General features: G+C 36.9%; 3 protein-coding genes across 10 annotated transcripts in view; 2 read left to right on the top strand and 1 right to left on the bottom strand.

The window, feature by feature from the left end:
* Positions 1 to 127,409, top strand: part of msn (serine/threonine-protein kinase msn) — a 129,668-nt gene extending 2,259 nt beyond the window's left edge. The window contains exons 2-24 of one of the 7 annotated variants that reach the window (XM_081770012.1): positions 6,378 to 6,443; positions 18,997 to 19,053; positions 26,191 to 26,235; positions 29,793 to 29,873; positions 31,787 to 31,835; positions 33,035 to 33,187; positions 36,041 to 36,481; positions 39,027 to 39,154; positions 46,671 to 46,788; positions 49,382 to 49,533; positions 49,978 to 50,168; positions 53,515 to 53,561; positions 58,751 to 58,836; positions 64,174 to 64,854; positions 72,038 to 72,145; positions 76,900 to 76,956; positions 90,855 to 91,074; positions 94,763 to 94,983; positions 101,732 to 101,899; positions 111,042 to 111,200; positions 115,906 to 116,016; positions 121,141 to 121,329; positions 122,859 to 127,409. In XM_081770012.1, the coding sequence (XP_081626138.1) occupies positions 6,378 to 6,443; positions 18,997 to 19,053; positions 26,191 to 26,235; positions 29,793 to 29,873; positions 31,787 to 31,835; positions 33,035 to 33,187; positions 36,041 to 36,481; positions 39,027 to 39,154; positions 46,671 to 46,788; positions 49,382 to 49,533; positions 49,978 to 50,168; positions 53,515 to 53,561; positions 58,751 to 58,836; positions 64,174 to 64,854; positions 72,038 to 72,145; positions 76,900 to 76,956; positions 90,855 to 91,074; positions 94,763 to 94,983; positions 101,732 to 101,899; positions 111,042 to 111,200; positions 115,906 to 116,016; positions 121,141 to 121,329; positions 122,859 to 122,942 (3,612 nt within the window). In that variant the 3' untranslated portion in view covers positions 122,943 to 127,409. Of the gene's footprint in view, positions 1 to 6,377; positions 6,444 to 18,996; positions 19,054 to 26,190; positions 26,236 to 29,792; positions 29,874 to 31,786; positions 31,836 to 33,034; positions 33,188 to 36,040; positions 36,482 to 39,026; positions 39,155 to 46,670; positions 46,789 to 49,381; positions 49,534 to 49,977; positions 50,169 to 53,493; positions 53,562 to 58,750; positions 58,837 to 64,173; positions 64,855 to 72,037; positions 72,146 to 76,899; positions 76,957 to 90,854; positions 91,075 to 94,762; positions 94,984 to 101,731; positions 101,900 to 111,041; positions 111,201 to 115,905; positions 116,017 to 121,140; positions 121,330 to 122,858 lie in introns of all 7 variants that reach the window. The other 6 variants (XM_081770013.1, XM_081770010.1, XM_081770011.1 and 3 more) reach the window with 6 other exon arrangements.
* A 12,103-nt stretch (positions 127,410 to 139,512) lies between these two features.
* On the bottom strand, positions 139,513 to 157,625 carry ND-B8 (NADH dehydrogenase (ubiquinone) B8 subunit). The gene is made up of 3 exons (XM_081770007.1): positions 157,452 to 157,625; positions 147,518 to 147,624; positions 139,513 to 139,710 (listed from the first exon to the last, which is right to left on the bottom strand). The coding sequence occupies exons 1-3, from the start codon at positions 157,544 to 157,546 to the stop codon at positions 139,625 to 139,627; spliced, it is 288 nt and encodes a 95-aa protein (XP_081626133.1). The 5' UTR covers positions 157,547 to 157,625; the 3' UTR covers positions 139,513 to 139,624.
* Positions 157,626 to 162,555: 4,930 nt separating this feature from the next.
* On the top strand, positions 162,556 to 568,266 carry dally (division abnormally delayed protein). 2 transcript variants are annotated; one of them, XM_081770004.1, is made up of 8 exons: positions 162,556 to 162,949; positions 231,733 to 231,891; positions 256,384 to 257,090; positions 488,884 to 489,170; positions 543,968 to 544,091; positions 553,400 to 553,562; positions 556,015 to 556,053; positions 558,920 to 568,266. In XM_081770004.1, the coding sequence occupies exons 1-8, from the start codon at positions 162,733 to 162,735 to the stop codon at positions 559,057 to 559,059; spliced, it is 1,836 nt and encodes a 611-aa protein (XP_081626130.1). In that variant the 5' UTR covers positions 162,556 to 162,732; the 3' UTR covers positions 559,060 to 568,266. The 2 variants fall into 2 exon arrangements, with proteins under 2 accessions (XP_081626130.1, XP_081626132.1); XM_081770006.1 differs by lacking the exon at positions 556,015 to 556,053 and having other exon boundaries at positions 162,557 to 162,949.
* Positions 568,267 to 576,716: the final 8,450 nt, after the last annotated feature.

Below are 576,716 nucleotides of genomic sequence, written 5' to 3'. Positions count from 1 at the left end.
TAAAGTTATTTTTAAGAATCACAAGTGTTTCTTCTGCAGAAAATGTTTGACTTACAAAAGCTCATCGCAGAAAGACAAAGAAAGTTCTGTCATCGGGATATGGAAGTTGTCAGGATAAGCATTGTACAGTATGCACTATCAATATTTCACAATCTCAGAGTACATAAACTCACTGCAGTCCTTTACTTAGTTCGAGACTGACGCGACCTCGGTATCGTAATGTAAACAGTAGGTACGGCTTATATGGTTTCGGTGTTGAATAGAGATGTTAATAACATCCAATCAATTATTGGCAGCTGGGTGTTTAAAGTGCATTAAGCCAAAAGTTAGTGTTTGCACAAGTCGCATTTGAAAGTTCAAATATAAATCCAAAAAACCGATTTTGGGTTTCAGACATACATCCAAAAAACAGTCCTATTAACATGAAGAGCTACAACAGCTAATTATTTTCCCAAAACTGGATTTTGGATTTATGCTTAGGGTTGCCAGATTTAATAAACGAAAAATTGGGACAATAATAAGATCAGGGTTCCTACTCATTTGGTCAATGAATTACCTGTCTTTCCCAGGTTACTAATCACAATTTTTCAGTTCATTCTACACACACTTAACACAAATGAAGCCCCACGAGGGATGTATAAAGAATCTCAAAAGGTGACATAAGATCTGGCTGGCGTACCATATTCCGAACTCCAATTTGTTCTGTTTAACAGGTCATAAATGTTGCGTTAATTAGTACAACCTCTCCCATTTATGATTGAAGAAATACTTTTTTTTGTGTGTGTGTGTGTGTGTGTGTGTGTGTGTGTGTGTGTGTGTGTGTGTGTGTGTGTGTGTGTGTGTGTGTGTGTGTGTGTGTGTGTGTGTGTGTGTGTGTGTGTGTGTGTGTGTGTGTGTGTGTGTGTGTGTGTGTGTGTGTGTGTGTGTGTGTGTGTGTGTGTGTGTGTGTGTGTGTGTGTGTGTGTGTGTGTGTGTGTGTGTTATCACCTGAGTCACAAACACTATCCTAAAAGAAACACAACTTTAGCAAGAAGAAATACATATACAGTAAATTCAGAACTATAAACAAAAAATAAATCTTTTTAAAGATTTACGCAGGCTCTCCAAAAATTAGGAAATTCCGGTATCAAAATTAAACAAGAGACATACTCGAGGCATGTTTAAACTGCCACATCTTGTGCTAGACTAAGTTGTTACGGAATTTTAACCTGAAAATTATAAAAATTTGACTTTTCAACACCGACAAAGACCACTCTAGACCCACATGACTGGATAAAACATTGTAAAATTGTTTGTCGGGAGACGGCAGACAGGACGAAATACTTTAAATGCGGTTAACATGCAGCGACTGAAGAGTAGTATCATCATTGTTGATTAGAATTTCAACAATGAAACAGTTCTGCGCTGTCAATTGAAGTATAAAATTAGTAGTTGAAGCCCGTCATCGGGGAGAAAACGTTCTTTTCCATTGAAAGCGATAATCAAGAAATTATTGCCATAACATATGCCCCTCTTGAATATTTTTAAATCTTTTTTTTTTTTTTCCTTTGAAAGATAAACAACCCATAAGACGAAAGAATGGATATGATTTTCAAACTCCTTGTTGTTTGTTTAGTAAAATTAATTAGCTACACAAATCTTCCGTTTTTAGCTGAGACATACTAGTTCTTCCAGATTGATTATTTTTCAGTCTGAAGAACGAAAACCGGGACAAACAGGCGTCCCAAAAGCCTTTTTTGGGAGACAGTTAATTCTTTCATTAAAAACCGGGACATCTGGCAACCCTATTTATGCCTGAACTTTCAAATGCGATTTATGTAAAACACTAATTTTTTACTTAACGCACTTGACACACCCATCCGCCAGTTTAGCCAATTTGAATAAATTCTATTACTCTGGACAGCTTTCCAATACGAGTTACGATTATTGTAAAGAGTTATAGTCGTGTTCAAAAGTATATTTACCAAGCTTTCTTGTGAGAGATATTTCTTCGGTTTTTTTTTAATTGTGTCGATCCAATAGTATTAATTGATTCCATCTCATTGGTGGGATATCCATGTAGTTAAACAATATGAAGGCATCATATAGTGGGTACTGATTATTTCTTTACAGCATGATTTGGTACTGCCTTAAGGAGGACTTACTTTCACAAGTTGTCTCCTGGTGTCGTAAAAACTTATGGAGAAATGAACAGAATCAGACGAAATTAGTGTTAGAGTAACAAAAAAGGTTATCAGTGTATGGCGGGTGATTAATTAGGGAGAAAATTGAAGTTAAATTCTGGAGTATATTAGTTCGCGTATTAATGCAATATTAGGTAAACAGGCAGTAATGCTTAATATGGCAGTGTTTCAAACCCACTGTCTTATTAACTATGCTACGACGTCTATACTGCAATAATGGAAGGAAAACCGAAACGTAGAGCGGAAAGTAATGAAAGGGGAGTTGCATCTGAACCAACTGTTGTGAAACTGGGGAAAATTGAAACACTACTCCATTTTAGGGAGGCAAAAATTTGTAAACTCTGTGGAAGAAATATGTTACTTGATTTCGCAATAGGGTTGTACAAGTAATGAATATATATATAGAGATCTTACGTCTTACGTGTATAATAAGGCATTATTGCTGTATCGCCGGACCACACTAAAATTTTTTTTAAAAAAGAAAGAATATTATTTAGTTTCTTCCCCAAATTACCAGGTAGCGACTCTGGCTCATTGGTAGTGATTACTCTTCGAAATACAGTGTAGACGTATGGCATAAAAACTAATGCATAAAAGACGATCCAACTTGTGCTAGGTGGTCACTAAAATGCACGAATGCTATCGAACCGAGTAAAGGCAGGTGCGCAACAGGCGAGAAAAAGCGTAAGCGAGTGGGTGTATCCGTAGGGAGCAGGCGCGTCAGCAGCAGAGGGTTTATTCATAAATGAAGATAGTCGAAAAACACTTTATATGTCATAAAATGCATTGCTTATGTGTTGCACAGTTTTGTGGAGATACTAAGTACTACCCAAAAAGGTACCAAAATGTACTAAATTAGGTTAGAGTTCGATTAGGCTTGGTTAGATGTACCTCTTCTTTTCTGTAGTTCCAGTTCGTCTCCACACTTACGGTAAATTGTTCGCCTGTTTAGTAGATCATACCTTTCACACAATTTCAACGACTGACACTTCTTATTTTTGTATAACTTGATAAAACTCAGTCACGATATGTCACAATCTTGTCATTTACGCACGACTTCCACATTGCCTTTCTTATAAATCATAGCAAGTGTACCTCTCCGCCAGTTAGTTCCTTCCGCCTCCATATCTAGTACCGGTTACATCAAAAACAACTAAAAAGTGTAATCGTTACCACATAATGCTCCATTAGAAAGACATGAATTGAAGTACTATGTGAAGTCAGTGTACAAAATGATTGTAGAAGTGTCGCAAAGCGTGCCACATGCAAGGCATAATGTTTTTGTACCAAATAACGGGTTTTCCTATTGTCCTGGTTTATACATGTAATTACCATCGCAGATGCGCTACTTCTTACGGGCGCACCCCCTAGTTTCTAGTCCGGTTTCCCTGCCGCACTTCTGCCCTGACTTGGTTAAATCACATTCGTGTTTTTTTTAGTGGCCACCTAGCATAAGTTGGTTTGTGTTTTTCAGTTAATTCTTGTTTCATACACTGCAGTTTCAATGCTGCATGTACACTCATCTCTCCTAAAGTCAATCTGCATCTATTAATGCAACTCCTCCCGTAAGGATCACGTCCTAAGGCAGTAAGGAAGTGCATTTCCTGCTAAGTGGAATAAATATTTCATGGAATTTTTTATGTCTCAGGGGCATGTATTTGATAGGATTATGCGCCCCTAGTCGCCCTCTAAAAGTATTTATATAGCACTAGTAAGGTTTTCTTATAGTGCTGGTTGGAAATAGGGAAAAGTAAGGATTGATTGTTTTCGCTATTTTTGAATGGTAGTCGTAGTTTGCAACACTATCAGTTGAAAGGTACTACTTTTGAGCAGTGATAAAACACAGATGAAAATGTATCTAGGGGAGAGCAAAGCAAACATGAAAATAAGAGATATATTTGTGATTAACAGTTACAAGTGAACGTTAGAAATTGAATAGGGTAATTCTAGGTAGCTGTAATACAACGTTAAAAACAGGTTCTTGTGGTTTAATCCGGGGCCACCATCTCCGCAATGCTAGTCAATACCAAGTATACTTAAATGATTAAATTTACCGTATTTACGCGAATATAGGCCGCGCTTTTTTCCCTAAATTTTGGCTTGAAAAATCATGGTGTGGCCTATAATCGAGATTTTCTCTCTCAGATCATGAATCATGAGTTCCAAAATGACGTGTACACTCATGTCCAAAGTGATTGTAGCATATCTATTATTGTCTTCATGTAAGAATATAATTTGACCATGATTTTCCAGGGTACTTTTAATACTGATACTTTGTGTATATTCGGAAAATGTATAATTGTGGTAAATTTCATAGGAAAAGAATTATAAATACAAAAATTAGAATGAATGAAACAAAATATTGTTAAGTGGACAAGAAAGTTTTATTTTCGTTTTATTGTTCTTATTTACTGCTCTTTTGACATGAAATTTGCCACATACATATGTTTGCCGATTATACATTAACACTATAAGAAGTACCGCGCGAATTCGCTACAATAATTTTGGACATGAGTGTACATGACGTATTATTTTGCGGCCTTAATTTGAATCATTTCAGTTCTAACGGCATATCCACATTTCCTGTTTTAAACTACAAGATCAAGCAAATCTTTTTTCCCCATTTCGATATTTGCACTTTTGTCCTCGAAATGAACACCGACTTTTCAAAGTATTTAAGAGTTTCTCTTCACTTGCACACCACCGACGATTTTTTTTTTAATTAATTTATTTATTTATTCATCAACACCAAATCTGCTTCCAGCTTCCCGCTTTCCATGTTCCTTTGCATAGCCGATAACTTGAACATTAAATCTTGCCATGTAACTAAAACGCTTCTTTCTCATCGTCGCTCGAAAACCAAATGATCATTTTTTCTCGAATAAATCAATTTTGAAGTTCCTTACACTGTTGCTTAAATTAGTCACGTCATCAGACCTCCCAATACGCAAAACCTGTCCTCTTGGTGATGAGTCACCCTTAGTTTTGCGGGAATTGTAGAAGGGGAGAACTTTCTCGTAAATTTATTAGTGCGGCCTATATTCGAGATATACTTTTTCCATAATCTTGTATCAGATGTTTAGGTGTGGCCTATATTCGCGCAAATGCGGTACTTCGTAACCCATCAGAAAGGGTAGGAGCCAGAGAAAATGGTGGCGCGAGGTTAGTGCATGATTGTTACGGGTGGGCCCTTTACCTGTGTAATCACTGAAAATTCCTCGGAAAAACTGGTGACGTGATATTCAGATGTGCATATTTAACGCAGTGTTTTCCTTACGGAGACTTATGTAGTGTGACATATTATGTGTTGCTTGTACCTTATTACGTTACATAGAGCCCAGTACTATATTTCCCTGTACTACTTTTTTTCTTCTTTTTAATGCGCGATTTCTCTAGCCATTTTTTGCTTGTGATCATTAACAGTGTTCCAAATGAAATGAGAAATGAGGGTATGTTAAAAATCCGAAATTTAGTTTGATAATATATTCATACTGAATAGCGGCACCTCTCACCTAAAATAATAATAAAAATAACAAAGGTGAGTGGACGTATATCGCGTAGTACAAAGTTTTGTTCCGTAGACGCTATTTTATTTTATTTTTATTTATTTATTTATTTTGGGTAAAATATTTATGTACAAATTTTCGATGTTCAACTAAACCAGAAATACTGTAGTAGTCTACAAGTCATTGAATGGTTTCATAGTAAGGACATAAATCTTGAAAGCTATGTTATTATAAGCTCTAGGAAATTTGTATATACATATATATATATATATATATATATATATATATATATATATATATTATAAGCTCTCAACTCACCACTGCCAGTGTTTGCGTAACGACTTAAGGCTGTCGCTTTTGCTTCAGACAGTTTCGATGTTCTCATATGTATATAACTTTTTTTATTGATCCTCAATAGCTTGAGGTGGTAACTATATTATTTACATTTTTGTCAGTCTGGCACCTAAACAATTCAGCCTGTGATTATATTATTATTTTAGTTTATTTTGTTTGTTAATTAAAACAGTCAACGCATTCGAACTATTATTTCCAGCGTTTCGTGCTCAGTAAAAATGAAAGAACATTTTAGTGGATTAAACAATAGTGGAAATACGTATGCTCTTGTGTAACTGGCGAGTTTGGATTGGAAATGTCACAGTAATAATTCACTCTTATTGTTTATTTGCAGGACCCAGCTGGTATATTTGAATTGATTGAGGTTGTTGGAAATGGCACATATGGCCAAGTTTATAAGGTAAGTGACCTAGAATTTTTCAGAAAAAATCAAAGTAGTAATTTTTATGTGATTGATATGAGGAATTTCAGTTTAATCTATAGTTCACAATCCAAAGGCTGTGTGGTTTGAAAATAATAACTAACTAACTCTATGGCCTATGGAACCCGGAGGTTCAATGCCGCGTTCACAAAAGCTCTCCACTGACTTCTATCCTTAGCTAACTGCATCCAGTTTCTACTTTGTATTCCAATCTCTGCGAGATCCATCTTAATATTGTCCTCCCATCTGCGCCTAGGTCTTCCTAATGGTCGTTTTCCGATTAGTCTTCCAGTCAAGACTTTGAAAGCGTTTCTACTTTCTTCCATTCTAGCTACATGACCCGCCCACCTGAGCCCCCTAGACCTGACGACCGTAACAATGTTGGGTAAACCATATAAATTATGTAGTTCCTCGTTATGAAGTTTCCGCCATTCCCCATTCCCGTTCCTCTTGGGTCCGAATATTCGTCTCAGGATTTTGTTCTTTCTTTCAGTCTATGTTCTTCCCTCAGAGTAAGCGACCATGTTTCGCAACCATACAGAACAGGCAGAATTATAGTTTTGTATATTTTAAGCTTCAAATTCCTCGACAGAATTCGCGACGACAAGAGATAATAATAATGAAAATAAAAGAATTGAAATTTTCTTCAGTCAATAAAAATGAAATATTCACGGCATTGCTGAATAAAAGTAATGCAACTCTGTAGCCATGATTAGTGTTCTTTCAAAGGTAGTAAGCGTAGAAACAGTTTGTAAGAACTAAATAGTCATTCCAACATTTCACAGTTGTTCAGTAGTCTTCATTATTGCAGAAGAGTGTGATCTATGACATCTACAAGTTAAAGGAAACAGTGCAACATCACTTCACGCGCAACCCATTTTTAAACTTTTATTTTGTTATACAATATTGGGGTTAAATTGTAACCCCAATAGGAGGGTAATATGTATGTAACAAGATTTTAGGAAGGTCAGTAACAATAGTGACTCGATTAAGTCTAGTTTCATTCATTTGTTCTCGTAGAATATGTAGGTAGCATTGTGAGCAGAAAGAATGAAGCGGTTGGTGGGTAGGCATCACTACAACAGCATTGCCAATATACTAGTATTTACGAGATGATCGAAGCTTTTGGTTGCCTTCAATGAGTGCAAGTGGCTATCTATCTTTCCGTACTCTTGAGACAGATAGACACCGAATCCACTGTATTAGAGCATAAATGTGTTATATTGTAGAATTCTTCCAAAAATAATATTATCAATTTGTAATAGAATGAAACACCTCTTAACTGACACTTCCATAATAATGACAGATTATAATTATTATTATTTTCTGTCCCGCCGAGGGGCATGGTGGCTTAGTGGTAGATCTAGTGTGTGGGGCTCTTGGTTCGCCCAAGTAAGTTTGTGATGGAGAACATTGTATCCATGGGTTTTCTCGGGGTATTTCCGTTTCCTCCCACATTTTCATTCCGTGGCCATTCATTCCTTAATCACCTGTTTCCCTTACCATAAAAGAGAATAATCGTGGGACGTTAAACTGAGAAACTCTCATTTTCATTCGTCTCGTCCTGGCAAAAATATATATGCATCCAGTTTACGGAAACTTGCAATTTTCTTTTCTGTTAACGTTTTAGTAACCTCTTCATAATAGACAAGGATTAATCTCAGTTTTGTACGGTACGCATTTTGCACAGAAGATGCTTAGTATATTTGAAAATAAATTTTCGATACAGTACATTAGCGTACGAAACCCTTTTCGGACAATATGTGTATTGTCATAAGTCAATGACCTGGTGAACCAACTGAACTTGGAATTATTCCTTTTACAGGAGGAGGATACTGGAAACAAGATTATCACACGTGCAAGCTATTTTGTAGTACTCGCCCGTTTAACACGTCCCCAGACGATATATTTTTGTTTCTTTATCCCTCGCCATAATTTGAATATTGAGTACGGTATTTTGATATTAGCCCATGTTCATGTTTATTACTAGCTAGCTGTAAGCACCTATCGCTGTCAGCTCTTAATTCAGAACATCGATTAAAAGAGAAGAAAGTCCTTCCTCCATTTCCCATTATTTATCTTCTGTTGTTATATAAGTCCGCATAACACTGATGTAATACGGGTTGTATATGTGCAAGGCATTATTAGAAACTGCGAGAAACGTGCATGCGTTTTTGCATACATTTTTATCCCAATTAGACTCCTCTCGAGGGCTTCGTACAAGATAAGATCTAGTGTAAACCAGTGCTTGTACCAAGTTTGGTGTCTGGGTGACTCTTTTCCGTGCGAAAATCTGACACACACACACACACACACTATTATACCATAAATACTGTCACAAAGTTTGGAGTGGTGCTATAGGCATGCGGAGTGGTACAGTGCTGCCATCTGTGTATAAAGCGGAAGATGCATGTAGTGTGTTTTTGACTATTCATGACATACGTTGATATTGTATTAAGTTCTGATGGAGTGGGGCGATTACGAAAATCGTGTAGCAGTAATTGCACTACACAAAGTCGGGAAGACAGCAGGTAAGATTTTCAGCCTCCTGAAAACCCTACAAATCAGCAAAAGATCTCACATTCTCTTATCAGGTACTGAACTCTTGTAGTGCTGAGACACATCCCACTGGCGTGAGAACAAAATTGCCACCAGTGCCGTGCCGTGGAAAATCAGCGCCCGGGGCGAGAGTATACGACGGCACCTCCATACATATATTCCAAGTAATTTTCCCTCCCCTTTTTTCTCCCGGATTTTGCGCCCCTTACTTCGGCGCCCGGGGCCATCGCCCCGCTCGTCCCCTCTCCTACGGCAAAGTAGTGGTTGCCACTTTTTTAATCCAAACAATGTAGTATAAAGAATGCCATTAGAAAGTATCCCAGCGTTGTCACTTACTGGTAGCATGATCAGATGTTTTTTGCTTACCTTTTCCAACTACAAATAAAAAATTAGCTTCTCACTTAGAACTGTAGCTTGCAAAGTTCTCCTTCCTGATACCTTGAAATAACTTATCTTCGTAAATATATACGAAAACGAGATATGTACTTAAATGTATAACCAATCCCTCTTATTATTAATTTGTCATCCTGTGTGTGTTTTTTCATCCTACACTGTGATTCAGCGATTAATTTGATGATATGCTGTTATATTTAAACAATTTGTTTGCAGAGTACTTGTTATTCTCAAAGACTAGATAAGTTCAAAGAAGGCAACATTTCGTTCTCATACCATTTGGAAGAAGTTAAGATACTTTTAAGGTATCAGGAAGGGTAATTTTGCAACTTGCAATTCTTGGAAACGTCGTTCTTCACTTGTGCAGTCTAACTGAAAGTGGAAAACGATATTCTTCCGTCAAGAAATGTACGGGAAGTTTGAAATAGGAATTTCTAAGCCGCAGAGGAAGAGAAGATGCCTTGTTGAAACTTTGTATTTTTGAATTTATATGTAAAAGTGGACTCCGCGTCCCACGATTATGTCCTTTGGGCTAAGGGAGACGATGATTTAAGGCAAGTGAATGAGGGTGGAAGAATTGATGAAATGATAAAGTGGGAGGAAACGGGGGTACCCCGAGAAAACCCACGGACCAAAGGTAAGCGCTCTATCACTGAGCCACCGTAATCCCTTAAGAGATAGGTTCAGGTAGTAACAGACGGTGGGAACATATTAAACTTTGCATGCAGCAGGGTGCAGAAGAAATAGTAGGTTAGCCGCGAACACAAAAATGGCTAAGAAACCATGAGTTATATAACAGATGTTGCATAACATAGGAAAAAAAGGGCATGGAAACAGGTTGGTACAGATGAGAGCAGAAATATATGTAGGAAGTTAAACAACGAGTTATGAAGGGAAAAACAGACAGAGAGAGGGAAGGGTTTTACAACAGAAAATGTGAGGACAGAGAAGAATTAGGAAGAATTGGGAAGTATGAGAAAGTGTACAAGGAGGTATTACAATGGCAGTAGAATATAATAATGGGAAGGTAGTCAGCGAAGGGGATGAAGTCTTAGCAAGATGGAAAGAATATGTTGAGGACTTGTATGAGAGTAGGAATACAGCGCATGGCCTAGATGTTGAAGTGGGAAATGAAGTACGCGAGGATGATAAAGGGTTTAATATTCTTCGGGATGAGTTTGAAAAAGCTATATCCAAAGCAAAGATAGGAATGGCGAAAGTAGCATTTAGGAGGAAGAAAAGTCTATTTTGTGAGACCTTAAATATTAAGATTTGAAAAAAAGACTCATAAAATGCTTCGTGTCGAGTGTTATACTATATGGAGCAGAAACTTGGACATTACACAATAGTGATTTAAAAAGACCTGGAAGCTTTCAAAATGTGGGGGTGAAGAATAGAGAGAATTAGCTGGATCGGTGGAAAACGCTTGTGTTGGAAATGATGGCGGAGAAAAGAATAATTTTAGATATTATTAAGAAGAGAAACTGTTTGGGACATAGGCTAAGAAGAAATGAGGGACGTGTTAAAACGAAAAAAAAAATACGTGAAAACAAAGAGGTTAGCTGAAGACCTTGGAGCATGGAACCTTCTCAGTTGTAGCAAGTGACCTGCTAATAATGGCAGCATACCTATGATGTTGATGATTAACTGGATATAGTTTCAAGTTTTGCTGTAATAAAAACCAAGTCAATCATAGAAATAGAAATTGAGAGCATAACTTAGGCTAGCATAGGGGATGGTACAGCTTAAGTTTAAGTAAGACTGTTGTAACGCAAAACGAAAAGGTCCTTCTATTAGAATAGTGAACAAGTCAAAATCCAGGCCCACAGCGGAAAGCTTTTCATCACGTACTCCGAACCCACTATCCTGCTTCTGATCAAGAATAATAGAAAATTCAAGTTTTTATTGAATTTTACGTCTTTGTTAGTAGTTCTAGCTGTTGCCCTCGGCACGTGATAGAAGCTCCTTTGGGCACGAAGTTCGTGGCAGTCGATGTCGTCTGACGTCACATAATGTATTTGTTGTATGTCTCATACTCACTCGATAGATGCTTACTGGTAGTCAACGACTAGCAGGATGCTGTCCGTGTCATTGTAATGTAGTCGGGTTTAGATTGAATCGAACCAAGATATCAGAAGTATCGAGAATGATGACTTACAGGCCCACTTGCTTTACGGAAAGGTATTAAACACAAATCATGACGAAGGGTAATGATCGAGAATAAGGAGATGTAGTTTGAAAGGTGAGGGAATAAGAAGTCGCTGGCGCGCTCGTATTATGGTAGAAAAGTTACGAGTATGCATCGTAAGGATGCTTGAGACTACGTTGATTGTACTTTTTATAACGACGGGAAGCTGTGCAACATCCTCATGAAAGGGAAGGGTAAGGGTAACAACCGACGATGGTCTCAGGCATCTGGCCTAGAGTCGGTCCTTTCCGCGGTTACTCGAAGATAGCCAAATGGAAGCGGGTATTTGGTAGTGTAACACTTCGGTTAAAGCAGAGTAGTTATTAAACTGTAGACCCTGTCATTTAATCTCGGTACTGAAGGGAAACGTTTAGGGATCTTTGTTAGGTTACCTCCACTTTTTAAAATTTCAGTGAATACGTTAACCTATAAACGCTTATTGACGCACCTGCTGCGTTGGGGCTTTAAACCTCAATAGCTCAGCCCTTATTTAAGATAGGAAAATGATTTTGGTAGCAGTGTATTCCTGAAGGATGCAACTTTCCGTCGATGTGAAAATTATGTATGTGGCGGGTACCACAGTGAGGGGAGAAAGGTAAAGATGTTTTTTTTTTTTTAATTTTCTAACTGGTTTTAAGGGGGTACTATCCCCTTGGGGGAACACTCATAAAAAAAAAAAGTATGTGAAGCAATGAAGTAGGCCACTACATGGTAATATCCTATATTTGTACTTCTTTATATGGGGTGAGTAGTGAGGAAGCAAAGTTTTCCAATTTTTGGAGTCTCAGTTTTTGGACGTATATCACATTTATGTATTATATATAAGACAAGATGTCTTTTCATTGAATTGGTCTACAAGCATAATTCTCGTTGCTACGTCGTTGATATTTGTGTTCCATAAGGTTTTCAACGATGTATGAATCATGACTCGGTAATAATTAGGGGGAAAGTCACTAGGACCGACAACACGGAGGTCTGCAAGAGCCCTTCGAAAATGATACACAGGGCGTTTTATAGGAATTTCGTTATAAATGTTTATCTCGCTTTGTATTGCAACAATCGCTATTATATATATCAGAGGCGGCTTGCCTATAAGTGCTGCAGAGCTGCAGAACTACCAGCTATTTTAGTGGAATAAATGTATTTTCAATTGAGTTGAATTGTGTTTAATTTAATGAAGGTAATAACATATAATGATGATATTTGGTCAAACAGTGTCCTGAAATTGTACTGCTGGATAAACTATATAGCGTAGAATTACTGGAAACACCTTCTGAAGCTTAATAATATTGCAAGAGCTGTGCACGGATTGCTCTATGTTTTAGCATTGATACCAAAATCTTCACCAGCCGCACTGTATTACATTTTCCTTGTTTGTTAGATAGGATTTACTAGAGCTGCACTTCCAGCAGCTCAGAACGCACGAATACTTCCGAAGAAGCCGAAGACACACGACGTGATGTACATGAGGCGCCGTTCTCTTGTTTTTGATAAAGGTGTTGTGCGCTTTAAAACTAATTAGAATTCCATGTTCGAATTTGTGCCAATTTTCTGAACAAACGCAATTTATGTGACAGTTTTAAGGAAACCATAAACTTTGGAAATTCTTCTAACTACCCTAATGACAATAGCTGAAGCAGAACGACACTTCTCTAATTTTAAAATAATTAAAACATTTCTCAAAAAAGAAGCACAAAATGCCAGGAAAGACTCAATGCTTTGGCTGCCTTATCAATTGAGAGTGATTTCATATCCATCATGCCGAACTTTAATGATAGAGTAATAGGACATTTTGTACAGCAGAAGACACATCGGGTTGACTTCATTTACAAACGATAAATTATCTATAATTCAGTAGTATTAATAACATTTCTGGCTGTAGACATTACGTGAATCCGACATTTTTATGGTATCTGAAAACAGCATGTTTCTTACGATATTGTATTTTTAAAGTTTGTTACACGCAACAGTGGTGTTTTTAGGGGAGAGCTATCGGGCTCAAGCTCCCCCGAAATTCATTAAAACTTGCAGGCATTCAAAAGGAAAAATTAAGTGCTTATTCATATGCTGTGTATAGCTCCTCCCGAAACAAAATCCTAATTACGCCACTGACACCCAATAATCACAACAATAGAGTTTTAGTTGCATGATACAGTAAAGTTGTATATATATTTGTTAATGTCATTTACAATGATTAGAGTGCTAAAAATTATGCTGGTTGGTGTACATTTTATAATTAATTACTGCAAACGGGAAATTTAATATAGAAAAAAAAAATGTGCAGAACTACCTCAGATTACGGTATCGAGCCGCTACTGATATATATATATATATATATATATATATATATATATATATATATTACTGTCACGAGTGTCTGGCCTACTCATTAGCATCATCTTGTCAGCGTAGAATGACTGCAAGGGTTGCAAGAGTCCCGCAAAGTCAATTTTTTCATATTTTTTAATGAATTTTTGTTTCTTCTTCTACGAATATTGTGGGAGTTTCACGAATAATAACTCGTTGAAATCCGTGGTCTATAAGCTTTCCAACGGTGTATGAATCATGACTTTGTAATAATTAGGGGGGTCGCCAAAACCCCCAACATGAGAGTCCACGATTTTGTTAAAATAGCTGGCGGGAGTCTAAAGGTTAAAGGGAAGGATGCGTGCCTATAATAGGAAGTGAGCGGAAGTAAATCAGCAACTTTCTCAGGGTTTTGGTTTTCTTATAAGCCAGGTGGGCAGTTCATGACGACATAATTGTCGGGCAGTACATGAAAAATCTTTAAAATAAATGATTCATTTAAAATTTTCCTAATTTTGAAGACACTATCTGACTCACTTTTCTGAATGTTTTATGTGCTTCACTGTCTAAATTATGCCCTAATATTCAAACAAAGTATATATAAGCGTAGCGAAGACCTTTAAACTGTTCAATTCAATCCAAATCATTGGGGCCGCGGTGGCTCAGTGGTAGAGCGTTCACCTCTGGTGCTTGGGGTCCCGGGTTCGATCTTCCCTCGCCAAGTGAACTTTGTGGTGGACAAACACCGTGTGCGTGGGTTTTCTCGGGGTTCTCCCGTTTCCTCCCACTTTCTTCATTCCACCATTTCATTCATTACTCATCATCACCGTCTCCTTTAGCCTAACCGGCATAACCGTGGGACGTAAAACTCAAAGATTTCATTTTTTTTTTCAATCCAAATCATTGCATAACACGTTTACAACAACTAAAAGACTGAAAGTAGCATGCCATCCCCGCTGGTCTAGTGACTAGTGCGTGTGTCTTTCGTCCGCGTGGTCCTGGGTTCGATTTCTGGTGGAAGAGCACAAAAATGTAATTTTGCAATCGTTCACTTTCATTAATCACCCGTCTCCCTTAACCGTGGGACGCTAAACTAAAAATTTAATCTAGTTTGGAGAACAAACGGTTTACAATTAGTAAAAGCAAGATAGAATATTTACATTGTCCATTCAGCAAAAGTGTAGTTGAAAATATAAAAATACGACTGGACGAAGAAATTCAAGTACTTGGGATCAGTACTACATGAGAGCCCCTTCGTAGCTAAATGGTTGGCTTACGCGCCTTTGGCATGAGGGACCCAGGTTTGAATCCCAATCGGAGCTCATGTAATTCGGATTCACGTTAATCAGTAGGTCCACGTCTCATATAGTCTCGCTACTGAAAGGGGCGGTAAACTCAACAAGAATAACTACAATACTACGTAAAAATGCAGGAACAGAGGAACATGTAAGCAGAATTAGCAGCGGCAGGAATATTATGTAATCGGAGGATACCAATAATGTCTTACAGGGGAAATTTAGAAAACGGTAGTGAGACCTGCCATATTATACGGAGCGGATGCAAGATAATTATATTTTTAAAAAAAAAATCCATTTGTTCAGCTCATGAAAGATCGAGGATTTCGATCAGGAGCAAAACATTCATCCTATTGAGCTCTGGGATGTAGCTAAGAGTAGGGCTTTGTACCTCAGCTTTACCATGAGATGTGAAAAAAAAAAAAAAAGGGAGACCTTCAGAAAGTCTTCGAGGAGGCGGATGCACACTTCACAACAGAATGAAGATGAGACTTCTGGCGAAGAAGAAAGCGAAACTGCATTTAGTGGTAATTGCATTACGCCAGCGAGGAATGTGGCTCGGGAAAATTGTTCCAAACAGGCGGCCAAAAATGAAACGTAACTCCGATATCACCCATCCGCCGGTTCAAATTCAGATACTCATAATAACCATTCCAGGCTTGGACAGAGAAAAAGTAGATATTCGTAATGTCATAGGTATTGTGTTGGAAAAGCATGATGCTCTCTACAAGATCGGAACGAAGGATGAGAAATCAAATTATATCCTTTATGCCATGACAGTATCTTGCATGATAAATTTTCTGTTAAACTTTTTTTTTTTTTTGTCAGTTTTGTTTTCGAATGAGGTATGAAAATTAAGTTTTTTTTCTGATAAATACATCTTGTAGCTCTTTTATTATTATTTTTACCTCATGAGAAAGAAATAGTCATTGCTAGTTTTCACTAGCTATAACTACTTTTAATTAGAAAACATTTAGTGGAAAATAGAACTTTTTAACATGGATAGTGAGTTCTAGAATTGCCTAGCTAATACTAGTATTAACGAAAGGGCTGCAATAAAACTATTTAACTAGGAAATTCGGGTACAGTAGAGTTCCTAAACCTCGTCACTCGATAAGCTGGCAGTCCGGATAACTCGGCCGCACCCTGGCCGGGCGAAAAAAACCGGCGCTGATGCGCACTCAGCCATTCAATCTACCCTCAACCTTTGCCAGGGCTCTGTGCTTTCATAAAGTACGTACTTTTCCTTTGTTTAGGGGCATTTGGGCAGTTTATTCTTTGTTGTTTTCTCAAGCAATCAATACATACAAATACAGTACTCTATTTTCTGAGGAAACACTCGTACTTATTCTTTTATAACTCCATTCCCGATATCCCGACAGTTTCACAAATTCGGCCACCCTTCGGTCCACATTAGTCCGAGTTTTCGTGACTCTGCTGTATTAACTGCCTTCTGGTTTTGCCGGTATATGTATAGAACATACTGCCCTGCTAAGCGAAAAGACCTTATCTCCATTTCACATACTTTCGAGAAAATAAGCAAAACGCGTTTTGGCTTAGGTTGTACGTTCAAATTTGTTGTATTTCAGTAAAACTTTGTTAAATATATTTTAACGATGTAGAATTTGTGTGATAATACAGTTAAATATTTTTGCTTATGAATTGCCACTTAACGTCTTTTTGCTTAGTTTTAGTTACAGTTTTAACACATTCGAGACGGAGCCCGCCACATAGGCGGGCTATTTCTTTTTCTTCAGTGGACGGAGCCCGCCTACCCGGCGGGCCTAAGGTTTCGTTACTTTGAATGGCAAACGCATGTCCATAGCTGGATTTCGACTTCTCAGTTATACTTTGTGATGCCTTTAGTACGTGTAAAAAAATTCAGATGGCAGTGCGACCAGTCCATAATGAGGAGGGTCGTTGACCTTGAGAGACAGTTTCCGCGCAATTATTTGTCAATTGTGCTTCAACCGAAGCAGCTGTGAATGATTGCTCTTGCTGTTTAGTAGCTTCTTTTCATTCATAATGAACAATTTGGGCGAAGAAGAGATACGAAATATACTATATCAGATGGATTTAGATTCTGGATCTGAAATCGATGACTCGGACAATGACCCGGATTACGTGGACGATGATAATATGCGAGGTACTTTTCTTTTTTATTTACTCGGCAATAATTGGAACAATAAAGTTTTGGCATGGGGACAAAAAGTCTGTCTTTGTAATATTCCATAATATACAGCGATGGTGTATTCAAATATGGAGCAATCCACACGAATAGACAGTGGCGTACTTAGAAAAATATTGGGGGGTTGAATTAGAAATGTTATTTTATAGAAGTCGCGGATATTTTGACATACCGCTTGGATATTTTATCGTACCAAAGTTTCGAGTTTACAGTCATTGATAGGAGAGTTTCGTGCATGTGACTGTTTATAGCATTTTCTCTAGATAGTTAGTGGCGTATCTAGAAAAATATTTTGGGGAGCTTTGGGGAGAAATATATTTACCGCGAATGTAAAGTCGGTGCAGATAAAGGCGAAGTGTCCACAGATAAAAGGTTACGAAAAAAAGCTGGGAGTGTGCTAAATGTTGTGTAGCTCTATGTATGCCAGATTGTTTCAACAAATACCATCAGTGAACGTGATATGAAAAGTAAAATGACATCAGTTTATATGCAGCCAATTTTGTGCATGTAATGCGTGTAGCAATCAAGTGAAAGGCTAATTACTAAAACTTTGAAAATAAATGCCTTGTACATGAATTTTTTTCAACCTCCAGATTTATATACGTTGTATCGGTTTTGATTGATTACTAATAGAATAAAAATAAGTATACTGCAAATAAATAATTATCCTTGTATTTGTAAATGCAATGAATGTAATATTTTAGTGCAAGGCGAATTACTTGTTTGTTATAAGGAAAACATTGTAAATGTTATATACAGAATGGCCCTTATCAACATACAATAGGGTATATAGAGATTCGACGTCATCAACATACCTAACTTTTATGCCTTGGTTGTGTCGGTTTGATTCATTTGCAGCACAAATCAGCCTTGCACTAAATACTTAGTGTAAACCAATATTTTGAAATTTCATGATATGCAATCGCTGTATGGTTCTTGTATTTCATTATCAATGATGTAACTGCTTGCAAAAGTTATTATATGTACCTCAGTATGCAATTGTATTGCTCGTCGGACTTTTTTTATAATTGCAAAAAGGCTCACTTATAACAAATAAATTAAAATATATAGAAATGAACAAATGGTTTGATATTTATGTATTCAATAGTCCTAAGTGTATATGCTCAGAAATAAAATATTTTACAATTGTATTCTTTGTAGCAGATTTTTTACAAAATTCCAAAAACATGGTAAAACCGCCGTCCTGAGGGAGAAACCACGCAAAGAGGGTCTCCGACTCGAATGTGTTAAACATAAGGTAAACACTCATGACGTCATTACCCCCCCCCACCTATTGGTCAAACCACGTCAGTTTCACTTTAGATAGATGCAGAAATCTACTACAAACATTCCCATACCAATATCTCGATTTTCGAAAAAGGTGGAGTTACGGTCTTTTCACTTAGGACGGCAGCATAAATGTATAATCCTGTTTGAAATGGTTAAACTCCTATTTTGGGTTAAAAACTTTGAGACACTTTCGACTATATCGGGCGTGTTAGCAAAATACGCTCCTATCAATTGTTGTTAGTACACATTTAAGAGATTGTGTTCCAATGTTTATTGTTTTGTATAAATTAACGCTTGTTTCGTTTTTTTCAGGGCCGCCATACAAAGACTGGCCAGCTGGCTGCCATCAAAGTGATGGATGTCACAGAGGTAAGTTCCTGGCACGAAAATCAATTAGCTGTAGTTAAAATCTATGACAGTGCACAAAATGAGGAGCAGCTGTAATTTACGTGAGGATTTACGAAAATAACATCGTTTTGGTTTCTTTTAACTGCCTTTGGTGTTAATAATAAAATAAAATAAAAAACGCATATCTTCGATTTGATGATAAAGTTATTTTAACTTTACACGGCGAAGTCGGCAAGTATTATCTCACGTTTTAATTTCATATGTATTTCTACCCTTTCCCTCCCCCCTCCACACATACACACACAACCTTATTTTTTGAAATACAGTGTACGTATTAAGTTCACATAATTCTCTGTTGCTTGTTATTAAATTCATAGTTTATTGCATATAGGTTATAGGGTACTTAAAGACCCTGAAACGCTAAATTGAATATGTTTTTTGGTACATATTTTGTCGGAGTTTTATATTATTTATAAGTGTTTAAAGGATAAATCCAAATGTAAAATTGAATAATAAAATCGCTCTGTTTATTATATTTATACTTATCTACATATATTTCGTCCTCGTACTGTTTTGTGGCCATTATACCTGATTAAATAAATAAATAAAAAAAGCAATCAAGGCTCGGATACTAGTGAAAAATTAAATGACAGCCGCTGTTGGCTCATGTTTTTAGTGTTTAGTCAGGATTGGCTGGTTTAAACCAGCTGTTTTTTTTTTTTTTTCTTAAACTGGTTTAAACCAAAAATAAAAAAGAACGAAAAATGTTTTAAATCGTGTGAACTTCATGGTGACGTTTCCACATATTAAACCATTTGCATTAGCTTTATCTCATTTTCACCTTTTAATCAAGGCGTCCCATGTTCAATTTTCAGTCGAACCGCAACCCTTCTATCAAGTCTAAATCAAGTAGCGGTTCGGATGACACTTAAGCGAAAGTCTTCTTCTTTATAACCTCGGTATTACGTAAAGATGTTAAGCCTAAACATACGAAACAAAGCCAAATTGTGTATTTCTGCTTGCTTGAATGCCTCTTTTATAGAGAAGCAAAGGTTGCTTAAATATATTGATAGACATTTGCAAAATTTATTGACTGCCTACGTAGCTTCCAACATTAGCTTGAATTGGACTTCGTTTTAATTTTATTGAATGATGTCCACATACTATATTTGTAATTTAATACCTCAGTTTCAGCGTATTGATTATATACGTTGTCCTTAAAATTTTACATGCAAAGCAATAACTGCTTTACATTTAAAGTAATAACAGAATTTTGCCAATTGGCTAAGTCGAGAGTTTCCCAATTTATATATGATTCTGTATAATGGTTTCGCTTGTGCAACTGTTCATCTTTTTGTCCTTCTGAAATGACTTGAAGACTGATCAAGTATGTAAAGATCAGTACAACGTATTTTTATCAGGAGTCCTTCGTGAGTGAGTCTGCACTCATCACATTTATGGCCAATTAGTCCCGGTTTCGAGTCCACATGGAGAACAATTTCTCTTAAATCTAAGCCGAGAAGTGGTTTGGATTCCGCTTTAAGCTTCTGTGACCCCTTCCAACATAACCCCGTTTTTGCATAATAACAAGGCGAAGCAAACTTATTTGTGTTCATACGTAATATAACTACATAGAACAAATTATTTAAGGTTAGTGTAAAGGGACAAGTTTTGCAAATAGATGTCACTACAGTCTTCGTATCTCTCCCATGTATTTTTTACCTTTCAAGAAAATTTACAATTTCTCTTACAAAATTCAATCTAGAGACTTCAAATTTTTGGAGAAGGAACTTCATAACCTATTAAAGGGAACAACCCGTGACGATTTTTTTATTTAGAATTTTCTTCATTGTTGAAACTAGAGATGCAAGGGCTCGGAAAAAAACCGGCTCTTTTGGAAAAAAACTCGGTTTTTTCTGCTTTGCTTTTTTGCTTGGGAAATTTTGGGCTTTTTTCAAAATTCTGCTTTAAATCGATAAAACAGACTTTGTTTCGCTTCTCTATAACACAGAAAGTCATTTAATTAGTGATTGATGCCGATAATAATATAAAACCTCGAAAGTAAACCATGAATTTCGAAAAGATATTTTAAACAATTTTACTTCAACATTTTTACATTATGAATTCCAAAGGATTAACCAATGTATATAATAAACACATTTTAACCTCCTATATACAAAAGTAAGCAGAGTTGGCAAGAACCATGGTTGTTTCTGAAAATGCCAAAAACCCGTTTTGGGGGGGCAGTTTAAACCAGGCTTTTTTGGGGTTTAAACCAGATTTTTTGATTTAGATATTTTGCTTTATGTATTTGTATTACATATTCACAGAAATAAGTTTGTTTCGCCTTGGTGTTATTATTCAACAACGGGGTTATGCTGGAAGAGGTCCCATAAGCTTAAAGAAGTCCGGTCAGTAAATTTCTTAAATTGAGAAACTCCCGCCCTAGCCATCGGGAAAATCCCGTCATTCTTTTAAATGTAAAACAATAACGGGAAAATCCTGTAAAATTTAAAGGTCAACGTATTATAATCAGTACGCTAAAACTGAGTGACATACAATCATAGTCAACGTCTTGCGAATAAAATCAGAAAAATAAACACACTGCTGAACAAGACTGCACTTATTTAATATAAAAACACATTTACACCTGATGTTTCGATCTTCTATCCAAGATCCTCATCAGACGTGAGTGTACGTCTGATGAGGATCTTGGATAGAAGATCGAAACGTCACGTGTAAATGTGTTTTTATATTAAATAAGTGCAGTCTTGTTCAGCAGTGTGTTTATTTTTCTAAAACTGAAGTATTAAATTACAAATTTAGTATGTAGGTATCATTGAAAGTCCAATCCAAGCTAATGTTGGAAGCTAAGTAGACAATCGATAAATTTTACCAATTTTAATCAATATATTTAAGCAACCTTCGCTTCTTTATAAAACAACAGGCATGCAGAAATATATAATTTGGTTTCGTTTTGTATGTTTAGGCTTAACATCCTTACGTAATACCGAGGTTATCAAGGAGAAGACTTTCGCTTAAAGTGACATCCGAAAGAGTACTTGGTTTACACATGAAAGAAGGGTTGTGGTTCGACCGAGAATTGAACATGGGACACCTTGATTAAAAGGTGAAAAGGAAATAAGACTAATGCAGATGGTTTGACATGTGAAACGTCACTATGAAGTTCACACGATTCGCATTTTTGTTCTTTTAATTTTTTTAGTTTAAACCAGTTATTTTTTTTGAAAAAAAAAAACAGCTGGTGTAAACGAGCCAACCCTAAGAGTAAAAACTTCTTTCAAAAAATACACAAATAACTAGCAAAATTGTATGTAGTATTTTTACTTCAAAATATTCCATACCCTCTTTTTGAAACAAAATAAAATTAAAATAAAACATAAGAGAAATACTTAGATTTGTATGATACAATTAAAGGCTGCACATGGTTCTGTATATTCTTGAAATTCTACAGTCAAGTTTTTTATAACCACCATCAAGGGCGCCCATCAGGGGGGTTAAGGGGGCGCTTGCCCCCCTAGAGGAAAATGTACTTCAGAATATTGAAAATCCAATAGGATTTTTACATTAGTTACAGCAAAATTTGAAACTATTTTTGAAACGTCGCTTATACTTCCCCTCCTTGGAAACCACAACATGGGCGCCCTTGACCACTATCACGGTTTACCCAGTCCTCAAGTTTTCTGAATTTTTAACAAGAGGGATTCAACATATCATTGCGGAACAAAAAAAAAAAAAAAAAAAAAGACTACGGAATATATTTAAGTTAAGCTAAATACAACTGCACAACAAACGTGACTGAGTGGTTGGCTTTTGCGCTTCTATCGGGAAGTCCGGGATTCAACCCAGCATTCGACCATTCTGACAAAGCCTTCCTTCATTCCATCTGAGAATGTAGAAATAGTGCGTGTACTGGCCGACTAGGAGTGTAGGAGTTGGCCGACTTCCTTTCTTATTGTTTTTAAATCGTTATTATTACTAATTACCAGCAGTGACGGTTTTGCGAAGGTTAGAGGATCGGTCTTTCGGACTGAAGCCTGTTCTCCAAAGTTGTGGAATGTCTAAAACGAACGAAATATCTATTAGTTATGCCTTTACTCATAAACTTTAAGCTCTCGTCAAATAAAAATTACGAATATTTAGAAAAACTAAACATTAGTAGTAAGAAAACCCCTCCCAAAACACTTTTTTAAATTCGCCACTGATTCTCAGTATAAAATGATCTTCAAGGTTGTATCCGGAAGATTATTGCTAAACATATAAACGAAACGAAATATTAGTTATGCCTGTACTCATAAACTTCAAGCGCCTCCCAAATAAAATTAGGACTTTTTAGAAAACGAAACAATCAGAGAAACCCCTCCCAAAGTACTTTTCTAAATCCGCTATTGATTATTTGTATAAATTGGTATTCAAGGTTGTATCTGGAAAATTATTGCTAAATCATTGCACAACTACAGTATAACAGAAATGTGGAAATACGGTTTGACGGACATATTGAAAAACGTATGCTTTGACGGATATATAGAAAAACGTAAGTTTAACTTTCGTGCTAGAAGCTGGAGTACTAAGCTCTTAGAAATGAAACACGGATGACAGACTAAAATGATCTAGAGAAGGAAAAAAATGTCGATAACTCAAAAGTTAAAATAAAGTTAAATAACCTGTAAAATTGCCCTCAAATACTACATTCTTCATGTTAGCTTTAATTCGTAAAATATGTGCTCCATCCATCTTGATGGTGAATTACAGAGCTAAATATGGCATTCAGGTCGTGGAAATCTTATCTAACTATAGAATATACTATAAGAAAGCAATTTGGATAGAAAAATCATGAAAATGAAAAAAGCCAAAATTTCCAAAATTCTCGGTTTTTTTCCAAAAAAGCCGGCTTTTTATGTGAAAAAAACCATCGATTCAAAAAAGCCGGCTTTTTTGCATCTCTAGTTGAAACAGTTCCACTGTTAAAGTTTTGGATATCCATTTCAACAATGAAGGAAATTTTAAATAAAAAAAATCGGCACGGATTATTGCCTTAGATAGATTATGAAGTTTCTTTTCTAAAAATCTGAAGTCTGTAGGTTGAAATTTGTAAGAGAAATCGTGAATTTTCGTGAAAGGTAAAAAATACATGGGAGAGATACGAAGACTGTAGTGCCATCTATCGGCAAAACTTGTCCCTTTAAACCAACCTTAAACAAAGAGACCGTATAAAAAAAAAAAAAAAAAAACGGTTTTGCCAAACCTTGGTTTTAGTACGTCTTGTCTCAAATTCTTTCTTATGCTATAATTTAACATTATAATCGTTTTAAGAAAAGAGCTCCCTCGGGGCTATGTGGATAGGGTACGGTCGTTTTCACTGGAAACCCAGGTTCGATTCCCAGCAGGAGCTCATGTGGTTCGGATTCCACGTTAAGCTGTAGGTCCACGTCCCATATAGCCTCGCTGCTGAACGGGGCGCTGAACTGAAATCAAACCAAAACCAAATCGTTATGAGAAAAAGAACCTGAGAAGTTGTTAGTTTGTCTAATAATTTTTTGTAGGTAGTATATGGCTTATTTTCTAAATTTTCATTATTCTTTATTTTCTTTCAATTATTATTATTATTATTATTATTATTATTATTATTATTATTATTATTATTATTATTATTATTATTATTATTATAATTTTAATGTGAGCTTTAAGTATCATGTTACGTCTGCTTATATTAGAAAGACTGAGACAGAAAGAGAGAGAGTTTTGCTGATAAACAGTTGATTAATTGATGGAGGAGAATGGATAGATACGCATAGTGCTTGTAAGTTTATCAGCTGGCTTCTGACACGAAGTACAACTATATTGAAGTTGCATAATTTATGATATTGATCTAGGGAATGAATTTTGTATGTTCCTAAAATAGAAGCGTCACAATCATAAGGGAATGTCACACGTTAGCTGAAGAGCATTTCTTGTATTAGAAGAGTATTTAATCTGTTCAAGTCATCTTAAGTTAACGTGAGATGAATGTTTGTCGATTTTATGTAAAAATAGAGAAAGCTACTATTACATAATTCTGAACTTTAAAAATCGTGATCATTATATATATTTAGTTCTTAAACATTCATATATATTAATGTTTAAATAAGGTCCAGTGTGAAGGAGCGTTTTATCCATGCAGTTTGCAGGTTTTCAAATAACTCTGCATTTTTAACACCAGAAGAGGAGTCATAACTGTTAGTCAACCAATCTAGACGATGAATTTTTACACGCACTTATGTTTGATGATATATTTATTGTGTATGGTGCAAGTTTATTGGGGTTACTGGAGGAATTTTCCCTTATTGCCAACGTTTATAATTTTCTGTCACACTACAAAAGCCGAGAGGAAACGAAAATTCAAGGTGATGTATATTATCCATAAAAGTAATGTTGAGGTAATGGCTTGAAAATTTGCATAAACTTTCTCGTAAATACACAACGATAGAAGAAAAATATACTCACAATCGATATGAAAATTGTGTTCTTTTACATCCGGGCGCATTTGAATGTGTTTCTCCAAATTCTGGAATACTTTCCTCAAAGTGTCAACTTTAACTTTCAAATGCATTTTGGAACATAGCACTGGGTTCAAGCTAAGTTACTGTCGTTTATTTTTCATTGAAATACACATTTTAAGAGAGTGAGAGAGTATTCTAATATACCCTGCTTATATTTTCTATAAACCTGGAAAGACCAGATTTTTCAGCCAGTTTTTAAATACATTTTTCTTCGAAGCTGGACATGTTAAAGTTTCTGTCCGTAATATATCCATAGAAAACATAAATCTTATGAAGCTTATAGCTGAAGTAGTAAATAAAACCATATGCTATATGACAAATGAAAGAACTAACTGATTTTGTCTCACGTCCGAATGGTTTGGTACCGACTTCAAGAAAACAGATATGTAGTTCGTCAGGTAACGGACTGGAAAAAATGGTGCTTAGCGCACCGGCAAAGTAAGCGGAAGACAGTCCAGTTATATACTTTTGCGCTCTGAGTTTTAAATCAAATGTAACATTAGGTTCAATGTAGCGTCTCAGAGAATTTTTTTATTAGAAAATTGGTGTTATTGTAATATGACACTGTTGAGTAATTAATTTATATTTATTTTTTCAGGATGAAGAAGAGGAAATCAAATTAGAAATAAATGTTCTAAAGAAGGTAAGAATTCTAAATTACTACTATGCTATTTTCATAGCAAATACACTATGCAATATATCTCATTTCAGAGATCAAGTCTATTAAAACTAAAATTACGACTTATTTTGGTTCGGGCACTCGTCTTCGTGCAAAGACTGGTCATAATAGTGGGTAGATATTTTTAATTCCTGTATTTTTAATGAGCTGTTTATAGACGCAAACAAAATGTAAAGCTATTCTGTTCATGGGTAAGAAAAAGATATAGATAGATAGCTAATGTTTTTATTATGTACTATGGCCCGGACATGCGAGAAATAAATAAAAAATAAAACAGTAGTTCCTAGATCTTCACGCAGAAGAAGCATAAAAGAATACAAAACTTTTGTTCAAAAATGAACCGGTTTGTACTTGTTGCATCAGAAGAAAAAGAACTCGCTCCTTTAGCATGCTGACTGTTGTCCGTTTTGTTGAATAATCTTTACACGGAAGAAGCAATAGAAGAAATCATGGACACCCATAGATAAGGAAAAGCTATTCGTATACGTTACACTGTGAGAGAAAAAAAAGTTAGAAACAGGTCTGAAGGAAATGCAGAAAGTTGCTTAGCAGCAGATTGAACATGAAGATCATTCCGGGAAACGAGGGTGCTGACACAGTTGCCAAGAACGCTGCCTTGGCCGAGGTTGCATTGGAGCGTATTCTTTCTTGCTCCGATCTCGGTAGCTACTGTTTTTCCAACTTGATGCGTTCTCATTGGCAAGTAAATTGGGATCAGGTAAATAACAATAAATGTCATGCAATCAAACCACTCCTGATTTGAGTAGCAGACATCCTCCTCCGAGTCGCCGAGATGAAGTGCTCCTGATGCATTTGCATTGATCGGACACTCTCATCTGACACAATTATTTATCCGTCTCTATTATGAGGAATATATTGTCCCACTTGAGTATTCGACACATTCTTGTCGAATGTCCTGAATACTCAGATCTCAGAGAACGCCACAAACTGCCGCTTATACTTGACCGTGGATTGGAGTAATGATATTGATAGGAAATGGAGCGTGACCTTCTGTACACACGTGTAGCATTGCTTACGTTGTTATCTGTTTTACTTATTTATTTTTGCTGCACTTTTCTCTTTTCTTCTGACTTCTATTGTTATTGATATAAATTTTCGCTATTGTTACTATTAGTAGTATTTATTGTTATATCTTTACTATTTATTGTTATTGTTGTTCTATCTTTTTTTCGGCAACAATATTGATATATATACAGTATATTGATATGTTCGTTTTTAACTTATTTACGGCAGTCCGTGTTTGAGCAATCGTGTAGATTGTGACGGGGAAAAATAGTCCCCATTAATCAACATGAAGATCAATAAGAGCAAGTCGAAAGTAATGAGATGCTCAAGGAGAGAATCACAGGAAATATGAACAAGTTAAGAGATCATCTGATGAAAGAAATGCAGGAGATCTATTACTTAGGGAGTGAATAACAAGGAGTAATAAATGAAAACAAGAAGGGCAACTTAAAGTGGCTCAAACGAGGGAGGTTTTTAAAGAAAAGTAGAAAGCTCTGGTTGGAAATGTAGACATAAAACTGAAGAAAGGTTGAAAAGTATATGTATAAATCGTAACATTCTATTGATATGAGGTGTATACTCTTGGGTAGTGATCGGCAAACCGTGGATCGCCAGCTACTAGTAGCTCGTAGGGACATTTTCGGTAGATCGCGTTAATGCTCCGGTTGGCTAATCTTGATTCCTCCATTGAGCTGACGCTAACGACAGAATGCGCTGACGACAATAACAACTTGTTTCTCTGCGCAACTGCCATTGTCAGCCTCATCTCACAGTGGATTATATACGCTTGGGGTTGTGTACGTTATGTTTTTCGTGTGTATATTAGACATTTGCAAACTTGGAGAATTTGATTTCATATTAATTAGAAATGTAAGTTTATAGGCAATAAACAAATATAACATAAAAAAGTGGTTGGTAGCTCAGAGCAGGATTTAAGAACGGTACGGTAGCTGAGAAACTTCATAAGTCTGGCGACCACTGCTCTGAAGGAAGAAGAAGAAGAACAGAGAATGGAAGTCTTCGAAATGTGATATGATAGACGAATTAAGAAAATTACATAGTGGGTAATTTTAAGATCAGAGAGTATTAAAATGGCAACAGAAAAAAGGAATATATTGAAAAGAACTAGGATAACTCGCTCAGCTATTGGTTGTGGTGGATATGGCAGAAGTACCCAGAGAAAGGCTCAGGAGCGAAACATGGATCAAACAATACAGGGTGGTCCGGAAGTGGACGTACTTCTAATTACTTCTAATTGATACATCTGCGAGAACTTGGCACAGAATTCAGCTGTGTTACGACAGGATGGTGATCATACCGATGTTTATGACTCTTAAGACTTCAAGGTAACTGTGGACAGACATTCTAAAGTCTTTCCAGCCTTAGAACAAAGTAGACGTAAACAAAGCGAAATGTATTACTCCGCGGCTCTCACGTGCTTCAGTAGCGAGAGATGTGAACAGCGAGATCGTCTGCTAGCTTACTGTCGTCGCAAAATTTCCAAAGTGTAAGGCTATAGTTGGTTGGTAAATAATTAACACACTGACACTAACTGCTGCTATGTTAGAAATATGTATTTTCTTAAATCGTTATATAAACGACGTTACCTCTGTTCCTGTTGTCCTCTTTTGTGTTTTATAACACGAGACGAAGATGGGTTATTGTCACTCATTGTCGTCATGAAACTCTGCGTTCTACAATTTCAAATGAGCTCGAACACATACGCATGCGTAGTAAATACTATATGTCCAATTACGGGTGAAGTTAAAATAAAGCTACAGCTGTTAAATATTATATATATTGCGTTTTTTATCACAAAATGCAGGATAAATTCAGATATCTTTATTCGAAATTATTTTAATAGGGATTATATTTCGGTAGGATACTAGTGCAGTGAGACCAACAACTAATCACTGGTCATCGACCGACTTGTAAGCAGGTGGGTTTGTTTACATCTACTTTTTTCTAAGGCTGGAAAGAAAATACCAAAACTAACACTATACTGTTGAAACTAAAAAAGGAGGGGGGGCGCCCACTTCCGGACCACCCTGTATAAGACGTAGGAAACAAAAACAAAAGAAAATTAAAAGTCTGCATCACAATAGGAAGTATGGAAAAGTGGAGCAAACCAAGAACAGTATGAGTAACAAGGGTAGCAACATGATATTCGTACAAAACTCCCTAAAATGAAATTCTTTTTGTGTGAAACAGCTTTGGTGACATGTGTGACAATTTTGGGTTGTGCAGGTAAGAATTGTGTTTCGATATATATATATATATATATATATATATGAAAAAATATAATTAAATGATCATTGTAGCAAAAGACAAATTAAATAATAAGGAAAATGTTTAAATAATTCCTTATATGAAGAAAAAAAGTTCGGTTTCTTATAATATTAACTATGAAGTTGTTTGTTGCATGTTATAAGTGTATGATTCTTGGGATTTTAATGTTAGCACAAAATGAGAAAAATGTTTTGTGTATTTTTCAGTATTCGAATCATAGAAATATCGCTACATACTATGGTGCTTTCATCAAGAAGAGTCCACCCGGGAAAGATGATCAGTTGTGGGTGAGTTTTCCTTTTATGTGTATTTGTATGCATGTTACTGGTGTGTTAGTAATACATGTTGGGTGGGTGGGGAACGAATTACTTACCAGAAATTAATATTCAGATGTTGCGTACGGATAGCTGTAGATACTCGTCGAATAACGAAGAACTATACTACATGTATCCCTGTTCAAACCATCCAGGCTGTATTTCGGATTGTGGTAAAATTCATTTTTAGTAGGCTAAGGAAAATATGTAGGAGACAGCATAACTATCGGTAAAATCTTACCGAGTCCTGAGCGTGAGAAAACGCCTTGAAGTATAGTACGGGAATTACACATAGGATTCATTCAATAGCTTGGTAAATCATTTTACATTTCACAAAAACATTTATAATATGGATCCAGTTCTTGTCCAATTGTTCCCTGTTTAAGTAAATTGAGACGCGAATTTTCAATTCTTTATATAACTTGCCTCTATATATTCTCAATGTTACTGTTGGATTTGCAAACTTTTTTCCTTTGTCATGAGACTAGTTAATTTTTTCGCCTCTCAATTGTTCCATAATCTTGGTAGAGGTATTTTTTTTTCTTTGGGAGAGACGTAAAAAGTGACGAAGAAATGAACTTCGAGACTTTTACAATATTTAAAATATTATTCTATTACAATAAAGTCACATGACTAACTCAAAGAAGACTAAAGTTTTATGTAAATGTAATAATGGTATTGAAAGGATGGTGAAGAAGGTGCTTGTTATAAGAACTAAGAATCCATGTTTGTTTATTCAGACTGGGATCAGTTGAACAAAATCTTAGATCTCAGTTACATACGAACAGGGCCGTGCCGTGGAAAATCAGCGCCTGGGGCGAGATTATACGACGGCGCCCCCATACATATATTCCAAGCATTTTTTCCTATCTTTTTTCCTTTTTTCTCCCGAATTTTTCGCCCCCCTTACTTCAGCGCCCGGGGCCGTTGCCCCACTCGCCCCCCCCCCACGGTACGGCCCTGCATACATACGAGGGCTATTTTGAAGTAAGGTCCGATTGGCAATAGAAACAAAATTACTAAAGATAGTGCCATACGTTTTTGGTTATTTCCTCTGTACACATTAAGCTATTTTCTTACATTTTTACCACGTTTGTTTACCGTTTATCATTGGGCTCGACAAGTTTTTTGTGGCCCCATGTCATAGAAATCACCCCTCCTCCACTGCATCCGAATATTTAGAATATTTTATGGTCCAAAATTACAAAGTAATAAAGATTTATAATACAAATAAACAATGTACCGTTTGTTCAATATGATTACCTTTTGCAACAAGGCAATATATGAGAATTCCTCCCAAACGCGTTGCTGCATAATACGATCCTCGGAGTTCATCGCTTTTGTTACGTGTTCACTGCTTTTAAACTATCGAAACCACCGTCGAACCTTCGTGGGATAGGGCGAAACATAAAGTGCCGTGGAAAACCACGCTGTACCATGACAAACAAGCTGGTTCTCGAGAACGTAGAACACCTTTTGTTAATGTATCGCTGTTGCGATTGTTAAAAAAAAAAAAAAGCAGCGGAGTGTTATGGTAAACGACGGACCCAGAGCGCCCTGCTGACAATTATCCAAAACTTGAACATTTACACTTTAAAATTAACTCCCTCGTTGCTGTATGGTTAGCATATGCGTCTTCGGCACAAGAGACCCGGGTTCGATTGCCGGCGGGAGCTCATGTGGTGTAGATCCACATGTCATGTAGCGTTTTGCTGAACTCATCCAATCCAATACTTTTTGAGATGGTTAGTGACCAACTCCGTGAAGATGCTTTTTGAATATTACGAAATAGGCCATCGAAATTGATTCATTTTCTCCTAATAACCTTATATTAAGGTGTTTATTTTGAGAAATGTCTAATCAGTTGTTCTTTCCTTTTGTTATAGCTGGTTATGGAATACTGTGGTGCGGGCTCTGTAACAGACTTAGTGAAATGTAAGTATTCAGATTTCAGTGTTCCTACATTATATTTAGTTTTTAGCTGGAATATAGCCCTGGAAGGAGAGACTAATTGAATAGAAAGTGATCTTTTAATATTAATTAACCTTTGAATCTAATGCAGAGTAATTGCAGCTCTTACTTAAGTTTTCATGTAAGTTCATTTTTGTATATCTATTTAAAATTAGAAATTTAAATACTATACATTACTTTTAACCTGTGTAGGTGCCTTTGATTCCGTTACTGGTGTTTCCTTTACTGATATAACTTTTGTAATCAATTCTGTTGCTGCCATCATCAGTTTTAGGTTGAAAGATACCTATGTGTTCAACTTCTTAAACATAAAGTCTTAAGCAAATATACAGAGTGTTTCAAAGCAACACCGACAACGTTTAGGAGGTGATTCCTGACACCAAAATAAGACAAAAAGTATAGACGAACCTGGGTGCACAAGTGCTTCTTTTAGGAGTTATAGACTATCGAAAACATGAAGAAATGAATTTTAAAGGTTCATAGCTCCAAAACTATGGGACCTACCGTAGTCGGTCAAGACTTCACTTAGGATCTAATATGTGGGCTATCCAAAAATACATGTTTCAGAATCCTATGGTACTCACACAACAATTTTTGGAGAGGGGGTTTGGCTACGGTGTTATAATTTGAAGTACTCACAAACTACGTCTAAAAAATGTTATGGAAGTACCGCAGGATTGTGAAACATGGCTATTTGTATAGGGCATATATTAGTTCCTAAATAAAGTCTTGACCCGACTACGATAGGTTCCATAGTTTCGGAGCTATGGACCTTTAAAATTCATTTTTTCATGTTTTCGACAGCCTATAACTCCGAAAGGAAGCATTTGTGCACCCAGGTTGGTCTATACTTTTTGTCTTATCTTAGTGTCAGGGACCACCTTCCAAACGTTGTCGGTGTTGTTTTGAAACACCCTGTATATCAGACATTATTAAGTACAATATCTCAAAGATTAGTAGCTTTTGTCCGCTCACCTGCAATATTTAAGTAAATTGTTGAAAATGCAGAAAAATATTTCAAGAAAAAATCAGTTTTACAAGGAGCAAATTATCAAGTAAAAAGTGAAAGCTTCTGAGGTAAAACAAAGTATTAAATCTCTGTACATATGTAAGTGTAACATTGAGCTATTATATGTATTATTTAATGTGCTTGTTTTTTGCAGCAACCAAAGGCCAGAGTTTGAAGGAAGAATGGATAGCATATATCTGTCGAGAAATTCTTCGAGGTCTCAGTTACTTACATGCCAATAAAGTAATTCATAGAGATATCAAAGGCCAAAATGTTCTTCTTACGGATAACGCGGAAGTCAAACTGGGTAAGTTTCTGTTTAATAATAATAATAATAATAATAATATATTGCATTTCTGGTGTTGCGATTGTGTGCTTAATGATTGTCAATAGAAACACTTATTTTAACGTAAAGTTTTTTCGGGTTCGTTTTTGTGTAAATTATAACAGGGTGTCTATCGGTCACGAAAGTCACGAATGTCACGAAAAAGTCACGAAATTTAGCTTTTGGGTCACGATTTTTTTTTTTAACTGTGCAAATGTAAGTACAGATTGGAAAATTTTATTCTATAAAACATCAAAATTCAACACCAAAAATGTATATGGTCGGCTGTATCCCATGGATGAAAATTCGGCCCAATTCGCACCCAAATTCGCTCTTGAAAATGTTAGGAAATTTTATGATTTGGTAAAGAAAATGTCACGAAATTTAATTGTGGAATTTTAGTTGACACCCTGTATAATTAAATTCCCCATAACACATGAATCAATCTAAGAAAATAAACTGGTGGAACAGTCCTTAGGGGAGCCAGGGCCTATCAACCGACCTTTGGGATGATGTGTGGTCAGCACATCGGCACTCCTCTCTAGATTGGAGTTCGTTACTTCTTTCTTTCAAGTGGCTCTACGATTGTTCTCACGACGCTGGGTGAACGCTGCTCTGCTGAGTACGAATGGTCTCGGACCAAACGTGGGACTGCTTAACTTCACCGATCTCACGAGAAGCTGCATTACATTGCGGCTAAGACGTTGACAAATCAATCAATTACCTTTGTTATGATAATAAGTGCATGAACTTTTTATCGTCGCTACTACATGGTGTCTATCGGTCACGAATGTCACGAAAAACTCACGAAATCAGAAAATGGTCATGAAAGTCACGAAATTTAGCTTTTGGGTCACGATTTTTTTTAAACTGTTCAAATGTAAGTACAGATTGCAAATTTTGTTCTATAAAACGTCAAAGTTCACCACCAAAAATGTCTATGATCGGCTTTAGACGCTATCAAATCGCAGGCAAAGTATGTTTCTATCGCATGGATGAAAATTTGGCCTAATTCGCACCCAAATTCGCTTTTGAAAATATTAGGAAATTTTATGATTTGGTAAAGAAAAGGTCACGAAAAAGTCACGAAATTTCATTTGGGAATTTTAGTAGACACCCTGTACTAGTATTGAATATGGGACACAGTAGTCTAATGGTTAGAGTGTTGGTCTCACGTCCCATGATCCCGGGTTCGATTCACGGCCAGTGCTTCCCAATTTTAGGCGTCCATCCAGAGTCGTGAAGCAAACTGGAGAGTCACGTGAATAAAAGACGTGACGGCCACTAGGTTTAGAAAGCTCCAGATATGCCTGTTAGAGACAGAGCGACGCAGTATACTCACCACGTGTTCAGCCGGTTGCTAACAGATGGCGTTGGAAAGGCTCCGACCCATAAAGGGCATTTACGCCAAGTGGCTTGGCTTTGGTTTGATACTAGTATTGAAGTAAGTAAAAACCTATATAAACAGGGTGTCTATCGGTCACGAATGTCACGAAAAAGTCACGAAATCAGAAAACGGTCATGAAAGTCAAGAAAAAGTCACGAAATTTAGCTTTTGGGTCACGATTTTTTAAACTGTACAAATTGGAATGTAAGTACAGATTGGAAAATTTTGTTCTATAAAATGTCAAAATTCACCACCAAAAATGTCTATGGTCGGGTTTAGACGCTACCAAATCACAAGCAAAGTACGTTTCTATCGCATGGATGAAAATTCGGCCTATTTCGCACCCAAATTCGCTCTTGAAAATGTTAGGAAATTCTATGATTTGGTAAAGAAAATGTCACGAAATTTCATTTTGGAATTTTAGTAGACACCCTGATAAACCGAATTGTGCTTGTTGGATTATGTGGATGTGAATGTAGTGGGTAGTTTACACAGAAACACAAAGGTTGGTAGTTGTGGAAAAGAAAGCCTTTTGAGAGTAGACGATCCAACGGATAAAGAGAGAGAGAGAGAGAGACTCAGTGCTTAAGTTAACGGTACGGACTCGTCATCGATTATCATCGGATAATAAGATTGAGACGACATGCTGTTCGTGTTGGAAGTACGCGCTCTCATTATAGGTAGTTCTAGTTGAGAAGCCAATGGGAAAGACACCTTCGGGAGATGAAACAGTTTGGAGGATAGTATTAAGTGCAATCATGCGGTTTGTAAGTAACAAGAATTGTGACACAGGCTCTAGTGGAGGGGTTTTGTTTCTGCGGCAATGAACTTCTCTTTAAGCAGTAGAATTAGTACAACTATTAGTGACCCCTTCAACTAGAAATCTCCTGTTTCAACTTCACGCTGAAAAATAATTGTTTTTGTGTAATTATTTATTAATCGGTAGCTAAATCATGGCTATTAGGAAAAGTAACTCTCGTGAGAGATTTTTTTCTCACGGACGGAAAAGTAAATATGTAAAGTTATGTTGGTAAACTAATCTTAAAATGTTGAGTTTCCGTTTACTACAGAGGACGTTTCATATGTTTCTTTTCACCAATTTCTTTACTGGTGCGAATTCTGTTGGAACACGTAATTCGGAGAATATGTTTTTCAAATTCATTTTGCTTAAAAGTGGCTAACAAAATGATCGTAACATTACTTTTCACGTTCATCGGGTAATGCAGTTACATTTTGTTGTGCAAGCTATTTTCATGTTTCTAAAATATAAAATCAATAAATCAGCATCATTAGCATTTACAAATAATTATAGAAGTTATCCCAGAGTTCGATTCTTCTCTTGTGTAGCGATGCTTGTAAACTTTTCATAGATTTCTGTAGGCTTTTTTGTTTGTTTGTTTGTTTGTTTGTTTTTGTTTTGTTTAATATTATTAAAAATTTCTTTACAGTGGACTTTGGAGTCAGTGCTCAATTAGACCGTACGATTGGACGTCGGAATACGTTTATTGGGACGCCGTATTGGATGGCGCCAGAAGTGATAGCATGTGATGAGAACCCCGATGCTACTTATGACAACCGAAGTGACTTGTGGAGTTTGGGTATCACGGCGTTGGAAATGGCGGAATCGCAGCCTCCGTTGTGTGACTTACACCCAATGCGTGCTCTTTTCCTCATCCCGCGGAACCCACCACCTCGTCTCAAGTCCAAAAAGTGGTCGAAAAAATTCCACACGTTCATTGAAACAGTATTAGTGAAAGACTACCATCAAAGGCCGTACACGGAGCAGTTGTTGAAGCATCCGTTTATAAGGGATCAACCGACAGAAAGACAAGTTCGGATACAACTCAAGGATCACATAGATCGATGCAAGAAGAGGAAACAGGAGAAAGGTAGGACACTTCAATATATTATTTTCTTTATCAAAGGAGTCTGAAAGATATTGATAGTAGTTGTTAGTAACAAAAATTGACGAGAAAAAAGTACGACAATCTGGTGTCAGTGGAGTTATGGTTGTACGTTTCCAGTAAATATTTGGGAAGTTGTATAATTTTTAAAAACATGAAACAAATTCGAGGCATGGCTGGGTTTTGGCCTGCTTGCCAACGAATAATCGTGCCAAATTTGCTTGCTTGTTTGTTTATATATATCAGGGTTGGCAAAAACCATGTTTTTTTTTATTTAAATAATTTGCTCTATGTATTTATATCATATATGGACAGAAATAAGTTTATGTCGCCTTGGTATTATTGTGCAACAACCGGGTTATGCTGAAAGGGGCAACATAAGCTTAAAGTGGAATCCAAACCACTTCTCGGCTTACATTCGAGAGAAATTATCCTCTATTTGAACTCGAAACCGGGACTAATTGACCACAAATGCGATACGTCTGGCGACTCTCTCACGAAGGACTCCTGATAAAAATACGTTGTACTTATCTTTACATACTTGTTAATATAATTGTCAAGAGTCATTTCACAAAGACAAAAAGATAAACAGTTACACAATTGAAACAATTATACAGAATTACATATTGACAATTTCAAAATACTACAGAGTACAGAAGAACTAATTTAGTCCAAGTTAGTTCACTACGACTTTTATTAACCCAAGTTAAAGAAATACAACGACTTAATTTGCATATCAGTAAGAAAAGTGAATAAAGATACGAATTATTTGAATCCACTTTGGCTCTGACACTTTTATACATAAATGGATACCAAAGATATTTTTGATTTCAATAAATGCCTCTCGTGGGGTTTGTATGACCCCTCCCCCCCAAAAGAAAAGTACGGTATTTCGATGTATTTTATCAATAGTAAACATGTATTTTATCAATAAATGGGGAATGTAAGTCTAAATATAATACGAATAATATACGGGAGTGAAAAGTGATAATTCAGAAATTGTGTTCATCAAGATTTTACGAACACTTACACTTTTACGAACATTTTTCGTTTTTTGGCTTAAAGCAGCCAACCCTGATATATATATATTTTGGGTGGTCTGAAAACGGCGCCCACAAACTACAGAACACTTTTGTACAAGTCAAAATAAAGCTAAAACCTGTATAATTGTATACATTTCACGTTCTCTTCTGGAGACAAGAATCGCACTGTGGCAACGTCGCGGATAAAAAAAACATAGAGTATATCTAGCAATCCATCAAATACCTACATCGATTCTTTTCAGATGACAATTCAAGTCGATAGACCCTGACACTAGCACCACCTATTAGTGTAACAGTCGATGCAACTGCTTGACGCATTCGTAGAGCAATGCAAATGGTTCCAAGTTAATCTATGACGTTGCCACATGGTGAAATTTTTTATTCCCTATAGTGGCTGAAGTATACCCCATTATTCGCTTTATTTTGACCTGTAGAATAGTGCTCTGTTGTTCGTGGGCGCTGTTTTTAGAACACCCGATATATATATAGGGTGGCCCAAAAGTAGGTATACAGTACCGTATTGATAAGTTCATTTCATTTTTTTATCATCATCTATCAGGTAGACAGTTTCTGTATTATTTGTTTCTAATGCTTCCTTCTTTTATCTTAAGCTCCGAACAGCCGAAGAAAATAAATCCATAAACTAGAATGTAATACTTGATCAATGCAGCGATGTATATCTACTTTTGGGCCACTATATACGGTATATTCTATTTGATTAAATATTTATATATATTAAAATACAAGTAATCATTAATTTCAAAACGTTAAATTTAAATTCTCTCTCCCCGCTAGTCTAGTTACTAGCGCACGCGTCTTGGTGTGCGAAGTCCCGGGTTTGATTTCTGGTGGGAAAACCTTGAAAATTAAGCATTACGGTGGTACAGATTCCACTTTAAACCGTAGATCCATGTCTCATATGGTCTCGGTACTGAAGGGAACATTAAATTCCAGTCCAGCCAATAAGCTGATCCAAAGCCATGTTTAACGGAACCATGGCTTATTTTATACAAAGCTACTCCCTCTTCTAAATACATTGTGTGTAATTTTGAGTGCATTCAGTTTTGGATACACCTTAGGTCAAGTCACTAATGTGTTGTTTTTCTTCTCTACAGTCTATTTATTTATTTATTAAACATTAGTGTGAAGATAAATACGGGCAGAACCTTGTCAAAAGTCAAGTTGAGTAAAATCAATAATAATGATAGAATATATAAATCTGCAAATCACCCAAGGCGCTCCACGCGGAGATTACGTGCTTGAAATATGTCACATCTGGATTTGGAATCTCTAGACTCGATTTAGCACGCAAGGTGACTTTTAACCTGATCACGTGACACAGTCTGGTTCCTATGGCAAACCAAATATTTCCTTTATTCAGGTGATCTAATTGGCTCATGGAAGATGAAATAAGTAAGTTTTCGTAGTAATGTTAGTTTCAAAAGATGTGTTTGTTGTGTATTACTATTTAATTTCTCTTAAAACAGAACGTGAAGACTACAGATACAGCGGATCCGAGAATGAGGAAGAAGAGCCGGCAGTTGCGGGAGAGCCTTCGTCAATAGTCCAAGCACCTGGTGATAATACTCTTAGAAGGAACTTCCAGCAAATACAAGTAAGGATTTTTTTTTAATTTCATGTTTTAATATCACGTTACAAATTCGCTTAATGTGCGATTGAATAAAAATTATATAATTTTCGAATCCAGATCAAGATAAAGTGCTATTTTCACACTCACTTCCATGTTCCCTGAAAGCCGATAACGTATATAAATATCAGTAATATCTAAAAGAAACTACTTGTTTTTTCTTCTTCTGACAGCAAAAGTTGATACTTTCTTCACATGTTCCTATTTCTTACATATTTTATTTTTGAGATTCGTAGATGTACGTATCTTCTGTGAAACATACAAATTTTTAATTTAGCAGATCCATAAAACGTAACTGAATCCATAAAACATACTTAAAGTTTTTGGTGGTATTTCTTTTGCGTTCAAATTCAAGCAATTCAGTACCATTGAAAAACCTCAAGTAAGGTTCCCTACACTTACGTGTAAACAACCTTCATAAACACATGCTTCATTCACAACCACATGCCGTTGTGTACAAACATTGTCGCCAGTAGATAATTGAAGAAGAACACCAGGAAGTTACGAAGTTGGTTCGGAAGGAAACCGAAGATGCACGATCCTCTCCTCACGTACCACCCTTTAGAGGACAACCATAAAAGAGGACCGCAATTGGACAGAAGTATCAGTTAACTAATTATTTTCCTACCAACACCTCTCTCCGGGGGCCGCATTGGGCGAAAGAGATATCCTACAACTACCTACCTTCCTCCTGAGGTTGCACTGAGCTACGGAGGAATCCTATCTCCAGAGATAGCATTGGGCAAAGGAAATACCTTATAATTACCTACCCCTGAAGTTGGAATCAACGAAGGGGTTCCTACTTTAACCTAAGAAGATTGACCTATGTCTCCAAAGCCACTACTGTGTGCTGAGGATTATTTAAGCATTGGGAAACATTTTTATTGTATTCCAAAGAAACTTTGTAAATTATTATAGAGAAATATTTTTATAAATAAATAGGTGAAGGGGCCGGTGAATCCCGGGCTGTTGTATTAGACTCTACAGAAAACATTGCAATATTTTATGGACTCAGTTACGTAAAATGATGTTCTAAGTTTTAAATTCGTGAATACGTTTCACAGAAGATATGTACATCTAACGAATCTCAAGGGTAAAATAGTAAGATATAGAAACAGTTGAAGAAAGTAAAAACTTTTTCTCCCTGAAGAAGAAAAACCGAGTACATTTTGAAATATCAAATGTTTATGCACTTTATTTATCTTACGGAACATAGAGGTAATGTGAGAAATGTAAATAAGTGTTCCTTACATTCTTTATGGAACAATATTATAATTCCAATTACAGTGATCGTCTCGATATATATTTTATTTATTTATTTATTTAAATAACATGTATTTTCTGATGTCCAGCATGACTTACACTACTTGGAATGGTCATAGACAGTTGAAACTGAATGTATCAAATAAAGCACACGTAGTTCGTAAGTATAAGGTAATTCTTTAAACCGTATTACCTGTTTGCTAAGTGTAGTTTTAATTTTACTACACAGTAATGTTTCTTTTATGATTGTATTTGTGTACTTGTGGGTGAAAGTGACAGGATATCATAAGCGGAAATCACATATTCAACAAATATACATTTCTAATTTAAAATGGGCAATTACGTAACTCGAGTTTTCCAAGTGTGGTGTCAGAGTCGAGTTCTTGAAAATAGTTCGGATGGATGACTTAATTGTTAATATCCAGGTTTAGAATGGTCATCTATTCTTTGATGAAGAAGAATCAGCAATCTCTGAGAATGCATAGAAAAATAATACAAACAACGGTCAGAAGAGTAATTTTGGCATGTAGGTTACTTACCTTGAGACGAGTTCTTGAGTGGTGTTCACCATTCAGAGTCACAGGTTCTTGCCTAGAGAGTTTTTACGCAAAGAAAATCACCAGAGGAAATTATCGTCGTCTTAATATCGTGGTCTCAGCTTTGCCTTCGAGAGGCTTCAGTATGAATTCCTGGCTTCACATTTCTGGAGGTTGATACTGGCAGCAATCTTTCTTTCGTTCATTCGAAGTCCGAACTTGTAATTGAGATGGGATTGGAACTACTGTCATTCTGAATGAAGAAAAGCCCTTTGATCGAGAGAAAATCACATTGCGAGATCAAACTCTTTGTCTCTGTAAAATCGAATTTAGAAATCTTGTCCTGTGACGAAAACATACTTACGATTCGGTTTTGTTACTCTCATTGTAATGTCGCGATTCAAGGAGAGGGAATGCGAAAAATCCTGTCTATAGCTTCCAGTTCTAAAAATCAACTTTTACAATCTTCCTCTCCGTCACATCGGCGTCTGTAGACAATCAGTTCTACTTAAGCAGTGTTCACATCGATTTCCCTGTAGACCTTAGAGGAATCGTTCGAATAGCTAGAGATTGCTTATCTGTTGCTCAAAGGTTGGAATACATCATTCAAGGAAATGCCTGTCTGATGTAAGAAACACGCGAGTAACTTGGCTATATTATTGCTGAGTAAAATAATTACATTTGTTTATTATTGATTTTTTTCCTAAGAGGTGCTAAAATGCAGAAAAGAAAAGGAGAATGAATTAATATGATTTAATGGGGACATCAGCGGCGAGGCAGTTTGTTCCTGTCACGATATGGCCAATAATCGAAAAAGGCAAGGAAAGTAAAATTATAAAGATTGTCTGTAGCTGAAAAGAACTGTCTGAAACATACTCGTTGTCTGTCCTTGAATGCTCTCCACTTTTCTATCATTGGGACGGTATGAATCAAGTATTCATATGCGTACTAAAATTGAATCACAAAATAAAGTTAAGATTTGTGAATTTGTTGTCTTGTGTTTTGTATGTTAAATGTAACACAGGAACAGTTGTGCTTCGCGTCAACTTCACCATGTAAAAGAGGTGTTAGTAATTTTAAGAATCTTAAACTTCTGTAATCGCTGGGTTAAATATTACTCTTTATTCTTTATACTTTTTATAAACATAGTTCAAACTGACTATATGAGTTCAAAATGGAAAGCTAAAGAAGTGATTTGTGTCAAAATATTAGCTTTGTGTCATCATCTGTGCTGTATGGTTGCGGAACATGGTCGCTTACTCTGAGGGAAGAACATAGACTGAAAGTAATTGAGAACAAGATCCTAAGACCAATATTCGGACCAAAGAGAAACGGAAATGGTGAGTGGCGGAAACTTCATAACGAGGAACTGCATAATTTATATCGTTTTCCAAACGTTGTTAGGGCCATCAAATCTAGGGGGCTTAGGTAGGCAGGTCATGTAGTCTGAATGGAACGCTTTCAAAATATTAACTGGAAAACGACTATTAGGAAGACGTAGGCACAGATAGGAGGACAATATTAAGATGGATATCGCAGAAATAGGAATAGAAAGTAGAAACTGGATCCAGGTGGCAAAGGACAGAAGTCAATGGAGACGTTTTGTGAACGCGGCATTAAACTTTCGGGTTCCATATACCATAGTTCAGTGGTTCTTAAAGTGGGGTACGCGACGCCTAAAATTTAAAATGTGTTGTAATAAAATGGAACTCTCAGCTGTTATGGAAGAAGTGTTTTTAAGATTAAGAAACTGTGGCTGTGGGCAGTACGAGTACAAAACAATAACTATTCATCATTTCCAGTGTTCAAGGATTTAATTGATTCTTCAGGTGAAAAACTCTGCTGAAATGCACAAAACACTTGTAGGGCACTTGAAAGCATTAACTTCAAGTTTTCGAGAATATTTCCCTGTCCCACAACCTGGTAATCGTTGGATTGACAATCCTTTTACTAATGTAGAAATCCATGACCTACAAGGTATGAATCTCTCTAACATAGAACAAGAACAGTTGTTGGGGCCGCGGTGGCTCAGTGGTAGAGCGTTCACCTCTGGTGCTTGGGGTCCTGGGTTCGATCCCAGCCCCCGCCAAGTGAACTTTGTGGTGGACAAACACCGTCCTCCCACTTTCTTCATTCCACCATTTCATTCATTTCTCATAATTACCGTCTCCTTTAGCCTAACCGGCATAACCGTGGGACGTAAAACTCAAAGATTTCATTTCAAAGAACAGTTGTTGGAACTATCCTGCAATACTTCATGGAAAAACATTTTCAAAGAAAATGAACTTTGTAGCTTTTGGTTGCATGTGCGCTGTGAGTACGAAGAGTTGTCTAAAAAGGCATTGCAACATTTGATGACTTTCCCTACCACTTACTTACATGAGCAGACCTTTTCTGCTTTTTACAGTATTAAAGCGAAATCGTCTTAATGTGGAATGATTGATGGTGACAAAACTTATTCCAGATTTGAATGCAATTATGGGAAAACAGAAATAATTTCATTCATCACATTAGTTACCCCACTTTTGATTTTCAGTCTTGAAAGTTACTGTATTTTGAATTGAAATTTCGTTCAGTAGGAAACAAACATGTATCTTTAGAATAAATTACTTATTGCACTATTTCTCTTGATCTTTTTCTTGTCGGTGGTAATTCTAATTAGTATATTTTTTAATACCATGTGAAGTTTCAGATAACATTGCAAGGGGGTCCACAGATCACTTTCCGAATGGACAGGGGGGTCCGCGTTATCGGAAAGTTTGAGAACCACTGCCGTAGTTAGTCATCCCCAATTAAGTGATAACTAGAATTCAGAGTCGTTAAATAGCTCAGAATTTTTTTTCTGTATTGATGTTAATAACTAGAGCCCGGATTATATGTAAAATCATTTTCCAAATATGTACATAAATATTTAAGGAAAAAGCTAATTATATGTAGTGAAATATATAACATCATTCAAATATGTAATATCAAAATATCGCTAAAATATATGTTTTTCTATATAATTTGTTTTTTATGCAATTTGAATTCTTACTGTATGTGTGATATTTAATTTAATTAAGCAAATTTGAAAATGAATTTGCTACGCTTTACAATAATTAGGTCAGTCATTAAACATGAAACAAAACGCAGTTCAACTCAAAAAAAAAAAAAAATTTTTTGGAATATTAGTAGAGGGCATATCAAATATAATAGAAAGTTTTTACAATGTACGTACCAAAACTATTCTTGCATGGATTTAGAAACATAGCACTAATATATACACTGCACTAAGTTAAAGCAGTTCGTGGTTTATTTCTAAGCAATCACTTGTATGACAGTTTAAGAAATGTTACAATTTTTCTAATCAAATATAATCCAAATACTATCTGAGGCACTTATTTAGAAAAACAATGAAACTACGATATAATTTGCGACGTTTTCAAAAGACATCGAAAAACTCTTGTCTGATATTACATTTTTATAGGAAGAGAATTACCTTTCTACGTCACATGATGTCACTGGGGCGTATTTCATGATGTAAATTTTCTCGGGGGAAATATAATGCAGATCTTCTGTAACTTCTCCACTCAGGATTTTACACATACTGAGAAATGTGACAAACCCAGGGTTCCTTTCCAGCACCCTCTGGAAATTAGTGGCAACATTCGCACCAGCTTCTCCTCGAACAACATCTAACTTATTTCTTGCATCCTCCAGGACACTCAGGAATTTCTGAAGCAAGAGTCCAAAAGTTTCCAATTTTTTTGTTCCTCTCCGGAAGCCAACCAAAATTGCTTGTAATGTACGCGAGCAAAGAAGACATCTTGGGATCAGAAAACGCAGCTTGCGCTTCACGCAAGGAAACTGCACTGTCGGCGAGGAAAAGTCTACAACAGATTTGACGCCGCCAAAATGTTCGTTGTAAAATGTCAAGTACCCCATCTGGTTAACACCGGCTCGGGAGAGAGAAATACATTTGGCAGACGGTGGACTCCTTGGGGAACTTGAAACAGTGGACTCCTTGGGGAACTTTCAAAAACACCTTTTTTCCACTGGAAACAAGTTTATTCACGTCAGGGAAGTTGCTTCTTAGTTCCTCTGCGACACGTTTAAGTGCATGTGCAGCACAAGTAAAGTGAACTAAGTTGGGGTAGGAAACTTTGAGTGCGTTACCTGCCTTTAACATGTATGCTGCAGAGTCGGTGTAGAAAACAAGAACTTTCTTCTTTTCAACACCACGAGGCCACAACACTTTCAGGTCATCATTTACTAACCTTGCCACGGAAGAATGATTGACACATTCAAGCTCCTTGCAATATATCAAGTAGGATTTGGAGGGCGAGTTGGGATCTAGCTTGCCAACTTTAAATTCGCTACAAAGCGTCTCAAACTGTCGGTGATTTCGTCTCAGCCACCACCCATATATAGGAATCGCCGATCTGAGCGCGAATTGCTTCGACACTTTTGTTGTAGCAAGCATCGAGGTGGTTTTTCCGCAGTGTAGATTCGTCTGGGATATTTCGCTTGCAATACTTCTTCAAGAAATCCCGGTATTCTGGTACTTGAAGCTTGTTCCAAGGAATCTTTGCAGCTACCATTGCATCACACATAAACGCGAAAAACTCATTCTCCGATGAAGACGATCCCTGTCGCATCTGCGTGAAAAGAACTTGTTTGTGAAAAGAAGATTCTCGTTTCTTTTTCGTGTGAAGCGCGGTTCATATATGTTGTTCCAGTTGTGATTTTATGAAGCAACTTATCGTTTTGTCACATACTGTACAAATCACCAACTTACCATCGGTTGTAAAAGCATAATCTACAGTAGCCTATGATTTTAATTTAGATGCTAGCGATGATGGAACCGCTGCCATGACGAAATATCAATACACAAAACCTCAATTCACGATAAACACGTTCACAAGACAACGTCTGTTCGTGTGAAGAAATTTTCCACAGTGCGGCTATTTTTCTGTCAGACAGCACGGAGGGATGAAACTGGCAGGATGACTTTCCTTGAAAGGGTTACGGAATGAACTGCCTCAAGCAGTGAAATCTTCAATGTCAAGACATCTAAAATTAGGTTTGGCCTTCTGCTCGTGCAGGAGAGGGCAAATTTCTCGGAAATTCCAGTAACATTTCTGCAAGTTGTTTTGTATTCCTTAACATCCACTAGTAGGGAATGGCCAGGAATTAGAAGAAACTGCTAAAATAATTGATTTTATGTAAAATGCTTGAAAATATGTAATATTGAGTAAAATATGTCAAATAAAACGTAGGTATAATGATCTTGTTCACGTTATTTGTGAAGATTTGAACTTTTTCGGAACTATATGGAAGGGGAAAACATATAATTACATATAATCCGGGCTCTAGTAATAACTTCAGTAGAGAGAAAAGTACAGTCGCTGACAATAGTATATATTCATTCTCTATTTCATCTTTGGTCAGTATCTTAATAATGAATAAATCAATTAAGTAATGGTTTCCTTCTTTGTACATCAGAAGAAATTACTCTAAGGTTGATTCTTTTGCTCCGACGTTATTGACGGAAAAAGACGTAGGGATTGATACGCATTTTTCCGGTTAAGTATACACTGCTGGGGTGCATAATAGTTCATTTCGCTATCTTAAAAATATAAAGGAAGCTAAAAATAAATATTAAGAAATTATAAATCTTCATTTCATGTTGTTTTACTTCGTAGGAAGGTAGAACCTTGATGCAGAACGATGCGAAGGATAACAAAAACAAAAAGACAGAAAGAGAAGAAATACCGGAACCAGGGCCTCCTGCACGACCTCCTATTCCACAAAGACTTATTGGTAAGTTTTTTTCCACTTTTTTATAAAGTATACTTCGCACTAAAAATATTCTAATTGCTACATTAATATATATATATATATATATATATATATATATATATATATATATTGTACATTATTATCAAGTACATTATTATCAAATCGTAAATTAATATCAAGTGTTAAGTTGGTTTAAGAATATGTTGAATTTGTCGAATGCAATCTAAAATATACTTAATTTGGCCATAAATACTGTTACAAAGTTCTAGAGGCTGCACCATTACCCGTTGTGAGGAAAATGAACGAACCTGACACTGAAATGTGTGATGACTTACTGTGGGTGGTGCTGTAGAAAAAAGACGTGTTACTCATACAGGCAGAATGGAATGGAGTGATAACGAAAGCTGAGTAGCAATGATAGTGCTTTACTGAGTTGGGAAATCGGCGAATAAAATTGTCAGCATGCTTAAAAAAAAACTCAAACCACTCATAAGTTTGTGTACCGCACAGTAGTGTGTTTCCTTCATACTGGGTACATTCAGGTTCGTCCGAGAGAAGGCCACGAAGTAGATGGAAGTGTAAATGTGAACGGTACAGATAGATTCTCTTCACCAATGAGAAACTGTGTCACCGAGAAACTGTGTCACCATTGAAGAGTGTGTCAATCGCGAAAATAATAAGAAATATGGCTGATCATCTGGGGAAGTCAAGGATAAGGTTTCGAAAATCCAGAGAGGCCATAATTCCGTGTTAGTCATCGTGTAATGCCAGCATAACTTAGTCCCTACCACCCTATAAACTGACTTATTCAAAAATTATAGGAGATTCTCGATCGAAGTGCAACTTCGATCGATCAGTGGATTGTATCGTCTTTATTTTTGTGAGAAATGGATGAAAACCGGGGCTTGGGTGCCCCAAAACGCTGTGCTCGAGCCTCTACTGAAGGACTTCACCACCATCCTGCTTATAACGCCCCAGTGGACTTTCTAGTAAGATTCTTCTGCTGTCCATAAGGCGAAACAATCCAAGATTGGCTGAAGCTAGAGCCTGGCATCGTATCTACTGATGGCTAGTCCTCTAGCAGCACTGATCTAAACCTCCTGGACTATAAATTGTGGGCAGTGCTTGAGAGTGAAGAACACTCCACAGTTGACAGTTTGAAGCGCTCTTTACTGGCTGCAGTGGTGACATTTCCTCCGCGTTGCAATAGACGATTGGCCAACTGGTGCTTAGAAAAATGATTCCAAATTTAGAACATAAATAAACAAATAAATAAATACGAATATCCCAGCTTCAAGGTATTTTTTCTCGTGACCCCACGAACAGATATGTTTGAAAATTGTTTCATATAATTCAGGATTCTCAAATTAGTTGGGCGCAAATTACGAAATTACTCAAGTTTATGCACTTTTTACTAGTGACATGATCGTTAGTTCTTTGTTCCGCTTTCGGTTTTAGTAAAGAGAGAAGTGGAGACAGATGGAATCTGTTCGCGACACATTGAGTCGATATCTGTTGTCATTTTTGTTTCGTAGTGAATAATGTTGAAACCGGAAATGGTTCATTTCTAAGACTTCCGGTTTGAATAAAGAGTTAGTGGAGATAGGAATATTTTTGGGGATGCCAAATCAATTAAAAAGAACGTTCCTCGTATTATCTCTTACCTATTTTGTTGTAATACGTGTCAGCAGAGACACATAACCGTTCTATAAGACTTGCTATATGCGTAGCATAGTTTGGAAGCTGGGGAGAAAGATAAAGGTATTGTCTAATACAGAGCACAAAATTTCAAAGTCAGACGCACTCGCCAATTCAAAACTGATGGTCGCCTGTATCTCTCACATACAAATTATGAGAATTCTCCCCTACCCCGCCGGCCTTTGGTTTGACAAAGTAAGATATTACATTAGGGCATAACATTTCAAAACCAGACATCTAGATTCAGGATTGGTTTGGACATTTCATATCAGTGACAGTTATTTCCTCACTCAGTCACAATTATTTTCGTGCGAAGCAGAAGCTGCGCAACCCTGTGAGTTTACGCAGAAAACATTCGCACTGAATACTGATCGTCAGCTGTAAATTTTAGTCGCCAATGGCGACCTGGCGACCGGAAATTTTGCGACATGGTCTAATAATTTCTTACAGATAGCTGCTTTGCTGCTAAGAGCTCGAATCTAGTCTTTTGTAGCAGAGATGCTCAAACTGGCTCTCAGCTGGCCTCAGTCTCAATTGGATTGAGTTTGGAGACATTTAGGGAAAAAAATATCGTTGTCAGTTGTATAGACTCGGGCAGACTCAGTTCTTAACAGGAAGAAAATAAATAGATCTGGAAGAAAATAATAACTTTTTGTTTTTCCATCTTTTCTTTCTTGCGCCTTACCGTCATTTTTCTGTCTATAAGAAGTAGAATGATAACTTGATGCACTCATTTTATCCACAAAAAACATCAAACTTTCGTAATGGTAGTATTGATAGGGAATTGATACCTTGCATAAAATTACGCACAATGAATTTATCTAGTGTTTAGTTCTTAAATAGAGATTTGTGTCTGATATTAGAAATTAAGATATTTCTGAATTACGTATATACGTTTATTGTCTTGTGGTTGCAGTTGTCCCAGATCCTCAACCTCCGTCGCGACCTCTTCCTCCTCCACCAAGAGAGGATCGACAGAAAGGTCCAACACCACCTAACAATGCTCAGCAACAACAACAGCAACATAGGAATTCACAGATATTTAAACCTATGGTTCATAAGCCGGAAGTAAGTATTTCAGTTTCACCATACGGTTATTTTATTTGTACTTTATTTGGAGGTATAGAATGGTTCATGAGGCACAAATAAGCTATAGACATGGTTACTGTTAATAAATAGTTGTAAATAGGTGCATATAACCGAAGAATTAAATTAATAGATAATAGATAATAAATAGATTAATAGATAAATTAATCACCTTCACCTCCATGTTCTTCTCAAGTTAGATAATGTGCAATACTGATTTGTTTTTCAAAATATCACAGAAGTATGTCAGGATATAACTAAGTAAAACTTCAAGATGTACTAAATACATTTTCAAAGTAGGTACTTTTACGTGGGAACGTCAATTTTATTTTCTTAAAAGTCGTGATTGTGGAGATGTCCTGTTGTTTCCAGCTATGTCATCCATATTTGCACAGACTTTTAATATTTGAAATGGATTGTTTTCAGGATCTTGACATGATAGCTGCTCAGTTGAATGAATTAGGTGTTAGTAACATTGGACACGACCGGGGCAGGCAGAATGGAAAGTCGACTGAAGTTCCATCCGTTGTGGATGCGGAAAGTGATAGTGATGAAGAGGACGAGGGGCGAGTCAGAAATGATGGAACACTGCTTGCGAGCGATCCTCCAAAGCCATTGTAAGTTGCCTTTCGTTAATGCGCATGCTTCCAATAATTAGAGATTTAATATTTGTAAATAGTGACTTCTACTTAATAATAAAGTGTAGTGATAATTTTGCATTAATTCGGTCAAATTGTTAGAGTCTCTTGAAATATACGACCTGTTTTGGAAGATACGAGGAGTGATCAGGAAGTAAGATTAAAAAGCCTGCAGTGAAACGTATATACAGGGTGCGGCAGAACCAACTAAGCAGTTTTAAGGAGCAATAAAAAGTAAATCTGGATATGTAGAGAAAAAAAAAAGTTTTTATTTTCTAAATTAGTACAATATACCATTTTACATTAATTTAGTTTTGAAAATAATGCCCTCAAGATGGCGACCGTTAGCATCAATACATTGTTGTAGACAATCCCTGAAGTTTTGAGCAGCTCTTGCACACATATCGCGGGGTATGGCATTCACTTCGTCAATAATCCGCTGTTTTAACTCTGGTAGGGTGTGAGGGCGCTTTTGAAAACCTTTTCCTTCAGATATCCCCAAAGAAAGTACTCACAAATGCCCAAATCTGGTGACCGCGCAGGCCACTCGACATCACTCCTCAGACAGACGAGGCGTCCCGGAAACATTTCTCTCAAAACATCAAGTGAAATTCGAGCTGTGTGAGCAGCTATGTGTATGTGTATCTATTCTTAGTGTGCTACCAGTTTCTTCCAACTGCCGAACCCAGGACCGAATTGTGTTTGCATTAGGAACGGCATTGTTGCGTGGAATGTTGAACTGTCGCCGAAAAGCTCGTTGTGTAGCGATCACAGATCTGTTGTTTTCATAATAAGCGCGTACGGCAAAACCACGATGTGCACCGGTCCAGACCATATTAGCTACTGAAATGGGGTCAACGACTGAACAAAGGCAGACGACGTGCAAGTGCCTACCCCCACCACAGCTCTCGCGGTAATCGATAGAAACTACTTAGTCGGTTCTGCCGCACCCTGTATTATTTCATACAACCAACAGATAGTACTTACATTAGGTTGTTTTTTTGACAAAGTCTCCATATAGTTGAGGCACTTGTTGCATCGTGGGATGAGTTTGAAGATTCCCTCCAGATAAAAATCCTCTCCTTTTGTGTTCAGCCACGTTGTCACAAAGTGTTTCACCTCCTCGTCTGAACCGAAGCGACGGCCTTCTAGGTGCTCCTTCAAGAGCGGGAACAGGTGAAAGTCGCTTGGAGCGAGGTTCGGGCTGTAGAGAGGGTGGTCGACGATGTCTCAGCGAAACTGCATCAACAGCGTGGTGGTCTTGTAGGCTGTGTGCGGGCGCGCGTTGTCGTGAAGGAAGATGATGGTCTGCAACATGCTGACGAGACATTGTAGTCTCCCCGTAAACCTCTACCAGCTACCGGTACATGTTTCGCCCACAGAAATCTAATAACTGAGCAGACTTCTTCGCGAGACCAGTTTTCCAAACGAGTCGCCATTTGTGTTTACATAGAACTAGCGCCATAAGTGGCTGGAATTCTGCACAGTTGCCAACTTCATGTATTAAAATTACCGCACACTTCTCATTCCTCTATAACAGACAAAACTCCAGAAATATCAGCCTTGTAACCTTAGTTTCTGATCCCTTCTCGTAGTAGACTAGTTAAATAAGAAACATAATAACATATAGTAGTGTTAGATTATAGAAAGAGGAAAATCGTTATTTACGTCTTTATGTCTATTCAGTGCGATTTACATAAATTTTCCGTAAAATTCAGTCGTTAATTGTAGTTAACAGAGAGAATTAGAAATTGGACTAACTGAATTAACAAACACTGTATACTAACATTGTATTTATGTATATCTAAATGTAACTTTTTTTATGTTCCTGTTCATTGCATGATTTAAATGTGAAGTTTAAGTGGCATTCACTTCAGCATGATTTGAATACTGAAAAAAACTATAAACCTTAACTAATTTCGTTTTACCCGTTTACCGTTAAAAGAAATCAATTTGTTCTGTTTTGTGGAGCGATTGGTCAGCGAAGGAAACCTCATTTGATTTTTTTATACTTCTTGGAAGAGAAAGCGTTAGCAGATCTGAATATATTTTAATTTTGAAACCAAAGAATACTACTACAGTGCATTCATACGTAAAATTTTTAAGTAAATATTATTGTTAGTGATGCCTTTTTTGATTCTCCTTATTTTTTAATGAAGCTACATTCTCGACTTGTAGTAAGTACCACTCTTTGGCCTCATGTTGCTCCACGTTACTCATTTTAAAGAGGTGGAAGTTTCATTAGAACGAGACTAGAAAAAAAATCGCGCTCTCAGCGGGAATCAAATCAAACCGGGCCACCTAGTTGGGAAGTAAATATCTTACTGAATTACGCTATTGTGGCTCCATTTTGAGTTGATTTGATTTTAACGCCTCTTTCAGCAGCGAGGCTATATGAGACATGAACCTGGTGATTAACATGAAATCCAATCCACATGAGCTCCCTCCGGCAACGGAACCCGGGTCTCTCACGCCAAAGGCGTGTATTCTAACCACTTAGCCGCGAGGGAGCTTTGTGACTTTACTTTTGTCTCGTTATTAATAAGAAATATTTTTCAGATAGAGGAAATGCAACATGCATGTTCATATCATGAGTGTAGGTAGAGCTACACGTGTGAAAAGTCGGACCGCAGTGGCTCAGTGGTAGAACGTTGACCTCTGGTGCATGGGGTCCTTAGTTCGATCCTAACTTGCGCCAAGTGAGCTTTGTGCTGGACAAACATCATGTGCGTGAGCTTTCTCGGGGTTCTCCCGTTTCCCCCCACTTTCTTCATTCGACCATTTCATTCGTTTCTCATCATCACCGTCTCCTTTAGCCTACATGACATAATCGTGGGACGTAAAACTTAAAAATTTTATTTCATTTTACGGGCGTGAAATCATATAGCATTACTATAACCGTCGATAACTAATATTTAACATAAAATTTTAATCAATTAACATTATGTATATGCTCCACTAAATAAGTGCATGCAGTAGTTCTAATTCCTTTCATTAAATGTAAAATGTGTAAAGTGGGTCTGCATTGCAGTATCATTTCGTTTCATGCGAAGCTTGATATGCTTTTTTATTGAATGAGAGTTAATTACTTTTTGTTTATTTGAAATTTTCGTGGAATTAAAAAAAAATGGCAATGCATTTCACTTTTATTTTATCTTTTATTTTTTTGCATGTGAGCAGTGTTAGCAGATAGATGTTGATGTCCTCAGTTTTCTCTTCGTATCAGTTGTGAAGTGGCTGTTTCAGATTCATTGAGGACATTGATTTATCTGACTTCAACCATTTTATGTTTGTTCTTCTCTAGGCATGAACTTTCTCCTTACAGACCAACAGAAGCCACCACCCAAGGCCAGACCATGGTTATTCATGAAGGTTAGTACCCTTATCTTTCTTTACGAACATTTAAAAGATCTTGTCTGTATAGAATGTCAAATATTTTTAGGAGTTCACACCTTCACAAGTTTTCAAATTTTACTTTTGTAGTAAAAACAAAATATCTAAAAGACTATAATGGTGTTTTCTACAAGGGTCATTTCGAAAATCATGCACACAGCGCACGCGCGAACGTTGGGTGAGTGGTGTGATCAAGTTCAGTTTTATGTCAGTTACGAGTCAGAGTTTTGACTTGACGGTTGTGCCTGCGTTTGCTGGTTTGCATGGTGGCTGTGCTGTGAGATTCAGTGTTAAAATAGAAGGTGAACCCGACTCAGGTCGGATTACACATAGTGACCAGCCTTCCTATATCAAAATCGAAACTCTACGTGGAAAGAATCCAACTGAAATTTACAATGCTTTGCGAGAAGTTTGTGGAAATAGTGTAGTGGATCGTAGCACTGTATCACGGTTGTCGGCTTTGTTTCCATGTATGTCGAGAAACGGACACTCCCAAGCGGAAGCACTGCGGACAATCCAAGAACTGTAAGATAATCAGCTGCAACAGTCTACACCTTTGAGTTTATTGTGAATTTTGAGAGAGGATCGACGAAAAACATGCGAGCAAATTGCATTATGAGGCCAGAATGTATGCTACTTCAGTTTACTAAATCATTACTGAAAAGTTAAAGATGAGAAAAATCGCTGCCAGATGGGTTCTGTATGATCTGAGTGAAGAACATTGGTTCTTTACCTACCATATAGTCTTGATTTAAGCTCACTAGACTGATTTGTACCCAAATTGAATGAACCACTCCGTGCAAAAGGTTTCGATACAATTGATGAAGTGTCCAGTGAGGTGACCCGAGTGATCAGACAGCTCAACAATGAAGATGCACTATCCGGAATACAGAATTTACCAAAACGTCGGGAAGCTGTCAGAAGCAAGAACGGAGATTATATTGAAGGTCTGTAAAGGTATTTTGTACAATAAATTATTTACTTCCATAATATCTTTCAGTGTGCAGATCTTCTGAAATGACCCTCGTAGTAGTTCATAATTTCATTATTTAGTTTGCTTGAAAGATTAGTCGACTCATAATTAAGTGATAATCAAAGCTTATATACTAAGTAGCGATATTTTATAAATAACTGTGCAGTTTGAATGAATGTCCGTCGTAATTATCCGTCATTATTATCGATTTTCACTCCCGATAGAATCAGTTTTAATTACATGGATTTGATTTTTTTTTCTTCGTGGTTTCAACGTGATCCAGATCATAAGTTTTGTAACTATGCTTTCAGTATTTTCAGATGGATTATTCTTGTCTCATATAAACTATGAGAAAGGATTTTAATTAATGCACCAGCCAGGTGGATACTACACATGAATGCTTTTATTGTTAAAGTGATCAGTTGTTACTTCGAAAACGTTTTTTGCTATTATTATTATTATTATTATTATTATTATTATTATTATTATTATTATTTCTGTTTGTTAGGAGGTCCTGGGTAGGACACCCCTCGTCCGTTAGGTTAGGGTATGCGTCCTTGAACTCCCAATATTTTCTTGTATGTTCCAAATCATTAATAAGTTATGTTCTTCCTACACTTGTGTTTCATTCAATCCTATCCTCTGTAGCGGTATGAAGAAGGCAATTTCTTCGCACGATGTGTCCAATCCAGTTGGCCTTTCTACGAAGGGTGCTGGATAAGAACGTCCTCTTCTCTCCTATTCGTTTTAAAACTTCTTCATTTGTTATTCTCTCCGTTCATTTTATCTTCTTCCAACACTACATTTCCAGGCTCCGTAAATATTTTTTCTCTAACTTCCGTAATTTCCAAGTCTCTGAACCACCAAGTTCTAGTACTCCATATATAGCACTTGACCAATTTCTTCCTTAATCCAATATTAAGTTAAGAATGACCTTTTCTTGTTGAATGTTTCTTTGGCTATGGCAATGGGTCTAAAAATGTTTCTCAGTCTTCGACTTCCTCCTCTAACTCTCAGTATTTTCTTCTGTTTTTCAAATAATCGATAAGTTGTGTTCTTCTTTCTTTGCCTGTCTTTTTTCAATCTTACCTGTGTGGCGATATGAAGGAGGCAATTTCGTCACAAGATGTGTCCAATCCAGTTGGCCTTTCTACGAAGGATGCTGGATAAGAGCGTCCTCTTCTTTCCTATTCGTCTTAAAACATCTTGGTTTAATTACTGTCTTTGTCTATTTTATCTTCTTCACCTTTCTTTAATACTATATTTCCAAGCTCTCCAAATATTTCTTCTCTAACTTCTAGTGTCCAAGTCTCTGAAACATACAATCCCATGCTCCGTATATAACACTTAACGAGCTTCTTCGTTAGAACGCAGTTAGGACTGATCTTTTCTTGTTGAATGCCTCTTTTCGTACAGCAATTCTTGACTTGATCTTTTTGGTGCAGTAAGCGTCTTTTGTCAAAATACGTCCCAAAATGATAGACCTCTTTAAGTTCTCTTTGTTTTGCTGTCTTTTCTTTCCTTATGGACCTAATATGCCATTATCTTCATACGTACAAGCGTTAACCTTGATGCATACAAGTGGTAAATATTCTGGGATGAAGTGATAGGAATATTCTTTTACTCATCGGAACGTTAACTGAAGAATTCAAGCATAAATTAGCACGAAGTGATGTCATTGCAGCTGAAGTTTCCTCTGCAATGACAGAACTCGTGTGAAATAAAATTCACTTATCAATATATATTGTAAGATTTGAAACCGTAGGAGGGGGCGCGGTGGCTCAGTGGTAGAGCGTTCACCTCTGGTGCTTGGGGTCCCGGGTTCGATCCCAGCCCCCGCCAAGTGAACTTTGTGGTGGACAAACACCGTGCTCGTGGGTTTTCTCGGGGTTCTCCCGTTTCCTCCCACTTTCTTCATTCCACCATCTCACTCATCTCTCATCATCACCGTCTCCTTTAGCCTAACCGGCATAACCGTGGGACGTAAAACTCAAAGATTTCATTTCATTTCATTTGAAACCGTAGGGTTATTAACGTATAAACTATCGACGCTTACTAGATAAGTCTTTGGTTAGTTAGTTGTCAGTTGTGATGCACGACACAAATTTCTCAATCTGATTTGTACGAAGTGTGACAAGTTAATTCGCGTTCGTACTAGAGCGTATTTTGACATGTTCGGAGATGCATTCGACAGGGTTACAAACCAGTTGGTTCAGAAGAAGTAGAAGAAATAACAACGTGTGTGCATAGCACTGTTTGTGGAAAATGAAGTGATAGGAGACTTTGAGCAGCGTTGATGTGGTGGGGAATACATGGCCCAGAAATTCCCTCTGAAAACTTGACAAACCAGCTTATTTCTCTGACGTAGTACCGTATGACTTTTGACTGTTAGGTTAGGGTTAGGTTATGAAACTATGGATTTAATACTAATGCTGTTCCACAGACGTTGGTTTTCTGGGAAGATAGAGGGTATTTCCGAAAGTTTCCGTCCTGACAGTGAAATATCGCGCCACTGATAAGAAGTCGTTCATTGCATATAGTGCCATCTATGAGAGAAGTAATGTATCAGTTCCACCTGTCAGATTTTTGGAGATAATTTTGAACCAGTCGCTGTGTTCTGAGCTCGCATACTGCATGACAGTATTCCGGTCCACACGGGTGTTGTTGCCAAGGCTACAGTGCTAAATCTGGGCTGTAGGATGGATGCAGAATCTCGCCGAAGCTACAGTCTGTCACTGGAGCCTTGGCAAGAAGAGCATATGAACTGTAGTATTGTCATGCAGGATGAGAGTTGACGCACAGGAGCTGATTCAAATAACTCCCTCCAGCGAACTGATGCAACTAGACAGTTGAAATTGAAGCTAATACATTATTTCTTCCGTAGATGGCACTACTTGCCATGAACGGTTTATTGACAATGGCGCGATATTTTAGTGTCAGATCGGAAACTTTTGGAAATACCGTCGTATGTGCTGAAGAAGGAAGTAACTTTCTACCGAAACGTTCACATTGAGATGATTTCGGATGCTTTTGTGGTAAGTATTTTTTTAATGAATATTCAACATGCATCCTCTTAAAGTAAGTAGTATATTCATTAATAAACGGGAGGTTTCTATTGGAATCAGTATTGAAACGGGGAGTTTTTTAGTAGATTTCTGTGCCTTCAAGGTTTAGTACAGAGAGAAGAACGGAAACAAACATATTCTTGCAACGATCCATTTCAGGAAACTGCTTCTCGTTGTCTTATTACCGTTTTCGTTCTGTGGCGATCACCGTTGAAACCAGAAACGGTGGATTTCTACCACTTCCGGTTTGAATAAAGAGATAAACGGGAATGAGAAACCTATTCTTGAGGGGCTGAATCCTTACCAAAAAGCCAATCTATGTTGTGTATTACCATTTTCGTACTGTGCTGATCAATATTGAAACCGGAAATAGTAGAAGATTTCCATTACAGAGGTAAGAGTGGTGATGGAATCCGTATCAAATAACTGCTTCTCGCTGTCTCTTTCCGGTTTTACTTAATGAAGGTAACGTTGAAACCGGAAATGGTTTCTGATTTAAATGAAGGATTAAATTGGATTCGGCATTTGGATCGATTCACTTTTCCAGGGTCATGAAACGACGAATTAGATTATGCTTAAAACCAAAACACGATCTGTAGGGCTTGGCTTTTATTTTCTTGCGCAAAATATTTTGGAATATAGACTTTACCTTTTCTAGTTGTAGAAATCGTAGTTTGAGTTACTTAATTGAACTCCTTACCTTTGTTCTGGGTCTCCTATTATGTGGCAGATGTGCTTATAATTCCTACTGCCTTGAATTGCTGTGCGTACTGTGGACTCTTGTTCCCGCTGGAGGTGTTTTTTTTTAAAACGTTCCTTTTAGACTTGTGTGCACCAAAATACAAGGTTATAACTCGAGAAGACAGGAACACGCACTGTACCTCCAGACACGAAGTCCTTCTACAAGTGTAAATAGATCATTCTAAAGTATTTCTGTATGGAAAACTTTATTCGTTAAAAGTATACCTTTTGTTTTGAAAGTTAGAAGGGCTTAGACTCTTCCTAAATGTATAATTTTCATTCGAAGATAATCAAGTCTATAAGTATTAACTGCGTATCAGATAATGCATACAATACTTCTAGTTTTTTTTTAATGCTGTAACGTTCACTGAAACTCTTTGTATTCACAGGGGCCTCAGTTAGTGGAGCACCAAATAGACCTTTGCCCCCAACGCCAGATGAAGAAGAGATGGGAGACAGAACACTAGTGAAAAAGGTAAGAAGATTTACTAGTTCTTGACATTTAAAAATTGAATTTAATAAGTACAATATTATTTTAGGTTTCGGAGAGGGAATTCAAGTCTCCTGAGCTAGCTCTGCCTTCCCTACTAATAAATAGGATTTTTGTTTTCTATCATTCGTACAATTGCATTCTGTTTTATTAGATTAGGTTGATCCCGTAAAGACAGGTATTAAAACTTCAAGACAATAATTTTAATACTTGGGCTATATCACTTAAAATATTGCTTATCTGTGTGACTTGCTACTGCAATCTTCTTTTCATGTAAATAAATTTCCTGTGTTCCAGATAATAGTAACAGTTGTATGAAATTTAGTTTTAACCGTCAGAAGGTTATCTAGTTTTACGTATGACGCAAAGGCGTAACATTAAAATTGACGTATTCCATCCACAAAAATTTTCTTTTGCATTCTTCCTTTCTACTTCTGCTGCTCCCTGCCTGATGAAGTTTCAGTTTTGTTTTTAATTGTCTGTGGAAAAAAAATATGAAAACTGTATACAGTAGATTCCCGAGTATCCGATGTAGTTTTCTTTTATCATAATTAAATGAGGAAGGCAAGGCGTTGCATTGGCAACATTGCCAAGGTATTGGAAGCGGGCGTCTTCTACGATCCTCCTACGTGTCGTGTGTAAAATACAAGTTGTGACAGGAAAAGAGCAGCGTTCTGCTCCTTGTTCATTGTTTCGTCAGTGGGGGCGCGGTGGCTCAGTGGTAGAGCGTTCACCTCCGGTGCTTGGGGTCCCTGGTTCGATCCCAGCTCGTGCCGTGTGGACTTTGTGGTGGACAAACACCGTGCTCGTGGGTTTTCTCGGGGTTCTCCCGTTTCCTTCCACTTTCTTCATTCCACCATTTCACTCATCATCACCGTCTCCTTTAGCCTAACCGGCATAACCGTGGGACGTAAAACTAAAGATTTCATTTCATTTCATTGTTTCGTCAGTGTGTAACGAATCTCAATACAGTACGCTTGTCGCTGTTCCTTATTATAAGTGTACAATACATACAGTACTGTATTCGTAAATTGTTCTTGGGGTATGCGTAATGTTCATAAAGAAATAAGTTTATAGAACTCCAGCCTATCTGGCTTTTTTTGTTATCCGGCGTGCCCTTCCGCCCCATTAGGCCAAATACTTTGGAATCTACTGTATAGATTTTTTATAACATTACTTGAAATTATCTTACATTTCTATGCAGAAGCATTGTTTAACTTTATTATAGTTGTCAGTAGGTACATGATAGTATTTCTTGTGTTGGAAGTTAGCACAATACCATCTTCTAAATCAATTTATTACATTCTCAGTAGCACTTCTAATGTGTTACGGAAGAAGAACTAATTTTATTTCTTCGTCTAATTGAAAAGTAATTGATAAACATTATGTCATTGTAAGATCAATTCTGTTTTTCTTTTTACTGCAAATCTTAGCAGTTTATTACAATGGAAAGAGTTAGCAAATCATAATCACATTATTTTTCATCATAAAAGGAAAATGCTAATCAGAAAGGTAGAAGAGAAATTGTTATAGTATTTGATAGGATCGGAGGAAATTGCTATCCACTAAAATCCAGAATATGGATTTTACCGTCTCATACCCATAAGATGAACATTAGCATTCAATATTTCATTAAAAGCAGACGTTAGTGTCAAGACTCAAACATCTTTAAATGTGAATATTGTATAAGGATCAAGAATATTGCTGTTGACTCAGCATCGTGATACAGTTGCCTTTTGTCTCTAGTAAATTTCAAGTTAGCGAACCCTGTTTTATAAAGTCAAAAATAACTGCTATGAGGCAAAATGTACAGACTGTAGTCCTGCGTGGACTGTAAAGCGGGAGTTTACTTGTGTATTTTTAAATGCCTAAAATGGTCTATAGGCTAAGAGCCTCCACTACTTGGGAGATACGGTTGCGCAGAGAAAGGCAGTTTTTAACACGAAGCTTAACTTTATTGAGAAGAATAAAAGAATATTTTATTTTGCAGTAGAAAGACATTCAACATGTCCATCAGAGGTATCATTGTAATTCATTATTTACATTGTTTTCTTCAAATATTGTCTTGTTATTTTATTATATGTTTCTTGTGAGGATTTGAAGAACTTACAATCTCGAGTTTCCGTTGCCTCTGCAAGGCGTGTCTTCACTCGCTTGACCATTGCTGCGTCAACACTTGGACGAAAAGAAGGGATTGAACTTTTTTTTCTGTGAAAGGTTTGTTAATGACGTTTCTTCAGGAAACGGGGAACTAAGAAAAATTAAACTGCGATTACATGTTCCTTTTGTGAAGAGAATTTCCTTAACCAAGTCCGCATTCCCGAATTTTCCATTGTCTTTATATTTCAAAATACTGTACCAATGGGAGCTATGTAAATCGCTCGCCTGAATTGGTGTGTAAGCTTCCTGTTTCGATCCCAGCTCACATTAATTGCGTGGGTTTTGTTGGTGTTCTCCCTTTTTCTTCCACATGTTTTATCCACCAACACCGTCTCCATTAGCCTCGGGTCCTGGGTTCGATCCCAGCCCCCGCCAAGTGAACTTTGTGGTGGACAAACACCGTGTGCGTGGGTTTTCTCGGGGTTCTCCCGTTTCCTCCCACTTTCTTCATTCCACCATTTCATTCATTTCTCATAATCACCGTCTCCTTTAGCCTAACCGGCATAACCGTGGGACGTAAAACTCAAAGATTTCATTTCATTTTTCCATTAGCCTCGGAACACAATCGTGGGACGCTCAACTAAAAACAAAAAAGTGCCCAGAGCTCCTCCGTGGCTAAGCGGTTAGCGTACGCGCCTTTGGCGTAGGAGACCCGGGTTCGATTCCCGGCGGGAGCTCATGTGGTTCGGATTCCACGTTAATCAGTAGGTCCACGTCTCATATAGCCTCGCTGCTGAACGGGACGCTAAACTAAAATCAACTCAACTCAAAAAAGTGCCCAGTGCAGCCTCGTCATACTTTGATTTCTCACCCTCTCTCTCGGGCGAAATTTTCTGAAACAAAAAGCTTGGAACTGGAGGTGCTTAGTCAGAACGATTCAGTACCAGGACTTGTTGACAAGAAAAATTAGGTACGTTTTGGTGTAATTAGCATTTAATAGGTGGGTTTGTTCTTCTATTATACTTGATTTGAAATTTAAGAACTTTTCGTTTCCCGAAGGTTAAAATACTCGTGAGCCAAATTCTCCCACCGAATAATAATAATAAGAAAATATATGTAAAGTTAATCCCTCCTTTGTGCTCATAGCATTAAGACAGCAATGGTCTTCCAGCTCATCTACACCAATTCGCAGTCCGTTGACTGGAAGAGCCAGCCACCTTGTGAAGAGTAACGAAGATTGTGAGTTCTCCAACTACTTCTTTTATAATAATAATAATAATGTTTAGCGTCCTGAAAAATGGATTGCAGTTTAAGATGGAATCCGAAACACCACATACGCTCAAATTTTGTAATGCTCTCCAACCAGGAATCGAATAGAGGACTACATGCGCCAAATGCGTCCACACTAGCTACTAGAAAATATGCAGAAAGTGCCAATAATAATAAGAAACGGCACATTGTGAACTGTTAACAAAATTTGAAGAAAATAGTGTAAAATCATGAATTACTTATGTCATCATCTGATAGTTACATTGGCGTATTTCTCTAATGTAACATTTTGTAGACAATTCTGATTGTTTGATTGTGATCTGCTCCGTGTTAAAAATTTAGTCTTTTGAATTGAAATTTTCTCAGCATTGTTAGCTCGTAAATTAACGAAGTCTGTGATAACATTAATTAAACTTCAATCACTCTTTAATACCAGACGTACTAATTGGATTCGACTATCCGGCCTAAGTGGCCGGATAACAAAGAAACTAGTTAGGCCAGAGTTCTATAATTCTCATTACTTGCCCCGCAATTCCATCAAAACATACTATTTATAGTAAAACTCGCTGTTATTCATATTTTCTAACCTCGTAGGCCAGCACTTTACATATCTTCGTTATGTGTTATAGTGTACATTTTAAAATTCTATTATTAAAAGAGAAGTTCGAAGAATAATATTGTACACATTTTAAACATATAAATTTTACAGTGTCTAATTTAATTACAGGAAACACAAAATAATGTACACTGTAGATACATACAATTTTAAAATAAGCAAATCATAAGCGTAAAACGTAAGCCTAATACTTCAGAAAATATTTAAACTTAATTTACTGTTGGCTGAAAAACGATTACGCAGATGTGTAAAAGAGGCTTAACAGGTTAAGTGTCACCTATATCGCAACAAAAACATCTCCTATGACCAAGATGTATTTTCATGTCTGGTTTCTGTGTGTTATTCTAAGTAGTAATTTAATCATTTTAGGCAATTCTATAGTATTGATACTTTCTTGTGATGATTACGTTAGTCTATGCGGCCTCAGATAGACCGACACCCGGAATAGATTTAGTGACCACGTGAAAGCAACATACCACTATGCAAATTTTAGCCAATTGTGTCCGGATTCTTTCAGAAAATGCGAACGTATAAGTTAGTAATGAGTTTAGTGTAGCTGCAATTTTTGCATACTTTGTTGTACTTTAACTCCACGTGATTATTATCTCGCCTCAGGTTTGAATGACGTGCATAATACATTAGACCTTTGGGTAATGTAGAAAGCACAATCTATTTTTACACTCTGTCGCTAGAGCCATTGAGAGCACGGACTCACAATTCTATAGGCCAAGGCTGTTTCTCGTACTACTACATACTGCAATAGCTTTTAATATGAAAATTGAAATCAGTAAGTCACTACAGGCCATAAGCTAACAAAAGTTTGTGTGAGACCAACGAGGTCTCACGCGGCATTTAACCTGTTAAGGAAAAAGAAAAGAGATCAGAACTTAGTTTTTAGTGTTTAAAGAAGTCCTTGATAGAAGACTACAATACAAGATCAAGCTTTTATGAAGACTCTACAAGTCTAGTAGAGTGTTTTAAAAAATCCTAATTTTATTACCAAACTTTTATTTTATTTTATTTTTGAACTAGGCCGAAAAGTTTGAAGTTTAATGTACTCATTTCAAAGTGTTCCAATTTATAATTTGTGGACGTTTTTGTGTGTGTGTGTATTAGTCTGTTCTGGATTATTGCAATCAGGAAATAGGAAATCATTCTTTGTTCTCACAGAGCTTGATTTTGGCCCATTTCCTGGCATCACGTATAAATGGCCTGTTGAACATAATCTAATTTGCATAAACTGATTTTGGCTCGTTTCCTGGCTTTGCTATATTGCCAAATGCCAGATATTTTTTGTAATGTCTCACACTATTGTTAACCTAATATTTGTTTATTAGCAGAAGGAAGCAAGTAAACAGCGGTATTCCGAGTTGGATGAACACCTGTTAAAAGATTGGGATTTCGCCAAATTCTTCCAAGGCCTTAATGATAAATCAGCGAATACCAATAGCACTGATGAGAACGCTGTTAGCAATGATGTTGGTCAATCTCGAAGAGAGAATTTTGGTGTTCCATTAAAAGAAAAGAAAAATGCGGTGGGTAAGTTCAGTGAGCAGCAAGTGCATAGAAGAAGTGAATCCAGTTCCAAAAATCTTGGTTATAACAAAGAATCAGTGAGTAATACCCCTCGATGCTCATTGATCGATCCCGATTCCTTGATAAGCAAGAGTGGTATCCTGTTCGCCTCCAAAGACTTGGGAAGATCTGAGTTAGGAAGAGCTCATAAGAAAGGAGGGGAACCGATTCTCACTGATTTCAGCAATCTTCGAGGGGTGGAGAACGACGTCCGACACAGTGCGATTCCTGTCAACAACGTTCCTCCTTCTCACGTAGAGTGGTGTCGGCGTCGAGAGAAGACGGAAGGAGACATTCGGCGACAGGAGTTCCGTTGTGAGTTACAGTTAAGACAGGCTGAAATTGAAGCCCAGTTTGCACGAGAGGCAGAGAGAATGAAACGACGGAACAGCCAAGGATCAACTCCCATTGAAGTAACAAATGAATATAGAGAAGAGTACCAGGTTAGTTACGGCTTGAACAAAGGGTTTGCCACAATAACACGAGAGCATGCTGTTCGTCAGAGAGTTTGACGGTGAAAACAAAATTCAACTAATCGCCTGTAAGCATGAGAACTTGTTTTGTGTATGTCTTACTAATCCAGTTGAACTTTTGTGCATTGTACAAAGTGATTTCTCTTTCCAAAGTTGCGTATTGTCTGAATCTAGGACTTCAATATCTTCACAAGAAGTACGAAGATCAGGAGAACAGTGTGACGTTGATGCATGGACGAAAAGTAGTACTTGTGTGGCGAATATTGGAATGCATGTTGATCATATTCCTTTGAAAGGAGGAAATATATTATTGAAAAGAAGAAACTTGATTTAATACCATCGTAAGGCATGTACTTCTCTGAACACTTTCAATATAAAATAAGACTGTAGATATTTTTTATTGCTTCAGCTATCCAGTAAAACTAGATGAGTAGCAGTATATTCTTCTGTGCCAGTGCAAGACTGAAATACAGATAGAAGTGAACTCTTCGCCATAGATAGTGTGCTGTGTTTTACAAGAAGAAAAAGTAGTGTTTGATCAACTAGTATTTAACTGATAACTTTCAGCCAAGTCTCTTCCATTGAATCGTACGTGTTCCTTATTTTAGGTTGAGAGGGATGTGTTGTTGTCCTTCACCGATTCTTTGTAATGCTTTCATTTTCACGCTGTAGAAGTCGAGTGTAGGTAACTGTAAATAGTAATATTTGAATGGAAGAGACTGCTGATGGCTTCCTTTATATAACAGCTACGAGCGCTGCAATATACGTAGTAGTTTGTAGATTTTTTTTAACGTTATTATATTCTTTTGTGTGTAACTAACGTATAACTTATTATCTTTCATTCAACGGTAGTTAAAACTTTTTTTTTCTTTTCGAAATATGAGTGACTTAGCTGGCAGGCATGGTGGGACAATGGCAATTCTTAGGCTGCTGATCCCCAAGGTCAGTCTGTCGCAGGTTCGAATCCTACTTAGGGCATGGTGTTCCGTATTTACCTTTCTCCACTCATTATTCATAGTTTTCTTTAAACTAAAGAGCAGAACCGTGGGGCATAACACACACACAACTACCTGTAAGAAAAGATATTACCAACTAATGAACTATACTCCGCATCACCCGAATTGGCGTATGGCATCAGCCAATAAGCTCGCAGTGCACTGTTACTAAACATTCAGGGAGGAATCTAATCATTCATAATTGATTTTGTTCGTATTTGTGGACTATTATGAATGATCAGATTCATCACTGAAGGTTTGGTAACAACTCACTGTGAGCTTATTGGCTGACGCCATACGCCAGTTCAAGTGACGAGGGGTGTAGTGTAAGCTACAGTTTTTAACGTGCAGCTGTTCCATTAATCATGATTATTATCAGATATATCTCCTGTCATTGTTAGAAGATAAATTGACGCCAACGGTTCGCCCCTGATCGCGTGGTTTTACACAATAGTAATTATATTGTAGTATCGCCTACCGATTGTGAAAACCTTTCCGCTTTCTCTTTAAACTTTCTGTCTCATTATAGGAAGACAGTTTCTTTTCAAATAATGGTTTAATTCAAATAAATTTTCGTACTTGTCTTCCACAAAGAAAGTATTTACTTTAAAATTTTCTCAGGAGTTATGGAGCAATGGTTCTGATTCCAGTACCCTCTCCTCTCCTCCCGAGTACGTGATTCATCAAAACGTGTTGTCTGTATAAATCATACAGGTTTTACACAGATTTTCATTTACTATAAATATACCACATTGACTTGATCCCTAGTCTTCCGTCGCAAGCGCTGCTATCGGCTGAAGGAATTCCACTCACTTTCTCTCGCTTAGCAACAGCTGAACCCTTATTGGCTCAACGCGTGGGTAGGTGAGGGTGTGAGCTTTAGTTCGCATTTTTGCCACGGCTCAAGACATTTTGGCAGCACAATACCTGCTTTAAACTTTTTTTTTATTCCCTTTAAAGTAAATTATGGAAATCGACTGGAAGCTTCTCGAAATGTGGGTGTGTAAAAGAATGGAGAGAATTAACTGGTTCGAACGAAAACGAATGAGAGGGTGTTAGAAATGGTGGGGGAAAAGTTCGGACGTTGGCTAAGAAGGAACTGTATCATGAGGAACGTTTTAGAGGGTATGGTAGCAGGAAAGAGAGGGAGGGGCGAAGGAGACTACAATTAATAGACGATATCAAAACAGAAAAATGATGCGTGAAGACGAAGAGGTTAGCGGAAGACCATCTAGCATGAAAGCTTCTCAGTAGCAGCAAGTGACCTGCCAATAATGTTAGAATACCTTTGGTTATGATGGTCTAAAGTACGTCATGGTCTACCTTTTCGGGTATCCTGTTAAGAAGTATTTAAAAATAATTGCGTGTCTTGGGACATTGGTCTCTGTTTTGACTCCAGCTCGCGCCAAGTAGGCTTTGTGGTGACAGACACTGTGTACATGGCTTTTTCCAGGACCTTCCATTTCCGCTCACTTTTTTTATTCATTCTTATCATTAGCTACACGGCATAAGCGTGGAGCCTAAAACTGAAAGATTTGAAATGGGCTTTGCGATAAACAAACGCCGTGTGCGTGGGCTGTCTCGAAGTTCTCTCGTTTCCTTTCACTTTCGTCATTCCATCATTATCATCTGTCTCATCATCACTGTCTCCCTTAGCCTCGGTGCATAATCGTTTACCGTTTTTTTTTTTTAAATACATGTCGTACTCCTTGTCCTTTCCATCCTCTATTGCTTTTCTGCTCTTAACTCTCGCTAACATTTCCTTCCATCAAATTTTCATTTAATCCAGTGAATTTTCTCCATTCTTTTCTACACCCAATTTCCAAACACTTCCACTTATTTTAATCGTTTTTCGTTCCGTACAGTGAGAAACATGGTATTACGAACAAACACGTTCCCAATCTAATAGGTTTTGCTGTAAAGTGCAAATAAAATTGAATGTTTAGTTTAACGTCCCAAGCTTACGCTCCATAGGAATCATTTTTAACTGACTGATGTATGATCTAGAAGCATGCTTTTACAATCAGAGCAAAAGAGGGGAGAGCAGGGAATAAGCAATTGTTGGCAGTGTAAAAGTAGTATGTTAGTGTGCTTCTTTCTCAATCCCATACTTCCTGTCTACTCCTTGTTCTTCCCGTGTGAGTTACTGAGGAGGGAGTAGCAAACTGATGTCACAGAGCCTCCAGTTGGAAATGACAGGAGTAATTAATGAAATGAGGATGTAGAAGGAAACAGTAGAACCCTAAAACAAGTAAACTCTGGTAAAAACCGTAAAGAAAATCAGTGACAAAATAATTTAAGCTATTTTTCATATATTTTTGAAAGTTTATATACCTATCATAGTCTGGGTACTGGCTGCCCCCCGCCCCCAGGTTTTACCTTCTAGATCCGCCACTGGGTTAAGCACGGACTCAGTGGTAGAACGCTTACCTCTTGTGCGTGAGGTCCATGGTCCGATCCGCAGTCAAGTAAGTTTGTGATGGACAACATCTTGTCCTCCCAGTTTCCTTCCACGTTCTCATTCCACCAATTCCTTCATCATTCACTTTTAATCATCCGTTTGCCTTAGCCTAACGAGGATAATCGTAAGACGTTAAACCAAAAGATTTCATTTCATTGATAAAGTGGGGAAATTCTCGTGGTCTGTTGGCAACATTGTGAACAAGTAAAATATTCAAGTGTTATCATACGTGAGACTTAGTAGCTGGCGCTCATCTTAAGCATGTTCTAAAATCCATTGTTTACAAGGTTCACTCTTAAAAACACAACATCATACAGTTCAAAGTCGTGACAGCATGCAAACTCAAACATTGGGCGGCATGAGCAATGTGCACCGATTGAGCAAGACTTGGGCTTGTAGGCGTGTTTATTTTTAATATATGGAACAATCTTAAATATCTTAGAAATATTTGGGTCTTTCTCTCGTTTTAATATTAAGGGCCTGACATACTAAAAATAGTATAAAATTTACCATTTTTCTTTTGTTTGTTTTATTCATAAGTGAAAGGAGACAATGAAAGACGACTTGCCACAATCATAGATAATGTTATTTTACAACAGAAAATGAACCTGAAGAATTTTCAGCGTTGCCATCCATAGAAATTACAGTGTTGCCAGAATAACATTTCCCCCAAAATCTAAGTTAAGGGAGCGACTAGAGGAACGAACTCAACTGCATTTGATTACGTATCATGTTGTTTTTGTACTCGGTGAACTCTTTTTAAATAGCATTATTATTTAATTTTAATAACTGTATGTTAAAACTATTTACATGTATGTTGTATTACAAACTAAATACAACTAATATTTAAAAAGTAGTTCACAGTATTCCAAGACAACATGATACGTAATCAAATGCAGTTGAGTTCGTTCCTGTAGTCTCTGCCTTAACTTAGATTTTGGGGGAAATGTTATTCTGGCAACACTATAATTTCTATGGATGGTAACTCTGAAAATTATTCTTGTTCATATTTTCTGTTGTAGAATAACATTGTCTATGATTGTGGTAAGTTCCATTTCATTATCTCCTCTCACTTATGAAAAACAACCAAAAAAATGAAATTTTTAGGCTCTTAAGATAATGATGATGAACTTTTTCGTTCGTAATGCATGAAGTTCTCGTACTGCAGGATAAAATTAAATTTGGAATTTAAAGCATTTTGTGCGTCTGTTTGGGTGGTTTTAGTTAAGATCATATGAATTTAGAACGGTAATTTAAATTGATTTAAATTCAGATTGACGGGAAACTCTTTGAAAATGTATACTAGCCGAATGGAAGTTATTATTATTCTTGTAAACAGTTCTTATAGAAACTTGGAATGTAAGTAAATAGTAGTTCTGGCAAATATGTGTACCTACAGCTATGCTGAGGTAAAAATCTACATGAAATTACCAATAAATAAATATCTTCGGCCTCTGTCATTGGACTGACAGTGGTATTCATCTGTTATTTAGAAATATCCGAAATTTTGAATGGGAATCCCCATCTTCCTCAGGGATGTTTTCTTAAAGCATCTACAGCAACCTCATCACATCACATGGCATCCGTGAGCTCCCTAGTTAATAAGCGGTTAGTGTACGCGCCTTTTCTTGGGAGAGCCATGTTTAATTCCCAGCGGTAGCTCATGTTCAGATCTCACGTTAAGCTGTAGGTCCACGTATCATGTAGCCTCGCTGCTGAAAGGGACGCTGAACTAAAAAAAAAAAAAAAATCAAATCAATTAAAACTACAAAACTTCTTTTTCTAGTAATAAAAATATGATATTTGTATATATTTTTATTACTAGAAGAAATGTCTTTGTTTTATTATGTCATGTTATGTAATTCGTTTGCTAGATGCTTTAAGAAAACTCTTTTGAGGAAGACGGGAGTTTCCATTGAAAATATTAGCAATTTTTAAATAATAAACGAGTGAATATTTATAATCATGCATTTGCTGAGTTCCTTAAGTTGTTATATCTGTCATTTATTATAATATACGAGAATGGATCAAAAAAACTACAAAACAGAAAAAAATTGAATTAACAAGAAAGAGAAAATATAAACGGGGAAAAAAAGCGGCGTATGTGCCGATCACTTTTCCAAATAATTCAGGCATTTATCAGAACGCAGGACCCTCTTTTCTAATCTGGATTGGTAAAAGTCACGTCTCTGTCTGGTCAGCCAGTTCTCAGCAACTGTTTTCACATTACCGTCTGAAGCGAACCTTCTTCCGAAGAGGTGGTCTTGCAATGCCAGAAAAGGGAAATATTCACTGGGAGCCAAATCTGGGCTATAGGGAAGGTGGCTCTACACTTCCCACTTGAACTGTTGCAGCAGTGCTTGAGTTTGGCGAGCAGTATGGGGCTTCACATTATGATGCAGTACATACCTTCACCCAATATACCAGGGCGTTTTCATCGGATGGCTTCACATCTGGTCAGCGTTGCACAATAACAATCGGCATTACAAAATGGTGACGCTCCAGATACTCGATTAGGATCACATCGCATGAATTCCAGAATATAATTGTCATAACTTTACCGGAAGAGGTTGTAACCTTAAACTTCTTTCTCGTTGGTGAGCCAGCGTTTTTCCACTCCACTGGCCATTTTGCTTGTTGGGACGAAATGATGAAGCCAGGTTTCGTCCCCAGTAACGATGTGATCAAGGAAGTTCTAGCCGTCAGCGTGGTACCGCTCCAGAAATGTGAGACTGGATGTCATTCATATGTGTGTCTGCTCCTGGAATAACGCACATGGAATCCAGTAGGGACACACTTTGGAATAACGCAACACATTAGACACGATACATTGCACGGTGCCGTAGTTCAATTCCAGCTCTGAATTAATCACACTTTCGATCCACTTGTACCGTGTTTATATCCGTCTTTGCAGAACTTGGACGACCGCTCGGTGCCTTATTACGGTTTTCCACCTCCTTTCTGCTCAGTTGAAAAACACATTTCGCCACATGTTGTCTTCTCATTGCTTCTTCACCATACACTTCCACGATCTAACTGAATGTCCAATAGCGACACATTTTTTGCCCATAAGAAACGAATTACTGCTCGCAACTCCAAACGATACCAGCTTTCTAAATGTCTTACCATTTCACTCCTGACACGTCTACGAACGCACAATACCTACTCGCACATCAGCTGACAGACAACTAGCGACATCTGTCTTCACTCGGGAAACAGATTCCTTCCACAATTTTTGCTTTTACAATGTTGGCGTTTGAAACCTTTTTTCTTTCTTTTTTTTTCGTGATCCATCTTCGTGGAACCAGAATAACGTGTTACATAACGATGGTAAATTAAACTGTTAATTGGAAAGATGCAGTGCTACATAATAGATCGTGTTATTCTGTGAAATCAAGTTAATAAAACTATACACTTTTGGTGTTTTGTGTTTGGTCTTGACTATACGTTTTACGTAATATTTATTGGAAAGTTTCTATCAACGACTTTGGAAGAGAAGGTAGTGTAATAAGCAAGAAAATAGTCTAAAATCTGAGCAGTACAGAAATAAAACGATTGTTCGAACCTGCACGAGTTAAGTGATGAGTGTGTGTTTGCTTTCATATTTGGTAGATATTTTTATTTATTTTTTGGTGCTGTCGGCTAATACATGCTACCATGCATAAAATATTAATCACACTGGAATTTGTGTTTTCAGAATCGTGATGACAGGCGAAGTGATTATAGTCGAATGGATTCCTCCCCTGGCCAAGTAGGAACTCCAGGTTCTCGTACCAGCTCTGTCTTACCTGATTTGCTTACTCAGGTGAGTGAATAAAACCGTATCACTAGGTGTTTGTAATGTTTAAAAAAGTGTGTAAAAAGATTTTATTTTTTGGTGGGATACAAAGAAGTGGGATTAAGACTAAAAGCATTGGGCGCTAAAAATCAATCTAATTAATCGCGCCCAAGGCCCAGACCTAGTCCCATTTTTACTTTTAAGCAATGAAAAGAAATAAGTAAATATGGTGATCGTCCAAAAAAAAATCAATTCGAGGGTTCAACGGATTTACACGTTTCGTGGCCAAATTTGAAGTTCTTATGTAATTCTCCAGGGGGAAGGTTCGAATTTTCTTCCTATTGCTGATAATTAGGGTAGTTTTACTGGAAAATGAAAAGAAACTCGATTTTCTTAAAAACTTCTCTAACGATTTTGTTATATTTCATTAAGGATCCCATATTGTGGTATGTCATTTTTCTTGGAAAAGTCGAGGTTTTTTCCTCTTTGATTTTCTCACTAGGGATGAATTTAAAATTGAACCTTGAATCTGGAGGCAACCTATATATTTTCTGAAAGGGTTTGTGGAGCAAATTCCAAAACATGTATCAATTCCTTGCTCGGAAATGGCCCCATCTGTGCAGTGTTGGAGATGTATAGAACAACTTAACCTATATGTCCTATATATACTATGTGATCAAAAGTATCCGGACACCCCCAAAAACATACGTTTTTCATATTAGGTCCATTGTGCTGCCACATACTGCCAGGCACTCATCAGCGACCTCAGTAGTTATTAGACATCGTGAGAGAGCAGAATGGAGCACTCCGCGGAACTCACGGACTTCGAACGTGTTCAGTTGATTGGGTTTTACTTGTGTCAGAAGTCTGTACGTGAGATTTCCATACCTAGGTCCACTGTGTCTGATGTTATAGTGAAATGGAAACGTGAAGGGACACGTACAGCACAAAAGCGTACAGGCCGACCTCGTCTGTTAACTGACAGAGACCGCCGACAGTTGAAGAGGGTCGTAAAGTGTAACAGGCAGACATCTATGCAGACCATCACACAGGAATTCCAAACTGCATCAGGATCCACTCCAAGTACGGTACTATGCCAGTTAGGCGTGAGGTAAGGAAACTTGGATTTCATGGTCGAGCGGCTGCTCATAAGCCATACATCACGCAGGTAAATCCCAAACGACGCCTCGTTTGGTGTAAGGAGCGTAAACATTTGACGATTGAACAGTGGAAAAACGTTGTGTGTAGTGACGAATCACGGTACACAATGTGGCGATCCGATGGCAGGGTGTGGGTATGGCGAATGCCCGGTGAACGTCATCTTTGAGCGTGTGTAGTACCAATAGTAAAATTCAGAGGTGGTGGTGTTATGGTGTGGTCGTGTTTTTCATGGAGGAGGCTTGCATCCCTTGTTGTTTTGCGTGGCATTCTCACAGCGCAGGCCTACATTGGTGTTTTAAGCACCTTCTTGCTTCTCACTGTTGAAGAGCAATTCGGGGATGGCGATTGCATCTTTCAACACAGTCGAGCACCTGTTCATACTGCACGGCCGGTGGCGGAGTGGTTACACCCTGCCTGACTTGAATCCTATAAAACACCTTTGGGATGTTTTGGAACGCCGACTTTGTACCAGGCCTCACCGACCTAAATTGATACCTCTCCTCAGTTCAGCACTCCGTGAAGAATGGGCTGTCATTCCCCAAGAAAAATTCCAGCACCTGATTGAAAGTATTCCTGCGAGAGTGGAAACTGTCATCAAAGCTAAGGGTGGGCCAACACCATATTGAATTACAGCAGTACCGATGGAGGGTGCCACGAACTTGTAAGTCATTTTCTGCCAGGTGTCCGGATACTTTTGATCACATAGTGTATATATCAAAGTTCCTTTTTATTATTATTACCTTAGGACATATAGGTTAAGTTGTTCTATATATTTCTAACCCTGAAAGGGTGGGGTCAACTCAGGGTAAAGAATTAAAACCTGTTTCGGAATTTGCTCGACAAACCCTTTCAGGAAATATATAGGTTGTCCCTCGAGATTCAAGGTTCAACTTTGGAATTATTCCTAGTCAGACGACTCAATTTTTCTTATTACATAAATAAACGTTTCATTAATAACCTGATAGTATGGCATAACTCATTTGTCCTTTTAAAAATCTACGAGAAATAGTTTTTTACAATTGTCTGAAAAAATGACTGAGACGATTTTGTTCATATTTTATAAATAAAATATTTCTTTAATATTGTTTTAATGTTGGCGTAAATCAAGTCTATGAAAATATCCACAAAGGGTAGTTTACGTTTGGGGGTAAAGTTATTCGAAAACACACTATATATTCTTCACAAGAAAATGTTTTATAAATAACTGTAATAGAGCATGGTTTAATTTAAGGAATTTTAAAGTTTAGTGCGGGGGACCTGTACCTTTAAATTCATTTTACCCGACCAACAGAATTGTTTTCTCCTTTTTTGAACTTTTTTTTTTTTTTTTTTTTTTTTGTGTGTGTTTCCGGTGAAAAGCTCTTGTTATTTCTTCGAGTGCTACTGTTATTTCTGTATCTTTTGCTTCTCACTATCTTTTACCGCTTGTGCTTTTATACGTGTCAACAGACGGTTGCTCATAGCTGTCCTTATAAGACTTCTCATACTTGTGCATAGCATTAATCGGAAGTCTTAAAAGTTCAAGCACTCTAAATTGAATTTGAGCGCTTCGACAAGAACTATTTCGTCTTTATAGACTGGTGTGTTCGAATTCGACATCTTGAAATACGAAGGCGAAATTTTTTAGTTGTTAGGTTTTTGGACACACTTTTCAACGGTCTTTTGTTTTCATTTTGACTTAGAGGCTCAACCTTCGCACTACCTAGTTATTTTTTTGTAACCTGTTAAGATTAATGTATCTCGCAAAAGAAGCAAATTAGAACCTTAATAATAATAATAATAATAATAAAAAACTTCAGTGACTGAAGTGAACAGTACACAGGATAAGAGTAACATCTATTTATTATGCTGCCATCTAGGAGTGACAATACTAAATGTCAGTCACATGTCCTACCAACGGGTGGAGGGACTTTATACCCACCAACTTAAAATAGCAAATTTATGAGACACACTAACGTTCGATTTGAATCACCGTAAGCTATTCGCTTTAGCTAAACATGTTGATCAATAACATATTTTCTTACAATTTTGAAGAAACTGTTAGAAGAGCAATTTCAAAAACTATACTGTGGTGGGCACAAAGTACCCTCCCATTGGTAGTTCGAGGGTTAATATAAGTTGCACTCTTTCATTTCATACACAAATTCTTGTCATTTTTATAAGAAATATTATCCCTTTTCATTTTTCTGGTTTATTCCCTTTTTTTTTCCTAGTTTTACATTTCCTTTATTGGCTACATGGCTGAAATCATCGATATGAATCGAAAATTCATTTAAAAAAAAAAGTACCTCAATGGAATTTCTGAAAGTACAACAGTAGCTTACTGCATCATCCAAATGTACTTTTAATTGTACTAAACTGGTTCAGCAATCACTGTCTGCTTCGTCAATAGCTTTGCGAAACTCACATCAAAATATTTTCATTTCTCTGAATGTCATTTTGCACTTTTGTTGTGTGCTCAGTTAAAAAGTGACGAGGTTTTTTTCAACTCTTGTTAATGTAAATCCCTTGCACTCGAACAACCCTTCTTTCGTATGATTTACTTCTGCAGGTACTTAGCACTACAACTTCTTTCTATTTGTACAATTGTGTTAATTATTGAAAACACTTGTAAAGTTATTGTTATGGTTATACACTTACAAGGTTACATACTTTTTAACTTCAGTTAAGCAACAACTAGGGGGGAACAAGATGGCGACGGACATCTTTACATCTGGAGTATCATGCTCCTTCAATTGTGCAATTGTGAATTCGTACATAATTTAAAATTTTGACAAAATTTAGTTTCTTTACAATTTTTATATAATTACATCTTTTTTATATATCCTGAGCCTCTAACCCCCAAGTAATTTTACAAATTGTGTGAAAACAAATTTACTTAGAACAGGCGAATTCGTCCATCTTGGAACGCGCCATTTTATTCAAAACTACGTTTCCAAAAACAATTAAAACAAATTTAGTGAAGCAGTCCACTGGGCTGTAAGGCCGGGATTTTCTTTATAAATCTCCCAAAAGGGAGATAAATAGAACTAGAACAACTACATACCGTGAGGGTTTTTAAAATGGAGTCTTATTTTTTTATTTAATTTATTTGTTTGTAATAAAGTTATTGTTTGTAATAAAGTTATTATCCTTTAATACACCAGAAACCTTTCGACAAGTTACTGAATCATCTGTGTTCGTTGAAAAAAAAAAGTTTTAGTGCTGTAATGATTTTTGTATGTATGTATCTCAGGGAAATTCTCCCCACGTGAAGAAACAGTTTTATGAAATGACCTTTAGAGTATCTGGAAAGTATGTTAGCAATAACATACTATATGCGAGAAGTATAAACGAAATGGATTTTCACCATTATACCCAACTCCATCTACCAAATACAACGTGAGTACAACGTTAATCAGTCCGAGACTATACAGGCAGGTACAAAAGTGATGTGTTTTTTTCTAAAACTTTTCGAGTTAACTTGGGGGGAATAATATTGTGAATGTTCTTAAAATCCGAGTTTACTTGGGATAATAAGGTTAATGTGTTTTGTATTTCTACCAAGTAGATGTAAATGTTGAATTTTGTTTCTATATTAAAGAAGTTGTTTTATTGTTGTTATTATTATTATCTTTTAGGCTTCTTCAAGTCCAGGAACCCCTAATCAAAGGCAGGATAAGTCAACAAGTGAGGAGGTGCGTGAATATGTTTTAAATCTATATATTTTCATTACATTTTCTGAAAATGAAATTAGTCTTTTAGTCTGTCATATGCAATTCTCTATTTGATATATTTTTTTAAAAAAAATCAGCTTTAATCTAAACGTACTAATGCGTAACAGTTAAATATTTCTTACATCAGCTGTTTTACATATTTGCATCTACTATAGAATTTGTAGTGTTATCGTGAATGATTATCTTTCAAGTGCATGAACATTATAAATACTAACTTTTTAACATTACTTTATACGTTTAGACTGTTAAAATGTTAAATATTTATTATGAACGTCATTATTTCATGTTTATCTTTTGTGACTGCTAGCAAAATATTTTTGCTTGTGGTTCATTCAGTGTTAATTCAAACTTTTGACGTGTGGGAAATTACAAAAGACACAGCACAACACACAGAACATATTAAATTGACTCTGCATTGTTTCAGTCATCACTAGAACACAGATTTTGGAATGAGCACCAAGTTAATCGTTTCAACCCTTATTGTGCAGAGGCTTCAATATAACAAGCTTTCTTTATTTTTTTGTGTTTTGAATTGCCAAATGAAGTTGTGTGTGCAAAATTTCTGAACTAAAAATGACTTAAACATTTCTCAAGTACTGCTGCAAAATTCTGAGTGCGAGGGGTATTCGTAAAAAGAAATTCCTACCCGCAACCAATAAAATCCATACATTAACTGTATACTGTTAGTCTGTTTTTAGAGAAGCTGAAAAAACAAAGTAAGCTGATAATAGATTTTTACGTAAATACATAGTATTGAAATCCCTTTCCCGGTAGAGCTCATGCGTGGCTAAGCGGTTAGCGTACGCGCCTTTGGCGCGGGAGACCCGGGTTCGATTCCCGACGGGAGCTCATATGGTTTGGATTCCACGTTAATCAGTAGATCCACGTCTCATATAGCCTCGCTGCTGAACGAGACGTAAAACTCAAAATCAATCAATCAATCCCTTTCCCGGTAAGTGGAAACCAATCTCTAATTAATATTTCCATGCACACCTCACATTGTCTTTGAGACTATCTCGTGTATGCTTCAGAAACTCGTATAGATTTTGTGGCCTCATCACAACAAAATCTGAGATGGATCACCATCACTATGTAAGCACTGATTCGTAAAATTCAGTTGTCAACAGTTTTCTTCTATCAGATCGTGTAGAGATTGCAAATTATAGAATTAGATCTTTAGTTTCTCGCGTACGGTCTTGTGTAATATTGACCTCATCATTCGCAGTTCCGATGATCCTCGTTTAAGCTACTTTATTTTACTCCGTTTCACGTTCTCCTGCACAGTCTGAGTCACATTTCACGTGTTCCTCTCTTACTCTTAACACACGTCCCGTAGCCTTGAATTTTTCATACCGTCTCTTGATGTGTAGTTAGCGTACGTGCCTTTGCGTTAGGAAATTCTGTTCGATTCCCGGCGGGAACTCATGTGCTTTGCACCCTACGTGATGCTATGTATATCCACGTCGCATAAAGCCTTGATAGGAAAAAGGAGATTTTAAACTCCAGATCGGCCAATCAAATCAAAGAATTAAGAGGTTCTGGGTATGATAATAAATAAATAAATAAATAAGGGATCTTATCATCCTTTTTGTGTTAGTAACTAAACCAGTACAGAGTTCATATTTCTGGATATATTTATAGTGTTTGCGAATACCCCTCGTGCGACTGTTGCTGTTCAAATAAGCCTTATAGTTTAGGGAACGAATTAAAAAATAGAGTAATTATTCTTATTTTAAGCAATTTTGTTACTTAGTCCAGTTCTCTCCAATGAAAAGTGTAAGCTGTAGAAATGTGCCTCTATCTACACTAGTTTTCGGTTTAGTGTGAGATGATGGAAGTAAATCAATACATCTCGGAGTTCTGAAAACAACTTGCAAATAATCTCATGTAGATAGGTTTATTCCCTTAAACTATAATTGTTTTTATAAATGTCCCTGTGTTTCTTATCAGTTGTTGTTTTTTTTTTTTAAGTAATTCTACTAAAGCCTTTGAGGAACTGTATTCTAGAAAAAAAGTGAGGTATTTTAGATAATGTAAATATTCGGAAACTCGTACGTTTAATACAGTAAATGTTTAACTTTAAGATTGATCAAACACTGGATCTTATGAGGTTGAGAGTCTTCATCCCGGCTAATTCAAATACCGCTAATTTTACAGTAATTATGTGATATCTTCAAATACATAAAAGATAATCGAAATGTGGAACAAGAGCGCCCTAGACAATATTATTTTACATGAGAAAACGTTATCACGACTCACTTATCTGCTTTCGATTTTGAGCCATTTTGATAATCGGCATTTATTTTCGCGTTTCTAAACGGCTGAAAACGGAAAGCCACTAGGTGACTTGTGGTAACGGTACCTCACGCAAAATAATATTGTCTAGGGCGCTCTTGTTCTATATTTCAATTATCTTTTGTTTATTTGAAGATATCACATGATTACTGTAAAATTAGCGGTATTTTAATTTCGCCGGGATGAAGACTCTTAAAAGCTTTTATGCTTTCCTGATCGATCTCACATCCAACGAATATTCTTCCCATTATATAGGACGTATTAAAAGTTCGGGCCATAGGCAAACTTCATGTAATTTTTATCCATCGTTACTCTGGAACTATTACTTAAAATAATGAACACTTTTCTGACCAGAGTATGTATGTACTTATTAAAATTAAAATAAATCGTAACAGTTTCAATAACTTAATGTTATCTTCTTCAGACGTTAACTACCAGGAATATTTTCATAACATTAAATTAATATTGTTGTACAATTTTAATTGTTTCATTTTATAATTTTAAATTTTTAATATGTAATAATGAGGTATTGTTATAATTTACCGTTTCGTTTTAAGATTTCTTAGTGTAACTGTTCTTTATAATATGATATACACCGGAGAAACAGGGAAAAAATCTTAGAGTGAAACAACATAGGGACGATGTGAGTCTTAGAGAGATAATAACGTTATATAGAAACATGTAAAAGAAACAGGACATGATATAGATTAAGAAGGAGTCTAAAGTCTAGACAATAGAATAGAACAATAATAAAAGAATGGAAAGAAACACGAAGGATTAAGAGAGAAAGAAGTGAAAGATTAATGAACTGGACAAATGGACTTTAAATACATGAATTATGAGATAGATTGTTGGAACGAATGAAAAGATAAAAGCCACGGGTATGAAGGGAGGAAACTTCAAAATTAAGTGATACTTAGAGTATTTTTTAAATGATAATGATAATAATAATAATAATAAAAAGGAATGTGAAAATAATAATGTTATAAAGAACAGTTATACTAAAAAATTAAAATGAAACGGTAAATTGCAACAATACGTCATTGTTTCGTATTAAAAATTTAAAATTACAAAATGAAACAATTAAAATTTACTTATTTATTAAAATTAAAACAAGTCGTAATAGTTTCAATAACGTAACGTTATCTTCATCAGACGTTAATTGGTTTATATGTTCATAATATTAAATTATTATTGATATAAAATTGTAATCATTGTTTAGTTAAGTACAGTAACTATCTATAAATTCGAACATTGAAATTGTATAACAATATTAATTTAATGTAATGAAGATATTTTTGCCAATTAACGTCTGATGAAGATAACGTTACGTTATTGAAACTGTTACGACTTGTTTTAATTTTAATAAATAAGTATATACTCTGGTCAGAAAACTATTAATTATTTAGGCAAAATTCGTTTCAGTAACGTTACGAAAAATGGAAATATAGGAAAGTTGTTGGAAATAGGCGATTTTTAAATCGAAAATGGTGAATTGGTTTGAGCTTTACACTGGTAAGACGCCCTCTGTTAAATGAAAAAGCAATATTGTCAGTTCAGCAGACTGTTCCCGCGAGCTTTCTCCATATCTACAATACAGCATTGTTGGGAAGCGGATTTTTGTTGGTCTAGATATCCTCACACAACAATATGCACCTTATCAGTATGTAACCCAAACGGCTAGTGCTATTGAAAAAAAAAAAATCCGTCATTTTAAATTAAAAACCACCCACATACATCAACTTGCGACTTTTTCCATTTTTTTCTATCTTGACTGACATTGGAGTTCTCCTATGGCCTTAGACTTTGGATACTCCCGCTGCAAATTTCTTTAAATTTTAAGCAACCTATCTTCTTCTTTCGTACTATAAAACTTGCTAGGGACAATAACTTAGAACTGCTGGTACCAAAGCATGAGAGCAGGTAACTATACAGGGTGTCTGTCGGTCACGAAAGTCATGAAAAAGTCACGAAATCAGAAAACGGTCATGAGAGTCACGAAATTTAGCTTTTGGGTCACGAATTTTTTGTTATCTGTATTAATATAACTAAAGACTGGAAAATTTTGCTCTATAAAACGTCAAAATTCACTGCCAAAAATGTTTATGATCGGCTTTAGACGCTGCCAAATCGCAAGCAAAGCACGGTTCTATCGCATGCATGAGAATTCGGCCTAATTCGCACCCAAATTCACTCGTAAAATTTTCCTTCTGCTGTCATCATTGAGCAATAGCGATGCAAATCGCATCGCATCCGGAACCACCTACGCATCCAACCAGTTCATTCAACTGTGAGAAGACACCAAGTTTTTATCGCTACAGGGAACAGCCTTTGAAAGTAGAGATAACATAGATAACTGCTAAAGAATATAGGTACTGTTATTAGTGTTTGAATGTTTCGAAATTTTATGGTTTGGTAAAGAAAAGGTCACGAAAAAGTCAAGAAATTTCATTTTGGAATTTTAGTAAACACCCTGCTATAGTACGTAAGTCCATTGTTGCGGGAAGCTGCTTGTAAAGCAGTCTTATAAATAAACTCAAAAACGTATGTTGCTCTTCTGTATCAGATTACGGATTTGTTCAAGAAATCATACTAAACCGTACCGACAGTAGTCAGCAGAAATTCAATGTAGAATATGATTTTTTGTACAGACTCGCGATAGAATACAGAAGAGCAAGGTAAGTGTAGTCCATACATTTTTCTCGTATAGTTGCTGTCCAGAGTCTCTGCACCGTAGATGACTTAGAATGCGAGCAAACTCAGATGGATTTAATGATCATCATCATAGGGCGTTCCATCAAGCTGATAGTTTTCTGTGTAGCCATGTTTTGCGGGCGTTTTGTCATTTGTATGTGTTTGAAGTTCGTACTTGGACTTCCATTCAGGCCTTTTTTCGAAAAGGAAGCAATATATTCTTCGACACTAAGGAAAAGAATGTTGTTAACTTCACGAACTTGAAAATGTAACAAGATAAAATGCGACCCACTTCCCATCCGTCTCAAATGGCAAAATGCGCTTTGAAAAATGTGTGACCTATTTTGTAAGGGAGTTTCAGTTGCTTCGGGAAGTTTTCGTACATAATGCGAGGTCGAAGGACAGGTTATGCCAGTGGGAGGGTTGATTGTTTGAATCATTTGGGTGTTGATGGTTAGGTTGTGCCGGTGAAAGATTAGTGGTTGTTATAATTTGGATGCTGTTTTGTGGTTATGAGTGAAAGAGACGGAACCTTTGAGCTTCTGAAACTGTGGATGACAATAACATATCTACTATACCTTTTGAGTTTATTTATAGCACCCATATATTAAAATAGTCTCTTTTTGCACCCTAATAAATTGTTCCCTATATATATTTCCGAAAAAAAAGTAACGGTATTTGAGGCAAGCATACCAGTTACTCGTTTATTCAACAGTCTTGTATGTTGATCAAAGTTTGCTTCTAAATTATGTAGTAAAGATACTGCAAATTGAATCAAATTCGAAAAATACGGAAGCTTATTTTAGTTTTTCACAGTTCATTGGCTTATTTGAACGCGATAGTTGCATTCAAGCTTTATTGCCTCTATTTTAAACTTGAATGAAGTCAATCATACGCAGCGCTTATTTAATATGTGAGGTGCATTTCTGTCTTCTTTTTAAGTGTACTTGGACTGAACAAAGAATATGTGTAACCTAAATGTGGAAACGTAAGCAGAATGCCTAATTTTGTAATGAAATGAATGTATTGAAATGTATAATGCCTTGTGCTGTAAGAAATCTATTGGGATGAATTTCCAACTATTCTGTTATCTTATAAATCTTATTTTATACATATACAAAGGCTGTCCCAAATCAACTGTGAGTGGCGCTTGTATTTTTTAACATTGCCACAGGGTGACCCAGCGATGGGATAGGCATGTAGTCCAACTCGTTGTTACCATAACAATCCATCAGATGTGGGTTAAATATATTAGTCTACGCTCAGAAGCGTGCAAAGGTGTGTTGATGTGAGTATGGATGTAGAAACGACGCTGCATTGTGAGATTTTTGATATACTGTGTTCAGCGAGATTTGTCGGCCTTGGCTGCTTTGGAGGTGAAGAACAAGAACACGTATAAAGAAGAATGCTTAAGTGTGAAAATAATATTTCATTAGCATGAAGAGTTTGTCGTAGATTTCGAGTCAGTCGCGGTAATGTCTCACGTTGACCGGCTGCCAATGACGATTACTGAGGGAAACATGAACATTCGGGACAGTTGATATTTGTTACATCAAGAAGGAACAGAAACGCGTTCATACTGGCAACGATAGCGATATTAAGGAATTCAGTTTGCTAAGAATCCTTTATATATTTACTCTGCCTGTCCTTGCGTCCGGGGTGCAAAAAACACTCAGAGTTACTTGATAGATCAGAATCAATTTTGGCCAGGATGTAGAGGATCTAATATTGGGAATCAAGGGAGATACTATTGAAACCGAAAATGGGAGAAATCAACCACTCTCGGTTTGAATGTTGATCACTGTAGAATAAAAACTGCAGTAAATACCGAGTAGTAGCTTCCTGCAGTCCATTAAGCGTGTCAAGAATACATTCCATTTCCATCCTCAACTCTCTACAAGGGGTCCCGGGTTCAAACCCTGCTCCCGCCAAGTGAACTTTGTGGTGGACAAACACCGTGTGCGTGGGTTTCCTCGGGGTTCTCCCGTTTCCTCCCACTTTCTTCATTCCACCATTTCATATATTACTCATCATCACCGTCTCCTTTAGCCTCACCATGGGACGTAAAACTCAAAGATTTCATTTTTTTAACTCTCTACAAAGACCGGAAATGGTAGAAATCTATAACTTCCGGTTTCAGTATTATCTACATAGAGCAAAAACGATAACAGATAACGAGTAGCGTTTTTTGGAATCGATTTAGCGTTCTGAAAACAGGTACCATATACTCGTTCAACCCTCTAATCAAACCGGAAGTGGCAGAAATCAACCATAGAGTAAAAACGGTAATGGATAGCTAGAAGCAATTTTCTGGAATCAATTAAGCATCTCAAAAATACATTGTAATCTCTCTGTTCAAAGCGGAAGTAGTAGAAATTACTACTACTGCCATATAAACCAAACTTCTTCACGTATGTACACGCGGCGCTGTTGCTTGTTTTAAATTTACTCGTAAACACGTATGGTGAAATTTTTGTAGCACCTCCTTGAATTCTGTAACTAACATAACGTAAAGTACCTCGCAGCCCCCCTCTATCCTTAGCTGATGCATTGAACTATATGCCTAAATCGTCGGGTCACCTTATTAACGTTATTCGGAAATATGAGCGCCGGTGATTGTTGCTTTCCGAAGCTTTTGTATGTCTTACCTAAATTCTTCAAAAGTTACTTGTTTGAATGGGATACGTTTTCTGCAGGTACTCTCTCTTCTTTCAGAATGAGATGTGATTGTAAAAGTAAGAATTTGCAAGAGTAGTTGTAGAAAGCTTTGAGCCCTCGTGTTATGTGTTAGCTCAATCTCTGGCACAATAAGGGTATTTGTTTGTTAATAATCTGAAAGGAAAAAATTTGGCGTTTGATAATTAGGTACAAATATTTAATGCATTCTATGTTTCAACTAGTAAGTTTCTTTTAAAAAGAGCATGAATATGCTTCTTGTGCACTTGGCATGAATACAATGATTCGTTTAGACAGAAAGAAATAATATCTGTAGCTGTGATTAAGTACAGTATTTGAAACAGTCGCATAGATTGTGAATAGCTCTAACATTTGTTGAAAAGTAAAAGAAAAGCAGAACTACTAATACTTTATCTTTCTTGGTGCAACTTCCTCTCAAAAACCATTAATGGGGGAAGGAACAAGAACATACTAATACTATGTAAGTATCATTCATTTATATCTTCTATCTTTAGATGTTAGAGGTTAGATAATTACCGTGTTTACTCGCGTAATAGTCGCACTTTTAATAACATTTTTAATGTGAAAATGCAACTGCGACTATTACGCGAGGAAAGCTACCATTCAATTATCGCTACGATCCAAATAATTTCGAATTTTGATACATACAGCATTGTGTCAACATAAAAAATAAGAAATAGCCTACATACGGTAAAATATTAAAACTTGTAAAAATTAAACTCGTAACTTACCGATTCGTGGGAGACAAAAAATTCTTCTTGGCATCGGCACAATAGAGCGATATATTTAACTTAATTAATTGGGTTACTGCGACTTTTATGCGGAGAAATTTTTGCGGCGAATATTTTTGCTTCAAACTTAACATGCCACTATTACGCAAGTAAACACGGTACTATAAGGTCAGGGAGAATTGTGTTCTAGTCAGAAGGAAATCTAGTGTTGTACCGGTATTTTCCAGGAAGCTTGTAACTTAAATGATAATATAATTTCTATATGAGATTTAAGAATACTCTGTATCTAAGGATAAGACATCTTATTAATACAAATTCTCTATAGCTTACTACAAACGGATATCATAACTGATAAAAATATTCTGTATTCTCTACAAATTTTAGAGGAAAAGATACTTTGCATTACATAACTACAGCAAGGAACTGAGCCACCTTAAGATAAGCTTAATACAGGATGTTTCAAAATGAATATCGAGGTTTTAAAGCTTTGTAGTGTTTATTACAATTAACTTACAATTGTAAATAATATCCCAAATGAAACAGCAAGTCAAACAGTTTTGTACACACGCATGCGCATGCACTGTTTCCTCTGTCTGTCGTTAGAAAGCGCTAATAGCAAAGATGGCTAACAGTGAGCAGAAAACTTTTCTGAATTTTACATTTTGCATAGACTAAATCTGTAGTTACAGTGCAACGTGTTTTCCGTATTAAGTTCAATTGCAATCCATCAAATGATAATAACACCCGTAGATGGTATCATCAGTTTGAAAACACCGGCTGTCTGTGCAAAGGGAATAGTACGGGATGACCAAGAGCAGCGCCGTGCCGTGGAAAATCAGCGCCCGGGGCGAGACTACACGACGGGGCCCCCATACGTATATTCCAAGTAATTTTTCATATCTTTTTTCTTTTCTATCCCGATTTTTTCGCCCCCCTTACTTCGGCTCCCGGGGCTGTCACCCTGCTCGCCCCCTTCCCCCCACGGCACGGCCCTGACCAAGAGTAACTGAAGAACATGTTGAACGAGTAAAGAGAGTCTTTCCCGCGTAGCCCCAAGAAATCCATCCGGAAGGTTAGTCGTGAATTAGCAATTCCAGTAACGTCTGTGTGGAGAAATTTTATTTAGGTTGAGGAATTTAAGAAAGAAGATTGTAGTAGTTGTTGCAACAATTACTCCAAACACACTGATCAAGGTTTGGGAAGAACTCGCCTATCGACTGAATGTGTGCCGTGTGACGAACGGTGTTCACATTGAACATTTGGTGGTGAGCTCTTTCATTTGGTGTATTATTTGTAATTGTATGTGAAATGTAATAAATACTACAAAACCTTAAAACCCCAATATTCATTTTGAAACATCCTGTAGTTTTAGTTACCTTGTGGTAATAATCAGTGTGCTTTTACAAAGTACAAATTAAAAGCCTTTATTTATATTTTCATTTTATTCAAAGAAAGTGGAGTTTTAACCTTAAGCATGACGTTTTGTCGTTTTATGAAGACAAATTTTTTGGGGTTTGTTGAATTTTAGTTCTGAATGTTGTAGTGTTTGATTTCATACGAATTTCGACTTCAGTAAATTGAGCAGTGCCATTTTATTTTTCGAGAAGAAAAAGTAAAATCGGTTGCTAAGATGTTTCTAGTTAAGAGTCTTCATCCCGGCGAAATTAAAATACCGCTAATTTTACAGTAATTATGTGATATCTTCAAATAGATAAAAGATAATTGAAATATGGAACAAGAGCGCCCTAGACAATATTATTTTGCGTGAGGTACCGTTATCACAAGTCACCTAGTGGCTTTCCGTTTTCGGCTGTTTAGAAACGCGAAAATAAATGACGATTTTCAAAATGGCTCGAAATCGAAAGCAGATAAGTGAGTCGTGATAACGGTTTCTCATGTAAAATAATATTGTCTAGGGCGCTCTTGTTCCACATTTCGATTATCTTTTATCTATTTGAAGATACCACATAATTACTGTAAAATTAGCGGTATTTTAATTTCGCTGGGATGAAGACTCTTAATTGTTTGGAGTTCAACATTCCGCTTCAGCGCCAAGGCTATGAGATGGGACGTGAAGTTCGAAACACTTGAACTCCTACAGGAAATCGGAGGCACGGTGGCTCAGTAGTAGAGCGTTCACCTCTGGTGCGTGGGATCCCTGGTTCGACCCCAGCTCGCGCCAAGTGGGGTTTGTGGTGGATAAAAACCGTGTTGGTGGATTTTCTCGGGGTTCTCCCGTTTCCTCCAACTTTTTTCATCCCACCATTTTCATTCATTTCTTGTGATTTGTCTTCTTTAGCCTAACCGGAAATTGAAAGATTGCATTCATTTTTTTCCTTACTGGAAATTTAACTTGCCTCTCTTTTGTCAAGTGTGGGGAAGCCAACTGTTAGGCCGCGAGGGAACTTCTATAAATTTGTGGACTTGCATGATGTATTTCTTTGCCGGTGATAAAAGTAAATTCAGAGCTCCTTCGTGGCTAAGCGGTTAGCGTACGCGCCATTGGCGTGGGAGACCTGGGTTCGATTCCCGGCGGGAGTTTATGTGGTTCGGATTCCACGTTAATTAGTAGGTTCTGTCTCATATAACCTCGCTGCTGAAAGGGACGTTAAACTCAAAATCAACTCAACTCATAAGATTCAGAAATGAAGTTTATTGACAATAAGGGACGAAAGGAAGATAGCTACTTGTCACAGAAGTAAATAATCGCATTACACTCCATTTTAATAATCACATACGAAATATTGGCTATCGTCGGTTCTACAAGAAAAAAAAATTATGATAAGTGAGATTGTACACAGTAATAATAAGGTAAAGTAACACATTCAGTTGATGTTCGGCAACTGAAGCAGGTGGTAGGTACAGAAGTATCAGACTTCTTAAGTTTTTTGGAATTATTCTATAAAAATGAAACCTTTCTTTAGATGAATAATATTACTTATTTAGTTTAGTTCTTAGTAGTTTGGTAAAGGGCATGTTAATGTTACAGGTTATTTATATGCATGTTTATATATAGATAGGTAAGAAGCATTGTGATTTGTATCTTCAAAATGTTGAAGAGTAGTTCAATTGAATTGCCTAGAGAGGTGTGGATAGGTTATTACAGAAACCGCATAATAGTGTGGATAGAGGTGTGAGAGGAATGTCAGATTAGGACAGTGAATATTTGTGCAGTGCCTGGTTGTCAAAAGTCGGATCTAGTGCAACCTCTAATCTTGATACCCTTGGTTCCACAGCCGAAATGTTTTTAAGAAAGTCACATTTTCAGTTGCTGGACAAGTTCAGGATTTGAGAGAAGCAATTCAGTCCGTAAATATTGTCTTCTTTAGTGCAGAAAATGAAACGAGAAGCCGAACAAACACAGACATACTGTGTAAATTTCTTAATTATTGTAGTAGCGAAATCAGTCAGTCATGTACCAATTTATTCATATACATTGTTTTTTGTGAAATTTTCAACACCAAGGAGGCACATGTAGTTGGAATGAAATTTATACCACAGATTTGTTGTGCAGCTATACAAAATTATTAAAATTTTAGAAGTGTGCACAACGCCTGTAACCTTGATAACTAAAGGTGGCATACAGGCTATATTATACCTCATAGAATCGTCTCCAACAGACATTGGAAGTGCGGCGGCAGTCGCTCAGTGGCAGAGTGCTGTCTGTGGGTTTTCTCAGTTTTCCCACTTTCTTCATTCCACTATTTCATTCGTTATCATCATGACCGTCTTCCTTAGCCTCAGAACATAATCGTAGGGTAATTTTAAAAAAGCGTTGGGTATGTTCCTAAGGAATCGACTGTCACGCTGCTTGTATGCGAATCCACAAGACATCGACAGTGTGTGCTGGAGAACCGTGAATACGGACCGTTCCAAGAGTTCCCAAAGAATCACCTGTCATGCTTGTATGCAAGCCCATAAAACATCTACATCCACACTTGTCTGCGGAGTAGCATGACGAAGAAAGTGTCGACTAACCATATATCACATATGATAGATGTTCGAATGTAAGGCGACTGTGCTGGCCAAGAATGCACCAGTATCCATTGTTCCAAAAGTTCCTGGGGAATCAATTGGCACACTGCTTGTATGTGAATCCACGTGACATTCACATTGTCTGCTGAAGAACAGTCTCAAACAGAGTGTCAGCTAACGAAATGCCACATACTGAATGTTCGATGAATGTAAGGCGACTGTGGAGGCCAGTGGTACCTATCGTTCCTCGAAGGCGGCTTGTACATTCCAAAATACATGTGGTTGGGTATTGCCCTGCGGGATATTAAGATCAGAGTTGTCTGAAGGGAAGATATGACCTTGTTAGTATTCACTGGTAAGGTTGCCCTTCTAGATCGCATGCTGTACCTAATCACACCTGCCGTTCGACAATGCACTCTGGCAGATCGCTCACCATGATAGCATCTGAATCGTATATGGCCATCACAAGGACAGGTTGAAGTAGGACTCGTCCGAAATCACGAGCGCCTATTGTAGCCTGAGGTGTTTTCGATTTGGGGTCAATAGAAGCCGATGCAACAATACGCCCCCAATACGTATGCTGCCGACTCAATGTCGAACTCGAAAATGTGAGGTCCGTGGTGGCCATATCCTGCGGACAAGATATTATGTCATCCAGTGGTGTGAGTCCATTCCCAGGTGTCAATACTTTGTTTTCGTCTGTTAATTGTTTCCACTTACGCAGCACTGTCGTGGCGGCAACAGTCTATACATATCAATTTGACGGTACGAGAATCAAACACCTTCGTGTAGGCCGACCATGCAGCACCGTTCCAATGCAGTCGTTTGTTTATGTAGCACTCTTTCACGTCGACAAGAGATATTTGCCCCACACTTAACCTGTTCGCTGGTCCACTCTCAATGAGTGGTGTGGTAACCACTCTTTCGTGACACTACTACAAGCACTGAATCGAAGACCCTGCTCTTTCCACGCATGCGCCATCCTGCTGAAATTGTCATCGTTGGTACGTCATACCGTGCCGTACAAACCCTGTAGACTATGATACATTTGCGTCATTTGTTTTTGGTGTTGTACTTTTCATAAACAATAATGTACCTAAGAAAATCGAAATTTTTGTTTTTGTATTTTCAATTTTTGTTTTTGAAGTGTTTAACTATTTTTTTTACTTAAGTAGTATATTATTTTTTTTTTATATGTGGTTCAATACTTTTCTTTTGTAATTGTTAATATTTTCTATGTATTGGTGCTTTAAAAAAAAAAGAATGTATGCACGTGGTTAAGTGCTCGGAGAAGGCTGCAGAGCCTTAACTTCGCCACGTAAAAGAAGTCATAAATAATAAATAAATCAAGACTGATAACTGAACTAAACTAAACAAGATAATACAGAGGGATTTAACCTAGATCTAGATAGTATTTGCTTTTGTTTATGAAGAAATTTAAAGAGATTGTATTGTTTCTTTCGGTAGTACCGACAGGCTGTGAGTAAGACTCCTCCCCATCTGCAGCAGAAGCAGCGCTCCTTCCTCACCTTTGGCTTCGGGGCTGGAGGCTCAGGGCCCGTCAGAAGAGAAAGCCACGTCAACGTCAACGTCACACCCACATCACATGACATTGGATCAGACACGCCCGAAATTAGGAAATACAAGAAGAGATTCAACTCGGAAATACTGTGTGCTGCTCTTTGGGGTAAGTGAGCAATTAGTCGTTTTTTGACAATAAAATAGTCGTTTCTGGATATGGTGGTGAGACCTTCTATTTGTAAGTATGTTTTTATTCTCAGCGGAAACTTGACACTTAGAGTGAACACTCCGCTAAAAAATATACCACAAAAAAAAATGTATGGTGAGTAAATGTTTTCATCAAAAGTACAGGTGTAAAAACGGAGTGCCGGCGGCAATAGGGAAGTGGCTGGTATCCTCGTGCCATATTGTGTAGTGTTTCCCCAGGTCTATCGGGTGAATGACGAGATGGTATATTTATAAATATACTCACACGGTCTTTAAATATGGATGTTCTTCCACCTTCGTTTTCATTGTTATTGTTGATGGTTAATAATGCCCACGTAAATGACTTGTCACCTCTTATTAGATAATAAATTGTTAGTTACAAGTGATTAAAGTTAGCAATTAAGTCCTTGACGCGAATTCTTTTTTAATTAAAACGAATAACAATATAATGTGTAGGTGCGTGTAAAGCAAATTTTGAATATTGCGCTTTGCAAAAAGTTGTGTCCAATACGAAAAGAATCCTCTTCATATCACGCATTTTAAACAATTCTACTACCAAAATTTCTAATTCTGGATTACACTATGGCCTGCCAAAAGTACATAACGCCATCCTACGTATTTGCAAGGGGTGATCAGAAAGTAAGGTTACCAACCCTACAGTGAAACGTCTATACATTATTTCATAAAATCAATACAGCCAACAGATAGTACATACATTAGGTTATTTTTCGACATAGTCTCTATATTTTTCGAGGCACTTGTTGCATCGTGGGATGAGTTTGAAGATTCCCTTCTGGTAAAAGCCTTTCCTTATGTGTTCAGCCACGTTGTCACGAAGTGTTTCACCTGTTTGTCTGAAGCGAAACGACGACCTCCTACGTGCTTCCAAACGACATTCTCAATTCTGCCATCAGATGCCGTACCGTGATCCTTCTGTTGTCCTGAATCAGGCCCTCCACGCAAGCTGTGTTCAAATCTGTTGATGCGTGCTGGGTCGGCGCTGCGTTTCTCGTCGGTGACGTTTTCTCCATCAGCCGCAAACTTTGGACACTATTCTGCGACATGCTGACGAGACATTGCAGTCTCTCTGTAAACCTCTACCCGTATCCGGTGAATTTCAGCCGCGATTACATCTTTCGCCCACAGAAATCGAATAACTAAGCAGATTTCTTTGCGAGACCAGTTTTCCAAACAAGTCGCCATTTGTGTTTACCTACAACTAACGCCGTAGGTGGCAGGTGGCTGAAACTTTGCACAGTTGCCAAGTCTTATGTATTACAATTACCGCATACTCCTCATTTCTCTATAACAGGCGAACCTCCAGAAATATCGTCCGTGTAACCTTAGTTTCTGATCCTTTCTCGAATAAAGAGACTGGTATTTGAAAATTTATTTACTCTTTAAAAGAATACAAAATTCAGTTTAGACAAAGGATGGTTAAGCAATGATGGGAAGCTGTAATTACAAAATTTACACAGCATTGGCATAACAACAAAAATACCAATGAGTTGGCAAGCTTCCACTAAAGAACAAAAGAACGCAAAAAAAATCAACTCCGCCGTATCGCAAGTCGCACCACCATCATTTCACATCTGATCGTTTCTTTTGACAATGTATGTTCCAGCACCGCTCTTTCCTTGGTTAATTCATTTATCATTCTTTTCCCTGTTTTTATCCTCCGTGACCAAGACTCCAAGGGAGAGTTGAAAACTCGGAAATGCAAGTAATATTCAGTAAAGTCTGTAAATCTGTAACTAGAATGATAGAATTCCTGAACGTGGCTTAAAATTGTCTGAAATTCATCAGTACGTGGTTACAATGATTCACTCCCTGCTTCCTCCCTATAGTGAGTGCCTAAAATACAATTATTACACACACTATCAGCACACCAACCTGTTTTCTCCAACCACCAAAGCTACATACACCTACTAAATACCTAGTCTTACCATAAATACTGTTCCAGATTTTGAGAGTGGCTGTACTTCCGTTCGTACAAGCGAGCGACGTCAAAAGTGGTATCGTAAAGCATGTCATTGCTGAGTGAGCTGAAGAAGTGTAAAGGTGTCAGTTGTAAATGTAGAAGATGGAATGAAACGAGTATGAAACTCGTGATAGGGTTGCACCCCATAGCAGAACATGCCGCGATCGCAGAAAATTTGCCGCGCCTGTGCAGAAAAATGTGCCAGAGGAAAGAAAATAGCCAACAGAAAAGTATAAAAACATGCCTGCTATGTGTAGATGTCTTAAATGCACGGACGACTCGCATAAATATAGTTTGAACTGTTTTTCACGTCGCATAAAGCGTATTTTTAACAATCACAAGTGTTTCTTCTACTGGAACTGATCATCTTGATTTTTTATTTTGGAATTCCTGCAGAAAATTTTTTACTTACAAGAGCTCATCGCAGAAAGACAGAAAGTTCTGCCATCGGGGGTTGCACAAGGTAGGCAAATCATCAGGGGAGATTTTCAGAACAGAATAAGAATCTGGAAATTATTAAAAACAATTCGTTTACCGCACTATCCAGCGCTTTGTTGAGACTGGAACTGGAAAAGATCGCCCACGAAAAGGAAGACTACGCACAGTACGAACACTGGAACTTATGAAAGCAGTGGCGGCATATGTCCAATGAAATCTAGCTAGGAAACAGTCAGTTATGGCTCGTGAGCTAAAAATATGGAAAATGTCTATGTCTCGCACGTTAAGCAGTGACCTAGAACACAATGCTTACAAATAATACAATAAGGACATCTGACAAATGAACTGAAGCGGCAGAGACTCCTAAAAGCAAAGCGCTTACTTGACCGTTATGCACCAAATGGGCACCCCGGAATCCTTTTCACTGATGAAAAGATTTTCAGTATTGAGGAGACTTTCAATGTCTAGAATGACAGGATATATGCCACATTTTCTAGAGAAGCTACTGAAAACACTCCAAGCATCCAGAGGGATTAGCATCCCGCCTGTTATAGTGTGGTTGGGCGTGAGCTAAGAGGGCACAACGGAGCTCTGTTTCTGTGAAAATGGGTCAAAACGTCAGCCAAAGTGTACCAGGAGACAGTGGTTGAGAGACTAATCAAAAATCTTACCAACACCCTCTTCCATGGACAGAAGTGGAGGACTCAGTCCCAGCACACAAAGCACGGACAAACCAACAGTGGTTGGAGGCAAATAGTCCAGACTTCACTTCCAGTTCAGATTGGCCTTCTCCATGTCTGTGCCTAAATTCTTTGGACTCCAAATTGTAGTCCAAGCTTCGGGAGATGGATTGGAAGAAGATACAATCCAATATCGTAAGAAGTTTAAAGCGGTCTCTTTGGAAGGGAGCTGCAGATTTTCCAGTTGATGTGTTGCGTAATCCTATTGGAGAGTGGCCACAAACACTTATGCATCCATCTAATTCATGTTAGTAGGAAATTAAAATATCTCTAATCATTTTGAGTCAATGTGCTTAAAACTTTATGGCAAGACTAGGTAGTTCTTAAAAAGTGTGATTTGTTAATTTCCAAACTAAGGATACAATTGAAAATAGGTTATTATTATTATTATTATTATTATTATTATTATTATTATTATATTGTGCATAATAATTTTATCTGTAGAGATTTTTCAGTTGAAATAATATGAATAATTCTCCGTCTTCCAGGCGTGAACTTGCTGATTGGAACGGAGAATGGCTTAATGCTTTTAGATCGCAGTGGCCAGGGCAAAGTGTATCAGTTGATCTCCCGACGTCGATTTCAACAGATGGAAGTGCTCGAAGGGCAAAATATCTTAGTTACAATCTCTGGGAAGAAGAACCGAGTCCGAGTCTACTATCTCTCCTGGCTAAAGTCAAAGATCCTCCGCACGGATGGGGTGAGTGATGTAGGTGATCAATTGATTATTTTCATTTGTAACAGGTTAACTATTTCTCTCATTAAGAAAAGCTTCAGCTTTAACTAAAAGGTGGTGGTAAATTTAATTATTTATTAACGCATTAATATTTTGTTAACATTGAATGGTGTTACTGTTAATTTTCTTAATAATCACTAGACATCGGATTTTTATGCACTTAAAATTCATGAAATGTGTACGCAACTATGCAGTTAAATGTGTCAAAAGATGCACTTAATATGCATTAATAGTGCAATAAAAGAGAGCATTTTCAAAATTGTGACAAAATTTGTAAGTGAAATATAACATCGAAAGTGTACTTTACCTTTCAGTAACTTCTCTTGAGAATTTATTTTTATGACAATTACAGTTTATATGCATTTAACTTTATATATATATATAAACAGATTATGAGTTTAAATTAAAGGCAGTGATATGAGAATACGATCTCTAGTTTTGCTTTAAGTGTGTATTTACTTCAAGAGTGTGAAATAATACCAACCTCACTTTTCTACATGTTTTCACTGTAAAAAGATAAATCAGTTTTTGAGGATTTACTCTCCCGTAGTTAGCCTTACAGTTCATCACAAGATGCTTCCCTACAGTTTGTGGTGTTAGTTTGCAACATTTGCAGTCAGAAAATAAACTTATATCCAGTGTTCGAAGTGTAAGAAAGTAGAGGCGGTATGTTTTATGTCGATTTTGACTCGACATACCAGCTATCTAAATTTTGAAATAAATTGAGGATGTGTTGCCTAAAAGATTGCATTTCTATTTATATAATAACTAAAAACTATTGGAGCTCCCGCCAAGTGAACTTTGTGGTGGACAAACACCGTGTGCATGGGTTTTCTCGGGGTTCTACCGTTTCCTCCCACTTTCTTCATTCCACCATTTCACTCATCTCTCATCATCACCGTCTCCTTTAGCCTAACCGGCATAACCGTGGGACGTAAAACTCAAAGATTTCATTTATTTAAAAACTATTGGAGAGTTTCTCTGTAGTTACGGGGGCGGCAAGGGAGACATGGAGAGAGGCAATCTCTAAAATATATAAAAAATCCCCTTTTGTTGTTTTATAGAGAGTTGTACAGGAAAATGCTCAAAAACCGAGTTTTTATATGAACAATTTTTTGCTGGACCCCTACTCGACTGAGGGGTATTCCAAACTCCCGGAAGATCCGTCCCCCACAACAGACAACCACTTCTCCGCCCATACTCAAAACACGACATGTATATGCATTAAGGCAAGAAGAGACACACACAACTTACATAAGAAAGAAACAATACAATATGACACATCAAAACATAAACTAGATTAACTTTTTTGAAGACGACTCATTTTAAAAACAAAATGTAGGAAAAATATAACAAAAATATTAGTGTTGTCAACTTAAAAATTATTTCTACATAAACTAGAGTTAAGTATTCACTGAGCAGTATTTCCCGCGTGTCTTATTTCTGAATTGATGTGGACACGATATCACAATGAGTCTTTATCATATTTCTCTCAACGTCTTGGCAGCTGTAAGCTTTTCTCGTAGACTGATCTGTTACTAATATTATTGGTTCAAAAACTAGGCATTCTTCCATCCTACCGTGGAGAAAGCTATTTTACTGCATAGATATGTAAAAGCATTGAAAATAGAAACTAAAACTGATTTTATTCCATGCTATAAGCATACATCTAAAACAAAAACTTACAGAATATGCTGAAAATCCTCTTAAACATTAATATATGCTTTAACCTTTGAAATGTGCAGTATAAAACTTCGAAATCGAGCTATATTATAGTTGGTAGAGACCCCTATAAACTTTTAACAGAGATGGATATAAGCAAATAAAATATGAATTTGCATAAAAATCCGATGTGTAATAACCACCACCTACCTGAAAGCTTTCTTATATTTTGCATTAATTATTCCTATATTTTACATTAACTGTTATTGCTACTTTTTATATTTACCATGGTAATGTGCTTCATAATTCGGCTTTCATGTCGCTAATGCTTGCAGGATAATTTCGCATTTATAGCAATATGTAATAGTTTTAAGATTTGTTTTCAGATTCGTAGAAATGGTTTCAGTTTTAGTTCAGTCTCAGGTAGTAGAAGTATTTTTTGTAGATCATGATCCTTTTTAATTTTTTTTCTTATTGCTTTATTACGTCATTTTTTCTCTAACTTTCAGTAGATATTTCTAAAAGTTAATTTTCAATTATTTTCGTTGTGAACAATGGACGAGTGCTCGCGGACTTTTAAAACGTAGTAGTGGAGTGGGTACACCCTTAAAGTGAAATATAGTATAACGCGATACAACGTAACAAAGGATCAAATACTTCAATGAAAGCAATTTAACTTTGATCAAATTAAACAGATATTTCAAGTAGTGCACTATTTTATTTCCGGGGCCGCGATGACTCAGTGGTAGATGTTCAGCTCTGGTGCATAGGGTCCTTGGTTCGATCCCCGCTCGCGCCAAGTGAGCTTTTTGGTGGACAAATACGGTGTGCGTGGGTTTTCTCTGGGTTCTCCCGTTTCCTTGCATTCTTCAATTCACCATTTCATTCATTTCTCATCATCACCGTCACCTTGAGCCTAGTCGGGATAACCGTGGGACGTAAAACTTCAAGATTTCATTTCATTTTATTTTCTTGAAGATGTTTTCAGGCAAGACTTGGGGGATAGCTTATTGTGCTGCATCCGCCTCAGTTTTTAACAAAATAATAAACTGCTGGTACAGCAAGCATTTCTTATTAACACAACTTCTGTACAGTGTAAATCAGTGGTCGCCAAACTCATGAAGCTTCTGGGCTACCGTCCTACCAACCAAAAGAACTACTAACTTTTTTTTAATGCACATTTGTTTATTGCCTATAAACTTACATTTCTAGTAAATATGAAAGATATAACGTGCACAACCCCACGCGTATATAATTCAACTGTGAAATGAGACTGACAATGGTAGTTGCGCAGGAGAAACAAGCTGTTATTGTCGTCAGCGCCACCTGTCATTAGCGTCAGCTCAATGGAGGAATCAAGATTAGCCAACCGGAGCGTTAACGCGATCTACCGAAATTGTCCTCGCAAGCTACTAGTAGCTCGCGATGGACGGTTTGACGATCACTGATATAAAGAAAAATTTTGGAAATAAGTTCATAGTGATGATTTAACGGTGAAAACCAGATGATGGTCAATAGGGACGTTTTATGTTCTTGGTGCTCTTTGTATGTGAGTTAGTTTCCACGTCAAATGTTCACATTCTTTCTGAAAAGCCTCATTAAGTGATGAAAGAGTTGAACGCTAAGAAATCTGGACTCAGTCACAGTGGAAGATATCCACAGAAGTAGTCTCCAGTAGGAAAGGGAAACAAGCTGCTTCTTAATAGTGTATTTTGTTCACATGCACAGCCAGGGCCGGCTCTACTATATGTGCAACACGTACATTTGCACGGGGCGGCAGATTTCGAGGCCGTCTTGGAAACAGGCTTCATGACGATGGTAGTTAAATTTACTAAGCTGACCTTCTATTGGAATACTATATTTATAAATCATGTTTAGGTCGCATTAGTTGAAGGTCACATGGACAATGCTAAAGCAAATCGTCAAACAAATACCAACATGAATTGCTTGATTGTTGTCAAATACAAGAACTCAGTTCTCGAACAGTACGGAACACTTGTTACATTTAGTTAGTTGCCACAATTTTTATATGAAAATTAGTCTTGTCTTTGTCACAAACAAGTTCCTTATCATTGAAGGAGGAAACAAGTTTATTTTATTTTATTTTTTTTTTTTTAACAGATGTAGAAGGAAAATTAAGAAATAAAGATAGAAGAGCTAGTTGCACTGGAGTTACAAACTGATATATTGAGGTTGAAGCTCGATATTGAATTCTATGAAAAAGAATTTCTATCTTTCCTCTGTAGGTGTTTGATTTAACTTTCACAAAAATAATAGATTATTATTTAAAGAAAAAACGGACACAGATTGTAGTGTTTAGGCCTTTCTGAGTGCAAGTGTTTCCCCTTTTGTTGTTTATGATAAGGTAACATAGTTAAAATCGTGGCACTTTAAAATGCGTTCTTTCTAGAGAAAGGGGAGCGGCAAATGATGCTATTGCACGGGGTCGCAAATGACATAGCGCCGGCCGTGTATACAGCATACAAAGAAATAATCTGAAAAAACAAAATTATTACTGGCAGCGAACGGCATACATCTTAGCGCCATTAAATTTATTTTTATATGAAAGAGCACATCTTCAACTATTTTTCGACATAGTTTTCACCAATGTTCAAACACTTGTCAGAGCGGGTGACCAACTTACCCAAATCTTCCTCAAAGAAATATCCCGCACAGTGTTTGAATATTGAACGTTAACTGCAAGAAATATCCCGCGGTTAACGAAACGAAACATATTCAGATATGATAATAGATAACTAGGCACTCAAATGTGTCAGTCGCCAACAGAAGTGCATACTCACGGCATACAAAAATTAATAAATTTATCTACAATTTATCTACTGATGGCAACATTCAGGAACAAAGCAATCCATTATAATTCATACCAGCGGTAGGTTAGATGCCGATCCTTCCTCAGAGCACATAAACTCGCCTACGTTCCTCTCCATGCGCGCATCGCCAGCAGTTAGAAGGCAATTTTGAGTGAGTGCTCGTGGACTACAGTCATATTTACGAAGCAAGATCAGAGGAGCTGGTTGAAAATTGAATGCGCTAGAGGTAGGAATGCAAAACAGTGCTACGAAGTATTGCAAGATCTTTGCGGTTCACGTGTATTATTATATTGTACAATAGCAAGGTGGGTCAAAACCTTTAATGATGGACGACAAAATGTCACAGACATGCCTCGTTCCGGCCATCCTCCTGTAAGTGAAGGAGATGTGTAGAACGTGAACGCGTTAGTGCTAGCGGATCGGAACGCCACTATTCGTCAATTGATCAACGATACAGGACTAGCGCATTCAACTGTGCTGAAAATTCCGGAAAAGAACCTGGGATTGCGTAAAATCGCCTCAAGGGTTCCACGTGATCTGACTGAACAACACAAGTGGCTGCAATATGATGCCGCTCGAACACACTTGAGTATCAACATGAAGGTGAGGCCTTCTTACGGCGGATCATTGCTATTGATGAGACCTGGGCCAGAGCGTATGAACCACAGCTGAAACGGCAATCAAGCGAGTGGCGTCATCCTGGGTCACCGAAAAAATAAAAAAAACAACAATTCGGAATACCCCAACCAATGTGAAAGATATGCTCACCATTGCATACGACTGGGATGGTGTAATCAGAAACCATACCGTCCCCCAAGGGACGCCGTTAGTACAGAGTACTACTGCAATTTTTTGCAAAACAATCTGCGAGAAGCTGTAAGACAAAAACGACTCCACTTCCTGACGAACCAACCCATCATTAATATGTTGGGATGACAATGCAAGGGCACATTCAGCAGGTGCGGTCACTAATTTGTTGCATCGTTGGGGCGGGAAGTGCTGTATCAACCCCCGTATTCTCCTGATTTAAGCCCATGCGACTACGACCTCTTCCCGAAGATGAAGGAACCACTTCGTGAGACACGCTTCCGTATGGTTGATGATCAATTCTGGGCGACCGATCGCTCCATCCGCACTATCCAGAGATTAAGCACTGCCAACGTCATCCAGCGGCTTCCACATCCCTGGGAACGCGTGATTCACAATGCTAGTGATTATATCGAGGGCCTGTAAAACTTTGAATCTTGTAAGTACTCTACTTCTCAAGATATACCGTTGATTGCCATTACTAAAAATCCAACTCTTGTATATTTGTAAATATATATAAATGAAAGTGACTATGTTCGTGACTTAATAACTCTTGAACCACCCGACCGATCTTGAGCAAATTTTCAATATAGATGAGGTTCGGGCCTGGGATGTTTTTTATCATTCACTTTGACGGTGCAACTTATGGGAGGGAGAGGGATAGATATTTCAAAATAATCGAAAATGACCAATAGTACTGTCGAATCCATAGTTTTTAGGACCGCTGAGATGAACAGTAACACTTCTAATGTCATTTAGATCCAAATTCAGCCCTGCAACTTGAAAGTGGGGGGTAGAGATATACAAAAATGATTTTAAAAAATGACAGATATTAGTGCCGAATCCATAGTTTTCGAGGTCATTGAGACGAACAGTTACACTTCAGATACCGTTTAAATCCAAATTCAGTTTCGCGACTTGAAGGGGAGGGGGAAGATATATAAAAATGATCGAAAATAACTGATATCAGAGAGCGCTTCAGTTGTGTAATAGTTGAAGATGACTGACTAATGAAACATATTTTTTTTCTTATTTTAACCCAGCGAAGCGGAGAATTGGCGCTAGTAAAGTACTAAAGTTGAAAATGAAAACAATCCGAAATACTTATAAGATCCGCACAGAAAGTAAAAACCGTCCAGTAGCGTGAATTAGTAGAAATCTGTTTTTTTTTTTTTTTTTTTTTTTTTATTATTATTATTATTGATCTTGGTATTTGTTACACTAACTAACAAATTTCTAACCGAAGACAATAAACCGAACCTAGAAGTGTGTCCCCGTCTTAACTTTCTGTTAGACTTTCAATTATTTTGGTTTTTTTGGTAGTGACTTTTATTTTCTTTTTGGAGCCTAGAATGAATAACCCAATATCCTGGAATATAGCAGGCGTACCTCTGATTTTTCTTCTCCTTTTTCTTTTACAGCAAGTAGAGCGTCGTAATGGATGGATCAACGTAGGCGATCTACAAGGAGCTGTGCATTTTAGGATTGTTAAGTATGAAAGAATCAAATTTCTCGTGATAGCGTTGAAAGAAAGCATTGAAATATACGCTTGGGCACCGAAGCCATACCATAAATTTATGGCTTTTAAGGTAAGTGTATATTTCTAGTATATAGTTCTTAAAATGGGTAAGGAAAAAGAAAGAAGATAGATAAGTGTGTTAGAATATGGATTGAGGATCACTTGATATTATAGAAGAGCAGTGAAGACGATACCAGCTACTCCCATTTGACATTTAGACATATAGTTGGGTCTGCTGAAAAAATACGAGAAGTTTCAGAAGGAAACCGCACACAGCGGGAGCTATGGTCATCTTCTAGATAAATTCTGCAATAGAAACGTACCAAGCTTCGTAGAATTCCATTCATTCGTCTGTAGTCAATGCTGGTCTCCTACTTGTTAATATCATTAACCCTATCGAGGGAGGGTCATTTTTGGCGTTATCGTAGACTTTCAGGTAATGAATTATAACCCTCAGACCATTTACTCGATTGATATGGTTAAGACCTTGTTTTTTAGAAGAAAAATGTAGCAATTTTATTGCGTAGGTTTGGTTGCAATGTTGCCAACGGGAGGGAAATGTAGGGGTGAAAATTCACAAGAAATTCCCAATCCGAATTTTAAGATTTTTTGGAGCTGGCACCACTGGTGCCACATGGGTCCAAGTCACCTCAAAAAGAAGATGGAAGATTACATATAACATTCACTAGATAAAACTGATATCTCTTCAAAATAATACTAAGCCGTGGGCTTAGTCACTTTTGGTGCGTGGGGTCCCTGGTTCGATTCCAGCTCGCACTGACTGGGCTTTGTGGTGAACAAAAACCGTGAGAGCGTGAACATTGCTTTTCTGGAGATTCCCATCTCCTTCCACTTTCTTCATTCCAATTTCATTCATTCTGATCATAACCGTTTCATTTACCTACATGGCATAACCGTGGGACGTAAAACTGAAATATTTCACTTCTGAAAGTAGTAAAACAATCAAAATTGGTGGATAACATTTAATTTACTGAAAGAGATCTTAAATTAATAACTAAACTAAACTCCTGGCGAAACAGCTGGCTGTAACAGTCATGCCTTTAAAGTGATGTGTGGTTACCACACCAGTTTGTTGCAAAGAAAACAAAAGTCATTCCTTAAATGTCAATGAGGTAAAAATACATAAATAAGTAAATAAGGATGGAGTAGGTTTGATTCGAGACCGCTAACATCCTTCCGTAAACTTCTAAGGATGTCTTTGATGAATTTAAACCAAAAGTGTTATAGAGGTAGTTGATGACCATCGCAGGATTAACTGTCAAATTTCGTTAAGATTAGTCCTGAATTTTTATTGTTTTTACTATTATATATTTTCTCTATTATTACTAATTATTGATATATATTTCCTATTTATTGTTGTTATATATTTGTTATTGTCATACACAAGGACTGTTCGGAAAGTGACCTACGATTGGTTAAATAAGAAGAATTTATTATATACATCTGAAAACTACTTCTTTGCTCTATATTTCAGTACAGTTTGTAGGCCTATAAACATTAAAGCCTTGTCATATCTTTGTACTAGCTTAGAAATTTCATCAGCATAAAAATCTGCTGCCTGTGCCATAAGCCAATCTGTGACCGCATCTTTCAGCTCCTCATCATCAAAGCGCTGAGATCCAAACCAATCCTTCATATGCGTTATGAAAGCTCTGAGATTGTAAACCGTCGATTATCACGAACTTTCCACGAATGTTTCACGAACTTTTCCATCAATTTTTCGGAAAGAGTTCATCATCCACATTTAAATGAACGAACCCATTCACGAACAAATGCTGCACTCATCACACTTGGTACATACACGGCACAAAGTTCCCGATTAATAGTTGCTGCCGAATATTGTTTTGCCGTAAGAAAAGGTACAACAATTCCCACCTCGCATTTACCGGGGTTTTCTATTTGCAGTACACATTTTGAGACGCTACAAAAGTGGAACTAGTGATCAAACAACCTTCACTCTACCAAGGCAGGATGCAGACAGATGTACCATGCACATCTTTGCAAAGATGATAGCGCTGTCCCAATCGGAGGTTACTTTTCGAACGCGTCTCGTATTTATTTTCTTCTTTTCATTTAGTTTTTTATTAGTATTATTTCTCTTTTGCAGTGTTTTTTTTCTATATTTTGATATGTTTGTTTTTATCGTGATCGTGACTGGCATAAATAGCCTAGATGCTGACGTCAGCATTCAATCAATCAGTCAGTCGTTAAGATCAGTCATGGCACGAGTGTCTAAAAGGAAATCTGCTAATAGAAACGATAATTAGTGTTGAGCTGATAGTGGGCAATATACTGTTACATCACCGTACATAGAGTCGGCATAATAAAATAAAATAATGTTTATGTTTGCGGATATAAATCACTTCACTCAGTAGAAAGAGCATTATCTGGCATATTAGTCAATATCAGAATAATGACTCAACAAAACAAAACAAAGTATAGCTGACATATAACAAGATGTGTAATGTGAAAAGTAGCAAGTAAGGGGAAAAGGGCAGGACAAGGACTAAAATGTAGACATGTGCGGGGTAAAGGACTTCTGCCATTGCATCTAGTTTAATAAACCATAAAAAGTTACATATTGCTTCAAAGAAGCTTGAGGCTACATGAGTTCAAATCTTCTTGAAGAAAAAAAAAATGTGACATCCATCAGAGTGGAACGACGGACTTCCTGGACCATATCTCTCATCATGTAACAATACAACGTTCTCAGTCTTACACGGTCCTAAAAGATAACGGTAACCACATAGAAAGGGAGGAAAGAGTGGAAATGACATTAGATCACCAATCAAGTGATCGCATTTGACTGAACTTTGTTATGGACAAACACGGTGTGCGGGGGTTTTCTCGGGGTTCTCCCGTTTCCTCCAACTTTATTCATTCCACCATTGCGTTCATTTCTCATCATCATCGTCTCCTTTAGCCTAGCCGGCATAACCATGGGAGGGGACGTAAAATTTAAAAAGAAGACGACATTCGACTAACACAAGCAGCTAATTTTTTGAACCTAATAGTTCATTATATGTACCTAGAAAATTTACTTGTAATATAGGAAAAACAAAATTTTAAATTGTGCATCAGAAGATACGATTAATTTATTTATTTATGCCTTCAACAGAGTAAATCACTCCAGTTAAAGAAGGCTTACAAATAATGCTTACAAAATAATATAGATTTTAAATAACATTCAACAAAAAATATAAAACCAAGCCATGAAAAGAAACAATCTAAATAAATCACTATATTATATACAAGATCTACCATCCAGTAATCTAGTGATCAGATATTCACGTTGGAGAACTCATATTCTTGTTAACAGCATTACATTAACAATACAATGCTAAAATTTAAATTCGACAACGATATTTTAATACTATTCATACCATTAGCAATTTGAATTTTTAATTACTGATTTTATAATTTTTATAAGCGTGATCAAGGTAACTCCTAAATCCAAAACTGGATGTTTTGCTGATAGAGCATTTTGCACAAAAGTACTAAAGGAGAATTCTTGAATTTTTCAGTTCTTGGAATATCATATTAAATAAATTTCTATTCTTGTTTCTAATTCCATCAGCATTAAATGAGATATTTTCCAAAAATCGTGAATTTTGTATAACAAAATGTGCTGGTGTCTTGTAAAGTATGATAAACTGAAAAGTATAACTGGCAGAAGCGAATGCCTGTGATTCAATATTGGTTATTAGTAACTTTGTAAGGAATCTTAAGATCTGTATATCATTCTGTTTCCGAAACACTAGATTCTGTGTAAATTTACCGTAAAGCATATTAATTTTTTTCGATAGTTTATACTATGTGGTATTTATTAAGCCATGAATTGCATGTTGCACAGAATAAAATTATCATATTAAAAGAATCTGTATAACTTTTCATAGTGGTCTTTTACTGTTCAGATATATGAACACAGTACTAAGAAAGAAAAAAAAATGTACTTGTTCGTTGTTGTAACGAATGAATTTCTGCCATACAAGTGCGAATAATACTTAATACCATCATTTAGTCGTATCTATTACATGCAAACAGATAGCCTGAGGTAGGAGTTTTTAATAGTACTTATAAATAGCTACCTGTTTTCAAAAAATGTTCCGATTTTGTGTTGTAGTAGTGTAAGTTTGCCAGTTATACGTAATGTCCTCATTCTACGTTTGCTTTCGCACTTCCCCTTCTGTTTGTACAGTCACGTTCAAAAACAAATTTCTATTTTGGTCATTCCTTTCTAACTGGATTGAGCACAATTTTATGTATCCTTAAGGAGCTCATGAAGGATGTTTTCAAAGTTCTGCGAATTTTGTTTTTACTTTCATTAATTTCTCGTCCTTCATTTGACTGTCTGCTTGAAAATCGATGACGATGACACTATATATTGTACGAGCTCAACCTAATTCATCCAATGGGGATCAAACTTGGCATGCTGTATAAGCTTGTGAAATATCATGGTGTGCACATCTTTGTTTCCTAAGACATACTTAAAATAAAAATCAAACGAAGAACTTGTACGAGCATCTGTAAGTATTACTTCCGCTTAAATGTATGCACATTTCCCACGCAAAACTAAGTTTTTCAAAGTATTTTTGAAGAATTGTTTCAAGAGTTTCTTTCTCTTTTCAACTAGTCTGTAGCACGCTTTATATCATTTAAGTTCTGAAATTTTACACTGCGCGCAGGTTTCTTCAGTTCTGAAAAGAAAAGACTCCGGCAGTTACATCTGACAAATAAGGTGAATATGGAACGAGTGATTCCCAACGGAAGTCTATTAACCTTTAAACGTCCACTAACGCAGCTGCTGCGTTAAGGCTTTAAAACTCAATAGCTCAGCCCTAATTAAGCTAAGATAATAATTGTGGTATCAATGTGTTGCTGGAGGATGGAGCTTTCCGCCGATATGCATTTTATATAAGGGGGGTACCACGGCAGAGAAGGGAGGGTTAAGTCCGTGTTTTTTTTATCAGCATTTGGGAGGGGGCGTTGTCCCCTTGAGAATACACTCATAAAAATTGGTATGTGAAGCAACGAAGTAGTGCAGTACGTGGTAATGCCCTTATGTGTACTTGTTGCATATATGAGGGGACGAGTTGGGGGCAAAGTTGGCCGATTTTTTCAGTCTCAGTTCTGTGACGTAAATTACATTTATCATCAGGATATAAGACAAGATATCTTTTCACTGAATTGGTCTAGAAGCATAATTCTTGTATCTTCCTCGTTGGAATCTGTGTCCCATAAGCTTTCCAATTATGTATTAATCATGACTCTGTCGTAATTAGAGGGGTCACCAGGGCCCCCAACGTGAGAGTCTATTATTTCGTTCAAATCCCTGGCGGGCGTAGAAAGGTTAAAAATTATTTCATTCAGCGAACAGTATGGTCTTGTATTTTCAGGTTGCATAAATGGTCGGGTATAGATCTTTCCAAGTACGGTAAGTGTTTAATAAACTCATGCCACAATGAACCAGACAGAAGCTAAAGTAATATTAAACGTTTGGCGTTTTCTTCAGTTATTTGATTTGGAATTGCGTTCTTTTCAACACCATAGCTGTATGAGACGTGGACTTAAAGCACAATGGGGATCCGAACCACATGAGCTCCCACCGGGAATCGAACTCGGGTCTTCGGTAGATAATTGTGCAAGATAATCCCAAAACATCGTATTATTACCTTATCAACTGAAGATACAGAACGTATTTTAAGCGAAGGTTCTTATTATGACCTGCGCTACTCATTACGTTGACAAGCTGGTCTAGTAGCTAGCGCACGCGCCTTTGATGAACAGGATTCCTAGTTCGATTCCAGGTCCTAGATCCTTGAAATTTGAACGCATTACGGTACTTAAGCTATATGTAGTTCCGTGTCTTATATGGCCTCAGTGCTAAAAAGTGACGCTAAACTAAACCATTTTTAAGTTGACTTCGGTTTTCGGATTAAAGTATAGGATCTGTGTTTTGCCAGCTATTATTATTTGTTAGTGTAATTCTCTGTAACGAGTAAACAGCTTTACAAGTTAATGGTAAGTGCCGGGATATCCAGTTTCTGCTCCGGTCTCAACAGGCAATACACCCAGACAGCTGAAACCTTATTGACTTCCAAATGATCGTACAGAATCTCATGAACCTGGTCTGTACAGTCCGCAACAAAAAACCTGCAACATGAGCATGTAAGTTTATTGTGAAACGATGAAGTCTTTTGTTCCAAAATAAATGTGCAAGGGAGGACGCCAAGGTTTCTCCAGGCGTGATTCGTGCCATTTAGACGGTATGTTGATTCCCTGCGCTGTTAGACGTAATTTCACAATAAACTTACATGTTCATGTTGCAGGTTTTTAGCTGCGGACTGTACCAATACCTGCATGTGAATTGTTCGTTATTCGTCTGTCTTTCAGCAAGATGTTTTGCCAGTTTTAAATCGATCAACTCAATGAGAAACCGTACTGTTGGTTTCTACAGATTTGCCAGCCACTTGTAATCGGTGAGTGGTTTCAAAAATTTTAACATCGTCTTTCCGCAGAAAGAAGATAATGGGTTTTTGAGGATTGATTGTGTCCTCCATATTTTCAAAGTTACTCGCAGAAGGAGGCTAAACCACACTTGAATAAAATCAGTTCTAACAAATAACACTCTCCAGTTTTGATCTATAGAAATTCATTTTTCCTTAACATCAGTGGACTTTTTTTTTAACTATCATCAGCACTGTATTGTTTAAGCTACAAAAACAATTCCCAGATCTTTAAAATCTCGTAAAAGTAAAAATCTACAGAAGATTTCACGTGATGTGTTTTTTCTTCGCGGTGTACAATTCTAAAATCGAGAAACTCATAAGACCCATGTTTTCCACAGCAATAGTGATCATAGATTACAAGGTTTATGAATAAATACACCTTGGTTCAATCATATTATTGAGGAGGATTCTCCATTAGCGTTGAAATTTACGTATAGGCAACCACAAATGCATCGATGCAATGTTGGGTTAGATAAAGCATACGAATATTTTCATTACTGAAATATCCACTGTGGTTGTAGTATCTCTAAAAATTGCCAATGTATGGGTTGTTAGTAAAAGTTTGAAGTGCAAAGCGCCAGAACATAACTGGTTATACCGCTAGTAGCTCGAGTGGTAGACCAGTCCTCTGGGAAGCGGGATATACAGTACTGTAGCTCGTTGTTGCTTTTTAATTGCCATTGCGTAGTTGATTTAAAGATAGTAATGCAAAAATGATGAGTATGTTGGGATGTTACTGAGAAAACATTATAGTTTGCACACAAAACCAACTTTTTTCCTTTAAAGATCAAGATCTACGGGTATTATTATTTAAAAGAAGATCAGGTCAATCTTGTGCCTGCTTGTGATAATAGTAACTGGCTAACTCTTTTTAACGGTGGCAACATGTAATCCTAATGTCATTTTGCTGAAGAAAAGTTGGGTAGTTTGTAATTTTACTATTCAGAGATTCTTAACTTTTGAACGTGACTGTACAACTCCGTAGAGTACCTTTCACTGTTGCTGTTAGGTTTTGTATTATTGTCTTCTTCTTCTTCTGTCAGACCATATAATAATGTTTAATTTTTTGATTCATCGTAAGTACTAGTAGTTGTGCAGAGATCTACTAACAACTACGATCATAAGTTTGACAGCAGATTTACATGTGAAAATTTTCTCAACATATAACCCTCAACACATGTTGGACCATGATTGACAAAGTAAAGTAAATACTAAGTGAAAGTTCACCACCGAATAACTATGTGACGTTTTACAGGGTCTCTTCTACGAACTTTCTCACAGACTGCGGTGGCTCAGTGGTAGAGCATTCACCTCTGATGCATGGGGTTCTTAGTTCGATCCCAACTCGCGCCAAGTAAGCTTTGTGGTGGACAAATACCGTGTGCGTGGGTTTTCTCTGGGTTCTACCGTTTCCTCCCACTTTTCTCATTCCACCATTTCATTCAGTTCTTATCATCATCGTCTCCTTTAGACTAGCCGGCATGACCGTGGGACGTAAAACTCAAAGATTGCATTTCATTTCTTCCTCTATTGTCTATGGTTGACACATTTTCCTTCGTTTGATCAACACTGCTTCCACGCTTCTTCATAGCCAAATGCCTTTGTGTTCGATCTCTCATGGGGTGCTAACCTCGGATACAATCGCTTCACGCTAGTCCACTGTATTTAAGTAAGCAAAGATGAACACTTTGTTATGACATTTTTTTCTCAGTGTGTATGTCTTATCATTGTGAATACGACTTATTACTGTAGAGATACCCTAATCATTCGCTGAAGCAAATTCCTGTTTTGATGTGGATAATTATACTTTCTTGGGAAGAAACCAGGTATACTTAAGAAGCAGATCATGACATGGTATTAATTTTATATTCTCATACTGAACCTTAAGCTCGAACTTGCTTAGTACAAATCCCGTATGTTCGGATCCCACATACGCGTAAGCTGTCAGTTGACGTCTCATATAACCTTAGTGCCGCGGAGTGGCTCAGTGATAGAGTGCTGATTTCTGGTGCGAGTGTCCTGGATTTGATTCCAGCTGATGTGAGTTTGTGATTGACGCTATTGTGTCCGTGAAGTTTCTCTGGATTTCCGCGTTTCCTCCCAGACTCTATTTCACCAATTTTATTAGCATTATCTTTCATTAATAATTTGTCTCCATTTGTTATTTTTATTTCTTCTAATGGGCTAGTGAATAGATAAGTAAGACTCCTAGTGATTTCTGGGACCGTGGTGGCTCAGGGGTAGAGCGTTCACCTCTGGTACATGGGGTCCTTGGGTCGAGTCAGTTCGCGCCAAGTGAGCTTTGTGGTGAACAAATACAGTGTGCGTGGGTTTTCTCGGAGTTCTCCCCTTTCCTCCCACTCTTCATTCCACCGTTTCATTCATTTCTTATCACCGTCTCCTTTAGCCTAGCCGGCATAACTGTCGGACATAAAACTTAATTTCATTTCATTTTTTCCTAGTGATATCTGAATTGAAAGGTAGCCATCAAACCTAAAAAGGTTGGTCACTCCTACCCTGTAGAGTATAATTGATTGAATGTTAAAAACTAAAGATTTTATTTATTATTATTTTGATTACAATATATCTCACATACTGTCTAATATTTTTTTGCTGTTTTTTTTTTCTGATTTGGTTATTAGATGTTCGAAATTGTGAATAAGTAGTTTCTTCGTTTTACAGTCGTTTGGTGACTTGATTCACCGGCCTCTTCTGGTAGACCTTACTGTGGAAGAAGGTACACGGTTGAAAGTAATTTATGGATCAGCAGATGGCTTTCACGCCGTCGACTTAGATTCAGCTTCAGTCTACGATATTTATTTGCCAAAACATGTAAGTGCAGTAAGTAGAGATTTATTACTTCTTAAAGTTAATGTAGTTTGTGAAATTAGAATGTTGTTTATTAATACGAGGGATCTCCAGAAAGTAACACACGTTTTGAAATAAAATGTAACAGAATAAACAAACCAAACTGTATTATATACATTTGAAAGTTACACTCTCAAGCTATTTTTCTCATAATCGCCATGCAAATTAAGGCACTTATCACAAGATTTTTAATACCGTCCGGGTAGAAATCTGCCGTCTGCGACGTCAACCACTGGCTTACAGTTCAGCGTCATTATGAAAGCGTCGTGTAGCGAGCCATGTCTTTACCGCTGGGAAGAGATAACAGTCGCTTGGCGCCAAATCCGGGCTGTATGGTGGGTTATCGAACACCTTCCATCCAAAACCATCCAAGAGCTCTCGGGTACGCTTAACCGTGTGTGGACGTGTGTTGTCGTGAAAAAACAACGCCTTCGCGCTAAGTTTTCCCCGGCGCTTGTTTGATGGATTTCAATTGGCTAGTAGTTTCTTGCCAACAGAAACCTAATCACAAAACTCACCTCACAAGAGGCAGTATTTTCCATTGCAGCGCACATTGTAACACGTCACAGAAAGCACAGCAAGAGCGTCATAGTCTTCATGCTACCTCAGCTGGATGCGTACTGAGTGTGGCAACGTTCTGACACCAAGGAGGCGACTGTAGCCCCGCTCACTGTCGCGATAGGCCAAAACGTCTTGTACTTTCTGCACAGCCCTCGTATTATACATTTTTCATTTTCTTCGTAATTGTCTTACGTGATTGGTTTCAGCGTTAGTCATATATTGAAGTAGCTCGATTTACATTTTCTTCGTATTAAAGAAAGAAAGAAGAAAAAAGCGAAGGGACATAGCATTCAGTTAGGTATATAAAAATAATATGTAATGATTACTCATCAAATAGTTTAGTACGATTGTACTGACCAAATACTTAATCGAAATAAATACAGCTACTTACCCTAAAATCAGTAAATATTATGGCATGCACTTAACTCTCGTTAGAATTTCTGATTTCCCATGACAAGTAAACATATTTTATCGTCTTCTATTAATCTAAATACTAGCATTAAAAACCCAAATCATTCGTTGCCTGACATAACTTGCATATTATTAAGTATTCTGCCTTTTGGCAGGTCCTGGAACTAATGAATTGTTTGGTGTGGGCTTGGAAATGTTTCTTCCATATTTCTCAATCTTCACCTTCTTCCCAATATTTTCTTCTATTTTTCAAATAATCAATCAGTTGTGTTAACATTCTTCGCTTTCCTGCTATGGTAATAAGATGTGTCCAATCGAATTGGTCTTCCTACAAAAGATTCTGGCTACAAGCGCTGTCTTCTGTCCTATTCGTTTTAAAACATCTTAGTTTGTTACTCTCTCTCTGTCGATTTTTTCTTCTCCATCTTCTTCCAACGCCACATTTCGAAGCTCTCGAAAGATTTCTTCTCTAACGTCCGCAATGTTCAAGCTTGTGAGCCATACAGTCCAATACTCCATATATAGCACTTGACTAACTTGCATAACCATTTACATAATCATTCAAATATCCAACACATTATACTTTTGGTAATTGAGATAAACAAACACAGCCTTAAATACAAATAAAAACTGGCCAAAGAAAACGCTTATTATTGCTAGCCTCTATTATAGCTTTGGCCTTTATCAGACACGTTGACTACTGCCAGTGCTTTCCTTCCTATATATATTATATCTTCGTCCCGTTCTTTATATTCATAATAGCTTGTCTCACACTTTCTGTTGCATCTGTCTTCTCTGATGAAGGCAATGATATATAGCCGAAACAGTAACACAGATGAGTAATACGAGGGAGGATCACAAACTAACGTTACAAGGCTGATATTTCTGGAGTTTCGTCTGTAATAGAAGAATAAGTGGTAATTTTAATACATAGGGTTAGCAACTGTGCAAAGTTTCAGTCGCCTGCCACGTATAGCGCTAAAAACGTTGTAGTAAACACGAAGGGTAACTCGTTTAGAAAACTGGTCTCGCGAAGAAATCCTCTCAGTTATTCGATTTTTGTGGGCGAAACATGTAACCGCGGCTCAAATTCACGGGCAGCTAGTAGAGGTTTACGGAGACACTAATGTCTTGTTAGCATATCACAAAATAGTGTTAGAAGTTTGCGGCTGTAAATAAAATGTCACCGACGAGGAACGCAGTGGCCCTTCCCAGCACGGCATCAAACAGATTTGAACACAGCTTGCGTGGTTCAGGACAACAGTAGAATCACGTTACGGTATCTGATGGCAGAATTGGAAATGTCGTTCGAATGCATTCCTTACTTCGCTTCAGACGAGGAGGTGGAACACTTCGCGACAGCTTTACTGAATACGCAAGGACAGGATTTTTACCAGGAGGGAATCTTCAAACTCATCCCACGATACGATAAGTGCTTCAACCGATATAAAGATTATATCGAAAAATAACCTAATGTATATACTATCTGTTGGCTGTATTCCTTGTATGAAGTAATATACATACACGTTTCACTGCAGGCTTTGTAAACTTACTTTCCGATCATCCCTCGTAATAAATGTGAGATTTTATTTTTTTATTTAAGTTACAAGGTGAAATTGTCCATCATTACCGAGTCTTAATTCAGAACCCGGATAAAAGTGAGGAAGAGGAATGTCCTCATCCATGGTATTCTGTGCTGTTAAGTAAGCCCGCATGATATATAATGTTGGTTGCAATCAGGCAAGGCGTTCTTTGAAACCACGAGAAGTGTCCATAAATTTTGACCCATGCCAATCCTCCACGAACCGGGAATAGAAAAAAAAACTGCTTCGTACACGATTGCATTAGGGAGAGATCTTCTGTGGCAAAATTGGGTGACTACGTGATTCCCGTTTACGTGAAAAGCTGATGATAAACGCTTTATTTCATCATTATTGAAGATACTTAGTTCCAAAACTAGAAAGAGCAATATTTAAAAAAAAAAATGACAACATAGTAGCGCTTTTGTGTAGTTCAGCGATTAGGGCGCGTGATGCCGGGATCGATTCCCGTTAGGGGAACAGTTTTCTGGTAGATTTAAAAGCCATAGAATTCATGTTCATTGAGCATTCCAAAGCAAATGGGAAACTATTTGAATTGAGACAGAGAGGATTCAGATGCAGAAAGATATAAATATGGCGTTAGAAGTCGACGAACTGACCACACATCATCAATATTTTCTCCAGCAGACTATACGACCCAGATCCAGCATTCGTGGGTTGCATTTTTTTCTCCCTAAGATGTTACTTGTGTCTAATTGGTCCAGTTGAATAATTAAGTGTAGAGGTTGCCATTTGCTTCTTGGATAATTTATAATGATCTTTATTATGAACTAATTTTGAGGATACTCATTTTATTACGGTTATGCTATGAGTTATCTATGATCTACATAGAACGAGACGTATGCAAGAGGTGTCATAGCAATAACCAAAACTTTCTTAATAATCTAGACATCTAACAAGGTGTTCCTCCTGATAGGTCTTCAAAACTACTACTGCCCTGACTTTGGAAAAGCCCAGTAGTTTTGTTACTCGACTCGAGACGAGGTTATGGAACTTCCTGTACTCATGGTGGGATACGTAAAGACGTGAACCTCTGAAATTCACTTCTGTCATCATATTTGTCAATACATGGATCTTACATGTTGAATTGTGAAAGCTAGCTGACTTCAGTGCTTGGGAACAGTTTCAAAGACGCAATTACATAGCAGTTTTACAGATAAAGAATTCATTAATTAATCACAATTTAGTTTTGAAATATCCATCATTTCCTTTCGCTGTTCGTTGAATGTCCTTTGAAGAATATTAAACTAAAAGTACAATCACGGACAAAGTTTAACGATGATATCGATGAGCGTCCGTGACATTATTTTGTGCATTGGACTTTCGTTTCATGTGCTCTCTGTTCACGTTTAATCCTTACCCGTGGGAAAGGAGCTCTCAACGTGCTCTCACTTTGCTAATACGTCATGATAAGGCTCCAGCCAATAAGAGTGCATGTGCAGACGAAATGAATAAAAATTCCTAATATGTGAGGGGTTTGGGACTTCATTTTACGCCTGGGGCGGGGCTTCGTCAGAGAAATGGGAAAAGCGAAAGACTATTCTGGAAGATGGCGACATGAGAATTAGACCTGCGTGATATAACATCCAATTTCAATTTGGTAGTGATATTATTTTCTTAACCTTTGCGTACTTACTACAACAAAGTAAGAATCTAACTGTGAAAACTTGCCAAATATTCTCAGGTTGAATTGTGGATGCATTGGATTCATTGATGCCCTCGTCTGTGTTGTGCATAATAAGTTTCTTTATACTATGTTTTCTATAATACAATCAATTTGGTGAAGTATCTTGTTTCAAAGGAATCACTATAAATTGGCACTAAGCTTTGTCAGTGCACTCGTACTGCAGAACAAAAGCCATAAAGAAGGATCTTTATAGCACTCATAAGTAATGGCTTTGTTGGCTTTTAAAAGGATTAAGTGAAATAGTAAGGAAGATCCGTCTTGTTACTGAAAAGGAATTTTAATTAATCTATGATCAACGAGGAATGAAGCTTGTACAATATCAAAGGGAGGGATTTAGTGTCAGGAAGTAAAATAAAATTTCATTGTTAAACATTAAAATCGCTGATGTGTTGAAAACTCATTTTGTTTGTAATTGCAGACACAGGGACCTATATCACCGCACTGCATTGTGACTCTACCTAATTCCAATGGAATGCAGTTGCTGTTGTGTTATGATAATGAAGGAGTTTATGTGAATACGTATGGGAAGGTAAGTATTGAATTTAGAAACTTAAAGCCATATGCGTGGTCGAAGTGATTCAACGACTGTTGGAAGTAAAAATGTAATGAGAAAAAAAAAAAAAAGAGCTCAGTTTAATTGAGGCAGAAATTATTAGTGAATTGTAGTAGTATTAGTTATAGATTGTCTTTTGTTTTAGTTTGAGACAGGAGCGCACCCACGGAGAAAGTCAACAGGGTCCGGACCCCCCTTTCGCCCCCCTCAAAAAAAAAAAAAAAAAAAAAACTTACTAACTCAGCATACATGTGTACACTTTCTCAATAAAACTCTACTTGTTTAACAGTGAAATGGCTGATGTAGCATGAAAATTTTATCTTACGCCTAATCTCTACCCTTTCTCTTTTATAAACAACCTAGTTCTATAATTTTTTTCTGATAATATAGGTGGAAGTATTTTACAATTACTTATCGTTTTTTCGAGTACAGAATACCGGTAATATCCATTCAATACTACACAGATGTAGTGACTTGTAGTATTGGAGCCCCTCCCAACAAAAATTTCTGGGTGCGCTCCTGGTTTGAGAGTTGGTGATATGTTAGAATTTCAGCATAGAGTTGGAGAACAAAATACTGAATTTGTGAGGTACTGTCGTGTCAAACATGTGAAGTAAAAGTCTATACAGAAGTATGTGCGGTTTCACTATTTTGGCGTAACTGCTTTCAACTATGTTTTGTTTTAGTCCGTCTAGTCAGTACTATTATTTGCATATAATATCCGACATTGACTTTTACTTAAAAATATATAGTCAATCCTTACACAAAATATTAAGTTCTGTTTCTGTTTCATAAATTATTATAGAAAGAATTTCAGTCCATCATGTAATATCTTATCCAGTTAAATAAATCCTTTCTGCCTGTATTTAACCACATTGTGTTCCATTACATTCCTACTTCCAGTGACTTGTGATAGATAAAACGTACACTAAATACAGGGGCTGACAACGCTGCTGTAATTCCTACCTGGTTTCATTAACAGAAAATACCAGGTACCTAGCTGGATGAATCGCGCGCTATATTTACTGTCTTCTGCTACACTTTTGGTTGGCATCATACATTATCAGGGTCGTCTTTTCACCTGTGGCACCTATGGTGAACTCTCGTGTCTGGGTGATCCCGCGAAGTGTTTCTTTCATCTTGGCGAAAAGATAGTAGTCCCACGGACCCAAATCTGGATTATATGCTGTAGTTCCCTTCATCGCCAGTTAGTAGAATTGCCAGCATAGTACCCCATGTGACTACTAAACAATCAATTGCAAGCGTGTGTACGTTTTCCCACTATCGTGAAAAGAAAATTCTAAAGTAGATATGTGATGCAAGGAGGAATTACGAAATCTTCATGACTAACACCGTTCATCTAATATCGTTAATGTTATGAAAATTAGAACGGGTTATGAAGCCAGGATGGAAAATAGTATAAATGTCTTCAAAATATTGATTAGAACGAACCCAACAGCAAAAATAACAGGCATAAATCCAGATGGGACGACGTATTATAATGGATTTGAGAAAAATTGAAATAGAAAATCGAAACTGGATCTAATTATCTAAGGATTAGTAGAAAGCTTTTGTGAATGCAGCTTTAAACGTTTGGACTCCATAGGCCATGGAGTGAGGTTTTTTTTTTCCCTCCAAAGTCACATTTAACAAAGAATTATAGAAAAACGGATATAATTGAAATATGTTTGAATGTAAGGATGAGAAAGTACGGACGGAATTCTCGTACGCTGTTCGCCAGTAGTAAAGATGATTAAAAAAAAGAAAAGTGTTAGTATTTTAGTTGTAACTTGAATAACGCAAGGGAGAGAAGGAAAAAAGTCGCTGAAACATAAGTATGTTACCTTCTTGATAATAATTCTAACAGCCTATTGCTTAACATGATACAAGAAGAAATGTACTCATTTTGTGTGTTTCCTTTCGCTTTTTGTATTGTTCATTCTGGATATCCTGAAGTTAGTATTAACCATTAATACGAGGGAGGATCAGAAACTAAGGTAACAAGGCCGATATTTCTAGAGTTTCGTCTGTTACAGAGGAATGAAAAGTGTGTGGTAATTTTAATACATAGACTTGGCAACTGTGCAGAATTTCAGCAAGCTGCCACCTACGGTGCTAGTTGTAGGTAAACACAAATGGCGACTCGTTTGGAAAACTGATCTCGCGAAGAAGTCTGCTTAGTTATTCGATTTCTGTAGGCGAAACATGTAACCGCGGCTCAAATTCACGGGCAGCTGGTAGAGGTTTACAGAGAGACTGTACAGGGTGTCTACTGACCTGGAAAACCTTGAAAACCTGGAAATAACCTGGAATTTACTTTTGGACCTGGAAAACCTGGAAATAGCCTGGAATTGGACGAGGAACCTGAAAGTTTTAAAATTGTTTTTAAAATATTGTTTTTTGGGTTGGTATGGAATAAGTATATTTTTGTAAAATGCAAGAAAGTTATATACTACAGTGTAAGTTAAAAGCCAATAATAACTTATTCAGTGGAGACGAAGTTCAGAAAGAGAGAGACGTGAGCAGAGTGCAGGCGGTGAATGTTTTTGGAAAGTATGTTGAGGGTACAAGAAGAGACTGAATAAGATTTTATTTGTTTGGCATGGTCGTTCTGAATAACAGTGACTACAAAAAGAGCTAAATTAGTCCACGATGTTGAGAGTAAGGTAATTGAAAAAGTTAAATTTCATGATCTATTAAGTTTGTGTCTTAAGAACCTACATTTCAGTCATTTTTTTTTTCTTTTCATCTTGTCACTTAAAGAAACTATCACTTGCCGTATGCATTCCCTAATTATAACCAGTTTTTGTTAAGAACTATATAAAATTGCATTAACTTATACGTGTTACAATAAATGTCACTCTACTGAATAGACCTGGAAAAAAAGGAAAAATAAACCTTGAAAACCTTGATAAAACCTGGAATTTGAAAATGAACATTTAGTAGACACCCTGCTGTAATGTCTCGTGAGCATGTCGCAGAATGGTGTCCAAAGTTTACGACTGGTAGAGAAAACATCACCGACGAAAAGCGCAGTGGCTGTCCCAGTGTTGCGTAATGAAATACACATATATAATTCCATGTATCCGCCAATTCTCAGTTCTAGCTGTTAACCAGTAGGAATGTAAATAGCATTAAATTCCTTTACTGCAAAATAATTCCCTAAAAGAAAACAACCAGTACTGACAATTAACGTCCACACATCCCATGAGCGCGATAGTTTACCATAGAAGGGTTGAATAGGTTCTCATCTGTTCAAAATCACTGCAAATCTCAATTTCAAATAACAACTAATAAACTTTATGTGTGTAATTCAATAACAAATAACATGCACGAAATTTAATAATGGAAATCCTCCTTTGAAATAAATCAATTTCTCAAATATAACACCCAAAGAGAGAAGTAAGACTCTTCACTTTTTTTTTCTTTCCAAGGATTTGTTTAACAGCAGAATATTTAAATATAAAATCCCCAATTTAAAACGCAATAAAGTTATTCTTATTGAGACGTGAAATAATATAGGAAATTATCTACCCAATATAATTATGACCAGGGTTTGACGCTGTAATTTAAATTTATAGTTAAAACAAATAACATAAAAAGGCTTCGTATAGACAGTCAAACCAAGGCATTTACTGGTTACGCAAGATGACCAATTCAAACTTTCTTTCCTTTATTTCTTTTTTCTTTCCTCGGACGAGATAATAAGGAAAATGAAATGGAAATTGCGAAATTCTAACATAACATAAATTACCATACATACCATAAAGCTATTTCATTCATTCTCTCTCTCTCTCTCTCTCTCGCGCGCGCTCTCCAAACCTGTTTTCCTTGCCGAGCAATTTAGAGGTCAGAATAATGCTTCGGTCTCCTTACAGCCATACTCCATTAGTTTCCTGTCTTCATAATTTAAATATCACCAATTCCACTTCCCACCATCACGTTACGAGAAACTTATTAACTCCTGCAGTACCTAGGTGAAAATACGCCGTCCGCTAGCTGAGCAGCAAGCAGCTGGCTGCAGCGACAACTAGCGACACACAGCGGAAGCTCGCGCGCTTCCACCACAGGTATTGCCAAGGTCAACCGGTTACGAGTATCTCACGAACTTATTGTCATTTTAAAACGGAGATTTTATTAACAAACATTTTACATATTTTTATTTTCGGACTAAACGCAACACCAGCACGGCATCAACAGATTTGAATACAACTTGCGTGGAGGAGCTGATTCAAGATCACACGAGGACCATTACGGCATTTGATGGCAGAATTGCTAATATCATTCGGAAGCGTTTGTCACATTGTGCACGATATTCTGCAGAAGAGGCGGTGAAACACGTGGGTTGAGGCACGTGCCTGAACACATAAGGACAGGCTTTTACCAGGAGGGAATCTTCAAACTCATTCCACGATGCGACAAATGCCTCAACTGATACGGAGAATGTCGAAAAATATCCTAATGTATCTACTATCTGTTTGGATGTATTGGTTGTATGAAATAATATATACACGTTTCTCTGCAGGCTTTGTAACCTTACTCTCTGATCACTTCTCGTAGAAATATTTATGTGTTATATTCAATAGTAGAGATGGGCGTATACTTTAATATGATATACTCCGAAATTTCTTCTTTACATTAATTTTCATAGCGGCATCTTTCTTAGTGAGACTGTATAGATAAACGTTTCTAGTTGGACGGTACACTTGAATATTCATATATGCAAAACACACGGCCGTTGGTGCTTCACATTTTTTTACATAGGGAATGTTTCGAAAGCTAAAACAATGCTAATCTTAACGAAATGAAAAGAAGGGAAATATTATTCCTTACCTCTTAATTCGAGCTCTCTTATTTGCGTGAAAGTATTTTTGTAATGTAGAGAGGATCGAACTCACCAGTAGTTTTTGGGTTTTGAAAACATTTTAGTATTTCAAAGCCGAAAATCGATTTTTCATAAAACGAAAACCGAAAATGAATGAAACATGAACAGCACTAGTGTATATAACTTTGTGATTTGGGTTGTTATAATTTTATATAACTTTGTGATTTGAGTTGTTACCCATTCTTCAGTTGTAAATGATTGTTTTTTTGTTGCAGGTGTCGAAGAACATAGTTCTTCAGTGGGGCGAAATGCCAACCTCCGTGGCTTACATTGGAACTGGCCAGATCATGGGTTGGGGCAATAAAGCCATTGAAATTAGAAGCGTAGAGACTGGACATTTGGACGGTGTTTTCATGCACAAGAAAGCACAAAAACTGAAGTTCCTCTGTGAAAGGAATGACAAGGTAACTTCATTTGTTCTTGCTTTTATGTTCATCAGATCTTCTCTTTAGGTTCTCTATTAATACACTTGTGATCTTTTCTAATTTATAAATAATAGAGGAAACGAAGGTCCTGAAATACTTTCATATACGAAATAATTCATATGACAGATGAAAATCATGAGTTTTTTAAATGTAAAAGATCAGTGTTTAACAGCTTCATGCCTGCTTTTAACCTTTTTTAATATATATAACATAACCTGAACCAGTAAAGACGGAATTTTCAAGTATAATTTCAGAAAACCGATACCGATGAAAAGTGTACATTATGTATGCTTGAAGAGAACCACATTTATTGTATTTTATGTTCTTGAATTTTACATCTCATGCTGTCCTTTATGCTAAAGGGCATGGGGGAGATAAGAAACGAACGGTTGAAGGACACTATATATAATATCCATGCGCTCCTTTGGGCTAAAGGGCATAATCATGGGACATTAACCATTTTAAATTTCAACGATAGGATAAAGTCTTCATTATTCAATTAAAAAGTATTACGTTTTTTTTTAAAGCGTCGAGGCATTGTTGAACACGTTACGCAGTTTCACGCCTTTCTGCTTCGAGACATAGGATGTGATGACGTCATAACTTGAAAGAAGATTTTTTTGTTAAGTCTGTTTTTATTATTTTTGGGGGGCGGGCTTACATTTGCACTAGAAGATTGAAATTTTGCACGGACATTCAGTGCACCCTGTAGTATGTTTCAGATCTGCGTTAACACAGGGAGGGGGGGTCCAGAGGGGCAAAAAGGTTAAAAAATATATTCTTTAACAAAAAAATCCCTTTATTTGTGATTTTCCTGCCTCAGAAACTGTATATGGTGGAGACACGTGAATAGTGCCGTTTAAAAGACTGTTCTATTCTGAAGAGAATGAGGTACGAACCATGATCCTAGAATAAATGGGGATGTCTCAGGAAATGTTTACCTGAAATCCTGTTTTATACGGGAATCTCGCATATTGTGAGGATATTCTTAGCACATTGGTAAATATTTTTTTACCTTACTTTTCTTGATAGAAACTTGAAATGTTAAACACACATTTCGTTCACCCCTTAGTATTTTTAGTTGATTTTGAGATTTGTGCGTTAACACAGGAGGAGGTCCAGAGGGGCCCAAACTTAGAAAAAAGTTTTTTTCCACTAAAAATCCCTATTTTCCCTCAAAATTTCCCGCCTCAGGGAAAATGTGAATTGTACCGTTTGAAAGGCTGTTATATTGTGAAGAGACGATGACTGTAGGATAAATAGGGATGATCCTGTAGCTGCTTGACTGAAAGTCTATAATTTACTTTTAAAAAGACAACATTTAAAAGGTTTAAACTTAAAGAAATTAATTTTATTTCAGAACGAACCGAAAGTGAGAACGAACCCAGCCCCTACTTACGTGATTTTATCTTGGCAGTATTGAATTTTGTTTCTTTTTAAATTAATTTTTTCCTTTCTCTTTTAAGAGGAAACATGTAACAACACGTTTTTTTTGGTTATCATTTTAGGTTTTCTTTTCGTCGGCCAAAGGCGGTTCTTCATGCCAGATCTATTTCATGACCCTCAACAAACCTGGAATGGCTAATTGGTAAATGTGGAACATGTATTCGGAGCTACATGGATCTATCATCACTTAGTGTGTCCAGGTGCTCTTTCTTCGTCTTCTCCTCATTCATTAATTCCGTTTTATTGCTACGTTTCTTAGAACTGTGGAAAGGAAATTTTGAAAGACATCAACTTTTTATATATAAACTTTATACTTCCCATCAGGGTCTGTTGTGTGGGTGCGTGCATGCGTGTGTGGATGAGCGTTTGATGGTCATACAATTACACAAACACTGTAACAATTCATTCGTGAATGATATTTAATGGTTTGTACCTCATGGTTGTAAGAAGTAGGCTTGCACAGTTTAAAGACTGCAGTCATTATTCTATATATAAATACACAATATGGTGTATCCTTTTTGTTTTTATTATTATTAAAAGGAAAGAAAAAAAAAGGTAAAATAAATTTGTATTTGAAGACTAAGACAAGTCTTAAGACTCCGTGTAACTTGCAAATAACTAATTGTATGTCTTTTGTTGGATGCTTGTTTCGAATGAGTGAGGAGCGCGTGTGCGAAGTTGTTGAATGTTCCCGTGAATTTGAAATATTCTGTACAAAGGTTGTAAAGAGTGCATGATATTTGTATTAGAGTAATTCTGTATGATTGTTTGTTTTGCATAAAATTATTATTATTATATTATTATTATTATTGTGTATGTATCACAAATTTTGTATGAAAAGCAGAAAATATTCTCTTTTGCATGGAAGGCAACATATTCATTATATATATTAAAATACAAGGCCAGAACAACTAAATCCCAATGAAAACATATTTTAAAAAGGTGCTCATATGGTTTAGCAGAATGAAATACGCATGTTGCAGGCATACATTAAATTCTGTGGGAATGCTTTCTATCTTCATAATGGTTGTCAGGCATAAAGGTGAAACTTCCTATTTTCAAAGAATGTCACACTATTTCGGGTGGACTTTCATACATCATTAGATTCGTTGAACTACACAGCAAAAAACGAGGTGTTAAAAGAACACAAAATGACTACCACTTTAGCGTGTTTCTTGTGTGTTAATTTAACACCAAAGACATCCCCTTCCGACCATACCAGAGGTAGCTAGCTAGTAATAGTCAATGAGAATTTGAATTGGATTTTATTGTTTGCAGTGAGCAAAACTTACACAGAACATTTGACATGCCAAGTAATGAATAACGTGAAATGTTTTGATGTAATCGGTCGCGAAAATAGTTTTGTAAGCCTATAAATTGTCTAACAACAGTTACATGAGGAGCAGTGCTGCCATCTGTTATTCTTATATTTTAGCACATAAAAAAAACAGATGGCAGAACAGCTACTCAAACAACTCATAGGCTTATAAAACTGTTTTTCGTATGTATTAAAATATAAGAACAACAGATGGCACTACTGCTACTCATGTAGCTGTTGTCAGACAATTCATAGGCTTGCAAGCTTTGCTTATAGGAAACAATAAAATTCAATGCAAATTCCCACTGACAATTACTTGTTACTTCTGATATGCTTGGAAGGCGATGTCTTTGGTATTAAATTAACACACAAGTAATACCCTAAAGTGGTAGTCATTTTGTGTTGTTTTAACACCTCATTTTTTATTTTGCTGTGTAGGTAAATACTGACAAAAATAACTACGTTGGACGCCGGAAGTAAAAACATAATTTGTTGGTCAGTCAATTGAAAGTTTCACCACTTGTTTCGCCGTACCTAATGGAGCTCCGCCTCAAATATTGACATTGTTGATTTGTACCAGTTTTTTTTTTTTTCTCCACCTACGTGGGTGGTGTCCAAGAAAATCTTTAGGTAGTACTGTTAAAATTTGAATAATTGTTCGCCTCGTTTGAAAACATTGAAAACGAATATTCGGATATTGGAATAACAGAAGAAAGAAAGAAAAAAAATAGAAATAATTTGAGCAGCACTATCTTTAGCGTTTGAATGTAAATCGTCGAAAGTAAGCTTGTAAATTCTGTATAGGTGAATACATTCACAAGCCGCTCTTTACGTTTAGCCACTCATTTATAAGTTCTGTATGTAAAGTAGCTGTATTTTCAGAATGTAATTTGTTTCGGAAAACCAGAACATATTTTGCCTAATATATAATTTTAAATGATGTTCTGTAACGCGTATATCAATCTATTTCGGTGGATTTCGATCTTCAATTTATAGTGTAACTTTTTAAAAAATGATAATAATGAAACACTAACTAAAATTTGAATTTTGTTCTGTAGTAAAATGTCGAATTTTCCCGTAAAATTCAATTTCATTATTTTTCCATTGAGGATGTTACATAAATTAATATTAACGAAAGAAAATGAAGAACCTTGCCTTCATAGACATTAACAGTCCCTGTAGAGCGTGATATGTCCGTAAATCAGCATCCGTTTGCCATCTGCCAACCCAGTGATCGTTTTTCTTTTTCAATAAAAGGTTCAGAACTAAAATAACATTATGGTGTTATTATGTTCGTATATTTAGTAAAACAATATAAAAAATTTAACCACGTCCAAATGCACTTTAATTGCACTGAACTATTTCAGCAATCCCTGTTCCCTTCGTCAGTAGCTTTTCGGAAGCTCGCACGAAAATTTATTTCACTTCTCAGATTTTATTTCCGTCTGTCCAGTTAAAAAATACACACGAGAAAAAAAAAAAAATCTGCAAAATTAAATTTTGAGGGAAAAGTCATTTGAGTTTCCGAGAGCTACTTAAGGAAGGATCAGATATTGCTACAAAAGTTTAGTGCAATTAAAGTGGATATGGATGCAGTAAGTTTTATCTTCTTGGATGAAAAGATCTAATATATTTCAATTAAAACTTTTCTAATAGGCCTTATATCTGGAGAACTACATATAGTGTAGCCAAATACAAACTTATCACTTAACTCAGTATAATATGCTTACTCCGTAGAAAATACGAAAACTCGATTTAGCGGCCGTTGAACAATTTTGTGGCCCCTGATCTAAAAACTAATTATTGGCCAAGATCGCAATCTTTTGATCATTTCTAAAATTCTTGTTACTAATATGTAAATGTGCACCAATAAGTATATATCATTAAACTAAGTACTTCTGTTGGCGATAGTTCCCGAGAGAGATCTGGTAACACTTGCTTTTACATTGTTACATAAGAAGATTTAGATTGACGAATACACTTCCAACTTTTGCAGTCGTGGAGACCTGCCAATCATCATGAGAAAATGGAAAGCATTGACATAGATTTAATTTTTGTTCCTTCGCATTTGTATTGGTTGCTGCGAAATCATTGGAGTGCCTATTCTTTTTGCTTTATGTAATAAAGATTTTTAAAGATAGAATAGTTATAAAATACATTAAAAAGTTTATTGACATGTATTAATGCGTGCCTGATATTGTAAACAAATGAACAAACGAACGTGCTCATTTTTATTTGTATTTGTAATAGAGACTGTTTAATTATTGAGTTGGTTCATGAAAGTACAAGCAGACGTCATGTTTGTTGAGTGAGTAAAGAAAAAGCTATGCAAAAGAGTAATTAACTAATGTATATTGTATAAAAATAACGGTAGTTGAATTCTTATATAGATATATATATATATATATAAATAAATAAATAAAAAAATGTACTTTATTTTATAAAAAAATGAAAATGTTTATCTGTTCCGAGTATATCTTTATTAAATTATATCTTTATCAGCAAATAAGGTATTTATTACTTTATTTCGTGTGATATTTTCTTTCCAAATATGTTCGTATATATATATATTTTTTTTTTTCTTAAACAATTCCGTAATTATTTTGAAAATTCGAAAAGCCAGTTTATTTTTTTCTTTAGTACGAGTAGGTAATTGAAACTGTTATTACGACACATATCTTGTTATTCCTTGAAACCCCTTTAACTTTTAAAAAAAAATATGGACTATAATTGCTGTATGCACTCTCTCTTTCTCTACAATGACTCATTTCATTATAAATATATATATATAATTATATGAATAAGCATTGCATACGTTGTAATAATTTCTTCTTGTATATGATATGATAATGAACGATCGTGGTGCTCATATGTTCTTGTCATAATTAACAGAATCATAATGATGTAATTTTAAACAAGAAAAGCTCGCATGACAACACAGAAAAAAATATATATAAATATAATTGCACTTTTTTTTTTATACAGCAGATGTTATATCATGTTCACCCATCATCTATGAATTAAAAAGAAAATCTTTATTTGTCCCTTGCTTTTTTTTTTTAAAGACAGTTTATTGATTGTAATCGGTGCTTCCTGTTATTTTTTTGAAGATTTTATATTTGCTTTTTGTGTGCTGCTGGGTTTCTCCTCCATTTTGTAATCACTGATTGTGCTCCTGTTTGTTTCAGTGATAGAGGTGAGGTAATAGGATGATCACATGTAAAACAGTGTACTTGAGTAATATTGTGAACTCATGCTTTTTATACCAGAAAATAAATGAATCAATGAAAAATTATGACAGTCTTTGTCTTCTCTGTCGTATCTTACAAGAATTTGCCGTCATTTCAATACAAGTTACTAACCGATTTAAAAAAAAAAGTAACGCCATCAAACTCCCAGAGGTTATTGCTGATAGGAAAATGTTATAATAAACTTGAGCGAAAAACCTTTTAGAGCTCGAAGTTACCGTATATGTGAAAAATAAGGTTTCGAAGCGTCCTAGGATCAAAACTGTGGGACCTAACCCAAGCGGTTTCGGAAATAATACGAGCAACTAATATAAGTTTATCCAAATTATTTTCCTTTGTAAAGTTCATGATCGCCTTTCCTGTTGTTATTAGTTTTTCGGTTGAAGAGCTTCAATGTAGAAAGCAGGCCCCTTTTGACATCTGTGCACATTAACTTATTTGTTTGTGTGTGCATAGATTAACCCCCCAAATGTAATACCAATTTCAATAAGGTATATATATACCACATTGCCATTGATGACCTTACATCCCACGGAAGACAAGTAGACGACACAAATGCATGACATATGGTGATAGAAGGAAAGTGAGCTCTTGGGAGAACGTCATATAAGCGCTAAGTCGAAATGAGCGGACGGCGAGAGTGAAATGCAAATGAGATGGACATGGTCATCGGAACCATCTATTAGATCATTCATATGTGACATTTCCGACAAAGTTCAGATTTCAGATGCTATAGCGTGTAACCTAGAAGTGAAATGGGAACGAGAAATAGTGATAAAACAGCAATTTTTATTTTATGATAAAACCGCAAAATATGAAACAAAAGGGTCGGTTAAGAGTTTGGAATTCAAATTATCCTAAAATAATAATAATTTCTTTTCACTTGGTGAGGAAGTTTCATGCGCAATTCCAGTTTCAATATTGACATCTTCATACATTTAGTGTAGAGTAAAAGATCGTAAATAGAATCTACATCATGTTCATATGTTCCTTGTTTTTCGACAAAATCCTTGTATTCTGAAACTAGGAAAGCAAATAAGTTCCTCGTTGCTGACGATTCTTTATCACGTGTATTAGTAGAATAAAACAAACTGATCCAAGGAATGAATCAAATTTCAGATGTTACGCGGATTTAAAGTATTTTCCATGTTGATAATAACTTAGGGTGCATGATACGGTTTTGTGTTAAATAAATACCAAGTGGGAGGGTTTCTCCAACGTTCTTTCGTCCCCTCCCCTACTTGCATTCCTTTCATTCTTACATCATTAACTCATTAATTACTATCTTGTTTTTGGGACGTTAAACTAATGCTTTAATGTGAAGTATAAATGTTAAGCAAAAACTATGTTGTCAATAACCGTAAGGCGCATCCGGGAATTGTATACGAATTTGCAATGATTGACTTCTTTTATCCGTGTACATAGTGTTCCTGAATACGATTTTATTTTTCTCAGGAATAAACTGTTTTGTGCTCGCTTTCTGGCATGGGAATTTAGTTTAGTTTCGTGATAGTATTCGTTGCTGTAAAACAGAAATTTGTAAATATCGAAATATGCAAACCTAATAGTTAATACAAAGTAATAAATACAGGAGTACAAGAAATCTTAAATGGATAAATAGCGCATAAGAATGAGTGTATACGCTTTATTGTCGTGTATTATGCACGTGACAGTCTTTCATTGTTGATGTGCTTTAGTTCAGCACTTTCATTTCTTATCTTAGAAACTACACAATGCTTACACGCCTACACTAAACACAAAATCTGGTTGTATCCCAAAGAGGAAAACAACTTGCATATGTAAGTTTATTTCTGGCACTGGATCAAGGCGACGTACGTGACAAAACAAAAATATTTTATACAATTAGCAACAACAGGCTTTTGTTTACGACAACACATTGTTGTTGTATAGAAAGGCGGTTAATAAGCATGGGGGAGGTGGGTGCATAGTAGAGGTCTGCACGGGCCAGAATTTTTAGTCCGGGCCCAGCCCGAGCCCGTGCAGACCTCTAGTGGATATTAAAATCTTTCTGTTGGTTTAGCGTGGTGGTTCGAGTTACAGAGGCACGATCGAAAGTGAAAACGAGTTGTAGTTGTGGTGTTCAGTGTTCCTGTGCAGAGAACAAGCATATCAGTTTCAAAGTATTCGAAGACCACGTTCAATCCTTCCTGCTTGTTAGATAATTCTTTATCATGCATTCGGAAAATACCAGGTGACAATTTTTTTGTTCGCTATAACATTTGCCAGAGTGTCTTTTTTGCTGAGTAACAAGGGACAACACGCGGCAACAAATCATATGAAAGGTAAAAAGCCTATGCAAATGGCCGGGTCCTCCTCAATATTAGGAACAGTTAGTGCCTTTGTGAATCAAGGAAACAAGACAGTATCTTCTGACTTGGACAGTCATTGTATTTGTACCTCACCTTTATAGAACTTAGAGGTTTCTGGTGATGTTACGTGTTCAAATGTGAATTCCATGATGCAAATGGATATGAATTCAGGAACGAAACTAACCAAACATTAGCTCAGGATAGTAGAAACCACGCTCAGGAATTCTATTTACCGATTTCTGTAATTCCTGAATTTTCATAGTTCCAAGCTTTCGACTCTCCCCCGGAGTCTTGGTCACGGAGGTTAAAAACAGGAAGAAAAAGGAACGGACTTACCAAGAGAAGAGCTGTATTGCACAAAAAACACGTTGTCCAGTGCGTCAGCAATCTCCAAATGAGATGAAACGAACTAAAATATAATAAAATCAATTTGTGCGCCTATCTTTTTTTTTTTTTTTTTTTTGAAAGGTTGCCAACTCATCATTTTTATTGTCATGCCAATGCTGTGAAAATTTTGTAATTATTGCCTCCCATTCATCATTCAACCATCCCTTCTCTAAACTTTTTTTTAATGAATATATAAATTTTCAAAAAAACAGTCTCCCTAATTCATTTCTAGCTCCAAATAAAATTTTCGAAGCTTCTACCCAGTTTTGCGTTTCTTTTAAATGTTTCGATAAACCTGACACCGGACTTTCTGCTTTAGAATCTCTAATGTGTTCCTGTATTTGAACTTTTAAATGTCTTTTAGTTTTGTATATTGGCAACTGCATTTTATTTCGTAAATACCCGATTTTTCATTGGGATCCGTGTAATAAATCTTAAATTGGGTGATTTTTTTTTTCTAAAAAGTTTTAGGTTGTTTGAAGCTGTACGGAAACCGTATTGTGTATAAATTCTGTTTAATGCAGTTTTCAATCTAGGAAAAAAATAGGCAATCCAATCCATTTTTACCATTTAATTCGGTTAAATGGCCGCGGTGGCTCAGTGGTAGAGCGTTCACCTCTGGTGCTAGGGGTCTCGGGTTCAAACTCTGCTCCCGCCAAGTGAACTTTGTGGTGGACAAACACCGTGTGCGTGGGTTTCCTCGGGGTTCTCCCGTTTCCTCCCACTTTCTTCATTCCACCATTTCACTCATCTCTCACCATCACCGTCTCCTTTAGCCTAACCGGCATAACCGTGGGACGTAAAACTCAAAAATTTCATTTTAACCTGATTATACCAATTATTTAATAATGAAGCTAGGTACCCATTCAAAGTACGAAGTTTCATTTGATCAGGTATTCAATCTCTGTCTGTATCTTTTTGCGTGCCATACGTCTCACTTCCTTAAAAACAGATAGCATTACAAAAGGAGAATTATTAAGGTGTATTCAAAGTGTAATGATATATATCAATGCACACTGCTGCTAAACGTGTCGAAATATTCAAACTTATATTCCCAAAGAGTGAGATTGGTGGAAAAATGCAGCCTCAACGTAACAAAATAGCATAAACTTTACTTTATGGTTTATTACCATACTTTAAAAGTGAATTAATTCAGTTGTTGTTAAAATCTATATGTGCGATTCTAGATTTTGATTGACCTTAGTTTAGCATTCATTTCAGCTGCGACGCCATATGAGACGTAGACCTACAGCCTAACATGGGATCCGAACCGCATGAGCTCTCGCCGGGAACTGAAGCCGGATTTCCCACGCCAAAGAAGTGTACACTATCCACATAGCGACGAGGAAGGTCGTGCGATTCTGGAATACTGTGAAAGGGCAAGTGTTCACGCCCTTTACCTGACATTTTAGGGAATTCTACAGTTTATAATCTTTTAATTATTTCCAAAGAGACGCTTTTATCTTTGAACTTCAGAAAGATAAATCAAATTTCAATGGATGGCCCTTATGTAAACTTTACACTTCTGCATACCCTCAAATGAGATACAAAGACATCGTCAAATGACACTGTAATATTTAATATAGGAAGCTTTAGGTTACTTACCTTGCATGGAGCATATAAGACTGCAATCGAGGTAATGAATTGAAGAGTTGTTGAATTTGTAAAAGCTCTGTATAAATTATTTAAGGATATTCCAGCAGCCGTGCCAAGCTCAGAACATCTTCCAATGAATCTTTTTGTGTTGGCGCCAAATTAATAGTGTTGCCCAGTGAGCTATTGACATTCATCCCTACCTCCTGTTGTATATTCAAGGTGTTAGGAAAAATAAGAATGTTCCCAGCTCTCCGATCTATCAGTTTGTGTCAGTTATGTTCACTTATGTTGGAAGATTTTGTGGTAGACAAACACCGTGTGTGTGTGTGTTTTTTTTTTTTTGGGGGGGGGGGTCTCCCGTTTCATCTCACTTTCTTCATTCTACAATTTGCTTCATTTCTCATCATCACTGGTGCAAATCCCGGGGGATGAGGGGGACTGTCCCCCTCCCCCAATAATCCGATTTGAAATGTGTTTTTGGGGGGAAATTTTATGATTTTTGTTCGATTGCCACAAAGGAACGTGAGATGAAATTTATGTTCCCCAGAATAAGCCTTAAATCTGCCTGCCTCCCAACGTTGAAGATAACTCTGCTCCTCTGATAATTCACATTGTTTTTCAACTTCATACATATTTTGGACATCGCAAATGAAAAAAAATAAAAACGGTCTTACGCCCCTCCCCCCAATGTTGAAGACAGATTTGCGCCGCTGCTCATCATAGTCTCCTTTTGCCTAACCGGCATAACCGTGAAGAGGCACGCAACTAGAGGGGGCCTAAACTTTTCGTGACCCCTCCAGACCTCAATACAAAAACACAATTTAGATATTTGTAACATAACTTTTGATGACTTGGCTTCCCCTAACATATTCATGATCCCACCAAAATCTCTGTGGCTGGTTTCAGGCCTGACTGTGGGACGTAGAACTTAAGAAGATTTCATTTCATTTTTATGGTGGAAGAATATAAAATGCTTCGCTTGCTTCACAATTAGAACCTTTCCTTATTGAATTTCAGTCTGACGCTCCTCTTTGTCCATTTCTTTACAACACTTATCGGAAATGATTAAAAAAAAAAAAAAAAAAAGTGATACAAGCCAGAAACTTTCAGTTTCTCGAGTTCATGCATATCAATTGATGTCGAAAATGAAGAAAATCTCCCTGTGCAAAACGCTAACATTGGTTTTGCCATACATACTGCCTTTAAGAAATATCAACTAAAACAGATTTTGACATTTTGGATTTTCGCCGAAATTGCAGATGATGTCTACAGAAATTTGTTCTTAAACTTGTGGAAAAGTCACTTTCAAATCATAAATTGACTAGAGCTTTTTCGTGTTTGGATCCTGTTTCTGCAAGATCCACCATTGGAGTGAATCACATGAAATCCGTTTTAGCTGAACTAGGTGAAATGGTTAGATGACAGTACGGCAAGGCTGTGAGGCAGTTGAATGAGTTTTCTTCGAATCCAAGTTGTAAAACAATTATAAATCCGCTGATAAGTGTTCGGATAACTTTTGGCTAAAGTATTTTAATGCTTCCGAGTAAAATGATTTAAGATATGTTAAAACTCTCTTGATTTTATCTCATAACTGAGGAGAGTGCAATTAGAAGGGGAGTTCAACAGTGATGCCTCTCGCCAACAATATTAAATATCTATCTAGAAGAGACAGTGAAAAAAGGCTACATATTGACGACTTCATTTCAGTAGAGGGTAGAGTGATTAGATGATACGGTTTCCATATGATGTTGCGCTTGTTGAGGAATCTGAAGAGAAAATCAACAATAAGAAAATTTGTGGAAAGACTGTGAAGAATATGGGATGAAAATATATGTTAGAAAGACACAATACATGGTGATTGGAACGAAGGTGGTGTCAAATATAAAAGTAGGAGAGGAGAAAATAAAACAAGCGACTACTTTTCGATATCTGGGTAGTATTATTAGTAATGATATGAAGTGTGAATGTGAAATAAAAGCGAGGATAAGAATGGCGAAAGAAGCCTTTAGGAGGAAGAAAATACTGTTTTGTGGAACTTTGAATAAAGAGTTGAGAAAAAGACTTTAAAAAATGTTTGGTGTGGAATATTGTGTTGTATGGGACAGAAACACGGACATTACGCAAAAATGATGAAAAAAGACTCGAAGCTTTCAAAATGACGGTGTGGAGAAGACTGGAAAGAATTAGCTTGGTCGAGTGGAAGACGAATAAGAGGATGTTAGAAATAGAGGGGGAGAAAAGAACAGTTTTAAATATTATTAAGAAGAGGAAGAGAAACTGGTTAGGACATTCCTTAAGAAGAAATTGAATCATGAAGGACGCCGTAGAAGGTATGGTGGCAGGAAAGAAAAGGAGGGAGCGAAGACGACTACAATTAATGGACGATATCAAAACAGAAAAGTCGTACGTGAAGACAAAGAGGTTAGTGAACGACTGTGGAGCATGGAAGCTTCTCAGTTGCGGCAAGTGGCCTTTCGGCAATGGCAGAATACCTATGATGATTATTCTCTCATAAAAATACAAATCTAGAAACGAGATTTTCAACCAATGCGCATCTGTAGCAGATAGTTTAAAAGAAACTTTAGTAGCGCAAACACGCGTATGATTCAGTAGCTTCTTTTGGTGGCCTTGAGAAACTATCCATAAAAGAAATCCAGGATTCATTATATACGAAATGGTAGAACTCGTTTTGCAGAAGAAACAATTCACTGACGAGAGGTAGAGGAAAAAAACAAAAACAAGCTGAAGATACGAAAATAAAAATCATTCCGAACAAACTTGAAGTTAAAGAAAAGTAAAATAATGGAAGATATGCGCAATATTGATGAAGAAATAAAGCGTTTAGAGTAGTGAAATAAATTACTTAATATTATTGAATTTTTTGTAAAGATTATGTAGTTAATATACCGCAGCCGTTTTATGTATAGTCAGCGACGAAAGTTCTTAGCGTTTAGTAAAATTTATTTTGGAAATAACGGTGGAAAGTGCAGAAAATTACACTATTTTTACTTTACTAAAAACTGTACTCAAATTGTCCTTCCATTCTGGAGTTCTTTACAAAATCAATTTGATCAAACAAAAAGAACTTTTGTCGTTGACTGTACATACATCCACCCTTTTCCGGTTAGTCTCTCATTGTGACTTTTTTTCCTGTCATATATGATTAAACATTCATCATGTGATTGAAGTTTCAGGAAAAGATGTTTACTTTCTTGTTTTATGCAACAATTTCTAGTAGGTAAGTGTTCTGTGCTTTCATAATAAAATACTAGACATTGTTTTTATACTATTATTTGTTCTAGTTGATTAGGAAAAATGTATTAGTTATGTATCATCGTTGCCGTTTTCTTGAACTTGTTTTTCCATGAACATGAGAAAATTTATGACTAATTACGACCGGAAAAGATTACATTATAAAGATCATGCGATTCCGGAGAAATGATGAACATCGATCAAGTTTGTAACACTGCTTAATATTATGCAATTACAACAACTTGTAATTACAATACCAAAAAACTATAATGTAATGTTATAAAAGCAGACGAAAGCAACCATTTTTAATACAATTCACTGCACTATTCAAACTGTATAGCAATTTCTACTCGTTTTTTTTATATCGCTGGAAAAAACTGTCCTCCTTCACTGGGCAACTCATTGCTTGGGGGACCCCAAAAACTATCTTCCTGCGCCAGAGCCCCGAACAGATTTATTACGGCGCTGAGTATGTTATGCAATGCTCGAAATGAGTCGTACACTAGGATATGACATACTCCGATACTTCTTTCTATTTAATTTTTATACTGGCACTTTTCATAGTGAGATCGTACATTTAAAGTTTTTAATTGGACGGTACACTTGAAAATTCATATGCAAAATTTATATAGGCTATGGTGCTAGTTGACACTTCTCGTTTCGAGCGCTGGTGATATACGGAATCTTTCGAACACTAGAGAAATTATAATCTTATAAGAAAGGGAATATCATTCCTCCTAATTCGAGCACCCTTCCTTCCATGAAAGTACGAGGGTTATTTTTTACGAAGATTTGATTGTTAGTAGAAACAAAACTAGTAAATATAGCGCCATACATTTTTGGTTACTTCCTCTGTACACAATGAGCTATTTTTCTACGCTTACAATCTTTGTTTAAACATTTACCATGGCGTTTGACAAGTTTATATATATAATTATAATCCTCACGTCGTAGAAATCACCTGCCTGTGACCGAAGGCAATTCTCAACCGTTCTCTTCACTTCTTCATCGGTATCAAACCGCTGACCGGCAAGAAACTGCTCCAGGTAAGGAAACAAATTACAATCGTTCGGTGCAATGTCTGGGCTGTACGATGGGTGGTTCGGTAACTCCCATTCGAAAGATCTAATTAAAACTTGAGTTTGAGCAGCACAACCCTCAATTTGACGAAACATTTCAGCTATCGACATTCACTGAACCATACACACTGACGCTATGACTGCAACTGGTGTTGCCTCAAGCCATGCTGGAAGACAGTGTGGTGCACATTTCGAAAGAAACAACAAAATAGCCAATAGCTGCAGTGAAAACAACCAGTTTTGGTTTTCAAAACCGAAACCGTCATGAAATGTGAACAGCACTAGTATTTTTTTTTTTTTTTTTTTTTTAAATCGTGGTACTTGCATTTCAAATCTCTAGTCAGCGTTTTGCACTCTATACTGTGCTTCAATGCTCTATAACGTGAGTTGACACACTATACTATACTATATTATAGTGTGCTAGTTGCTCGCGAACGAACTGTATCTTCTGAACGGTTCTTTTGGATGCGCGAGTGAATCGTGGCTCGTTTCTAATGAGTCATGGTTCTTTGAGAGTCATGGTTCTTTTGGAGCAGTGATTCTTCACAAGTGGAAATGTGGATCTTATATATAGATCACTCGCGAACCACTCTTTACTTCCCGATCTTTGTTCATTCAGTTGCTTATGGTTTCAGTGGTTCTCACTGAGCAGCTTTTCAGTTCAGTTCAATAAGTGTGCCTTATCGCATTGTATGTATGTATACTCCCGACACACATACGCTAATAAATAAAACAATATTGTAAAATTCTCTTAGTTCATGTAAGGTAGAGCAATTATCGTACTCGGGAGATTGGACTTCCCCATCACCTTTTATTATAAAAGATCCTCTTGAATACAGAAATATATTAAAATAGTTAGTTTTCTCTAATATGTTAGGTAAGAAAGTGGAAGGAACCCAATGACCAGGCGTTGTAGGGCTTTTGTAGGTAAGGTTTTGAGCGTCGGGAGAGGGGATGAGTTTGTGTGATTAGGTGTCTCTCGGTGACCGGGCGTCGTGAGAGAGAAAGGAAACCCAGTGCCCAAGCGTCGTAGGGCTTAAGTGAAGGTATCTCTCAATTGATCAAGCGTCGTGAGAGGGTAAGGTGAACCCAATGGCCGGACGCCTTAGGGCTTTTGGTGGTTTGATCAACCTGTAGAGATTGATGCTTATTGAGGCGTGCTGCTGACTTTTATCCTAAAATGTCGGCTACCTTCGGTGATCGTCTTGCCGACTGCTGGCGATTGTGGGCAACTCCTCTTCGGTACTGTCGTCTGCGTTGTATTTGTTTACTGCCAACACGTGTAGTACACACGTGGTTACAGCATGATGTGAAGACATGAGAAACCTTACAATATAATACCAATACAGTAAATGTTTGAAACTGATGTGGCAATTGAGCTCATAAAGAAGCTTCACATACGAAACGAAAACTAAATCCGTAAACTTTTCAAGAACAATTAAGAATGAATTTGCAGAGCGCGGAAGCAGGTCCGGTAAGTAGAGCCTCGTAAGAGCTGATTCCTTTCCTTTCCCTGGATTTTCTATTTAATCAACGTAGACAATTCATTTAAGAAATCAAACAATGGAAACGCATATGTATAGCAATGAAGAGAAATAACTGATCGCTCAGCATTTATTCATGCATTCATTTTGCAACTGTTTGTTTCAAATAAAGGTACGTATCCCACAATTCTTAAGGGAAAATGGTGTATTAAGAAAAGCATATAACTAAAACAAAATCCTTAATAATTGCAATTAATTTTTAATTATATTTTATAATAAGAAAGAATCTATACTTGCTGAGACTTAGTTCATTATTTTCTATGGAAGGTAATTCCAGCCTAAAAAATGATGGCTACTTAAGGATATTTTAAGATATAATATATAATACTTAGAAAAATGCTTACGATTGTGAATTGAAAACGCAATTCCCGTACGATGTATCTACAAACATACCTGAATTTTTGGGACCACACAGGATTGAAATGGTTGGGGCCGATGCCCCTGTAAGACTTTTGTGTACTTATGTATTCTTCAATGCACAATTGTTAACTGAGAATTAAACATAAAAAGTAAACATGTACAGCAACGATGAATAGTATTCTTTGTAAATACCTGTAGTTTGAATATCCCTCCAAGCCGCAAAATTTCCCCCGAGTTAAATATCCATTCATACTTAATGTGGGTTACCAGTAGATGCATAGTACTATTTCCAACCCGATCCCCGCGTATTGAAAACCCCCGGGGAGAAAACTGAAATCAGCACTCAGCCCAATGGTTCTCGAATTGAGGCTCGATCGACTGTCAAGGGGCGGATACATTGAAATAAATTAACCAAGCAGGTGAAGGGTAACTAGGATTCTCATTTCACAACCGGAAAACCCCGGGCTCAAATTGTGGTAGTCAACCTTCCTGAGTGAATTTTCCCCAGTTTTCTCAGGCGAATATGTCAGAATGTTACCTTTAAACATGAGTCCTTTTCTGTTACTGTTGTAGTTGTTACTAATTGTTATGATTCTAGTGTGAACTGGTCTCTCAAACTGCATCTGGAAGTTTCCTAATAAATTAAATATTAAATATGAATTTATTTTTAAACTACAAAAGCGTCTACCATGGGAATAAGGATGTTCATCATAATAGGGAATCAAAAACCTATCCCTATCCTTTTTTGAAAAATAATAGAAACCGTTAATTATAATCTGCATTAGTCTAAAATTGTAACTTTTTTTAAAAAAAAAGTTAAATTAGTTAGTAATGGTATGCTTTCAGTCTAAAACTGAAATTGTGCTTCTTACAAAACTGAAAAAAAAAATGTTTTTTAAACGCATTTAATTTGATAATAGGATTTTTTAAATTCACCCCCTCAACTGGTTGTAAAAACGTAAGTGAGCTGCTAAGCCATTCAAATGAATCGAGTCTTTTTAGTGAGTGAGCCGTTGAGTGGCGCTCTGATAGGTGAATCGTTTTATCCATCACTATGTTGTACTCTAACACTAGCTGCATATGAGGTGGCTCAGTAGTAGAGCATTCACCTCTGGTGCATGGGGTACTTGGTTCGATCCCAGATTGCGCCACGTGAGCTTTGTAGTGGACAAACACCGTATGTGGGGGTTTTCTCGGGGTTTTCCTGTTTCTTCCCTCTTTCTTCATTTCATTTATTTCTGATCATCACTCTCCTTTAGCCTAGCCGGAATAATCGTGGGACGTAAAACTTAAATATTTCATTTTATTCTTCCATTGCATATTTTTGAACATCTTGACGATTTCCAATAGACGCTATATTGAGGTCACTGCCATCAGCCTCATCTCCTGTACCAACTATGGGCTAGATACATTAATTCGTACTGGGTGTTTCCAAAGTGCGTTTGCACCGGTGTATTAATGGAACAATTCATCTCATCTGTGTATTAATGGAACAATTTGGTCTACTTAAATTAAACAACAATTAAATATTTCACTCATTTCTTGAAATATTAAAATCAGGAAATCAACAACCAAAGAGACATTACAAAAAAACCGATAAAGTAAACTGAAAGCCCATTTATTCTCGCCTTTCTATATACACTATATAGAGTTTGTTCTTTTAGAAGTATATACATAACATTACATAAATAATCTAAAACCTCACGTTACTATTTCAAATATTTGATACCGACTCCACTTTCTGCAGTACTTGTTCTGCCTTTAAGTTCTCCAAAGTCACGCTGCACTCCTCTCCAAAATCTTCAAAATAAAAAAGAACAAGCAGACTGGTTAATATATATTATTCACATTAACAACGTTAAATACTATGCTCTAAAGATTCTTGACTAAGTTCATTCTCATTTTTTTTTTTTTTTTTATGATTGACTGAAAGACAATGAAGGGCAGGGTTGGCAAAAACCATGGTTTTTATTGAAAAAACCAAAAAACCAGGTTTTTTTGGTTTAAACCCGTTTTTTTTTTGTTTAAACCAGGTTTTTTTTTTTTTTTGGTTTAAATAATTTACTCTATGTATTTATATTAGAAATGGACAGAAATTAGTTTGTTTCGTCTTGGTGTTATTGTGCAACAACAAGGTTATGCTGGAAGGGGTCACATAAGCTTAAAGCGGAATCTAAACCGCTTCTCGGCTTCATCCATGAAAAATTGTCCATTTCGACACGAAACCGGGACTAATTGGTCACAAATGCGATTGCCGACTCACTCACGGAGGACTCCTGATAAAAATACGTTGTACTGATCTTTACATAGGCCTAATTGTTAATATAATTGTCAAGAGTCATTTCAGAAGGACAAAAAGATAAACAGTTACACAAGTAAAACCATTATACAATTATATATAAATCGGGAAACTCCCGCCTTAGCCATTGGGAAAATCCTGTTATTACTTTAAGTGTATTTGTATATAAAATTTTAAGGTCAACGTATCATAATCACTACGCTAAAACTGAGGTATTAAATTACAAATTTGGTATGTAGGTATCATTCAATAAAATTAAAACAAAGTCAAATCCAAGCTGATGTTGGAAGCTGCGTAGGCAGTTGATAAATTTTGCCAATTTCTATCAATATATTTAAGCAACCTTGGCTTCTTTATAAAACAACAGGCATTCAGGCAAGTAGAAATATATAATTTGGTTTCGTTTCGTATGTTTAGGCTTAACATCCTTATGAAATACCAAGGCTAGCACGGAGAAGACTTTCGCTTAAAGGGACACCTCGAATCGCTACTTCGTTTACACTTGAAAGATGGGTTGTGGTTCGACCGAGAATTGAACACGGGACCCCTTGATTAAAAGGTGAAAAGTACATAAACGTAATGCAGATGGTTTCATATGTGGAGACTTACCATAAAGTTCACGCGATTTAAAGCATTTTTCGTTCTTTTTTTTGTTTGGTTTAAACCAATTGTTTTTTTTTTTTTTTTTTTTTTTTTTTTTTTTTTTTTTTTAAACAGCTGGTTTAAACCAGCCAACCCTGATGAAGGGTATCAAAAATATAGAATGAGAGAGAAATAGTATCTACCAAATGTTACGACGGGCGTTCCATATTCATTTACTTCCCCCCCCCCCCCCCGCTTCTTCTTTCAGGGTCCACCATTGAGTTCGTCATTACAGTTGGAGAGAAGTAGTACTTAGGTCAGGTTCAGGTGGCAGAACAATACAAAGAAATGTAATCCGTGGAAACTACAGCACATTCCACTAATAGCTATAAGTACGTGAGCGGACAACATGGAAAGTGATCAGCAAGGACAGCGCTGGACAACGTGATTTCTGTGGAAAGAGGGTGTACGGACAGCGGAAATTTACAGGCGATTGTTGGCAATGTGCGTGGAGAGTGCGCACCGTCACGTAAAATTCTATACAACTGGGTGGACGGCTGGAAAAGCGGCCACACATCAACGGAAAAGGGAAGGACAGGTTCCAGCCAGTCAATGAGGAGTCAGACACCTTACCCATCTTAAGGTGTTCGTACACTATGCAGTGCAGAGTGATTCTGGCAAATCCTGTGGCCGCCTCCATTTCCGTGAACGTGATGCACCTGTAGTCCTGAATAAGCAGACCCACTCTTGAAATGTTCACTGCTGTTGTCATAGTCACTTTCCTTTCAGAATTTGTTCCTTTCTCCGTTGATGTGTGGCCACTTTTCCAGCCTCCACCCAGTTGTATACGGTTTTGCGTGACGGTGTGCACTCTCCACACAGACTGCCACCTATCGCCTATGAATTTCCGCTGTCCCTACACCCTCTTTCCTCTTGGTGAAATGTGTTGTAGTATCCAAGGATTACACTTTTCTGTATTGTTCTTCTATCTGAAGGCAGGCCTTTGTCTACTTCCTTCCAATTGTAATGACGAGCTCAATGGCGGACCCTGAAAGAAGAAAAAAATGAAAGAGTAAATCAATATGGAACGCCCCTCGTATATACATGAACTAATAAATGTTTTCAAGACCTCTCGTATCTTTACCCCTTGCACTGAAATGACGAGTCTAGCTCGTCATGGCCTCCCAGTTCCAAATCACACAATGACGAGCTACATTTGTCATAAAATTTAAACTATTGTAGCATCACGTAGGGTTACTACATTGATGTTTTGAAAGTTATATAATGATAAACCATCTATAATACACTTTTATAACTTATACTTCAATCATTAGAATTCAGAAAATAAATCTTAGTGGAAGGAGATGATAATAATAATAATATCCAGTAGAATTACCTTTAAGACAGCATATTATATGAGGGATCTAATGCCGCAAACAAAACGACATTCACTTGCACTTCAATTAAGCTGTACGTACTACAGTAAACAAATTTAAGTACAGTATTACATATACTCTAACTGAATTAACATACGAAATCACGCACACGGGTAACAACTTCCGACCCATTCCGACTTCAAGAAGCTCGAGGTCTTCGTTAGTTTTGATTTATTTGTTTTTACGTGATCAACAAAATCTTAAATTTCATTCATTAAACTACACTTGGTTGACATTCAATAAATCATCTTAAATTTTCAATCATTTCTCACGGCTCAGGTGAGTTTGGTACATCAGAGTTCTCACTCCATCTACATAATTGAATTAATGGGTTTTTCTTGGTTTTCACGGTCCAAAAGTTTCAATTCCACGGTCGGAAAGTTTATACTAGGATCGAGGAACACTTAACCAGGACGTAGTCCTTTGGCTGAGATTTGACTGCATTTTCATCACGCAAGTCTTTGCCAGTACGCTCATAATGCGCTCATTTAATTACACAGCTTCTGAGGATAATGACAAGGAAGTGGGACACGAATTTGAGACAACCAGAAAAAACTTGAGAACAATTAGACAACGAAATCAAAATTTATGAGGTATATTGGTTTTCCAAGAAATTACATATGAACAGTTATTTTGCATTGAAGAGCATCTGCATGATAAAAAGAACGTTATTCAGTACGAAACAACCTCTTAAGCTGAGATATTGTGAAATTATTTACTGATATTATTTCGTAAGCTAACACAACACGAACTTCAGGGATATATTCAACCGTGACGCAATTTCGTAAACAGGCAGGTTTTGAGATATTTTACAGAACAACAAACACAAACACCACAGTCAAGATTGTAACTGTGTGATGGTGTGTTACGGTTATCGAAAGTGGGCTTAGCACACGCATACATTGTCCTGTTCTATTTCGATAGCTATTCTTCAGGAAATGACGAATCAATAGCAATCTTTTTCATTCTAGAATGATCTTGACTTTTTTCTGAATTAATACATCTTATTGTATTCGTTCTTTTGTTGCAGGTGTACCAATGACCTTGCATCCCGCCCTTAAACTGCAAGTATTCTGTCAAGGTGCTGATAAACCCAGTCCCTGTTGACCAAGTAATCCTGGAAAATGGAGCGTAAAGGTTGACTTCGGCTATCACTTGCAGCACAGTTTACATGGTATTGATGACGTTTCCAGAAAGGAAATAACCCTTGTTATTTAATCAAAGTAACAAACACGGAGTTATAAACTAAGCCACTATTCTTAACAGTCACCAACTGACTTTCCAGTAACTCTACCAATAGTTATTAATTCGTAAAAATGGAAAGAAGTCACGACGTCATTGTGTCCAACAAGATTTTTGAGAATGGGCTGTTGTTGTAGAATCCAGCCACACAACTTTGTCTTCATCTCTTCACTCACGAACTTGCACTCACAGTCAAGTTAATATAAGGTAATTATAGTTGCGTGGGCAGTTTCTCAAGATGGAGATGAGTTGAGAGTTGTCTTCTCTGTTAATGACATGAAACTGGTGTTATACTTGCTGTTATTATGTTCATAATCTGAAGATTCACTTTCTGATACTTTACGTCTGGAGGTGGAACCACTCAAGTGACAAATAGGTAACTGTGAATGTGTCTTAGAGCTTACAAAGCCGTAACAATCGGCGGTGCGAAGCACTAGGGTCCCTGAACTAAAGCGCTCCCACACACGCTGTTTGAAGCTTGTATTACTGACTGTGTTATTCATTTTGTTAATGTGAGATATGTACACTGTAACATTTCATATTAGAGCTTCATATTTCATAAGGCCCCTTCCTCTTCTCAGGCTTTTAAATTTCAAACAGCTTCAAAGCACAGTTCTACGACTCAAAACTACTTCTATTTTCTTCTGGTACGTTTTCTCTATTAATTTGATTTAAGAATTAATAACGGAATTCACGGCTTATTCACGATCTCCAGGTTGGGTGGGCACTGTGTACATGCTCTTTCTTCCCTTAATCAACATTAAATGGATTGTATTTTTGTGTCGGCTGCCTCCTCTGCATGAACGAAAATCAGATTACACTGGATTCTTGTAATTGTAATCTGTTCAACACTAAATATTCTTGATCTGTAATTACTTCGAATTATCCAGACAGGAAGTTCAACAGTTCTATTTATCTACAATTTTTATCATTGTTTTTAATACAGTTTTCAGAGAGAATTAACTTTTATTCGAATTATCCGAGTTTGAATTAAGAGTCCGCTATAGTACTTGAAACTGTAAAGCAATATTTTACTAAGGAAACAATGTTACTTGAAAATCGTTACCGACATTCATTGAGTCATGTACCTAACTGGAATAGTAGTACACGCCGTAAAGAAGCAAGGAAACATCAAACAGAACATAAACGTCACTTATGGACATTGAAATAGCCAAAGTCTCAGTATTGAGGTATATGACATACCCAGGGCCGGTTCTACCATATGTGCAACACGTGCATTTGCACGGGCCAGGAAAATCTGTCATAACTATATTGTTTTAAATAAATATTTCTTGTTGGAAACAGATTTCATGATAATGGTAGTTAAATTTACTGAGCTAACTTTCTATTTGAATACTACATTCATAAACCATGTTTAGGTCGCATTAGTTTAAGGGCACATGGACAGTGCTAAAGCAAATGATCAAACAAATCCCGCACGAACTACTTTATTGTTGTCAAATACATTAACTTAATTCGAACAGTAGCGAACACCTGTTCCATTTAGTTAGTTATTACAGTTTTGATATGAAAACTAGTCTTGTCTTTGTCACAAATAAGTTCCTTATCATCGAAGGTGGAAACAGGTTTTCTTAACAGATGTGGAAGGAAAATCTAGAAATAAAGATAAAAGAGCTAGTTGCACTGGAATTGCGAAATAATATATTGAGACTGCTTCTCGATATTGAATTCTATAAAAAAGATTACCACTTTTCCTATGCAGGTGTGTTTGCTTTATCTTTCACTAACATAATAGGTTATTATTTAAAGAAAGAAAGAAAGAAAAAAAATAGATAGGAAGAGATCGTATTTGCAGTGTTTATGCTTTCTGAGTGCGAGTGATTTTTCCCTTCCCGTTGCTGTTCATGATGGGGTAGCATAGATAAAATCGTGGCTTTTAAAATTTGTTCTCTCTGGAGAAAGGGGAGGCGGAAAATGATGCCATTTCACGGGGCGGCCCTGCCTCATTTTTGGACTTACTTTAACGCTGGAAAGTACGGTGCCTTTGTTGTGTGACAATCACAAAGGAAACGTCGTATCAATGAAATAGGTTCAATTTGCTTTAGTGCTTTTTTAGGTTTGCGATATTATTATTACTGATGTGTATATTGGCCAAAAGCCTCGACTTTCACGATGAGTTAAACGACGGCAACACGTATCACGTATGGCTTGTGTTACACATAAGGCCAAAATATCTTGCTTGAATGCAAAAGCTTATTTTACGGGTTGTTAAATAAGGAGTATCGAGAAACTTCTGAAATACTTAATATAGAGCAGTGATTCTCAAACTTTCCGATAACGCGGACCCCTTGTGCATTCGGAAAGTGATCCGCAGACCCCTTGCAATGCTATCTGAAATTGCACGTGGTATTAAAAACTATATTGATTAGAACTACTACTGATAACAAAAAGATTAAGAAAATTATTGCAATAAGTAATGTATTCTAAAGATACATGATTGTTTTCTAGTGAACGAAATTTCAATTCAAAATACAGTAACTTTCAAGACTTTTTTAAGGAAATTCACTTGATAAACAATGTTCTCAAATTTGGGTTCACTAATATGAAGAATGAAATTCTTTCTGTTTTTCCATAATTACACTGAAATCCGGAATAAGTTTTGTCACCATTAATCTTAGGTCTGATTCCACATTTTAAGACGATTTCGCTTTCAGGATTTAATACTGCAAAGTGCAGAAGTAAGTGGTAGGGAAAGGCATCAAATGTTGCAATGTCTTTTAGACAACTCTTTATACTCACAGGGCAGAAATTTAGTAAAGTAGGAAAACATTTAAATTTACAAACGTAAGTATAATTTCTAATTGCTTTCTTTTTACTTGATTGAAAAGAATACTTTTTGCATAACAGCTGTGAGTTCCATTTTATTATAACAGATTTCAATCTTTAGGCGTCGCGGATCCCTTGGCTACGTCCCACGGACCCCCAGTGGTCCTCGTACCCCACTTTGCGAACCACTGATATAGAGTATTCTGTTGCATGAACAGAAATGCATATATAGGGAAACAAACTGGACGCGTTTGAATTGTGGGTACGGAAAGCAACGCCGAAAATTAACTCATAGAACTAAAACTGAATTAGATGCTGTTCGGATGATAGTGGAGGGACAAAAATGAACTCGTAACGGCGTTCCAAAATAAACTACGAGGTCGTCCTCGAAATAGGCCCTCGTGGGCAGACGGAATTTGTTATTGCTATGTTGACCACACTGACGTGTAGCTTAGCTCCTACCCTTTCTAGCAAGTCCGATCACGCGTCAATACGACCAAAACTATGCCCACAGTAACGTCTCCCACGAAAGATGTCGATAAAATCTGACGCCAAGTGTGAGATTCGCAGCGTTATCCGTTATCTCGTTGTGAAGGGAAAATCTTCGTCTGAAGTTTTTAACGAGATAAAAACAATTAAGGAGGGTAATTCAGAGCAAGAGAAGTAGACTGTTGACGAAGGGACTCTGCTTTCTGCACGACAATGCCAGACTTCATACGGTCAATGCAACAAAGCAACTTCTGGAGTCATTCGAATGAGATGTTTTGAACCACCTCGCACATTTCCCTGGCCTTGCGCCTTCAGATTATCATCTGTTCACCTCCCTGAAGATGCATATAAGTGGGAAAAAATTTCCAACTAACGAAAAAATAAACATGGAATTGAAGAATTGGGCAAAAGCGGTGGCGGCAGACTTCTTTGACCAAGGCATAAAAAAACTGATTCCTCCTCTCACTTAGTGCATCGAGAAGGATGGCGACTACATGAAAAACAATTCACATATATACTGATGTAACCATGCAAAAGTTTTAAATCTAGTACACTTATTTTCTGGTTGTACCTCGTATTTTTTAGGAACGGCTGATGAGGTAGAAGGGAAAAGTAGATCTAATTGATGGACAATTTGAACAGATCAGTTGAGAGCAACAGTGCATGGAAGAGGCAACTAGCCTGCCAGTATCTTCTAATAATATTTTGTTCAAAATAACTGAATTGGCAAGAATTTTACGTTGCGTGACCTAAATGTAAGTGAAGTACTTACCATATCTAGCATAGAGCTTTGCTGATATTCCGCTGCACTCTCTAATGAGAATTGGAAAATTAGGGTTGTTTTTCTTCAAGTCTACATAGTACTGGTCAATAAATTGCCTGAAAAAGTAATAAAGGCAGTTAGAAACATAAAGTATTATCTAAAACACACACATAGCATAAAACTGAGAACTTTTACTTAATAAAACTGAGAACTTTTACTTAATTTAATTTATAGGCATAATTAAGTTTTTTATATCGTCGGGATTGTGTTAAGAACATTAAAATCAACCCTGCAAATACTTTTTTTTTTAAAACGGAATTCTTACCTTAAAAGGGCATGAGAATCACAACATACGATTTCAAAACTTCCCTGGTCCCTTATCAATATATCTTCTGCCGGCACACTGCCCTCTAAAACATGATTACTGGCAGTGGTGTACGCAGAATTTCATCAAGAGGGAAGGTTAAGTACTGAATCTCATCTCCTTTCAGGACAAGTGCTATTTTCGTATACACAGGGTGGTCCATAATTCAGGAAGAAATTGAAACATGTAATATTTTCCATGAGAATAAGATTAACGTGAATGTTTCTTTGATCGCCGTTTAGAAATATGGGGAAAATGTTCTAATCGATATTTTTTGTCTTGTTTTGAAGATTGTATGAAGTAGCAGGACGTGCGAGATGGAAAAATGTACAGTTGCGCAGAGAATCAAAATTATTGAACTGTATTTTTAAAACCAGAGGTCAACTGTCTTAACACAAACAGCGTACCGCCGAGTTTTGTATCAGAGATGCATATTCTAAATCAATAATTCGTCGTTTGAGTGGACGTTTCAGAGAGCATGGCTCGGTAGCTAATTTGCCACAATAGAGGAGACCACGTTCGGCAAGAATGCATGCAGTAATTGAACAGGTTCGGAGGAGTGTTCAAAAGTACTGGAGGTTTCCAAAGAAAGACAGGCTGGCCACGTGAGATTGAACGGAACGACATTGCGCTGCATTTTAAGTAATAATTTGCATCTGTATCTCTACAAAATGCAACTGGTGCAACAATCAGATTATGTGGAACGCCTCAGACTTGCCACACGCATTCAGGAATTGTTTTATGAGAACGCAAATTTTCTTGACAATTTGATTATGAGTAATGGAGCACATTTGCACCTCCATGGCTATGTAAACAAACAAAATTGCAGGTTTTGACATACGGAAAATCCACTGGTTATCCACCACACCTTATGAAGTGTACGGTATAATGTGGTGTTACAACCCAGAAAGTGACTGGGCCTTACTTCTTCGAAGATACCAATGGGAATGCAGTGACCGTCACCGGTGCTCGATACCGAGCGATGATTTAAGAAATTTTCCGTCTTGCACTAGAGAACATGCCAGACGTTTGGATCCAGCAAGATGGCGCCACAGCCCACATATATCTATGGATAAAATCGCACTTCTGAGAATCATTTTTGGGTCACGTCACGAAATGTAGACATTGCTTGGCTACCACGATCGACAGATTTGTGGTCACCAGACTTTTATCTTTGAGGCCACCTCAAAGCACGGGTTTATGATAATAAACCTCAAACAATACAGTACCTCAAGGAGAACACCCGAGCGGAAATCCAAGCGATTACTCCACAACTTTGAGAAGTGTAATAACGATTATAACAAGAGCTTATGTGTGCAAACTGCATGGTGGTGGAAACTGACAAACTTCGAGAGGTGAGGCTCCTCATATCATGAAAATTAGCAAAAAATCTCAGTACATATATGTGCTACAAGCGTTATTTCGGAGATATAAGCTGCCAAAAATGTGGAAAAGAATTTCAAAGGCAAAAATTTCAAATATTATCCAACGTAGAGAATGCGGCTTACAAAATCACTTTCAAAGTCATATTCGCTCTTTTTAGTAAATGTTCTCGGACTATCAGCCAGATGAAGATATTGACATCCGCCATTTCGAATGCAGATATTGCATTCATCTTCAGGGATTGTCATGAAGAGACCGGTGATAGTGGGCATACACACACACACACACACACACACATATATATATATATATATATACAGTGACTATTTAGGAGCGGGGCTATGTGATTCGCTGAAGGGAATGCTGCCCTCTGATTGGCTATTGTTGTGCTAGGAGAAATGGGTTTATTGAACGCTTTTTTTTTTTTTTTTTTCTGAACAGGGCCGACTAGACAGGACGGCCCAACTATTGAGACTGTTTCTTTCACGTGAGTTAGCTACAGTTTCGTTTATTATTATGTCCCAAAAATTGCTGCACTTGGCTACTAAAGTGGTATTTGTAAAATCGAACCTGTGTTCCTGCTCTGAGCTATGCTCTGCTTGTCCGGAACCGGAAAATCAGAAAAAAAAAAAAAAAATCAACAAAGCCATTTCTCGTAGCTACAACAGCCAATCAGGAGCTAGCATTCCCCTTAGCCAATCAGAGAGCTGCATTCAATGGATAATAGTAGTCACAATATATATAAGCCCACTCATATCACCGTTCTCTTCATCACAATCCCTGAAGATGAATTCAATGTCTGCATTCGAAATGTCGGATGTCAATATCTTCACCAGGCTGATGGCCCTAGAACACTTACTAAACCACGTCGCCAGGAAAAATTCAATTCTTTCTTCATACTTGCTCTACTGAAACATGCACATTTTAAAACTCGAACCTGTTCGGCAATTGATTGCAAAGAAAAACAAGTGGTAAAATCGCATAATTGATTATTAATTTTTTGGTAATTAATTATCTAATTTCGGACAAAATCACTTTTAATCACATATATACAGTCAATATCGGAGCGAACAGAGCATGATTAACGCATTTATGTTGTAAATCTTAAACAGGAAAATGTCCCTTTGAAATAGTAATTCAATAGACAAACTCCCACATTCTTGGTAAGTTTGTAAATTTTGAGGTCATTAAATGTATCTTTATTAATTCTGGGTACACGTCATAGCAAGTAGGATGGTTTTGGAGCTAAGCATGTCTTCAATAGCTACAAGTCCCAGTTTTAACTGGTCTGTGTTCCCTAACGAGCATACTTCCACCTCAACTCCTAGAATATTATTAACCACATATTTGGAATTTCGAAATTTTTTTGAATATATTCGCAAATCTATTTGAAGAATTTATATGCCGGAGAAAACGCTCAGAAATGATTTTTTTTTTATTATTATTTTTTTTTAACTCACTTTTATCCATCAATATAAAAGTAGGAGGACAGAAAATATAACAGGTGACTAGTTTTCAATACCTGGGTACTATTATTAGTGATGATATGAAGTGTGAACGTGAAATAAAACCAAAGATAGGAATTACGAAAGAAGCCTTTAAGAAAAAGAAAATACTATTTTGTGGGACCTTGAATAAAGATATTGAGGAAAAGACTTAAAAAACGCTTTGTGTGGAGTATTGTACTGTATGGGTCAGAAAGATAGACACTATGTAAAATTGATGAAAAGTGTAAGCTTTCGAAATGTGGGCGTGGAAAAGAACGGAAAGAATTACCTGGGTCGAGCAGAAAACGAATGAAAGGGTGTTAGAAATGGTGAGGGAAAAGAGACCAATTTTAGATATTACTAAGGAGAGGAAAAGAAACTGGTTGGGACATTGGCTAAGAAGAACTGTATCATGAGAGACGTGTTAGAGGGTATGATGGCAGGAAAGAGAGGGAGAGGATGAAGGTGGTTACAATTCATGGACGATATCAAAACAGAGAAATCGTCTGTGAAGACGAAGAGGTTAGCGGAAGACCGTGGAGCATGGAAACTTCTCAGCTGCAGCAAGTGACCTATGATGATGATGATTAGTGTTATAAATAGAAAAAAAAAGTTCGTATTTTTTAACAAATGTACGTTTTTTTAGAATGCCTCTCGTTTTTTCTAAATTTCGTTTTTTTAAATAGTCATTTGTTTATGTATCTAACGTCTATTAAAGTATGAAGTATTTTTATGTAGGTGTAATTACCGTAAAATGCAACATAAATTAAACGCTAAATACTGATACGGAACAAATACTTTATTTTACAATTTACATAAGTAGCATACCTACTAACAATTCGGGTTTCGGCAGTTTCGTCAATATCAACTAAGAAATAAAAGTAGAAATGATTTTTTTTCGTGAAAGCAGGCCTTTAATAAGTATGAAAATAATATCACGAACAGTATAAAATGCAAATAACTTGTCTAAAGATAAAAACTAATACTAATTTGCCTACTACTATTTTTCTAAATATAATATATATATAATTTGTCGACTAGATACATGATATACAGGGCCAGCTCTGCCATATGTGCAACACGTGCATTTGCATGGGGCGGCAATATCTGTCATAAGTATTTTATTTAAAATAAATATTTCTTGTTGGAAACAGACTTCATGATGATGGTAGTTAAATTTACTAAGCTTACCTTCTATTTGAATACTACATTCATAAATCATGTTTAAGTCTCATTTGTTTAAGGTCACATGGACAGTGCTAAAGCAAACGGTCAAATAAATCCCAGCACAAATTGCTTGATTGTTGTCAAATACAAGAAGTCAATTCTCGAACACCTGTTCCATTTAGTTAGTCATCAGAGTTCTGATATGAAAAGCTACTCTTGTCTTTGTTACATTTAAAATCATTATCATTGAAGGTGGAAAATTTAAAAAAAAAAAAAAAAAAATAGAAATAACAGATGTAGAAGGAAACTCAAGAAATAAAGATAAAAGAGCTAGTTGCACTATAATTGCAAACTGATATATTGAGATTGAAGCTCGATATTGAATTCTATAAAAAGGGTTACGATCTTTCCTCTACAGTTGGTTTGCTTTATGTTTCACTAACAAAATAGATTAATATTTAAAGAAAAACAGACACAACGAGATTGTATTTGTAGTAAGTATTTAAGCGTTCCTGAGTGCGAGTGCACTTTATCTCCCTTCGTTGTTCATGCTGGAGTAGCATACTTAAAATCGTAACTTTTAAGATTTGTTCTTTCTGGAGAAAGGGGGAGGCCGCAAATTATGCCATTGCACTGGACGAAAAAATTGCCTAGGGCCGGCCCTGATGATATGTACATACAAGACATGAATATAAAATGACATAATTTGAAGTAATGCATGATGTTTCAAAATGAAAATTAGGATTTTGAAACTTTGTAGTATCTGTCACAATTAACTTACAATTATAAATATTATCAAAAGCTGAGCAACTCAGACAGTTTTTTTGTACGCACTCATGCACATGCATTGTTTCCTCTGTCTGTCGTTAGAAAGAGCAAGTAGCAAAGATGGAGACTAGAGAGCAGAAAGCTTTTTGTGTTTTAATAAAGACTGAATCTGTACAGTGCAGCCGTCTGTGTGAAGAATATGAAGGAGACGCTTACAACTACGTCCTTATCGTTTGTAAATGCTACAGGTCTAAAGCCTACAGACTACGGTTTACGTGCCAATTTCGCAAATAAAATATTGCCGCATGACAATGAAGATTCTCTAGATCATGTCGTCAGTGATAAATCGACATTTCACTAAATGCTAATGTGAACATTCATAATGTTCGCATCTGGCGGTCAGCAAATCCTCAGGAGATGGTAAAGTTGAAACGAGATTCCCCTAAATTGAATATGTTTCGTGCCATATCTCGGCGGAAAGTTTATGGGCCTTTCTCGCCTATCGACCCGATGTATGCCGTGTGACGAATGAAGCTCACATCGAAGACTTGTAGTAAAAACTGTTTGAGGTGTTCTTTTATTTGATGTATTGTTTATAATTGTACGTAAAATGTAATAAGTACTACGAAGACTTAAAACCCCGATATTCATTTTGAAACACTCTGCATTTCTCAGCAACAATATTGGAACTAAGATGTAAAAAGGAGAGAAAATTTTCGTTAAAAAGTTATTGTTTACAACAACGATATTATTATTAGTCGAGACTATTATAACTACTACAACACGAGTTACTAGTCAAAAAAATGTAATCAAATGTACAATAACCCTTTCGGACCCAGGTGGTTAAAGTGGCACACACGGGTGTGTCACTTTTTTAATACGCTCCTGTGTGAACACTAATTAAGATATTGGGACTTTTTTTTTGACAAATATGGTTGGACCATAGTTTATCATATTAGTTTCTTTTTCTTCTGGGTGTCGAATTTCCTTCTCAAATTTCACCCCAGTCAAAAATTCGAGAATTTTTGAATTTTCTTTATTCCTTTTTTCTCCTGTAGCTTCCTTCGTTGTAGAGAGACATCCTTAAGACTTGTTAGGTAGATACCTCGGATGGATACCTAAATGTTGACAGCAATTGGTCTGGCCTGCGCGGTGCTGCCAACTAGGAAAATTAAAATTTCCCTAAATTTGGGCAAAAATTAGAAATTTTTGTTCATAAATCCGTACCTATACGTCCGAACGCAAGTCAACTTATGCCAGTCGAACATTTGTCCTTACTGAGCAAACGTGGGTACAGATCGTTACAATGGGGTAATTAGGGGGCACACGAAAAATTCGGATTTAGGTTCTAACCCTTGATTTTTCTAGTTTTTCCCTACTTTTTTCTCTACCGTAATATATTTTTGGTAATTAAGCTTTGTTCCTTAAATATCGCCATGATACTTGTAGGATATATTAGTGGTGTACCTATGTTTATTTTAAGATAGTTTGAGTCTGTCTGGTAGCAGCGTTGCCAGCTACAGAAAATTTTAATTCCAGATTTTAGGGGGGAATTTTGGGAAAATTTCCTGTTTTGTCACTATTATTTCCCTCTTGTTGGCTACATCGGAACAAACGTACCAGTATCTGAAAGTCTCGTCTCTTCCCTACACAACGCTGTATAGAAAGTTTCAATAGGATAATTAGGGGAAGTACAGTTGAGGTTTACAGTAGACTTTGTTCTCTAAGTGGAAAGATTTTTTTTTTTTTTTTTTTTTAAAGGAAGAATGGGATATTTTTTAATGACATGCTTACTTTATTAGATATCGTCACAATACTTGTAGGATATATTAGAGGGATACCAAAGCTTATTTTAAGATAGTTTGCGTCTGTCTGGTAGCAGTGTTGCCAGCTACAGAAAATTTTAATTCCAAATTTTAGGGAGAAATTTGAGGAAATATCCCTTTTTGTCTCTATTATTTCTCTCTTGTTGCCTACATTCGAACAAACTTACCTCCGTCTGAAAACTTTGTCCTTGGGCTACTCAGCACACCATAAAAAAGTGGAATAATTAGGGGAAGTACAGTTGAGGTTTATAATAAACCATTTCTGTAAATGATAAAGAAAATGGTGAATTTCTGAGGTAGAATGAGATATTTTTTTTTTTTTTTTTTAATTTCATGCTTACTTTGTCAGATATTGCCAAATACTTGTAGGATATATTCTTGGGTACCAAGGTTTATTTTCAGATAGTTTGCGTCTGTCTGATGACAGTGTTTTCAGCCAAAACAATTAATTTCCGATTTTAGGTGAAAAATTCTGAAAATTTCTCTTTTCCCCTCTTAACAAACGTACCACTACCTAAAAAACCTCCTCTTTGACCTACAGAATGCATCATATGAAATTTCAGGATAATTAGAGAAGCTGTAGTCCCGGCATATCTGTTGATTTTTGCTTCTGAGACGTAAAAAGTGTCAAAATTTCATGTGTATGACGACAGAGATTTTTTCTTTCTCTCTTCGAATGGAAGCCAGGGACTTCAGGTGTTTACTGTACCTTGTCAACACTGGACTCATATAGCAACAGTGATGCTAGATACAAAAAAAATCTTGAAATTCGGTTAGGGAATTTTTTGTAAATTTTCATTCCTACATTTTCCTAAATAGTCTCCCACCCGTTGGCAACACAACAATGTAACTTACACCAAAAAATAGCCACATTCCTTTTCTAAAATCAAGGTTTTAACCATATCAATCGGGTAAATGGTTTTTGAGCAATAAGTCACTAACTGAAAAAGTAGGAAAACGCCAAAAATGACCTGGGTCCGAAAGGGATAATCACACCATTTTGCTCGTATAGGTACAAAGAAACAAACGATTTGTAAGTTACGAGGGCTTAGACTGAAGTTCTGTTAATTATTTCAATAATCTGCAACATAAATCAATAAATAATAGTTGCCAGAAAAAAACAGATATTTGAAAAAACGTTATTTTACAACATTAATGATGATGATTTAACCATCAATGTCAATGAAAAGCTTTATTTATATTTTTATATAAAGTAAACAAAGTCTTAAAGTCTACTCTTTTATGTTATATTTCATAAATTGTGTCAAGTTGTGTGCATTCCGAAATAAACAACATATCAGCATTATTCTTAAATATAGTCAAAAAATTTAACATCCTACGGGGCCCTCAACGAGCAAGTAAACTGATGAATTGCGTCGTCGCCTTCATCCATACAGCTGAAAACAATTTCAAATTTCGTGGATAAATTTGTAGTAACTATAAAAATACGTAGTAATCATACATACGGCCACCTTCAATAATTCACAACAGTTTCAAACTCATATAGTGTACTCCAAATAATAACTTCAATCCGTGCATGCACGTGAAAGTTTAAGGGTTGTAGTTTTATGTATATGTAATATTTGTGTATAACTTCCTTTTGCTTAGTTTTAATTAAAATCAAAATAAATAATTAATATTTTTCTTCTATATTACACACTCATCAACACTAACTTAGAGCGCTCATGTCTAGGAATGTGTCGTTTCCCAGCTGCGATAGAGGCTAGGCTGAGCGTCTTGGGGGACGGATTATATTAACTAGCTGGGACAAAGAAATAAAGATCGAAAAAGAGAGAGAGAGAGAGAGAAAACAATATCATTCCAGTATTTTTTAAATATAAGAAGTCACAATTAACCACGACCTCACAAGCAATACAGCATAATATGACAGTGTTTCAAAACAACTGTCTTATTAACTAAACTACAACGTATATGCTGCTGTAATGGAGGGAAATACAGAAATGTAGAGCGGAAACTAGTAAGCGGGGAGTTGTATCTGAGCTGAATGTATTGAAATGTGGCAAAATTTTGGGTGATATCCCATTTTACGTGTGCGTCTGGGGGAGGGGAGGGGTAAATAAGTAAACCCCACGGAGGAAATATGTTACTTGATTTCACAATAGGATTGTACAAGTACCTAATGTAATACGTTGGGATCTTACATCTAAAATGTATGCAAAGGTAGAAATACGAAATAGAAAGTACGCTCTTTACCACCTAATACTGCATAAGGAATACATGATGAAGTGAAGTGCTATGTCAAAGCAATGCACAAAGTTACCGTACAAGCGTTGTAGAGCTGTGCAACACACAATGTTTGTATTTTATGCCTTATAAAGTGTTCCTGTACTATCCTCGTTTATTAGTATACATACCGTCGCTGACGCGCCTGATTCCTACGGACACCCCCTCGCTAACGCTCGGCCTCCTGTTTTCTGCCCCAGCTGAGATTGCATTCGTGCTTTTAATGGCTCCCTAGCACAATTGGTTAGTGTTTTATGCACTGGTTTTTATGCCATTCGTCCATACTTTTTATACTGAACCTTCCTGAAGTCAATTTGCAACTAGTAATATAGCTCCACATTTAATAGCTCTACATGTTATTCTAAAAGACATACATTTTTTTATGACATTAATTCTTAAAAACTAATCGATCATGTGCTACTCTAAAACCTAAAACAACATTTAAAAATCTTATGATTAGAAATCAAATCAATCCAAAGGTGCTCGCAGAAAAAGAGAGAACTGTTTTCTCTTAATTGTGTAATACAGTTGTAAGAATCGTACGCCAGATTCTATAAATTATTATTTATTTCTGAATGTATTTAAATCCGAAATTCTGTTTACTGAACTGAATGCGTCCTTGCACTTACAAGAAGACTACACTGGTCGAGATCCATTTAAAATTGTATTGAGAACTTTAGTTAACTAGATGTACACATATATACCTTACTCCCTGACTCCCACCAGATTTCTGACACAAATGTATTCTAAGCTCTTTCAGTTTCTTTCCAAATTTCAATGCTGTTCGAGCACTAGCCATGTTTGGAAATTAACAACTGATATGATGCACGATTATCGACTATAGGTCTTCTGGCGATTTGTTGACCGTCGTTTATTTTACATTTATTTATTTATTTTTAGATTAGTTTTTATGTTATGCCCTTTCCGTCAAGAGCAGGGTTGGCAATTCTGTCATACATTACTGTACGAAGGATCACATTCCGTAGCAATATACGTCAACGCTATGGAAAATTTGCGTTTCAGTTTGCGACATTGGGGTCAGCTGCACGTAAACTTTGGAGGAACAGATTACCATGGGATGTACGGAATATTCCCAGGAAAGTGGGAGTTCCTGGGTCCTTCCCCGGATTTTTAAAAAATAATCTATATACATTGCATTTTAAAGCATTTTTTGTCTTAAGAAGCAAACAAAAACTTAAAAATTTTTGTGTTTTATTTTTACTTTTGATAATCTAGATTTTTTCCTTTTTTGCAAAATGTGGTAGGCCTACTAAAAAATAGACACACTTTACAGTTTGTTTATTTAAACAATAGAATGCAACCTTGTTTCACAATTTTAGTTAAACTAAGAAGTTTTGAAAACATGTTTTAGGCCTACTAAGTTACAACTAATGTAAATGAGGCTCAACAATGTATAGTTTAAAAATTAGTTGAAAATTACTTTTCTTTTTACCTAAACAAACTCGCTTTGCTAGTCGTTATCTAAACGAAAACAGTTTGTAAATTTACATTTAAACCACCGGTGCACTGTCCGTGTAGTCACGACACCTTCACCAAAGGCTTCGCATAACTTCCGCCCCACTGCGGCTGCGTTTTACCCCAGTTTGATCTCGTACAGCATACATGCCCTTGTGATACTCTGTGGAGGTCCCATGTTTACTGTCCTTACACAAGTTCACGGTGTAACTGAACTCCTACAACCAGGTAGTATGTTGGATATACCCACACCAACAACTGACCTTTGCCTTATATCCATTCATATAGCAAGTCACGGTGTGAGGGCCCATTGAATACAGACCTCCACATAAAGCGACAGAACTTTCTTGGTTACCTTTATAAAATTCGATGTCAATAAAAATACAAAAAAAAAAAAAAAAATTAAAAGTGTATGTTCCGCACTTACAAGGAATTAATACACGGTGCGCTGTTTTGATTTTTGTACCCCTTGTTCACGATACCTAAAGTCTGAAACGCTGACCTACAATATGGCGTGAAACACGAACTATGTGCTGTATACAGCGAAATTCAAACAAGTGTTTCGCACCGAAAGTAGCACCGTTAACTATTTAACCATAAGGGAGCCTCTGCTAATGCTTTTTGTACATGGTTAAAAAAGAAGAAGAAGAAGAAGAAGCTTGAACAAGGTCTTACTCAAGACCATTCAAGACTATTTGATGAAAAATACGTCAGCACTGGCTTCATTTTTGTCATGCATTCAATATTTTTGTTTCAGAGATTTCGTTTTGGTCTGTTCTAAACAATCCAGTTCAAGAGCATTCAATAGCCAAGTGGTGGATCTAAAATGTAAGAACTGGGGGAGAGTAGTCACAATCCAGACTATGATAAATATATCATGAGTTTATAAATACATAAATAATAGCTTAATCTATTCTTGCCACTCAAATAACTGGGGTCCTAGGCCCTCGGTTCTGGCTTAGATCCGCCACTACCAGCGCCCGAGTTGATTGCTTGAAAATACAAAACAACTACCGTAACACGGGTCACTTTGCACCAGATTTAAGGAATTTCAAAGAAAATCGAATTTAACTTACAAACGTAATAGTTTAGAACACTACATGTATTTTAAACATATAGGGCCTTATACAGAGTCGTTTTGACGTCTGATTAACGCCATACTACGGGGTTGACTAACGTTTGGTTATCAAAATTGTATTCAGAGTCTGTGATTAGGATGTAGTATTTGACGAAGTTAATCACATGTGACTAATTAATCTAGAACAGAGGCTAATCTTTTACCCGCAGTTTAGCGTGCGACACAACATTTCGTATTTCATATATTTTCATTTTTACAGACTACGCATGCGCTCATCTACTTTTCCGTAGTTGCCACATTTATTTTTCTCACCCGACGCATTTGGATTATATAAGTTAATCATACCCAAATCATCATTTTAGTTGTACTCAAAGTAGTTCTGAATATCATAATGTGCACCTTCCTTAGTAAATATTTAGTATGCTTACTAACTAGTATGAGTCTAACCATCGATTAACGAATTCTCTCTGAATACCGTCCCTAGTAGCTATATATCCCAGGAGGAAGGGGCAATATTTTGGGAAATGGGTGATTCTAAGCAAAAAAGTTTATATGAATATAGGTCGTAATCTCCAGGGTGTGAGAGCTACAGGTTGTGAACCGTTTTTAAAGTTATATTGCGTGTTGGTTACCCTGTAGTTACACTACAGAGGTGCCACATAGCGGATTTAAAAGGTGATGGAATGGCCTTTCCAACGATATGCAATATGTGGTAGTGATATCTTTGGAAGAGAAGTTATTGAGGGATATCTGGAATCAGTGTTGCCATCCATTTACTTTAAATAACCTTAACTTTCTCAAATGTCCGTCAATGGCTTCCCTTCCAAAGACAACACTGCAATATGCTGCATACCGTTGGAAAGGCCATTCCATCACCTTTCAAATTCGCTATGTTTTACCTCTGTAAAATAGTTACAGAGTGAACAATACACAACAAAGTCGAAAATGGTTCACAACCTGTAGCTTTCGAACCGTTGAGATTAGAACCTATGTTAATATGAACTATTTTTGCTTAAAATCACTCATACTACCATTTTCCAAAATATTGCCCCTTCCTCCTGGGACATCCTGTATATATATCCCGAAGGGGAGGAAAGGTGGGATTTGAGTCCCCCACCTGGCTCACGAAAATGTATTAGATTTCTTAATACAAATAAAAAAAATACCAAACGTAATATAACAACCAGGGATTTGAGCCCCCTCCTAGAAAATTTTCTTCGGGTGCCCATGCTAAGAATGCTTTGCACAATGTACAAAAAAAGTATGTTGAACATACGAACATAATGTTTCTGTACAGTGTTTTCTGTTTTGTTAATTTCACTTCCTATACAAAACTGCATGCAGTCTTGAAACATGAATATTAGAATGATGGTACCGGTGTCAGTACTTTGTATGGATTATCGATATTTGTAAAGAAAATTATGTATTTTCTGGTACAGGGACAGTAACCACATTCTGATAGTTTAGCATATGTCACACAAAAATGTTAACCCAGGAAAAGAGAACAAAAAAATCTCCGTGAACTGATTTGCCTTGGTTGTTCTTTGTGTCCAAGAATATCATCCCAACCGTAACTAGTGGAAATTTACGGAGTTTGGGGCTTTCAGGCTGAAGCCCACCCAAATTGCATGATTTATTTATTTATTTTTTTTAAAAAATCTAATATTGGTCATTCCTATGTGTATACGTTTCAAGCCCCCTAAAAATCTAGTGATTTATAATAATAATAATAATAATAATAATAATAATAATAATAATAATAATAATAATAATAATAATAATAATAATAATATAAAAAAGGCGAAGCCTTTCTGAGTGAAGCCCCTCTCAAACTATCTTTCTTGATCCGCCACTCTTCGTAATTTATTTTCCAATAAGAAATCCCTTCCGGCATCTGTCGGCCTTTACAGTGACTGCTTTCCTTACCTCTACAAGAACAAAACTTCCGGTAATTAGAACTGAAGTTAAACGCCAACATTATAGCCAAAATACAGTATAGTTAGATGTTCTATCTTACGGTGGCAGTTGAAACTTTCTCTTTACAGTTCATGGTTTTACCGACAGACGACTGTGCAATTCTTTTCATATTATGTGCAAAGTTACCCCTGAAGTGCAAAGTAACCCCTAAAGTGCAAAGCAACGTCTTACGGTACGTTGGTATTGTGAGAGAGAGAGAGCGGCAGTCGTTCTTCATCTTTTTATGAATCTTTTCCACGCTTCTATGATGATCAAAGTGTGGGCTCCATGATCAAAGTGACCACAATACAGGGGCGGATCCAGGACCGACTTTTTGGGGGGGCGGTGGGTTGTCATACTGCTACTTTTAAGGGCACAAAACGTTGGAATATGTTTCATTTATATATATATATAATAAGAAAGTTTTCCTCTTCTGGGGGGGCGATCGCCCCGATTGCCCCCCCTGGATCCGCCCCTGCCACAATAATAATTTACTATTATGTAATCTGTATTTACAATAAACGAGTTATAAAACATGGAGCCTCTTTTATCTTGACCACCCTATAGATAATTATTTAACAAATAGCATAAACCACTACGTAGAAGAATTTCCTACTGTCATTAATCAATCAAATGTGTATATATATATATATCCATAAACGAGGGAGTAGGCATACTCAAAATTAAAATCCTGAAGCCTCTCCTCCCCCTGATTTCATTTTAGCGGTGTCATTTCAAATTTTGCTTGGTTAAGGAGCCGATATACCCAAGTTTTCATGTTTTTATTAACGTATTATTATACTATTGGTTAAAATATATGTAGATCTGAAACTCAGGGGGGCAATTGCCCTATGAAGCTCCAAATGACGCCCTATTTATATCTCATTTACTTGAAATGTATCGTACGGAAATTTTGATTTTTTAAATTTTATTATTATTATTATTATTATTATTATTATTATTATTATTATTATTATTATTATTATTATTATTATTATTATTATTATTATTATTATTATTATTAATCTTTTTAATGACAAGGATTAAATGTTGGAATATCCTAGGTTGAATGTCTCCCGCATTTAGATTTGAATTTAAATTCTGCATTTTACTCATACAGTTTAGTCTATATTTCTACCTATACAAGTAGTGGCCCCAAACGTCAACATTCGGAACTTGTAATAACAGTACAAGAATTAGCTAACAGATGGCACACGCTACACAAGTCGTGCAGTGGAGAACTGTGACGTCATATGTGCGGCTTGTCATGTGACGGAAAACGTAAGAATCCCAGTCCGTGTGCACCGTGCAAGAGCAGTCACAGCTTCAGTTGTCGAGTAGATGTCTGGATGGTGGTGTACTTCTGCTCTTTGATGATAAAGAATAGCCGTCGCTGTCAAAATAAGGTGTTTTTTTGACGTTTCTAGTAAACGTCTTGTAGATTGGGAAAGTGAACTCCGGATGCTAACGGCAAGATGGTGACCTATATGAGTCGTACGTTACAATTGCTATCCGTATTGTGCATTAGTTCGACAGTCTTTGAGATTGCATTAGCCGCCTCAACTTCTCGGGATACGACTGAATTCCCGGCGGCGACCAGGCGGACTACTCAAGGATTTTCGTGTTCCAGTGTGAAACAGATATTTACCACGAAGAAAGTAGCAGCTGAGATACCCGATAATGTAGTTGATGGTACGTATTGATCTTTAGGGTTATAGAGGGTTGGGGCAATAGATGTTATAGCATCAATTTTGTGTTTGTACACTTAAAAAGACAATGATTTTTCATGTTTCATTTTTGAGATTTAACAAAAAATTTAAAAGTCTGTTAAATTTAACGAGTGTAAACACTGTTGAAAATCGTTATTGTGTGTCAAAAGACATTGTAAAATATCTCCCATTACTATAACCGGTATTAAAATAGGAGCATAGAGTAATGAATACTTATTTATTACTCTGATATATTAGAAACAATTGAAAGACAGAAATATGAAATTCAATTAAAAATTTAATCTGAACATAATTCCAAAACTCGAAACAGTAAATTATATGTATTGCAACAGTAACAGCAATGCATAAAATTATTCAGAGCTATGCTAACATCAGCTGAAGTGCATAAATATAGTAAATAAATTGTTAATTATGTTGAAGTATTATTGAAATAAAATGAGTGATTGTTGTCCTTGCTGGTTTCAAACACGGAATGTTTGTAGTAACGAATTGATTATTCACGGAGAACTTGCCGCCAGATCAGACAGTGAGGTGCCGGCCAGTAAAGTAACTGAAGCGTATAGAAAAGTGACAAAAAAAAAAAAAAAAAAAAAAGTATGGATGAAAAAGAAACAAAAGGTTAAGGTAACATCCTTGACCTTTTCGAAAGTTCAAAATGTAAACTAACCGAGTGGGCAAACCAACAAAGAAAACAAACAAACAAAAAATAACTGCAAGATCCGAAAAGGGCAGCTTACGTGAAATCTATTGTTGCAGACAAACACATGGCCATTCTTGTGTTGTTTGAAATTAGCGGTTCATAATCAGGTCCCACGTATTTTAATTGTAACAGATATTATTGCAATAATATGCTGTATTGTTTTGAATTCAACCTTAGTGCCTTTTCTAACCTGCAGATTATATTGCAACAATAGAAAACTCAGAATTGCATTTAGTTTGTGGGAAATATAACTGCTTTAACACGAGTCCACTGATAACATTGAAGATTGTTAGCATTTAAGAGGCCCAGATTCGATTTGGACGGTTGGCGATGTCTTATTGACTCTGGCTACCGTCCCTTCCACTCAGAGCAGTCGCCATGGCAACGAGCCGTATGCCGCTTCAGAGGAAAAAAAAAGTGTCGGGAGTTCGGTCATCACGCGGTATCGTGCGCTGGTAGCCATGCATCCTCCGGCATTTGATATTTTGTTCCAAAGTTTTGATCCTTCGTACACTGTGTTGCATTAGTAGTTATTTACCGGTACGTAAAATGTATGCGTAATTTGATAGCACGCTTAAATTGATCGTTATTTTAAAGAGAATTCCCTTTTCTTCCCGATATATATATATAGGGTGAGCACAAAGTCGCTTTCCCCAAAACAAATATTTCTTCATATATTGGGAAAAACGATTATATTCCCTTTTCTCTGGATAGATTTTTGGGATTCGAATAACGAATGATGCTTAAGATGAAATCTTTCAGTTTAACGTCCATAATTATGTCCTTTAGGCTAAGGGAGACAATGGTTAAGGCAAATGAATGATGATGGAAGAAAGAGGAAAGAGGAGTACCTCGAGAAAACTCACGAACACTGGCCGGGGATCGAACCAGGGACCCCACACATACTAGAGCTAATCGCTCAACCACTGAACCACCGTGCCCCCTTACGAATGATACTTATATATTTCTTTAGAAATACTGGTATATATCCAGCATATGCCTAGCACATTCATCGATCACTCTCAGAATTTGCCACAATTTCATTAATTAATATTTTCGATATTACATTTATTTGGTACTTGAACGTTAGTACAGGGAGGGGACCAGGATTAAGTGTTCGTCTTTTAGAAAGAAGAATCCGTAGTTCGATTCTAGGTCATATTAATTGCTGGTGAATATTATGTGGGTTTTGTCGATTTCTTCCATTTTCTTCCACCTCATTCTAATGGATTTCATTCTCGTAGGCAAGGGTTGGGTGTCCGGCCCCACCCCCAATATTCCGACTTTTTTGTAAATTGATTTTAGGAGTGGTTTTTACAAATTTTAATTAAGTTACCCTCATATTGAAATTGGATCTCCCTTTGGACCCTTTGGATCTCCCTTTGGACCCCTTTGGAGAACCCTTGGACCCCCCAAAATAAATTCCTGCGTAATACCTTTTTATAGATATGGAACCCATTTGAAGGTGTTGATTACTATTATCGTGGAGTGATAACTAGAATATCATAGTACTCTTTGACAGTAGTATTCAATGTGGCTTACGCGATGACTTCTTAGAGTATACGTATTTTTTTAAAATTATTTATTTATTTATTTTTGTAAAATGGTTGTATTAAATTTATAGCATGATTCGTCTGTTTAAAGTAAAATTGGGTTATTTAATTAGTAATAAATTCTAGAATCTACAGGTAATACGTGTGTAACTGTTAAGAATATCTGTCATCATTAGGAGAGTGGGAGTCTCACTGTTAACAGAGCACAAAGAAAACATACAATCTTTTAGTTACAAGCGCTATTTTTTTCATATAAGACCTATACAATGCACAAATTAAGTATCTTTTACAGCAGAATAAAAACTGCTAATTGCAACAATTTTTAGCTGTATAAAAATTAGTTTTTAACGATTTTGTCGAGAACTACGCATCGAAATTTATCTTCAGGCATGTCATTTTGATCAGGTCGATGTCATATAATCGTTGATATACAGTATATGCCTCACGAAATTTAAATTTTAAGAGCTATAATAATAATAATAATAATAATAATAATAATAATAATAATAATAATAATAATAATAATAATCGTCATCATCAAAAACTTCATCAATTAACGTGAGTCTGACATCCGCGTCAAGGCGCGGGACATTTTTCTCCGAAGTTGGAATGAGCAGTAATTATAATCGTGCAATGGACACACGTAGTTATAAAATGTATAAAAATTATAGGAACTTAGTTGTTGACAATACAAGGCTAAAACGATAGGTAGCACATCATTTGAAAAGAAAATAAAAAGAAGTGAAATTTGTAGATTTACATTCTATGTTCGTATAATCTGTAGGCTAATGGAGACATGATTAATGGAAACTAATGATTATGATATATATAATTGGTGGAATGCGAATGTCGGAAGAAACTGGTGAACCTCAAGAAAACCATGGGCATGATGTTCGACACACTCACATTGCCTAGTTGGGCTGCAGTGGTCCAGTGGTAAAGCGTGGGGTTCCCGGTTCGATCCCCGCTCAAGCCAAGAAGCCAAGTGAAGTTTGTGCTGGACAAACACCATGTGCGTGGGTTTTCTCGGGGTTCTCCCGTTCCCTCTCACTTTCTTCATTCCACCATTTCATTCATTTCTCATCATCACCTTTAGCGTAGTCAGCATAATCGTGGGACGTAAAACTCAAAGATTTCATTTTCACATTGCCTGGGATCGAACCAGAGATGAGCGATCGTGCCCCTTACAGAGAAAAAGAACGTAAATTAAGCCCGTGTCCATCAAAGTGACTTTGTGTATTCATATAATGTTTTATATGTACCTAGTGATGGGCAGTGGGAAGGAAGATAAAAATGGGAATATTCTGTTTTTCCCCCCTGGCATATAAACTCCCGGGAAGGAATTTATTTCCATGTGTTTACTTTATTTTACAAATAATAAAAAAACATATAACTAATTACTTTATTTTAATTTATTATCGTTTACTTCTAGGTTTTAGATAATTTGGAAGTTAGAAAAATTAAAATTCGTTGACTGTACTTTATATAACTAATTAATATGATTTATTAAGTTCCATTTCCATTTGCACTACAAAGTAGCAAAGTACTAATTTACAAATGGTGAAAAAAAAAGTTTGTAGAGTAATGTAGAAATTTTGTAGAAATAGGAATGAAATACTATCAATACACCCCGGAGCACCCCGGGCTTCTCTTACATCTAAATTACCGAATAAAATTTCGAGAAATGTGTAGGAAGAAAGATCGTGTGTGGTAGTGTTACGTGCAAAATTCTAAAGATAAGTCAGTATCTTGAAAATATTGCGAACTAAATATGTATGCGCAAATGTTGATAAAATGGCGAGACATGTGTTTTGTGGCAGTTACCTAACCTAATTTGTTTATAATATCAGTAGTAGGGTCAAGTTTAGAAAACCCTCTTACGTATAAATTTAAATTATTTAGCGATGTAAAAGTATGTGGACTTTCTATACCAAATGTTTACTTGCATAGAACATATTGTATATAAATATATATTTATGCGTACTCTCTAAACATAATAAAATATTATAATAGCGTTCAGAATATACATTTTAAAGAATCTTCTGGGGAAAACAGTAATAAATATACTGTGATAAAAAAAATAATTTTGAAATCCTAATATAGTAATAGAATGCAATTTTCTTTGTGTTTGTACATAAATTCCTGGAATATTCCCATTTTTGAGAATCTTCTCGGGAATATTCCCGAAAAATATTTTTTCGGGAGTTTGCCCATCACTATATGTACCTATCTTTAATTTAGGTTTTTCTGTAGCATTTGTTATTCGGTGCACTTGGTCGCAGGTTCAAGCCCTGCTAGGTGTACAAGGTCTCAAATACAAATACGAATACATAATGAACGGCATAACACTATCCTTCATACCCTCAGCAGTAACATCATTGGTTCTTTTCGGTTTTTCTCCCACATTCTGATTTTACTAATTCTTTTATAAATCTTTCGTGTCCTATGCTCTACATCACATAAGATGAGAAGTGAAAATACAGATTTCATTTTATTTTTCACAACAATCATTTCCCAACAGAGGTGACCTCAGAACTCGTGGCCGTACGGTTGGCGCGGAAGACCCAGGTTAAATTTCCGGCTGGAGCTCATGTGGTTCGGTTCTCACTTTGAGTTATAGATCAACGTCTCATATAGCCTCTGTGCTGAAAGAGGCGCTCAGCTCAAACCAAACATCAACCCAACAGAGATACGAACTCAGGCTTGTCTTAGCAAATCGGACACTAAACAATTTCATACAACAAACAGATTTGCAGATCTATTTCATTTGTTTTACATTGGGAACATTAACAATCGAAAAATAATTTTCGGATAGAATTCAACCAAGACCTACCTAGTTATCAATGTTCACAGAAAGCATAATAGCATTCACTGTTGGTTAGTAGAGCCTTTCTCAACCTTTTTTCCTTTGGGGCACACCAAAGTACTTTTGAAACTTTCACGACACACCTGCATGTGATTTTTCCTAGATGAAAAAAAGACAAACATATAAAAATATATATATATACATTTTTTTATTATGGAACGACTATGAGATACAAATCTCACAAGCAAATTACGTATGACTCTTGATTAAAAACATATTAACATGATAGAAACTTATGATTCTTAAGCAGGCTAGTGAGATATTTGTATCTGGCAACTTTTGCAAAGTAGGGATGGTCTTTTTCTAAAAATCTGTTTTTCGATTTTTGGAAATTTTATTTTTCGTTTTTCGCTTTTTCGAAAAATTTTTCGTTTTTTCGAAAAAAAATTATTTTTCGTTTTTCGAAAAAAATTTCGTTTTTCATTTTTCGAAAAATTTTTCGTTTTTCGTTTTCCAAAAAAATTTCGCTTTTCTTTTTTCGAAAAATTTTTCGTTTTTCATTTTTCGAAAAGTATTTTTCAAAAAAATGTGGCCATCTCTATTGTAAAGCATATCTATGAATGGACGAACTCTTGACAGACACACTCTTGTGTCCAAAGAAAAATGAATAGCGTTAAAAGCAAACTTTGCATCATTAAGCTTCGAAGACAAGTGTGAAATCAAGTTGTTTGGCGATTTTTTAAAAAATTTTCTTCTAAAGATAATTTCGTTGCGGAAGATCTTGGACGATATTAAAAATCTCGCGAAATAACAGAAGAGAAACGCCTAGTAAAATTGAGAGAAGCCATGATGAAAGAAAAAAAGACAGCATTGAAACCAGGGAGCTCGTAATTTCAAAGCGTGGTAATTAATCAGTTTCAAAATAATTTTATTTCATGCTAGTATATTTTAGTGGAATGTGTGTGTTGTCATCCATCAAAGTTAACAAACGTTTATTTACCATTCGCCCACTCAGTAGATTTTTGTGATGTTTGTTTTCAGTGTATAAATCAGTGTAACAGTATCTGCTAATGCATAGAACTCGGAGGACCATGTACTAGCCGATTCTAATTGGAAGTATCCATGTCTATTGATGCGATGTCCTTAATTACGCGATGTATTTAATGCAGTGAAGCCGTTCGATGATAGCAACAGTTCAGTGAAAATGTGTAACCAATGACCCGGGCGCTTGTAATGATTCGTTGGTGATTTATGCTCTGGACCAGTGAATACGGCGCTGTACGATATCCACAAGCGAGGCTGCAGGAATGTATTCACTTCCGGAATTGGGTAGAAACATGTTTTATAATTTTAGATGACTGAAAATGGATTGGGAACGTTGTAATTAATATTGCTGTCGTAATTTAATATTGATAGCGCACTTGCTTTTGCTGTTCGTGTTTGCAGGTTCAAATCCTGCCGGGAGCACATTTTCTCGTATAAGAATGAAGTGAGAGCAATGGGAGATTATCAAACAGGCCCACTAGACACTGTCATGTTCCTAGTATTACAGTCAAAAACTTGGTGGAGGTATACTTCTAATATCAGTTTTATGTTAATAGGAGACATGGATATCATATAGCTTCAGTTCTTAGGTTTTACAAAAAAAAAAAAATCAATTTTCTCAGAAACTACGCATAATGATTTACCCTTACTTTTGTTCAGTTTATGAGTTCTGTCGATTACTACGTATGTCTGATCTTTAGACAAATTGATTCCCGTTAAACTCGAATAATGTTGTAGAATTACTATTTCGAAATCATATATATATATATATATATATATATCCAGGATATGATCAAGGGAGGGGCTAAACCATAATTTGCCGTTTTATCCAGTGTAAAGCAGAATAGAAGCCCATTTTATGCAGTGTAAACCTGAACGTCAAGGGGGGGGGGGGTATAGCCCCTTAGCCCCGCATTGGATCCGCCCTTATGTATATATAGGGTGCGGCAGTGGATTGAACGATTTTAAAAACGTTATTATGAGAAAATGATGAAATTTATTTTATTTTTGTGTAACAAGTTGGAATACAAACTACACATGAAAACATTTAGTTATTTATGAGCTTAAGTCACTAAACACGAAACAGTGTGGCGCAAAATAAAGGAAATAATCTTCCACTGAAAATGTAACTGCCCAAAACTGATATTTTGCAGATGATCGACATTCTTCTGTACATTTTCAGTAACCCTTTTGCTAAGATCATTCATTACTCTTTGCAGCATATTTAAGGAAATGCTCAGAGCTTCTTCGTGAATACGACGTTTCAATTCTGGAATTGTCATACAGACACAAGAAAACTATATTTTTAAAAAAATCATTGTGATTATTTTCTTTTGTGGTGCAGTATTTTTTAAAATTATTATTTTGTGCAACTCTTCTTTCTGTTCAGTGATTTTAATTCACAAATACGTAAATAAATACTTTCGTGTCTAGTTTGTATTCCAACATGTTACACCCAAATAAATTTCATCATTTTCTCGTAATAACGTTTTTAAAATCGCCCGATCCACTGCCGCACCCTGTATATATGTGGGTTTTGCTAAATAAACAAGAAGTGACATGAACAATTTTCATGACGTACCCAGCATGGTAAAGCCATCCGGAGCTATTTGAAATAAGTAAACGGGACTCGAAGCGTTGCCCACGCATTACCCAGTATAACGTTCCGTACTGGCTGGTCACAGGTTTTCGCAGATTGTAGCGATGGAGTTTGGTTGGTTTGTCTCTATTTTGCTTATTTTCCTGTCAGCTTCTGCAACCCACCTTGAACAGTTGTTCTGTGGGTTATCTAACCACTCAGGCGAAATTATTTTTATTTACAGTGAAAAATGAAATGAATTTCTTTCTCGTCTCACAATCAGCGTTTGTAGGTTAGGTTTGCTTCAGAAAATTTCCCTCAACTGACACAAAATTTTCCCTTTTCGTATGAAATTTTCCCTAGTTTGTTGAATAAACAGAAATTGCTTAATAAGGTTAGTTTGGCTATGAAAGTAAGTGTCAACCACATTTGTTTTGTTTATTTGCTTTTTTTTTTTACTTTTTCCTTCAAAAAAACAGTAATTTGCACTGAGTTTTTATATACTATTGGTATTATATTGGTTTATTTCCGAAGAACAAAGAAAAATTTAAGGATTTATATTGGTCAAGAAGTCAGCGTGAGAATTTCCGTAGATTTTCACGTTTTATCGAAAAATCCCTTTTTGGTAAATTTACCTACGAAATTTCCCTAAATTAGGGGAAAATTTCCCTCAAACTACGAAAACTGCTGACAATATACATTTGAGGTAAAACGAACATGGCAGTAGTGAAAATTAATTATTTTGAAAGAGTTAGTGGGATGAGAATGAGAATCTGAGAGGAAACGACGAAAATGCCGAGAAAACTGCCGTATCCCATCTTTTATTTTTTTTAACCATAAAACTGATCTGGTAGAGAGCCAGAGACCTCTTTCGCTAAAGATGAGGGCTCTACCACTGAGCCATCGCGGCCAATAGGAAATAATAATGTAAACAATGTGAGACAACTTGGTAAAGGCAACTAAAAACCTTAAAACTTTTCTCTCTCTCCCCCCCCCCTTAGATTTTCATAGAAATGATGAAGATTTGAAGGCACCGTAAATCGTGTGTAGGTATGTATGGATCACGCAGAACCTGCACTTGGCCATGACTGTATAAAATGATCTGACAGGATGAGTCAGGTAATAAATTGTCTGTGCAGTGTTGCATTGTCAGGCGAAGAAGATGGAAGATGCAATTAAAAGAAGGGGCTGCGCCTAGTCATGCAAATGTGTGCCGCCAGAAATTACATCAAGAAACTTTGCTTGCGTTGTTGGTGGACATAAAACAATGGTGGTCGTACAGAAGGTGGGTAGAAAGACGGGTCAAAGCACCAGCGGCTGTGACGCAATCCGAGTTCACTTTTATTAGCTATACAACAGGCTTGGAAACTTGTCATTGATTTTTTTTTTCTTTCTTCGAATGGATATCAAAAGTAAAATAGTTAAAATGAATGAGTCTTATTAAGATTCACTTATCGTTTTGATTTTAAAATTCTCTAGACATTTTTTCCATTCTGTATTTTTTTAAGAGTTCCATTAACTATAATTTGAGTGTGTACGATATCGAGTTGTATGTAACTTTTCGCGCATTATCCAGTTAGCTAATGTCGTTTGATCTTGTGCAAATATTTGGTTTCTTTATCTCTGCGTGTGGCGAATCTTTTGTAACTTGTGTGGCAGAGCACAGAAAGTGAATCAATGTTTTTTGTAGTTGTTTCCGAGGCAATGGGAGTGATCCATGATGATGATGGGAACTGTTGGAAAAGAAGGGGGGAGGATAAGAGAGCAACAATTTCCCAGAAACAGCAGCGCAGCAAGTGATATGAGCAGGCATGAATTAACAGCTTCCGGTCACTCAGTCACCAGCAGTCCAACAAATGGAAACTTGACCTCTCTTGCCAAAAAACATTTCTGGAAGTGGTGTCACTCGGCTCGGCTCGACTCCTGAGCCACTGACTCAGCTGGAGCTCCGGCCCGGCTCGGTTCAACTGAGCCAACACCTCGAGCCGGCTCGATTGGAATGAACCATTGGCTCGGTTTGGCTCGGCTCAAGTGAACCATCCGCTCGATTGGGTTCGGCTCGGCTTAGATGAGCCATGGGCTCGAACCGGCTCGGTTGGGTGAGCTGTGGGCTTGGCTTACTTCTCAGTTCGGCTCGATGGTGACTGAGATGTGAGCCGAACCCTCGAACCGCTTGAGAACACTATTCTCTGGACCACTTTCGTTTTACTTTTCCAACATAGACTAGACTATACGCGTGGCCAAAACCTTATAATAGTTATTTGATCTTTCATTTTATGACGTAATAATTAATGAGTGATTTACAAATTATGCGGAGATACGCAAGATAAAAAAAAAAAAAAAGTCGACTTTCCTTTGTTTTACAGTGCTTTCTATATAAAGCAGGGCAGTCTTAACTCGTAAGTCCCACGAACATAGGGGCCCATGCTAATCTGTGTCAAGTCGTAAAAAAATACTATTACACAGTAGTGTAGCTCCCAGTCACCATTAATGAGCCCAACCAAGATAATTGCTCCGGCCATCTATTGCAGAAAACGGAATTCAAAACTTCGCTTCCGTTGAAGGGTTATTATGTGAAGTGATGGACAGGCTTCTCTACTAATATCACAATATTACAAGCCTAATAAAACAGTGCTCAGACTGCAGTTTATAAACATTTAGAAACCTGGTAAATTATCAACAACAGTCTTCGAGATAATTGAATTCCATTTTGATCATAAACTACACATGTCGATTGAAGACACTGGGTATTTGCCTTGCTTTGGGGTAACAATTATTCGTACAGGAAAACAAGTCATCTGATCTTGAAAGGAAAGAAACGAAAATGATTAATATAATAAATTGTAGTGTGATAGCTGTTCAGATTAGAGACATAATAATAATAATAATAATAATAATAATAATAATAATAATAATAATAATAATAATAATAATAATAATAATAATAATAATAATAATAATAATAATAATAATAGAAAAGATTATGTTTTAGACATGAACGGATACTTTTACTCATTTCACTTTTTGTGATTTATTTATTCGCCTGTTGGGGGAGGGGGGCACGGTGGCTCAACGGTAGGGCGTTTGCCTCTGGTGCTTGGAATTCCTGGATTTGATTCCCGGCCAAGTAAGTTTGTGATGGATAACATCGTTCCCGTAAGTTCTCTTGGGTTTCCTCCCACTTTCTCATTCCACCAATTCTGTCATTATTATTCACTTGCTGTAATAGTCGTCTCCTTTAGTCTCACGGACACACCCCGGTACTCATGCGACGTTAAACTGAAATATTTCATTAAATTTCACTTTATTCGATTGTTACATTTGCTTCTTTCGTAGAACATTACACATTGAAGCATGGGACGGCAAAATCTGTCATAATTATATTATTCAAAACAAATATTTCTTGTTGGAGATACACTTCATGATGATGGAAGTTAAATTTACTGAACTGGCCTTCTATTTGAATACTACATTCATAAATCATGTTTAGGCTGCATTAGTTTTAGATTACATGGACAGTGCTAAAGCAAATGGTCGAACAAATCCCAGGATGAATTGCTTGATTGTTGTCAAATACAAAAACTCAATTCTCGAACAATAGTGAGCACTACTTGCATTTAGTTACTCATCACAGTTTTGATATGAACACAAGTCTTGTCTTTGTCAGAAACAAGTTCCTTATCATTGAATTTTTAACAGATGTAGAAGGAAAATCAAGAAATAAAGATAAAAGAGCTGGTTGCACTAAAATTGCAAACTGATATATTGGGATTGAAGCTCGATATTGAATTCTATAAAAAGGATACAATCTTTGCTCTGCAGGTATGTTTGCCTTATCTTTCATTAACATAATAGATTATTATTTAAAGGGAAAAACAGACACAGCGAGATTGTAGTGCTTATGCCTTTCTGAGTGCGAGTGCTTTTACTTTCCTTCGTTGTTAATGATAGGGTAGCATACTTAAAATCGTCTTTTAAGATTTATTCTTTCTGGAGAAAGGGGGAACGGTAAATGATGTCATTGAACTGGGCGCCAAATTGCGTAGGGCCGGTGTGCTGCCCACAGTTGAAGCTGCCCATGCATTACCGGGGGGTACAAGATGAGCAGCCAAAAACTACCCCCCAATAAATCATATTGACATCCGCTTTTATTCTTTCCTTCTTGTGGAACCAGATATATTATCAAAAGGATACCGTCTTTTAAGTTGGTTTCAGGGTTGCCAGTAATATAAAGGTACGAGTAAGGGACAGGGTGATCATTCAGCGAGTTCAAGTAGTGCTTATACACAAAGATTACCCCCCAATAAATTATTTTGACAAACACATGTAGTAGCTCTTTCTTCTAAAAGGAGATGATTTTCACCAACAGGTGCCGTCTATGAATACCAGTTTTAAAGAAAACCGAAGATTGACAATAAAGCAGGAGGAAAGGAAGTTTAGTTCTCCCTACTTGCTCACGCGGTCATCGGGTCTCTAAGTCTAGTTGGCGTCAAAAGACATAAACAAAGCTCTTTATTCGATTCACAGCCACACCCCTAAGTTCTTCGACCTTTTTAGCCAACGTAAGTTACGAGGAGCAAAAGCCAACGAAGAGAATTATGAAAGTCAGCTCAAATAATTGTCATATTTCTTACCTGCTGCAATACTTACAGATTCATTGAAGCTATTATGTCTATTCCTTCTTGCGTTTCATGTTAATTTTGTCTGATTTTAAAGTAAGAAATTTTCCATAATATTATTGTAAATATATATTTGTTTTGTGGTTTTCTTTGTTTCATTTTCAAGGCGTGTTATTTTTTAAAACATTTCTTTTACCGAGAGTTACTATTTTTTTTTAAAAAAAATCCGACTTTAAAAAGTCAGTTATTATACAAGAATAGTTATTATTTATTACTTTATTTATCGTACTGTTTATTAATTTTTCTTTGTTTCTCTGCCTGCATTATGTTTTAAATAAATATATTAGTAATGCTTATAAGAAAAAGAGACAAATAATTGGATAATGAACCAATTAGTTAAAATAGATACACATACTTTCCCAAGTTGTAGTTCATAAAATTACCTGTATGCTTATTCGAAGTGACTGCAAATTGCAAGGAATAACCAATGGAAATCATAACACTGTTTCACTTTGAAATAAGTATAATAGGCTATCTGATTCTCGTTTTATTGGGTTGGATTAGATATCTGAGTTTAGTGTCCCGTTCAGCAGCAAGGCTGTATGAGACGTGGATCTACAGCTTATGGTGGGATCCGGACCACATGAATTCCCGCTGAGAATCGAACCTGGGCCTCCCACCCCAAAGGTGCGTATGCTATACACACGAGGGAGTTATTTCTAGTCTGGTATACACTAACGCACATACATATTATATATATATATATATATATATATATATATATATCGAGAGAGAGAGAGAGAGAGTGTGTTATGTATCCACATAATTAAAACAATACACAACTAGATAGATAGGTATGCAGAGAAGAAATATCCTGGCGATACAAGTAGTTGATGGAGAAATCATAACAAATTCCTTCAAATTGGAAGCATTTCATATGTCAATGGAATGAAAAAAAAAATCACTGATAGTGATCCGTCTTTGAAAAAGACGAAATTCGCTGGGTTAAGTTATGACCCTTAAGCTCCTATTCTACAACTGCTTCAACTTCAAAAATGTTATTATTCCCCTTGTTTACCTTCATTTTCAACGAATTTAAATACTTGGTTTCTGAATTCTCTATGTCTGTGTGTCTGATATCTGCAATTTTTTTTTTCCAATTTTGAGTCGTCCATTCCATAGAGCATCAAAAACTACCTGAAAGAAGTGATGACATTTTTGCGTCACTCTTACCGTTTACAAGATATTGGAAGAAGTTCCGATTTCGGTAGATTTAAGGAGCCATATCTCGGGAACCTTAAGTGATAGTGAGATGATATTGGTGTTGATCAATACCTAAGAGAATGGTGAACATTTTGGTACCAAATAATAACCGATGGCCACTTGTTATATCTGCATTTTCAGATATATACGGTGATAAAAATGTGACAGCTCTATATAGCTAATTCAATAGATCCCCTAATACGCAGGTTCCAAATATGTGTATTATCTATCGAATTTAAACAAATAAATTAATTATTAAATTTCATATAAATTTCGGGAAAAAAAAATAATTCGTTCTAAGTTAGTTCTGGCAATACTCTTCGAGCATTCTCAACTGGTTAATGTTCCTGCGGAAACAGCAACTTGCATGCCTCTTCGCTACTCTCATTTTCATATCTTCATTCTCGCCATCGTGGTTTATCTAATTGAGTAAAAAATTATGATTAACTAAGCAAATTCATCACCATCGCAATGCCGAACACGTATTTCAAACTTGGACCGTTTCCGATTTTGAAAACGCTCCTCCGTACACTATAAGATATTATTACACCCTACCTTGTATATCACATCGTTATTAAAAAATCATATACAATACATTTTTAAGTAATAAGTTAAAACTTGCAATCACTCTTATTGAAACGTTCGAATTGCAAGCGGAGCGAGTAAATTTTTTTTTAAATCTATTTTTTTGCAAACTGATAAACATATTGATTTAATAGGACACCAATAAGTTTTTGGAATGACTCGTCATTTACTCATTTCCAGCGCTTTTTCTTTCTTGCTTGTTCGTCGCCCCTTACTATCAGCGCCCGTTGCGACCGCTCTTCTTGCCCCCCTCTTTAGCTACGGCTCTGACAATGTACGAACTGCTTTATATATATATATATATAAAGTTTTCAAAATAGCAGGATATTGAAGAATTTATTTCGTGTTTTCATAATTACTAACAAATTTCAGTGAAAATATATATCCTATATCCTAGCACAGTGGTGAGCAAATTTTTGTGAGTCCAAAGAGAAAACTTTAGGTGGGTATATATATAAAGAACTTCTTGTAATAGTAAAACAATGTTATTAAACTCTGGAAGATTATGAACTAGATGGTGAATACATGAACATCCGAACCAAATAGAATATACTCACATTATTAATATTTATTTATAATAATTAAGGGTAAAAGTGAGGCGAAACGCGGGGAGATACCGTCCTCCGACCTTGAAAAAATATGTACGGCGTCCCTCCAGTTCCTAAAAATTACAATGGGCAAAGATAGGCAAGGGGACGGCGCGACCTCATGCCGCTACCTACCATACCCCTACCTTTTCAGATCCGCTTTTACCCGTAATAACAATTAATACGATTATCAATAACACGCATGCTAAGATAATTTTATAATTAATGTCACGTATTTATGTATTGTTATAACGTATTAAATAATCTTAGTGACTATAGTGAGTGCCTCATCATTACAAAACACTCATCCTCTGAAAGTCACCCATCATGACCCACTGCAACCCACCACTCACCATGGCTCGACTCTCTGCATTATAGACAGCATCTTCTGAATACTGGTGAATTTGTCTACGTTTTACTTGCATGGCTTTCATTTCCTTTCCTTTTTCATTTGTTTCTGTTTACTTACTTGAGATGAGTATATTTAAGTGAAAAAAGAACTTCAGGCATTTTTGGATATTGATATTTGTAATCGTAATAAAAGCAATAGGACTTATACTACTACTTGGCTTTTGAGAAACAGCGTGTAAGCTTTTAGAGGAGCTAAATACTGGAAATAAAAATTTTTGAATTACTGTAATATATAAATTATTATAATAAAAATTTGAATGTAATTATGTGTGCTTAACCATCACGGCCAAATTGAAAAGTCAAATGAAATGACTTTTGGCTTAGGTCTTAATCCAAACTGGGATGGTATCACATAGCTTTTATTATAAAACATATCCTAAGGGGGTAGTGGGGATCCAATTTTTGCGCAAAAAAATGAGTATCTGCTACGGATGGGCACGGGAGAGTTTTCTTTGAAACTCGACTCGACTCGAAACAGACATTTTTCACTTCGACTCGAAAATTTCGTGCAACTGGATTCGAATTTGGGCCGTTTCGAGTCGAGTCGAGTCAAAATGAGCCAATTCGAGCTAAACCCTGTGTGTAGTTCCAAGTACTCTTTTCAAGTATCCTACAGAGACAAAATAATTATCAATTATGCTACTCCTACTACTACTACTTCTTATATTATTATTATTATTATTATTATTATTATTATTATTATTATTATTATTATTATTATTATTATTATTATTATTATTATTATCAGAACAATACAGTGTATAACCATGAAAGGTAGGCGGTTTGTATCTGAATAATGAAAACTACTTGACTGTAGTTCTCGGTCTTCGAAAAGTCTTCAGGAGGCAAAAACATCGGTCACGAGGTTCTGGGTTTGAGTTCCGGAGGAATAAGTATTCGGACTCGAGCGAAAAGTTGTTAAAAGTTATACGGCGCCGGCCAAAGATGTTCAATACTGCTCGGCCTGGGTTTATGGTTGTCAACAGCTCGAACGGCTCGGCTCACAGCTCATTCATATCGAGCCGAACCGAGAAGTGACCTGAGCCAGCAGCTCACCTAAATGAGCAGGCTCGAACCGATGACTCACCCAAGCCGAACCAAACCGAGCTGATTGATCACCCAACCGAGCCAGTTCGAGCCATCGACTCATTTGACCTGAGTCAAACCAAGCCGATGGACTCGTTTCAACGGAGCTAGCTAGAGCCGAGTCGGTGGCTCATCCCAACCTAGCTGGCTCGAACCATCGGCTCAGTCGATGGCTTGTCCCTACCGAGCCGATGGCTAATCACAATCGAGCCGGAACGAGCAGCTCGCTCAGTTGAACCGAGCCGAGTCGGTTGACGTTACTACCCGGATTGAGCTTCTATTTGGGCTCAAACATTAGACCGTGCAGGTCTCAGCCTTGATAGTAAGAACTACATACTTATATTGGTGGTCATGACATTTGAGGCAGTCTCGTTATTAAAATCTATTGCCTCCTTATCAAGATGAGACGAGACGCACTAAAAGTTCCCCACAAGCTGCACTAAAAGTACGAGACGAGGTGCGTCCCTGTCGTGAACAACATTAAAAGTATTCCGCATTACTGTTTACATTCCTCATGGCTTTCGTTTTCCAGGCTAATCTGGCGATGATTTCAAAACGAGTTAAAACGAGCTGAACGAGTAAGCCATTTATCAAACTCGACTCGACTCGAAACTCGACCTCAAAACAGTGACTCGACTCAAGAAAATTGAATTTGACTCGACTCGAAACTCAACTCGAGTTGAGTTATAGCTAGACTCGTGCCCATCCTTAAGTATCTCGCAAGTCCTTAAACTTACGGAGCTGAAATTCAGTGTGTTAACTCTTTATTGAAAATGAACAGAACGTGTCCTAGCATTTTTAAAAATTCTCCTTTATGGGGGGTCTTTCTGTATATGGAAAAAGGATAGTGGGTTGGTTTGTAAAAATAATCGAAAACGATCGATATTAGAGAACAAATTCAGAAACAATTATTAATTAATTGAGAACGCTTCATATATCCATTGCTTCTTATTATTGTTGAATCTTATGTTTATTATATGGAGCGCCAGTGGCGTATTTACAATTTTGTTTCGGGAGGGGCTTTGCTAACTTTTGGGGGGGGCTTTGCCTGAAAATGTGAAAATTCTGCAAGATATTTCATATACTTTACTATAGCAAGTAAGATTTCGGGTGGGGCTTAAGCCCGGAAGCCCCCCCCTAAATACGCCACTGTGGAGCGCTTAGACCACAGGGGGCAATCAACCCATAAAGTTATGAGAAAAATAGACACAAAATTTGTACTGTAAGCTTGATTACACGGAAATTTTAAGTTTGGACTGTACGCATAACTATATGGAAAATTTTACACTTTTTTCCCCTTTACGTTAGTGTACTTTCCTTGATTTCAGACTCAAATTTCATCCTTTTTCCATTGAAAAGTATCAATAATTCAACAAGGAAATGTTAATTTAATACAATGATAATTTAATTGAAATTTAATTTAGACCATGACAAACACTACCATTTTATATCAAAAAGGTCAAATCCACCGATAGTCTAACAGAGTGGTGCTTGAGCGATTGATCATAGAAATACAAACTCCGATTAGTCAGAATTTCACAGCCTGGTTTTATTACAAGTGTAAACACTTTAGAGGCCATGGATCATGTGTCAGACTTGATAACGATGGGTTTTGATGGGTCAGAGTGGGTCACAGTGAGTGAGTGGTTTATGATTGGTGGTGCGTCGGAGTGTGTCATAGTGGGTGATGGGTCAGAGTGAGTCATGGTGGGTCGTGGGTCACGATGGGTGGTGGGTCAAGATTTCATTGACCGACGGCATCTCTGCCCATTAGTACCTCTGGGGTGGTGGGAAGGAATTGACATGTGAAATTAATCAAAAACGATCAATATTAGTGTAGAATCCCTGATACTGTTAAAAAATGAAATGAAATCTTTCAGTTTTACGTCCTACGGTTATGTCGGGTAGGCTAAAGGAGACGGTGATAATAAGAAATTAATACAATGATGGAATGAATAAAGTGGGAGGAAACGGAATAACCCCAAGAAATCCCACGAACATGGTGTTTTCCACCCCAAAGCCCATTTAGTGAGAGCTGGGATCGAACCAGGGACCTCTCGCACCAGAGGTGAACAATCTACCACTGAGCCTTCGTGCCCTGATAGCGTTAAACTCCAAACTCAGCCCCCACATGTATGAGGTTGACAAGATTGAAAAATGAAATGTCTGAAATGATTGAGATTAGTGTCGAATCTATAGTTTGTAATCGTCAAGCTGTTAGATTACAATAGCAATGGCATTTAAACAGAAGTTTAGGCATAAACGGCATGTCAGCTGCATTGAGAATTTACAAGGGCAGCACTGAAGGCGTTGGTCGCACAGCTATAAATATTTTGATGTACGTGTATGAATTTATATTCCAGCGAACTTCTGGAGCTATTTTAACGAAACTTTCATAAGAATTTCAATATTAAAAGAAATAATTTAAAACTGGCTTATGGGGCCGTTGCCACAGCAACCACTGTTGCCATAACAACGAATCCTGTCACTGCTTGTCAGTCTAAAACTGTTTGAAGAAAAGAATAAGTCGTAAGTGGGAACCCTTCACCCCTGGTGGGGATGTTCATGAAGCTATCAGCTTATGTCTAATTACGTTGGAATATATTAGCCGTTTCTTAATTTTGAACATACTAGATTCGATCGAAACGAGAAAACTTTTTTTTTCGGACTTCTAAAGAAAATAAAGTAAAATAAATAAATACATGACCGTGTTTATTACATATAGAATTCCCAGTCACGACCCCCCTTCCAGTTTTCTTAAAAAAAATAGAAGAAGAAGATGAAGAAAAGAAAAGAAGATAGAAGAGGAAAGATGTAAAGTAAGAAGGTGATAAAGGGGAAACTGTTACTAGATATTTTAAGGAATATGGTAAAGGAAAGCGAATAATTATCTAATTGTGATCATTTCCAATAGCTATTAGTTGAATATCTGGTATTAACGTGATCAACGGTAGACACATGTTAACTCATACATCCCCGACCTAGATCCATTTGACCCCAACTACCAAATTATCCCAATCTAGCTCGGAGATAGATGAGAAAGTTTAATTTTACCTTTTTTTTTTTTTTTTTTTAATATTTCCAGAAGTTCTAGACTAATATTCAATATTTAAAAATGAACGACGAAGTTGATGGCATGTTAGAAACGACCATAGGAAGAAAAAAAAATCAGAGTATCACATATGTGTCGAAGATTTTGACTTTCACAGTTCTCTCATGATGATCATTCGTTCAGGCTACTTCAGTCCTTTTTTCTTCCTTCATAGAGCCAACTTAAGTTAGTATTAACATTCAATGAGTTCAATCGATAACTACCAATAATTATAATAAGTCACATATGTATGACAAGATAATTGGTGCACTTAATACTAAACCTACATTTCACTCACACACACATTCATACAGGACAATGTATACTTCGGGTTGTATTTGGTTGAATTAAACTAACCTAACTACAATGCTATAGACATTTATTACATTTCAATAGAAGAAGGTGTAGTTTGACATAACAGAGAAAAAATTTAATACATGAAAAGAATGTTTCATAAACATGCACAGAAATTCGCTACTTTCAACAAGATCAAATAACACATTTCTCTTTTTATATATATATATATTAAAAGTTGGATTACATGAAAAAGAATTAAACCAAAGACGAGACAAGAAAAAAAATTCAAGGGTCAATATATATTTAAAACTCAGTGCAATGAATACATATCATTGCAGGAAAAGAAAAAAAATAATTGGTTAATCATTAAAAAAAAACTTTAGTAATATTTTATTGAGTCTTTGTCTCAATAGGAGACGTATCGACAGTTTTATGAGTCTTTGTTCTCACGTCGATAATAGCTCCCTTTTTTTTTTTTTTTTTTTTCTTTTCAACTCTCTTTATGCACTGTGGTTTGTGTCCGTGAGAGTATTCAATTGTTTTTGCTTTAACTATAGACAACTAATTGCTTCATATCACATATATGTATATCTATATTTCTCATTTCGTCACTCGACGCACTTTATCTAAAATTTCAAAGTTTGTCAATATTAAGGAAAACTTATCAAATCCAGTCACAGATATTGGGAACATATTTCCATATTCCGGTATTCGCATTAACTTATTGAACAGATTTCAGTTCGTTGAATTTAAGATCACTAAATTTTTCCCTAGTATAGATCTTGTAGTCAAAAATTCTAGATACTGAATAGTTTGGTGTCCGATCGTAGGGGAAGGATTTGTTCCATGTTTTACTGATGGAAAAAGTCGTTGGAGGGGCGCACTGTTTCGTAGGTTGCTAATTTCACTCGCAAAGTAAATTTGGGTAAGGATTAGGGTTATTCTTATTTATCTTACGACCCGCTACTTGTTTTATTCACATGCAGTATTTAACATTATATTCCACTTTAATAGTTACAGAAATTAATAACAACTCAACAAAAAGTAATTTATGACAATTTACGCGGTAATACTATATATCACAAATAGTTGGTTAATACCGGGTGTCAAAATCTATGGCAACCTAACAAGACCAGGGTAAATATCGAGCCCATTACATACATACTCGCATATATATATATATATGTATTCATATTAATTAATACAATAAATTTCACTTTAATATCTATCTTAATATTTCGTCGACGTTTAACTTCTACATAACCGTTCATATTCGACAAGTATTCATATTTTATAAATATTTATATTTATTTGGCTCAAAGACAAAACAAAACCCTGACTATCAAAATTCACCTTTCTCCTTCATAAGGTTGCAACATTATATTTTATATGTATAAACCCGATAATCAATAATCATTTTCAATTTACTAAAGATCCGCGTATATGAAAAAAAAAACGTTGGTGTTATTTAATAAGTTGACATAAGAAGTGGAAAATGCAACAAATAGAGCAGGCACGTAACTTTTAAAACTATGTAAGTACATATATATAGATGTATATACAACAAAAAAAAATCAATGTTATTCGAAACTAGTGGGCCCAAACTATTAATACATACACACTATATGACCAATCAATAGAAATAAAAACCAGAAATCAGTAATCCATTTGATATAAGTTGTATGATCAATGAATAACAAAGGTCTCTAGGAATCTAAAAGCATAGTGTACCTTCCCGTCAATTTCTCCAGTGGTGGATTGAATATCGCGAAAATGGTCCCGAGATGTGCTGCAATACCTCCACGAATTGCATCCCTCGATGTCTCAGTTAGTACATACGATCGAAATAAGTGATATAGAATATTGTACATTTTCATGAGTTTCAGAAACCGGGGGGGGGGAGGTTGAAAATTTAAAAAAAAAAACTCGAAGTAATAATGACACAGAGAGAGAGATAGAAAAGAAGGAAGACGAAGAATAGGGGCGCCAAAGACTTAAGTGGGAAATAACTAACGCTACAAAGACAAAAGTCGAATTTCTATCTCGACAAATCCATAGCCAAAATATTCTTAACATGCCAAAAGGGTGGTCTACTCAAATACGTAGACTCAAGGAAGGCCCTGCTGCCAAGGATGCAAGTTCTGTGTCCATCAGATCCCAATCCCACAAGAATTTGGTTGTAAGATTGAAATCCGATCCCCGTATCCGGCCCAAACCAGCAGGTTCCCGGATATCGTCCGGAAGGTTAGAGAAGGCGCTAATTTAGAATTTCAAGAAAAAAAAAAAAAAATCATCCGACCTCTTGGAAACTAGAAGATTCCAGAATAGGGATGAAATTAGAGTAATAGCTAAGGTATCCCTAATTAGTAATTCGCCAAAATTAAAAAAAAAAATTAAATAAATAAACTGAATTTTGGATCGGTGATTTCAATTACCGAAACATCACCGATGGCTACCCAGCGCAGACATGCCACCGTCTGGGACGTCGTTAATTTCCGTCATCTAATTAAACTAAGAAAAGACATGAAAATACTTAAGGGGACTAGGGGTCGACGTCCGGGTACGCTACATTTAGTAGCAGTTAATTTAATCGGATAGTCCGAACTGAGTTATATGAACACTGCACCATAAATAAATAAGGTAAGCAACAAAAAAAAAATCTCGGAGAGGCTATGAATGTTAAAGGTACAACTGACCGAAACCTGTACTTTTCGATGATCACAGGAAATAGCAGTTGGTTTTCTTAATTATCATTTCTGTCAACCTTTAGAAGTAATTCCCATATGATACTACTCTATCTATTGAAAGGCTTAAGATCTGGGGCTGTTATTATGAGGTACATAAATGCAAAGTAACACACAATTCCCAACTATAATTTACTATCCAAGTAGCAAACTCGGTTGGATGAATGCACCGGTGTAGAAGTCTAAACGCGAGAGATATTTTCTTTTCTTCGTAAACATATTCCTATTTTCACTATATAAAATTTACTAGGCCTATCCATTTAACTATAGGGGTCATCATCTTATTCATATTATATATCATATTATTAACATTTCATTACATTCATTCATTATCTACTAATTTCCGCACGAAATAATATTTTATAAACACCCTATTTCGTACATTTTCACGCAGGCCATACACATATTTACATTACGCAGTAATAAATATATATATATATAACTATCACAATCTATCACGCTCAAACCACCACACGATCACATTCATCGAACCACGTACTCTTTATTTCGAAGCACCCAAATTGTATTTACCTTGCAGGTTTAAAAAAAAAATCATACATGTATTTACGGAAAGTTAAATTGTCAATGATTAATCTATTTCTGATTTGTTGATAAAACTGAAGCAACAATGGAATTTTCGACAGCCACGGGAAAAAAGAATTTAATACTACATTTTTAAACAAACAGTAACAGCATATGGGTTTTACTTCTATTAAGAAAATAGGTGTTCTTTATTTCAGCGGATTATTCATTTACTATTGGACCTAGCAAACTGAAATTTTCAGTACAGTAAGATCTCATGCTATCTTATAGGAAGGTATACTCATCCGAACCGAAAACCATGTCCACGGGAAGTAATTTGAGAATAAATGGCCAAAATCAAACAATCTAGATCACTAAGTTATGCGATGTCGTAATGTCAACAAACAATTGACTACCGAAAACTGACGCTATGGCGCTGTAGTGGAGGCATAATTTACCGTGTACTGAAATATATACTTGTACTCATTAATCGGAAATTTAATATTTACTCTGGTTTATTTATGTTAGAAAAATGGTACTAAATTAAAGCATATTTATACACTGTCCAAATCGAAAATTCACACACTCACACAAACCTACTAACTACATACACCACTGTTAGTATTATACATAAAGACAACTAACTAAACTAAACATGCACCATTTAGTTACATGCACGTTGACGAAAATAACCTAACACATTAGATTTAAAATACATTACTTCCTCGTCGATATATATACAGTCGGCTCTATTTAATTTAAAGGGGGTCAAAAATGAGAAAGGTAACACTAGGTCTAATTGACCTGACCAATTGTTTACATAATGATTGCCAAAAATTGATGCCCGGGGGGCACCTTAACGAGGTTTATGGAGGGACCCTTCCCCTGAAAGGGGAAAAGGCCCTAAAACGAACAATAACTAACCCATTCCCCCGCTAGAAACTGGTTCAATTTGGAAAAGGGGATAGGAGCCCTTTTAAGCTAACTTAAGCTGCCATTATTATTATTCACTTTACAACCATCAAACCTACGTACATGCGATTACTGAATAAATAATAGAAAGTCACATTTACTTAATACACGAACAACATGCACCAAACAGGTCGTAATTTCCCTAATCCCTACTTGAGTTTGAAATAAAAAAAAGTAAAGTCACTCTTTCACTGTTGTCTATTCTCGATAGGCAGCAAACATGGCTTCCTAGTAAACAGAACTGGAATTTGTTATTTCACTGAATTGCAGCTTCTTTACCAAAATTTGCGGATTTTTCGGGCTCCTATTCTGTTGTAAATCTTTAACTATTGGATTACATTATATGTTACCTTAGTTGTCCTTGTAAATTGGAATTCTTCCCGAAAAATATGTAGCACAAAATTCACAAGCTGCTCCTTGTAGGGTGTCGTCGATTGTTCTGATAACATTGCGCCGAAAAAGCCAGAGGTAAGAGAATTCCTCCAATCAGAAAGAAAACTTTAGCCGCGGAAATTACAAAGCGAATGGAAATTTGGCAAATCCAGATATAACCGGATCTGAAAGTGACTATGGACTAGTGAGAGGGGGTGAGGGAAAGATTAGGTACCTGGCCAAAATCTACATTGGTCTGAAATTAAGGAAATTTATATCCAATAACGGAACTATGTTCCGGTATGACGTCAGAATGGTAAACCTTGTAACTATTCAAGTTATATATCCGTAAATGGGATTTACACTCAATCAAAATATAAATAAATATATTATACAGTGGGAATATGGTTACTAACAAAACCTTTGGGTTTATTATATTTAATTCGAAGTAAAGAGAGTAAGTAAATTGTGTAACTAAACCGAAATTGAATTAAAAAAAAATTGCTAGGTACAGGGTGCGTAAAAAAAATTGCCATTACTTTCAACTGTAATGGTATATTACAGTTTTCCCCGGCCCATTAACAAAATTTTGTTAGAATAACAAAATTTTGCTAATTGGGAATACCAACTAATGATGCTTGTTAAGTTAACACACTCATTCATCCCATTCAAACGTTACCAGTCACTCTAGGACAGTATATTATATCTACTTGGGGTATTGCGCAAGTAATTCACTACGTTTATCTTCTGTACAATTGAAAATCTTTAAATTTCGGAAATTGTGAGTTCCGATACTTTCTTTTTTTTTTTTTTTTTTTTCAGTAGTGTTCATATAGCAATAGAACGGACAGAAGTTATAACTGAGAAATCGACAGATACAATTCGTAAGGCTTCAGCCGTCGACTAGTATATCTGATGACATTAGGCCGCAGTTTCCCGTCTATCACTGCCATTTAATATTGTTCTAGGCTCACCGTTACCACGCACTTGCGAAGGGACTGAATTCTGGGGTCGATTTACATTATTGTTACTATTATTCTGACTATTACCGTTCTCCCTTCTTCCGTACGCCCTGTTAAAATTCCTCCTGGTGTTATCGCCCCTACCCGGGTTCGATTCCATGTTGGTACGGTCATAGGGACGATAACTCCGGCGATTGTTGAACATGGGCCGATTCCTAAATAGTCGCCGGCCATTATTGTTGTTTTCTGAGCCATACCCACTAGGATAACGAGATCCAGCTTGGGTATAACTCAGGAAATCTGTCTGGCAACTTGCCGTTACCTTCGTCTTCATCGGTTTTAGAATTTTTGCCTGTCGGGCGAAGTATCGTTTTGGTGGACCACCAACTTCCTTGCCGCACAAGGCAGCTAAACGTGAGGTGACTTCTCGCACCGTTTGGCACAAGTGGGACGCTATGGCCCGGGACTCATCAGGTGGAAGAGCGTTAACTATAATATCTACAAGTTCAGCCTGAGAGGGATGTTCAGCTATCTGATAATATAGTTCGATAATTTTCCAAGCATAGTCCAAGAGGGACCCATACTTGGAGCGATCATACCGGAGTGATTGTAAGTTTCTCTTTTGGAGCCGTTCGATGTGCTCATTACAATATTCTTCTTTAAAAAGAATCAAAAAATCACTAAACGTTCGGATTTGGTATTTAACCGAAGCAAACCATGCGCCCGAAGCGGCGATCAAACATTTTTCAACTATCTGCAGGCGTTCCCCATCAGTAAGTTTATACATGTCTAAATATTGCTGCAGTCTCCGCAGGAAAACTCGAGGTAACCCGTTAGTAATGTTCCCATCGAAAGTGGGAAAACGTTCAATATCCCGGAGGGAAACTTTAGAGCTCATACTATACGGGGCAGGAAAATAATCCAGTGGAATCAACGCGTTATCCTGAGCAGTTGGGGTTGTCACCGGATTTGCCACCGACGGAGTGGTCACTGAACTGAACGCTCCCATATGACCAAGAGAGGTTTTGTAATTTGTGTTGACCATGTAAGGTTCAAACTTAGGACCCACCACGGTAGTAACCGACGGTCCGGCACATCTCCTTTCCCCTCCTGGCAGCACGCTGTACGATTGTACCATTCCAAAGGTAGAGTGAGCATTTACGCTAGTGACTGTTGTAGTCACAACACTCGACTGCATCGGTACATCAAAATTACTCAACCATGATTTCGAGGTTGGCTGATGCGGGGGGCAATACATTGCTGTGTCCCGTGCATCAGGCAACACTTGACTCTTACCCGGGAGGACGTTACTTGTTTCTGGGAAAATTTTCCCTGGAGAATCGCCATCAGGAAAAGGATAGGAGATATCAGACTTGGCGATTTGCAATTTAGTAATATTCCCCTTAATACTGTCTACTTCGGTTTGAATTCGACTAATTCTTTGGTCAACCGACTCTAGTTTAGATTCTATTGATAGGTCGGATACTACAACATTCAATCTACTTATTTCAGCCTGCTGCTGTTCAACTTTTTGTTCGATGTCACCAAATCTTTTGTTTGTACTCTCAAACCTTATATCTATTTCGTTGAATTTCTCATTTGTTTCGTCTCTGAGCTGCTCGGTGGACTGTTGGGCCCGGTATCTAACCTGCTCCAGTTCAGTAGATGTTTGCTCTTTCAATTTGCTCATCGAAGAAGCAAAGTCCAAACAGATCTGGTCAATTTTATTGTTTAATACCTCGAATCGAGCGTCGGTCTCTCGTTTCGAGGTATCAAACTTCTCATTTATTTCACGTCTCATTTCTGCATTCTCACGCCTCATTTCTGCATTCTCACGCCTCATTTCTGCATTCTCACGCCTCATTTCTGCACCGTTCTGTTCTATTTTAACTTCCATGTTAGAAAATTTTTCATGCATCATTTCCATCATCTGGCGAATTAATACAGACGCGTCAGACCCTCCAGATGACATTCCTTCCTTCGGGTTTGCCGTCTGATCCCGAGAATCACTTTGATTTCCACTCTTTTCCTCATCGTCGAGGTCAGATATCTCCGCTGGAGATATTTGGCCTCGGTCCTTTTCACAGTCCTCACAATATTTTTCTATTTCGCCGGTTTGAACTTTTTCTGCATTTTCAGCAGTATCGTCCAAATTGGAACAAGCAAAGTGGATCCATTTTAGTCCACAACCGGTACATCTTATAAGTCTCCGCGGGGCGCGAGATCTTTTCTCTTTTTCGTTTAATATGCATTGAGTGCACGTGACATCACACTCGTCCTGTGACACAACAACCTTTTTTGTTGCCATAGTTTTGAGACACTTTACACTTTACAAAAGACAAGATATATATATCAGAAATACACATATACTATAAAATACTTATTCGCTATCCAGACAAGTATTATTCATAAATTAAAGGACTCCCATTCTCTTTCCTTCCTTGACACCCTTCTAGCGTTTAGTTCTATTTTAGAAAAATTTTGACACTCCTTCTCTTTTTCCCCCTTAGAAAAGGAAACAAAAATGACAAAGTAGCCAACGACTCTACTTGTTTCACTATAAAATTTCTCGTATTAATTTCAATGTTGTAATCAATTCAACATGCCTTCAACCTCACTCTTTAACATTCTTAAAAAATTTCAAATCTATCGGTCGCCATTTAAACGGAGATCCGTTGCCATGGGAACAAGCGTTGCCATGACAACCATTCTTGTCGCGGTTCACCAATTCAAACTGATTGGCATGATAACTGGTATTATTCAATAAGCATTTTCAGATCCGTTACCACAGTAAACATGCGTTACCATGGCAACAGTCTTGTCACGTGTCGCCATTCTAAAACTGGCTTATGGGGCCGTTGCCACAGCAACCACTGTTGCCATAACAACGAATCCTGTCACTGCTTGTCAGTCTAAAACTGTTTGAAGAAAAGAATAAGTCGTAAGTGGGAACCCTTCACCCCTGGTGGGGATGTTCATGAAGCTATCAGCTTATGTCTAATTACGTTGGAATATATTAGCCGTTTCTTAATTTTGAACATACTAGATTCGATCGAAACGAGAAAACTTTTTTTTTCGGACTTCTAAAGAAAATAAAGTAAAATAAATAAATACATGACCGTGTTTATTACATATAGAATTCCCAGTCACGACCCCCCTTCCAGTTTTCTTAAAAAAAATAGAAGAAGAAGATGAAGAAAAGAAAAGAAGATAGAAGAGGAAAGATGTAAAGTAAGAAGGTGATAAAGGGGAAACTGTTACTAGATATTTTAAGGAATATGGTAAAGGAAAGCGAATAATTATCTAATTGTGATCATTTCCAATAGCTATTAGTTGAATATCTGGTATTAACGTGATCAACGGTAGACACATGTTAACTCATACATCCCCGACCTAGATCCATTTGACCCCAACTACCAAATTATCCCAATCTAGCTCGGAGATAGATGAGAAAGTTTAATTTTACCTTTTTTTTTTTTTTAATATTTCCAGAAGTTCTAGACTAATATTCAATATTTAAAAATGAACGACGAAGTTGATGGCATGTTAGAAACGACCATAGGAAGAAAAAAAAATCAGAGTATCACATATGTGTCGAAGATTTTGACTTTCACAGTTCTCTCATGATGATCATTCGTTCAGGCTACTTCAGTCCTTTTTTCTTCCTTCATAGAGCCAACTTAAGTTAGTATTAACATTCAATGAGTTCAATCGATAACTACCAATAATTATAATAAGTCACATATGTATGACAAGATAATTGGTGCACTTAATACTAAACCTACATTTCACTCACACACACATTCATACAGGACAATGTATACTTCGGGTTGTATTTGGTTGAATTAAACTAACCTAACTACAATGCTATAGACATTTATTACATTTCAATAGAAGAAGGTGTAGTTTGACATAACAGAGAAAAAATTTAATACATGAAAAGAATGTTTCATAAACATGCACAGAAATTCGCTACTTTCAACAAGATCAAATAACACATTTCTCTTTTTATATATATATATATATTAAAAGTTGGATTACATGAAAAAGAATTAAACCAAAGACGAGACAAGAAAAAAAATTCAAGGGTCAATATATATTTAAAACTCAGTGCAATGAATACATATCATTGCAGGAAAAGAAAAAAAATAATTGGTTAATCATTAAAAAAAAACTTTAGTAATATTTTATTGAGTCTTTGTCTCAATAGGAGACGTATCGACAGTTTTATGAGTCTTTGTTCTCACGTCGATAATAGCTCCCTTTTTTTTTTTTTTTCTTTTCAACTCTCTTTATGCACTGTGGTTTGTGTCCGTGAGAGTATTCAATTGTTTTTGCTTTAACTATAGACAACTAATTGCTTCATATCACATATATGTATATCTATATTTCTCATTTCGTCACTCGACGCACTTTATCTAAAATTTCAAAGTTTGTCAATATTAAGGAAAACTTATCAAATCCAGTCACAGATATTGGGAACATATTTCCATATTCCGGTATTCGCATTAACTTATTGAACAGATTTCAGTTCGTTGAATTTAAGATCACTAAATTTTTCCCTAGTATAGATCTTGTAGTCAAAAATTCTAGATACTGAATAGTTTGGTGTCCGATCGTAGGGGAAGGATTTGTTCCATGTTTTACTGATGGAAAAAGTCGTTGGAGGGGCGCACTGTTTCGTAGGTTGCTAATTTCACTCGCAAAGTAAATTTGGGTAAGGATTAGGGTTATTCTTATTTATCTTACGACCCGCTACTTGTTTTATTCACATGCAGTATTTAACATTATATTCCACTTTAATAGTTACAGAAATTAATAACAACTCAACAAAAAGTAATTTATGACAATTTACGCGGTAATACTATATATCACAAATAGTTGGTTAATACCGGGTGTCAAAATCTATGGCAACCTAACAAGACCAGGGTAAATATCGAGCCCATTACATACATACTCGCATATATATATATATATGTATTCATATTAATTAATACAATAAATTTCACTTTAATATCTATCTTAATATTTCGTCGACGTTTAACTTCTACATAACCGTTCATATTCGACAAGTATTCATATTTTATAAATATTTATATTTATTTGGCTCAAAGACAAAACAAAACCCTGACTATCAAAATTCACCTTTCTCCTTCATAAGGTTGCAACATTATATTTTATATGTATAAACCCGATAATCAATAATCATTTTCAATTTACTAAAGATCCGCGTATATGAAAAAAAAAAAAAACGTTGGTGTTATTTAATAAGTTGACATAAGAAGTGGAAAATGCAACAAATAGAGCAGGCACGTAACTTTTAAAACTATGTAAGTACATATATATAGATGTATATACAACAAAAAAAAATCAATGTTATTCGAAACTAGTGGGCCCAAACTATTAATACATACACACTATATGACCAATCAATAGAAATAAAAACCAGAAATCAGTAATCCATTTGATATAAGTTGTATGATCAATGAATAACAAAGGTCTCTAGGAATCTAAAAGCATAGTGTACCTTCCCGTCAATTTCTCCAGTGGTGGATTGAATATCGCGAAAATGGTCCCGAGATGTGCTGCAATACCTCCACGAATTGCATCCCTCGATGTCTCAGTTAGTACATACGATCGAAATAAGTGATATAGAATATTGTACATTTTCATGAGTTTCAGAAACCGGGGGGGGGGGAGGTTGAAAATTTAAAAAAAAAAAACTCGAAGTAATAATGACACAGAGAGAGAGATAGAAAAGAAGGAAGACGAAGAATAGGGGCGCCAAAGACTTAAGTGGGAAATAACTAACGCTACAAAGACAAAAGTCGAATTTCTATCTCGACAAATCCATAGCCAAAATATTCTTAACATGCCAAAAGGGTGGTCTACTCAAATACGTAGACTCAAGGAAGGCCCTGCTGCCAAGGATGCAAGTTCTGTGTCCATCAGATCCCAATCCCACAAGAATTTGGTTGTAAGATTGAAATCCGATCCCCGTATCCGGCCCAAACCAGCAGGTTCCCGGATATCGTCCGGAAGGTTAGAGAAGGCGCTAATTTAGAATTTCAAGAAAAAAAAAAAAATCATCCGACCTCTTGGAAACTAGAAGATTCCAGAATAGGGATGAAATTAGAGTAATAGCTAAGGTATCCCTAATTAGTAATTCGCCAAAATTAAAAAAAAAAAAATTAAATAAATAAACTGAATTTTGGATCGGTGATTTCAATTACCGAAACATCACCGATGGCTACCCAGCGCAGACATGCCACCGTCTGGGACGTCGTTAATTTCCGTCATCTAATTAAACTAAGAAAAGACATGAAAATACTTAAGGGGACTAGGGGTCGACGTCCGGGTACGCTACATTTAGTAGCAGTTAATTTAATCGGATAGTCCGAACTGAGTTATATGAACACTGCACCATAAATAAATAAGGTAAGCAACAAAAAAAAATCTCGGAGAGGCTATGAATGTTAAAGGTACAACTGACCGAAACCTGTACTTTTCGATGATCACAGGAAATAGCAGTTGGTTTTCTTAATTATCATTTCTGTCAACCTTTAGAAGTAATTCCCATATGATACTGCTCTATCTATTGAAAGGCTTAAGATCTGGGGCTGTTATTATGAGGTACATAAATGCAAAGTAACACACAATTCCCAACTATAATTTACTATCCAAGTAGCAAACTCGGTTGGATGAATGCACCGGTGTAGAAGTCTAAACGCGAGAGATATTTTCTTTTCTTCGTAAACATATTCCTATTTTCACTATATAAAATTTACTAGGCCTATCCATTTAACTATAGGGGTCATCATCTTATTCATATTATATATCATATTATTAACATTTCATTACATTCATTCATTATCTACTAATTTCCGCACGAAATAATATTTTATAAACACCCTATTTCGTACATTTTCACGCAGGCCATACACATATTTACATTACGCAGTAATAAATATATATATATATAACTATCACAATCTATCACGCTCAAACCACCACACGATCACATTCATCGAACCACGTACTCTTTATTTCGAAGCACCCAAATTGTATTTACCTTGCAGGTTTAAAAAAAAAATCATACATGTATTTACGGAAAGTTAAATTGTCAATGATTAATCTATTTCTGATTTGTTGATAAAACTGAAGCAACAATGGAATTTTCGACAGCCACGGGAAAAAAGAATTTAATACTACATTTTTAAACAAACAGTAACAGCATATGGGTTTTACTTCTATTAAGAAAATAGGTGTTCTTTATTTCAGCGGATTATTCATTTACTATTGGACCTAGCAAACTGAAATTTTCAGTACAGTAAGATCTCATGCTATCTTATAGGAAGGTATACTCATCCGAACCGAAAACCATGTCCACGGGAAGTAATTTGAGAATAAATGGCCAAAATCAAACAATCTAGATCACTAAGTTATGCGATGTCGTAATGTCAACAAACAATTGACTACCGAAAACTGACGCTATGGCGCTGTAGTGGAGGCATAATTTACCGTGTACTGAAATATATACTTGTACTCATTAATCGGAAATTTAATATTTACTCTGGTTTATTTATGTTAGAAAAATGGTACTAAATTAAAGCATATTTATACACTGTCCAAATCGAAAATTCACACACTCACACAAACCTACTAACTACATACACCACTGTTAGTATTATACATAAAGACAACTAACTAAACTAAACATGCACCATTTAGTTACATGCACGTTGACGAAAATAACCTAACACATTAGATTTAAAATACATTACTTCCTCGTCGATATATATACAGTCGGCTCTATTTAATTTAAAGGGGGTCAAAAATGAGAAAGGTAACACTAGGTCTAATTGACCTGACCAATTGTTTACATAATGATTGCCAAAAATTGATGCCCGGGGGGCACCTTAACGAGGTTTATGGAGGGACCCTTCCCCTGAAAGGGGAAAAGGCCCTAAAACGAACAATAACTAACCCATTCCCCCGCTAGAAACTGGTTCAATTTGGAAAAGGGGATAGGAGCCCTTTTAAGCTAACTTAAGCTGCCATTATTATTATTCACTTTACAACCATCAAACCTACGTACATGCGATTACTGAATAAATAATAGAAAGTCACATTTACTTAATACACGAACAACATGCACCAAACAGGTCGTAATTTCCCTAATCCCTACTTGAGTTTGAAATAAAAAAAAGTAAAGTCACTCTTTCACTGTTGTCTATTCTCGATAGGCAGCAAACATGGCTTCCTAGTAAACAGAACTGGAATTTGTTATTTCACTGAATTGCAGCTTCTTTACCAAAATTTGCGGATTTTTCGGGCTCCTATTCTGTTGTAAATCTTTAACTATTGGATTACATTATATGTTACCTTAGTTGTCCTTGTAAATTGGAATTCTTCCCGAAAAATATGTAGCACAAAATTCACAAGCTGCTCCTTGTAGGGTGTCGTCGATTGTTCTGATAACATTGCGCCGAAAAAGCCAGAGGTAAGAGAATTCCTCCAATCAGAAAGAAAACTTTAGCCGCGGAAATTACAAAGCGAATGGAAATTTGGCAAATCCAGATATAACCGGATCTGAAAGTGACTATGGACTAGTGAGAGGGGGTGAGGGAAAGATTAGGTACCTGGCCAAAATCTACATTGGTCTGAAATTAAGGAAATTTATATCCAATAACGGAACTATGTTCCGGTATGACGTCAGAATGGTAAACCTTGTAACTATTCAAGTTATATATCCGTAAATGGGATTTACACTCAATCAAAATATAAATAAATATATTATACAGTGGGAATATGGTTACTAACAAAACCTTTGGGTTTATTATATTTAATTCGAAGTAAAGAGAGTAAGTAAATTGTGTAACTAAACCGAAATTGAATTAAAAAAAAATTGCTAGGTACAGGGTGCGTAAAAAAAAATTGCCATTACTTTCAACTGTAATGGTATATTACAAATTAAAAAAGATAAAACTGTGGAAGTAAGTAAGATACTTCAATGGATGGGAGTTTGGTGGAATGGCATGTAAAAATAAGGCACAAAGACTGATATTAGTATGCTATCCATAGTTTTCTGGGTCGCTGAAATGAATAGTGACGCTCCCAAGGAAGTTTAAGCCCAAGTTCATCCCATCAGCAGAGAATTACAGAGGGAGGGGGTGAAAAATAAAATATTAAAAAATACTTAATTTTTGTCTAATTCGTAATTTTCGAGGTCATTAAAACGTCTGATACGTTTTTAATGCCTTTTGAAAGGTAGGTAGTATTCACAAGCAGGGTGTTTTATTCATATCAATTTGATTAAAGGAGTATTTTGTGAGGTTAGGGTTTTTCAATATTTATGTCAAAAGTAGAGTATTTTCTGCATATTTTTATTAAACTTTCATTGAAATAAATATTCTAAGGGGAAGGATATTCGAATACTTCTCGTAAACCTACATATATTATATAACGTGCGCGCGTTAGTAAAATCTGTTGAGTGTATAAAACTATTAGCCGTCTTTCGGAGTGAAGATTAAAGAAAATTATCTCAACAATTATAATAGAACTCAGAAAACGACATACGTAAAATAAAACTTTCCAATTGAAAATTAACTCTTGATAATACGGAACCAAGGAAAAGTCGAATTTCCAATCTTTTATTGCAAAAAGAAATGTAACTCCACCTTCGAAATTGAAACAATGACGCACCGTGGGTAAAGTTATGGGCATTTCTTTTATCTAAGACTGTCCATGTAGAAACTATACAGTTGCATGATCGACCTACAGTGACAACAGAGTGGTACGTTACTTATTACCTTCCGAGTGTCTTTGAAGCTTGGAGATCTACTCACAGAAAGTCTTCACTGTCTCGCTTTCTTTGTCTCGCTTTCACTGTCTCGCCTTCACTGTCACGACAATGGACGGCCATACATAGCAGCGAAACGTTTAGAATTTCTACAGAAAATGGGTGTCCATATTTTACCGTACCCGGCTATCTCCAGATTTAGCTCCGTGTGATTTGGCAGTGCCCAAAACACAAGAAAAAGCTTCTAGAAAGCAGTTTTTAAACAAGTGAAGAGGCTATCGCAGAGTATAGTTATAGTAATGAGATTTCTGATATTCCACAAAACTAATGTTTAAAAATATTTGACTCGTGGTTTTCAAGAATGCAAAAACTGTATAGATACTTATGGGGACTTTTTTTCTAAAAAATGTAAAAGTTATATTATTATTATTATTATCGAAGATTTGAGAAGTCGCAGAAGGGGTGAGCCAAAAACTACTTATGGTAAACGAGCAAAAAGGGTGAGGAATGGGGGTGATTGAAGTATGCGAGATTTATGAATGGGACGCCAAGTAACAAACTTGGGAAGCACTGCATTAGACAAACAAAGTACAATTCTATTAATACACAACTTTGGCAGTAAGTTAAATAAATATCAGATGCAAATGTCCTAAGCATAACTATAATCTAGCCCCTGCTTCAGTAAAACGCTAACTGAGGACCTAGAAGTAATAAAAATGTAAAATACGGTTTTAAATTCTAGGAGAGGCCCAAATTTCATATTTCAAATTTTAATAGGGGTTATTGCTTCATATTTTTTTTTTCTAGGAGCCCAAATATTAATGCTTATCCTCCCAGAAGAAGTTTAAAATTATGGGTTTGACATGATGTTTTCATTATTTCTCCTTGTTCTGTTTCTGGTGCAGTTAATGAGTTTTGCAACTCGAGCACTCATGTACTGATACACGTTTTTTCACTAGTGTCTTTAATGCTTCAACGATACGGGAGTTGGAAAGTTAAGAAAGTTCGAAAAGTAACAACTGCGTCTGGTCTAAGATAAAATGAAAACTTGCATGTCTTGCAGTTCTCCTTGTATACTAAGGAGCTTGACTTGAAGTGAAAGTAAATGATAATTAAATAATTAACAGAATGAAAACAGTAGGAGAGAATTCAGAGGGAAGGAAATATGCTCTCTTTCATCACAAATTAACATGATTTGGATCTCGAACTAAAGGCGACTTGTATGAACACTATGTTTTTAAATTCTTGTTGAACATCATAAGTAAAAAGGGTATTGCGCAAGTCCATGTATAGCAAGCATGTGGAATCCAAATCATACTAGAATGTTATCAGATTCTTTGTGTAAATCTTGTTTTAAAATGTTGGAATCGCCTAACGCTTGTATCGTACAAACAATTTGTAGGTCATTGCTCTTGTTTCTTTAATTAACTATTGATTAGTATGCACAGTTTTATCCATAATACTGTATCTGTAAATTTTTGGCACGCCAAATTTTCAAATACGAACAATGAAATACCTAGTAGTTTTGTTAAAGGACCATAAATAGAGAAGGCCTCACCGGGATAAGTTACAAGCTGTCATGCAATAGAATAGAATAATAGAATAGAATAACTTCATCTTCGGGAGTTTTGTTGTTGAAAATGTATTTTTAATATTTTTGTGCTAATTTCCATTTGTTGTCTGCACTCTATAATATAGACAACAAGTGAATTAACACGAAAAAAAAAAAACATTTAAGGAAAAATATTATAGACATTCTTCCTTTATAGGAACGACGGAACAAAAAATGTTAGTTATTTTAATATGGAGTCTACTACCTTCATTAATGTTCAAGAGAGATTTAACACCGTAGGGAAGTCACGACGCTTGTCAAGTATTCTGGCTTGTATCTGTCAAGCGTTCGCCTCCCTCACAGAACAGCCCTTCAAATGCTTGCCCTTGTGAACAATGTAATGACACTTTTAATGTAACTTAAAAAAAAAAAAAAACTTGTTTTCTATAGTTACATACGTCTTGCGGGCGAGAGAAGAGGAAATTGCGTCCAGCCCCTCAACTTTGTGCTAACACGTATTACATTACGCGTGAAAAGGAGTGGTTTGTGCTACTTCCAAAAAAGGAAGAACTAACTTTGTTTCAAGGGCGAAAATACTCCGCAGATTTTCGAAGCAATAATGTTTTCTTTACAACGCTCATATATACATTATTTTGAAGAGAAAATATAAAATAATTCCTTTATTAATTTTATAATTTCGGAAAGTTACGTTTTGATGTATGTTTAGGCCTAATTTTGTTTACTTTTTGTAAGCATGCAGAAAACGAATTAATATTTTTGAACTACATTTTAAATTTGTTTACCTCTAAAATGATACTGTAAAAACAAACATACGAAGCCACAGACAAACATGTATTAAACGTTTTAATTGAAATAAATAATTAAATAATACCAACAAAAGAGAATAGTCAATTGTCAATTCATATAGGGTATGTTCAAGGCTTGGAACTCTAATGGAAGCTCAGTAACTTCCGTTCCCGAATAGAATTGCGGAACTTCACGTCAATTGATGATACCTCGTGGATATGATCTGCAAATGTGACTGCGGCATAAGATAAAAGGGTTCAACTCCCGATTGGATCACATGTGATTCAGATTCTGCCCACCTACTTTAAGGTGCTTTTTATCATCTAGTTTTTATTAAAGGGTACATCCTAAGAAAGATGGTGGGTTTAAAACATATGTAAAAAATAAAGTTGGTAATTATCACTACACTTTTATAGATGGGTTTGGAACCGTGGTTGATTAAAGGGAAGTTCGTTCACCTCTTGTGCACCGGGTCTCTGGTTCGATCCCAGCTGGTGTCAATTGAGTTTTATGATAAATAAACACCATGTGAATGGATGTTCTCGGAGTTCTCCCGTTTGCTCCCACTTTCTTCATTGAATCATTTTATTCATTCTCATCATCACCGTCTTTTTAAGCCTAAAGGCATTTCACCTGGTTACAAACATTACGAATGTTGTAACATAGAAGCGTTTGTAGAAGTCTTGCTGGAAATAAATGTAATTTATAGATTCTTCTTTTTCTTCTTCTTCTTCTTCTTCTTTTTCTTCTTCTTCTTCTTCTTCTTCTTCTTCTTATTATTATTATTATTATTATTATTATTATTATTATTATTATTATTATTATTATTATTATTATTATTATTATTATTATTATTATTATGGAAGATTCAATAATTCAATGCAGTATCTGAAATCGCAAAAAGGGTCAGATCAATGAGCGGCAGGAAAGAGGAGAGACGTGAAGTATATAGGATTCACGAAGGGGTAGCCGTCAAACATAGTTTGGGAAATGCTGTCTTGGAAGAAATTGTATGATTGAAGTAAGAGTAATCAAAGGTTCTCCAAAGTTAATTGAAATGATAACATAGTACTAATGAAATGTCAGTTAAATTTGACGTGATAATCGAAAAATTCAAATTTATATTGACCATGGGATTTTGAGAAGCTGAAAAATAATACTACATCTTGAATGAATTTCAAACAGCGATAGGAAGAGAGACAAGCAAACACCATAAATAATCATTACATAAAAATCTAAAATAATTAATATATGCAATTAAAAAAAAAGATGTATTGATTGGAGCTTAATATTCTTTTCAACACAGAGGCTATACGTTACGCGACATACTATTTAAAATGGAATCCAAATTGCTTTTGAAGTCTGTATCTCAGGCAAGCCCTACTGGGAACAAGGGCGCCGATTTCTCTGTAACTTTGGGGGGCCCATTCATAAAAAAGTGCATATAACAATACATATAACAAGAGAAAATACATATCCCCCCACCCTCCCAGGATCGGCGCCCTTGACTGGGAACCAAATCCAGCATCACTTCTATTATTCAGTTCTTGTACAGTATATTTGAGTGTCTTCATTAACTAGTGTGTAGGTAAAGAAGAGAATATGCCGAAAAGGCTTCGACAACAGAGGAACAGGAGAGACAGAATACACGTTATTGAAGGAGAATACAGGAAATCCAGAAATTCAGAGCAGAGCAAAGCAAGGAAAAGAATAAGAAATATAATGTGCAAATGCACGAAAATGAAACAAATTGACATAAGAGCAATACACTAAAATCGTACATTCCAGTACAATATTGCTTAATGGAAATAAAATGCAACAGTCGAATATTCTCAAGGATGACCAGGTGTTTTATGAGGTATCAATGCGGTGCAAGGAATGCATATAAACTTTGTATGGGATGAAGACGAGGAATTGTTTGAAAAAGACACACAGAGGAATACGATTTAGCATTTCAATTTCAAATTATGAATTTTAAGAATATTATAAATATCCCAGGGATAAACTTAGTCAACATGTAAAATTTGTCCGATTGGGCATGCCTTAGGTACCATTGCAAGTGTGAACGTTTATCACTATTTCTCTATTCAGAAAAGAATAAAAATATATTCAGTTTGGGGAATATTTTCTTCTGATTAATTGCAACATTGTTTCGAGGATTATTCCTCAATTATATGATCGATCATAATCATTTCTCTTCCGATCGTGGCTATTATCATTGTACTGTACTGTATATCATTATTGTAGTGTAAAATACTGTATAAGAGTCTGAATACTTCGTTTCACCACTTTTCTGCTTAATAGATTTTCATCATATGTTATGCTTATTTTGTTTTCGCCTAACATTCTAAGAACGAATGCTTATATTGTTTCATGGTATATTGACCGCACATAGTTGTAGATTGGTATGCACCCCACTTAAAATAGCCTAATGGCTCATTTTCCTATATTTCTCTCACGCTCTCTCCACACTACTTCAAATAGTAGCCGGCTATGGATCTGGTACCGTGGGAAAGAGTATTATGGTTTCTTTCAGATGAACACGATATTTTGTGGATGTGGTATTTATAGATTCGTATTCTTCAAGCTGCGTCTTGTAGGAAAGGCAACCTTTCTTTTCTTCCAGTTCCTCTCTTATCATTATGAGTCAGCTTTATTTCACGAAGCACTTGTTCTTTGAAACATTGTTTCTCAATGAGAAAGTGTCCCATGCGGCGTATCAAAATAACTGCCTCCTCGATCCACCTAGTGGGAGCGGATCGGAGGTAGGAGGCGGTGGACAAGATATATTACTTTAGGAATATACGTAGCTTATGCTTGTTAGATACAAAGGATGTATAGTACTAGGTGAGTTGTCTACTTGCGTTTCTCACGAGGTCTTGTTCTAGCAGATTAGGAACAAGAAGGCCGAAGATCCTCATGTTACCAAGTCATATGCTGTGTAGTGTAAAAATGATCAACCAGGTACTCATCTGTTGTATGAACATCTGTGAAATAAGCAGTATGTTCGTCTCGGAGAAATAAAGACGCTTTTCTTTATTTTCAAGACAACAAACTATAATGTCAATCACGTCTGGACATACTGAAACTGGCATAAAAATAAGTTCTCTGTTTTAATATAAAATGTTATCCGACTTCCTATGAAATAACACACAGCATTTCCAATCAAAATCAAGTATAGTACAAGATATAAGCTTCAAATAACACACAACATGAATCAAAGTAAATAACCTTGTGTCTTAAGAGGGCAGAAAGTTCATTGTCACAGAAAAATAATGGCAATGGTGACTTATGCTTTCAAGTTCATATAATTTCAGGCACATATCTCAACACAGGAAATATTTATTTTTTCATGATGTCTTACTCAATTTTAATCTTAAAGTAAACATCTTCTTTCGACAAATCAAGCAAGTAATTTAATAAATTACTAGGAGAATGTCCGTTCTTCGCACGGAAAAAAAAATAGGTTTATGAAAAAATATTTGATATATGTGCAAATTTTCTTCATTTAAAACACTTCTTAATAGAATTTTGATTTCCCTGGAATTACGTAAAACTTCACGCAACAGCTCCTAAATAACTTTTCGCAACGTTAAGGCTGGATCAGACCGTTTTTAGCAGCAAAAAATGGCGGATTCACCAAAATCTACGTAAATCATTAGGCAAAATTTTTAGGCGATACGCATAATCCCAAAGTATATTTTTTTTAAATGTATTTTATCAGAGTTGAGACTGAGGTGAATCAATTTCTTGCACCGGAAATCACAAGATTTTCACAGTGTCAACGGAAATTGTTACTAAATCTCATATTCATCGAAATTAATTTTCTGTAAAGCACCTTTAAATGTCTTTTCTCAGTTCCCAAACTTGACCAAGTCGATATCTCGCACAATATACTAATATTCTGCACGCCAAAATATAGCTAGTTTCAAAAGAAGTTAGGGAGAGGTAGGTGGCTCAGTGGTATAGATACGCTTACCTCTGGTATGTGGAGCCCCTGGTTCGATCCCCGGCCACATAAATTTATGGTGGACAACATTGTGTCCGTGATTTTTATCAGGATACTCCCATTTCCTCTCAATTCTCATTCCACCAATTCTTCCATCATCATTCACTTGTCTTAATCGTCGTCTCCCTTAGCCTAAAGAGAGGAATCGTGGGACGTTAAACTGAAAAGTTTCACTTTACTTCATTCAAAAGAAATTAGCAAATTACTAATAATGCGAAATCTTTTGATTCTAACTCGTGTCCTTGGAGTTATTACTCAAATTCTGTCTTCCGTGCTCGTGGGTTTTCTCGGGATTCTCCCGTTTCCTCCCACTTTCTTCATTCCACTATTTCATTCATCTCTCATCATCACCGTCTCCTTTAGCCTAACCGGCATAACCGTGGGACGTAAAACTTAAAGATTTCATTTTCAAATTCTGTCTTAAAGTATACAGTTTATTATATATTCACAAAATTTCAACTTTCTAGTGCGAGAAAACCTCTAACCCCATTTCCACCTTCTTACATGATTCATTTTTTTAAAAAGTTTTAACCATAAATTTATACCCTAATATCTATACAAAATTATGATTATGTACACCTATTTCGGAGATCTGGGGAACGAGAAGGAAGAGATACAAACCGTTTCCTCAGACCGAGGATCTCATTTCGTAAAACATTGTCTAATTCAGAAGGTAGAAATAAAAAGTTTTCAAGATCAGGCACCTAATGTTTTAGGAAATCCAGAATGAAAAAAATTACATCATGTTTTTTTTTCTTATTTGTTTTTCTTAGTGGTACCATTTCAAAAATCCCGTGTCATCTAGAGCCTGAGTGAATCAAGAATATTTATGAAAAAGTTCAAAGACCAACAGAAAGGCAATAAGTTTAAGCCTCAGTCTCCCCTTGAAGCTCAAATTTCGCAAAATCACTTGGTGTGAATTGAAAATGCTTAAGCAAATTGTTCAAGGTTTTATACTTAACAGGGTTAAAGATCTGGACAACGGAAAGAAGAAAGCCCTTTTTCCCATCTTTTTAGGAAGTCACAATTTAAAAAAAAAAATCTACAGTAGGGAAAGAAAATTTTTTACTCAAAATGTAATAGTTCTACTCTCAAAATTGTACTGAACGACAAGAAAACAATCTTCCCTCCCTTACATAGGAAGTTGCATTTCGAAAATACCCGTATAGTCTACAGCCCAGGGTGCGATGAAAACAAAAGATTTTAAGGTTGTACGGTGAGTAGTTTCGGAGATTTGTCGAGGGCAAAAATCATTGAAGCTCTCCCCTCGTTCTTAGCTTTAGGAGTTACATTTAAAAAAAAAACTGTCTTATCTACAATATAGACTAGAAGAAGAACATTCATAAATAATTTCAAAGTTCGTCTAATAACAGAGAAATTTGTTTATGAGTGACACAGTGAATGAGCCATTGAATTTATACATATTACCTTAAATATCCGTTCTTCGCACGGGGAGAATGCGTTTCATGTTGGACATAAAAAGCATCAAAACTGTCCCCAATCAACTTACCGCAAAAAATATAAATTTAACACTAATATCGGTCATTTTCAATTATTTTTATATGGTACCATCTTCTCTTAGAAGTACTAATAGGGACTGAAACGGCATCGAAGTGTCACTGTTGATCTCACCGACCCCGAAAACTATGGATTCGGCACTAATATCGCTCATTTTCGCTCATTTTTTACACATTTCCCCCTCCCCAAATTGCACCATCAAAATGAAATTATGAAAATCATCCCAGACCTCATTTATGTTAAAAATTTGATCGAGATCAGTCTTATTGTTGAAGAGTTAATAAGTCACAACATTGTCATTTTCATTTTTATTTATACAATATAGAAAGATAGATTTGAAAGTAAAGAAATATGTTAAGTGAATAAATAAGGAAGAGTAGTTCCCTTGGCGTTGTACCCAGAGCGTACCAAGGGCCAGGCAACCCGGGCAACTACCCGAGGCGCCACAGTCAGGGAGTGCCAAAACGAGTCTCAAAAAGCAAATTTTATAAAGTGTTCTCTACTGATTTTTTTTTTTGTTTATATTGTTGTAAACTAGCGTCAATTAGATAATCTTTTTCCATTCCACCATGGAAGAAGAGAGTTTCATATTAGTAGGGAACTGTATCGACAAATGGAGACATGGCATGTACAAGAGAGAGTGGAGGGGGATTTAATATTGTTTATAGCGGCCCATTTTCTTTGTAAACTTTTCCCAGGCAATGAATGTTATTGGAGTTTATATGTGCTACTCATTTAAAGTGGTAGTGGAGGGTTAACAGGCACCGCTTATTTTTGTTTTCTTAGATACGATGCCGCCGCACCTAACTGTCGGCCTTTGTTGAAAGTAGTGTCTAGGAAATGTTATTGTATCGCTATGCACAGTTCTTGCAAAATCATTCATTTCGACCCAACAACATGACCTTTTTGGGTTTTTATACAGGATCAAAAAGGAAGACTAGGATACCCTGATGAAGAAATTTGCTGACCTAGAGCATTGTGATATTGAGGGTTTCCAGCTTCAACAGGAACTATTGGTTTTACTCCTCCTACTACCAGGTGAAAAAAAAAAAAAAAAAAACTTGAAACAAGGTCGCCGATCATGGAGAATGTGGGGGCCCGGGCCTTCCAATGCTTATGTGGCCCCCCATGTATTTTTTGAATATTTTTTATTGTTATATTTTTTATGAATATACAATATTTTGCATAATTTGAATTTAATTTGTCTTAAAATCCTTATATATGCCTTCTTAGACCTTTATTTGCAACCAAACACATCTTAATGTCCCCCACCCTCCCAAAGTTACAAAGAAAATGTCAGCCTTGCTTTGAAGTATTAAAATTCTTAAGGAGTAACCAGCAGGCCCGTATCCAGGGGGTTTGGTGGCCGCCCCCTCTTCTTGTCAGCGTGGCTTCAGGCGAAAGGAGATTCTCAAAATTAAAATTAATTAAAAATTATTTGAGATCTACCATGTGCCAGGAGCGCCTCGTGGGGATCGCCATGATGCCGATTGAGTTCGACATTCTTTAAGACATTGACACAAATGTCATTGTTAGGTATTTTGCAGACAAAAAAGACTTGGAAAATTATATTTTAATTGTTGTGAGTGCTGAAAACAAATATATTTAAAGTTGTTTAATTTGTTGTTAATTTTCAGTAATAGTAAAGTTTAACTTTTTATTTAGTTTCTAAATTTTGTTACATTATTAATTATCACGCCTGAGGCTAAATGTTGCAAAATTAGGAAACTAATTTGAGTAAATTATTCAAGATTTTAAGGTACTGTTTTTATGGAAGAAAAAGACATGGACGCTCTTTCTCATAAAGTTCCATAAATTGACATTGATATGATCTACTTACTTATCAAAGTCAGAGGATTTCTAATACTTAATAAAACCTGTTATTAAGCTTTAGTCTTGTAAGAGTGTTCAGCTTTTGTACAAATTCATGAGATATGTTTTATGAATGCTATGGACTTCAACTAGTAGGACCTACTTAAAAAGGGTGGTTTATATTGCTGTGCGTAAAAGACATTCAACATATGTGAAGTGTCTTTATTGGTATTTCACGTTATTAGAATAGATTGTTATATAGTGGGATTTATGGTAGTGGGTGGTATTGAATACTACTATTGGTGTTATTGATAACAAAACAATTGATTATATAGCACTAATCATGTCAGCATTAGTAGTATTCAATAAATGGTGTTCGATATTGTTTTTGTTGTTAGATATCGATACATAAATAATAATAATAATAATAATAATAATAATAATAATAATAATAATAATAGGGGTCTAATAATAATAATAATAATAATAATAATAATAATAATAATAATAATAATAATAATATAAACACAATATATCTGATACCATATTCATTTTTTAAGTACTAAATATATCTACATATGTCATGTATTTGAATATTAATTTTTTTCTTTGAACAATGGGTTTAAAATATTAAAATCACTCGAATAAAATGTAAAATATATGTTAGAACTTGGAGAAAGTGACAGAAAGTCACTTTGCCCGGGTGAAAATTTTGCCTTGGTCCGCGCCTGGTTGTACAGCGTGGGACACTTCTAAATGGTACACCTTAGCCGTAAATCTCCATATGGCTGTACCATTTAGAAGTGTCCCCCGCTGTACCTGTCTATTCCCGGGCCAACTGACATGCCCCTTTCTGCCTAAACTTGGGCTTCAATGTCATCATGACTAACACCAATCAGCTTGCAAATTCGATACTAATATGGGTGATTTTGGATGTACTGTTGTTCTCTCCGTCCCCCTTGATGATAATGGGTAGAGAATATAACTTGAACGGCTTCGGGAGTGTTATTATTCGTCTAAGTGACACCGAAAACTATGAATTAGACACTAATATCCGGCTTCCCGGGAATTATTAATCTCCCTTTATGCATAAATTTCGAGTCCTCTATAATGTCTTCAGTGGCGAAATAAAAAAGAAAGTGCTTCATATAGAATTAGATCTAGTAACCTACCAAATTTGATAGCTCTAGGTCACGTCTTTCTCTGCGGAAAGCCGATGAGAGACAAACAGACACACATAAACGATATTTTATTGTATTAGTATAGATAGACAGAGAAAAGTAATTCATGTAGGTAATAAAAAAGCAAATAATAATAATAATAATAATAATAATAATAATAATAATAATAATAATAATAATAAAGTACCCTATGTGAGAATCAGTATTTAAATATTGTTATTAAATATTCCACGGACTAGCGGAACAAACGGTACACTCAAAACTATTTTAAAATTGAATGATACATGCATAATCACTGAAGTACGGTACCAAGTCCTAGAGTTGACTAGAAGAGTAAATTTATTTTCATGAATCAGGTGTGTAATGTTGGTTATAAAACTATAATGTGATCCTTATTATTATTATTATTATTATTATTATTATTATTATTATTATTATTATTATTATTATTATTATTATTATTATTATTAGTTTAGCGTCCCATGATTATGCACTGAGGTTAAGGAAGACGTTGATGATTACAGCCCGGATTTATATGCGAAATGCATGTTTATAGTGACATGCAAGAACGTATGGAAAATGTTTTCTTCCTTCCGACGGACTTGCAAGAATTCGTTTGAGATGCATGTAATGGTGCATGTAAGTGCATATTTTGAGTGAATTTCGATGTGTATGCATATTTTGTAAACTTTGCAGGATACTGCATATTCCTGAATTTTATTGCTGCTTACTAGCATATTTGAGAGTATATCACATGAAAGTAGGCTATATTTAAAGTGAACTGACTCCGTTTGTAAACGCAGTGTAGAACAAAATGTTGTACAGAATAATAGCAGAAAGTGTTGCGTAACTGAAACAACCAAATGCTAATATGTAGCAGTAGACGCGCTAGTATTAAATGTAAATAAATTATTTTGAAAGCTCCATCGCGCTTACGTATTTTTCGCGAAGTTGCGACAAATGTTTCAATACCTTCTCATCCAGTGAAGAGCTCGTGGCTCCAAGCTGTGCAGTATTATACAGATATCTTAAAAATCAATGAAGACAGCCGTAGACTCACTAAGTCCCGATGATGCAGCCGCTATTTATGTATCTCAAAAATGTTTCTCTACAAGTGGCATTGAGAACAAAATTAAGTACATACATAACCAGTTCTCGGCAATACCTGAAGTTGTCAGAAAGTTGGAATCCTGTAAGAAGGCTTTGCAGCATTCACTCTCCTTGTTGGGCGAATTATCGCAGACTTTGTCCAGTGAAACAATTCATGGTCTTGCCAAAATAGCGTCAGATAAACTTTGCAAAGTATTTGGCAAAAAAAAAAAAAAATCCGGGTACAAAACAATGTGTGCCATTACAAATGTACTTAATGGTGAAAACATGGAATGGTAAGAGAATGTAACACAGGAAGACTTTCATGTATTTCACATGTACGAGTGACTTCTGCTGATGTAGAAAGAAACTTTTCGATGTACAAAACGTTTCTTACTGATAAACACAGAGTTGACAGAAAAAAAAAAACTTAAGGAAGATAGTTCATTGCAACAGAGATCGTTAAGATAAGATATTTTTGTAAGAACCTGATATTTTATTTTCTTAGTGTATATTTCAGTGCATATGTTAAATTTTTAAATGCATATTTTAGTGCATATTTTTAAACTGTATTTTTCGTGTATGTTTGTATGAATATTTTGGGGTTTGTTTATGTATGGAAATCCGGGCTCTATTGATGATAATGATTGAATAAAGAAAGCCGAAGGTAACAGAATACCGAGAAAACTCGCGCACACAACTTGTCAGTCACTAAACTCACTTGCCAAGAGCTGAGATCGAACCTCGGACACATCGACCCACCACTGGACACAGTAAGGCCTACATGACTGAACAACTCAAAAGTCAAATTTCTTAACCTGGAAACTTTAATTTTTTACAGTGCATGGGATTTGTAATGTGGGATACCATTAAGGAGAGATTTTTAGAAAATCGATATGGAAGGAAGGAAAGGGTGCTGGCAATAATTATACTAAAATTTCCATATCTCCGAATCTCTGAAGGCAAAGAGAGACATAAAATTTGGTATATAGACTTGCCATTTAAAATAAATATACATGTGTTTCGTCAGTTTTTGGTATTTTCCCTAGAATGGAAGAAGGGGAAGGAATGGGGTTACAATTGTTATAACAAAATGAAAATATCTCAAAATCCTTTAAGGTTAGAGACATGAAATTTGGTATTTAGACTTTTCATTTAAAGTTATTAAAGATGTGTTTCAGCGTTTTTAGATATTTCCCTTAGAAGGGAATAGAAAAGCTGAAAGTGAAAAAGGAAGTAAAAAAATTGGTAGATGCTGCAATTGTTAAAATAAGATAGCCATATCTCGAAATTCCTAAAGCTTAGAGACATAATTTATTTTATTTAGACTTTTCATTTAAAATAGTTAAAGAATTGTTTCTGCATTTTCTGGATTTCCTTAGAAGGGGAAGAGAAAGGTGGGAGGAAAAAGGGATTGGTTTGCAACTGTTACAATAAGATGGCCCTATCTCGAAATACCGGAAAATTTGAGACATATGAGGGATATGAAAAGTGGTATTTAAACTCCTTAATCAACGAACTTCAATATGGATACAGCACAAAATCTCAAAAAGGCGAGCATTCAGAGCACTTGACTTGACAAAATTAACAACTTTAATAGCCAGTGATAATGCCTGCTTCAGGTTTTCTGAAAAAGTTTTTTTTTTTTTTTTTAACTAAGGCTTGTGTGTGAATTAAGTAGTGCAAACCCATAACTGTAGAATTTTTGTTCTTTGCCAGCTTTATAAATCCAGACTGCTAAGCTAACATCGCTGGAGCTGCATCAGCACATATTTCTACAACTCTGTTCCAGGACAAACCATTTTCAATAAAAAATTATTGCGAGCAGGAGGAACAACAGAACCTTTTGATAATGTCTCCAATCTTTTTGAAAACAATATTTTCATGGAGTGCTCTGCTTGTGTCACCGTGTAACTTATTGCTGTGGCTATCCGAAAATCTTACATGATAAAGTATGTAATTTGATATATCATTGAAAAGATAATGACAAAAAGAAAATTTATATAGGAAAAAGTTTTGTCTCGCTGTTCTTAAACAATAAGCGAGATATCAGATATATATGCCCCTTCGACAGAAACTTATAAAACTGAGAAAAAATGGGTAGGTTATTCATTTATTTATGTTTGGAAGACTTAAGTACTCGATATATTTTTAATTTAGATTATTTGAGTTGGTCATGTCAGGACAGTTGCGTGATCCTCTAATCCAACTCTCTGGAAAGTGAGACAGTGTGGTGGAAAATACTTATTCTGAGAAAGTTGATCTTATATGATTGTCTGTACACCCGCCGGTCGCTGTTCAAGGCCCACGTTCCGTCCTTCATAACCTTGGTGTTGCGTAATGACTAAAGAAATTGAATTTAATTGAAACATATTCTGGAGTAATGTTATCTACTAATGAACGTTTTCCATTAGTATTTCATTATACATCTCAGACTTGGGGGCATCAATAAATAAATGACATTCCTGATTAAACTAATAAATTTCATTTCAAGTAACTTAATTTTAATATATATACAAAGATAATATTTGCAGTCTGGAACATAATTTGTCAACACTGATCAATTGATTTAAAATATATATAGTGGACGCTCAAGTGTATACTGGATAAAATGGGCTTCAATCCTGCTTTACACTGGATAAAAGTGCAAACTATGGTTTAGCCCCTCCCTTGATTATATCCTGGATCCGCCACTGTATATATATATATATATATGTGTGTGTGTGTTTATGACTGATCCAATGAACAGTGACAGTTTTATTTATCTTGTGAAAGCATTAATATTTTACAAAAAGTAAAATGTATTGATTAACTTAGAAGAATTTTCAAGAGACCGATTCTCCGCATTGAGCGGTTGGTTTATTACCTGTCACTCAATGTGTCGCGTGCCAATTTTTCCTCTCCTAAATTTGTGGTCAAGACGTGTGGTAGTTTTATTGCTCCGTGTCTTTTCCTTATTTTATTGGGGGTACAGAAATATTCTATCGTTGGACAAACTCCTCTCTGCAGTCCGTGCACTGGCAACCATGTATGACTACAAAACTTGTACCTCAAAAGCCTTCGTTTGAAAAGCCATCTGCTGTTTTAACACAGTATGTTTTGACATTTTACAACTATGATTTATGAGGGGGTAAAAATTGGGACCCCGGTGTTTCGTGCGCGCCACACCGGCACTGGGTTCAGTTCAGAGTTTGAGAGGAGGGTCCAATGTTACAAGACGTTACGTCTACGTAGTATTGAACGAGTGTTATTCTTCAGCCTAAAAGATGGTAGTGATTGTTAAGTACCCCAGCTACAGTATATTCTCAGAAAAAGTTATAGAATTCGATTGTTTGTGTGAGAAAAGAAAGAGTACAGATGAAGTGTAAGATCACATTTTAATGTCACATCAATCATTCTCTGCCAAACAAGAATAGTTTGATCAAGAAAGTGTACAAATATATGTCAAATTACGAATTTTTTTTGGGGGGGGGATCTGGATTCGTGGACCCTATGCGTGGGTGCGCCCGTGGTCCTCGGTTCGATCCAGGTTTGCTATGTTAATTGGTTTTCAAAGTGTAATTGCTCTGTTTGGTCTTTGCATGAGCGTAGGTGTTATTGGAGGCTATGGAAACGCCACTTTCACTGAGTAAACACAGTAATGCTCAGTAACTTTACCAGCTGTGAAACCCGAATATTCAATGCCGCATTCACAAAGGCTGTTCATTGATTTCAGTTTTTAGCCATGCTACGAAATGCTTGTTAATCCTTTATTTTGTTCTGTAGAACCAACATCGGTTTCCATACGCGGGAATGACAACTTGAGTGATGTTTGCTAATATACATGTTTGCTATCATACATTATTTATATACGTGATTTGCCGATCATTTCTTTAGATGACTGTATCGCGAAGTTCTGTGTATTGTGTTAGCTTTCATGTAAGCTGAATGTTTACTCCTGTGTTCTTTTTGATGCCTTACTCGCACTGTTGTAAGTACCAGTTTCTGAGACCAACCGAGGAAAGCATATGATTTTGGCAGTGCAGCTTTTCCCCAACGTCAGGAGGATAACGATTAATGCATTAGAGTTTATCATCCCTTTCAGCAGCCAGGCTATGTGAGACGTGGACCAATAATTAACGTGTGGTGCGAACTACACAAGCTTCCGCCGGAAATCAAATCTGGATTTCCAGTGGCAGTCGTGAGGACAGTTGGGGAAACTACTTGAATGAAGAAAATAGCGGAATCCTATCAAGAAAACCAGTAATAGCCATGGGAATTGCGCTGTGCTGACCACACCACTCATGCTGTTATTTCAGAATAATCACCTGATCGAGGCTCCGTACCAACAGGTTTACTGTAATAGGCTGCGCTCCTGAACGAAAATTATCCTTGTAGGCTATGTGATAATTCGGCGTAAAGTAGACACGAGATAGTTTGCCTCGTGCGTGAGGCGCGTGGATCTAGGCAGTTCTCTTTGAAATATGTGTGGAGAATCCTCCAAAGAAAAAGGATTTGACATGAACTCGGTGCGTGTGTAAGATCAGCTGGTTGGCGCTACGGCAGCCCCAGCGTCAGCTTGCAAATTACAACCCGCGGCAGAGCAGCCGCCATTAATGTATCTGTTGAGTATGATAATACCTGGTTTATTTAGCTTCTGATGTTATCTGCCACAAAGGTTTCAGCCACAAACAACGGAGGAGCGGAGACCATCTCCCAAAAATGAACTCCAGAGACTAGCTGTGGGCAGGAATTGAAACCATTTACATCACGATATACGCACTCTCTTGTTTATTCTTTTGTCTTCAATTGAATGTGGAATGATGCGTATGAAGGACTCACGCTCTAATATATTGAATTCTTCCCTTTCGTGTAACAAGAAACAGTCAGTTAGGTTGGTTATTTTAAAAACAGAACTACCTGGGAGTGATTAGTTCGATACAAAACATTGTCTTTTTAATCCATAATAACAAAAGAAAAAGAACCTATGATTTTTTTTACAGGATGTAACATTAATAGAAATAGCTTGTAATAGCCTTAAGAGTCTTCATCCCGGCGAAATTAAAATACCACTAACTTTACAGTAATTATGTGATATCTTCAAATAGATAAAAGATAATCGAAATGTGGAACAAGAGCGCCCTAGAAAATATTATTTCACATGAGAAACCGTTATCACGACTCACTTATCTGCTTTCGCTTTCGAGCCATTTTGAAAATCGGCATTTATTTTCGCGTTTCTAAACAGCTGAAAACGGAAAGCCACTAGGTGACTTGTGATAACGGTACCTTACGCAAAATAATATTGTCTAGGACGCTCTTGTTCCATATTTGAAGATATCACATAATTATTGTAAAATTAGCGGTATTTTAATTTCGCCGAGATGAAGACTCTTAACGTATTAATAGATATTAACTAATACTATATGGCTTCTTAAAATAAACAACAGGTTTATCGTCGCAGTAGTTATTCTAACATTGGACTAGATGTGGCTCCGCTAGCGTAGTCGCTAACGCTCCCGTCTTTGGTGCTAGCGGTCCCGGGTTCGATTCCCGGTGAGGGACGCCGTCGAGAAAGTGTAAAAGCTTTTCCAGGTCAACCATCCTGACTGAGGTTTTCCTCACTTACACCAGGCAAATGTCGTGATGGTATCTTAACACACAGGTCCCAAGCCACTTCCGTCTCTTTCCTCATCCCTCATACGTGACAGGGTAACGTGGCCATGTGTGCCAAAAGTCCAGATCTAATTCCTAATCCAAATCCTGTTAGATTAGATGAATTTTACGTACGCTTGTTCCTCAGTTGGAGACTCCGTAGTCTAGTGGTTACAGCATTGGACTCACGTCCGCGTGGTCCCGGGTTCGATTCCCGACCGGTGCTTCTCGATCATCTAGCGTCGTGACTCAAACTGCGGAGTCACGTGAATAAAAGATATGACGGCCTCTAGGTCTAGAAAGTTCTTGATACACTTCTTAGACACAGGACGACTCAGCGCAGAGACCACGTGCTCGTCTCTAGCCTGAACGTAGTTCAGACAGTCGCTAAGAGATGGTGTTGGAGCGGTTCATGCCCACAAAGGGCTGTCATGCTAGTGGTTATGGTTGTTCCAGAGTTATGTTCTTGAGGCCAAAGACAAAAAGAAATTGTGGAAATAGAATGTTGGAGGAGGCAGGACAACTCCGAAAAAAATAAAACAGTGTTGTTGTGAGTCGCAAGACTGTGTGAGCAGAAGTGCTGTAAGACGATCAGAGGTGTATCCAAGGATTGACAAATAGATATCCGGCCCCCCAAACACTTTACTGGCCCTCCTACATGAAGTTCGACTGTTAGGTGTTTAGTTTAACATGTTTACTAACTGGTTCGTATTAGCTTTGCTGCCTTAAATAACTTACGAGTCTAGAAATACAAATCACTGAACAAAGAAACGTTTATTTAAAAATAATAACTGTGTAACAGTTTCGCCAACTAACTGAACATATTGGCTTAAAAATAATAAATGTGTAACAGTTTCGCCAACTAACTGAACATATTGGCTTAAAAATAATAAATGTGTAACCGTTTCGCCAACTAACTGAACATATTGGCTTAAAAATAATAAATGTGTAACAGTTTCGTCAACTAACTGAACATATTGGCTTAAAAATAATAAATGTGTAACAGTTTCATCAACCAACTGAACTATTGGCTTAAAAATAATAACTGTGTAACAGTTTCGCCAACTAACTGAACATATTGGCTTAAAAATAATAAATGTGTAACAGTTTCATCAACCAACTGAACATATTGGCTTAAAAATAATAACTGTGTAACAGTTTCGCCAACTAACTGAACATATTGGCTTAAAAATAATAAATGTGTAACAGTTTCATCAACCAACTGAACATATTGGCTTAAAAATAATAACTGTGTAACAGTTTCGCCAACTAACTGAACATATTGGCTTAAAAATAATAAATGTGTAACAGTTTCATCAACCAACTGAACATATTGGCTTAAAAATAATAACTGTGTAACAGTTTCGCCAACTAACTGAACATATTGGCTTAAAAATAATAAATGTGTAACAGTTTCGGCAACTAACAACATATTGGCTTGATCAGCACTATCAAATTGGAGACAGTGTCTGATGAAGCCAATATGTTGAATTAGTTGGCGAAACTGTTACAATTTATTATTTTAAGCCAATATGTTCAGTAAGTTGGCGAAACTGTTACACATTCATTATTTTTAAGCCAATATGTTCAGTTGGTTGGCGAAACTGTTACACATTTATTATTTTAAAATAAACGTTGCTTTGCTCAGTGATTTGTATTTCTAGTTGAAGTTAAAGAAAATGAATAATTAAAATAGAGAAAAGGAAATGTCCATACTTCATACAGAAAGAATAAGATTTAATAAACTTAAAATCTAAAATTTGAATATTGTAAAAATTGTCTTTTTTTTTTCTTTCTTCCAAAAGCGGATTTGTTGAAAACGTTGCAACACATGTTCACTCATTTTTGATTATTTGTTTACCTATCGACTTTCACACCTCCAACTTAACTGAACACTCATATTAAGCCTTTTCTAATTAAACAATCGAAAAAGTTTAATACTGGAAATTGTCACCTTTAGGAGTCGAAGCTTTGAAAAGACTGAAACACGTTTTTCGGTAATTTTAATTAGGAGTTTGTGTGCCAAACGTCTTACAGATGACGAGAAGAACCCTAGCAGAAGTAGTGTGACGTAGGTATGGGCTCGCCCACTTTTCGCACGGGGGTTTCAAATGACACCACGGAATAGCACACAGATAACTACCCGGAGTAGCAGACGACATCTAAGTATAGACCACACCTCAAAAACCGAAAATGGACTTGACTGTGTCTTTGACCTTTCCCCGCTTCCCCTATTTTAGGGTTCTTCTCGTCATCTCTGAGCTGTACCTCCAACTTAAATGAACACTCAGATGAAGTTTTGTGTACAAAGAATCGAAAATTTGCGAAGGGAAATTGTTACCTTTCACCGTTAGAAGCGGAATTGTCAAAAACATATATGTTTTTATTTTTTAATTAAGAGCCTAAATACCGAATTCCATGCCTCTTAATTTGATATGATTTGATTATCAGTTTAGTGTCCCTTCCAGCAGCGAGAGTATATGAGACGTGTACCTACAGTTTAACGTGAAATCCGAACATGAGCTCCCGCCAGGAATTGAACCCGTGTTTCCTACGCCGAAAGCGCGTACGCTAACCGCTTAGTCACGAGGGACTAATTCTGTCCCTAACTTTGCAGTTTCACAACAAAGAGTCGACATTTGTAAGATAGAAAAAGCCTCCTGTTGAGAACAGAATTTTCGAAAAATTTTCAAACTCAGTTATTTTTAGTTGATACCAAGAATCCACTTCACACCATCGTATCAATTTTAATCTATGTAGAATAATATTGAAACCAGAAATTGTAAAGAATTTGTATCACTTCCGGTTTTGTAGCGTTAAGGATAGAAATGAGAAGTATTCTTGAGACTCGTGATTGGTTGAAGGGAACCACTTCTCGCTATCTATCACCGTTTTTGCTCTGATATCTGTCAACAGACAGACAGATAGACGGATATGCATAGCCGTTCTACAAAACCTTCGACACTTATGCATTGCACAGTTTGCTAGTCTTAAGGAAGAAAATAAAGAATGACAGGGCGTATTCTACAATCTACATGCGTTGCAGATGATTGGCCGAAAGCGTGCTTGCAATACTCGAAGGGCACGTTGCAGATCTTCGCCATTTGTCCGCACTATGTGAAAGAGTTTGGCCGATCTGGCAAATAACCTTTCAGAATCCTCGTGGAAACCAAATTTAGATTTTGGAACGATGCCCCAGCAACATTTTCTTTAACTCTGAAAAATGTCTTCTCGCTTGAGAAACACCAAATGACTTGAAGGGAAGGAGGTTGGGAAAGAAGAAAGAAAGAAAGAAAGAATGAAAATAAATTAATATAAAGAAAATACGGAGAACGATGAATGGCCATTATTAATATAAGAAGGCGAAATAAGATTTAATGCCTCTGAAGATAGGAATATCTATGCAGAGCACTTGCCCTGTGGTTCGTTTATATTTTAGTTCTCGAGAACTCGTACAAATGATTCTGCCGTTTCCAAAAATATAATTTACATTTCCAAGGCTTAACTGGCTTGAGAACCCGACGTCTCTGACTTAAGACTGGGAAATAATTGTGCAGGAAGAAAGCGGCGAGGGCTTTGTTGTACTTTGAATTCCAAAATTCTGCCTTCTCTTTTTCAATGTATTATTCAGCACAGAACACACTCAGAGCTGCTCCCAAGAAACTAAACTAAATTTTCCTTTAGATGTAGCCAATGATGGAACATCTTGGTGTAGTGTGGTCAACGCTTCTATTCTTAACGTTATTAACACGATTTCTAGTATTCTAGACTTTTGGTAACTTCTTGATTTGGATGGCTCCACATTTGTCGTGTAGTGTTGAATCGATAGAAAAGGGTTGTTCACTCGAAAAACGTGCATCAAATTACTCGGCTACTCTAGAATATGTCGGTTGCTCTTAGCTTTTAAAACTATTGAAAAGAATTGGAGAAGTTAAAGAAACAATATATGGGTTGTTTTGAACGGTATATCATCGTAGTATGGAGGGAAATCTTGGTGTTGTAGAGCACTCATCTCATGTACTGATGGTTTCTGGTGTAATCCGCGGGGTGTTATCTGGTTGGACCGACAGCGTCGTGTAGTGTATTCCTCAAGTTCTTCCTTTTCTTTTCTCGATCTTCATTCCACCAATTCTTCTGCCATCTGCTTTTTATTTAACAAATTTTCCACCAATTCTTCATTTCAGTAGTTCTTCCATAATCAATTTTTCATTCCCATTATCAATTCTTCATTTCAGCAGTTGTTTCGTAATGAGTTCTTAATTTTAGTATTTTTTTTCCATAATGAATCCTTCACCAGCAATTCTTCCATCATCATTTCTTCATTTCAGATATTCTTGCATCATGAATTCTTTATTCCACGATTTTTCATAATCAATTCTTAATTTCAGTAGTTCCTCCATAATACGTTCTTCATTTAGCAATTCTTACATCATCAATATTTTCATTTAAGCAATTCTTTCATAGTCAATTTTTCATTCAGGCAATTCTTCCATTATAAATTCTTTATTCCGTCGATTTTTCCATCTTCAGTTTTTTCATTTCCATGATCAATTCTTCATTTCAGCAGTCCTTTCATAATCAGTTCTTAATTTCAGAATTGTTTTTTCTATCATCAGTTCTTCACCTGCAGTTCTTTCATTATCAGTTCTTCATTTCATCAATTCTTCCACTATGAATTCTTTATTTCATAAATTTTTCATCATCAGTTCATCGTTTCAGCAGTTCCTTCATAATGAATTCTTCATTTCAGCAGTTCTTTTATAATTAGTTCTTACTTCTAGATTTTTTCCATCATCAATTCTTCATCAGCAGTTCTTGCATAATCATATTAACGATTCTTCCACCATGAATTCTTTATTCCACACTTTTCTTATAATCAGTTCTTCATTTCAACAGTTCTTTTGTACTTTAGTTTTTAATTTCAGTACAGTCCTTTTTTTCATAATCAATTCTTCATCAGCAGTTGTGTAATCATTTCAGCAATTTCTCCACCATGAATTCTTTATTCGACAATTTTTCATAATCAATTCTTCATTTCATCATATTTTTTTTCAATCACTTGTTAATTTCAATATTTTTTCCATAATCAATTCTTCATCAACAGTTCTTCCATCATCATTTTAGCAATTTCTCCACCATGAATTCTTCATTTCACAATATTTTTCCTCATCAATTCTTCATATTTAAGCAGTTTCTCCGTAATTTTTCATTGCAGTAATTCTTCCATAATGAATTCTTTATTCCGCCAATTCTTTTACCGTCAGTTCTTTATTTCAATTCTTCATTACAGTAATTCTTCAATCATTATTTTTTTTGTTTCGCCTTTCTTTTCTATTATCAGTTCTCTATTTACTCAATATTTCATTTCAGTACTTTTTTTTCATTATCAATTCAGCAAGAGCGTATGTGAGCTTGGGATCAATGAGAGTAGTGAACGCTGCAGCTTCATTGAGATTGGTAAGCGCAATCTTTATTTAGGACAATAAACAAGCGAACCTTTACCCGAAAATGATCATTTTTGCTGAAGATAGACTATTTTTATTTCTTTCTCGTCTATTTATTTTTTTCTTTAAAGATTTATGTTTTTTTCGCGTGGAGTGGAAAGAATGGAAACCTGATTGATCACGAACATGTGTTTCTTTTTTTTCTTTCTTTCTTTGCTTCCGAACCAATCGATCAACTCCCATCAATGTCTAGATGCGCTTGTTGGAGGAAAGGTTCTGGGGTTCGCACGCACACAAACTACGTATGTAAGATTTCGATTTCCCCATATGAATTGAACACGTGTAAGGGCGCTGGGAGCGTACAGTGTTTTCCCCGGATGTGCACATCTTCTAAATATGTATTTTAGAATGAATTGAAAAGTTTATTTTAAAAAATAATAACATATTGTATATACAAAGCATTACAAAATATTACTATTTAATATTTTTCCTCCACGTGTTTAAATCTTGATATAAGAAAAATGCTTAAGAAGAGAAAATATAATGAGCTCTTTGTCGTTCTTGTTTGCTACAAAGAACTTTCGATTTCGTTTTCTGCGGGTAGCTGTGTTCGACTTTTTTTTGGAAGGTTTTCATTTTTTTTATTTTTCAGTTTTATCACTTAAATGCCGGCCACTGCTTTTAAACATGTAGTAACTAACTAATTCTATAATTTAAGAAAACTGAAGGTTCATAGCCACAAAAGCAAGTACATCTATGTATATACTACTGCAAAACCCAAACGAATGTCCAATTAATTCTAACTTACCACTCTGTTTTCTAAAAATTTCCTTTCATTTGTCTAATATTGTACTTTTATCGTGCTGAATTAATGGTTAATACTTCCGCTTTTTGTGTTCGTGATTCCGAATTTGATTCCTGGTGGAGAAACTTGTCTCCGATACGAATCCGATTAATGGTTCGGGTCTCGCTTTAAGCAGTAGATAATTGTCTCTTATCCAATGTTTCTTCCAGGCATATTTGCAGGGGGCAGTCTCCCCACTCCGGAAGTTAACCGACCGCCCCTTCCCCTGTCAGTGGCGGATCTAAAAGGCGCCTCGGCCCCCTGGCTGGATCCGCCACTGTCCCTGAGCTAAGATAAATTAATGTCACTTTGTTCAGGTCACATCCTTTACCAAATAGTTTTGAGACCAGCGCTGTCATACTTTGATTTTGCCCTTCGGACAAAATTTTCTAAATGAAACCCTGGTCTGTTGTTTTAGTGGTTAAAAGGATGTCAAAATTGAACCAACTACTCAAACTTTCCACAGGCTTTACCTCGATTGTTCCGGTACGCATATCGCATTCTACGGCATGTCATCTCTTTCCAGACGTGTTATTGTTAGATAAACGATAAGTCGAAGCTGAAGAGAAGTCGATAAAAATTTGAGTTATCGAGTTATTCCGAGTAATCAAGGTTCGAGTTATGAAGGTGACCACAACAGAAATTCGAGATTCCTTGTTCGTCGTGGAGTGACTACGTAACCTCTATAATTCGAAATTTAATTCACTGAATCTTTATAACTTTAAGTTGTGAAAGTTCCTTAAATTAAGTACAATGACTAGAAAAGAAATACTAGACGTGAGAAAAAGACAGTTACAGTACACATTAGCAATAGTGACAGGACTAGCAACAATGACAATTACGTAAAAACATGGAGTTATAGCTTCGAGTTATCGTGGTCACATCAAGAGAAATTTGGCTTATAAATATAAATTTCGAATTATAGAAGTTAGCAGATTCGAAATTTCGAATTACCACCGAGGATTTTACATCTGATTATGAAAGCCTTAAAATTGGACTTCTATTTTTTCTATTTTTTAAACATTCGACTTACAGAGGTTATTATAACATTGAGTGTTATGGAGAGTTCAAGGGAATGTGAAAAAATTCGAGTTATCAAGGTCCAACTGTATTCTCTTTTCTTAACCTCAGTTTAGGTTTCATATCTTCAGATGCAGACCTAAGTCTCAGTCACCTGTATTAGCGAGTTTTGGTATGAGTAATTGTTTTCTAATATAGTAATTTTAATATAAATTTTATAAAAATGATGTGTAAAATTCCTTTGTGCAGCTGTTTCTCGAATGCTAATACAGTAGTAAATAAATATTTAGAGTTCTCCAATCAGAGTTCAATTTCCATGCTTTTAAGACATCTTTTTGTCTTTTTTTTTTTTTTTTAATATCCTGTTGTTGACTCTGCAATCCATCTTTCCAATCCATCTGAAGAGGAGTGCCATTCAAAAGCGAAAAAGAATTTACAAAAAGTTCACCCAATCTTTATTGATAAGAAAATTTCAAATTCTTTTACTAAAAACTATTATTATTATTATTATTATTATTATTATTATTATTATTATTATTATTATTATTATTATTATTATTATTATTATTATTATTATTATATTTGTTAGAATTCCATTAAACTATAATTTGAATGTGTATGATATCGATCGAGTTGTATGCGCCTTTTAGGTTGCAACTGTTTCTTTGTTAACCTTAATTGAAGTTTTATTTCTTCAGCTGCAGACCTTGGTCCTAGTCACTATAGGCGTTATTGAACTTTGTTAATTTTAATGTAAAAATTGAAGAAGAAAATTAGGAAAGATGGCGAATGAATCACAGTTCTGGTACACCTGTTCTAAAATTCTGTATTATTAAAGTTTATCGGGGCAAAAAATGCCCAAAGATGATATGTATACCAATCGATAGGTCTTATTAGGCTGAACAAAATGTAATGCGTAGTTTTTGAGAAAATGGACAAAAACCAATTATTTTGTAAACATAAATATATATATGCTTGTACGAGAACCATGCCATTTATTGAGACGAAACTGCTATTGAAATGTACCGTCGTGAAGTTCTTTAAGATTATTATGACAGTACATAGTATGGTTAATGAGTTATAGAATAGCCTAAAATTATCATTATTATTTTGTGTGTGTGTGTGTGTGTGTAAAATACTGTCCACACATAAGTGATATTCAATTGACCACGTCAAAATAAACAAAATTACATTCGATTTGATTTGAACGCATTGCATTTGGTTTGATTTGATTAGATTGGATTGGATTGAATTTGATTAGATTGAATTGGATTGGATTGGATTTGATTCGAGTTGATTGGAGTGGATTGGGTTGCATTGAATTTGATTAAATTGAACTGAATTTGATTCGATTGGATTTTATTGATTTTATTTTATTTTCAGCTTAAGATTCCTTTTCAGCACCGAGGCTATATAAGACCTGGGCCTGTATCTTAACATGGGATTTGAGCCACATGAGTTCTCACCGAGAATCGAACCCGTTCTCCCACGTCAAAGGCGCTCACGCTAACCACTTAGCCACGAGGGAGCTTATTAAGATTCTGGAGGGTAAATTTTTATGTGTACTAAGGGCGTCATTTGAAGGGGTGGACAAGGGTGGAGCAATTCCTCCCTCCCTGAGTTTCAGAAATATATGTATGTTAATAAATTGTATATTAATAAAAAAACATGAGACTCTTTATATCTGTGAATAGTCTCCTCTCCCAGCAGGCAAAACCTAAAATGACGCAACTCTTGCGTAGTTTTTGAGTAAATCGAAAAAAGAACTAAATTTTGTGGCGCTAAAGAGATTGGTGTTCGTTGCCAACTTCTTTTTTTTTTCTGGGAGGAATTATTAAATACGTACTATAGGAAAGTACACTGTTAACTTGTTTCTGTTTTTGTAATCGATGACTATGATAATCCTTTACGTACCTACACTACGTAAAATGTAAGATGATTCCATAATAATGGATAAGGATCAAAGTAAAGTAGAATGAAACGCTAGGTTTGCACAACGACCCACTTACAACGTTCCATATGCAAAAGCTAAAAGGGTTGACAATTTACTTCCCCCCTTCACACTTCCTGCTTTTAGTAAGATGCGGGTTCAATTTCATTTGACGGTTGTTCTGAGCAAAGCATTTCCCTGTAAAAATGTTGTTTTGTCTTGAACGCGGGAAAAATGAAATGAAATAACATCATTCAGTTTAAGGTTATTGTAAAGGGAAAAGTTTTGCCGATAGATGGCACTACAGTCTTCGTATCTCTCCCATGAATTTTTTACCTTACACGAAAATTTACAATTTCTCTTACAAATTTCCACCTAAAGACTAAATTTTTAGAGAAGGAACTTCATAACCTATTAAAGGGAACAATCCGTGCCGATTTTTTATTTAGAATTTTCCTCATTGTTGAAACAGTTCCATTGTTAAAGGATTGGATATCCATTTCAACAATGAAGAAAATTCTAAATAAAAAAAAAAAAATCGGCACGAATTATTGCCTTCAGTAGATTATGAAGTTCCTTTTCTAAAAGTTTGAAGTCTGTAGGTTGAAATTTGTAAGAGAAATCGTGAATTTTTGTGAATGATAAAAAATACATGGGAGAGAGACAAAAACTGTAGTACCATCTATCGGCAAAACTTGTCCCTTTACACTAACCTTAACATCTCACGATTATACCCTTTAGGCTAAGGGAGACGATGATTTTTAAATCAATTGATTGATGATTGGAAGGATTGGTGGAATGTAAATGTACGAGGAAACGGGAGTACCCCAACAAACACTACTGACACGATGCTGGGGAGGGGATTGAACCAAGTACTTCAGGCACCACAGGTAAGCGCTCGACCATTGAGTCATTTCAATGCAACGTATACGATTTGAAGTTAAGAGGGAGTAATTTGTGGGTATTGCAGATAATGATACATTTTTAAAGTGAGTCTAAAATTCTGCGTCTTCTTCGTTTGTTTAGTTTTAAGAAAACAATAAATATTTTCTATAAAATGCCACAATGAAGGCATTTTGTATAGTAACATCAAATTCGGTGCATTCTTCTCTTCACGTACTGTACCTGTCCAGGTGTTTTTTTTTTTTTTTTTTTTTTTGTTATTGCGCCAAAATGACTTTTCATGTAATGCAAATAATCTTGCATCCTTAGGTTAATATAAACTTTTGACATTTCTTAACTCCAAGTAAACAAGTGTGTTTGCAGTGGCGGAAATAGCCTTTTCTGCATCCCCACTCATAAACCATATGACGAAATGTTTAATATATATATATATATATATATATAATCTTTCTAAAACTATTAATTTCTTCGTGATTTATGCAGTGCATTACGAGGAATCGTACTTTAAATATGTCGAAGGTGACAGTACTAACTTCACGTTGGACATAGTAACTTAATATCGGTAATCTGTTACAAACGTCAAAATAAAATTAAAGAAAAAAATATGTACAAATTATTTGTGCTTATTTTATTCTCTTCTCGCACTATGAAATTGAGTGCATTTCTAATTAATCACGTAAACAAGTTTAAAGAAGTTGGTACGCCCCCTGTCCTCGAAAGAAATGGTTTTAAACCCAAGTTTCCCTTTGAGACGTTTGTTGCTTGCCTCTCAAACAGATGCGTCCATTTTAACTTAACCTCACTCAACTTCACGCTGACGTCATCAGCCCGATACTCAACCTCACATTTAACATCATTTCGACCTGACGTTCCCATCACCAACCTAACACAACACTTACATCCATCGGACATGGTCGCATTCACCCAACCTCACATTCATGACATCATTTCGACATCAAGCTCACTCGATCCCATCCCATATGACGATTTCCACCCCACATGCTCAGTTCGTGAAATTAAGAGTCTTCATCCCGGCGAAATTAAAATACCGCTAATTTTACAGTAATTGTGATATCTTCAAATAGATAAAAGATAATTAAAATATGGAATAAGAGCGCCCTAGACAATATTATTTTGCGTGAGGTACCGTTATCACAAGTCACCTAGTGGCTTTCCGTTTACAGCCGTTTAGAAACGCGAAAATAAATGCCGATTTTCAAAATGGCTCAAAATCGAAAGCAGATAAGTGAATAGTGATAACGGTTTCTCATGTAAAATAATATTGTCTAGGGCGCTCTTGTTCCACATTTCGATAATCTTTTATCTTTAAAGATATCACATAATTACTGTAAAATTAGCGGTATTTTAATTTCGCCGGGATGAAGACTCTTAAGACAATTCAGCTTGAGGTCTGGGCTTGCAAGAACCTGTCTTATGAGTTCGGGCACCTATGCTGTCAAGCCCCCTCCCCCTTGTATTTGCGGGTCCATATGTTCGTCACCAGACGTTGTGTTTTGATCCCAGGACTGAAGAGCAAAGACAACATTGATTTAGTTAATACATTAAATATATCCCAAGTATTGGACAGTTGCCAGCTGTTCCGCTCACAGATAACCTGACCTCTATTGAACTTGTGAGATATATTTCGCGATTATAGCCTCATAAATTAATATATACATACTTTTTTTTTTCGTTTTTGTTCGTGATGTTGCATGTTGCATGTATTAATAGAAATTTCAAGTGTTTTGTTTATATTTTGATGTGTATGCTTTACTTGACAAATAAAATCACCAGAGAGGATTGAACTCCGAGATTAAAAAGTACATGTCTATTGTACATATTGAACGGTCTCATTGAATCTAATTGTTCATCCTTCGTTTGACTTCCTGAGTCTTCTATTAGTAGGCAGGTTCTAGCCAACGCATCTATTTTATCTAGCACAGCTTACTAACCTAGTAGAACAGAGATAAACTGGTCAGTTTCTTTATCGTTGTTTCTAAAAGCTATACGAGGGCTATTTGATAAGTTGTTGGAATCAGTCATAGGTGGCAGCACTAGTTCTAAGCCAAGTATATTAGTATTATGGCCCTCTTCTATTATATGACTTTACATTAATGTCTGCATCAGTGAAGATCAGTTAAATTAATTATACAATTGCAGAGGACATATTTTTGCTTTTTTTTTAAAAAAAAATGTTGGACACCGAGTTGTCATTGTGATACAGTGGTTGAGCAGTCAGTTCTGGTGCATTTTTTCAGTTTGGCAACATTGTTAAGCACTACTTCTTTTTTACGTTTTCCCGAATGTGCGTTCGAGAGGTAGCTCCAGAAATCGTATCGAAATCTTCCGATGTATCACACGTGGAGCAAAACTTTCTAGGATTGGTGTAGAACCCAGGCTTCACGAGTTGCGGCGGCCTCTGTAATAAAGTCAGTGTTAGACAAAGAAAACATCGATCATTGCTATTCGTAGATCCATGATTACTTGCAAACTGGCAACAATTGTTTACATTATTCCTCTCCACATCCCCTCCTTTACTGTTCTTCGTCTCAGTGTGTTTTTTACTACTGTAAAAACCCGGGTTCGATTCCCTGTAGGAACACTAGACCGAAAAAATGTAAAAGCTCTTTTAGATCAAGCATCTTGTGTGAAATTTTCCTCATTCTCCGGGCAAATGATGGGATGGTACCTAAATACATGTTTCGGGCTGCTTCCTTCCTTCCATTTCCTCGGATAGTGTAATCACCGAGGGACGTCACCCTTCATACGTGACGGACTAACATGACCATAGATGCCGAAAGCCCAGAAATCGTAATTCATAATCCTAATCCTAGTGACGGACTAACATGGCCATAGATGCCGAAAGCCCAGAAATCTAATCCCTAATCCTAATCCTAGTGACGGACTAACATGGCCATAGATGCCGAAAGCCCAGAAATCTAATTCATAATCCTAATCCTAGTGACGGACTAACATGGCCATAGATGCCGAAAGCCCAGAAATCTAATTCCTAATCCTAATCCTAGTGACGGACTAACATGGCCATAGATGCCGAAAGCCCAGAAATCTAATTCCTAATCTTAAGCCTAGTGACGGACTAACATGGCCATAGATGCCGAAAGCCCAGAAATCTAATCCCTAATCCTAATCCTATGACGGACTAACATGGCCATAGATGCCGAAAGCCCAGAAATCTAATTCCTAATCCTAATCCTAGTGACGGACTAACATGGCTATAGATGCCGAAAGCCCAGAAATCTAATTCCTAATCCTAATCCTAGTGACGGACTAACATGGCTATAGATGCCGAAAGCCCAGAAATCTAATTCCTAATCCTAATCCTAGTGACGGACTAACATGGCCATAGATGCCGAAAGCCCAGAAATCTAATTCCTAATCCTAATCTGCTGTAAAAAACGTGCTTCTATGAAATACATCTGCCAATGGGAAACAGGCTTACTTCCAGAAAATTGTGTCCAGGGGAGGGAAAATTAAAAATGAGGAGGGGCTGTACTGTACTGGGACACTGTTTGCTAAAGAACATGCTGCACTAAGCGTGACATGTATTTGCATTTCAATAGCGTACAAATCTCCTTCTTCCCTGCCCCCCGAGAAGTATGTCTGAAAGAGATACTTGTTGGAAATGGCTACAGAGGTAATAGCCAGGCCGCAGTCATATCATTTACAAAATCCAGATGAGTACAAAAACAAAACTTGGTGGCGTGATTTCTAAAGATGTCATTTTTATCTCTTTTTATCAATTTTGATGTATCTATCCTGTTCATAGCGTACTTCATTGCACAGATTAGATAACATTGTAATGTCTCTAACAGGGAGTTGTCTTGGATTTAGCGGTGAAAGGAAAAAAATCTCGAAATATAGGTTTATAATATTATTTATTTATTTATTTCTTCAAAGCGTGCTTCTCATTGAAATAACTTAAGCAATGTCGCGTTTGTAGAGCCTTTGCTACATATTTGTTCGAATTAATACAAAGCAGTGCGGTTTCTGAAGCTACCTGTATAATATACGCAATAGATCGTAGATGTCGCTACTTGGTAGTGGATCTGCGCTTCTCTAGTAATGTAGAAATGAAATCTTTCAGTTGAATGTCCCACGATTATGACTGATGCCAGAGATGGAGTGAGTGGGTAGTGGATTAACTGAACGTGACCCACCGCAACCCACCAACCACACTGGCCCATTTAGACTCACCGACTCACTCTGACTCTGACCCACCGAACCACTCTGGTCAGTGCATTGTAGACAGCATCTTCTGAACACTAGTGAATTTGTCTACGTTTTACTTTCAGGACCTCCATTTCTCTTCGGGCCGCAGTGGCTCAGTGGTAGAGCGTTCACCTCTGGTGCTTGGGGTCTCGGGTTCGATCCCAGCCCCCGCCAAGTGAACTTTGTGGTGGACAAACACCGTGTGCGTGGATTTTCTCGGGGTTCTCCCGTTTCCTCCCACTTTCTTCATTTCATTCGTTTCTCATAGTCACCGTCTCCTTTAGCCTGACTGGCATAGCCGTGAGACATAAAACTCAAAGATTTCATTTCATTTCCATTTCCATTTTTCTTCCTCTTTCATTTGTTTGTATTTACTTACCAGAGATGAGTGTATCTAAGTGAAAAAAAAAAAAAAAACTTCAGACACCTTTGAATATTGATATTTGTATTTGAAATAATACCAATAGAACACACTACTTAGCTTTGGAGGCAGTCGAGTTTTACACTGCTTTAATTTCTTTACGTTGGCTTACTTCACCTTGAATCAAGACTTTCATCCTATTTTCCACGGAAAAATGTCTATAATCCAATAAGAAAATGAATATATCTGATAATGAAATTGGAATTCATCGTAATATGACAAACACTGCCATTTTGTATTATAAAGATGAGATCTACCAGTATTGTAACAGGGCGGTGCTTGAGCGATTGATCATAGAAATTCAAACTCCGATTAGTGATAATTTCACAGCCCTGTTAAACTCTTTAGTCAGTGCTTGGAGAAAAGGGCATGGATCATGGGTCAGAGGGTTGATGACGATGGGTTTTGGTGTGTGATGGGTCAAAGTGAGTCATGGTGATGGTCGTGAATCATAGTGGGTCACCGTATGTGGTGGATCATGGGTCAAGCTTTCATTGACCCACTCCATCTCTGCCTAATAGGTTATGGGAGACGAATGATTGCACTGAGAAGACACCCCGCATTCTATTGGCTGATGAAATTCGTAAATCTAGATCAAGATTCACGATTCCTCGTGATCACTACAGTGTTACATAAAACCAGTGGTGTCACTTGGGTTTTCAGGAGTGAAGCAACTGACTCCTCTTAGTTTGTGATGTGCCTCGTCCCTCTTCTCCTAAGCAAAGAACGGGGCCGCAGTGGCTTAGTGGTAGAGCGTTCACCTCTGGTGCATGGGGTCCCTGGTTCGATCCCAACTCGCATCAAATAAACTTTGTGGTGGACAAACACCGTGTGTGGGGATTTCCTCGGGGTTCTCCCGTTTCCTCCCACTTTCGTTATCCACCATTTCATTTCTTATCATCACCTCCTTTTGTCTAGCCGGCATAATCGTGGGACGTAAAACTGCAATATTTCATTTCCTGAGAACAAAAAAAAAAAAAAAAAGAAAGAAAGAAAGAAAAGAAAAGAAAGAAAAATTGAATTGACGCTAGTATATAAAACCTACCTTTCCCGTCCTCTTATCATCAAGACGTTATCTTTTATCATTTCATAGACAATTTGATATAGAAAACATCATTCTGTTATTACTTTTATAAAAATATAGAATAACCTAATAATTTACTGTTGTTTTATAAAAAGAAAGAAACTGGCCTCTTTTTATTCTTTTGTTATTCTTCTGTAATTCACTCGTTGTGTGCAGTTAAAGCAACTGGAAAGAATCCTATCCTTTCCTTTCTCTCCGAATGTTCCAGATACTAAAATGCGATGTTTTTCAGACGTAATTTAACGTTGTTTTGTTTTTGTTTTCTGTTGCAGGTAGTGTTCTTAGGGTGTGTGAATCCCGGGAGAGCTGTTGTACGCCGGAGATTGAAGAAAATTTAATGACGTTGGTTCGAAAGGACTTCCAAGGAGTTCTGCACCAAAGTTCTCATTCGCTGCAGGGGCTATTCGCAACCACGGTCGCTAAACTTCAAGGTAGGCAGATCATACAGTCGTCTTTTTTTTTTTTTCCTCTGAAACAAACGGCCATCAATAGGTGCATTATAATGCTAAGTATGCAGGCTTGAAATTCTTCGCATGTTTTCCTTCTTAAGAGGCCTCATCCCGGCAAAATTAAAATACCGCTAATTTTACAGTAATTATATAATATCTTCAAATAGATAAGAGATAATTGAAATGTGGAACAAGAGCGCCCCAGACAATATTATATTGCGTGAGGTACCGTTATCACAAGTCACCTAGTGGCTTTCCGTTTTCAGCCGTTTAGAAACGCGAAAATAAATGCCGAAATTCAAAATGGCTCGAAATCGAAAGCAGATAAGTGAGTCGTGATAACGGTATCTCATGTAAAATTATATTATCTAGGGCGCTTTTGTTCCACATTTCGATTATCTTTTATCTATTTGAAGATATCACATAATTACTGTAAAATTAGCGGTATTTTAATTTCCCTGGGATGAGGCCTCTTAAGAACAGCTCCATAACCATGATCATAGTCGAAGCTGCTACAGTAGAATAATAACTGAGACGCGCTTTTGCATTAGCAGGGTGAAATAATTTTCGACTTGAAATATTTATTATTATTATTATTATTATTATTATTATTATTATTATTATTATTATTATTATTATCAATTTTTGTCGTTTAGTGTAAGATTTTATAGAATGAAATCGGTGAAAAGCAAACTAATACAGTGCTTATGACAAAATACTTCTTTTCAAATCAATCGGCTGAAAAACAAAATGGCGCAGATCCAAGAATTTTTACGCATAAGAAATTTGGTAATCATATTAACGCTATACTTCAAGAATCGAGAACATTATGTCCTACAGATTAAGAATATGGGAACCACTTTATAAAATTATTTTACACTACTTTTCTTACTTCAAGGAACATTCTAATAGTACATTCTAAAGTGTTATTTATTTTTATTTATTTATTTGGTACATGCCTAAATAACTGCGTACAGGTTGATAATGTGCCGGCAAATCTAGTCTCCTAAGTAGGACTAACATTAAGACAGATCTTTCACAGGACATTGAACAATGTTTCCAATGGCGGATCTAAAAGATAAAACTTTGGGGGGGGGGGGCACTCAGAACACAGACTATGATAGATATGGCATGAGTTTAAGCTAATCATTTTAATTAGAAATTTATTTACGCACTTTGTTAACAAGAATTAGGAATATTTAATGTTTCAGAAATTTTTCAGTAAAGAATAAAAGGGAACGTTTACTATAATCATTCAAAAATATATAAATAATACTTGAATTATTCTTGTCACTCAAAAGCTAGGGGACCTAGACCCCACCGGTCCGCCACTGAATGTTGTGCAACTGTTATTGTTATTTTTATAGAAAGAAACAGCGTTAAAATACATGGTTCCGATTAATGCTTTGAACTACACATCCTGGAACCATTTTAAACCGTATCTTGGATAAAAATGCTGGGTACAGTTTTTTTTTCCTCGTGATAATATTTAACCTCTCTCCTGCAATGGCTTTAGAGCTGACCTCGTTTGCGGTCCCGAACTCCACTCGACCTCACGCTCACAAGATGACCTGACTCGACTCGTGAGCTTCTGCTGCAGCTCTTTTGCCGTAAGTGGAGGCACCCTTCCAGGAGAATTTGGATAATGGAGAGAGAGAGAGGATGCTACGGGGATCAGGAAGAAAACTTAATGTTAGGTGGAAGCTCGCCTAAATCGCCGCCACATCTCATGTTATTAAGACAGCGCTGCTTTCCCCTTTAAAAGTAGCTAGTGGATGGTATGTACCGATACGTTGGTAACTATTGCATACTACAGGGTGGCCCAAAAGTAGGTATACACTACTGCATTGATGAAGTATAACATTCTAGCTTATACGTTTATTTTCTTATGCTCTTCCGAGCTTAAGATGTAAGTGAAAACACATTAAGTACAAACAATAATAATAATAATAATAATAATAATAATAATAAACTAAGTCTACCTGATGGATAACAATAAAATATATGAAAAGCAACGAGTATACCTACTTTTGGGCCATCCTGTATTGTACTATTCTCGTCGAAATCATTCAAGACTACAGGTTGGGGGGGGGGATACGGTAGCTCAGGTGTAGAGCAATTACCTCTGGTACATGGGTCCCTAGTTCGATCTCCGACCGAGTAAGTTACTCTCGTTTCCTTCCACTTTCCCAGTCCACCAATTTTTCCATTATCATTAACTTGCTTTATCATTAACTCCCTTAGCCTAAAGGGCATAATGGCTTATAGTATTTTCCCACCTTCCTTTAAGCTTGGACTTTTCCCAATGAAAATTCACGGGTACGCGCCTCCCTGAGGTAGTCACATTGCCTTGTCTTCATTGTCACATTGCCTTGAAAGTTTCACAGCACGTATGTCGAGTGTCGCGGAACTAATTGACAATCAGAGTTCCTTCGTGGCTAAGTGGATAGCATACGCGCCTTTGGCACGGGAGACCTGAGTTTGATCCCCGGAGAGAGTTCATGTGGTTCCGATTTCACGTTAATCAGTAGACCCACGTCTGATATAGCCTCGCTGCTGAAAGGGACGCTAAATTCAACTTACAATTCACTAACTGAGAATCATTGTTTTAAGATAACTAGGTAGTATTATTAGTAAAAGTTGTGAAATTTGAGTGTGGGAAATGAAAACAAGAATTTCGAAGGAATAAAAGCATTATTGGTGAACACCAGAAGTGTGAATGAGAAATAAAAGCAATGATGGGAATGACGAAAAAAGGCCTTTAGGAAGAAAAAAGTTAACACGAAATGCTTTATGTCAGTATAGCAAATACTGTTCGAGAAAGAATCGTCAACACTACCGAAGAGCGATAAAAATAAATTAAATAGATACAATTATATAGCCTATTAAAAAAGTTTGAAAGCGTTCGAAATGTGAGTATGAAGAAGAATTGAGAAAATAGAAATAGATAACAAGAGGAAAAGAAATTTGCTGTGACATCATTTAAGAAGTCGCGAAGTTTGTTATATCACCTCTGGTTCGTGAGGTCCCGGGTTCAAACCCTGCTCCCGTCAAGTGAACTTTGTGGTGGACAAACACCGTTTGCGTGGGTTTCCTCGGGATTGTCCCGTTTCCTCCCACTTTCTCCACCCACCATTTCATTTATTTCTCATAATTACAGTCTCCTTTAGCCTAACCGGCATAACTGTGGGACGTAAAACTCAAAGATTTCATTTTTTAAAAATAAAGTTCGTTATATTAGAATTTCTGGAACAAGTTAAAACGTAGTTTATTCACTAAATGTTCAATAAATACTCAAGATAAAACATATTTATAAAATACATATAAAATATGTATTTTCCGATTTTCTGCATTCACCGTTTTATTTTTCACAAAATTCCTTCTTTATAATTGAGAATACATCCACTATTAGTGTCTTCTTTACATATTATATCTGAACAGTACAGAAAAAACATGTTTATACATCTCTGGCCACAAAGTTAAATGTTTAGGTATGACCATAAAGAAAAATGATATCATATGATACGAACTGTTGTCCATAGCAGCATATACATATTTATAAACGTTACCTTTATAGAAGACGTTTTCTTATTAGGGATTTTGTAGAAGGTAAAGGAGGGAGGGGAAGGGAACTATATCCCTTAATTTGCGGCAAGTGACGTGTCAATAATGGCAGAATATGTATCTTGTTCTTGATGATAGAGAAATAGAAGAGGCCAGCAGAATGAAGCGATGAAATAGAAGTAAATTTATGTAGAGAGACGTGCAAGGATATTGTGTGTCGCATATTCGTTGGTAGATCCTGATCGCCTACGGTTCGTTTCGGTTGTCAGGTAAGCGAACACTACCTCCCGACCGATCTTCAATGAATTCCAAATAGATAGGCATTAAAACGAAGGCCTACCGCCTCCTCACACCCTTTCTTTTGTGTGTGTGTGTGTCGTCCTCCCATGAAATGTCCGGGGCGTAGGGGGTAGTTGATGGTTTTTCCCACGCTTTTGAGATTCCTCAGCGGTGAATGAGTTGGTCCCTCCCTGCCCGTCCGCATTAATGAGGGAGAAACTGGAATGTGGATGGACAAGGCCGCGCGCGGTCGGCTTTTTTCTTTTTTTATTATCAAAAGCAATACAACAGACTCGAGCGCAGACGGGATAAACTTTTCACCGACTACTTTATTTTTTTAACACTCTTTATTATGTGTTTTGTGTTAACGAAAACATTTTTTTCTTCTTTTACATTTATCTCTGATTCTGTTGCTATTCGTTTGCACAATTTGCATGCCACATTGTGTGTGTGCACTTGTTAAGTAGCTCTGAAAAAGATGAAATTGCAGATGCAGTCAGAGAATTCTTTAGAATATTAAAGCGAAAAACAAGGCGGCGAAGCAAGACGAGATTTTAGAAATAAAAATAAAAATAAAAATAGCGTAGACAGTAACAGGTCAGTGAATTGTATGGGGCATAGCACGTTGTTGGCTGACTAGTTCTTGGTGTCCAGCCACAGCCGCAGACAGGACTTAACAACCAAAGCAAACCACACCAACCTTCTTGCATTTCGCGTCGCCGAGGTCGCACAGGCAATAAAAACGAACCTTCGCCTCTTGTGTGTATGCAGCTTCTTATATGTTATATGTTGCCATTAAATCCTTGTAGAATGAAGAGGAGTAGCAGACAGTTTAATCATTGTTCGAGAACGTCACGCCACGAACAATTTTATAGAGTGTATTTCGTAATCACGAGGAAGGAAAATGCAGTGAGATTTTTCAGTTTAACGTCCCACAGTTATCCCCGTGAGGCTAAGGGAGACGATAATGGAAGCAAGTGAACGATGGAATAATTAATGGAATGGGAATGTGGGAGGAAACGGGAGCACCCCGAGAAAACTCGCATGGATGATCTCTACTCGCACTTATCAGCTCATCTGAGTGGTCTTGTGCTTTTTGCTGACGATTGTAAGTTATGCAGAGAAATATCGTGTCTTCATGACAATTGCTCTGCAGCAGGGTTGGCAAAAACCATGTTTTTTTAATTGAAAAAAACAAAGAAAACCGTTTTTTTGTTTAAACCCGTTTTTTTCTTGTTTAAAGCAGTTTTTTGTTTAAATAATTTGTTCTATGTGTTTATATCACATATGGACAGAAATAAGTTGGTTTCGCCTTGGTGTTATTATACAACAACCGGATTATGCTGGAAGGGGTCACATAAGCTTAAAGCGAAATCCAAATCGCTTCTCGGCTTACATCCGAGAGAAATTGTCCTCCATCTGAGCTCGAAACCGGGATTAACTGGCGATACGTCTTCCGACTCACTCACGAAGGACTCCTGATAAAAAAAAAAAAAAAAAAAAAAAAAAAAGTTGTACTGATCTTTACATACTTGTTAATATAATCAATCGTCAACAGTCGTTTCAGAAGAACAAAAAGATAAATAGTTGCACAAGTGAAACCATTATACAGAATTACATACAGACAATTTCAGAATACTGCAGAGTACAGAATAACTAATTTAGTCCAAGTTAGTTCACTACGGCTTTTATTAGTCCAAGTTAAAGAAATATAACGACTTAATTTGCATATCAGTAAGAAAAGTGAATAAAGATACCAATTATTTGAGTCCACTTTGGCTCTGACACTTTTATACATAAATAAATGCCAAAGATACTACTGATTAAATGCCTTTCGTGGTGGTTCCTTCCCGCCCCCCCCCCCAAAAGTACAGCACTTCCATGTATTTTACCAACAGTAAACATTATCAAAACGAAACAATATTTAGATTTTTTCTTTAATTGCAATTGCATAACAATAATAACTATAAAAGAAACACAAAAGAAATATTCATAAACTTATAAAAAAATATTAAAAAAGTTGCTTTTGTAGTATAATCTCTTTGAGTAATAAATGGGGAATTTAGGTCTGAGTATAATACGAATAATATACGGAAGTGAAACGTGATAACCCACAAATGTGTGTTCATCAAGATTTGACGAACCCTTACACTTTTACGAACATTTTTTGTTTTTGGTTTAAACCAACCAATCCTGCTCTACAGGAAGACATAAATTACCTTATAGGCTGGTGTGAAAGGTGGCACTTGAAACTTAACAGTAAGAAATGTGATCAAATTATCATTACTTTGAAAAAGTCTTCTGTTCCCTCCACATACCATATCAATTATTCCCCTATTACACATTCTGCTACTCACAATTGTCTTGGTGTCATCTTTGATTCAAAACTCACATTCTCTGACCACATCTCCTCAATACTTAAAAGAGTTCAATGCGCATGTTGGGGCTTCTTTATCGATTTACTGAATTACACACTGTGGCATCATTAGCAACTTTTTTATAGAAGTTTAATAGCGCCCAAGATCGAATACTGCTCTCCCATATGGGCCATGGCAGCACCTACACATCTCTCCAGACTTGATTCTATTCTCAATTTCTTTATTGCTATAGCCCGGTTTCGTGTTCCTACACTTCGAATATTATCTAAGGAGGAACTCTTGCGACATCTTAATATCCAGACTCTGGGAGTACGCAGAAATATCTCTGACCTGAAATTTCTTCGTAAAATAGTTAAGAAGGAAACTTAAGATTGGAAACATTACTTCAGGAACTGCCCTTCCCGCATAACCCGAAATAGCCACCTATTCCATCTTGCCTGCCTCAGGTTGGCAATTATACAGAGGCTTTATATATATATATATTCAGAATACCAAACTGTTATAATCAAGTAACAACCAATGTGGACATTTTTTCGAGCTACCCGATGTTTGAAACAACAATTAAACGACTTTTGACGAAATAATATTACTTTTACTGTCTTAGTTGCCACTGTTTTTTTTTTTTTTTTTGTCTTTTTTTCTTCCTTTTGTTAACATTTCCCTGTGTAAAATGGCAAAGTTATGCTGTATCTGGGAATTTGTTCAATAAATAAATAAATAAATAAATAAAAATCCACGGACACGATATTGTACTATAAACTTATTTGACTAAGAATCGAACCAAGGGCCCCACGCACCAGAGGTAAGCGCTCTACAGGCACGTAGCCAGCCCCAAAATCTAGGGGGGGCGGTAGAAGTTAGGGGGGCAATCCAACCATATTACAGTTCATTTGCAAGCCTTCCGTGAAAATTTTAGGGGGGCAGTAAAAATTTAGAGTGCCGGCCCCCCTGTGGATACGGGCCTGGCGCTCTATCAAGAGGAAGAAAGTCTTGGGTTCAATTCGACAGATGGCGCGCTAAATGCTATTTTACTTCCATCCACTTTATTCCCCACCATTGTTGATGGATTGGTGTCGCCTACCGTATGTAGGAGATTGTCAACGCAATAAATTGTATTGAAGCATTTTGAACCTCCGATTCACCATGTAAAATGTCTAATTTACAGTTGTTTTCTAGAATAGTTGGTCTGTGACTGTGAATTCATCACGTAATCACAGGTGAGCCATTAGCCTGGTAATTGGGAGAATCCCGGGTTCGAATTCGGATACCAGTCTTTCTGATTTAACCTTTTTCAATTTTGTCTCATCCCACAACCAAGCAGCCTAATGCTGAGAGAGTAACTTTAAGTACAAATGTTAGACATCCCGTACAACTTCTTGTTTGTTTATGCCGTCATAAGTACAAATTCATAGGTGTAACTATATCCCATCCCTCGTAGAATACCATTCAACTACAGGTAAGGTTCTTTGAATTCTCAGAAGCAAGGGACCATGGTCTCCTGTACCAAAATACCTTACTTGCGCCAGTAAGATATTCGGCTTCGCGATTCAAACCTGAGGTCTTCTAATTGTAAGCAAAATCGGTCAGCAGTGATTTTTCGTTAACTACAATTCCCGTGATAAATTACAACGTTCATCCCTGCTGATACACTTACGTGACGGTGCTAAGGTTCCAACACGTTCTATACTTTAAAGTATTATGTTGTGTAGAAAGCGTGTTCTCTTTATGATTAGATATTATGAGTTGCTGTTAAGTATAATAGAGCCTCGAACATAGAAAGAAGATAAGAAAATAATTCTTTGTGTTGAGGGTTGAGAATCCTTGTTAAAACATGTTTCATGTGAGAGTCTCTTCAGATGTGAGTTGTGGGGTTGTGAATCTGGTAAAGAGAAGAGGAGAGTGGGGGAATGAGATTCTTGTTTCGAATCGAAGATGGAAGGTGTGGCTGGAAGTCGATATCCCTCCCTCTCCACCGCCACTGAAATCCATCTGTTTCGGTGGTATTGTTGGGGGGGGGGGGGCTAGAAGATGGAAGAAATCGATAAGTGGCTGAAATTCGTCATCTGCACCGACCACTTAAGCGTGAACGAGCCAAGTGTGAAACCACTGAGTTCTGGATGGCCAGAGAATTAGATGTTAACATCGCCAGCTAATGTGCTTCCATGTTGTTTGAAGTGGCCTCATCAGGCAGAAATTATTTCCTCTTGATAGGGGCTTCTTACAGATGACACAAAGTGTTTCCTTGCGCACAGCGTGCTTTTACTTTCACGTCTGCCGTTACCCATAAACCAATGAACTCAATTCTAGCAGATAATTGTTGCTTGTAAGAGAAGATCTTCTATAAGATAAGTTTCTTCCAATTATGCTGGATTGGGGTTTCCTATCATACGGATTATTCATAAATAATCTACAGCACATTCAAAAGTAATTATGAGTCTTGTGACCCGAAAGTCTTGGAAATGTCTTCAATTTGACTTCAGGTATGGAAAATCCCGAAGAGGCCTGACGGGAATTTTCTTCCTGCTATTAGAGATAGGCTTAACAGTCTATCTTTCCTTGTAACCTTTTCCCTTTGTTCTAAAACCTGTAAATAATAACAAAAAAGATATTTTGATATTTTAAATGTTAATGTAGAAAACAAATGATGGAAGATTTGTTTATGTTAATAACTAACTAACTGTATGGTCTATGGAACCCAGAGGTTCAAAAGCCGCTTTCACAAAAGCTCTCAATTGACTTCTGTTCTTAGCCAACTGATCCAGTTTCTACTAGGGATGGGCAAAACCGGACACCGGTTTCTAGAAAACCGAAACCCGAAAACCAACATTTCGGTTTTCTCAAAAAACAGGTTCGGTGAAAACTTTTGGAAGACACATAAATCTATTTCTGTGGAAACAGATTCGGTTTCCGGAGAACAACGAAACACTATTCTGATCAGAAATAGAACAAATTTTGAAGAAAACCGAAACCGGATCCGGTGAAAAACCGAACCGGTTTTGAAGAAAACCGAAACCGGTTTTCTAAAACCCGAAAAACCGGTTTTTGTGCCCACCATTAGTTTCTACTTTCTATTCCTATTTCACTTAGATTCGTCTTAATATTGTCCTCCCATCTGCGCCTAGGTCTTCCTAATGGTCGTTTCCCGATTCAATTTCCAGTTAAAACTTCGAAAGTGTTTCTACTTTCTCCCATTTTGGCTACATGGTCTGTCCACCTGAGCCTCTTAGATTTGATAAACCTAACAATGTTTAATAAACGGTATGAACTATGTACTTCCTCGTTATGAAGTTTCCGCCATTCCCCATCCTCGGCCCTCTTTGGTTCGAATATTGGACTTAGGATCTTGTTCTCAAATACTTTCAAAAATCAATAAATAGTTGATGTACTGGGGTATTGTGTTCCCATTTCTTTTCGAGTATTTGTCGAATAAAGTTCGCTAAAGGAAAAAAAAAACTGCACAGTTGTTGTTTCTGTTCATTTGTATTTAGATGTTCCTTTTGAACAGCAAGGCTGTATGAGATGTGGACCTATATCTTAACGTGGGATCCAGGTCACATGTATTCCCACAGTGCATCGAACCATGGACTTTCCCATGAAAGACGAGAACTGAAAACAAAGAGTAAGCTCTCCTCGCTGTTTAATGTTGCAATTTATTCGCACTGACAAAGAATATATTATGCAACTGGAAAAGTCTGCCTTACTTCTAATTTTGAGTCACTTGACACTGAACCACAAAAGTTTTTTTTTTTTTTTTTTTTTGACAAATCAAAAGGTGTATTATTTCCCTTTTTTCAATAGGATAATTTTGTTCGTGTTATATATAAATGTATTGTATATAATGTAAAGAGTTTGGTTGCTCCAATCACGCAGAAGTAGTTGAAAGACTTGTTATTTGTCCGGGGGCGAAAGGAAGTGAAGCGTTGTGTGACGACCTCTGCAGATGTCGAAGACGCAGGGTCCCAGGTGCAGACAGCAAAGAGGCGAGCCCTCAAGAAATGTAATAATGGTTTCACAGTGTTATCAGCAAACATTATGTGAGGCATCTTTCAACATCGTTAATGTATACAATACTTGGCTAATGGAATCAACACCTTTTTAGTTGTTATTAGGTAGTTGAAATAGCTATCTTCTATTTGTATTTAATGCTACTGTCATTAGCTTTACAGTGTCTTAAGGACATTTAAAACTCCTAGCAATGAATAACATATTTCTTACTTTTAAATTCCGTCTGCTACCTTTAAATAGTTGATCGGGGATCAAAAATCGCGTTAACAGTTATTTTTCTAAAAACGAAAAGAGTTACATTTCGTGAATTACCCACAATATGTACGGGGTGTTTCAGATAAAATATCCAATGTTTAAAAATTACAAACATTTGGAAAGAAAAGAACTAAACAAAAATTGTGGTAGAAAAATGCCAGACTGTGCATGGAATAGAGCGTTCTGCTTGCCCCACAGGGCCATTTATCATGGAGTCCTAGGCTACCATAGAGACCTGCACGGGCCGGGCCTGGCCCGAGGCCCGAAGCCCGGCCCGGCCCGCGGGCCGGGCTTGGGCGGGCCGACTCTGTTATTTCTTTGGGTCGGGCCGGGCTTGGGCGGGCCAACACTGTTATTTCTTTGGGCCGGGCCGGGCTTGGGCTGGCCGACACTGATTTCTCTTCAGGTCGGGCTGGGCTGGGGCTGATCAATTGCAATTCTTTAATAATTATTGACTTTCGTTAAACGATAATTAGAATAAAGCCAAACGTTAAAGAAGTGTGTCCGTGAAAAATGTTACAAAGAATGCTATTTACAGTTTGTGTTGCTTAGCGGCTCCACTTTCACTATAGAGGATTGCAGGCATTATGCGGTAACTTGAGCTCTGACCTTGACCTTCACTGAACTCAAATTATAACAAGAAGGGGTGGGAATGTTTCGCCTGTCGCTAAACAATATTGCCATCTTCACTTTATGCTAAAAATCAATTAAGTTAGATTTTTGTTACAGGGAATGGAGTTTTTGTTCTCTCGATGACAGGCAAAGTTCTAGGAGGCAATGGTACCATTCGGGAGGCAAGCGTCAGGTTGTAAACCAGAGTTTAGTAAATGTTTCTGAGGTTAGGTCAAATTTAGTACTAAATTTTGAGAAAGATTGGGGCTCGAGATAATTTTTTTTTAAATTATCGGGCCGGGGTCGGGCCAAAAACTTTAAAAATTTATCGGGCCCGGGCCGGGCTTGGGCCAAGAATTTTAAAAAACTTATCGGGCCGGGCCGGGCTCGGGCCGAAAATCTCCAAAACTTTTCGGGCCCGGGCTGGGCCGGGCCTAGGTACGTTCGGGCTGGATTGGGCTTGGGCCGAAAAATTCGGCCCGTGCAGGTCTCTAGGCTACCACTCGAATTATTGAACTTTCATGTTCCCACATTAAAAGTACGTAGAAACACTGGTCTTTATTTCTGCAAAAAATCAAGAACTAATATAATGATGAAATCACCAATCTGGAGGACAACAGCTTTGTATAATAGAACGTGTTCAAATAACAATGAATTTGATATGTGATATGTCGCCTAAGAAATTTAGAAATGCCATTATCATGAGTTATCAAGAGTTATGAACTCAAGTTATGCTATCAAGAGTTATGAACATGTAATTGCGTAATTTACAACACTGTAGGTATAATTGTGCTATAGCCTTTTGTGTTGGCAATAAATAAATAAATAAATAAATAAAAATCTAAACGGAAAGAAACCCCACAACACCTTTTAGTGATGAATCAGGTGGTATACTTTTCCATGTAATACTTTCGGGTGATCTTGAAGTTGCCACAATAGAGGACCTGTTTGGCAATATCCTTCAGAATGCTGTTTGTGTCTTCGGGGACGGGGATGTTTCACGATAAGTTTCGTCAAATCTATTTTGGGGAATATTGCACATGTTTCTTAGGCTTCCAATAATTCTCCAGTGCTTGACTTTAATAACTTAGCACATATGCCGCTCCCAGCGTTTTAGGAAATACCAAATACGTTCAGAATATGGTGTTTTTGTTCTATGAGGCTTTCTCACTTCCCACAATTCTTACAAAGGAGGTGTGAATTAGTCCCTCCCCCGATTTAACAAATATGTCCCAACAAAATTTTGTATTTTTTTCTATTTTCATTACTAGCTGAACCTGCGTACTCTACACAGCGTATGATTCACATTTGAGCATGAATCTCCTTGTAATTCCTTACAACATCTGTACATGTCCCTTTACAGACACAAGTGAAGGACGTCTTGATAAAAATCGGCAAAGGGTACCATAAAGAGGAGATTTTGTTGATTACTTTTTCAATATCTCGCACCGTTTGAAAGATTAACCTACTTCCGGTTGGAGTTTCTAATTCATGCATGATCAGTGTTTTCTTTCTTCTTGTATGCAGTGTGTAATAAGCAAATGCATTACACGTTACACCAATAAATTATAATGTCAGTGGTATATGGTGTTCATTGGGCAAAACACTCCAAACAATAAAGATTCATCTTAGACTGGAGAAATGGTTATCCTTCGTTTTTTTATTATCATTTGGCCATGAAACAAACGCCTAAGAGATATACAACCCCTGTATACAACTGGGTGGTGTTGGAATGTATAACTCGTAGGATATATATTTTTTTAAAATTTCAGCACTTCCAGTATATATCCCTAAAAAATGTAATAAAGAGATAATGGCCATGTTTTTTTTTAATATTCAATTAGAACTGGACAATCTACACAAAACTTGGAATCGACCAGCGAAACAGCACGTTTCTAGCATTTGTGGTTTTCAAAATCTCATGGTCGAAAGAACTAGAGACAAACATACATTTTTCTTGACCATAAACATATAAACAGCATTTTAATACAGTATTAGACAGTTGATGAGATCCTGAAAATCTTATATTTAAAAAAATCGCTCGGTTATATGATGCATAACGTTGTGAATATTGATTAAGATACTATGTGCGCTTCTCTCTTCATTTGGGGAATCGCTAAAGAACAGTGTGGTCACACCTTTTTTTCCCTTAGATAAAATCAATTCTCCGCTGAACGAATTAGAATATCAGCTTCTTTAACGACTCAGTTTTGCATTAAAACACGCCCATAAAATTGGTGAATCGACAGCTACAAACTCATCTCGATATGTTTACCATGACACGATGCATTCCATGTTGTCGCAACATTAACTACCCCCCTATCCCAACCCATTACCCTATTTACATCAGCTCGCTAATCACAAACATCTAGTCCCCTCACAAAGCGATTGGTGGCATGGACAGTCAGAGGCAATTTCTGGAAACTAAGATAATAATAACTCCGCCATGCATACGCGGTTTTCGTTACTTTAATGTAATGCTGTAATTTATTAATTACAAAAGGTTCAACTTGTTTGGTATTTTAAATTATAAAATATTACTCTCTTATTGTAATATTTTAATTAGTTTTTGTTAGACAAAAATGATCAGTTGTAATTCACTCACGTACGCTATATTGAAAAATATTATTTTGCTTTTTCTTTTACGGAAATTATCAGAAAGTGCAAGAAATTGTAGACGGCAAGGAAAGTTAAGCCGTAATTGACGTAAAAGCTTTTAGCTGGTAAAATACAGTACGACGTCGATAATCCGAAACGTCAAAAATCCGAACGCGGTCCCTAGAAGTTTTCTACATTTTCTCTTAGCGCTAGCGATAAACAAATAATAGGATTGTCCATCGGCGTTGTGTGAAGTTTTTTTTTTATTTACAAAAGCTCATTCATATGTAATTGTCGTACATATTTTTACTTTTATTTTCCCTTACGCCTATAAAAGTTAAATTTTAAGTGTGAACAGTGTAATTTATTGTACGAGCAGATTCTCCAGAAACATTAAATGTAAGTAGCTTTACGTACGGTATTGTAACTACTGTATGTACTATATAACCACTGTATCGATAAAAGCATACCGTACAGTATATTTAAACCTAAATGGCATTTTTTGGGTCATTTTCGAAAATCCGAACAATTTGAAAATCCGAACTACCTGTGGTCCCAATTAGTTCGGATTTTCGACTTCCTACTGTAGTGTAGTAGACAAATGTTGCTTGGGAAAAGAAATAAGAGGTTAAAAACTATCAATTTTCCCAGACATAACTTACTATACTTTAGGGCCGCGGTGGCTCAGTGGTAGAGCATTCACCTCTTGTATGGAGTCCCCGGTTCGATCCCAGCTCGCGCCAAGTAAACTTTGGAGGACAGACATTGTGTGCATGGGTTTGCTCGGTGTTCTCCTATATGTTAGGTATTATCTCCCGGCATTTGTCTGGTGTAAATGAGAAAAAACCCAGGAAAACCTCATTCAGCATGACTGCCTCTAAAAGGTTTTACACTTTTTTTCGACCGAGTGTCCTCACCGGGAATCGAATCGTGAGACCGACCCGTAGGGAGATCGCAAAGGTAAGCGATAAATGTAATTAGGATCTAGTATAGAAAAAAATATATATTTGTAAAGATTATTTTGAGTTTCATAATTGTAACAAACATTTTTTTTTTACTTCCATACTTATTGTAAAAATACACAGTGTTATCCACGAGACGAAAAATTTGTTGTTTAGTTTCGATTCTCGTCTACGACCTTTTTAAATTCCAGACAAGACGAAAAAACATAAGTTCTCGCCTCGTTTTCGGTGCGAGAATTGAGTCAAATCGAGAAACGTAGTGAATCTCTTAAACAACTCTACTTCACTGAAACATTAAATTGATAAAATGATTATACGTACAGGATGAAGACCATTTATCTACGTTTCAAGAGTTTTCATCCCGGCGAAATTAAAATACCGCTAATTTTACAGTAATTATGTAATATCTTCAAATAGATAAAAAGATAATCGAAATGTGGGACAAGAGCGCTCTAGACAATATTATTTTACATCAGAAACCGTTATCATGACTCACTTATCTGCTTTCGATTTCGAGCCATTTTGAAAATCGGCATTTATTTTCGCGTTTCTAAACAGCTGAAAACGGAAAGCTACTAGGTGACTTGTGATAACGGTACCGCACGCAAAATAATATTGTCTAGGGTGCTCTTGTTCCATATTTCAATTATCTTTTATCTATTTGAAGATATCACATAATTACTGTACAATTAGCGGTATTTTAATTTCGCCGGGATGAAGACTCTTAAGGTGGATCAGCACCCGGAAGTCAATACATATTTTAACTCATTCCCTTAATTACTGTGCAATGAAACGTTACATATTATAAATATTGTACTATAAGATAAAGCTATGTTTCAATTACAGCACAAGACACTGATTCATTTGGTTGTACCTTCTGATATCGAAAAAGGTAACAAATAAAAAATATTTGATTCGTTCTACAATGAGCACACAAGATGGCACTTGCTATTAGATCTTATTAGAAGTTCTCAACTTTATGAAATGTTTATTTGTATCTGTAAAGTATTTTAAAGTAACGATCTTATTACGAAATAGATATATTGTTTGACCATTTGTCGTGTTATTTTTATCATTTTATTTAAATATTAATTTACATTTAAGGAAACAGATTTTGAGAAGAAACTTGCGCAGAACGCCATAATGCGTTCTTGCCAAATTTGTATCTTTAATTTCTGGATTCTAGCGGTGCAGTTCGAGAAGCGGAACTTAGCTGTGGATTGCAGTAAGGGTCGAAAACTAATTTCTCCACTAAGTATCCAATCAGAATTCCATGATTACTTTTTGTATTATCTGACACCAGTAAACACTCAACACTACCTGGCAACGCCGCAATATTCAAGCAGCATTTAGCATAGCACCGAGAACACCTAGTGATCCATCTTAAGTTATTAGGTCTTGACAATGTACTTCAATAATATAGTTTAAAATGAAATGACATGAAATTTTTCAGTTCAACGTCCCACAGTTATATCCATTAGCCTAAGGGAGATGAATGATTAAGGCAATTGAATGATAATGGACGAATTGGTGAAATGATAATCTGGGAGCCGAGAAAACCCACGGACATAAGGTTGTCCACCATTAACTTACTTTGGCGGGGATCGAACCAGGGTCCTCACACACCAAAGATAAGCGATCTATCACAGAGCCATCGTTCTCGGCAACAGTAATGATAATAGTTCAGTCATTGTCATTTTCCTAATACAATACAAAATAATAAAGGCGACTCACTCTCCAACGGCAGACAATACTTTTATTTTACCTAGAAACGGAAAATTTGGACATAGAACATTTTTTCTCACGAAAGCAAGGAAGAAGAGAAATGATTTTTGTAAAATACATATCCTGACGGAGGGAGCCCATATAAATTTTTTCAAGGCTAGAGTATCTTGCGAATTCCTGCAGTTGGGGAGACGATACTCACCATATAAACTTTTCATTGAGGATTACTGAAGTCCAGGGCCGGGTTATCCAATCTGGAGGCCCGGGGCTAGAAAAATTTGTGCTCCCTGCTGCCTTCGCGTAAATCAATTCTCTGAAAGTATAATAGGAAAGAAAGTTAATGGAATACATGCAGTTCTACGACATCAACCATGCCATGCATTAGATGATATTATTATTATTATTATTATTATTATTATTATTATTATTATTATTATTATTATTATTATTATTATTATTATTATTATTATTATTATAAGTATTCTGCCTTTTGGCAGGTTCTGGGACTAATGAGATTTTTTTTTCAATATTAGATTTGGGCTGGAAATGTTTCTTCCACTTTTGTCGATCTTCACCTTCCTCTTTTAACTACCAATATTTTCTCCTATCTTTCAAATCATCAATCAGCTGTGTTCTTTTTCCTATTCCTCGCTTCCCTTCCATCTTTTCTTCTATGGCGATGTGAAGAAGACAACTTCTTCGCAAGATGTGTCCAATCCAAGGATGGTGGCTAGAAGTGTCCTCTTCTCTCCTATCCGTTTTAAAACATCTTCGTTTGTTGCTCTCTCTGTCCATTTTATCTTCTCTATCTTCCTCTAACACCACATTTCAAAGCTCTCTAACTATTTTTTCTAGATAATTCTTGTACCTAGATTCTTATACCTAAAGGAATTTTTCAAATGCACATATAAAATATTACCCTATTTTATAAATGTAACAAATAAAAAATAATGAAGATTATACCTTGTATGATTCTTTTTGGACAGCCAGTCGAGATTTTGATTAGAGTGGAGGCTCCCGTCCTGCTGGTGGCCAAAGTGTGCAGTCCTCCTAAGCACCCTATAATCCGGACCTGTTGAAGACATGTTTCAGCGTTTTCGGAAATTCTGCCCTTAAAGGAGGAAAGAGGGCAATTTGTATAATAGTCAAATTTCCCATTCTTAATTCAAAAAATACCGAATATTAGGGTTTACTTCGTTAGAAGTGAGCGGACATGTGTTTAAGCGTTTTCGTAAATTTTGTTTTTAAAGGAAGAAAATTAAGAAATTTCTAGAACATTTAGAGTTTCGGTTTTATATTCATTAACTTAATTTTCCTGTACGAAGAACGGACACTTTTCGTTAGTTGAGGATATAATATTTATTCAGATGTGTACAGGCAAGGCTCGCATCATATGCTCCCTCTTTCTGAGCAAAAGCTACGATTTTAAGTTTGCTACCTCATCGTGAACAACGAAGGGGAGGGAAAGAAAAATCACTCGCACTCAGAAATGCCTAAAGACTACAAATATAGTTTCGTCGTGTCTGTTTTTCTTCCTTTAAATAATCTATTGTGTGAATGGAAGATAAAACAAACACACATACAGAGTATTTTTTTTTTTAAATTCCATATCGAGCTTCAATCTCAATATACCAGTCTGCAATTCTATTACAACTAGCTATTTTATCTTTATTCTTAATTTTCCCTCTACTTTGTTAAAAAAAATATAAAAAAACTTGTTTCTACCTTCAATGATAAGGAACTTGTGACAAGACTAGTTTTCATATCAAAACTGTGATAACTAACTAAATGGAACAGGTATTCGCTACTGTTCGAGAATTGAGCTCTTGTGTTTGACGATAATCAATTCATGCTGGGATTTGTTTGACTATTAGGTGGCCGCGGTGGCTCAATGGTAGAGCATTACCTCTGTGCATGGGGTCCTTGGTTCGATCCCAGCTCGCGCCAAATGAGCTTTGTGGTGGACAAATACCGTATGTGTGTGTTTTCTCGGCGTCCTTCCGTTTTCTCCCACGTTCTTCATTCCACCATTTCATTCATCTCTCATCATCACCGTCTCCATTAGCCTAGCCGGCATAACCATGGAACGTAAAACTTAAAATATTTTTTGTTTGACTATTTGCTTTTGCATTGCCCACGTGACCTAAACTAATGGGACCTAAACATGATTTATGAATGTAGTATTTAGCTAGAAGGTCAGCTTAGTAAATTTAAGTACCATCATTATGAAGTTTATTTCCAACAAGAACTATTTATTTAAAATAATATAGTTATGACAGATTTTGTCGCCTCTCGAGACTAGCCGCGCCATGGAAAGGGACATACATGTTCCACATATGGTAGAGCCGCCCCTGTATACAGGTAAAGCAAACAGTTAATCACCTCCCGGAGTTTCTTTAAAAAAAAAAAAAATCCCATTCATCAGCGTCTACAAATCCCATTCTTTTCTTGTTACAAAATAAATCAGAAGAAAATATAATTGAGTTTGTGTTTTTAATTTATGTCCATTATCCGAGCACATAAACATCAATAATGGAATAGTGAGTTGCAATAACTGCTATCAGTGGATCATAATTGTCTCAAATCGTGGACGTGGAGGTCAAATCTCAGGAAGAAAGCATGAAATTTCTATTAAATCTGTTTCTATTTCTTTCCGCTGATGGCAGCACTGTGTATATATGTTTCCTTGGTGCTGTGACAGAGAAGCGAGCGGTCTCTGTTATTTAAATGATATGGCGATAAATGTTACACTAATTGGTAGCATTCAATGACATGATAATTACCCAGAGAGAGAGACAATAAAACTGGATTATCTTTAATCTTCAGTGCTTATTAAATTTTATGTTGTAGCATCCAAAAAATATGGTGGTTTTCAAATAAATGAGTGTTAATATTATGCAATTTATGAGTCTGTCTGATCTACCTAATTAAAGAGTTTTTTTTTTTTTTCGGGTGTTTAGTGTGCTCTATATTTCCAGGTGGCAGGAATTTTGTTTTTCCTGTTTGAGCGCCGTGTCGGTGGAAATTTATTGCCGGTGGAGCAGATGTTGCGATAATGAATTGGTTATACTCCGTGACCTTTTCAAGCGTTCAACAATACTCATAGATATATATAGAAGTACATACATATTTTTTTAAAAAAATCAATTTACATGGATTCATTTTATCGGTGTGTTGAGCAATGGATGTTTATTTTTTTTAATAAAAAAATCATATCGTCCATTAAAACTTTGTAGCTGTCTGCTGTTATTTCGAATGTGTACCGTTTTGTATATCTAAACACCGTAACGGTGCACATTTGTGTGGATTGGATCAGCGCTACAGGACATATGTTGTGTATATTTTGTGCACAAGACGAAGACGAAGTTATAAAGACGGAACTACTATATTATTAACATGGCCTTCGAACCATCGCCGGCTAATTGGTTAGTGCACAATTGGCCATTTTGCAATAAGGGCTTACTCAGCGGTGTAGCGAGCAAATTTTCTAGAGGAGCTGCGCTTTTTTACTAAGGATGCCCAGAACCGGTTCCTGGTGGAACCGGTTTTCGGGTCTGAACGGATCCGGTTCTGGGACCGGTTTTTCGGATCCAGGTCTAGAACCGGTTCTTCGGATCCATGTCTGGAACCGGTCCCCAAGATCCGGTTCTGGAACCGGGTTTTCGGATCCAGGTCCGGAACCGGTTCCAGAAGCGGAACTTTGTGGCCATCCATACTTTTTACCCACTAAACCAAACCAAAAGTGTTCTTTCTAAATATGAGTCTTTGACGCGAGCGGTCCCGAGTTCGATTCCTGGTGGGGATACTAGGTCGAAAAAGTATAAAAGCTTTTCCGGCCAGCCATCCTGAGGGGATTTTCCTCATTCATACCAGGAAAATACCAGGATGGTATCTAACATCTAAATTCCACACCGCTTCCTTCCCTTTCCTCGAATAGTGTGTTCGCCGAGGGACGTCATCCCTTATACGTGACATGGACATTGATGCCGAAAGTCCAGAAGTCTAATTCCTAATCCTAATCGTAAATATGAAAGCATTTGTTACACATTTGTTATGAATTCCATGTTAATCAATAGGTCCACGTCTCACATAGTCTCGCTGTTGAAAGGGACGCTAAACTCAGAATCAACTCAACTCAACTTTTCAGGCTAAATTATATCAAAATTTCTAAAATTGCCCCTAAAAGTAGACTACATTTACAAAAAAAGTTCGGGGGGTCCGGACCCCTAGGACCCACCCTCTGCGTACGCCTCTTACTATAAGATACTATATTAAACTCAGCATTTATTTCGCAGGACCATTTAATTTTTAAAATGTCGTTTTCTCTGTGGCTATACGACAGCAGGAGACGGATGATGTGTGTCTCCAGTGAAGACCATGTTGTCTGCACCAGATGATCATCATTTCCTTGGCCAGAGGAGAATCTCTCTCTCTCTCTCTCTCTCTCTCTCTTGTGTTGCATCTTGAGGATTCCGTGGACCGGAAACAGACAGAAGAACAGGAAATGGGTATTAAATGCCCTCTAGTGGTTGACACGTACACTGCTTAGGGTCGGGGAAGCTCAATCGATGTTGCTTCCTATCGAGATAATAGGCGTGAAGCGTCTTTGGTTCCACGTCTTTTCTTAATCACAGTAATTCTTTTCAATTATTTAACCGAAGTACAGCAAGTGTTACCAGAATACATGTATTCTTATAGCTAGTAGTATGAGCGTTATCGTTAGGAGCATATGTGTGTGTCGCCGTTAGAAGACAACAATAGATACAACCTGCTAATTAACAGTGCAATTTATTTGTTTATTTATTTATTTATTTATTCCGTGTTCATTTCATAAATAAATAAATCGATCTGTTCCAGCATAAGAAAGACAGACAAATATGTAATCAATCTGTCCAGCATGGCGCAGCAGAAGAAAACCAATCAATTATGATTAGTAAAACAACTATATATTAATTTTTCGTTATAAAGTTGTTTTTCTCAAAAAGTAAGCATAAGAATTCAGCCTTGAATCGTTCGTTTTGTTTAGTTCGATATTGTGTCTACCGATTAATGTATGCTGCACCTCCCGACCATACTACTACTACTACTACTACTACTACTACTACTACTACTACTACTACTACTACTACTACTACTACTACTACTACTACTACTACTACTACTACTACTACTACTACTACTACTACTACTACTACTACTAATAATAATAATAATAATAATAATAATAATAATAATAATAATAATAATTCTGCCTTTTGGCAGATTCTGGAACTAATGAGGGATTTTTTTTTTCAGTTTAGGCTTGGGCTTGGAAATGTTTCTTCCACGTTTATCGTTCTTCAGCTTCCTGTTTTAACTCTCAATACTTTCTATATTTCGAATCATTGATCACTTGTGTTCTTCTTCCTATTCCTCGCTTTCCTTCCACTTTTCCTTCTATGGCGGTGTGAAGAAGAGAATTTGTTCGCAAGATGTGTCCAATCCAATTGATCTTCCTTACGAAGGATGCAGGTTTAAAGCGTCCTCTTCTCTCCTATCCGTTTTTAAACATCTTCGTTTGTTGCTCTCCCTGTCCATTTTGTCTTCTCCATTTTCCTCCAACACCACATTTCGAAGATCTCCAAATATTTATCTTCTATAACTTCCGTAATGTCCAAGTCTCCTACCATACAGTCCAATATTCCATATATAGCACTTGACCAATTTCTTCCTTAGTTCAATACTAAACCTGCTACTTAAGAGGGCTCTCGACGCCGAAATTAAATTGCCCGCAAATTTTAAACTTTTTCGTAAATATCTCAGAAACGTATAAAGCAGAGAAAAGTTGGAAGTAGTTGTTCTTTTAACAATATGATTTTACAAATGATAGCGTAGTTACAACTTCTCTGAATGTTTTCCGTTGTTTGGAAGTTAGGAAATCAAATTTTTAACGCGAAAAAACAATTCGTACCTAGCTTTTTACATAACCAAAACATTCAGAGGAGTTGTAACTACGCTATCGTTTGGAAAATCACATTGTTAAAAGAACATCAACTTGCAATTTTTCTCCTCTTTATATGTTTATGAAATATTTAGGGAAATGTTTAAAATTAGCGGCAATTTAATTTCGGCGTCGAGAACCCTCTTAAGAGTGATCTTTTGTTGAATATATCTTTGGCTATCCTTGACCTGATCTCTTTGATACAGAAAGCGTCTCTCGTCAAAATACTTCCCAGATACTCGAAATGATCGACCTCTTCCAGTTCCCTTTGTTCTACTCTGACTAGTAAGGACGCTTTCCACGGGATATTTCTTTCATGACTTTCGATTTTTCGATGTTGATTTCCATTTCATATAGTTTCCCAGTGTCAACTGTTTTGCCTATCATCTCCTGTAGTCCTTCACATAATAGTTAAACAAAAAATACCGTAGCAAGAAAAAGTAAAACTTCTTGAACATGCAATATTAATACTAACAAACATTTGGACAAATTTTGAAATGTATAGAATAAATAGTTTTCATAATATTTTGGAAAGGAATATGCCATGTTATTATAGGGAAATCTCAACGCATTCCGGGTGTTCGACACAGCCTTTATGATGATTTTGGATTACTTTATATCTCATTACCTTTACAGTATACTATCGTCCTACTGGTATCATAATGAAAAGCTTAATAAAAAGGTATACTTTATTATCAATTTATGTCAGTAGATGGTGAAATCAATAGGACGTAAATTTTGTACATAAAGAATGCAACGAAGTTTAGCCCCAAATTCATCTCCCCATCAATTTGCCCGAACGTGGTTGCAATCGATAGTTTCCGATGCGTAGAAGACGCCTGTGAAGGAACCAGAGTATTCAGATGCACCGTTCCTGAGATATTGCGTTCCAAAGGTGTGGGATGCCATGAGATGGCGCCAGCATCAAGGTTAGGATCAACGTGGCACTTTAGTTTATGAAACTCAATCAGAAACATCCTCATCATCAAAAGCATTTTCAATGCGAAGAGGAACGTTCGACAATGGGCCGATCACAACAAACTCACGGTTGTGGCCATACGGAAGTACCAAATAATGGTGGCCACGTGTGAACATCCTACAGAAGAAAAGATAGAAACAACGAGCTACAAAACAGAGTTGTCTGTGACCACCAGTGGCGTATTTAGGGAAGTGTCTTCCGGGCTTAAGCCCCCCCCCCGAAATCTTACTATAGTAAAGTATATGAAATATCTTGCAGAATTTTCACATTTTCAGGAAAAGCCCCCCCCCCCCGAAAGTTAGCAAAGCCCCTCCCGAAACAAAATCGTAAATACGCCACTGGTGACCACTATAACATGTTAGCCTTACACTTTATACAAATACTCTCGGGGGCGTGAAGAGGCGATCTTGCAGCTGCGCCTCGATACTGGCGCCATCTCGAGGCATCCCACACTTTTGCTACGTGATATCGCAGAAACTGCATCTGACCACTCTGGTTCCTTCATAGGAGTATTCTACGCATCGAAAGCTATCACTTGCACTGAAGTTCGCGCAAATTCATGGGGAGATGAAATCGGGGCTCCAGGTTAATGCTTTGTTGCCCATACTCTTTATAAAACGGAACGACAATTCGGCAAAAAATTACGAGATGGGACGAAAAAGGATCCTTGCAGATGAGACGAGACTTCTGCAAAGAAGAAAAAAAAAATAGACGAAATCAGAAAACCTCAGCTCTGATCTCATCTCATAGGCAATACTAGTATCGATAAAGATTAAACAATATATTGAAATACCGCACAATCCTAGCAAGTAACTCCACCAGGAATCAAACCCGGGACCATGCGCGTTAGCCACTCGGCCACGAAGAGAGACGTCTGGAATGGAGGATGTTTCGAAAGCGTGTCACAGATTGAGACCGTCCTCACGTAGCATTTCGTTTGTGGTGCCATCTAAACTACGTTTGTCAGTGTTGTAAATTTTCAGGACAATCCGTGTATCTAATTTTTAGTGCTCTTTTAAAAATTTCCTTTTCACTACTCCTAGTATATAAGAATGGCTTATGCTTTGTTAACTTTCATCTGTCGATTGTAACGCTGATAATTTATGCTAATTTTGTTGAAATTTCTTTTGTTTTCAGATTACTTGGTGCATCTAACTCGACACTCGGAGAACAACACGATTTCTCTCTTTGGGGAGGTCTACACGAGGATGGTTGGATTGGCACGAGAACCTATCGCCGCTCTCTATGCAGATCTTGTCCAGTTTCTCCAGGGAAAGGAGTCGGAAATTAACCTGGAGGATTCTGTCTCCACGTTCTTCAGTGGCCTCTTCCCCTATGTGTACCACCACACTCTGAACCCCCGGCTGAAGGACTTCACGGACGACTACAAAGACTGTCTGCGGGCCACTCAAAGCGAGATCCAACCGTTCGGCGACGTCCCCAAGAAGCTTTCCGAGAGCATTCTCAGGACGTTTGGTGCTACTCGCGTTCTCTTTCAGACGGTGCAGCTGGGCATCGAAGTTCTCAACACAACCGATCATTTTGAGAATACAAATGAATGCCACACAGCGCTGCTGCGAATGTCGTACTGTGCCAAGTGTCAAGGCCTTGCGCATGTGAAACCGTGTTCCGCGTACTGCCTCAACGTCGTTCGTGGGTGTTTAGCTCCGGTGGCTGAGTTGGACGTTCCTTGGAAAGGCTATGTGGAGGCCACAAAGCGGCTAGTCACGTCCCTCAGGGGACCAGGACATCTCAGTGTTGATGACGTCATTTCAAACCTTGGAACTCAAGTATCACAAGCCATCATGTACGCCTTGGAGAATGGACCTGCAGTCGAGAAGAAGGTAAGTGACAGTCACGTTCTTAAGCTATTTTGGCCGTAATAATATTCTTAATTCTATTAATATATAAATCTTTCTCGGAGGACCTATTGACAATAACGCCATGTCTTGGCGTTGGTATGTGGTTAAAACTTGTTACTGCCTCTTTCTAAAAATTGCGACGAAGTCCTTTTGTTTAGTAATTAAAAGATACATTTAAAGATAAGTTTAATAATTAAAAGATAAAAGAACATTACAGTAACTTTCAAACAGATATAGCGCTTCCATATAAGTGTGAGAGTTTTGGATGAAAAAAAAAATCTCTCAATTTAAATTTAAATGCGTGATCCAGATGTGATTTTAATTTACTATCGACAAATTCCATGTTCCATTCTGTCAATAAAATTGTCCCTGCAAAGTGAGTACAAGCAGTGTCCCAAAGCAACCCAGAAAATGTTGAAAGAAAAACAATATGTAATATTAATCGTCAAGGAAGTTGTCACCTTTCTGCAAGCACTGTCCATTGAGTGGAATGCAATTGTCCCAGCATTCTTTTCATTTTTCAAATGTCTTTTGGAATTCTTTTTGTGGAATGCTGTCTAAAAACCTCTCAGAAGCAGATATGACTTTTTGTTCAGTCTCAATTTTTGTTTCACGTGAACTCCTTTTCTAAACTGGCAACAAATAGACAAAAGTCATGTGGGTACAAATCTGGGCTATATGAAGGGTGTGACACACCTCCCGTAGGTAAGAAATAACTACATTGACCATATTTGTTCTGGAATATGGTGCAACAACCAGTTGATTTTAATTTATACTCCCATCGTTTTCATGCCAGACGCTTCCTCAATGTCCCCAGTAATTATAAGCTATCTCTGCTGTGTTTGGGGAAACAATGTGTTAATAAATCTGACCTCAACAGTCAAACAATGCAATCAATATGATTTATTCGTCATTTTGATTTTTTTCCTTAGGTGTTGAAGGCGATTTTAAAGTGTTGTTTTCTGCTTTCGTGTGTAGTTCTTTCTGTAGAAGGCGGAAAGTTTAGTCTACAGTGAACCATAAAATTTAATGGCATACATATGCTCTTCCTTCATATCTATTTCTTCCTGAAACAATCCCTAAACCGTTGTAGCGGTACAGAAATACCCTTATTTAACTTTACCTAACAATCAAGCAATGCGCTATGACTATCCCTTCTCTGTTTCTATCGCTACTAGAATAGGTAGTCTATACAGTGGTAAACGTCTCAAGGTTTTACGCAGTGTTTCCAAACGTCGATATGGATTTTCTCAGTTGTTTTGGAACTACTTTTGTATTTTATGCGTATGGTCCTGAGTTCGATCTCGAAATTGAATTGATTTCACTTAGCTATAGGATATAAACATAAGATGAAAATAAGATTGCATCCAGATCTCTTTCTTTTGCAATATTAACGCTCCTCGAAGACATTTTGCTTCGTATATTTAAATTTCATAACTCAGAGCGCAACGTCAATTTTTACAAGTTATAGTATTACGAATAATGTAGTCTGTTTATTCTTAATTTTAATTTCTATTTTCAAGTAATGACTTTAGAATTTGCGGCACTATAATAGTATAGAGATTTCTACACCTCGACGCTAAGTAGGCCCTAAACAATGGCCTTGCATTGGCTCAGTGGTCCCAGTCTGGTGTAGTCGAGCGATCTGATGCATTACGCAGTTCTAGTTCCTCTAATGAATGGGAGTTTTTCAACTGTCCCCGGCATTCCTTAATTGGTCTCGTGGTAATCACAAGTGCAGGAAAGAGAGAAGATGGTAGATTTCTTACCTTTCATGCGAAAGCATCTAGGATATCTAAGTTTGTGCTGGATATAGTTGTGTCCGTCAGGTGTCTTTTAAAACAAATGATTCAATAAAAGTGATCCATCCGTATAACATCTATAAAATCATGTTAAATGAATTACAAATTGTTTTCAGGACCTTTCATGTAATGAAGAAATTTGAGTACCGAACAAGTGTAATGTCACAAACTGCGCCTCTGTATTCCTAGCGTAACTAATTAACTGTGTGGCCTATGGAACCTGGTGCTTCAGTGCCTAACTAACTCTATGGCCTATGGAACCCGGAGGTTCAATGCCTAACTAACGAACTATGGCCTATTAAACCTGGAGGTTCAATACCTAACTAACTAACCCTTTATGACCTATGCCTAATACCTAACACTTTATGACCTATGGAATCCGGAGGTTCAATGCCTAACTAAATAACTCTATGGCCAATTGAACCCGGAGATTCAATGCCTAACTAACTAACTTTATGACCTATGGAACCCGGAGGTTCAATGCCTAACTAACTAACTATGGCCTATGGAACTCACGTTCAATGCCTAACTAAATAACTATGGCCTATGGAACCCGGAGGTTCAGTACCTAACCAAGTAACTCTGTGGCCCATGGAACCTGCAGGTTCAATGCCGCGTTCACATCTGTCTTTAGCCAACTGGATCTAGTTTCTCCTTTGTATTCCTATTTGTGCGAGATCCATCGTAATATTGTCCTCCCATCTGCGCCTAGGTCTTCCTAATGCTCGTTTTCCGATATTCCTAGTCTTCAGTTACGAATTAAATTATTTCTGGGCTTTCGGCGTTTCTGACCATTTTAGCCCGTCACGTGTTAGGGATGACGATCCTTGATCAAAAGGAATTGTGACAGAAGGAAGCGGCGGGGGTCTTTTATGTCAGGTACCATCCCAGTGGGACTGAGGAAAACCCAGGATGAATGACTGGCCTGAAAAGGATTTTACACCTTTCCAACCAAGGATGTTGTAAAATAGAGGATCTGGCCATACAACAAAATCGTGAAGCCATACGTCACAGCTTCGCCACACCTACTCTGCCCACTCCGCGCCAATAAGACCGCAATGTTTCGAGCTAACAAACATGGCGGAAACGAGAGTAGCCAATCAGACATGCCGACTCAGACGATGCTCCTTTTTTTTTTTTTTTTTGACTTCATTGAGTTCATATGATGAAGATACGTATGGGCAGATGCTCTATTTTATAACATCTTTGTTTCCGACCGAGAGTCCCCACCAGGACCACTCACACCAAAGGCGAGAGCATTAGTGAGTACGCTACACAAGTATTAGTGAGTATGCTACTCAAGTTGCTTCAAGAAAAACACGAACACATTTATTAGTTTATTAATACCGTTCTCTAGGCATTACCTGATTACTTTCCAAAGTTTTCATATTCTTTATTCAATTAAATGTATTATTTTTAAATGGAAAACCTAGAAACCTAGGGAAGGAAGACCTTTAACATAAAATCCGAAATAACATAATGTTCCTGCGAGAATCAAAGGCGGTATTCCGCGCTAAGGGATTGCAAAACTACTGTAGTATAATATTGTTCTCTTCTTTTCACACTTTATTCGCGGTGGCTCAGTGGTAGAGCATTCATTTCTGGTGTATGGGTCTTGGTTCGATCCCTGCTCGTGTCAAATGAACTTTGTGGTGGACAAACACCGTATGCGTGGCTTTTCTAGAGATTTTCTTCTTTCCACCCGCTTTATTCATTCCACCATTTCATTCATTTCTTAGCACCGTCTTCTTTAGCCTAGTCAGCGTAACTGTGGGACGTAAAACTTAAAAGCTTTCATTTTTTAAAACATTTTATATTCTTCAATCACAAAATATCAATGAAGTTGCTGTCAAATAATTTTAATGTCTGCTAGTGGCTACACTTGCCCACGTGACAACACAAGACGAGACAGAATTATTATTATTACAGATGAGATAAGGCCCCTAACCATATTGGCAGCTCCCATGAGACCTCTGAAATCAAGTAGAAATTTCTTCATCCAGTGTCGTGAGGATTATTGCAAACCCTCTTGAATTAAAGAAGTGGGGATTTCGGTCAAGATAACTAGGCAGTGGGAGTCGCGATAACTGAAGACATATGCCCAACTATAACCAGTGTTGGGTAAGTTACTTGTAAAAATGTAACGCGTTACAAGTTACTTTACTTTCTCTTAAAATGTAACGCGTTACTAACGCGTTACTTGCCCCAAAAAAGTAACTGTTACTTTACTTCGAAAGTAACGCGTTACTAACGCGTTACTTTTACGTCTGAAACTTTGAATATGTGGAAAAATCTTATTACTTCAATTTTCCGTACTACTATTACTACCGCTATTTTATTATTATTGTTATTATTATTGCACGTTCTAAATCTTATATATAAAAGAGAACGCACAAATCCTTTGTTCCCTCATCACGCTAATACGGCTGAACCAATTTCTTTCATTTTTGGGGGGTTATTAGGATTTGGACCCTAGATGGTTTTTATCATATCACTTTAATTTTCAATTACCAGTGTCTTGAGATAATTGACCATTCAAGTGTCCATAACGTACAAATCCTTTGTTAGTTCATCATAGGTAAAAATAAACGTATTTATATGCAACCCGCATGACCGTGTCACTCGGCGGGTTAACATAAATGACAGGCGATATAATGTTAACATTTACTGCAATCTACTATGGTTTTTATCATATCACTTGAAAGCGAAAAAGTAAAAATTATCTAAGTAACAACGTTTATTGCGTTCCGGGGTGACCGCAGCGAAGCGGGGCGGGTTAACATAAATGACAGGCGATATAATGTTAACATTTACTGCAATCTTCTATGGTTTTTATCATATCACTTGAAAGCGAAAAAGTAAAAATTATCTAAGTAACAAAGTTTATTGCGTTCCGGGGTGACCGCAGCGAAGCGGGGTGAACGCTGCTAGTTGCTTTATATAAATTTTTACTTGACAGCTATATGAATATTTTCATATAATGTAACATTGACTAAAATGCCATACTGCGTTACTCATAGGAATGGGCTACGGTGATCAGACGTACTAATTTTCGCAGTACAGTACTGTTTTTCAAAGAGCTGCCCTACGTGCTGCGAAGACGCCTAGAAAATCGAGAAATATTCTTCTTTTAAATGTTCTGAGAAATGTCCAGAGTTAATTTATTTGCAATATCTTAATGTTTCATTCTTTATTCACAACATTTCGAATCAAATGCACTCATTTCCTGAATGATGAACCGCTGTGTTTTTTAACACTCCTCAAAAGACTAGGGATGGAGAACAATCAACAAACAATTTTTTTTTTAAATACATTGCTTTTACTGAGAAGGGCTTGTTGAGATATCGGTAAGGTAGGAAATGTTTATTTTTCAACTTATGTTGTGATGATCAAGTTAAGTACCTGTAGAAGTTCCCTTGTGCCGGTCTAAATTTTCTCACATTTCTTAAAATAATACCACGCTTCGAAAATCATTTTTTTTTTTTTTTTTTAGCCCAACACGAAGTTTCACTGTATGTTCATAAAAATAAACCATTTTGTCATTCATCAAAGCATTTGGAGTTGTGTTGAATTCTTGGAATACTTTAGTTCAGTGCTTCTTCTTTTTTAAAAAATGTTGATTAACTTAATGTTAACATTAAATGAAATAAGGATATGCGTATTGCCGACGCAGTAAACTACCATATACTATTATACTTATGTCCTACTTTTCGTTTGTTAGAATCTGGTCACTCTAGGATGGGCGAGTTTTCTTTGAAACTCGATTCGACTAGAAACAGACACCTTTGAGCTTGACTCGACAACTCGGCTCGAAAAATTTCCTCCAACTCGACTGGAATTCGGGTCGAGTTTCAAGTGGAATGGAGCCAAATCTGGTGTGTAGTTTCGAGTACTCTCTTCAAGTATCTTGCATAAACAATATAGGTTATCAATGATGCTATTATTATTATTAGTATTATTATTATTATTATTATTATTATTAATAATAATAATAATAATAATTATTATTATTATTATTATTATTATTATAACATCACTGTGTTTAAACATGAAAGGTAGGCGGTTTGTATTTGAATACTAAAAATATATTTGATTGCCAACCTCGGTAGTCGTGAGGTCTAGGAGTCAAGGACACTGTTCAAGAGCTTCTGAATTTGGGTTGAGGGTCTAGGTTGAGTATTCGGGCTCGAGCCAAACATTGTTAAAAGTTATAGGGCACTGGCCAAATATCTTCAAAACTGCTCGGCCCAGGTTTAGAATTGTCAATGACTTGAGCAGCTCGGCTCACAGCTCATTTACTATCGACCCGAACCGAGAAGTGAGCCGAGTCAACAGTTCACCCAACCGAGTCGGCTAGAGCCTTCGGCCCAGATGAGCCGAACCGAGCAAATGGCTCATCTCAACCAAGCCAGCTCTAGCCGATGGTTCACCCCAAGCAAGCCGGCTCGAGCCATCGGCTCAGTTGAGCCGAGCCTAACTGAGCTTGTTATAAAAAATCTCTTGTGGTCTCGATATTGAGACGAGAAGAGATGCGAGCAGTGTCCCCTCTCGTGAGCAACACTAAAAGTATTCCATATTACTCCTTAACTTACATTTCTCATGGCTTTCGCTTTCCAGTGTAATCAGGCCATGATTTCAAAACGAGTTAAAACGAGCGAACCATTTATCAAACTCAACTCGACTCGAAACTAGACGCCAAAAACAGTGAGTCGGCTCGGAACTAGACTCGACAATATTACCTTCGACTCAACTCAAAACTCGACTTGAATCTGAGTCGAGTTTTAGCTCGACTGTTGCCCATCAATATGCGTTAGAAAAATGATTGCTTATTATTCTTTTGCTAAACTAATTATATAATAATAACAATGTTGTTATGTAATATAGAAAATACAGAATATTGAGAAACATTACACTATAACTAATAAAATGAGAACACATTAACCGAAGATGAATCAAAACTTGCCAGTAATTCTAAAATCGTTACATGCTTTTTAAAGCTAGTTGTTCCAAACTCTATAATCCACGGGACTCTAGGATCCGCAAACTGATCTGAAAGAACTCCAATATTACATACCATCAACAAACTATTTTCTAGTAATAAAGTAGACCTGCTCATCAGAACATAGTTTATTCATATTAACCCCTTACTCTATATAGTTAATTATGACACCCTAGTTGTTGACAAAATTTCCCGCCGGGGCACCACTTTACTTTTAAATTCTGTCCACCATCATCTTGAGCTTTTAAGAAGAAGTATCTTTCAAGTGTTCGAACGGTAAAATATTTTCGTTCTCCATCTTTATAAAAACATCAATCAAAGTAAAATAGATATCGGTACAATTGCACTCGTAGTTCACTCAGTGAATGGATTGGAGCTGTCAAAATCTATGAGAAAACTTTCCAGGTGCTTGCAATCAGTACACATGACTTCCTTGAGGCTGTCCTCATCTTCCAAAAACAGCAAGTGATACTATGATCTTATTTGATTCTTTGAGTGCCGATGACTGACTGTCGGTCAGTGACATCGTACATGCTCCATTGTTCCATTCCGAAAAATTCACTTACAGGAAAGAAACGTTTGTTTCCGAAAAATAATATACAGTACATATATTGTAGTTACTCATCCGAAATGTAACGCGAAAAAAGTAACGCAAACTAGGTACGTTACTTAAAAATTTGTAACGCGTTACCGTTACAGTTACTTTGGAAAAAATGTAACGCGTTACTAGGAAACGTTACTTAAAAAGTAACGCGTTACAAGTAACGCGTTACTTGCGTTACGTTACTTCCCAACACTGACTATAACTCACCTTCTACTTGACTTAAACCTTTCGGGGGTTTAGTTTAAGGTTACTAGATGTCCTCATTTCCCGGGGACAATCTCCGGATTTATAACAGGAATAAATAGACAGACTTTATTAAAGGCAAAGTTCAAAAGCATGCCCAGAATCAGGACCGGCTCTACCATATGTGCAACACGTGCATTAGCAAGGGGCGGCAAAATCGGTCACAACTATATTATTTAAAATAAATATTTCTCTGTTGGAAACAGATTTCATGATGATGGGAGTTAAATTTACTAAGCTGACCTTCTATTTGAATACTACATTCATAAGTCCTGTTTAGGTCGCATTAGTTTAAGGTCACATGGACAATGCTAAAGCAAATAGTCAAACAAATTCCAGCATGAATTGCTTGATTGTTGTCAAATACTCAACTTTCGAACAGTAGCAAACACCTGGTCTATTTAGTTACTTATCATAGTTTTGTATGAAAACTAGTCTTGTCTCTGTCACAAACAAGTTCCTTATCATTGAAGGTTGAAACATTTTTTTTAAACAAATGTAGAAGGAAAATCAAGAAATGAACATAAAACAGCTAGTTGCACTGGAATTGCAGACTGATATATTGAGATTGAAGCTCGATATTGAATTCTATAAAAAGAATTACCATCTTTGCTCTGCAAGTATGTTTGCTTTGTTCGTCACTAACTTAATAGATTATTATTTACAGGAAGAAAAAAGCAGACACAACAACATTGTATTTGTAGTGTTTAGGCCTTTCTGAGTGCGAGTTCTTTTCCCTCCCCTTCGTTGTTTATGATAGGGTAGCATACTTAAAATGGTGGCTTTTAAGAATTTGTTCTTTATGGAGAAAAGTGGGGCGGCAAATTTTCTAAGGCCAGAATCATTGAAAAATCTAAAATCTTAGTTTAGTAGTTTCATTCTGAAAAAGATACAGTATATTGTGAATTAGCAGATCATCATGCACTGGCTGTGAATTGATGCAATCCATTTGTGGAATGGTTCCATCAGAGGCAGAGCTACTGAATGGCCCCCAACCTACTCGTTTTCTTTTTTTTGCGTTCCTTGAATGAATCGCGTTTGTGCACATGCAAGGTGAAGTTAAACATGCATTTGGCTGCTGGGTAGGTGCTTGGCTATTCCTAGAGCAGCCAGCAATCTGATCGCCTGGCTCTTCGCCAGAGCGTGATGGCTGCCCTGCCTTTCGTCAAGGAGAAACAATTAGAACAATTAACAATTCAAGTGCACTGGCTGTTCAGGTGGAAGGGAATTGTTTTCAATTCAACACCTGTCAACTGCTCCATTTGCATTTTACCTTAATGCACATTCTTTGCTCGCATATTTTTATGTGCAAGGTGCAAATAAGGTTTGGGGCGTAATTTCAACCTTGGTCTCGTTTGTTTGATTATGCATTATTTATTCTGAGACTCAGGAAACACCACAATTAGTTAGATGATCCAGTAAATTTTCAGTTATAAGTTAATAATAATAATGATTGCTAATATCTGTCGAAATATATATACAGTAGCGGATCCAGGATATGATCAAGGGAGGGACTAAACCATAGTTTGAGTTTAATTTAGTGTAAAGCAGGATTGAAGCCCATTTTATCCAATGTATACTTGAGTGTCAAGGGGTACTATAGTCCCTATAGCCCCCCTTGGATTCGCCTCCGGATCCAGGATATGATCAAGGGAGGGGCTAAATCATAGTTTGCCGCTTTATCCAGTGTAAAGCAGTCTTGAAGCCCATTTTATCCAGTGTATATCTGAGCTCAAGAGGGGACTATAACCCCTTTAGCCGCCCCCTTAGATCCGCGCCTGGGTTTTGTGGTGGACAAACACCGTAAGAATGACTTATCCCGGGATTCTTCCACTTTCTTCATCCCACTATTTCGTTCATTATGAATATGATCAATCACTCCCTCTCTATACCGGGAAGAAAGCGGAAGAATCCCGGGATAAGTCATTCTTACGGTGTTTGTCCACCACAAAACCCAGGCGCGGATCCAAGGGGGCGGCTAAAGGGGCTATAGTCCCCTCTTGAGCTCAGATATACACTGGATAAAATGGGCTTCAAGACTGCTTTACACTGGATAAAGCGGCAAACTATGATTTAGCCCCTTGTCATAACTATGTGTTTGACCATTGACGAGAGTTGAATCGAACTAGGAACCATGCACCAGAGGTAAGCGATCTATCACTGAGCCACCGGGCCCCCCTTGGTGAATTGAGATGGAGGCAAGACATCATTGTCCTAATCCCTGGCGATTAATCCAGGCCGTAGACTTCCTTTTTATTTATTTATTTACTTATTTGGTAATGCTGTCTTTCGCCAACATTATTTCATATCTATCTAGAAGACAAAACGAGAACATTATTATTTAATTTTGTTTATTACAAACTAAATATAGGTATTATTTAAAAAGTAGTTCACACAAAACCTAAACATCATGATACGTTACCAAATGCAGTTGAGTCCGTTCCTCTAGTTGCTGCCTTAAATTAGATTTTAGAGGAATTCTTATTCTGGCAACACTGTAATTTCTATGGATAGCAACACTGAAAATTCTTCAGACCCATATTTTCTGTTGTAGAATAACATTATCTATGATTGTGGTAAGTTGCAATTCATTATCTCCTTTCACTTATGAATAAACAAGCAAAAGAAAAATGTTAAATTTTGTATTATTTTTTAGTAAGCAGGCTCTTAAGAGGCCTCATCCCGGCGAAATGAAAATACTGCTAACTTTACAGTAATTATGTGATATCTTCAAATAGATAAAAGATAATCAAAATGTGGAACAAGACCGCCCTAGGCAATATTATTTTATATGAGATACCGTTATCACGACTCTTATCTGCTTTCGATTTCGAGCCACCATGCTCCCGCCAAGTGAACTTTGTGGTGGACAAACACCGTGTGCGTGGGTTTTCTCGGGGTTCTCCCGTTTCCTCCCACTTTCTTCATTCCACCATTTCATTCATTTCTCATCATCACCGTCTCCTTTAGCCTAACCGGCATAACCGTGGGACGTAAAACTCAAAGATTTCATTTCATTTCATTTCATTTTCGATTTCGAGCCAGTTTGAAAATCGGCATTTATTTTCACGTTTCTAAACAGCTGAAAACAGAAAGCCACTAGGTGACTTGAAATAACAGTACCTTACGCAAAATAATATTGTCTAGGGCGCTTTTGTTCCACATTTCAATTATATTTTATCTATTTGAAGATATCACATAATTACTGTAAAATTAGCGGTATTTTAATTTCACTGGGATGAAGACTCTTAAGCTATTGAAGATAATCAGCTTTTATGTTCACTTGTCCTTTGCCAATTGACATTTTAGGAAGCAGGTTAGCAAGAACGGCCCCCATTACTTATATCATAGAAACCACTGTTGCTGTATGTATATTTTATTTTATTTATTTTTATCTTAGGTTTGAAAATGTACGTTTTTTTTTTTTTAATTTTTGAGGCCCGAAAAGAGTGGGGCCCTAAGCTATAACTTGTTTAGCTTATACGTAAATTCGACACTGGTGATTGGAACGAAGGAGGGGTGTCAAAAATTGAAGTAGGAAGGGTGAAAATAGAACGTATGAGCATTTTCCGATACCTGAGTGGTAGTGAAATGTGAATGTGAAATAAAAGCAAGGATAGGAACTGCGAAAGAAACTTTTAGGAGGAAGAAAATACAATGTTTTGGGATCTTGAATAAAGAGTTTAAAAAAAAGAACTCATAAAATACTTCGTGTTGACTATTGTACTGTATGGGGTAGAAACATTGAAATTACGCAAAAATTAAAAAAAAAAAAGAACTGGAAGCTTTCAAAATGTGGGTGTGAAGAAGACTTGAAGAATGAAGTGAAATTTTTTAGTTTTACGTCTCACAATTATGCCAGCTAGGCTAAAGGAGACGGTAATGATGAGAAATTAATAAAATGATGGAATGAAGAAAGTGGGAGGAAACGGGAGAACCCCGAAAAACCCTTGCACACGGTGTTCGTCCATGGTTTATATATTATTGAAAAGAAGAAAAGAAACTGGTTGGGACATTGGTATCATGAGGGACGTGCACTGGCGTCTCTGGCATGTAAAATTGAAGGGGGAAGCATCAAAGAAAGTGATTTAAATGGTACCGGTATTACCTAGCCCAACCTGTTTATTAACTTCGATTCCATTTGTTACCTTTCTGCTTACCTTCACGGACCCCTTTTATCAAGAACTCGATTACAATCGTTTTACACCGTGAATATTATATTATTCCAGTTGTTAGTAAATAAATTAAATTAGAATAAAATATTGAATATTTTGTATTTCAAAATATTGGGGGGACGCGTCCCCCTCGTCCCTCCTGCCAGAGACACCCATGGGGATGTGCTAGAGTGTATGGGGGCAGGAAAGAGAGAGAAGGGCGAAGAAGACTACAATTAATGGATGCTATCAATACAGAAAATTCGTACATGAGGACGAAGAGGTTAGCTGTGGCTTTGGTCGAAAACGCATAGTTACGGCCAATTTAAGGTAAGTACTGGAATTGCTGGTAGGGTGTCTTATCTTAAATTAGCGCCATCTCCGTTAAGTATGCGTTTCCGATCAAAGATTACGTTTAAAAAATTGACGAAGGTCTCATCCAAATATTAAATATGGCCGGAGTTGTACGTAAACGTCACTTAGTTTTTGTGCGCACCTCGTACCTTATTTGGCTGTCTCGTTCTCAAGGTCACATTAGGGTCGACTCAGGGTTTGGCTCGCTAACACCTTATCATAAGTGCTAGCTGAGTTATTGAGCCCGTTTTCTATTGATCCCGAGAACTATGGATCGGTTAGATCACTTGTCCTGTATCAATAATAATAATAATAATAATAATAATAATAATAATAATAATAATAATAATAATAATAATAATAATAATAATAATAAAGTTATTTACATAAATGAATGATGCTCTCTGTTTGGCGAAACTCCCGAGGTGGACAAATCTTTTACGAGAGAAAGAGGATGCTCTGAACGCTTGGTAGATGCACAATACTGTCAGATGACCTTTGTCACCTGCGAGAAGTGAAACAAATGCAGAACTGGGCGGGGCGGGGCACAGGGGATTGACAGGTAACGAGAGTTTGCAATTAAGGCAGCGTGCACTGGAATGCACATGAAGGTCCTTTACCTCTTGACACCTGGGAAGATAAGCTGTTCTTGTCAAAATATTTATCCACAACACCAGAAAAATATCTTGCTTTTGACACATTCCAAAGCATCTTCTTTTTATTGTTCCACACATGTTTAAATGTTTCAAGTACAAGTATTCTAGTTTTTGACGTTGGAAAGCAGAAATGGGTTCAGAGTGAAAACAATTTGAGTATAAAAAGAATAAAAGTCCATTACACCCAGTAGACTTGAAGTTGAAAGAGTACATCTGTGGACAAAACTCGACCCCCTGTACTGATAATTTACTGTGCAATATTTGTACTGTACTGTTTGATTAGAAAATAGTTATCGTAGGCAAACAATTATGTGCATTCTTAGTCAGGAGATCTCAGGTACTTATTGACTGTTGCACATTCTGTCAGATTCCACAGAGACATCAGACAAATGCTGAAATGGTACCTTCAGTTTTGGATTCGACTTTAAAATCATCTTTTATACTAGAAGGGCCGCTCAATGAAATTTGCACAGATGGTAATCAGGGCCGTATTGAGGGAGGTGCACCGGTGCACGCGCACCTCCCTTCGTTGTAAATATACACTATCTAAAATGAGAAGCTATCACTGAAAATAAGAACTCTTCCCGAAACATTCTGCCGTCATGTTTCCTTTTGGGGCTTAAAAGAAAAGAGGGGTTTTGTAAAAGCAATAGTTTAAGTCGATTTTCTGAAGGTTGAAGGAAACGGATTCACCAAGCAAGACTATAACGTTTGTTGTAACAGAAGGCAGAAAGAAAGAACAATTTTTCCTGCATATCACTTGCGACCCTCTTTAAAATACTCTCCCCCTCCGTTCTATGTATCAGGTGTAGAGAATATTGTCACATGTCATTTTGAAGAGTTTCAATGAAACTGGTTATTTTGGTAGTTATGCTGCACCCCTTCAGAAAATCCTGGATCCGACCCTGATGGTTGTATTATTGTTATTAGTTGCAATATGATTATGAAATTTTAGGTAAACATACTTAGATCCTTTGGCTACAAGACCATGTCACTAAATGTAGCCTCTATCCGCTCTCGTCCAAATTCTTTCCATGCCTTGAATGCAGTTTGGCAAAATTCATGTGACTTTTACACCAGTGTTTCACACAAGAAATGAGGACTTTGTCACTGTTGAATATTTTCCATCCCAGATGGACCTTCATACCACCAAACAGGAAGAAAGAAATCCGAAGGAGCCAAGTTCGGGCTATGGGGAGGCTGAGGGATGACTTCCCATCCCATTTCCATTATTTTCTGCTGTGTCATCATGGCTGTGTGAGGTTTGGAATTGTGATGCTGGAGTTTGATGATTATCTTAGCTTGCAGCTCCGGTATCTTGGTCTGGAGAGCCCGTTGTACCTTATCCAGTGACAAGCAATAATGTTTCTTGTTAATTGTGGAGGTATGTTCCAAGAAATCTATGACAATGACACCACACTGATCTCAGAAAAAGGAGGTCATAATTTTCTGGCCTGATCTGGAAAGTCTAGGTTCTTTTTAATGCCGCACAGTGGGCTGAAATCCCTAAATGCTAGTCAAAAGGGAAAAAAATGAGAATTTTTAGGTTTTGGGTCGTATAGTAAAATGTTTGAAGTATCGAATTTCGTTAAAACATCCTTCCCATTGTTATATCTGCAGAGCAAGCAGTAATTTAAAAACTGTCGTTTGACCGGTTCGGATATAGTGAGCGTGAACATGAAAAAAAAAAATCATTTAAAATACCATAACTGTTAATTTCCAACTTTTTTAAAAAAAATCAAAATGGATAAAATAGATGAAGGTAGCTATGTAGAAATGGCATTTAAGTAATTTGAGATTAGAAAACAATTGATGTTATCACAGTTAACGAAAAACAAAGAACAAGTAAGAACAGAAAAGTAGCTAAACGTAGATAAACAATTATGAATTCCTCATATTTCTATCGACATATTGATTTTATGACACGCAGTACTAAGGATGATATAAAATAGAGGATCTGTCCATACGTGTCTTCATCCTATGAACTCAATGTAGCCAAGAAACAACCGAGTATCGTCTGAGCTGACACGTCTGATTGGCTGCTCTCCTTTCCGCCATGATTGTTGGCTTGAAACATTGCGATCTTAGTGGTACGGAGCAGGCAGAGTGGGTGTGGCAAAGCTGTGACGTATGACTTCATGATTTTGTTATGGCAGATCCTCTATTTTGTAACATCCTTGCGCAGTACTATAAGCTAACGAAATTCACATACACACACACACACACAAAAAGCTGCCCATAGGTGTCCTTGCAAAATTTATGTACGTGTTTCCCAATAGATGTCAAAAATATGATTTTTTAAGAATTAGTAATAATTTGAAACTAGTAATATGTTATTTTGTTATATTAAGAGTACTTCATAACCACTGCGAATGTTAAAATTCTGACTTTATAATCGTTATCAGCAACCTCGAATACCTAAATATTCATAAAACCATGCAAATTAAACAACGTTTTCATATTTTCACCAGCTGTTTGGGATTTCAGCCCATTGTATGCTGCGATCAACGTTGGATACCGGCGCGGTCCAATGTGTGATCCCTGTAAACCGGGAGTAACTTCCTACGAATTGATGTGGCAGATTCATCACCGGTTTTGAACAGGAATTCTGTTGCCGACCATTGTCGGGTCCTGATGTCCGCTTCAGTGTCTTTTTTTTTTTTTTTTTTTTTTTTTTTTTTGAACATTAGGAAACAACAACTATTACGAGTTTGAAGCCAAAGGATCAAATGTTATCACCATATTGCAACTAATAAAAATATTAAACCCATTTGTGTAAAACTTATTGAAGTCTCTTTCTACTTGTAGTGCGTTCTTGGCTGTTACTATCCAGTAAATTAACGAATTTGGAAGGTTCATGGAAATCAAAAGCAAATAAAATTTTTAGTTTTACGTCCCACGATTATACGCTTTAGACTCAACGACACGAATGATGATGAAATAATTGGTTCGGATGAGAATGTGGGAAGAAGCGGGAGAAGCACGAGAAAATCCACAGACACTATCTTGTTCATCATAAAGTCACCTAACCTGGGGCAGGATGGCTCAGTGGTAGAGCGCTTACCTCTCGTGCATGGGATCCCTGGTTCGATCCCCGCCCAAGTAAATTTGTGGACAACATCGTGTCCGTGGGGTTTTCTCGGGGTACTTTCGCTTCCTCCCACTTTCTCATTCCACCAATGTTTACATCACCATTCACTTGCTTTAATCATCGTATGCCTTAGCTTAAAAAGCATAATCGTGGAACGTTAAACTCAAAGATTTAACTTAATTTCATTTTTAACTTTACAGCCTTCAACATTTAACAAGACAAAATACCATTATGCTTTTATCAGTGTTAGGTCGAAATGAGCTTTGGAAATTGGACACAAGGCAATGTTGAAAGGCACGTTGACAATTCGGTTATGTCGGTTGTTGAAATTATTTGAGTACTTACGAATAGGTTATGCCGGTGATAGGGTTGGCTTCTGGCATCATTTGGATACTAATAGATAGTTATACCAATGGGAAGGTTGATTATTGACATCATTTAGGTGCTAATGGATAGGTTATTCCTGTGGGAGGGTTCGTTTCTGACATTATTTCGGCACCGATAGTTATACCGGTGACAAGGTTAGTTTCTGGCATCATTTCGGTACGATGGATAGTTATACCAGTGAAGGGTTGTTTTTTTGTCATTTGGGTTCCATGGATAGTTATACCAGTGAGAGGGTTGGTTTCTGGCATCATTTGAGTAGGGCTACTGATAGATAGTTATACCAGAGAGAAGATTAGTTTCTGGCATCATTTGGGTACGATGGATAGTCATACCAGTGACAGGGTTGTTTTTTGTCATCATTTGGGTACGATGGATAGTTATACCAGTGAGAGGGTTGGTTTCTGGCATCATTTGAGTACTGATAGATAGTTATACCGGAGTCAAGAGATTAGTTTCTGGCATCATTTGGGTACGATGGATAGTTATACCAGTGACAGGGTTGGTTTCTGGCATCATTTGGGTGCTGATACGTAGAGTATGCCTGTGGTGGGGTTGGTTGCTGGTATAATTTAGTTGCTGTTTTGTAGTTATGCGTAAAGGAGATTGAACTTTTGCGTTTCTGAGAGTGTACATGAAAACATCACTACTACGCTGATCTGAATATTGCTCCAGTTTTTTTCGTAACACACTATATGTATCATTAGTCTTACACATATATATGTATGTTTGTTTACTAAGCTCCTAAAGGCATGTATATCACTGAATAAACAAGTCATTCTCACTTCCATTTTATGTTCACGCATTTCAGACGAAAGTGCATTATCAGTTTGATTATATTATCTTTCCTTTTGTGTGCTTTCAGAAGTGCATTCAAGTTGTTATAAAGATAAGACGTGGTTTCCCTATATTTCCACTATAAAACTTTCAAGTGCTAGGATTCTGAATTTATGATTAAATGTTTGTTAGTGCTTTATAACCGAGGTGGGAAGAACTATAAAAATCTCAGAAATGTGGAAAATGCTTTGTCTCATGGAGCAGTTTCAGACTATTCGTCTTTAAAAAAATATTCTTTCAAGAATCGTGAATATGTGATCTTAGATAAGGTTCGATAGACTGTGAAACCTGCTTAAGAGTCTTCGTCCCGGCGAAATTAAAATACTGCTAATTTTACAGTAATTATGTGATATCTTCAAATAGATAAAATATAATTGAAATATGGAACAAGAGCGCCCTAGACAATATTATTTTGCGTGAGGTACCGTTATCACAAGTCACCTAGTAGCTTTCCGTTTTCAGCTGTTTAGAAACGCGAAAATAAATGCCGATTTTCAAAATGGCTCGAAATCGAAAGCAGGTAAGTGAGTCGTGATAACGGTATCTCATGTAAATAATATTGTCTAGGGCGCTCTTGTTCCACATTTCGATAATCTTTTATCTATTTGAAGATACCACATAATTACTGTAAAATTAGCGGTATTTTAATTTCGCCGGGATGAAGACTCTTAAGTTGCCCAATATTAGTTCGTTTAGAAAATGAACAACTTAAAATGTGGCCAGCTTATGGAGATAGGATAGAACAATTACCCGGAATTGGCCGTAAGTCCCCATTTCCCCAAATGTAAAGTAAATTGTTATTATACGCTACTCTTGCACAGGATACATCCTTAGGCAAATCGCGTCACAATGCAGCACCCTTATATTTTAATTTTGCTCTCCACCCTGGACAAAATCTGTCCGTGAAAGCTTGCAGAGGGTACACAAGAAAAAAAGTGACAAACTTGGGAAAGAATGTGCAAGCAGAGGGCACTGGAACATTCCAGTTTTTGTAGAAACTATATACACATACATTGGTTACAAATCACAAACAGATGCTGGAGATAAAAGGATGAAAGAAAAAAGTGACATGGAAAACTTTTAGAGTGCAAAATCAAATGAAATGAAATCTTCCAGTTTAACGTCCCACGATTATGCCTGTTAGGCTAACGGAGACGTGGTTAAGGCTAGTAAATGATGATAGAGAATTGATGGAATGAGAATGTGGAAGGAAACTGGAGTATCCCGAGAAAACCCACGGACACCATGTTGTCCACCACAAGCTTACTTAACCGAGAATCGAACCAGGGACCCCCACGCACCAGAGGTAAGCGTTCTACGCATCGAGTGCAGCATTGTATTTGCCCACAGAGTCCTTGTATCATGATCCCATGAAAATTTTAAATGGCAAAATATGTCATCTGGTACATCATTGCAAAAGATAATGGAAACAGAAAAAAAATATAAGAAAGATTTTTTTTGTTCGGGGCACCGATTACGAAGTGGACAGCATTTAGCTGTGAGTTTGCGCACAGTCAGCTAAAACGTCAAATACAAAAATTCCTGGCCCAAATTAATTCGTTCTCAACACGATGTTTTTGACTACAACCTCTGATGGCTTCGGATTGAACTAGGAACCCTTCATACTAGAGATGAGGGCTCTGCCTCTGAACCACAGTTACTTCCTAATGTTAAAACAAAAAGCGTTGTCATACAAAAGAATCCAGAGAATTCACTGGTTATAGGATATATTCCATTACATACACAGTTGCATGATATGTCCTTGGCATGTTTTCCTAGTTTGTCATTGTATTTTCTTACCACCCTATGTATATTACGTAGTTCCACAAATATGCAGCCAAATTAAGCATTTGGATAATTTAGCAGATTTTACTGTATTTTGCTATGTTCTTGGCTTAATATAAGACGTGCTAAATTGAGGCAGCCGAGGTCTGTTTGTGGAACCATCCGTAATATAGCCATTTTCAGTGAACGTTGATTGGTTTCACTGTATATTGTGGCCTACGACCTGCTCTTGTTAGCCTTAGCAATGATAATGAAATAAGAGTAACAAAGACGCTGGAACATAACCTGTTTGAAATGAGTTTGCGAACGAGGAAGTGACGATGAGAAACCCGTTCTTCCCGTGGTTGTTGGACATCCACCGTCGACACAAACAAAAACTTGCAGGCATTGTTGGTTCATCAGAAGAGGCCTTCTAACCAAGCCTTTGTCCATTTCACAATAAGACAAAGGGCATTTGCCTATATCACTGTTTTCATTGGGGCATTTCTTTTGTCTTCTGCGGTGGCCAAACCTCAGCTGCCTGTCAGTGAGGCTCCTTCGACCTCAAATGATTTATAGCAAAGAACAACCACATCTTGATTTCCAATACAATGTACGCGTTTATTTTGTGTTGAAGGATCATCGTCGCAGAAACAAGCTGTTTTTAAGAGGCCCCATTACGGCGAAATTAAAATACCGCTAATGTTACAGTAAATAGGTGATATCTTCAAATAGACAAAAGATAATCAAAAAGTGGAACAAGAGCTCGCTAGACAATATTATTTTACATGAGATACCGTTATCACGACTCACTTATCTGCTTTGGATTTCCAGCCATTTAGAAAAATCGCCATTTACTTTCGCGTTTATAAATGGCTGCAAATGGAAAGCTACTAGGTGACTCCTGATAACGGTACCTCATGCAAAATAATATTGTCTAGCGCGCTCTTGCTCCACATTTCCATTATCTTTTATCTGTTTGAAGATATCACGTAATTACTGTAAAATTAGCGGTATTTTAATTTCGCAATGATTAGGCCTCTTAATTGTGTTCATCAATTCTAAAAGTTCTACAGAAATCAATAAATTATATATATATATTAAAGACAGGCATCACATTCTTTTGCCAGCGACCCTTATACGTAATTTCCCGTTTGTAATGAGCGTTCCAAGTATCCATGCTTTTGTATAATATTCCTGGCTGTATTTGACAATAAATACAGATATAAAAAGATGTGTTATCAGGATAAAAAATCAAATTTCTTTAGAAATATTTTTTCCAATACTGGATGAAGACCAGAGATGAGAAAGGCTAATTTTTCTTCATTCTGAGAATGTTAAATTTTAAACTTTGAAACCATAGCCTGCTTAGTGTGTGTAGCAGAAACAAAAAGAAAAATAAAATAAAAATATTTACTGTAAATACTATATGCACTATACGGGTCATGGCCGCACTTACACATCACTCCAGACTTAATTCTATTCTCAATTTCCTTATTGCAATAGTCGGTTTCGTGTTCCCGCACTTCGAATATTACCTAAGAAGGAACTCTTGCGACATCTTAATATCCAGACTCCGGAAGTACGTAGAATTATCTCTGACCTGAAATTTCTTCGTAAAATAGTTAAAGGAAACTTAAGATCGGAAATGTTACTTCAGGAACTATTCTTACATGTCCCTTCCCGCATCACCCGGAATACCCACCTATTCCATTTTGCCCGTCCTAGGTTGGCAATTATACATTTTTTTTTTTTTAAACAGAATACCAAATTGTTATAATCAAGTAACAACTGATGTGGACATTTTTTCAAGCTACCCGGTGTTTGAAAGAACAACTAAACGAGTTTTGACGGAATAATATTACTTTTACACTCTTTTTTTTTTTTGACACTGTCCTATGTTGTTGTTATTATTGTTGTCTTGTATTTTTCTTTCTTTTGTTAACATTTCTCTGTGTAAAATGGCACAAAGTCATGCTGTATCTGGGAATTTGTTCAATAAATAAATAAATATTAGTATAGGAGATTCTAGTTCTTAAGGGGTACGTAGTGATATTCATAGCTCAATTTCGACCAAATTCAAAAAAATCCTTTCTTAGTGGTATCTTATCTCTAAAATCCAGTGCACTGCCCAAATTTCAAGTTTCTAGTGTAAGCGGTTTCTCATAAGCATTCATCTGTCAGTCAGTGTCAAGACTTACTTTATACTTGCAAGATGTGCATAGTAATTACAATTAATAATGTGCATAGTAATTACAATTAATAATAACAGTATTTTAAAAGTATATTAACGATGTGAATTTGAGTGTTTGAACCCTTTCTTCATGGAATTGTCTACGCCTGAGCAGGTCCGTATCCAGGGGGATTTAGAGGAGGCCGGCCCCCCCTAAAGGTTTTGCTACCCCCCTAAAAGTTTTACAGTAGGCTTGCAAAAGAACTATAATATGGTGATGAACTATCATATATTGGATCGCCCCCCCTAACTTCAGCTGCCTCCCCCCTAAGTTTTTGGGTAGGCTACAGGCCTGCGCCTGAGGAAGGCGCATACTCAGAAATTTTTGTTGAGAAAGTTCTAAGCTTTGGGAATGGGGCTCTAATACTTCAAGCCACTACGTGTATGTGGTATTGAGCAAGTATTATCCTGCATCCGAAAAGACAATAAGTAATTGTAAAATACTTACACTTATATTTTCAGGGGAAAAAATAATAGAAGTAGATTGCTTTTTATAAGAGAAAGAGTACAGATGAAGTGTAAGATCAAATTTTCATGCTACATCAATCATTTCCCTGTTAAACAAGTATAGTTTTATTATAGTATTATATTATAGGTTATACTTCCATCTATATTTTTAGGAAATAATGATAGAACTAGATTGTTTTTATAAGAGAAAGAGTACAGATGAAGTGTAAGATCAAATTTTCATGCTACCTCAATCATTTCCCTGTTAAACAAATAGAGTTTTATTATAGTATTATAGTATAGGTTATACTTCCATCTATATTTTTAGGAAATAATGATAGAACTAGATTGTTTTTATAAGAGAAAGAGTACAGATGAAGTGTAAGATCAAATTTTCATGCTACATCAATCATTTCCCTGTTAAACAAGTATAGTTTTATTATAGTATTATATTATAGGTTATACTTCCATCTATATTTTTAGGAAATAATGATAGAACTAGATTGTTTTTATAAGAGAAAGAGTACAGATGAAGTGTAAGATCAAATTTTCATGCTACCTCAATCATTTCCCTGTTAAACAAATAGAGTTTTATTATAGTATTATAGTATAGGTTATACTTCCATCTATATTTTTAGGAAATAATGATAGAACTAGATTGTTTTTATAAGAGAAAGAGTACAGATGAAGTGTAAGATCAAATTTTCATGCTACATCAATCATTTCCCTGTTAAACAAGTATAGTTTTATTATAGTATTATATTATAGGTTATACTTCCATCTATATTTTTAGGAAATAATGATAGAACTAGATTGTTTTTATAAGAGAAAGAGTACAGATGAAGTGTAAGATCAAATTTTCATGCTACCTCAATCATTTCCCTGTTAAACAAATAGAGTTTTATTATAGTATTATAGTATAGGTTATACTTCCATCTATATTTTTAGGAAATAATGATAGAACTAGATTGTTTTTATAAGAGAAAGAGTACAGATGAAGTGTAAGATCAAATTTTCATGCTACATCAATCATTTCCCTGTTAAACAAGTATAGTTTTATTATAGTATTATATTATAGGTTATACTTCCATCTATATTTTTAGGAAATAATGATAGAACTAGATTGTTTTTATAAGAGAAAGAGTACAGATGAAGTGTAAGATCAAATTTTCATGCTACATCAATCATTTCCCTGTTAAACAAGTATAGTTTTATTATAGTATTATATTATAGGTTATACTTCCATCTATATTTTTAGGAAATAATGATAGAACTAGATTATTTTTATAAGAGAAAGAGTACAGATGAAGTGTAAGATCAAATTTTCATGCTACATCAATCATTTCCCTGTTAAACAAGTATAGTTTTATTATAGTATTATATTATAGGTTATACTTCCATCTATATTTTTAGGAAATAATGATAGAACTAGATTGTTTTTATAAGAGAAAGAGTACAGATGAATTGTAAGATCAAATTTTCATGCTACATCAGGCATTTCCCTGTTAAACAGCTATACTTTTATTGAGAAAGTGTACTATGAAGTTTTTTGGAGTGGGGGTCCTGACCTGGTGGACCCCCCTCGTGGGTGCGCCCCTGGCATGAGGACAACATAAAGTATTTTCTACAGCGTTCGTTAAAAAAATAAATAATTTCGCCAAAAAATTAATACCATTATTTGTCATATCTCGAAAAAAAAAAAAAAAAAAAGAATAAGTGAACCGGAAATGTTAAGTCTTTCTAGGATCCATCGCACCAGAGAAGTGCCCACCACTGAGCCACTGTTGCCCCGTTATTATTATTATTATTATTATTATTATTATTATTATTATTATTATTATTATTATTATTATTATTATTATTATTATTATTATTATTATTATTATTATGCGTGCAGAAAATAACACAGCTGTTGTATTATAGTAAAGGAATAAAGGCTTTTTTTTTCGTGAATTTTGTAGCTTGAGTCTTCCAACAACTGCTTCAGACAGAGAATTATATATTTTAATAAAAAGAAGATTTCGTGTTGTATTTGAACATGGAATGGCGGTGGAGACAACTGAAAGAAAGTTTCCGCCGGGGCGGTCCTCACGATCCATTTGGAAACAAAGGGTGAATGGGATGAGAAGAGCGGCATCCATTGTGTCAATGAGCTACTCAAAAAGCAAGGGCGGGGCGCGATGTCTCATTCCAAACAGTGGGAATGCAAATAAAATTACTTGGGCTGTAAATAACCTCTCTAAAGGTTTAGCAGAACAACTTCTTTTTTTTTTTAATTTATTTTTTAAAGCTTTTATTCGGTTTACAAAGTACAACTTCTTTCCTGTTACTTTTCAAAATTTGTCCGATCCATTCACGGACAGATAACACTGAATAGTTTGTCCTTGTCTGTCCGATTAATGTTTCAGGTTTTGTATTTCCTTCCTTATACAACACACTGGTTATGAAGGAAGGGACCTACTATTAAACACTAGCAGGGCTTGAATTCTGTGCGTTTAGTGGGTACACAAAATTTTTTGCGAGATTAACTCTCGCAGCACAGTCCATTCGAGGAGTTTGGTGCATGCGAGTACTTGTAAAATGTGGAGCATTCCGAGCACAAGGGAACCAAACCCAGTTACGAAAATTGTGAGAACAAGAGACATAAGCTTATACGGTATGTTTTGGCGCGTGGAAAAGCTAACCTATTTTTATACATTATACAGGGTGATTTTTTTTTTAACTCACGGGTTTCATTTGGGTCTATAGTTTCTAACAGAAGTCCGATTTTCATGCGGTTTGTGGCAAATGATCAAGGAAGGATGGGAGATTTATGGGACCATGTTTACTGATTTAAATTCATCCGGGGTAATATCGGCCCGTGGTCGGTGTGAAGATTTGAGCTTTCTTCGTACATGGAAACCTCGCCAAGGCCAATAAGAATAAGAAATAGGAAACAGGGCCGTTGTATTGGGAATTGCGCTGTATAATTCTGTATCACACTACTGTGTGAGTATGATCAGAACAGTGAGAATAGTGTACTCTTTGGAGCAACATGAGTTGATCGTTAAAAGTTTTTGGTAAACAGAATCTGTTGTTGCTTCGCGAAGGTCATTTAGAAACAAATTTGAATCACATTCTGCCCCAGATAGCAACATAATATTATATACCTATGGTCGCTAGTGAATAAATTGGTAGAAACAGGATCGCTCCTGAATGAGACAAGGAAGCATCGGACTCTGTAGGCAGCTCTTGTGGAAAATGTCATTTATCGACTCCTTAGGTCATCCAAGAAATCTCTCCGTTGTTTGTCGCAAGAAATCGGCTGTAGCTATTCAACATGGGATTTTTGGGTGTTACCGCTAACACTTAATTTGTATTCTCACTAACGCTTAATTTGTATTCTGCAATTTCGTTTCAAAAATCCAAAAACTCATTCCAATTGCAAGGTACACTGGCGAATATTTGCTGTTTTTCTTGAGGCGTGGCCGATATTACCCCGGATGAATTTAAACCAGTAAACATAGTCACATAAATCTCCCATCCTTACTTGATCATTTGTCACAAACCGCAAGAAAATCGGACCTCAGTTAGAAATTCTAGACGGATGGTTAACGGATTTTGATGGTTAATAGGATTTCGATGGTTAACGGGATTTTGATGGTTAACGGATTTTGATGGTTAATGGGATTTTGATGGTTAACGGCATTTTGATGATTAACGGATGTTGATGGTTAATGGGATTTTGATGGTTAACGGCATTTTGATGATTAACGGATTTTGATGGTTAACGGGAAGGTCAGAAACTTGACCTGTATCATATGAATTTCATAGCTGAAAATAAAATAGAACTAATACGTAATATAAAGAAATTAGTATCTGCACATTTGCTTGTAGTACGTAAATGTCTGCTACGCAATTGACAATAGCCTTCTCGTTAAATTAAATAATTATAATAGTAATCTATATATTAAAATGCTAGGTTTATATGTGTGTGGTCAAGAAAAGTTTTGTATGTTTGTCTCCAATCCTTTCGACAATGAGATCTCGAAAACCACAAGTGGTAGAAACGTGCCGTTTTCGCTGGTCGATTCCAAATTTTGTGTGGATTGTCCAGTTCTAATTGAAGATTTAAAACACATTGCCATTATCTCTTTATTACTAATAAAACTCCAACTGACTAAAATAATATATATTAAGATTATATATTTGTGTTAGTTTTGGCTATATTACATAGCCTTCCTCAGACACACATTTTTAGGGATACACTAGAAAAAGTTGATTAAAAAAAAACATCATATTCTACGAGTTATACATTCCAACACCATCCGTGTGTATACGTGGGTTGTATAACTCTCAGGTGTTGTTTTTCATGGCCAAATGATGATGAAAAACGAAAGATAGCAATTTCTTCAGTCTAAGATGAATCTTTATTGTTTGGAGTGTTTTGCCCAGTGAACACCATATATCACTGACATTATAATTAATTGTGTGTGTAATGTATTTGCTTATTACATACTGCATGCAAGAAGAAAGAAAACATTGATCATACCTGAATTAGAAACTCCAACCGGAAGTAGGTTCAAATCTTACAAACGGTCCGAGATGTTGAAAAAAGTGCGAATCTCTTCTTTATAGTACTCTTTGCCGATTTTTTTATCAAGACATATTTCACTTGTAAAAGAACATGTATATATGTTATGAGGAATGACAAGGAGATTAGCGCTGCGTATAGAGCGCAGGTTCAGGTAGTAATATTAATACTTTTCTTAATACAAAGTTTGCAACACTGAGTAGCGAGCCATGTGGACAAAAGTAAGATTTTTTTTTTGTGCTTTCTTTTCCTTTGAAATAACTGTTAAACCTCGAAACGAATTTTATGGGCAATTCTTTGAAACATTTATATTGTAATAGGGAAATATATAGCCGTGAATGTCTAGAATATATATATTTAATCCTTTAGACGGATGAGACTTAGCAATGGTGCACCTCAAAACAACTTAATCGTACTTTTTTTTTTTTTTTTTTTTTTGAGATCTAAACAAGGTTTTTATTAAGAGGCTACGTATCTTCGACAGTAAAAGTTAATAAATACATTTTGTGCTTTGTATTATACACACGTATTCTGAGCGTCCAATCGAAAAGTGATCGTTCTTACCTTTAAAATACATAATCTTGTCTTTGACGCGTTTCTCTGTCCCGTTTCCTTTCTCCTGTTAGAACAAGTGTTACGACAACTAAATAAATAAATAAATAAATAAATAGTAATACTGCCTTTCAGGTTTAGATGGTCCTCTCTTGTCACTGTGATGCTTTACATGAAAACCAGCTTCTCACCTCATCAGATATCCGTTGAACATTCAAGGGGGACACAGTGGCTTAGTGGTAGAGCCTGGTGCGTAGTGGTGGTTCGATCCCCGGCCGAGTAAGTTTGTGGTATTTATAATATCGTGTCCGCGGGTTTCGTCTTGGTACTACCGTTTCCTCCCACATTTTAATCTACCAATTCTTACGTCATCATTCACTTGCCTTAATCATCGTCCCCCTTAGGGCAAAGGGCAGATTTCATTTTTTTCATTTTGTTGAACATTCAAGATGCCTCTCCTGCTTCGTGTGATGATTTCAGTCCATGAAAATATACAGAAATATCCCTTAGATATTAATAAAACAAGACGCTAAATATCTTAATCTTTTAAACGTGTTATTAATAATATTGTCATAATCATTACAATAATATTAATTTGTTGTTAATATATTTAGTTCTGTGGTAAGTTTTGTTTTATTAATACGCATTGAATATCCCAAAAGCTATAATGAACAATAGAAACCAAACCACTTGGCGTGACAGCCCTTTATGGGCCTGAGCCGCTACAACGCCATCTGTTAGGAATCGGCTGAACTACGTGTAGCCTAGTGACTAATGCGCGTATCAGGAGGTATAAGTGTGGTCAGCACGCTTGCGTCGTCCTGTCTCTTATAGACGTATTTTCGAATTCCGTCTCGAAACGATGTCTCCTGTTGTGAGACGATCCAAGTTGGGTGCCGGTTTTCGATTTCTGAAAAAAAAAAAAAAAAAAAAAAGTGAACCTGTGACCTGCCAAATCGTGCTGCATTCGTCCAGCAAATGCAGCTGGTACGGTAATATATCCCACTTGAGCGTTTCCAATTTTTTTTTTTTTTTTTCGATTTTTGTGACATGTGCCCGATAACCTTGTCATATTCGTGCTCATATTTTTTCACGTAATGCACAGCTCAATCAAATCAATTGTAGCTTATACCGATCGCCCGTAATGAAATCGCCAGGTTGTAGCAGCTCATAGTATATATATATAAGCTTTTGGCCCCACCAGATACACAGCTTGACTTTTGAACCATGAATATTCGGCTTTGGTGTTGATGTTGAGGTCGATGACAACGATTGATCGGACATAGCTTAGTAATTTTCTTCTTTTGGTTGTCGTAGAATATCCATTTCTCATCCCGCCAGAATTCGATGGGAAAAGAAGTTGCCTATGAATCAGCTGCTCGCAAGTGAAAAATCGCTTTTCAACATTTCTCGGTTTCAGTTCATAAGGCACGCAATTGCCTTGCTTGTGAATCACTCTCATGGATTTCAATCGTACGAAAACTGCTTGTTGACGTAATTCTCAATGATTCTGCAAGCTCCTCTTGCGTTTGATTCGGATCTTCATCGAGTAATGCCTCCAATACTTTGTTTTCGATTTTTTTTTTTTCTGTCCAGAGCGAGGTTTGTCTTCAACGCTGCAGTCACCATTCTTGAAATGTCGAAATCATTCCCTACATGATTTATTAGCTGGAACATTGTCATCAGAAACTTCTACAAGTATTTAGTGCGCTTCAGCAGCACTTTCTTCAAATTAAAGCAAAACACTAAAAGCTCCCGCAAATGCTGCTTAGTTAACAGAAAATTCGACATATTCAACACTAAAAAAAACAAGAGTTTTTGTATGAAACTCAAAACGATATAAACTAAATATTATTGACAGATATCTAGAGCTCGACACAGAAGTCTCTGCCGCGATACAAATGCTTCACACCCCGCCCTTCTTACATGCATTTCTTCGCCCCCTTCTTTCTAGCACCTGCTATGTTGCCACAATAGTCAGTTAAATTCTTGACACCGAGGAGGAAAGATAATTTAAAAGTCCTATGCGGATTTGTGTTCCATATCGTTCTCTCTCCTCTTCGCTGAAGTAAGTTTGGCAACTGCGCATGACACCTTTCATTATTACGCATATTGTTCTTTCCATGCTGAACTATAATTCGCTGAATAAAGTGTAGTGTTGCCAACGGCAGACAAAAGCAGCAAAAATATACCTTTCAGAAGCAGGAGTATTCTGCAAGATTTCTTTCTAGAAAAATCATTGTTTAAAAAACTTATTAGCATACGACAATAGAGATTAGTGGTGTTGAAGTGCCTTTTTCTAAGTGCGCGTGTTTTTCGAACTGTGGTGAAGACAGGCCTTTAAAAAAAAGCTCGGAGTGTTTTTTTTTTTTTTTTTTTTTTTTTTTAGTGTTTAAAGTTTTGTAGATAGCCTATTCCTAGTTTTTAAGTTTTACGCTTGTAAAAACGTTTATTTGCACAATGCCTCCAGTGTTGTCTAAATTGAAAACAAAGACTTTACATAGCCAAACGAGAGAAATTGTGAGTAATGTTCATTCATTTCTGAAGATGGAAGCTAGTGAAGGTGTTAATATTCCAATTAAACATTTTGGTAAAAGAGCGGCAGCTGCAACCGGGGTCCCGGAACGAACAATTCGAGCAATTGTGAAGGAAAGAGAAGTTCTCGAGTCGTCAGAAGGGCCCTCCACATCATTCTCTACTCCTGGAAAGAGAAGACCAAAACCAACACCTAAATCTTCAGTGGACAATTTCGATGAATGTGTCATCCGTAGGTGTGTGTATGACTATGCTATGCGTGAAAAGCAACTGCCAACACTTAGCAAATTGCACACGACATTACAAGAATTATTAAATTTTGCGGGTAGTAAAGAGGGTTTGAAACGCTTACTGCATAAGCTGGGTTTTAAGTGGAGGAAGACACCAAATAATAGAACCATTTTAACCGAAAAGCAAGAGATTCGTGCTCAAAGAACGCGGTTCTTGAGACAAATAAGGCATTTTATTCGGGAAGGTCGACCAATCATATATGTAGATGAAACATACTTACATAGTTCCCATACTTTAGAATATGGTTGGTCAGACGATTCTGGCAAATGTTTTCGGGTGCCTATGTCCAAGGGACAACGTCTTGTGATAGTTCACGCCGGAGGTAAGGATAAGTTTGTTCCTAATGCTTTACTAATGTTTAAATCTAATTCGAAATCAGGGGACTACCACGATGACATGAACAGCGATAATTTCATGAAATGGCTTCGAGAAAAACTAATTCCTAATCTTTCACCCAGATCTGTTATTGTTTTAGACAATGCCTCGTATCACAACGCACAATTAAATCCTGCCCCCACTCAAGATTCTTTAAAAAAAAGATATGCAGAGATGGCTTCAAGAAAAGGGGTTACCTTTCACGCCTGACATGACATGACCTGAGCTGTACGAATTAATCATATTAAACAAACCTAAACATGTAACCTACAAAGTTGACTCCTTGCTGAATGAATACGGACATTGTGTATTAAGACTTCCACCATATCACCCTGAATTAAATCTAATAGAAAAAAATATGGGCACTAGTGAAGAACTGGGTGGCATATCACAACACAATCTTTAATATGGATGCGGTCATTCAGCTCGCACAATGCAAATTTGAGAGTGTCAGAAGCGAAGAATGGGGCTCAAGGTGTCGTCTTGTGGAAGAGATCGAAAATGAGTTTATGGAGCGCGAGGATCTGATAGATGAATATGAAGTTAATGCTGCATCGGCACCTTTTGTAATTTACGTGGACGCTAAATCAACTGACACAGCCTCGGAGATTGAGGAGGACTTTTCAGGAGACCCTGAACCAACTGACACGGCCTCGGAGATTGGGGAGGACTTGTCAGGAATAGAAGAATTAGACTAATTAATGCGTGAAGTGTGCCATCAATCTTAGCCTTAATATGTTTGTAGCCATTGGAATAAGGTAAACTCTCTCTTTATTAATAGGCTGTACATGTTATTCATTTACGTTAGCGTAATATTTTTTGTACAATGCTTGGTAGTTATTCTTTTGGATATTTAGATTGCAACACTGTGCTGTGCAACGATCGCGGCAGAAACAAGTGTGTTGGACTCTAACCTCTCTGAAACCACCAAAATCAGCTGTCACTATGACATTCATAACCGCCAGAGCCATCTTTTGAAAACGAACCGAACTAATTTGTACTCCCAATATGTATATATCAATGTAAGGTACCTTAAGATCTGCCACTACTTCGGACTAGAGACCTGCACGGGCTGGGCTTGGTCGGGCCGACTCTATTATTTCTTTGGGCCGGGCCGGGCTTGGGCGGGCGTACACTGATTTCTCTTCAGGTCAGGCCGGGCTGGGGCCAATTAATTGCAATTCTTTAATAATTATTGACATTCGTTAAACGATAATTAGAATAAAGGCAATGGTTGAAGAAGTGTGCCCGTGAAAAATGTTACAAAATGAAACTTCGAAAATTTATCGGGCCCGGGGAGGGCCAAGAATTTTAAAAAAATTATCGGGCCGGGCCGGGCTCGGGCCGAAAATCTCCAAAACTTTTCGGGCCCGGGCTGGGCCGGGCCTACGTACATTCGGGCTGAATTGGGCTCGGGCCGAAAAATTCGACCGATGCAGGTCTCTACTTCGGATAGAACGAAGACAGTAACAAAGACAAATATAGAAAACAAAGTGAGTAAACTGAAATTACATGACATTACAATACAAGAAATAAAGTCAACCACAGGCGTAATAATAATAATAATAATAATAATAATAATAATAATAATAATAATAATAATAATAATAATAATAATAATAATAATAATAATAATAATAATAATAGAAGTGGTCAAGAATGCATTGTGAGGTTAAAAGAGAACAAAGCTATTTATTGTATAGTTGCAGCATTGGAGCGCAATACTCATCAGTTAATAATCCGTATAACAATATTCAGAACCCGCTAATTACTAGCTTCAGAACCGTGTTCACAAGACACAAAGAAAATAACATGGATAACACACACGAAGAACTGTCACGAAATCCCAACAAGCCAATCACAAGATGGCTTCCATCACAGACACAGGAAATAACAATAAACACAAACTCCGGTGTTTTTTTCTTTTTCCTTTTCTTTTTAATTTATGATATCTTGGCATAAAGAGTAATCAGTAATTCCTCCAGTTGCCCGCAGCGTTGTTGTTTAGTGTAAAATGATTTATTATTATTATTATTATTATTATTTTTATTATTATATTTATTATTATTACAGACACTAAGAACTGGAAGATGATTCCTTCATCCAATATTTTATTAGGCACGGATTTCCATCTTATTCGTGGTTCACAATATTTCATAAATTCTTCTACAGATATCCACTTTCCCCCGAAAGTAATTCCAGTTTTGCTATTAGTATCGACCAATAACATCATCCCGTCCCGAAAAGTGCCTCGTTATAGAGCGAGGAATATGATTTCGGAGCAGGAGCGTCATGTCAACTTTGTTTGGAGGGGAGGAGCAAGTTTTTTCCACTGAAATAAGATTTTAACTTTTTTTCTTAAGTACGAGGGTAAGTCAAAGATTATCCGCAATTTTAACGTAATTCCTTTTACGTTGTTCATACTGGCCCTGTAATCGTTTATTTTATTGTTATGCAGTTGTGGTCTTGCTAACAGAACTATGTCACGTGCATGCTCAATGTTGTCATTATAGCTGTAGATGCTCGTCCGGCTCCTTCCCTGTGCGTAACACTTGTGCGACCATTTTTGAATTTTTCAATCCATTCGTAGACACTCCGTTGCGGCAAGACACTTCTTCCGTATTGAGCCAAAGGTCTTTGATGGATTAAGGCCCCTGATACCACAAAAACCGGATCACTGCACATTCCCCATCAGGAAATCGCGGTCGGAAAGAATGATTGCCGCCGTCGACGGTGGCGGACCGCCGGAGGCAGTCGGCACCCGTCCGCGGCGGCACGACGTTCTACTTTCGCCGAGGCGGCAAGTGGTCGAAAATCGTAAAATAAAATGCCCTTTGCCGACTGTTGCCGACCGTCAGAGTCGGCAAAACAGTCGGAAAGGCCTCTTTCCGACCCTCTGCCGGCCTCATTTCGACGGCGGCGCCGGTGCATTTACTGCGCTTTTACGGCTCTGCTCGTCAAGACAACTTCGCAACGGCGGCGTCGGCGCATATAATGCTCATTTCCGGCTGTTTGCCGACCGCTCGGCAAGGCAACTATTCGCCGCGGCCGAAAATCACGCTGAAAGACGCCGGAACCGGCAATCCGACCGCGGCATCTGGGCGGCATGGACAAATTGTCCGACTGTAGGCGGCAGAATCCTGGTAGGGTTGTTCCTCTTTGGTGCAAACTTCTAATAGAGCACCCACGATCTATCTGCAACAAAAGGGAAACAAATGGAGGAATTACGATAAAATTTTCTAGCATGACCACCAGGGGTAAAAGTGAGAGAAATGCCGAAGAACGCCGTCCCCTCAGCTCCAAAAATATGTGCGGAGTTCCCCAGTTCCTAAAAATTAGAATGGGCAAAAATAGGCAAGGGAACGGCGTCCGCTACCTACTATCCCCCTACCTTTTCAGTTCTACTTTTACCCCTGATGACCACAACAGCATAACAATAAAAGAAACGAGGGCAGAGATTAGTATGAAGAAGTGTTATGTCAAAATTGCGGATAATTGATAAAATACATATTCATCAAAATACATGCGGTCCACATGACCATTGGGGGCCCCGGACTCCCCAAGGTCGGTGCCCTCGTGCCTGACCTACCCCCTAACTCAACATACATTTGTGCACTTTCTCAATAAAACTAGACTTGTTTTATCAAGGAAAATGGTTTCTGTAGCGTGAAAATTTGATCTTACACTTCATCTGTACTCTTTCTATTATAAAAACATTCTAATTCTATTTTTTTTCTTCTGAAAATATAAGTGGAAGTATTTTTCAGTTACTTATCGGGTACAGAGTAATACCCGTTCAATACTACATAGATGTAGTGGCTTGTAGCATTGAATCCACCTTAAAAAAAAAAAAAAAAATCTGAGTGCGCTCCTGCTTCATGACCTAATTTCCTTTTTTAAAACATGCAAAAATGACCTACACATTGTGAAAATGATTAAAAGCTTGATTTTAATTGAAAATAACCAAATAAAACAAATTTAAACAGCTGAATAATTAAGACAAATACAACAAATTAATCAGCCTAAAATGCACTTATTTCCCGCATCTCGGTTTGTGTGTTTTCATGTTCTGAGCGTTACTCACGTAAAATGGTGTAATTATTGTTTAGAATTTACAAATTGTATATGAAAAATCGGAAAATGAAAATGAGTGACACATTCGGGGAGGGAAGACTTCCTACCCACTCTGCTTCATTCCGCCAAGATACACACCGTCGAGAAAGCAAAAAATTTAAACGTCAGAAATCATTTGTAAAAAAAAAAGAAAAAAAGAAAAGAAAAGAAAAAAGAAAAAGAAAGAAAAAATACACATATACAAATTAATTTCAGAAATATTTAACGAAAATGAAAACTCCAAGTTTTAATACTTATCGTATATATAATTACAGTATACCACCATTGTCTTAACAACATAGAAACAAAAGCAAATATATGTAGTTCATATTCTTTTTCTTTTGCTTGTAAATTGTCATCTTACAAGAAAATGTATTTACCTTGGTGCAAAGTCTTGATCATATTGCCAAAATAAAATAATGGAAAATAATAATAAAGAATTACCTAAACATGCTTAAAATTGGGGGAAAAAATCACGGAAACTTAGGAAAAAGTACAAAAATGACCTAAAATCGAAAATAAACAATGTAAAAGGTAAAAATTGGCATAATATGCAAAAAGGAAAAAAAAAAAAAACTATATATATACACCCCGATACCAGAAAAAAAATGACATTCCGCCTCCTACATATTACATTGCACATGAAATCACAATTATAATCTATTATAGTCTGTTGTGCTCCCATGAATTACACAGATTTTTTCATGTATCCTTACTTAAGTTCAAAGCAAAATTTAATCAACACCTCGACACCCATTTCATAGCCAAATTGATCGAAGGACCTCTTCAAAATGATAGTTTCCCAACCTCATCTACGTTTTGGGCGATAGGAGCCCCAAGGATTCCAGATGTAGAGATATACATGAGGTGATGTAGTGATCACCACAGTTCGGCCAACAAGATTACAGAGGTTGAGTGATTCTCTGAACCACATTCGAACATAGGTATCCAGTCCATAAGGAATCGAACTCCGCATCACACTTACAGAAAGGGATCTCAATAGAATTAATACTACATTTAAGTATTAATGCTGTTAATACATCTTTAGCCATAGTATTAATGCTGTTAATACGTCTTTAGCCATAGTACTAATGCCGTTAATACATCTTTAGTCATAGTATTAATGCTATTTATACGTCTTTAACCATAGTATCAATGGTAGAACTGAAAGAGAGATGATAGCTGAAGTAAGGTACACTCATGTCCAAAATGATTGTCACATATCTATAACTGTCTTCTTGTAAGAATATAATTTGATAATGAGTTTGCAGGGTACTTTTAATACTGATACTATGTGTATAATCGGAAAATGTAGGAAAAAAATTATAAATATGAAAATTAGAATGAGTAAAACAAAATGTTGCTAAATGGACAACAAAGTTTAATTTTCGTTTTATTGTTCGTACTTACTGCTCTTTTGAGATGAAATTTACCACATACATGTCTTTCCCTCTTATACATATACTAACATTATAAGAAATAACGGGCGTATTCGTTATCAAAGTAAATTCCTACAACTATTCCTCATATTTATAGACATGCGACAATAATTTTGGATATGAGTGTACATAATTTAACAATAAGTTAATTTTCGTTGTGTTTGTTTATTTTTAAACTAGTTAAGCAACCGTCGTTGCTGGGTTTTAATTCCTAATGTAAGAGATGAAGAAAAATATCCGTAAATGAATGTCACCACAATCATTCTATTGCCTGGGTATTTAGTCTCCCTGCGGTTATGTAAACCCGCATAACACATTTGTAATGTTGATTGCATATAGATAACGCGTTCTTAGAACAACCAGAAACATCCATAAATTTTGAATTGATTTTGAGTTTAATGTCCCGTTCAGCAGCGAGGCTATATGAGACGTGGACCTGATCTCCGTATCAGTCCTCCCGATCCGAAAATCAAAGGAACTGCTTCGTACGCGGTTAGATCTTATGAATATTTATGGTGCGTGGGGATCCTAGTTCGATATGCGACCAAGTAAGTTTGTGGTGGACAACATCGTGCTAGTGGGTTGTTTCGTGGTACTCCCGTTTCCTCCCTCTTTCTCATTCCATCAATTCTTCATTATCATTCACTTGCTTTAATCATCTCTTTAGCCTAAAGGCTATAAACGTGGGGGGGTTAAACTCGAACATTATAAGAACAATTCAAAGATTTCAAAGATTTTTTTGATTCTTTATGTCTTTCCTTCAGCTTCCAGTTACCAAAGTCCCACTGTACAAGGGCGCCCATCAGGGGGGCAAGGTGGGGCGCTGGCCACCCCTAAGAGGAAATTGTACTTGGGAATATTGAAAACCCAATAGAATTTTTACATTAGTAACAGCAAAATTTGAAACTATATTTGAAACGTCGCTTATACTTGCCCCCCTTGGAAACCACAACATGGGCGCCCATGCCACTGTATAACAATGAGAAGTGATAAGGAAATTTGAAAAGGAAGAATATTTTTGAAGATACCATTACACCATTCATCTGGTGGGACAAAGAAAAATTCTAGAAAAGGAATGGCAGAATTGTTGATCGTGGCATTCGAACCAGTGGTCTTGCTACGTAAAACGCTCTTCTCTGCTTGTGGTGTGGAAGAAATCTGTGTAGGCTGTACAGCTTTAACAACTTCCGCATATGTTTATTATTGTATGTTATTATATTATTTTATGTTTGTAATAATAATAATAATAATAATAATAATAATAATAATAATAATAATAATAATAATAATAATTACAAAGAACCTCAGTAACACGTTTACAACAATACATCAAAAACTTAATTTTCGTGTTTTAATTCTTTCCTAGGTGTAATGGCTCTATATATTTAAAAAATGTAATTGAGTTTTAGTGTTGTGTTCACACTCTTTTAACGCTATAATTCCATTTTAATTCCACATATTTTTCTTGGTTGTCCGCTGTTGTATTTAGTGAGCTGCCATTAAATTAAGTTGTAATTAGTGTCCCATTAGGCGAGAGAGAATGAATCCCACTTTTCTCTGTCAGGTAATTTTCTAAGCTGCTGCAGGTGGAAATGATGTGTTGAAAAAAAAAAAAAAAAAGCTTCTTCACATGTTCTTTCATAAAACAAAACTGCATAATGTAAAAAGCCACATAGAAACTGTGAAGTGAACAAGAGAGTTGCAGACATCGCGCAGACGGGACAATTGGTCGTGTGAAGGTCGCAAGCATCGTCGGCTGTGCACTTGCAATCCAATCCAATCCAATCCAATCCAAGCGACGCTTTTGTAGAAGAAACACGCAATGTCTTTAGGTCATTAACATTCTCGTCCACACGTGACGTCACAGCGTACGAAGGCAGCCAAAGATAAAGAAATAAGCGATGCTGGGCTGGGCAGCCGCTGCCAATTGAGACGATGAGCTAAGCACACTTCGCGTTGTCCCGGACGTCTCTTTACTGGATGCAATTGACTGGAATATTAACAATTGACCCTGTGCGCCAAGGTCTTCAAATCGAGTACTATTTCCTTACAGGTGCTTACAGTGTATAGAGCCCGCACAGTGTTTCAGATCACTACATTCCCAGTAAGTATGGCATTTGAGTAACTGACTACTCAGCTTTAATGTGCAAGGTCGCAGTTCGTTTCCAGGACCCAGACCAATTTCCAACATGGAGTTGGATCATTTGAAAACCCATTTTGAGATCAAAAGAACCAATATATGTCAATCAAAAATTTTCTTGTACGCGTTGTATCTGGAGAACTACATATAGTGTAGCCAAACTCAGACTATCACGTAACTCAGTATGATGTGCTTATTCCGTTAAAAAAAAAAAAAAAAAAAAAAAAAAAAAAACGAACTAGGGGCCGTTCAAAAATTCTGTGGCTCCTGATCCAAAAACTAATTGTTGGTCACGATTGCAATCTTTGGATGCATTTTTTTTTCATTCACAAAATTCTTGTTATTGGTATAGATATCTTTTCTCTGGTTATACATAATTAACTCGTCACCGCTGACAATCGGTTGTGCGGAATAACTCATCAAGATGGCTTGAAATTACATTTTTTTTTTTTTTTTTTTTTTTTTAGATTACAGTTGAACACTTGTTACAACGAATTTGATCGAACGCAAACAAAACTCGGTTTATATGACTCCCAAACATTTTTTTTTTGTCGTATTCTGTTCTAGTGATGATCTCTTGGTAAACTAATAGGTTGTATTTTTTTTTTTAAAGCCAATACTGAAACTAGGCTTGTACCAAGTAAACCACGATTAAAGAAAGTAATTATAATCACATTAAGATTATTATTTTAAAATGAAATATTTGAGTTCAAGGTCACACGATTAATCACTTTAGAGTAAGGGAGACTCTAGTGATTAAAGCAAGTGAATGACGATGGAAGAATTGGTGGGATGGAAAGTGGGAGGAAACGGGAGTAACCCCAGTAAACCCACAGACACGATGTTGTCCACCACAAACTTACTTGACCGGGGATTGAATCAACGACTCCACGCACCAAAGATAAGCACTCTATCACTGAGCCATCGTTATTATTTCAATCCAAGTTTTGAAGTATGTTTTTGAATGTGATTTTTTGGGGGGGTATTGTGTTTTTTTTATGTGGGTTTTATTCTTACTTCCCTCCGAAAAAAAAAACTGGAGACCTCGAAAAAATGAAGTGACTTTCTTCTCTTACTTTCAAATGATGAAAGACCCATCTCTGGTATATATTTCAGTTAATAAAGGGAGTTCTATAAATGAAAAACAATGCGCGTAGCAATCACGAAATGTAATTGGAGAACAAATATAATCCGCTATCATGATTGATGTATCATGTTGACGTTAATATAACTTATGTGCTATTAAATATGCATACGTAGAGAATGGAGACGGTGATATTAAGTTATTGATCATCTGCTTCTAGAATCTGTCATATGATTATTGCTAATTTAGGAAGATATATATGGTGTATTTATTACTTGTACAGGTGTACAGAGAGAATGCAGGATAAATGAATCATGAGTTCCACTGAAAAGCTTGGGCATAGGCTTGTGTTTAGCGTGCTTGCTTTGGAATCGGGAGGTCTCTGGTTCGAATCTGTCTGTACATCCTGATTTCTTCAGGATTTTCTCTCAATTTGACCTTGTGAGTGCTGGATTGGTACCTTTAGATGCCATAGTCGACTGTTTTCCGAGTGTTAGATCCGCGGTGGCTCAGTGGTAGAACCTCTGGTGCATGGGATTTCTGCTTCGATCCCTGCTCGTGTCAAGTGAATTTTGTGGTGGACAAACACCGTGTGCGTGAGTTTCCTCGGGGTTCTCCCATTTCCTCCCACTTTCCTCATTCCACCATTTTTTTTTCATTTCTCATTATTATCATCGTCTCCTTTAGCCTAGCTGGCATAGGCCTAAGCGTTGGACGTAAAAGTCAAAGATTTCATTTGTTTTCCCAGTGTTGTTATTCTAAACCTCCAGGTGGGAGCTCCGTGGCTCAGTGGTAAAGCGATTACCTGTAGTGCGTGAGGTCCCTGGTTATTAGGGATGCGCACGAGACGAGTCGAGACAGGATTTTTCTGACAAAATTCCAGTCGAGACACGGCTGTTCCAATAGAGAAATATACATATTTCGTGTCGAGACATCACTTTTACAACACATTTTCGAGACGAGACAGCCACAAATCTTGTCTCGTCCGCATCCCTACTGGTTATATCCCCCGCCAAGTAAATTTGTGGTGGACAACATCATGTCTGTGGATTTTCTCGGGATACTCCAATTTCCTTCAACACTCTCATTCCACCAATTCTTCCATCATTATTCATCTGTCTCTCTTAGCGTGAAGGGCATATTCGTGTGACGTTAAGCTGAAATATTTCTTTTCATTTTTTATAATTCCAGGTAAAATTGTTCATGGAGCTAAATCTGGAAATTCATGGGGGAAAAAGTAGCAGTGTCACATGTACACCACGATGAGGAGTTTGGTTCTTCTCAACTATTGAAACCGGAAGTGATATTATATTTCTATCGATTGCAGAAAACAGCTTCTCCCTATGCAAGGGGTGGGTCCTGAGGGTTCGGACCCCCCCGAAATGTCGACTTTTGTGTAAATTTAGCCTAATTTTAGGGGCAATTTTAGGAATTTTAATATAAAATATCCTCATATTGAGTTTGGACCCGGGGCCGCGGTGGCTCAGTGGTATTGCGTTCACCTCTGGTGCTTGGGGTCCCGGGTTCGATCCCAGCCCCCGCCAAGTGAACTTTGTGGTGGACAAACACCATGTACGTTGCTTTTCTAGGGGTTCTCCCGTTTCCTCCCACTTTCTTCATTCCACCATTTCATTCATTACTCATCATCACAGTCTCCTTTAGCCTAACCGGCATAACTGTGGGACGCAAAACTCAAAGATTTCATTTCATTTCATTTTTTTGAGTTTGGACCCCCACTGAAATAAATTCCTGCGTACGCTACTGTCCCTATGTATTACCGTTTCTCCTCTATAGTGATCAATTTAAAAATCAGAAATAATCCAGTATCCCCCATCACCAAATTTACGGGTTCACTCGGTAATAATTAAGCACGGGCGCTATAAGTGAAAGACGAACCAGAGGCCAAATTCGAATTAGCTGCAACTAATGAGATAAATGAGTACGAGCGTTACAGAAAACATTGAACCTCGCTGAGGATAATGAGGTTGATATTAAGGTGGTCGTTCCTCAGTTGTAGTACTAGTATTTGTTAGTTCTGACGTTATAATCCTAAAATATGACAGTGTTTCTGATCCTTGAGAGTGAGCTGTTTGTATGTGAAAGCAAAGAGTTGAAGTGAACAAAGGAGAAGAAGAGACGCTGCTGGTGTTTGCGTGTCAGAAGTCTTTGGATTAATCCTTCAACAGTTGCGTTCTTCCAAGAAAAGACCTTGCACTGTGGAAACATGCAATGCACAGCCAACGGAACTTGATAATAGGGTTATAGCTTCTTATAGCTTCCTTACAACAATCAACGTTTACTTTGCCTTCGCCTCTGTTCGTGTTATGTCTACAGAGTGTATCGAAGAATTCTCTTTGCTCTTGTGTACCAACATGGAAAGAGCAAATTTGTTACCTCGTCACATGTCAATGGAAAATTACTCATTCCATGTTTAACGACAGTTTAAATCCTACAGATATCTATTCAATCAAATCCATCTACCAGATTCAACAAATTCTTTTATTATTGTTATTATTATTATTGGAATCAATTGAGTCATGAATCAGAGGTAGACTAAATAAAATATTGGGGAGGGAGTACGGTTCATTGTTTTACAGAACAAACAACAGAGGAAATGACTAATACTGCGCTACTGTACTAACGATACCGTGCAAGAAAACTCACGCCATGTTTCATGAATATATATATATATAAAACGAAAGTTGCCCTAAAAGATTCTTGAAATTGGAAGTTACTACTACACTTCAGGAAAATCAAATAATTTCTATGAACAGTGGCGTACGCAAAGGGAGATTACAGGTTTTAACCCTCCTTCAGCAAGATTCATGGAAAAATTATAATTTACTACGTTAAGAGCCTGACACTAAAAATAATACGAAATTTAAGGAGGCCGGCCCCCCTAGACCTCCGTGAATACGGGCCTGGAAAGGAGTTAGACTAGAATTCGTCTTAAAAGTACGATTTCGACATTCTTGTGCCAGAACTAAAAGAAAACAAGTGTCAGAATGGTTGACCATGAAATTTGAACCCAAAATTCCTAGATTGCGAAGCAGTACTGGTAAAACGAGCCTGCGCCTCCATGATGTGGCAGTTGCAGCTTTATAGTTTGGAGTCCATTTTCTTTAAGTCGTTATACTGTTAATTAAATCCATCGTCTTGTGCGTGCGTGCAAAACCCATTTGATGATGCTGGGTGTTCAAGCTGTGACTTCATGCTACGCGGAAATGCAAAAAAGCAATACTTCTTTCACGGCACGAGATGGCGGAGAGAGAAAAAGAAAAGCTTAAGTGAGATGCAAAGGATTTAATGCTTGCGGCTGGATACAGAAGTTGTCTGCAGGGTCATTGGTGTGATGCGAGTAACAGGAGCTTCCAATGGTTTCATGGACCCCCGTTCATTGGCTGCTTAGTACAACACAAGACTCTCTTACTTGCGGTTCAAACAGATCAGAGATTTTCAGATCTCAGATAACGACGCGGTTTCTTCTGCTATAAATTTCTTCTTTGATCTGTCCGCGATATTTTTGAGCCATCATCACCAACAAGAATTCTCAATATAATCCGTATCACGTCGTCATGTGAATATATTCTCGTGGGGTTCAGGTTGATATATCTAAGTCCATTTCTTCATAGAAGTACTATCCCAATTCCTTTACCACTCTGTTTTCTGTTGGTCCATGCGCACACCCCACTTGACACAGGTAAATTTGAAGGTCTCCATCAGCAATACTTGCAATTACTTCCACACTTTAAAATTTTTCTTGCCTGTTCATCAACTGCATACAAATTTATAATATGCCTGCAAACTTAAAAGTATACGCCACAGAAATACAATTATAGAGAAGACGCGCCAACCTATGTTAGATGATCACCAGAAGATTTTTGTGTCTATTTCAGTTCAGTGCAAGGCAAGATGGGGGGCAGCACTGCAGTGCATGCATAGGAGCAGGTGAGGTAGTGATTGCGGAATACGCGTACGGGAAGACAAGTGCGAAGAACATGCATCAATCCAGTATCACTACATGTTAACTTTGCGATACGATCGCATATAAATTAACAATACTTTCTAACGCTTGTTCTATGTTAGATGACTGACATATTCTTGGCCTAGTGGAATTTATTCCTATTAACTCAATAATACGAACACTGAGTACTATATTTCGATATTCGCCCGTATTTGCTTGTACAACGAACATATTTACTGTGTACTGCGTAGAAATACCATATAAGCTGTGGGTAATCTGAATTTGTGTAACCTCTTATTTACGTAAGATAATCATGTCCCGTGTGTTTTTCAGAGGTTTCACTGGATTCTGAGTCTTCTTTATTCTAAATAGTTCAAGAGAGTGGAGTATCTTCGCCATCTTGGGTCTTAAGCGCACTGATTTATACGAGGAAGAATTGTTCTGTTTCGTTTGGAATGAACACAGATTGTAGCGGTGTATTCTTAGTGATTTCTTCCTGGAATCTATATAAATGCGCCTTGCTTAGTGAAAATTGAACTTCGTTTTATATATGAGTTTAAGATTAAGAAAATATTTTCAGTTGGATAAATTCTCTTTTTATTTGGCAAGGGTAGTTTAAATAGACTGGAAATAGAAATCATTACCATATTTCTTCTTCTTCATTTTTAAAAGAAAAATCAACAATATTTCCCAATAAAATAAATAGTCTGAAATAAAAAGTAACGTAGATATTCAGCGACGCTAAATTCGAAACATTAAACTAAAGAATTCCTCATTTCGACAAACGAAACAAAGAGTAATAACTACTTCAAAAACATCCATGGCTTACATAAATGACTTTGTGTATGTAGTTCCACTTTCGTCCACGAGGCGTCGCACTCAGTTTGCTTGCTTTTCGTGTCCTTGTTTTCTGAGAATCTAAATCAGACTCACTGTGTATCTAGAAAAAGAGTGATGCTGCATTTATATATATATTTCCTTCATCTGTGCAGTGACTTTCAATGCAATTCCATCTCTCTAATTACTAAATACGAAATCGCAATAAGGATATATCAAATATACAAGAAAAGCAATTATGCATGACTAGGTTAACAACTCAGAGTGAAATTGGCTGAGTTAGTTTTAGTGTTCTCTTTGATCTTGATTTCCATTTTTTTTTTTTTTTAAACAATAAATTAAGCTTTAAGTGTGCTGCTTACATCAATCCACAAATTTTTCGTAATCGAAAGAAACCTCCTAACTGCAGCGTTGCTCACTGCTACGTCTCCCAAGATTTTTTTTTTAATATTTTTTTTTCAAGTGGAGACTTTATATTTGTCAGAGTGCTACAGAGAGTGGTGGATCTAGGTCCAGTCCGGCAGTTTTGTTAAGGGTCTTCACTACAGCAAAATTAAACTACCGCTAATTTTAGAATTTTTCTGTATTATCTTCAAAACAAATAAAAATATTCCAAAAGCAGAAACTTAGTGAACTAGACATGATTTTGCATGTGATACCTTTACCACAATTCACCTGTCTGCTTTTGGTATGCCGCTATTTAAAGAACTCGCAAAACATGCTAAATCTATCTATAGTTGCAAATCGAAAGCAGATAGATGAGTTGTGATAACGGTATCACATGCAAAATCGTATTGTCTAGTTCACTACATTTCTGCTTTTCTAATATTTTTATTTGTTTTGAAGATATTACAGAGAAACTCTAAAATTAGCGGTAGTTTAATTTCACTGTAGTGAAGACCCTTAATGTGTAAGCAGAGATGATTACACTGGTATACAAATTTTGATCAAGGTTGTGCTTATGTTGGTCTTTCCTCGGTTTTTTAATGATTTGCACCAGCTGAACACGAATATGGCAGTTATTTTCCCGTAATGTCAAAATTTGTGATAATATAAGCATATCAGATTTTATTAAAACAGTAACATATTATACAATTGTATATTACGAGAACATTGAACTACAAGCATAACACAAACATTATAGTCATGCTTCTGTTGATTTTTCATTGGTTTCTTAATGATTTGCACCCGCTGAACACGAGTATGACAGTTACTTTCTCGTAATGTCAAAATTTGTAGTGCTATAAGCATATTAGATTTTACTCAAACAGTAATATATTATACAATTGTGTCTTATAGGAACATGGAATTACAAACATAACACATTTTGGCCATCAACTTTCTGGGTAACAAAAATCTACATAACAATACATAAATACTAAAATATATGAATATTACATTTCTTATAAAAATTATATACAAAAGTACTGAGATTGGAGGAAAGTGTTCATCAAGTACTGGAATTCCGTAGTCAAAAGTGAAAGTTAGTGGTTCTTTTTCTTTTGTGGGAAACTTTTACTTCGTCATGGACTAACCCCCAAATATAATCACCCATCATTGCACAGCCCCACCTTTCTTGGTATCTGCTTTCCATTACCTCAATGCCCTTATGGAAACGTTCCCCTGCTCTTCGCTAACATCTCCTTAATTCTCCCTAAAGAAATCCAAGCACGAATGTAGCATATGTAATTTTAAAGACATTCTGCATCCCAATGCTCGATATTGATCAATGAGTGTCTTAACTTGATGTTCAAACGCTTCACTTCGGTTCTGCACAAGAAATCCCGTCACCAATTTATGAAAGCCCCCCCCCCCCAAGCGTTTCTTTCCAACTCCGTCATTTTTTGTTTAAGTGGGCCACTATTAAGCATGACATGAATCTGAGGCCCTGTGAAAATTCCAGCCAGAACTTTTGCCTCTGATAAAGCTGGAAACATTTGTTTGATACATTGTAGGGCAGGTGAATTGCGACCCAGAGCTTTCACAAATTGTTTTGCCAATCCCAGGTTAATATGTAATGTTGGCATGAGAATCTTCTCCCTGGGCACTAATGCTTCATTTATCACATTATGTGTTCCTGGAATAAGCTCCGTTCTTTCAGGCCACGTGGTTTGATCATAATGCTGGTTAGTTGTCCGACTGTCCCACAGACATAGAAAGTAGGAATATTTAGTATAACCACTTTGCAACCCAAGAAGAAAACCAATAATTTTGAAATCCCCACACACGTCCCATTGATGTTCCTTTATTTTGTTTTCTCCAAAATCAGCTTCACACTTGAATAACTCTATTTAATCAATTTACAATTCTGCTATGTATCTTTAGAATCTATATTCTCTGTTTCGTACTCCGAACAATTATCTTTAATAACAAATGCGATACCACCTAGCGAGTATCGAAGTAAAAGGACGCAAATTACTCTGCATAAATCAGTATAGGAGAAACATAAAACATGCTTATATCATTGAAAATATTGACACTACATAAAAATAAGTGCCAGATTCGTGTTCAGGGGGTCAAAATACATAAAAATTCATCAAGAAATAATAATAAGCAAAATTTTGTATACCAGTGTTATAGACATATTGTTATGACGTACACAGAACTCCACTAAAAGAACACTTTGCATATTGCAGAACACGCTGAGTAGAACTTAAGTAAATCGTAGATTGAATGTCTTGAGATGCTGGGAGTTGGAACGTTTCCATACCATACTAGACTAGTTGTTTCCAGAGTGAAAAAGAACAACCAAAGGCATCTTCCATTGCTATACAGTCAGAAAGAAAACCATGTTCTTTGTGTGCGAAAGGCACCAAATCCAAGGTGACATTTCCCAGCCCTTCTACTCGTCCATCAGGTTCTTGGATACCCATTGCACACTGAGTGTCCGGAACTCCAATTTATATTTCACAATATCGTATGCTGTACCGTACAAAACGTTAGGCTTCTATACCAATGTTTGCAGATGAATCCACTAGTCATTCTCAGTTGATTCTTGAATGCTTCTGATTGAAGTTTTTCAAATGTCCAGTACAAATTGACTGAAACAGGACTAAATGACAGACTTGCATTGTCTGACGTTTCTGCTCTGCATACTTCCACTATTTATTTGTGATCTTCAATTGAAATTTGCAAATTTAGCCCACAAAAAATTGTCAACAGCATGTTTCTTCTTTGTCCTTCTAAATAGTTCCTAAATAGTTCTCCCTAGCAGCAAATTTACACGACATTTTTGTGATTTTCTTACTACAAGTCTTCCATGGTGGTATGGTGCATTACTTTCCGATCAGTTGTCGTGTCTTTCACTTATTCATATGTGTATTTGTAATAAAAAATTGGTTAGAAAAAAGTAGGAAAATAGTGCGTTTCAGGTGTTATTGTCTGGCAGGATAAAAAAAAAAGTAGTTTTTCTTTGTACCGTCTTTTTCATTGTGGTGACAACACATTCTTGCCTGAATCACCCTTGTTTACCGTTTTGTGTGGAAAAAGTCTTTATCCCGTGTGTATGTGTGTGTGTGTATGTGCATTCCATTCAAAAGCTTTGAAGCAACCCTTGTTGACTGTGGAGAACGAAATATGTTGATGTCTTCGGCTGAGGAATTCTCAATTACAACCAGACATACAAGAACAGTCAAATGCGAGGATCGTACGGAATTTTATAAAATAGTTTGCTGAATGTCAACGCGAATTCAAGAGCATTTGTTTTCATTTTCTTTTTCTTTTTAAGTATTGTGTCATGCCAGTTAATCTGTCCTGTTAATCTTGTTAATTGTACAGTCACCAGCAAAAGTATACTGCAAACCATCTACACGTTCTTTTTGACAGTTACTTCGGCAAGAGGAGCCCATAAAGAATAATATCTTTTTAAAGGAACGGTAAGATGATAATACATGTCCTATATCTTGTCAATATATTCTTCTAGAAACCGACAATATTCAGATTGAATAGATGAGTATTCAAGCTTCGTTCAAAGACAAGTTGAATACAAGATCTATCCAGAAAATAAAGTTACCAAGTTCAACAAGTATCAAAACAAAAACGTTTATTTCCATAATAATAATAATAATAATAATAATAATAATAATAATAATAATAATAATAATAATAATAATAATAATAATAATGATAATAATAATAATAACCTGTGCAGTTGAATTTTTCCAAACATTGTCCTCCTTCGTTGCTTAGTAGTGGAATCTGCGAAGGCATCCTGGAAGACTTGTTCACGAAGTGCGTTTAAAGTCATTTTCACAGGCTACTTTCCCGTTGTCAGTTGTTCTGTAATGACGGTAGCGTATTTTGTGGGCTACTAGGCCTACCAGCGGTAACCCTAAAATATTATAAAATAAAGTTATTATAATATAAACTAAATTATTTTGATAATATAATACTTTAGTATCTTTTTTCAATTATACAAATTTCAGAGAACTGTATGTATTTAAAAAACATTCACAAACTTCTTTGCACGCAATCTGTCTCGCTTCCTTAAGAGATCTTCGATTTGACAACGCAGTAAAAACAATTTCTCTAGTTACTTTATTGCAGTAAGAATCGTGTAGTGATCAGCGCATTCCCCTTCGCTCCACCTCCACCCACAGCATACAAACGGGCTGCAGGTAACACCAGAGAAAATTTAAAATTGTTTTCCACATCATTTTCAAAAGAGAGAAAACTGATAAGTCAAAATTGAAATCTTTTGTGTTTTACGTCCTATGCTTATGCCGGTTAGGCTAAAGGAGACGGTGATGATGATGAGTGAATGAAATAGTGGCATGAAGAAAGTAGGAGGAAACGGGAGAACCCCGAGGAAACCGATGCACACGGTGTTTGTCCACCACAAAGTTCACTTGGGCGGGGCTGGGATCGAACCCGGGACCTCAAGCACCAGAGGTGAACGCTCTAGCCACCCAATACACTGATAAGTCAATTGAGAACTGAAGCAAAGGAGGAAAAAATAAAATTTTAACAATATACTTTTGGGATATAGTATACATGAAGCTGCATCAGTTCCCGAAGGAACAGGACGCTCATACTTTTAGGGATTATTCATTGAGTATGTACGAACTTACAAAGGGGGTAACAAAGCTACTTTTATTTACTTATCGACTGATACGAAAATAAAAAAGAACGTACCTGTACTTTATATCTGCACGTGTAGTGCCCTTGTACTTTATCTATGACTATGTGTGTGTGTGGGGGGGGAATTTAACGCATATCACATTTCTTGTACACATGAATACTTCTTACTATTGCACTACGTAGAAAATTTATGGTATTTCATGTAGAAGTGGTCATAGAACACAGAAGAAACGCAGATCAGGGGGTTCACGTGTATACTATTACCTACTTTTGTATATACTTTTGTAATATATGTGTAAGCAATGGGAATTAAACTTATATGTTAGTGCAATGATTTCTAGGTTCAAAGTCTTTGTCAGTCGTTCTTCACACAACCACATTCCGTGTTGCACTAAACAAACGCTAATTTTATTTACTGCTTTCTGTCAATGAGATCAGGTATAAGGAATGTGTCTGTCTCATATTTGTTCCGCGTTCAGTTCGATATTGTCGATCACCGACCTTTTAAAGATAAAAGTGTTGTGCATTTACGCTATTCTTGTTGAGAAGAATGATTGTTGTGTTGGTTCATTGTAGCTGAGTGAATTGTATTACACACTAACACTTGAAGAGTTTTATGTTGATTTTTTTTCTAATGGTTAATTCTCGTTTTAGGACGATTTCGCGTGTTTGACAACATTCAATAACTCAATACCAGAGCATTGTTCTTCTTTAATGGGTCGTCTGTTTGATGGCATCTTTGTTTATCTCCGCTAGTCTGTCTTCCCCTTCTCCTGACGTTTCGCTAGCTCTCTCCGTGTTTTCTACAGGCCCGTATCAGGGGGGGGGCTAGGGAGGCCGGGCCCCCTAAATTTTTGCCGGCCCCCTAAAAGTTTTACAGTAGGCTTGCAAAAAACTATAATATAGTGATGAACTATCATATGGTTGGATCGGCCCCCCCTAACTTCAGCCGGGCCCCTCCTGCATTTTTGGGCTGGCTACGGGCCTGGTTTTCTACGCATTGTAACTGAGACAGATATAGTGGCAAGTGTTTGGTTGATAGAGACAGTGGCAGATACAGTGAGGAAATGTTGTACACATCATTTAAGGATACTTATGAATCTCGTCCCCATATTTTTTAAATAGGGAAAAACAAGCAGTAGTTGTAAGATGCCCATGTAATTTAATTTTGTCGGAAAGTTTAGCCTGGTGATGAGAGCGTTGGACTCACTTCCGCGTGGTCTCGGGTTCTATTCCCGGCCGGTGTTTCTCAATTTTCGGGCTCCTTACTCAGCATCGTGAAGCAAACTGGGGAGTCACGTGAATAAAAGACGTGACAGTTACTAGAGCAGTTCTGTTTCAACTGTGCCCCTTCTGGCTCTGCTGTCGATATGTGTTTTCCCGTACCTTCCTCATAAGAGGAGGGACAAGTTGCTGGGGCCGAGATCTTTCAACTCTTGGATGCGGAAGCGTTGCCACAATGAATTATTTCAGAGACTTCGCTGTGGGCTGTCTTATTAGCCATCGTAAGTAGCCTACGATCTTCATTTATCAAGACCAAACGACTGAATGACAAATTGGCAACACAGCTGATTCCGTTCACTTATTTTCCTTAAGCAAAGGGAGGATTTCCTCCGTCGGAGGGAGGCGGGGGTAGGGCCGAAGTATGTGTCGCATATTTTCCGAGGGCACACCTGAAATAGAGAGGCTCTAGGTCTAGAAAGCTCCTGATAACGCCTATTACAGACGACAGTGCAATGCGCAACCGGTCGCTAACAGATGGCGTTGTAGCGGCTCAGCCCTACAAAAAGGGCTGTTACCCAAATGGCTTTGGTTTATATAATTTAATTTATTTAACCACCTTCCAACTACAAACACCACAGGATTTTCTCCATAAGAAGGGGGAGCAAAAAAAAGATAGGCAAGCGCTATCCCAAATACACATATGCTTTAATGCACACGTGAACGTAATTCATCATATTAAACAACCGTTATTAACCCACATATCCGTACTAACTACAGGAAATAAGCTTTAGTATTATATTAACTACTATAGTATGTAAGGAAATTGATCCACTATAATCCCTTTAATGCTCTTCCATCAGGAATCGAACCAGGCATTTTATGCACCAGAAGCATGCTTGTCACCGGACCAACGAGGAAGCCATAAAATGGTTAATATGTTCAGTATAAAAATTAATAATTATAAGTTTAATTAACACATTTAATTACTTATATTTGAGTGATAAATTCAAATGGAACACTAGATAAAAGATTTATTTCTCGTTGCTGGAATTTAGTGAGTTTTAAGTCCTGTTACGGTGCGAATTTTTCATGACATGTTAGCAACACTGAAAAGCTGTGTGTTCTGCTCCTCCCTCTCCCGTACATCATGAATAATCAGCTTCTCCAAAACAATCAAACTGGAAAAGAATCTCGACCCCTATTTCCATTGACTTTTACCCTTGTATCGAGCATACAGAAATTAAGAGTAGGCTATTTCCTCCGCAATATTTATTTGAACTCCACTAATACTCATACATTTGCAATATTTATTGACTGGGTTGAATGTAACGTTTATAGTCTATTGTTTTGAGTTAGCAAGTTGTTTTTATTTAAATAAAATTGTTTATTTATATTCATAATTTATATTTATTAGTCTCGGCCAAGGGCAATAAAGAAACTGTTCTTGACCTTGTTGAAGGCTGTCGAGTGAATCCCTTCGCAGGATGTGTAAAGAAAATATTGGTTCAACTTACATTGGTTTAATCCTCAATACCTTCGCCAAAATTGGTGGTGATTCATCAAGTACTTCTTGATTTTTCTTTTTCTTTCTTTGTTTTTTTTTCCCGGACGGGCGGACATACAAACAGTGGGTAAATGTATAAAGAAGCTTTGATAAACCAGACTAAAAAAAAAAAAAAAAAAAGGAATGAAAAACAACCAAAAATGATTTACTGATTCGAGTTTACATCTTTTATAAGTAGCGAAGCCATATAGGATAAGACCTAAACTTAATGGAAAGTGGAAACAGGGTCACTGTAGCTCGTCCGATGCTCTTCCACCGGGTATCTAGTGGCGACTTCTAAGGGAAGTCACGTCAGTAAAAATCAAACTATTTCGCATGATATTAAAGGAAGAAAACTTACCTAATACTGTATATTAATTATTGTATGCAAAAATTAGCACAATAGATAAGCTTTCTTTCCTTACTTGGAAGCGACAAAAGTTGTAATTTTTGTCGATGTTAAGCTACTTCCCTGAAGATCCAATCATTTAGCACACAGAAGGCATCATTCCTTATCGGTTTGCGGGAGTACAACACAAAATTTGCGGTTTAGTTTGAGATATTCGATATCACGTACAAATTTTTGCAATTTACACATATTTCATGCTTTAGGAACATCTATCCTTCCCTATTTTATCACTATCTCACCATCTAAAAGTTCTTATCGCAAAATTGACGATGTGGTGCACAAATTTTTCTAAGGCTGCTACGGAATGAAGCCCAGTTAGTCACTCGCATATCAAGTCATGTGTCGCAGGAACTATACAAGAGAAGTGAAAATCGCATGGGCCGTGTAATCGTTCTATAGAGGTTAATTCTCCTTGCAATTCTAATAAAACAGGATTTGACTAATACTTAGCTCACAGCTCTTCAGTAAACCTTTTAATTAAAAAACAGAAAATTTCCACTTTTCACCAATAAATTTTGTAATGGTACATTTAAAATGTGAGATACGTGTGCAGTTATTGTTGTAATGCATACTGTAGGTGAGTAAGATATATCTCTTTTTGTGCCTGGTGTGGTTTGAAACTCAACACCGGAATAACCTTTTCTTCTTTCCTGTGGAACGCATTCCAAACGGATTAGTTGATTTTTTAAAGTATCTACCTGGATATGTTTTGTGTTTAACTATTTCATGTTCCAACATGTCCAAACCTGTTTCCGATGTTTTGATTTGTAGTTTTTTTTCTCTCTCTCTCTCTTTTAACTTCGTCCTTGGAATATTTGGTAAACAGGAGCACAGAAGTTGAGATTTGTTAACCTTTTTCTTACAGTTTATATCACATTTTAAAAACATATCTGCATTAAAATAATTAAATACTAATTGGTAGCAAGTAGGGTTGCCAGCTGGGCAAAGTGAAAAAAGTGACAGCGGGCATTTTCCGCAATGGATTGCGTCAACGCAACGTAGAATTGGTGTTTTAGTTTTCGATAATTAGCATAGCAATTACAATGACTGCTTGCCTTTTTTGCGTTGCGTTGCTGTACGCAGAATTTTAAGAAAACTGGTACTGAATGTTGTACGAGGTTGATTAATTGAATTAGGATTTGGTGTCCCGTTTAGCAGTGAGGCTATATGAGCCACGGGCCTACAGCTTAACGTAAGATCCGAACCGCATGAGTTCCCGCCGGGAATCGAACCCTACGTGACGAGGACTGAGCACGCAGTGCCCGGTTTGAAATATGTTCTCGGGTTTACGGGCCAACGAACTAAATATACGGGCTAGGCTTTAATATTCAATTATTTGTGTTGTGTCATATATACCTTATACATATTGTAATTAGTTTTTGTCAGTTATTTACATGGATTTTACTGTAACAAAAAGCTAGGTTTGAGCTTGCCTGTTGGCATATGGTTAGAATACGAGAAAGACTGGGAGCGAGAGATCTGGGTTCAGTTCTCTGCGGGAGTTCATGTGGTTCAGGTCTTATGCTAAATGAAATGACATGAAATCTTTCAATTTAAGACCCCACGATTATATCCGTTTAGGCTAAGGGAGACGGATGATTAAGGCAAGGCAAGTGAATGATGATGGAAGAATTGGTGAAATGGGAATGAGAGAGGATACAGGAGTACTCCAAGAAACTCCGCAAACACGATTTGTTATTCACGTACCAAAAATAAGCGCTCTACTATTGAGCCACCCTGCCCCCAGTGTCTTACGTTAAGCTATAGGGATACGTCTCATGTAGCCTAGGTGCTAATCAGTACAATTTGTGCGAAAAAATAAAAAAATGCCAAGTTGGAACAAGAAACATTTGTATCGCGTAGTTGGTTTAGTTCCAATAAAATTAGAACGATTGTTAAATGTAATAGCAAACTGGAAGTATAGTACATTATCCCACCACAATCAGAAGGCCCGGTGTTCGAATCCTGCTACTACCATTGTGCTTAGCGAGTTTTCAGTTTTCCTGAGCCCCACCAAGCTTCAAAGCCCATACAAGCAGATTACAATGACGAGTGAATTGTTGGACCAACGGTTCGAATTACGAAACACACAATTCTGTAATGTTTAATTTGGTCATATTGCGTTCCCATTTGACATGTGAGACCATTATAAAATTACCCATAGTCTGCAAATACCGGTTACATACTTGTATGATAATAAATTCATAATTCATAGTTACCAACTAAAAGGAAATTAACGTAATGAATGAAATTATTGATTATAACACGAAAGACACATTTACGTAATGGTTTGCGTTCTCCCCCCCCCCTCTTCCCAGTAGAATGTTAAACAATTCTGATAGAGGCAAGTAAACAGCCACGCCCCAGTGCGATGCTGGAGATTAAATTACGTTTATGTTCGCAACTGCGCAGATGTTATCACCAAAGTATGAAATGAAAGAACATAGACATTCCTTCATACAGCCACTATAACACTTCACCTGCGACAAGACACGCACATCATAGACAATTGTAATAGATAAAACAAGTCTTTTTTACTGACGACATCAAAACAAAACAATTTTCTGAAAACGTTTATCATTAGAAACATATTCAACATTCATAATATTCAACGTATTTAGACCCCTACGTGTAGCGGATAATGTGTAATGTAATTACTTCATCGTTTCACAAATTAAATGCGAAAGTGAAATTACACTGAGGGTAAACAATAGTTCTGCAAACATACTGGGAATCTGCATTGAGCACGATAGGATAATACAAGAGAACACATATGATATGAAAATAGTACTTCTCTTAATGAAAATTTTAACAGAATGTCTGTCAATCACAAAATAGTGTTAAATGACATGATATTCTTGTACAAAATATTAAATAACAAATTAAATAGTAAGGAATTGGTCTCTGCCTTTCATCTCAGAGTACCCAACGGAAACATACGTGTGGGCAATGGAAATTCTTTTATTGTAAGAAATCTCGAACAAATGCAACAAAATAGTCACCAACGTGGAGGATGGGTGCAGTGTACAACAAACTGAGTAAATGTAAAAAAGTTCTGGATATATACGGTATGAGTCAGAATAGATTTCACAAATATATTACAGCTATTCTATGTAACTCTGATATGAACACTGTAATTAGGTAGAATTACCTGTTGTGTTCTTCTTAAATAAATAAATAAATAAATAAATATTTCCCCCAGGCTTTTCCTGAAGTCACCCCTGCCCTCTAGGCGAAAGCAGAGGAATGAGTAATTAAATTAAATGATTGTTAAAAAAATTGCTGGAATGAGAGTGTGGGAGGAAATGAAAGACCTGATAAAACTCATTTACACGGCGTTGTCCACCACAAACTCACATGGCCCAGGATGGAAATAAAGAGACCTGTCGTACTTCAGGTGAACACTCTATATCACTTTTTGAAAATATTTTTTTTTTTTTAAATTCTTGTTTTCTTCTCCTCATATTTTTCATGAGTACCAAATTCGACAAGGACACGAACGTAGAAACATTGAGGACAAAAGCGTGAGAGGGACTCGAAACCTCAAAGTTTACGCCTCACAATCGGCAGCCGAAATTCTAAAGTCGCTCGAACACCACACTGGCTACCACTGAGCTACCATGCCCCCTCCCCCTATTATGAAAAAGAACGTAGAACATTAGGTAAGTAAAACAAGAATTCTTTGACGAAGGTAGACCTCTGGTGTTAGAAAGCCCTGGTTCGATCCCATGTCAGGTAAGTTTATGGCCATGTTAACCCGTCACATACGAGGGATGTTCCTCGGCGAGCACACAATCTGGGGAAAGGGAAGGAAGAAAGGATTGGGGAAGGAAGGAAACGGCCTGGGACATATAAGTTAGGTACCACCCCGGCAGTTGCCTGGTGTGAATGAGGAAAACCTCAATCAGGGTGGCTGATCTGAAAAAGCGTGTTACACTTCTTCTACCGAGTGGCCGAAAAAACAAGAGTTGGGGAAGGAAGGAAGCGGCCTGCAACTATTTATTATGTTAGGTACTATCCCGACATTTGCGTGGTGTAAGTGAGAAAAACCTCATTCAGAATAGTTGGCCTGAAAAAGATTTTTCGATCGAGTGTTGCCACCGGGAATCGAACCCGGGACCACTCGCACACCAAAGACGAGAACGTCAGGGCCACGAAGAAAAAAATACTAATTTAATGTCTAGTCAAATGCAGATTTCTGACAAGAAAATTGTCAGGTTGGTAATACCGTTACCATAATTAATTTTTCAGCAAATTACTTTGAAAAAAAAAAAAAAGAGAGAGAGAGAGAGAGAGAGAGAGAGAGAAGAAAAAGTAATTCCTTAAGGCATGAGTATCTACCGTATTCAGAACGCAAAAGGAGAAAAGGTCCTTGAGAAAGCTGAATAAGGAGGAGCGAAATAAAACATCCCGAGAACATAGCTTGCATATAATCACATTAGATATTCATATCATTATTATTGCATTTTCATGGGAACAATCTTGCTCTGGAGGTGATTAGCCCCAAAAGGGTATTATTTTATACAAGACCTCAAATAATTAATAGTGTTTGGAGGAATAATCAGGAAATTCGTACCTTTTTAAAGAATATCCTCAAAGTTCATCCGCAAAAGCATATATTGGTACAAATATCTGTTCCACACAGACCTGTACCAATAACAATGACACAATGCTCAACGCAAAGTCTCGATCAAGTGGTGAATGAACCAGCTTTAACCTTGAACGACCAATTTTCGAAATTTAAGTTTATTTATTTTGGTTAGGCTACAGCACTGAACTAAATGTACTGAACTTAGATTTTCAATGGTGCAACAAAATACATTGAACCACGTTTAAGATAGGGAGTTCAATTTTGAACTCGTTTACATGAACGCTTATTTGAACTTCAGTGGTGCACACGGCCGTAAGAGAGAAAAATGAATAGGAAAAGATCATTGAAATCTGGAATCGAACCTTAGCCTCTTTTAGAACGTGAAACAAGAGATGCTCTGTCATGAGCACTTTGCCGGTGGCGATCCTTTTATTTTGAATGGATGTCGTATAGCATGCCTTCGCCCACCTGACTGCATGTAATATTATGTCCACAGAAGAATGTAATAAGGATCTGGCGTAGAGCAGCGAATGGCCAGGTTGTAGCTGCTATTCATTTCGTAACTGGCGGTAACAAAGGAAATGCGAGGGCGGGAACACAGGTTACACCGATAATAGAATGCCGTTTCGTTCCGACAAATAGGGCGGGGGTTTCGAGGGGGCGATTTTTCACCTTTCTCACATCCTTCTCTTCACGCTTACCGCGAGCGGGTAGGAGAGGGGAGGGGGTGAGAAGGAATCCCAGGAATTCCAAGACTCGCGTCAGACATCGTGCATCTTCTAATCTTCGACCTCGATGCGACGTTGCCAGATTTCAGAATGTCCGGTTTGCACAAGTCAGCTGTTTTGAAAAAACACATTTTCCTTGTTGTAAGTGGCCGGTAACGGGTGCTGCTTAGTGCAAAGGTCATTCTGAGCAGAAAAATTGGTTGTGGGATGCGTCGGGACAGCGGCGAAGAGATGGAACGTAGTGGGGCAGTGGTGTTGGACATGGGGCGATATGTGTTAATGACTTTGACAACGCTGTGACGCTGTTTGCAGTGAAGGAAATGCACGAGGTACATTCAGATAACAAGAAGAAGACGAGACGAGTCCTTGGCTGAGGGGGCAGAAGGGGAGGGGGGTAGCTGTTAACATCATTATTCTATTGCGTTCCTTTGAGATACAATCGGATTCAATTTTCCACACTTTTCATATGAATTAGCCCTTTCGTTTTTCTTTTGTGTCGAATTCCTTTGTTTAAATAAACATCCAAATCATCACGTACGGGAAAGTTAAGAATAGCTATTGCATCAAAGTTAATTTGACAAGAAATAAGGCGGTTCGTTTTATATCTTTAAAGAATAAAAAAAAAAAAAATCAATTCAGTCGCTGGCATGTTTTTCTTCAAAATAAGCCCTAGGTGAGGAAGCAGTGACGTAACTAACCAGAAGGGGGCAAACGGGGCTTGTGCCCCGGGCGCCGGATTGGAGGGGGCCAAAACAGGACAAATATTTATTTTTGCTATAAGGCAAGGAAAGGAGTTTTAGCAAACTAAAAATCATTAAAAATTACCTCAGATACTTAACGGGGAAAAAAACGACTTGCCAACCTTAGTATCATATCCATAGAGCATAAATTAGCTTAAAAGCTATGTTTTGAGGACATTGTAAAAGCCTTTGCTGCCAAAAGAGCCCGGAAAGTTAAATTTTAGTTCCAGCCTTTTGTGTTTTCATTTAACTTTAATCAATTTAAGAGATTTGCAAAATGTCTCCGTATAATACTCGAGACAACAGCTTGGCAGTTTGTCGTAATTAAATATTATATTCTAAAGCAACAGACTGTTGATTCATTCTACCATATACACATCCCGATATAATTTCAAAAGGGGTCGCGGTGGCTCAGTGGTAGAGCGTTCACCTCTGGTGCTCGGGGTTCCGGGTTCGATCCCAGCCCCCGCTAAGTGGACTTTGTGGTTGACAAACACCGTGTGAGTGGATTTTCTCGGGGTTCTCCCGTTTCCTCCCACTTCCTTCATTCCACCGTTTCATTCATTACTCATCATCACCGTCTCCTTTAGCCTAACCGGCATAACCGTGGGACGTAAAACTCAAATTTCATTTCATAATTTCAAAAACATTGTGATTTGCAGTTATCATAATAAGACTAAGAATATGTCAAGCAAGTTACCCTCAGATTATATGGCAATCAAATACTAATTAGTTTGGTGTGTTTTATCTTGTACTAAATTATGTACTGCAATTTTGAAATCAAGCTTTACCAGTTGAAGAAGAAATGGAATAGGAGAAATACTGAGTGATACCAATATCAGGCGTAGTCGGGCAGCATTTTGGTTTAGTTGGTCAGGGCGCGGGGGGGGGGGGCAGGGGCGCTAAGGCGAGTTCTTGCCCCAGGCAACAACAAGCCTAGTTGCTTCGCTGTTAGGGAGCTATGTTCTTATTAAATAATACCGAACTTAACCCAAAATGCTTGAAATTTTCGGCCTAAGCTACTAATTAAGCTTCTTGTGTTGCAATCCGGAGATCCTTCGTGGCCGATTTTTCCCATTCATATTAATTATCTATTGTGAGAAATAAAGTGAATTTGCCGTCCGAAAGTTATCTAAATAAAAAACAAAGAAACCCGTTTAGAATACTCGAAAAGCATTGCCAGAACGAACTTAAAAATATTTTTTTTTCGAAATTTATATTGTATATTAAACTAGCAGCGTTCACCCCGCTTCGCTGCGGTCACCCCGGAACGCAATAAACTTTGTTACTTAGATAATTTTTACTTTTTCGCTTTCAAGTGATATGATAAAAACCATAGAAGATTGCAGTAAATCTTAACATTATATCGCCTGTCATTTATGTTAACCCGCCCCGCTTCGCTGCGGTCATCCCGGTGCTGGCATATTGTAAAAGTGTCTGTAAAAATAAGCAAATCAATTAAAAAATTTTAAACAGAAGATTCAAGCTATTTTCCGCTGTATATCGCCTGTCATTTATGTTAACCCGCCGAGTGACACGGTCATGCGGGTTGCATATAAATACGTTTATTTTTACCTATGATGAACTAATAACAAAGGATTTGTACGTTATGGACACCTGAATGGTCAATTATCTCAAGACACTGGTAATTAAAAATTAAAGTGATATGATAAAAACCATCTAGGGTCCAAATCCTAATAACCCCCCAAAAATGAAAGAAATTGGTTCAGCCGTATTAGCGTGATGAGCGGACAAAAAATTGTACGTTCTCTTTTATATATATAGATTTATTTGTTTAAATTCGTGAATAAGTTATGACGCAATAATTATTAGATCAATAACTAATGACGCAATAATTATTGAATCAATAACTAATGACGCAATAATTATTATATCAATAACTAATGACGCAATAATTATTGAATCAATAACTAATGACGCAATAATTACTAAATCAATAACTAATGACGCAATAATTACTAAATCAATAACTAATGACGCAATAATTATTGAATCAATAACTAATGACGCAATAATTATTGAAAAGTAACTGGTAGTGTTATTGAATCACTATTGGTATTGATCAATATCAATATCATCTCTCTATAACTTACGGTTCCCGAGATATGGCTCTTTCCTAATATCTCGGGAACGGTAAGACTGACACGAAAAATTCCATCACTTCTTTCAGATAGTTTTTGATGCTCTATCAAATAAAGGGCTCAAAATTGAAAAATTCGTAAATAACAGACAGATAGATAGACACACACACACACAGAGGGAGAGATAGGAAATTCAGTAACGAACTTTGTAAGTTCGTTGAAAATAGTTTTTATTTCTCTCCTGAAATTAACTGATCATGGTATCTCCATATTTCATAAGGATTAATTCTTAGGTTAACCTTAGCTTAATGACACTCAATTCAAGAAAGATATTTCAACATATGTTAGTAAAGGTATAGATCCTGGACAACATCCTTCTGTTATTATTTTAATTTTCTAATACTCGTACACAATGCCTCTAACAACTACGCGTAAAACGTTAATAAATAAATGAATCAAAGCTCACTGTCGAATATAGCAAAGGAATTCAGTTATACTGTAACGGAGATAAATAGGTTAACGCTTACGTCAGGTATGTGAGGTCCCTGGTTCGATCCATGGCCAATCAAATTTATGGTGGACAACATCGTGTCCTTGAGTTTTCTCACGGTACTCCCATTTTCTCCCACGACATGTTCATTTCTCATTTTCGTTATATCACATGACCTGCATCTGTTCAGAACGTGTCTGGACATGTTCATTTCTCATTTTCGTTATATCACATGACCTGCATCTGTTCAAAACGTGTCTGGACATGTTCATTTCTCATTTTCGTTATATCACATGACCTGCATCTGTTCAGAACGTGTCTGGACATGTTCATTTCTCATTTTCTTGATATCATATGACCTGCGTCTGTTCAGGAACGTGTTAAGACATGTTCATTTCTCGTTTTCTTGATATCACACAGCCTGTTCAAGGACGTATTCGGACATGTTTATTTCTCATTTTCTTGATCCATATGGCCTGCATCAGTTCAGAAACGTGTAAGAGTGTGTTCATTTCTCATTTTTGTGATATCACATGGCCTGGGTCTTTTCAAAGACGTATCCGGACATGTTCATATCTCATTTTTCTTGATACCATATGGCCTGCGTCTGTTCAGGGACGTGTTCAGACATGTTCACTTCTCATTTCCTTGATACCACATGGCCTGCGTTTGTTCAGGGACGTGTCCAGACATGTTCGTTTCTCATTTTCGTGATATGACGGGGCCTGCTTTCTCGCACAATTTAACACTATCTGATTATTATTATTATTATTATTATTATTATTATTATTATTATTATTATTATTATTATTATTATTATTATTATTATTATTATTATTATTATTATTATTATTATTATTATTGCGGGACGCCTGTAAAATAGAAATAACGGTGGCTCAGTGGTACAGCCCTCACGTGTGATGCGAGGAGTCTCTGTTGCATCAATCGTCCATCTCTTTTAGATTGAATGGCATACTCGTAGGATGTAAATCTAGGAACTTCATTTTCATAACTTAGGAGAGCGTATTGAACCAGGCCTGTATCCAAGGGGTCTAGAGGGCGCCCCCCCAAATTTTTACTGCCCCCCTAAAAGTTTCACGGTAGGCTTGCAAATGAACTATAACATGGCGATGAGTTATAATATGGTTGGATGGGCTCCCCTAACTTCTACCGGTCCTCCTACATTTTGGGGTTGGCTACCGGCCTGTATTCAACCAGTGGCAACTCTAAGACTTACGGTTGCATGGTATGGGTGAAATGTGATAGAGACGATTTTGTATTTTCGTGTGTGTGCGAATTCATTGAGAACTCTAGAAGCTATATTTCCTTCACATATTTTGTCGTGTTATGTGTAGCAGACAAAGAATCCACGCTCGTTGTTCAAAGAAGAGTTCATTCTTCAGGAATGTGTTCATTCCATGAATGAAAAAGGTGCTCCCTCGTGCCTTCTGTTTATTTTGTGTTGAAGAGGCTCTTTTTTGTGTAAGAAATATAAAGAGTGGTCAGCCAGAGAGAAAGATGAAGCCCATGCGTGAAGAAAGAGGAAAGAATGTCCATCCGAGGTGGCCATCATGTTTCCCCATCAACATATTGACATAGCCTGTGTTACCACTTGTCGTATTAGCCAGTATTCCCAACATAAGGGGAATTTTTTTTTTCCATTGTCCTCTGTGAAGTTTCTCCTTTTTACGAGATTTTGTGAAAACAACTTATTCGTTATATTTACAATGTTCAACATGTTTGTCGCAGACATTCATCCGTCTACTCGCCTGTCAGGATACGCAAAAGATAAAAGGATGCGGCAGCCTACGCTTTTAGTCGCAAAATATGGAAAGCTTTCGTTGATAATGGACTGTTATTTTCACAACTTCCGTGACGTCACACTAGCAACTGGAAATATTGACAACTGTAGATGTAATGTATACGTTTGGCTAAGTTAGGAGAGTGGAGAATGCAAGTGGATCCACAATAGCCAATAATATCGGGAAAGTGTATTTTGAAATGTTATCTAATTATTGTTTATTTGATTTATTTAACCAGCTTTCAGATAGTTTTTGAGGCCAGTTGAGTTTATACATGAATCAACAATAATATAGCAGAAACAATGGGAAAACAACTGAAGACAAATAGGACAAAGTCTGTACAATTATCCTATGACTGTAATTCGTTCCAGAAATTGGAGGCCATGATGGCTCAGTGGTACAGCGCTTACTTGGTACAGCGTGGGGCTCTTGGTTCGATCACCGGACAAGTGAGCTTATAATGGACAACATCGTATCCGTGAGTTTTCTCGGGATACTCCCGTTTCCTCCCACTTTCTAATTCCACCGATTGCTCTATCATCATTCACTTGCTCTAACCATCGCCTCCCTTAGCCTAAAGGCCACAATCGTGGGACGTTAAACTCAAAGATTTCATTTCATTTTGTTCCAGAACTTTTTTTTTTTTACCTGTTAGAGATTTAATTCCATAGTAATGTAGTTTGTACTGTAAAAGATGTAGAATAAAAATTTAAGTTAAAACAACAGACTCACGGGAACTCTGTCTATAAATAAGGAGTGAAAGGTTACAAATTATCGAAGTGTCTTTATATTTGAGACGAGACAAGAAAATTCCCGAGTCTTCTAGCAACGCTGGTTCACCTAAATCTTAAGATATCAAACGCCTGAGAAAAAAATATCCTAAAATGTTCTGCAACCAAAAATTTGAGGGAGTAATGTGGGTTGCATGTAACCAGGGGCTGAGAGCATCCTTGTATTCAGCTTTTCTCCAAATGGTTTAAAACAGTTTAGTGATGGGTGTTTGGTTCATTTGTGATGTTGGCAACTGTGCAGAGTTTCAGCCACCCGCCACAAACGGCGCTAGTTGTAGCGTAGGTAAACACATATGGCGATTCGCGAAGAAGTCCATTTAGTGGTTCAATTTCTGTGGACGAACATAACGCGGCTGAAACTCAACACCAGCTGGTAGAGGTTTACGGAGAGATTGTACTGTCTCGTGCCCATGTCGCAGAATGGTGTCGAAAGTTTGCGGATGGTAGGGAAAACGTCATCCACGGCGAGTGCAGTGGCCGACCCAGCACGGCATCACCAGGCGTGAAGGAACTGATTCAGTAGATTAGGCGGTTCACGTTACGGCGTCCAAGCGATTTTCACCTATTCCTGTACTTGAAGCAGCATCCAGGAGGCCATCACTTCGCTTGAGACTAGGAGGTAAAACACTTCGTGACAACGTGGCTAAACACGCAACGACAGGATCTTTACCAGGAGAGAATCTTCAAACTCATCCCACGATGCGATAAGCGCCTTAACCAATATAGAGACTATGTCGAAAAGTAAGGTAATATATGTTCTATCTGTTTGCAGTATTGGTTGTATGAAATAATATATACACATTTCACGCAGGTTTTGAAACTCAACTTTCTGATCACTCTTCGTATATTTGGTAATAATGCATGTCCATAGTTCATGGTATCCACCTCGAACCTATTATAAAATATCTTTCATTTGGATTTATTTTCATGCTATTTCCCCTGCTCCAAGAAGAACGGTATTTGGATTGTTATGTTTTCAAAGAATTGATGCAAATTCGTTATTAAAGCGGAACTATTCGTGTGTTGAGACAAAAATATCGCATCCGCGGATACAGAGTTAACAGATATATTTGTTTCTTTAAAATTACGATTGTTTCAAAAATAATTTTCAATGTTGTAATTATAAATGTACCTTTGATAGTCGTGAATCCAGTGACGTGATATTACATTTTAAATACAATAATAATAAGGCTTCGAAGAATAATAACGAAAATTCTTGTTCTTTCGCGAACATCCATAATTTTATTCGCCATCCGCAAAGATACAGATATCCTGGCAGATTTCTAACAAGCGGTGCACCAGACAGCCGCGAAACTCTACGAAAACGGCGGACCAGATTGAGTGCAGCTTACTTATATCGAATTTTATGTTCATAATAAAAGTTTTCGAATGCATCTAAGTATCCAATAGTTACGAGTGTAGGAAGCGATTTCCTTTGATTTATTAATACGAATGTGATGATAGTAAGTAAGAATTTTTTTAAAAAATAAATCTTCGGCCGTGAGGAGAGGAAAACTCGCCTTGAATTGTCGTTGGAATGAAATAATGAGCTGGCGGACGTCATATAATTCATGGGACACTGAGGCAGCATGTGGCATATTACTAAATATCACCGACAAGCGGATTAGGTCTTTTGTGTTTTATTTGTTCGTGTCTGTCCGTGGCTAAATAAGGGACTGTCTCAGGAAGAACCGGTTTTGGAGTTTCGTGTTCTGTCAAGTCGTAAGTCAGTCAACGACAGATTGGAGAGCTTCTCAAGGGCACAGGAGCAGTGCAAATACTCACGTGGAACTGGAATTAAAAGAGGAAGAAAAAAAATTATACGAATTAACTCCGCTTTTTGATTTTATTTCCTGTCAAAAAGTGTTCAGTCTGCTGCTGCCTTTGAAGTTTCTAGAAACTCATGGAATTCTCTTTCTTTCTTTCTCTCTCTCTCTCTCTCTCTCGTTCCTTCTATTTATATAATTAAATGGTGCTTTTGGAGCGCATGGTCTCGGTTCGATTTCCGATGGAGCTAGTGTTGTCGGAGGGACGAGAAGTACGTTCTCAAATGCATTTCTTCAAATACTTTTTTTTGTGATCTTCGTGGACGAGACTAGTTAAGAGTCTTCCTCCCGGCGAAATGAAATACTGCTAATTTTACAGTAATTATGTGATATCTTCAAATAGATAAAAGATAATTGAAATATGGAACAAGAGCGCCCTAGACAATATTATTTTGCGTGAGGTACCGTTATCACAAGTCACCTAGTGGCTTTCCGTTTTCAGCTGTTTAGAAACGCGAAAATAAATGCCGATTTTCAAAATGGCTCGAAATCGAAAGCAGATAAGTGAGTCATGATAACGGTTTCTCATGTAAAATAATATTTTCTAGGGCGCTCTTGTTGCACATTTCGATTATCTTTTATCTATTTAAAGATATCACATAATTACTGTAAAATTAGCGGTATTTTAATTTCGCTGGTATGAAGACTCTTAACGCGTAGTTCATTATAGAAGTTTCAGCGGACATTAAGCTACTTAAAATGTTCCAAAATTGAATAGTTTATACCAGGTCTTCTCAACCTGGGTCGCGAGAGGGTTTCATGGGGGTCGCCAAGATAAGCGGAAGAGATAAATATAATTAGAATCTAATAACGGAAAATATTTTTAAATATTTTTTTGAATTTTGTTCTGGTAGGCATATTTTTATTTTTATACCTACTGTTAAGGAAAAAAAAAGTCTACTAAACATTTTCAAAGAAGCAGAGTTGTTTAAAAATCAATTCAAATGAAAGAGGTACAATATGAAACTAATGAGAACTGCATATTGAAATACCAGAAAAATACTTATGCAACAAAACCTGCATATTGAATAAAATATAATTAAAATTGAAAGCTAATAAGATACCTGATCATGGTATGATTTCACTAGTGCGGCAGTGGTCGGTTCAATGTTCGTGACGCACATTATCAAGTCATTCTAGAAGTATTTAAAATACTGAATAACTTTTTAAACAGCTGTCCAAGTTTTTCAAAAACAAAATTAGATTTTTTTTTCATGTGTCCCAAAATTAGGGGAGTTATAAAGTTTTAAAATTTTCAAACGGACTTCATTTTGAAACAGTATGACGGATCGGATTCGATATTTGTAATATGAATGAACTGACTAAATTTGATTTTAATCCACTCGCTTTTAGGGAAGTTACTGTATCCACTATATACAAGAAATGGAATATAAAAATACGTCGATATTGTGAGATCTCCGCAATAGATATATTAAAAATCCCACACAAGCTTATTACAAACCAGAAATTATAAGGGGATCGCTGGCAAGAGAATGTGATAAAATGGTGGTCGTGATAGAAGTTAGATTGAGAACCACTGGTTTACACAAAGAAACAATTTCTAGTCAGTACTCGAATGAGTTATTGAAGGAGAGAACAATTAAGTAAACTAACTTTTAACTTATTTATATAATCGAACTTCCATACATGGCCTATGAGATTAGTTTCAACCTCGATGATTAACAATGTAGAACGATGATATTAAGATTATAAACCGGCCACAACCTTATCTGCGTGTACCATCACAACATTCGCCTTTTGGAACTGAAAAATGCTGCAAAATCGTATTCAGCATTAACACACATCGAACTCAAAGTCAGAACTCTCAATTAAGAACAAGAACCCCAAATAGAGGTCTATTGACCTACGCCAACTCGTTTTAAAAGAAGGGGGCCGAGGTGGCTCAGTGGTCCGGTGTTTCCCAATTTCCTCCTACCCAGCGTCGTGAGCCAAACTATACCCTGGCCGGTAAACGATGATTTCTGACAGCTTTGCACAAGGCCACGGCGAGCGAGCAGAAGACAGCAGGTCAACCAACCTTAGGCTCAGAACCTGTCGCGTCTCCATGGTAACCACCGCACATTGCCAAACTTTCACTCACCCTCAATGAGGAAGCAGACAATTCTCCCCTTGCGCGAGAAGCACATGGCAACATCGCACTCCTCAGTCGTCTTCGCGAGCTGAGCTGTCAGAAATCATCGTTCGTCGGCCAGGGTATAGGAAGTCACGTGACGGTCACTAGGTCCAGAAAGCTCCAGATATGCCTGAGCGACGAAGTATACTCAACACGTGTTCGTAGCTAGGCTTGACGTAGTTCAGCCGATCGCTAACAGATCGCGTTGGAAAGGCTCCGGCCCATAAAGGGCTCTTACGACAAATGGTTTGGTTCTGCTTCTCTTTAAAAAAAATCTGTCCAACTCAGTTGTTGCTGTGTTGGTAAATTTTTTGAATAATTTCCAAATATTTTTGTTCTTCTTTTAGTACAACCATCTTGATGCTATATTTATGTTGTCTTCATAAGTTTAACTAATGATACGGTAACTTGTTTGCTGTTTTTCGAATTGAAATAAGAACAATTGAGAGCATTAGTTGTGGTAAAATGTTGCTAACAGTCCTCCTTAAAAAAAAAAAAAAAAAAAAAAAAAAAAAGCTTCCTAAATTTGACAGATCTCAGAGTCTCCTTCGTTGGGTAAATGATGATAGAAAGAAAAGTATTTTTTTTTTTTTTTTTTTTGTTTCTATATTGAATTGTTCAGTTTAACATCCCACGTTCATGCCCTTGAGGCTAAGTGAGACAGATGATTAGGGCAAATTAATGATGATGGAAGAATTTGTGGAATGAGAAAGTGGGAGGGAAGGGAATACCCCGAGAAAACCCATGAACATGAAGTTGTCTGGGGATCGAATCAGGGATCCCGATGGTAAGCGATCTATCTAGCACTGAGTCACCGTGTCCTCAAAGGATATGAAATTTAGTACTTAAACCTCTTTCGATGAAATTCTGTGTACGCCATTGATTTGAAGATGAGTCGGGGGCACAAGGTGGCTCAGTGGTAGAACGGTTATCTCTAGTGCGTGAGGTCCCGGTTCGATTCCCAACCAATCAAGTTTCTGGTGGACAACATCATGTCCGTGGGAGTCGTTTCATCCTGCTTTGTCATTCCACCAATTCTACCATCATCATTCACTTACCTTAGTTATCATCTCCTTTAGCCTAAATAAGGGCATAACGTGGAACGTTAAAACTGAAGTATTTCATTTTTTTTTATCTCAGTTGGACAAATTAATATGAGAAGCCTATCAGTTTTTCGTCCGGCGAAATTAAAATACCGCTAATTTTACAGTAATTATGTGATATCTTCAAATAGATAAAAGATAATTGAAATCTGGAGCAAGAGCGCCCTAGACAATATTATTTTGCGTGAGGTACCCTTATCACAAGTCACCTAGTGGCTTTCCGTTTTCAGCTGTTTAGAAACGCGAAAATAAATGCCGATGATCAAAATGGCTCGAAATCGAAAGCAGATAAGTGAGTCGTGATAACGGTTTCTCATGTAAAACAATTTTGTCTAGGGCGCTCTTGTTCCACATTTCGATTATCTTTTATCTATTTGAAGATATCACATAATTAATGTAAAATTAGCGGTATTTTAATTTCGTCGGGATGAAGACTCTTAATAATATACAATGATGTGGTGTTTCCACCAATATATTTATATATATATATATATATATATATATATATATATATATATATATATATATATATATATATATATATATATATATATATATATATATATATATATATATATATATTTTTCAAACAATATATATATTTGTATTGTATATATATATATATATATATATTAGAAGTAGCTGTTTGCATCAGCAGGGTACTTTCAAGCATGAGTGAGCAGCCACTCTGGTTGAAAACGTTTGTCCGTTGTTGTACTGATGAAGATACAGGTTACCTGCGAAACAACGTTCTCTGGATGCAAGAACTGTCGTCATCCACGTGCAGAGTTCACGCGCCGGATCAACAGGGGCTCCTCGTTATATGTGTGGGAGGGGGAGGGGGATTTACGTCTGATTTATTTTGCGGCGCGCAGGGAGGGAGATAAAAGCAAGTTGCGAAATATATGCTAAAGTTCAGGATAAACTTTCGACAGGAGCCATAAGTGGGCGGGACTAAAAGCAAAAACAACGGCATTAGGCTGCATGATTTATTGAGGCGTCACTCCTGTTTATCTCACTTTCAAAGGACAGGTGAAATATTTTTTACACTTTTTTTTGCTCTTTTTATAAATATTGGAATATTTATGCAAGTGAGAACGAAAATAATTATTACCACTCTTAGCATACTCACCATCATTAAGGGGAGTATAAATGCTTAACTGTGTCTAATAGATGGCAGCACTTACGCATATCTCTGGACTGTGTTTTGTAGGGAGCGACAATACTACAAATAATTTAATCAAATTCAAGAGATCATATTCTAAATTTGTCAAAAAATAAAACTTGAATAGAAAAGAATAATTCGTGCACTTTATATTTTTTAATTATTTTAGACTACATTTTTTAAAAGTGCGGTTTCATTCCCATCCGAAGATGGACGGGCCGCAGAAGGTAACGCCTTCTCTGGGGCTATAAGCATTCGTTTATAGGAAGTTTCATTGGGATATTATCAGGTTTTTATTTATTTATTGATATATTTATCTGGTTAGACATATAGAAGAAGGGGCCTTGAGTATGATATGTAATACGTGCAAATAACAGAACACAAGAATATATGATGTTAGATGCGACGAAGGTGTTAAACTTCTGCTCTGGTCTTATTCAGAGCGGGTTTAGACATTTGGAGCCTTGTTAGTTAGAAAACAAAGGAGTACATTCATGAAATTATGTGCAATGGATGAATGGACTGCGATAATTAGAGACCTGCACGGGCCGGGCTTGGGCGGGCCGACACTGATTTCTCTTCAAGTCGGGCCGGGCTGGGGGCGATTAATTGCAATTCTTTAATAATTATTGACTTTCGTTAAGCGATAATTAGAATAAAGGCAAACGTTGAAGAAGTGTGCCCGTGAAAAATGTTACAAAATGAAACTCTTAAAATTTATCGGGCCCGGGCCGGGCTTGGGCCAAAAATTTTGAAAAGCTTATCGAGCCGGGCTCGGGCCGAAAATCTCCAAAACTTTTCGGGCCCGGCCTAGGCCGGGCCTAGGTACATTCGGGCTGGATTTGGCTCGGGCCGAAACATTCGGCCCGTGCAGGTCTCTAGTGCATGTGTGCATGTATTAACTCATTAGTTTATATGAGAGGGTTACTCTGCTAAGATGTAGATCAAAACTGTTGAGAATAAAATGTGCTTCAACAACTAACACATATCAGGATGTCTACTAAAATTCTAAAATGAAATTTCGTGACTTTTTCGTGACCGTTTCTTTACCAAACCATGAAATTCCGTAACATTTTCAGGAGCGAATTCGGGTGGGAATTAGCCCAAATTTCCATAGAAGTGCATTGTTTGTGATTTGGTAGCATCTAAAGCCGACCATAGACAACTTTGGTGGTAAATTTTGACGTTTTATAGAACTAAATTTTTCAGTCTGTACTTATATTTATACAGATAAAGAAAACTCGTGACCCAAAAGGTAAATTTCGTGACTTTTTCATGACTTTCGTGACCGGTAGACACCCTGTATATGTTTATTAAAGTGATTCAGTTGGATATGGTGGTTTATATTATTATATGGGACGTCATTTTCAATAGCAAGACTACCCATGGTTTTGGATTGATTATTTTAACAAAAGAAACACTGACCAAAGCTTAAAAACCACTGTATTTTAAATTATAATATGTAATGGTTTCGGATATCTATATCTTGTTTAGACACTCGTACAGACATATATATAGTCAACATTATTACTATTTCTGAAAATAGAACACAAACCCCACCCCGTCAACTAGTGGGAACTAGAATCAAGTACAACCCTAATGGAAGAACATTATTCGGTTGATGCAGCCCGTTGAAAGTTTCATGCCATAATGGAAAGAAAATACATTATTTTACTATACGATTAAATATTCTGACGCTTTATTGGACTCCTCATAAAGAGAGTGTTTAAGATGCCTTATCACTGCGAAATTAAAGTACCGCTAATTTTACAGTAATTATGTGATATCTTCAAATAGATAAAAGATAATCGAAAAGTGGAACAAGACCTCCCTAGATAGTATTATTTTGCGTGAGATACCGTTATCACGACTCATTTATTTGCTTTCGATTTCCAGCCATTTAGAAAATCGGCAATTAATTTTCGCGTTTCTCGTTTCTAAATAACAGCAAACGAAAAGCTACTAGGTGACTCGTGATAACGGTAACTCATGCAAAATAACATCGTCTAGGGCGGTCTTGATCCACTTTTCGATTATCTTTTATCTATTTGAAGATATCACATAATTACTGTAAAATTAGCGGTATTTTAATTTCGCAGTATTTTATTATGTATTTTTATTGAACTTGTTGAGAATATTATAATATTTAACCCAGAACGTTATTTTCTTGTGCTTTTTACACAATTTATTGAAAGTCTTTTAATATTTTACTTAACTGAACGCAAACAGAATGGATTATTTTATTTCGCACTTGATACTATTTTTGAAAGTATTGTAATATTTTATTTTGAGTCAACATAAAATGAGTACATTATTTTATTTTACGTTTGTATAGTTTGTTGAAAGTTTTCTAATATTTTATTTAACTCAACGCAAAGAGAATATAAATTTTATTACACGTTTTGTACAATTTGTTGGAAGTTTTGTAGTATTTTATTTAAGGCAACGCAAAGAGAATGCAGTATTTTATTATTGATTTTATACAATTTGTTGAAAGTGTTATACGAGAGTCGTTCTGAAAGTAATGCCGCACTTTTCATAGAAACTAATGGAGATACATAAATAACAACAGCAGAGCTAAACAGAGCAATATTTCAGCTATAGACTGTCATTTTTCCACATAGTTCCCACTATTCGTTGTGCACTTGTGCCAACGATGAACCAGAGCCTGCATGCCGCGCTTGTAAAAACTGAACCAGCTGAGGCTAACCACTTCCTTACAGCTTTGACAAGCAAGACATTATAGCCGACATTCAACTTTGTACACAATTCTCTGGTCGTTATCCAGCGATCAGCACGGATGAGTTGATCAAGACGCTCTTCATTGCGAGGGATGACAGCCGTGCAGGGCCTACCGGGCCGTGGCTTGTTATGAACACCTTTTTCATCACCTTGAAAATGCCGTACCTCCTCACCTCACACTGCTCACGTCTATTGTATCGTCTCCATAAACCTTTACAAAGCGTCGATGGATTTCAGTCGCGCAGTTTCTTCAGCAGTAAGGAATTCAATCACATATCGTTGTTTTATACGCATATCCATATCAGGCTCCATTTTGGAACACTCCTATGCTGGCGCCAACTACCGCAGAACAATGGAACCTGCTGCAAATAAAAGAGAAAGGCTCAAGCATTAGCACTACATCAACGACATCTAGCACGGACATACAAGTCAACACAAAAATAGGAGGCATTAATTTCGGAACGACCCTCGTATTATTTTATTTAACTCAGCACAAAGACGATACATTAATTTGCTATGTGTTTTGTACAATTTCTTGAAAGTTTTCTAATATTTTATTTAACTCAACGCAAAGGTATTTTATATAATTTATTGAAATTTTCATGCTATCTTAACCCAGTGCTAAAATAATAGGGTATATATTTTACTTGTATTATGAGTTTTATATAATTTGTTGAGAGTTTCTAATATAGTATTTAACTCACCGCATAGAGAGTTCATTATTTAATTATACGTTTAATACAATTTTTGAAAGTTTTCTAATATTTATTTAACTCAACGCAAACAGAATACATTAGTTCTCGTGCGCTTTATGCGATTTGTTGAAAGTTTTATCATTTATTTAACTCAAAGCAAGAAGAATTTAGCAATCATTGTTGTAAACTTCGTGCATATGTATTCAAAGTTCTACTCAAACCACTTTCGTTTATACAGATCCATTACTTGTGCGTTTGTGTGACCTTATAACTGAACATTTGTCTTTCGACATCTCCTGTGGTTAGAGTACAGAGCCAAGCTCGGATGAGCACAAGAAGTGAGTGTTTTATTCATCTGCGGGGCTGTTAATAGTTTTGCATACCTTGACACACCTGTCTCCATGGGAGAAGTTAGTTGCCAGTTATTTATGAAGTGGTCACGATGTCATCCCAGCCCTGTTGACATACAATGCTTCTCTTCTTGTGCGTATTTTTCTCATGTGTTTAACCGGTAATATTAGACAAATTAATGTTTACGTAGTGTTTAATTTTAGGTGTTTTGGTTACCAGCTTATGAACTGTTTACAATCCCAGTGACTAGAATGTTCATAAAACTTATCAGTGACGTTTAAAAAAATGTTGTGTTCAACCAACTTTTCAGGATAATTCTCCATGTGATAAAGAAAGAAAAGTTGTTCCATTTTTCTAAAGCTAGGTTACCATGCTGCAAGAATCTTGTAGCTGTCCGAAAAAAAAAGTCTAGCAACCCTACAATACTTCTCCATATAAACATAGTCATAAAAGGGACATGCAACTATTTTTCATCTTGCAAGGAGTCAACCATGTGCAACTTTCTGAGTCGTCTTGCTTGCTATCTGCTATCGCCCTCCCATGATATGAAGAAAGAAAGTTTCGCCGCTTCCGAAACGACGGATTCTCTTGAACGGAAGGGAAAGCGCGCCAAAATAAACGTTTTTTTTTTATGAGGAGGTTTCACTATTTGTCCACTAGAGTGCAATGCTGCATGGGTGGAGATATCTTCTTTGCTTTCAGAAAGTTGTAGATATACTGTGTAAACAGTAAATAGAAAGATGGGGGTTGCAAGATTCTTTAAGGATAGCTACAAGATTCTTGCAGCTTGGCAACCTAGCTTATGAAATTTATATTGTATACAGCTACATTTTCTGTCCTCGAGAATCGAGAATCTAGGAAAATGTTGATCTCGCGCTTACTAAAGGCTCATGTTCGTTATTCACATGCAGTTCGAGCTCGCTATCAAATTATTGAGCTCTAGAGCTGAACTCCAGAGTTCAACATCTCTCATGCTAATACTGTACAGTAAAGCCCCGATTACCCGCAAGTGCCGTAAATTTTCTTTTAACCCTGCTACAGTCGCACTCAATTATATTTCATAAGAAGTCGCTGTGAACTCACACTCCGCATATAAGAAGTAGTGTATGTTCTAAAACATAAAAAAATAAATTGCATTGTAAAAATAAATATTTCCAACATAGTGCATGTTCCGATGAGTTGATTTTGAGTTTAACGTCCCCTTTGAGCAGCGAGACTATATGAGACGGGATCTACTGATTAATGTGGAATCCGAACCAATGAGCTCCCGCCGGGAATCGAACCCGTGTCTCCCACGCCAGCAACGTTGTAAAGTATGAAAAATGGGAATTGGGAAAAGTGATTTGCATAATAGTAAATTACATTTATTGCTCACTGCGGAATGAGAATCTGCGGGCGACCACTTTAGAATTAATTACGAACCTAAAAATAAAATAAAATAAATAATAATCAAAGCCAAGAACGGGGAAAATACAATATGCTATACAGTGAGAATGTCGAAAATCACTGACACGTTTATTGTGCATCGTAGTCCTATAGGCCTTCTTGGAATTTGTGAATGAGTGGCAGGCTCTTGATCTTTTGGTTTGATCATGACTTTCACATTCTCTGATCACTGACTTTGACGACCTGAACAATACAAACAATAAAACATAGTTTTCATACTGAAATGCTGTATTTTTTTTCGTGTTTGTACACTCATGTCCAAAATGATTGTCGCATATCTATATCTGTCTTCTTGCAAGAATATAAATTGATAATAATTTTGCAGGGCACTTATAATACTGATACTATGTGCATAATTGAGAACTGTATATTTGTGGCAAATATCATAGGAAAAGAATTAGAAATACGAAAATTAGAATGAGTAAAACGAAATGTTGGTAAATGGACAAGAAAGTTTTATTTTCGTTTTATTGTTCTTATTTACTGCTCTTTTGACATGAAATTTGCCACATACATGTCTTTGCCAATTATACACATACTAACATTTGTAAGAAATACCGGGCAAATTCGTTATCAAATTATATTCCCAGAATAATATATTTATAGACATGCGACAATAATTTTGGACATGAGTGTATCTCATTTTTAGTCTTTTTCGCTTTATTTGCGATTTTCGCTATCCGCAATGCCCTTGCCACCCAATTCTGCGAATAATCGGGGCATTACTGTATATAGAACGATGTAAAAGTTTTCTCTACTGATCTCGCTTTTAGCGTGCTTACTTTTGGTGCAAGGTTAAATTCCGATAGAAGAATCATGAAATTTAAACATAATACGGTGGTTCAAATTTGATTTTAAACTGTATGTCCACGTGTCATGTAAACGCGACAGAAAAAGTACGCTTAAATGAACGAATTAAGAACAATTCAAAACCTTGATAGTACTTTTATGTGGGTCGTTCAATAAAAGTTTCCCTAAGCTTTAAAAATTTATTTTTAAGGTTTTATTTGTAGACTATAGACACATGTGTAGGTGAATCCTTCATCACTTCTTCACGTAATCCTCATTTAGATTCAGACATTTGTCTCCGTTGCCATTTATCCAAATTCCTTGCAAAAAATCAAGGCTCTGGCTATCTAGTACTCTCCGTACATTTCCGCTTCACTTCTTCATCACCAGTTGACAGGAGACCAGATCGCTTATGTCGAACCTGAACTCTTCTGCAGGGAAACGCAATTTGACACAAGCGACCTGGTGGCTTCTTTTTGACGATAACGCCTACCTCCACTTAAAACGCAAACAAGACACGAAGTTGAAGAATTAAGGTGGGAACTGCCCCTCTCTCCATATAGCCTCAATTTAGCACTTCCATCTTTTTCTCGCATTGGAAAGTGAACTTTCTGAACATGTTAAGAAATAAAGCGGAATGTGAAAAAAGTGCTGAATAGCCAGAGCCTTATTTTTTTGTCAAGGGTGTTGGACAAATTGATGCAATGATAAAACAAATGCCTGAATCTAAATGGGAATTATGTGGAGAGGTGAGGAAGAACCCACTTATACATGTATGCTGTGACTGATCCTGGATATGATCAAGGGAAGGGATAAACCATAGTTTGCAGCTTTATCCAGTGTAAAGCAGGATTGAATTGTGCTCTCAAACGGGTCGGGTTGACCCGACCTGACCCGACTCGGGTCAGCTTGGGTCGGGTTGTCGGGTCACTCGGGTCGGGTCGGGTCAGTCAATTCTGGTCACGGGTCGGGTCCTGAGCGTCAAGGGGAAAGCCCCCCTTGGATCCGCGCCTGCATGTGTGTATAGTTTACAAATGTGTCTTAAAAAATAAATATTTTACAGCTCACGGAAACTTATCATTGAGCGACCCACGTAGTAAAAGATTCGGAAATTCCTCGTAGAAAGGGAATACGTCTTAAACTGGGAAATATACGTAATCTGAATGTAAAGGAAAGAAGGAAAGAAGTTGCGTTGATTCTGTAGTTGACTGTTAATTTCGCGAGTTTGCTGTTCCATTTCTGGTTGTCAGTTGCATTTGAATTGAAGACTGTTGTTTTTGGTGGCTTGCATAACACACGAACAACCGCGTCTACCAGAGAATGAAGAGCTACTTAAATTAGAACGAAACAAGTGGTTTTCCTTTCGTTGTAAATGGGCAAAATGTTATCGCGTCAGAAATTCAACAGATGTGCTTTTCTGTAGCTCGTGACGCACTTGTAGCAGCTGCATTGCAGACATTTCGTACAATTGTCTTCGCTTTACTTCTGGAGCAAATACAAACAGCTTTGATGGATGGCACATACCTTCCTATTAGTTGTTGTCAACTGGGGAACAAACATTTTTTTTGCATATTTTTTGTACGTGTTAATTTAGTCGATTGGATAAAGCTCAAAGTAATACAAATTGAGGAGTAAATGAAATTAAAGGTGCATAATCAGGTGAGTAAGACGGGTGATAAATTCAAGGTTAATAGATATAAGTAGAAATGAAGACAGCGTTGCTCATTTCGTATGGGCTTCTTAATTTCCCGTTTCAATTCTGTTACATTTTTTCATGTTTTTCAAAATATTACGAAAATATAATAATAATAATAATAATAATAATAATAATAATAATAATAATAATAATAATAATAATCTTTTAGGAATGATCCAAAAATGGATCAAAAGATTGCAAATTTGGCCAATAATTAGTGTTTGGATCAGGGGTCACAAAATTTTTGAACGGCCCCTAAATTGAGTTTTCGTTTTTTTTCTTGGGGGGGGGGGGATAAGCACATCATACTGAGTTAAGTGATAGTATGGGTTTGGCTACACTATACGCAATTCTCTAGATACAAATAAATCAAAAATAAATTGACTGATCTAAAACTAGATTTCACCCATGACATTAAATTTTTAGGACTAAATATAAATGAAAATCTAACTTGGGAAACCCTCGTAAAAGAAATAATAGTAAAATTAAATTCCAGACTTTATGCACTCAGGATACTGAAAGAAACGTTAAACACTAAAGCTTTGATCTAAGTATACTACGGTCTTATACACCCTATACTAAATTACGACATCATTTTCTGGGGCAAATCTTCAAGCAGCAAAGCAGTCTTCATGAAACAGAGGCAAGCAATACGGATAATATTTGGTCTACACATGAGAACATCATGCAAAGAAAAATTTAAACAGCACCACATCTTTACCTTACCATCTATGTATGTATACGAAACTGCAATCTATGCAGCTAAATTGAAAGACGGAACCCAAATAAGTCACGTTTATAATACCAGACAACAAAATGAAAGAAGACAATATTTTACAAAATTAACATTAGTACAAAAAGGCCCAAGCCATATGGGAGTGCAAATATACAATAAGCTGCCCAGAGAAATAAAAAATGAAGAAAATATAAATGTTTTTAAAAAGAAACTCAAGAGATTCCTGGTAGATAAAGTATATTACAGCGTAACAGATTATCTGTGTATTAAATAGTGTAACATATTTCTTTTTCTAAGTGTATTTGAAACAAGAAAGAGGACTGTCTAAGCCCTCCAAATACCAAATGTATCTTGGTTTCAAATGGAATAAATAAATACAAATACAAGGTGTACAAGAAAATATTTGTTGCCCAGTAATTAGTTTTTTGATCAGGGGTCACACAATTTTTGAACGATCCCTAAATCGTGTTTTCATTTTTTTTAACGGAATAAGCACATCATAATGAATTAAGTGATGGTTTTAGTTTGTCTGTAGTATACGTAGCTGTCGAGATATAAGACTTACAAGAAAAAATTTGATTGAAATATATTGGATCTTTTGATCCAATAATAATAATACAATGTATGTACGTTTCATGTAGTATTTTGAAACTGTTATATAGCTAGCGTGTTATCGGTTACTACCAGAATAAATGTTCAGATCCCTTATGCCTTCATAAGCTTACGCTGGTTATGATAATTCCGATACCTTTTACACGTCTTCAATTGTCAGCGGTGAAATGACGTTATGCTTTACCCGCTGCGACTCGCATCTTCCGATTTGGGACACTAACGCCATCTCTTGCGCAAAAGGCTTAATAGTTTTTGGACAATCTGCTATTAGCTATGATTTTGTTTCTTTACTGGGAGTCGATGATTTGGTGTTGAATCTGTTTGAAAATGCTTAATCCTTCCACGGGAAAGAACTGGGAGTTAATGAACGTAACCATGGATGTTACTTGTCTAAATGTAAGAAGCAGCGCTGAGTAGTATGATCATTGTATCTGATTTATGTTTCCCCGAAATGTCTTTCCAACGAAGACTCTTAGGTATGTGCTCGTAGTAATGTTTAATTCAAATAGTGTAGAGTAGCGCGTTGATAAGCTGCATCGCTCGAATATTTTTTTTTTTTAAAGTGATGGAACAGGTTTTGACAGTTAAGCCCTTGTCAAAAATACAAGCGAGAGAGTTTCCTTCAGAACAAGCTCTTTTTTTTTTCCGACGTCCATTACGGAACTAACAGCAGCATAAAGCGCCTGATGTAATTAATGTTGACATCACTTGCCTGTTGTTCCATTCTCTTTAATTTATTGAATTTATCTTTATCAAAATGTTAAGTAGGAACCAGCTTACAACATTTAAAAAAAAAAGAATCTTTATATGAAAGTATGTACTAAATTAGGGAATTCACAGCGACAACAAAGTGCTTCATGCTTCGGTAGTGATGCATAGCCCACAACGATAGGCCATTTTACAGTGCTTTGTGCTGTAAACCATGCCCATTTTTCTCTCTTCACGGTAGTGCTGTGTGAATAAACGGAAACAAACATTGTTATTTTAAGATACTTGTTAAACCTTACGATTTTTGACAAATGTATTGATTTGAAGAATCTATAAAAGATTCATTACCACGGAATGATTGAAACAAACACCTGAGAATCTATTGCTGCCAAATAAATATACTCTAGATCACTGGCGCAAATCTCGGGGTATGAAGGGGACATGTCCCCTTCAATTTTGGAACTGGGGGACTGTCCCCCCAAATAATCTGATTTGGAATGTGGTTTTTTTGGGGGGGAGAAATGTAATTATTTGTGTCCGATTGCCACAAGGGAAATTGATAACCCTCAGAATAAGTCTCAAATCAGCCCCCCTCTGAATATTGAAGGCAACTCTGTTCCCCTGATCCTCCACAGCATTGTCTTTCAACTCCCCCGATGTTGAAGACAGATTTGCGCCGCTGCTTCAGATTATTAATCGCTAGTGTTTTTCCCATGAGACGACAAATAAGGCTGTCTCGTGTCGTTTGTAAATTTAATATGTACACAATTTATGCTCTCATGTTTTTTCTTAATGTCATCTAGAAGTTATAAGAATCCTTGCGCGTCACGAGAGGTCCACGGAGGGTGTGAAATAACAACATTGAAACCAAATTTATTATTGGACTACATTGTGTAAGGACTTGCGTATCTTTAAACATTGACGGGGGCACGGAGGCTCAGTGGTAGAACGCTAAACTCTGATATGTGTAGTCCTTGGTTCAATCCCCGGTCAAGTAAGTTTGTGGTGGGCAAGATCATGCTTGTAAGTTTACTCGGGTACCCCCGTTTCCTCCCACTTTCTCATTCCACCAGTTCTTCCATCAGCATTTACTTGCCTTAATCATGGTCTTCTTTAGCGTATCAGGCATAATCGTGGGATGTTAAACCCAAGGATTTCTTTAAACGTTGATAAATGGTTTTCATTATGTTGCTGAAATCCCCTTATCAATTTATAGAACTTTAAAATATGAATGACGTAACACTAGAACAGTGTTTGAGATCAAAGACTTGAGTCACTTTCTTCTGTATACTGTCTGTAGTTACCGACAAAGGAAAAAAAAAAGATTGTGACGTTATAAAGCACTTGAGTTGGAAATGCGATATGAAAATTATCCTTAAGGAATATGTGACCATTCTAACCTAGTAGTGTAGCAGGTTGCCTGTTTTTCAGGCGTAAATTGTTTTTATTAGCTCCCGGCCTAAGCGTACGGGAGCTTACACGCAGTTTCACTCCAGATGTATGAGCTAGTTGCACTGGAATTGCAAACTAATATATTTAGATTGAAGCTCGATATTGGATTCTATAAAACAGGATTACCATCTTTCATCTGCAGGCGTGTTTGCTTTATCTTTCACTAACGTAATAGATTATTAGTTAAAGAAAAAAACAGATACAGCGAGATTGTATTTGTAGTGTTTAGGCATTTCTGAGTGCGAGTGTCTTTCCTTCCCCTTCATTGTTCATGATGGGGTAGCATCCTTAAAATCGTGGCTTTTAAGATTTGTTCTTTCTGGAGAAGGAGGGCGGCGAAAATGATGCCATTGCACGGGGCGACAAATTGCCTAGGACTGGCCCTGGGTGGATTTAGTTGCATCTACCAGAATGACTTGTATAAGTTGGACATTTGCATGGAGAGGAAACAAGGGTAATTAAATTGAAAAAGGGAATGGATTTTCTTGCCTTTTAATTATCTTATCAAAATTTGGAACCAATTTACGTCTGAAAGATTGTTCTGTGCTGTACGTAGAAAACACAGAAGTGAGCAAGTAGAAGTTTAACTGCGCTGTAACAGAGGAAGAATCAGCATTCATTGAAAAGTTAACCAACTTTGATTGATATTATTCAGTATCTTGATTGGATTGAACTGAAAACATGTCGCTGCTCCAGTTTGAGTACGTAGTTGATTCGCGGGTGGCTGGTGCTTCTCTTAAATGGCGGAGGAATGTAAAATATTTGGAACGGTCATTGAAAGGGAAAAATGTCCTGATTATCGTTTGATCTCGGAGGTCTTTCGTCTGACACCGAGTTCCACATGTTTTAATCCAACAATTTATTTTCCCTGTGTTTGTTTGTCTTCTGCTCGTTTAGTCCTTGGTTGCCTCATCACATGCTGCATGTGTTCGATTCGATGCTTAACACGAACCAGCGTGTGAAAGTAAATAAAGGCTACTAAGCAGTTATTCCTACCCGCATGCGATGCGATGCGATCCATTTGCTAAGTTCGGAAGCTCTAGCTCAATTCACAAACGCAGAATTTAAAATACCTACAGAAACGATAAAATATAACCCTGTGTATTAGTAGTAGTAGTAGGCCCTACTGCTACTACTATTACTACTGCTACTACTACTACTACTACTACTACTACTACTACTACTACTACTACTACTACTAATAATAATAATAATAATAATAATAAATTTTAAACTACATATACAGGGGTTGTACAAAACATCTAAAACATCTGCAACCAAAAGTATGAAAATCATACCTAGTATGTTGTGGGGCCTCCTTTTGCGTCCAAAACAGCTTGAATCCGACGTAGGGGGGGCGCGGTGGCTCAATGGTAGAGCGTTCACCTCTGGTGCTTGGGGTCCCGGGTTCGATCCCAGCCCCCGCCAAGTGAACTTTGTGGTGGACAAACACCGTGCTCGTGGGTTTTCTCGGGGTTCTCCCGTTTCCTCCCACTTTCTTCATTCCACCATTTCACTCATGTCTCATCATCACCGTCTCCTTTAGCCTAACTGGCATAATCGTGGGACGTAAAACTTAAAGATTTCATTTCATTTTTTTTTTTAATCCGACGTGGAATGGACGTATACAACTCCTGAATCGTGGTGTGTGGAATTTTGTACCATTGTTCCTCCAAAACATGCTCCAGTTCCTTAACGAATGCTGGTGGAGGGTAATGAGACCGAACACGCCTTTCTAACTCAGACCACAATGGCTCAATTATGTTCAGATCTAGTAATTGTAGGACCCAGGCCATGGAGCTCCTGGTCATGCTCCTCAAGCCATGATTTCACCGTTTTTGTAGCGTGACGGTGCCAAATCATCTTGGTAGATGCCATTACCATCAGGGAACAATAGTTGGGCCATGGGTAGAACCTGGTCCCCCAAAATGGCCTCATGCCTTAGCATTCATCATTCCATGCAGGGCTATGATGGAACTTGCAGAAAACCACGATATCATTGCCCACACTGTAACAGAACCACCCTCATGCTTTACAGTTGGGAGCAGAGTCTGTATCATAGTCCTGCGACGGTGTTCTCCATACGTAAACACGACTGGTTGTTGGAAACAAGGTGAATGTTGATTCATCGCACCACATTACGTGTTTCCACTGCTCATGAGTCCACGCCTTGTAGTCCTTACACCACTGGATACACCTCTTCTCATTTACTGCTGTGACCAGGGATTTGGCGATAGCGGCCCTGCCATGAATTTTCATTTTATGAAGTTTCTGTCGCACTGTTTTCGATGAAACCGGGTTCTGTAGGCCGGAATTGAGTTCAGACGTAATTTTCATTGCAGTGGTCTTCTTTTTAGCTGCTACAATCCGTTTTAATGCCCTCCGGTCCTTATCTGACAGGATTGTCTTTCGATCACTGTTGTGCTTTGCAGACGTCATTTGCCCATTAATTGTGTATGCCCTCGTGACATTGGACACAGTGCCTTTCGATACCCCCACAATGTTCGCCACTGTTGCCACTGAAGCTCCAACCAGACGGACACCAACGATCATGCCTCTTTGGAAGTCTTTCAGGTCGCCCATTTTACCGCACCACTTTCACACCACGACACTCACTGGTGAATTGGTTACTGGTGATGGAAGAGGAAGGTCCACATGACACAGTGAAAACAAAAAACGATCGACAACCGCAACACGTGTTGTACAGTGGAGGGCCAAACTTACGTGTCCTGTATGAAGTGTTTTTAGATTTTTTGTCTATCCCCTGTATATCATACATAGTAAGAGAAGAGTCGTGCAATTATACTAGGTAGTACTTAATTTGCATTTATAAATGAATATCTTGAGTAAATGAAATATTGTGCACAGCTCACAACTTTCTTTGTCCAGTGATCGTTCTGGGAAAATGACCATATGATTCATCTATAATATTTGGTGCAAGGCAAATTGATCTTTTTTTCTTTCTTTCTTTAACGTCGAAAACAAAATGTATGCAGTAACGACAATCTAAAGAAGCTATGAAAAGAGTTCTCGTTTGCTTCTTTTATTTCTCCAAACAACACACACAGTTCAACGATCCAACACGCAAACAGTAGTTTACTCAGTAGACGGTAGATGTCAGTATTTTACAACCTTTTCACTTTTGAAATATTATTGAGGTGTTTGCCTGGAAATAAGACGCACTTTTTTTTAAAAATAAAAAATCTGAATTTCAACGTTGAAAAGTTGAAGTGGGGCTTAAATTCGCGACCTTAGAAATATTGACTTTCACGACATTTCGTCATTTTGTATGCTGTTTAATATGGTGCTGATTTCTTCTGTTCAACTTTTGGTCCTCACATTTATTATGTACTATCATAATACTCTTCATCGCACAGGGTGAATATATTTCATTTTGGACATAAAGGGCAATGGAGGCTGAGTTTGGATGTAAACGGCACCGAAATATCACTGTTCATTTCAGCGATCCCGAAAACTATGGATTTGACACTAATGTCGGTCATTTTCCATCATTTTTATGTATCTCCTCCACTCTCCCTCTCCCCTAAGTTGCACCGTCAAAGTGATAGATAAAAACACTCCGAAGCCCGAACCTTATCTATGTTGAAAATTTGATTGATGTTGGTCGGGTGGTTCAAGAGATTAAGAGTTACAAACATAGGTCTTTTTAATTTTATAATATAGATAATTGTCCTTCTCACAGCACACTAACGACTTGTGGACCCAAATTATAATTAATTGAAAGATACTGGTATCGTTACTTCCTAAAATAAATCTAGTATCGGTATTTTTGTTTTCCTTTCTTACTTTTTTCTGACAGTGTTTACAGTAGATAAACGTTAGCTAAAACACTTATTAATAGCCGCTAATTTTTGAACGAAATATTTGGACTGACGTTAGAATGATGAGGTACAACCGTACCGATCGCCTTAGCAGTGGCGGATCTAGCCCATCCTAGTTTTTTCACTGACAAAAATAATTTCAGCCCTTTAATAACTCAATTGATGCTTCAAGTGGCACATTTAAGTCATGGTCCACATACAGCACAAACAGTAAGAGAGCGACAAGAAGTGCTGATACTTTAATATGGATTCAACGTTTTTCTGCCTTTTTTTTTTTTTTTCATTGAAACCGGAAATGGTAAAGAGGTATCATTTTCAGTTTCTATAGAGGAATCACATAGAGCAAAAATAATTAAAAAATGAAAGAAAATTTCGGATGTGATTTCAGTGTTTCAAGAATAGGTTCTATTTCCGCTTGCGTTCCCCTGTTGAAACCGAAAATGGCAGATCTATCAGTTCCGGTTGTAATGAAAATGAAATGAAATCTTTTAGTTTTACGTCCCACGATTATGCCGGTTAGGCTAAAGAAGACGGTGATGATGAGAAATGAATGAAGAAAGTGGGAGGAAACAGGAGAACCCTGAGAAAATCCACGTGCACGGTGTTTGTCCACCACAAAGTCCACACGGCGCAAGCTGGGATCGAACCAGGGACCCCAAGCACTGAAGATGAACGCTCTACCACTGAGCCACCTCGCCCCCAGTTCCGGATGTAATATTACATCTCTAGTTTGGAAGTCTATAATAGGTTTACAGTGCGGAACTAATCTCTTTCGTCATTTTGATGGGCTCACATCAGGGCAAGAAACCTCATATGTGAGATCAGTAGTCAAATCAGAGAGTTTGCTCGAAAAAAAAAAAAAACAACGTAAAAGTATATTAGAATATATGAAATGTCTGTCACGAAACTAAATTTTTGGTCGCATCCTAACATAGCCTTGGAACTGAAGAGGTATGTTCAATTTCTAAGAATTAGAGATTTTCTTTCTATATCCACAGGAATTCGAGGGGGGTCCAAAGACTTTTTTTTTTTTGGAGGAACCCAGATCCAATATAAGGATAAATTATATTCAAATTTGTAAAATAGGCCTACCCCTAAAATTAGACTAAATCTACAGAAAATTCGAGATTTCGGGAAGTCCGGACTTCCAGGACCTAACTCCCTGCACACATCTCTGACTGTCCACTTTTGTTCTTTGGTGACAGTCTTCGCACCGGCCGTCGTGAATTTTACAGATTATCACTTGGTCACCGTAGATTGATATTTTAAACGTGCAAACTGCCTTTGGTAGAAGAACACAGTAAAACGTGTTGATAGTCTGTATCTACTTGTTGTATACTTTGGTACAGACAAAAAAGCTATTTATTCATTGGGACTCCTAATTAGATTTCATTACACCTTCTGTCTGTATTGTGGTCTTCCTTTGTCTGTGAGGTACAAAAACTGAATGCTGTAGTGTTTGTATGCGCACGCGATCATAATTACATGTGCAAGGACGGCGAGGCGCGTTGTCATTCAGTGAAGGCGCAAATTGTAGGCGTTGAATGGACGTGTTTGGCCTGCAACGCAAAGATAAGTCATCAAGCATTCAGGCGTCGTGTTCACTTTTGTCTGCATCACACTTACCTCTGCTTTTTGTTTGCTTTTATACAACTTGCAAACATTCGTTTCTACATAAATTGTATACGCAGCGGAATACAGTTGTACTACAACGTACGGATCCATCCATGTGGAAAAAGGCCCACCGCAATGTTTTTGTTAGGTTCTTGCCAATGGTTACTTCGTACTAGGAACGTATGGTCAGGTTTCTCTCTGTTACTGCTACACAGTATTCAATAATCTATGAGAGGATTCCATTTATTTCCAGTGCTGTTATTATATTTTTATAACCGGTTCGGTATATATGGAGGGAGAGAGAAAGAGAAAATGAAATCTTTGAGTTTCACGTCCCACGAATATGCCGGCTAGGCTAAAGGATACGGTGATGATGACAAGTGAATGAAATGATGGGAGGAAACGGGAGAACCCCGAGGAAACCTACGCACACGATGTTTGACCATCACAAAGTATACTTGGCGGGAGCAGGGTTTGAACCCGGGACCCCATGCACCAGAGGTGAACGCTCTACCCTGAGCCACCGCGGCCCCGAGAGAGAAAGAGAGAGAGAGAGAGAGATAGTAGATGGATATATAGATAGATAGATACAACTCTCTTACGAAACAAATCATACAATATAGACAAAAAGAAATGTTTTGAAACAAATCATACAAGATAGGCAAAAACAAATGTTTTATTAGATACCACAAATGGCAAGTAGTGAGTGACCTACACAGCATTCTTATACAAGGTGATGTGACGAAATTAGGTAGCACTTTGAGTATCTTCGAAACGAATTATCCAAGGTAGAGGTTGTAAGAAGTATTGGAAAGACCTTAATCCAGCAATGCGTCGACAATTGTTGATAATTGTATGTATGCGTTTTATATATAAATAACTCCCAGTTCTCATTCTTGATATCTGAGCATTTGAGATTCAGAAATAAACGCCTATACCTTGTTCTGAGAGATCATACGTTTAATCTTGTAGCTATAAGAATTTCTAAAAACAAAGATAGTTAAACTAAAATTTACTGTTCCTGGGTATAACTGTGTAAAATTTACTGTGAGAAAGCGAACCGGATAAATAGGATCACTGTTTATTCCTAATCTATATAATTATTATGTAAAGTATATATTGTGAATCTCTTGTTTCATTGTAGACAGAACATATTCTTCTCATAATCCGTAGGCCTATACTTCTCGCAATCTATTAGTTTTATTCTCTCTGTGGGTCACTGTTGAAACCAGAAATCATATATTTGTGCCACTTTCAGTTTAACATCCCAGGATTACGCTCATTAGGCTAAGGGATTAAAGCAAGTAAATTATGTTGGAAGAGTTTGTGGAATGAGAATGCGGGAGGAAACGAGTAACCTGAGAACACCCACAGACACGACATCCACCAACCAGTTCTGTTTTGAATTGGGAGATAAAGATGCAAATGAAACTTATTCTTGACACTCCGATCCAGTGGCGTACGCAAGGGGTTTCGGGGTTAAACGTCCCATTAAGCAGGATGTTATGAAAAAGTAAATGTTATTCTACAGCAGAAAATATGAACTTGAAGAATTTTCAGTTTTACCATCATAAAAATTACAGTGTTGCCAGAATAACATTTCCCCCAAAATCTAAGTTAAGGCAGCGACTAGAGGGACGAATTCTACTCTATTTGATTATATATCATGTTGGTTTGGTATCCTGTGAACTACTTTTTAAGTACTGTTATTATTTAATTTTAATAATTGTATGTTAAAACTATTTTGTAATAAACTAAATATAACTATTATTTAAAAAGTAGTTCACAGGTTTGCAAGATAACATGATACGTAATCAAATGTAGTTGAGTTCGTTCCTCTAGTCGCTGCCTGAACTTAGATTTTGGGGGAATTGTTAGTCTGGCAACACTGTGATTTCTATGGGTGGCAACATTGAAAATTCTTCAGGTTCATATTTGCTGCTGTAGAACAACATTATCTATGATTGTAGTAAGTTGCATTTGATTATCTCGTTTCACTTACGAAAAACAATCAAAAGAAAGTGGTTAATTTTGTATTATTTTTATTTATAGTATGTCAGGCTCTTAAGGTTGTCGCGTCTCGAAAAATGTCTTGGAATAGCTGTCTCGAGTCGAACCTCGACATAAAAATTATGTCCTGTTCTCTTATATATGCAACTCTAGCCACATGTGATGTGTATAATGTCCTAGTTAGTAAAGAGTCCTTTGGATACACAAAGATGATTTCAAGGTAATATAAAACAATAAAGTGCGAGAAGGGTTAATATGAACAGTCCTGATCGCATTGTATTGTCACAGAATAGAACTTAGTATTGACTTTTGTTTCTGTGGCGATGTATTTTCAAGCATTTTACCCATTGAATATTATGTGTGACTCAAATTACTTTGGGTTTACTCAGTTTTGTGAGTATTGTAGAGACTTTTAGGCCCTTCGTGACAAGTTTAATCTGGACGCGAGTTTTAAAATACATTTTTGTCGAGAAGAAAGGTGTGTGATACTGTAATATTTCTGTCATCGTCTGTTCGGTTAAAGTGACAATTGAAAAGTCTGATGTAAGAGTAAAATGGTGTAGTGTCCAGTGGCGATCGTGGTAGGAAATCCGTTGATTCGTTTGTGGATTCCAAGTTGTCTGCAGAAGAGACAAGAAGGATCGATACGAGCCACAGAGTGTGGGGGAGGAGGGGGAGATAGACAAGAGAATTAGGCCAGCCAAAAAGACTTCACAAAAGCGTAGCAACTTAAAAAAACGGCTTCGAAAGAGAACAACTTGTCTCTCGGATCATTTTTCATTTATTCTGTTATCTTTTTCACTTCTTCTCCTTCCGACTTCCATATTTGATATTGATGCTGTGAACTGAGTTTTGAGGTGCAATAGCATAAACATTGTTTTCGGATTCTTTTACAACGTGATAAAGAAAAAAAAAATTAAAAAAGTATTAACCCTGTAATGCATGAACAGATTTTGTTCGGGATGTAAATTCAGGAGTATGATAACTTACAAGAGTCAGTTGCGGATTCACGGGACAACAGTGTCCTTCTTCCCAAAGGTTAGGTTATCTCTTTTTCTATAAGGGGGGGGGACACGGAGGCTCAGCGCTTACGTTTGCTGCGTGTAGTTCATGGTTCGATCCGTGGCCAGGTATGTGATGAACAACATCTTGTCCATAGGTTTTCTGGGGGTACTTCCGTTTCCTCCTACGTTCTCATTCCACCAAATCGTCCATTATTATTTACTTACCTTAATTACCGTCTCCCTTAGCCTGACTGGCATAGGTAGAATGTTAAACCGAAAGATTTCATTTCATTTCCATTTCAAAACTATTACTATGTAGTTTTCAATTTAATAATTTACTGTCTACAAAAATCATTTAAGGAAAAGGTACCAATGTACGAGACAAGTGAATGAAGTCCATTTTCCTTTCTTTTCTTCTTCTTCTTCTTCTTTTTTTTTTTTTAAATCCATCCAAGCGGGCCATATACCCACTGATAGACGTCTCATCTTTGGTCAACATTGTACTGAAACAAAACTAAAGTTGACGAGTTAATCATACGATTTTAAATTTAGGATTATATCTAATTAGTAGAGCAACCCAAAAGCATATAAAGTATAACAGCAATTTACACATATGGTTGGTACCTTGAACATGGTTTTGGGTCTAAAGGTCTATAAGAAACCAACTTTAAAAGCATAATAAAGCATAATTTTAGAATATAAAGCATAAAGCATAATTTAAAATATATAGCACAATTCTTGGAAAATTCTGTTTAACTATGTTTAACGTATTGTATTAATATTTTTTTTAAACCAATATTTACAATGTAAAATCATTGAGAATATTGACAATGCATCAATGAAAGGTTTATTTTTATTTCTGTAAAGTTTCCGGTGTAATCCTTTAAAAAAAAAGAGAGAAAAAAGGAAAAGAAGAAAGCTGTGCACAAGAACTCTACACTACATTGTTATGTGTACCTCTTGAACAATTTTGCATGTGATACCTTTACCACAATTCACCTATCTGCTTTTGGTATGCCGCTATTTACAGAACCCGCAAAAAATGCTAAATCTATCTACAGTTGCAAATCGAAAGCAGATAGATGAGTTGTGACAACGGTATCACATGCAAAATCGTATTATCTAGTTTACTACGTTTCTGCTTTTCGATGTTTTTTTTTTTTTATTTGTTTTGAGTATATTACAGAAAAACTCTAAAATTAGCGGTAGTTTAATTTCGCTGTAGTGAAGACCCTTAAGTCGGGGGGAAGGTTTGTATTGTTTCATTTGGTGAAATAATTGTTATGAGCTGAGATAATTAACCCTATAGAAACGAAAAGCGACCGTGTACACAATATCTACAATATTGTAAGAATGTAAATATATGTTGATTTTGCACGTCGTTTTGTTTATATTATAATGTATTGCGGGGGTGCACCCACGGGAGTCGGCCGAATCCGGACCGCCTCCTCATAAAGAAAGAACTTCCTAACTTAACATACATTTGTACATCTTCTCAAGTAAAACTATATTTGTTTAACAGGGAAATAATTAATGTGGCATGAGAATTTGATATTATACTTCATCTGTACTCTTGCTCTTATAAAAAGAATCTACTTCTACAATTTTTTTTCTGAATATATAGGTAGAAGTATTTTATAACTACTTATGTCGTTTCGAGTGGAGAATAATATCCGTTCAATACTACATAGACGTAGTGGGTTTAGTATTGGACCCCCCCCCCCAAAGCTCGGGCCCACCCCAACAAAAAAATTCTGGGTTCGTGCTTGTTTCCTTAATCTTATTTTGTTTTACTTTTTCAAATTATTTTTCATTCATTAGCTTTTCAACTTGTAGTTATACATCTTGTTGGTCTTTCCTTAATTTTTACTTCTACTTTAGATCTTTTATTTATCGGTGCTGAAATAATAACTTACCGGCTCTGATGGCGAAAATAACGCAGAGGTTTGCTGCCAGACGCGGTACAACTGCAAATATAGGAGGAAAAAAAAAAAAAAAAAAAAAAAAAAACAGGAGCAGAAAACAAAATAAATTTTCTCTCTCATATTTCGTTCCCCGCAGAGAAACAGGAAAAAATCCCTTCTTTGTCCTTTTCCAAGTGTACAGTATATAAATCCTCACTTACGTATATAAACTCGAAAAATGACCTCACTTACTGTGGACAGCTTCTTATTAAATGTCAGCAAATAAACAGGTCACAAAACATCGTATTGTATAAAACAAGAGTAGTTCTACAATAATTAATAGCATCTAATGGGGAAAAGTGTAAATACGGGACATATGCGAGGTGTATTCAGAGAGTATCGTACCTTGGCATAATTTGAGTGCAATTTGTCTTAAAATCTTCATTATATATACCTTCTGCATCTGAATGAGCCCCCCCAAATTTACAGAGAAATCGGCGCCCTTGCCTCTTAGTGGCATTTTCAGCTTGGGAAATAACCGAAAGTCACACCGAACCATGCCGGGTGAGTAGAGAGCCTGACGATACAGTAGTGCAGTGTTTAGCGATAAAAAACCTGAATCTAATTTCGGGGACACTTTCCTCATGCCCAAATTCTTGTTTAAAATTGAATGTACCGATTCGATTGGATGGTTTCCGCTTAGGTATTGCCAAACTTTTGGACAAATTTGATACAATATTGCTGCATAAGTTTTTCTTTTATTTTACAAGATACTGAAATCCGACAACCGCTCATTACACGTCTTCACTTGTTGGCAAACTGCAAGGGGGGGGTCTGACGCTTTGTGCGGGGGAGGGAACTCACGACTGCGTATGAGTGTCCCCTCCACATCTACACCGAAGAAAGCCTCCCGCGCTTCATTGAATAAGTTTTGATACTTTTTGAACACACCTCGTATCATTTAATAGATTGCATTGAGCTGAACAAACTTATATGCATATAGATTAAAGCTAATGCGTAGTTTTCGAGAAAAACAAAACAAAAAAATTAAGGCTGTAAAAATATTTCATTTGTGGTCAAGGAAAATAGGCTCAGAAACAAGGTGACTATAAAAAGATGAAATTGATCCTAAAATATACCTCATTAAGGCTTCCGTTGTGACATTGGCAAGAGGAAGAAAACTGTTGAGAAAGAAAATATTGATAAACAAGGAGAGAAAGAGAAAACTGCGATTATTTGGAAAGGTATGAATAGGAGTAGTTTTGCTTACGAGACTAGAAGTGTCTCGTCTCTATTAAGATTAGGATTAGGAATTAGATTTCTCGGTTTTCGATATCTACGGCCATGTTAGCCCGTCACGTGTAAGAGATGGCGTTCCTCAGCGAGCACACTTTCCGAAGAAAGGAAAGAAAGAAAGGATTAGGGAAAGTAGGAAGCGGTCTGGGATCTATGTGTTAGGTACCGTCCTGGAATTTGCTTGGTGTGAATGAGAAGAAAAAACCCAGGAAAATCTCACTCAGGAAGGCTGGCCTTTTAAAGATTTAACACTTTTTGGACCGAGTGTTCCCACCAGGAATCGAACCCGGAACTGCACAGAGAAAAATCCGTTCTCCAGACAGCGGTATATTGTACAAATATACGGTATCCTCTTGCTTACTATAGAAATCAGTACGGAGCATACGTTATCAGTATGCTACATAGGCACTGCACTTAGATCTTACATCATGCCGTTGCAGGATGTCTGACATCTAACAGTTTTCCGTATATCACATGCATATACTTATGTTACCTTCGTCAGCTATATGTTATATACGTCCATTTGTATGTGAGATCCTGACCGCCTACATTGTTTCATACGGAAAGCACGTATAGACGGAACACTTATACAGAAAGTATTATAAAAGATGCGTTTTCAGTTATACGTCTGCTGTACGTTAAGTCCAAAAACTACAGGAATTACGCATGTAAGCTTTCTTTTTAAGCACGCCACCTACATTTTTTCCCTCAGTGTGCCCACCGTAAAAACGAGAGTTAGCAACTACGCTATGCGGGGCCGCATGTCTCGTCTCAAAAACGAGACGGGAGCCAGGCTAAGGAGTAGATTCTCTAATTCGATACGAGATGAGAATTTTCCCAAGTTTCGTGAAAAATACAGATTCACCCAGATTTGAGATCTGTTTTCGTGTTACATGATTAACGGTATAAAAACTATACATTGATAAGGTGATTATATGAACATAATGAGCATTTATCAACATTTCAGGACACACGAATCATTACACAATATACTCCAATAATAAATATGATTTAAATGTTGTTATACCACACCCTTCGTGGACCTCTTGTGATGTAGAAGGATTTTAATAACTTAGGGTGGTTTATTCAGCGATTGTACACATGCAAGGTATATATCAATCAAATCTTCGTGACGGAAGAAAGCGATCGGTACCGGAATTGGTCACTTCTGGCCAACTACTTCCGGTACGTGGTATAATACAGTCTTGGGGATGCGGTATTTGTAGTGATTGCACATATGCAACACACATATATATATCGATCAACTGTTCTTCACGAAAGAAAGCCATCGGTACCGGAATTGATCACTTCCGGTCAACTACTTCCGGTACACGGTTCTTAATAATAGTTTTCAGGTGTGGGATATTCCCAGCGATTGCACACATGCAACCATGCATCAGTCAACTCTTCTTGACAAAAGAAGTCTATCGGTACCGGCATTAGCCACTTCCGGTACATGGTACCTAATATAGTTTCCGGTGGTAGGATATTTCCAACAATTGCACACTTGTAATGTATATATATATATATATATATATATATATATATATATATATATCAACAAAAAAAATGAAATCTTTGAGTTTTACGTCCCACGGTTATGCCGGTTAGGCTAAAGGAGACGGTGATTATGAGAAATGAATGAAATGGTGGAATGAAGAAAGTGGGAGGAAACGGGAGAACCCCGAGAAAACCCACGCACACGGTGTTTGTCCACCACAAAGTTCACTTGGCGGGAGCAGGGTTTGAACCCGGGACCCCATGCACCAGAGGTGAACGCTCTACCACTGAGCCACCGCGGCCCCCTATATCAACAACGTCAGGGCATAAATTTTGTACATAAATTTACAATACAAGGTGAAAAAAAAAAAATTGGGAAGAGACGAAAATTCATGCCCTGAGTTTTTTGTAATACGCATATGTATATCTGCACATCCTTTGTAGGAAAAGTAAATGAGAAATTATTGTGTGGGGGCTAATTTCTATATTTTTTCCTTTGGCGCGTCCTTACTTTCAGTTATTTTGTTTGAACTATTTAATTTCAACCGCATCTGTAACGTTAAGCAATATGATCGCCAGAACAAAATCAACTTATCTTGGGTCTCTCACGGCCATTGCTCCAGCCACATCCTTCCTTCCTCAGGCTGTTAGGAAACAAACTCCGTCTCAGTTGGCATGAAAATCCGCAGATGACAGGAGCGTCGAAGGGAAAACCAGCCTTCAGTAGCATCGATCTGATCGAGATTGAAGCGAAGACACGGAAACACTTGTCACGATACATTGACTCACACCGGAAACCGAAGCCCAGACCTCTCCAACGACACATCATCCTCTTATTGTTTCGTTCAGTTTTGCTGACGTCATTTGCTATTGATTCTCACAGCTTCCTTCTTCTTTGTTTCTCTTTCGGAATTATTTTTCTGTTGTGGGCGAGGGAAACCAGACTGTTTAGCTCACCTAGGATACAAGTGGCGGCGGGAGTACAGAGTCAAACTTCTGGAGTTATTTCTTTAAGAAATAAGGTTGTTAAAAGATCTAAATATCTTAGAATATACTATTTTATGCGAGAAATAACGTAGACAGTGGGGCATCCACAAGAGGGTCCGGACTCCGCCGAAAGACTTCCTAACTCAACATACATTTATTCACTTTCTCAATACAACGGTACTTGTTGACCCGTAAAATGGTTGATGTAGCATAAAATTTGATCTTACACCTCAGCTGTACTTTTTCTCTTGTAAAAACAATCGAGTTCTATGCTCCCCCCCCTGAAAATATAGGTGGAAGTGTCTTCAATTACTTGTCTTTTCGAGTGCAGGATAATACCCCTTGAATACTACATAAATCTAGTGGCTTGTCATATTACCCTCCCCAGCTTAGACCCCCCTTGCAACAAAAATTTCTGGGTGCGCGACTGGCATGGATCAAGGTATGTGTAGTGGCCCCCCGTAGCGTAATCCCTAACGCTCTCGTCTTCGGTGCGAGTGGTCCTGGGTTCGATTCCCGGTGGGGGCACTCGGTCGAAAAGTTGTAGAAAGCTCTTTCAGACCAGCCATCGTGAATGGGGTTTCCCTTATTCACACCAGGCAAATGTCGGGGTGGTACCTAATTTTGTAGGTCGCAGGCCGCTTCCTTCCTTCCCTTTTCCCGCGTAGTAGAGTCACGGTAATGTGGACTGTGTGGACCTAAGGGTGGCCGAGTTTATGGAAATGGCGGGTTATCGGGAATGGGATTAAAAAGAAATAAGTATGAATGTTTCTTCAGAAAATAGAGTACTGTACTTGTATGTGTTAGTTGCTTGAGAATACAACAGAGAATAAACAGCTCAATTACCCTTTAACAAAGGAAAAGTAGGCCTATGTACTTTATGAAGGCATACAGCTTTTACTATACATGAAAATGAAGATTAATGAATATACGCTGTACAGTAATTTACCTGATACGACAGACCTCAGAAAAATACTTTCATGAAGGCATAAACGAATCTGCGCGCCTTTTTTTTCCCGCCCTGCCAGGATGTGCTGCCGGGTTATCGAGGGCCGAGTTTTAGGGTCTACTGTATTTGTACTTAAAATATTCACCCTTCATTTCTTTAAGCGACGGTTTCAGATAATCAAGTTTATGGCAACCCAGTGGTTGCCTCATTAATAATAATAATAATAATAACAATAACAATAATAATAATAATAATAATAATAATAATAATAATAATAATAATAATAATAATAATAATAATAATAATAATAATAATAATAATAATAAAGTGTAGTAAAAACAGTTCTGTAATTCTCAGTAGTATCGGTTTCTAACCATACGAGTGGGTATTCAAATGGATTGCTAATTGCAGAAAGCCCACAGGAATTTTTGCAAGTGGGGCAACAGACCAACAAACAAATCTAATGTTTTGACATGTATTTCGAAGAATTGAAACCATTTCGAAAATCCAGGAGGTTAACTGCCCCCTCTCCAGGCCAAGGGCGCCGATCCTGGGGGCCGAGGGGGCCCGAACCCCAAAGCTCATGTGGCCCCCCTATCGTATTTATGAGTGTAGAATATTTGGCATAATTTGAGTGCAATTTGTCTTAAAATCTTCATATATATACCTTCTGCATCTGTTGTTCCCCCGAAATTTACAGAGAAATCGGCGCCCTTGCTGCAGGCGCCCACGTCGATTGTTTTGTGTATTATGATAAGCAAATTAAAGCACCAACTAGCTATATGCATTTATAGCTTGTTTTGTGATCTCAGAAGTGCTTACAAAAATACATTGTTAAAATTTAAAAGTGTGTGTACACTGTACGTCGATTAATCTGCCTAAAGGCACGGCGAGTTAAACCCGAAATAAAATGGTTTAAAAATTCCGTGTGTTGTGTGCATCGTATTACTGCCGGGGGCCTGTTCAGGAGCTTTAAAAAAAAAATAAATAAAAAATAAAAAAGGTAACCAGAGCAAATGGAAGAAATCACGAAACATCGGCACCTGCGGACACTAACGCCAACTAGTGTCGAAATATAGAAATTAGAAACAGATGGGAGGATGTCGAGGCTATTTTTTTCCCCTCTAGGTGTATTTTTAAAATAAACTTAAGTTTAATATTTTAATAGTACTTTTTTTTTAAAAAAATAGCTTTTTATTTTCAGCAACGGAAGCCCAATTAGTTGATTTATTTATTGCTTCAAGTTGTAAATTTTTAATAACTAGAAAATTCGAAAGAGGAACACTGTAGACACAGACCCACATCCGCGTGGTCCCGGGTTCGATTCCCAAATTTCGTTTACCAATTTTCGGGTGATACCACCAGTGGTCGAAGTGAGACCGCCTCTGGTTTTTCAGTGATGAAGGCATACTGTCTCTGGGTTTTCAGTGATCAAGACATACGTCACTGGAGAGTTGATGGTAAATACCTTTAATAAATTCTTTTACACGCAGTAACTGACGAATTGTTTTCACATCGAAGATTTTATTTCTTATGTAGAAATAATTTCTAAGTTGACAACATGGACATTTTTGTTATATTTTTCTACCTTTTGTTTTTAATATGAGGTGTCTTCAAAGAAATTCATCTATATATATAAAAGAGAACGTACAAAAATTTGTCCGCTCATCACGCTAATACGGCTGAACCAATTTCTTTCATTTTTGGGGGGTTATTAGGATTTGGACCCTAGATGGTTTTTATCATATCACTTTAATTTTTAATTACCAGTGTCTTGAGATAATTGACCATTCAAGTGTCCATAACGTACAAATCCTTTGTTATTAGTTCATCATAGGTAAAAATAAACGTATTTATATGCAACCCGCATGACCGTGTCACTCGGCGGGTTAACATAAATGACAGGCGATATACAGCGGAAAATAGCTTGAATCTTCTGTTTAAAATTTTTTAATTGATTTGCTTATTTTTACAGACACTTTTACAATATGCCAGCACCGGGATGACCGCAGCGAAGCGGGGCGGGTTAACATAAATGACAGGCGATATAATGTTAAGATTTACTGCAATCTTCTATGGTTTTTATCATATCACTTGAAAGCGAAAAAGTAAAAATTATCTAAGTAACAAAGTTTATTGCGTTCCGGGGTGACCGCAGCGAAGCGGGGTGAACGCTGCTAGTCTAGTATATATTTTGATGTGCCATATTGAATTTTTCTTATGTTTGCGTGTCGTCTTGCCTTAATGCATATAAATATCGTGTTTTGAGCATGGGCGGATTTAGTGGTTGTCTGCTGTGGGGGTCAGATCTGCGGGTTTGGATTACCCTCAGTCGAGTGAGGATCCGGGAGTTTTTACCAGGAAATTATTAATATTAAAACTCAATTTTTGAGCATTTTCTCTCTATATAATACAACATAAGGGGATATTTTGTATTTTTTTTTTTTCAGTTGTTGGCGGTGGATCAAAGTCTCTCCAGTGTCGTGAGATCAGTTTCCCTTCGTAACTACAGACGGGGCGCGGTGGCTCAGTGGTAGAGCGTTCACCTCTGGTGCTTGGGGTCCCTGGTTCGATCCCAGCTCGCGCCGTGTGGACTTTGTGGTAAACAAACACCGTGCTCGTGGGTTTTCTCGGGGTTCTTCCGTTTCCTCCCACTTTCTTCATTCCACCATCTCACTCATTTCTCATCACTGTCTCCTTTAGCCTAACCGGCATAACCGTGGGACGTTAAACTTAAAGATTTCATTTCACTTCATTTCGTAACTACAGAGAAGCTATCCAATGGTTTTCAGTTATTATGTAAATAGAAATGCAATCTTTTAGGCAACATACCCTCATTGCATTTCAACATTTAGATAGCCGGTATGTAAAATCATAATAAAACATACCGCCTGTGCCTGGTATGTAAAATCATAATATAACATACCGCCTCTGCCTGGTATGTAAAATCATAATAAAACATACCGCCTCTGCCTGGTATGTAAAATCATAATAAAACATACCGCCTCTGCCTGGTATGTAAAATCATAATAAATCATACCGCCTCTGCCTGGTATGTAAAATCATAAAACATACCGCCTCTTCCTGGTATGTAAAATCATAATAAAACATTCCGCCTCTGCCTTTTTCCCACTTCGAGCACTGGATACCATCCATTGTCGTGAAGCTAACTGGGAAGTCATGTGAATAAAAGACGTGATGGCCAATAGGTTTAGAAAGCTCCTGATAAGCCTATTAGAGGCAAGGCGACACTGCACGCTGGTCAAGTGTTCGTCGCTTCGCTAGGCTGGACGTAATTCAGTCGGTTTCCAACAGATGGCGTTAGAGTGGTCAGGCCAACAAAAATAACTGGTACGCCAAGTGCTTTGATATTGTCTCTTTAATCTTTACAATATAATGCCTTTGTGACATGACTATTTATCCTTATCTAATGGATTTTAATGTTGGAACATATCAACGAAGCATTTTTAATACCAGCAAGTCCGCAACCAGCCACAGAGGTTTGGGGGGGGGGGCATGAATAAGTTAGGGGGCTAAGTCATTACAAATTCTCTTACAAACACCTAAATTGTGTTTTTTGTATTATTGATGACATTTTGTATTTAGGTCTGGGGGCCCACGAAAACTTTGGGGGAGAAAGGCCCACTAGCAACCCCTCTAGTTGCGGGCCTGAATACCAGTGTGTTTGAGAAATACTAGATCCACGATTGTTGCTCTGCTGTGGTTTGGGACAACCAAGGGAATTCTGGAGTTTTCTATTGGAAGCTGCGGCAAGACTTCTTCCACGGTTAATATACAGACTTCCCTATTCGTCAGTTTGTTCTTACGGTGTTTATCTTTACTCATACCTCAACGATATATATATATATATATATATATATATATATATATATATATATATATATATATATATATATATATATATATATATATACTGTCACTTCAAGCCTTGGTCCTCATTGTAATATCGAAACCACAGAACAGAGAGACAATCTGGCAACTGTAAAATAACAGGGACATTGGATGCAGTGTTGCCCACGAAAGAGACGAGACAGAATTTTTGTGTCGAGACAAGGAAATACTTTCACTAAACCTTTCCGAGACAAGAAAATACTTTCACTAAACCTTTTTGAGACAAGAAAGCATTTTCACAAAACCTTTTCGAGACAAGGAAATACTTTCACTAAACCTTTCCGAGACAAGGAAATACTTTCACTAAACCTTTCCGAGACAAGAAAGCATTTTCACTAAACCTTTCCGAAACAAGGAAATACTTTCACTAAACCTTTCCGAGACAAGAGAGCACTTTCACTAAACCTTTTCGAGACAAGAAAGCATTTTCACAAAACCTTTTCGAGACAAGGAAATACTTTCACTAAACCTTTCCGAGACAAGAAAGCACTTTCACTAAACCTTTTCGAGACAAGAAAGCATTTTCACAAAACCTTTTCGAGACAAGGAAATACTTTCACTAAACCTTTCTGAGACAAAAAAGCACTTTCACTAAACCTTTTCGAGACAAGAAAGCATTTTCACAAAACCTTTTCGAGACAAGGAAATACTTTCACTAAACCTTTCCGAGACAAGAGAGCACTTTCACTAAACCTTTTCGAGACAAGAAAGCATTTTCACAAAACCTTTTCGAGACAAGGAAATACTTTCACTAAACCTTTCCGAGACAAGAAAGCACTTTCACTAAACCTTTTCGAGACAAGAAAGCATTTTCACAAAACCTTTTCGAGACAAGGAAATACTTTCACTAAACCTTTCCGAGACAAGAAAGCACTTTCACTAAACCTTTTCGAGACAAGAAAGCATTTTCACAAAACCTTTTCGAGACAAGGAAATACTTTCACTAAACCTTTCCGAGACAAGAGAGCACTTTCACTAAACCTTTTCGAGACAAGGAAATACTTTCACTAAACCTTTCCGAGACAAGGAAATACTTTCACTAAACCTTTCCGAGACAAGAAAGCACTTTCACTAAACCTTTTCGAGACAAGAAAGCATTTTCACAAAACCTTTTCGAGACAAGGAAATACTTTCACTAAACCTTTCCGAGACAAGAAAGCACTTTCACTAAACCTTTTCGAGACAAGAAAGCATTTTCACAAAACTTTTTCGAGACAAGGAAATACTTTCACTAAACCTTTCCGAGACAAGAGAGCACTTTCACTAAACCTTTTCGAGACAAGAAAGCATTTTCACAAAACCTTTTCGAGACAAGGATATACTTTCACTAACCTTTCCGAGACAAAAAAGCACTTTCACTAAACCTTTTCGAGACAAGAAAGCATTTTCACAAAACCTTTTCGAGACAAGGAAATACTTTCACTAAACCTTTCCGAGACAAGGAAATACTTTCACTAAACCTTTCCGAGACAAGAAAGCACTTTCACTAAACCTTTTTGAGACAAGAAAGCATTTTCACAAAACCTTTCCGAGACAAGAAAGCACTTTCACTAAACCTTTTCGAGACAAGCCTGCTCAAAATCTAGACCCGTTGGCACCACTAATTGAATGCTCTACACGGCGAAAAGGTTGGTTTGTAATTACTAATTAGTGAATAAAATGGTGGAATGAAGAAACTGGTAGGAAACGAGACTTCACATGAGTTTATCCACTATAAGTGGCATGAGCTGGGATCGAACCAGTGATCCCACGGTTTAGGGGGGGGGGGTGAGCGTTCTACCATTGACCCACCGCGACTTCAAACATGGATGTACTTACTGTTCAACCACATTAGCTACTCCAAAACTACATCTTTTCTACCCTAGCGAGAGCTTCACTGGGAATCGAACACGGGTCGTCTTTAATATCAAAGTGGAGAATGCCAAGCAAATATATAGAATAGGTTATATACGCAAGAGGGAGCTTCACTTGTTCTTAGTTCTCAGCGTTTGAGGTTGAAGTGAGAACAAACCTCCAACCAGTTATAGACCACGCATCTTAGTACCAGTTCGTGTAATTTCGTTGCTAGGGATATCACTGTTTTCAACAATTAATATTTTATTTGATTGAGAAGGCCTTCAGCTGCAAGGGAAGACAGTCCCAGCGAATAGGGAAATGAAGAAGACAAGGATCACGCTCTGTGGGAACTCGCATTTCTCATGGGTATATTCTATAAATCGAGTCCAGGGTAGCCAGTTGTCAAGGGCGCACGCAATATGAGAAACTCTTCTGATGTCACCACACACACACACAGACACATACACACGCACGCACGCACCAACATCAAGGGACATGCATGCTTTTGTTATAATGTAGACCAAAGGATCGCGTACCATCCAGCGAGCGGCGGCACCGTCTTTTCGATTGAAATATTTTGCTCGGCTTCTGTTTTCATTCACTGAGAACATACTCATCCGACACAAGGTTATTCACGACAGGAATTTAATGGCCATACAATGAAAGTACAAAGGGCAAAAGTAAAGAGGGATAGACCTTGCTATCATGTTTATAGAGGTTAAAAAAATTGCACCAAGAGCTACCGAAAACCAGTCTCATCTGCATAACCACACAGCCCGCAAGGCGAAACAGGAAATTGTGGACGAATTCAATTTTGAGATGGTTCGTTGTAGTGCGTGTAGAGTGACCAAGGGTTCAACCTTCTGGCAGAGAGTCTCTCTCTGTGTGAATCCACATACTTAAAGGACACAATCAGTGAGGTTTCCAGAGTCCTTCAATTTCAAGTAATTCTCTCTTGTAATTCATACTTGAGAGCCAGCATAGATAGGCAGTCAGCAAGAATTAGGCTCGATTACTAAGTAAAGGTGTTATCTCTTTGTGTCGTTCATTTTTCTTTTCTTTTTTTTTTAAAGCAAATTGTTGGTGGATTTAGTAGATTTTCATATTTTCTATTTTTGACAAAATATTTGTTACTATTATTAGCTCCTTCATTTAAGATTCAGTCATACTTAAGATTAAATTGCAGTAAAAATGGATCAGTTTTTAACACATAGTGCAATTAAAACAAGAAATGAATATTAGCTAAAAAAAAAAAAAAAAAAAAAAGAAGGCATCGCTTTCAACATATCGACAAAATGCTAAAATAAAGACATACACATTCAACATATCCAAATAATTTAGAAAATGCTACAATAAAGGAATACACATTCAATATATCCAAAGAACATTATTTAGAAAATGCTACAATAAAGATATAAAATAGAACATATCCGAAGATTATTGTTTAGAAAATGCCACAATAAATGCATACATATTTAATGTATCCGAAGAATATTATTTAGAAAATGCTACAATAAAGAAATACACATTCAATATATCCAAAGAATATTATTTAGAAAATATTACAATAAAGACATACACTTTCAACATATCCAAAGAATATTATTTAGAAAATACTACAATAAAAACATACACTTTCAACATATCCAAATATTATTTAGAAAATACTACAATAAAGACATACACTTTCAACATATCCAAATAATATTAGTTAGAAAATACTACAATAAAGACATACACATTCAACATATCCAAATAATATTAGTTAGAAAATGCTGCAATAAAGACATACACTTTCAACATATCCAAAGAATATTATTTAGAAAATACTACAATAAAAACATACACTTTCAACATATCCAAATATTATTTAGAAAATACTACAATAAAGACATACACTTTCAACATATCCAAATAATATTAGTTAGAAAATACTACAATAAAGACATACACATTCAACATATCCAAATAATATTAGTTAGAAAATGCTGCAATAAAGACATACACTTTCAACATGTCCAAAGAATATTATTTAGAAAATACTACAATAAAAACATACACTTTCAACATATCCAAATATTATTTAGAAAATACTACAATAAAGACATACACTTTCAACATATCCAAATAATATTAGTTAGAAAATACTACAATAAAGACATACACATTCAACATATCCAAATAATATTAGTTAGAAAATGCTGCAATAAAGACATACACTTTCAACATATCCAAAGAATATTATTTAGAAAATATTACAATGAAGACATACACATCCAACATATTCAAAGAATATTACTTAGAAAATACTACAATAAAGACATACACATTCAACATATCCAAATAATATTAGTTAGAAAATGCTGCAATACACACATGCACATATGTAGAGAAGACCGAAATTTACTGATAATTCACCCTGAAATTGGAAAAAAGTACATGTCACACTGAACTTTCATTTCTACATTTATAATAATAATAATACAACGTGAGAAATTAAGATGGAAAATGGAATTTTTTGCATCTTGAGATCGAATTTTATACCGTTTCAGGTTGGTATCACTAATTGGAGGAGAAATATAAAACATATAGTAGAAGGAAAAAGGAAGAGAAAGAAGAAGACTGCATTATTGCTAAAGAAGGCTGGATTATTGCTAACTACATTTAAAAGAAAAAAAAACAACATGACTGTACTTGTTTCCTTCAAATATAATTTTACTTTGTTTAAAACAATCTGTTTGCAATCTGCATGAACAACAACTGAAAAAAGCTAAGAATAGTGTTTGTTCAAATATATTTGCATTTTGATTTGCAGCCGCGTCTCTCGACTTGGTAATTTGCAAACAACTATTGCAACGACTGCCTCGCCTTTGGTTGACGTCAATTGGGCGAAACATGTCTGCAATGCTAAACAGCAATTGGCTGACAGAAGAGCATTCATTGCTTCGGCTACTGAAGAAGCGTCTTCTCTCTTCAGCAGACACGTGCACGCACGGATTTTAATCATCTTCAGCATCTTAATGTTGTTCCACTCGGATGTGGTCAGTCGGACTTAATTGCTATGCACAGAGATACAATCATGTAAGCGATGCACTGCAAAACTTATTTTGCAGTTGCAGTTTTCATGTTCAACGTTCTTATTCAACAGCGAGGTTATGATGAAACTCCGGGTTCGAACCACGACCGGGTTTTCAATACGGTATAGTTGGCGGCTGCACAGGCTGTCATGCAAATTTAGGCAGTTCCTCAGCGTCCATTACTCACTAACCTCACTCAAACTTATATTCATAACATCATTTCAACATCACGCTCACTTGACCTCACACTCACATCGTCATCCCGTCCTCACGCTCGCAGCATCATCTCCACCTCACGCTTGCATCTTTTCGACCTCACGCTTACAACATCCTTTCGACCTCACTCTCACAACACCCTTTCGACCTCACACTCATAACATCATTTTGACATCACGCTCACTCACAACATCCTTTCGACCTCACGCTCACATCTTTTTGACATCACGCTCATAACATCATCTCGACATCACGCTCACTCGACCTCACGCTCACATCTTTTCGACCCCACACTCACATCATTCCGATATAACGCTCTCGACCTCTCGTTCACATCATAATTTTGAACTCGCGCTCATCCTCACTATCACTTCGAGTGAGCATGAGTTCCGAACTCTTGAGCGCCGACCTCATGAGTTCGGGCACTTTTGAACCCCATTATTTCGCTTATGAGAGTAATGGTGGGGACACGGTGGCTCAGTGGTGAAGCTCTCGTCTCTGTTATGAGGGGTCCCTGGTTCAATCCCTCACACCGGAAGTTGTGGCAGACAACATTGTATCCGTTGGTGTTTCCGAGGTTTTCCCGGTTTTTTCCACATTTTCATTTCAATAGTTATTTCATTAGCACTAATTTTCAGTAATCATCCGTCTCCTTTATCACAGAGGGAAAAAACGTATGTGACGTGCGTAAAAACCTAGGTTATGTGCGTAACATATTCTATGTATATATAAATATATTTTTGTAATTTTTTGTCTTTTTGTTCTTTCTTATATACGTTGTTACATTGTTTCAGTGTAAAATGAACATTGATCTGCATCTGAAACATTTAATATATAAATCCTGTAGTTTTTGGACTTAAATAAATAAATAAATAGATAAATAAATCCTGTAGTTTTTGGACTTAAATAAATAAATAAATAAATAAATCCTGTAGTTTTTGGACTTAAATAAATAAATAAATAAATCCTGTAGTTTTTGGACTTAAATAAATAAATAAATAAATAAATAAATCCTGTAGTTTTGGACTTAAATAAATAAATAAATAAATAAATAAATAAATAAATAAATAAATAAATAAATAAATAAATCCTGTAGTTTTTGGACTTAAATAAATAAATAAATAAATAAATAAATAAATCCTGTAGTTTTTGGACTTAACGTATGACTAGATACAACATCCTGCATCAAACGTATAACTGAAAACGTATGTTTTATACGTACTTTCCGTATAAGTGTTCCATCTCTACGTATTTTCTGTATGAAACAAAGAACTGTATATGGACGGTCAAGATCTCACTTACAGATGGACGTATATAAGATATATGAACATGTAACATACGTACGTAAGTAGTATACGGAAAACGGTTAGATATCAGACATCCTGTAACAGCAAGATGTATCATCTAAGCGGGAGAAGAGCAATACGTGTGTGGAAAATGTATGGCTCCGTACAGATTTTCATAGTAAACGGATGGACTCCGTTTATTTGTCTGTCCGGATAACATATTTTTCTCAGCGTAGCATAAACGTCATAGCCGTGAGACTACAACTAGAGACTTCATTCAATCACAGGATCATTCTGTCAGTCTCGTGTAAATATTTATTTTATTGTTTTTATTTGTTTTACTTGTGGGAGGGAATTGTGTTCAATGACATATGGAATGTCCAGTGGAAGAAAAAAGAGGAATATTGACATCATGTTTAAATCCCTTGCCATGCATATTGTTAGATAGATAATCTTTATAAACGTATCATTTTATAACATAAGTTTAAAGCAGAATACAACAAACAGTGGAATAAGTTCTCAAGATTCATTCCTGTTTGGCCTATTCCCGTTTCACCTACTGGGTTAAAGATCAATTTATCTCATTACCTCCATCTTATCTTATGTGTACGTGGTACGGATATTCCCGATTCGTCTGCGCTCAGTCGACGGGAGATATTTAGTGTTTGAGAGAGAGATTTCTTAAGGATTCATTTCTGATAACGTAAACAGTAGCTCTGACATGAATGGCTTTGATTCTAACTAATAACGTGCCAAGATGTATCTTTCGATATATTAGCGAAAATATATCTTCTCTATATGGAATAAACAGAAAGTGATATACAGGGTGTTTCAAAACAACACCGACAACGTGTGGGAGGTGATTCCTTACACCAAAATAAGACGAAAAGCATAAACCAACCTGGGTGCACAAATGCTTCCTTTCGGAGTTACAGGCTGCCAAAAACACGAAAAAAAAATGGAACATTAAAGGTCCATATCTCAAATACTATGTGACCTACCGTAGTCGGATCAAGACTTCACTTAGGAACTTAGGTCTATATGTGTGCTATCCAAACTACATGTTTCTGAATCCAAAGGTACTCACGCAACAATTTTTATAGAGAGAGTTTGGCTACGGGCACATAGTCTGAAGTATTCACCAACTACCTCTATAAAAATTGTTGCGGAAATACCGCAGAATTCTGAATCTTTAATATTTGGACAAGGCACTTACTAGGCCCTGAGTGAAGTCTAAAAGGAAGCATAAAAGATTAAGTCGGTCTCTAAAATAATTTTATTGTTATCTGAATCAGAGCGCTCAACTTCTAAATTCTGTAGAGAGCCAAGGCGTTGCTAGAATTACAGCCAATCACGTCTGTTGTTACAGAAAGCTGTTGCTGCTGTTGTTTACGGTAAGAAATAAATCTTTCTAATGAATCTTTGTAAGAAAATTCCCTCAGATACTAAATATACCCCTTGTCACGTGAGTATAGGCGAAACAGGAATAAACATAGAAATATTCGTTTCGCCTAAATCTAAGATGAGATGAAACTATAACTTAAATTGGTAGTTACGTCAGTGGGCCAAATGGGAAGACACCATTTCTAAGTTCTACCTAGGTAATGTATATACAGAGTGGTCCAAAAGTAGGTATACAGTCCCGTACTGATCAACTCACTTCTTTTTATATCATTTCTTATTGTTATCCATCAGGTAGACTTAGTTTCTTTATTATTTGTTGTTAATGTCATTTTATTCATATCTTAATCTCAGAACAGCCGAAGCAAATAAACCTATAAGCTAAAATGTTGTACTTGATCAATGGAGGGATGTATACCTACTTTTGGACCACCCTGTATAAGTATGCCCTTATAGATGCTCGCAGAAGCTAAGTGCTTCGTCTGGTTCGTAAAAATTATCTATCATATAAAGGAGTGTTCGAATTTTACGAAGCTTTACTGTATTTTCTTGTAGAACGTAGTTGATTGTAAATTATTGTTTGGTTTTTAAATGCAGAATAGATTGCTAAACTAAGCCCTTTGAATTAAAATTTTCTTATTCTTATTTTCAGGTAAGAATAAACTTGGTATCCAGTGACGTCCATTTTAGAAAAAAAGAAGATCGGAAAAATAATTACTTGAGGTACGATTATGCTTATTATAATTATGATTATATACTAACTAAATGAAATTGCTATTCTTCCCATGTGAAGGATACGTTTACGAGAAAACATACGGACACGATATTGTCCACCACAAATTTACTTGGCTGTGGATCGAACCAGAGTTCCCGTGAACCAGAGGGAAGCACTCTACCACTGAGCTCCCGTGGGGTCCACTCATATACCAAAAGTCATCAAAATTGTTCCGCGACCTAGGAGGAATTAAAAAGCCAGACATCGTTACATTGAATTTTCTTATATAGTAATTCACATTAAGTTATTTTGACCCTGTTTTCAGAATGTGATGTAAGTTTTGGATAGGAATTCTACTCATGTAAATGGGCCAAAAGGCTTGAATGAAGAATAGCCTGGTCTTCTGCGTGTTAGACGTAACAATACGAACTTCTGTACTTACAGAGTAATATGGTCATATTCTTTCGTACCGACTACAAAACGAATATATGTTCCGTCTCATAGAGCCTCGCTGCTGAAAGTGACGTAAAACTCAAAATCAACTCAATTCAACGAATATATCTTAGTTTACTACTTAAATGATTATATCTACATAATCGAAACTAGTATGTTGATCCTCAATTGCCGGATGAGAGACGCACCAGGATTTAAAAGATGCCAACAAACTACTTAGTAACTCAATGTCTATGGAACCCGTAGGTTCAATCCCGCGTTCACAAAAGCTCTCCATTGACGTCTATCCTTAGCCGGCTGGGTCCAGTTTCTTCTTTGTACTCCTATTTTTGCGAGTTACGTCCTAATATTGTCCTCCCAGGTGCACCTAGGTCTTCCTAATAGTCGTTTTCCAATTCGATTTCCAGTTAAAACTGAATGCATTTCTACTTCATTACAGCTACATGACCTGCCCACCTGAGTCTCCTAGACTCGATTACCCTAACGAAGTTGGTAAACGGTATGAATTATGTACTTCCTTGCCATGAAGTTTCCGCTATTCCCCATTTCCAGTCCTTTTGGGTCAAAATATACGACTCAGGATCTTGTTCTCAAATACTTTCAGTCTACGTTCTTCCCTCAGAGTAAGCGACCATGTTTCGCATCCATACAGAGCAACATGCATGATTATCGTTTTATTTATTTTAAACTTCAATTCCTCGATAGAATTCACGACGACAAAAGATTTTGAATTGAATAATAACACAAATTTCCTGCTTTTAGTCAGTATTTAATTCCTTCGTGAATATGGTCCAGCTTAGGTAATTATAGAGTCATATGGACATATTTCTTTGTACCGACTACTACAAAACGAATACATGTTAGCGTACTAAAATTATTTTTGCGGCATAATCGAAATTTGGTATGTAGATCCTTAACTGTTAAATAGGGGGCGCACAACGACTTAAAGATGCCAGGGAGAGCAAAACTTAAGGAGGAAAATTGCGCTTCCAAAAATCGCATGTTTCCATTCCTTTTCTTATGAACGTACTCATTAATACAAATTCATTGCATGGAAAATATTTTCGAGACTGCTGTGACTTGGTGGTAAAGCGTTTACCTCTGTCGTGTGAAGCCCCTGGTTCGATCCCTATTCTTGCCAACTGAACTTTATAGTGCACAAACAGTGTGTGTGTAGGCTTTATTGGGGTTCTAGTGTTTCACTCCATAGGGGCATTACCATTCATCTCCTTGAGCCTCGGAGCATAATCGTGGGACGTCAAACTAAACTAAAATAAAATGAAACAGTGACATTATTATAGTGCAGTAAATATAGGTTAGAAAATAAATGCAAATGAATGTATATTTAATTATTTCTTTACAGCTTTTTCAATTATACTTTAACGTTTCATAATAAACATTCTATAAGTTGGACTTTTTATGATTAATTTCTCTAAGGTTTCCGTATTGTGTTCTAACATACGAGTGTTAAATATGCTAATTGCTATCCACACACACGCACACACATACAAACAAACAAAGACACACACAGCTAGAAACAGAGGGAGTGGTTGGATTCGTTGTCTCGCCGTTGCTCATTTTCGACGGATGATGTGAATTGGGAAGGCATTTGGTAAAGACCTGCCAATGATTGTTAAGACGAGTTTTGTCGGTCTCTTCCCGAAGCCTTTTTCTTGTGAGAATTCACAGCTACACCATTCTCATCTGTTACTTAAAGAAGAAGCATGTTATATGGATACAACATATATTGGCGAAAACGATGGAGCGAACTTGAAAATCTTGTTGTCTTGACAGCGTTACGGTGCTATAAATCCATACCTTCATTTGCGTACCTAGAAGTACATTTTATAGCATCTCCAAACGGTTTCTGTACTGGTGTTAACAGTTTCATTATCTCAGTTTACATAATTATTTACATTTTATGTAAGGGGCAATGTCGCTCAGTGGTAGAGTGGTTATTTCCGGTACGAAGAATTGCAAATCGTGAAAAGTACGGTATGTAGTGGACAACATCCAGTGTGCGAATTGAATATTTTGCCGGATTTCACCTCTATACGGATCCAGTTATCACACATACACACACATATGTTTATAGCCATTCGAAGAATCTCTAGAGGGGAAAAAAGTTAAACGTTAAACGTCCCAGGGAGGAAAATTTTCTTTGCAAGAAACGGATATTTTTCTCAAGGGGAAATTCTAGGAGTAATCAGAAAGTAAGTTTACAAAGCCTGCAGTGAAACGTGCATATATCATACAACCAATACAGCCAACAGATAGTACATACATTAAGTTATTTTTCGACATAGTCTCCATATCGTTGGAGGCACTTATCGCATCGTGGGATGAGTTTGAAGATTCCCTTCTGGTAAAAATAGTGTCCCTACGTGTTCAGCCACGTTGTCACGAAGTGTTTCACCTCTGAGATACTCCTTCAAGTGCAGGAGCAGGTGAAAGTCACTTGGAGCCAGGTGCGGGCTGTAGGGACGAGGACTGTGTGTCCTTCACGCGAGCTGTGTTCAAATCTGTTGATACCGTACTGGGTCGGTCACTGCGCTCCTCATCGGTGACGATTCCTCTACCAACCGCAACTTCGGACACATTCTGCGACATGCTGACAAAACATCATGGTCTCTCCATACACCTCTACCAGCTGCTGGTGAATTTCAGCCGCGGTTACGTTTTAAGCCCACTGAAATCGAATAACTGAACAGACTTCTTCGCGAGATCAGTTTTCCAAATGGTTCGCCATTTGTGTTTACCTTCAACTAGCGCCGTAGGTAGCAGAAACTCTCACAGTTGCCAACTCCATGTATTAAAATTGCCGCACATCCTCATTCCTCTGTAACAAATGAAACTTTAGAAATATCGACTTATAACCTTAGTTTCTGACCCTCTCTCGTAATTCCTAACATTTCCCCCCCCCCTCCATCAATTTTTACACAGATAACAAGTGTATAAGAGAGCTTGGATATATGGATAGTCTACGCATCTTAGGCGCGGGACACCCAAATGCCACTCGGCAGGGTGGGGGAAGAGGGGGCGTGGGGCACGAATTCACCGACATGAGAGTTTAACATTTTTGTTAGTATACAGTGGATTAATATATATATATATATATATATACGTCTAAAACTCATTGGGGCAATTACCTTTATGCTCTTCCCAAATTACGCCACTGGTTTCAACGTGGTTTAGATTGTGTGTTAACTTGGATCTATTCTTCGTGTATTTTCGGTGCTGAAAGGAAAGTAAAACTCCAATGCAAATCGCTTCGTTCTATTTTCTTCATTTGACTGTTGCTTTGGTCAGACAAAATAATGGATTTAATTTCTGTTCCGAGGTAGCCAAGTGGCTGACACAGGACTTTCTGTGTGAGCAGTGCTGTATTGGATTACTGGAATGAGAGCGATACTTGTCTCGAATACAAACTCGAGTAAGTGCTTCGTATTCCACTTTAAAAAGTAGGTCCCGTCTTATATATCCTCGGTGCTGAAGCGTAACATCAGTTCCATTCAACTAATATTTGAGTTGATTTGAATTTTAGTTTAACGTTCCTTTCAGCAGCAAGGCTATATGAGACCAAACCTACTGATTAACGTGGAATCTGAGCCACATGAGCTCCTGCCGGGACTCGAACCCAGGTTTCCCGCGCCCACGCTAACCGTTCAACCATGAAGATGATCTACAATTAATATTTCATTTACTTTTTTTGATTGATTGGTTTTCACCAAAGCCAGTTTTTTTTCGACGAAACCAGTTTTGATAAAAATCTAACCAGTTTCTTTAAAAACAAACAGTTTGCTTTTGATAAAAACGTAAGCAGATTTAAAAAAAAAAAACAGTTTGGTTTTGATAAAAACCTAATGAGTACTTTAAAAACGGTTTGGTTTTGATGAAAACCTAACCAGTTTTCAAAAAAACAGTTTGGTTTTCATAAAAACCTAACTAGTTTTGAAAAGAAAACCGGTTTAGTTCTGATAAAAACCTAATCACTTTCTTAAAAAGCGGGTTGGTTTTGATAAAAACGCAACCAGTTTTTTAAAATGGTATTTAAAGTTTTCAGAACCCGGTTTAGATTTTCTATAAACCGAAAAACCGATTTTTGTGCCCACTACAACTATGTATTAAGAGTTTGAATTTAACATGGGCCATAAAGAGTTTTATTATGTATATCGGTTTTCTCAAGGAAAAAAAATCACAATATTTCGATATAAACGGCAGATACATTAATGCAACTATTTCAATGAAAGGTTCATGGGAATATTATAGTTGTCATTTGTTATAGTAATAATTGAGAACTCCGTAAGGAAATCGATTATTAATATAGGAATATACAGCTTCAGTATGCCCGTACAAGTGCATCGTATTTCGTGTTACCGTCCGCTTTATTAAATTTTTCGGTTCGCCAATCATCACTAGGGTTGCCAACTGGTCGGTTTTTCACCGGCCTGGCCGGATATATTGCTGTTATTTTGATTAAAGCTGGTGGTGACCGGTACAAACTTCTTACCGGTTCCTTTATGACCGTTTTTTTTTTTTTTTTCAAGTTTCTATCTAGTTCGAAGTATAGATTGAAAAAGTAATAAGTTTCATTCTGTAATTCAAAACTGTCACCTTTCACCATCTATCAACCATTAATATATTTTGTTCATCTGTTTAGATAATTTTAAAGAGATGACAGGGACTGTATCAGGGAAAATTTGAAATTTACTTGTAAGGAATTTTATACGTACATTTATTGAGAGTGAAAAAGGATTTCTTAAAGCAATTTCCTGTAGTTGAAGTATAAGTTTCAAGAATAAATTTCATTTTCCAAATCCAAAATTGTCACGTAAAGATTAATATCCTTGAGTTCATCTGTTTCGATAATTTTAAAAAGTGGGAGTTACTGGTAAATACAATAAAATGATAAATACCGATATCATTTTCTCATTTATAGCACAGTGTATCTATTAAGCTTATTAGTGGATGTACTAAGAATATGCAGAAAACAGGTGCTAAAGCACTTTTGTTCACGATAGTACATTTCCTTCCCATGAATGGGTCCGAACAGAGATACTTCACACTTAGACCTATATCATACGAAATCTTGAGGTGGTGCCAGTTTTTTTTTTTTTTTATTATTATTATTATTTTCTATAGTTGGTAACCCAAATCATCACTCAGTCTTCCTATTACAATATATAAGTCCCGATATCTATCATGTGATGCATTTATCTGCGTCTATTAAAATTTAGGCTGCTCGTTTAGACGATACAGCAAGGAAAGTAGCATGTGTGAGGCAAATGCATGTGTAGAGCAGTATAGTTAGGGCGTTTCCCGTTAAAATTCCTCTTTAAGGTACTTAAATTGATTTACAGTACACGACTATTATTGGTTGCAATATTTCTGTTGTGAGACAGGAGTCGGTTTGTCAACGTGAACTTTGTCCTACATTCGCTTCTAGATTCTGTACATGCTGTTACGAAAGCCTTAAGTTTTTTCTGATATGATTCCCACCTGTTAGATCTACTTCGTTTTGCAGAGATTATCAACTACTTAAGAGCATTCAGTGTTATAGTGTTAAGAGAAGGATGGATACAGGTGGTACGGAGTAGAGATGTGCAAAACCGGTTTTCATAAGAAAAATCCGGAAACCTGTTTGTAGAAAATCCGAACATTTTGGTTTTATCCAAAACCAGTTCGCTTTTTGGCCAAAACCGCTTTTGATAAAAAAAACTAACCAGTTTTTTTTTTTTAAAAAAACAAGTTTTTAAGTTTTCAATTTTTCGGTTTTTCTGTGAACCGAAAACAAAAAAAATCTCATTAGTCTAGTTTTTGCAGGCGAGGTAAAGTGGTGGGGAGCGGCTTATACTGTAAGGATTGATCGTGAATATTGGTGTGTACAGTCGTGAACCGCACGAAATTTAAGTCCCGGTTGTGACTGGGAGCCAACGTTAATACTGGATTCCTTCCTTCATAACCTTGGTGCTGCATAAGAAGACAAAATACAACAACTCACTAGAATTAGGAATTAGGAATTAGATTTCTGGGCTTTTGGCATCTATGGGCATATTAGTCCGTTACGTATGAGGGATGACGTTTCTTGGCGATCACAGTATTCGAGGGAAAGGAAGGAAGAAATGATTGGTAAAGGAAGGAAGCAGCCTGTGACTTGTATGTTAGGTACCATCCCGACATTTTCCTGGTGAGAATGAGGAGAACCCAGGAAAACGTCCCTCAGGATGGCTAGCCTGAACAAGCTTTTACACATTTTTTCGACCAAGTGTCCCCACCAGTAATCGAACTCGATACCGCTCGCGACTACACGGATAGAGCGTTGGCGACTACGCTACGTGGGGTTACTACAACGTACTCCAGTTTGCTATGAGGGGAGCACAGTATTTCAGTGGTAGAACGCTTGCCTTTTGGTACGTGGGTCTCTGGTTTGATTCCTGGCGAAATAAGTTTGTGGTGGACAACTTCAGGTCCGTAGGTTTTCTCGGAGTACTCTGAAACACTTTCCGATCCCACTAATTTTTCCATCATCATTCACTTGCTTTAATCATCGTCTCCCTTAGCCTAAAGGACATAATCGTTGGACGTTATACTGAAAGATTTCATTTCATTTCCAGTTTGCTATGAACCATACCGGATAGAATTTGTCCACCCTACTCCTATTGTTCTGATGTAATGAACCCACCTTGCTACATTACGATAAGTGGGCTAGAACGTGCCATCGGAGAGAACAGCAAAGTATTATGTAGCTTTTGTCACTTAACCGAAACACAGGTTTCCTCAGTTTTTAAATTATAAATGCATTTCTCCATATAACATCGTAGAATAGGCAAGTGATAAGTACCTTCTGTTTTCGGACATAACCTTAGGTTCGAATCCCATTGGAGACTCAGTTCGCATTAGCGTAAGGACTTATCTATGTACACTCATGTCAAAAATTATCTTCGCATGTCTATAAACATGTTGTTGTAGGAATATAATTTGATAACGAATTTGCCCGGTATTTCTTATAAAGTTAGTATGTGTATAACTGGCAAAGACATGTATGTGGCAAATTTCATGTCAAAAGAGCAGTGAAGAAGAACAATAAAACTTTCTTGTCCATTTAGCAACATTTTGTTTTACTCACTCTATTCGTATTTATAATTCTTTTCCAATGAAATTTACCACAAATATAATTTCCCGATTATACACATAGTATTAGTATTGAAAGTACCCTGCAAAATCATTATCAAATTTTATTCTTACAAGAAGACAGTTATAGATATGCGACAATCATTTTGGACATGAGTGTACATAAGAGTACATCATCTGTTTGACTCCATCTTCAAGTTGAACCTTCATTGTTTCAGCATTCGAAGTTGGTTGGAAGCATGGAACTCTTAAGTTTAATATAAGTATTGTGCAATTTTCTAAAACACAAAGTATGATGCATTTTTCGTCGTCTTTTTCCTGTTGTTGTTGCGAGTATGTAGCCAAAGTTTATCTTGTTCCTCCAAATGGTCAAATGTGACCCCTAAAAGGTTGTATTTTGGTTAAATCTTCAGAAGTTCTTTCATAGGAAAATATGTTAAGGTTGTATGTCTTCGTGATGTGATGTATTCACAGGAGAAACCATAATTTTTGCTCAAAATTTAATGTACGCGAAGATCGTGACCTTCTTTCTAATGCTCTGAACACTTTTTTTTTTTTTTTTTTTTAAGTAACCATTCATATACGTAGACTACATGCATACGTACATACGATCCGTTGTGTAGTCTGAGTAATCCTTGTGGCTGGCTGAAGGGTGGACGCTTCTTGTTTACTGCATCGCACGCACGCACAGCCGCACATTGGGGATATTTCTTTTCTTTTGCTTTTTCTTTTCCCCTAAACTCTAGCTCCAGAGGTTACAGCATTAAAAATGCAAAATATTGAACGACTGGGAGCAAGGCGTGTGGCATAGCTTACAGGAGAAGTACGCCAAGTTTTAGTAGCCTTCTCTGTTTCCTTGTAGCCCTCGGTGTACGCAAATCATCCAAGAGCAGCCGCACAGAATTGCATTTCTTCTCCAGCTCCAGTTCCAGCCAACCATTCAGCTGGAGAATATGGGAGGCTGGGTTCTTTTTTTCTTTTTAAAACTCTTTCCTCACACTACGAAATTTCTCTGTCTTTATAACTCTTCTCCAGACAATTAACGTTTTAAAGTTAAAACTAACGAAGTGTATTAAAGCCACTACTATATAAATAATATTTTTATTTCTAATGCACGTCTTCCTAAAACGGTAAGATAAATAAGGAAACCTCTGTTGTAAGTGAACATGTTGTAAAGCCTGATAAGAAAAAGATGAAATGAAATGTTTCATGATTATGTTTAACGACGAGGCCGTTAGTGTATCGTCTCGTCTCAAATTTGAAAAAAAAATACATCTCGTCTCATTTTCAAGACGAAAAATGTCTCGTCTCGTCTCGAAAACGACAAGATTGTATTTTAAAAGTAGGTCTCGAAAAATAGACGAGATTGTTATGTATGCCGTCTCGTCTCGATTTAAAAAAATGCTTCTCGTCTCGTAAACAATACTACCGTGCGTAGAATCCTGAATAGTGATTTAGACCTGATTTTAAGCAGTAAATTTCGTTCTTTGTAGTCTTGATGCTTCAAAGAGAAACTAAACTCCAATCAATGAATTGTTTTTAACATAATTACTTTTTTTTCCCAACAATAGATGATAACTTCCCTCCGAGACTGTCCTTGTGATGACGACAAGGAACAAAACGATTGACACTATTTTACTTGCGGTGGTGATATATTGCTGCATTGTTGGTGGTTGCGCGCTGCCTTGGAAATAAGGCTTGAAATCCTACTATAACAGTGATAATTATTAAATATACAAGTGTTTCAAAACAACATCGACAACGTTTGGGAGGTGATTCCTGACATCAAGATAAGACAAAAAGTATAGACCAACATGGGTGCACAAATGCTTCGGAGTTATAGACTGCCGAAAACTTGAGAAAATGATCTTTAAAGGTCCATAGCTCCAAAACTATGGGACTTACAGTAGGGTCAACGCTTCACTTAGGAACTAGTATGTGCCCTATCTAAATATCCATGTTTCAGAATCCTGTGATACTTCCGTAACAATTTTTATAGAGGTAGTTCATGAGTACTTCAAATTATATGCTTGTAGCCAAACCAGCTCTATAAAAATTGTTACGGAAATACCACAGGATTCTGAAGCATGTATTATTGGATAGAGCACATACTAGTTCCTAAGTGAAGTCTTGATCCGACTGCGGTAGGTCCCATAGTTTTGGAGCTATGGACCTTTAAAGTTCATTTTGTCAAGTTTTCGGCAACCTATAACTCCAAAAGGAATCATTTTGCGCCCAGGTTGGTCTATACTTTCTGTCTTATCTTGTTGTCAGGAATCATTTCCCAAACGTTGTCGGTGTTGTTTTGAAACACCCTGTATATATTCAACTCGTATAGCGGCACAGATTTTACTCTAAAAAATAGCCCCGTCTCGTTTAGGCGTCTGTGTTGAAAGGACGTTTAAAATTGAAGCAACCAACTTTATTTAGACCAGAGGAGTCTAAAGTATGTTTATACTGCTAAGAGAATGAATTATTATTGTAATATACTGTAGTTCTGGCAGTATATTTTCTTCTCTAAAAATGAAATGGAATAAAACTAACGTTGTGTCAAAGGTTAATATTTCTAATATGAAAATTAGTACTCTTAAAGGAATTTACGGAATGAAATTTCAAATAATAATTTTGCTGTGAGAGAGAGAGTTTTCCAATAATATGAACATATAGAGCTCCTTCGTGGCTAAGCGGTTAGCGTATGCGCCTTTGGCGTGGGAGAGCTGGGTTCGATTCCCGGTGGTTCGGATTCCACTTTAAGCTGTAGATCCACGTCTCATACAGCCTCGCTGCTGAAAATCAAATTCAAAAGTAATTTGAACCTATGTATAATATATATTTGCAGCAGCTATAATCAATTTGTATAAGTAGGTTACAGCATTACTTTTGAATTTTTGCTGTTTTCAGATCTTGGTTCAGATAGTAGAGAATACTATACTCAAAGTCACAGTGAATAAACATTGATTTCTATGAATGTGAATTGATTTATTATGAATTCTTTGGAAATATAAAGTTAGTGCAAATGTATAACCATAGTATTTCCGCGAACTCTCTTTTCTGTGTTTATATATTCAGTATATTTGTAAGTAAGTAGTGTTAAGATAATAGTTTTAAAAAATCAAACGGGAAAATTTGATATTTCGTGACACATACTTTTTGCATCCATCACATGAGACTTAGTCTAATTGTACAGCAGGTGTAAAAGCTATATATCCATCAAAGAGCGTTCGTACATTTACTGGCAAATTTCCTTGCCTATCATATGTTAAAATTGAAGATGGTGCATTTATGGGTCTTCAGATTCAATATCTCCAACAAATCCGAAGGTTTAAACCATACTTAAAGAGACAGAGAAAAACGAGTATGCCTATGGTGCAATAAAATAACATAAATCTTCCTTATAAGTGAAAGAGTCACTGTGAATAAAATGATTAAAGCTTACAAAAATTTACGATGCAGTAAGCTCATGAAAGTAGATTTCAGGAATTCAAATTTGGACTTCTTTGCAGAAAGCTGCAGTAATGTATCGGACGTTCTCGGGGAAGATTTCATATAGACGTAGCTGAACATAGGGGCTCATAGAGAAATGGTACGAAGGAAACTCGATGCCTAGAATGATAGATGATTACTGCTGGACTGTAGTTCGGAACAGGAAGAACTGTCAGTACGAAGAGCGAAATGAGATATTCTGTTCAAATTTTGTCTATTCTTTGCAAATATTCGTTTATTATAACTGCTAAAAACTTAATACATATGTCTCAGTTTTTCGAACTCTGTAACAAAATATTAGTATATTTTGTTATATCTTAAATAAAGTCTTTATTTGCTTCTCACAAAATTGTCTCTCTGTTTTCCATTCAGATATGTCTTCGACAAAATTTCTCTACGGTATGGATTTTTTTAAAAAAAAAAATAAAAGCAATATCGACTGGAGATATTTTCCAGCTGGAAGCAACCATTGCAACTTGAAAGCGCTGGAAGCATTGGGGAATTGGACGGGGTCATGGACATAGAAATTGAGGACGAACGCAAAAAAAAAAAAAAAAAAAAAAGCTTGCTGCAGTCTTATTCGAGAGAAACAATCAAAGCAACGAATGGTCAATATTTTTTAGGGATGCAGGGGTTGTCAGAAGAGAGGGCGTTAGCAAGAGAGAACGGGGTAACAAGCAGGAAATCCGTTACAGTAAATCTTCTACAACGGCAGCAGTGGGATGAATGGAAATTTATATGTATTTCTTTCTTTTTTTTTAAAAAAAAAAGTAAAAAATGTTAATGGCTTTCCTGTTTTCACAGGAAAATATTTCACTCGTTAAATAGAAGTGTTAAATTCTTACTATTTAGCATAATTTCCCATATCAAAATGGAAATTTGGATACTAAAATTTTGTTGTCTAGAAAAGGAAAGAAAAGTAACCATTTTAATAACTGTACTCTCTTCTTTACTACGATCTGCAGCCGTACTTTCGTAGCAAACGTAACCAATTATATGCAAGAATACGAGGGTTGATCGTTATTCACTGTAACTTAACGAAAATTTGTTTATAGATTAATAACATGTCTGTCTTTTGATCATGTATACCCGAGAAGCGGACAATAAAATGATAACTCGTCTGGAAAATGAGTCAAGAGTATGGGTGAGGTCAGTGGTGCGGTTCCTGTGGGCTAAAACACTACAGCTACTGATACTCATGTAGTGTTGCGAGTATGTAGCCAAAGTTTACATTGGGGATATTTCTTTTCTTTTGCTTTTTCTTTTCCCCTAAACTCTAGCTCCAGAGGTTACAGCATTAAAAATGCAAAATATTGAATGACTGGGAGCAAGGCGTGTGGCATAGCTTACAGGAGAAGTACGCCAAGTTTTAGTAGCCTTCTCTGTTCCCTTGTAGCCCTCGGTGTACGCAAATCATCCAAGAGCAGCCGCACAGATAGTAGAGGTGCACGGAGAGGGCTGAACTCAAAACAACATGTAGGGAAGTGGTGTCATTCCTTTAAAGATAGATGGGCCAATATTGAAAATGACAACCCTAGATACAACGGTAGACTCAGTATTTCAACAACTGACGTTACGCTTGGAACAACTAGAGCACCTCTTCTACAGCCCTGACCTAGCCCCAGGGACTTTCACCTTTTCCCTGTTCTAAAAGGGAAAAAATGGCTGGTCACCATTATTTGTGATTATATCAAAACCACTGCCTCACGGTGACTACGAGAATTTGTCGCAGATTTCTATGCAAATGATTTAGAACACTTTAACTGTCGTTGTGATAAGTGGTTGAAGAAAACTGTGATTACATTGAGGGCTATTGCTGAGTGCCCTCCATCATCAGGTGTGTTGATCTTCCATGTATGTCTCACACATAGGCCATGATAGGCTTTGGAACCTTTTTGTCGATCATCCCTCATAGAAGTTTCTGTATTCGACTTTCCTTAGATTTCTTGATTCATGTACCAAATGTCTCTTCCACTGGAAATACAGTCGGGATTACTATAGATTTCTAGTATGGAAGGAAGGCTTTTGAAGTGATACTTTTGGGAAGAAATGAAATGAAGTTATCCAGTTTTACGTACCAAAAATATGTCGTATAGGCAAAAGGAGGCTGTGTAGGCTTCCCTTTATACACAACAAAGTTTAATATTTTGGTGTCACTTGTTTGAAAGATACTTTCAACCAAATGCTTACCCTTGCCATTTACACACGCCTGAAGTTTCATCAACAGGCCAGGCAGTGCTATTTCATTAGCATTTCGACCGTCATAATCTGAGTTTTAAAAGTATTTTTCAGCTCCTTAAATTTGTGCTGCCTGTCTTCACAAATTTCAGCTTTTATGTGTCTTCAAAGGGAAAAAGAAGACTCATGAAGGATAGATCCGGTGAGCAAGTTGGCCATACAGTGAGACCACGTAGTGATAGGAAAAAAAGTTTCCTGCAAACATTTCTCGTAGATGATCATAGATTCATTTGGGTATAGTGTTGCCCAGTGGACGATACGAGAAATAGAGTTTTCTCGTCCCGTAATCAGGGGCGTAAATAAGGGCCCCGCAGACTCCGCATTGCCGGGGGGGGGGGGGGGCGAAGCCATCGTGATGTAGGACGTAGAGAAGGGCCCCATTGCACGTTGTCTGCGGGGTCGGCCCCAAGCCCTTAGTTACGCCACTGCCCGTAATTATTGTAAAATCTCGTCTCATGTCGATTGTCGAAGACGTGTCATGTTGATAAGTGCTCTTCGGTTGTGTTCATACAATTACTTTAATCTTGTATAGTTTTTATACCATTAATTATGTAATACTGAAACAGCGTTTGAGATCAAAGGTTTGGGTGAACTAGTGTTGACCACCAGACTGGAAAAATGTCTCGTCTCGTCTCGATTTCCGCCTCGAAAATGCAATGAGAATAGGGATGCGCACGAAACGAGTCGAGACAGGATTTTCCTGCGAAAATTCGAGTCGAGACACGGTTCTTCCAATAGAGAAATATACATTTTTCGAGTCGAGCCATTACTTTTACAGCACATTTCCGAGACGAGACAACTACAAATCTTGTCTCTTGTGCATCCCTAAATGAGAATTATGATTTTTAAATATCGTTTCGTGGGCAACATTTAGGGATGCGCACGAGACAAGATTTGTGGCTGTCTCGTCTCCAAAATGTGCTGTTAAAGTGATGTCTCGACTCGAAAAATGTATATTTTTCTATTGGAAGAGCCGTGTCTCGACTCGAATTTTGTCAGGAAAATCCTGTCTCGACTCGTCTCGTGCGTATCCCTAGCAACATTATTTTGCTGGGCTGTGCCATGTAGCGTGCGCTTACATTTTCAGAGTTTAATCGGTTTAATCTTATCCTATGCATAACAGTGTGGATTTCTTACCAGTAGGGATGATATCGAGACGAGACGAGACGAGACTTTGTACAGTCTCGGTCTCGTCTCGGTTGATAAATAACGGTCTCGGTCTCGGTCTCGTCTCGAGTAAAAAAATCACCGTCTCGGTCTCGTCTCGGTCAACAGATGCTTGTCTCGATCTCGGTCTCGGTCTCGAGTACTAAGTCTCGGTCTCGTCTCGAAAGTCTCGAAATAAATAGTGTGAAATTAAAATAGTGAAAGTATTATTCTCGAACAGTCTGTCGTTTCCCCTTATTTTCCCTTTCATTTTTGACTTAGAATTATGGTATGGTGTACCTGTTCATAGCTAATTTGCTAGTGCTAATGTTTTCCATGTGTGTATTCCTGTTCAATGATCAGTGGATATATCACCCTAAAACCCTAATAGTAACCCATATTTCACTTTCAGCAATAGACTTTGTCTCATACAGCCTTAGTACTGCCTATACAATTAAACTATTAAATTAACTTCAGTACTATACAGTAGTTTATTTCCTTCCTTTGAATCAGAATTGTTCAATACCTCCTAACAGATAAAGCAACACATACCAGCTCGAATGTATTTAATCGTACCGAAATTGAAACTTTACAATTTGTCATTTATTATTCAATACATTCTGCTTTGACTGTCATTTTCAAAACAGAATATAATGTTCATATCTTAACAAATAGGGTAAATTAATACTACAATATACGTATTTTGTTTCAAATTGATGAAATGCTTTATTACCTTTTCACATCTCTGTGTTTAATTGACACTTTATAACACGAACGTCCTGAACCTTGTGGTGGGAGCTACTACACTCATCTTTGCTATCTATGGTCTCGGGGATTAGAAAACAAGTTAGATTCAAAGTCCGATGTTTCGTATAGTTCGCGTCTCATTTTAAGTGCATTCTGTTTCTTATACAAGTTCATGAGGTCGTAATGCAATACATAAGCACATATCCAGTGTTGTACAATAGATTAATCTTATTCCTGAGCTCTCAGCGGTGCATGTATTCTTTATTCGAGAAAATTAATCGTGTGTTCATTACGTTGAAATTTTATATTGATTGAAAATTACTTGTGAAACATGGACATACATATTATATAAGTATATAGGTAATTCGAGTTATCTGTATCTATTTTTTCTCACTCGCCAAAACAAGTGATTCTCAACTTTCTAGTTTTATTTTGTATTAATTTTCGTAGTTTTGCTGCAACATGAAGGATTGAATAGTCAAAAAGATATTTTCGCTCTACGACTTTCATTAAATTTTGGATCCATTTTTACCCTACCTTACCTAGTAATATATATATATATATATATATATATATATATATATATATATATATATATATATATATATATATATATATATATATATATATATATATATATAATGAACTTTAGAGGTAGACTATGCTAAGTCACTTTTGGGCCGAAATTGAGTTAAGAATGCTTTTTTTTAATAGACTATGTTCTTTCTAGTGCTGTAATAATGTAACTTTGTAAGCATCCTACTACTTTGTAACTACTTAGTAAGTTTGAGAAACAGTACTATAGATCTCAGTTGAGGAACCGGTTTTTCGCTTCTGTAAAATTACGAAATTATGACTTGATTTAGTTTACCTTTGAAGTCCAGATATAATAAAATCATCGCCATCATCATAATCAACCATTATCAATCCACTGCTGGATGAAGGTCTTTCCAAGTCTTCTTCACAACTATCTAACTTGGGCAATTCTTTTCCAGGTTACTCCTCAGTGGTTCTTGATTTCGTCACACCTTCTTGTATGCGGAGGTTTCCTAGGCTCTCTTTGTCTCGTGGTATCCAGTCTAAAACTGTTTTCGTCCGTCGATCGTAATTTCTTCTTGCAATACGTCCATCACATTTTCCAGCTCATATTAAATTATTTCATTAGCACCATCAGTATTCATTTCTACATATTTGGGCTACAAATAGTTCGAATTCGCTACTTTCGGAATACAGACAAGCTACTTTTTAATCCTCGGATCTGGCAACATGACTGAATGATTTAAATCAACACAATGTGAGGACCCCCATTTGGTTTAGCGGATAGCACGCTTGATTTTGGTTCGCATGGTCCCGAGTTCAATTTCCGGTAGGGGTAATGTTGAACGACCGAAGTGGTTCAGATTCCACTATAATCATTAGCTCCATGTCTCCTTTAGCCGCCCTAACATAACTTTAAGACATCAAGTGAAACAAAACAAAACAAAACAAAAATGAACACTGTGTATTACTAACTGTAAGTCCTTGAATAATTACATATAACTATATGGTATGGAATGAGTTTGAGGTGGTCGGTGGTCCAACTAAAGCAAGTGAAATGTAATTAGGGTGTCATTAGAACTTTTAATTAAGCACGGTCTTAACCTAAAGTGTACACCAGGCCTAAGACTTAGGGGGAACAACTAGTGTTACTGAAAATGTATCAGTTGCATTTAATTTCAGTTACAATTTGCATTTACGTGTATTTCTGGAACGAAGACTTAAACATTAATATTATAAGTAGCCCAAAGACTATGAAAAACGTAGTCTCTTGAAATCAATCTTGCACCATAAAACAAATTACGAGTAATTTTAAAATATTTTGCAGTTTATCTACGTTATTTGCACATATTTAGAATAATATTTAGCAATTTATTTAAATGGGCAACACTGCTTAAAATAATGTAACTGCGACTTGTAATTAAAACCACCAAAAACTATTGTTGTAATGTTTTAGAAGCAAAGGAGAGCAATAATCATTATAAAAATTTAATACAAATACGTTATTTTAAGCAGTATGACCACCACTACCAATGTGTTTGGTATCTCTGAAACGATTTGAAATAGCAATTGTTGTAAATAGCGTTATAAGAATTTAAATATTTTGGAAGCATCTACATGATGAGACCATACCATGAGACTCCATACCATTTGAATTATTAGAGATCTCCAAAATGTTGATGTTAGTGATACTCTATTGTCCTTTGTTATACTAAATAATGTATGTGCTAGTGTGGTTTTGTTAAATAGCTAAATTAGAAATATGTAATACTTTACGTAGCGCAATTTGAGAAAATACAACTTTATTTTGCTTTAGCAACATTGCTTGTTTATCTAGTGGTATTGCAGAGTATCTAAAAGAATTTTCCGACTTGGTACAAAATTTCAGCATTTTTAATATATATATATATATATATATATATATATATATATATATATATATATATATATATATATATCGCAGATCCTAGGGGAAGGCTATAGGGTCTATAGCCCCTCTTAATGCTTAGGTATACACTGGATAAAATGGGCTTCAATCCTACTTTCTTTATTCTTTACACTGGATAAAGCGGTAAACCATGGTTTAGCCCCTCCCTGGATTCGTGGCTATATATATATATATATATATATATATATATATATATATATATATATATATATATATAGAGAGAGAGAGAGAGAGAGAGAGAGAGAGAGAGAGAGAGAGGATGGCCCGTTTTAATCTTTCCACGAAGATATCTCGAAAACGATTGAACATAAATGAACCGAACAAAAACTCAAATAGGAAATGCCATGGGGCACACCGAACTATTTTGTCGCGGTGCCTCCCGGGCCCGCCCTTCATGGGGTCCCAGAACAAAACTTTAAAATGTTAAATGGAAACATGGGGCGAGTAACACCTCGTTCCATACATCTTTAAAAAGTAAAAAGCGTTGTGGCAAAAGATTTTTCATATCGGTCACCATATTCAAGATGGCTGCCAAGACGTGGTGCCTGTATCTGATAAAACGTCCAGTACCACTAATATGAAAGCAGTTGGAGGAACAGTCAAAAAGTGAAACAGGAAAGGCATGGGGCGCGTCTAGTAATGTTCTCGCAGTGCTCCTAGGGCTACCTTTCAAGGTGGCCAAACTTAGAAATTTGAAACCGAAATATGGGTCAAGTGATACGTCTTTGAATAATTCTTGAAACACTAAACAGTGTTGTGGCAAAAGATTTTTCATATGGGTCACCATTTTCAAAATGGCAGTCAAGACATGGTGTCTGTATCTGATAAAACGTCCAGTAGTACTAGACCCCTAATATGAAAATAGTTGGAGATAAACGAACAGAATAAAACTCGTATAGGAAAGCACAGAGGGTATTTATCATTCCACAGCTCAAGTTAAATGCAACGGAGAAAAAGATTATTAAAGTATAATTGACATGATGCAAAAAACCGTTTCGTTACTAAGGATCACAGCTGAAATTACCAAGTTATTCGGAATGTAACTGTGGACATCTCAGTAAAACTCATATTCCATCACATGCAAGAAGACATAGAAGGAAAAGAAGCGAACCAATATCATGCAGACGACTGTTAAACAAAACCAACGTTTTAAATATTGTTCTAAAATTGCATTGTTCGACAATTTTGTTTCGCATTTCAGTTGATTCATTTTCGCATTAAACCATTGCCTGCAATCAAAATGGAAGGTACCATTTAACAAGAATTTTGCATACTTTATCCCATTACAGACACATTTATCTCTTATAAAAACATATTTCAAATAACTTTGTTTCGTAGATACAATTTGCAAAAACTAAGGCTCTCATCTGCAAATTCCACCGATCCTTCCCGTTTCACTCACGGAGGTTGAAGCAAGGAGTTAGATTTCTTCCTTTCCATTATGGTACTTTCACTCTAATCATCTTTTTGACTGTTGCAACATTCCCGAGATATAGAATGATAAATACCCTATGTGATTTTCTATTCGAATATTTGTTCTGGTGTTTTCATATTAGTGATACTGGACGTTTTATCTGATGCAAGTACCATGTCTTGGTGGTCATTTTGAAAACGGTGATCCATATGAACATATTTTGAAACAGCACTCTTCAGTTTTTAAAGATATGTCGGACGAGGTATCACTCACCCCATGTTTCCATTTACAATTTTGAAGTTGCGCCCTGGGCCCCCATGAAGGGTAGCCCTGGGAGCCTCTGCGACAATATCAATCGATGTGTCACATGACATTTTCTATTTGAGTTGTTGTTCCGTTCCTTTATGTTCAACCGTTTTCATATTAGTGGTATTGCACGTTTTACTGTATCTGGTAGAGGCAACATGTCTTGGCGGCCATTTTGAATGCAGTGCCCGATATGAAAGATTTTTTGCCAGAACATTTTTTAGTTTTTAAAGATATATCGAACGAGGTACCACTCACCCTTGCTTCCATTTAAAATTAAAGTTGGGCCCCGGGAACCCATGCAGGGTGGTCCTGGGTGGCACCGCGACCATATATATATATATATATATATATATATATATATATATATATATATATATATATATATATATATATATATATATATATATATATATATATGTGTGTGTGTGTGTGTGTGTGTGTGTGGAAAGAGAGAGAGAGAGAGAATTATATTTGCATCAGCAGTGGATTTTGTTTAGGGAGAGGCTTGAGGAACGAGTAAGAAACATTTGCGTTGTACGTGCAATGCAAAAAATGATCACAAATTTATTTCGGGAGGGGTTTGAGGCTGATAACCACCCTCGAAATACGCCACTGTACATCAGTCAACCGTTCTCATATTACCTAACACAGCAACGAAACAAATTTTGAATGAAGGTAATTTTAGTATACATCAATATCAATATTCGAGACGAGACCGAGACTTTCGAGACTGACCTAAGTCTCGTCTCGGTCTCGTCTCGATTTATAGAGGTCTGTCTCGGTCTCGGTCTCGTCTCGGTATTTAAAAGTCCGTCTCGGTCTCGGTCTCGTCTCGGTATTTAAAAGTCCGTCTCGGTCTCGGTACCATCCCTACTTACCAGGATTCTTCCATCTCGACCTACTCTAAAATATTCACGAAATTACAACTGCCTTGAAGTCAGAGAATCATAGTTGCTGAATCATGTTTCAACAACAGATACACGACGTTCATTAATCCACTTCATTGTGGGAGCTAAAAGGGAATGCTCAAGTACTGTGCACGTACTGCTCAAGCACTAGTACTAAGGTAGGAGGGCATAATTACTCAGAAGTAGGGCGTACATCTGTGGTGTGAGGGTCCCTTGTTCGGATCCCAATGAGTTTATAATGGACCAACATTCTCGTATTCTCCCATATTCTCATTCCACCAATTCTTTTTACGTAATATTAAAACAATCACATTTCATTTGTACTGCACAGAGAAAAATCCGTTCTCCGGACAGCGGTATATTGTACAAACATACGGAATCCTCTTGCTTACTACAGAAATCAGAACGGAGCTATGCTACATAGGCACTGCCCTTAGATGTTACATCATGCCGTTGCAGGATGTCTGACATCTAACAGTTTTCCGTATATCACATGCATATACTTATGCTACATTCCTCAGCTATATGTTATATACGTCCATTTGTATGTGAGATCCTGACCGCCTATATTGTTTCATACGGAAAGTACGTACAGATGGAACACATACAGATATTATAAAACATGCGTTTTCAGTTATGCGTCTGCTATACGTTAAGTCCAAAAACTACAGGAATTACGCATGTAACCTACCTTTTTAAGTGCGGCACCTACAATTTTTTCCCCTCAGTGTACTGAGAAAAATCACACAGCGGTAGGAGATCGTCCTGCCGGACCTTTATCTTTGATTGATCTTTGTGTAAACTTTTTTTCCTTTCAAATAGAGATCAAAAGAGATTAAGATTGAGCTGGGAAGCATCTTCGAGCTACACTGAGAAAAATTCGTTATCCGGACAGCAGTATATTGTACATTACACGGTATCCATAAGTTTACTACGAAAATCTGTCGGAGCATACGTTATCCATAGATATGCTACATGCGTACTGCCTTTTTCCCCGTCGCTGTAGGATGTCTGACATCTAACAGTCTTCCGTATATTACATACGTCAGCTACACGTTTTATACGTCCATCTGTATGTGACATCATTACCGCCTATATACAGTTCTTTTTCATACGAAAGTACGTTTATTTATAACACTTATACGGACAGTACGTATAAAACATACATTTTCAGTACGTTTGCTGAAGAATGTTACACATACTCGCGCGTTAAGTGCAAAAACTACAGAATTTACGCGACATACTTTTTTCTCTGTGTGGTATGTTACTTTATAAATAAACCTGTATTCATCTACAATAGAATGCCAAGACGTGAGCAGACGAAGCGATTACCTCTGCAGTCACTGAAGAACCAGTTTAATGGATTTAGTAATTCTTAGTTAGGTGATATATACTCCGATCCGATTTCATGCTATTCCGCAAATACAGAAATTTCCTACCTCTCAAAACTCTGCCAACAGTCGAAATTGGGCACGTTTAACAGGAACGAATCCAGAATCACGTAAGGGAGTGAGGGGTAAAACCGAACGGAGGGTAATTCCGAACACTGCAATTTCCAGGAATGGCAACACTGCGAAGTGGACTGAAGTCCTCATTTATTTCTTCACGTGACGGATTTGTACGAGAAATGGTTAAGTGTGAGGACGCTCTGTACCTGTAGGAAGAATTCACAGAAAACAATTTGACACCATTGTATTATACAGATAAATAAGTAGTTGTAGCCATATAGCACAAATAGCATTATAGTGTTGGCAATAATATTTTATGATTGACATTGCTGAAGATAGAGTTATTAATGTGTAACATCATATCTGCTGTGTTGAGATAGGAGGTGGTATATTTCATTCAAGTACAGAGTGGGGTAAAGGCGAACAGAAGGCTTGCAACCCGTTCGGATTTCCTCCACTACAAAATGCTGATATTGAGTTCGTGTTTCAAAAACGAAATGACGCAATAATTTAAGCAGGGATGTTGAGAGTCAGGCAAAGGTCTAATTTTGCTGTAAACACAGCGTTAAAATTGCGGGTTCGCATCGGGAAAGGGGGAATGATAGTGTAGGAGAAGAAATATGATGGAAAGAATTATTTAACTGCACACACACCTAAAAAGTGGATTCAGTGCTACAAATGTAAGGAGTGGTACCACGAGGATTGTAGTGACTTCGACTCAGAAACCTTGGGAACCAATTATACTTGTGATCTGTGCCGTGCAGAAATGAGTAGGCGTAGATAAGTCAACAGTGAAGTACGAAATCTGCACAATTGTAACACTAAATTATTTTAGTGTGCTGCTGAAAGAAATATAATTTCTGGTAGTATCAGAGTAGTGCTACAGTCAACTAAAAGATGTTCATACTTTGTCTGTTACAAATATTAATACAGCAGATTTACGAATATTAAAACATTTAGTGGCAAGCGCTATGCTGTAACCTAATTTTCATTCCTATGTTAAGTTCATATAAATTTTTGTCAGTCATATTCATATTTATTTATTTATTTATTTATTTATTTATTTATTTATTTATTTATTTATTTCATCCAACAGAGAGATCTCTCCAATTATAGGAGGTGTACACAATTGATTACATTATTATATATTCTATACAGTGTCATATTCTATACAGTGTCATATTCTATACAGTGTCATTTTATATAAATTACAGTACTGTAAGTAGGTCGTTCGGACTTACCCCACTAGTGTTGTAAATCCGAATTTTGATATGTCTTCTGTACTCTCTACTATTTAGAATAATTATCAAACATTATATCCGTGTAAAGCACAAGGCATTATTCTTTTGTTTACCCTAGACAATTTTGTTTTACGGTCTTCCAGAAAAAGGTCGAAATTCTTAAGTGTTCGGTATTCCCCCTCCCTCCCTTATAGGATCGACAAACATGCTAACTTCTATTCGGCTACATGTAAAACCTGGCATTACCGTTCTGGCTTGGGTTGAAATGTGTAACTGATTCGAGCTTGTACCAAACATGTAAAAAGTCGCGAGCCCGAGCTCGTACAACCCCGATCCTCAATGAAATAAGTGACCGAGAGCTCAAGTGTGCGCGAGCCCAATTGAGAAATGAACTCGAACCCGAGTGAGCGCGAGCCCCTGTGACGGTGAGCTCGAGTGAGCGCGAACTGAATTGAGAGAAGAGTTTAAGAGTTTATTGCAATGATTGATAGGGATTGAAATCTCTCAATTTTAAGGTGGTAAAATCCCTTATTTAAAAGTAAATAAAAAAGAAAAAATCAACTCACTCCTTCTGTGCACCAGTGATGCTATTTTATCACTAACTTCGTAGGCCATGGCCCAGAGGGCCCCGTAGGCACTTAGACCCATGATTCACGAGACCTGGAATGACCCGTGCAGACGCATGATACGGAGTGATCCATAGGCAGTCAGACTCATGACCCACCAGACCTGGAGTGACTCGTAGGCTACAGATTTATGACACGGAGTGACCCTGAGACAGTCAGAGACATGACCCACCAGAGCTAGAATTAAGAGCCACAGAGCCATGATCCGGGTATACTCGTGACCTGGTGACCCAGTAGTACCCGGAGACGAGACGTCATATACATGGGTAGTATGTGTGAAGCTACTAGTTCAATTCTAACAAATATGATCATCTCTCCTCTTCTCATGATCTTATCACTAAATATAATTTTCTTTCTCGCTTGTTGTTTGCGTCTCTCTCTCTCTCTCTCTCTCTCTCTCTCTCCCTCTCTCTCTGTGTACCAAGTATTACACTGAAAGATAACTACAAGGTTTACTAGAACTCAAATGCATCAGAATCACAGAAAAGATAAGCTACATGTTTTTCTTATGACAGATCATCAACGTTAAATCGACCTGCAAAACCTGATATGTAGAATTTAAAATATACCGTTGTGCCCAGTGTTTTATTAATTTCTTTTATATAGGTTTTGTTCAAATACCACGTATAGGAAGATGAATACACATGAAGTTATATTTTAAGTATTCAAATCATGGTATTTTGCTTTAAGAGATGTCACACCGAAAAGCAAACTAATTAATGTTCGAACTCAAGCAGTAAACATAATTAATGAACCATAAAATTCAGCAGTAATATTGTACACATGATATCTTTAAATTTTTCGTCCCACGATTAGACCAGCTAGGCTAAAGGATTGGTGAGGATGAGAAATGGCCGAATGGTGTAATAAATAAAGTGGGAGGAAACAGGAGAACCCCTAGAAAACCGACGCACAGGTGTTCGTCCATCATAAAGCTCACTTGATGCGAGGTGAGATCGAACCAAGGACTCCATGCACTAGAGGTGAACGCTCTACCACTGAGCCACCGCGGCCCCTGCAGACATGATATTTCGGTTGCTTCTGAGTCACCGGTTTGTTTGGATCACCCGGTCAGACCAGGTCTGAGAAACAAGACCCAGACGACTCGGTAACTCTTCATTCATATTACCACTGCTGTGTAGCTGTAACTTCTCGCTTCTACTGTGCATGCACCTCTAGTTACTTCTACCTTTAAGTTTTTGTTTGTCGAAACGTGACATTAGCGAATCATGAGACCCAGTCGATGCCGTGATTTGTTAGGTTTTAATTAAACATACACTCGAAAGACCTTTCAATGTGTTTCACATGAGAACAAAAAATGTGATGTTCGAAAACTTTTCTGTGGTCCACTTCTTTGGTTGTTTTCAATTTTCTTTGCAAATTGTTTCGAATTATTTTTGTTTGAGGAAGTATCTTACTTTTTTCCCCCTCGTTTCGTGCGATATTAAACTGGGCGTCAACAGGGGGTGGGAATGGGCTGACCCCTTCTTACTTAGTTTCAGAGTTTAATTTCCGTACTCATCGTGGTCCTGATAATCAGATGGAAAGAATTCTTCTTTCTCTCTCTGTCTCTCTTGGTTCGAGTTTTAGGATGCTGTCGTCGCACGCCACGTTAAATGAGACTTTCTTTTTAAATTTCACAACTTTCTAATAATAGCCCGTGCCACTTCGTTTTTCTTGTCAAACTCTTGTGGTGTGTGCATGTTTCTCAAATAGTTAGAGCAGGAAGTTACGTCATTTTCCCATTTTGACATCCTCTTCTCCGCACTGCTGCAAATGCTACACGATATAGTTTTTCGTTCTCTCTGTGTTTGTTCCTATTTTTGAAGGGACTGAACAAATAACCGTTCCGATGTTTGTTTTGTATATTGTTCGCATTGAACGTTCTATGCTTTCATTTTAATTATTGCGAGAACAAAGCTGGACAAATATTACCATAACGTACGTATATATATATATATATATATATATATATATATATATATATATATATATATATATATATATATATATATATATATATATATATATATATATATATATATATATATTCATTCTCCGGATTTTCATTTGAGGTTAAAATAAATATATTGGAATTTGTATTTGTTTTGATTTTGTAAAGCCGTATCTGATCCTCTGCCGACATCTGCTTTCATAAAATCTGCTTCTGAATGCAAATAATTCGTGGGTTAAAAAAATTCAATAATTAATCTAACTGTACAGATAAAGAATTCGAATGTTCATCAAAACTTCCCATTCGATTCTCTTCTATTCCAGACCTATTCATTTCGAATTGCTGTTATTTACGTTCTGAATATCTTGTTGTATCTTATCCTTCCTCTACCTTACTCTTGGCCATCCCCAAGGTCTTTTTTCTCTAGGTTTCCTGGTCAGAAGTCTATGGACCCCAGTGCCCACGAAGAGGTTGATTCATGTAGGCTATATAGAGAAGAATTTGAATGTACCACTTATCTGGGAAATGCCGTGTTTCCACCATTCGTTGTATTCGATCTGCAGACCATCTCTATTGATATTAGAGTTTCCATTGCAGAAGACTGCTTTGGAGCTGCACCATAGGCGTTATATCCCATTCCTCTTTACATATTTTTTATAAGCCAGGGACAGTACGGACTCGACAATGAGACAAGCGCCACTTCAGGAGTCCGAAAGGACAATAATCCATTGGGCTGGCATCTGGCCTCTTGAAAGGAATGCCAGAGAAGGGAATTACCGAAATTTCAATTTTCTGTTCCATAAGGTGGTAGAATTCCAGCGATGTTTTCGCCATGCGGTTGGATGCCTTGTCTTCGTGCAGTTCAATCTGGTTTTTGTATTTTCCATAGGATGCTAGGATTTGGTGCTGGTATATTTCAATTAGAACATCAGTCGGGTAGTATGCAACATAGATTTTGGTGTTCCCTCCACTTTAAAAGACGCAGTTTGCCCTTATACGAGAAACCGTGCACAATCATGAACCGTATTGGAAAACTCCCTGCTCCGACCTTTGGCGTCAACAGGTCTGTGTGTAATGGCGCGAACTTTACCACAGTCTACGAGGTAAATCCACCCCTGATCAAGGGTAACAACAAACTTCCACCGATCACCGACGTTCATACAGCCTTCTGCAGTTCCTTTTACGCGCGGCCATATGACACGGTTTCAGAGCGTGCACACTGTTGTTGCAAACGACCGTGAGGAATAAGTCGCTGTGAATGGCGCGTTTGATTGTCTTTTGTAGTGTGTGGCTTTTGCTGGCCATCGCACAATGTGTGGGGAGATTTTTGGAGGTCGCCATGTGCTGAACCACACGCAATAGAGGCAAGGTTCTCTTCACGGGAGGTCGGTTTCTAGCTACTCGTGTCGGTGTGGTGAACTGAGTAGTCTGTGCCGCATATTTTCATATAATGTAATCCACAGTTAGCATGACGTACATGAAAATTATGCACGTGACACATTTGTGCGACGCACGATGCCGTGTACATAGCATCTTATAGAGCCATAGTGAACCCTCGCAGAATCTCTTGAGTTTCGCTTACATTAGACTTTTCTCGGCCACACTGTTTTACTGCGTGGCTAACGAGATACTGTTGCTTGCCTCGTGGCAATCTCACGGCAATGCACGGTACAATTGCAATTGACTTCGGCTCAATATAAATGAATCAACCTCCACACCACTGGAGGCAAACTTCCCATCTTGGACGTCTCCATTTTGTTTCCTGTATGATATTTTGTAACTAGCATAATATGATAGTAACAGTAAATGAAACTAATAGTTTTCGTAGATTGTAGGCTAGTTGGGATTAATGGGTGCAGTGATCATGAAATGATGGTAATGTTTGATTACACAGAAAGGTAGCCAGGATTGGGGCTCACAAATATTTTTTCTCTAAGTTCCGTCTTCAGATTTCTAGACTGCAAGAAAGAATATAAAATATCTCTAAGGCTATTTAATAAGAGCAGTGGTACCGTGCTCAGCAAAGCATCTAGCTGCTACCTGTGGGCAAATCGGGAACGATGTCCAGTGGAGACGGGAAATTCTAATTCTACCCTCGTTCCAATGAGACTTTTGAGATTAACGCAGCATTTTCAAAACGGATACTTGGGACAAACTGGGGAAGTAGAGGAGGGCGTATATCATCTCAATAAACGCCGAAGGCAAGAAAGTCTTTTATTTTGAGACACTTGGGCCTCCTCTCCCGATAGGAGACGACCTTTACTTATTACTTATATTAATTTATTTAATTATATTCTGCGAACAATAGACAGCTTAGTTTTTACATGTGTCTGAAACTATGATAATAAATAAAAATGTCATTCGTTTCTCCCATTGTTTGCAGAAATGCGTGTGGGATGTCCATTCTCCTTGAAGACTTGAAAAATTTATTCATAATCAATTTGTAGATGTTACCATACGTGATTCGTTCGCCGCTCTTCTATTGTGCCCAAGTGATGGCTGCCATTCCTTGGTTTCCACCTCTACTCGTCGAATAGTGAAGCTTCATTATTTAAAAAATTCCTGGAAGTGACGAAAGCAAATACTAGTTACTGTCACCAATGGAGTTGATCTCACGATTTGAAAATCGATAAAAAAAAAAGAAAAAAGAAAAGAAAAAGAAAAAACGGAAAGCTCGAAATCATACAAAATAAACGAAACTAAAATCAATTCTAAAAGCTTTGGAATTTTCATGAAAGAAGCGAATTCAGTTCTCGTGGAAAAGATAAAACATTTATGTTAATATCAAAGGTGAAAACTCATTGAAAACTAAAATAATCGTTGTACGAGGGTAAATTAAAAACTATCCGTAATTTTGACACAAGTCTTGTTACATTGTTCACACTAACCTCTTCCCTTGTTTATTTTATTGTTATGCTGTTGTGGTCATGCTATGAAAGTTCGATCCAATTCCTCCACTTGTCTTCCTTTTGTTGCAGGTAGACCATGGACGCTCCACTAGAAGTTTGCACCAAAGAGGAACAACGAGCAATGATCCGGTTTCTGTGGTCGGAAGGTGTATCAGCTGTATGACTAATTTCCCAACGATGTTCCACTTCATCAATAGTCACTCGTCTGTCTAAAAAGGCGTTGCCACGTTAAAAGAACTTGTAGCTGTCATAAAAGAAAATCTTGAAACCCTACCATATTTCACCATGTACACAGTCTTGAAAGGGTCATAAAACATTTTTTTTTTTCATCTTGCAAGGAGTCGAACAGTGTGCAACTTTCTAGGACGTCTTGCTTGCTACCTGCTATCGCCCTCCCGCTGACATAAAGGAAAAACTAGTTTTGCCGCTTCCGAAACAACGGATTCGTTTGGACAGAGAGGGAAGTGCGCCAAAATACACGTTTTTAATGAGGAGGTTCACTGTTTGTCCACTAGAGTGCAGTGCTGCATAGGTGGAAATATAAGGATCTTATAAATTAGAGGATCTGCCCTTACAACAAAATCTTGAAGCCATACGTCACAGTTTTGCCACCCCTACTCTGCCCACTCCGCTCAATAGGATCGCAATGTTTTGAGCCAAAAATCATGATGGAAACGAAAGTAGCCAATCAGACGATGGCGGAAACGAGAGTAACCAATCAGACGTGCCGATGCTCGGTTGTTTTTTGGCTTCATCAGTTTAATAGGATGACGATGCATATGGGCAGATCCTCTATTTATAACATCCTTGTGGAAATACCTTTCTTGCTTTCAAGAAGTTGTAATATGTACACAGTAAATAGAAAGATCGGGTTGCAATTTTTTTTTTTATGACAGCTAAACGATTCATGTAACGTGGCAATGTGGCCTAACAGAAACATGTCACGTGAACGCTCAATGTTGTTATCATTTGTAGCTGTAGATGCTCGTTCGGGTCCTTCCTCGTGCGTAATACTTGTGCGACCATTTTTGAATTTTTCAATCCATTGGTAGACACTGTTCCCGTATTGTCCCGAAAGTCTTTGATGAATTGCGGCCCCTGATACAATTTCCGTGCACAGAAACCGGATCACTGCTCTTTGTTCCTCTTTGGTGCAAACTTCTAATGGAGCGGCCATGTTCTATTTGCAACAAAAGTGAGACAAATAGAGAAATTGGATCAGACTTTCTTAAGAGTCTTCATCCCGGCGAAATTAAAATACCGCTTATTTTACAGTAATTACGTGATATCTTCAAATAGATAAAAGATAATCGAAATGTGGAACAAGAGCGCCCTAGACAATATTATTTTACGTGAGAAACCGTTATCACGACTCACTTATCTGCTTTTGATTTCGAGCCATTTTGAAATATGGAACAAGAGCGCCCTAGACAATATTATTTTGCGCGAGGTACCGTTATCACAAGTCACCAAGTGGCTTTCCGTTTTCAACTGTTTAGAAACGCGAAAATAAATGCCGATTTTCAAAATGGCTCGAAATCGAAAGCAGATAAGTGAGTCGTGATAACGGTTTCTCATGTAAAATAATATTGTCTAGAGCGCTCTTGTTCCATATTTCAATTATCTTTTGTCTATTTGAAGATATCACATAATTACTGTAAAATTAGCGGTATTTTAATTTCGCCGGGATGATGAATCTTAATATGACCACAGCAGCATAACAGTAAAATAAACGAGGACAGAGGTTAATGTGAACATTATAAGAAATGTTATAACTACATAGGGGACAATTTTTGACTTACTCTCGTGTTATTTTTGTAGTGATTAACGGCGTGCTTTCTCGCTCATTACGAACGTTTATTTGTATATCACGTCGTTAGTGTGTTTTTTTTTATTTCTTTTTATTTTGAACCCAGCACCCGTTCCTTACTGCTTTCTAATTTTCGAATCAGTATTTTGAACTATGCTATATTGCAACTGAATTCACGTTTGCCGTGAACCAGTTAAGTTTTCAATGTGCTCCACAGATATATATGTAATGCAGTCCACCTTTCAATTAGCAAACGTCTCTGTTCGTTTTTCTTAATGATGTGAATGATGTAGGCAAGGGTAAGGGATGAGTGTGTATTGTAAATGAAGTGAAAAAGTAGGAAAAAAGAAACTTAATTTACGAGCTGCTTGAACTTGGACTCGAGTGCCAGCAAATGGTTATAAAAGAGCAACATTAAATCAGATAAGACGTTTGCCAAACAAGATGGCGACTACAACAGCTTTACTAGAAAAGTAACTCGAGTCCTCAGTAGTGTCGCAAAGAAACCAACAAAAAATTGTTTTAGAAAATTATTTGACGTTACTAAAATTCATTGTGAATGAGGTACACACAACATTAGATATCGTTACTGTTCTAAATCTCAGACTATCAAATATAACATTAATAATAATAATAATAATAATAATAATAATAATAATAATAATAATAATAATAATAATAATAATAATAATAATAATAATGGGCACGGTGGCTCAGTGGTAGAGGGTGGGTTCCTCTGGTGGCTGGGTTCCTTGGTTCGATCCCTGCCCGTTGGTTTTCTCGGGGTACTCCCATTTCCTCCCACTTTCTCATTGCACTAATTCTTCCATCATCAGACATTTGGCTTGATCATCTGTCTCCCTTAGCCTAAAAGGGCAAACGTGGGACGTTAAACAGAAAGGTTTTGTTTCATTTCCAATATATATAAGTGATTGTTTGTGACTTACCCACGTGACCGATTTCCATAAAATTTTCACCATAGATAAGATTCGGGTCTGTCTGGGATAGTTTTAATCATTTTAGGGAAGGAGGGGAGAAAATATACAATATAAATGATCAAAAATGACTGATGTCAGTGTCGAATCCATAGTTTTCGGGGCCGCTGAGATGAACAGTGACACGTTTGGTGCTGTTTAAATCCACATTCAGCCCCGCCATTAGTACTCCTAAGGGGGGATAGTGACGTAAAAATAATTGAAAATGACCGATATTAGTGCCAAATTCATAGTTTTTGGGGTCCTTAAGTTGATTGGTAACACTTTTGGTGCCCTTTATGTTCAAAATGAAACGTAGTTTTCCCGTGCGAAGAACGGGTATTTGCTAGTAAACAAATAAATTTAAGTCGGTGACGCATTCACAGGTAGAGTACTGAGCGATACGTAATTCTCTAAAATTTTACTGTTTAACACAACCCTCATATTATGTAGAAGAGATAATACTTCCTGAGGTTGTAATTTCTACCGAGAACTTGGCGTAAAGAACGAATGCAAAGTGGAAATAATATAGTATTTCAAAGTTTTGGTTAATGGAACAGTAATAACTTTGTCGTTGTGGGCGTAATTCGAAAGACTGTGTGGTCGGGAATATTATATGAAAAAGAAGTCTTACTATATATTTGAGTTGATTTTTTTTTATGTGTATAGAACTATTACGTGTGTCAGTTGAACATTTTATTTTCATAGAGCTGCCACTTGGAGAGTACATTACTTAGAATTTTAATGGCCTTTGTCGTTCTTTGTTCCGACCTTAATTTCAGCTTTTCTCTCATTAAACAGTCCTCTGTGCTGCAAAGTAATTGTCTGCAGATTGAGAAAAGTTCGCGTAGCACTGTCTTTCTCTTTCCCTTTATGTATCTTCTAATTTCTGTTAATTTAAAAGCGTTTAGAAAAGAAGGAGAGATCTTGCTTTCTGTTAGAAACTCCTTTCTCATTATATCTGGAAGCTTTTATCCTGGCGTTTCTTCCACCCGCCTTGACAGCACCAAGTGCGGGACTGCCTGTGACACAGGATAAGTGGCAACCTTTAATCTTCCACGAAACCACTTCCATTCCAGTTGTTAGCTTGTCACGCTTTCTCTTGTGATTGGGGTTGCAAACTTTTCTTTCTTTCTTTCTTTTTTTTTTTTTTTTTTTATGAACGTCGGCTGTGATGATGCAGAAATATCTTCCTTGATCTTTTTTTTTTTCAATTATCAATGATATTTTACGTCTTTGTTTGAAGTTCTAACCCCGACAGGTTGTTGAGTGGTTTTCATTGTTTCCTGAATGCTATTTTGGCATAATTTATGTATGAAGAAGTTAAAATATTGTACAAGACTATCATGATCATCATTATCATCATAAGTGTTGTCACTTGCGCAACTGAGAAGCTTCCATACTGCATGGTCTACCGCCAACCTCTTCGTTTTCACTTACGATTTTTCTGTTTTGGTATTGCCCATTAATTGTAGACTCCTTCGCCCTCTCCCTATTTTTCCTGCCACCATACCCGTCCCTCATGATACAGTTCCTTCTTAGCCAATGTCCCAATCAGTTGCTCTTCCTCTTCTTAATAATGTATAAAAGTTTTTTTTCTCCCTCACCAGTTCTAACACCCTCTCATTAGTTTTCCTCTCAACCCAGCTATTTTTCTGTTCTTCTCCACACTCACATTTCGAAAGTTTCCAGTCATTTTTCATCATTTTTTCTTAATGTCCGTGTTTCTGACCCACATAGTACAGTATTCCACATGAAGCATTTTATGATTCTTTTTCTCAACTCTTTTCAAAGGTCCCACAAAATAGTATTCTCTTCCTTCTAAAGGCTTCTTTGGTAAAACTATAGTCTTTCAAGCGGATATTCAAACTACATAAACTAAACTAAACTCTTGTGTAAGACTTCTTCGGGAGCCTGCGCCTATAGCCTACTTCTGGCACTCATGTGCTGTCCGCACTTCGACTCCCCTCGCCGTTAATGTGGACTGTCTAGACAGCAATTCGCTTCTTTTTTTCCAAGTCCTACCCAATTGTCTTCATTGCGATGGGTGGACACAGCAATACCAACTCCATCTGGTGACTACGAACGGTTTCATCTTTCATTTGACCTATGGAGACGCTTAGTTGAAAAGGTGTAACAGCTATTTCAGGTCAGCCATGCTGGTTGAGTTTTTTTCTGAGTTTTCCTCAGTCACACCTGGCAAATATCGGGCTCGTACCTAACATGCAGATTCCAGGTCGCTTGTTCCTTCCTCCTTCACCGAGGAGTGTACTCGCCGAGAGACATCATGCCTCACAAGCGACGGACTTAAAAGACGGTAGATGTCAGTTATGGCCAAAAATATGTGGAAATAAATAAAATGATCTTTAATTGGATCAAACCAGGTACTGCTTGAGTTGGCTGATCTGACGAGTATTCCAGTGCGGCCAGGGCATTTGCATCCAAACCAGAAAATTTTATTCAAATTCGATGTAAAAAATTCTCAAATATCTTCACAAGTTTGTAGTAAAAATATCCATCTATAAATCAGTTGTGTTTGAATATGGATGTGTCTATTTTAATGTTGAGTAGACGATGTGCTTTGTTTAACGTCTCACGATTATACTCTTTAGAGTACAGGAGACGAAAGATTAATGGAGCAAGTGATGCACATAGAGAAGACCTCAATAGACAGAAACAGCAACTAACTATTTCGTATATTTATAGGCTATAGATCTTTATTTCAAATATCTATAACATGAATCAAATCAGATACCCAAAAAAAATCACATACATTCAGGCCAGTAAAATTGTCATAACTATATTATTTAAAATAAATGTTTCTTTTCAAAAACAACTTCATGATGATGGTAATAAAATTTTTACTGAGCTGACCTTCTACATTCATAAATCATACTTAGGTTGTATTAATTAAAGCAAATGATCAAACAAATCCCAGTATGAATAAATTGCTTGATTGTTGTTAAATACAAGAAGCCAATTCTCGAAGAGTAGCGAACACCTGTTCCATTTAGTTAGTTATCACAGTTTTGATATGAAAACTAGTCTTGTCTTTGTCACAAACAAGTTCTTTATCATTGAAGGTAGAAACGAGTTTCTTTTTTAACAAATGTAGAAGGAAAATTAAGAAATAAAAGAGCTGGTTGCACTAAAATTGCAAACTGATATATTGAGATTGAAGCTCAATACTGAATTCTATAAAAAGGATTACTGTCTTTCCTTTGCATGTGTGTTTGCTTTGTCTTTCACTAACATAATAGGTTATTACTTAAAGGAAATAAAAAAACAGGCACAACGAGAATGTATTTGTAGTGTTTAGGTCTTTCTGAGTGCGAGTGCTTTTCCCTCTCCTCCGTTGTTCATGATGGACTAACACTTAAAAGCGTGGTTTTTAAGATTTTTTCTGGAGAAAGGGGCAGCAGCAAATTATGACTTTGCACGGGTCCGCAAATTACGTAGGTCCGGCTCTGCATACATTAAAACAATTGCTACAAACATAATAACGACTTGTCACAATGAACAACTACGTCGCATCTGAAAATGAATGCGTGTAAGTAGCGTGGAAATATCTATAAAGCATACACAGTCTTCAGCAGCAGACATAGCCATAGTGAACATTTGTCAAGAAAACATTGCGACATTGCAGAGCTACGAAAAACTCAATTCTATCTCAATCTGACATGTGTATATAATATGATATAGCATCTCTAAACAAAGAACAAATAAAATTCTTGTTTATTTCAGTGTTTCTTCATCGTCTACAGGCCAAACAGTTAATCCAGTAGGTTTGGAATATAAAATATATGGCAATTGAAGAAAGAAAACTTTAAAAGTTCTCATTTTACCATTTAAGAGCCTGACTTACTAAAAAATAATACACAATTTTTGCTTGTTTATTCATTAGTGAAAGGAGATAATGAAATGCAACTTATCACAATCATAGATAATGTTATTCTACAACAGAAAATATGGGTCTGAAGAATTTTCAGTGTTGCTATCCATAGAAATTACAGTATTGCTAGAATAACAATCCCCCCAAAATCTAATATAAGGCAGCAACTAGAGGAACGGACTCAACTGCATTTGGTTACGTATCATGATGTTTAGGTTTCGTGTGAACTACTTTTTAAATAATAGTTGTAGGCTATTTAGTTTGTAATAAACAAAATAGTTTTAACATACAGTTTTTATCCCTTAGAATCCCGGAAAATAATACTGACGAACTGTCAAACATAGTTTTGGGGTCCATTGGTCCCCACTGGGAGTCCTAGGGTTAAAATTAAATAATAATGTTATTTAAAAAGTAGTTCACAGGAAACCAAAACAACATCATAGGTAACCAAATGCAGTTGAGATCGTTCCTCTAGTCGCTGCTTTAACATAGATTTTAAGGGAATTGTTATTCTGGCAACACTGAAATTCCTATGGATGACAACACTGAAAATTCTTCAGGTTCATATTTTCTGTTACCGAATAACATTACCTATGATTGTGGTAAGTTGCATTTCATTATCTTCTTTCACTTATAAATAAACAAGCAAAAGAAAAATGGTAAATTTTGTATTATTTTTTTAGTAAGGCAGGCTCTTAATCTGTAGATATGAAAGAGGTCGTGTAATGCTGAAAAACGAAGAATCGACAACATACAAGTTTCATAATCGTTGTCACTTAGATTTTAATTGAATCATCTGTTCCACGTTGAGAAAAGCATAATTTACAAGTAATAATACATTCAGAAATAAACGTAACATAAACTGTATAATGTTAAAAGTTGAATTTCGTCGTAGAACATTCAAAGTATTATGAAATAGATAGAGGATGGTAGATATTTTAAATATATTGCTTTTAGCTCAGACATGTTGACCATGTTATAACGTCTCAAAGTTACCATGTGATGGCTTATTTCTAAGGTGAATGCAGGGTCGCACTCACGGAAAGGGGGGGGGACCGAGTCCGAACCTCCCCCAAAACTAACTAACTCACCATACATTTGTACAGTTTCTCAATAAAACTATATCTGTTTAACAAGGGAATGATTGGTGTAACGTGAAGTTGATCTTACACTTTATACGTGCTCTTTCGCTTATAAAAAAACAATCTACTTCTATCATTTTCCACCTTGAAAATATAGATGAAAGAATTTTACAATTACTTATTGTCTTTTCGGATGCAGAATAATACCCCCAGATGTGTGACTTCTAGTATAGAATCCCTCCCATCAACATTTTCTGGGTGAACGTTACAGCAGATCAGTTGTATTTAAAGATTTTATTGATGGTTTGAAATAGGGATGGCCATAAAGTTCCGGTTCCGGCGGAACCGGTTCTCCGAGATTCGGTTTTCAGAACCGGTTCCAGACCTGGATCCGAAAAAAACGGTTCCGGAACCAGATCCGTTCAGACCCGAAAACCGGTTCCACCAGGAACCGGTTCTGGCCATCCCTAGTTTGAAACACCATCAGATATTCTACTATATAAGCGTTTTTAAGATGCTTAGGCGAACTGGGAATTAGACCAAATGCAAATTCGCATTTCACCTAAACTGACGGATGAGTTTTTTTTTTTTATCTGTAAATGACAGTTGATAAAGTCTTAAAAGAAATGATAATTAGGTAAATTGGGGGACACCTTCTACTCTTAATATAATGAACTAAAACTTTGATATACCCACGAAGGTTCCATTAACGTACGAGGCTCGTATTTGGCGTTCCCATTGAACTATTCTGCCATCCCTTCGAAAAAAATCTTTATAGACAAATGTGACACGTGTTTATGGCGCATGTTAATTTGAAGCTCACTCCTGCTCCGTCTTAAGTTTAACATTTGTTCTTCGTGTGTTGAGCGGTGGCACAGATATGAAGAAAGGTGGCCACCTACTTCTGTTTGAAAAAGCCTTGTACAGTCAGTGACAAAAGTTATTACCGTTTGGTAATTGGAAATAACGGTGGTATGGCTAGAACATATATAAAATTAAATTATTTTTAATTTACTGAAAACTGTACTCAAAATATCCTTCTATTATTACGAAACTAATTTCATTAATCGGAAGGAACTGTTGTCACTAACTGTACTATTACCTACAGCGGGGATTAAACGAAACAAATATAGATTTATTTATTTATTTATTTATTTATTTATTTGCCCATTTGAGACCTTTATTTTGAGCCATACCATTAGAGTTTCTTACGTACGGTTGCCAAAATGTACCCTTTCAAAACAGGATGGGTGGCCAAATATTTTTGGACCAGACTGTACATCTCAATTATGATCTCGAATTTTGTTGATTTTTCAGGTTTACAAGACTTCATATTTTCGCTGTATTTTTTTTTTTTTAAATATTACATTCAAGTTAATGGTTGGCGCAGTTGGTTATGTGTCATAGATGTAATTCCATGTATTTTTTTGTGGATGGAGAAAAAAAATAAGCCTACCAATTAGATAAGTTATATGCATGTCCTTAAAGAGCGTATGCTCATAAGAGTAATTTCAGCATAATCCTCTGTGCAATACGTTCGTCTTAAGTGCAGAAGAGGCTGGGACATTTTGTAGGAATTATACCCTGATTACTCAGAGACGCCTTTCTCTCTCCTCGGAGTACAACCCTCTGTTTCAAAGTTTAAAGGAAGCACTTTGTATTCTGAAAGTGGACCCTTATGTCTACCAAAGTGCAGAATAATAAGCAGTGGATATCCCCTGCCCTCTTTCTTTCCTGGACTTTGCTCTGTGTCTTTCTCGCTTGCTTTATTACTGTATACACGAAAGAAGATAAGTGTCGGTTGACGACCTGTTCTCTACGTAAGATAATGTAATGTCTGGTACTGCTATATTAAGTGCACCGTTATATATTGCATAGGCAAAGGACTTAACGTTTGGAGTAACCGAGTAACGAGACTGACAAAAGACAAAGGTTTTTCAGTAGAAATAATTGATATCGCCTTTTTCCTGGCGACGTGATTTTAGCAAGTGTTCTCGGGCTATTAGCCAGGTGAAGAAGATATTGACATCCGACGTTTCGAAATGAAAATATTACACAATCCCTGAAGATGAATGCAATGTCTCCATTCGAAATGTCGGATGTCAATATCTTCTTCACCTGGCTAATTGTCCGAGAGCACTTGCTAAAAAAGATTTTTCAGTAGTTACTTGCTTAAGAGTCTCCACCACGGCGAAATTAAAATACCGCTAATTTTACAGTAATTATGTGATATCTTCAAATAGATAAAAAACAATAATCAAAATGTGGAACAAGAGCGCCCTAGATAATATTATTTTCCATGAGGTACCGTTATCACGAGCCACCTAGTAGCTTTCCGTTTGCACCCTTTTATAAACGCGAAAATAAATGCCGATTTCCTAAATGGCTGGAAATCGAAAACAGATAAGTGAGTCGTGATAACGATATCTCACGTAAAATAATATTGTCCAGCGAGTTCTTATTCCAGTTTTCGATTATCTTTTATCTATTTGAAGATATCGCGTAATTACTGTAAAATTAGCAGTATTTTAATTTCGCCGTGATGGAGTTTCTTAACAAAAATCTACCACTATGTAAGTTATAAACTTGTATCAACTTCCAGCTTCTGGAATTGCCTATAATTTTCTTTCCCTTCGAAGCCATCTTGAGCTCTCTCGTGGCTAAGCGGTTAGGGTACGCGCCTTTGGCGTGGCAGTCTCGGGTTCGATTCCTGGTGGGAGATCATGTGGTTCGAATTTCACGTTACGTCCACATCTAATATAACCTCGCCGCTGAAAGGGACGCTAAGACGGTTCTTCAATCACTCAGTAGTAGGCGTTAGTTCTTATCGTACCCGCCCTCATCTGGAAACATTTTTCGAAGCATTGCGAAATCAAACAGTAAAACTATATTGATCGCAACGACTCGTGAAGCCTGAGCACTTCACAAATCATGGAACTGGTTTCCTTCACGTTTGATGCTTCAGAAGAATTCGGTACAGGTCGTGGAGCTGCTTTCCGAACACACACTTGAGAAAAAGTGAAAGAGCAGAAGGGCAATAACAACGTTGCCAAATTTACTAGAAGACATGGTGAACGAGCGAGAAAAAAGTCAGTAAAGAACTATAACACGAGAACTAACAATTATTCCTATTAAGTGATAATAATAATAATAATAATAATAAATATGTAAAACAACGACGACAACAACAATAACAACAAAACGAAACTTAGCGGCAATTGGACAGCACTGTACCCTCAGGAGATGTTCTGTATATAGCGTGAGAGACGACCGGGACACATCCTCGCAATTTATTGGATGCTGAATTTGGTAAATCTAGGTTCAGCTTCACTAGTCCTCGCGATCACTGTAAACCTCCAAACGATAGAGACAATGGAATTAACATTTCTTTCTGTAATTATGTACTAGTTTGAAAACATTACGTATTGAAATAGTTTGCGTTGTCCATATGTTCCCCGTTTGTCAAAGAATACGTGTTTAGATCTTAGATTTAAACGATGAATTGGCTAAAGATCAATACCATCTGAAAAATTAACTACATAGTGCAGCAATTAGGAAATGAGACTGAATCTTTGAGAAATAAATTAGTAATAAATGCAATTAGCTTATCTCGGTTTATTCAAAGTAGGAATCACCTTTCTTAACATAGGTTTTATAACGAGATACTTTGTATCGGTCCATAATTACATATATCTCGGGCAGAAAGTGCTTTTACACGAGCACTATACCTGTTATAATGTTAACTAAACATAATAAAAAGAAGAATGTTTTAATATATAAGATATATACACTATTGTTTAGTTGGTTGCTATGTCGTTGTTTATAGATACTCAGTGGACATGTTTGATTGCAAGTCAGTTAGTGTGAATATACATTAAAAGGAATCGAAGAATAAATTATTTAAAATTCATCATGGACTTGTAATTTCAGTAGAAAAGGTGAACATACTAGTGAATATAACTTCAGAAGATATTTTAAGGTGAAAACGATTATTGCCACTAAAGATATAACTGAACCAGGGTTAACGACTACCTTTGGTGAGTCGTTGTAAAATTTTTGGTTTACCTCACCCGGGATTCTTGTAAATTCAGATCCCGAAGTCTAAAGTAAGGGTGAATTTACTTTAGTAAGAAGGTTCATGAATACGAACTCAACCGTTCTTAGAAGTGGCAGAGTAATCACAAGAAAAATCATGATTGGTGAGACAGTAGAGAAGGAAATTGTTGACAGTGCTAACAACGAGCAGAATATAGCTCCTATTGCACCCGGAATGTTGACCCTAGAGGATAGAATTTTAATAGCATTGCAACGACAGGAACAAAGCCGAAAGGATGATTTAGAAATTATGAAACAAAATTTAGCCCAGATGTCCGAAGAAGTAAAACAAACAGTACAGCAAAAATCCGAAGAATTGAATGGACGATTAGAAAGGCAGTATGAAGAATTAGGTAGACAGTTAGAACAAATAGATCAAAAGTCCGAAGAAGCGAAACAATCCGTAATACAAGCTGTGACAGACATCACGTTACAATTCGACGAGAAGTTAAAAAGATTATCTGAAGATTGCAAGGATAATTACAATCATGTAATCCAAGAAGTTAATATTGTAAAAAAAGATTTTGAAGTAATAGAATCTTCAGTTCGTCAGCAAAAGATTCAGGTGACAGATAATTCTAACCAAATACGTGCAAATACACAATTGATATCTACCTTACAGGAGGAAATTAGGACATTACAGATTAAAGACAACGCATACAACAACAACATGGTTAATGATCGTTTGGAGTTCCCTCATTCACAAGAGATGACCTCGCATTCACCCGAAGCAGATCGACAAGGACCTTGCGTTATCTCTTCTTCAAGTAACTCATCCAATGAGGATATTATTTTGGAAAGAATTCAACCAAGGAATACAGATGGGCGGAAAAGAGATGGTGGAACCACACATAACGCAGTAGGTAGAAATTTTCACTCAACACGAACATGAAATGGTGAAAGAAATGTAAAGTTAAGTGTAAAAATGAGCGAAATACGTGCTATGAGTAAGTTTAGTGGTAGATGTAATGAAAATGCTACTTCTTTCCTAGAAAAATTTCAGGACGAATGCAGTATAATGTGTATAGACAAATCTCAATATATGAAACTAATCCCTCATTTATTACTTCCACCGTGTTCTTTATGGTTTAAAGCGGTACGGGAACACGTCAACACATATGAGGAATTCAAGGCAGCGCTGATTGCAAATTACGAGAATGACTTTCTACTTGCAAACAGAGACGCTACGATTAGAAATCAACCTTTTAATCCTCGCTTGCACAAATCTGTTGTTGATTTTGTTGTGAATACGTATAATGAATTAAAAATCGTAAATCCATTGCAATCTGAACCTAGAGTGATTGCATCTATTCGAAATCTACTACCGTTTAAATTACAACAAATCCTGTTTTCTACGCAATGCATGAGTTTTAATCATCTATTGATGCTTGTTCAATGTTATGAAACTCAATACCAGGCACAGAATCATCAAGCGGGAATAGGCAAAATTAAAAACAATTCAGATAACTTTAGATCAGTACCAGTCCGGAATCTAAATATCCGTAATGTAGACGATACGGAACATAACCTAAATCGAGTAAATTTAAACAATCAGAACAATCAGAATAGGCAAAGATATGATGGGAACACACCTAACCTAACTAATCGTGACAATAATTATGTCAGACCATTTAACCAAAGTAGATTCAAAAACAGACGAAATACACGGCGAAACTCTAGGAATACTGTAAACTACATTGATAGACGTAACCGTAGTTCAAGAGATGGCACTTCGTATCAAAATCAAAACAATGACGCAATTCATGTACAGAATAATAATGCGGAACATAATCATGATTGTGCGGTACAATGTACTTTATTGGAATCATATACAAGTACGAATCTAAACTGATTGCAGTTGATGTGGTAGGGGTTAAACCCATATCAGCTATTGATTCTTATGAATATTTATGTGTGAAAATAAATTTAATTCCTTCTTTTCGTTCACTTGAACATAGATTATTATATCTACCTTTGGCGAATCGTTGTGTTGTTATTGATTAAAAACAAAGGTTATTTATATTATATTGATTTATGTTGAAACTTTATTGTCAAAGATTATATTCAGTAGAAGGTTCATTCTATTAAGCTAATTATCCGACGACTGTACTCATGTGCCACCTTATATGATACTTGGATAAGATTCTTTTGTATCATGACGCCTTGTTGATATGATGTATACTTTAAAATACCATCTTACGTAATTGTTATACAATGCGCCCTGGAAAGAGCAAACATTTTTTTTAACATGACCGTTTTTAGTGATGAACGAAATCGTTGATCATTGTAATTTGTGTTTTAAAATGTAATTATCTCTTACGCTTTTGATTTCGCATCCTTCGTTGATTATATTAGTAAGCGACGACATTTTTAATGATAAAAAAATAATAATAATGGAATAAAAGTTTTATTATAAATGTATTTATATGAAGGAAACTTAATGAAGTTATATATGAAGGGCGATCAAAATGTAGAGAACACAATTATTATCATGTCATCATTATAAACGGACCAGTGGTTCTTAAATATAAAAGTCAAGCTCCCTTGTAACTTTTATATTTAGTCCCTTTATCGGGCGACATTTTTATATAACGAGATACTTTGTATCGGTCCATAATTACATATATCTCGGGCAGAAAGTGCTTTTACACGAGCACTATACCTGTTATAATGTTAACTAAACATAATAAAAAGAAGAATGTTTTAATATATAAGATATATACACTATTGTTTAGTTGGTTGCTATGTCGTTGTTTATAGATACTCAGTGGACATGTTTGATTGCAAGTCAGTTAGTGTGAATATACATTAAAAGGAATCGAAGAATAAATTATTTAAAATTCATCATGGACTTGTAATTTCAGTAGAAAAGGTGAACATACTAGTGAATATAACTTCAGAAGATATTTTAAGGTGAAAACGATTATTGCCACTAAAGATATAACTGAACCAGGATTAACGACTACCTTTGGTGAGTCGTTGTAGTTTGTACAATCCAATAAGTCTGAAATGCCTTCTGGAAGTCCTGGAGTATAATAATACTCAAGATACTCGCCTTTGCTTCCTTGATGGTCTAGAAACACAATGAAAAAAGCACTTGACCGCTTGGTTTTCGAATCGTATTCATAACCCATCTCCGTTCTCTGCAATAAAGTTCTGAAGGAATTTGTTCTTCCTTTCAGCAGCGGCCACCAGCAGTAGCGTACGCAGGAATTTATTTCGGGGGGTCCAAGCTAAATATAAGGGTATTTTATATTAAAATTCCTAAAATTGCCCCTAAAATTAGGCTAAATTTACACAAAAATCGAAATTTCGGGAGGGGAGTCCGTACCCCCAGGACCCATCCCCTTCGTACGTCCCTGGCCACCACTTCCTGGCAATCATGCAATCTTTCCAATCTTTCTCCTTTAATAAAGAATGTAGTACGAAACGTTCACACAACTTCCGTTTCTTTTAATTGTCTGCTATTAGTAGCCAAATAGTCTCCTTATTCACCCTCATAAGGCTGATATTACCGTGAGACTTGCGTTTCGGCCATTCAAAATATACCGAACTTTCAGTTGTTCTCATATATACCAGATGTAAGCTTCAGTAGTTCTGAGAGACCTGCTTGGACCTGAGGTCTCATGTTCCGCAGACACTCTGTCAACATGTTACGCAATGCCTCCATGATCTTTAGCATATCAAATGTTTCTGTTTAAGCCTTACCTAAGCGTGCATAGAACTTGACATTCACTCTTTGTTCCATTGCTGAACGGTTAGAAATACGAAAACACCGAACATGGCAACCGGTCAATTCTTTGATTTTTGAGGTCGATGTAAGCTTCTGTCGTGAGATTTGACTCAAGCAAATAATACAGTTGATGTGTGAAACTTAATGAATATTAAACTCTAATAAAGCCAGTAAAGATCACGAGAAACTAAAGACTTTTAAACTTTTTGCAGTAAGAAAAGCTACATATACCTTTATCATAGGCAACCAACAATACTTTGCTGTTGTATGGGTTGCATAGAAACGGGAAACATTGTGCATTTTAAGGTTGGTTTAATTGGACAAGTTTTGCCGATAGATGTCACTACAGTCTTCGTATCTCATGTATTTTTTATCTTTCACGAAAATTCACGAAATTTCTCTTACAAATTTCAAGTTATCGACTTCAAATTTTTAGAGAGGAAACTTCATAACCTATCGAAGACAACAATCCGTGCCGATTTTTTAATTTAGTATTTTCTTCATTGTTGAAATGGCTTTAATTGTTGAAACTGAATATCCAAATCTTTAACAATATACTGTTTCAACAATTAAAAAATTCTAAATGAAAAATCGGCACGGATTGTTGCCTTCGATAGGTTATGCGGTTCCATCTCTAAAAATTTGAAGTTTGTAGGTTGAAATTTGTAAGAGAAATCGTGAATTTTCGTGAAAGGTAAAAATACATGAGAGAGATACGAAGACTGTAGTGACATCTATCGGCGAATCTTGTACCTTTAAACCAACCTTAAATAATAGGAGTGTTAAAGCGACCATTACCTGTGAAAATGTTAACGGTTTGACTCCATTAAGGAACACGGTCCAGCTGTATACTGCAAAAATAAATAAATAAATAAATCAAAACTTCATTTTCATTCAATTATTATTGTGTGGAGTAACGGACAGATGTCTTCTGAGGCCCATTTCGCGAGATTGTAATAAACAAAACTGGTTGAGTATTGCTAGAAAAGAGGATGTTGAGCGTTGATGTCCAGAGTTCGAATTCCACAACTGACCTTCGTGACTGAGAGTACTTACTGTATTCTTGCACGTATAAAAGGCAACAATCCTAGCCTTGGAAAGTATATTTAAGTCGTATATGTGTGAAAACAGATTAAAGTGAAAATAAAACAGTTTAACCGTTTTGAAGTTGACGTGGCATATAAACACAACCGATCATTCCGTTGACAGGTGTGGTATATAAACACAACATGTGGACGGAGAGTAAGGATGTGGTTTGTAAGCCTTATTTTCGCTTTATTTATCAAATAAGTTATCCAATGCCCAATCACAGGCTTTGAGGGTGTTTGTTTTTTATTTATTTAGTTTTCGTCTCTGAAGAAAGAAATGACCGTCTCTAAAGATTTAATAATTCAAAATAGAAAGAACACAAAACCTTTGAACAAAGCACAATGTTTTTTAAAATTAAAATATCGATGTGCAACAGCGCCATAAATTAGATTTTTTCTGGGGGGGGACAAGCATTAATACGCGTATTCGGGCCCTCCAGAAAAATTGTTTTTCTGATTTTTGGGACCCCTCTTTCCATCTTTCTCTTATTCTTTATAACTCGCGGAGCCTGTGGGCCCTCCCGCACGGCAAGGTCTGCAGGGTCGTTAGTTACGACCCTGGACCCGTTTCATACATGACAAATTAATTAAGGAGACAATATTGACAAATCTCATAGCCATACGAATAAATATTACTTTTAGGGCCCTTAATAGTAGATATTTTTACTGAAATGGGCCCACGACTCATTTTTGTTTTATTGACCTCTTGTGTGTTATTTTGTTTATGTAATGTAATGAACCTCTGATGCTTCATTTGTAATTTCATATTTGTATCGTATATGGACAAAAAAAAAATGCTGTTTTAAAATAGGGCCCCCTCGAACAGTTTTGAGCTTTCCTGGGGGGCAGTTGCTCCCCTGCGCCCCACAAGTTACGGCCCTGATGTGTAATAATTTTACAACTAACGAACCCTTTCCTTCTATCAGACATTATAATACAAGAGAGAATTTTATAAAAACCGTAAGATGGCTCTGAGTATTAAAGGGAACCAAAGCATCTTTGAGAGGAATCTTACTGTCTTTTCTATGTAATGATTTGAAACTCTCTTTTGGATTATAATGGTTGATGAATCCAAAGTTTTTAGTTAGTTGGCGAAACTGTTACACATCGATATTTTAATTTTTTTAAAAAAATATAGGGCTTTTCTCGGTGACTAAGTATTACTTCTACACGTATAATAAATTTAAACAGTGTCGTTAGTAGACGTAGGATTTTGTAGATTCTTAAAAACTGTTCCTTACAATAATCTCTGAAAAGTAGCAATGTAATATAGCCTCTTATTAATACGAAGTAGTGTCGCCTCTTACTATATTTCACAGAATGTAAATGATCGCTTACTTTAATTTCACCTTACGCGTCATATGACATGAACATCTTGCTCATTCCAACTCATATCATGCTCAACATAAGTGCAACATTACTATCACTTAAGAGTCTTCACTACAGCGAAATTAAACTACCGCTAATTTAAGAGGGCTTTTTTTCTGTAATATCTTCAAAACAAATAAAAATATTCGAAAACTGAAATGTAGTGAACTAGACAATATGATTTTGCATGTGATATCTTTACCACAATTCACCTATCTGCTTTTGGTGTGCCGCTATTTACAAAACCCGCAAAAAATGCTAAATCTATCTAGAGTTCCAAATCGAAAGAAGATAGATGAGTTGTGATAACGGTATCACATGTAAAATCGTATTGTCTAGTTCACTACATTTCTGCTCTTCTAATATTTTTATTTGTTTTGAAGATATTACAGAGAAACTCTAAAATTAGCGGTAGTTTAATTTCGTTGTAGTGAAGACCCTTAACAAACTCACACACATAGAACTACCATCAGAGGGACATCGCTCTCACTTATAAACTCACACTGCTAGCATTGCGATATAGTGCGAGAGCTCCATTAGAATTAAACAGGCTATGAAGTCCTATCTCGAAATGACATAAATAATAGTAGTGAGGGGAATGTGCTAACCACACATTAATCCTTAAAATAAGTAGCCTGCCATCATCCTTTGTGGGTTGCTACGTTGTAGATTCGTTTCTTATGAATGTTGGAAATATTTATTTTGTATTAATATTATGAAACATCCACAGCCAGAATTGGAGAGTGTCTATAAAGAGATGTCCTACTTTCTTCGAATTGTTCCATGTATATTTGAACATTGCAGCTTGTCGTGAATTGGTGTTACAGGAAGTAGCAAAAAACGAAAGAGAAAAAAAAAACGGTAGGAAACGGGAATCTATACTTAGTCCCTCTGGAGGCTTCCAAGCGACATATTCATCCCACACACACAGACACACGAGCGCGAATCTCTGCCATCACATCGAATCGATAAGAAAATAAGCATTCGCCGAGTAGCGTGTTTCTCTCTCTGTGTGTGTGCGTATATGAAGCTATGGCTAAATCAAGAAATCGCTTCCACAGTCGAGTGACCCCGCGCGAGCGACGTCGTGATTCATTTCTTTCCATAATTCATTCACTTTCACTGTCGGCCGCCATATCTCTGGTTGTCATCTGCTGGTGATGAAAATATCATTAATAATTATCAACAGACTATTTCATAATTTCTTACTTGTGCTCACAGATTTAGCCAACAACACGTCGCGCCTGTTTTAAAATGATTGAAATCCCCCGCATGTGTTACTTTCAACTGCGTTGCGTTTAGATTGGGACAAATGTTAGGGGTGGGAAATTTTAATGTAGCGAGACAGGCAGTGAAACAGATGATTTGAAAATAAAAAAAGAAGTGACTTAATATCAATTGTGGAACTACCGGACATCTAAACTATGCCAAAACAATACTGAAACCAGAAGGGTAGATCCATAACTTCTGGTTTCAGTAGAGGAACATGTTCTTTGGAACCTGAATCCGTATCGCTTTGTCTTACAATTATAGCTATCTAAGAACCAATTCTGAAACCGAAGTTTACTAGTATTTTTACTACTTCTAGTTTCAATTGTAAGAAGAGTAAGAGGCCCTATCACTGCGAAATTAAAATACCGCTAATTTTACAGTAATTATGTGATATCTTCAAATAGATAAAAGATAATCAAAATGTGGAACAAGATCTCCCTAGACAATGTTATTTTGCATGAGGTACTGTTATCACAAGTCACCTAGTGGCATTCCGTTATCAGCCGTTTAGAAACGCGAAAAGCAATTTACGCGATTTTCTAAATGGCTGGAAATTGAAAGAAGATAAGTGAGTCGTGATAAAGGTATCTCACGTAAAATAATATTGTCTAGGGAGGTCTTGTTCCACATTTTTGATTATCTTTTATCTATTTGAAGATATCACATAATTACTGTAAAATTAGCGGTATTTTAATTTCGCAGTGATGAGGCCTCGTAAGAAGTAAGGTGAAATTTATTTTGGGAATTCTGAATCCGTATAAATTGGATTCCGTAGTATAATAGTTAGACCGTTGGACTAACGCTAGATTGGATCGCAATTTCGATTTCCTGCCGGTGCTTCCCAATTTCCGGTGCCTACCCAGCGTCATGAGGCAAACTGGGGGGTCACGTGAATGAAACAGGGTCACTAGGTCTAGTAAGATCCTGATACACTTGTTATAGACTGAGCACGTGTTCGTCCCTAAACTGGACGTCATACAGCCGATCGCAAATGGATGGCGTTTGTAGTGGTTCTAAAGGGATGAGCACGAGACGAATCGAGACAGGATTTTCCTGACAAAATTCGAGTCGAGACTAAGGATGGCCACATTTTCCGGAAAACGGAAAATTTCCGGAAAAACGGAAGACAGAAAATTTTCCGAAAAAACGTAAACGAAAAATTTTCCGGAAAAACGGAAACGGAAAATTTTCCGGAAAAACGGTAAACGGAAAATTTTCTGGAAAATCGGAAGACGGAAAATTTTCCGGAAAATCGAAAGACGGAAAATTTTCCGGAAAAACGGAAGACGGAAAATTTTCCGGAAATACGGAAGACGGAAAATTTTCCGGAAAATCGAAAGACGGAAAATTTTCCGGAAAAACGGAAGATGGAAAATTTTCCGGAAAAACGGAAGACGGAAAATTTTTCCGGAAAATAGGAAAAAGGAAAAATATGATTTCCGGAAACCGAAAAACTCTTTTTCCGGAAATGGCCATCCCTAGTCGAGACATGGCTCTCTTCCAATAGAGAAATATACATTTTTCGAGGCGAGACATAACTTTTACAGCTTATTTTCGAGACGAGACAACCCAAATCTTGTCTCGTCCTAGTAGCGGTTCCTACCGGTTCAGGCGTACAAAGGTCTGTTACACAATGTGGTTTAGTTAATGGGACTAGTTTCTAAGCGTGAAAGAATGTACGTATACAAAATAAGTTTCATTGAATTTAAAATAACGGAGGTTACCGTGAAACGTTAAGACAAACACACGAATACATGTTGAGTTGAATTGTAGTTACTCTCGCTTCAATTATAATTGTTTGAAGCACATGGAATAAAGCAATAATTCTTTTTAAAAAGCTCGAGTTGTACTCGTGATAAAAGCAGTTGATAAACAATCAGACACCGCTTACTGTCAATGTTACATCTCTATGAAGTTGAATAATACAAATCGTTCCTAAAGATTACGAGTGACTACATTCTTTTCTCGCGAAGGGACGCAACAGACATAAAACCCATCCGCTCGAAATCAAAGCAACTGATAAAACGATCCCAGTTGTAGCCTATTAGTCACGAAGCAAATGCTGTTCCCACAAAGCTTATCAACCATATGTTTTCTTACGCTACAAATGGTTGAATAACACGGAACCAAGCTTCTAATGCTATGTTAATTGCATATCTTACACGCATGCATATTACGTTATGTACTTGCACTTGTCAGCAATTGCGAATTGTGTCCTATCGTTAAAAAAAAGCTTACGAGCTGCCGTGTTTACAAGCAGTCTCCAGGGGAGCGCAAGGAAATAAGATCTGAGGACAAAAACAAATATGATGTTGATTGACACAGTCACGAAAACAATGAAACAATATACAAAATTGATTTTTCATTTGTTCTTCCAAAGGCAACGGTCAAATACATGAAGTATATCATATAGAGATAGGGTCGTATATCTGATTACGTACTCTATACGACTTTGTAGGACATTATCCTTTACAACACGTATTCTCACATATATCAATGGTAATTAAAGGCATCAAACAGAGTAAGTTTTCCACCATTCTCTTACATTCTTAATTTAATGTATGAACAAGCTTCCAGATCTGGTTTCTAGAATTTTTTTTTTTTTCTGAAAGCATTAACTGTTAAATATAGAAAGGAGTTGCAAAGGAAGGTGACCACCGCAAATATATACAGAGTGGACCTTTCGTAGTGTTCTTCACGACACCACAAATAAGGTTTTCTCGTCTCGTCTCGTCTCGATTTACAAATGGGTGTAGAAAATTTATGCCCTGCTTTTCTCCATAATAAGCAAATTGCATATACCGTTGTTCGTATAAAAAAAATGAAAATGAAATCTTTAAGAGTTTTCATCCCGGCGAAATTAAAATACCGCTAATTTTACAGTAATTATGTGATATCTTCAAATAGATAAAAGATAATCGAAATGCGGAACAAGAGCACCCTAGACAATATTATTTTACATGAGAAACCGTTATCACGACTCACTTATCTGCTTTCGATTTCGAGCCATTTTGAAAATCGGCATTTATTTTCGCGTTTCTAAACAGCTGAAAACGGAAAGCCACTAGGTGACTTGTGATAACGGTACCCCACGCAAAATAATATTGTCTAGGGTGCACTTGTTTCATATTTCAATTATCTTTTAGCTATTTGAAGAAATCCCATAATTACTGTAAAATTAGCGGTATTTTAATTTCGCCGGGATGAAGACTCTTAAGTTTTGCGTCCTACGATTATGCCGACTAGGCTAAAGGGGACGGTGATGATGAAAAATGAATGAAATGGTGGAATGAAGAAACGGGAGAACCCCGAGAGAAACCACGCACGTGGTGTTTGTGCACCACAAAATTTGGGATTGAACCAAGGACCCCATACATTGGGTGACTGTCGAAAATAATTGGAGGATCGTTTACCATGTCTGCCTCGATCAATGCAGCTTTACCTAGCAAGAAGTAATTATAAACTTTTTTTCTCGTGGATTATAGAATAGAGAGTTTGGTGGTAGTCTTTGAAGAGTGTGGAAGCAACTTTTATGTTAAGCATCGGCTGACATTAAACTCTCATCACGCCTCGTTTGTGGTCTTTCATCAGAAAGTCTTAGCATTTTTTGTTTCTGCTCTCAACATCACATTTCACAAATGGCTGTAAATCAACACCTTCGTTCTATTGTTATTCCCAACAAGTTCTTTAAAAACACACGCGTGAAAAGGGAAAATAAACACTCTTGTTACTTACTGTGTTCTTCACCTCCCCCTCCCCCTTCCAAACGTACTGTGTAATAACTCACAGCCGTTGAGGATGTGCAGGAGAGAACACATTCTTTTGGAAGCTCTGGAAATAAACTGAAAAGACATGGCCTTATAAAGTGTGTGGCTTCTGTTGTGTTAAACACATTACAGATTGCGGAAGATAAATAAATAAATAAATAATATTAAAAAGAAAGTCAATGTATAGATTACACATTCCTTTTATGTTTATGGAAAGGATGTTCTGATGGGAAGAAAGACAACCTGATTATAGGCCTTTCGTCAACTGTTCGTATCAACTCAGCTTCTTATTATTATCCTTTCTATTTATTTGTTTTACAAATTTGTTATTAAATAATCTGATCACACAATTTTCCAGACAGAATTTTAAGATATTCATGAGCTAGGAATCAAATCTCTTCTTACACTTTCATTGTTTAAGCGTACAAAGGGCTAGTACCTACTTGCTTTGCTCTTGTCAATTTACGTTATAAAATATGAAATACGATATACGGTATTTTAACTGAAAAAGATAGTATTATCCAATTAGTTATACAACCGTTCGTCAAACAACGTATTAGAAATAACCAGGAAATCTCACATTGATATACAAATATTCAGATCATGTGTTGCCCCCACTTTTATCGTCCAATCGCCGCCACTATTCCCTTAACTACTGCGCAATGAAACGTTACATATTATAAATATTGTTGTATAAGATAAAGTTATGTTTCAGCTACAACACAAGACACTGATTCATTTGGTTGTACCTTCTGATATCGAAAAAGGGAACAAATAAAAAAAATATTAGATTCGTTTTACAATGAGCACACAAGATGGCACTTGCTGTTAGATCTTAGTAGAAGTGCTTAGTTTTATGAAATGTTTATTTGTATGTTTAAAGTATTTTAAAGTAACGATCTTATTACGAAATAGATATATTGTTTGACCGTTTTTCATGTTATGTTTCACATTTTATTTAAATATTAATTTACATTTAAGGAAACAGATTTTGAGAAGAAACTTGCGCAGAACGCCATAATGCGTTGTTGCCAAATTTGTACGTTTAATTCCTGGATTCTAGCGTTCAAGTTCGAGAAGCGGAACTTAGCTGTAAATTGCGATAGGGTGAGTCGAAAACTAATTTCTCCAGTAACTATCCAAGCAGAATTCCATGATTACTTCTTTTATTATCTGGTACCAGTAAGCACTCGACACTACCTGCCAACGCAGCACTATTCAAGCAGCGTTTAGCATAGCACCGAAAACACCTAGTGATCCACCTTAAGTGTTTACATTGTTACAAAAGATACACTTTCTTTCTACCAGTTCCTCTGTAAATCATTTGGTTCATTAATAAAATATTGTCATTCATTACAATGAGAGATTGTAACCATTCCTCGGTTTAATTTGAGTCTCTTAATTTGACTTTACGAATTCATTGTTCTCATTTAGTTATTGATATAACACAATTTAATTTGGTCTTTATTTAGATAATATTTTATTCCGTTTTGTTCTTATGCTACAGTACTAATAAAGAAACGCGAAACTCTCGTGTGGTTGGAATATCTTCACCCAGTTCAACCAAAATCTAAAATGTCGCTGTTCAAGAAAATATTCAGCAACAGAAACCACACCATTTAAACCTAGGGAAAAAAAAGAAAAAAAAAAGAAAAGAAATATGATACCTACACAAATCCATGAGAAACCGGAGAGAAACATATAAAAGCAAGCACAACGTACTATACAAGCTCCTTTTGAGTATGAAACCAAGTTTCAAAGGAACGGAAACAACCCCGCTAGTCCAGAAGTATACTTGATTACCATGGAGAGAGAGAGAGAGAGAGAGAGAGAAAAGGAATAAAAAAAAGACCAAGGTTCAAGAGTCAGCAGAGGACTCAGTGAGCTCGCTGGCTCAGTGGTAGAGGCGTTATCTTTGGTGTGTGGGGTCCATCGTTCGATCTCCGGCCGAGTAAGTTTATGGTGGATGTCCATGAGTTTTCTCGGGGTACTACCGTTTCCTCCTACATTCTCACTCCCCCAATTCATCATCATTCACTTGCCTTAATCGTTGCCTCCCTTAGCCTAAAGAACATTCGCGTGGGACGTTAAACGTAAAGATTTCATTTTGTTGTCTAACCGTTAACATCCCCACTTGAGAATCAGTCAACAGGAAATTGACAAATGTTTACCAGGTTCGTTGTAATGCATTGTGCGTAAAAATTACACTTATAATAAAAGGAATAATATCCCGGGAAGATTTTTTTTAATCCCCGTGCCTAGATTCATCACTTGCCATAAGATTTGTTATAAACTTTTAGGCGAAACGACTTTCCCTTCGATTGTATGTCGCGTCCACCAGATGACAGGCCAGCGACCATTAAAAAACAGAGTGAGATACGGTGTCTTCTGAAAGATTTCTTCAAAATCGGTCGCAAAACTCACAAGAAATGGGCCATTCGTTCTTGTTAACAGAGGGAGGCTGCGAGAAAGCATCGGGCATAAAAACAACCTCAGCGTCGTTGTGTTATACGACTGTTCCAATTTTCAAGAAAAGAAAGAGCTATATTTGTAGAACTCAGGAGAGTTTTACGTGGAGCTAAGTCATAAGTTTGTTACGGCAGCTCAGAATATACGAGCGCGTCTTTTGGGAAATGATACCAAGATCAATCCCCAAGAGAAGCAGTCAAGGTATTTGTGTATGCTTTCCCTTGTACATCATCTTTTACGCTTTTCTTTTTCTTATATTTAATTTGAAACACGCGTGGCAGAACTAGAAGGCTCTGTGTACCCGACTATTAACGCACTTGTCTTTGGTGTGTTCAAGAACCCGGTTTGACTCCCTGGGCCGCAGTGGCTCAGTGGTAAAGCGTTCATCTCTGGTGCTTGGGGTCCTGGGTTCGATCCCACCACCGCCATGTGAACTTTGTGGTGGACAAACACCGTGTGCGTGGTTTCTCCCGTTTCCTCCCACTTTCTTCATTCCACCATTTCATTCATTTCTCATCATCACCGTTTCCTTTAGCCTAACCGGCATAACCGTGGGACGTAAAACTCAAAAGATTTCATTTCATTTCATTTTTTGAAAGTCTACTGTATAGTTTTACAATTCGAAAGAAAAGTCCCTTCTCTTTAAACGTTGTGAATGCGACAGCAGTACAACAACACTGAAAAAAAAAAATGGTTCCGTTTTATGATTTGAAATCCCGCTGCTTTATTTCCGTAAATTAAATCCACAGCCTTATGCAAAGTGTAATATTATTATTTTGTAGTAATCGTGGTGGGATAATTTGAATGTTATGGTTTGGTGCTCAAAATCGAACTTTGAGAGCTGGCTCAACATTTTTGAAAACACTGAATACGATCAATTGATAAATGAAATCTCCAATTTTTTTTTTTTTTTTTTTTTAACAGTAGGCTAATTATTTTCCCCTTTATATAATCCCCTCTGCCCGCACATTCACGAACGTCCGTCCACAGAAATTCAATTTAAAATTTTCTCTTCCATTATTCCCGCTGCACGGTTCATTGTACGAATGGAGTCGCCAAACTGACTGAATTAATGCTTATCCAATAATACATCGTTGGCTGCGTTCTCTACTCGGCGCCTCCATCGGTATTTCTCTCTCTCTCTTACACACTATAAGAGAGGAGAGAAAGAGAGGTGTTTTAATATTACTATTATTATTATTATTATTGGATAGCGAGCGAACTAGTTATGAATCCATAGATCAAATAAAACCGATCACACTCGAATGGTTAACACACTTTGCCTCCGGGCTCAAAACTACGGTTAACCGTTTGACCTATCGAACACTTCGTTTTATTTATTTCTCCCTCATCTAACCGCACATAGTTCCAGCAGGTGGGTATCAAGGGCGATGTATGTTGATAGAAAACATGCCAAAAGCAGGCTTGATGATTATTCGGAAAAACGGAAATGTGAATGATTATTCGGAAAAACGGAAATGTGGATGATTATTCGGAAAAACGGAAATGTGGATGATTATTCGGAAAAACGGAAATGTGATCCACAGTCAGGACTCGGGATACATAGTGTCATGACAACTTCTAAATTCCCGTGGACCCGTAAAAAATATGCCGAGAGCTGCAGAATATACAAATTGTTAACAAGATAATGGAAACTTCAAAAAATGCAGCTTTTCTGTTTTTAATAATGTCATGGAACCACCGTTAGACTCCAAACAATTCTCGGGCGTAAGTCGTGAATGGTTTCTAGAAGAATGTTGTACCATTTCTCATGCAGTTTGGTACTTAGCTTTGTTAGCGAATATGGAGAATAGCAAGATAGTTCAAAATCTGAGCTGCAGAACTGACCACATGTGTTAAATAACGTTGAGGTCAGGGGAATATGCAGGTTTAATTCATCTCGATATTCATGAAACTACCTCTCAACTGCTGCAGTAATGTGAATTGGGTCGATACCCTGAAAACATGAATCATTGGCATTAAATAATCTTTTACACTTTCTTTCATCTCTTACTATGATATAAATCTTTAGTGTTACTTTTGCCATTATTCATCATACAACTTCAGTTCTAATGTGTCCATACTTTTGGACCACCCTGTATCTTAACTATAGGTTGGACGCCGCTGTTACTAGCTTCCTTTCCATGTTAAAGGCTAACACGAACAACAGATAATCGTACAACTAAATTGCTTCCTCTGTTCCCACCGAGAATAGATCCGTGTGCACCTCGTGATGAAATTTGACGTGCGCTGCTGTACCTAATGCAACTAATCCAGTTGGCGTAACAGTTCAACGCCATCTGTTAGCGATCGGCTGAACTACGTCCACCTTAGCAACGAACACTTTCTAGACCCAGTGGTCATCACGTCTTGTATTCATGTGACTCCCTAGGTTGCTTCACGACGCTGGGTGGACGCCGAAAATTGGAGAAGCACCGGTCGGGAATCGAACCCGGGAGCACGTGGACGTGAGTCGAACGCTCTAACCCCTAGACCAGTGGATCTCAACTGATGTGTCGCAACACACTGGTATGTCACGCAGTCCCCTTAAGAGTCTTCATCCCGGCGAAATTAAAATACCGCTAATTTTACAGTAATTATGTGATATTTTCAAATAGATAAAAGATAATTGAAATATGGAACAAGAGCGCCCTAGACAATATTATTTTGCGTGAGGTACCGTTATCAACAAGTCACCTAGTGGCTTTCCGTTTTCAGCCGTTTAGAACGCGAAAATAAATGCCGATTTTCAAAATGGCTCGAAATCGAAAGCAGATAAGTGAGTCGTGATAACGGTTTCTCATGTAAAATAATATTGTCTAGGGCGCTCTTGTTCCGCATTTCGATTATCTTTTATCTATTTGAAGATATCACATAATTACTGTAAAATTAGCGGTATTTTAATTTCCCGGGATGAAGACTCTTAAGATGGTGTTGCGAAATTTTACAATTTAATAATCATGAAGAATTTAATAATACTTCGTTAAAATCGAGACAGACTACCAGTCAACATCTCCAGCGGTAACAATAATGCTCACTGCTATATAGAGTCATTATAAAAAATAATAGGTTTCACTATTATAATAGATATTATTATTATTATTATTTATAATAAAAATATTAAATAATGTGTCGCGATGACCTGGACGTTCAGTGAAAAAGGTTGAGAACCACTGCACTGGACTATGATGCCTCCACCTAATACAACTGCACAATATATATACTTAAGAGGTGCTCAGGATGGACAATTGCGGATTAAAATTCGGGATCAGCCGCAAGGAAGCTGAAACGGCTATCATCCACCTCATCACGTAAGAAATGTTGAAACTTAATTCGTCTCTTTGTGTTACAAGAAAACACTACACTTTAAAAGTCTCGGCATGAAATGAAATGATAATATGTAAGTAAGATGGTGGTGCATCTAGGAAGACAAATGCATACGACTTCTGCTTAAAGCCAGGCTGTTCGAACTGCTGCGAAGAATGGAGTTCGTGCGGAATTTAATTTCCAGTGGTGGCGTGAGAATTTTTTATAATTCCTTCTCGTGTTATAGACAGGACTTAAGTAGTCCTCAACTTCCCTCTTAAACTAACCACTAGCAATTAACACGACCTATTTAAACAACGCCATCAAAGACAGAAAACTTCTGAAACTGTCTGTGGATTGCTTTAAACCTTCATCTAATTGATAGTAATGTTCCTTATACACCACTTGTACTTTCATTTCTACTTGTATTGCGTTCTCCTTTGAAATTAAATTGAAACCGTAATCACCTAGTGTTTCGCGCTACGACCATTTATTATACAACAGGCGACGATAAAGGTAGGTCAACCAGTAGCGGCGTGGAGGGTACATGCGACTGATTTTTATTTTTTAAAAAGTTGGAGAATTTTCACCACCTTACACATTACCAATTTAAGAGCCTAGCAGCCTAGTCCACTCCTCCACACGAATTGATTTCATGCATTATAGGGGAACTGGTGCCATGTATTATCTGTAACGTGAACTTCCTTCCTGTGGAACATGCTAAAGGGGGATTTCTGGGCTTTCGACTTCTATGGCCATTTAGCTAATCACATATTAGGGATGACGTTCATGGGCGAGCACATTATCTGGAGAAAGAGAATGAAGAAACAGGCCCGTAGCCAGCCCGAAACTGTAGGGGGGGCCCGGTGGAAGTTAAGGGGGGCCCGATCCAAAAATATTAGTTCATCCAACTATATGCATATTATAGTTCATTTGCAAACCTACCGTGAAAATTTTAGAGGGGGCCAGTAAAAATTTAGGGGGGCCCGGCCCCCCCTAGACCCCCCCTGGACACGGGCCTGTGAAGAAAGCGTCCTGGAACCTATAAGTTAGGTACCACCCCAGCATTTGCCTGGCGAATGAAGAAAACCCAGGAAAACCTCATTCTGGGTGGCTGGCCTGAAAAAGGCCTTTACACATTTTCGACCGAGTCCCCCCACTGGAAATCGAACGCGGGACCGGTCGCACCGAAGGCGAGAGCGTTAGTGACCGGAATATGCTAAACCTCGGCTAATTTATTTAAGTATCTAAAATTTGTTGATTCATACTTTGTTATCTTTCTTGAAGACGGGGGCCACGGTGGCTCAGTGGTAGAGCGTTCATCTTTGGTGTATGGGGGGTCCTTGGTTCGATATCAACTCGCGCCATGGGGTCTTTGTGGGAGACAAGCATCGTGATCGTTGGTTTTCTCGGGGTTCTTCCGTTTCCTCTCATTTTATTCATTCCATTATTTCCTTCATTTCTCGTTGTCACCATCTCCTTTAAAGCCTAGCCGGCATAAGCGTGAGACGTAAAACTGAGATATTTCATTTAATTTCTTTCTTGAAAACTGTTTTTTCTCTCTCGCGCGCACGCAAAGCTTGTAAATGTGGGTTACACCCTTCTTTCGTCAGACACTTAAGAGGCCTAATCACTGCGAAATTAAAATACCGCTAATTTTACAGTAATTATGTGATATCTTGAAATAGATAAAAGATAATCGAAATATGGAACAAGAGCGCCCTAGATAATATTATTTTGCGTGAGGTACCGTTATCACAAGTCACCTAGTGGCTTTCCGTTTTCAGCCGTTTAGAAACGCGAAAATAAATGCCAATTTTCAAAATGGCTCGAAATCGAAAGCAGATAAGTGAGTCGTGATAACGGTTTCTCATGTAAAATAATATTGTCTAGGGCGCTCTTGTTCCGCATTTCGATTATCTTTTATCTATTTGAAGATATCACATAATTACTGTAAAATTAGCGGTATTTTAATTTCCCGGGATGAAGACTCTTAAGATGGTGTTGCGAAATTTTACAATTTAATAATCATGAAGAATTTAATAATACTTCGTTAAAATCGAGACAGACTACCAGTCAACATCTCCAGCGGTAACAATAATGCTCACTGCTATATAGAGTCATTATAAAAAATAATAGGTTTCACTATTATAATAGATATTATTATTATTATTATTTATAATAAAAATATTAAATAATGTGTCGCGATGACCTGGACGTTCAGTGAAAAAGGTTGAGAACCACTGCACTGGACTATGATGCCTCCACCTAATACAACTGCACAATATATATACTTAAGAGGTGCTCAGGATGGACAATTGCGGATTAAAATTCGGGATCAGCCGCAAGGAAGCTGAAACGGCTATCATCCACCTCATCACGTAAGAAATGTTGAAACTTAATTCGTCTCTTTGTGTTACAAGAAAACACTACACTTTAAAAGTCTCGGCATGAAATGAAATGATAATATGTAAGTAAGATGGTGGTGCATCTAGGAAGACAAATGCATACGACTTCTGCTTAAAGCCAGGCTGTTCGAACTGCTGCGAAGAATGGAGTTCGTGCGGAATTTAATTTCCAGTGGTGGCGTGAGAATTTTTTATAATTCCTTCTCGTGTTATAGACAGGACTTAAGTAGTCCTCAACTTCCCTCTTAAACTAACCACTAGCAATTAACACGACCTATTTAAACAACGCCATCAAAGACAGAAAACTTCTGAAACTGTCTGTGGATTGCTTTAAACCTTCATCTAATTGATAGTAATGTTCCTTATACACCACTTGTACTTTCATTTCTACTTGTATTGCGTTCTCCTTTGAAATTAAATTGAAACCGTAATCACCTAGTGTTTCGCGCTACGACCATTTATTATACAACAGGCGACGATAAAGGTAGGTCAACCAGTAGCGGCGTGGAGGGTACATGCGACTGATTTTTATTTTTTAAAAAGTTGGAGAATTTTCACCACCTTACACATTACCAATTTAAGAGCCTAGCAGCCTAGTCCACTCCTCCACACGAATTGATTTCATGCATTATAGGGGAACTGGTGCCATGTATTATCTGTAACGTGAACTTCCTTCCTGTGGAACATGCTAAAGGGGGATTTCTGGGCTTTCGACTTCTATGGCCATTTAGCTAATCACATATTAGGGATGACGTTCATGGGCGAGCACATTATCTGGAGAAAGAGAATGAAGAAACAGGCCCGTAGCCAGCCCGAAACTGTAGGGGGGGCCCGGTGGAAGTTAAGGGGGGCCCGATCCAAAAATATTAGTTCATCCAACTATATGCATATTATAGTTCATTTGCAAACCTACCGTGAAAATTTTAGAGGGGGCCAGTAAAAATTTAGGGGGGCCCGGCCCCCCCCTAGACCCCCCCTGGACACGGGCCTGTGAAGAAAGCGTCCTGGAACCTATAAGTTAGGTACCACCCCAGCATTTGCCTGGCGAATGAAGAAAACCCAGGAAAACCTCATTCTGGGTGGCTGGCCTGAAAAAGGCCTTTACACATTTTCGACCGAGTCCCCCCACTGGAAATCGAACGCGGGACCGGTCGCACCGAAGGCGAGAGCGTTAGTGACCGGAATATGCTAAACCTCGGCTAATTTATTTAAGTATCTAAAATTTGTTGATTCATACTTTGTTATCTTTCTTGAAGACGGGGGCCACGGTGGCTCAGTGGTAGAGCGTTCATCTTTGGTGTATGGGGGGTCCTTGGTTCGATATCAACTCGCGCCATGGGGTCTTTGTGGGAGACAAGCATCGTGATCGTTGGTTTTCTCGGGGTTCTTCCGTTTCCTCTCATTTTATTCATTCCATTATTTCCTTCATTTCTCGTTGTCACCATCTCCTTTAAAGCCTAGCCGGCATAAGCGTGAGACGTAAAACTGAGATATTTCATTTAATTTCTTTCTTGAAAACTGTTTTTTCTCTCTCGCGCGCACGCAAAGCTTGTAAATGTGGGTTACACCCTTCTTTCGTCAGACACTTAAGAGGCCTAATCACTGCGAAATTAAAATACCGCTAATTTTACAGTAATTATGTGATATCTTGAAATAGATAAAAGATAATCGAAATATGGAACAAGAGCGCCCTAGATAATATTATTTTGCGTGAGGTACCGTTATCACAAGTCACCTAGTGGCTTTCCGTTTTCAGCCGTTTAGAAACGCGAAAATAAATGCCAATTTTCAAAATGGCTCGAAATCGAAAGCAGATAAGTGAGTCGTGATAACGGTTTCTCATGTAAAATAATATTGTCTAGGGCGCTCTTGTTCCGCATTTCGATTATCTTTTATCTATTTGAAGATATCACATAATTACTGTAAAATTAGCGGTATTTTAATTTCCGGGATGAAGACTCTTAAGATGGTGTTGCGAAATTTTACAATTTAATAATCATGAAGAATTTAATAATACTTCGTTAAAATCGAGACAGACTACCAGTCAACATCTCCAGCGGTAACAATAATGCTCACTGCTATATAGAGTCATTATAAAAAATAATAGGTTTCACTATTATAATAGATATTATTATTATTATTATTTATAATAAAAATATTAAATAATGTGTCGCGATGACCTGGACGTTCAGTGAAAAAGGTTGAGAACCACTGCACTGGACTATGATGCCTCCACCTAATACAACTGCACAATATATATACTTAAGAGGTGCTCAGGATGGACAATTGCGGATTAAAATTCGGGATCAGCCGCAAGGAAGCTGAAACGGCTATCATCCACCTCATCACGTAAGAAATGTTGAAACTTAATTCGTCTCTTTGTGTTACAAGAAAACACTACACTTTAAAAGTCTCGGCATGAAATGAAATGATAATATGTAAGTAAGATGGTGGTGCATCTAGGAAGACAAATGCATACGACTTCTGCTTAAAGCCAGGCTGTTCGAACTGCTGCGAAGAATGGAGTTCGTGCGGAATTTAATTTCCAGTGGTGGCGTGAGAATTTTTTATAATTCCTTCTCGTGTTATAGACAGGACTTAAGTAGTCCTCAACTTCCCTCTTAAACTAACCACTAGCAATTAACACGACCTATTTAAACAACGCCATCAAAGACAGAAAACTTCTGAAACTGTCTGTGGATTGCTTTAAACCTTCATCTAATTGATAGTAATGTTCCTTATACACAACTTGTACTTTCATTTCTACTTGTATTGCGTTCTCCTTTGAAATTAAATTGAAACCGTAATCACCTAGTGTTTCGCGCTACGACCATTTATTATACAACAGGCGACGATAAAGGTAGGTCAACCAGTAGCGGCGTGGAGGGTACATGCGACTGATTTTTATTTTTTAAAAAGTTGGAGAATTTTCACCACCTTACACATTACCAATTTAAGAGCCTAGCAGCCTAGTCCACTCCTCCACACGAATTGATTTCATGCATTATAGGGGAACTGGTGCCATGTATTATCTGTAACGTGAACTTCCTTCCTGTGGAACATGCTAAAGGGGGATTTCTGGGCTTTCGACTTCTATGGCCATTTAGCTAATCACATATTAGGGATGACGTTCATGGGCGAGCACATTATCTGGAGAAAGAGAATGAAGAAACAGGCCCGTAGCCAGCCCGAAACTGTAGGGGGGGCCCGGTGGAAGTTAAGGGGGGCCCGATCCAAAAATATTAGTTCATCCAACTATATGCATATTATAGTTCATTTGCAAACCTACCGTGAAAATTTTAGAGGGGGCCAGTAAAAATTTAGGGGGGCCCGGCCCCCCCTAGACCCCCCCTGGACACGGGCCTGTGAAGAAAGCGTCCTGGAACCTATAAGTTAGGTACCACCCCAGCATTTGCCTGGCGAATGAAGAAAACCCAGGAAAACCTCATTCTGGGTGGCTGGCCTGAAAAAGGCCTTTACACATTTTCGACCGAGTCCCCCCACTGGAAATCGAACGCGGGACCGGTCGCACCGAAGGCGAGAGCGTTAGTGACCGGAATATGCTAAACCTCGGCTAATTTATTTAAGTATCTAAAATTTGTTGATTCATACTTTGTTATCTTTCTTGAAGACGGGGGCCACGGTGGCTCAGTGGTAGAGCGTTCATCTTTGGTGTATGGGGGGTCCTTGGTTCGATATCAACTCGCGCCGTGGGGTCTTTGTGGGAGACAAGCATCGTGATCGTTGGTTTTCTCGGGGTTCTTCCGTTTCCTCTCATTTTATTCATTCCATTATTTCCTTCATTTCTCGTTGTCACCATCTCCTTTAAAGCCTAGCCGGCATAAGCGTGAGACGTAAAACTGAGATATTTCATTTAATTTCTTTCTTGAAAACTGTTTTTTCTCTCTCGCGCGCACGCAAAGCTTGTAAATGTGGGTTACACCCTTCTTTCGTCAGACACTTAAGAGGCCTAATCACTGCGAAATTAAAATACCGCTAATTTTACAGTAATTATGTGATATCTTGAAATAGATAAAAGATAATCGAAATATGGAACAAGAGCGCCCTAGATAATATTATTTTGCGTGAGGTACCGTTATCACAAGTCACCTAGTGGCTTTCCGTTTTCAGCCGTTTAGAAACGCGAAAATAAATGCCAATTTTCAAAATGGCTCGAAATCGAAAGCAGATAAGTGAGTCGTGATAACGGTTTCTCATGTAAAATAATATTGTCTAGGGCGCTCTTGTTCCGCATTTCGATTATCTTTTATCTATTTGAAGATATCACATAATTACTGTAAAATTAGCGGTATTTTAATTTCCCGGGATGAAGACTCTTAAGATGGTGTTGCGAAATTTTACAATTTAATAATCATGAAGAATTTAATAATACTTCGTTAAAATCGAGACAGACTACCAGTCAACATCTCCAGCGGTAACAATAATGCTCACTGCTATATAGAGTCATTATAAAAAATAATAGGTTTCACTATTATAATAGATATTATTATTATTATTATTTATAATAAAAATATTAAATAATGTGTCGCGATGACCTGGACGTTCAGTGAAAAAGGTTGAGAACCACTGCACTGGACTATGATGCCTCCACCTAATACAACTGCACAATATATATACTTAAGAGGTGCTCAGGATGGACAATTGCGGATTAAAATTCGGGATCAGCCGCAAGGAAGCTGAAACGGCTATCATCCACCTCATCACGTAAGAAATGTTGAAACTTAATTCGTCTCTTTGTGTTACAAGAAAACACTACACTTTAAAAGTCTCGGCATGAAATGAAATGATAATATGTAAGTAAGATGGTGGTGCATCTAGGAAGACAAATGCATACGACTTCTGCTTAAAGCCAGGCTGTTCGAACTGCTGCGAAGAATGGAGTTCGTGCGGAATTTAATTTCCAGTGGTGGCGTGAGAATTTTTTATAATTCCTTCTCGTGTTATAGACAGGACTTAAGTAGTCCTCAACTTCCCTCTTAAACTAACCACTAGCAATTAACACGACCTATTTAAACAACGCCATCAAAGACAGAAAACTTCTGAAACTGTCTGTGGATTGCTTTAAACCTTCATCTAATTGATAGTAATGTTCCTTATACACCACTTGTACTTTCATTTCTACTTGTATTGCGTTCTCCTTTGAAATTAAATTGAAACCGTAATCACCTAGTGTTTCGCGCTACGACCATTTATTATACAACAGGCGACGATAAAGGTAGGTCAACCAGTAGCGGCGTGGAGGGTACATGCGACTGATTTTTATTTTTTAAAAAGTTGGAGAATTTTCACCACCTTACACATTACCAATTTAAGAGCCTAGCAGCCTAGTCCACTCCTCCACACGAATTGATTTCATGCATTATAGGGGAACTGGTGCCATGTATTATCTGTAACGTGAACTTCCTTCCTGTGGAACATGCTAAAGGGGGATTTCTGGGCTTTCGACTTCTATGGCCATTTAGCTAATCACATATTAGGGATGACGTTCATGGGCGAGCACATTATCTGGAGAAAGAGAATGAAGAAACAGGCCCGTAGCCAGCCCGAAACTGTAGGGGGGGCCCGGTGGAAGTTAAGGGGGGCCCGATCCAAAAATATTAGTTCATCCAACTATATGCATATTATAGTTCATTTGCAAACCTACCGTGAAAATTTTAGAGGGGGCCAGTAAAAATTTAGGGGGGCCCGGCCCCCCCTAGACCCCCCCTGGACACGGGCCTGTGAAGAAAGCGTCCTGGAACCTATAAGTTAGGTACCACCCCAGCATTTGCCTGGCGAATGAAGAAAACCCAGGAAAACCTCATTCTGGGTGGCTGGCCTGAAAAAGGCCTTTACACATTTTCGACCGAGTCCCCCCACTGGAAATCGAACGCGGGACCGGTCGCACCGAAGGCGAGAGCGTTAGTGACCGGAATATGCTAAACCTCGGCTAATTTATTTAAGTATCTAAAATTTGTTGATTCATACTTTGTTATCTTTCTTGAAGACGGGGGCCACGGTGGCTCAGTGGTAGAGCGTTCATCTTTGGTGTATGGGGGGTCCTTGGTTCGATATCAACTCGCGCCGTGGGGTCTTTGTGGGAGACAAGCATCGTGATCGTTGGTTTTCTCGGGGTTCTTCCGTTTCCTCTCATTTTATTCATTCCATTATTTCCTTCATTTCTCGTTGTCACCATCTCCTTTAAAGCCTAGCCGGCATAAGCGTGAGACGTAAAACTGAGATATTTCATTTAATTTCTTTCTTGAAAACTGTTTTTTCTCTCTCGCGCGCACGCAAAGCTTGTAAATGTGGGTTACACCCTTCTTTCGTCAGACACTTAAGAGGCCTAATCACTGCGAAATTAAAATACCGCTAATATTGCAGTAATTATGTGATATCTTGAAATAGATAAAAGATAATCGAAATGTGGAACAAGATCGCCCTAGATAATATTATTTTGCATGAGGTATCGTTATCACAAGTCACCTAGTGGCTTTTTGTTTCCAGCCATTTAAAAACGCGAAAATAAATGCCGATTTTCAATATGGCTGGAAATCGAAAGCAGACAAGTGAGTCGTGATAACGGTATCTCATGTAAAATAATATTGTCTAGGGCGTCTTGTTCCAGATTTCGATTATCTTTTATCTCTTTCAAGATACCACATAATTACTGTAAAATTGGCGGTATTTTAATTTCGCTGTGATAGAGCCTCTTAAGTTTAAATCTCAAGCAATATGCATAGTTCTTTAGCCTCGAAGAAAACACATGTTTCATTCTATTTCCTTGGTGGACATGATGACTTACTGGTAGAATCTTCATCTATGAGGAATCCGTGGTTAGATCCTAGGCTGTCTGAATTTGTGGTGGACAGCATCATATCCTTGGAGTATCCGTTTTCTCTCACATTCGCATCCCACCAATTACTTCATAATCATTCAACTTTGGAAGTCATGTCTCTTTTGACTCATAGGGCATAATCGTGAGACGAAAAACTAAAATAGTATTTCGTTTATTTGTCTCTCTCTTTTTAACGGAAGTTATCTTAAAACAGATGAAATCATCTCTCATCTTGCTCAACCCAAAAGGATTAGGTTCGATTGGTACGTCAAACAGATCAGACGCAGTTTGTTATCAGAATCGAATTGAATTGAACTGAATTTCAGTTTATCGTCCCTTTCAGCAGCGAGGCTATGTGAGACGTGCACCTACTGATTAACGTGGAATCCGAACCACATGAGCTCCCGCCTGGAATCGAAGTTATCAGAATCGAGTAATTTCTAGAAAAGAAAGTTTTTTCAACTTTCTTTTCAGGTAGGAATCAATTCATTCCTTGTCATTGAGTGGTTTTGATTAGTGGTGGGCAAAATAACCGGTTTTTGAAATTTTTCAAAAACCCGGTTCGTTTTTTACCCAATCCGGTGTCGGTTCTCTTCAAAACTGGTTCAGGTTTTCATCGAAACATGTTTCAGTTTATCCAAAACTGGTTCTGTTTCTGACCAGAATAGTGTTTTCGTTGTTCTCCGGAAACCGATTCCGTTTCCACAGTAGTAGTTTTATATGTTTTCCGAAACAGTTTTGGTTTTTTAGTTTCGGTGAAAACCGAACCATTTTTTTTTTGGAGAAAACAAATACCGGTTTCGGTGAAAAACCGAACCAGTTTTTGGAGTAAACTGAAAATGTTTTGAGTTAAAAAACGAACCGGTTTTGGAGAACACGGAAAACAGTTTCGGCCAAAAAACGAAACACTTTTGCAGAAAACCGAAATGTCGGTTTTTCGGACTTCGGTTTTTAAGAAACCGGTTTTTGTTTTTTATTAAAACCGGTTTTGCTCACCCGTAGTTTTTATAAACCTACTCGAAACCCGAAAATTCATGTTTCATCTCGTGTACAGCCGTAGCAAGAAGTGCGGCTCCTCGTAGCGTAGTCACTAACGTTCTCGTCTTTGGTGTGAACGGTCCCGGGTTTGATACCCGCTGGGGACACTCGGTCGAGAAGGTGCAACAGCTTCTTTAGGCCAGCCGTCCTGAGTTATATTTATCCTGGGTTTCCCTCATTCACACAGGAAAATGCCGGGATGGTGCTTAACGTAAGTCCCACCCCGCTTCTTTTATTCCTCTTCAATTCCCCTGGCAATGTGATCACCGAGGGATGTCATCTCTCATAAGTGTGCCGGGCCAACATAGGCATCAGTGCCGAAATCCGAGAAATCTAATTCCTAATCCTAATCTGTACCGACAAATGAAAATCTATTATCTTGTTTAAAAGTAGTTATTCTAATACCTAAAAAAAAGTGAGACAGTCACGCCATTGTTGTTAACGGAATTCTTCTTCAAGCAATAAGAGTGAAAACGAGTCTTGAACCTCAAACAAATCACACGCTATGTTTAGTTGAAATGAAATATTTCATATATAATATAAAACTTATCATGGAATATCCGGATAATTTCACCTAGAAGTAATAAGGATCATTAGAAAAACCTTTTAAAAAATGCATCAAAGACATTTTTTTTTTTTTTTGCTGCTCCAGAAACAAGATGCTGTGATCCTCCAATCGGCTCTCTTGGAGGTGAATATATTTTGAGGGATTAATGCAGCGGTGCTATTCAGACGGTTTGCATCGGTTCGAGCTCGAACCGGTTGTTAAAAGTGCTTCGTCACCTCTAGATCCAGAACTTACGAAAGAAAATTAATCCATTTGTACTATTTTTTTTTCAAAAATCAACACTCAAAACACTAACGTAAACCACACTAAGAAAATCCGTTATCAAGACAGCGGTATACTGTACAAATATATGGAATGCTTATATTTACTACGGAAATCTGTACTGAACATACGTTATCCATATGCTACATTACGTACTCGCCTTTCTCGCTTAGATGTTACATCATGCCGCTTCAGGATATCTTGTCATCTAACAGTCGTCCGTATATTACATACTTATACGTATGTTACAAACGTCAGCTATATATTATATACGTCCATCTGTATGTGAGATCCTGACTGCCTATATACATTTCTTTCTTTCGTGCAGAAAGTACACATAGATGGAATACTTATACAGGAAGTATTATAAAACATACATTTTGAGTTGTACATTTGCTGTAGGACATCAAGTCCAAAAAATATAGGTTTTACGCATGCAACTTACGTCTTTACATATGCCACATACGCTTTTTACTCAGTACATAAGCTACATGATGTAGGCCCTAATCATACTTATCATTACTAGTATCATTGGTTTAAATAATAGTAATAATATAATCGTAGAGTAATAATAGTACGAAGTTAACTTACTATATATTGATCATAGAAGAGTTTGTTAAATTTAATTGAAATACACCACTGGATAAATGTATATAAAGTAAGTGGAAGTCTTTGAATTCACTTGGAAGTTCGCACACGAACGAGCTTTTGATTATTGCAAGTGTAGGTTTTGGAATTTATGATGGACTCGTATGCCATGAAGAGTGCGAGTGGGTGGTCGGAAATTAGCTGTGGGAAGTAGAGAGTGGCAGTTTAATTTGCCATTTGGTATGTTATAAAGAAACAAAATAACAGCTTTTTTTTTAAAAAAAAAAAGTACTGAATTATAATGTGTTTAGTCTTTTCATCATTGCTTCAGTACTTGACCTACCAAATAGGCCATGCGAACAGTGTTGCTCTACAGAAGAAATCAAGGTCTTGTAATAAATAGCTAAGGTTATCAAATTTTCCATTTCTGGAAATCCATATAACATTCCTGAGTCACATAGACATTTTCTCTTTTTTTCTTTTTTTAAAAAAAAAAACAGCAACGGAAAGTAAACTTCTCATACGATTTTTTTTAGAAGAATTTTTAAGACATCGTTCGAAAATACTTCTTCTGTCGTTGGCGTCAGCTCTCAAAACTAGACGCCATAATAATATAAATCTAGTTAGATACGTAGCTCTACATATTGTTGGCCTAAAATTATCTACGCGTCAGACTAATATTGTCAGTTACCATGGCGTTCCGGCGATCCGGGAATTTTCGAGTCCTGTTCTAAGATATCCAGAAAGTTCGAAATTGGAATTAAATGTGCTGTTTTAACCTTGTCTTCCTCAATTGATTTCAACTTCAAGTTGTATATATGAGGATGATTGGGAAACCTTTAATATAGTTCCGGATTTACGTATAAGCTAAACAAGCAGTAGGTTAGACCCACCCTCTCTTGAGAGCCGCAAAAACTTACAGGAAAAACTGAATATACATTTTCAAAAATAAGATAAAGAATAAAATAAAATCTACATACGGGAACAGTGTGTTTTTATTATGTAAGTAATGGAACCCTTCCTACTATTTTGCTCCCTAAAATCTCAGATGTCAAAGACAACTGAACATATAAAAGGCCCGATTACCTTCAATTGCTTATGGCCCCATCAATCCTAAATTCGGCTATATAAATATATATACGTCGTATCGCATAATACTGAATAAATTTTGTATACCTTGGAATTGCTATTTTATCGTAAGGAAGTTGCCGATTCTTAAATGTTTCTCTTGCCCTTTTTATTTTTGCGCTTGTTTTAACTTCACACTGCATGTGTTTACTTGTGAATGTTTAAAGAAAAAGAATATCTCACAATTGCGACCTGCAACAATGGCAAATATGTGAAAATTCGAGACAATTGCGCTCCTTTGAAAAAATATGAGTTGTAACAATTGTGACCAAGTTGTTAATCATCTTATATGTTTATATCAAACTTAGGATTCATATTTCATACCGAGGCCAAAAACTAGCCGAAAGTGAGAACATTACTCACATAAAGATATATGACAAGCTACTACATAGCTAAGAGAATTGCAACACAATACTTGTTGTGCGTTTTGCTTATGCTATTCTTTGTGAATTTCCAGATATTCAATGCTGACTTCGAAGCAACCGCCATAACCTATTAATATTATTAAAAGCGTTTCAAGTAATGCATGACGTAGATGGTTGCTTTATATATATATATATATATATATATATATATATATATATATATATATATATATATATATATATATATATATATATATGAAGAAGTACTTACTGAGAAAGGTGCAGAACTTAGGCCTCGTCTGTGAATATAGCGGTAATGATGAAAATGAAATACGGGTGACATTGCAAATATGTGCAACTGTAGGTTATTGAAGCCACAATGCGTGAATGAAGGCTGGTTGATGAAGCTTCTGCTAATGGGAACTTAAAGGAATCTTGGATTATTTTCTTCATCAAAGGCTGGGAAACGAAAATACTCCTGTGGAGAAGGCCGGATTTAGGGGAATACAAAGATGCACGTGCACCTCCCTTCGTTGTAAATATACACTACCGGTACCTAAAATGAGAATCTAGCAGTGAAAATAGCTATACTTTTCGAAAAATTTTGCTGTCATGTTTCCGTTTGGACTTAAAACAAAGGTAAGTTTTGCAAAATCGATAGTTTAAGTTAATTTTCTAAAAGTTGAAAGAAAAAGATTCACCGAGAACAGACACTTTAGCATTTCCAGGGCATTTCCTCATTCATACCACCCTAAAGGCATTTAAAAAAAATTCTAGTTCAATTCAAATGTGCTGGCAGTTATTGATGCACACACCCCCCTCGGAAAATCCTGGATCCGACCCTGCCTGTGGGTATATCGACTTGCCATTAGCAGATACAGAACTAATAATGGGTGCACTGAAATTGCGCAAACTTTTATTGCCTTATCTGTTGACACAGATAAAGCCTTAATGAGTAGGCAACAACATTGGAAATTGCGCAAAAAATGTTGTGCAACGTTGCCATTATTACCATAAGCATTTTGACTAATAAAAACAGTCATCAAAACCCAAGTCGTTTAAGGGGAAAAAATACAAAGTAATGGATGACAATAGCATTTTAAGTCATCGCTATAATATGTATGCACGGGCGTCGTTAGAAAGGAAGACGGGGGAATATGTCCCAGTCCATAATTTTCTCTATCATATCTAACTGTAAGATTGCCTGTAAAATAAAAAAGTGTAAGAAATTAGTTATTGGAAGCAAATAGTTATTAGAAAACTGAAAGGAAAACAAACTTACATAAAATAAACAAATAGGTCCATTACACAGTCAAGCGGAGCTTCGCGCTCCGTCTTCCGCCCTCCGCGTGTGTGCTTACACAGTCATCCGTATCTACGCGCTACGCGTCATGTGATTACATACACAATTCTCCTCAGTCAGTGTTGGGAGTCAACATGAGTAAGATCGAAACGACAATAGTGGCTTCTTATTATCTCTGTAAGAAGAGAAAACGAAGAACACAGAAAAATAGGCGGTTCCAAAGTCACCCCTTAGTTACTCAAATAAATTGAAGGGAACTTTTGTGATTCTGTATGTAGGTTTGCGAGAAGATGAGAAAAAGTTCTTAAATTATTTTCGCATGTCAGTCCGGTCGTTCGATGAATTAATTGGAAAAATTGCGAATCTCACGATTTTTGTATTCTACGCAAGCAGGACCCCATGCATATGACCTTAATTCAACTTCTGTAATAAGTCTTTCTGGATCAATCTCCATTTTGGTTATGCACCTTGCTCTTTACAGCTCCGCGCGCGGAGTTCCCCTTGACTATGTAAGCACCCATTCGCTCAATGACCCTATCCGCCTCGCGGAGGACTTACATAAATATTTCTAGCAGTTCCCTTTAAATATCGTGAACAGGCGTTCGAGGATTCCTATACTTTTACCAGTTTTGCCCAATCACAAACAAGCATTTATTTCATGTTTAAGATGTGTATTAGTAATTGTCCTTTCACCTGTCTATAAATGATTCTTGTATTTGCATTTGCATCTTACATGTTAGTTAGTGTTTTTAGGTGCTGTGAGAAAGATTTGTTATATATTATCATTGTTACAAGAATGAGTGGTCAGTGTGGTGGTTCAGATGTAATAAGGCAATAATATAACAGGCCAATGAAGTACGAGAATCACAACGAGCCATGTCGGACAACAAATGGACCAGAAGCTTTCCACAGAAACTACAATAGTCAATTTACTTTCCTGCTCCTGATGTTCATACGGTGATTTCTGTTTTGTTAGAGATCCAAACGGAAACGAGTTCGTCATGAGGAAGTACACAGAGTTTAGGAATTCACAGATAAACCATGAGAAGGCACTATGACACTTTTAAAATCTGTAGGATTTAAATTCCAAGAATTCAAGCTGTAAACATGAAATGTTCTATAAATATTTATTTTGCTTTGTAAACATTAGAATACAATACAAGTATATCTCACAAAGGAATGGCGTTTATATATTTTATTTCGGTGCAAAATTTCACACTATTTCCTGTTATTGGCAACGTCGCGGTAGAAATTTACGTAATTTCAACACTTTCTGCTCCTCGTTAATAAGTCATAGATTACAGAGATTATCAACGATCTAATCCTTAGAAAAATTTGCGCAATGTCGTTGCACCGCTAATAATGCTATAGGAAAGATGGAATAATAAATGTATTGTTCCTATTGGCGTATACCTATCCCATAGTTTCAGCGCACCATACAAGCATTGCCTTTTTTCTCTCAACTTTAATAACACAGCCTTCCTCCCAGACACAAAATAAAAGTTCTGTGCATCGGACACCACACCAAGGTATGGATTCGATATATTTGGCTACAGAGAATCCAAATTTTGAAACCTTAGAGCGATTGGCGGTGTCAGTACTTTGTTATGGACGAAAATCTTTGAGCGATTTTGGGTAGGGAGGAAACACAATGCAGCTATCCAAAAAAAACAAAAGTTGAGCGATTTTGGGTAGGGAGGAAACACACAATACAGCTATCCAAAAAAACAAAAGTTGAGCGAATTTGGGTAGAGAGGAAACACACAATACAGCTATCAAAAAAAAAAAAAAAGTTCTGCAGACCCCAGGGTTCGGATTCGATGTATTTTGTTACACAGAATCCAATTTCAAACGATTGATTGTGTTAATTTTATTTTATGGGCGAAAAACGTGTGTCCACCCCATCTAAAATCGTTCAAGTTCGCGACCATAACAAAAAATTGACAGCGTCAATCATCCTGGGATTTCGAAATTTGGATTCTGTGTAGCAAAATACATCAAATCTGTACTATGGGGTTCGCTGAACAGAACTTTAATTTGTGTATTTGTGTGTGTGTGGCTGTGCAATTGGACTTGATTTCCTTTTGCTTTGAACGTCCTTTTTCTTGTTTTACGTTCCTCGTTATGCCTTGTAGAAAATGAAATGAAATGAAATCTTTGAGTTTCACGTCCCACGGTTATGCCGGTTAGGCTAAAGGAGACGGTGATGATGAGTGATGAATGAAATGGTGGAATGAAGAAAGTGGGAGGAAACGGCAGAACCCCGAGGAAAGCCACGCACACGGTGTTTGTCCACCACAAAGTTCACTTGGCTGGGGCTGGGATCGAACCCGGGACCCCAAGCACCAGAGGTGAACGCTCTACCACTGAGCCACCGCGGCCCCCCTTATGCCTTGTAGACTAAAAGGAGATGGATGACCAATGAAAGTGGATGATTATTGTGCTGCCAAAATGTCTTGAGCCGTGGCAAAAATGCGAACTAACGCTCACACCGTCACACACCTACGCGTTGAGCCAATAAGGGTTCATCTCTTGCTAAGCGAGAGAAAGCGAGTGGAATTTCTTCAGCCGATAGCAGCGCTTGCAACGGAAGACTAGGGATCAAGTCAATGTAGCATATCTATAGAAACGATTGGTGGAATATATTGTGGGAGGAAACGAAAAGTCACGGACACGATGGTTGAGTTGAGTTGATTTTGAGTTTAACATCCCTTTCAGCAGCAAGGCTATATGAGACGGGACCTACTGATTGCTGTAGAATCCGAACCACATGAGCACAAACACGATGGTGTCCACAAGGAACTTACATGGCGGGATATCGCACCATGAACCTCTCACATTAGAGGTGAGCGTCCTACCACCGAGCGACCGTTGCTCTCTGTAACAACGACACGTTAAATCAAAGAGTTGATTATTTTTTTAAGAACCTTCTTTGTTTGTGCTTAAACAAGGTTTCTTTTAGAAATTGTAATAAATTATTACCGAAATCAAAAGCCTCATTGTTGTGATAATTAATCTTTAGGTAATTTGTTAAACCCTTTTGTATCCTTTCTTTAGTGTTTTCAATGGTGTTCGAGTGAGTTTATAAATCTGCAGAGGAAGTAAGAAGCGTACTTTTGCAGCGCTTACAACAGAAATACATCAGAGCCGTCTCTTTGGTTTCGACTTTGGTTGAGCGTTGGAAGTTTTCAGATAACCTCAGTATTTATTTTGTGCAGAGAAAGAAGAAAGCACCTCTCCCTCTTGAATTTCAGTACAAATGACTCCCGGAAGCTGTGGAGCTGTGAACTTCAGAGCCAAAGGAGCCCGAAGCAACCTCTCGCAAGTTTTGAAAAATTCAGCAGCCTTCATTCACTCACTCCAACGGCAAACCAAGAGAGAAATTGCTGCTTTAACACGGGTGGAAGAAAATGTAGGAGCTGGTAAGAACCTCTGATGCGAAGTTGAATAAATACAAGGGTAAAGTGCTGGGAGGCAGACAGCTTTTCGTTCGGATTAGCAATGCCACTTAGAAACTAGCAGACGAGACAGCTGAAAGATTTTCAACGTGAAAAATTAAAATTTTGGTGAACAAACTAAGAGCATATCGTATAGATAAGGTTCTGTGAGTCATTTCCTCCTATCGATTCGCTGAGAATTTTCCTAATTAAACATTGGATTAATTATGACTCTGCGTACGAGTTAGCTTCAAATTTCAATATCTTTGCAGTAAGGCAAAGAATGCTTTCAGGTTTTCACATTCTAGCACAAAAAAGGGGGGAAATGGTGGCTCAGTGGTGGAGTGTTTACTTCTGGTGTGTGGGATCTCGGGTTCGATCCCCGACCAAGTAGTATAAGTTTGTGGTGGAGAACATCGTGTCCGTGGGTTTTCTCGGGATACTCACGTTTCCTCTGACATTACCATTCCACCGATTCTTCCATCATCATTCACTTGTCTTAATCATCCGTCTCCCTTATAATAAAGAGTATAATCGTTGGACGTTAAACTGGAAGATTTCATTTCATTTGCTTGCACAAATTCTCATTTTCAGTGTAGCCATTGAAATGACATGCTTTAGGCTAAATTCTCATGCGCAATTTTCGAGAAAATCAATGGAGAACGATTTTTATGACACTAAAAAGTAAATGGATCGTTGGTAGTTTGTATTCTGAAATGAAAGTTCTAGTTTTAACGTCCCACGATTATGCACAGAGGTTAAGGGAGACGGTGATGATACTGATCGAAATAGTGAAATGATCAAAGTAGGAGCAAAAATGTAATTGATGGACGAATTATGTCACTCTCCATATTCACCAGACATATTTCCCTGTAATTATGATTGCTTAAGAAATGGAAGACTGGCCGGAAATGACATCACGGATATAAACCATCATAATGCCATGAAAGAACTCAAAAATGCCGAAAATGAAGTTCCAGGCTTGATTGTGGAAATAGGATTGCGCACGAGACAAGCCAATTGTCGTGACAAGATTCGAGACGAGACGGAAAGCTCTTCTAATGGAATTTCCGAGACTAGACATTACTTTATGACTTTCGAGACGAGACGGAGAGCTCTTTTAATGGAATTTCCGAGACTAGACATGCGTGACTCCTATTCGAGACGAGACGGAGAGCTCTTCTAATGGAATTTCCGAGACTAGACATTACTTTATGACTCTTTCGAGACGAGACGGAGAGCTCTTCTAGTGGAATTTCCGAGACTAGACATTACTTTATGACTCTTTCGAGACGAGACGGAGAGCTCTTCTAACGAAATTTCCGAAACTAGATATTATTTTATGATTCCTTTTCGAGACGAGACGGAGAGCTTCTCTAATGGAATTTCCGAGACTAGACATTCATGACTTCTTTTCGAGACGAGACGGAGAGTTCTAATGCACTTTTCGAGACTAGACATGACTCCTTTTTAATACGACACAATTTCTGCTCTTGTTTTCTAGTCATTTCTAGATTTCAATTAATTACGAAAAAATGAGAGAGCAAGTTGTCTTCGCTCTTAATCTTGTCCGAGACGAGATTCTCCCAGTAATGTGAATTATTTCAGGATAGAATAAAAGCATTGCGAGGTTGAAATGGAGTGTTCATTAGTAACGTTGCGAGGGAAGGAGAAAAAAACCTTGAAATTCGCTAGTGGCGAATGAGTGTTTCGTTAAGATAACGTTTCTTCCGCCTCGTCTGGTATTCACATCTCTTTAACAAAAGCGTCTGAAGGTGGCGCAGGAATTGCAGCCATGAAAACGGTGCATTTGAACAATCATCCATGGCAACAAAGATGAATCGTATTGTGCGAGAAGTGAAACGTTGATCGCTATTCATTTGTCTCCAATCTCTATAGCTTATTTGGCATCTCTCTCTTACACGTAACAATGACTACAGAGGTTGTCCTCTTGAAACAACACGTCAAGCTGTGCATCCACAAGACATCGGTTCGATTCGTGATATGAGTTCTGTATTCTGTCAGCTGTCCGTTCCGTTGTTTCAGGCAGATGTGATATTTTAGGTCAATGGATGCTTCACAAGGAGAATGTCAGATGTCACTGTTTCCGCGCACATTAACCTGAGGTTCGGGAAGAAGAGAGGGGGGGATTTGAGAAAAGACCTTCCATTCAACTGAATCACTTAATACTCGTTGAAAAATCGATTTCTCGCTGTGATTGTTGAATATGTAGATCACATTTTGTCTGCGTTGAAATCTCAGGGTACGAAGGGTTGGCATATATGAACAGAAAGTATCAGCGTTAGTGATATTTCGGTGTGCTCATCTGTAGTATACATATGCATAGTGTGTTTTATTAGTGGTTGTGGCGTGTTCTGCCGATTTCACAAATAATAAAAAAATACAACCTTTTGTCACTTCTTTTATGGTTTATTTTATTACTTAGGAATGTTTAATTAAGGGACTTACATTACCTGTTTTAAGCTCAATTTTAGGGTATAACTTAAATATAATAAATTTAGGGTTTCAGGTATTGAGAAAGTAAGCCAGGTAAGATAGTATCTGCAGAATACTGTTAAACAAACTGATATAACTCTTTTCTGTGCCATACGTATGTTGCTGAAAATTTGAATGTTCTATAATGGTGATATGGATTGCACATTCAGATTTTTTGCCCTAAAGTCTGGAGGCATTATTAGTTCATTTATTAATAAAGCATTTGCAGATACAACCTGCCTCACATTTCAAATTCCTAATATTCATTAATCTATTTATGTATTAATAAAGCATTTGCAGATACTACCTACCTCACTTTTTAAATTCCTAATATTCATTAATTAATTTATTAATAAATCATTTTAAAAATACTACCTGAATCCCTTTTCAAATTACCAATATTCATCCATTTATTTATTAATAAAGCATTTGGAGATACTACCTGGCTCAATTTTTAAATTCCTAATATTCATTAAATCTATTTATGTAGTAATAAAGCATTTGCAAATAGTACCTGCCTCACTTTTTAAATTCCTAATATTCATTAATTTATTTATTAATAAACCATTTTAAAGATACTACCTGAATCACTTTTTAAATTACCAATATTCATTAATTTATTTATTAATAAAGCATTGCAGATACTACTTGACTCACTTTTTAAATTCCTAATCTTCATTAATTTATTTATTAATAAACCATTTTAAAGATACTATCTGAATCACTTCAAATTACCAATATTAATCAATTAATTTATTAATAAAGTATTTGCAGATACTAAGTGACTCACTTTTAAATTCCTAATATTAATTAATTAAGCATTTGCAGATAGTACCTGGCTCAATTTTTGAATTCCTAATATTCATTAATCTATTTATGTATTAATAAAGCATTTGCAGATACTAGCTGACTTACTTTTTAAATTCCTGATATTCATTAATTTATTTATTAATAAAATATCTGCGGATAATACCTGGTCCATTTTTTAAAATTCCTAGTAAGCGAAGTCAAAATGCAACTCATATTTTTAATTGTTTTGTAAGTATTTCTTTTCATAATATAATAAAAATATTTACTGCCTTAACCAACGAAACAGTTTGTTTAAGCGAGTCACTAGCATCATCGCTATGAGTGTCCATATATCACTGAGACAGGTCGTTTGAGCAGATTTAAACGCATAAAATAACCATTCATACAAATTTAACAGGCGACACGAAAAAAATCACTCTAATAAACCAACATATTCAGTATATGTCTAAAAACTTTTTTTTAAGTATCAATGCCTATAATACTGTTAAACAATAAAGGAACATTTCAGCGTTCGCGAAGGATGCTTTTTTGTTTCAAGAGAGGAACCAAAGAAAGATCGACTGAGGGGATATGCTACTTTTAAAACTAATTTATTCTTTTGTGTGTTTGCGCGCACAAAAACGCATTCATTCAGTTTAGCACATCCATTCTTCACCTCGTGTAACCTTTCCATGAGAATAAACATGTTACAATAATAGCTTGTTCGATAGTTCATTCCTGGAAAATAGACAACCCAACAACCGCTAATGTGTAATGGGTTGCATATATCCAGGTGTACACAGTATAAATCCAATATTCCCATACAACCTTTCAAATAACATCCCACAAACATAAGCAATGAAATTACCAATAAATATCAAACCGCCTTTTGGTTGTCTTAAGCCTCTTAACTGCAAAATCTCTGTTACGAAATCCCAAGGGGCTTAAGACAACCAACATGCAATATGATATTTATTGGCAATTTCGTTGCTTATATGTCTGGGATGTTTTTCAAAGATTGTATAAGAATTATATTGCATTGAATGCGCCGAATGCCTGGATATATGCAACCCACTATACATTGACGATTGTTGGGTTGTCTATTTCCCAGGGATGAGCTATCGAATAAGCTATAATTTAGCATCTTAATTCTGTGAATCCTGTGCAATTTGGCCACCTATGGTTTCATACAAGAAAGACTAACTTACGCAACTAGCCAACAGCCTGTAGAAGGTAACTGATAACGGATACGGAAACTATAATCAACAGTATAATTGTATTTTCAGTTGCTATTTTATATAATTAAACCATAATAATTAGAAATTATAATAGTACTTAAAATTATAAGTTTTTCTAGTTCCGTCTCGTGATGATTTACCACTCAACTCAATTGATATCGAACTACTACGAAACAAGTAAAATTGTGAATGGGAGTGGAAGATCGAAACTAAACTGTTGGCTAAATCACTTCAGATAAGTTGGTCGGGCCAAGGTATTTAACTTTATTTCCAGTACCCAACGATGGCGACCAATTAGAATACGTAACGCCTTCCATGTATGTTGCTAGGGTCGAGTGTAAAATGCCTTCAATACGTTACTTTAAAACAGGTGGCAATGCCACAGTGTCTGCATCCTGAACATTATACCAACCCGCCAATCTCAGTAGTATTCTGGGTAGTTATCAACCAAGGCTGATATTCATAAGTACTCCCACAGGAATACATAGGGAACCGATTTTTGGTTGTCAATATTGTGGCATCAACTGGATGGTCACCTTCCTCGACGAACTCGATCCCTAATTTGTGACCCTGTACATCTTCACCAAAATTGATGGTGACCCATGCGGTAGTTGTTGAGATTTTGAATCCTCTAGATGGACATATGAACACAGCAGGGCGCAAAATTCCAAAGTCAGACACACTCACCAATCAAAAAATGATGGTCGCTAGTATCTCTCACGTACAAATTATGAGAGCCCCCCCTCCCTTACGGCCTTTGGTTTGAAAAGAAAAGAGATTGCATCAGAGCATAAATTTCAAAGCCAGACAATTAGATTCACGATAATCAATTTTGAATTGGACAATTCGTGGACATGTTAAAAAATATCTTACCTTAAGACTTCATGCTTGTGTAACGCTCTCTCTCTGTACTGAAGTGTGAGTACCAGTTGTCAATTGCAGTTTTCGGATCAAAGTCCTTAAGTGAAGGGCTATTGATAGAAATTGTCAACAAATCACGCAGTGTGTCAGTCTTTAGTGACTTCCTGTAGGTAGTCTTAACTCTGTTGAGACTGCTGAAGCCTCTCTCACATGAAGCAGTATTCACAGCTAAAACTGCACAAAATGTGACAGTTGGAAGCAAATTTGCGAATCTCGTAATGAAGTTTACGTCTGAGGATGGGAAAGGAGAGACGAATTGCAAAGTTGTGAAGACTCCACTTTCCGTTTCCGTTGTGAAGACTTTACATTCCGTGTTTTCTCTCACTCAGTGACAATTATTTTCGTGCGAAACAGAAACTGGCAGCCTTGTGAGTTTAGGCAGAAACCATTCCTACTGAACACTGGTCGCCAGCTCTAAATTTCTAGTCGCCAATAGCGACCTGGTGGCCGGAAATTTTGCACCCTGGAACACAATAAATATATAAAATGGTTTTGAGAAACCAAACTTTTTAATAATGCTGGTAGAAAATACAAGAGCTATTAGTTTGCACAGACATAAACGCAAAATCACATAATGGCTTAGAAAGTGGAGGTTTTAATTAGGCGTACTTGAATGGTGTTTAAACATATTGGATCGACGTCTCTCTTATAGGTGAATAAAGACGCCAAGAATAGCAGATAAATGAGAGCGGACAGGGAAGACAAGGCTGATTCGAGTCCAACTCGTAAGCGTCCAAAGGAGACCATGGTTTGCAGAAGAGTTCCGAACAGAAACTGGTTGTATCTTCTGGTATCCAAATAGATCGCGGAACCCTGTTTAGGGATGGATCGATTTTTTTTTTTTTAAATGAAGAACTCATTGACAGCGCCGAGTAGTGTGTGGTTTTGCGAAGCGGTTGTTGCAGGTTCATTCCACGCGGGTGTCCACTAGTCGTCCTTGAAGTGAGCCTAAGCATTCTTGCGGGTCACCTTCAATGCATCGGGGGCCATTTACATTACATGGTGCAGCAATTGGGCGGAGCTATCTTATCATGAATTCATCCAATCATCATGCGTCCGTGTAAATGAGAGTGTGTTTATGCGAATGCCTCTTTCATGTCTACACAAAAGTCTTTTGGTATTGCATGTTGACACCAGAGTCCTCCTTGCCGCCCGAGGCTCCACAAATGCACGTGGCCACTGTTGGTGCTAATCATATGTCGCTGTACACGCAGGTTAAATGCGATTATAACTCTTAAATACGTAATAACTGTTTACAGCTTATGGATTGTAATTTTCTTTCTAAAACGTTATAATTTGCGTACGAAATAAAATCATCTGCTTTAAGCTATGAACAATTGAATGACCGACTGTCAAAAGCTATTGATGGACATAGAATGTTTATTTATTTAAGGATACAACAGGCCTTTAGGGCTCAATTACAGTATTCTGTATAGTATTCTAAAGTGGTTCAAGAGTTCATCTGGGAAATCTTTCACAGAGGCATTCAACAAATATCTAAACCTTTATTTACCTTGCTGTACCTGTTATGAGAAGCACATATTCGCCACATACGAGACTTCATCAATACATTCGTCCTAGCTTTCTGACAGAAAAAGAAATCCGTGTTTGCTATCCTCGTTCTTAAGGTAGGAACTTGAAGATTAATCTTAGTCGTTAGTTCCGAACAATCAATCTCATTGTTAATGATTTTGAATAAAAATAATACATCAAGAATGTTCCTCCTTTGCTCAAGGGTTCCAAAATCAAAATTTGCTACTAGGGTTGCAGCTGAATCAAATTTAGGGTAGTGACCTGTCTGCTTGTAAGTGAGATATCTTAAGAATTTAGTCTGTATCATGTCTATCTGTTTTGTGTAGATTACGTGATTCGGGTTCCATATTTGGCTTGCATATTCTAATTTCGATCGCACGAAAGATGTGTACAATGTCTTGAACACATGCATTGTATTGAAGTCTCTACCTATTCTTACTACCAAACCTAAGTTTCTGTATGCTTCATTAGTTATATTTTTACACAAGTTATAGATGACGAGCAGCAATTATAGCTTACACCCAGATCTATTACTGATTCTGGTTTCTTAACTAGAACTTCTTCAATGGAATTGTTTCAACAATGAAGAAAGTTATAAATTAAAATTCGCCACGGATTGTTGCCTTCGATAGATCATGAAGTTTCTCCTCTAAAAATTTGAAGTCTCTAGGTTGAAATTTGTAAGAGAAATTGTAAATTTTTGTGAAATTTAAAAAATACACGAAATACGAAGACCGTAGTGACATCTATCGGCAAAACTTGTCCCTTTACACCAACCTTAAAAGTAAATCGTAGACCAATTCACCAGTGTTGAGAAGATGCTGTCTACAATGCACTATGCAGAGTGGGTCATGAGTCGTAGAGGTCCAGAGTGGTTCAGGGTGGGTGGTGAATTGTAGTGGGTGTTGGCCTGTTGACCCATGACCCACTCCATCTCCGATGTTGCAGATCTCACTTTAAACTGTAAATTCGCGTTTCATATTACACAACATTCTACTAAAAACATACACAGAAATAAATAGCCGACTGGTAATTAATATCTTATGTTATTCATTCTTGGTGCGACAAAAGCAGTCCAACTTATTCAAGAGGCCACATTTTAGAGTGGGTTCCAATGATGTTCAGATGGGCAAATTAGAGAAAGGGCCAACGTGACAGATAGTTTTGATAGAAAAGAAGTGATAACTATCAGAGGCGCACCAACGGGAGGTCCGGACCCCCCCCCCCAAAAAAAATCTTCTTAACTCGGCTAACATTTGTACACTTTCTTATCAGAACTATACTTTTTTATAGTGCAGAAGGTATATCGTCGTTGGCTTCCCGCGCTTGAACCTGCTCGTCATTGGGGGTGTGGTAAGAGGGTAGCCAATCACCGCCAACCGTCTACTGCGCTCAGCGAGCCACGAGTAACCAAGCTGACCACTCTCCCTATATACGTCACTACAACTTTTCGCGGGAAGCCAACGACGTTATACCGTACTATAACAGAGAAATAGTTTATGTAGGTTAAAGATTTGATTTTACGGCTTATCTTTATTCTTTCTTTTCTTCTAAAAATAATCTAGTTCTATCGTTTTTTCTAAAGATATAGGTGGCATTAATTAACAATTAGTTATCGTCTTTTCGGGTGCAGAATAAGACACGTTAAATATTACCTAAACGTATTGAATCCCCCAAAAGTATTTTGGACCCCTCCCAGCAAAAAATTCTGGATTCGCGCCTGATTACAAGAAATGTTGTAAATGGTAAATCCACGCCTGCTCTGAAGAATTCAAGTCGTCAATTATATTTTAACATGAAAACATTAAAAAACCGTGGATATATCATAAACTATATTATTGAAGAGAGCAACTCCCAGGAAATAAATGTTATTGTAGCAATAGACTCATTACTTCCTAAGGCGGGGGCAAGGGACAGAAGGGGGTCTATGTATGTTGAACAAGATTCGTTGACTATAATCTTAAAGGCGTAGTCTGGCCAGCCCCTGATTTGCATAATTGCATCCCATAAGAAGTAAACTTGACTCACGTACTCTTCGCAAGTACCATTGTTCTCAACGCTGTTATTATTTTGAATGTGCATCGAGGAAGAAGCACGGGGCTTCATCGTTGACGTGGGCCATTTTAATGATCGGTACGTTTTGTTGTCAAGAGTCATTTAGTTTGATGACGTTGTTGCATATTCAAATGTCAGAAACTCTGTACAAATAATGCGCTTTTCCTAGGATCGTCAAAATGCTTCCATATCTAAAACGAAGTGAAAATTGGTGCCATTTTCTTTTCTTCTTACATACTAGGTATAAAACAATACAATATTAAAATTTGTAGTACTTAAGTTCTAAGAATATCAAAATTACTATGAAGATGCAGAAATGTAGAGGTTGGAGGAAATCGACTTATCGCCTGAACATTTTTTGCTTTTCATTAATTTATACAGGTAAATATATATAATATACACTCAATAGGGTGCAAGTTAATCTAGCTAACGTAGGGAGATGATTCCTGACACCGGGATAAGCAAAAAAGGCCCTTATAGACATATAGCATATTGAATATATTGGCAGAGTTAGCGAGGGCCGAAAGTTTGGCAACAGTAAGTCGAAGCGGTTGATATTGGCGTGCAGAGAGACACAAACTTACATTCGGAGGCTGTGATGGCTCAGTGGTAGAGCGTTCACCTCTGGCGCATGGGGTCCTTGGTTCGATCACAGCTCACGTCAAGTGAATTTTGTGGTGGACAAACACCGTGTGCGTGGGTTTTCTCAGGATTCTCCCGTTTCCTCCCACTTTCTTCATTCCACGATTTCATTCATTACTCTTCATCACCGTCTCCTTTAGCCTAGCCGGTATAACCGTGGGACGTATTTTTTTTCAAACACATTCGTTCGGCACATTACGAGATGGACATTAATGCATGCATGACAACACCAGATCATGGATTAGGGAGACCCCTTTGAAGATACCAGGGTCATAGCAAACATTTGCACAAGGGGATCGTAACTTCCTAATAGGAAAATCTCCCTCAGCATATACGATCACCGCATTCCAACCTGATACCTCCGGACTACGAAGTAAGAGCGCTAACTTTAACTTATTTCCGCTCGGTGAGGTTAACATGACATGAAATTGAAGCAAAATGAAACTTGGAACATGGAGATATCTAGTTCTTGCGCCGTGGGTTTTATTCTAGCATTGTAGCTTGTGTTTTGTGTTGCATACGTTAGCGAAGACACTTGAGACGCTTCTCGTATTCTTTGAAATGGAAAGAGCAGTTGAAGACACGAGACGCTGCCTGCTGATGCATGGAAGGAATCGCGTGCTCTGTGCAGAGCCTTCGCATAGAAACAAACCCATAGCCCCAGCGTTACAACAGGAAACATTACGTGGAAATTTATTCAAGTCGCTAGCGTGAAAGATGCTAAGAAAAGGGATAATTTACTTAAATAATTACCACATAATATCAGTAATACAAAGAGAAGAACAAAAGAGAACAACACGAGAAGCATTATTTATTAAATATTTGTTATAGCGACCATTGGAGAGCCTCTCTTGTTTCAGTCATTTTTTCTCTGTGGTTAGGAAATAAGAATGCTGCTGCGGGTTGGAGACCGGCGAAGGTAAAGGGTAAAAGAAGGCAAAATCAGTCTCATGCAATAATAGAACCAAAACTTTTTTTTTAAAGTGCTTTTGATGCAGTGTTGTTTATATTGTATTTTAGGCTTCGCAATGAAATATTTGAGTGTTACGTCCCACGGTTATGCCAGCTAGGCTAAAGGAGATGGTGATGATGAGAAATGAATGAAATCAAGGAATGGAGAAAGTGGGAGGAAACGGGAGAACGCCGAGGAAATCCACGCACACGGTGTTTGTCCACCACAAAATTCACTTGACGTGAGCTGGGATCGAACCAAGGACCCCATACACCAGAGGTGAACGCTCTACCACTGAGCCACCGCAGCTCCGTTTAAGGCATCCCAATAATCCACATATTCCTGGCGGTTAAAATCGTTGAAAGATGAGGGGATAACAGACGGAAGAAAGTTTCATATATAATAATGTGATAAGAAAAAGTCTGCTAAGAACAGTAAATGGAATCATGCGATTCCGTGTATAGAATATTCGAAGTAACCTTTTGCATTAAATATATCCTTCGTATATCCTTCTATCATAGGCAACCAACATCTCTTTGGTACTGTGCAGGTTGCATAAAAGTTGGGGAATGATATAGATTTTTAAAAAACAGGATATGTATGGTAGCTATCGTTAAAATCACTGTGACCCGTAAACATTGGCTCAATTAACAAAGTAATTTAACTATCTACTGCAAGAAACAGAATTCAAATATTCGCTTTGGTTCAAGAGTTATCGTGTGGAGTACCAAAAGGATGGACGGATAAATTAACGGTAATAACTTACAAGTCCCATTAGTATGTTCCTAATAACGGATAAGTTAACGGAAATAACTTACAAGTTCCATTAGCATGTTCCTAATAACGGATAAGTTAACGGAAATAACTTACAAGTCCCATTAGCATGTTTCAAATAACGGATAAGTTAACGGTAATAACTTACAAGTCCCATTAGTATGTTCCTAATAACGGATAGGTTAACTGTAATAACTTGAAAGTCTCATTAGCGTGATCCTAATAACGGATAAGTTAACGGTAATAATTTACAAGTCCCATTAGGTCATTTCAACTTTTGACACTAACTTTTGAAAAGAATCATTTTGATGCAGTGATACGTATATTTAATCTGAGACAAGGCATCTCAATCACCCCGATTACTTGGGATTGAATCGATATATTTAGGTGTAGAATGAGAAGCGAGTGAGTTTGAGTTTATGGAACCCTCTCTTAACTCCTGCTAACGATTTGTTAAAAGAACAAATACAGGATGTTCTAGAATAAAATTCGTAGATGTTGGATTTTATTGGGTGATCCTGTAGAGTTAGGTAACGAATTGTTTTCTTCCAAGTCTCCAGATCGTCTGCACGCTAGCGATATGTCTTTGGCGTCAGATGGAATGCAGCGCAGCTAACGACAACTGCCTGACTGAAATGTTAGAAATTATCGTTAGCCACGGACTGAGATGATTTTGTGTAATAAATAGATGTTTTTTACGTATATTAAGGACACCGTGCGTTGCAGCTCTGATCTATGATTGGTGTTTCTGAAAGAGCTGAATGTTGTGCTCTTATACTCCGGAAATTAAAGGGAACGAAATTATTTCTTTGAATTATTTGTTTATTTATGTTTATCTTTCAGTAATCAATGCTCCTTGATTAAACACTTGTTTTCTTATCCGAGTACCGTAACTCGAACCTGTCTTCTTATCTTCCTATCTCAGTATAAACTAATTTGAAATAACGGTTTCTCAATAAGTTTATGCTAATACTCGTTCTCTGGTAAACACAATAATGTGTTTTGATTCAGTAGCGTGGAATGGTGCGAATACAAATCTTACTAATAATTCCTCGTAGACATTTTAGTATATATAATTCTGAATTTGTATCGGCGTTAATTGCGACATAATTGGCTTTCGGGATGTAATATTGAACAACAAAGAATTTATCACAAACTAACACCGCTGTAGATCATAGTATCATATGAGCAATAACAAAATGCATTGTTAATGGTACTGTGCATAGTAGAAGTGAGGGGAAAAATCCTTAAACTCTGATCGGTGCTGTGCACAGTATAATTGAGCGGGAGAATTGACGGGTGGTATGCACAGTAGACTATAGTGTTGTTTTAAAGATTATTTTGCCTTTGTGGTGGTCGTGTGCATAGTACAAGTGAGCGAAAGATTTTAGAAAATTAAAAAAAATGAACGCCTGTAGTTATAATGTTGTATTACATTTAAAAAATTGATTTATATTGTCAAGCTGCCGTAAAAGTTCGCTTTTTCAAGATTCAATGGCTTTATCTAATGCATAACAAATCTAATTTATACCAATGAATTGCTTTTGCACCATCACACTACAGATTTACTTTGTGCATGCAGGAACATAATAACTATTAAGTAGGATTTTTTCTATTATAAATCAAGTATTAATGCCATAAAAAGTCATACTAGTATTAGGTTGTTCCAAATGAAACGTCCGCTTTGACGTCGGGTATAAAACTCGGCAACACAACACACAGATAAAAGTAAGGTCACGCGTCAAACGTCACAAACTGTGTACGAGTCCAGCAGACAGAGGAACAGAGTCATATGAAAGTACCCCATGGAGATCACACAATTACGAATGATTTTTTTTATGAATATGCCTTCAAAGGGTACATTTCCACAGTAAACCGCAAAAGAAATTAAGAGTACATTTCGACAAGAGATAAACTTTGATTCGTATTGTCAAGCTACCGGAAGAAGGTTTCCTAGATGTTGTTGCTGATATGGTGATGTATGGTGGAGTTGATCCACGATATCTTCTCCATCATGGCGAAAGCATCGCTGCGAATCGTTGCAATGGAACTCTATAAAATGCACCACAACTTTGCTCCAAAACATGCAGAAATGTTCTGAAGACATGGTGTTGTCATGTTACGTGATAAAGCGCGCAAAATGTCGCTCAAAGGATAGGTGCAGACTAATGGGCACCCATTAGTTGTAGTATGACACCCTTCATCATCCACCGCACTCCTCTGATATCTCTTCCACGCACCACCATCTCTCTCGGATTCTTGGACGAAACACCTTCCGTAATGATCAGTGGATTGAGAAGTCCGGTTGAGAACTTTTTCATATCTCTGACCACTTCTTTCAGCACGAAATCCAATCGTTGGCTGAGGAATGACTACTATTTTGACAAAAATGTATGGTTGTGAATGAGTACTATTTTGATTACGCAAAGGTACTGTATTTTCTTTTTCCTTTTTTTCCTTTTGAAAATGACGCACTTGGGGCTGACATTTCATTCCGACGAACTTAATAGGTGCAGATTTAACATTCCTTAGTTTAGAGTAGCTTGAAATTTAGTTTATGCTTATACGAAAAAAAAATCATACATATTAATATATGACATTTACCTAACCTTATGCTACTTTAAGGTAAACTAACCGAAGGATATCTGGGGCAGCGGTAAAGCTTTCATCTCTGGTGCATGGGGTCTTTAGTTCGATCCCAGCTAGCGCCAAGTGAACTTTGTGGAGGATACAGTGTGCGTGTATTTTCTTGGGGTTCTCCCATTTCCTCCCACTTTCGTCATTACACCATTTCATTCATTTTTCGTCATCACTGTCTCCTTTAGCCTAGCTGGCATAACTGTGGGATGTAAAACTTAAAGATTTCTTTTTTTCTTCCGAAGGATATCTGAAACTGAACAAACACTAGAGCAGTGATTCTCAAAGTGTGGGTCGCGACCCACTGGTGGGTCTTGGGCCATTTTTTGGTGGGTTGCAAGAAGTTTTTCCTTTTAATTATGAAAATTTTATTTTGATGCAGAAACATGTTGTGAAGTACTACTCAGAAAATGAAAATTGGAAGAGTTTGTTAATGAGATACAGAGTAAGTGGTTACTCAAAGCCCGGACCTTTGTACAGTCAGTAGAGATGCAGGTAGGGTGGAGAATGGGCGAGTCAAAATCTGTTACGGGGTAGGGTATTGCGTCGGGAGTAGTGTTAGCTCTCTGTTACTTTTCTATGGAAACACTTTAACTCTCTTTACGTATGCGTACAGTTTCATATGATACAGTTATTGAGAGAGAGTGTCTATGTGTATTTGAATAAATGTAGGTAGTCCACAGAGTACTTTTATTATTTAATGTGGGTCGCAGTAACAATAAGTTTGAGAACCACTGCACTAGAGTAATAAGCGTCTACCGCATTTCCTTGTACGCGTAAGCCACAGTGACTGCAAATAGCGCCCAATCTGTGTACTTACCTGTCACCGCTCGCTCCAGCTCCTACACCCCCCATGGATAATGAGATTAACCTTCTTGTGGAAGCGTACTAAGTAAAAGTAAAAAGCCGCTAATAACATAAGAATATCAAAATCTCATACATACAGTTATTATATGGTTGCATCCAAACATGTAATCCGTACACGTATGGGGATCGCGGATATGTAAATGTTAAGTCACTATTGTTGTACGGTACTAGAAAACTTTTTTCTTTATTGTAGAAAATACTATAACAGTGGCGGCTATTGAAGGAAGTCATATTAAAGTAAAAGTTACCGCTACGAACTAAGAAAAGAAAGATTTAAAGATTTTTATACACGGATTAATACCGGTATATTAGGCAAGCTTTGTTCTCTTAACCTCTAGAGCAGCGTTTCCCAACCGGTGTGCCGCGGCACACTTGTGTTCTCTGAGTGGGCCGCTGGTGTGCCGCGAGGAAATCGCAACTAAATTATTAATTCTATAGCAATCAAATTATAATATATTAATTCTATAGCAATCAATACATAGTGGAAAATGTATATTTGTATTTCACATTACTATGAACCTCTGCTATCAATCTACAATTTTAAGTTTCATACCGTGTTACTTTTCTGTACATTTTTAAAGTTGAAAAAAGTATTTGTTATCATTGTTATGACCATTATAGCTTCATTACTGTTGTAAACTATTTCGTAACTTGAAATTTTAAAAATATTATTTAACCCTTTTGGCAAAGCAAACATGCATACAAATGACCTACATTTGTGTTTTAAAAGTACAAGAGATTTGTTTGTTCGTTCGTTATTTAGTGATTTTCCTTCTTAATGAAAGGTTGGATACAGTTTTCAAAAAAGAAAGCGTATTTTTAAAAACCTAAGTCCAATATTTCATTGCAATTGTTTTCTATTTTTAAGTTAAAATTTAAAAAAAAAAGAGCATAATGATTTACCACGGGGTAAACCAGTCATCGGTATTTTATATTTACAAATAATAATATCTATGTGTGTGCCGCAAGAAATCAAGTCACACCCGTAGTATGCCGCAAGCTGAAAAAGGTTGGGAAACGCTGCTCTAGGGAAATATTTTTTTTTAAATACAGATATCACTTCCTTGGAGAGCCGCGACAGATTTATTCCTTTACCTCTGTGCACACCTATTCTTAATCTGTACAGATTTGAACTTATAAATGTTAAACTAGGCAAGTAAAAGGCGATTTTGAGCGAATAAAAATTTTAATTGTTGGAATTCTTTTTTCTACCGATCACTCTTCACTCAATTTCCATGCCTTGTCTCTTGTGTATTAAATTCCGGAAATTCATTGGATTTTTGGTCGATAACTTTCTCATGCAGAGAAATAATCAATTTGGAATCGTGTCCGTGCCCGCATGAAGTTGTATCCTTTTTAAGATTCTTTGCTGTTGTTTCCCATCCCTCGAATGGTTGAGTCATTTGTAGTGACTGAGGACGTGGGAGTAAGATGGAACATTGGAGGACGACCACGTCGTGAGGCTGCAGGTGTTGGAATGATGAGGATCCACACCTATTTGTTCATCGCATTCTCCAGCCGGAAACGCCATCTCAAAACCCAAAATGTTGTATTTCGTTGTTTTTAGCACTTTTTCTCCATACCATCGTAGAAGTTCTTCTTTTGTATTCAGATGCAAGTGGGTGATAAAATGTATAAACATAGGTCTAGTTGCTATCTGAATCTGGAACTACAAATATAAACGTTAGCTTTTCTGTTTTACAACAAATCGTGCTTGCCTACAGAGTTTAGACTCTTTGTGTACCTAAGGAGCCTGTTAATGTTACCTGCTTCTGGGATGCATATTTCTTTCTGTACGCTCGTCTTGTCATCATTCCATGTATGATGAAGGAGGGTTTCTATTTAGCACACGGACAAATGTACCGAGAAAAAACGCTTAAGGATGCTGTAAATCCACAAAAAGTTTGTTTCTATGGTAAGAGATGGCGTTGCTTTCGCCCTATCTTTTCATAATATATTTAAGAAGTAACTAATAACTTGTATGTATGTACTTAATTATGTTTTTGGCTCTCAGCTTATTTGAAGATAATTGCAATACGCAACAATTGTCTCGTACCGATTTTCGAAGTGTTGACCCGTTCATTGTTGAGTTCTACTAATTGTTGCAGACGAATTCAATGCCTCTTCCATCATCGTTTGTCCTAGGACTCTGAAACTCTAGCGTTTAGTACAGTGTGAGATAATTTATAGGTCCCAAGATGAAAATTCTTCGACATTTTGACCTTTCCATTGTTGTGAGCTTTTAATTGTTGTAGAGGAATTCGATATTTCTCTCGTTATCACTTCTTCTAAAACAGTGGTTCTCAACCTAATTTCTATCACGACCCCCATTTTATCACATCCTCTTGCAGCGACCCCCTTAGGGTATATGATTTCTGGTTTGTGATAAGCTTGTGTAGAATTTTTAATATACCTATTGCGAAGATCTCACGATATCCATCTATTTCTATAATAGTAGAATCAGTTTCTTGTATATAATGGATACAGTAACTTCCCTAAAAGTGAATGAATTAAAACCAAATTTGGTCAATTCATTCAAATTACAAATATCGAATCAAATCCGTCATACTGTTTTAAAATGGAGGCTGTTTTAAAATTTTTAAACTTCATAACTCCCTTAATTTTGGGTCATTTGATGAAGGGATTTCTAATTTTGAGGCCGCTACTTTGAGTTATCTCATATTGTTGTAAATTTTATATGCTGTTGTGTGTGTGTTCAGTATCACCAAAACTGTTAAATGTAACTTGTTTATATTTAAAATTTAGGAAACAAATAAAATCCCACGCCAAAAATCTGCCTTCATTATGGTGAGCTTGCTGGGAAAAAGACTATTCGCACACTACATACGTGTACAGGCCCGTAGCCAGCCTAAAAATGTAGGGGGGCCCGGCTGAAGTGAGGGGGCCCCATTCAACCATATTATAGTTCATCAAGATATTATAGTTCATTTGCAAGCCTACCGTGAAATTTTAGGGGGCCAGCAAAAATTTAGGGGGGTGGCCCCCTAGACCCCCTGGATACGGGCCTCTACGTGTACATTCTACAAAGAACAACAATGGATCCTAAACAAAAGCAATACCCATAGAATAATTTGTCCAATGTTTTTTTATCAACAAACGCAACACAGTTATTGCGGATTAGAGTTTCCAAGTTTAATTATATTTCAATATGCAGATTTTGTTGCATTTGTATTATTCTGGTATTTCAATATGCAGTTCTCGTTAGTTTCATATCGTACGTTTTTCATTTAAATTGATTTTTAAACAACTCTGCAGCTGTTGAAAATGTTTACTAGACCTATTTTTTGTTGTCCTTAACAGTACGTATAAAAATAAATAAAATATAAATATCAGGACAAAATTCAAAATAATATTTAAATTTTTTTTCCGGTATCAGATCCTAATTATATTTATTCCTACCACATACATTCGCGACCCCCCAGGGTCGCGACCCATCGATTGAAAAACCCTGTTCTAAAACATTGAAATTCTGCCATTTAGTACAGAACCAAGTAATCCATAAATCTCAAGATATCAATTCGTCGACATTTTGACCTTTCCATTGTTATAAACTCCTAATTGTTTTAGAGGAAGTTAATTCTTTCATTACGGTGGCTCAGTGGTAGAGCGTTCGCTTCTGGTGCATGAGGTCCCTGGTTCGATCCCAGCTCGCGCTAAGTGAACTTTGTCGTGGACAAACCCCGCATGCGTGGGTTTTCTCGGGGTTCTCCCGTTTCCACCCACTTTGTCCATTCCACCATTTTCATTAACTGCTCATCACTGCCGCCTCCTTTAACCTAGCCGCCATAATCGTGGGACGTAAAACTTAAAAGATTTCATTTCATTTTGTCTGTTATTTGTTGAAAAATTTGTAGTTGAATTTTACGTTTCTGGAAAAGAATTCCATTAAAAAAAATTGCTTTGATACATATTATTGATCTCAATTATGTTAATTAACATTAAGTAATTGTTGGATAGGTGAGAGAATATGCGTTCACTGTCCTTTCTTCCTTTAGACAACTATTTACCCACCATATCAGAAGCATCAGTGCTTAAGAACATGCATTTAATTAATTAGTAATCGGAACATTTTGATATATTAGTTGCTTTGCATCAAGATACACATACGTTGCCATTTCATCACAGTAGCTGGTTCCTTTCCATCTATATCCCATAAAACTATAACAAGCATTTTACAAAGAAAAAAAAAAAACTTATCAGGATCCGTTCTCTTACTAATTTTTGTTTCTCTGATTGATGCGCAGAAATCATTTTTTCCTGTTACGCAAAATTATAATTGTAGCATTTTTCCTGCTCAAGATGAATCAAAGATGAAAACAAATTTAAAATTGAGGCCACTCATATATCTTTTCTATGATTGAGAAGTGGAAGTCGTAGAAATAATGAAACGTTCCTTTTATGATATCAATGTCTCCGGGAGTTGAGTTGCTTCTGTAGACACTAGTTGCTCAGCTTCTTTCCCAGTGTTGCCAATTTGGGATTTTTCCACCAGGTCTAGTAAGTTTTAATCTATCTATCTATCTATCTATCTATATATATATATATATATATATATATATATATATATATATATATATATATATATATATATATATATATATATATAAAATGAAAGTGACTATGTTTGTGACTCGTAATCTCTTGAACCACCTGACCGATCTCGATCAAATTTTCAACATAGATGAGGTTCGACCTGGGATGGTTTTTATCTATTTACTTTCACGGTGCAACTTAGAGAAGGAGGAGGGGAAATACATAAAAATGGTCGAAATTATCGATATAACTATCGAATTCATAGTTTTCGGAATCGTTGAGACGAACAGTGACACTTCTGATGCCGTTTATACCAAATTCAGCACCGCAACTTGGGAAGGGGAGAGGAGATATGTAAAAGTGATCGAAAATGACCGATATTAGAGTCGAATACATATTTTTCGGGACCGTTGAGATGAACAGTGACAATTCCGATGCCGTTTAAATCCAAATTCAGCCATTTATGCCTAAAATAAAACATATTCTCCACATGTGAAGAACAGGTAGTTCTGCTAGTTTGAATTAAAACTTAAACTTTCCACTTTTATGTTTTATAGAATAAACAAGAGAAACAAATGTGTAGCTAAATGATTGGAATAATTTCATCCGAGAAAACTGCGAAGAGAAAATGAAGACTTTTGAAAGAATTTCGAGAAAATTGACGGACATGATATTTTCTATAACATTCATGTGCTGGAATCGAACCAGGGGTGAGAGGACGCAATCTACCATTGAACTATATCAGACTCTTCTGAGAATTAAGAAGTGATGAAACTCAATTAAGACAATGAAATCTAATTAATATAAACATATAATGAGTATAAGTTTAGCTAATAAATTTATTGAAGAAAAATGTAAAGCTCTATTACGGTATTTATTAATAGAATAGAAAAGAATTTCAGAGCAATTCTACTTTGAAAATAATATATTTTACGTATGTCAAAACAAGACTAGAATAGTCGTCAACGGTATGGAATTCGTGAACTCATAAAAAATATTACAGCTTGGACGAATTCCATATAAATATCTGAGATTTCTCACAGATAAAGTTCCATACGACACAACAATTAAAAGGTTACGTCGTCTCGAGAAGCTGTCGTGTCAGGGGCGCACCAACGGGGAAAGGCTACACTGAGTTCAGACCCTCTCCAGAAATTCTTAACTCTACTTCAGAACTAATTGCTTCAAACATTCCCCTATATGAAGAATTTGCGGTCTTGAACAACTCTTTGTTTGTGTAAAATAATTCCACTGCTGACGTATTTGACACAATAATAGGGACAGGTCCGTAGCCAGCCCAAAAATTTAGGAAGGGGGGGATAGAAGTTAGGGTGGGCCCGACCCAATCATATTATACTTCATCACCATATTATAGTTCATTTGCAAGCCTACCGTGAAATGTTATGGGGCCAGCCAAAGTTTAGGGGGGGCGGCCCCCTTGCCCCCATGGATACGGGCCTGAATAGGGATTCGAATGAGAACGAGGGGCCGCGGTGGCTCAGTGGTAGAGCGTTAGAGCGTTCATCCCTCATGCATGGGATCGTTGATTCGATCCCAGCTTGTGCCTAGTGAGCTTTATGGTGGATAAACAACGTGTGCGTGGTCTTTCTTGGGATTTTTCCGTTTCTTCCCACTTTCTTCATTCCACCATTTCTCATCATCACCGTCTGTCTCCTTTAACGCACACGGTATAATCGTGGGACGTAAAACTTAAAGATTTCGAATGAGGACGAGTAAGTGCATAATGGTTTAGAAGACTTAAAATTTTCATTGTTACGTGCCAGATGTAGGCTTGTATGCGAAAGGATACGGGTGATTAAGGAAAGTGATTGATTGTGAAAGAATTGGTGGAGAATGTGGAAGGAAAACGGGATAATCCAAGAAAACCTACGAACACGATATTGTCCACCACAAAGTTATATGGGTTAGGATTGACCAGGGGATTCCTTGCATCCGAGGTGAGTTCCCTCTGAGCCACTGTGCCCCCTTCGGATACTTTTTTTTTTCTGTGTGACACATGTGGTATATACCTTTCAACATATACATTATTAAATTTATTTAATAAAACGGGTTGGTACAATAAATAAGAAATTTCTTGGCAAGATTATGGTAAAATTTAAACCTTTAATAGTATTCTAGTGGATTTTGAGTTTTGGTCTGGTGGAAAAATTTCAGCGCTTCTTGGCAACATTTGCCGTTTTCTTTGATTGAATCTTCTCCATAAATCACTTGATTCGACAGATTCAAGATAACTTTCGATTCAATAATCTCCGATACAACTTTGGTGAAGGTAGTTTCTGAGGGCGGGAAGCGTCAATCCTTTAAAAAAAAACCCGCCATGAATGAGGGTTTATCAGAGGATAAAGTGTTCGTTGACACTGTGGACAAAATTGTACGTGGCAGCGAAGCTAAAAGACTTAAATATATATGTATATACTTTTTAATTTTCACTTCATTAGAATGCCAGCCTGACGCCTCTGTTTGAATGCACTTTTAGGGATTAAGGCAAGAACTGGTTTAACCTGTTTCTCGTGCAATGAACAACTCAACTGCAAGAGAAGTATGAAGCAACCGTCACGGGGGTGATTGCGAGACACAATTCTTTTGATGATTATCATTAAAATAAATTAACAATCCTAAGCGTCAGCTATTTTTCCAAAGGTCAGTTCTTATACAATTTACTGTGTACGGGTATATTTATGTATTTGAACAATGAGAGATGATCCTGTCTACAGTATAATATAATCCTTTGAGTTATTTTCGATACTCATCAAATATTTGTAGTCCTTATTTTGTTCATAGTACAGAAAGCGTACGTAGGAACAGTGAAATTAAAGAGATCCTGCATCGTCTGTTCTGATCCTCGCTTAGCCTAGCCATTTATCTCATACAGTTATGACAGATGTGAATTATAAGATTTGTGCCTATTATCTTAGGCAAAATAAGCACACCTTGGTTTGCCTAATTCTAATTTCGCCTAAAATGGCAAACAATGAAAGGAAGCGCGGAAATCGAGAGAAATTATTCATTTCTCAAAATTACAGCTTCGTTTTTTTTTGGGGGGGGGGCGAAGCTCAACTTTTCATTGACCTTTGAGCTAATCAGAAGCGAACAATTCATTACTTGCGCCCGGTTTTATGAGCAAGTCAACTTTTAATTAATTTTCCAAAATAATAATAATAATAATAATAATAATAATAATAATAATAATAATAATAATACTGTAATAATAATAATAATAATAAAAGTACAAGTAAAAAAGGATTGCAGGGAGGGGCAAGAGGGATCAATCTCGAATAGAAAACTCACGAACGATGTTATCAGTACAGACTGGCCCAAAAGTAGGTATAGAGTACCGTACTGATCAGCTCATTGCATTTTAGGGGGCGTGGTTGCTCAATGGTAGAGCGTTCACCTCCAGTGCTTAAGGTCCCTGGTTCGATCCCAGCTCGTGCCGTGTGGACTTTGTGATGGACAAACACCGTGCTCGTGGGTTTTCTCAGGGTTTTCCCGTTTCCTCCCACTTTCTTCATTCCACCATTTTCACTCATCTCTCATCACACCGTCTCCTTTAGCCCAACCGGCATAACCGTGGGACGTAAAACTTAAAGATTTCATTTTTATTTTTTCTCATTGCATTTTATATAATTTCTTATTGTTATCCATCAGGTAGACTTAGTTTCTTTATTATTTGTTCTTAATGTCTTTTTACTTACATCTTAAGCTCGGAAGAGCCGAAGCAAATAAAGCTATAAACTAGAATGTTATACTTGATCAATGCAGGGGTGTATATCTACTTTTGGGCCACCCTTTATAGACGGTACTTGCATGCCCAAGGATCGAACCAGAGATTTCTCGGACTAGTGGTGGAGCATTCTACCAGTGAGGCAACGTGCCCTACCGGGCTCTTAACTCAGGTAGCTTTCAAGTCGCCTCTAGAGATGCGCACGACACGAGTCGAGACAGGATTTTTCTGACAAAATTCGAGTCGAGACACGGCTCTTCCAATAGAGAAATATACGTTTTTCGAGTCGAGACATCACTTTTACAGCACATTTTCGAGACGAGACAGCCACAAATCTTGTCTCGTGCGCATCTCTAGTCGTCTCACGATTTTGGAACCAATATCAAATATCCGTCATTGTGAATAAGATTAGGCATCACGTGTCTAAACTGTGCAGCCACCATTTTAAAGTAAAAAAGGACATGGCTACACGTTTTATCACAGTTTTCATTTATTATTCTTTAATGTAGTACTGACGTCAATTCCCCACTTCGCTGGGTTAAAGTAAGAAAAATGAGTAATATATTCTGCTAGTCAGTCACTTTTTACTATTACTAAAGCACTCTCTAACATCGACCATTTTCGATAATTTTTATTATCTCCCCCTTCCCCCAAGTTACCAGGCTAAATTTGGATTTAAACGGCATCAGAAGTATCACTGTTCATCTCAGTGATCCCGAAAACTATAAATTCGACCCTAATATCGGTCGTTTTCGATAATTTTGAAATATCTCCCCCCTCTCCTACGTTACACCGTCAAAGTGAAATAATAAAAAACATTCCAGGCCCAAACCTCATGTTGAAAATTTGGTCGAGATCGTTCCGGTGGTTCAAGAGTTATTAGGTCTCAAACAGTCATTTTCATTTTTATTTATATAGATTAGGTCTCAAACAAAGTCATTTTTATTTATATAGATTAGGTCTCAAACAAAGTCATTTTTATTTATATACATTAGGTCTCAAACAAAGTCATTTTCATTTTTATTTATATAGATTAGGTCTCAAACAAAGTCATTTTTATTTATATAGATTAGATCTCAAACAAAGTCATTTTCATTTTTATTTATATAGATTAGGTCTCAAGCAAAGCCATTTTCATTTTTATTTATACAGATTAGGTCTCTAACAAAGTCATTTTCATTTTTATTTATATAGATTAGGTCTCAAACAAAGTCATTTTCATTTTTATTTATATAGATTAGGTCTCAAACAAAGTCATTTTCATTTTTATTTATATAGATTAGGTCTCAAACAAAGTCATTTTTATTTATATAGATTAGGTCTCAAACAAAGTCATTTCCATTTTTATTTATATAGATTAGGTCTCAAACAAAGTCATTTTTATTTATATAGATTAGGTCTCAAACGAAGTCATTTTCATTTTTATTTATATAGATTAGGTCTCAAACAGTCATTTTCATTTTTATTTATATAGATTAGGTCTCAAACAAAGCCATTTTCATTTTTATTTATACAGATTAGGTCTCTAACAAAGTCATTTTCATTTTTATTTATATAGATTAGGTCTCAAACAAAGTCATTTTCATTTTTATTTATATAGATTAGATCTCAAACAAAGTCATTTTCATTTTTATTTATATAGATTAGGTCTCAAACAAAGTCATTTTTATTTATATAGATTAGGTCTCAAACAAAGTCATTTTCATTTTTATTTATATAGATTAGGTCTCAAACAAAGTCATTTTCATTTTTATTTATATAGATTAGGTCTCAAACAAAGTCATTTTCATTTTTATTTATATAGATTAGGTCTCAAACAAAGTCATTTTCATTTTTATTTATATAGATTAGGTCTCAAACAAAGTCATTTTCATTTTTATTTATATAGATTAGGTCTCAAACAAAGTCATTTTCATTTTTATTTATATAGATTAGGTCTCAAACAAAGTCATTTTTATTTATATAGATTAGGTCTCAAACAAAGTCATTTTTATTTATATAGATTAGGTCTCAAACAAAGTCATTTTTATTTATATAGATTAGGTCTCAAACAAAGTCATTTTTATTTATATAGATTAGGTCTCAAAGAAAGTCATTTTCATTTTTATTTATATAGATTAGGTCTCAAACAAAGTCATTTTTATTTATATAGATTAGGTCTCAAACAAAGTCATTTTCATTTTTATTTATATAGATTAGGTCTCAAACAAAGTCATTTTCATTTTCATTTATATAGATTAGGTCTCAAACAAAGTCATTTTCATTTTTATTTATATAGATTAGGTCTCAAACAAAGTCATTTTCATTTTTATTTATATAGATTAGGTCTCAAACAAAGTCATTTTCATTTTTATTTATATAGATTAGGTCTCAAACAAAGTCATTTTCATTTTTATTTATATAGATTAGGTCTCAAACAAAGCCATTTTCATTTTTATTTATACAGATTAGGTCTCTAACAAAGTCATTTTCATTTTTATTTATATAGATTAGGTCTCAAACAAAGTCATTTTCATTTTTATTTATATAGATTAGGTCTCAAACAAAGTCATTTTTTATTTATGTAGATTAGGTCTTAAACAAAGTCATTTTCATTTTTATTTATATAGATTTTGTGAATCATTTTTTAAAATGACAATATTATTAGTTTTAACGAAAAAAATACCAATTACGAGACGTAGCAATCGATATACTGATATATCATCGAGTTAAAGAAAATGATAGACTATATATCAGTGTAAAAGCTCATAGACATTTTACATTAAAAAAACAAACTAACAGTTGATTGTGTATAAGAGCCACGCCATCTTTGAGACGAAACTGATACTAAAGAATATCTTTGTTAGCCTCTTCATTATGAGACTAGCAAGACAGAAAAATGGAAAATGAAAAATCTACCAGTTTAACGTTCCACGACTATGCCCTTTAGGCTAAGGGAGTTGAGTTGATTTTGAGTTTAACGTCCCTTTCAGCAGCAAGGCTATATGGACGGGACCTACTGATTAACGTGGAATCCAAACCACATGAGCTCCCGCCGGGAATCGAATTCGGGTCTCCCACGCCAAAGGCGCGTACGCTAACCGCTTAGCCACGGAGGAGCTCCCTAGGCTAAGGGAGACGGATGATTAAGGCAACTGAATGACGATGGAAGAATTAGTGGAATGAGGTTGTGGAAGAAAAGTTCACGAACACGATGTTATCCATCACAAAGTTACTTTTCCGGGATTGAACCAGGAACCTCACGCAGCGGAGGTAATTAATCTACCACTTGAAAAACTTGCTCATACTATTTTGTCGTTCTACCACTGTTCAGCACTATTAGACTCCACAGACACACGAACATTGAAACATCGAGGACAGTTATATTTCCAAAGGCTCTCCCACCGGGAATCGAACCAAGACCACACACACCAAAGGCGCAGGTGCTAGCCACTACACCAGCGGGGAGGGCGTCCACTGATGAGTCACCGTGACACTCGTAGCAAGACAAAAGTACATAGTATGGCTAATGGGATGAAGTCGAAAATAATCATTAACTAGTAAACTTTTATTTAATTCGAAACAAAGTATTATCGTTCAATGATGAGGTACAACAAAATGACAAACCTGTTGATAAAGTCTGGTGCGTAAGTTTGGAGAAAATTAAAAAAAAACGAATTTTTATGGCGCTATAATGTGCGTAAGTATTGAGAAAATTAAAAGAAAACGATTTTATGGCGCTATAAAATACGTAAGTTTCAAGAAGGTAAAAAACGAATTTTTATGGCACTATAAAGTGCGTAAATTTCGAGAAAATTAAATAAAACAAATTTTTATGGTGCTATAAAGTGCTTAAGTTTCGAGAAGATTTAAAAAAAAACTAACTGTATGACACTATAAAGTGCGTAAAGTTCGAGAAAATGGGAAAAACGAATTTTCACTGCTCTTTTAAGTAAGTTTCGAGAATATTAAAATGTGATTTGTTATGACGCTATAAAGTGCTTAAATTTCGAAAAAATAAAAAAATATATATGGCTCTATAAAGTGCATGAACATAGGAAAAAACGAATTTTTATGGTGCTATAAAGTGCGTAAATTTCGTGAAAATTAAAGAAAACGAATTTGTATGCACTATTAAGTGCGTAAGTTTCGAGGAAATAAAAAATGAATTTTTATGGTGCTATAAAGTTTGTAAATTTCGAGAAAATTAAAGAAAACGAATTTGTATGGTACTATAAAGTGCATAAGTTTCGAGATTTAATTTTTAAAAAAAACTTTATGGCATTATAAAGTGCGTAAATTTCGAGAAAATAAAAAAATAACCATTTTTTATGGTTCTTTAAAGTATGTAAGTTTCGAGAATATTAAAAAGCGATTTGTTACATTTAACTTATATGCATTATATTTAACATAACGCCTATACATAACTCATAGGCATAATGCATTACATTTAACTCTTTATGAAACACAGCTAACGATAAAGTAATACTGTTCATGAACATTTTTGAGTTTGGAATGTAAAAGGCGAATGTGGGAAACGGCTTCTGCTTCGCTATTAACATCTTTTGTGGTACTCTTTGTTGCAGGTTTAAATCTCCATGTTTCGTGCCAATTTGTATTCTTTTCTGTAACACTTAACACCTCATATCCTTTACCTGTATTCTATCTGTATTCTATTCTGGTTGCAGTTCAGTCAGGTTCTTATTGCTAACTCACCTTGCCACCTAAAAAGACCAGTCCGGTTTTGACAACAACCTCACGCCTTGCTGAGTTTTTTTTTTTGGGGGGGGGGTCGGGGGACCATTCTCTCGTTTCCTTTTGTCGTGACCTGTTAACTATTCCTCTTAGAATGGCTACTATTCCATACGCTTTGTGCATAATATTCTTGTAACCATTCATATAATACTAGTCATTCACATACACATACCACACAAGTGTAAACTGGTCACACAAACAAAGTGAATTATGGTTCTGTTTAAAAAGATGGGGTTATTGAAGATAATTTGTCAAACACTCACAGACTAATTGCACATGTTCAAAATCATGACGGTAACTTTTTGCGGACAGAAAAAAAAGTGCGTTAACACGAGTATTTGAAGGTGGTATTGAGACGCAAACGTTGGAAAGTTAAGTATATATTGTCCATATCTGAATGTTCTTTCCGAAGGAAGATTCTAGCCTACTTAATCTAACCTAGCGCCTTCTTCGCCAGGCTAGTAGTTAGCGCACGCGCATTTGATGCAGGGAGTACCGAGTTCTATTCCTGGCAGGAAACTATTGGAATTTGAACGCATTACGGTGATTCCCCACAAGAAAAGATCACTTCTAAATAGTAGGCCTAATATTGGACTACGGAAGAAATTCATTAAGTACTATATACGGAGTATTGCGCTTTATGCTTCGGAGACTCAGACATTCCGCAGTTAGAGAATAAATATATAGAGAGCTTCCAAATGTGGCGGTGGAGGAAAATGGAGAAGATAAAGTGGATAGAGAGAGCAACAAACGGCAATGTTTGAAAAAGTGATAGGAGAGAAGAGGAAGCTTTTAGCATCATCCTTCCTAGAAAGGCCAATTAGATTGGACACATCTTACGAAGAAATTGTCTTGTTCCTATCGCCATAGAAGGAAAGATGGAAGGAAAGCGAGGAATAGGAAGTGAAGAACACAAGCGATTGATGATTTGAAAAATAGAGGAAAATATTGGGAGTTAAAAGAAGAAGATAAAAATCGAGAAAGAATCATTTTCAGGTCCAGACCTAAATAAATAAAGCCTCATCAGTCTCTGGACCTGCCACAGCGCAGAATACATAATAATAATAATAATAATAATAATAATAATAATAATAATAATAATAATAATAATAATAATAATAATAATAATAATAATAATATAAAGCGAACCAAGAAAATTCTGTTGCTTTTTGTGGAGACCTGTGTTCCATTGGTCCTCACACTGTGAGTTGAATGCGAATGGAGGATAAGGCGAAGGTATATCCAACAGACTACCTGGTTATGGCAGTTCAGTTACACCGGGAACTTGCATAAGGACAAAATGAACATGGGAACTACACAGAGCGTCATAAGGGCGTGTATGCTGTACGAGTTCAAACTGGGGTCAAACGCCGCTGCAGCGGGGCGGAAGATATGCCAGCCTTTGTTGAGGATGTCATGACTACGAGAGCAGTGCAGCGGTGATTTAACAAGTTTAAGGACGGTGACAAAATATTTGAAGATGAACCACGTGCCGAAAGACCAACACATGTGCAAAATGAAGATCTTCAGGCAGCAATTGAGGCGAAGAGGAATTGAGACTATAATTCAGTGTGAGTGGAGAAACAATTCGGCAGCACCTCCCTCAACTTGGAAAGCACTACAAGTGTGTTGATGGATCCCACCTGATTTGACTCCGGGCCAGAAGGCAATCTGTGTTTCTTTGGTGTTTCATCGGAGGAAGAAGTCATTTCTGGACAGGGTGTTGACATATGATAAGAAGTGAGTCCTGTACGAAGCTCCACGGCGCCGTCGCCATTGGTTAGCATCCCAGGAACCGGTTCCAAAACAGCCGAAAACAGCACTGCACAGGAAGAAGATCCTCCTGTGTGTTTGGTGGACTGCTCGTGGCATTGTGCATCGGCAACTGCAACCAGCTGGTCAGAGCATCAGTGCAACTGTGTACTGTCAGCAGTTGAGCCGTGTTGAAGAGAAACTCAAAACTCTGGAGCCAGCACTTCTGAATCGGAAAAGGGTCCTCCTGTTACAGTACAACGCCAAGCCCTACGTGGCTAGGATGACACAGGACACCTCCTACGCCTTGGGTGGGAAACATTATGGCATCTGTCATACTCCCCAGACATTGCACTGTCTGATTATCACCTATTCCATTCCCTGGACAATCACCTTAGAGGACGCCAGTTCAAATTCCTAGTAGAGATGTAAAATGCACTTGGTACCTTCTTCGCTTCACGGCCCACCAACCGCGATGGAATCCATGCCCGTTCAGAACGTTGGCAGGCAGATCGTCGTCGATGCTGATGGGGGACTATTTTTGATGTTATAGGTATGTCTTAGGTGACATATCGATGTTCGAAGGTAGTGGGTGAAAAAGCGACAGATTTTTCTTGGTTATCTTTATAATACGGTGATTCGAATTCCTGTTACCTGTGTTACGCTAAAATCCAATCCAATAAATCAACCAACGTTGACCAGGATAAGTGACCAGTTTCTTCTTCTTTCCCAGTAGACGATGCTGTCGTGACAACACTATGGATTCCTCATAAAATCAATCTACTGGCGACCCCCAAGACAATCACTGACAGGAGTAAAATGCAAATGTTTTGAAATCACTCTTGAATCACGCTCCATAACATCCTTCATTTTAACTTGTACTTCAATATGCAATTTTTGTTGTATTTGTAGTTTTCTTGTATTTCAGTATAACATTTTCCACCACCTTCATTCCTCTTTTATCCTCTCTCTCTCTCTCTCTCTCTCTCTCTCTCTCTCTCTCTCTATATATATATATATATATATATATATATATATATATATATATATATATATATATATATATATATATATATGAATGCCTATTTATTTGTTTAAGGTTTTGATAAATATTCACCCCCTGCATTTGAAAATAATTATAGTCGTTAAAATATGTCTATCAACATAACAAATTCAAAATAATATTTAATATGCATCTTGATCAACTCCGTTTGCGACCCCCCCCCCCCATGTATTTCTCTTGCAACTTCCCTAAGGGTCTTGACCTCCCAGGGACCCTTGTCTAGATTACTGGGTAGTAATATTTATTTATGTAAGCCACTCGACACACAAATTAGCATGGGGCCCCGGCTAAGTGCCTAACCTTTGGTCTCATACGTTAAGACCATGAATCAAAAGGGTTGGATTACAGAAAATAGGTTGAAGATTACCATTCACTGCTCAGGAGACGTATTGCTCATCTCATATGTAAAATAAATCAGTCAGTGGTTCTGTTCGATGAACAACGTCGTCCATCAACTGTTGCAGTGAAACTTTTCCAGTTACAGACAGCGAAAAGCACTACATTTGATTGGACAAACACTAAAGTGACAATGCTGGTCAATAACGTGAAACTGGGTTATACACATACTAAGGAAAATGTAAAAGAAATAATATTACATGCTTCTGCACTATTCTCCACCAGAATAAATAATGGTATTTATTATTTTGTAACAAAGTACAAGCTTTTAAAAGTGATCAGTTAATGCGACTGTTTCATTGGTTCCTTGATTTGGAGTTAAACGTTCCGTTTAGCAGCCACGTTATATGACACCGTCTCTACAGCTTAATGTGGGATTCGAACCGCATGGTTTCCCGCTGCGAATCGAATCCGCAGTGGCGTATCTAGAAGGTAAAATCTGGGGGGGCAGCAAGAATCCAATATAAGTAATAGCTTAAATTATTTTTGTCACTCAAAAATCTGGGTGCTAGGCCTCGGGCTAGGTCCGCCACTGCAAACCCGAGTTTGTTGTGCCGAAGATGTATATTCTAACCCATAGCCTCGAGAGAGTTCATAACTGTTTCATTGAAGTGTAGCTCTTTCTCAGACACAAACAGCACTTAATTTTATTTATTTTTTTCTTGGTTGGCTGGCAAAGCTGGTTCCTTAAACTACAATAGAAAATCTATTTCCCAGGATCTTCGGAAGAATAACACGAAATAACTTTTCGCTCTCGTACCCGAAACGAGTGCAAACAAAGTTGTTAAGTATGTTAAGTGCTCAGTTTGCGTTTTGTTTCCATGATTTTCAAAAATAACAATATCTTGGAGAAACTGGAACGACAAAATAAACTTTCCTTGATATCGTTTAAGCTTTCTGGAGAAAAGAAACAAAAAATCCTTAGGTGAATAGATAAAGATGCGGCGTCGCTGTTTTCACACTTCATCTGCCAATAAAACTCTCAGACACAACCGTTTGTGTAAATAAATCGAAGACCAGTAGATTATGCGTTAGGCCATTTTCGTGCTTGTAAATTTGTCCATAAGATCGAAATCACAATATACATACTTCAACTCAGTTGATGTTTCAGGGACCATTTTGTGAATAAACATTTCGCGAGGTATGACCCTTAACAAAAGACGCCTCCTATTTTGGACTTTTAATTTCTGAAGATACAATAAACAAAATGAATCTCCGATTTTATTTTTTTTTAAATCTCACATAAGATGTATAATAATACCCAGATGAAAAGTACGGTTCTCAGCCCAAATGCTCTTTCGTTAATAAGCGTTGAAAAAATAAACGCATTTGAAAGTCACAGTTTCGTTTGAGTTCAACTACGAATTGTGAGGACCGTGTGGTATTAAAAAGTTTTTTTGTTTTTTTAATGAAAGTTGTGGAAGGACAGATGTATATATATCAATCTATATATGACAGATTGAGAGTAAATTTTGATGCGTAGTTTTTGAGAAAATTAAAAATGTCTCGTGTCAATCGAATTCTTTCTTGCCACCTCTCGATTTTCGAAAATCTTTTTCTTGTCTCGTTTTCTTTTAAATTTATGTTTAAAATGGGGTTACGCCCTATTTTTATTCCATCTAGAGGTCACAAGGATCTCTTCTGCGCCACGAGAAGTCCACAATCAATACGATATAACAACATTTAATTCATAAGTTATTTATTATTTAAAATGAAATGGAATGAAATACTTTAGTTTAACGTCCCACGATTATGAAATTTCGGCTAAAAGAGGCTTAAGGCAAGTGAATGATGATGCAAGAATTGGTGGAATGAGAATATGGGAGGAAACAGGAGTACACCGAGAAAAACTACAAACACGATATTAGGATTTTAGATTTCTCGGCTTTCGGTATCTAAGGCCATTTAGTCCGTCACGTTTGAGAGATGACGTCCGTCGGAGAGCACACTACCCGGGAAAAACGAAGGAAGAAAGGATTGGGGAAGGAAGGAAGCGGCCTGGGACCTATGAGTCAGGTACCACCTCGGCATTTGCCTGGTGTGAATGAGGAAAACCCAGGAAAACTTCATTCAGGGTGGCTGGCCTAAAAAAAACATTTTATACTTTTTCGAGCAAGTGCCCCCACCGGAAATCGAACCCGGGACTACTCCCACCCGAAAGCAAGAGCGTTAGCGACTACGCTGCGCGGGGCCACAGACACGATATTGTCCACCACAAACTTACTTGACCGGGAATCGAACCAGGGATACCTCGTACGAGAGGTAAGCGCTCTACCACTGAGCCACACTGTCCCCTATTTATTATTGGAATAGGCCTTTATTGTATAATAGTTTGCACTTTATCAATTTATAGTTTTTGTGCTGTGTATTATGTAACACTAAAAAGATTAAATATTTCGGTTTAACGTCCCACGATTATGTCCAAGGCAAGTGAATGGTGATAGAAGAATTGGTGGAATGAGAATGTCAAAGGAAACTGGAACAACCCGAGAAAACGCACGGATACAATATTGTTCACCACAGGCTTACTTAGCCGGGGATCGAACAAGGAACCTAACTCACCAAAGGGTAAGCGCTCTAACACTGAGGCGCCTTGCCAGGGGCGTCATTTAGGGGGCAAGAGGGAGCAATTGCCTCCCCCCAAGAGTTTGAGGAATACATGTACTTTAATAGATATTCTACTAATATACTAGTACAAAACGTGAAAGCATTATGTCGGTGGTGCTCTTGCCCCCCTAAGCGAAGTCTGAAATGACGCCCCTGCGCCATGCCCCCCTAAAACAATGTTTGAGATCCAAGAATTGGGTAAATTACTGTTGTACACAAGACTCGTGAAATTTCTCGTCTCAATTTCTAAAACGAGACGAGACGTAATGTTTTTAATCTCGTCTCCACGTCTCAAATAGCCTAGCTGCTGAAAGAGACGCTGAACTGATAATCAACTCCACTCAACTCTAATCTTGTCTCAAATTTAAAAGGTACCTCTCGCTACTCTGGTGTCGTTTTGGAGACGAGATCTTTGCTCCTAACATTGACACACTTCTACCAGTGACACATTTACTAATTATAAACGAACGACAAAGAATAGTATCTGACTGGGATAGAAGTGGCTTCTCGTATCGTGCAAATAATTCCTCCCGAAGTTCAATGTCTTGGATGTACCAAGGTCAAACGGGGTGTGGGGTGTTGATGAAAGGGGGAAACGCACAGGAAATCGAGGAAAGCCACACGCAATGCCACAACAGCGTAGTGGACGCTGTTACTCACATTAGCATCCCATTACATCATATCCTGTAATGTAATGTGCTGGAGGAGTCAGCACACGCACCCTAACGCATTCAAACTATTATCTACTGCTATGCATAATCAGCTAATGGACTTCTCTCCATTACTAAAGTACGATCAACTATGCTCCATCAACAAAGGAGACAATAAGAGAAATAGTAATGCAAAGCGAGAAGTTATTTTAGAAGATTTTCCGCGGGGAGGGGTTGAAGATTTTAATATACCAGAGTTGAAAAGCGGTACTGAATGTTAAAAGTTAAAAATGTGTTGGATGTTAAAAACTATGGTGATTGGAACGAAGCGGTCCGTGTCAAGTATAAAAGTAGGAAGGGAGAAAATAGAATAGGTGACTAGTTTTCGATATCTGGGTAATATTATTAGTGATTATATGAAGTGAGAACGTGAAACAAAAGCAAGGATACGAATGCTGAAAGAAGCCTTTAGAAGGAAGAAAGAACTATTTTATGGAACCTTGAACAAAGAGTTGAGAAAAAGATACGTAAAATGTTTCGTATGGACAATTGTACTGTATGGGGCAGAAACATGGACATTACGCAAAAATTATGAAAAACGAATGGGAATGTGGGTGTGGAGAATAATGGAAAGAGTTAGCTGGGTCGAGCGGAGAACGAATAGGAGATTGAGAAATGGTGGAAGAGAAAAGAACAATGTTAGATATAATTAAGGAGAGGAAGAGAAATTGGTTGGGACATTGGTTAAGAAGGAATTGGTGATAAGGAACATGCTAGAGGGTATGGAGGCAGGAAGGAGAGGGAGAGAGAGAAGAAGATTAAAATTAATGGACGATATCAAAACAGAAAAATGATACGTGATGACGAATAGGCTAGCGGAAGGCCATGAAGCATGCAAGCTTTTCAGTTGCAAGTGAGCTGCTAATAATGGCAGAATACTTATGATTAGAGACCGGATGTTAGGCAAAATGCCTATTCTTTAATACTAAAGATATGATCAAAAATAACGTTTTAAAGTTTATATGGGGGGTTATAGTTACGATTTAAGCCCATTTTATTTTGCCTATTTCGTCCGTTACTGCCTAAATAATTGTTTTAGTGCTAATGTTGCCTATTCTATGCATTTTCTTCAAAATCAATAACATCATCACACACACACACACACACACACACACACACACACACACATATATATATATATATATATATATATATATATATATATATATATATATATATATATATATATTTGTACTTTGTAAATATATATATGTGTGTGTGTGTGTGTGTGTTATTGATTTTGAAGAAAATGCATAGAATAGGCAACATTAGGCACCAAAACAATTATTTATATTAGGTCTTTGTAAACACAAACACGTGGTGCATTACAATATATATACCGTAAAGTAAAAGAAGACATTAACAAACAGGTATGTTTCTATATTCATTGAACATTATCTGTGACTTGAATCTAGAGATGCAAAAAAGCCGGCTTTTTTGAATCGATGGTTTTTTTCACATAAAAAGCCGGCTTTTTTGGAAAAAAAACGAGAATTTTGGAAATTTTGGCTTTTTTCATTTTCATGATTTTTCTATCCAAATAGCTTTCTTATAGTATATTCTATAGTTAGATAAGATTTCCACGACCTGAATGCCATATTTAGCTCTGTAATTCACCATCAAGATGGATGGAGCACATATTTTACGAATTAAAGCTAACATGAAGAATGTAGTATTTGAGGGCAATTTTACAGGTTATTTAACTTTATTTTAACTTTTGAGTTATCGACATTTTTTTCCTTCTGTAGATCATTTTAGTTTGTCATCCGTGTTTCATTTCTAAGAGCTTAGTACTCCAGCTTCTAGCACGAAAGTTAAACTTACGTTTTTCTATATATCCGTCAAAGCATACGTTTTTCAATATGTCCGTCAAACCGTATTTCCACATTTCTGTTATACTGTAGTTGTGCAATGATTTAGCAATAATTTTCCAGATACAACCTTGAATACCAATTTATACAAATAATCAATAGCGGATTTAGAAAAGTACTTTGGGAGGGGTTTCTCTGATTGTTTCGTTTTCTAAAAAGTCCTAATTTTATTTGGGAGGTGCTTGAAGTTTATGAGTACAGGCATAACTAATATTTCGTTTCGTTTATATGTTTAGCAATAATCTTCCGGATACAACCTTGAAGATCATTTTATACTGAGAATCAATGGCGAATTTAAAAAAGTGTTTTGGGAGGGGTTTTCTTACTACTAATGTTTAGTTTTTCCAAATATTCGTAATTTTTATTTGGCGGGAGCTTAAAGTTTATGAGTAAAAGGCATAACTAATAGATATTTCGTTCGTTTTAGACATTCCACAACTTTGGAGAACAGGCTTCAGTCCGAAAGACCGATCCTCTAACCTTCGCAAAACCGTCACTGCTGGTAATTAGTAATAATAACGATTTAAAAACAATAAGAAAGGAAATCGGCCAACTCCTACACTCCTAGTCGGCCAGTACACGCACTATTTCTACATTCTCAGATGGAATGAAGGAAGGCTTTGTCAGAATGGTCGAATGCTGGGTTGAATCCTGGACTTCCCGATAGAAGCGCAAAAGCCAACCACTCAGTCACGTTTGTTGTGTAGTTGTATTTAGCTTAACTTAAATATATTCCGTAGTCTTTTTTTTTTTTTGTTCCGTAATGATATGTTGAATCCCTCTTGTTAAAAATTCAGAAAACTTGAGGACTGGGTAAACCGTGATGGTGGTCAAGGGCGCCCATGTTGTGGTTTCCAAGGAGGGGAAGTATAAGCGACGTTTCAAAAATAGTTTCAAATTTTGCTGTAACTAATGTAAAAACCCTATTGGATTTTCAATATTCTGAAGTACATTTTCCTCTAGGGGGGGGCAAGCGCCCCCTTAACCCCCCTGAAGGGCGCCCTTGATGGTGGTTATAAAAAACTTGACTGTAGAATTTCAAGAATATACAGAACCATGTGCAGCCTTTAATTGTATCATACAAATCTAAGTATTTCTCTTATGTTTTATTTTAATTTTATTTTGTTTCAAAAAGAGGGTATGGAATATTTTGAAGTAAAAAATACTACATACAATTTTGCTAGTTATTTGTGTATTTTTTGAAAGAAGTTTTTACTCTTAGGGTTGGCTCGTTTACACCAGCTGTTTTTTTTTTTTTTAAAATTACTGGTTTAAACTAAAAAAATTAAAAGAACAAAAATGCGAATCGTGTGAACTTCATAGTGACGTTTCACATGTCAAACCATCTGCATTAGTCTTATTTCCTTTTCACCTTTTAATCAAGGTGTCCCATGTTCAATTCTCGGTCGAACCACAACCCTTCTTTCATGTGTAAACCAAGTACTCTTTCGGATGTCACTTTAAGCGAAAGTCTTCTCCTTGATAACCTCGGTATTACGTAAGGATGTTAAGCCTCAACATACAAAACGAAACCAAATTATATATTTCTGCATGCCTGTTGTTTTATAAAGAAGCGAAGGTTGCTTAAATATATTGATTAAAATTGGTAAAATTTATCGATTGCCTACTTAGCTTCCAACATTAGCTTGGATTGGACTTTCAATGATACCTACATACTAAATTTGTAATTTAATACCTCAGTTTTAGAAAAATAAACACACTGCTGAACAAGACTGCACTTATTTAATATAAAAACACATTTACACCTGACGTTTCGATCTTCTATCCAAGATCCTCATCAGACGTGAGTGTACGTCTGATGAGGATCTTGGATAGAAGATCGAAACGTCAGGTGTAAATGTGTTTTTATATTAAATAAGTGCAGTCTTGTTCAGCAGTGTGTTTATTTTTCTGATTTTATTCGCAAGACGTTGACTATGATTGTGTGTCACTCAGTTTTAGCGTACTGATTATAATACGTTGACCTTTAAATTTTACATGCAAATTAAATTTTACAGGATTTTCCCGTTATTGTTTTACATTTAAAAGAATGACGGGATTTTCCCGATGGCTAGGGCGGGAGTTTCTCAATTTAAGAAATTTACTGACCGGACTTCTTTAAGCTTATGGGACCTCTTCCAGCATAACCCCGTTGTTGAATAATAACACCAAGGCGAAACAAACTTATTTCTGTGAATATGTAATACAAATACATAAAGCAAAATATCTAAATCAAAAAACCTGGTTTAAACCCCAAAAAAGCCGGGTTTAAACTGCCCCCCCAAAACGGGTTTTTGGCATTTTCAGAAACAACCATGGTTCTTGCCAACTCTGCTTACTTTTGTATATAGGAGGTTAAAATGTGTTTATTATATACATTGGTTAATCCTTTGGAATTCATAATGTAAAAATGTTGAAGTAAAATTGTTTAAAATATCTTTTCGAAATTCATGGTTTACTTTCGAGGTTTTATATTATTATCGGCATCAACCACTAATTAAATGACTTTCTGTGTTATAGAGAAGCGAAACAAAGTCTACTTTATCGATTTAAAGCAGAATTTTGAAAAAAGCCCAAAATTTCCCAAGCAAAAAAGCAAAGCAGAAAAAACCGAGTTTTTTTTCCAAAAAAGCCGGTTTTTTTCCGAGCCCTTGCATCTCTACTTGAATCTATTTTTTAATCGTATTCACTATTTATCTCCATTATTTCGAGTTACATTTTAGTGCCTATTTTTTACATTTTAAGTGCCTATTTGCCTGCCTATTTTTCAAGTTTTGAGTGCCTAAACATCCGGTCTCTACTTATGATGATATTCAGCACAAACGAAGCTATGGCTGTGAGGGGAAATCCTCCTCGGACCGTAGAGGTCTGCACGGGCTTGGGTCTACAAAGCATATATCACTTCGGGCCTGGGCGGGGCTCGGGCCGTAAACTTTTAAATATACAAGATACAACCATATTTCTTGGGCCTTTTCGGGCCTAACTTTGTAAATACTGTACAACGATATTTATTGGACTGTTCTTTGTGGAGAACTTTTAAAACACAACCGCAAAATTAAACTTCTAGTTGTTGTATATCAAAATACAATTTTTCATTAATTATTAAGTTTCTGTAATTCGGAATTATTTCGAGTTCATTTGATTATCACACAGGCTCGGGCCTAAATGTTAAAACATATTTCGGACTCGGGTCGGGCCTCACATTATAAATTTACAGGCCGAGCCGGGCTAAAAATTCCGGCCCGTGCAGAACTCTACCGGACCGCCTCCTGTAATCACCACTAGCGAACAATGATATGGAGTCTTGAGTACTTCAGAAAATTTTCACATAAGTAATGTTAGTGTAATTGTACTTTCTAAATAATGTTGTTCCGGAAAACTTATAATTTTATTGCTTTCGAGCGACGACAGAAGAAAAGAAATATGGTGATCGTGTAAAAGGATCGATGGAATTCGAGGTTTTAACGTTTCATGACCCCTACATATCGAAAAAATCGATTCTTAGATATCTGTTCATTCATTCATTCATTCCAACGCGTGTACCTTGCTTAGAGGCTATTATCACCCAACGTATTCAGACCAAATTTTAGACTTAAGAATTTTATAGGACTCGAATTTTTTTGACTACCATCAAAAATAAGTGTAGTTTGTTACCGGGCGAAAATAAGAAATAGTTATTTTTTCAAAAATGCCTCTTCCATTTTCTGTATTTTTCACAAATCAATTTAAAAACGACTCTATAATATGAAGTAAGCCATTTTTCTGGAAAGATCAGGGAGTGGTACTTTTCTCTTGAAGGTGAGTTCTTTTCAGACAATTTTCCACAAAGCGACTCGGGTGATTTTGTTTGTATTTCGTAGATAGTAGCTCTTTTATTAATACTGCTACCATAGTTTAAGTTATTTTTCATGAAGAAATCCACAAAGGGTAGTTTATTCTTGAGGATAAGTGTTCATGGAATTATTTTCTCAAATCCAACTTAGACAATTTTGTACTTATTTGATAAATAACCTCTAGCGCAGGCATTAAAGATGACCATATGAATATTCGATTTTTGGAAGCATCTACACTGGTAGTTGAACCGATCAATATCCTGTGTCCCCTCGTACCCCAAGTACGTGAGGTACATATCCTCTCATATCATAAATATGTGAGGTATATACCCTCTCATACCCCAAGTATGTTGTATATAGAATAGAATATTTTTATTGTCATTAAGTCTGTATAGAGAAATAGACAACATCAATTGAAAATTTACGAGCAAATTCCTTTTTTTTACCCTTACCAATATATGTTTATCTTCCTCGAACTCCTTAACATTGGAAGTCATACCCCAAATATGTGAGGTGTATATACTCTCTCATACCCCAAGCATGTGAGGTCTATGCCCTCTCATACCCCAAGTATGTGAAGCATATACCCCCTCATACCCCAAACATGTGAGATATATACTTTCTCGTACCAATCTATGAGGTTTTAACTTCACCAATATTTTTTGAGGTTCAACCAAGAAATCTGTTTATCTCAAAAACATTTTTAACCTCATAAAAATACATATTTTACCTTTAACGTAAAGAAAATATTAATTTATAGGATATGAGATACGGATAGCCATCGTTACTTGTGAATTGATTCCATTCAAGAACTCTGCCGAGATAATTGCAAAAGAAAATCTACTTATCCTTGTATCGTAGGCAACCAACATTTCTTTGCTACTGCACTGGGTGCATAGAAGACAGGGAATGTTATAGATTTTAAATGGAATATGAATAGCCACCGTTACCCGAGAAAATGTAACGGATTATCTCCGTTAACGAACTCGGCCGAGATAATTCGTCCAGTTATCTACTGTGAAAGTTCGCTTTCGTTCAAGAGTTATTGTGATAACGGATAGACCGCGGACTTAAACATTATAATCTTGTAAGACCCACTACCGTGGTACTATTAAATGTTTCATTAACAACACTATTATGTGGCATAAGTTCTAAATGAAAACAATGCACAAGGTGGAGTTTACTCTTTGAAGAAGGTTTTCTTCAACAAAGAGTTCCCAAAACTTATTATATTTGTTTTCATATTTCATAATTGAATATTGCATTAATGACTGCAGCATGACATGATTCAACTCAAAGAAAAAGGAGCTAAAAATTTTAGTGCAGTGAAATGATTCTGGCTCATTAAGAGTCTTCATCCCGGCGAAATTAAAATACCGCTAATTTTACAGTAATTATGTGATATCTTCAAATAGATAAAAGATAATTGAAATATGGAAACAAGAGCGCCCTAGACAATATTATTTTGCGTGAGGTACCGTTATCACAAGTCACCTAGGGGCTTTCTGTTTTCAGCTGTTTAGAAACGCGAAAATAAATGCCGATTTTCAAAATGGCTCGAAATCGAAAGCAGATAAGTGAGTCGTGATAACGGTTTCTCATGTAAAATAATGTTGTCTAGGGCGCTCTTGTTCCACATTTCGATTATCTTTTATCTATTTAAAGATATCACATAATTACTGTAAAATTAGCGGTATTTTAATTTCGCCGGGATGAAGACTCTTAACACGAAAAGTACAGTACGACAGTACCTGCCGCTGGTCCATTAGATACCTAATTAGAAGACATGCTGAGAATGAACCACTGTATACATATTGCACGTAATTTCAAAACGAAAAGTTCTCATTTTGCATGAAGTTTGTGCATCATCATGAACACTTTATCTTTTTCCATTATTCCATAATGGAGGTTTCTATTGACTCTGCCCTCACGTATATCTGTGTTTGTTTTGTAATGTAATAATAGGTGTTAGGTCGAGCAGGGGCAGCTGGTAAGCAGTCACTGCATTTTGTGTGAATGGTATTTGATGCGCTGTGCGTGGGTTTCATCGTAATGACGTTGGTTTATTTTTTTTGGAGGTTATTTTCGCCTGCCTGGCACGTCTCCAGGACAGGATCTCGGTTTGTCTGATTCAGCGACTCCTTCGACGGATGTTTATTGATAGGATGACATGCGTTGGGACGCGGTTGTTGGTTGCGTTAGAAATGGCAGAAAAGACCGGTTATTAAAGAGTTTTGGCAACCCACGAAGGTGAATGGCATATGAACAACGACCATTGGGATATACACAACCAATTCTGACATCAAGTCATTTCTGTCCGACAGATATATATATATATATATATATATATATATATATATATATATATATATATATATATATATATATATATTCTATAAATAGAGATATTGCACATTATTGTCTCTCCACGATAAGTATTGTACCTTCCTTGGCAAAGTTGCTTGCTTCGAAATTTTTTATATGCAAATAGATGAAATATTTGACTTTAACGTCCCACGCTAATTCCCTTTTATGCTAAGGGAGACGATGATTAAGGCAAGTGAATCATGATGGAATATTTGGTGGAATGAAAAAGTGGGAGTACCCCGACAGTAGCGTACTCAGGAATTTATTTCGGGAGGGGGTCCAAACAATATGAGGGTATTTTATATTAAAATTCCTAAAATTGCCCCTAAAATTAGGCTAAATTTACACAAAAGTAGAAATTTTGGGGAGGGTCCGGACCCCCAGGACCCACCCCCTGCGTACGTCCCTGTACCCCGAGAAAACTAACGGACACGATGTTGTCCACCACAAACTCACTTCGCCGGGGATCGAATCAGGGACCCCCATGTAGCAGAAGTAAGAGCTCTGCCACTGAGCTACCGCGCCCTCTTATACAAAATAATAATAATAATAATAATAATAATAATAATAATAATAATAATAATAATAATAATAATAATAATAATAATAATAATAATAATAATAATAATAATAATTCGGAAACTAAGATATTGGTTTAACGTAATTTTAAAATGACGTAAGCACCACAGAAGTTATTTATTTATTGTGTAAACCAGGACGTTAACTGTGCTAAGCTTGGTTCCATAAGGTTACTGAAATGAAGTTTCCTCTGACCATTAGGAAAGACGGTGATTTCACAAGATATCCTCCGGGGAAACTTCCAATACACGGGGGAGGGATGAGATTACTGCGAAAATACTGGTATAACCCGACTACTTCGAAGTCGATAGCCGTAAGACCCCACACCCTGAGGCGCTTGCGCATGGTTTAATAAATTGTAGGTATGACATAATGGATTGTTTTGCACAATTTTCAGGATAATTCTACCTTCAAATCCTCATGTTAAGGGTCTTCACCACAGCGAAATTAAACTACCGCTAATTTTAGAGTTTTTTGGTAATACAGTGAAACCTGTCTTTAGCGGAATCGAGCGGGACTTGCAAAACTTTCCGTTAAAGTCAGGTTTCCGCTTAGTGGAGGTAGACCTTTCCTTTCTTTCTTTTCTTTTTTTTTTTTTTAATACATGCTTATAAAGGGACATACTGAGAAAATATATTGCTGTACGTACATTGTTCGATTGCAGTACTTCTTTCTTCTACGAATAAATACACAAAAAACTAAAATGAATACAAAATATACTATGCACACGTTATCTTTATTTTTCTAATAGCCAAGCAGGGTTTTCTGTGTACATTGCTGCTTGACTTTCCGCATACACTTTAGCGTGAGAAATTATACTAAGTGAATCAGAATAATTTTTCCGTAAGGTAAATTTTTGCAGTTCCTTTAAACTTCTGAGAGAATCTTGATATGTATTTATTCTACACTCTTCTTGGAACTCGGTATCGTATTCCTCTTCTTCCTCTATCTCGTTTTCTTCTTTCCGACATTCCTTATGATTCTTGATTAAGTTGCGGGGATTAAGGACAATTTGTGGGGGTGAATATGAGTAGTGGTTGGGGAAGGCCAACACTGTCCAGAAATATTTAACAAAAGAACGAACATTTTATCGAAAACAGTGTAATGTATATGTCTCACAGAATGTCTAAACATCTAAACGCTGTAGTCCGGAACTCAGAATTTTCCGCTAAATGTTTATTTTTCTTTCCGTTGTCCGCGTAACACAGTTTCCGCTTAATGAAGGGACGTTTACACATTTTGTTCTCCAAAATTCATGGGACCGTGAAATATTTCCGTTTAAGACAGTTTTCCGTTTAATAAAGGGTCCATTGAAGACAGGTTTTACTGTATCTTCTAAACAAATAAAAACATTCGAAAAGAGAAGACGTAGTGCACTAAACAATATTATTTTGTATGTGATACCGTCATCACAAATGATCTATCTGCCTTCGATTTGCAAACTATCGATATAAATAGCATTTTTTGAGGGTTCTGTAAATAGCGGCACACCAAAAGCAGATAGGTGAGTTGTGGTAAAGGTACCACATGCAAAATCATATTGCCTAGTGCATGACGTGTTTGCTTTTCGATTATTTTTATTTGTTTTGAAGAGATTGCAGAAAAACTAAAATTTGCGGTAGTTTAATTTTGCTGTGGTGAAGACTCTTAATACTACGTTTATGAATGTTCAGGGTAACACACCTTGGTAGACAATGTACTCTAATGTTAATGCTCAGTTCGATTATCTGAACAATTCAGGTACCGAGAGAGCGTACGCCAGTGGTCTACGTTCATGCTTCGCAATCAGAACATTTCCGGATTTGAATTCAAGAGTCAGCAATCAGGCTAAGATTTTTATTTTTTCCCCCTTTGCTCCACTTAATGTTACCCACGAGAAGAGACAAGACGAGAAATAAGGATTTCTTGTCTCGTCTCGGTTTGTAAATGTATGCTCTGATTTTTCCTTAATTTTATCTAGAAGTTATCAGTATTCTTCCGCGCTACGATAAAGTCCACGAAGGATGTGATAGAATATTCAGAATTACAAGGTGTGATCAAAGATACTGTGAATGTGTTACGCAGTGCCATCTATCGGTGTTTTATTCAACTAGTAAGCCCGGTAGCCTAAACCTTTGGTACAGTCATTGTCCAGTTTGGACGAGTTGTGACATGTTAGTTAGCTTCCAGAGGCAGAGGAGTAAGGACGTGTTAACAGTGTCTGTCGCGCGCCAACATTAAGTTTTGTTCTAAGTTGCAATAATATGCCAAAGAAGCTCACGAAATGTCAAAATCAGTGTATGGCTATAAAACGGTGGCATTGAAGACTGTTTACAAGTGATATGAGCGATTCAAAAGCAGCAAGGAGTCGGTTGAAAAGCGATCAACGATCGAGACGTCCTTCGACGTCAAAAACAAATGAAAACGTACAAAAAAATGTCAAAAATGATTTGTTCAAACAGGCGAATAACTATAGAATAGCTTTCCGAAGAACTAAACATCTCGCATGAAAAGCATTTTAACTGCAGATTAAATGAGCAGATGGCTTGCTTCTTGACTACGAAAATGCACCGTGCCATTTCTTGCTTTTGATCCGTGAATTTTTGGCCGAAAAACTACTCCTGTTTGTCCACATCGACCGTACTCTCCAGATATAACACCATACCACTTCTGGCTCTTCCCAGAAATTAAGATCGTGCTTAAAGGAAAACGTTTTTGACACCATTCCTAACACTGAGAGAGCAACGACAGAGCAGCTGAACGCCATTCCAAAAGAAACCTTCCAGGAATGCTTCCAGTCATGGATTCTACGTTCGGATAAGTGCATTGCTAGCTAGACTTTGAAAGAGATTAAATCAAATTTCATGTAAGCTTATTATTTTGTTTCTATTAAGTTTATTCACCGTATTTTTTGATCATACCTCGTACATTTATTATTGGATTTTATTGTATAATGATTTGTGTTATCTTTAAACGTTGATAAATGCTTTTCATTGTGTTCGTACAATCGTTTTATTACGGAAGTTTGTTTGATACTTACATAATTGGCTATGTATGAAAGGTGGCAATAAAAGTATTTAAATACATTAAAGAATATCAGAGAGAGAGCAGTTGACTCCTAATAGTTCACACCTGCGTGCGTCCATAAACATGGTCGATACATGCAAATCAATAACTATAGTTGGACTTGGAGGAAACAAAGACCTGGAGAAAGCCGACGGACGTGGTATCCACCTCCAGCTCAGATTTCCTTGAACCAAATCTCAAACCTCTTTCACTAGAACTGAGCGGTTTACTACTGAACTCTGTGGTGCATTAGGACTTCCTGCATTTTATCTCTTCCATTATGTATATATACATACGTTTTGTTTTGTTGTTTCCTCGTGAGACGAAGAAATTTGTTAATTTATCTGAATTGGTTGTTAATCACTTTGACGTCACTTGTTTAGACTTAACCACAGTGTGTTACTTCATGTATCCGTATTAGAAACATGACGTGACATAATGTTATGTGCATCAAATGGTAAGAAACGTGTCTCAGAACAACGACATCTAGTGACGAATTTTAAGATTTAGTTCAGTGTTCATTTCTGAAAACAAATACAATGATTCACACGAGATGCTGAATCAGATTTCCCAACCATTTCAAAGATCTTACTTTATAATTGTCTTTCTTCTCATGTACTCAAAGATCTTTTTTCTTCTTCTTTTTCCTTCAGGATTTCAGAGTAGAACTTTATGTGCTTTCCGAGCATATTTCCTTTTAGAGTTACCAACTCTGGAAAATAAAATCCCGGTACCCCTTCAAAATTCCCTTGAAGTATTTCTGTTCGGACCCATTCCTGGGAAGGAAATGTACTATCGTGAACAAAAGTGCATTAGCACCTGTATTCTGCATGTCCTTAGTACTGTACATTCATTAATAAGCTTAATAGATACATTGTGCTATAAATGAGGAACTGAAATCGGCATTGTATTTATTCTATTTACCAGTACAGATGACCAAAAGTGTATTAATCTTCACGTGACAGTTTTGGATTTGGAAAATGGAATTTATTCTTTAAACTTATACTTGAACTACAGGAAATTGCTTTAAAATGTCCTTTTACACTCTCAATAAATGTATAAAATTCCTTACAAGTAAATTTTAAATTTTCCCTGATACAGTCCCTGTCATCTCTTTAAAATTATCTAAACTGATGAATAAAATATATTAATCGCTGATTGATGTTGAAAGGTGAGTTTTGGATTTACAGAATGAAAGTTACTTTTCAAACTACACTTTGAACTAGATTAAATTGCTTAAACTAGACGCAAATTTGAAAAAAGAATGGTCATAAAAGAGGCTGGTAAGGAGTGTGTACTGGTCACCGGCTTTAATCAAATTAACATCAATATTTCGAGTCAGGCTGGTGAAAAACCGACCAGTTGGCAACCCTATTTCCTTTCGATGTTACGTATCACTCCCATCTTCGACCCGATTGAAAATTTTGTATACGTTATATAAGACTTTGTAATTATTGAGAAGTTTTTCTCCATTTCATCACAGTGGATCGTCTTTGGTGCGTGCAGTCCCGGGTTCGATTCCCGGTGGTGGCATTCGGTCGAAAAAGTCTGAAAAGCTTTCTCAGGCCTGCTATCTTGAATAAAGTTTTCCTGTATTTTCCTCATTTACACTAGGCAAATACCGGGATGTTACCTAACAAACAGGTCCCAGGCTGCTTTCTTCCTTCCCTTTCCTCGGATAGTGTGATCGCCGAAGGACGCCATCTCTCATACGTGACGAGCTAACGTGGTCCTAGTTGCTAAATGTCTAGAAATCTAAATCCTAAATCCGAATCCATTCTGTCACATATTGTATGGATGTGGATGTTGGCCGCTGATGCGCAGGAAACAAGAATGACTGAACCTTTTTTGAAAGCAGATATTTAGGGGAAAACTTTGGTTTGAAAACACATGAACAAACCGGAAATCTTTAACTTCTACGTCGCATGGTTATGCCGGCTAGGCTAAAGGAGACAATGATGATGAGAAATGAATGAAATGATGGAATGAAGAAAGTGGGAGAAAACAGGAGAACCCTGAGAAAAACCACGCACACCGTTTTTGAAGCAAAATAATAATAATAAATTGTGTAAGGTAGATACTCAACAAACGTATGTACTGTTTATCAGTACGCTGTAATCGCTCTTGTATTTTGTACCATTTTCATTTGTAAACAGAATAAAGTGTGTCTTAACAGGACTTCAGCGTTACTGTAATCTTAGACGAGAAATGTAGCAGGGTTTTACATTAAATTCAAATTTGTTGATGGAGTTTCTGACAGTTGTGATAAATTGTTCTACACCTTGTGTATTATGTTTTGTGATTGAACAACACAAAATAAAGTATATAACAACATTTTTTTGTTTCTTGTGCTTTACAGGTGAAGAAGGCATGCGGGAATCCTAAACGTAATGACACTTCCTTTTCGTCGACAGCGGAACCGATGACTGGTACCCTTGCAACAGCCACCGTCTCTCCAGAACCAGCAGCGGCGCAGAGAGTCCCCGAGGATCGAAGCTCTGCTCTCGAAACCCAAATTCACCTATTCCTGGACAGTCTTGACAAGTCTGTTGGCTTCTACGCGAATTTAGCCGACGTCTTGTGTCGAGACGAAAGCTTCGCTGATTCCAAAGATGACAGCTGCTGGAACGGACAAAGGGTTGGAGAGTAAGTACATCAAATTACAGCTTCATTTTTTTTTGTTAAGAAAAGTAAATTTATACAAAGGTGGCAACACTACATTTGTATTTCGCTTCGGTAGTTGGTCACACTGAGATCTACATGCTGGAAAATTTTGATGATGGCTTCAGGAATAGGCTACATGCAGGCAGGCCGGTAGCCAGCCCAAAAATTTAAGAAGGGGGCGGATGAAGTTAGAGGGGGGGCGATCCAACCACATTATAGTTTATCACCATATTATAGTTCATTTGCAAACCTACTATGAAAATTTTAGGGGGGCAGCAAAATTTTAGGGAGGCCAGCAAAATTTTAGGGGAGCGGCCCCCTAGACCCCCCTGGACAGGCCTGCATGCTGGGCAAGTCAAAATGGTGGACCCGATTTCAGAAAGTTATTCTGTGAAATCTAACAAACATACGTTATTGTAACACATGTGTTAACAAATGTAAACTATCGAAGTTTTCTTGAAACATATCATAAGTGTTTTAATGTGTGCACCTCGCGTAACACGCACACTTCCTCCTGGGTCAAACCTTTTGTAGCATGTTGTGATCAATATGTGATCAATGGCTGCTGTGATGCAGGCACGTAGGTCATCCAATATTCATGGAAGTGGTGGTACGTAAGCATAATCATTTACAAACCGCCCACGTGACGAAATCACATGGAGTCAAGTCGGCGGAACGAGGTGGCCAATGATATAGGGGTCGATTCTCTGGTGAACTCTATTTTCCTTAACTGTTCGTTGTTGATGCTTAGCAGTAGAAGTGTAAACACTACTGTACGTGGAAATTAAACTCTGAAAGTTAACTTTTCGGAGCTCATATCTCACAATAACATATGTTTATTACATTTGACGGACTAAATTTCTAAAATCGGATCCATCATTTTCACTTGTCCTATGTAAATATGTATAATTTTCACTGAATGTTTCATTCATAACGTTGCAGTCTGCTCCGAATCACAAGTGAGGTTTGAATCCTAATCACAAGTGAGGTTTGAATCCTAATCACAAGTGAGGTTTGAATCCGAATCACAAGTACAGTTTGAACTGAATCACGAATGAGTTTTGAATCCGAATTACAAGTGAGATTTGAATCCGAATTACAGGTGGGGTTTGAATCTGAATTACGAGTAGTGTTTGAATCTGAATCGCGAGTGGGATTGAATACGAATCTTGAGTGAGGTTTGAATTCGAATCACAAGTAGGGTTTGAACTGAATCACGAGTGGGGGTTGAATCTGAACCACGAATGGGGTTTGAATCCAACTCACGAGTGGCGTTTAAATCTGAATCACAAGTAAAGTTTGAATTGGAATCACAAATGGAGTTCGAATTCGAATCACGAGTGGGGTTTGAATCCGAATCACGAGTGGGGTTTGAATCCGAATCACGAGGTGGTTTGAATCTGAATCACGAATAGGGTTTGAATCCGAATCACGAGTGGCGTTTGAATCTGAATCATAAGTAAAGTTTGAATTGGAATCACAAATGGAGTTCGAATTCAAATCACGACTGGGGTTTTAATTCGAATCACGAGTGGCGTTTGAGTCTGAATCAGTAGTTAAGTTTGAATCCGAATCTCGAGTGGGTTTTGGATCTGAATCGTGAGTGGAGTTTGAATTCTGTGCAGTAGGCAAAGGCATATTTCGACATGCAAGGTTGACCTTACAATACAGGCCGTTTCCCACCACGATGTCTCGGCTCCAAGAGAGCTGAGAGCATGCCAAGGCTCTTGCTAAGTATAGAAACACCCTAATAATTGATAAAATGCTTAATGTGCAAGAAAAACTATCCCGAGAGAACCATACTTGTAAAAGTTACCCACCACGTCTCATCTTGGGAATCGAACTCCCTCCCGACTGGTTCTAGAACCCAGCGTTTGCCCACCACACTACTTGTAAAGGGCTTGAAGTCGAAGAAATATGAGAGCTGTTAGTGTTTCGTTGTGGTAGATGCAGGAATTTCCTCTGCAGCATTCTGGAAAAACGCCTGAATCGATTGTGATGCGGGACTTCCCAAGATCATTGATGCATCGGCATTCACTGCTTCCAGTTGATAATTTTTATGTTCACACCAGCAGCGCCAATGCTACTGGAAACATCAAACATCCGAAGAATGTAAACAACCATCACTATTGTATAAGTACTCAGTGGGAATATTTAGTCAGCGCATGGGTGTATATTTACTCTTAAGTTAGCTAATTATCGTGGTTCCATTACACAAGATGTCAGCGGCAGCGTTGTAGGGGGTACAACACGAAATAAACAGGCTCTTGTCTTACCAGTCGAGTGATTTGTGTTGGTGAAACAGCGAATGAATGTAGACAGCATTAGCAGAAAATATAGCTCTGGTTCGCCTTTTTTTTCTTGGCTTTTGCTCATTTATAATGAGCAGGAGAGCTTTGCATGCTGGAATCTGGTTACAAAGAATTCCTGCTGAATTTTAAACAATTTTTAGATAGCAATAGTTGCAGTGTTGGATTTAATTCCCAATCTTGTCTTTAAAGCGTGTGAGTAAATAAACGTGTTGAGACAAGATTTTCTTTGTTTGTGGAAATTTACATTCGTTTTAAGCATCGAGGTTGTATAAGACATGGACCACAGTTTAAATTTAAATGCAAAACATCGTACGGGCGCGCACCCAGAATTTCTAGTGTTTAAAGCGTTGAACTCACGTCCGCGTGGTCCCGGGTTCGATTTCCGGCCAGGCTCGTATCCACGAGGGGGCTAGGGGGCCGGGTCCCCCCTAAATTTTGGCTGGCCCCTAAAAGTTTCACGGTAGGCTTGCAAATGAACTATAATATGGTGATTAAGTATAATATGATTGGGTCGGGCCCCCCTAAGTTCTACCGGCCCCCCCCCTAAATTTTTGGGCTGGCTACGGGCCTGTTTCCGGCCACTACCTCCCAATTTTCGGCGTCCACCCAGCGTCGTGGGGCAAACTGGGGAGCCACGTGAATAAAAGACGTGGCGGCCGTGACGTCTAGAAAGATCCTGATACGACTGTTAGACATAGGACGACGCAGCGTACTAACCACGTGTTTGTCGTTAGTTTGGTCATAGTTTAGCCGGTCGCTAACAGATGGCGTTGGGACGGCTCAGGCACACAAAAAGTAGTATTGAACGGGTATTAGGTCTATTCTGTATCCGATAAGCAATTGTAAAATACTTCCACCTATATTTTCAGCTAAAAATGATATAACTATATTATTTTCATAAAAGAAAGAGTATAGATGAAGTGTAAAATCAATTTTTCATGCTATATCAATCATTTGCCCGTTAAATAAGTATAGTTTTCTTTTTTAAAAAAAATCTAGTAGGGTGCCCGTTCTTCACACGGGGAGAATGTATTTTATTTTGGACATAAAGGGCAATGGGGGCTGAATTTGGCTGTAAACGACATCGGAAGTGTCACTGGTTATCTAAGCCACCCCGAAAATTATGGATTCGACAGTAATATCTGCCATTTTCGATCATTTTAAAATATATCCCCCTTCCCTATGTTGCACCGTCAAACTTAAAATGATAAAATACATACCAGGCCCGAATGCCATCTATGTTGAAAATTTGATTGAGACTGGTCGGATGTTTGAGGAGTTACGAAGTCACAAACATAGTCACTTTCATTTATATATAGATAGATGCGCACAAATTTATGTTGAGTTGGGAAGTTTTGGAGAGGCGTCCGGGTCCGATGCTTCCCCGAGGGTGTAGGGATACGCACGAGACAAGATTTGAGGCTGTCTCGTCTCGAAAATGTGCTGTAAAAGTCATGTCTCGACTCGAATTTTGTCAGGAAAATTCTGTCTCGACTCGTCTCGTGCGCATACCAATGAGGGTGCGCCCCTGGCATCGTAATGTGTTTAATTCTCTTCAACTGGAAATCGAATCCGGGCCTACATGCACCAAAGTCTGGGGTGCTAGCTACTAGATCAACGGGAACGTCAGGGTGACATAAGAATCACAATACATATATTTGTGCTGAGATTGATATTTAACTAAGTTTGATATGACAATTGTCTGTTTAGTGGGAGCACGGTGGCTCAGTGTTAGAGCTCTTACCTCTGGTGTGTGGGTCCCTGGTTCGATTCCCGGACAAGTAATTTTATGGTAGACATCGTGCTCGTGGGTTTTCTTGGGGACTCCAGTTTCTTCCGACATTATCATTCCACCAATTCTTCCATTATGATTTACTTGCTTTAATCATACTTCTCCCTTAGCCTAAAGGACATAATCGAGTAAGGGAGACTTCAATTCATATTTTACAATATGTGTACGTCATCAGATATCGCACATAGAGTAAGATGGAGTTGGGAGAAACACGTTTTTCAGATGAAAAATATTTACGTGTTACAAAAGGTTTGAGTTTGACTTTTCACGTTTGGTATCGTGATGAAACACCGAGGTCATGAAGGAGGGGAGCTGTTATTAATGTGTGCTAAGAACAAAGACCGTAGCTTGAATCCGGAACAATGGGTGGGAGCACTCAACAACTTTACGGTATAGGTCGTTACCCACCACACAATTTCGCCGCTGGTTTTATACAACCTAGATCCAGTTTCCGGCACGCGGGTACATGGAATTGTAACTGCCGAATAGTGCTAAAGCGCTTACCTTTACTCCATGGTTCCACTGATATATTCGTAATGGAAATTCAAATCGTTCCCACAATGCAACAAAAGTGACTGCGACACTACCGGCTGGAGTTGTAACTAACTGCAACGTCTGCTACTGGCAGTATCTAAATATATCATTGGCTAATTTTATCAGACTCACGCGCTCTGAATGATTTAATTCATTCTTGCTTTTAGTTCTTCGTAGTACCAAACTTCCTTGAGAAGCGGCGCCACAGTCTTTACAATTTCAACGGGAAGAGCAGCTGAAACCTCTTATACTATATTATTACTTTATGCCTGGTTCGATGTGAATCCATGTGGCTTTGTGGTCAAGAACATCGTGTGCGTTTGTTTTGTTGAGGGTTTTCCGTTTCCTCCCACACTCTGACTTCTACAAATATTTTCATGAGTATTGATTTTTGGGAGCCTCCTTTGCCATAAAGGGCATATTAGTTAAATTAAGGATCTTATTTGAATTGCTGCAAAGAAATATTTTCAGTACGTGCACAGCAATAACACAGATTGAGACAGGATAAGACCTACTTTGAGAATTTTTTTTCTTTCTGTGGCGATCAATGTTTGCTTTTAAACCTTTCATACTAATCAGGTAAAAGAGAAAATATGTACACTCATGTCCAAAATGATTGTCGCATATCTATAGCTGTCTTCTTGTAAGAATATAATTTGATAATGATTTTGCGGGGTACTTTTAATACTGATACTAAGTGTATAATCGGGAAACGTATATTTGTGTTAAATTTCACAAAAAAAGAATTATAAATACGAAAATTAGAATGAGTAAAACAAAATGTTGTTAAATGCACAATAGAGTTTCGTTTTATTGTTCATATTTAGTGCTCTTTTGACATAAAATTTGCCACATACATGTCTTACCTGATTATACACATATTAACATTATAAGAAATACCGGGCGAAATCGTTATCAAACTATATTCCTACAACAACATATTTATAGACATGCGACAATAATTTTGGATATGAGTGTACCTTGTTAGCGAACGTTTGAAAAAGAAATGAAATCTCTCAGGCTAACGTCCCACGTTTATGCCCTTTTAGGCTAAAGGAGACGATGATTACGGCAAGTGAATGATGATGAAAGAATTAGTGGAATGAGAAAGTGGGAGGAAACATGAGTATCCCGAGAAAACCCACTGACACGATGTTGTCCGCCAGAAACTTACTTGGCCGGGGATTATAACATCTATATATTAGTCCTAAGTTCGTTATTTCAGAATTTCTGGAACTAATTAAAACGTAGTTTACTCACTAGATGTTTCAATGATAACACAAAATAATATAAATTTAAATTTATATTATTTTCTGCATTTACTTTTCAATTTTTGCAAAATCCCTTCTTTATAATTGAGAATACATCCACTATTAATGGTTTATTTACGTATTAATTCAGAACGTCTAGAAAAACATGTTTATACATGTCTGGCCACAAAACTTAACAAGTTAAATGTTCAGGTCTGGCCATAAAGAAAAATGATACCATACGATACGGATTGTTGTCCATATCAACATAGACATATTTATAAATGTTTATCGTAATAGGATCGAATCAGGGACCCCACGCACCAGAGGTACGCAATCTAAGCCACCATGTCGCCCCCTATTAGCGAACGTTTGAACAAGTTTATGTTTAAAACAAAAACATTTTTCATGCTCAGAATTGTTAATTATATATTATGCAGAATTTTAAGTATTCCTGCGAACTAATATAAGTATAAATGCATTTTATTTATTTATTTATTTATTTTTAAATTTAAATGAAACTAGTAACAGCCATATCCAAGTGCAGACAATAAATTTCCTTCTTTTCGCTGCATGCAATATTTTTAAGTTTCCCATTAGTGTCAGCTATTCGTGTGATTGTGTCTTTCGCTTTCTTGTTAAGGGCAACGAAAGTATATCCATAACTAGGTAGGACACAAATGCATTTTTCTTGGACTACATCATTTATCTTACATTTCACTGTGTTCAGCTTTGGAAAACTAGAATCCTTCGTTTGAGGACGAGGTTCCTCTAGGGTGGACATCTCGCTTATGGGAAAGGTTAATTGTTGGCAATCACAGAAGATATACTGAGGTCTATGAAGATAGGATGAGGGTCAGATGAAGTGAAGATAAGTTCTTGCTGCATGCAGTGAGGTTTACAACTGAAAATTGTAATCAAAATTTAGTGGTGGTACTTATTAATCGACCATAACACAGTTTAGAACTTTACAGTAAGGATATACAGGGTGTTTCAAAGCAACACGGACAACGTTTGGAGGTGATTCCTGACACCAAGGTAAGACAAAAAGTATAGACCACTCTGGTGCAGAAATCCGTCATTTCGAAGTTATAAGCTGCCGAAAACATAAAAAAAAACTTTAATGGTCTGTAGCTCCAGCACTATGGGACCTACCGTAGTCGGGTCAAGACTTCACTTAGGAACTAATATGTGCGCCATCCAAAAATACATGTTTCAGAAACCTAAGGTACTCACGCAACAATTTTTAAAGAGGCAGTTTGACTACGGGCATATAATTTGAAGTATTCGCAAACTCCCTCTATAAAAATTATAGTGAAAGTACTGCAGGATTATGAAACTTGGGTATTTGGATAGAGCACTTACTAGTTCCTAAATAATCTTGACCTGACTACGGTAGGTCTCATTAGTTTTGGAGCTATGGACCTTTAAAGTTCATTTTGTTTTCATGTTTTCGGCAGTCTATAACTCCGAAATAGCGGATTTCTGCACTCAAGTTAGTCTATACATTTTGTCTTATGTTTGTGTCAGGAATCACCTCCCAAATGTCGTCGGTGTTGTTTTGAAACACCCTGTATATTGTAAGTGAAAACAACAATAAAGGAAATATTTAAACACACACACACACACACACGAAAACTGGTTAAATATAATTTGAGAGGAAACCGTCTTATTAGGGAGTGGCAGACGGTAAAGATGGGAGGGGGGTATTAAAATCAAGAGACTGTGCTAAAGAGGGCAATTTTTACGTGAAAATTAAGAGCGTAGAGCATGGTAGAACAACACGGAAGTTAGTAACTTTCGGCAAGACAAATGTGGCTGATGATTTTGACATTGCACTCTGGAAGAAGGCAAGGTTGTGCCCTTCCCGGTGATCTAGTGATTGGTTTGCGCCCGTTTAGTGCACAAAGTCTTATGTTCGATTCCCGATGAGACAGCGTTTAAATCTGAATACATAACCGTGGCTAAGATCCCAACTTAAGCTTTAAGTCCACGTCTTTTATAGTCTCGGTACTAAAAAGAGAACGGAATATTTCCACAAACATCAACTAACCAGGGCCAAATACTATTGATTTTGCGTTTGATGAACACCATATGCGCTTCCAGAACGGCTAACATTAAGAGTCTTCATCCCGGCGAAGTTAAAATACCGCTAATTTTACATTAATCGTGTGATATCTTCAAATAGATAAAAGATAATTGAAATGTGGAACAAGAGTACCCTAGACAATATCATTTTACATGAGAAACCGGTATCACGACTCACTTATCTGCTTTCGATTTCGAGCCATTTTGAAAATCGGCATTTATTTTCGCGTTTCTAAACAGCTGAAAACATAAAGCCACTAGGTGACTTGTGATAACGGTATCTCACGCAAAATAATATTATCTAGGGCGCTCTTGTTCCATATTTCAATTATCTTTTATCTATTTGAAGATATCACATAATTACTGTAAAATTAGCGGTATTTTAATTTCGCCGGAATGAAGACTCTTAACATCAATAATTGACTATACACTTCTTTTATTTATACTTATGATATTTGTCATCTGCCTGTATGCATTGATTTCATTACGTATCCATCACATATATTTTTGATTCTGCTACGAAAACAAAGACATAGATATCACTAAAGACCAAGTTCAACATTCCAACCGTAAATCAAAGCCAATTCAAGTATGAAACGAATGAAAAAACGAGGTGCAAAGATTATATCTTATTGTAATGATCAATGACAGCATTTGGATTAAAATGTTGTAGAAGAAAAATTGGGAGCCTCCTGGGAGGAACCTTCTTTCAGCCCGCATGATTTAATCCACGACAGCGATAAAGAGCGTGGCTGGAAGACTTTTGCAGAAGGCAACGCGTAATTAAATAGCCATCCTTACAACATTCTTTGACGACACCACTTCAAATAAGGCCGGCCAGCGAGGGCACTCCCACTTGCAGCATTAGAATATCTTCTCTTGTTTGACATGGTCGTGGCAACACTGTCGACTGAGGTGCAACCCGGATCTTCTATCCATGAGGCCTTCTTCAGAAACACATTCGCCATTTTCTACTGCAGTAGATGCAGCCAGATAATAGAGAAAAAAACGTGGGGAGATCTTTGGAAAAAGGCCAGCCGCTAACTGGAAGTCAATCTCATGAATCGAGCCATCAAGTAGATAAAATGCACGATCACCTCCAGTAATAATATAAGAATGGCGGTTAGGATTTGATGCTCTCAATTACTTTCGACACTCAATCTGTTAATGTTGTGGTTTTGTGGTGGACCAACACCACAAATAGTAACTCTCTCGGATACTGCAGTTTCCTCAAACTCTTATGTTCTCCAATGACCTTATTCTGAATTCAGTCCAAACACTTTAGTCTTCGCGATTTCTATCAAAAAATTTCCAAGGTTAAAATATATGAAATAATCATTAAACCTATTGTGCTATGTGATTGGGAAACATAGTCGCTTAGTTTGAGGGAAGAACGTAGACTGAAGGCATTTGAGAATAAGATTCTGAGACGAATATTCGGACCCAGGAGGGGCGGGAATGAGGAATGGCGGAAACTTCATAACGATGAACTGCACAATATATACCATTTACCAAGCATTCACTGTTAAAAATGGTTTCTTAAATTCGAGAAAATATTCCTCGTATTTGAGAACACCCGTTTCTTATCTGTGCACCGAGTAATACATTCTTAAAAGTGAGATTTCGATTTTCTCAAATCATTTTGAGAAATAATGACTCAAATGCGAGGAATTATGTCTCATTTCTGAGGGTGCAAATGCTTTCTCAAATTTGAGAAAAAATGTATTTTTTTCTTAAAATTGAGAAAGTAACATTTGAGGAAATGAGACGTATAACCCCAATCTTGAGAAACACATTTCTCAAAAAGATTTGAGAAACATATCCCTCAAAAGCGAGAAACTGTGCACAGAAAGAGGGTTCTCAAATACGAGAAGACGGAAAAGGATATAAACAAAATATAAACCTACAAAAAAATTTAAACTATTAGTACACCCAGAATTTATATTAAATAAACACCTACAGTTATAGATATTGTTTAAAACATAACATTTAAAGCTTCACTTAACTCAAGAAAATTCCACGAATACCACGATGACTTGTATTTTAGGTGCGTTACTTATTCCTGCTGCATCAGACAGTTGAACATTTTTCTTTTCATCACTGTCCACTTTCTCAAGACTTTCCTTTTTCATCGACGTGGTTTACTCAAGATTGTCTCGTTTGATCCAACATTATACCAACTTCTTGATAATTCAGATTCAAGAATTATCCGCCTACTTCAGAATAACGGCAACAATTTCTACTGGAGTATAACGTCCCACTGAATGCTACGAAGCTCAGGGAGACGTTATGATGATAATGAGCGAAAATGCTGTAATGAAGAAAGTGAGGGAATCCCGAGCAAACATACATAATATGTTTACTGACACTGCTCACTTGACGGAGGTGGAATCAAACTAAGGACCCCATGAATCGGAGTTTAGTTCTACCACTGAGTCATCGTAGTCCAATATGCCTACTTCTCTACCATAAAAAAATTGCCTACATGAGAAACACCGTGTTCGTGGGTTTTTCCAGGATTCTTCAGTTTCCTCCTACAAGAAACGCACGCAGGAATTTATTTCGGAGGTGCTCCAAGTTCAATACGAGGACAAATTGTATTAACATATGTAAAATTGTACCTAAAATTAGAAAAAAGTGGCGATTTCGGGGAAGGTCCGGAGCTCCAGGACTCATCCCCTACCTTCCACCTTCTTCATTACTGCAGGGGAATGCGACAGTTTGTGCCCCTCATAAATGTGCTGAAACTCCACTGCTAGGATTCAATTCAGATTGGAAACAAGGTCACAAACCCATGCAAAAACTGCCAAGAAACGTACGTCCACATTTTCATTACACCATTATTACCCATCTCTATCACTGTCTCTCTTAGCCTTGGAGCACAATTCTGGGACGTTGGGTTAAAAAATAAATGAAATCTTTGAGTTTTACTTCCCACAGTTGTGTTGGATAGGCTAAAGGAGACGATTATGATGAGAATGAAAAAAATAGTGGAATGAAGAAAGTGGGAAGAAATGGGAGAACCCCGAGAAAACCCATGCACACTGTGTTTATCCACCAGCAAGCCCACTTGCCGCGAGCTGGGAATCCTGGGATCAAACCAAGGGCCTCATCGCAACAGAGGTTAGCACTCTACCACTGAGCTACCGCAGCCTCTACGTTAAATCAAGAGCAAGTTCGTACAGTACTATGCCGTAAATAACCAGCAAACGCGTGCCATTAAAACGATTACTTTTAGTGAAAGAACGGAGGCGCCAATCTATGCTAGGTGATCAGTAAAAGTACCTTTGTATTACAATTCCATAATAATAAATCACACTTTTGTAATGCTGTTTCTAACTGCACAGATGACTTTATGTATTCTTTGTTTCCGTACATAAGCTATTTTGCACATTATAACGAATGACGAAGGGTGTAAAACATTGACATGCCTCCCCGTTCTATTGTAATATAGAAAACAACGTGCCCTACAGGGTTTAACCCGCCTTCACTTGTTATTGCTGCATTCGTTATTATGTAAATTGAATACTGAGCTTTGATACATAAAGCAGCCAACCTGACTGCTATATCCTATATAACCTGTATGAGGGGGGGGGGGTTCAGCGTTCTACACCCTAACGAGTGTACTACAGTAACTTTTAGTCTATGGTAGTATGTTTACAATTCACCCAAACTTACGTTCGAAAGTTGATATGTATGCTGCTCCTCGCCGCTGTCACATGACGTGTATTCATACGCCACCTCAGCTGCATCACCTACTGCGTACTCATATCCTTTCGCACTCTGCTACAGCTGAAATCCTTTATCTCGTTTCCTGAATAGTAATTAAGCCCTAGCAATATTACTCCCTAGTAAAACATAGTAATATTATTTCGGTAAGATTGTTATCGTTGTTTTTTAAATCATCTATGATATTGAAAATCACGCACTATTCCATTCTCGTTTTTAAGAAGTGAGAAAATCTCATAAATGGGAACCTGAAAATTTGCCTTGAGCTCATAAATGAAAACACATTTGGAAATAATGAGACATTTTTCCTCAAATATGAGTAAACATTACTTATTTTGTTTTGAACATGCACTTTTCTCATTTCTGAGCAAGGAAATTTTTAAGAGTGTTGTTTAGTCTGGGAAGGTCAGGTGGGCAGGTCATGCAGCCAGAATGGAAGAAAGTAGGAGCGCTTTCAAAGTTTCAACTGGAAATCCAATAGAAAAACGACCATTAGGAAGACCTAGGCGCAGATGGGAGGACAATATTAAGATTGATCTCACAGAAATAGGAATACAAAGTAGAAACTGGATCCATTTGACTAATAAGTAACATAAATCAGTGGAGAGCTTTTGTGAATGCGGCGTTGAACCTGTGGGTTCTCGTAGGTCATAGAGTTAGTTACGACCTTATTCTATTATAACATTACTGTACCTCCCTTTACCATCTCTCTATCAATACTTCGAAAACTGGTCTCGAATTTTAAGTATATGTGTTCTCAGGTTCGGCTTTCTAGTGGAGACACTTACCTTGGATTGGTTCTTGGGACCCACTTTGTAGTAGATCCCATCTCACAGAATTTGAATCCATCCAATCAGATACTTCGAAAAAATAAAAACCCCTCTATATTTATATCTATTTATCTATCTACTCACTTACCTACCTACCTACCTATAGAGTGTTAATGAACTATACCGACAAATTGTAAGAGGTGATTCATTACATCAAAATAAGAGAAAAAAGTTCATATGGACCTATGGCAAAAAGTGCATAGTTTCAGAGCTAGGGCTGTCCAAAATCGCGCAAAAGCCAAATTTGAAGATGCCCTATTTCGAATTCCAGAAACTGTGCATGGTGGTTCTTATAAGCGTAAACGATGCCACGCATACATAATCCAAAAGTGCATATTTCGTCAATGTTCAATAAGTGTGCGGGGCACTCGCTACAGGATGTAATTCTCATATATGCTCTCAACATATGTTTTCACATATGTTTGTCTCCAAAGAAAAGTTTATATGCTTCTATCCACTCTTTTCGCCAATGAGATCTCGAAAACCACAAGTGCTAGAAACGTGTCGTTTCGCTGGTCGATTCTAAATTTTGTGTAGATTGTCCAGTTCTAATTGAATAAAAAAAAAAAAAAAAAGACCATTATTTCCTTATTGCATTTTTAGGGGTATACTGGAAGTTTTGACTTTTTAAAACATCGTTATACATTCCAACACAACATAGTTGTATATAGGGGTTGCATATCTCTCAGGCGTTTGTTTCAAGGCCAAATGATAATGAAAAACGAAGGATAACCATGTCTCCAGGCTAAGATGAATCTTTATTGTTTGGAATTTTTTGCCCAATGAACACCATATATCACTGACATTATAATTAATTGTGTATATAATGTATTTGTTTAGTACATACTGCATGCAAGAAGAAAGAAAACACTGATCATACATGAATTAAGAACTCCAGCCGGAAGTAGGCTCAATCCTGCAAACGGTGTGAGGTATAATCAAAAAATTTCCCCTTTACGGTACCCCTTGCCGTATTTTATCAAAACGTCTTTTACTTGTGTCTGTAAAGGGACATATACAAATGTTGTGAGGAATGACAAGGAGATTTATGCTCATATGTGAATGATGTGTTGTGTAGAGAGCGCAGGTTCAGCTGGTCTTTAAAGTATGTATACAGCCCTGTATGTTTTATATATGTAGGTCTGTATACCTACTTTTGAGCCACTGTGTACCATATTAAAATGCTAGGATTATGTTTGTGGTCAGGAAAAGTTTATATGTTTGTGCCAATCCTTTCGACAATGAGATCTCGAAAACCACAAGTACTAGAAACGTGCCGTTTTCGCTGGTCGGTTCCAAATTTTGAGTAGATTCTGCAGCTCTCATTCAAATTTTCAAAAAAAGATTGTCTTTATTTTTCTATTTCACATTTTGGCGTAGTGTTGGCCTTATTGCTCCTTGTGAAAGGCAACCAGTAGAGGAGCTGTGTGTGGCGGGTTGACGGACATTTCAGGCGCTTTGCTTTAATCTGAATGGTAAAACCCATTTCGAACTGGCAATTTCAAAGGTTTGTGAACCCACAATGAGGCGTACTCGGATATGGAGTTATAAGAAAAAGATATTTGCATTTATTATCATCTATTACGTATCCAAGTTTGCCACAAACTCATCTCAACATTGTAGTATATATTAAAATACTACATTTATATGTTTGTCTATTGCAATTCTCTCCCTTTGAGAGTCTTTCTGTCCTTTACTTGTGTTCGTAAAGGGATTTGCACAGATATAGTGAGAAGTGGGAAAGAGATTCACGCCCATATTAGAACTGTGTGCTATATAAATAGTGCAGGTTCAGCTAATAATAATAATAATAATAATAATAATAATAATAATAATAATAATAATAATAATAATAATAATAATAATAATAATAATAATAATAGTAACGGAATTGCAGATTTATAAATTTAAGTGGAATTCTGTTTCATGAATTTAGTAGATTAATTGATTTCGTTTGCTGAAAAAAAAAAAAGACGGGATGGTAAGAAATTATTTGAACAAACTTCGGGAGCTGATTGCTGACACCGAAACTAGCAAAAAAAAAAAAAAAAAAAAGTCCTCTATAACTTTGGTCAATGAAGGATAGTTTCAGCGATATTAGGTGCCGAAAGCGTGGGAAAATGAACTTCAGAGGGCTGTAATTCAAAAACAACGCAACGTAGAGAGTGCGCTTTAGAATATGACACTCGAAGTCATATCTGCTCGATTGAAAAATGTATGTTTCAAACCTCCGCAAGACGTGTGAAAGATATTCCCTAAAGGCACTTAGGGATTCCCTATAACTTGGCAAATAATCCCTATGTTTCTTCGAAGAATCCCTCGCGCACACCCCTGCGATTGTTTGAAACATAAATTCTTCGCACTCTCGCTCTCTCTACGTTGCGTTGTTTCTGAAGTTCATTTCCCCACGCTTTCGGCACCTTATATCACCGAAACTAGCCTATATCCCACTAGCACCCTATATCACACTATATATATCCCTCACTGACGAAGGTTCCACAGGACTTTTTTGCTAGTTACGGTGTCGGGAATCAGCTCCAGAAGTTTGTCCAAATAATTTCTTACCATCCTATATATATCCTATAACGCCATCTATGAGCAGCCGGCTGAAATACGTTCAGCCTAGCATCGAATACGTGGTCATGTGTCGCCGTATCTGTAACAGGCGTATCACGAGCTTTCTAGGAGACGTCATGTCTTTTATTCACGTGGCTCCCCAATTTTCCTCACGACACCGGGTGAACTCCGAAATTAGGGAAGTACCAGCCGGGAGATGAACGCGGGACCACGTGGGTTTGAGTTCAACGCTGTCACCACTAGACCATAGTGTCCGCAAAACACACTACCTTGTGCTACCAGAAATACTGACAAAGTACGTTTTGAAGTTCCGTGCAAGATAAGTTGTGTAAACAGATGATTAAGGTGTCACGAGTGCATTGAATGTAGTTTGATTGAAGTTTTCTTTCGGCCATGAATAGCTTTATATCGAGTGGCTTAATGGCTTTTTATCTGCAGGTGGCATTGAGTGCAGAAAAGGCATTAATTGATTACAGGCTTCGATTGGTTACTTTGTTAGATAAGAGAGAAAGAGAGGGAGAGACGTATAATCACTGTTTAGCGGCAATGATTAATTAGCTGAGGACGCCCAGAAACTTTTCCCCGTTCTTTGGCAGAAGAATTGATGTGAGATCTATTTCCAATACGCATTAGGAATTCCGCATTGGTTTCTGGAACAGCCACTGAATTGATATTTTCTTTTTGAAAAAAAATCGAAGCTTCCTCGCATTGCATGAGAAAGCAAAGAATTTTTTTTCCTGAAATGCTCTTAGTTCGGGAACTGTTTGCGTGTTCCCGCCGTTTCCAAAAGTAGGTTAGTCTTCGAACCAGAAATCTAGAACACCAATTAATATTGCAATTATACGGATACGTCCTCTGCCTCACGGTGGACGTAACATTAGCTTTGCAGTATTTCTTAATTTATGTTCATCAACGAGTCTTGTGAAGTTTGATATTTTGTGTAGGGCAATAAAGAAAATAATCTCAGATGATGACAATAGCAGGGATCACGGGAAGGCTACATTACTGAATGAATCTATGTTGGTAGTTGAAGCGGTAATTTCTGTGTACCTTCTACCCAGGGCCGTGCCGTAGGGGGGGCGGCGAGCGGGGCAACGGCCTCGGGCGTTGAAGTAAGGGGGCAAAAATTCGAGAGAAAAAGGAAAAAAGGTAGGAAAAATTGCTTGGAAAATATGTAAGGGGGGCGCCGTCGTATATTCTCGTCCCGTGCGCTGATTTTCCACGGCACGGCTCTGTCTCTACCCCAAGTATGTGAGGTTTTAACTTCGCAAATATTTTTTGAGGTTTAAAAATGAAATGAAACGGAATATTTTAGTTAAACGCCCCACGATTATACCCTTTTATGCTAAAGGATACGGATAATTAAAGGAAGTGAATAATGATGGAAGAATTAGTGGCAAGAGCATGTGGGAGGAAACGGGAGTACTCCGAGAAAACATGTGGCCTCGCGTAGCGTAGTCGGTACCGCTTTCACCTTCGGTGCGAGCGGTCCCGGGTTCGATTCCTGGTGGGGGCACTCGGTCGAAAAAGTGTAACACGCTTTTTCATGTCAGCCACTCTGAATGAGGTTTTCCTGGGTTTTCCTCATTCACACTAGGCAAATGCCGTGGTGGTACCTAACTTATAAGTCCCAGGCCGCTTCCTTCCTTCCCTTTCCCCGGATTGTGTGCTCGCCGAGGGTCGCCATTCCTCAAACCTGACGGGCTAAATGGCCTTAGATGTTGAAAGCCCAGAAATCTAAATCCTAAATCCGAGAAAACATACGGCTACGATTTTGTCCATCACAAACTTACTTGGCTGGAGAGTGAACCAGGGACCAAGCGCTCTATCACTGAGCTACCTTGGCCACCTTTTGATGTTTAACCAAAGAATTATATCAGGATAAACTGATGCTAAACAGCAACCGTTCTCTAGGCTTTATATATTCCCTTATTACCGAAGATATAAGGGTCTAACATCAGCAATATTTATTGGTTTAGTTTAATCAAAAAAATTAACCTAAAAAAAAAGATTTACCTTTACACCTAAAAAAATGTTACCTCCGGTGTATGGGATATTGATATCCGCCGCTAATGTTACCATTACCCACTGGCGTCTCTGGCATGTAAAATTTGGGGGGTCATCAAAGAAAGTGATTTAAATGGTACTGACTAGCCCAACCTGTTTATTAACTTCGATTCCATTTGTTACCTTTCTGCTTACCTTCACGGATCCCCTAACGTATATCAAGAACTCGATTACAATCGTTTCACAGCCTGAATATTATATTCCAAATAAATATAATTATTATTATTTATATGATATTCTGTCGTTAGTAAATAAATTAAATTAGAATAAAATATTGAATATTTTGTACTTTAAAATAGTGGGGGGACGCGTTCCCCTCGTCCCCCACCAGAAACACCCGTGCCATTACCTTTGAATATGTTAACGCCAGGGATGCAAATAACCACTCGCCCGGGACTAGTGGTTTATCGGTGCGGGCAAGTATTTAATACCATATCGACGGTAAGTAAATGATTTCTATTGTGGGATATGGGCTAGTAGATTTATTCCTTGGGCCAGTAAAATTTTGTTGCTTATTTCATCCCTGTGTTAACCTATCAATCCATTAATGAAGTCGTCTGGGCTACCTATTGTAATAAACAGAATTCAAAAGTTCTCTGTCGTTCAAGAGTTATCGTGTAGAGTAAAGGAACAACTAATATTATTATCTTACAAGGCTCACTAGCCTGTCTCTATAAGGATGAGTCGTAACTCTTGTAATATTTCCACATTGACCTTAAGTACCAGGTTTCACTTGTCTAAGAGGCATGGGTGCCCGAAAGGGGGGGGGGCAGAGGAGTCCGTGCCCGCTGGCTCACAGAAACAACTTAAACTTCTTAATATTTTCTTAATACAAATAAAAAATATCAAACGTGATACAACAACCAGGGAGATGAGTCTCTCCTAGAAAATTTTATTTGGGTGTCCATGGTAAGACGCACTTTGGCACGTGGACTGTTTAACACGGAGGCCTCCCACCCGTCAGCATCTCTAATCAGTTTTTAGTGTCAGTAATGATGAGTACTCAAAAACGTCTGATACGTGACCTGTTACTATCTGATTTCGAACTCGGACACAGCGCTACGGCAACAGTCCAAAGGATTTGTCGTACGAAAGAGGAATATGCAGTGAACCACAACACAGCAACTCCTTAGTTCCGAAAAATGTCATGAGGGTTTTGGAAATGTCGAAGATTCGCCAAGGTCACCTTCACGAACTCGGGAATATCATCAGGACCTGGCGCATAGTGCAACATGAGTTGACCCCAGCTCAGGCCCAGAAAAGAATGAATGTATGCCGAGAACTGCTGCAAAATCCAAGTCATGTACAGTACGTTTCTTGAAACGGATTGTCCCATGTAACGAAAAATTAGTGTTTTTTATTTTCCAAATTTGAATGTGGAAAGAAAGTGTTTGAACAAGGTCCAACTTCCACAACCGGTCGTTGGATAGGGTAATTTCGAGTATAAAGTCATGCTTTGTGTGTGTGATGGAATTATGCGGAGGTAATTCACTTTGAGTTCGCTCCTAATGGTCCTACTGTCAATGCCGGCCTTTATTCGAAACAGTTAAAGCGGATGTATCTTGAACTATACTTCCGTCACTTCTCAACAGATGGCATGGTCATTGCACTGCATTCATTTTTAGGCTTACAAAATTCTTTTTGTCGATTTTCTCGAAAATTACTCATGAGAATTTACATTTTTTTTCATTTTGATCAGCTCAACTCTATCTATCGATTGGGAAATGTATTATTTTTCACTTTCCTTTACCTTAAATGCTAATGATATTGTAGAATCTACCAGGGGCGCACTCATTTGGGGTCTGGTGTGTCCAGAGACTCCCCCTCAATTCTTCGTAACTCGACATACATTTTGTACTCTTTTTAAATAAAACTATGTTTATTTATCAGAGAAATTCTTGATATAGACTAAAGATACGATCTTACTTATCATCTGTACTATTTCTTTTCTCATAAAAACAACTAGTTTTATTATATTTCGTGAGAATGTAGGTAGCAGAACTTAAAAATTACTTATCTTTTTTTCTTCAACTGTAGAATAGCACCCGTTCAATGCTATAGTGTCTTTTATTATTGGACCCCTCTCAACAAAAAAATTCTGGGTGCGTGGCTGTAATCTATTTACAATCGCATTTCAAATTTGTAACAGAAGCTTATAACTAGGGGTCTACATTTTTACCCTTTCTACCCCGAGATTAAATGTTCAGTATATTTCTGGTGTGTTACCCCCCCCACACGCACAAAGAGAAAGAGAAGGAGCGAGAGAGAGAGAAAAAAATTGAAATGAAATCTTTGAGTTTTACGTCCCCCGTTATGCCGGTTAGGCTAAAGGAGACGGTGATGATGAGTAATGAATGAAATGGTGGAATGAAGAAAGTGGGAGGAAACGGGAGAACCCCGAGAAAACCCACGCACACGGTGTTTGTCCACCACAAAGTTCACTTGGCGGGGACTGATATCGAACCCGGGATCCCAAGCAACAGAGGTGAACGCTCTACCACTGAGCCACCGCGGCCCCATAGAGAGAGAAAAAAGAAAAAAAAAACATTTGTGAGGTACGTAAAAACGTAGGTTACATGCGTAAATCCTGTAGTTTTTGGAATTAACGTAGACTATAGGTAACATCGTGCAGAAAACTAACTGAAAACGTATGCTTTATAGTGCTTTCAGTATAAGTGTTCCATGTATACGTATTTTCCGTACGAAAGAAGGAACTGTATATACGCGGTAGAATCTCGCATACAGATGGACGTATTTAACATATGGCTGACGAATGTAACATACGTATACGTATATAATATACGGAAGATTGTTAGATATCAGATATCCTGCAATGGCATCAGGGCGGTAGCGAGCCCCAAAATGTAGGGGGGCTGGTAGCAGTTAGGGGGACCCGATCCAACCATAGTTCATCACCATATTATAGTTCATTTGCAAGCCTACTGTGAAAATTTTAGGAGGGCCAGTAAAAATGTAGGGGAATCCCCCCTAGTCCCCCTGGATATGGGCCTGAATGGGTAGCATATAAATAACATATGCTCCGTACAGATTTCACAAAGTTTCCGTATATTTGTACAATATATTTTGTCCGGATAACGGATTTTTCTCAATGTATAAGCACCTAATGTTTAGTTATGCTGTATCGTGTTTTTCCTTAACACAGCGTGTCATGTAAAAGTTTGCGGAACAATTGACAAAAGATAAGGCGAGTCCTAAATCAGAGGTAGAAGAAGTTTTCCGAGACGCTCAATAGAGACATAATCTCTCCGTCGCTGTGAGGTAGCACCGTCGTCCATTATTTACGACCTGTTCTCTCTCCTTCGCTCGGTGGGAAATTTTTGCGTGGTGTAAAAAGCCCGTTTCTGAACACGAAAGCTTTTGAAAATTACTTTGGAATCAATACTTTGTGAGGCAGCGGATGGACCTTCTACGTTAAAAATAGAAGTTCATCGGTCTTCGTGAAGGCTGTGATTTTAACCTTCGAATTATATGGAACAGCCGTCAGCGCTCGGCGTAGGTGGTGCTCACACAAGAACTCGCTCCACGTTACGTAAAACAGTTTTTTTTTTCAAACCACTTAGTGGAATTTTATTAACATATTTTATTATTTAACACTTCGAGAAAATTCAGGTTGAAAATAACGAAGGTACAGAATGACAGAATAAATCTATTCTTTTCCAATGAATCGGCTGAAAATAGTCTTTTTTTTTAAAAAAAAATGAAGTTCCACACGAAAGCGTTTTTAAGTCACGCTTATCATTTCAATTACAAAGATCAGCGAGTCGTTTTCAACTGCAACATCATTCCAGAAAAGAATATTCGTTTACATGTTTCCTCCAGGAAGGATATTGCATTTAGAATTTACTATCAACTTCATGTGCCCTATAAAACTACAGCTAACTGTAAGAAAAAAGGAAAAGATTGTATGAAAATTATATTCTATTTTAGATCCATGATCCAATTTTATGTTTTCTTTTTACATAAGCTCAGTAAAATTGTAACAACATTCGTTTGAAACTTAAGAACATTTGCGTGATTAAGGACTGATAGCTTATATTCTCCCTCTCTATATGCAAAATATTTTCTCTTTTTCTTTCTTTTAAATAATGCCTTTAACTACTATTAAAGTTGAAATTTGCACAACTTTTAGAGCCTTGGAACGATTGAATAGAAGTTTTGTATTTTAAAGCAAGATTTCTACAGATTTATACGTTTCATGACCGATATGTCGAAAGCGTTGATTTTGGTTGTCCAAGCGTCTGTTCGTCCGTCCGTCTGTGCCAATAGAGGGAAAAGCATAGAGCCTAAATCACTCAACTTATGAATATTACATAAATCAGTATTGAAACCGGAAGCAGTACTCAATTTTAACCACTTCCGGTTTTTTGTAGTGTTGCGGGTTGTAATGATATGTTCTCGTGACACCCTGAATTAATTGCAGAAAATCTCTTGTCGCTATCCATTACTATATTTCTTCAATTACAAATAAATGTCGAAACGGAAAATGGTTTCATTACAACTTCCGGTTTGAATTAAGGATTAAGGGAAAAGACGAAGCTTATTCTTGATAAAATGAATATTGCAAGAACCGCATCTCGATACCTCTTTTAGTCTTTGCTCTACGGAAATCAGTATTGAAACTCGAAGTAATACTAGTAAATTGAACCACTTCCGGTTTCGTTAGAGTGTTCTGTATGGTTGTAGTTGCCAGATTTTGTAAACGAAAAACAGAGACATCAATCTCAGGCTATATATATACAATCATGGTTCCTACTCATTTGGTCAGAATCAATTAATTACCTGTCTTTTCCAGGTTAGTACTCACAATTTTCCAGTTCATTCTATACACAGTTAACAAAAAAAAAGCCCTACAAAGGATGTATAAAGAATGTAGAAAGGTAACACAAGAAAAGCCGCCTGGCGTCCCTTATTCCGAATTGTGATTTGTTGCGTTTATCAGGTCCTAAATATTGCACCAATTACGACACACCCTCTTATTTATGCTTGAAGAGAGGCCATTGTCTTTGTTTGGTCATTACCTCAGTCAGTAACACAATCCTAAAAGAAATACAAATTTGGCATCTAGCAAGAAAAACTACATTATCCCTAAAATCAGATGATAAAATAAACCTCTTTAAAGCCCGTCACCGGGAAAAATACATTCTTTTCTATTGAAAGTGATATTCTTTTCTACTGAAAGTGATATTCTTTTCTATTGAAAGTAATATTCTTTTCTATTGAAAGTGATATTCTTTTCTATTGAAAGTGATATTCTTTTCTATTGAAAGTAATATTCTTTTCTATTGAAAGTAATATTCTTTTCTATTAAAAGTAATATTCTTTTCTATTGAAAGTGATATTCTTTTCTATTGAAAGTGATATTCTTCTCTATTGAAAGTAATATTCTTTTCTATTGAAAGTGATATTCTTTTCTATTGAAAGTGATATTCTTTTCTATTGAAAGTGATATTCTTTTCTATTGAAAGTGATATTCTTTTCTATTGAAAGTAATATTCTTTTCTATTGAAAGTGATATTCTTCTCTATTGAAAGTGATATTCTTCTCTATTGAAAGTGATATTCTTTTCTATTGAAAGTGATATTCTTTTCTATTGAAAGTAATATTCTTTTCTATTGAAAGTAATATTCTTTTCTATTGAAAGTGATATTCTTTTCTATTGAAAGTAATATTATTTTCTATTGAAAGTGATATTCTTTTCTATTGAAAGTAATATTCTTTTCTACTGAAAGTGATATTCTTTTCTATTGAAAGTAATATTATTTTCTATTGAAAGTGATATTCTTTTCTATTGAAAGTAATATTCTTTTCTGTTGAAAGTGATATTCTTTTCTATTGAAAGTGATATTCTTTTCTATTGAAAGTGATATTCTTTTCTATTGAAAGTAATATTCTTTTCTATTGAAAGTGATATTCTTTTCTATTGAAAGTGATATTCTTTTCTATTGAAAGTAATATTCTTTTCTATTGAAAGTGATATTCTTTTCTATTGAAAGTAATATTCTTTTCTGTTGAAAGTGATATTCTTTTCTATTGAAAGTGATATTCTTTTCTATTGAAAGTGATATTCTTTTCTATTGAAAGTGATATTCTTTTCTATTGAAAGTAATATTCTTTTCTATTGAAAGTCATATTCTTTTCTATTGAAAGTGATATTCTTTTCTATTGAAAGTGATATTCTTTTCTATTGAAAGTAATATTCTTTTCTATTGAAAATGATATCCTTTTCTATTGAAAGTAATATTCTTTTCTACTGAAAGTGATATTCTTTTCTATTGAAAGTAATATTCTTTTCGATTGAAAGTGATATTCAAGAAATTATTGCCATAACATATGAACCCTCTTGAATATTTTTAAAAAAAATCTTTTTTTCCCCTCTCAAAGCTAGACAACCCATAAGACGAAAGAATGGATGTGAATTTCAAACTCCTTGTTGTTTGTTTAGTAAAATTAATTGGCTAAACAAATCTTCGGAAAAACCTTCCGTTTTTAGGTGAGACATACTAGTTCATGCAGGTTCAGTTTTTTTTAATCTAAAGAACGACAAACAGGCGTCCCGAAAGCGTTTTTCGGGACAGTTAATTATTTCATTGAAAACCGGGACGTCTGGCAACCCTGTAGTCGTATTATGTTGTCTTGAGATGCTGAATCATTTTCAAGAAACTATTTCTTCTTATTTTTACCGTTTTCATTTTATGGGAATAAACGTTGAAACCGGAAATGGCTAATGTGAACCACTTCTGGTTTGAATAGAGTTAACGGAAGAGGTGGGATCTAATCTTGGGACGCCCGATCGGTTGCTAAAAACAGATTTCGGTATCTCTCAACCGTTTATACTTTACCTGTTAACAGACAGACGGACGGACACAACCGTTTTATAAGACTTGCGACTTTTATGCATAACATATACGTAGTTTGGAGGTCTCGAAAGTTACATGTAAAGAATTAGAGGCCTTAATTAAGGAAAATTTTAACTTATTGTGTACATTAAGTCTTCGGGTTCAACAATTAGTTATGTAAATTAAGTATTAGTTAAGATCATATATTTCGCGAAAGTTAGTTTTCACGAAAAAGAGAATACAGTATTTAGCTTAAAAAAAAAAAAAAAAACAGTAAAATCACATCGTTAAAAGCAAAACGAGAAGAAAACGCTGGTGACGACCTCGGAAAACAAGTCTTAACAAAATGTTGAATGCCAATGTTAAAACTCGCCTATCTTAAAGTAAAATGAATGTTTAGAGTGAAATATAAATATTTCCTCCTTTATATGAAAATAATGCGTGGATTGAAAGAAAGAAAACAAAAAAAAAAAGCCCTTTTGTTGAAAATTTATTGTGAACGTTGTTTGGAGGGCATTGGGAAGGACAATAAAGGGCAAGTGGATCGCTGTTAAGTAGAAGAGCTGGGTTGTCTCTCGGGAGTTGTATCTCGTCTCGGGGCAAACAGACTTTTGTGTTTTCGCGTAAAAAGATTAATCGCTCTGAGCGGCTGCTACACATATTTCACGCGACACAATTTCCAAAAGATGGAGGAAACTCTTGAATAATCTCTTAATCAAGTCACGAAATAAGCATCGCTACACAGACCTCCAAATCTTCTGTAGAGAACACAAAAGGAGCTCAAAACATTTTATTCATTGGAGGAACTCTTAAGGGTGCTGCCACATTTACCAATTTATCTAGGTAATAACTTTACTTAAAACTAGAAGACTCCTTCAAAAGACTTAAAATTAATGAGTGTCCCAATATGAGTAATAAACATTACCCTAGAAAGAATGTGAGAAGAAACGATTAAAAGGTGAAGGCAGTATTAAATGAGACGAATCGAACTATGTCAAATGAAGAAATTAAAAGGTACAAAGTAGGTAAATGATTAGTTTTAGGTACCTTGGAAGTGCAATTAGTGAAGATTAAAGTCCAAAAGGGAGGTAAAAGCAAGGGTATGTGTGGCGAAAGAAGACTAGAATAAAGAAAAGCATTGTTAGTGAAGATCAGATATGTGAATGGGAAATAAAAGCAATCATATGGATAGCGAAAGAAGCCTTTAGGAAGATGGAAAGCTTTATTAGTGAAGGTATGAAATGTGAATGTGAATTAAAAGCAAGGATAGGAATGGCGAAAGAAACCTTTAGGAAGAAGGAAAGCATTGTAAGTGAAGGTATGAAATGTGAATGGGAAATAATAGAAAGAATAAGAATCACGAAAGAGATCTTTACGAAGAAGAAAAGTATTATTAGTGTAGATATCAAATGTGAATAGGAATTAAAAGCAAGCATATGAATGATCAGACAAGCCTTTAGGAAGAAGGAAAACGTAATAAATGAAAATATGAAATGTGAATGGGAATTAAAGGCAATGATAGCGGTAACGAAAGAAGAGTTTAGGAGTAAGAAAAGCATTATCAGTGAAAATGTGAATGAGAAATTAAAGCAAGAATAGGAATGGCGAAATAAGCCTTTAAGAAAAAAGCATTATTAGTGAAGATATGAAATTTGAAAAAATGAAATGAAATCTTTGAGTTTTATGTCCCACGGTTACCCCGGTTAGGCTAAAGTAGACGGTGATGATGAGTAATGAATTAAATGGTGGAATGAAGAAAGTGGGAGGAAACGGGAGAGCCCCACGAAAACCCACGCACACGGTGTTTGTCCACCAGATATGAAATTTGAATGAGAAATAAAAGCAATGATAGGAATGTTAAAAGAAGTCGTTATTAAGATGAAAATTTTATTAGTAAAGATATGAAATGCGAGTGGGAATTAAAAGCAAGGATAGGATGACAGAATAAGCCTTTAGGAAAAAGAAAACATTATTAATGAAGATATTGAAATGTGAATGGGAAATAAAAAAGGATAAGAATGGCGAAAAAAGCCTTTACGAAAAATAAACTAATTATTTGTAGAAATACGTATAAGATGTGATCTTGATAAGAATGACGAGAGAGGCCGAGGCCTTTAAGAGGAAGAAAAAGGTCGTTAAGCACGCACTCCTATACATTCTATATTGTGCCAAAAACAGAATTGTTTTTATTAGTTATTAACGATTTCAGTGTAAAGTAGCCTCACATGCTCCATCCGGATGTTAATTAATTAATTCCTTTGAACAGTTTATCAAATGAAATGTCAAATTCGTAACGATGTCAGGAATGACTTACGTATATGATGTGACGTATAGGAAAATAATTTCATCATTGGACATGCTAATTTCAGCATTGTTAAAACGCAAATTCAGATTCCCACGAAACGCCAAAACGGTTTGCTGGAATCGGGTGAGTGAAGTGCAACCAGAGGGAGCCACAATGTTGGTGAAAGTGGTGGACGTAAAAGCTCAAAATTTAGTGAAACATTTTATGTGATCTGAAATGTCAGAACTCAGTGAGATGATTCCGTAAGAAATAAACGAACAAATCGTTTTATTAAGCAGTTTCATAAAATATTTCCGAATTATTTATGAGAAAATATATATAATATAGTCCCCTCTCCTAACATGAAATAACTGAAAAGTTTAGCTAATCCAGTGGTGTGCACACAGTCTTGGAAGTTATGCAACCCAACCATCGTCTGCGAATAAACAGTTGCATATAATCAGGTATTAATTCATGCACGCCTTCATTAGCAAAAATACAGGGTGTTTCAAAATGAATATCGGTGTTCTAAGGCTTCGTTTTATTTATTACATTTAACGTACAATTATAAACAATACATCAAATGAAAGAGCAACTCAAACAGTCTTTGCTACAAATTTTCAATTTGATGACCATTCGTTACACAGTACACATCGAGTCGATAGTGGAGAAAGACCCATAAACTTTTCGCCGGGATATGGCACAAAACACATTCAATTCAGAGCAGTCTCGTTACTACTGTACCAACTGGTGGGGATTTACTGACCCCCAGATGCAAACATTATGTGTGTTCACATCGGCACTTAAGTGAAATGTCGATTCATCGCTGGAGACATGTGTTTTCTGGCAGTTACCCAACGTAATTTGTTTATAATTTCAGTAGTAGGGTCAAACATATAAATTTAAAGTGTTTAGCGATGTAAAAGTGTATGGACTTTCTATACCAAATGTTTACTTCCATAGAACATATTGTAAGTAAATATACAGTTATGAGTATTCTCTAAGTATTATAAAATATTAATAAAATAATATAATAGCGTTCAGAGTATATATTTTAAAGAATCTTTTGGAGAGAACAGTAATAAATATACTGTAATAAAAAAGAATTTGATTTTGAAATCACAATATAGTAATAGAATGCAATTTTCTTTGTGTTTGTACATAAATTTCCGGAATATTCCCATTTTTGGGAATCTTCCCGGGAATATTCTCGAAAAATATTTTCCTAGGAGTTTGCCCATCACTATAGGCACACCTTTCCGCGACAGATCAGTTGCGGATCACTGATATAAAGGCGCTCTAGATTTATTGATAGGCCCATATCATTGTGGGTGTAGTGGTAAAGCTTTCGGTTGAGTCGTCCATTCTATCCAAGGCATACACGTGTGCTGTAGACATTATCCTATCTTCAGTTTTAATTGCTTTTCTCTCCATTTCGTCCCGTTGTTCTCACTTGCACTTATAATATTTGCCTTCTGAGTATAACGAAAACATTTTGTATCTATATTAAACACCCTGTGTATAGATGGATGGTGATGAAGAGTGATGGAGAAATGGACGCTGTCACGCTGTGATTCATGGCTTCAACAGCAGCCGCTGTCCGTGTTGGGAGAAGAAGGGGGTAAGCAACAAAGGGAATAAGTTCTCATGACTCACCGCTTCCCGTCTTCTGTGCTGCGGGCTGTTTAATTGTCATCAATTAATTAAAAATGACTTTTTGTGGAAAAACATCGCTGTTAATCAGAGAGTACAGTTGTCACTGGTGTAGGCATTGTGTGAACAAAGGGATACAAAATAGTCTCCAACAGATCCACAGAGTAAGAGACTTAATTGGACCAACGCATTCATCGGCTGTTTCTCTCCTTCTCCCCTTTTCTCGCTTATCCCTCGATAATATATCATGCACAAGTTGTCTGTCTACGGCAGAACCACACACACACGTCACACACGTGGAGTATATGACCCTTCTCAAGGTTCTCACATGTCCACTTACATCTGTGATAACACACATTTCTGGTCGACAGGGATTAAAAATGCGAGTCGGTTGGATTGAAGTTCGGTGTCCCTTTTCAGTATCGAAACAGTATGAGATTGGCCTACAGCTTAAGGTGGAATCCAAAACACCACACTTCTTCCAAATTCTTCAAGGCTCTCCAGCTGGAAATTGAACCCGGGACCCGTACACTAAAGGCATGCGCACTAACCATTAAGCCAGCGGATAGGGATAAATCATTATGAACCTCATAGTCATTCTGCCATTATTAGCAGATCACTTGCCGCAACTGAGAAACTTGCATACTCCACGGTCTTCCGCTAACCTCTTCGTCTTCACGTACCATTTTTCTCTTTTGATACCGTCCATTAATTGTACACTCCTTAGCCCCCTCCCTATCTTTCCTGCTATCATATCCTCTAGCACGTCTCGCAGGATACAACCTCTTCTAAGCCAATGTCCCAATCAGTTTTGCGTTCCTTTTTTCAATAATACCTAAAAATCGTTCATTTCTTTCCCACTATTTTTAACACCCTTTCATTCGTTTTCCTGTCGACCCAGCCAACACCATCGCATCACTAGTCATGTGATGGAGGCACACCGGCGCGCCACCGCTACACAGGAGCAGGTATAGAATGAAGAGGACTATCACATTTGGCATCAGTCTTCGGCTGGCCAAATTTCCCTGTCTTAGCTTGCCTGGAGCTTTGAGAGATTCCTAACGCAACCCAAGTCTTCTAGCTTGCCTGGAGCTCTAAGGCCTCCTGCCCACTTAGCTTACCTGGAGCTCTATGGAATTTCTAACCTCAACCATCTAGCTTGCGTGGAGCTCTGTGGTTTTCTAACCTCTCCTTGCTTGCATGGAGCATAGAGTATCCTAAAAAATCAACCCCACTTAGTGTATGTGGAACTCTGTGGGTCTGTCTGGGCCTTCGGACACCTCCTTACTCTAAATCATTAATGAATTTTATACGAGTATAACTCAAACTATATCATGCCCAGGTACTCTTATATATAACAGGATGTTTTGTACCTAATAAAACTGGTTGTGGGAGAAAACTGATTCCTGTATATAATTTCTCTACCATCTATCTGCTTATCAGAATTCTATATACATTGTAGTCTAAAGCAAGAATGTTACAACTTCGGTACCGAAAACGAGTCGAGAATTTTCAAGTGTCTCGTCTCGTTTCTTTTTCAAGACGAATAGGTTTTCGCCTCATGAGCAACACCATAGGCGCCGAGTTTGGGGGGGGGGGGCAGGGCACTTTTGGTCCCCCGAATATTTAAAAATGGGGTCCTCGCCCCCCCCAATATAATCCAGTTGAGGAAGAATTAACAAAGAGGAGCAAGAATTTCTGTCGTAAATTTCGTCTTGCCTTTAATTCAATATTAGAAACAGTCTTGTTATTCGATAGAAAGCGCCGTTTTCAAAACGGTGTCTAATAGAGCACTGAAGCTTCAACAAACACTATGGCAACACTGATGTGACAAGTGAAGATCAGTATGGTGCAGCATTGGCGTCTCTGGCATGTAAAATTTGGGGGGGGACATCAAAGGAAATGATCTAACTACTAGTGAGTATCTAAATAAATTAAATTAAAATAAAATATTGAATATTTCGTGTTTCAAAATATTGGGGGGGGGGGACGCGTCCCCCCGTCCCCCCGCCAGAGACGCCCATGTGGTGCAGTGAAGTTCCCAGAATTTGAACTTGAATTTGTTTTAATGCCTTTAGACAAATTTGGCTCATGAGTTTCGCAGAGAAGCGGATGCTGCGTACCGAGATCAGGGAAGGAAAGATTCCTTTATCAAGCAGTTGATAGAAAACAGCTGAATATGATTATATATTTATTCATTGTTTGCTTGCCCCCCCCCCCCCGCCCCCCAATATTTTCTTCAAGTCGGCGCCTATGAGCAACACTAAATATTAGTGCAAGACTGCGTGCCTGGAGACTCCACAATTTGCGGCAACGCAGTTAGCAACCTTTTATTGATAGGAAAAAGCCTTTGATTATGATAATAATAGAAATATATGATACAGAGATAGATTATGTTGTAGCATAAGTAAACATTTTTTTGAGTTGTTGTAGCTTGAAGAAAGACTGATTTGAATCCATCAATAAGAGAACTAGAGAAAGTACAACCCGTCCGTCTCGTACGCATCTAAAAATAATGCGTTATTTGATGAAGCGACTGCATTCGTGGCTTCGTCAAATGACATCTTTATTAGCCAATAACTAGTTTATCGTGTAATCTGGAGGGAAAGACTCTGGAGTGTTGTTAAACCGTGAAAACGTTAGCGCAACCAGATGGCGGGTGCAGACCCAGTTTGAATGGTGCACCTGCTTCGTCACGTTGCAAAGTTCTGCTGGGGGTGGGTTCGCATGCAATTGGATTGGCGGCTGTACCATTGGCGAGGCATGGAATGGCACTTGCTCAGGCATCGCAAGCGATAATGTGGTGATGGAATTAGTATTGAAAGCTACGGTTATAGTCTTGCAATTCTTCCTCCACCCCCTTAACACATTACAGTCACACGAGTTTGAACAGTCAATGACTCCTGTGTACTTCGGACTAATTATCCAAGACTCTTGCACAGAAATTAAAGCAGGTATTTAAAACTTTGACCTTTCTGCAGACGAACTATTCATCATCCAATTCGTAACAGAATGTGGTTGGTTACATATTCTTAGTTTTTCATATTATTTTCTTGGTTACTTTCTTTTCTTTTTCTTTCTTTCTTTTCTTTTTCATTAAAAAACAAACAAACAAACAAATACACAACATTACAGGTGCGCTACATACTTTTATAAGCTTGGACAGTCTGTGTGGATGAGATCCTACCGTGGAATTTTCATTCTCTTTTCTATTAGCCACGCGAGTTGAATCTTTTTCACCGTGTGTGTGAAAGGAACTAGAGAATTAATTAAACTAGAATGAAAATGTGGAAGGAGATGGTAGGAAATCAACAACTACGAACAGGATCGTGGTCATCAGGAATTCACTTAGGGTTGCCAACTCTGAAAAATAAAATAGCGGGCACGCGCTCATAATTCTCAAACTAGATAAAGAATAGTTGAATTTTAAACGTGAAATACGAGGCATGTCCGGCAAATAAGTGTACTAGGTTTTTGTAGGTTTCAAAAAAAATATTTAGAATGAAACTTTAACATGCTTACATCAGTACATAGGCCTATATAAATTATTTTTCCACGTAGTCGCCATCCCTCTCGACGCATTTAGTGAAACGAGGGATTAATTTTTTTTAATGCCTTGGTCAAAGAAGTCCACCGTCACCTTTTTGCCCAATTCTTCACCTTCACCTTCACTTCCTCATCAATTGAAAATTTTTTTCCCACTCAACTCCATCTTCAGCGAGGTGAACAGATGATAGTCTGAAGGCGCCAGGTCAGGGGAATGCGCGAATCAATCAAAAGCGACAGTCTTCCACTCCCTTGTTCATCGTGCACATCACGACCACCATTTTTGAATTCACGACACCACTTAAATACACTCGTACGATTCATAATTCCTCCGCCAAAAACGGATTTGATCTCGTTAAAAACTTCAAACGAAGATTTTCCCTTCACAACGAGATAACGCAGCGATCCTCGCACTTGGCGGCAGACCTTATCGACATCTTTCACGGGAGACGTTACTTTGGCCACACATCTGATCGTAATTAGGCTCACTCGAAAGGGTAAGAACTAAGCTACACGGCAGTGTGATCAACATAGCAATAAGAAATTCGCTCTACCCGCGAGGACCCTAGTATCCTTATTTTGTGGACGTACCTCGTACATAACCTGACCAAAACAGCAGCCAGTTGACAAGGGTTGTCACATGGTTTGGAATCGAACCAAATACACAGAGCACTAGAGGTGACATCTCTTCCTCTGAGACATTGTGCTCTCTCGGTCGCTTGTGAACTGTCCTGCTCTGTCTTCCATTCTTTCATGTATTTTGATTGAAATAGAGATATAATTGACTTCTATGTCTTATGTATTGTATATAAATAAAGATTGTTACAAGAAAATTGAAGTGATTTCTGCCGCAGTACGCTTTTAGTATTCTTATGGAAGCTAAGAAGTCGAAATTCCATTGGATGCTGTTGTCAAAATGCCTCGTGACATTTGCGGCAGCGCGTGAAAGGAGCTGGTCGTTTGCATTAGAAGATGTGATGTTTGTCTACATCGACCGCAGAATGTGCTTGTTGCGCTGGGCTTTTCCCGCTTTCCTGTCCTTTTTTTCCTTTTTTCGTTTGGTTAAGTTGTCATTCTGGCCTCGCATACAGCCGATCGATCTTCAGGGAATTTTGCGCTGCTTTCTCAGGGCCTTACGTCTTGGTGGGTACAGAAAAAAAAAAAATTCTAAACCGAAGTAAAAGACGTGTGCTGGAGTTATCTGCTCCGATCGGTGTCACATTTGCATGGAAAATGTTTCTTCAAGGAAACAATGCCAAAGAACTGCGGAGTCAACATTGCACGTTCAGTGTGTACGTATATGTGTGTATGTGTGAGTGAGTGTTGCCGTGTTTCCTATGAATTTGTTGCCGTGTACAGACGGTTTAAGAAAGTTGTTCTTTTTCAAAATTCATTTATTTCACTTTATAGTATCTCCAGTATTTTGAAATTTCAGTATTTCTAACTTTGAGGATAGAATTTGCCCCTTGCCCCTCCCCCCCAAAGTAGCATTTTTCAAAAATTTGTTGGAAAACATTTTAAACAATGCTACAAAAGTTTTAGTTGAGACTGTATTGATCTGATGGCTCTGTTATGTAACTCGTCTTACTTATGTGTTAGTTTGTGGAGGGCAACATCACGACAGTGGGTTTTCCCTGGGTTCTCCTGTTTCCTCCTACATTCTCATTTTACTTATTCTTGGATTCAGCAATCACTCGTAGCCTAAATAGTACAAGCGTGGGGCGTTAGATTAAAATACTTTGTTTTATTACGTTTAAAATTATTTTAAAATGTTGTAAGCAAAAATAAATGTGGAGCCTGTGTGCATGAAAGTCTGTTTTGAGAATGAATACGCGTAAGTAGTTGACCATGAAAGCACAAAACGCTAAATCATACTAGTCGTTGCAACCTCACTTTAAACAATTGGTCCTGTCTTATAATAGCCTCGATGTTGATCTTGTAAATTCCAGTCAAGATTCACTAACAAGAACAATTGAAATCTTTGAGCTTACCATCCCACGATTATGCCCTTTTAGGCTAAGGGAGACGAAGATTATGCCCTTTTAGGCTAAGGGAGACGAAGATTATGCCCTTTTAGGCTAAGGGAGACGAAGATTACGCCTTTTAGACTAAGGGAGACGAAGATTACGCCCTTTTAGGCTAAGGAAGACGAAGATTATGCCCTTTTAGGCTAAGAGAGACGAAGATTATGCCCATTTAGGCTAAGGGAGACGAAGATTATGCCCTTTTAGGCTAAGGGAGACGAAGATTACGCCTTTTAGACTAAGGGAGACGAAGATTACGCCCTTTTAGGCTAAGGAAGACGAAGATTATGCCCTTTTAGGCTAAGAGAGACGAAGATTAAAGGAAGTTAATGACGATGGAAGAATTTGTTAATGAAACTAGTGGGAGGAAACGGGAGTACCCCGAGAAAATCCACGGTCACGATGTTGCTCACTAATACTTGACCAGAGATCGAACCAAGGTCCTCTGGTACCAGAAGTAAGCGCTCTATCATTGAACCTTTTCCCACAAACACTAAGAAAAAATATTTATAAATTGAACATGATTTGAACAATTTTTCATTCCAGAATAGAACACTAGGACTTCAGGGAGAAAGGTCTTAACAAGGAAAGAATTCAGGGTCAGGGGTTTACGAATACGACTCATCAGAAATTAAGAGAAATGTTTCGAAATAAATTAAAAGTAACTATGTTTAGTACTTAATAAGAAAATGAAACAAGAAACCTATCACGTTACTTTTGAGGGAGGGGTTTAGAACGAAACAAAACTTATTTTTAAAGAACTTATCAGCCGCTCATGTTCATTATGCAATACTATCAGAATATCCGTTCTTCGCACGGGGAGAGTTCGTTTCATTTTGAACATAAAGAGCTGAATTTGGGTTTAAACGCAGGGGTGCAAATAACCACTCGCCCGGGGCGAGTGGTCCATCGGTGCGAGTGAGTTCTTAATTTCACTATCAAAATACCGAAGGTAAGTAAATGATTTCTATTGTAGGATGTGGGTTAGTAAAATTTTGTTGGCTATTTGCATCCCTGGTTTAAATAGCTTCAGAAATGTCATTGTTCGTCTCAGCTAGCACGAAAACTTTGGATTCGACACTAATATCGGTAATTTTCAATCATTTATAAATATCTCTCTCCTCCCCCTCCCCGAAATTGCACCGTTAAAATGAAGTGATAAAAATCATCCCAGACACAAATCTTATCTATGTCGTAAATTTGATCGAGATCGGTCGGGTAGTTCAAGGTGTATGAAGTTACAAATATAGTTACTTTCATGTATATATATAATTTACGTAATATACGTAATATATACGTAATTTACGTATAGGTATAATTTACGTAAGCGTTCTTGAAGGAATAAGCACCAAAATCTATCCAACATGTCAACAAAAGATTACAGTTACTGACTGTATTTGCTTAATTTTGAAACGTCAATAGCTTGTTCCGTTATGAAAGAAACTGATAAGTTTTGTCGTGTAAAATATTCCACAAATACCTTTTATGTGAGTTTGAAAGCATCTGTTACAAGAGTTGGGAAATCGAATTTTAATTTTCATTATTTCATGTAAATTCAATTACTTTTTTGAAATTCAGTTGGAATAATTGAAGGTTTTATTCCGGGACGTGATCGTTGTGAAAGTGTGAAAAAAAAAAAAAAAAATGAACGTGATCTCTCATTGAAACGTATGGCTCAGCATTTGTTTAAAACGGTGAAGTCAGCGCCTGGAAGATAGGCAACACAACTCACGTCAACAGAGTTAAAGACTGGGCGCTGCTCAAATTACATTTTCACTTGGCTTGTTCCATTTTCTTTTCTTCTCTTTCTTCTTTCTACCTCTTCTTTCAACTAAGATTTCTTTCTACCTCTCTTGCACTCACTTTTCTTTCTTTTTTTAAAAAAGTTTTTTCTTCTTGTCAGAAGCTAACGGAAAGAGCAAGTTTAATTTCCCTGTTTCCATCTCGTTCTTTCGTCCATCAACCAGATTATTTTATGTTTAATGTTTGTCCCAGCGCTTTTCCTTCGTGTGTCTGTATGCGTATCGACGAGGGAAAAATGGAGTTCGCCTGCCTTGATTGAATGGTGCAATTTACAAGGTTCTTTCCAGCTTCAAAGAAATTAATGGCATTGTCTCACTAGATTTTGAGACAGAATCAAAGTCCAAATTACAATCCGTTTTAAAATTTTTAATACTTTTAATACCTAAGGACTTAGTCCTTTCTTTTTATCCATTTACCACTGGGAGGGAGTTCTCTCGGTGTAAATCGAGAGGCTTCCACACCTCCTTTGATCTCTTGAATTTGATGCATTTTTTTAAAATTTATTTTGGGCGGGAAAGAGGTTGCTAGTTTGCTTATAATTATCCTACAGTTTTAAAGGAGAAATAAACAAATATGAAGTCGTATGATAATTTTACAAATCGTATATGCGTGTCCTGTTAGGGAAGGACAAACAATCGTCTGCTAGTATTTTGCTCCTCTGAGCTACATCGTCAAAGTGAAATGATAAAAACCATTCCAGGCCTGAACATCATCTATGTTGAAAATTTGATCGAGGTTGGTCGAGTGGTTCGAAAGATAATTAAGTCACAAAGGTAGACACTTTCATTTTTATATATTAAATTGAATACAGCAGATGCTTTATTTCCTTCTACGAAAGCACATAACCTGTCGAAAAACAGAAACCTTTGCTATTTGTAGTAGAATCTACTACATGAAAAAACGCGTCAGGCAGATCCGAGAGAACAAAAACAAAAGTGTCGGACGTCTTCCGACATGCGAGCGAAACATGAAAATCATGCTAAACGACGTCCGATTTACAATCGGAAAGGGTTGATATCATATGTCTTTCTTTCCCTTCACCGTATCACTTCCCTTTCGATTATTTTAAAGTTAACAATTATTCGTTGAGCTGAGTTGAGTTGATGTTGAGTTTAACGTCCCTTTTCAGCAGCGAGGCTATATGAGACGTGGACCTACTGATTAACGTGGAATCCGAACAACATGAGCTCCCACCGGGAATCGAACCCGGGCCTCCCACGCCAAAGGTGCGTACGCTAACCGCTTAGCCACGGAGGAGCTAACAATTATTCGTAAAGTGTATTACGAATAATTTTTCGTCTCATATTTTTTTTTTACGTAAAAGTATTAAATGAAATGGAATCTTTTAAAGTTTTACGTCCCACGATTATGCCGCGTAGGCTAAAGGAAAGTGTGATGATGAGAAATGAATGAAATGGTGGAATGAATAAAGTAGGGGGAAACGGGAGAACCTCGAGAAAACCCACACGCAACGTTCACTTGGCGCGAGCTGGGATCGAATCAGGAACCCCACGCGCCAGAGCTGAACGCTCTCCCACTGAACCACCGCGGCCTCAAAAAAGTATTAATTGATCTGGAATACATGGACAACCACCTGGAAAATAAAAATAAATAAATAAAGTTGGTCGTTTATTTAATACAAAAAAATGTAAAAAAAAAAATGCATAGTATCTATTATCATAATTTATTACTAAAGTAATCTATTTTTACAAGAAAACAATTTTCCTTTATGATAGAAGAGTTCCCTTTTGGTGTCATGTAATTATGACACATCTCTCCTCGAAAACCCAAGGTTTTCCTTTAAGTATCTCTTTGGATTCTCTATTATATATACCAATCCAGTACGGACTGAACATCATATTCCTGGAGACTGTCCGTAGTATTGACGACAAAGAGACCTGTAAGAGCTCCACAATGGTATTTTGGAATCTAAGACCTCAATTTCTCGATAGTTTGATAACCAAGGAAAACACAGAACTTTAGCAATATTCCCTTTTCTGTCATGTTATTTCAAGCTCTGGGGTAAACAGTTCATAAATGACACTTCACATAGTTATTACATTGCATTGGCCCAGAAATATTCTTTTGCTATGCCCTTTTGTTTTTCACTGACATGGCGAAGGAATGTAGTGATCGGTTTTTAACTTTAAAAGAATGAATTCCGAGCATAATTTCGCTTCAATATGAGCTGGGATATTTATATTTGTGTAAAACTGAATTAGTGTGTTTTTGACATAATGATATATCTTTACTTCGTGGGCTCCGTAATACCAATTTCCGTTTCTTGACAGCATTACGAATATGTAGCATTTAATCAAAAGTAACGTATGCATAGATTCAAAACCAGATCCATATTAGGAAATCAGTGAAATGACAAAGTTAGTACTTTCTTAAAAAATGTCATGACTTCTCTATTTTGCTTTTCAATATTATGTATGTTTTTACTAAAATATTTTATTTTTATTATTTCATGTCCACGCAAAACAATAAAATACACAAATAATTTCCATTTCAGTTACTGCCAAAAATGCTATTGTAATTTGTTTCGCAAATTGGTACGCAAAAAGAAAACTGATCTATATAAAATATACTCTTCTGATAGATGTTCTGTTTTGATTTTCTTGCATGAACTTTTTCCATTTTAATTAAAGAGTCATAATCATACAAAGGTTGATTCATTTATATTGAGCCGAAGTGAATGTGCAACTGTATGGTGCATGTGCAACCCACCGTGAGATTGTCACGACCCAAACATCAGTATCTCATTAGTCACTCAGTACAATAGTGTGATTGAGTGTAATCTGATGTCGTCGAAACTGAACAGATCATGGGAGGGTTTCATTATGGCTCTTTCCGACGCTCAATTCACGGCGTTGCGCATCGTAGAAATGCGTAAAGAACCGTAATTTTCGTGTAAGTCGTGTCACTGTGAATCGTATCATACGGAAATATGCACAACAGAGTCCTAGACCCACCACACCGACGCGAGCAGATAGAAAGTGGCCTCATATGAAGAGGGCTCCACCGCTATTGGGTGTGGTTTGGTGTATGGCGACCTCCGAAAATTCCCCACACAGCGTGTGATGGCCAGCAAACGTTGCATGTCGCAGACGATACTTAACCGACCTATTCACAGGGACTTACAAATCACGGCAATTCTCAAGAGCAATGCGTACGATCTGAAACCGTTTCATGTAGCTGAGCGAAAAGAGAGAGAGAGAGAGAGAGAGAGAGAGAACTGCACGAATTCTATCGAGTATGAAACAGGAAACTGGGATTTCGCCATCCCTGTCAAGAGGTCAGATGCTAACCGAATGGAATATTGTGCTTTTGGACTCCTCTCTGTGCGCCTGTCCCATCGTCGAGTCCACACCGTCTCCGACCTGTGTAAAACCTGTAAAGAGGAATGGGATGTAATACCCATGGTTCAACTGCAACGCAATCTCCTGCAGTGGAAACTAGAGATGACCACAAAGTTTCGGTTCCGGCGGAACCGGTTCCGCGAAGAACAGGTTCTCGGAGATCCGGTTTTCAGAACCGGTTCTGGAGCCGGTTCCGGACCTGGATCCGAAAACCTGGTTCCAGAACCAGATCTTAGGAACCGGTTCTAGACATGGATCCGAAGAACCGGTTCCAGATCTGGATCCGAAGAACCGGTTCTACACCTGGATCCAAAGAACTGGTTCCGGACATGGTTCTGAAAAACCGATTCCGGAACCGGATCTTCTAGAACCGGATCCGTTCAGACCCGAAAACCGGTTCCACTAGGTACTGGTTCTGGCCATCCCTAGTGGAAATACCGATGCCGAGCAATAGTCAGTGGAGGTGGATTGCAGATTGAACACAACTGGAAGTGGAAACACGACATTTGCTAGGTAAGTGACACATTCAAAATCAGCTCAATATAAATGAATCAACCTCTGTATATGTCTTTAGTTTAGATTAACTGTTAAGCAAGGATTTCGGTTACTGTCCTTTATTTTCCTATGTTAATTGAATAATTGGAGTTAGAGAGTTCCTAATGGACGCTAAACTTGTCTACTACTTACAGAGATATTAACCATTCGAGTTTGTATCCCTGGACAAGTATCACGTTGGAGTTCAGATTCGCTTGTGACTTGTTTCAAGCACTTCAGTTTTGTGTCGATAAGCTTTTGGGTTAGAATAAAGCATGTATAATATTTAAAATTATATATTCGAAGATTTGTTATCCAAGAGCATATAGGATGTCAGTATTTCTTGTTCGGTTTTCAAGTGATAGAATTTTTCATAGAAAACGAAGTTTACTTCGAGAACACATTCTAGGTCTGTACAGAAATATTACAACCGTTTCCAAACACTGCAGTAGAAGTGAAACCTTATTCTAAAGATACCTGTCTACGTAATGCTAGAATCCATTTGTGCCACAAGTACGCAAGAGTTGTTTGATATTTGGAAGCAAAAAACTTGTGTTTCTATCATAAAATACTGCAAAGCTAGGCCATACTGAAGGGGTTATTGGGGTTAGAACCTACTGCCCCGAGATCCTCAGCTTTTACAGACGAGATAGGCTTAACTATTGTCCTATTGTCTTGTCTCATATTTATTTAGCTATACAAAAGTACGAAGTGTATCAAAAAGGACTATATATTGACTTATTTATTTATCTTACAGACATAGTTTTGCTGTCATTTTGTAGCAAAAGAATTTTTTTTTTTTAACCTTATACCTTATACCTAAAGAGGTTCAATATGGCTTCCATTGGATGATGCGCACACATTTCCCCAAAACATCCATCCATTCCACACAAAATTCCTGACGAGCAATTCAATCAGTTTCTTTTAATTCTTGCACCATTTGTAATTTGAGATGTAACCGTTTTGTTAACACACGCCAAATTGTCACGTGTGGGATGCCCAGCTGTTGAGAAGCTCACCGGGTTGATTTTGTAGAACTGTTCACAAAGCTTTGTCTCACTGATAGATAATAGGCCTACTGGGAGGATCTTTATCATACTTTATACGGAAATCACGTTGCACAGTTGTCGCAGACTTGGATTCTTCAAACCAAAACACACAGCTAGCACGCCCAGGACCAATATGCTACATTTGCTTCAACTGCACTAGCGGTTGCGGTGGCTTGGTTCTGAACTAGTGTACTACGTGAGTCAAAACTTGATATATAAATATACAGGGTGTTAATGAACTATACCGACAAACTTTACAGGGTGATTCCTCACATCAAAATAAAAGAAAAAGTTCATATGGACCTATGGCGAAAAGAGCATAGTTTCAGAGCTAGGGCTGTCGAAAATTTCGAAAAAGACAAATTTCCAGAGCCCCTATTCCGAATTCGAGAGACTGTGGATGGTGGTCCTTACCAGAGTAAAGAAAGTCACGCATACGCAATCCAAAAGTGCATATTTCATTAATGTTCAATGAATGTACAGATTATTCCCTGAAGGGTGAAATTCCCAGACATGCCATCAACCGTATTTTGAGATATGCTCTGACTTTATGATTGGTCCAAAGTAGGCAAAGGATAAGCCTTGATAGCAGTAAACACGGAATCCTTTGGCGTGATGTCGGAAATGTTAGTATAAGGATCGTCAGCAGCAAGGTTTCTGGTATTCGGGAAAACGCATGGTACGATGTTTTCTTTCACGTTTATAAGTGAAGAAATCCTGAAATATACTTACTTACTTACTTACTGGTCGGCGCTACAGCCCTTGAAGGGCCTTGGCCTCCCTAACCACTCTCCTCCATTCTTCTCGATTCTCTGCCTTTCTTCTCCAGCCTCTAATTCCTAATTTCTTTACATCCTCTTCTATGTCGTCTATCCATCTTTTCCTGGGCCTGCCTCTTCTCTTTCGACCGTCTGGTTTCCCTACAAACACTTTCTTAGCAGTTCTACTTTCCTGCATGCGCTGTACATGCCCTGCCCATCTTAGTCTTCCTTGTTTGATTCGTGCTATTATATTTGGTTGGTCGTATAGTTCCTGCAATTCTAAATTCGTTCTTATGCGCCATGCGTTATTCTCCCTTATTGGTCCATATATTTTTCTCAGGACTTTTCTTTCCCATCTCGCTAGCCATTCCTCCTCTCTCGTATTTATTACCCAACTTTCCGAACCATACATAACTATTGGTTTTAATATGGTATTGTACAGGCTTAACTTTGTTTTTCTGCTGACGTTTCTAGATTTGAATACATTCTGTAATGCATAATAGCAATCGTGAAATATACCGTGACGAAATACTTATCATCACACGTTATTCCGAACACTATGAAACATAGAGCTGCCGGTTCCTAACACTTCTAACTTCCATCCGAATCCCTGTACATTGTTGTCGAGATTTACCTCCTGCCTCCTTTGGACCCTTCTTGAAATCAGGGTATATCTGAAAACTCTATTGAAAACATGTCTGAGAATTACACCCTGTAGAGAATACCCTCTACACCTATTGACAATTGATGAAATATGCACTTTTGGATTATAAATGGATGGCTTCATTTACGCTGATAAGAGCCACCATCCGCAGTCTCTCGAATTCGAAATAGGGCCTTTTGAAATTCGGCCTTTTCACAATTTTGGACAGCCCTAGCTCTGAAACTATTCACTTTTCGCCTTTGATAATATGAGTTTTTCCTCTTATTTTGATGTGGGGAATCACCTCTTACAGTTGTGTCGGTATAGTTCATTAACACCCTGTATAATACATCCCTACACAAAAATGTTGATTAATACTTCTATTTGAATATCTGAGAAGTTAATATAGCCTTTCAGTGTTTATTCAATGCTAGTGGCCATGGGCATCCGGAGCAGGGTACAAGGGGGGGGGTAATTGTCCCTCCCTAGATTTTGGAAGGGGTTCAGTTCTTCGAGATGTATGTCAAAACATTAGATTTGCTTACTCACCCACTGCAGAATTTAATATTCACTAGAGATTATGTATGTAACAAGATTTGCAATATGCGTTAGAATATGTTGTAGAATATTCCCGACTCCGCTTATATGTCTGTTTTTGCTCACTCCTCCCCTTATGACATTTGTAATACAAATATTTAATACTAATACTAATAGATATATGTTTACTGTGTTCGAATGCGACCCACAATGCTGAAAATAATAACTAACAAATCTCGAGGAAAATATTTGCGTTGAATGAATAAATAATAATAACAAGAAGAAACAATATCTCGTGTGCAATGTTGATTTTGTTCACATCTTTAATCATCCAGAGAAGTTGTGGGCGTTGTTTGCAAATTCATAATCAATTATATTTAAGATAACATTCCTCAACAGCAGTTAATTACGTAATTAATGTAAACATGGCTTTCCTCTAGCCGAAACAGGGAACTGAGTTTGTGTGTCGTTCGTGGGTTTTTGTGTACTTAAGCCCGGCGTGGATGATACTCGCTCTCTCTCCAACAGATGGAACGACAGGACGTGACTGTTGCTAGAGATGGTTGCCTTCAACAGAATTGTTTGTTTTAGATTTAGATGTTGCTACGGCTTTCTTTCTTTCTTTGTCCCTAGTGAATTAAAATTCTTTAATGTGTGTAGTGTATGTATGTGTGTACAACCACAAGCCATTTCACTTTGAGTTATTATCAACAATAATAAAACGTTAATATTTCTTTTAAAGCAGTAGCATCATTACGAACGGGGAAGGGGCAAAACTGTCGAACGACATAAGAGATTCACGTTTTTCGTTAGTATATTAGTACACAATTTATTAAAACGCATGTAAACTCATGCTTCTCAAATCCTGCTCCTGTTCTAAATCGCATCGGCTTTTCTTAACATCTATTTTAACATGGAGCAGGAATTATTCAAAAAGAGAAATTAACTTTCTATTTACGAGGGAAAATCGGAAACTAAGGTTACAAGGTCAATATTTCTGGAGTTTCGTCTCTCATTGGGCAATGAGCAATGTGCGGTAATTTTACTACATGGAGTTGGCAACTGTGCTGCGTTTCATCCACCTGCCACCTGTGGCGCTAGTTGTAGGTAAACACAAACCGCAACACGTTTGGAAAACAGGCCTCGCGAAGAAATCTGGTCAGTTATTTGATTTCTGTGGGAGAAGCATGTAAACTGCGGCCGAAATTCACCGTCAGTTGGTAGAGGTTTACGGAGAAACGGTCAGGACTTCTCACCGAGGGCGGCATCTTCCTTCATGACAACGCGCGCCCGCATACAGCCTACAAGACCACCACCCTGTTGATGCAGTTTCGCTGGGACATGATCGACCACCCTTCCTACAGCCCGAACCTCGCTCCAAGCGACTTTCACCTGCTCCCGCTCTTGAAGGAGCACCTAGAAGGCCGTCGCTTTAGTTCAGACGAGGATGTGAAACACTTCGTGACAACGTGGCTGAACACAAAAGGACAGGATTTTTACCAGGAGGGAATCTCCAAACTGATCCCACGATGCCACAAGTTCCTCAACCGATATGGACATTATGTTGAAAAACAACCTAATGTATGTACTATCTGTTGACTGTATTGGTTGTATGAAGTAATATAGACACGTCTCACTCTAGGCTTTGTAACCTTACTTTCTGATCACCCCTCGTATTAGAATTACGCTGTGGATTGTAACTTTAAAACACAGTTCTTGTTTCATGGCCAGCATTAGCAGCAAAATAGGTGGTGATTTTAGTTCATTGATTTTAGTTCAAGAAAACAAGTTCATGATACAACATATCCAACAGTCTACAAATAAACTTCCCACAATGGACAAACTTCTTACGGACCTCAATTTCCGATCATTCCTTGGTCTTAACGTTTCTTTTACGTTTCTTTTACGTTTCTATCCTCAACATTCCATTGAACAATGTTAGTCACTTTTATGATGAATACCAAGCGTTCGCGCAATTTCATTCTTGAGACATGTTAACGACCATTTATTTGGAGGCTTGTTCTTTCCTTGTTTTCTTGGACTGATCTGTAACATCCTGTTTTCTATCCATTTTGTTGCACTAAGAGGCCTCATCACGGCGAAATTGAAATACCGCTAATTTTACAGTAATAATGTGATATCTTCAAATAGATAAAAGATAATCGAAAAGTGGAACAAGAGCTCGCTAGACAATATTTATCACGGCTCACTTATCTGCTTTCGATTTCCAGCCATTTAGAAAATCAACATTTATTTTCGCGTTTATAAATGGCTGCAAACGGAAAGCTACTATGTGACTCGTAATAACGGTACCTCATGCAAAATAATATTGTCTAGCGCGCTCTTGTTCCACATTTCGATTATCTTTTATCTATTTCAAGATATCACATAATTACTGTAAAATTAGCGGTATGTTAATTTCACTTTGATTAGGCCTCTTAAGACGATAACAACTGGAGCAATACAATATAGAAAGAAATTAATTAGGCAAAATAATTTCAAGTATTGATTTATCACAAATAGGGTTTGTGTCACTGTTAAACGATTTTTTTGGCTCAGGCCCGTCTTTCAGAACCGGTATCTGAAAATTAAAACCGGCACAGGTTATCATCATTGCCTTTTATTTCTTTAATTTGTTTTGTTTTGCATTTTGGAATAGGTGAAAGGGGATTTATATGAAGGGAGGGAAAGAAAACCACAAACAAGAAACAAAAAGACAAAAACCAAACAAAATAAAACAAAGAATATGTTGTTGAAATGAACAGAATATGTTGTTGTTAAAAGTATGTGTCCCTATTAGAAATATATGTGTTAGTGTTTCTATTAGAAGAGCTGTATCTCGTAGGATTGCTACCAGGATTAGGATTGCTGTCATATATGCAACACGTGCATTTGTACGGGCCGGCAAAATCTGTCGTGACTACATTATTTAAAATAAATATTTTGTTGTTGTTGTTGTTGTTGTTGGAAATAGATTTCATGATGATAATTGTTAAATTTACTAAGCTGGCCTTCTATTTGAATACTACATTCATAATTGATGTTTAGTTCGTATTAGTTTAAAGTCACATGGATAATGCTAAAACAAATGGTCAAGCAGAATCCAGCACGAATTGATTGATTGTTGTCAACTACAATAACTCAATTCTCGAACAGTAGTGAACACCTATTCCATTTAGTTATTTATCACAGTTTTGATGTGAAAACTAGTCTTGTTTGTCACAATTTCCTTATCACTGAAGGTGGAAACATGTTTTTCTTTTAAAACTTTTCAGCAGATAAAGAAATAAAATCAAGAAATAAAGATAAAAGAGTTATAGCACGGCCAACAAGAGATGGTCTCTGACGTTTCTTACCACATGCGGTGGGACATTGCAACTCCTACTTTGATACCAGTGTTACCAACCACGATCACTCTGTCTTATACCATTAATTGCCACTGCAGTTGCACCGAAAAAACCGTGACACGCGAGTAGTGGCAATGTCACTGCGAGCTGTCAGAGACGTTCTCTTACTGGACGCACTATAGGTGCACTGTAATTTGCAAACTGATATATTGAGATTGAAGCTCGAGATTGAATTCTATAAAAATGATTACCATCTTTCCTCTGCAAATGTGTTTGCTTTATCTTTCACTAACATCATAGATTATTATTTAAAGGGAAAACAGACACAGCGAGATTGTAGTGTTTAAGCCTTTCTGAGTGTGAGTGCCCTTTCCCTCCTCTTCGTTATTCATGATGGGAAAGCAGACTTAAAATCATGGCTTTCAAGATTTATTCTTTCTGGAGAAAGGAGAAACGGCAAATGATGCCATTGTACAGGGTGGCAAATAACCTAGCACCGGCCGAGCATACTATCCTTTGGATTCTACAATTTTCACAGACTGACCTGAACAAGATGAGCAAAACGTGTGATAGCTTCCTGTTGAGCTTTTTTTTTTTTTGTCATGTTGTAAGCTGAAGGTGAAGGTGGTTTAAACCTTTTTTGATATCCGCGTAATGGGGAAGTGAACTCGGGGAGACCCCCAAGGATAACCACTTGGCCCACACACTCAACACAGTCAATGACTTACGTCTCCAGTGGCCTTTCTTTTGCAACAGACGGTCGTGGGACTATCAAGTTCCGTATATCATTAGTTTTTCTCTCTTCCGAACCGTCATAACCAAGGTAAAAGGATACTTTCGTCGTTCAAAACACTCATGAAGATAATGTTTTCATCGATCAAATCTCGAGTTTAGGCCGGGCATTGATTTCTTCACTAAACGGAAATGGAACTAGAGATTCTACACTTAAGCAACATTGGATTTTTTGTTTTTAAATGAGGGTTTGAAGGTAGCCAGGATGTTAACAAATGGAAAAGCATTGGTTTGTTTCATTGATGTTTAACTTCTGTCTTTGGTTCTGAATTAAACTACCCTATTGGGGTCCGCGGTGGCTCAGTGGTAGAGCGTTCACCTCTGGTGTGTAGGGTCCCTGATTCGATCCCAGTTCGCGCCAAATGAGCTTTGTGGTGGACAAATGCCGCCTGCATAGGTTTTCTCGGGTTCTCCCGTTTCCTCCCACTTTCTTTATTTCATCATTTCATTCATTTCTCATCATCCTTCAGCCCACATTGCATAACCGTGGGACCAGTGGCGGATCTAGCTCGGGGCTGGGGGCGCAGGCTCCCTAGGTTTTCGAGTGACAAAAATAATTTAAGTTCCTATTTATATATTTTTGGAAATTTATAGTAAACTCGTGATATGCCTATCATAGTCTTGGATTTGGCTGCCATCCCCCCGAGTATTATCTTCTAGATCCGCCTCTGGGTAGGGCGTAAAACTCAAAGATGTCATGATTAAAAAAAAAAAAAAAAACTACCCTCGTCCACAAGTGGGGAGTTTATGTATAATTTTGGCTTCTTTGTAATTGGGAAGTGGGAAGTTGAATTTTTGTTTTACGACTTATTCTTCAACGAGATTAATGAAGGACAGAATCTTCTATTGACGTGGACTCAGAACCACGACCGGGACCTAAGTCCGGTGCCACTGCTGGATGTACAGATCATACAAGATCAATCGTAACAGATAGGCCGTTTCCCACCACACACTATTTCAACTTTAACGGAGTAATTTTTTAGATCTAAAGCAGTTTCTCAACTTATGGTACGCGTACCACTGATGGTACGCGAGCCGCTGTTGGTGGTACGTACGACTTATGGCGATAATGGTTTGGTGGTACGACAGTCTACACTAGTCTAGAGCATATGATAAATTATGCGGATGGCCACCTTCACAGGTTTTATTGATTGTAAATGTAATTGCTTATTCTGGTGGTTATATGGGGGACACGGTGGCGTAATTGTACAGCGCTCACCATTCGTGTGAGGGATTTCTGGTTCAATTCACAGCCACACCAATTTATGATGAATAACATCGTGGGTTTTCCCGTTTCCTCCAGCATTCTCATTCCACCTTATTCCATAATGACTTATTTTCATTAATCGTGTCTCCCTTTTTAGCCTAAAAACATAATTGTGGAACATCAAACCAGAAATTTAACTTAATTTCATTCAAGTACAGGGGCACTCCCACGGGGGTCCACAGGTCCGGATCACAGGGAAAGGTCAACGACACGGTCTAGTTCATTTTCGGTTTTTGAGGTGTGGTCTATACTTAGATGTCGTCTGCTACTCCGGGTAGTTATCTGTGTGCTAATCCGTGCTGTCATTTGAAATCCCCGTGCGAAAAGTGGGTGAGCCCATACCTACGTCACACTACTTCTGCTACGGTTCTTCTCGTCATCTGTGAGCTGTACTCTTTCTCTTATAAAAACAATCTGGCTCTATGATTTTTTCCTGAAAATATACGTATAAATGTTTTACAATTACTTATCGTCTTTTCAGTTGCAGAATAAGACCCGTTCAGTAGTACCAAGATGTAGTGGCTTGCAGTAATGGATTCCTCCCTCCAAGGTTGGATCCCACCGAGCAAAAATTTCTGGGCAGTATTTTTTTCAGAAAAATGTTCCGGGCAACACTTAGTATTCGGAGGGGCACTGCTGGTACTATTCTATTCATTATTATATTATATACATATTATTTCGGTCTCCTCCGGAGGGATGGGCACTCTCAGAGCTCCGGATGGGGGCAGTGGCCCCCAAAAGACATATCTGAAAGAAACACTTTGTGGATGTGCGCTTCTTCAAGTGGTTATATAGGGGTACTGTGTATTTTGCTTCAAGCTGAGAAATTTATTCATTGAACAATGTATTCAGCATAATTAACTAGCATATGTTCCTCGTTCCTCACCTATAGTCACTCGACCACCATTCAATTCATTCCACTCTTTTCCGCGCATGTTGCACATTAGTCTGTGATATAACCAAGACCATATATGGTCCATTTCGTTTACAAATAACGAGTTTTCCACTTGCATGCTTACATTCGCCATGGGTAAGCTGAGAGGATGAGCATTAGTTGGTGTGACCGACATCTAGTGACAAAACATCAAACTACGTAAGCACACTTTTTCAATTCCAGTTACGAACAGGCCAGGAGCCAACGAATATAGTGATGTATTAATTCCTGCAATGAAGTCAAGAAAACATGACGCAAGAAGGTGTATAAGAGCATGAAAATAACTGTACATCTATCATAACCGAAAATAGATTAAATTATTGATTGTAAGTTTTAAGTCATTTTTATTTTACGGCATTCAAGAGCTTTATTTATTCATTTTTTTTTTAAATAACACATTCCTTTTTTCGTGTGAAGGTGCCTAATAGATGGCAGCACGTTTACTCTAATTTTTTTTTGCAATACATAGGTAGAGCGATTATCTCCATCTAGTTTGTTAGCCCTTTAAAGATTTTCACTTTTTGAGGTAAATTTTGGACTTTCAGTCAAACAGCTGCTGCTGTAGGATCTGGTTCATACCCCGTTTTTTTGTTTGTTTGTTTGTTTTTTTCAGAATAGAGCATCCTTCCCAACGGTGCCACTTGCTTGTCTGTATTATACACCAGACCGGGAAAATCGGGGAACCCCAGATTTTTTTTCGCAAAAACAAAAACAAAAACAAATCAAAATTTTTGCGCTCCTCTGACCTGGGCCTGGGTTCACGTTAGGATCTCAATTAAAAAAAAAAAAAAAAAAAAAAAAAAAAAAAAAAAAACGTAGTTACATACACAATGTGTGTGCAAAATTTTAATCTTGTATCTTGAAAACAAAGGGCAGAATTTTTTTTTAAAAAAAAGTGAAGATGAACCATATATATATATATATATATATATACTATGTATACTATTTATATACTATTTATACTATATCGTTACTATTTAGCCTAGAGACATGGTTCAAATGTTATTTGTTCACTATAACGAGCCCTTTCCAACGGTACCACTCACATGACCTGAACCAGGAAATTCGAAAACAATCGGAATTTTTTAGGAAAAAATCACCGTCTCGAACCCGGATTCAGGTTCACGTAGGGATCTCAAAACAAAATTGAGAAATACTCAAAGGTCTACAATTCGTATGCAAAATTTCAATCTCATATTTTAAAAACTAAGGGCGTGAAATATTTTTGAAATTTGCCGTATGACAAAATCAGTCACGTTCAGTGGCGAAGGGTGATACTTTCAAGAGGTAGGCCAATGTTCTACTACTACTACTAATAATAATAACGATAATAATAATAATAATAATAATAATAATAATAATAATAATAATAATAATAATAATAATAATAATAATAATAGTAAAATGAAACAGATTCGACATAAATATTTTACTACAGAAATACAAGAAGACGAATTCACATAAATTTAATGCAATTGTAGTTCATCGACAGCACTTATTCGATCCGGATCTCAATTTTCATAATGAAATTGACGTATGTGACTCATAGATGATCTTAATTCGCCATAATGCAATTTAATTGTTTTAATTGGCGTGATCTGGTGGGGAAGATGGACTATCACATTATCTGCGCTTCACAAGAAATATGTGTTGTTTAGTCTACATGTACTAAAACAAACTCTGCTTGTAAAAATTTTGTCTTCAATTATATTGTTCAAAACACATGACAAGCATTCAATCAAGATATTTTGTGTGTCACTTAATTTCCCCTTTTAAAACAGAATCAGACTTAAATTATCAGACTTATATATATTGTACCAATGCATGCAGAACTCTCTTGCCCTCTGTTTGTTCTATTTTCAACACAGGCGTTAGTCTTCGTTCCTTAATATATTAATTTTAAAAGACCACTCACATAGAAGATTCTTTAATAGGAATTATATTACGTATATTCATATTCTCCACATATTGACATTTTCTCTCATTCAATTTTGCAAATGTAAGAAAAAAATCACTCAAATCTCAAAAACACACACTCTTTCTAATGAACTCAACAAGTCGATTTCGTACAGGTTTGCGCCAACGCAACGGAATAAAGGGGCATTAGTTTGCGATAATAGGCGTAGCGAATATTGGAATTCCTTGTTCCAGTTTTTGCGTTGCGTTTGAGTCCGCAAAATTAAGCAAAGTTGGAACGGAATGGAGCCCCCGCTATCTTGCTCTTTATTTGTTTGATATATCGAATCGAAATCGAAGGTCTCGAGAGATACTCGTAGGTAGAAACGAAAGTCGATAAGCGCTGAGGCCGGTCTCTTTCGCAGGTTATACGCTGGTGAAGAAAACGTCATTTCCAACACGTTCTCTCGCGGGATTTTCTGACTACCTTGGCGGTAGTTCTACTGCGCCTGAGACACTGCTCGGTGAGCCTCCCAGCAGTGGTGCCAACCACGATTTTTTTATCGAACATTTTTTTTTCAATTTAGAAATTATCATGCATTCTGTGCAAGGAAAATGAATTAATTATAAATTATAATTTCTGAAAGTAAATGGGTAGGCCGGGCCTCAGGGCCTCTTACCACCCTTCGCCACTGGTCACGTTCCTCCACCCCAACTTGGCGCCGCCAAGTTGACCATCCCGGTTGCAAAACGCATCTGCAGTGTTCTTTGGTCCATGCTTGACTTGACCAATAATAATAATAATAATAATAATAATAATAATAATAATAATAATAATAATAATAATAATAATAATAATAATAATAATAAACGGCTTAAATATCTGTTATAGAACCTAAATAAGCGGTCAAAGAGAATACTATGCCATGATAACAAAAAGTTACCAGAAATCCTTAAAGGATTAGTAAAGTGAATCCGTTAACATATAAAGGGATAACGCCAAATTTAACGGTGGCTATGTGTAGCACGTATCCAATTCTTTATAATAATTCAAGCGATTTTTAAAATCTGTATTTCTTGCAACAGATAGCAATAGCAATTACCTCGACGGAGTTCGTTAATGAAGTCCTTCCGTTAACATATTAACAGATAACGGCAACATTAACGGTGCTTATCTATTTCCCATATCGCATATTGTCTGTGGATTAAGGCAAAGGTGTGGCGAATATGGCAATTTCCTTTAGAAAATCTTCTTTTATACCCTCCGCTGTTTGTATCTTCTTAAAGTAAATAAACACTACTAAAAATAGTAAAGACGATAACGCGATTCCATATCCTGTTATTATAGGCAACCAACATTTCTTTGCTACTGTGCAGGTTGCATAAAGTTAGGAGTGTTATACGTTTTAAACGTGATATGCAAGCCCATGGAGATATTAACGAATTGGTTCTATTAGAGCATTCATACCATGTCATCAGTCTAGCTGTCTTTTGCGAAAAAAAAATGTAATTCAAAAATTCGCTCTCGTTCAAAAGTTATCGTGTGGAGTAACGAACGATCGAATTAACATTTTAATCTTACAAGTCTCACTGTACAGTTAAAGTAAATAATGTTCTAGATACTGAATAATAGTTGTTGTTTTCTTTAAAGTGCATTAGTATTGTGTTATTTGTAAACTCTATTTAAACTGTGCCGCACAGACATCACTTTGAGAAACACCAGCGCAAAACTGTGAAACAAGCGTAAATGGCAGCAAACTAGAACCGAGTAAACACATCGCTGTTTTAACAACTGAACGTGTTGTTGCTTTGTTAAAGCGCATTTTTCTGCGTTATGGTTGACCAAGTGGAAGTAGAAGCTCCTAAGCTAGAAGAGAACTTACATAAGAGTAATGATGGTTGGAATGGAAGTTGAACGGATTGGAGAGAGGGATGAGGCGAAAATCTGTTGCCAAACCGGAAATCAGAACACAGGAATGCTTATCACCTGTGTAGAACTCGTGCTTGCTATTGGCATAGGAATTAATCTGTACACATGGCTGTTCAGGGCTAGAGAAAAATATTATAAGGTACTTTTTTCTTTCTTTAATTTCTAATTTTGGGATATCCGGACCAAGCTAAAAAAAATGAACTCATGTAGGGCACGCTATATATAGGAGTTACAAATTCGAGAGAACGTATAAAGAAATACTGATATATATCCCCTTTCTGGATTCGAGTCTTTTTTTAAGTTATCCTCGCGAATGTTTTGAATTAAATTCTGTAGCTGTTTTAAATGTAGTCACGCGTGTTGATGTTTAAACAAATTAATGGGGTATTCTTTCTTTAAAACATTTTTTCAGTATTAATAATATAAGACGTATGAACTTGTTAAATTTAAATATTAATCATACTTAGGTTAGGTTAGGCTTTAGAGAAATCCAAAATTTCTCTCGAGACAGCATTCCTCCCTTAAATTGCAAATTTTCTTCAGTTCTCAGGTGCCTTACAAAGTAGTGCAATACAACCCAGTGTATCACAAAATATGATGCATCTATGATCATAATTTATTACCGAAATGGGCTATTTTTGTAACAGAAAACAATTTATTATCTTTCTTTTATGATAGGATGGTTCTCTTTACATGCAGTTAAAGCTCAGTGATTGGTCTTTTCCGACGTTACCTGTTCACTCGTTAGAACACAATCTACTATTGACTACAAATAAAATTATTGAAAACAGACCGTAGAACTGGTGAAATAGACCATATCCTCTTCGACACTTTATTCTTTCTACCTGTAAAGAAAGTGGCTTAATTGACTCTCCAAATCCAAGACTCAAGCTTACTTTTCAAAAATTAAATTATTAGTTGAAATACAAAACCTTAGCACTACTCTTTTCTGACTTTTTTTTTTTTTTATTTCTTTCATAGTATTGGCCTGGAAATATATATCTGTTTTGTTATGCTCGCTGATTTTACATTGAAGGTCCGAAAAAAAAATAGTGTTCGGTTTAAAAGGTTTAAAATATGGAAAGCAAATTGGATGTACTAGCAGTTGGCTACAATTTAGAAATTGCACTTTGTGTGAAATAAGTTTTATTTTATTGTAAAAAAAAAAAAAAAAATGCAGTTGACTTCGTGGTGCAGTAATTTTAATTACCCATTTCTTCAAGTCATCACGGATAAAAAATATATGAAAAAACACTATATGGACATATTCAAAAACAGCTACGAGATTAAACGATCTATAGAATGTCGAAGTTAAAACTTTTAAAAATATGATTGATGTTACTTTTCCCTTACTTTGTTTTGGTTTTCCACTTTTCTATTTTATCATACTTGTTTTTAATGTATAGAAAAAAATATTTACTATTTCATTGTATTAATGGTAATGATGTTTTTCTTTTCTACCAAGATTGCGATACAAAACTCACAAATTGCAATGCAAATTTTAAATTTGTTTCGCATTTTGCTACGCTAAAGTAAAAATCAAAAAATAATGCATATATATAAAGATAAAACTGGTAAAAAGTAAATATTGAAACTTTTCTCACAGTGGCGGATGTAGAAACTAAAATCTGGGGGACTAGCCACAACCCAGACTCTTGGGTTTACCTAAAATGAATAAATAGTAGCTAAATTATTTTTGTCACTCAAAAAACTAGGGGTTCTAGATCCTTTATTCCAGGGATCTCATTACGTATCGATCTTCGCAAATTTTGTGAATCGCAGCGCAATTAACTACTATGCCTTTATCGCAAACTAAAACTCAAATTTTGTGTTACGTTAATGCAAACTGATACGTAATGGGGGTCCCATGTCTTAAATATCAGGCTAGAGTCATAAATTTGCAATAACAATCATAATCTTTTAATTCTTTTACAAATAGATACATACTAATACAATATTTTGATTTCCAAAATTTTTCTGAACACATTTTAAAACTGTAAATACGCTATTCTCCGTGATGTACCGTTAGACTCAATAGTATCAAGAAAGTTCAATAACTATGGGCTTATGTATAGTCGTGTTCCAAAAAATCTGGCCACACACATCTTTTCAAACTCGTGTAATCTAATCCAGAATTGGAATTAAACCAATCAAATTTTATTTGTTTATTTATTTATTTATTGTCAAATTGAAATATTTATGTAGAGCAAACGTATTAGATTTTCCATGTGCGAAATAAGAATAGAAAATAGTCATCAGTGTTTTAAGAAATGAACTGTTTCACTGATATATTAGTCTCTGAGAGACATTTTGAATTGTAACGTTTATTGTTGCTGGCAATTGTGACTTAACTTTTAATCCACCCTTTTGTTGTGTTACAGGTACACCAAAGCAGTGGCTGGAACAGGTTTAAACGCTCAGAAGTACAACCCAGAGCTCAAAATTCACAAGAATCAAGATGTCAAGATTGCACAATTAAGCGATAAATTAATGCACATTAAACAGGTTCGAATATATTTAAACATATAATTTTAAAATAAATTAACTCTGTACCTTCTTCTTATGATTTAAGAGAAATAGGTTTGTGTAATTGAAATGTCTTTTTTTTTTTTTTTTTTTTTTTACGTCTAGTGGGAAATCGCCTTACGTAACGTTAACAATACATAGGCCGAGACTAGACGTACGCCATCAGAAACTCATGCATGTTCAGAAAGCAGACTGAGGTGACCAGTTGGTCAGGAGGCAATGTCTTATTGAACAAGATTGTGTGAAATTAAACCATAAAGAACACACAATTACGAATTCTCCTACAACTTCAAGCCGTAAGCCTTTTATTTCAAACATGTCCTCGGAAAATATGTGAAACATACTTCGGCCAACTCCCGCCGCCCTCTTACGGAGGAATATCTAGACTACCTAAAATGGCTAAGAAAACAATGCAGAGCGAAGCCCGTGAAATAATTCAATGTGGCATCCTGTCCATACCCAAATATCTCGGCCACAGCAACTTGCCCCTTCCTCGTTCGAGAGAGGTGTGAGAAAAGCACATCGACAGCAGTGCCAGATGGGGCACACTCAAAATAGAAAGGGTTCAGTTGTGAAAACCATCAACATTGCATTTAAGTCAGGAGTGGTGAATGAACGCACCATACGCCGTTGATTTGTTAAATTTCGTATTGTTAACAACATTGAAAAATGAGCTTCGCGGTCACTGACCAACAGCATGTTCCTCAGAACATCAAGGAAATGGACTTTCGGCAAAGTGTTCGTGCAATTGCAATAGATATACATCATACTACTGTCATTTGGTACCTTGGGGTAATCAGGTGAAAACATTTTGTACACACAGTGTCACATGAGGATGCTCGTCTGAAGTTGTGTAGTTCTCTCAGTGTACAGAATAACTGGGAAGGTTTCCTACATCGTAATGAAAATTGGATTTGCTACAACAATCCTAAATGATTAGAACAGTGGCGGATCGTGTTCAGCGCCGAGGACCGTTTCCAACTACCTCTCCACTTGCAGAGGATGATGTTGTGGTATGATGGTATATGATGGGGAGTAATTAGTTATGTGCTTGTTTGTTGAGGAGAAACAACCACTGCGGTTCATTACAGTGTTGCACTCCATGAAATACACCGCAGACTTGTCCACAAGCATTCAGCAATGGTGACCAAACATGGAGTCCTCTTGTTGCACAACAATACACGCCTTCATGTCGCTATAAGCTGCAATATGAAACGCTTCGTCATCCACCATATTCTCCAGACGCCTACCCAATGACTGGTACCTCTTCCAGCGTCTTGGCAGAAAAGAACTCTCCGATGACCTGGCGGGGCAGCCTGCAGTTGAGGACTTTTTCGCTTCTACTTCTAAATAAGTATTGTAGTTTTCGTTTAAAAGCGTCACGCGGCAGATGGATATTTCAATTGTAACAACCCAACAATATTTTAAATTATTGTGCAGATTGAGCGATATGACATCATACCTATTCGTACAGGTGAGTTAAGAAAAACCACCGGGAAATATGACTGTAGTCTATTTTCTTTTTAGGAGTCATCAGCTAACACCTTACAAACTCGTATTCTGTTAGTAACTGTCAATTTGTATTAGGATGAAGCTAAAGAAAATCGCTACAGACATGGTTATAAGTAAGCTTCTAGAATGTGCAAAAATTGTTACCTAGTCCCTTAAACTCCGTATTATACTATAGTTCAGAAGGTATAACGTTGTTAGCTTCCCGCGCTTGGACTTGCTCGTCACTGGGATGGTGGTAAGAGGATAGCCAATCAGCATTTACCGCGCTCACCGAGCCATGAGTAACCAAGCTGGCAACTCCCCATAAACGCCACTACAACTTTTCGCGGGAAGCCAACGATGTTATTCCTTCCGTCCTATAGCGGCTTCTCCATCTTTACTAGGCATGATTGCATGAAGTGATTTGATTTGTAACCCAACGTAAGTAAAAGAAACAGAGAGAGCGAGGAAGCAGGCGAGTGACCTAGTTTTTTTTAGGGCGCCAAAGGCACAGGAAAAGGCTCTATCTGAAGTTCTGATATTTGCGTTGTAAATAAGATAAACATCTTTAAATTCACAGACAATATCACTTTATTTGTACTAAGTCATGATAAAGTTTTAACTTCCTCGTGCAATGTAATAGAATGCGAATTTTGAAAGAAATTAGATGGCGAGTTTTGCGAGAAACTGCTATATTTATGACCATGTTTGTAGTAGCAGACATCATTTAATGTAGCTACACCTTTTAAAAAAAGGAAGTCGCTTATAGGATACTAGTTCGACATTAGATGATGATTTTTGCAAAAATAAATATGCAGACATATTGGTGCTGTTTGCTTCCGTCACCTGTAGCAAGTAGCTCTAATGTCATGTCGACCAATCCAAATATTTTACAAAAGGTTATATATAGTAATAATAAATACATCGTGCAATGTGTGATGAAAAAGTACAGTGAATGTTATTGCACAGTGCCCTTATTTCAACTAGTAAGCCCAATAGTCTAAACCTTTGGTAGTATCGGCAGTATCGAGTTTAAACGAGGGTTGTGACATGTTAGTTGGCTTCCAGAGGCAGAAGAGTGAGGACGTGTTAAAAGTGTCTGTCGGACGCCAACATTAAGTTTTGTTCTAAGCTGCATAAAAGTGCAAAATAAGCTCACGAAATATCAAAATCAATGTATGGCGATGAAACGGTGGCATTGAAGACTGTTTACAAGTGGTATGAGCGATTCAAAAGCGGCAAGGAGTCGGTTGAAAAACGATCAACGATCGAGACGTCCTTCGACGTGAAAAAACAGATGAAAGCATGCGAAAAGTGGCACAAATGATTTGTTGAAACAGACAAATGACTATTCGAGAGCTTTCCGAAGAAATAACCATATCGTATGGGTCCATGAAAGACATTTTAACCGCAAATTAAATGGCCAAATGGCTTCCTTCTTCACCACGAAAACTCGCTGTGTCACACCTTGCTTTTGATCCGCAAGTTCTTGGCTGAAAAAAAAAAATATTCATATCTGTCGACATTCGCTGTACTCTCCAGATGTAGCATCAAGCGACTTCTGACTCTTCCCAAAAATTAAAACCGTGCTTAAGGGTCTTCACTACAGAGAAATTAAACTACCGCAAATTTTAGTTTTTCTGTAATATCTTCAAAACAAGTAAAAATATTCGAAAAGCAAAAAACGTAGTGAACTAGACAATACGATTTTGCATGTGATACCTTTACCACAATTCACCTATCTGCTTTTGGTATGCCGCTCTTTACAGAACCCGCAAAAAATGCTAAATCTATCTACAGTTACAAATCGAAAGCAGATAGATGAGTTGTGATAACGGTATCACATGCAAAATCGTATTGTCTAGTTTACTACGTTTCTGCTTTTCGAATTTTTTTTTTTTTTTTTTTTTTTACTTGTTTTGAAGATATTGCAGAAAAACTCTAAAATTAACGGTAGTTTAATTTCGCTGTAGTGAAGACCCTTAAAGGAAGACGTTTTGACACCTTTCCTGGCATTGAAAGGGCTACAGCAGAGCAGCTAAACATCCTTCCAAAATAAGCCTTCCAGAAATGCTTCTAGTCATGGATTCAACGTTGGGATAAGTACATTACTACCTAAGGACAATACTTTGCAGGAGATTAAATCAAAGTGCATGTTTATTACTTTGTTTCTAGCAGGGGCGGATCCAGGACGCACTTCTGGGAGGGGGGCTGTGGGTTGTAATACTGCTACTTAGACCTACTTTTAAGAGCTCCAAACTCTGGAATGGGTTTTATTTATATATAAAATAAAATAATAGTTTTTATCTTCTGGGGGGGGGCAATCGTTCCCTAGATCCGCCACTGGTTTCTAGTAACATTATTCACCGTATTTTTTCATCACACCTCGTACGCCATAATGGATGCTGTTTATTCTATGAGATACCACGTTAAACTTTCATTTCTTTTTTTTTTCCTATTTACTATTTATGTCTGTCATCTTAGAATTGTTCGTTATAAATAGGTCTATTCCTTTCCTCGAGAACTCAATTTTACCTTTATACATTTTCCAAATTCTGATGTTCTCAAATTTAACCTGCATCTAAATTACATAATAAAAAAAAGACAGTGTCGGATTTTTTTTAAAAAAAAATAAAGTAAAAATCTACCTAATATGTATTGAAGAATAACAAAACGAAAGCTTTGCTCTTTTCGAATTCCTTTTGAAGGTTGAAAGATATGGACCCTATCGATTCCCGATTGTATTTTTTTTTATTATAAATATTACCGTATACAAGATATTGCTTGTTTTCTAAATCAGCTGAATTAAATTCCATCAGACGAACAACCGTTATTCATTTATTGGATACATTTTATTTCTATAGTATATTATTTTAAAAGTTGTCCAACGAAGTACAAGAGAAAGAAACTGATACGTAAGTCTGGATCATTTACAGATAGTATCAGCATCGTGAGAACCAGCTGATTTTTTTTTTAGTTTAACTTTTTTTTTTTTTTAAGAAAAACTTATTACAGTGTTAAACATATCATCTCTCAGAATAAGGTGTAAGTGTTTATTTCTCAGTCTCAGATATAAAAAATGAGAACTGGGATTACATGAGTGTAGTAGTGAGGGTTACGTATATTTGAAACATACACATACCATTATGATCAATCGTCTATTCATTGATGGATTAAGATCTTTCCAATACTTTTTTTTTTTTGACAAGATCTATCTTAGATAATTCGTTTCCAACATATTCGAAGTGCTGCCTAATTTCGTCACACCACCTTGTATTAGGATGCTGTGTAGATCTCTGATGGTATCCAGAAAAAAATGTCTTTATCTACCTTATATGGAGGTTATACCATAACCTATCCATCTCTCTCTCTCTCTCTCTCTTTCTATACTTTTCGTCTTATCTTGGTGTCAGGAATCACCTTCCAAATATTGTCGGTGTTGTTTTGAAACACCCTATATATATATATATATATATATATATATATATATATATATATATATATATATATATATAGAGAGAGAGAGAGAGAGAGAGAGAATGTTTCAAAACAACACCGACAACATTTGGAAGGTGATTCCTGACACCAATATAAGACGAAAAGTATAGATCAACTTGGGTGCACAAATGGTTCCTTTCGGAGATATAGGCAGCCGAAAACATGAAAAAATGAACTTTAAAGGCTCATAGCTCCAAAACTATGGGACCTACCGTAGTCGAATCAAGACTTCACTTAGGAATTGCCCCTACTCAAATATCCAAGTTTCAGAATGCTGCACACTGAGAAAAAAAAATGTAGGTGGCATACTTAAAAAGATAGGTTACATGCGTAATTCCTGTAGTTTTTGGACTTAACGTACACTAGACGTATAACTGAAAACGCATGTTTTATAATACTTTCTGTATAAGTGTTCCATCTATACGTACTTTCCGTATGAAACAATATAGGCGGTCAGGATCTCACATACAAGTGGACGTATATAACATATAGCTGACGAAGGAAACATAAGTATATGCATGTGATATACGGAAAACTGTTAGATGTCAGACATCCTGCAATGGCATGATGTAACATCTAAGGGCAGTGCCTATGTAGCATACGGATAACTTATGCTCCGTACTTATTTCTATAGTGAGCAAGAGGATACCGTATATTTGTACAATATACCGCTGTCCGGAGAACGGATTTTTCTCTGTGCAGTACTTCAGCAGCAGTTTTTATAGAGGTAGTTAGTGAGTACATTAAATTAAATGCCCGTAGCCAAACTCCCTCTATAAAAATTGTTGTGTCAATTGTGTTGTGTACCTTAGGATTCTGAAACATGTATTTTTGGATATCGGACAGACTAGATCCTAAATGAAGTCTTGACCCGACTATGGTTGGTCCCACTGTATTCGAGTTATGGACCTTTAGAGTTTATTTTTTCATGTTTTCGGCAGCTTATAACTCCGAAAAGAAGCATTTGTACATCCAGGTTAGTCTATACTTTTTGTCTTATCTTTGCGTCAGAAATCCCTTCCCAAACGTTGTCGTGTTAGAATAACACCACTGAGTATGTGTTGTAAGTATTGAATGCATTTGGTACAATTTGATATTTTGATAGAATTTAAACAATGTTTGCAGTGGACATGAATTTATATCCGCGACTTTAAATAACACCTTTATAAGTGCTAAATGAAAGCAAAGCATCGAATCCGGTCTCTCTCACAATATCCGTGACCCGGTATCTGCTCAAATATGCCTTCGTTATCCAATGGCAATACCAAATGAATTAACTTATTAAATCCCCTCCGCTTCCCCGATCCCCTCGTAAACGTGTAAAACCAGTCTCACTGTTCAATCACAGTTAGCGTGCATGATCACAGCATTGGAATAATTTATTTTGATGTGACGCAATGCTGCATGTGTGTATATATAGTATTTCCTTTGCTAAAACACTGTTTACATTTTAGTCATTTCACTACAACCACGCGTTTCTGATTAAAAGATTTTAATTATTATTTATAGGCTGCAAATAAAATATAGAACTGCATTGCTATGAAGTGGAAAATTTATACTAGTAACAATTATTGATCCATATAAATAATAACTTTTCATTTGACACAAACCAATATGTAATTCGGTCGCGATCAATTTAAGTTATTGCATGTAGTATAGAAACCAACTTTTGAGTTCAAATTGCTAATTCCACTGAGAATGTATTGTAAATAACTAAATTTTACTTTCAATGTAAATGAAATGTGTATGATTTTCCTCATATGGAATCCAGTAATATAAATACATTAGTAAACAGAGTGTATGAAAAGATATTCCATTACTAAATTAAATCAATGACATTTGTTTGTTTAAACTTTTCAGGATACAACTTGTGTTAGTTAGTTGATTAAATCACAGCAAGAATATTCAAGTTGCAGCAGCAGTGCTTTTGTTTTGATACAAACTTTCCCTTCTATATAAATTTCTTTTAATAAGGAAACTTGCAATCAGAAAAAATTCAGGGTTTTACTGCCAATTTTAGTGTGAAAATATGTGGAAATAAGATATATTATTCTTTTTTTTTAACCCTGGCAGGACCGAACATCAGCGCATTTCAGTGTGGACCAAGAGAGAGTAAAAAAAGTCTCCACAATCTTGTACTGAAATGAGATTTTAGCATTGTGCATTTAGTTTAATTACACAATAGTACTTGTCGAACCTAGGTATTTTAGTTATCTGTAATGCATAACACATCAATCAATAAGTTCGTAGGATGACACGTAGATGCCGCCACTATTCGCAAATTCATATGATGTTTAGGAACTCCTAACCTTCAAATGGCAAGTATCGCAATTTCACAACAATCTGACGTTTACTTCACAAGTTACAGTGGTGTTAGTGACGCAACTTCTGTAATTTTCAAAACAATGGAAAAATCAGAATTTTGTGTGTTGATAAAGCATTGCTTTTTAATGGGGGAAAATATCATTCAAGGGAAGCGATGGTTTGGCAAGTGTTATTCGAACTCTGCTCCATCGACACAAATGGTAAAGAAGTGGTTTGCTGAATTTAAGCGTGGCCGTACAATCACCGATTAGGCTGAACGCTCTGGTCAACCAAATTCGGCAGATGTTCCAGAAAACATAAAACAAGTCCAGAAAATAGTTTTGACCAATCATAAAGTGAAGTTTCGTGAGATGGCTTGACACCTTAAGACATTAGAAAGCAGTGTGTTTACCATTTTGCACGTCCATGAGAAACCTTTGCTCGAAATGAATACCGCGTTAATCAAAAACAACAAACTATCGACGATTCAGAGCGCTGTTTGGAGCTGTTTCAGCGCAATAAAGAGGTTTCTTTTTCATGAACATTTTCTACATTCTTTCTTATGTGCGACAAATAACCGATACAGAAATACGCCAATGGTTTTATTACACTAATTTTGAAGTGCTCATCGCTAGAACCATCCACGCCAAGCCAGCTAATTGTTTGTAGTATTCAAAATGAATTATCACTTGAACTGTTATTACTCACAGAGAAAATAGAGGAGAAAGATGTGCCCCATGGAAACAAATATTTTCGATTAGAAACCTGAATTTACAAAGTGTCGCCACTTTGTAAACCCCACGCGGTTCTGCCAGGGTTAACCTTAAATTGAGGTTTTACATCTTCAGCTGCAGACCTAGGTCTCAGTTATTTATATCACTAAGTTATGTTATTAATACTTATTTTTCAACAAACTTAAAAAGTTCATTACTGAATTCTCTACGTCTGTGTGTGTGTGTATATGTGTGTGTGTGTTATTTGCAAATTTTTCAGTTTTGAGTGCTCTATTCCATAGAGCATCAAAAACTATCTAAAGAAGTGATGGAATTTTTCGCGTCACTTTTACCGTTCCTGAGATATTAGCCAAAAAATTCCGATTTCTGGAGATTTAAGGAGATATCTCGGGAACCGTAAGTCATGGAGAAATGATATTGGTATTGGTCAGGGATGTAATGGGGCGTATTTATGTAATTTATTTATTTATTTATTTATTTGCCTGTTTTGCATACAAGTGAGAGTATTCTCGAGTACGCATACAGTTGTCAAAAATATGGCGTATACGGGAGTATACGGCGTATATGCACCTAAAATTTTTATAGTCCAGCTTATATTCACCTTAAATTTATGAAAGAATTAGCGTATATTGGGGTGCGTATACGCCAAGTAGTCTTGTGTATATCGCTATGCGTTTGAAAACGACCGAGCGTATACCTACCAAAAATTCTATCATTACACCACTGGTGTTGGTCAGTACCTAAGAGGATAGTGAACATCTTGGTACCAAATAGTAACCGGTGACCCTGGTCAACTGGACACCGTTCCCCAGATATTGGCCAAAAAAGTTGGATTTCGGGGAATTGAAGGAGCCATATCTCGGGAACCGCAAGTCATAAAGAGATGATATTTTGTGAATTTTTTCAGGTTTGAGCCCTCCATTTTGAACACGTGTCTTCGTAAAACAACATATTGTAGAACGTTTTAACAGAACTCTTAAACAAAACATGTGGAGAAAATTTAGTACTCAAGGAAATTATAAATGGAAAGATTATATTACAAGAATTGTTTACTGTGTATAATAATAAAGTACAAAGAACAAAAGCTTGTAGAAGTTAATAAGGAAAAATAATTCTTTTTAAGTAATTCTGTCAATGCTCTTGGTGAAGCATTCTGAACTGGTTATACTAAATTCTGTGTAAAAAATTGATGAATGCTGATGAAAAATGGTTAATGAGGACATAATTATTAATTCTACTGGTATATGTTTTCCCTGGTAGGTTGTGCTGAGTCAGTTGACGCCAATCCTACATTCAGATTCTCTGATAATGGACGAAGGCTCTGGAAGTGGGGAGAAGCCTGTTGAGGAATATGATGATAATGAAAGAGATTTTGGAGACAACGGATCAGGCTCAGGAATGGGAGAAGGAGAACACAGAGGAAGTAAGTAGAACGCAAAACGAACTTATCTGCTGAATAATTTGTACGTAAATTATTCATAAAACTTATTTACTTAGTTTCAGGCGTGACCACCGCCTTACGTTGCATTGCTACATAGCAACCTATTTGTACAACCCAAAGTATGTTTCCTGTTTTAAAGTTTTTTTTTTTCCAAGAGTTCACCCGTAAAAACAAAGAAAGAGTGTAGTTTATAGGTACAGTTGCATGAACGCCGCAACAGTATATATACACTATGTATCATATGGCAGGGATCTTCTATTTCCTAGCATGAAAAAACGCATTTATTACAACATCGCTCCTATCTTTTCGTGTTGTAAGCAAGTAGTTGCAACCATTTGACAACCGTTAGTTTTACTTTCGTAATAGTTCCGAGCTCCTCTGCTTAGCAATGCTTGACTTGATCCAATTTCTTATAGTTTTGATGCAAGAGACAGAGGATGGACAGCAAGTTAGACAAAATGGTTGAAAAACAGAACAGTCCGCAAAAACAAAGAACATACAGTTGAATTGTGGTGCGTATAATTAATTGAAATTATTTTCATGTGTTGAGTAGACAGGGGCGGATCCAGGACCGACTTCTGGGGGGGGCGGTGGGTTGTCATACTGCTACTTTTAAGGGCTCCAAACTTCGGGATGGGTTTTATTTATATATATAAATTAAGAAAGTTTCATCTTCTGGGGGGGGGGGGGCGATCGCCCCGATCGCCCCCCTCTGGATCCGCCCATGTGAGTAGAGGAGTTTTACTTGTTAATCCTGCTAAAAAAGAAGAAGAAATATTGTCGTTTTCTTTTATTCGAGTAAGTGTACAGAATATAGTAGTCTTTTTTTGTTTTTAATCCCCGAAACGAAATGGAACAATTGTTCAAGGACAAGAAACACTTGTTTGAAACAACTATTGAAAAGTGCTTCCTCTGTCCCTACAATAATTCGAAATTGTGACAGTAACGCTTTTACGTAAAGGACTACCAATAATTTTCCACGTCATTCTAAGCCAAAGTTTTAACAGCTGTCTCTTAAATTTGACTGAGTTATTGTCAACATTCTCTCTCCGCCAAAAATAACTTCTGGTAGCTATTCACGATTGATGCGCCTGTACCTTAATTTAAAACAACAATACAAACGAGAAAGCAGGTACAGCTCTGTCACCAGAAATACCCAGAAAAATATATGAAATAACGTAAAGTTCATATATATTCTTTCTTCCTTTACTTTCTTCTTCTTCGAAAGAAAGAGGAGGTTATGTTCAGATGAAGGGAGCCAAAAGTAGGTAAAAAATAGAAAACTCATAGGAGAAATGAGTTCAAGTAAGAGAAGCATAATTAATTTGTATCTCATTTAAGAATAGAAGTACATTTTGTAGAAATTAGACGTGAAATGCTGTAGAGACTATACAGGGTTTCTCAAAATAACACTGACAACGTTTAGGAGGTGATTCCTGGCACAAAGATAAGACAAAATGTATAGACCAAGCTGGGTGCAGAAACCTGTCATTTCGGATTTATAGGCTGCCAAAAACTTTGAAAAAATAAACTTTTCAATACTATGGGACGTACCATAGTCGGGTCAAGACTTCACTTAGAAACTAGTATGTACTCTATCCAAATATTCGTTTCAGAATCCTGCGGTACTTCCGCAACAATTTTTATAGAGGTAGTTGGTGAGTACACGAGATTATATGCTCGTAGCCAAACTCCTTCTATAAAAATTGTTGCGCCTTAGGATTCTGAAACACGTATTTTTGGATATCGCACATCCTAGATCCTAAATGAAGTATTGACCCGACTATGGTAGGTTCCATAGTTTTGGAGCTGTAGACCTTTGAACCATGTTTTCGGCAACCTATAACTCCGAAAGGAAGCATTTGTGCACCCAGGCTGGTCTATACTTTTTGTCTTATCTTGGTGTCAGGAATAACCTCCCAAACGTTGTCGGCGTTGTTTTGAAACACCTTGTATGTACTTACCCGAAGCACATATGAGGGAATATGAGTACAACGATGCATGTAGTTAGTCCTACCCTAATATAATATCAGGGGCGTATCCAGAAATTTCCAATGGGAGGAGGATGAAAATTTTGGGGCAAAACTGAATACCAACATGGGCCTATTTTTTGTGTGTTAAACGTGAATCCAGATATGCAAATATGGCTTACACCACCCACAGTACATTAAAAAAAATCTTTGCACTCAATGGAGGGGGGCTCGATCCGGGTGACGCCCTGATATACGCCACTGTATAATATTAACAGAAATTGGCGAAATTATTACTTTAAAAAAAAAAAAAAGCTGTCCACCTTCAAATAGACATTGGCCCTTTTGTGTTCTAACTTACAATAATTGATTTATTTCTTAAATGTTTGATATTATATTAATATATAAATAATATTTTAATTGATCCAATGTTCCTCCATTTTTAAATTACGCATTCACCAAAGGATCTGGACGCAAAAAGGGACGAAAGAATACAGGGACCAGTAAGTAACAAATATTATTGTGTATTATATGCATAATTTGTATTTGGAGATTGATTTGTGATGAGCCTCACTTATTACTGTAGTATATATTTGAAATATTCTGTTTGTTGAATTAATGGACTTAAACTGATTTCGCACCGTATCGTATAGTATATTGTATCTACCTTGAATTACAATAACAAACTAAGTATACTTTGGGATTGTAGTTAAGTAATTATATTAGTTTACTTTTTATTGGATTTTATGGGTTCACTCGAGCAGACGGTTCTACCAAATAGAAAATTTATAGGTAAAATACGATGTGAAGCATTTTTCGTGAACAAATTATAACGATAATATTTATAAATATGTATATGTTGATATGGACAATAGTCCGTATTGTATGGTATCATTTTTTCTTTATGGTCATACCTGAACATTTAACTTGTTAAATTTTGTGGCCAGACATGTATAAACATGTTTTTCTAGACAGTTCTGATATAATACGTAAAGAAGCCATTAAAAGTGGATGTATTTACAATTATAAAGCAGTAATTTTGTGAAAAATAAGAAAGGTAAATGCGGAAAATCTTGGGAAAATACACCAGTTTAAATATATTTTATCATGAGTGTTATCATTGAACATTTAGTGAGTAAACTACGTTTTAATTAGTTCCAGAAATTCTGAAATAACAAACTTAGGGCTAATATCTAGATATGAGAGTATAAATATAAGTAATTTCTGTACTGCACAGCATATTGAAGGACCAACCTGAAAGCTCTAATCTAGCCTGAAAATGTAAGAAATCGGTCAAAATTTGGTAAGCAGTAAAACCGTCTTGAATGTAAGAAATGTTACCAGTATTTTAGAGGCTTTAACTGAACCTGAAAATGTAAGAAATCTGTTAAAAATTTGGTAGAACCAACCTGAAAGCTCTAATTTCACCTAAATATGTAAGAAATCTAAAAATTTGGTAGAACCATCTGTTTGAGTAATGCAAATTTTATATTTTAAAGTTTATTAGTAATATAAGCTATTTAGTATGATTCCTTGTTTTCGATAGTTCACTCTATGTGGTGCCATTTTGTTCAACTAGAATTTATTATTGTTTGTATGTTTTTTTGTTTAATTTCTTTGTTGATTTTCAATTTATTTAGCTAAATATATTTAAATACTAACAGTTAGGTTTATTCGGAATTTTTCAATACCGTACAGCGTAACAGAAATTCATTGTTGATTCATTGGTCATTAAGAGTATTAAAAATACTTTTTATCAAAAAAAAAAAAAGTAATATTTTGATAAAATCTTACTGTAATCAGCTATCAAATTATATTTATAACATATTCTCGAAATAATCAGCTGCATGGTAAAACAGAATGGCATAGTGGTTTGTTAACTAGTTTTATGGATTCTCTCAATAGCTTCAACGATCTAATTGTGAAGATTCGTGAAAAAACGCAGCTAACCAATCTTTGTATTGACAAGTAAACGTTCTCACCAAACAATCAGAGATCTAAGCATAGTATTTTATATATTCGTGAAGTACTAACTGAGATTACTAAAAATACGAAATCTGAGCGACAGACATAAAAGAATATAGGAGTTAGAAGGTCTACTGCTAACATTGCAATCTATAGAAAATCTTATTTGCACCTAAGTCTCGAACTTCTACAAGCCTTCCTCGCTGGTCTAGTGGCTAGTGCATGTGATGTTGGTGCACATGGTCCCAGGTTTGATTCCCGGTGGGAAAATACAAAGATTTAATTTCACAATCTTTCACTTTTATTACTTATTCTTGAGTTTTGAGTTTGAGTTTTAGTCCTACATTATGCCGGATAGGCTAAAGGAGTTTATTACTCATTCGTCTCTTTCGGTTAAAGAACATAATTATGGGACATTAAACTAAAGCTTCTTCGAGCCAGACTGACGAAGGCCCAGAAGACTTGATAAAAATTTTCTCCCAACAATCTGGGATCCGGGAATTACGCATAAATTTAGATAGAGGGGGGAGGGGGTCAAGCGGAATATGACCAGCGTCTGCTGGACAGTCAGCAAAAGGTCGGGGAGCAGAAGGCCTTTAAACTTCTGACCAGGAAACGGGCAAGAGAGACAGGAAAGAGAAGGAGCAGTCCCATAGGTCTGGCAAGGTAAGGAGAGGATTTGCATGATGTACACATGCATGGCATCTGCATATCCGCTCCACTCCTTCCATGATCATCTCTTTGCTAACTTGTGTCATGCTCTCCGCCAGATCACTTAGTTTCTCTCGCCCTCACGTAACTGAAAAGGTATCCTTTTGTCTTCGTGTCTCATTTTAACTGTGCAATTCCGATCTTCTGGACCTTTGTTAGTCTTAATGTGTTTGCATATAAACATTTTATATCGTAGAAGTTCAATCAAGGTTAAAAGAAAGGATAATTCATAAAATTGAATAATTATGAAATTGTGTTTTTGTTCTTATCCCATCGGGAATTGAACCCGGGACCACATGCATCAAAGGCTAGCCAGTAGATCAACGATGAGGGCTTGTAGAGATTCGGGAATAACATGCAAACAAGGTTTTGTATAGGTTACAATGTTAGTTTTGACCCTTCTAGCTCCTATACCCTTTGATGTCTGTCGCTCAGATTTCATTTTTTACTACTTTCAATTAGCTCAAGATTGAATTTCGTATCTTTGAGTGTATCGACAATATTGTTATTTAAGTGGTTCAAATTACAATTTAATCAGAATAGCTTTGGAAGGTGATACCTGAAATATTCTAATTAGTTTATAATATTCGCTTTTAGTTTGTAGGATTATGAAGTTTTGCTACTAACGTAACTGATATGATATCTAGTGTAGCAATATTACATTTTAAATATTCCCTGCTTTTGTCTTTGTAGATACTGATCTTGTGCTGGTCGACGATCGTGGAGAGACACATAAAGATCCAGGCAGCGGAGTGTCACCAAAGCAATCGTCATGGATACTCTTCGTCGTGACCTGTGCTCTGAGTTACTATCAGGTTCTTCTGAATGGATAAAAGCAACTGGAAGTTTTAACTGCAAGAAAGCAAAGAAAACTGTGCACGCAAATAAATAATAATAATAATTAAAAAAACATGAATTTTAACTAAGAAATTGTACATAAAATTCATGTAGAGATAAAAAAAATGAACGAGAAGTCCATCTTTCTTGAAAAGAGTGTTATTTTGTGTGAATGACGGCTGATAAATAAATAAATAAATAAACCGTAAATCAAATACTTGAAACCACAAAATGTGTGATTGCAAGTAATGATTTCTTTGGAGAACGTGATTTAGAGGAAGAATTTTAACACATTGAACATTTAATGCCGTTTTGTTTCTTTCTTCCGCTTGTCAATATCGCAGTCTGTCTAACAAAAACGTATTATTATTAGTTTTATTACGAGTGAAAGAAGTCTGCTCATAATAATAATAATACATTGGCGAAAGATTTCTTTCGCGCGTGTGTGTGTGCTGCCGGACGCTGGTGAAAACTCAAATGGTTTAATTCTTCCTAAATGCAGAAAAAAAAAAAAGAAACTTAGTGAATGAAGTTGATCTGTGATTTTTTAAATATTCATGAGGGACAAAAGACTAGAATCGGAAAGAGTTTTGATTTTCAGTGCATAATGTCTTTCAGTGTATTAACATCTGCTATACGGTACTTCGAGTTTGTTCTCTTCTTTGTTTCATTTTGCTTATCAACTATTCTTTTGTTTTAAAATGTACACTTCTAGTTGTTCTAGTTGTAAATTTTAATATCCACCTGTTTAGGATTCTTATGTGCAGTTTATACCTAAACTGTTAGAAAAGTTCTTCCGTAGATCGTAAATAAGCACGCAAAATTATTAGTAATTTATTGATACGAATTCTCGTAAATGGTTTACTAATTTCTTTCACAAAAAATTAATTTCAATTTTTCATTATTTTTTATACCTGTGATAAACCAATAATAAGTAGCTAGCCTATTCCTGTGCCATATAGGTAGATTATAATTTAATTACTAAACGAAATATGTAAAGAAGTAGCTGCATATGCAAAGATGAAGAAGTGAGTGAGGAATTAACTGCCTCTGGTTCAACGATATAGCGAGTCGATTCTGAAAGTCATTGGCTCAGCCCTTGAATAGAGAACACGCAAGTGTGCAGGGCGGCAAGCCTTTTCGGTATGGTTGTGTTATGGTCAGTATAATAATTGGTTTATTTTACTGATAAACTACATGACATAGCAAATGTAAAAAAAGAAAAGAAAGAAAAGATAATTTGTTGTAATGATTAATGTCGTAAATGTTAGAAAACAAAGGTGCACAAACACTGGAAAGCAAGAGACAAGAGCGTGTGAGTGCGAGAAAGTAAGTTATATTGGTATTATTTATTTTTTTATTCAGACAAGTTTAACTTGAATGTAAAGTGTTTGCTAGGAAAAAATGGTGCACGTCGAGACTGCTTGCTTCGAGTGTCTATTTATTTACCAGTGTAAAGTAAGTAAATAGGTAGTTCCTGTGATTTTTTTGTTTTGTTTTTTAAAAAGTGTACTGGCAACATTGCTCAAACTTATGAGTTAGTCATTTTTTTTAAAGAATTAATGCCAATGAAAGATTTTTTTTCTGAAAAAATTAATCGTAACAGGAACAGATAGGTGCTTAGCTTATTGTAAAACCGAAAGCGATGACATGTCCACCATTTTTTCGTTGTTTTGTGTAGTGTTAGGGCTTCAACTCTACTGGGAGTGTGTAAAATGTGATTGAAATATTGTAACGTCTGTTTGCCTTTGTGATTGATTGTTCATCATTATTTTTATTTTGTTATTTATTTTATTTATTTATATTTTGAATATTGTAATAGGAGATTCGCTTTCGAACCGGTCAACATAACTTTTATCTGGAAACTTCTACTTGTCCGTCAAAATCAGCAAGAACATATAAAATTAAATCTGAAAAGACGCCCATGTTAGTGTATCAGCATATACATTAACAACATTGCAAATACGTGTCTCAACTGGCACAAATGTACCAACTTGCGAAACCTTATTTGTGCCATCATTAAACGTAACAACTTTAGAATTTCTTAATATTATACAAAGCATCTAGTAATACTAGTAATATTAGTGAAATATCCAGGAAAGTTCACACAACGTTCCACGTCACAATATATCTATTTTCTCATTCTTTAGTGGTTTCCTACTTCTACAAAAATCTAAATTAATCAGTGTTGTACCAATGATTATAACGTATGTTTCTAATAATATTCAGTTATAATTGTTCAATATACAGGGTGTTTCAAAACAACACCGACAACGTTTGAGAGATGATTTCTGTCACTGAGATAAGACAAAAAGTATAGGATTCACAGTAATACTATGGGACCTACCGTAATCAAGTCAAGACTTCACTTAGGAACTAGTATGTGCCCTATCCAAATATCGCAGTTTCAGAACCCTGCGGTACTTCCGCAATTTTTATAGAGGTAGTTGGTGACTACTTTAGATTATATGCCCGCAGCCAAACTCCCTCTATAAAAATTGTTGCGTGAGTACCTTAGGATTCTGAAACATGTAGTCTTGACCCGATTACGATAGGTCCCATATTTTTAGAGCTATGAACCTCTAAAGTTCATTTCTTCATGTTTTCGGCAGTCCATAACTCCGACATGACGGATTTCTGTACCCAGATTGGTCTATACATTTTGTCCTATCTTGGTGTTAGGAATCACCTCCCAAATGTTATCGGTGTTGTTTTGAAACAACCTGTATACTGCTCTTTTCTTTCTAAGTGAACGGAAGGACCCACCGTAAAATATAATGTCTGATGTATTATTAATTTTGCCCAGACCTGCAACAAGAGGAGGCTAGGGCGGCCTGGCCTCCCAAATCGCAATGCATCACACGTTCCTTTAATACAAAAAATAAAACTTAGATGTTTCTATGAGATCCGTTATAATAAATTCATTATAATTCCCATCCACTTCGCTAGCCATTTTCGTTGACGCAACGTGAAATTTGGTCATCAGCGAAGCAATTATAATTGATTTTTGCCTTTTTTACGTTGCGTTGCTATACGCAAAGTTTGCAGAGACTGATATATATATGGATCGGAATGTGCCTCGTAGAATTTAGGAAGATATTAGGGAGGTAGAGTGAGAATTACGGATATTAGATATGAGTAATTATTGATATAGAGAGATTTAGGATTGTTACGATTTTGGCCCCCCAAACTTCTGTGGCTGGTTGAGGGCCTGATTTTGCCTACAAATGCGTTTAGCGTTTCTTATAATACCAACTAACCACTTCGTAATATTCTTATCTTTTCTCTGTTTCCAAAATTCAATAGATGTATATTCGAATTGAACTATGAAAAGATTCAATCTGAAAAATAATTACGTTTCAAAAAATAACTCTGAACAAGGGTCTGTGGATTTCTTACATATTCACCTATGATCTTCGATTTGTTTCATTTAATGATGGTTTTCATCCTGTACAAAATTATAACACTTTACCTGAGAGAATAAAATTTCGAGATTACTCCATTGTAAAACGATTTACTACTATGCGTATTATTCATTACTATTAGGATTTCTGACTTAAATGTTGCGACTTTTGGTTTCAGCAAGTTAGCCGTCTTTGTGGATAAGTGTGACAGAGTTTTACATGAATTAACGCCAGAAGAAACGTTTACAGTAATTATATAACGTAAAACGTCAGATGTGATCAGTACAATTGAAGAAATTCTCTTGTAACAGATGCATTTTAACAACATTTTAGTAATACGAGAAAAAAAAATAAAAAACAAAGAAAAAATCAATCACAAAGGCAAATGAGAAGAGAAAAGTATTTATTTTATGTAAATAGAGAACTGAATGCAAAATAGGTTAACCTAAGGCAAAGAAGTGTTCTGAAAAGTTCTATTTATTTATAGAAAATCCAAAAAAACAAACGAAGTTAATATCTTGATATCAGTTTTATATTTTTGTGACGAACTTTTGTGGATTTGTCGTGTATGGAAGAAATTATATTCACAGACATTTCAAACACAGATTTGTTACTATCATCATCTGTTGGGTTTTCCACTTTTGCCTGAGTTTTTCCCCTTCATTTGATATAATTTATTTCGATTGTTTAAAATTTATAATAGAGTCAATTATTATTATTTTCAAATACTTGGAGCGTTTAAGCGCTAACGTAACCTTGTTAAGGAATTTATTGACTGTTCGAACGAATAAATCAAAGATCGAAAACTTAATAAAGTTTTCACTTGAGTTACGTTAATTTTGCTCAAGAGATACGATATTACCAATGTAGAAATTCTTTTATTTGTACGTCGTAGTTGGAAATTATTGCTTGGCTAGGAAAACTTATACATGCAAAAGGGAAGATGATCAGTAATATCACGAAAATTAATTACTTTAAAAATCTTGTTTGAGAAATTATTCCTGTTCGAAATAAGACATCGTAAAAGAGCACATATTTACTAGCTTAAAAAAAAATGAATTCATTGGTGTCAATAGCACATAAACTTTGGGAAGGGAACAGACTATCGGGGGAAACGCGTGTATGGAATACTCCGAGGAAAGCGGGAGTCCAGAGCTCCTGCCTCGGAAAATGTTTGAAAAATAGTCCTCGTAGATTGCATGTTAAAGCATTTTTTGACTTAAAAAGCAAACAAAAGCTTATTTTTAATTTTTTTTTTAACCTTTGATAGTCTATTTTTTTTTTTTCGAAATTGTGGTATAGTAAAGCACACACACACTTTACAGTTTGTTTGTTTATTCAAACAGTGAAACTCAACCTTATTTTACGATTTTAGTTAAACTTAAATGATACCAAGCGTACGTCAGGAACAAAGTAATGATAAAAGTTAGTGTGAAGTGGATACTGAGAAACAATAAAGTTTTGAAAACAGATTTTAGGCATACAAGCGTACAACTAATGTAAATGAGGCTCAATAATGCATAGTTTAAAAAATTGTTGATTTATTTTTTGGCTAAACTAAACTCGCTTTGCTGCTCGCTATCTAAACAAAAGCAGTTTGTTACTTTACAGTTTATTCCACCCTCACCTTCATAGGGCCAAAAACAGACTGCCTTTTTTCACAATTGGAAACAACTTTTGTGCTACTTTTTTCATATCCACTTTGTCTAACATTGTTCTGTGAACGTAGCAAATTGCTGCAAGTTGAGCCTATTTTGGGTCATAGTTAACCTAAGATACTTGAAGTATTTGGTGGAACGAAAACCTCTTTAGAAATTTTGGGTGGGGACACGTCCCCGGTGGGATTGACGCCTGTACTTGAATTGCAGAAAGTAGAAACGCATTGACGACATTTGTGCCTCATAGCAGTTAGATATGCAATACACAGTTCGGGAAACCCTGTTTTAAAAGACAAAAAATCTTATATCTCCTCTTATTTTAAATTTAAAAAGTACGAACGGTGGAAGATATGTATTAGCTCATTTACATGTTATTTGCACCTCGTATATATTAAGAATAGGTATATACATATATTAAATTTGTTTTGTCCGGATTTACAATATACGGGTAACGAATAAAACCCAGGCGTTATGTATCGTTTAATGCCCGTTAACATTATCCTGATTGTCCATTCCTTCAAAAACGGATACAGGACACTTTGGGCCTTATGCAGAGTCATTCTGACGCGTGATTAATGCCATACTGAGTTCGACTAAAATTAGGCCCTTAGTAATCGAGTAATTAGGCCCTTAGTATGGTGCTAATCATACGTCGAAATGACTCTGCCCAAGGCCGTTTGTGCTTTGTTGTTGGTTATCTGGGGACACACATAAAAGCACATGTAGTGCTGCATTTAAGAGCTCAGCGCCCCTAATAATTGCATGTTTCTGCACCCCTTCCATTCATCCCTAAGTTAAAAATAAAATTTAACTAAATATCGGTATATTGAAGGGTCGAGGAGACCACGCTAGCAGAGGAAGATGATACCAGAGCATGCTGTATCATTACTGCGTAGATTCGGAGAGTTTCTTGTTTTTGTATTTATTACTGCATAGATTCGAAGTGTACGGCGCTTCTATCAAATGTAAAAATCCTCTATTTGCTCTTGATTTTTAAAAAACTTTTTCACACGATTTTTAAAAAATATTTAACTTTTAAATCTTGGGCCCTAGGTACGGCCCAAGAATCCCAACTAGGCCTAATAGGAAATGCGGCACTGAGTACATGGCTCGATTTTCATTGAAATTTAGCGTTCATTGATTTGAAACTGTATTATGATCAGTCTAGTCCTCTGTTAAATGTTTACTGTAGTAATTTTCGTATTTTATCAATATGCTACGACGCTAAAATTAAAATTGTAGCTGTTTCTTGATCATTCTTGTATGGTCGTTTCAATGTACCGTTGACCAAACTCACAAGAACATATATGCATTCCGTGTTCGGAATGTCAGTGAATATATACACGACAAATGCCCAAAAGCAAAGGTGTAACTAAAGTGAAAAGTTTTTCGTTTGTATATATATATATATCGAAATCAATTGTATTTATAATTGGATTCAATATTCATCGAGTGAGCAGGGATTGTACTGTAAAATTCAGACGTGAAAGAATAGATTTCTTACATCACATTTATCATGAACTTGACTACGAAGTTAATAATAATAATAATAATAATAATATTCTTGCACAAATATGCTTATGAGGATATTATAGACATTCCAGGCCGATATGAAGTACTTTTCATGAATTTCTCAATCTTTAAGCAATAAACGAAATATTCAAGTTCATACATGAAAAGAGCATAGTGTTAAGTTTTATTTTTTGCTTCCAGTTGTCGCATACCGTAACAAATACGTACTTGGCATTATCCATAAATGGTATATAGCTGTCTCGCATTGTGCCAGTTACAGAAAGTGCATAGATTTTTAGTACTACATAATACATAGCATTAATCTGGAATGTAGGGGGAAAATATCAGCAGCTTTAACTATATACATCTGGGTACTGGTGAAAATGGTAATATTATGTGTGGATGCTATGATACAACAAAAAAACTTACGGGAGGGCAAGAGAACAGTGTTAATATACATCTAACTATGAAAATGGCTGATAACGGACAGTACAATATTAGCTTTGAACTATTTTAAATGACAAACGACATACAGTGAAGTAAAGAATTCGTGCCGCAGCAGTAGTAGTATTATATTTTTCAGCATACGTGTATTAAGTAACATTTTTTTTCTTAATTATACATGCTTGTGCCAAAGGTGCCCTGCTTATTTTTTTTAATTAAATATGTAAAAGAAGAAAAATTAACATGTAAAACAAATAAAAAAAAAGTGTTTGAGTAGTCAAGACAGACAATGGTGAAGTGAACTTTCCTAATCATCGTTGTTTTGTAAGTATGTATGTATGTATGTGTGAATGATTCATTGACTGATTGTAAGTAGAGCGAGTGGCTGTGTAAATATATATAAATATATATATATATAAAGAAACATACGTGTTACTGGTTATTATTATGCTTAAATAATAATATTGAATGATCTTGTTATGAAAAAGAAATCGAAGCAGTGAAATACTAAATAAAGGTCAATATTGTTGCAATTGAAGAAAAAATAAAATAAAAAAATAAATTGAAAGAAAGTGTCATTTATTTTCATAAATACTACAATTGGTACAAAATGCTTAACAGAATACGTTCGTAATTTGACTGTTTTGTAAGGCTGACGGGAGTGTGTTGTCAAACATATTTTTTGGGCGCATTCGACAATCTCAATTGTTAAGTATGAATTGAATGGAGGTGGGTGGGATATAATCGCGGGGGGACAACAGTCAAGTCAATTGTTAGGTACAGATGCTCCTGTGTATCAATAATATCGCATCACCCATTAAGTGCAGTGCTTACATGAACATGAATTGGATAACACATGGCCAAACCTATTACGAAGGGTATTCAGCTGTTTTTTCTTGGGCCAGCACTCCCTTGTTGGTCCATACATTTTATTCTCAACCATTATCTAAGTAATTTTATTTCTGCTATTTCCTTCACATTCAATAGTGTGATTGTTCCTTGTCTTATAATATGAACAATTCTGTATTTACTTAAAGATACTGTAGGATACATATTAAATAAATGAGGATTCTTACCTTAGTATTCAGTTCAAAGTCTTACTATTATATCATTTCAACACTCATTGGTGTCTTCTTCAGTAATTCATTACTATTATATCATTTCAACACTCACTGGAGTTTTCTTCAGCAATTCATTACCATTATATCATTTCAACACTCACTGATGTCTTCTTCAGTAATTCATTACTATTATATCATTTCAACACTCACTGATGTCTTCTTCAGCATTTCATTACTATTATATCATTTCAACACTCACTGGTGTCTTCTTCAGCAATTCATTACTATTATATCATTTCAACATTCACTGGTGTCTTCTTCAATAATTCATTACTATTATATCCATTTCAGCACTCACTCGTGTCTTCTTCAGCAATTCATTACTATTACATCATTTCAACACTCAATGGCGTCTTCTTCAGTAATCCATACCTATTACTAGACTCTTAATAGATTTTTTGTTCAGTTGGGGTTTAGCGTCCTGTTCAGCAACGAGGCTATATCAGACATAGACCTACAGCTTAACGTAGAATGCTATGATAATCCACATGAGCTCCCGCCGGAAAAAAGTGTTCAATGTCTTAAAGGAATTAATGAGATACCTTTCCAACATTCTTTCATTAGATATCTTATCTACCCATGGGATTGTCACCACGTATCTAAGGCATTCATTGTGTTTCTTCCGCTAGAATCGATGCCTCATATCCAGACAACGCCATACTCTTTACTGGTGCTTTTATCACACTTTTCTTGAGTCATACGGCTAAAAGTTAAAAGCTCTTGTGTTTGTTCAAATGCCTTCTGCACTTGAATTATTTTGGATTTTTCATCTTGTTTTCGTCTCATATTATTCGTTATTTTACTACGTAACAATATTCCTGCAATTCTTACACCTGATAATCCCCCTAATTTGATTTTCATTATTTTTCGTTTCTTTTCTTTTGCATCTAAGTCATCAGTGATTTAGCTAATACGAAATGGAAATGTCTGGTGCCATTTTGATACTCCAAAGAGATGCTAACAACAGATCAAGCGGTCCATGAAAGAAAGGAAATATTATGTGTATTTGTGTTTCAGCATGTTGTTTTAGTGGCAAAGTTGTTGAAATAATCACACACTTTGTATTATATATATATATATATAAAAAAAAGTGACATTGCAGTCAGAGAACGTCTGAATTAATCTAAAATTTCCCTATGAGTGTCAAATGAGTGAGCACTGGAACACTTAGAAACATTCCGGGAGCCAGGCAGCGACAACATCTGTTCAGAGGTAAAAATTATAGTTGTGGAATGGTGTGTTTTTGGCGTCCACCCAGCATCATGAGGCAAACTGGGGAATCACGTGAATGAAAGACGTGACGGCCACGTAGGTCTAGACAGCTCCTGACACACGTCTGCGTGTTCCCGGGTTCGATTCCCGACCGGTGCTTCCCAATTTTCGGCGTCCACCCAGCGTCGTGAGACAAACTGGGGAATCACATGAATGAAAGACGTGACGGCCACTAGGCCTAGAAAGCTCTTGATACGCCGGTTAGTGACAGAGCGACGCAACGCGCTGACCACTTTTCGCCGTTCAGCCGATCGCAGACAGATGGCGTTGGAGCGGTATATACCATTGTGTAATTCAATATAACTCAACTTTTGAGCTTGCTGAATGCGCCCAACAGAACCTCTTCCATGATTTGTTGTTTTTTAAAAAAAGAGAACTTGTATCACGTTTGTTTATAGCCTTTTCTTTTCTGTAAGTATAGGAAATATTATTTTTGCAAGCAGAATTCAAGAGAGAAAAAGTGCAATGATTGTTTCTGTTTCACAATAGGAAAAACTACTGTTGCTATGATAGATAATGTGCAATTTAAAATATTTCCTTGTTACAAGAACAGGAAACATAATCAGAGTTTCTGAGCAGTGATTTATACGGACCTTCATTTAAGAGCAATAAATACATTATAATTAAAAGCTATTTTTTTCTTACGTACTTAATATTCTTCATAAAGTAATTTTCTAAGTAGACCTATCACTGATATTCAGATCATAAATAACATTTATAATTATCAGGTATAAAATATTATTTGGGAGCCGTATAATTTTTTCTAAAAAATCAAAAGCTGTATTCATGAATCGAATGAACTGTTGTAGTCAATAACAAAGATAAGACGTAAACACATTCAAATACTTTGGTTTAAGTCCTTTGAGGCTTTGTTGCTAGGGATTTAGTTTTTCTTTCTTTCTTTTTTTAAATTTTAGTTTGGAGCTATACCTAATATATAAAATAAAACTGGTCTTGTACGTGATCGAATCACGGGAGAAGTGCTGAACCGTTTTAAATGCGTTTTGGAATATAGTTTATCACCTATTACCTGGGTTCTTATAAACCACATTGATTCGAGGGGTATCGTAACAGATCTATGCGGGGTTCAAAATTGAATATCTCACGAACCATTCAAGCTAGGAACATGAAACTCGGTATATGGACTCACTTGAAATAAGCGGAAACGAGTCACAGCATATTTGAAACTCCTTGTTTTAAGAGAGTAAAAGGTGCATTTAGTATGTTTTTTTTCTTTCTTGTCACAAGATGTTATCTGTTGTTTCTGATCCATCACGGGTGACTCGTTTGAAATGAATTTTGGAACAGTAATTTTTATCATATGTCACTTTGATTCAAGAGGACTTCAAAATTTATGCCAAAAATAGATTATCTTAGGTTATTTTCATCATTACACTCTTATGGAAATGCATATCTTAAGAGGGGAAAGGGTTTTAATACTTCCCTTAAACCTATTCTGCCTGTGCGAGGAACGCGCATTTCAGTTAGGTAACCAATAAGAAGAAGAAGAAAAAAAAGTGTTTTACTCCCTAAATGTGTCCACTCTGCTTTCAAATAGATTACGTTTTAGTTATATCTGCTACCTTTCTCAGATCCAAATATCTGCAGGTTTAGAAGTATAACGTCCTCCTGCATCATTTTAGAGTATTTTCGTCTTTTAATTTTTTGTGATACTATGTACTGTGATGTACCAATTCAACATGATTTTTTTTTTTAAAGGAAAATGTTTTATTCCCTAAATGTGTCCACTCTGCTTTCAAATAGATTACGTTTTAGTTATATCTGCTACCTTTCTCAGATCCAAATATCTGCAGGCTTAGAAGTATAACGTCCTCCTACATCATTTTAGAGTATTTTCGTCTTTTAATTTTTTGTGATACTATTTACTGTGATGTACCAATTCAACATGATTTCTTTTTGCAACAGATACCATCATAAACAATTGAAAGAAGGCGGGAATACACGAAAATGGTGAAGGAGGATGTTTTTTTTTTGTTTATACGAGGGGGAGTCAAATGAAAACCATAATTATTTTTTTTAAAATATTATTTATTGGTCACACAGGGTACAGAAGTAAATCACTTTTCAACATAGTCCCCTCCTCGTTCAATGCAAATCCGCCAGCGCTTCGGAAGAGCCTGAATACCTGCAGAAAAAAAGTCTTTTGGGCGACGGCGCAACCACTCGTGCACCGCGTTCCGTACCTCTTCATCGGAGTGGAACTTCCTGCCGTCCATTGCTTCTTCACTCCTTGCTCGCTCGCTTTGTTTCAGGCTGATGGTAATGCACCCATGTTTCGTCACTAGTGACGATTCGTGACAGGAAGGCATTACTGTCACGTTCAGCACGCCACAAAAGGTCTTCGCACGCATCAACACGTCGCTGTTTCAGTTCAGGCGTCAGTTGTCGGGGCACCCATCCTGCAGACACCTTATGAAACTGGAGAACATCATTCACAATATGATGTGCCGATCCATGACTCATGTCTACACATGCTGCAATTTCGTCTATTGTCACACGGCGGTTTTTCAAAACGATGGCTTCAACGGCTGCAATGGTCTCTGGAGTCAACTACGCGCCGAGCCTGGCCGGGGCGTGGAGCATCGGCCACAAACGTAACACCATTTGCAAATTTCCGGCACCATTCATAGATTTGTGGCTGTGACAAACACGCATCTCCATACTGAACCTTCATTCGCCTAAAAATGTCAATCGGTTTCACACCTTCACTTCGCAAAAACCGAATCACAGAACGCTGCTCCTCGCTGGTGCATGTGGCTAGTGGGGCTGCCATTTTGGAACTGTTGTTGCGCCGGTGTTTGTGCATCTGCCGGCTGCTGCCACCTAGGAGACATCCGGCATACTATCGTAAACAGGCATGCCAACTTACAGCTCACTGGCGCCATATGCGGATTTTTATTTCTACTTTTATGGTTTTCAGTTGACTTACCCTCGTATTTCCAAGTTTCCTGGTACTTAAATCAGAAAAAGACAATAAACATAACTGAAACTGTAATCCACTTGAACGTAGAAAGAACGTAGTTGCTGGATAAGTGGCCCTTCACCCTAACTGGACGTTCCCCCGTCCGAGTGCAGAAATACATTGCAAGCAATTTGGTTTCTTCACATTAATCTAAGCGAAGTGTCAGATGATACCCAGCTTTCCTTGCTATAATCATTCGAGACTCGTGCGAGCGTGTGCACTGGCAACAGGGACAGTGATGCAGTTAGGATTAAAGCCAGGGGCGGATTGCCCCCCCCCCCCGCCAGAGTTTGCAGCTCTTAAAAGTAGCTCTAAGTAGCAGTATTACAACCCACCGCCCCACCCCCAGAAGTCCGTCCTGGAGCCGTCCCTGATTAAAGCACCCATCCAAACGTTGCCACTTGTAAAGACACATTTGAAAAGCAAAACCAAGGCCACCTCATACTTTATATCAGAAAAAAACTGTTTTACGTCCCACGTTTATGCCGGCTAGGCTAAAGAAAACAGTGACGGTGAGAAGTGAATGAAATGGTGGAATGAAGAAACTGGGAGGAAACGGGGTAACCTCGAAAAAATCCACGCACACGGTATTTGTCCACCACAAAGCTCACTTGGCGCGAGCTGGGATAGAATCAAGAACCCCATGCACCAGGTGAACGCTCTACCACTGAGCCACCGCGGCCTCTACATTACAGTAAATTAGTACTTCAATTGCACATTATTTCCGTGTAATATTTAGTTGAAGGAAGTTATTATTTGAATTTCAGGATGCGATATGAAGAGGAGTAAAAGTAGAAACATGGTGGTTAGATATGTAAGGAATAAACAGATAAATGATATAAAACAAGTGAAATGAGGAAGAGAAGACGAAAGGAAGTCAATAAATAGAATTGAAAAGAGTAGTACAAAGAAGAAAATAATATTATCATATGCTAGCTGAAATGACACATTTCGTTATCATTTGAGGCAAAAATTTCAGAGTAAGAAAGGAACTCGAAGATTCACATATCTATACCAGGGTGTCTTAAATAGTTTGTCTTACATTTCAGTCGCTTACAGAGAAGACACTGAGGGGCAAGTTTATAAAAAACAATCTATATTCACGATAAAGAACTTTACCGATAGGAAGCTTGGCTACGGGCATTTAATTTGAAGTACTCACCAACTACCTTTATAAAAATTGTTGCCGAAGTGCCACAGGATTCTTAAACTTGAATATTTGGATAGGGCATATATTAGTATCCTAAGTAAAGTCTTGACCCGACTACAATAGGTCCCATAGTTTTCGAGCTAAGTTCACTCTTTTCATGTTTTTGGCAGCCTATAATCCCGAAAGGAAACATTTGTACACCCAGCTTGGTCTATACTTTTCGTCTTATCTTGGTGTGAGGAATCACCTCCCGAAAGTTGTCGGAGTTGTTTTGAAACACCCTGTATATATATTTTTCTTGATTGGCCTCCATCATCCACATAGCCGACTAACAATCTCTTTTTTTATTTCTTAAATACAGTATAAGCTTACTTTTTCACTATAAACTAATTTACTTTCTTACTTATCTGGAATACAATAGAACACTAGACAATAATCGTATTCTAAGGATATCTTTAATATCTCGGCATGCTGAATATATTTTGAAGTAAGTAAATACATAATTTGTCTACTACTTTCATTATCTACAACCTGATATTTCTATTTTGTAGCATTTGAATATTTGGTTTAATTTGTTCTTTCAAAGCTTGAAGTTTTAATGTTTTCGGCGCCTTTCAAGTTTCCTCATATCTAAAGATAATTTTCTTTTTTTTTCAGACATTTTCTTACTATCTTTTTGAATCCATCTTGACTGTTTGAGGTGTTATCTTTCAGAAATAGCCTTTTAAAAATCTTGACTCTTCTATGAAATACAGCAAATTTCCCTGACTTTCGCCATATTTTGAATAATTTCCCAGAGTTACAAGGTTACTGTGAACTCTGGTAAAGATGCAACATTAACCCCTTAACGCCGAAATTAAAATAGTTCGAAAAAGTATTCGGTTAGATATTCTACATGGATTAGAGTTACTACAGTTGAATCAACCGATAAATATGCTGAAAACTATTTTTTACTACGTATTTCCGGTATGTAGCGAATTTGAGACATTCAGCGGGTAGGTTACATTTCTCTCTTCATATATATATATAAACAATGCTTATAAATGTTATATTTAGAATATTACAATTTGTAAATTACTTAGTCAGTTTTTTATCTGACGTGACAACTTTGTCACATTTACCACAACTGTATTTTCAACTGCTCATGGAATTCCAGGAAACAATTTTTGTTCTTTTGCAGAAGCAGATGAACATTACATTTGGAACACTTTATCTCTGTATGTCCCTTCCAGTTTGGCTTCTTGCAACGCTACCTTGATTTCATAGCAAGAGGCCAGTGCGCACTTCAGTGTTGCCTGCACTGGACCACAATGACTTTTCTGTTGGAATTCTCTATCAATGGATGAGGACGGGTGCCCTCTTTTTGGTTTGGCGAGATTTTTTCCTTCCATACAAAGAGAAGCTGCAACAGCTGTTCTGAAGGAAAGTCCATCTTTGTATTTCTTGTTCGGGATCGCTAGGAATTCACAGTCACGACTGTAGAGTAATTTGAAAGAAATTTTACCTTTTCAAAAATAATCCCCAAAATATACAAACCACCCACTAATCCTCCCTCAATCAGTGTACGGAATTGTTAGCGAGGGAAGAAACAACATACATGTGTACAAGAAAAGTGACTTATAGGGATTTGTAAGGGAAAACCTTGCAGCGTGGGGAATCCTCTTTCACTACAGCTTCGCACCTTCCTCTCCCTCAACGTACTTAAAAAAAAAAAAAAAAAAAACTTTTTTTTTGCAGCACAGACATGCAGTACAAGCTATTACTATGTGCGTATGATTGTATTTATCACACATAAAAATCATTATTGATATTTATCAGGACCATCTAAAATGTTAGTCATTACTGCCGAACGTGGCGAAAAAGCGACATACTACATTCTTGTAATGTTTCGAGAAACGTTTCATCCAAAATGGACAATATTACGTCCCTGTAACCGTTGAATATTCATAGATGTTAGACAGTTTTTATATTGCAAGCACTTACCTGTTTTACAGTGGAGCAAAAGATGAAAACAGCAAAAAAACAAGAAAACATTGTTCTGCTACCGCCAAGATCCTCCCACTCGCAGAAGTACACTAAATCGTTGATAAATGGTCTATTACGCGAGGATGAGTTGACCGGTACCTCGCGAATTTGTTGCAATCGGCATTTGTGGTCACCGCCGCTCATCGGCTCGTAGAAGCACGCGTAAGTGTGTTGCGGATTCGCGACAGACGTCCAAAAGGTGTTAAGCTGCTTCAGAGAAGTTGCGTATAATCTCATGCAGTAATTACAGGGACAAAAATGTTTGGTAGAAATAATACCATTTTTCATTTATGCGAACGCCCAAATAATGTAAAGAGAACACTCGCCTTAAGTGTTTTTATCGGATGGATAATGTAAACACGTGCTAAAACTTATTTTTCATCCAAAACTTGTCAAGGAGTTTCCAAGAGAAGATTAAAAGTAAATTGATGGCGGGATACATTTTATTTGTCACAACTACTATCGAGGAATTTAGAACATAATTTTGCTTGTTGTAGCGCATGGGCGTAATATTATATCCTTTTCGTTGTCCTGCCGACTGTCATCTTCCCCCTCCCCCCTTACATGTGAAAAAACAAGAAGCGAAAATAGTGGCATGTTACGTTCCATTTTGCATTATATGCAAGTAACACTGGTCAGTTCCTAAATTCTCAACAGATGAAAATACAGAAGAGACGACGAAAAATAAGCGATGAAGTGTAACCACGGTAAACGAAATGAAATCTTTTGAGTTTTACGTACCACGGTTATGCCGGCTAGGTTAAAGGAGACTGTGATGGTGAGAAATAAAGGAAATGGTGAAAGCGGAAGACCCCCCCCACTGTATTTGTCCACCACAAAATTCACTTGGCGCGAGCTGGGATCGAACCAGGGACCTCATGCACCAGAAGTGAACGCTCTACCACCGAGCCACCGCTGCCCGTAAACATGGTAAAGTGCAGAGCGATATGCAGCTACCAAAGCCCCAGGGCGCTCATATGGAAATAACACGTCTTAATCACCATGGCACTGAAAGGAAATTATCACTATTCCAATTTATTCGCAGAAATAGACATAAGCTGAAAGTGCTCAAAAATGCATCTTCACCTTCAAAAGCCGTGTGTAGCCTCGCTGCTGAACAGGGCGTTAAAGGCAATCAAGCAGCATTAAAATTACGTGGAGATATTTCGATTGATAAAGAACTATAATAAACTTCTATATCATCTATACCATACCATACCATGAACTCAAATATCTTCCGTCCAGATTTTATTTTTCATTTATTTTTAGTGAATAAATTTTAAAAAGTGGCAAACGTACTAATTCAACGACATTTACTTATATGTAGTGAAGGTAGAAATATACACTAACCTCCCAAACATATACAAATGTTTTTTATTCTATGGCAATAAAGGTGGAAATAGGAACTCGTTAGTTTGAATGTCTGCTGGATTGAATAGAGGGTTAAGGACGAAGATAGATCCTACTCTTGGGAAGCTGAATCGATTGCAACAAAGTGCATCTCAATATCTCTTTACCATTTTTGCTCTACGGAAATCAGTATTGATACCGGAAGTAGTAATAAATTTCAATTACTTCCACTTTTGGCAGTGTTGCAGGTTCTGATGATGTATTCTCTCTCTCCATTTTTCTTCTCTGGTGAAAAATCTTGTAACTGGAAAAGGTTAATTTGAATCACTTTTACTTTGGATAAAAGGTTAACAGAGAAGATGGAACCTATATTTTGGGGACGCTGAATCGATTGCAAAAAATTACGCATCTCAATGTTTCTTACCATTTATGCTCTATGAAAATCAGTATTGATACCGGAAATAGTAGTAAGTTTCAACCACTTCCGGTTTTGGTAGAGTTATTATTTGGTCTTGACACTTTGAATCGATTGCAGACAACTGCTCGTGACTATTACATTTTTGTTCCATAGTGATGTTTAAACGGGAAATGGTTAATTCGAATCACTTCCGGTTTTAATAGAGGGTTAACGGAGATGGAACCTCTTCTTAGAACAATGAATTGATAAAAAAAACCCTCGATATCTCTTACCGTTTTTGGTTTTAGGAAATTAGTATTGAAATTGGATTAAGTAA

This window comes from Thermobia domestica, chromosome 8, assembly GCF_964235325.1.
Source record: "Thermobia domestica chromosome 8, izTheDome1.hap1.1, whole genome shotgun sequence".
In the NCBI taxonomy this organism is placed as follows: Eukaryota; Metazoa; Arthropoda; class Insecta; order Zygentoma; family Lepismatidae; genus Thermobia; species Thermobia domestica.
This window is presented reverse-complemented; position numbering and strand designations above follow the sequence as displayed.

Excerpts from the sequence above, each read along its gene's own strand:
- ND-B8 (XM_081770007.1), bottom strand. The coding sequence starts at position 157,546 with ATGGCTAGTGCTCGAACAGCATTGAAATTTGGAAAGAAACTGAAAGAG. Across the intron at positions 147,625-157,451 it reads GGTGGGAGTCAGGGAGTAAG|GCAATTTATTGACCAGTACT; the intron begins GTATATATGTGT and ends TTACTTTTTCAG. Across the intron at positions 139,711-147,517 it reads AAAGCTCTATGCTAGATATG|ATTTTGGAGAGGAGTGCAGC; the intron begins GTAAGTACTTCA and ends TTTATTTTGAAG.
- dally (XM_081770004.1), top strand. The coding sequence starts at position 162,733 with ATGGTGACCTATATGAGTCGTACGTTACAATTGCTATCCGTATTGTGC. Across the intron at positions 231,892-256,383 it reads CACGGTCGCTAAACTTCAAG|ATTACTTGGTGCATCTAACT; the intron begins GTAGGCAGATCA and ends TTTTGTTTTCAG. Across the intron at positions 553,563-556,014 it reads AGAAGGAGAACACAGAGGAA|GATCTGGACGCAAAAAGGGA; the intron begins GTAAGTAGAACG and ends CATTCACCAAAG.